The sequence below is a fragment of the Haemorhous mexicanus genome, chromosome 1 (assembly GCF_027477595.1).
Source record: "Haemorhous mexicanus isolate bHaeMex1 chromosome 1, bHaeMex1.pri, whole genome shotgun sequence".
NCBI classification, from domain to species: domain Eukaryota; kingdom Metazoa; phylum Chordata; class Aves; order Passeriformes; family Fringillidae; genus Haemorhous; species Haemorhous mexicanus.
Window position 1 is genome coordinate 116,062,523 of NC_082341.1, and position 544,664 is coordinate 116,607,186.

The 544,664-nt window shown below is 40.3% G+C and overlaps 8 protein-coding genes, 3 long non-coding RNA genes and 5 other non-coding genes across 33 annotated transcripts; 7 read left to right on the forward strand and 9 right to left on the reverse strand.

The window, feature by feature from the left end:
- Nucleotides 1–28,205: 28,205 nt before the first annotated feature.
- On the reverse strand, nt 28,206–31,214 carry LOC132326115 (basic proline-rich protein-like). The gene is made up of 3 exons (XM_059843915.1): nt 31,155–31,214; nt 28,542–29,030; nt 28,206–28,439 (listed from the first exon to the last, which is right to left on the reverse strand). The coding sequence occupies exons 1-3, from the start codon at nt 31,212–31,214 to the stop codon at nt 28,206–28,208; spliced, it is 783 nt and encodes a 260-aa protein (XP_059699898.1).
- Nucleotides 28,737–127,801, forward strand: MAPRE2 (microtubule associated protein RP/EB family member 2). Of its 8 annotated transcripts, none has more exons than XM_059860244.1 (8): nt 28,737–28,806; nt 55,314–55,375; nt 89,598–89,725; nt 101,933–102,078; nt 103,997–104,210; nt 115,253–115,392; nt 119,749–119,907; nt 124,630–124,832. In XM_059860244.1, the coding sequence occupies exons 3-8, from the start codon at nt 89,605–89,607 to the stop codon at nt 124,807–124,809; spliced, it is 960 nt and encodes a 319-aa protein (XP_059716227.1). In that variant the 5' UTR covers nt 28,737–28,806; nt 55,314–55,375; nt 89,598–89,604; the 3' UTR covers nt 124,810–124,832. The 8 variants fall into 8 exon arrangements, with proteins under 8 accessions (XP_059716227.1, XP_059716202.1, XP_059716186.1 ...); XM_059860219.1 differs by lacking the exon at nt 28,737–28,806 and adding an exon at nt 31,169–31,293; XM_059860203.1 differs by lacking the exon at nt 28,737–28,806 and adding an exon at nt 39,372–39,511.
- A 1,186-nt stretch (nt 127,802–128,987) lies between these two features.
- On the reverse strand, nt 128,988–184,016 carry LOC132334260 (ethanolaminephosphotransferase 1-like). The gene is made up of 10 exons (XM_059860189.1): nt 183,898–184,016; nt 171,208–171,276; nt 166,395–166,503; nt 164,243–164,317; nt 157,268–157,536; nt 148,522–148,630; nt 138,428–138,476; nt 136,219–136,399; nt 132,469–132,651; nt 128,988–131,315 (listed from the first exon to the last, which is right to left on the reverse strand). Exons 1-10 carry the CDS (start codon nt 183,952–183,954, stop codon nt 131,250–131,252), a joined length of 1,167 nt encoding a protein of 388 aa, XP_059716172.1. The 5' UTR covers nt 183,955–184,016; the 3' UTR covers nt 128,988–131,249.
- Nucleotides 184,017–190,094: 6,078 nt separating this feature from the next.
- SPIDR (scaffold protein involved in DNA repair) lies at nt 190,095–386,121 on the forward strand. 9 transcript variants are annotated; one of them, XM_059860305.1, is made up of 21 exons: nt 190,102–190,230; nt 192,917–193,000; nt 196,639–196,794; nt 197,702–197,780; nt 199,292–199,477; nt 202,761–202,918; nt 242,151–242,407; nt 251,583–251,683; nt 264,793–265,012; nt 317,185–317,395; nt 319,158–319,408; nt 358,417–358,575; nt 367,759–367,846; nt 370,211–370,354; nt 370,449–370,508; nt 373,716–373,914; nt 374,943–375,095; nt 380,526–380,619; nt 382,576–382,690; nt 383,208–383,261; nt 385,630–386,121. In XM_059860305.1, exons 1-21 carry the CDS (start codon nt 190,216–190,218, stop codon nt 385,762–385,764), a joined length of 2,919 nt encoding a protein of 972 aa, XP_059716288.1. In that variant the 5' UTR covers nt 190,102–190,215; the 3' UTR covers nt 385,765–386,121. The 9 variants fall into 9 exon arrangements, 8 of the variants coding, with proteins under 8 accessions (XP_059716306.1, XP_059716288.1, XP_059716297.1 ...); XM_059860314.1 differs by lacking the exon at nt 190,102–190,230 and adding an exon at nt 193,095–193,161; XM_059860323.1 differs by lacking the exon at nt 192,917–193,000 and having other exon boundaries at nt 190,095–190,230.
- Nucleotides 319,406–335,539, reverse strand: LOC132334377 (uncharacterized). The gene is made up of 4 exons (XR_009488381.1): nt 335,494–335,539; nt 334,885–334,989; nt 325,091–325,206; nt 319,406–323,230 (listed from the first exon to the last, which is right to left on the reverse strand). It is a non-coding gene; the product is annotated as an uncharacterized LOC132334377 (long non-coding RNA).
- Nucleotides 343,707–347,534, forward strand: LOC132334381 (uncharacterized). The gene is made up of 2 exons (XR_009488402.1): nt 343,707–343,975; nt 345,747–347,534. It is a non-coding gene; the product is annotated as an uncharacterized LOC132334381 (long non-coding RNA).
- LOC132334374 (uncharacterized) lies at nt 347,251–350,976 on the reverse strand. The gene is made up of 2 exons (XR_009488379.1): nt 350,613–350,976; nt 347,251–348,711 (listed from the first exon to the last, which is right to left on the reverse strand). It is a non-coding gene; the product is annotated as an uncharacterized LOC132334374 (long non-coding RNA).
- Nucleotides 386,122–387,689: 1,568 nt separating the features above from the next.
- CEBPD (CCAAT enhancer binding protein delta) lies at nt 387,690–389,911 on the reverse strand. Its single transcript, XM_059860364.1, has one exon. It carries the CDS (start codon nt 389,894–389,896, stop codon nt 388,160–388,162), a length of 1,737 nt encoding a protein of 578 aa, XP_059716347.1. The 5' UTR covers nt 389,897–389,911; the 3' UTR covers nt 387,690–388,159.
- A 7,686-nt stretch (nt 389,912–397,597) lies between these two features.
- Nucleotides 397,598–480,642, reverse strand: PRKDC (protein kinase, DNA-activated, catalytic subunit). 2 transcript variants are annotated; one of them, XM_059860279.1, is made up of 86 exons: nt 480,475–480,642; nt 479,956–480,032; nt 479,774–479,866; nt 478,875–478,949; nt 477,190–477,298; nt 475,934–476,046; nt 475,155–475,254; nt 474,557–474,612; nt 474,436–474,466; nt 473,263–473,420; nt 472,902–473,048; nt 470,614–470,778; nt 469,613–469,781; nt 468,522–468,571; nt 467,189–467,326; nt 466,753–466,902; nt 466,179–466,294; nt 465,353–465,512; nt 464,187–464,273; nt 463,705–463,824; nt 463,180–463,339; nt 462,677–462,783; nt 460,707–460,797; nt 459,296–459,459; nt 458,519–458,671; nt 457,229–457,336; nt 456,223–456,449; nt 455,740–455,834; nt 454,717–454,816; nt 453,662–453,795; nt 452,908–453,162; nt 451,694–451,920; nt 450,816–451,024; nt 450,568–450,700; nt 449,377–449,535; nt 449,009–449,212; nt 447,431–447,616; nt 446,402–446,506; nt 445,253–445,420; nt 444,822–444,949; nt 443,879–444,086; nt 442,594–442,772; nt 441,375–441,543; nt 440,798–440,863; nt 440,280–440,352; nt 439,910–440,058; nt 438,600–438,737; nt 438,280–438,399; nt 437,264–437,407; nt 436,887–437,038; nt 436,175–436,306; nt 435,558–435,669; nt 434,044–434,168; nt 433,806–433,955; nt 433,232–433,405; nt 432,292–432,390; nt 431,400–431,610; nt 430,630–430,819; nt 430,058–430,273; nt 428,651–428,763; nt 427,488–427,619; nt 426,140–426,319; nt 422,744–422,952; nt 422,163–422,301; nt 421,548–421,736; nt 420,809–421,033; nt 420,099–420,207; nt 419,294–419,405; nt 417,560–417,749; nt 416,278–416,452; nt 416,001–416,188; nt 413,314–413,494; nt 412,637–412,797; nt 411,058–411,269; nt 409,952–410,039; nt 409,109–409,252; nt 406,170–406,374; nt 405,558–405,625; nt 405,067–405,287; nt 404,663–404,755; nt 402,687–402,776; nt 400,629–400,700; nt 400,345–400,546; nt 399,721–399,909; nt 399,005–399,144; nt 397,598–397,977 (listed from the first exon to the last, which is right to left on the reverse strand). In XM_059860279.1, exons 1-86 carry the CDS (start codon nt 480,614–480,616, stop codon nt 397,773–397,775), a joined length of 12,408 nt encoding a protein of 4,135 aa, XP_059716262.1. In that variant the 5' UTR covers nt 480,617–480,642; the 3' UTR covers nt 397,598–397,772. The 2 variants fall into 2 exon arrangements, with proteins under 2 accessions (XP_059716262.1, XP_059716255.1); XM_059860272.1 differs by having other exon boundaries at nt 416,001–416,191.
- A 960-nt stretch (nt 480,643–481,602) lies between these two features.
- On the forward strand, nt 481,603–492,164 carry MCM4 (minichromosome maintenance complex component 4). Its single transcript, XM_059860393.1, has 17 exons — nt 481,603–481,739; nt 481,870–481,970; nt 482,111–482,269; nt 483,014–483,177; nt 483,263–483,361; nt 483,502–483,597; nt 483,686–483,781; nt 484,177–484,315; nt 484,739–484,959; nt 485,475–485,595; nt 486,972–487,231; nt 488,162–488,527; nt 488,704–488,831; nt 490,071–490,278; nt 490,782–491,010; nt 491,133–491,266; nt 491,604–492,164. Exons 2-17 carry the CDS (start codon nt 481,901–481,903, stop codon nt 491,694–491,696), a joined length of 2,583 nt encoding a protein of 860 aa, XP_059716376.1. The 5' UTR covers nt 481,603–481,739; nt 481,870–481,900; the 3' UTR covers nt 491,697–492,164.
- A 2,466-nt stretch (nt 492,165–494,630) lies between these two features.
- TRNAA-AGC (transfer RNA alanine (anticodon AGC)) lies at nt 494,631–494,703 on the reverse strand. Its single transcript has one exon. It is a non-coding gene; the product is annotated as a tRNA-Ala (tRNA).
- Nucleotides 494,704–495,076: 373 nt separating this feature from the next.
- On the reverse strand, nt 495,077–495,149 carry TRNAA-AGC (transfer RNA alanine (anticodon AGC)). Its single transcript has one exon. It is a non-coding gene; the product is annotated as a tRNA-Ala (tRNA).
- Nucleotides 495,150–497,287: 2,138 nt separating this feature from the next.
- On the forward strand, nt 497,288–497,360 carry TRNAA-AGC (transfer RNA alanine (anticodon AGC)). Its single transcript has one exon. It is a non-coding gene; the product is annotated as a tRNA-Ala (tRNA).
- A 645-nt stretch (nt 497,361–498,005) lies between these two features.
- Nucleotides 498,006–498,078, reverse strand: TRNAA-AGC (transfer RNA alanine (anticodon AGC)). The gene has a single exon. It is a non-coding gene; the product is annotated as a tRNA-Ala (tRNA).
- Nucleotides 498,079–502,435: 4,357 nt separating this feature from the next.
- Nucleotides 502,436–539,275, forward strand: UBE2V2 (ubiquitin conjugating enzyme E2 V2). Of its 2 annotated transcripts, XM_059860417.1 has the most exons (5): nt 502,436–502,477; nt 508,448–508,544; nt 527,867–528,012; nt 531,378–531,503; nt 537,156–539,275. In XM_059860417.1, the coding sequence occupies exons 2-5, from the start codon at nt 508,541–508,543 to the stop codon at nt 537,300–537,302; spliced, it is 423 nt and encodes a 140-aa protein (XP_059716400.1). In that variant the 5' UTR covers nt 502,436–502,477; nt 508,448–508,540; the 3' UTR covers nt 537,303–539,275. The 2 variants fall into 2 exon arrangements, with proteins under 2 accessions (XP_059716400.1, XP_059716391.1); XM_059860408.1 differs by lacking the exons at nt 502,436–502,477; nt 508,448–508,544 and adding an exon at nt 511,168–511,309.
- On the forward strand, nt 506,855–506,927 carry TRNAA-AGC (transfer RNA alanine (anticodon AGC)). The gene has a single exon. It is a non-coding gene; the product is annotated as a tRNA-Ala (tRNA).
- Nucleotides 539,276–544,664: the final 5,389 nt, after the last annotated feature.

The following is a 544,664-nucleotide window of genomic DNA, read 5'->3' on the forward strand; positions in this document are numbered from 1 at the left end:
CAGTCACACGTTCTTCTGTTGCAGATGAACACAAAGTCTGGTTTTCCAATTACACTTTAAGATGTCCTTCCTAGTAATTGTAGGTAATTGCATCTGGTTGCTAACCTGAAAGAGCATGGAGTTGCAAAGCAAGAGCTTGCACTTAAAGCAGCAAGTTTGTGTTCTGTGGCAGTGCTTGGGGCTACCTCATCAGGACGTGGCAACATCTGGAGTGGCCAGCCGTGCAGCTGGGTGTGGTGGCAGCCCTTCCCATCTGCACTGCAGCTGCTGTCCCAGAGTGTGTCACTGACATCCAAAATATCCCCAGCTGTGCACTCAGAATTGTTAGCTGCCCCATGAGTTACACCAGGGAGGGGTCTGTTAGATGGAAAGCAGCAAACCAAAAATACTCTCTCTGTACTTAGCAGATACCCCGGTGTGTTGGGAAGCAGATAAAGCCCGGTCTGCTGCCTCCTTCAGCACTGACTGCTGTGGTAACCTATAAATCACCAGGGTTTATTTGCCCTGATTCTCCTGTCTATATGTTGACATTCTTCAATAAAGATGAGCATTTTACACTGTAAATTGTTTGCCAGATCTGCTGAACTTCGCCTCCACAATCCCAGTCCAAATTCATATCCACAAGACTGTAATGTAGGATGACATATAAACTCATGAGGATAGCTCTGTTTTATCCATGCATAATCCCAAATTGCTGTGTTGCTTCCTAACCCACAATCGAGTTTATGGCCCCTGGGGAACAAAGGAGCCACTGAAAACTAATTTATAGGCAAGGGCTGTTTTTCTCTTTGCCTCTTGGTTACTCTAACTGCTTTTTGCAAGGAAAATAGACTTATATAGGAGGAAATAAATTCGTTTCATTTGCAAAAGGAAATAAAATAGCAAATAAAAAGTAAAAATAATAAAATAGAATAAGATAAAAATAAAATAAAAATAAAAAATAAAATAAAATAAAATAAAATAAAATAAAATAAAATAAAATAAAATAGTCTTTAGATCTGAGTAGTTGACTCCTTATCTGCATCGGCACTGAACTAGGGGGCTGAAAGCATCTGGAATTTTCTGAAAGCACCTGAGATTTTCATTCAGTAGCACACAATTCTATGGCTGCTCTTCCAAAATTTGCTTAGGCCTATTGCTTAGCTGTACATTCCACTGCAAGCAGCCCTTAGGTCTGGGTGAAACCTTAAAGAGACTGTTGCAGGAATACGAAGCTGAGTTTATGAGAAAAATTAAATATGTTGGGTAGGAAGAGCAATCTCTATTGTTCCATGAAGAAAAAATGTATTGAAGAATTTCATATGCCTCAGGATCATCCTGTCTAATACCCAGGATAATCCACAGATTAAGGATTCCCATTTGGTTTCTCCTAAATTATGCCACCAGTTGAGTTGCCTGTGGGTTAGGACAGCTATTCCAAGCTGCCAGCACTGCACCATCAAGCCTTTGGCTGCGAAAGGCAGAACAGCAGAATTAGGGTACACTTCTCCCAACCCTCCCATTGCCCAGGAAACAGGTCCCAAACTGGAGCTTTCCTGAGGGCCCAAAACTCTGGAGCTTTCTAAAAAAGCTGCTTTAGGCTAGCAACCTCCTAGGACCAGGCTGAGGGATGAGGGGAACTGTGCAACCACATCATACAAAGGTGGTTAATGCATAACCTAAGTTGGTTAATGCAGCTTGGAGATAATAAAGACCAAAGGTGTGAAAGAGTCATTGCTGTTGTGTGTCTTGGTAGGCAATGAAGGAGGCCATGGTGCATTTTGTCATTGGTATGTGATGCTGCAGAATGTAGTTTGCTATTTAATGCAAGATAATTCACTACTAGCAAATTAATTACCTGATGGCTTGCACTTTTTACACACCACTCAGCAGCGGCCAGATGGCAGATGTGTCAGGCCAGCTGCTTGCTGTGCTAATTGTCAGCCCTAAAGGCTGCCCAGTCACCACTTCTCTCTCCCCTGCTTGCTGCAGCCCAGCCTTGGTGCTGGAGCCCAGCATTGCCTGCAGCCAGCAAGCTCATTCGGAGAAGAGGCACCTTCCCAGCTCGTGTTTTGGCTGATTTTCTTGTTACTGCTCGGATCAGTTTTGGTCCCTTTTGGTACATTCCTGTCAGAAAACCCTTGCAAGCCTCCCCTAACCCCAGGCAGGGGCTCGGAACATCCACCCCTGCTCCTCCTGCCTCCACCTCATGCACCTCAGTGTGATTTCAGGACAGGCTGTTCCTCACCTGCACCAGTGCTTCTCCTTATGTCTTTTTTGGTGCTATGCAGCACCTCCTCATGGAGCAGGGGCTGCTGCTCACCTGGGAAGGAAGTTTCTCACTGCTGCCCTCCTGTCCCACTTCCCATGGGAGCTGCTATGGGGCCCAGACCAAGTTTTTTTCCCGGTTGGGATCCCTTGTTCAGATCAAAAAGTTCCTTTTGGGCACCCAAAATCCTTTCCTGGTTTCACCAAACAACCAAATGTGTTTATGCCCCTGTGATCCACAGAGTAACCTCCCCTCCTGCCCCCCTCAGTGGTGCCTAGTCCAATCACACTCCTTTTTTTCTTTCTTTTTTTTTTTTTTTTAATTTTGCTTTATTATTTATTCAGGCTTCTGGCAGTAGCCTTAAATCCCCCATTTTGCTCCTACACTGCTGCTATGAGTAGGAATCAGGTGCTTAACAGGTGTCTGCACTTCTTTAACATCTGCCTTCATATGAAAGAGCAAGAGATTACATGCTCTGTAAAAAGCACTTTCATCATCATATTCATTATGTAGGTGCAATTAAACTTAGAAATCCCCCCCGAGAGACCTCAGCTCTGACAAACGACCCTATTGTCCTCTCCACAAAGCAGAAAAGTTGTCTTTTAGTCCTTTCACATGGCACTGCATGCTGTCTGGAGTGTTTTCCATTTGCTGCCTATAATAACTGCACCCTGGCTCTCAGCTCATTTGCCCAGAGACCCTCACAGCCCCCAGCCCCCAGCAGATGGGGGGGCTCAAATAATGCTGTTTGTTTCAGCTGAAAGGCTGATCCTGAAGTTAGTGCAGATGGTAATTAGTACTTGAGGGAGTGCTGTTTCCAGAGAATCCTCTCATCACTCGCTCTGAGTCACGGGCTTAGTGGAGGACACCTCACCAGAAACACGTTTTCTGCTACTTTTGAATCTAAGCTCCCACAAATTATTTGAGTTCGTGTGTAAATGCAAGAAGGAGGAATGCAGAACACTTTTCTAAGGTCACAATTGTGAAAAATCTATGCAGACCTGGTCACCAATTAAAAACTGGGTTTATAGAGGTTGTTCAAAGTCTGCACAGCTCTCGTATTGATTGTTTGTCTGGCAAAGTGATAATCAACAGAAAAATTAACTGGGTTTGACTGCAAGTTGGGATTGCCAAGGCTGATGGTGCCCGGGAGCAGAAAAATTAAACTGTTTTGTGTTTAGCTGGGGATGCCTCACTTAACCCAATGGGAGCAAACCCGGAGGACTAAAACCAAATGAAAACCAGATCACTGGTCGAGTAGCTGTTCAGTGGCCAGCTACTGCTTTCCTTGGGAAGCAATTCATCATTCCCCTTCCATTTTGCACTGCTGGGAGTGAAACATCTCATCTGCTCAGCCAACACTGCTGAGTGGCAGGTGGTTTTCCTGCCACAAGGACACAGCGGGCTCGGTCCTGCCATGGCTGGGCCATTAGGTACAGCTGAGGTACAGCAGGCAGAAATCTGTCCTAATAGCTCTCTTGAGCTGGTAGCAGGACTGCATCTGGTCAGCCCTTTACTAAAATGTGATGAATGATGGTGGAGTGTTTTCCCTGGCAGCTGAAACCTTTTCCAAGATGGAAATAATGTTCATGTTCAGCCACCCAACAGATGAGAGAAAAAAACTGGTGGCCTTGTCGAGAAAGCGTGAGCCAGCCTAATTCTGGGGTGAGGTTTCCCACCAAGCTCTGTGCTAATTCAGAAAGCAAGATCCTTCCCCTTCTATTTGCTATAGACTGTCTAATACTTGTTGTCTTACCTCTGAATATAGAACTTGGCCAACACATTCAAAAAAGCTGGGAAAGGCAAGGCTTGAGTTGTGTCGAGTATCTGCATCATGGCCTGTTGCCTAGGTAGCTACATCTAGCATCCAGGGACTTGTTTCTAGGAATTATGAGCTAGGGAGATAAACAAGCTCTTTTAAGGATGCAGTAGAGAAGAGGACTCAAATTTAGTTTGCTGTATTTACTTTGCTGTGCTCATTTAGACATTCATGGTCTGATGATGACCTAGAAACAGAATGCCCTGTGGAAGTGTTTGCCTTGCTCCCCCAGGCAGCTCTGTGTGCCCAGCCCTGTGCAGTGCCTGGCAGGGACACACACATGCACACACACCCCAAGGAGGTTGCTCTTGCTAAGTGGAGAAAAGAGCAACATTCCAGATTGCTAAGGGTGAGTCAGATGTTGTGAGAAGTTATGCAGTTTGCATGGATGGGGCTGCTCTCCCTTTCACTGTACAAAAGGATGAGCAGCCCCCAGCAGGGAAAGGTGAGAGCTGCACTGCCTGTATCCTTGTGCCAGCACTGCTGGCCATTCCCTGCCAGACACACTACCCATCCATATCCCAAGAGCTGCCTCTTCTTGCCTCAGAGCTCGGGCACCAGTTCTGCTTTTGTGAGATCCCACTGGTGTGAAGGTTCTGATTTTGCTGCACATTGACCACCAAACCTTCTGGCCTTGGTTTTGTGCCTTCAGAGCGCGCAGATGCTGCGGTGCAAGTCAGGGTCCTGCCTTGCCAAACACAGGCAGGTGTCTCTCCTCCTCCAGAGGTGAGATGCTCCAGGAGAAATGCATGAAGGAAGTATAAAACATTGAGGTGATGGGGATGCTCACCTGCTAACACAAAGTATCAGCAGACATAATTGGCTGGCCTCAGGCCAATTTACCTCTAAGATGCCAACAGACAGTGGCTCTTCGGAGTGTCGGCAAGGTGTTCTTGCCCATCAAGCCTCATCTGATTGAAGCAGCGCTAGTGCAGCTCCCCTGATCCAGACAGGACTTTCCTCAAAGGGCACAGTAGTAATGAAAATGTTTATTCTTCATGGCCCATGAATGCATTTCATCACCATTTAGCATTACCACAGATGTAACTGCAGGAAAACCTATTTTCAATATACTGTATGAACTATTCAAGCTTGCTCCAGAATTTTTGGGCTGACTTCTGGCAGGTTCAGCCCAACCCAGCAGTTCCCCTCATTTAATTTCCCACAGAGACATGTGGACACGTCTTTAGCTGCATAAACCTAATTATGCTCCCACAGCCCCAAAACTGACAACTAAATTACTGTTACAGAATACTTACAGAACAAAGCTTAACCAGAAGCGTCACAGCGTGATTTGTTGGACCAGCAGTCTGAAAGGAAAGATTGTTATGCAAATCTAATTTGGAAATCATTAACAAGAGCGATGCCATAGAACAGAATCCTTTTATTTTTTAAAGGGATTCCATCTTATTATAACCACATTCAGTTTCTGGATACATTAGCATAAGTAAATTGCAGGAATATGAAGTATTTTTGTATGGTAGATGGGCTTTTGAAGCTGAAGTCTCACTCATATATTGCAGTCCTAAAAGCAGCCTTAAATATTCCTTAAAATCCAGCCTCTATGGTAAGTGTGATTTCTTTTCCTTGCAAAGCTGCAAAATTGCTGTTCAGGAAGCACTTGTTTTCAGCAGAAAGTTGGAAGTGTTCATAAATTAACTCACACTGAAAATTAAAGGGACCCACCCAGGCTGATCCCAGTCCGTATTTTGCTCCATCCAGTGCTTTTCCTCCTGTATTTTCTGCCTGACATAATCCATGAAGATCTGCTGCTACACAGGGGTAACGCAACATAATCCTGGAAGAAATAATCTCTACATGGTTGAGACTTCATTTGTATGTCTGTCTTTCATGGTTACAAGAACCAATATAGACTCCAACTAGAGAAAGATGAGAGTCTTGGAAACCAAGGCAAGGACCCATAGGAAGATAAAGTCTTCTTTGCATGTTTTATCTATCAACAGGGGTAAAGGTTTCTAACTGAGTTAAAGTAACACTCTTTGCACTCTTCTGACATTATTTATACTTGTTTACATGTGACATTGTGAGGCTTGGAAAAATAAATTAATACGAGCCCAGTCCTCATGGAAGAATATTGGTCCAATCCATTACCCAGTCATGTAAAACACAAAGATCTTCTTTTTGGGAGCATGAAATCAAGGCCAATATGCTGGTGTGTTGGGTTCTAGAATGTGGAGAATTTTTCATCTTTTCCTTACATTTCTAAAGAATACAGGAAGTGGCATCCAACAGATATGAAACAGGAAAAGGAGTAGCTCATTCTTTCAAACTACAAACCTGTAGACATGAAAATCAGAGACAGCAAGTGCAAAACCCATTCAAATAATTATAGAGAATGCAGGAAGACAGGAACATGTATGGGGTTTTTTTTGCAGTAATTATCAGCACTTCTGTCTTCTAGAAAAAGTCCACCACATTTCCACTAACAGCTGTATCCTGCATTTTCTTGTAGAAAAACAGAAATGAAGAAGCAAAGTTGTAAAACTAGAAGAATTTCTTTAAAAATAGAGTGAAGTAAAATCAAAAGTCTGGGGTTTATTTACTGCAGATAAGGAGTTTCCCATAGAGAATCATTGTAGGAATGAAAGAGTTGTGCCACATTTTTCATGACAAAAAAAAAAAAAAAAAAAAGCACAGATTTTTGGCATGACACCACGCTCCAAATTTTTAAAATTTTCAACAGCCCTTTTCACTGTGAGTAGAGACAATAATCCTGGTGCAATGAGAGCCAAGCCACTGGCATGCAGCATGATTTTCAGCCAGCCTTTCCTTCCACGCTGCAGCTCCAGCTACTGTACAGCTTGGTGAGAAATCTTGGTCCCGTGATTTGTTCTGCATCCCTCCAGGTCTCCAGTAGAAACAGGGGAACTAATGGGCAGTGGGGAAAGAATAAAATCACTTTGGAATTATTCTAAATTCTTCCCTGAGTATTTTATATGCAAATAGTTAAGAAATCAGGGATATCTAACACCATGTCCTTAAGCATAAAGTCAGACCTAAAACCCCACTGTTGATTTATATTTTCAATTTATGATCAAAAAATCATAATTTTTGCAGCCATAGCTGCATTTCCTTTCCTCCTTCATTCTCTTAACCTAAAAAGTTGGTTTTTCTCTTTTCCAAGGCCTATCCCTGCTCCATGATGTCCTCCTCCAGGCCCTGGTCAATCCACATGACCGGCATTTTTTCCCAGGGGACACAGTTAGGTCAGAGCCACCTCCTCATGCCCCAGGGACAGTAACCCTGGTCTTTCCAGCCACCAGGAGGCCTGATGTGCTGGTCTCCATGTGCTGCCTTTGGCTTGAGGACAAATATCTGCCTGGAGAGCACCACCATGGACTCTCCAGGAGGATGCTCTCCACCCTGGCTCTAGGAAACCTGGGTCACAACTTTCCTACCCTATAGCAGAGTCTGCTGCCTTCTCCAACACACAGTTCAACTTAGGGTTGAAGTTCAGTGAGACTCACAAGTCATGGACTATGACCTCCAAAAGAGAGAAGAGGAATTGCTTTTCCCAATTCCGTTTTGCTCTTACTGTGGTTCAGCAAAGGCCTTCTCTTCCATGGCTTTGAATATTTTCTTCCTCAAGAGTGTCTTTGTTTTCTGTATGAGACATTTGCCTCTTGAGAAACCTCAAAAATTCAGGTGTCTGGAATTTTGGAGAAATTACAGCTTCAGAGAAGCCTCAAGACTAAACAATGGCAGCCTGTAAATTCCTGGGTCAGAGTCTATAAACTTGTCCAAGTTCTCTACATTTGTTTTTTTCTCAAATACCTGCTTCAATGCAGTGATAAATTAACATTTTACGGTGCCTTTGGGCACGTTTGTACCCCACAAACCTGTGGCCTACCTGTTATTACCTGTGTCAGCCAAGGTTCCCAGCTAATCAGCACCTGCAGAAGCAGAGGACAGATCCATCTTCACCACTGTTCTGAGGTCACAGGAGAAAAACTGGGAGAGACAGTTTTTGCTTTTTCAAGTAAGTTGAGCTTCTAAAATGCAGCAGAAGGAATGATTCCAAAGATCCACAGAACCTCTTTAAACCTTTGCTGTGAATGGTCACCATTAACATCTATTTGAATGCCGCACCTACTAACTCCATTTGTTCAATTTTGCACACACATTTTAGTATGGAAAAATAATGGAGGGTGGTTATTGTTGTTATTAGTGCTGGATTATTATTATTAATAGTAGTAGTAGTAGTAGTAGTAGTAGTAGTAGTAGTAGTAGTAGTAGTAGTAGTAGTAGTAGTATTGCTGCTGTTGTTATTCCTATTATTTTTATTAATAACAATAATCATGTTGTTGCTATTATATTTTATTTCATGGATTTGAAATTTATCCAGATGAAAACCAGTTGTAAGAGAAAATTTCTTTTTTGGAGAGGTTCTGGCAACACACACACACACTCACATAGAGTGAAGGAGGTAGCATTAACTTATTCAAAACGGAGAGTTTTACAATTACTCCATATACTAAATATTTTAATAAACTGCATTTGAATGCATGCAATCAGTCCAAAACTTCCCAGATGTTGGACTAGGGCAGGGTGCATGTGCACACATGGCTGGGGAGACAACAGGGGGACACTTGTGTGCCTTCTGCACTTCAGATTTGTTTCAGCTTTAAAGAGAAACCTCTAATTAACAAAATCGAGTTGCTGTCAAATATGTTCTTTTCTGTTGGTTTCTATTTTTAATTCCCACAGGACAGAAATTAAGCCGAAACACAAATTGCAAAATATGAGAATCAGAATGCATTAATTCCACCAGCTCTGCCTGCTGCCCTGAAGAGCTGCTGTGAGAAGGCAGAGCAGGTGTCTCCTCTCTCTGCACTTCCACCCACCCTCCCCTGGCTTTCAGTTGCTTGGAAGGCAGGGTGTGGGAGCTGTGCCTGTGCTGTGCACCACGACCCACAGCAATGTTGTTGGGAAGGTTTTCCAGTTCCTGTGGGACTGTCCAAGCCAAGCAAATGCCTGACTGTTGTTCTGTGGATACATTTCTGCTGGAGAGGGCGATTTTGGGAGTCTGGGCAGTGCTGGGGGCTGTTGACAGGCGTGAGTAACACACTGACAGCTTTATTCCCATCTGTTAATAGCTGTTCTAGCCCTGGTGAAGCTGCTGCAGGACACTTGCTAAACCTGCTTATTTTGTTTGCGGATCCACCAAGGCTTTCAGAGTTAGTTTATCCACTGGTTTGGAATAACATACCAGTTGGTGAGTAAGCCACTAGAACTGTAAGTTATGCATAAGTGAATGGTTTCACCTCTGCCAGAGCTCTTCTGCAGAGGAGGTAATGTGCTGCTGTCATGCTTTGCAGAGCTCAGCCCGAGATCACAGAGATCAGCTCCCTGGCCAGCTATGCCATCCTCTTACTTACTCAGCAAAATTGCTTTTATATGTCTGCCCTGGTCACATTTCTCCTTGCTTAGCTCATAAAGAAACCCAAATAAATCTCTCTTGAATCCAAATTCACAGGTTCTAGGACCTGGTTCAGTCAGCAGTGTCTGTGCCCTTCTCTGCTGGGAACATGCCTGAGTTATCCACCTGCTTCCTGGCTCTGCCTGTACACTCAGAAACCAGAATAACCCCGAAAGCTAAACCCTCAACAGTGTAATCCCACTGCACTTCTCATTTAATCCTTTACCACAGACATTCCTTACCCTTTGCCCCGTGCAATGCCTTTGCATGATGATTGTTAGAAGAAATTGCTGTAAGACACACTGAATTAAGGACTGGTTATGGTGACCCCCATACCTCTAGAAGGCAATAAAAAGACTTATTAATAACAAACTTGATTGACGGGATGAGAAGGCATTGTTAAGGAAATTTCTCATTCATTAGTTGATTAAGAGTTCTAGGAACCACAGATCATACTGGGCTTGCTGGGGCTTAGCCAAAGAATGAGATGAAGAAGGTGACATCTCTACCACAAAAAATTGATTTCAGCAATACTTAGATCATACTTAGACCAGCTGTGGAAATTTTCTAGTAATAGATGCAAAAGCATGGGGTATTCAGGATACCAAAATTAATAAGTGTTATCACCATACCATGAAACCAGATTTGTGTCCCACTTCACATCGCCCTTCCCTGGTGTTGTCATGATAATCTTTCATAAAACAAAGCTAATCTAAGTCCATCCTTTCACTTTATCACACAGACTATGGGATTTTTCATTTATCCATGGTGCTCAGTGCCTCTGCCTTTGGGTATCAATACCAGGCATGCACCAAACCTACTGTGAAATCTCTCCCTTTACCCCCTCAGACCTGGAGAGCTCAGGGAATAAGATGACCAGAAAATCCTTCAAGCCTTCATCAAACTGAATTTAGCCAGACAGCCTCAAGCCCTGATGTCTCTGTCCTCTCTATGGCCTCTCAAGACAGATTCCCAGTGTACTTTTAGCTTGGGTGGTGTGGTTGCACTGCACCTACTAATCATTTGTAGATCTTCTTTCCCTAAAATAAAGGGCAACAGGTGAAGCTGTTGAAGAACAAGGCAGCCATTTGATTCTGAGTATTTCAAGGGTTAGTTATTTTCTCAGCCAGGCTACAATTTTAGCTATTTGGAGCAGCAATTTCTGTGTTTGTTGCAGAATTACATCAGGAATGGTTTAGCCACTTGTATGCTTTGAACAGTGATTTTTATCGTGTGAGAGCACCATAAAAACTCCATGTTGCTGCTGCATCAGCTGCTGTTACAACTATTTTAAGGCTTCATTCCCCTGAGGTCTCATGAGGGAGCCTGGTCACCACCTGCACCCCATGATTACAAGTCCCAGGAGATGCCCTCAGCACAAATCTCTTGCTCTGTGTTCTCCAGCTTTTTTCTCTTGATGCAGCTCTATTTATTTCACCCTTTGCACTCAGTCATCTCTCTGCTGGGGTGACTTGGAAGCAGAAAGGTCAGTTTTGTACAACCAAAAGTAATTAATTAGATCAGTCTCTGGAGGCCTTTTTTGAAGGGAAAAATACCTCCTGGTACTAATCTGCTTCAGTAATACAAATTTTGTATTTCTGGTTCCTCTTCTCAGATGCTGTTTGTACTCTTTTGACACCTCTAAATAGGGAATGTACAGTGTAGCAAACAGTCCAGGTTAGGCTGTAAGCTCCTGCTACATCATTAACCTTGGAATGAGATCTAAACTTTCACCCTTTCCTATCTACTCTAAATAATGCACTAATTTTTGTATAAAAGTCCATCAATGCCAGGTAAAATTCCACATCATAAAGCCATTCAGGCTAATGCATCATAAAACTACTGCCATATTCACAGGTCTTTTTAGATCCTCCTTCTCAGTGCATCTTTTTAAAGTAGCAGCAGTGAGGTCATGAAAGCAGCAAGGTACAGTTCCTGTAGAATACTGCCAGAGCTTCAATATCTACTGGTTTCTGGTTGTGCCTTTACATTCCAGACAATCCCCTTCTTCTGCCTTCTGTCTTTAGCTTAGCAAATGTACTTGGCTTTGAACAGCCAATTTGCAAACTAAACATTGTATGGAATAGGGCAAGAGCCCACTGATTCTTTCTGTAGCTGATGACTTGCACCTGTTTTTAAAAACATGAGTTCATAAATGTAAAGGCTAACATAGGTTTTGGCTATAATGAATGATTTCACTTAAAAGGAACACTTGGATTCTGGGAAAATGTTCACATTTTAACTGCTTGGTGCTGCTCTGATCTATCACAGCTCCATGTCTACTGAGCGTATTAAATGGTAAACACGTATAATCTGTGGTTCATCGAGATCAAGATCCTACAGCAGGTGGGACACGCAATAATACTGCAGGGCTTTGGTGCCCACCAATTCCCAACACGCCAACAAGATTCAAGTTCAGTTTTACATCTATAAGAAAATTGTCGTGCAGCTCCTCTGACACAAACACCCTGGTCTCTGGCTGGCACACAAAGTCTGTCTCCTTCATCAGAGAGAGCAGAAGAGGTCGATATCAGTACCTCAAACAACTGCCAATTTATAGTAGGCGAGATCCATCAGATGAAATGATTAAGAGATCAGCTTTCCAAACCGTGGCCCCAGTGGCCCACAAAGATGCAGAGTGCAAGCCCTGGTATGACTGCATCTGTCAGGATGTATTAGCTCTGAGAAATCATTACCCACCCTAGGGAGGAAAATTAGCAAAGAAAACCCCCCACATTAGTCTGAACTGTGTGTAAATGGGGCTGCCAAACAAAGCAGAGCTTTTCCTTATTGCTGGGCAGGCATTAACTTTCTACATCAATTCCCGGTGAAAAAAATAAGCAGATCTGGGAGAATAAAGTTCAGGAATAATGGGATTTTATTAAGATGTAGCCTTGTGGCCTCCCTAGCCTGCCTGCCTTTTGTGAGAAGTGGGTTTGGCAAGACTGGGAAGTTTCTTCCTCCTTTGATTTTTGACGTCATGTTCCCCGAGTGCTGACAGCTTTACACTCAAGTGATGCAAGAAACACTAATAATTCATAAACTAAGAATTGGGTTCCCTCTTCTGAGTGTTATTTGTTCTCCTTGTTGTTAGCATTGCAAGCTTAGCTACCTACTAAAAGCACTTCTCATGCCAGAGGCTGCCTCTGGGGAGGCTAGGCTGTCTTTACATGAATAGATATATAGATATCTATTATAGAGAGAGACAGGTATAGATTAGTCTTCATGAATTTTGTTACATCTGAGCTAATCCTTGGTATTTGTTGTTGCATGGTGTGCTCTACACAGGTGCATGTGATAATCAGCACAAAGTTTTCTGGGGACAGGGATGTGAGAGGAGGGTGGCTTCACTCTGTGAGTCTAGCTTTGGCAATATTCTGAGCTTGTAGGAGGTGCAATGTTTTTCTTAAAAAGGACGGAATTTTTGGTACATGAAGCTGTCAGACAAATGTATATCTTGTTCTGAAATACCTTGCTAATGTTATTTTCTTTTTCTGTATTTTAAAATTAAAAAAAAAAAAAAAGTGGGCTGGCTTTGGAAGGCCTTTTTTTTTTTTTTTTTCCCCAAGGGCTACATTAGAATATAAACAGTAAGGAAAAATTTGTCTGGGTCACATGGTGCAAAGGAGAACTCCTTCTGCTTGTTGACAGACAGACACAGGGGATGGAAATAAGCAAGGAGAGGAAAGTCTTTGAAGCCAAAGCTTTACTTTTCCACCCCAATCTTGTATCAGAAGAAAGGTGTACCTGAGAAAGAAAAGCATTCAAGAAAAACACAGAGAAAACATCCTGGAGAGAGCCTTAGCACTGCTGAATGAGTTTTGCTAGTGAGTTGCATAGGATGAGGCTTTTCCAGCTTGCCCCAAGATGCACTGCTGGTTCTGCTGCTGGTCACTGGGTACCCAGGGACCCAGCTGGTCAGGAGGGATGGCCCAGGACACAGGGACTGCACAGGGACTGACACCTCTGCCTTGTCAAATGTCTGCAAGCACATCAAGGCTCAAAGAGCTATCACAAATACTAGCATAGCTCATTGTCTTGGCTTAATCTCCCTTCCACTGCTAACTTACCCAAGATCCTCTAAGATACTTACATTTTTCAATAGTTTCCAGAATCTGAGACATATTAATGGACTTTACAGTCCTGGCAATACTGACCCACAGACACATCCCCTGAGGACTGAGAAGATGTATCAAGCAAATATTAAAACCATTTGGACAGGCAAGGGTTATTCCTGTTTGCTCCAGGTTTCCTGGGTGGCTCTGGGTGTGTCACCAAATCTCCACGTGCATCAACTCCCCATGGCATCTTGCTTCACATTATCTTTTAACAGCCTAATTCAAGTATAATTAATGCAATGTAGTATCTAAAGGGCCTCTGACATCTTTCTTTTGCTCCTTCCCTCTTTTAATTTTGTTCCTTGTCCTTTTCTCAACTGTCCTACACTTTATGCCATAATGCTTAAATGAGGTTTTAAGAACAAACTCAAAGCCTACATGATTTTTGCACGTCATTACTGTGACCTCTGTTTGCACATTTATAGAAGTGATTCTGCACTCTGCAGCATAAACACATGTCTAGCAGGGGTATTTAAAGAAGATTCTCACCAAAAGATCAAAAATGGTGGCTAATATAAAAGATCCCCACATGCACTCATGCAAGGTACACAGGTTGAACAAAGACTGAATGAAATTTGGGGTTAAGTCCCAGTTTTTAATTCACAATTTAAATGAGAATTTGGGAGATTTTGATGAGAAGGCCAGACTGTGTCCAGCTGCCCTCCACATCCCATTGGCAGCAAAGGAGAGAAGTTCACAGCACCCTAAATACAGTCACATGCTAAGCTATAACCTAGAGCATCTTTTCCTTCAGAAACTAGGAATGGTTCTGCTGCTTTTATTTATAGCTCATGCAAAATTCCCAGACAACAATAGTTCTGCAAGTGCAAGAGGGTCAGTGGAAGTGCTCAGAATAAAAGCAAATCAGAAATAAGCCTGGCATTGCTTCCTGTGGCCTTGGAGAGCTCCTCTAGTCATTCTTCTGAGAATGAGTAATGCTGGGCATGGGATCTCCCAGCACAGCAGAGGCTGAGTTGGCTGTGAAAGCTCAGAGCTGTAGGTTGATCTGAAGCTCCCAGCAAACTGAACAAACGCAGCAGCCGTGGAGGATACCGTGAGAACACAAAGTGAAATTTCGAAGCAATAGAGAAAAGTTCAGACCAAGGTGACTCGACTGCTGAGCATTTACCCTGGCCCAGCATGCCAGTGTGTAAATAAATAATACAGTGCATTGATACACTGCCATGCTTTCAGCCACTGCTGTTTCAGCAAAAAGCAGTTACATCCTGACAGATACCCACGTGTTTGCAAAGGCCAGGTGCCATGAGGTGACAGCAGCCCCAGGGTCTCTCTGGACCTGAAGGCAGGGGAGAATCTGCCCCTGGCTTCCAGAAATGTTAGCTCAAGACCTGTGGGCATGTGGAACAGAAAACAACAAGCATCTGTCACCTCAAAGGCAGGGAGCTGGCAGAAGTGTCAAGCAGATTTCGTTAGCTGTGTACAGTCAGGTGTTGCATCAGCACAAATTGCTGTGGTTTAAAAAGATTTGGTTTAAAAACCATGCCTTTGGGTGCTCTTGCAGCATCCTGGGACTTAAAATATGTACTATTTTACGCCTGTTTTTCAGTGGATTTCTTCCACTGCAGTATTTTTAGCTCTTTACTCTCTCCCACCAAATTGTGTATCAAGAGGACCTGACATCTCTCTGCCCAAACAAGTAAATCAGGGGGTGTCTGGCCTTGTAACCCCAGAGTGGCTGCAAGGTAACACTTGGGACCATCCCAGGGCCGTAGGCTCAGCCATGGACAAGCCAGCCTGCTGTGTCACATTGACAGGCTCTCCTGTTCCTTGGAGGGAGGGGGAAAAACACAACTCAAAAATGAGGAGAATAAGGCTACTTTTTAGCCCTTTGGTTTCTAGATGATTTTTGTTGTACAGGAACACAAAAACAAAGGGAAATATCAGCCCATGGGTGAGCACTACGGACCAAATCCACCCTGACACCAAGAGAGAGCAGCTTCCTTCGGGAGCTGTACCCACCTACTCATTGTCTGGAGGCTTCCCATCCTGCACTATCTGTGCACAGGTTTGGCAGTGTGCTGTTTTTCTTCTCTTTTGGCATCACTTTTGGGATTGGGAAACAAGAAATCTTCTCATTTTTGGCACAAAAAAAACCCTAAAATGAGCAATATATTCCTGCAAGTAGCAAGAAGGGGTGGAGGTGGACACACTTTGCTTTCCCCATTTCCATGTGCTCTCTGGCCAGTGCCACGGAGGCTCAGCAGCTCCAGTGCCAAGGCTGGTGGGGCCATGGGTACAGGCAGTGCCAGGGAGAAGCAGCCACAGCAGTGCAGGAGTGTGACTGTGCTGCCAGGCCAGTGGCAGGGACACTGCTGGCTGCTTCTGATTCACAGCTTCTGCCAGGGCACGGTGTGGCTCAGGGACAGCACAGAAATGGGCTGTGCAGGCAAGGCTGGCTTTCTGCAGCAGCAGCAGGAGTGGGCCTGTGGGGACAAGGCTTCCTACAGCTTGTCACGCTGCTTTCAATTAGAAGACTGTCAGGGAAATAGTCATAGATACCAAATCACAGCAGAAAACCTGCAAGCATACGTGGGTGCTGAAATAGGGCATAGCATGGAAAATGAAAATCCCTGGAGATGGCTTAGCAGTCTCAAAGGGAGCAAAGATTTTCCTTATAAAATATTGCATAGGAATGCCTTGTGCTACTCGTAATGAAAAATTTATGGTAAACATTTGACCCCTTTTCTCTCCATGATTTCTCAACAACTAGGCTCAATTCTTTATGATTTCCCTTCTTCAAGTATGCCATAAATGTTTAATACGAACACATTTCAGCCTAGGCATGCTCTTGAACGCTGCATGGCTTTAGTCTGGTGTGTTTGCTTACCGTGATGTGATCCATGTTCCCTCATTGCTCATCTAAACAACAGAAGTTATTTTTCTTCCACATTAGACCAGTGAGCCTGCACAGATGGGGAAATCATTTGTTATTACTTTGCAGAGAGCATACAAGTGACCACGTAAGAGATCCACGTTTCAGATAAAAAGGAATTCATTTACTTCCCCAACATGTTTTTATGCTGTTACAGACCCAAGAAAACCAAAGCACTCCCAGCATTCAATTAATTCTCACAGAATTCTAGTGTTCCACTAGCCATATGTTACAAGTAAAAAACAGAAGAAAGAACTGGAGACACATTTTGCTACGAGGTCTTCTTCAGCAGTGACGCTACTCTTCATTTTTCCAAAATGTCATCTTCTGATAATTATTGAAAGAACACAACCATAGAGCAGGAAATTTTATTTTTCTGTTTCTCTAGTCAATCTCTGTAGTGAGATTTTGAGGTAGATGAAGCAATGAACTCTTCACTTTTTTAATGGATCCACTGCTTACCCCACCTGATTTTCTGGAGATTTATGTCAGTCAGTGAGTCTGTCCATCTCTCTGTCTGTTTGTGCTGGCTGGTACACACTCTTTACAGAAGTAATTTCTTTGCTCATATTTTGCTAATTGAGTGTGTTCTATTGATCAATTTTCATTGCATTGCACTTCTGCCTCACTGGTTATGAGGAGTGAGCCATGAACTGTAGACCATATCTCATCCTGGCCAGGGAGAGAATCAAAGAGATGCTAAAGTCTGGATCCTATACAGTGTGAAGATATTAAGCAATAATCTTTTTCTTTTTTTTTTTTATCTCTCTCCATTTTCTGACCCCTTTGAATATGACTTTTTAATCAGAGCTTCAAATGAAAGAGGAGGGGGAAAATAAAACTATATACAGTACCATATTGTGCCTCAAATTAACAACATTGTGATCCAAGTAATTCTCCCTTGGATTCAAAACTACAGTAGAACAAACCACATTCTTAATATTGTAATCAGAATTTTTTTTAATCAGAGTCCTTTGAAGTTAACTTGATAATATAAAACCAGAAATGTGACATGTAGCAGAGGTAGATCCTGAACATTTTGTAGCAAACTGCCAAGACTCTTCAGTTGATTATTGTTATTTTTGAAGGAAAATATGAGTGGAGAAAGCGCTTCTGTTTTTTAATGTTACCAGAGACTTATCTGAAAATCAGAAATTGCACCAAAACAATAATGCAATCCATTGTGTACTTCACAATGATCAGAAAACAGCTGTGGGTGTGTTTTTTGTCAGTGCTCAGTTTTGGACTCCTTTGGCATACAGAAGTTCTGATCTAAGCATAATAGCCCTGTTATTCATGAACCCCAAGTCTCTGAAAAATCACTGTATTGATGTGATATCCTTAAAATTGAAGGTCTTACTCACATCTGGGAACTGAACATAGAGGATTCAAAGTTTAAAAGTCCTGAGTACTAAAATATCCCACCTTTTTTCTCTTGCTAAAAATTAATGGAAGATCACAAGAACAGATACACTGGATCAGATTCAAGGTCTAGCTCGTTCAGGATCCTGTCTCTGGCAGCAACAAATATTACCTACTTTGGCTAGAACATAAAAATAGGCAGTAATATAGAAACATTCTCTTAATATAGTAACCAGCCTTTTTTGACTGCAGCTGCAGAGATGGCATCTTGGTGCTGCACTGCCCCTGTGGATTTTTCTTTCATTAATGTATTAAATCACTTTTAACCCTTTTAGGCCTTTTAGATCCATAACAGCCCGTGGCATTGAGATCCACAGCCTAGATACCTGTTGAGCAAAGAATACATTTGTCCTTGCATCTCTTCCCAGTCTGCCACCTAAATCTCTGTGTTTTATCCCTGATTCCTTTATTCTGAGAAAAAGTAAACAATTACTCCCAAATTATTTTTTCAAGTCTTCTCAGGACTTAATAGAAGTCCTTATCACATTCCCTCACTTGCTTTTTCTCCTGGCTGTAGAGAGTCCATTTGTCACTCTTTGAACAGAATTGGTGCCACATTTTTGGTCTGGCTGGTTTCTTCTTTGCGTAGCTTTTCTTCTGTCATTATGTATTTATAACAGAGAGTGGGAGAGAGAAACTAGATCCAGATGCACTGTGAATTTATATATGTTATGGCATAATGATAAGTAGCATAAGAATGTTGTGCACAATGCACAATAAAATCAAAGAATGCTTCGAGCTGGAAGGGACCTTAAAGGCCATCTAGTTCCAACCACCCCTGCCATAGGCAGGGACACTTTCCTCTAGTCTAGGCATTATACCTGTTTCAGAAAATTCAAGTCTTATGGAAATGATGGAACTATTATACACCCCAGTGTGACATGTCAGTTTAGGCCATGGTGTGGCCCAGATAGGGTTTCAGGCTCAATTTTTGCCTTCAGCTCCTCAAACATGGGTAACATTTTCAAGCTTCTACTTGAATTATTTTTGGTTCTATCTTGGTGTAAATGATTTCAATTCAAATGTAAGAACTAGGAAAAATACAGATTTTTGTTTTGTTTTGTTTTGTTTTGAACAACTTTTCAGCATATCTGTACTGCTGAAGTTCTTCCATGCCAAAAACTGAAATTTACCGTGGAATAGCTCCAGTTACTGAAAAGATCTTTGAGTTTTTTGGTAGAACTGATTGTGTGACTGATTTAAGTCAGCCTAGAGACCCATCACTGCACAGAAGTGTTTGTTCTGTACAGGGAGTGGCAAAGTCAGGCACCACAGAGAGGAGCTCATTGAAGCTACACTGAAGAAAGTCATGCAGAAATACTCGATTGGGTGAAATGCCCTCAGATGTTATCCAGAGCTTCTTTGCAACTCATCACTGAGGACAGACACTCCATGAGCTGTGTTTCATGTACCTAGGAGTAGCAATCCGTCCTCAGGTTGCTGTGCCAGAGGTGCTCCCCAGGGACAGCAAGCTGCAAAGCCCTGAAATTGCACACAGTGTTTCCTTCTTGTTCCTCATCACCTCATGTCTGCTCAGGTGCCAACTTCCCTGCAGCTGGTTTTCAGTTCTCCTGAGTTTTTGTGGATGGGTGGAGAAGAGGGAGACCCAGAGCTGGGCATTGCAGAGCGTGATGTGATGCAGGCTCAGATTGCTCCCCTTTGTCCCTGTTGGATCACAGGGGCAGCAAGCCAGGGCGCTGGCAGTGACAGTCCTTGGGACATGGGGCCACCTGAGGACCCCACCCCACCATGGAAGATGAGCCCACTTTTGTTTTCAGGGTCTTGCTGCTGCGCCAGCGACGCCTCCTTATCCCGAGGTGCGTGGAGCAGCAGGGATGGACACGTACCTGCCCCCCACTCCTCCCTTGGGCTGCTGTCTCTCTGAGACACTGGCAGTAGGGCAGAGGGAGCAGACTGTGTGTGTGCAGAGGACAGACAGCCTGCTCCAGCCCCAGCCAGCAGCGCAGGCCGTGGCAAAGCTGATCTCCTTCCAAAAGTGACTCTGCAACTGGCAAAGGTGAGAGAAGCTTACTTGTGTGGCCAGCTAATTTCTAAAACATAATAATGTTGGATAGGAAAGAGAACTTGTGAGGGTTTTAGTTGCAATTCTTTTTTATATTTACTTCCCCAAAGCACGTGGAGTAGTGAAAAGCAATAACTATTGGTATTGTGTATCTTTCCATGGAATCTCATTAGTATCAGGGCATCTGTAATGCAATGAATTGTCAGTACTATTTGTTTACTAAACCATTAAAAGCAGCCACTTTTTGGCCACAATTTGTAACAAAAATATCTGTGTAGTTCTCTTCTCTCTTCCTCCCACTGCTGCTACTCCTGGCTTTGCTCCCAGACAACTATCCTCTTCAATACAGAAAATGTCCTTTATTACAAATCAAAATTAAAACATCCCAATAATTTTAAAATGTTTGCTATGATCATTTTTTATTTATTTATTCCCGCCTTGTTTGAGTCTACAATGTATATTCTGTGTCTATTACAGTGATGCTTGCTTTCAGATTTCAAGCTTAACAAATAATACCATGGAGAGTTATATTTCTTTGTCTTCAAATAAATCATTAAAACCAGAAGGATGGTTTTAAGTGGCAATACTGATCTGACTTTCCTTATCATCATCATCATCATCATCATTATCATCATCATCATCATCATCATTATCATCATCATCATCATCATCATCATCATCATCATCATCATCATCATCATGAAAAATTGGAGGCTGTTTGAGAATAAAGGCCAATTTGTTATTCATGCAAAATGCTAATAAAATTCTGGAGTTATTTAGGTGTCTCTTTTGATTCTAGAACTTCAGACAACATGTTATTTTTGAAAGTAAGCTTAAGCAAGACTTTGGGAATTAAGTTCCAGGAACTGAGATCTCATTGAAACTCTGCAGATGTGGAGCATGGTGAACTCCTTGGCTCACCTGAAAAGCTCTGCTCACCTTTTGCTGTTGATGGAAATTGGGTACTCCAAACCCAGTCAGTAAAAGATGTGTTGACACGGAGATTTTGCTTCACATAAGGAGTGTTTTTTAAAGGGACTGACCTGGCATTCCTCACAGGGCTGTTTTCCCCACAGTGCAGCAGAAGCCACAAAATGGATTTGTTTTGTAAAATAAGTAAACCAGATGATACCACACATTTACAAGTATAAATGCATTTAACAAACTTCAGGTGCTAAAGCCTTCAATCCACAGCACCAGCCCAGATCTTGTCCAGGATTTCCCCTCCCTAGCACATGTGTGGCCCTTGGATTCACTGGCACTTCCCTCTGTAAAGCCACTGCCTGCTCCTGTAAGCAGGGAAAAGCCATGCCAAGGATAACACCCTTTGCTACACAGCTGCCAAAATATTCAGCTCATTGCAAAATACAGTCCCTGACAATTTAAATATGTTGTTGCTGGAGTGCTGTGCTACCCACAGCACCTACTGACAGAGATATGCATGTGGTGCAGCAGAGAAAGGAGGCAATGGTGTAGGGCAAGGACACAGGATGTATTTTCTTATCATGACCGAGAGGAGAAGCTGCTCTTTGAACATCAGCAGAGCACTGCGAGTCCAGAACTGCAGGAGTCTGCCCTTTGTAGCTCTCCAGACCTGTGCATTTCTGCATTTATGACAGCATTTCAAAAGAACTCCATTAAATCCCATATAAACTGAGCTGCTTTCACCATCTCCTATCAATCCATCTTTCTTCAGAGATCTCTATTACCTGTGTAAGTATGGTCACTGACAGCATCAAAATCACTTTAGCTACACTGATATGTGTGTTGTCAGCAGTTAAACACAAGTTTCCATTCTACAGAAACAGCATACCTGGATTTTCAATGAAACTCTGAAGCTGTAATTCTGATCGGCAGTCATGGTTCAAACCTCCAGTTCACTTCTTTCTTGTGCTACTAGGATGGCACAAATATTTATATTTTTATGTAAGTGACAACCAGGGAGCTTTTTAAGTTCAACAGTGATGATATTTGCTCATATTCTCCCTTATTTCCTTTTAGGAGGTTTCTCTCATATGACATTTAACTTTAAATTTTACTGTCTTTGAGGGAGAAAAAGTGACTTGTGGAGGTAGGCATTGCTTATGCAAATTGCTCAGTCCCATGGGAAAAGGTTTAGTCACTCATCATTAGTTTCCCTATTAGCCACTGTAATATATTTACAGTTACTACTTTGGATATACCGTTTCAAAAGTAATATTTAGCAAAACCTCATCTTTTATACAGCAAAATAATTTGTGAACCACTCCTAGAAAATCTACTGCCTGACAGGGAAAACATGTGTTCATTTTCGTTCTCTTACTGTTAGTCACTACTCTGTGACAGCCAAATGTGTGCACACAGATAGTGCACAGAATTAATTTCATGGAGAACAAAGAAACACATGGTGGCAGCGTGGACAGTGTCAGGGGCTTTCAATGCTCTGCTGACTGGGATATTCAGTCCCCAGAACTCTTCCACCGTTGCTGGTTTTATTCCTGCAGATTCAATAAGACCTGATCCAGCTTTGTACACACAGTTCATTTACTTCTTGCATGGCTTGTTTCTATGGTAATACTAAAACAGGAGATATCTGATTACTCATGCTTCCCTATTTAGGGAAAAAACTCAGTGTCAGATGCCATAAACTGAATTGGTTTAACCCATGCCACTAAGGAAGTGCATGGTTTTGCATCTGGTTATGGCAGAGCATCTTGCTGCTGTGATTGCCCAAAGTGACCTCAGCTTTGCAGAAAGAAAAAAAAGTGGTTTTTTTCCGATGAGACGGTTCCTCATTCTACCCCTCATATCATTGCTTCCACTCCTGACAGTCACGGAAAGAACAGCATGGCTCCCTCCAGCATCTGTTACAGTGAGCTGTGCTCAGTGTTTTCAAAGAGGAATTACCCTCCAAGTTCCAAAGGAAAACCTCTGTAAAGGGAAAGTGTGGTTCAACACTGAGTTTCAACTCAGCTGCCTAATTATTCCCTCAGGGAGCAGAATTTCTTCCAGTTGTAATCACGGTAATTCTGGCCCTTCAAAACTGAAGATTTCCTGAATTCTGCACAGTTTGGGGCCACCTGTAGAGGGTGAGGAGACCTTGTATAATGGCACATTGCCATTAGCAACCATTTCCACAGACCCAGAGAGTCCTAAAAAGATTTGTCAGACTTTTGCTGCTTTCCCTGAGGCTGTTCAGGAGCAGCACTTCCCACGGTGCCCTAGGGGTGCAGGCACCAGCTCCACACTTGGTTAGGTACTATCTGCCTCCTCTGCTGAGTGCCACAGGCAGTGTCTGCTCATCCATCTGCTTCTGCCCCACAGATACCACTATGATCCCCTCTCTGGGTAGGTGAAGTTTCCAAGGAAAGAAGATCTTCAGCCTCACTGCTTTGCACATTCTCAAGATATTTCCCCCTGATTCTCATCTGGTAGGTCCCAGCAGCTGGGGACTGTCCCCATGCACAGTGGGGCTCCTTTTTACTCTATAACCACCTTCTGAGCAACAGCCTCCTGCCGGTCCACCACAACTGCTGGCTAATTTTTCTCTGCTGTTGATGACAAGTATTAGATTAATCTTGTGGGGCTTTCTTCTTTCCCAACTTATGTAATGACAATCCAATCCAGAAATCCTCCTGGCATCAGGGAAGCAGTCCCTAGCCTTGCAAAAATCTTTCACACTTGACAGACCCAGAGAGATTTACCATCACAACTTCAGCAACTTGATTAGCCAGGCTCTCACTGATAGAAAATTTCTTCCGTCTAAAGAAAGACAATCTCAATGAAGGTCGAAGGTGAATCAGAAGAGACTGGCTAAGAAGGATCTGTGCACTCCTTTGGAAATTAGGGGTCTGGCATACATTCAAGAAAGCATCCTAGTCAGAAAAACGGATGTGGGAGTGATATGTGGTGCATACTAAGCAGCTTCCCTCAAAAGGACCTTAATAGATACCATTGCATAAATGCTTGCAAAGAACTTGAGCGTAGTATCTATTTATTTTTTTCCCCAATGTTGTCAATTTCCTTTAAATGAATACATTTATCACCACTATCTGACTATTTCAGAGTTTGAAAACCTCCTCCCTGGAGAAAACCATTTTAAAAGGCTGCACTTGGGTCTGACCTCATAAAGGGGTCCTAACCCCTTAAATTAAATGCACTCTTAAAACTCATTCATTCATTCTAGTGAGAGGGGATATCAGGGCCATAGAGAGGTTAGACAAGAGGGATTGCTCTCCAGGGATGCTGGTAGAGTGGGCAAATATGTAGATACAGCTAAGAACCTCATTTTTAATTCTGGAACTGGGCTGAGACAATTGCCACTTAATGCTGCCTTTCCCTGATGCAAGCAAGATGAGTGAGGACAGGACTGTGCCAAAAAGTCTTGCTTTGGCCCTAGTGGAAATAATGGATTTGGATGGCAACAGAAGCAAACGATGATATCCTGTAGGAGCTGGGAATTGCTCTATTTGAGCCTGCCTTTGAGAACAGAACACAGAAGGTGATGACCTTCAGTGAGACTTTTCAGACTTAACCCCCAACAATTTCTATAAAATATTAAGAGTGACAGCTGATATGTCACTCCTGTTCCACACACACCATGTAAAATAGGCTGTGTGTATCCAACCAAACTATTTAATAGCCCACTAATGCATTTGGGGATTGTTTTCTGAAGGCTTTGGCAGAGAAAAGACCTTCTGTAAAAATACCATGAAATGTATCTATCAGATTACCTTGTCAAAACCATACAAGTCTCATTCCTTCCCCCTCCCTCTCTGTGCTCTGCTCTGCTCACTGTGGCTACTGGAAAAGAGGCAGCAGAAGCACTGTGTACAACTGAGACCCCATGGCCTTCAATGGGACACACAGATGTGTGTGCTGGGCTGCACACTTGCAGCAGGATGGTGCACACCAGGGGATGCTGACAATTCATCTCCTTCTTCAGTTTCAGATTAACCTTCATGGGTGCTGGGCAGAGTCACCCCCTGTGGGCTGCTTAGTACTTCCTGCCATCCTGGGGCACCTGGGTTAGAAGGCCAAAAGTAAATAAACATCCCAATAAAGAGAGTAAGGAAATGAACAAAGTAAGAGATGATGGTTTCCTGAGGATTTCCTCTGATGTTTCTGGATACCAAACTGTAAGGTTTGGCCAAATGCAACATTTTGTGGGAAATGTGGTTTGGGAGGACAGTTGGTCAGGGGGAAGAGGAAGGAAAAAAAGTCTGAAAACATTTTATTTTTTTTAGAGTGGAAATTTTGCATGAGGAGAAAAACCCAATTCCTTCAACAGGTTCTACAAAACAACAATATAAGCTAACTGTGACTTTTAGGAAGTGCTATTACTTATCCTGAGACAAATTTGTTTTCAATATATTCTGCAAACAAAAGCTGCTGCTATGTATAAGATATGTTAATTTCAACTCAATCCTTTTTTTTTAATGGGAAATATCTAACATATTTTGGGATACTGTAAGTTTAAAAAAGTCACTATCCAGGAATAATGAAATAGTAAATGAAGAAACAGAGAAGCACCTGCAAATGACAATGCTAAGTTTTATATTCAGATAGATGTATTTACGTGGATGTTTAAGTGTATGTCATTGCTAGAAGACTCAAGCACACACCTGGCTTGTACTGTGGGTTTGTGTAATGGCTCAGATCCAAATGCTGGCAGGTGAGCGTCTAAATCTGTTCTGCTTTAGACAGACTGATGTCCCTTTTATTCCCCCTTTAACAGCACTCACTGATGAAGATGATGCAGAGAATTAATTACAGCTGTGAAGAATGAAAGTGAAAGGGCCATATTCTCTCCTCAGCCACGACCCTGCACTGGGCTGACATCAAGGAGGTTGCAGGGTCAAAGGAATTCAGGAGAAAGCTTTGGTAATAAATTCTACTGAGATGATGTCCTGTAACCTAACTGCAACTCTTCATTCAGAGACTGGAGATCACGTGCAAAGAACTCTTAAAAAACTGAAAGTCATTGTTACTTCCTGGAAGCAGAGTGCAGTTGGAGAAGGATGCACTTCCCTGAGGCTCTGACCAGGTCACAGTTGTATCTGTAGGTGCTTCTCTTGCTGTGTTTGAAAGAAAGCTGGGACCCAAGTGTGTTGCTTTGACCTTTCCTTTGTCAACTTGGAATAACCTCTGTTTTTTCACTTGCTGAAAAGCAGGTTTTGTTAAGGGATAGCCACAAACATCCAGTTTTAGAGATGAGAAAAATGTTCATTTTAAAAACTGTTTTTAGGTAGGAAAAGACAGTTTGTCAGCCCAGCCCACACCAGCTGCTACTTCCAGCACCCTTGGTGGAACACGGCACAAAACCAAACTGGCCACAAACGCATTGTTAACCTGTCCAGGATGCCTGTGATGCTTGGGAATGTGCGTGATCCTGACATCTCTCTGCCAAGGGAAACAAAATTGACTGCAGAGGGACTACAGCAGCAAGTGTCTGTTTTTGTAGCAATGGTTCTTGTGCTCGTGCTGATGTTGGTATAAAACAGAAACAGGGGAAGTGTCTGAGGGAAGGAAACACATGTCAGGATGTCTCACAGACAGCAGCCTCCATGTTCTGTGACTGATAAATCCACAGATCTGACACCGACCTTATAATGAGCCTCTCTATTTTTGAAACTTCTTGTTTCTGGGCTGTTTCAGTACCTGAAGGCTGTGAGAGATGATATCCATCAGAGCAGGCTGTTTAGGCTTAGGAAATCACAGGTGTTCAGGGTGAGCCATGCTGCCCACACAGTCTGGCGATGATGGGCATGGAAGCACCTGGCCACTGCTGAGACCAAATACACCCCTCACCTCTGATGCTGGGAGCCTCAAACAGGAGAGAGGGACCAGCAAGCACTGACCTGCAGCTAAATCTCCATGCCACAGGTCCCCTGAGTCAGCAGATCTCCTCGTGGGCATTTAGACTGGCTGTGCTCATAGGTGAGGTGGTTTTTGGCTTGACTCTGTCTCTCGGCTCTGCAGTCTCCCTTCTGCACAATGATGATTACAACTCCTGAAATACTTAGGCACATTTTGCTGATGGCAAAATCATCCACCAGGGCCTCAAACACTGCTGTGTGGAGTCCCAGAGAAGACCATACAAAAATAGCTTATCTTTTAATCTTCAAACTCAGTTAAATGCAGTCTGCAGATGCACTAAAATCCTCTAATTGTTCTGCAGGCACAGAAATAGGTTTTTTGTCACTATGACACAAAGCAACAGGATTAGGAGAAAATTCAGGTGTTTTTAGACAAAATAAAAAAACCCCAGAAAATTCCTTTGCTTTTGAATGGTAGGTTTTTGAGGAACTAACCACTCTGCATTACCTGAGAACACATATTTGGGATTCCCCTCTGCTTCCCAAGGGACATCTATAACTTCACGAGTGTACTTGGCCTCCAGGCCCAGCTTCATAGTTTTAGCATCATCTCATCTCACCTGTCACTGCTCTTCTGCTTTTCTTCTGAAAGATTTAGCTGCCATGAGCCCTACTCTGCACCCTGCAGAGCAGAGGGTCCAAGCCCACTCAGTGGTGGTGTACACCTCTGTGCCCCAAGTTCAGCCCCAAAGTGCTCCTAAAGAAGGGGGTGGTCTCCTTTTCCAGCAGTGGGAAGGATTGGAGGCTCCATGGGTATCTCTCATGGCATTTCCAGGCTGCTCTTTCTGTCAGTTAATTGGGACAGCAGAGCTGCTGTGGCAGTTCTGTAAGGAGTCTATGCATCTCTAGGGACATAGGGGTCCCTTAAACTCTGCAGCAGGAGAAGTCCCATAAACACTGGAGAAGAAGGTGAATCCCTGCTCCTTCACACAGAGCTGTTCAGAAGGGAATGGCACAGTTTCCTCTGACATGCATAATTATAAAACAGCTTGGGTTGGGAGGGACTTTCCCCCCATTTTAAATTTCTTCTTAATGTAAATTATGTGCCCTGACATAACTCCTGGGGGAAATACCAGGTGTCATCGAAAGGGCAGGAAGATTCTGCACTATTTCTCTTTGTTTCCAAGTCTTAATTGATAGCTACCCCTATAAAAATAGGAAAAACCATCCTACACAGAGATCACCTCCCCTCAGCATTTATGGCTGCACAACACAGAGCTTAACAGCGCAAACCACTAGACTCCGTGTGGGCAGGGCATGACTAACAGTCCATCTGCGGAGCAAAGAACTAAAGATAGGCCTGACAGCTTCCCTGGCTAGCTCCGTTTCCGAGAGCAGGTGGGACGGTTTTGCCGCAGGGAGTGATTTAGGAGAGGCTGTGGAAATCAGCATCTCCTTCTGCAGAGCGGGCTCTTGCGCTCTGCCCCTCCGGCGGGTCCGGCCGGCCTCAGAGCCGAGCCGTGGGGATGCAGCCGGCCAAGAGGCGAGATGCTAGAGATGCTTCCCAGCCCCGGCGCCGTCCGACGGGCGCTCCGGGACCGGTGGCTGAGAGGAAACCGCGGGGGCTGCACGGTGCCGGGCTGCGCTCCCCTGGGAACTGCCGCCACCCGCAGCTTAACCTTGCACGAGAAAAGAAAAGAAAAGAAAACAGAAAATTAAAAAAAAAAAGGAAAAAAAAGAAAAAAGTTATAATCTAGAAATATTTAGTAAATAAAACCAACAGCAAAGTAACAATAATAATAACCATAATAGTAACTGCATCCAGGCGCGGGTTGGTGCAGCCGCTCCGCGGGGCGGGATGCTGCCGGCGGCACTGGCAGAGAAGGGCACCCACTGTCCCGGGGCTCGGCTGCCGTGCCCGGAGCAGCTCCCGTGGCACCTCCCGCGGGGCGGAGCGGAGAGGGGCGGGCGGACAAAGCCGGGCTGTCAGCGGGGCGGGCGGGAGAAAGGAAAAGAGGTGGCTGCTGCCGGCGGGGAGCGGAGCAGGTGAGGCGGGAGCCGGGGCTGTGCCACGCTGGCAGCGGGAGCGGCGGGCGCGCCCCCGGGAGGGGCCCCGCGTCCCGGGGCTCTGGCGGGGCGGGGGCGGCTCCGGGAGCCCCGGGCGGGGAACGGGACGGGACGGGAGCGAGCCCTTCGCCGTGGGCAGCTCTGGGCAGAGGGCGGTGATGGCCGGCGCTCTGATTCACCCACTGCCTGTGGGGCCGAAAGTACTTTGGGACAGCAGAGAAGAGCTTACTGCTCTCCGCTCTTAAAAAAAAATAAAAAAAGGAAGCGAAATCTCGGCGCTGTGGCGGTGCTAAAACAGCCTCCTGACTCGAACCGAGTCCGCTATCCTGTGGCAGTGAAGCCGGAAAAATCCCGGGAATATTATGCTGAGTTGCATCACTTAGAGACTAATTAGTTATTTAGAGGGCTGAAGGACCGAGGAGAGTGTTTGTGTGTTTGTTTTGCTGCTGTGAATAGTTGGGAAGCAGGAGAGTTGTTGGCTGGCTCTGTGGTGCGCTGCGTTCATGAATTTAAAATCCTTCGATATAAAACCAGTTTTCACGTCCCTGCTGAGCTGCAAGCATCCAAAACAGCTTCTGGTAACGGAGCTTTCCTTCAGTGTGCTGCATGGTAGGAAAGCTTTGCTATGGATAAATCCCATTCCAGGGAAAGCACTTAAAAGCCTGATGATTCAGCATGCTGCATCCACTGACCAAGGGTGACAGCTCCTGAGAGGAAGGATGCAGCACTATGGGCGGATACAAACATTACCTGAAGCTACAAGCTTCCCATGCAGTAGTGGCCCAACTGAGTGAGGCTGTGCAAAAAAACAAGCTCCCCTAACCAATTACTACCAGTTTCTCATTTTAAACAGCTTTTTTTGATAATTCAAATGAACTACCCTCTGGTGCTTTCTGTGGCTAGTGAGTTATAGTCCTTTTTGTACTTGCTTCCCAAAGGGATAGTTGCTTTTTATCTGTGGCCCCAAAGTGTGCAGCAAATGAATTGAAACTAATAACTCATAGCTCATAACTTAATGTAGCAAGAAATCTAAAGCTGTAAATAAGGTGAAAACTTTTTAGAATAAATACTGTGACAATTTTGCTCTGTTTTAAGAGAAGATAAACACTGAGACTGAGATGACATTTGAGAAGTGGAATAGCAGAATATTGTAAGTATTGTAAAATAGCAGAAAATTGTAAGTATTTCAAACAAAGCCTTGTGCAGCTCAAAGGCTATTTTGGTAAGTTGTGCTTGCTCTACAAAAGACAATCTCTTTTAAAAGTCAAATGAACCATGTAAAGATTTCTGCAGGAACACTGTTGCAGGGTAAATCTAGTCAGGCTTCTGACTGCTTCAGTGAAGAGCTAAGTATTTAGAAGTATCATCTCAAGGGCATGTTGAGGTATTTATTATTCACCAGCTGTATGAGCAGCTGTACACACTGTCATGTCAGGATGCCCAAGTCACGAGCTGAATGCACTGCAAATCCTCAGCACACACACTCACTCTGTGTCTTTTCTCTGAGGTACAGGGACCCCTGCTCTAATCCTTGTTTATGTCTTTACTCACACAACTGGATGTGCAGGGTGGGGCTTTGCCCAATGAGTGAGAAAATACAAAGAGCACAAACTGTCTTTGTCTCACATGGGGTTTGTCAGCAACCACTGCTGAGATTGAATGGCTTCTTGTTGGTGAAGCCCTTGCAGTGAAAACCATCCCCAAAGTCGAGGACAGGAGGGTTATGACCCCTTAACTCACCTACTGCCTTATCCTGTGGGTGAAGGTTTGAGTTATAGGAAACTCTTCATCCAAAACCACTCAAGACTTATTGTACTGCTGCAATAGTGAAGTTTCATACTGTCCCTAGTCGGGAAAGTTGACTGAGATGCTATAAAATCTATTTAGATTCAACCAAGGGCTTCAGAAATGATTAGCAATTGATAAATTTGACTTTTCCTGAAAGTAAGTGTGGTTTCTTTCAGTCTGCCTCAAACTTAGCCTACAAAATCCAGGAGGTACCTCAGTTTCCTAAGGAAGAAAGGTCAGCTTATTAGGAAAGGAAAAGGTCAGGGGCAGCAGCAGGTGGGGCAGGCAATGCCTTGCAGGCTTGGTGTGTATGAGACACCTATGCCTTTTGGAGATATTGCAAAGACAGGAAAATATGGATATTTTCCTATGACCTCACTTTGTGAGATGTGCCATAGGAGGGAGGATGGTGTAACTCGGCCAATTGTCCTGTCAGGCTGTATCAGAACAGTTGGTGGTCAGATTTGGTCATTTGTTGGTATTTTCTGCTAATTTAAAACTTTTGGCATTTGGCCACTTGCCAGGTACTGTTTGGGTACCTGGAGCTCCTGGTGTTGGTCCAGCAGAGGACTATGAAGATGATTAAGGGGCTGGAGCATCTCTCTGAGGAAAGGCTGAGGGAGTTGGGCCTGGTCAGCCTTGGGAAGAGATGACTGAGAGGGGACCTCATCAATGTCTGTAAGTATCTGGTGGAAGAGTGTCAAGAGGATGGAGCCAGGCTCCTCTTGGAATGCCAAGCAATAGGACAAGAGGCAATGGGCACAAAGTGGTGCACAGGAAGTTTCACTTGAACATGAGAAAGGACTTCTTTACTGTGCAGTGACTGTGCACTGGGACAGATTGCCCAGACAGGTTGTGGTGTCTCCCTCACTGAGAGACTGACTCAAGAATTGGATGCAATACTGTGCCATGTGCTTTAGGATGACCCTGCTCAAGCAGGGAGGTTGGACCAGATGGCCACTGGGGTGGTTTTCCAGCCTTGCCCCTCCAGAATCCTGTGATTCTGTGATTCTTGAAGGTTAAGTCCTCCTATAACATGGTCCTTCCTCTGAGAAGAAAAATGGTCTCTTGTGTCATCACCATTGCTTCTAAGGCAGGAGAAGCTTCCTGTCCACAGGGGCAGCAGGCATCACACACTTGGGAGGACATAAAATCTGTCTGAAGTGCACTGGAAATAACCCATGCATTGATGATGCTGACTGGGAGTCTTGGGCTGGGACAGTTGTTTCAGCCTTATGATTTTGTTTGCAAAGGCCTCTATTAGTTCTACTGATGTTCTAAATGTAAGGCCCCTCTCTAATGATGGAACTCTCAAACCAGATTTCTTTCAGTTCTTACAAGTCCAAGTATTCTCAACTATTTGTCATCTGGCTATCTGGTATTTTTCTGTATTATTTTTTAAACATTCTTCCAAATGCCAGTGGAGCATTAGGAGGACTTAAAAAACAAATTATATCCCCTCCACCACACCACACCACACCCACCCTCCCAAATGGATAACCACAATAATTTATTGTGGTGGTTTAACTCCAGCAGGCAATTAAGTACCATGCAGCAGCTCGCTCCCCGCCCCCGCAGTGGATTGGAAAGAAACAGTGAGCCTTATGGTTAAGAACAATTTAAGGTTTGAAACAAATATAGTAATAATAACATACCACTAATATTAAATCTGCAGTCCTCCCTGTGGTCCCTCCTGAATTCTTGTGTGGCTCCTCACTTGCAAGTAAGAGACATGGAAAAATCCTTGGCTTAGGGTGAGCACTACTTAGGAATAGCCAACACACCCGGGTGTTATCAACATTATTATACTAAATCCAAGAATCAGAGCACAGTACCAGCTACTAAGAAGAAAAAGAACTCTGTCCTACCCAAACAGGGACATTTATTAATTTTGGGGGCTTTCAAAATTACTAAAACTTTGTCTGAAACATATAGTCGAATTTACCTTACAATAGCTTGTATCGTGATCGTTTTTCCCTTAAGCCTTGCAACATTGAAACCTTAATACAGTCAAGGTTTTTTTTTGGTTTTTTTTTTTAATAGCTTAATTCCAAAAGAGGGAGAAACATTAGACTAATGCAATTAGGTGAGTGGAATGCATTTTTCCCTCAGGCAGCTCTGGAGAGTGATACTATATCATATTAAAAACTGCAAGTGGTTGTGTCAGACCAAGTTGGGCTGGGCAGATGTTGGCATGAAGCATGGGAGGGAAGCTGCAGCTGATGCAGAGAGTCCCAGTGGGAGCATGTTGACAGCATTGCTCTGAGTCACTGGGGGCCCAAAAAACAACTCTGTCATGATGGCACACGCGGTGATGTTGGGTGAAGTTTAAGTGAGATCCTGAGCCTTTCAGCACCTTTATGGATATTAATTATTTCACTGCAGGTACAGGTACCTGTACATTATATACACGTGTGTGTATATAAAAGTCAGTGTTTTGGCCCAGCTCCTCTGAGCAAAGGCACAACTGCTGATGTGAAATCCTTGCAGTTTCGGTGGGGCTTGATTTGTCACCGATGGAAAGGTGAGGGGATGTGGGCGATTCCCTGTACAGCTTTTGCCATGTGGATGGTGCAGATCCTCTCTGCTGACAGCCTCCACTACGTGTGTCTCCAGGAGCAGTGAACCTGAAGGCTGACCTCTGGCAGAGCAATGGGTGCCCTCAGGGCAGCAAGAGAAACCGGTGGTTAGTCTGCCTGCAGGAAAGGTGGGGAAAGAGCCTCAGGCAAGGTGTTGTTTTCAAGGGGTTTGAAAAGACATTTCACTGATGATAAGGAAGAAGCAGCGACTTGTTTTCTGCCTTTGGGAAAGTCAGATGACAGGAAAGGGTACTGGCAGCAGGGTTCAGGAGCGGGGAGAGGAGAATGCAAAACCTGAACTGCTGGGAAAGGATCCCAAAAAGAAGAATATTCTAGGAAAGGTGTCAGGGAAAGCATTTATCGTATTATTTAATTGGATGTCAGAACAGTTTCACGTTGCGTTTGTCCCTGATGAGCTGGAGCCCAACCCCAGCGCGCAGTCGCGGGGCAGACGGGATTAAGGCACAGACCTGTTCTGGGAGCAGTGCCCAGTGTCAGCAGCCAGCCTCAGGGCTGCCCTGTGCTATTTTTATTATGAACAAAAAATGTTTTAAAAGGATCCAAGAAAAGCAGTCCTGCTAACAGAGCCCCTCTAGTAAGAGAATGGCTTCAGAAGGGGCAAGTGTGCTCAAATATGATCAGCAACTGCTGCCCTAAAGAGGGGACAGTTCTTCACAGTGGTCCAGAAAGATGCCCAATGTAGTGAAGGGAAGGAGGACATGTAGTAGAGAAGATAAAAACACGACAAAATGTGGGGGAAGAGCCTCAGTGATCTTGGTTGAACACCTTCCCAGTCCCAGAACCTCTCGTCTCTTGCGCTGAAGAGTTTTACAGTCAACCAACTTCATTCCCCCAAGCCTTTAAAAGCCCCAGATGTCAAACTTGTCCTATTTAAAGTTCAGGAATGGTTCTCTTAGCAGAAGCTTAATCTTTAACCTGATCTCTTCTGAGAATGGCTCGCCATGTAATTTTCCCCTTCTGGGTAGAAGCCAGTAGCATTTCTTCAGCAGAGCAATTTCAGATATTGAGTACACCATTTATTCGAGTTTACTCTTTTCCTCAAATGATAAAATTAGTAGGGTCCTAACACTGGATAATCTACCATAAACATAAATGCAAAACTTTCAGGTTGGTTTAATTACCAATGCCAAAGCACATAAATATATCAAGTTGTCAGAAAATACAAGCCTGCACAAATTTGACAGGTGAGAAGGATGTAGCAATACAGGTCTATCAGCTGCAAGCTTCAGACACCTAAGTTGTTTTAATCTAGTAAATCTTGATAGAATCATTAAAGTCCAAAGGGGAAATATGTCTCTCATCTCTCTGCATCATTAGTTTGTACAACATGCTATGTGAGATGGCTGAATATCTTCTCAGGCTGCTCCTTGTGGAGGAGGTTTATTAAAATGGGCTTTGATCTGGTGACTATTTTATGCCTCAATTAATCCTGGGTTGAATACAGAGTAGTAACAATCCTTCAGAGTTTGAATGACACTGCAAGTAAAGTGTGTTATGTTTTATCAAAGGAAAACAATGTGTTTTGTTTGGCATTACCATATTCAGACTAAGTAGGAACATGCATTCTGGAAACTTCTTTGCAATATGGCACTTGAAACTGACCTTGGATCTCATGACTCATCTTTGCTGGGAATGTGGCATCCCTTACAGTTCTAAATCCAAGAATATTTGCTAGCCAGACACAAAAACACAGACTAGGAAGCAAAATGGAAGTGATAGATGAATACCTCTCTGGATTTCCATCAGAGTCTGGCATTCTTCACCTCTGATAGAAGATCAGACGACACTGTCTTGCAGGAGCATCTGCAAATGCAAATATTGTTCGGCAGTGTTTAGGTATTGTGGATTTAATGGCCAAACAAACACATTTCCAAGCACCTGCAAGTATTGTCTGCTGTGCTTTGTAAAGTTGGAAATGGCTCCTTGGCAGATGGCATGAGCACATAGTTAGTATTAATAGACCCACACACAAGGAGAACAGGGGACTTCTGTTTGTAATTAAGCTAATCACAGAGGCAGCAAAGAGCTCCTGCCTTATCACTTATCACTGCTTAAATTCCAACTACCAGACTGCACCGACAGGACAAAAAGTTTCCTTGGCATTTGGTGCTCCCCAGTATTGTGTGCTTTGGTGTTCCTCTGGAGTTGTAAGTAGTCAGGGTAGGATATCCCACTCATTCAGCTCTGTTCTACTTCAACAGGTCAGTCTGCAGGTCTGCTGTAGTGCTAAACGTTTGCCAAACAATTGGGTACTTAAATCCACCAACACAAATAAAGTGTGCAACATAAACAGACTAACTCTTAAAGCTGTTTATTTAGTTCTTTTCTGCAAGCTTTTGCATCTTTTTATTGCAGCTCAAGTTCTCAGACGTTATTAATTGCAGTAACTTTTCATAGTCAGTGCTGTGCCTTTCCACTCCATTAACCCTTTAATTCCCTCATGAATTTTGGTGTCAATCCTAATAATGGGAAATATTATCAAAAGAAAGCAGGAAATTTAGAGGTAAAAGAGACTAGGTATTGCCAATTGTTTGTGAACATCTTTATTTCTCCTTAGCAAGGCCCAGAAATTTTCTAGGAATATACATTTTTTGTAGAAGAAGGGTTTTGAGGTGCAGCTGAAACCAGTCTGGGAAATCTCACAGGAAAACTGCATTTGGTGACGTTTTGAACAGCAGCTTTAGGTAGGCTGTCTCTTGGAACACCTTTGAAGTGCAGATTAAATAATTCCAGATGATGACAAAAAACTTTGTTAAGAAAACAAAAGATCTGGGCTTCGAGCCACTTCAGGGTAGTTGGTTTTGTGCCTGGAAAGAACCCTGCATCCACACACTGCTGCTCTCAGGCTGCTCCTGTGGAGTGCCCCTTTCTTTCTCATCTTACAATACGATTATGAGATTTTTCACATTCTTTATCTGTGATGTGTCTCTTCCCCTGAGCTGCATCCTGACTTCACCATAAAATTGGCAGTAATTCTATTCTGTCAGTTTGCTTTTTAACTTCCTCTGGCCTTTGCCTGAAAGGATCCCTCTTTTTTTTTTTTTTTTTTTTTTTTTTTTTTTTTTTTTTTTTTTTTGTAGTAACATAGAGGAGACCATAGAATGGTTTGGGGTGGAAAGCACCAGTAAAGGTTACCTATTTCCAAGCCCCCATCCCTGGGTGGTCTTGGACCAACAGCAAACACACTGACTGACTGTGCCACAGAGACTCCCCACTCTGGCTGCTGTGCACCTGAACCCCACCTTTTGCCAGGCAGAGCCTTGGCTGCTGTTTGGCAACTCTCATTCCCCAGCCTGGCCCTGAGTTCTGTCAGAAAGGGGGACCACAGGTTAGCCTCAGCCCAGCTGTGCAGCAGAGCCAGAAAGTGCTGTGCTTGACCAAGGGGAATGAGAAGCAGCCTCTGCATTCAGAGGCTGAACATGCTGCTTTATTAAACCAAGAGCTTTTGATCCAGGGGGACCATGAAGAGGGAGGGGACTATGAAACAAATCAGGACTAAAACTCAGTTGTAAGTTTTCCCCTGAATGTGGAATGTCAGCAGGCAGATTGATTCTGTACTTTAAAACATTGCTTCCTTGCTAGGTACAGGCAGATTTAGAGGAGGTCTTGCAACTGTTCTTGCTCAGGAAAGCAAATGTGTTTTTAAGGCTGGCCTTTGCATGCCTGGAAGCAGCTGACAACAGCAAGTGACATTATCAGTACAGGTACTGCTGAAGTGCCTCCCCAGTAAAGACCAAGCCACCAGCCCCCTGCTTGCAGGCATGTACTCTCCTCTCCTGCTTTTGGCTGCTAAAATCTGGCCAACTAAGTTTTAGCAATTTCCTGTGATTATAATGGCAAAAGGTGTGATTACACTTACAGCTGCAATATGCTGTGTTTGCCATTAGGACAGTAATAAAGTTGTTCTGGCAGGCAGTGCAGGTGTGCCATTGTCTTTGTAAGAGGCGTTGGTCATACTCAGAAAATAAGACTTTAGACTTTCTTTTTTCCATGCATGGTGATTATTAGGAATGAATCCCAGGCACTGCTTTATCTATGGATTTTATTTATCTATTTTGTTTTGCTAGCTGCTACAGAAGAGACTATACTCCATTTCACTGTTTCATGTTTCAGTACTGGGATGTAGGTATTACCAGCAGAAACAGCAAGTCCTTTGGAAATTAAAGCATTATCTCTGGTCTCTTCCCAGTGCTGTATTTCTAAACAGAGCATGGTTCCAATGTGGAGTTGCATCTGTACAGTGTGAGCAGCACTGAGCATGACATGCTGGTACTTCTATCACATCTCCTGTGATATTCCTCCTTCTTTCACCCACACCTGTGGATTTCCTCATTTTGTCTGGGAACATAATTCAAAAGAAGTGATAACTCAGCCAAGAATGTCAGAATTGACTGTTTAGTCAGTCATTCCATTGCTGAAGTGGAACGAGAGGAAGCTGGCCCAGAGTGAGTATCTCGCAAGTAGGAAGGAAAATGAGCTTGTCTCAATTTCTCACAACTCTGCATTTGAATTGAACTGCTTTCTTTTCTCTTGCATGCTGTGTTTAATTTGTGAACTCACTCAAAACTTATCATTTCCTCAGAATCATCAGACTTTCTGTAAGGAGTGAAGCTGTTTTATTAGCCTTGGAGAATGCTGCAGAATTTTTTTATTCTCATACAGTAAAACAGAAGATTACAGACTTCCAGCCACAGTAAGAGACATAGATATCTCTGTACTTTAAATATGGATTTTAAAGTCAAAGATGTTTTATCCTGCCTGCAATAGTACGAAAGCAGTGAAAAGTGAATGCTGCAGTTTATTATGTGACATTTCTTGTTGCAATAAAGGTGGCTTTCTTTCTTCATGTGACATCTGAGAGTGTCTCATATTGAAGCAAAAGTTCCACATGGATATATATTTTTTAAAGACCAGTTAACATTTTCAGACAGAAATGGCCTGGCACTGTGAAAAGGGGTGAACCTTCTTGTAACTCTTTAAAGCTGAGATTTGGCCCAAGTCACTAATTCTCAAGAAAATACCTCTGCTCTTTGTATCAAGATGGAACAATCACTTCAGCTTAAATACAGGAAACGTTGGGTATAATAGTCATTACTTGCACAGATCTTGTTAACAAGAACATAATTTCCTAATCACTCCCTTGAAAGCAAATCCAGATGATAGAAACATAGTTGAACTCCTGCCAAACACCTCAAGAACTCTAATTTCACACCCAGCCTCCTTCAGGAGTGCCAGGATAACCTCAACTATTTAGTGAAAAATAAACCCCAAATTTAAGCCCTATAGACCCCTAATTTAAGCCCTATGCTTATAGTTCCTCATACTTGTACCCATGAAAACAGAAAACTATCAGTTGGAATACTACAAAAAATTAAGAAACAGGAGTGCAGCCACCTAGATGTGTTTGCATTACACACCAAGCCAATATAAAACTCTGCAGGCAATATTGCCTTAGTGGCAACATCCTAATCCATCACCCTATCCTCTTGAATCAGGCCTTGAGAGGAAAGAAAGTTGAGGGATCTTAAAATATAGAGTACTTGGAGGACAAAGGAGCAGATTCTGATTTTTATTGGTGGTCCCTCCATAGTGAAGGTGTGTGTGATTTAATGAGTCATGCAAAAGGCTTTGATGTTGCATCATCTTCACTCTGTAAGTGATGAAAACAAGAACCTTCACTGGTGGTGGAAGCTTGTCTTGAGGTGATGCAACTGGAAATTGCTGCAAGCTCAGAGATATGCTGCTGTTCAATATAATGCATCTCTAATACCAATAAACACTCAAAGCTGATAGACTTCCCTCAGGTGGTTACAATACTGCTTTTAAAAAGCAAATTGAGCAAGCTCACCCACCACATGTTTGTAGACCATGTTGCAGGAACAGCAAATATGGAAGGCAAATCTCATTTCATCTACATTTTCCCCATAGCTTGTGAAGCTGTCAAATTGTTACCTACTTAAGGAAAAAACAGCCCCAGAACAGCAATTGATAAAATTATTATATTGCTTCAGAGAAGCTTTTTCCTTTTCTTTTCTTTCTTTTTTTTTTTTTTTTTTTTTGTAGGGTTTCTAAATAGGATGAGAGGTGGAGCTAGTCATTTAGCCACACCCATGGTGAGGTTTATAAAGGGAGGTTATCAAAGGGAAGTTCTCTTCTACCAGTCTATGACAACAGGCAGTTTTATTTAATTGGTTTTTATCTTAAAAAATACTACTAATCCTACCATGTCAAGGCTTCTTAAAGTTTCCTGTACTGGGGATACTCCTCTGAATGAACCTTTGAGGCAGCAAGGGAAGGTAAGTCATGGGGTCTGCTTTACTACCTTAATTCCTTTTCTACACCTAATATTTCTCTGCCAGAGAATGGAGTATTACTGTAATTTCAAAGGTCTGTGTTTTCTCTGCCATTTGTGATTGAAGTTTTGTTCTCTGTAGCTTTGTAATCCTCAATCATTAAGTCAAATGGAGAAAAAGCAGCCTTAAAAAGGCATCCCCAAAACTGGAGAGGTTGTTCTTTGTCATAAGGTAGTTATGCTTTCAAGACTGATGACTTTGAGGGCTAATTTGCACCACCTGGCCACAACACTGAGGTTAATGTGGCTGTTGTAATTGTGCTGCTGTTTGTCAGTCATACCAATATTAACTTCTCAAGCAGACAAATAAAAGTTATGCTATGCTTTATTGCACAATTGCTGCAGCTTAGTCATGACTTTTTGATACACCCAAAAATCCTGCTATAATTTTTGGTTTCTACTGTATCACAGTTTCCTTATATATACATGCACAGGATTGCTTATGAGTTACTCTGTTGAGCAGAGGCCTTGTGAGTGACAGTGGATGTCCCTCCATGAGATCAGGTGCTATAAAAGTTTGTTTGCTCTTGAACACAGGTGTTCACGTTGGTACAATAATTCTGGGGGCAGGTCTGTATCTCTTTACAAGATGTCTGGGTGAAATCTTTCATAGTCTTCTACTGAAGTCAAATGCAGTATAGTAAAGAGTGATCACAACAATGCAGGGTGTGTAGCATGGATGTGGCAAGGACACTGGTCAGCATAAAAAATACCCCTCTCATTGCACTGTTTAACTGACTCTGGGCTTATTGCTCCTGTGATGGCAAAGCAAAACTGTGAGGAATTGTAGAGAGAAGGATAAACCTTAAAAATACTTTTTAGGAGCTCCTTTCAGGCTTCTGGGAAACTGGAAGGAAGTGTGGATAGACTTCTTGGAAAACTTAACATGTAACCACAGTAATATGTGACCATATTAACCACGTGTCTTAACTTTCTTCTCCAATTACTTTATCTGTATGTAACTAGATCAGAGAAGAGTAGTAAGTTTCCTTTTAAAAGATTTCAATATAGATGGAGTAGAAGTCATTAATCTTTTTTCTTGCTAATTGCACGTGAAGCATGTGAATATTTGAGGGTCACTAGTCTACCAGTGTCCTGAGCATATTCTGGAATAGCTAGCATGGGCTACAGAAATAATCAAAGTAATGTTTTGCACAAAACTGGTGCTCTTGATGGGTTCTCCTCTTCAAGGTATAAGCAAAACTGTGAATTAATGTATTGGCAAAAGCTGACTGATGGCCTCTTGGGCAAGATGTCATGATGCAAGCTGGAGAGACAGTCACAGCATTTTGACTTTGTGTAATTAGTAGACATGAGAAAATAAATGCATCTTACATTTGAATACACACATTTTCCACCTTGATAATGCTGTGGCATTTCTTTGGAGCCAATGGTAAACTTGTAGGATGCTTAACTTGAGCAGTGTGGTCATTTCTGCTGCCCACCATATGTTTTCACTGATATGTAGCAAATTGTGGCTGTGCTGGATTGTGGTGAGAAGAGTCTTGTTTGACAGCATAGCATCTCCTGCAAGGGCAGGCCCTTGGCTTTATCCACTGCCACTCTTCCGGAGGTTGACATGCTGCAGTTACGTTGTTGCCAGCTATTTTTAAGTGTGTTGCATTTATTTTAAGTAAAATGTTGATTAAACTGTTAAAAAATTCTTGCTGATATCTCTGGCTGTACTAGTAGTAGATTGGGGAGATGAAGGAGGAGAAAAATACTCTCAGTACTGGCAGAGAGTCTTAGGTGTCTCTACTCTTGGATCCTTTTGGATGGGTTTTCTGGATCAGGGAGAAAGTTGAAGCTGTTTCAAATGTGTAATGGAGAGTTATTTACTGTTTGACATCAGTGCATAGCTTAACATCTTTGTCAATTTGGTCATCCCTCAGCCAGGAATTAAAGTGACTTGGAAAGTAATAATTGTGGAATTCTTAGCATAATTCTGACACCTGCTATTCAACACAAATGACTGAAGTGACACTGACTGTCCCGGGGCTGATTATTTATTTCATCTGATAAATTTAGATAAATCTTCAAAAGGCTACTTTTGAGTAGCCAAACTACAAGCCTTTGGGTGCCACCTTCCTTTTCTGGTTTGATTTTTGGAGCCACTTATGTACTAAATGTAGGAAGACCTCTTGGTGGTGAGCTGAGTAATGAAGAGGCAGATGGCCAATGGCAATCTCTTGTAACTTCTTTGAGACAGTGTATGAAGACTGACAGTGGTCTTACCTTGACATGGTATTCCATTAGTCCCTTCACATTTCAAAACTTCTGCTATCAGAAAATTTCAGCAGAAAATTCAGCATATATAGGTGACTATAAAGTCCATTTTACCTCTACTGCTGAGAAGACCCAAGCTGACCCTGCTCAGCTGGATGCCTTACTGCTTTATGGATTCCTCTGTTCAACTGTTACTTATTTAAATTGTGGGATCCCTAAATCAGAATGCTCTACAGATCTTAAAATAGCTGCATTTTCCCTAATATTATTTGATGGTTTTAAGTAATGTATTTTTTCTCGGGGCTCTGCTGTCAGAGGACAGACACAGCTGGCTTTTGTTGCCCTAGTTTAGTTGCAGTCAAACCAACTTTCTAAGTTTAAACAGTAAATCTTGTTGACTTGCAATTTTTCAGTTTTTGTCCACCTGACAGTCGTGCATACAGGCAACAATTTCCAACACAAGGAAGAAGACTGAAATTCAACTCCTTTGTGTAAGCTGGAAGAGGAGTTGCAAAGGATGTGCAATTAAAACTCTCCTTAGATAACTGAGATCTAAATAACAAACTGAGAAAGAACTATAACTGTCAGTCAGATGTCACTTGGCCTGAAACAAACTTTTTGAGGTGTGTTTGTAAATGCTTGAAGGCCACACCAGGTAAAGGATGTGCTTAGTATCCTGTGAATGGCTTTAGGATGATGTATTGTCTCTGCTGCAGCAAATAATGTTTCACTGGGATGCAGGGGCTACAGGCAACATGTGATCATGGGAGAAAACCAGATAGAGAAATCCTATGATGGGCTTGTCAGATGACAGGGAACTTATTCTGTAGCTGTGAGACAGACCAACAAGAAACGTTTGTCTGACGGGTGGCAGTGATGTCTCTGGGCTCCCTTTGAAAGGAACCCAGAGCTACTGGTACAGTTCTGTCCATTAAAACAATGTGGCACAGAGGGATTGATGTGGCTTTGTTGCAGCATTCACTGGGTGCTACTGCAAGAAATTTAAAGTGCTGCCTTCTGATCTGTGACGGTGAAGGTCTTATTTCAGGTTTTATGGGTTTCAGTGATACATAATCATAAATCAAATGTGTCTGTTCTGCAGTAGCCTAACTGTATCCATTTAAATCCACTAAATGGATTGGTGGTACAGGATATATGGTCTCAGAATTTCCTGTGTATATGTGTTTTTTTCTTGATGAAACTGTTTAAAATTTGAAGTTGCAAGTAAAGATTTCTTCATAATTATGCCTGAGGAAAACTGAAAGACATTTCTACTTTACTCACAGCCCTAAGCATATGGGCTGGTCCTGGAAGATGCTGGAGAGCCCACTCAGGAGTAACTAGTGGGAGCTGGGTGCTGCAGCAGAGCCTGAGCTTCATGGGGGAGCCACAAGCTCTTTTATATGAGCTTAAGTGAGGTGTTAGGGGCTACCAGCCCACAAAACTGATTTTAATAAAACATAAAAATAAATGTGAGAAGAAAAAGCACTTACCAACAGGAGAGAAATCTGGTAGGTGAGATTAAAGCTCCTTAATATTATATGCCTTCCATGCCCTATGTATCCTGTGCAGGAAGGTCCTTCCTTCCTATCATTTCTAGCTGCCTAATTTTGTGACTTCTGAAGTTGAAGAAATTTTGTGCTGCCTCCAGTTTAATTCCACTTCTTGTTGAGTTTGCCTTTTGGTTCCAGCCCCTGGCACAAGCCCAGGACTTTGCTCAGGCATCTGCCATTGTCCACTTGTGCATCACATTGAACACGGAAGGGTTCACTGCCAGCTCACCCATGGAGTGCACTCACAGCAGTTAAATAAATAGCTCTGTGTGTGTATAAACATAAAACCTCTTTGAGTTGGATTCTCTTGCCATGCTACAGGATGCCTTTCAGTTCGTATCAAGCACAGACAGGGCCATTTCTCTGGGATGGGGACTGACAAAACAGTGACCTTATTCCAGTTACAAAAACCAACAAAATACTATAAAAGAAGCAGTAACTTGTGTTCCTGGACTTATTGAGTTCTTAGTGTCAGAGAACTGTTACATTGGCTTGAACATCCTGTTTTCCTGCGTGGAATAGTAGGGAAAGAGCACAGCACTTCAAACAAGAAAGCTTGTAAGCATCTCTGCTGAAAAATGAAAGCAGGAGTGTTCCTGGGATGAAAAATACTGCAGTGTTTTAAAAACACTGGGATAGCATCATATCACCTGGTTAAAGCTGGGACAAGTTCAGTTGTATTTTTCTTTACATATCTTGTATGTGAAAATATATTGATAATTTTCATATTCTGGAAATTAAACTTCAGCATCAGTTTGTCATCAAACAGGAGTAGGAAAGCTGAACCCTGACATCTGGTCTTGGATTCAGCAGTTTCTCACAACCAACACATCATGCCGAGGGAAAACAGAACAATGCTGAAGTAAAATGATGTGCTCCTGCTCTCGACAGGCAAAAGGCATTCAGTTTGATAAGGTGCCAAACAGTGTCATTTGAGAGTGTTGTAAAGCCTTCCAGCTGTCCTGTGTATGCTAACTAACTATCTGGGTGACTTGGAATTTATCCCTGTGAGTATTTCACCAGAAGTGACCTTGCCTGATCCCGTGGCTTCAAGATCAAGTGCAGCTCGTGGCATTCTCCTAGTAATATTTTTGGCCATGGCTGCATTGCTCTGAGCACCCTGCCCACTGCTGAAGCATGGACTGTGTTTTCACAGCCAGGCTCCCCTCTCAGCTTGCTGCAGGAGATGCTGCCCTGCTCTGTTGACTCATGTGGAAGGTGTGGCATGTTTCTACCAGAAATGGGAGGGTGTAAGAGAGTTGCAGCAGAGTGCAGCAGACTCTGAGATAGGCCCTGCAGGGAAATCAATCTTATGGGAAAACGTAGGTTGAAGCTCACATTTTTGCTACGTGAGTTAATAAGCACTCTGACTACCAAAAAGGGAGAAAGATTGGACTTTTACCACCAGCATGCATAAAACTGCTCACTGGCTTGGAAGAGACAGACCTGCTTTCAGCTGATGCTGGATGCTTCAGCTGCAAACACTATGCAGCTGCTCATTTTTTCCACAAGTTACTACCTTGATTCACCTTGGGCATGTTCAGTTCAGTAATATCTTGTTATGGGGACTTTCAATAGCTGACTAACCTTGATGAAAACAGAAAGGCTTTGTTAAATGAGTTCATGGCTGGGAAATAAGGACTGTGTTTTCACAAGTTTTATTTAGAGCCCCAAAACGCATGTTCACCTTTTGTACATATATTTTATATCTAGCACTCTTTCCTAAAGCAGTCATGCCTGGAAATATCTGATAGTTGCCATCTCAGGAGCCTTTGATGCAAAGAGTGTGAGTTTATGCAAGGCAGGAGGTGTGCCAATTGTTCTTTCAGGCTCAGCTGAAGGACACTCTGGTCATTGCAAAGAAAAATAGCTACTGGGAGGCTGCTACCACAGCAAGTGCCACAGTTTGAAGAGAGCTTATCTACAGCATTAACACAGGCTGGGTTCTCAAGGGCAGATTGCATGTGCCTCCAAAGAAACAGTAAGACTTGTTATTCTGCACAGAATCTACTGTACTGACAGGTTTATGAGAGAAGGATACAAACAAAACCAAACCCTTCCAAACTCCAAAACTGCCAGTTTTGCTAATCTAAGCTAAAAGGCTTTGTCTTCTAAATGTGAAAAATTGGCTTTTGTATAATCTATGAGGGAAATAGTGTGCATGTAAATGACAAATCAATCCAAAGTAGCTGATTCTTCAGTTAAGTGATGACTTTTCTTGATTGGTTTGGCCAGCAAATGAAAACATAAGTGTCTGGGAAAGGCAGTGAGAGAAGTATCTACACTTAAATTGTGTATACTATTTAAATTAGTTTAGTACTCTTCCAAATCAGTGATTACACGCAGTGTGCTGAAGGAAAAGCTTTGCAGAGCAGAATGTTGTGGAAGTTTAAATTAAACCTGATATTGTAAAATAACTTGAAAACTTCCTAACTGGCTTTTTTCCCAATAGGTAAATGAAGCACATGTTCATGTTTGTGGGCTGCTCCACTGTGTTCTGTGGATCTTGTCTGCAGAACAACATAAACAAGCAATAATTCATGAGGGCTTTGTACTGCAGCTCCTTGGGGGAAAAAACTGCAGCTCAATAATGCAGCCCAAAAGTTTCTGATATGGTAGAATTCAAATGCAGGCTATCCTTTCAGAACAAAAGAACACTAACTTGAGTGGTTGAGGCTTAGCAACCCATCTTTGGAACCCCTTCCCATATCACTTTGCTTTATTGTGTCATATCATGGACTACTTAAATAAGGTAACAAGCTGTCACTCTTATCTCACAGACTGGAATATTTTTCCTTCAACTTGAAATTCACAAACTGTGATCAGGTGGCAATGCCATTGTAACTGAAGGAGTAAAAGGTATTTATGCACTTTTCACATACAGTCCTGCCCTGAAGAACCCTCCGCGGCTTTTTTTGAGTTTCCCGTAGTGGGGAAACTTCCAGCTCTACAGGCACTCTAGATCCCAAAAAAGTTCAGTTGGTTCTGTCAAATATACAGGTTTCCAGTTTTAGCTGCAATTATTTGTGTGGGGTCATTACCACAGTGCAAGTGTCCTCAAGGCTTCAGTGCCTTTTAGTTTTCCCATTTTGCAAGCAGGAGGCCCCCACTTTGACAGACCTTTTGCAAGTGCAGGTTTCTGATCCTTACTGAGAATATAGGTAGCTGTTATATTTGTCAGTGAAGTTCTCTTAGTGATAAGAGGTGCTCACCTGTAGGGTAGGGTAAGCAAATCAGTGCTTGCTTCTTTGAAAGATGAATAAATACCAAGCTGTATTTCTCTGCCTACTCCCCCAAGAGATCCAATCCTATCAAATGCCCAGATTTTGTTACCTGTGCCAAGCACAATAATCACCTCCTGATTTCTGTCAAAATACACGTGGAAGAGTGTGAAGTGTTGGTGGGCTGTTCCTCCACCTTGAAGGTGAGGAGGTCTGAAGGATTGACTCAAAACATGAGATACCAAAGGGGATCTGCCCCTTAGTAGGTTGGAGAAGGCTTAAAACATGCTTCTCCAGTGTTTCATGATCACTGGGCTGTGACAATGTCACCAGGACCCCCTGCCCATGTTTCTTCACTGATTAAATTGTGTAAAAGATTAACAGGGTCCTTTCAGCAGAGATGGGAACACAGGGATCCTTGTCACACTGTGGGTCTATGGAAAAGTGGCTCTTGCATTCCACTGAGGAAAACTGGATGGTTGGGGTTGATTAGATGAAAAGGAGAGACTTCTTTGGCTTTTGGTTTATGGGAGCACCTGGGATGATCTCTGCAGGACAAATGAGGTGATGCTACACACCCTTCAATGTCCCATCAGCTGTCACATGAGCACCTTATCTAATCAGAGGTTCACAGGACATTTCTACAAATTATAGCCTTAAAGCCTTCATAGGTTTGTACGTGCATAATTGACTGCAGGTAATCCATTCTGCTCACACAAGGCAGGAGCCCAAGAACTCTTACCTGCTTCCCCAGTGCTGTAAAGAGAAAAACTTTTGGGTTTACATTTATGTATTAAATATTATTTATTATAAATATATTTCTATGGTATGCATTTATTAATGTATAATTATACAATACATATATTCTATATAGCAAACATTTATATATTAATATAAATGTATACTATGTAGTATACATTTCCATCTAACAACTGAAATAAAAATCAAGTTACAAGACTTGAGCTGCTTTAATGATTGCCACCAATACTGGAATCTATCTTTACATCTTTGAGCTGGTCCCCTTTTTATGTTCAGCAATTTAAGGTAGAGAAAGATGCCAGAACTGTTAAAAGGGCTAAGGTGGCAGTTCATACATCACTCTTTCTTGAGCTCTCTTTCCTGGGTAAGGCAAGCAGGCAACAAGCAGCCTGCAGTGATACTTCTACATGGAATCACTGGATGATACTTGTTGAAAGAGATAATCTTGTCCACTCCTGTTCAAAGCTATCCCAAACAGATCAAGTTGCTCAGGAACATGTTGAGTTCTGAATATCTCGAACATTCAGATTTTCCAGCCTTACTGGACCCAATGTTCAGCCACTCTCATGATGAAAACACTTTTCCTAGCATGTAATCTGGATTTTCCCTGTTGAAACTTGCCTGTTGCCTCTTGTTGTGTCTGTGTGCCTTTGAGAAGATCCTGGCTTCATCTTCCCTACACCCTCCCCTTTAGTAGCTGAGGGCTGCAGTCATGCATCCCCCACACACCTTAAACCTTCTTGTGTTCAGGCTGGACCTACCCAACTCTCTCAGCCTCTCCTGTATCATACACTCAATCTCCTTGACTATCTTGGTATGGTAGGCTGGGCTCCAGAGTGTCTATCACTGGTTTGTGGCTCCCCAGTACACAGGTACTGCACTTTTGCAATCCTTGAGTACAGCAATTACTGTCCTGGATCTGCAAGCCCAGCCCAGTGTCGAGTTGCCCTCCTTTTATGCAAGGACATTCTGCTGAGCATTTTTCAATGTGTTGTCAATTTTTCAATTTGACCCCTCAGGTCTTTTTCTTTTTTTCTCTGAAGTTTGTCTCCAGCTGGCTGGGACCCAGCAAGGTCATTCCTTCCCTGGGGCAAGAATTTGCATACTTGATTTCCAGACCTGTTGTCCTCAACTCTTTTCTGGTCTGATATGTGCACAGGTCTTACACTGTTTTGGAGAACTTTTTTACTCTTTCAAGGAAGTTACTGAATTCTGTAACTTAGCAAAGACACCCAGTTGGTAAGTTTAGACAATTTGTAGGCAAAGTGCTCATAGTAAAGCACTAGGTTAAAACTGAGTGTTGGTTGGAGCATTTATCCTCCTCTGTCTAGCCACTTAAAGGATTTTTGCTGAATGTTCTCTGATGTGCTAAATTTTCTTCACTCACTGTAAAGAGACATCTGAAAAACTAACCCAACAATAGTGGGGGATTCAGCCCCTTTAATCTCAAGCACTTGAATTGATCTACCTGCATTTTTCTCAGACATAAGTTACTTTTTGAGTTAAAGCATCTGTCTTTTAAACCAACTTGCTCTTCTAAATGTTTTCCTGGTGCTGAAGTTGGTACATTTTATATCCCTGAAGCAATTTTGAGAGTCCCCCAGACGCTGCATAACACTCCTATGGAAGTTCTCTTTGGGAACTTCCTACTGTGCTTGTTCAGCAGGCTCATTTTCAAAGATTGTCAGCTTGGATAATTCAGCCTACTATTATGCCATCAGGACTCCTCATGTTAACCTCAGGATTTGCTGTTTTAAAAGAACTTCAGAAAATGGCTCAGGTCAGAACACAAAGACAGGCACTTTTTTGTGTTATTTTTGGTGCTTTTTTTTTTACGTTTGAATGTGTATTTTAATGCTTTCCCCTTGAACCTTTTTTTTTTAATTCTAAGCTGATGATTAGTCTATAAGATCCAGCTACAAAATGAAGCCCAAAATTGGGTACAGGAAATGATAAATCTGGAGGCTGGTGGTGAGTTGACCTGGACCAGAGCAGCTGCTGCTTGCTGTCTTCCATGTGTCTCTTACTCCCTCCATGTTGAACAGGGGAAGGCTGATGTGTGTTCTCCTTAGCTCCATGTATCCCCTAGTCTTTGGACCATATCTGAGAGGTCTGTGTCTGCTTTCAAAGCTGGATCTTCCCTCCCACTCTGTGGAGCTATTCCCTATGCCTGTTTCTGATCAGCAATACCAGCCAGTGAGACAGATCCTGTGCTCCCAGTGGTAACATCCCAGTGTTGATGGGGCCTTGCTGGGTACTGTAAAACATGGGAACTGTCCCAGATTTACTTTTCTAAATCTGAAAAAGAAAAAAAAAAACAAAAACATGACTTTGAAATTAGATCCCTTTTTGCTTCTGCTTCAGAGTTCTAGCAAAACTGCAGGGCAGCCCAGAGACATAAATAAGGAGCAAACAGTTAGGGCTGGAATGCCTTAGGGCAATATTATTGCCAAATTCTTCATAATGGGAAACCTTAGTCAGTGCTGGCTTTTCTCTCCTCACTATAAAACATGCATCATCACAGCCTAATTTTGTTTATAAGGAAATATTAAAAAGAAATTGTTAAATTATTGTAGTGCATGAAACTAAGCAGAAACCTGATCAACTCTAGTTACTTTTAAACCAAGTGCTTTCTGTAAGATGATACAAAGCCTACCAGATAAAAAGAAACAAACTGAAAGTATAATGCATGAGTGCATGCAGAAGTGCATCAATAGCAAACTGCAGTCCAATGTGCAAACTGCAGACATGCACCAAACAAAATTGGTGATTGTGTTGGATGTAGAAGTCAGGACACTGGCACTGCCAAGTGGGACAGACTTTTAGTTCTGTGATAGAAATTGAAATGCAGACATCAATGACTGAATTGAATTTTAAAGAAAAGGATGCCTCAGATAATTGAGGGAAGATTGTTTTCTCCAAATGGAGCAAAGAGAAATTTTTTTGGAGATAACTGAGATGTGGCAGCCTGCTGCTAAAAACAAAGAATGATAAATACACAGTCTCATGTGGTCATCCTATTAGGTCTGCCACCTACTGCTGGATATACTGGTTTGGCACTGCTTGTCATGCAAAAGAAAAGGCTTTGCCAAATCTGTCACACTAGCTAAGTAAAATCACACAAACTGAGCTCTGTTACACCCTTTCCAAGTTGGAAGATAATTACTGTGTCTCAGAGTTACAAGGCAGGAAGGCAGTGAAGGTATTTATTAATAGGAGGAGGACAGGTAGGCTGCTGCAAAAATGTAAGTGTTGCTGCAGCTTTGAACCCATCAGTGTCTGCAAGTCACTTGGATCATGGAAATTCCCCTTTGCAAGAAGTTGAGGAGGGACAGGAGAGGACAGCAGAAATGACAGAAGTTGGTTTACTGCTCTACAGGAAGAAAAATCTAAAGGCTTGCCAAACAGAGTAGAAGTCTTCCTGAGAAAGGATGCATGCTCTTTCCTACAAAGTTGCTAAGTAGGACATGCTTGGATTTACTTTATATGTAAATGACCAAAAAAAGTTTGTTTGCTTTGTAAATGAGAGGGAGGAAACAGAGTCTTATAAGAAATCTCCAGGACCTTTTTTGTGCCAGTAGATGACTTGAAATCAGAGCACTGGAGAGAAGCAGAACCGCTGGGACAAATCCGTGTTTGGAATGGGAAGAGCAAAAGAGGTGGGAAGCGCTCGGTGCCCGCATCTCACATCTTCTGGGACTGCCTTCCTTGTGAAGCACTCTGGGTCAGACTGGGTTTCTTGTGGTTCTGAAGCTGGAGATAGTGTTAAACTCAGCTCTGTTTCTTGATTTCTTTGCTTTGGGTCTTTGCCTTTGTGCCTTCCCCGTAGTGCCACAGAGTGAGGCCGGAGGAATTACTCAGGAACAGTGAGGCAGCATAGGGCTGGGCTGTTAGTTACCAGCAAGTTGAGAAATCTGCCAAATTGTGAAGTAGATGGGGGTTTTGTTTTGGTTTTTGTGATTCATGCACAGCTCATAAAAACAGTCGTTCTTTCCTTTGACACTGGAAGCTGTAAAATTAATGTTTCTGTTCATCTTTTCAACAGGAAAGCATATGTAAATAGTGATATACATGGTTTTCTGATTTACACTCTGAGTTTGTCCATTTCTGTAATTTGTCAAGCTATTCTCCACTCAGTAAATGCCTGGATAGCAGCCACATGGGGTTGCTTGAATTCTTTCAGTTGCTAAAAATAAGTTGGTTTTGAAGTTTTTTTCTGTAACTGCTGAGGATATTTGAGGCAATAATCAGTGACTGTCAGCCCATATTACAAATTGCTTCATGCAACATCGCATTTCCAGTCTTTGGCAGGGAGAAGAAAACAGATCTGTGCAGTATGGAAGAAAGCATCCAGTACACAGAGACAGTAGCAGCAGACAGGGCTCAGTGCCCACAGGGGAAACACAGCTTCTGGAGACAAAGTTCTGAACTAGAAGGCATTTGATTTAAATCACTTTAATTACATTCTGTCCTAATTTTTCCTCCTTGGTTCTCCAAACTAACAACTATGGGTACTACTTTTCATATTACCATTCCAGGATGTGCCTCTGGATGCTGTTGTTCCTTGTTTGCTACAGATTCTCTGATGTACTTTCTTCTTCTATTGCCTTGCTTTACTTTCTACTTGCATTCTCATATCCCTCTTTCTCAACTCTTATTTTGTTCGGGGTGTTTGTTTTTTTTTTGTTTGAGTTTTTTTGATCAGTATTCATTCAAATTAAATTCAGTGCTTTACAGCATTTCAGGGGATATTGTTGTAGAAGCCCTGTCTGCATCAGTTTGTGTCAGTAGGGTCAGCACAGTTGGTGCAGGAATAGCTAGTGTGCACAGGGAGAAAAAATGTATGCTGAGACCAGGTAAGCCCTGGAGAGCAGCAGTCCTGCTGAATCCACAGGACACCCCAAGATCCCATAAACTCTGAGCTGTAAAGTCTGCCAAACCTGCCTGAGGCCTCCACTAGCACTCAGTAGTATCAAACAGGATATGAAACCCAGCAGCATCTGAAAAAGTGGCCAATGTGGGCTACAGAGCTGCATACACAGCTGGTGAAGCAAGGGAAGGGACTCCTAAGGAACTCTCTGGAAGCCAGTGCCCCACTAGTCCAACCCCCCTCTCCTGGGTTTCACTTCCCAACTGTAGCTGTAGCAGGATAAAACACGGGATGGGGAGAACTGAATGCACTAGGTGAACAGTCATTGGCTACTAATAAAAGCTACTCAGTTCTATTAATAACAGCTAAACTCAAAAGCATTTTATGATAAACATTGGTCTGGTTCCCCCCAGTGTAATTCACTCAGGGAAATGGATAGTCTAATATAGGGAACTTGCAGCTATGGGTAACTTTACACATTCCTGCAAATATTTGCATTACAACAACACAGAGCAAATCATAAATTTCTGCCCTGAAAAAAAGGCATAATCGTATTTATCTCTTTTGCTACATAGGATTTTCTGAAACTACTCTTTAAATTGCTTTTAATTTTTTCTTCTGTATCTTAAGGTCTTTTCTATTTCCCTGATCCTCTACATCTTCATCCTTTTGTATTTTACCCCTTTTGCCTAAGTTTTCCAATGTGGGAGAAAGAATTTCTTTAGGTATATTGATAGATGACTTTTTAGGAGATGGGAACCTACTTTAAAATCAATTCAGCCTGTGTGTGTTGTGGAGTTTTGAGGAATGGAATTGTGCTTGCTGGCTTTTGTAGAGTGGTGATGTGATGCCAGTGTCTGCAGCTGAGAGCTGTGCATGGCCTGCCATGAAGTAAAAGGACGTGGCATCCTTTTCTCCTTGCCTTTATTGCACATCTTTATCCCTCTACCCTTTCAAAGGAGACTCCAGCTCTCCATCCTTACATTCCTCACACCCACTGACTAGGACCTCTACTGCATTCCTTTGTCCACCTAAACTAAATTCCACCCTAATGATCCGGTGTTTCCTACCACTCCCTTGCCTGGGTGCTGCTGCGGCATCTCGAGCCAGCAGGACGGGTTGAGGTGTTGGCATGGCTCACAGAGCAGGTGGAGACCTGGCAGTGCTGCTGCACACAGCAGCAAGTGCCAATTATCTCATGTGGCCACGGCGATTGCGCTGCTCCCTGCAGCTCAGGTAAGTACCTGCTTGCAGGCAGAAAGGCAGGAGCTGTTGCTGAGATGTGCCTCTTTGGCTTGACCTGTGCAAGCATCAGCAGAATCAGCTTCCAAGTTTTAGGAACTTGGATTTTTTACTATTTTTTGATGATTTTTTTATTTGAGACAATATGAATGAATTCAGCTGGGTGGTGTTACTCAAATCCCTCTCAAACTGAGGTCTACATACTGAAGACAATTAAGTACCTCTGTCTTCAATATGCTGTAAATATCACACTCTTCAGAAAGTATAGCATGGAAAACATTCCATGAGTGTATTAAGTGTCATATTTCTAATGGGATCACTGTCTCTCCACTGCTGCTGCCTGTTAGAAGTTCTGGTCAACACCTCCTGGTGAGAGATGTCTTCTAACCATTATCTCAACTTGTAAGGATGGGACACTCTTGTTGGAGTAGTGCTGTCAGATCCCAGCTTAACTTCAGAGGGGTACTACTTGGCCAAAAGCCATTATACCATGATGGATTTGCTGTTCTTTTGCCAATAGGATGCCTGAGGTTTTTCAGCTGTGCTGGAATCACTTTCCACATTAAACAAATGGAGGAAAAACAGTACATTGAAAAGCAAATCTTAAGACGCTTGGAGAGATTCAAAGAAATGAAACAAAAACATGTTTAATAGCTAATTCCCATTCTGGTTTGGCTTTAAGGTAGCTTCAGCCTTCCAGTTTGCTAGCAGCCTCCTAAGTTCTCTGCCAGGTTGAGTCACAGCTTCTGGAGCTGGGATCCAATCCTTTAGACGAGCCATCTTTAAAGGTCTGATTACCTTTTCCAGACGATAGTGAAGTATAGTGAGAATTACTTAATGTTTTCCTCCTCTTAAAGCAGGGGTTTTGAGGAATATAAATTCACCTGTGGGAGCTTCTTACATCCCTTGGTCCCTGATTCAGTCTGAGTACCCCTGGGATCCTGTTTGGTGTGGTTTCATGCTGTTATGCAGAGATAGCTGTCTTTGGAATACTCCTCCCTGCTGGGCTGTCTCAACTAGTTGACTAGGAATGCAAAACAAGCAATAACCAGAGCCCTGGTCTGACTGTAAACCATTATTTACCTGCTAGGAGTGATATTTCCTGCTGACTGAGGAGTCAAATTAAGAAACTTGTCCACGTAACCATGGTATGTAATTTAGGGCACCAACTGAAACCCATATATGGTTGCTCCATCTCATGTTTCTGTGGTCTGTAATGTACCACGTGAGAGAACGGATGTGAGGACAAATTTAGCATTCATAGGCAATTCCCTCCAGGAACACAGAAGGGAATAGGCCTTAATGTGGCAGCTACAAGGGGGCAGCACCATGATTTCATTGTTAAGTGAGACACTTCAAAGGACTGCCAGCGTTTTTGTGCTGCATTGGCAAAAACACAGGCTTTCCTGGATTACAGTTACTGTGCTGCTCAATGGCAGATTTTTTTCCCCTCTGGAAAGCTGTTCAGGCAAGTGCAGCAAGGCTCCAGTTGCATGACACAACAGTCATAACTGATTGCCCGTGCTTGGAAGAAGCCTGGTTGGATGAAGAAAGACCAGTGTGCCTGGAAATCATGAATAAACTCTCAATGCAGCACTGCATGAGGGAGCTCATAGACCTGCTACTGTATCAGGGGACATCTGATTGTTGTGCAGATGTGTTGGACACTGAGCCATTGTGAACACAGCTGAATTAGGGCATTGTAATGAAGGATTTCTACTCATTTCAATTTTCAGCATACGACTATTGCATCACTGCTCAGCCAATGCAGACAAAGACCATCCAGTGAATCTTTGTGGGGTTTTTTTTGTTGGGTTTTTTTTTTTTTGCCTCCTATTTGGTAGCTGAACTAAAGATTTCGTGTTTTCTTTTCAGTGCCAAATTGCTGCAAGGAACAATTCAAGCCAGCAACCAGGGAAAGTGTTTGGATGCTCAAAGTAAGTATGTTTGTGCATTTATGGTTTTTTTACCTAAGAACTTGTGTTTGATGTCTGCAAGGCAGTAGCTAGATAAGTTTGGTATCAATAACAAGTGATATTGCTTTTCATCATCTTTGACTGTGTAATAGTCATGAAACAAAACTGATGGAAGCTACACAAGAAGTCACAGACTTCTTAAATAAATAATTAATAAGTTAATAATTCTAAAATAAATATAATAAGTAATTTGGGGCTTTTTTTACTGAAGTAGGAAGGAAGTGGCAGAAAGAAATTAAAAATAAAAAAAAACCCTAGAGGTGAACAATGCATTTGACTTCTTCCTTCTGCTTGGGAGATTTGAGAAATTGTATACTTCCCTCTTTGTTCTGTTAACTGTTAGCTCTTCTGCACTTTATTAGTGCTGCCATCATAATATTAAACAGAAAAAGAGCAAATTACATGAAGCACAAGAACAGAGTTAGCAATTAATGCCACAGAGAATTTGTAAGGCGCTGTCCCTTTTTTAATCCCCAACTATGGGAGTTTCATTTCAACCATCCAGCCTTAAGCTTGGCATCTGTGAAATGTGCTCAGGAAGTCACCTGAGGAAAGTGATATCAGACCAGTGATATCAGACAGGAGGCCCACAAGGTGGCAATGTTTAGAAAGCCTTCAGAAGGGATGTGCCCTGAACAGATCCGTGCTTCCTGCAGTTGCCATCACTTGCTGCCCTTGTACCATTTCTACTGCATTGGTGCTGTTAAACAGAAAATGCCAGTGTTGTCAAAATCGAGCATAGGATAGCTGGTACTAAACCTCTTGTTTGAACGGGTTCACCATTGGCAGTGCTCATCATTCAGGATACCATTCCCGCCTTTTCCCTTGGAAGGAATGTGCTGCAGCATTAGTGGTTTGCAATAGCTTGGGGCTTCTTTATGCATAGCTAGTAATAAACATATGCATGGCACTGAAATGATGCTCAGGCTGTGTAATGAAGAACTTCCATTTTCAAAACACACTGCTGCATTTTTGCTAATGCTTGCAAAGCTGTTACAGTGGGTAAACAAATGCTAACTTTGGATGTAGGAGGCAGCTCAATTTGCAGTGATACTTTGAGCTTCACAGCTAGGAGTGAAAAGACTTGCTTTGCTGTGAAACTGGGGGGTTGCTACAGGTTATGTAATGCCCTGAAAAAAAAAAAAAAAAAAAAGGAAAGAAAACTTAAATATATTTGCAGAAATATTTCTCTAGATACCTGATAGGTGTGAGAAACTATTCAGGATAAGTTCTATGGTATATACAAGAATTGCCACCAGCAGTTGTTCACCAGTGCAGGCAGAGGTGAGTAGGAAAAGGACAGTTAAATGAGGAGCCACATAGTCCAGATTCATCAGATTGCAAGCTAACTTCAACAGCAATTAGCAGACATGTGGGGCTCAAGTGTACTTGGAGATTCTCAGGACAATCAGCCTATAATTTAGTCAAAAGAGACTCTTATGCCTCAAGGATGAAACAATAAATCTAGACTACAGGAGGCATCTCAGAGCAAGAGCTAGCAAAACATAAGGCTCTCCCCCATGGATGCAACCCTTCCTGGGAAGGTGTTGCAGATGGAAGGGCAGCAGGACAATGCCCTGTGCTGAGCCACAGAGGCTTTCATCTGTTGCTGTCTGCTCTGGCACAGAGCAGAGGCTGCTCCCTAAAGTCAAGCTTTGTCACTGCGGTTATGCTGGCATTGTCACAAGCACTTGGAAACAACAGGAAATCTAAGGAAAACTGTGAGCATGGAGATAGTGCACAACCACCAAGTGGACATTTATAAAAGCAGACTGCATCCTACCTGTCTGACAGAAACTTATCTGACGTGTGCAGATTTCCTGCAATGTGTAACCCTTTCTGCGAAGCAACAGACAGTGTTCCAGTGGATTCCCAATGGATTGCTGCTCACTGTATAGCCTTTCCTTTTCAAACCCTTTAGTCCTTATGGCCTATTATATATCCAAATGAAGATCTAGTTATCAGCCTTCTAAGGCCAGAGATTCATTACATTGCTGCAGAATTAGCTGAGATATTCCAAATCCATGTAACATGCTGTTATATACTAGTCTTTGCTCAGGAAACCTTCTGGTCAGGTTTCAGTGGCTTTGAGCCTGACAAATGTGTGTGGTTTTTTGTGGAATTAAGTTATGTGGACAACAATATGAGGGATGGATACTGCAACATTGAAGAAATTTTACAGTTCTTGTATGAGATGCTCTCACGTGTGACACGCAGATAAGGGGCCTTTTGGCAGTAGCAATTCCTTGACTGATGCACTATCACCAAAGAAGTTACAATACATCCTAACATTGGAAAGCAAGTTTGGTTTCTACTGGACCATTAGCTCAGGAATTACTTGTTAGATTTCAGTTATTGTGAGATAGGGGAAGAGAAAGAAAACAGATTGGAAGTGTGTGCATATGCATATATCTACATGTGTATATAAAGTATGCTTGTATGATGAAATACTAATTCATTAAGTGTTCAGGGGAGATCTGAACAAAGGCCTGTATGAGCTTTTTTCTTCCCTGCAGACATAAATATTCTCTGGATGCTCATGATAAAGGTGCATGTACTTACCCAAACCAGGCAGACTAAATAATTGCTTCCTCTCACTCCTTTCTCCTTACCTCCCAGCACCAGAACTGGTGCAGAATAAACACTGTTTCTAGATGAGGGCACTTTGTTTCCCACTCGGTTCCTTGCTTGTTTCCCCCAGCTGGTTTTGACAATATCCACTAACGAAGGTCTAAATTTCCTGCAGTCAAAAGACTGAAGTGTGACATAGGTGAACTTCTGGGCTGAGCAGAGTGCTTTTAAAGCATTTTCATTCTGTGTAAACACCATAAAATCCCCCAAAATGCAGTGGAGGACATCTCTTGATGAGTTGGTCCTGCATAGAACACAGATGCTTTATAGATCCAACATGAGAAAGCCAGGGCCCTAAAGCCTGAACCTGAGGGAGCAAAGTTAACCAAATGGAATGTTTGTTTATGGCTGTGCACTCACCAGCCCAATTCCCTTCTTAACTTAGGAATTGGGTAGCTTGGATAGCCTTTTATGGTGCTGTCTGAAGATATTCTGAACTTTGGGGTGATATTTATTTTTCCAGTACTCAATACCAAAAATTATCCCACAGGAGCTCAGCAAAGCAGCTGATGATTCACCAGGAATGTAACTTTGCTTTTCAAAAAAGATAACGTGTGGTTTTGTTCAGAGTTAATGAGATCCTTTCCAACACAGAAGCTGTCAACAGCACTGACATACATTTACAGTTAAAAAAACACATAGCCTTGTGGTTGGGGCTTTTATTAAATAGAAACCTCATTTTCTACTGTAATGAGGAAAAGACACTGTTTTCTTGCCACTAGTACCTTTTGTACTCAAAGTGTTAGAAGCCTTTTATTAGTATTGTTATTATTATTTTATATACAATGTGGCTGTTCAGAGGTTACAAAATGGTGCCACTTTATGCCAGGATTGCTGAAGCCATGATAATATAAAATAATCTATATATTAAAAAAGATACCCTTGTTTCCAGTCATCTTTTATTGCCTTCTGCATCTTGCCTGTCAATGGTCCTTCATTTAGAAGCTGGAGAATGTTCATTAAAGATGATTCAAGTAATGATTTGAGTTTTGCTCCAGCAGAAAAAGAAACCATAAAGTGTAGGACCTTGAAAAATATTAATCCTTGTCAGATACATCAAGTATTTATAGTGCATGTAGATGCTATAAAAATAACTGTGTAATTTTTCAAAGCAGTTTCTAGATTTTATAAATATAATGTTTCATGTGCCCCTGTGCTGTGGTCGGCACTGGGGAGCTTTCCTGGTCTTTCTTCCCATGCTGCTGCTGAAGCCTGCATCTGGACAGCAGGCATTGGGATACTGAGCTGTGGTGCTCAGGGCCTCCAGCAGCAGAGGAAAATCCAGAGGTGGACAGGCTCCAAGTATCAGCATTTTTTAATATTTCTCTGCAATCACTGGAGCTGGAAACTTTGGTTTTCATTAGCTGACTGCTTGGATTCTTATACACTTCAGTTGCTCCATGATCTGCAGCTTGCAGAAAATCACCCTATGTGTACTGAGTCAGAGTAAAGTGGGAGTCACTGGCAGTGCACAGCACACTAATGAGGTCAGGTGGAAGCAGCACATAAGTTGTTCTTACAGTAAAATTGTTCCTTATAATAATGGCTTCTTCAGCCTTCTCAGAGACATGTTTAGTGCTAGGTCAAGTATGAGAAGGCCACTGGTGTGGAGAGTGCTGCTGTGTTACAGTACAAGGTGGCAAAATTAGAGGTTTTCAGGTCTTGGGACCTAGTAATTTGTTGCACTCGAACCCAAATGTTGTAATCATCTGTAGCATCTTGCATGTCTGCTCCTACCCGAGCCTGGAGCAGGAACAGGCATTTGGTGGGAAGTGCAAAGAGGCACAGGGGCAAAGTCAATGGCACCTGGCTTGAGCCTTAAAAGCCTCAGCTGGAGATCTGCCACCAAAGTGTGCACACCATGTTAAAAATCCTCTCTGAGTCATTAGGCAGGCCAGGTACATGTCCTGGGTACCATTTGCTGTGGGAGCACCAGTTTTAAGTCTCTCAGTACCCATTCCTCATAGAAGGAATCTGGCACTGCCCCTGTCTTCAGGTTTATGCAGTGGCTTCCATTAGAACTTCATCCTCTTACAGAAGGTCTGGATTTGGCACATCACTAATGACCTGAGTGGGATGTGTGGGATAAATGCCCCCTGAACAGCACTACAGGAAACTACCCTTACATCATGTTGTAGGTTTTAAAACAAATAACTAATTCTTGTCTTGTGTCTGTATAAAAGAACAGTATTGACTGTGCTCAAGTATTTTCAGGCTTGATCTGATTTCATAGCTAGGATCGTTTTTGTGTAATGTAAGAGGCTTCACATAATCACTCTTTTAAATCTACAGCTTATGTTTGACAAGTGGGTCATTGGTTAATGGAAGCAAGTAAATCCAGCTGTTTATCTTCTCAGCAAGACCATGCACTTTCTGTATGCTCTTGTCTGCTCAGAATGGAGACGTGTACATTTCTAATGACCCTCCCTCTATTTCAGAGTAGGGTGTGAACTTTATCTTATATTTCTTCCCTACATTCAAATACAATAAAGTCACAGTATTACTTCTGCTGGTATCCCACCTGATCCGCAAATTTGTGGCAGCAGTTGTGGTGCTATTCATTTAATTACTATGTGTAATTTTTTAAAAAGTTGTTAATTTGACTTCATGAGGAAAATTTACTGTTGGATGTTGCTTAAAAGTTTTCTTGCTCCTTTATTTCTCCTACCAAAGCCCCCAGAATTTCTGTGTATTGCTCTCAAGAGATGCATCTTCCACTAAAGCAGACCAGCAGTAGCTTCCTCCCAGATAGCTTTAACTCTTGACATATTTTTGGGTAACTTGAAATTTCAGGGTTTCAGAAATTGCTATGTAAGCCTTCTGTAGGGTCCTAGCATCTAAATAAAGCACTTGCAGCACTAGGTTAATAAAGTGCTCAAAGTATTAATGGAAACTTGGTCTAATAAGTCAAGCTGCAAAAGTCCTCTTAGGGAATGTCTGTCAGCAACATAATTTTCGTGACACAGTTTTCACATATTCTAATTTTTTTTCAATTCAGACTACTAATATAAGTGTAACATGATTAAAGCTGTCTATGAAAATTATTTTTCCTCTTCATGTGAAAGCTATTTTATTAATAAAGACTTAGCATAAACACTAGGATGATAATGAGCATTAACTTGCCAGGAGAAAGAGTCTGTTTTCCATCAATAAGTGAGAAAACTAAAATTTCAGATTAGTTAGGGTATTGTGCTAAGTAGCAATTAAATTATACTCAACACATTCTTGCTCCCAAATGCTCTAGTACTTGCAAATAGAAACTATTACTTTAGAAGTGTGTTACGGGTCTAAATTCTTAAGAACAAGTTTAAAAGCATGTGGGTAAGAAATTCTCAGAAAGTAAAGAGCAGAATTCCTCAGATGCTTGCATTTGGCTGGGAAGGAGCCTGAAATAGCTGAAAGCGAGTCTATTTGTCTATGGGAAGACAAACTTCTGTTTAAAAATGCTGTGTGTAATACATGTATTTGCTCTAGCCCAAAGAGGAGGCACTCCCTGATTTCTCTGTGAGCTAGAGATCACAAACAAATCCTTGGCAACCTAGTTTTTCTGAGGCGCTGAGGTGCCTCAGGGATTTCGGCTCTTTGGTGTGTTAATGGCAGCGATGTGTCACACGAGGTGTGTGAATCCCGGCTGTGATGCAGCCTTTAAACACAGGTGTCACTTTTTGGGGTGGCTGCGTGTGAAGGTTCGTGCTGCTCAGCAGGCAGTACTGCAGCCCATTGCTCTGGGCCGGGATGAAATGAGGAGTAATTAGCTAATGACAGTGTGTTAGCTGGACAATAAGTGGGCTGGAGACTTGTCCGAGGGAAGGAAACCAATTTGACCCAGGGTTCTCTGCAGGTGGCTGAGGAAGGGAAGTGGAAGTCGCCCAAGCCTATAAAGGATTATGCCTGACAAAGGAAGAGTGGGAAAGAATGGGAGAAAAAACAATAGAGAAACCTCAGGTGTGGAAGAAATCCTGAGATTAAAAGGAGGAGGCACTCATTTAGTTGTAGCAGTGGAGAAGAAGGATTGGATTTGCTTAGCTGCAGAGCTGGAAGTACTGAAAAGATTAGAAAGCCACCCTAAGAAGAAAGGAAGAAAGGATGGAGATGCAGCACAGTTGTGCTGAGGATGATGCTTGTGCAGGCTCGTGGTAGTAAGTGTTTTGTGAAAGCTGGTCATAACAGCAGGGCCTGTTTCTGTGCTTGTAAAATGAGGAAAGCTGACAGAAATCAGTTTTTGTAAAATGCAATGAATGTCTCAGATAAAAAGGAGAAAAGGGGAAGGTTGCACACAAACAGAAAAGCACACCACTTTCTGTGTAACTTCTTGGCATTTGCTAATTTCATGGGCAACGAGATGCCTTGGCTCTGAAAGAAAGTGATTTGTAGTGCACTGTAGGGTCCTGAGGAAACTGTCGAGTATTTTGCACTCACTAAGTTTTTGGGCTGGGGCTTTCAATCACGGAAACACTCACACACTACTGAATGACTTGGCAGTGTGATTTTGATCCTGGTCAGGCATGAATACGCAATGGATTTTTTTAAATGCTAGCTAGAGCATGTAATACTGTTTATGTTGGCTTTTTGCTGGGTGTGGGAGGACAGACACTTAATTAACAGTTTCCTGGGACAAAGTAACCCCTTCAAATCCCAGTTTGTAAAAATCCAGTCTTTGTCAGCTGGTGAAACATTCTCGATCCAGTAAAATTTAATAGACCATCTGCTAGAATAATTACTTTCTTGTGCCAGCCTTCTCCCTTCCTCTTTAGCAGTGGTGAACACCTTGGGCAGGTCAGACAGGTCTAAATCAATTGACTGAAATGCCTTCAAAGTGTATCACTAACATTTTCAGTGTAGAGCACTGAGAAGGTGTATCAGAGATGGAGATTATCCACTCCCACTCGATTTTATCACCTTTTTACCTTTTTCCAGACACCCCTCCTGAGCCCCAAGAAAGCTAAAGATTCCTCAACAGCTGAAAACACATAAATAAATGCTAGACTTAGTCTCTCACATTTCCAAGCCCTTCCAGGCTTTTACCATTTATAACTTGTTTTACTGGTTTTGTTTAAGATACCAATGTCTGAAGCTCTGACTTTTCCCAGCGGTAACAGTCATAAACGGTACTGTGTGGAAACCTGAAAACCCCAAATCCTTCTCTTCTTGAACACTAATCTCACTTTCATTTAATTAAAATTTTGTCATCCTCTGAAAAAAGTAGGAATCCAGATTACCTGAACATTTTTGAGGTTTTTATTTTGGCTTTTCATAGTCTTTACATCTGAATTCTGACAAAACAAGCCTAGAAAACTAGCTAACACCTCGGTGCTAATGGAAGTGGCAATGGTACATCTAGAACAGCACCAGCCAAAGAAATGCATGTGAATGAGCCATGAGTCAGTCTCCAGCCTCAATTCCTTTCAACCAGTATTAAAGATGCAGGAATCCTTACTCAAAGCATTTATTGATTACAGCATCCATTTCCAGGTTTTTAGGTGAGAGCAGCTCCACAAGGTGTGTCTGAAACTCTGCTTTAGCCCAGTGGATATCACTGAAAACGAAGGTAACAGACACTAAAGAGCTCCAAATTTTGGGTTAGTCTGGAGCTAGTGGAAGTAAAAATTCCTTCTCTTTGGAACCATTCCTCACTGAAGTATTTCCTGCTCTCATGGGAGTTTTTTGTTATGTAGAAGGTATAAAAATGTTCTGGCTATTCGGTGTGAACTTCTTCTATGTTTTAAGTAAGGCATCCTTTGATGTATACTGAAGAATGCTTCTTTCTAAATAGGAATTTGGGGAGTTTATTTGTTAAAGCAGCTGGATTCAGCTAATTGGATTTAATAAATGCCCACTAGACCAATTGATTAATTTTAATCTAAGAATTAAAATTAAAAGTACAAAATAATCTTAAAATATCATATTCAAGGGTTTTTGAAGTCCTGTTCCTGTGAACATAGCTCCTTGTTTTGTAGGCAGTTCTTGAATCTTGAATTAATCCTCTGATTTCTATTTGATTTCTACAGTAAGTAGAAAAGGTAACTTTTATAACTGGTCTTTCTAAAGGAAAAAACCTTTAGAAAGAAAGAAAAGAAAGAAAAGAAAAGAAAATACCTCTTGTAGAGTCTGTGGCTCTACAAGATATCTCTCTTTAGCAATCAATTCATGCACTAATGGTCAGATTGGATTTGCAGCTCATAAGGCTAAATTTTCAAGTATGCTTAGCGGACAAAGACTCCAAGATTTATTTTATTCTTCCTCACAGGCACAGAACTCTTTTTAAAATGTTAAATGTAGGCTCTGAAATATAAATATGTCTGTATATTTAAAAATAGACTTGAATTACCTCATAGGGATGTGGTCCATGCACATTGTGTAATTGGGACAGCCCTCTCTTTTTTTTCCCCTCTTTATCTGTGTCCCTCCAGGGAAGCAAATAATCAAGACTTTGCTTAAAGTAGCAACACTAGAATCCCCAAGGGTGGGAAGCTCATTCTTTGTCTACAGGATGTCTGGAGTGATAAGTAGCTGTTTAATACAACTTATGCAGTGTTTCTTTGTCCTGACAAAATTATCATTTGCTGTTTGTCATAGTGAGTTTAAATGCCCAGAAAAAGAAGGTATGGAATGAGCTGGTGGGATGGTGGTGGGACAATTTATTCAGGGCTGCATAAACAAAGAGAGTCTATAAAGTTACAGTTTTCAGTTTTTACCTGAAGTGATTTTATGACACTCTGTTTTCTTTTGGGTTGATCAGTGCTGCTGACAGTATGTCAGCAAAATAGGAAGCGCCAGTTCTGCCTAACCCAGGTCAGCTTGAAACTTAGCATGCACCTCATCATGTCTGATATATGTTTGCTGGGTTAGGAACACTGCTGTTGCTGACCCCTTTATGGGTGTTTCTGTGTGATATGTTATTGTCACTGGTTAGAACTGTGCTCTAGTTTAGGCTGGCACAAGCCAGTGCTCTCTAATAGACAGTCAGCTGCAGATACCTCACTTGTACTTCTCACAGATAACATGCAAATCTGGATCTCCTGAATCTTCTGCTCCTAATCTGCTAAATGCAACTTTAGAAATTAGGCTGATTCTGATGCTGCCTAATTAAGTAGGCTCATGGTTATACCCATCTTACTGACCCTCCTCATGCTGGGAATAAAGTGTGTCAATGTACCTTAATGAATTAGGACTTCCTTGAGCAACCAAGGTGTGTCCAAGACTTAACAGAGTAACTTCTTTTAGCTGCTTCCAAACTTTCTTCCTGAGTTGCTTTATTCACTTATTTTCAAATTTAAACACTGTTGGCCAACTCCTTCAGGAGAAAGAGACTGTTTCTGCATGGATTTCTTATAAACACACTTGAGTGCTAGGACTGATTTTAATCTACAGTGGGTAAATCTGTGGCTTTACAGAATTCTGTTAATCTTTGTTGTGATAAAGGAAGACTATGAGGATAGTTAAATTAGAAAAGCAGATTACATTGCTCAGGACTGCTGCTTTCCAAAAGTTATTGCTACTTTCCAACTGTTTTCTGAAATCTAGTCTCAAGTTTTCTTTCCCCAGTGAAAAAAAAATGCACTTGTGACAGGAATGTTCATGAAACTGCTCAGAGAAGGGATGTACATGGCCCAAAATACTTATACTGGCATCATATTTGCTGCAGTTTGTAGCTGGGCTCTATTCTGAGAAGACTGCAAGCAATATCACACTGACTCCTTTACGAGCTTGAATGTGAACAGAGGTGTCAGAGATGAGGGATGCTTCCTGGCCACTCTAGGGTTAAATGTGTTTTTCTTAGTCTCACTCCCTATTCCTTCCACTGCCCCAAAGTTATCCAAGCAGTGGGGAATTTCTGCAACCATTATTTGTATTTATAGTTTGGCTATGTCGTGAAATACTCCCTTAAACCGTGTGTGTGGGGTTTTCTTATCCCCTCAAAAATGTATCAGCAGAAGTCGCTAGCCTGGCCATCACCTCTGCTGTCAGAGGCTGTGCATTGATCGCTTATCAGCATTAAAATATTCAAAATTTATTTCCACATTAGCCACCTAATATAAAATTCTGGCTCGAGTATGTCTGAGGTCTTTCTAATGCTGCATTTTGGGCTCTTAGAGGATTTTACTCTCAGGCATTATAAATTAGACTTTATGGCCTTCCTACTGCAGTAAGTGAGGCTTAGAGCAAGCAGAGAGAGAGAGGAACTGAAAACAAAAGCTCTGAAGAGGAAGGAGGAACCAGATTTTGGAGAATGATGTTTAGGCCTATTCCAGTACTTAGTAGTGTTACTGGATATTTAGTATCCAGTACTTAACTAGCATTCTCTCTACCTGGTTCACCACAGCAGATATCAAAGTCCTGGAATGCGTACGATGTAGTAGAGTGGTGCTTTTTGCATCTGCAGTACACCTGGGACTTGCTGTGTGGCTAGAATGGCACAGGAGCAGGTGGTCTTGAGAGGATGTGACATCTCCATCCTTGGAGATTTTCAAGATTTGGATTGATTACGATCATGTCACCAAATGTGACCTGATCTCATATTGGTGATGACCGTGCTCCAAGTGGGAGATTGGACTGGATGACCTCCACAGGTTCCTTTCAGCCATTGCCTCTGTGGTCTCAGTGCTGAAGATCTATTACATCAGGTTTTGTAATTCCACCCTTTGGCATTAATTGCTTTCCTGGCTCTTTGCTTTGCTTAGTCAGCACAACGCTTGTGAGTACCAGATTTCGGTACTTTCAGCATTCCACAGGTGGGGCTTTTTATTAACACCAAGGCTGACCTTCTATTCTTCGGATCAATTTTCTATTTTTGTGCCCAGTGCATGCAAAAATCTATAAAGGCAGCACAGATGTACAGGCACCTAATAACAGCAACAGGTTTCCTCTTTCTTTGAGACCTTTTAAGCTTAGAACAATGGAAGTGAGAAGCAGATTCTGGTGGCTTCCAGCACATCAAGACAGGAGTTGTGCTTGTGGGCCACACAGTGCCCAGAAGCAGAGATGTAGGTAGAAGGAGTGCCATGCATATTGCACCCATATTGCACCCATGCAATCCATATTGCACCCATATTGCACCCAGAGCTCCTGAGGCTGTGCTTGATGGACTGAAGCCCACTGAAACATGTGCCTTCTGAAAACCACTACCAGGCTTCTTTTGCTGATGTCTGGCTCAGCCTCCATAGAGGTAAGGTACTGTGCTGAGGCAGAGTGTGTTCTTCTGACCTTGGGTCCTAATGCAGAGGCAAGAAGAGGTCTGCAGCAAGGCTGCCATGCTCTCCTCACCTGCACTTCTGTAGCTTTGTTGGTACATGTTTTAAACAGCTTTAGAGACTTCAATAAAGAAGCTTCTGTTCTTTGACACTGGTGAAGAAATAAAAATGTTTTTACAAGTTAGGGTTGCAGAGTGTTTTATTGCTTGCTCCCTAGCAGAGCAGGTAAGGTTATGTCTGGCAGATAAAGACCTGCAATAGATTATTTTTATATTCTGTCACCACATAGCATTTCTGGCTTGTCCATGTTCTTGAGTGTTACTAAGACACTTACTGGCCTTTTTAACAGAATGTTTTTTGCTACTTGTTTTGAAAAAGGCTCAAACGTAGCTTCCTCCAATTACCAGATGAATGAAACATGTTTCAATGAAGTATGCCAATTGCAAATGTCCATAGATTGGTTACTGAAAGATAAATATGAGTGTATTTGAAAACCTGGCAGAAAGTATAAGTAAGATTCCCTGTCTTGATGTGCAGAAGACAGTGGCAAATTGGCAGACTAACTTGAGCCTTGTTTGAGATTGCTCTAAAATGTGTTAAACTATACATCTGATTTAAATCCAGGGAGATTCTCAGCAGTCCAAGCGTTGTGCAATTGGTGTTATTGATTTTATTCACCTTACAAGCTCTCTGTGAATGGTCTATGTTATGAATATAATCATGTAAACTAAGATTTCAGTAGTGTCATTTCAGACTGAAAGATTAGTTAAAATTTCATTGTCACTTTATTGGTGCAGAAAAAAAATCTGAGGCAGAAACCTGATCAAACTCATACTTCATGAGTTAAAATATCAGCATGTGTCTCTGAGAACATATTAGAAGTACTCACATGGCTTCTGTTTGACGTACCATCTTAAGATTCTTTTTATAAGAGACTTGCATTTGGGGGCATGTATTTTTTAAGATGTTAATAGATCAGCCCAAATATTTTGCATTTAACAGTCATGAGGTCACATAGATCTGTTTAGAGACCATGCCTATAGCCACCCTGGTTGGTTTCTGCCTAGAGAAAACAATCTGTATTTTTCTACTGTGGTAGAAGTGTGGGTGTCGATGTGCCGTTGGGACACGAGGGTAGGTTTTGACCACAGTGAAGTTCAGGTCTGCTCCTGAGGATGACCAGCACTGATCTGTGGTAATGTCAAACTTTGAAGCACATTGCTATTTAGGCAAGGGGTGATATGCAGAAATCATAGAGCTTTGCAGAGGGAAATGGTCTGGGAAGGATGCAAAACCTCTTCTAGAAGAAGGGAGGAAGAGATGAGGTTTGTGTGATTGGTGATCCTAGCAGTGCCAGAAGTTCAGTACCACTGCCTTGGCAAAGTGTCTTCCCTTCTTGTTTCTGATCCAAGGAAGATTTTGAAGGATGTGCCATCAAATGTTTTTTTCTGTGTAAGCCTGGGGGCAGGAGAACGCTGGAAACGTGCAATGCATCTTGGCAGATGCGGTCTCCACTGAAGTTGTAAGCAGAGATACAGAGCTTGGTATCCAGAGCTTTGTACATCCTGGTGCTTGGGGTGGAAATGCAGGCGGAGTAGCAGACACAGGAACCGGGGAAAAAAAAGAGCATAAAATAACTAAGACCTTCGTGTGCTGTTTTATGATTAGGAGTCTATGATTTTTTTACCTCTTGTAGTCTCACGTCACTTAATATTTATGCCCTTTTTAAAAATAAAGCGTTCACCATGTGAAACACGAACGCCACGCTATGATTCTTGCGAGCTGCAGCCCGTGCGGGCGGGCTTTGTGCGGTGGGGATGGCCATCGCCCCCGGCACACCCGCGCCGAGGGGAGATGCTGGGCGGCGTTCCCTGCTGCGGCTCAACGCTGTTACCGAGCAGCCCGGAGTGGGGGCTCCCTCAAAAGCAGCCCGATAGCTCCTTGGTGTGGGCAGGAGGCGGACGATGCTGAGGTACCGGGGCACGGAGGGTGACGATGAGGCATCGGGCGTCGAGGTCGCCCGGACCGGGAGCGCCCACGGCTGTCACGGGCGGCGGTGGGCAGGGGCACGGCGCGGTCCCCACGGGCCAGGCGGCGTTTCTCTGCCGCCCACGGGTGAAGGGGCAGGCGCGGGGGCGGCGGGCCCGCCGTGCGTGGCCAGGCCGGCCGGGGGGGTGCCCGGGCGCTTTGTGTGTGCCGGGGCCGCCGAACAGCTCGGGCCGCCCCACACTCCCGGGGCGTGCGGCTCTTTGTGTGGGGGTGCGGGGCGGGGCGGGCCCCTCTCTCTGCTTCCCCTCCCTTGCCTGCCGTGCCTGCCGTGCCTGCCCTGCCTGCCCGCTGCCGTCCCCGGGCGCAGCGCGGCGCCGGCCGGTTGCCATGGCGAGGGGCGGTCACGTGTGGCGGCGGCGGCGGCGGGGCTGACGCGCGGCGGGGCGGGGCGGGCTGGCGGCAGAGTCGCGGCTGCCGCCACCTTCCGCACACCAGCAGCAGCAGCAGCGGCAGCAGCGCGGGGCTCTGCGGAGCGGCGGGAGCGCCAATGCCCGGACCGACCCAAGCCCTGTCCCCAAATGGCGAGAACAACAACGACATCATCCAGGATAACGGGACCATCATCCCCTTCAGGAAGCACACGGTGCGGGGGGAGCGCTCCTACAGGTACGGCGGGGGGGCTGCGGCGGTGCGGGGGGCGGTTGCATAAGGCGGGCGGGCTGCAGCCCCCTCCTCTCCCCCCGGCCCCGCATTGTCCGGCTGCGGAGCGCTCGGGGGAGAGGCGGGATGCGTGCGGGGGCTCGCCGCGCCCGGGCGGAAGAAAGGCGGTTAAAAATGATAATTAAAAAAAAAAAAAAGAGGAAAAAGAAAAAGAAAGAGGAGGGGGGAAATAAAAGGGAAGGCAAGAACGCCCCCCGCGCAGGCAGCCAGCTCCCCTTGGAAAAGAGCCGCAGCACCTCGCTGCAGATCTCGGAGGAAGGCGGCGCCGTGCCCCGGGGAGGCGGCGGCCGCGGATGGCGGGGCGCGGGCAGCCCCTGCCCGGCCGGGAGAGCCGCACCGGGCACCGGGCAGCGCCCGCCCTCCGCACGCCGGTGCGGGGGTGACAGCCGTCCCCCGCTCCTCGGGGCGGGGGTGACAGCTCTCCCGGTGCCTGCGCGGGGGAGGGCGGCTCCATCCCCGCCCCCCGCTCCCCGCCAGCCCCATTTTTTGTTTATTTATCGTCTCTCATTTGGGGGGGACACCCGTCTTTTGTCGCAGTTGTAGGCATTTTTGATGAATCGTTTGGCATGCGTTGCTGGCAGCGCTTCTGCATTAACATCTCTGACAATATGTTCCGGCAGATAAGCTCATTAAAATTGTTTGCATTGTTTGATAAGGGTCGCGGCGCAGCCCGGAACGCAACTGGTTTGATGTGCTCCTTGCTGCCGACTCGAAGGGCGATAATACGGCCGGTGGCTCCTTATGTCAATATACAGTTATTTTAAATGCTGCCTGGATGACAGCAAGCAGTGCCTCTGCAGAGAACACGCCCCTTAAAGCTGATTTTCAAGCGGCAGGAAATGATGCTGCTCTCAAATATCTGACTAAAGTGGCGAGTTGTAAGCTCGAATACATGAAAACAAACGTGGATGACTTGGCTTGTTTGTCTGGAGAAAATCGCAGTATTTTTTTCTTCTGTTGAGGAATAACGGAGCTGCTACCGGCATTTGGCCATTAATAACCTTAACAGTGAATCTCATTGTTGATCATGCACTGACGGGTGAGCGTGAAATGCGTCGGAGATCCCAATGTGTGGTTACTTTGAATTGCACAACATTTAGTCTCTGTCTCTCTCTGAAACTGCTAATACTTTGTGCTGTGGAACCCCAGTGCACACATTTAGCACAAAGTAGCAAAATTGCTTTTGCAAGGACCTGTTTCTATTTGCAGAAAGCCTGGAGCTCTCACTTCCTATATCTAAATTTCAGCTGAGTAGTACAAGATGCTGTTTTAGGGGAAAGGTGTATTTCTATCGTGCCCCTTAACAGAAATATGTAATAGATTTGAAATATCATGTATCTCCCTTTAGTTACTGTGATGTGCCATAGGTACCACCGATTGCTAACTTGTTTCCTTCAGAAGAGTTCTTTGGAAAAATTCTGTTACATGGGGTTCTCCATTCTTCTTTTTCAGCAGGTTTGTATGTTTTCCTGCTGTCATCATCAAGTCAGTTTTCTTGTTCTTTAGCCTGTCAAATCATACACTGAACTATGTCTAGAAAAGACATTTTGTGAGGCTGCTGTGTTCAGCGTGTGATGACAGGAATAACTATATCACTTGCCCAGTTTTCCAGAAATTGTGAAGATGCTCTGCATCTGAATAGCCTTTCATCCAGAAAAGTAGTCCATAGTCTTTTAGGGATTTGTATCCATTTGTTTCCCTCTCTAGAGCAATATAAAGGAATACAGAACTACTGATGCTAGCATTGCATATTGTCTTTGGGCAGTAAATAAGCAATCCAGTTCAATATATTTCAGAAATAAACTTTTAATGCACAAATAAAAATTTCCACTGAGGAATTCTATTTAGGTTGATTTCTTTCCTTTTGGAAACTTACCATGTTCGGCAGAGTCATAACTCCCATATCTGTTGATTTCTTCCTTTCTCTGGGAGAAAGGGAGAATGATACTTAACTTGCTTCCATCTGTAGCTAAAGTCCTTTAGGAAGTAAATGTCATACATAACAGAAGGGAAATGTTAGAGAAAATACATGAAAACAGTGCTGAAGCTTCTTGATACTGGAAAAAATGGCTTTTAACTTCCATGACAGCCTTTAGTAGCTAGGCAAGTTTAGTCCTTGTTCAGTGGGAGTGGCAGCAGGAGATCTCTGGGTGCAAGAGATGAATTCCATCACCTTAGTGCCTGCTGCCACACTGGACTGTCAGTGCCATTCCAGACTTCTGGAGCAGCTTGTAGGGCCTCACCACATGACACATCAAGTTGCTATGCCTCTGATTGTTGGGCTGGCTTCTTCCATCTAGGAATATGGAATAAATATGTCATTAAATACAGCCTGGAGCTTGACAGCAGATAAGCAATTGTACAAAGCTAAAAGCCTTCTGCATCCTGCATCTACCATGTGGATAGAGGTTCAGTGTTTGCCTGTCCATCCTTCTCTCCTGTAGTAACAGAAATGCTTTCCCATTTTACAACTTTTAACATGTTCTGTTCCATAGATATTTTAAAAGAGAAGTCTTTACTGATCAGAAAATTTGTGTTCATTAGGTTAGATATTCTCAGACCTAAAAAAACCCTTTGCTATTTCTAATACCAGGCTTTACCAAAGATTTCATATCTAACTCCTGAAGCAGATTTAAAAACAGCTGGAGGTTGCACCATTTTACAGACTAGGAAGCTGACATGGAAGCTGTAAGTTATCCATGGAGTTGAGGATGCAGCAGGGAATTGAGCTTATACCACGAGCCCCAGCCATGTGCTCTGTATGCAAAGCCACAAATAGTTTTCCCAAGTCTTCCAAAGGACATATTATATTTTGCAGACTGGGACATACAGGCCCAGGTGTTAAGTTTCTCATCCAGCTTTACTTAGCTGGTAAATGGAAACCAGGCACTTTGGCATAAAATTTAGACACAGGGTGATGTTACCTTTCAGAGTTAATAACTGTAATCAATCTGTATTGCTCCAGTGAAATGCTGTTTCTTGTGCTTCAGATCAGGAGCCTGTTTAAAATTTGGTACTGAGGTGTCTTTTTGCTGGCCTGAAGTAGACTTGGGATAATTTCTGAGAATGGCATCACATTTAATGATAGTTTTACTTCTGGTTCAAAGACGGCTGAAAAAATTCAATGAGAAACCAAATCAACAGTTCTGTGGATAGTTTGTTTTTTTTTTTTAAATAAGACCTGTTTGCAGTGCTTTTTTTTTTTTTTTTTTTTGTTTGCCAGACTCCAGGGATCTTGTGTGGTTTATGTGGTTGATCAGCTTATCATATTTTTAAAGGCTAAAGAATTGAGACTGAATACTTCTAGATTCAAATGGCATACATAGCCTAAACCACCCTGGCCCTAAAGAGACAAAGTGTTGTACCTTCCTTTGCAGGATACTGTGCTTAACTTCTGCTTTGTCTCTGTGTGTTGCTAGAAAAAAAATGGTTTTCTGGTCCTTCATTCCCTGGCTATATTTAGTTTTATACCCAGAACTTACATGAAGCAGAGGGGAAGGGGCTGACTTCCTGATTATTTCTCTTGAAATCACTAGGGTAAAAGGAAAGAGTATTTCTGTTTTAGTTTTTATCTATGAGTCTCCACTTTTCTAATGTTATCTGTTTTAAATATTTGTTTTTCCTAAGTGTTGTCTTCATTCTAGGAATCATTGTGTAAGCAGACAAATGATGGTGCTGTGCATAATAATGAAAGCTAGACAGCAGTGGTAATTTCCTCACCCACTGCTGGAATAAGTTGTGGGGTGTTACAGAGCATATCTGGCTGGCTTTTACAGCAGTATGAGCTGATAACTTCCACACTGAAAGTCAAGATTTACGTTACAGCAAAATCTGTTTTGGTCTTTGCCTTCTGAACTCGCAGTGAATTGCCGGATGCCGGCTGGCCCTGGGCAGCAGAGAGCATCCTTCCCTCGGTAGGAGCTGCCCCGGCTCTGGTGACTCTGCCTTCCACACGTGTGGCTTTACTCAGGGTTCAAAGGGGGACCTATGGCTTTGCCTTACTCTGGGCAGAAGGAATTTCTTGCTCCAAAATTAGTCTCCACTGATTGTGGTAAGCAGGTAGTTACACTGAAGGAAAAAAGACCATTTGTGTTGATAAAATTAATATATAAAGGCCCAAGCTTGGGAACTGGGAAGATGATACAGAGTAAAAGCAGTGAGCTGTCTTCTCACTTTATAGTATTGATAGGTGTGACTTCTGAAACTGTAAACACCAGTCAAAGCAAATGCTATTAAATATATTAGTGAATCTTTATTTTCAGAGGTGTTTGCTCTTGACCTAGAGTTTTATTGCAGATTATGACAATTTCACCCTAGATTTCATTGAAAGCAGAAAAAGGTCAATAACAAATGTTTAAAAAACCCATCAACAAACTAACATAAATTACGCCCCATAAATTTGGCCTGTGCTTTTCTAAAAGCTGTAGTTGTGATAACCCCCTTGTCTGCCAAGCATCTGGATTGCAGTGAGGTAGTTACCATCAGGGAGAAAACCATCCTGATGACTTAGAGCCAGCAGTTTACTAGCCAGCATTAAAGAGGAGCCAAGGCAGAAATCTTTCCTTGGTTTGTGTCAGCTTAGGTACCCACTATTTTCTCTTCTTTCACTTTCATAAAGCTGTCTTCCCATTGCTGCCACTGCTGTTCTTCTTTAATCTTGTTTTCTGCTTAGGGAGTGCTCTGCTTAGAGAGAGCTGTTTTAGTGAGAATCTTCTTCTGGGCAGATCCAGCTCTCAAAAAGCACAGGGTGAAACTGTCTGAAGATAGCTGGGAATCACATATAAGTGCATGTAAAAGTCTCTGAGGCTTAAGAGGATGAGTCTGCTCAATACTGCATCAGTAGTTTGAGATTTAGATTATTGGGATATCTCTGCATTATTGGGGTATCTCTGTTTACCTGGATTTAGATCTTCCTAGATAATACCCTCATAGTGTTTTGGGGGCTGGAGGTATTTGTTTAAATCAGGGGCTAAGAGAGAGGGAGCTTTTTGGGGACTGGAGAGAGAGGGGAGAAAACACTTCACAGACAGCCCAGTTTGTGTAAGGACATTGAGGGAATTTTCAGAGAGCACGAAATCCTCAGCTTACACCCAGGCGCTCTCACCATAAAGGTCTGAGAACGCCTAATTTGCACCCAGCCTCCGTGGGTTTCAGAAACATCCTGTAGGTGGGAGGCTGCATTACGGTTTTTGTTGTGTGATGTGGGGTTTTTTTTTAACTACCTTGTTGAGCTGCATAGCAACAGCAATGTTTTTTTGGCATATGAACAGAAAAAGGAGCAAATTTGGGACACGCGAGAACTGAACCTGATGCTGGCGCTTTCAGAAACAGACATTTTGGCTTCTGTCTCATGTCTTCAATCTAGTCTTCCTAGAAAACAGGCACTGAAAAACATGCTGCATTGTGAAAGAAAGGTGATTTGGAGGTGGGGCTGTGGAGCAAGAGACCTTGATTAAAGCTATTTCTTTGGCTCATTTGAGGGAGATGCAGTTACCCCATCAGGACCACAGGAATGTTCTTCCAGGGGGCGTACCTGGACTAACCTTTTGTGATATAAAACTTGTTTTGGGAGCCAGTAAGAAAAGAAAATGTGTGGTAGGTCTACATTTCAAGCCTTGGCATTTGAATGTGTGACTATTTAAAAATATCTTCAGAGGTTTTGGGGTTTAGTGGGGAGGTTAGTTTAATTTGACAGTCTCTTCTCCTTCCTCATGCCCAAAGCTAATTGTAGCAAAGGCTTGGTAAGGAAGCAGATAAATAGTGTGCCAGCTTTTCATGCACTTTGGAAGTGCAACTTTCAGCCTTTGTTTGATAATTGAAAACGAGTGGTCTTGCCACATCTGTTCTCAATCACGCCAGCCACCGAGTGGGATGGCATGAAGGCCATCGTGGCGTGGTGGCAGCAGCAGCGGTGGTGGCACGGCTCCGCTGCTCCGGGACAGCGTTTGGCTGCTCGCATCCTCCTCGCTCCCTGAATCCTGGCCTCCAGCTAGCAGCACTGGTCGCTCGCTTCCAGGATCAGTGCTGGGGAATGTAAATGGAAAACATCCGTGTTTTTTCTGTGGATGGTGTTAGCTGCGCGCTGCGGAGCTGTTTGGATCTTGCTCAGATCTCTGCTGCCTGACTCACCGATAAAGCATCTTCTTCGTATTGTTTCATTGCAATTAGGTGGGAGGGGAAAGGGAATATCAGCTGTAAACATTTACTAAACATGCATTTAACTCTTGGGGTTTAAAAATAGTGTTGTTGTCTCTTTTTTTTAGCACAGTTCAACTGTTTTGTGCTGTGAAATATTTAATTCAAGATTAAAATCTTGCCTGTGATATTTTGAGAAAAGTTTGTCTAGTTTTCTAGTGGTATGCTAAGTTATCAAATATTTTGTAGAGAAGGCTCTGTATACTGGAAGCATACCCATTAAATGTCTCAGTTTAGCCGCTCTGAAATAATTTCTTTTTTCCCATAGAGCCCCATGATTAGCAAAGGGTGCCTTTGTGTTAAATCTGGTTTTTTGCTATGCTATCCAAACAGGAAGTGTAAACATTCATTAGTGAATCGAGACTTAAGGATGTAGCTTCCGTAGGAAATCCTACAACTGTGCCAAATCATTCTGCCTGGAGAGGAATGTGCCATGCAGGTTGGACTGTTGATCTTCTGGCCTTGTATGACCACCTTGCGTTGTATTGTTTCAGAGGCCTAATTTTCAATATTATGTTGCTTGGCAATTTGGAGCCCTGAGTCAGTGGAACCCTTAGTTGAGATCTGTGCACTTCAGTTTTCTTTTAGAAGCAACTCAAGTGAATTTCCCCCCCCCACCCCCTACAGCAGGGTTCCTTAGTACCATACAGATTTCCTACCCAAGCAGCTGTAATTATTCAGAGATGCACATGAATGCAAATTCTTTCCTGTCACTCTGGAATGCAGTGTTGATGCTCAGAAGGGCTTGCTGGCAGTATGTATTAAACAATTTGGGGGGAGTGAAAATTCATTTTAGGCAAATCTTACACAGTTGTTATGCTTTGCTTCTAAAGGTTAATCTCTGTGGAGCTGGTCCAGTAATATCATGAATAGGAAGCACTGAAATATTTGAAGTAGAATACTCATTTGTTTTACTTACGGATTCAGTGTTACACAAATCATAGCTTGTTAAAATAACTATAGAATCTATGAGTAATTGTTTGTATGGAAGTGGAACACATAGCCCAGTGATATGAAAGTCCCACGGGAGCTTGTGTGTACAGAAAGACCATGGTGTGTAGGAGTGCTGAGAACAGGGAAGCAGTGGTAATTGGTTGGATAGAAGGGATACATTTTCCCAAAAGGACAGCATTCAGTTGTAATTAGTCATTCTGTTGGAAACCTTGTTATGGAGAATGGTGTTTGTTATATTTTATTGAGTTGAGTTGTTTGGGGTCCATATCGCTGCTTGCCCATAATAATGTTTCAAAGTTATACATGATGTAGATTCTAAGTCGGGGTCTAAATACATGGTTTTCAGTCAACACATTCATGTTGTGCTGGTTGTCAGATTCAAGGAGGCATAATAAATATAACCTTTTTATTTTTTTAATTCCCTTAATATTTCTGCAATGAAGACAGGCTGAGACACCTGGGGTTGCTCATCCTGGAGAAGAGAAGGTTCTGGGGAGACTTTAGAACAATCTTCTAGTACCTATAGGGGGCTTGCAAGAGAGCTGGAGAGGCAATTTTTACAAGGGTGTGTAGTCGTAAGACAAGGGGCAATTGCTTCAAACTGAGAGTATGTTTAGATTAGGTATTAAGAATAAATTCTTTACTGGGGGGTGATGAGACACTGAAACATGTTGCTCAGAGAAGCTGTGGCTGCCCTGTTTCTGGAAAAGTACAGGACCAGGTTGTATGGGGCTTTGAGCAGCCTGGTCTAATGGAAGGTGTTGCTGCTTGTGGCAGAGAGGCTGGAACCATATGATCATTAAGGTCCCTCCCAACCCAAACCATTTTGTTATTCTGCACATTTCTGCCTGCAGAGGTTTGGCTCTCTAGTGCACGTTTTTAGTCTGTGGTTCCCAAGTGCCAAATGAGTTCCACGGGGGTGCTGTAGAACCGCCTTGTCTCTCAAGCAGCTCTATTTTTAATATGGTGAGGTGTTTTTTCCCTCTACCACATTATGCACACCCCCCAGTTGTTCCTGAAGGGTTACACAGTGTGGACCTGGAGGTGCTGGTGAACAAGATGAACATGAGTCAGCAGTGTGCTCTTGCAGGGAAGAAGGCCAAGCCCCTGCTGGGCTGCATTGGCAGGCATGTAGCCAGCAGCTCCAGGGAAGTGATTCTTCTCCTCTGGTGCTTCTGAGACCACATCTCACATACCGTGGATTTGGCCTCCCCACTTTGAGAGACAATGACATGCTGAAGTGAGTGTGGCAGAGGGACACAAGGATGGTCAGGGGGCTGGAGCTTGTCACCTGTGTTTGGTCAGTCTGAATAGGAGCCAGCTCAGGAGGGGGGAAGATCTCACTGCAGTCTTATCTGTCTAGTGGGAGACTGTGTGTAAAGAAGATGAAGCCAGGTTCTTTGAAGAAGGAGAAAAGATGAGAGGCAGTGGCCCTCAGCAGCTGCAGCAGTACAAAGTACTTTGGATATTGGCAGAAGTGTTCACGCAGCCAGGATGGTCAAACCCCAGAAGTTACCCAGAGGGGCTGTGGAATATCTGTCCTTGGAGAGACTTGAAACTGAGACAAATGGCAGCCTTCTCTTGCTGTTCCTGCAGTGACTGGGAGGCTGGAGCAGATCCCTCCGGAGTGCCCTGCCTACCCGAGTCAGTTTATGATCTCATTCTGTAGCTCTGATAAACATAAACAGCTCGTGACTTAAAAAACAAAATAACAAAATCACGTGCTTTAAAAATGAAAGGAATATCATCTGGAAGCAACTTTTGTACTTCCAGGAAAGCAAAATCAGTCCTGTCATCAAAGTTTTCAAATGGAAAAGAAAAATATGTGTATGCAGCCTCAGTATGACTTCATCAATATCAAACGTTTTCTAGTTTAATTCTTTTGAAAGCAATACAGCTGCTGCAGCACTGCATCAATTCATAGTTATATAATTTCATATTGTGTTCTCTGAATCACTGAGAGCAACTTCTGCAGTTTAGTACCCAGGGATGATCGAAAGTTTGCAGAGACACAACAGAGCAAAGGCATAGTTTTGCTGTATCATAAAATTAATTGTGTACATTGCAATCAAAGATTATGTCTGGAAGTTAACAGCTGGTAAATTGTTTGCTCTGCTTTTAAGGGATTGTAGCTTTTTCTGATGCAGAAAATATTAGCATTATTGATAAGCCTAATCTGCAGAAAATGTTTTAACTGTGAGCACAGTTCTTAAACTGTGTCAGATGTCTGCTTAGTTTGATGTGCTTTTACAGGGGGTGGTGCAGAACTGTCTTGTCATGTGGCCTGCAGCAACATTGAGAGGGTCAAAGGAACTAACTATCCACATTGCAACCCAGAGTACCTTCATAACTGCACTTACATCTAGTAGAAGACAATTCAAGCAATAAACTTTTTCTTCCTTGTTTATTGTGAGAGTTGAACTTGGTAATGTCACTGTTTGCCAGCTGGAAGCAATACACTTTAGGAATTAACCTCAAGATATTCCATGAAAGGGGGCCAAATCCTATTAAACAGTACATCTATGCTTCTCTCAGCTGAAGGTGCAGGGCTTTACTGGGGCTTGTAGATAAAAAGTGTTGTAAGTAATTCAGTTTTTACAATCACAGTTACATCAAAGCAGTAAGCACCTTCTAAAGAACATTGTTTAGAAAACAAAGCTTTGGGGATTTCCCTCTTTAGATAGGCAGAAGATGTTAAAAGTTAAAATCTGTCCAAAAGTTGCAGTTTCACAGATCTTCAAAGACCAACATGGTTGAAAAAAGAAGTTTTGGCGAAGCTTCATTTGATGCTGGTAGACACCAATTATGTTGGTACTGCAGCAGTGGTAAAATCAGTCTGTGGTTACTGGCACACAGCAAGAGTAATATGTTACATAAATCACAGATGGCTGAGCTAGAATGTTCCTACAGGGCAATTTACTTCATGCAGGATTAGTGAATTCTAGTTTTAGTTGCTCCAAAATTAATTTAGCAGTTAAGCAATTGCACTTAGAAGTTCAGCCCGGTTCTAGATAGTACTTGGTAGGATTAATTCTTAAGATATGTCATTTACCAGTAGTATGTTGGGCACCAGAATAATTTAAGGGTGCTTCTTTGTCTGTTATAGTGTTAACTCATGAGAACAAGGGAAGAGGTCAAGCTACTTTGGTATCCAAAACCAAATTTAAGTGTTGTGGCTGGTAGTCTTAACACTTGCAGTCTGTATAATATTAGAAATGGTTTGTAGGGAGCAGGGAGTTTGTAATAAGCCAGTGACAGGGCTATTTATTTGGGCCTATATCCACAGCATTGGAGATGTCAGAACTCCAAGATTTATTATTATAATCATTATTGTTTTTAGTCTAGCTTTCACCAGTGGTTGAGGGAGAAGAGGGAGAGAGGTTGGTGTCAGAGCCTAGCAAACAGCTCTGCAGCATGTTGGTGCAGTGGTCTGCAGAGGCAGTGCTGGCAGGGGACTTTCAGCTGGTTCATGTCACAGGTGTTGTCTGGAGCTTGGTCCTGCATTCCCAGCAGAAAGCCTGGTGCTTCTCCTTTCCCTCCAAATGGCAGCAGAGCTTTGATAACAGTGGGAAGCCTGGGCAACCATACTAAAGCTTCATATTTTCATTACAAAAATACTCAGGCGTGTTTTAGAGAGTGATGCACCAGTGAAAGCAGCTAGCATGGCTGCCTGTTGCTTCATCTGTTGTCACATGCTTGTTTACAGCTTGAGGGCTTAAAATAAATGTTGTCTTCTACCCCTGATGAGTGTCGTCACCTTCCTGCCAGGATGACTTGCTCAGGGATGGAGTGGAGCTGGCTGCCTGGCCGGTACCTCAGCAGCTCTGTCGTGCACACCGCGCTCCAGAACCTTTGCCCATGGGTCCTGGGATGGCTGCATGAGTGGTTGCTGTGCTGTTTCTTGTCCTTCACTTGGTATCACTCCAGGAACTTTCAAAGTGAAGGTGGCCTTAGAAGGCCACTTAAAAAGGGCCTCATTTTCTGCAAGAAATGACTCAATGATCCTTGGTGGGCACTTTCCAACTCCTGATATTCTGTGATTCTAACATATATGTATATTAAGGTTAGAATAAATGTTGCAATGCATAAATCAGTGCATATCTGTACTGGTTTCTAGTGTAAGAGAGAGAATTGATGCATGATCAAATCCTTGTGCTCTGTATCATAGTGCATCCTTTGTGAGTGGGAAAGCTGTACTGCAGTCCCTCCTTAGCTGGTGCCAGAGGTTTCCCATGGGAGTGCTCTAGTCCTTAGCTTCCCCTGCCTTGGACAGCCAGGGGTTTTTAAGTGTACTGCAGTCTGTTGTTAGAAAACAGCAGCTATGTGTTAGGAGAAAGGCAATGCATTTCCCCTTGTTGAATCCTCCTGTTTTCCCTTTTTCCCAGACTTGTCCTCTTCTGAAACCCATGGATGTTCAGTGCCTGTCTCCTGCTGACTCACAGCCTATCTTGCCTGGCTCTGCAGGCTTGTGAGGCGCTGGAGGCTGCTCAGGCCCCCCGTCAGGAGGGCTGTATAGTATTACAAAATCTCATTTGCCATTAGGTTATGCTTGGAGTAAATCAGCGTGTTACTTTAGCCTTTCACCTCGGAATGTATACATGCCAGAGAGGAGGAGGGGGGCAGTGAAACCCCGGATAGGTCAACACTAAATTCATTTGGTGACTTCATCTGTCTCTAGTTGGATCCCATCCCTGCTGAAGCTCCCAAGCCTGCCCGCAGCGTTTTCTGGACTTAAAAGGCGGAAATGGCCGGAGCCGGGAGCAGCCGGGCTGCCAGAGCTGCTGCTGTCCTGCTGGGCTCTCCTCTGACACACTGCCTCCATGCCCTGCAGCCCCAGTGCCCAGCAATGCTGGCTGCTCCTGATCAGGCTTTCTGCTTGTTCTTGGCCCTTCCTGCTCACGGACAGGCATTCCTTGGTGGCTGCTGGGGTGGCTGGCTGTGTCCGCCGTGTTTCGCCTGGGAGTTCACAGGCTGCACTCACGTGGGGCCAGTGGATGTGGGGACAGGCTCTCCTCCACTGCTGTCTTCATTTTCCCCCAAGTCTGCATTTGCTAAAGAAATCTCCTCTCTGAAAGTGAAACTACTCATCCTTCAACTCGTGGAAGCGAAATAATAAATTGTTCCCCTGTTATTTTCAGTGCTTAGGCTAGGAACTGAGGTTTGCTTGCATGGGCTGCCTCTCAAGGCATCCTTTCTTCAGTGGTCAGCACTGATGTTACCTTGCTTTATGGCACGTTTTCAATCTCTTGGAAGTCCTTTAGTAATGTTTGAATGTTTGCTTGGTAATCTGTTATTATCCATAAGGGAAAAAAATGAAAAAAGGAGAATTGAAGTTCCTGCTAGTGTCTGGGTAAACAGAAACTTTTTTTAACAGAAGATTAAAAATTGGTTTGCTTATCAGCTTTCTAGAGGTTTTCTAGTTAAAAAATGGTCATAGACATCTTCAGTTTTCTAAAATGCAGGTGTTTCTAATTTCTAATTGACTTGAGTTTATTGCATAAGTCTGAGAATTATTTTCCTTTGAATCAACCTTTTTTTTCCCCCCCCCTTCACAATCCCCTTGTCCTTATTGTGAAAGGTAGACTGGTTGCCAGCGTCTATTGTGAAAATTTGACAGGTTGACTATCTTACTTCAGGGCATCAGAGCAGCGATTCAAGCTTAAGATCTTAGAGTTGAAAGCCTTGGCAGGGGGAGGGTAATGCCTGTAAGTAAAGGCTGTGAAGTTTTTTAGCATTGCAGCCTTGTCACAGTTAGGTTCCTCTCATTCAGCCTACTTCAAAGGATTTTTGTTGTCCATCATTAATAAAATGCCTTCTTAATTTGTAGTCATATTCTTTTTATACTGAAATTTTTGTGTCCTTACACCATGTTAAATAGTACCTGTCTGTTCAGCAGAAAACATTGCTATTGCTTTGTTCAACTGCTCTAAGGTGTGGTTTGAGGGTGCTGCACACTGCTGTGGTTCATTTCTAACCAGAGTGAATATACCTGGGTGGAAATGGTGGTGGCCAGAGGCTCTGAATTGCTTCCATTTTGTGTGAGCTATTGATGTCTGCCTTTCTTGAACCTTTCTCCTTTGTAGAGAATGGGGTTTTTTTAATTAATATTTGTTTCCTCTTCGAAATTGATAAGGAACCTTTCAGAGCATGCAAATACTGTCAGGCATAATGAAGATATTAGGTAGCTAGGTGTTACTGTTGCATTGTACTTGTGATGGCAAAGGTGAACCCTGAAAAAAAAAGGAATTTTGTTACTCTAGAGACATGACATTGCTGTTTCATTGCCACAGTTTCAGTGGCAGCAGGAGTGAGAATGTAGATGGAGAAATAAAGTCTTATGATATGGCAATACAACTGGCAGATTCAAGTGAATGCAAACATGACTGGCAGATGTGAGTCAGTGAATGTGGTTTGTCCTTCTCAGGTGGACCTTTGGGTGCCCTGAAATCTTCAAAGCACTAAATAATTGTCCTGGAATTTGAAACTGTTCTTTTCATTTTTGTGAACTACCCCAGTTTAATAACTGGTTAGTGAATAAAGTTCTAACTATTTCTAATTGCTATGCAATATTCAGTGTAATGTATTGCTAGCTATTAGGCCATATCAGAGGGTTTGGCTCTAGTTGTGCATATTATTGGAATACTTCTGGTTGTGGTTTTCACATTTGAGGAAACTGAATATCTGAAAAACAATCAATATTTTTCTGCCTCTCAGATAATAATTTTTTTTTGTGGGGGCGGGGGGAGAAGGTGTAAGTTTTCTAAAGCCATATGTAGCACAAACCAGAATTACCAGGAGCCTTTATAGAAGGTACTCAGATTTGGGTCTAAAGCAGTCCTTTAGACCCATCAGAAACATTTATGTAGGTCAGAACATTCCTGCATTGGCAGGAAGCCTCTAATTTAAAAGAAAAAAGTTGCCTAATCCTATCAGAGGGCGTCTCTATTACTTTAATTTCCCTTGCATTTAAACAGGGAAGTGCAATAAGAACAATAGAAAATATGCTGTTGTCTGTGTTCAGTGATAATCCAGCAATAGTCAAGCCTTAAAATGTACATGGATTGCCTCAGTTTCGTCTAGACTTTGTAGAGTACTTCACAAATCATTTTAGGTTAAGTCAGATCTGTGTGGTAAATGAAAAATGGCATTCAGAAGTGAGTGAGATGTACTGAAAATAAAAATATTTTTAGCATTTCAGGGCTATTTAGTAACATGGGAACAGTGCAAAAGAGATTTGACATTCGCCATTTAAAAACATGAATTCTCACAGTACTATAATCACAGGATTCTTTTATTCTTTTTTTTTTTTTTTTCCCATGGCAGTACCTCATTGTGATTAATCTTGTCTCTGATTCAGTTTCTGGCTAGATAGAGCCTTTGTGTTGCTTGCTGCAAATATCACTGCAGTTGCAGCACTCTGATGCCAAGGTATTTGCTGCAGCAGTACAGCAAAAGTCGAAAGGGAGAGTAAGAGCAGTGTTGTCAGCACTGCACGGGAGCTTTTTGTGTTGATATTCTGTGTGCAGGACTCCTTTCTGTACAGAGAACCTCGAGCACAACTGGTCTCTAATGATTGTGGCTGCAGCTGTGTGCAGGGAGTGGTCAAGAAACAGGCAAGGTCCAGCTGCAAATCAGTTGTCATTTCAGGATGGTATAAAAGGATGAATTTTCCTTGCACAGGGATTTATCCACTGAATCTGGCATGTTTCTTCCTTCAGAGATTTCTTTGTTTTTGCAGTAGCTTTAATCTAGAGAACCTTTTGAGCAGCAGCTGCAGCAGTCTCATTCAGCTTCATCTTTGACTTTCTGCTGTTATTTCCTGCTTTAGTAATTTTTGGTGTGAGATCTTTTGTGTTATTGGCAGTATCTTATCAGGTGCCAGCTTCCAGAAGGTTCCTCTGTGCTGTCACACAGACTTTCCACTGCATTTAAAAACTTAGTGTCTGTTTGCCTCTTTGCACTACTATTTAATACAAATATGTCTATTTGTTCTAAATGAGAGGCAGTGGGCAGAAACTGGAACACATGAGGTTCCACCTGAGTAGAGTAAGGGTGAGTGAGCACTGAAACAGGTTCCCCAGAGAAGTTGTAGAGTTTCCTCCTTTGGAGATAATCAAAAGCCATCTGGACACAATGCTGAGCAATGGCCCTGCTTGGCCAGGGAGGCTGGACTGCAGTGGTCCCCTCCAACCTTTCCTATTCTGCAAAAATGTGAGGGCCTTGCAGGTTCAGAGGAGATGGCAAGTGTGGTGAGGTTTTACACTACAAATAGATTCACTGCTGTAATCCTTCTGGTCTTGTCATTATTACTGGTTTGTTGTGATACAGCTTCTGCTGTCAACAACTGTTAGTTTATCCCTGGAAAAATAAAGTAAATGTGCTTCTTGCAAAACTGTCCTTAAGAACAGCTGGGTAATACCTTGTAACAGCTGCAAGAGCAGTGGAAAATACCCAATATCTCAATGTTCAAAGCTGCATATAATGCCTTAAAAAATTAGTAGACTTTTGGGTGTAATGTTTACCGTCAGGCATGCTGAGCCAGTATATTTCTAACTGGGGAAACTGCTTAAGCATGTACATGATTTTCAGCACCTGTCTAATCCTCTGAACTCATGTCTGTAGTGTGTAGTTGTGCATGTGTAAAGTGCTTTTCTGAAATGGCCTGGACTAATATGTGAAGACTCTCCACGGGCTTGAAGTAAAACAAGGGAGTGTCCTTTGTGCTTAGGCAGCACTGTAACAGCCAGAGGTTTTTAATGTCCCCCTGTGCCTCCTGAAGTGGGAGGTATGATGTGCTTTCTTCAGTCTGCTTTCAGTTGCTGTAGAATCACAAGGCACCTCTAGGGAATTCTGAAGTATCTACCAGGTAGATACTGGTTTTCAGGCTTGTATTAGCCTCGTTGCAACCTTATGATTCAGAGCCTTCAGTGTAAACAAGTGAAAGCCTAACAAGTCGAAAATGTAAATAATGTTATTGGAAAGAAGTAGTGTATTACAACATAAAATCAAGTTGTTAGCTACTTGGCTGTTCAGAGTACGGCCTGTGTGTCTCCACCTGTCCAGCTGTTCTCTTGCATCAGCTTACACATGTTTATTAATGTGTTTTGAAGATGGATCACATTTTTCAGAGTACTTCAGCACTTTGGGAACTTGGCCCTCCAGAAAACTCCAGCCCAGATGTAGATGTTGAGCACAGAGGTTCTTGACTGTTGCTGAGCATGGTAGATGCACTACTTACATCTGCTTGGATTTTTTTTTTTCTTCTTTTTTGTTTTGTTTAAGGTCTCTCTGTGTGGCAAACAGGATATGTGTGTATCTGAGCACCAAATTAGAACATGCTTACTGTAAAGGAAACCTTTCCCATCTGAGTTTATGTAGAACATAACCAGTAGGAGGGTGGGGAACAAGAGATGCAAAGAGAGGGTGAACTCTTTCAAGAGAAGCAGCTGTGGAATATTCACATATATGTCAACAAAACACTTAAGAATGAATGGCAATGGCATGTTATTGAGTTTTTTAACAGAAATTCTGATTCATTTTGCCTTTGCTTACAGCTGTAAGCATGCTTGTGTACAAATCTGAAGCTCTTGTCTCTAATAGCTTGAACTGGTCTCTAATAAATAGTCTGGACCTCTGTTTGACCCTTAGACCATAATAATTAATTCACAGATGTAGCATAAGTTGTATTGCAGGTATCCTTCAGGGTAGCATTGTAAAACTCAAGGTTATTCATTTACTCACAGTTTCCTGCAGTAGAATTCCCCACCCCATGCAATGCAGCATAGGAAGTTGTTTGCTCCCCTGTGGGTTGCAGAAGGATGGGTATTTCTCTTTGCAGTTCTTTGTGGAAAAAGGTGATGAAGGAAGTTCTGCTTCCTTTCTCTGTGTGCATGTATCTTCTTGATCTTTTTAACAAAGTGAACTTTCCCTTTTTACTGGTGGTAGATGATGTTTTTTCTGAGCTCTGCCTGGCCTCAGAGGCCAATTAAAATATTCTTGAAGTAGTGGCAATTACAGATCAGAGTAGCTTTATTTCAAATGTTCTCATCTAAATATCTTTAGTTGCTGTAGAATTCAGTGGACTCCTCTGTATTGAAGTTCAGTTTATTATTAGGCTCGCTATTAATTCTAAGTGAATATTAAATTCATTATTAAGCTGTTATTTCAACTGATCTTACACACAATATTTAACATGTTAGTTTAATGGTGACAGTGGTGCTATCTTTCTGTTAGTCTTTTTATCTATATAAAAAGGCTAAAAATAATAAAATAAAACCCATGTGTTTCAAACTTCAGATGCCATTAGTATCAAAGGGATTGTTTCCCTGCTCAGTGCCTTCCACCCTGATGTTGAAGCTAAGCTTTTATGGTTAGCCATTATGGTGTAGTTTTAAGAGTAAAAGGGCACTCCCTGTTTCTAAAACTTTGTTCCTAGCACTCGAATCAGTCCAAGCACTTAGTGCATGCCAAGAAAGCGACCTTTGCTAACTCTTCAGTGAATACAGGGCTGTGTTCACACAGCTGGCTGTGCTGCATGTGAGCCCGCAGGAAGAGCGGAGCAGTCTGAGCACAGGCTGATTCCTTCCGTGCTCCAGAGCTGCCTGTACACAGTGGATAGGGAGCAGCCTGGTTCTGAATGAATTTCTGACAGTGCTTGCCTGACTATTGGAGCATGAATTTTTCAACCCTATTTTCTCTCTCTCTCTTTTTTCTTCAATTTCTTGTAAAGCAAATTTGAGGATTTTATGTCTTGCATCTTAATGTCAGTAGATGGGAACAACTTGAACAACCTTCTGTTTGTGAGATTTGTTTCCTAGAAAGTGACCTGGATTATGAACTTCCTAATCTTGTATTTAAAATTATTCTCTGTGTTATGTACTAATACACTTACATGTTACCAAGTCAAGTTTTGTGCTGGTAGGTTTTTCCCATTTTACCTAGGTTGCTCCACCTAGTTAGCACACATAACTAGGGGTGGAGTTAATCTGCAGTCTTGTCCCTGCAGAATTGTCTGTCAGGCTTCAAAGGGCTACATCACTGCAAATTCTCAATGGAAATAGTCCATGCAGACCTGGGGTCCTACAGAGGAGATCCTGCTCTCCTGCTGTCTTGCATTGACTGAGAAAGTTGAAGTCCAAAGCTGAGATGGCCGGACTGGCACCAGAGCTAGGCAGATCAGTGTTAGCTACAGATTGCCACGAGAGATGAAGGTGTGCAGCCCCCAACAAACCAAGAATAATCTTTCAACCTTTGGCTCTTTGGTCATTTCTGAGACATTTCAGGCTTGGATTGCTTCTAGTGGACTTTCTGGAGTCCGTTACCCACAGGAACATTACTTACTCTCTCCATGAACTCGATTCTGCTCTTTGAAACTGCTGATGAGATAAACTTGAGTGTGCTCATGTTTTCTCTTTGCAACATCTTGCGACAGAAAGATGTGACTAGGTTAGGATAACAGGGAGCAAAGTTCAGTAGTATGTGTTTCTGGTCTGTGTACCTGGGAAGATGATAAAAGCTACTATGAATTGCCAGCTTCCAGGGAGGGACCTTTGCTAACTAGAAGAATCTATCTAAGGTGATGTAACTGTGAAAACTTCAAGCACAGAGTGCCATTTACCAAGGTCTCAGTGAAATGTTATCTGAATACTGAAACTGTCTGTTCAAGAAGGACTGCTGGCATGGCCAGTCAGTGAAAGTCTGACTTGATATAAGAGACTCACATTGATTTGTTTAATCTAGACTACCTGGGCTTTGGGACAGACACTGAGTGCTGTCTCTAAAGCATTAGGAAATCCAGTCTGGGGAAGAAAAAGCAATTAGGGCTGGAGGATAATGTTGGCAGAAGAACAAATGGGTTTAAGCTGAGAGGAAATGTTCCTAATGTTTGAGAAGAATTGGGCTCCACAGCAGCTTTCCAGCCACACAGTTGGGAGTGCAAATCTCAGTTGCTTTCAGGATAGATGTTGGTACATTGATAAGAGAGATTATTTGATATTCACTCTGTGACTGTTAGGAACTGAATTAATGATCCAAAAGGGCCCTGCCCCAGTAAGAAATCAAGACTTCAGTAAATAGAACAGCTACTGCATCACTTAGAAGTTTTCTAAAATTTAGTGTTAGCCTGATCATCCTGCAGTGGCAAAAAATTGGCTGATATCAGATCACTGTATTGGTGCAGCAAATTGTGACAAAATCTTGGGTCTCTGATCCTGTCTGTGCAGCTTTACGTCTGATTTTGGGGTTTTTTCTACCTTATTGGCATGAAGCAGAGTGCCATATGTATGTTCTTTAAGTTCACAGTGACAGCCAGAGAAATGTGTTCATAGGATCCAAGAGGACATTGAGGAGGTTACATATCATCAAAGAATACAAATTACCCCTCCTTTCTCAATAAACAAAGAGACGGTTTTGAGTTTTCTTTTGAACAGGAAGCATATATTCATTGTATTTAGAAAACAATTACCAAAATGTCAAAAATATTTTTGTCTCTCTTTTTTTTCTAGTTGGGGAATGGCGGTCAACGTGTACTCTACCTCTATAACCCAGGAGACTATGAGCAGACATGACATCATTGCATGGGTTAATGATATATTAGCTTTAAACTACACAAAAGTTGAACAACTCTGTTCAGGTAAGAAAGCACAGTGTGCTCTATAAATGTTTATTTTAAAACCACTTTAAAAGTCTGATTTGTTGAAAATAGATAACTTTTAACTTTGACAGAAACCAGTTGCTCTGAAAAGAGAGACTAATGTATGTGCACAGGAAGCATTTTTACGTTTGTGTTAATCATGGGAAGATAAGGTGCCTTGGGAAAGCATAACAAAGGCAGAGGTGAATGGGACAAATGTAGCAGGAGATACATAGAAGTAATAAAAAGATTAGCTAAGCAAGCAGAGAATACAGTGATATGTTTTAGTGTTTTAAAGCCACAGGGGTGGTATCTTTTCAAATGGAGAGTGGACATAACTGGAAAAGAGACAAATAGAGAACCAACACCCCAGATGAACAAAATTCTCCGGCTCCTTTTCCTTCCTGAAGTTTCTCAAATCCCTGCTGATGCTTGCAGGAAAAAAAACACAAGAAAAAGACTGAAGAAAAACCATGGATTTGAGGAAATGAGGCTTTAGCTGCTGTGAGGGCTTTAGAACTTTGTCAAAGTCTGCCTCTTTCTCTTTAAATCTGAGTTACTGTTGTAAGTATATTTGGTAATGAGCCCTGAAAAAAGGGTAATAGTTTGAATATTTCAGACGTTTTGGTTAATCAGAGTTGCAGCTAGAAGATGGGTGTTAAACAACAGGGTCTGTAACTAGATGATGGCTAGAAAAGACACAGAAAAAGGCTGATGTTTCACTAGGAATATACATGCCCCTGGGGAATGATTTGTTTCTGATTTCCAACTGTGATTTGTAAATTTGAGAATGCTTGGTGGAGGAGGAGTTTGTTTGTGGTGGAGGAGATCTAACTTAGATTGCTACTTCCAGACAACTGACATGCTGGGATTATCTTATGAAGGTGTTATCTTATGAAGACAGTGCTCAAAGCACATGGAAGAGGAACAACAAGACCAGATGTCAGCTATTTCTTGGTCCAGACAAAATAAATAATGGGGTCTTATGTTCATATATTTGGTTTTGCCTATCATTCTGGGTAAATTTCCTGCCTCAGAGATGTACCCTGAAAGATACAAATAATCTTTTCAGGCTGATTGTCTCATAGGCTAGCCTTCAAAATTTAAGAAAACAATTTTCAGCTGCAGAAGTAGAGTACCATACTTGCAGCCTTGCACAACAACCATAAAAATGAGGTTGAAAAAGTGCAGGATAAAGTCAATGTAAGCAACTGATATAATCTGAACAATTAAAGACACACACCATGGGAAATACTTTTTTTAAACTGTTATTAAACTTGAAATTGAAGTGTTATCTCTAGCTGTTGTTATATTTACATGTCAGGAAGTTAGCCTAAGTATTTTTTTTCGGTATATATAAAGACAGAATTCACACAGGGAGTAGCTGTAGATAGATACAGATAGATACATGCATGCACACACTGAAGGAGATAGAAATATAGAAGGAAATGGACGTTTGCATCCCAAAATACCCAAAGTTTGCTATTGTTTGAAACAGGAAGCATAGTAGACAAGTTATTGACTTGTTCCTATGTAGCTATTTAAATGCTCAAGGAAGCTTTTGAAGTGAGTTTTCAATCAAGTTAAATGTGTGTGGGCTTACACAAAAAAACCCACCCAACAAAAAACCAACTAAGACATAAAAAACTTCACCAAAACCATTTCTGAAAACAGGGGAGAAGTGATCTAAGAATATATTGACTAAGCAGAATAAAATGAGTTAAAGTTATGTAAGAAGATCAGATTGAGAGACTTCAGCTGGGTGGGGCAAGAAGGGGAAAAATATGGGACCTGTCACAAATCCACTGTCCCATTTCATTACACAGCTTCTTATACAACTTCTTCTGTGACCTACAGAGAGGATTTTGGGACACACCTCAAGGGAAGAACTGAAAAAGGGTCATCTCATTGCAGCTCTTACTACATTCTGTATAAAATCAAATCTTTTCTTTCTTTAGAATTTCCTGGATTGTATTGATTGTTATTGCTACCTGATGCTTCTACATTCTTGTCTTTACGGGTGAAAGCTGTTAATTTGATTTTCCCCATTTGGTTTGGTAGTCAAACTTGATGCTTACACATTCCTATTTTTACATTCATGTGCTTTACAAGCCAGAAGGGGCTTTAGTAGCTCCTTATCTAAAGAAGCATTCTAGCACAGTACTTCCTGTGTTCAGTAGGACTTTACTCTCTGAACTGATGACTCTAAACACTGATAGATTTTTGCAGACACTAGAGCACAGTAATCTTAGTCGTAATAGGTCCTTCCCATTTGAGACTGCATAGTCCATTTCTCATGTGCAGAGCGTCTGTGTGTAGGGATTGAAGACAGATGGACAAGCAGGTTTGGGAATCTTCCTGCATTTAGTATAGTTTACTGTGTAAACTCAAAGCAATTTATTAAATGTGCATCTATTTTATTTAGCCTATTCCTAGTGTAGGTTTCAAGAGGGATACTAAGGGAACAGTAGTACAAATGATGAGTCAACTAGCCAAATGAGCCAACTAGCAGGCAAAGCACCAGCTAGCAAGCATGGTATGGGCTGCAGTTTGAGAATGGCCAGTCTAACTCATTCATTCTGGCATTCCTTGGCTGACGTCCCTTGAACCATTGGCAGCTTTCAAGCAGATTAATGCTCGTTTCCATAAAATATGAGCATTTATCCAGGACTTCAAAGGGAGGGAATATGTGGGAAACACTTTACAGCTATGAAGCATTTCACAGCATTAGCAGGGATCTGCAGAGCTCCCATAACTGAATTTTTATAATCTACTGTAAAATTGTATGGACATTTTCTTCTTTTTTAGAAAAAAGCATTAACATTAGTCATGCTGTTTTATGACTATTCAGTTCTTGTTCATTTTTGTTAATAAGGAGCAATCAAAATGCCAGAAAAAGCTAAATGTGGGGCCAAAAAACGTGGGAGAGAGAAAGCAGGGGTGATGTTATATCTGAATTAAAAGCTCAAAGGAGTTACTTTTAGGAGGAAGGAGCAACCTAGATATGACATATGATGGTGTTCAGCACCTGGCTGTGAGACCTCACGGGTGCCCACATTTTGCAGCCAACCTAGCAATAATTTTTGACATTCAGAGCTTAAGCAAGAAGGAATAATGTGACATTCTGCCTTTACTAAAGGCTTTTTTCAGAATATATCTGAAGCTTAATGTGACAGTAGTTACAGTGACAGGAAAAGCAATCCGACCTCCTTTTCCTCATTGCTGTGGAGAAGTAGCTTTGATAATACACATACTGTATCAATACCAGCCTGTTTCGCAATTTCCACTTAGAGGAACAGAGCTGCTAGGATGAGGAGCAGCACTGGAAGAGTTTGGCTTACTCATAAAGTATCTGTATTCTTTGGGAGTCTTAGATGTGGTTTTTGTCTCTGCTAAGTAGGCCGAGCAAAGTGCAGCGTCCCCTGAGCTTTCTGAATGCCTGCTGTGGTGGTGAAGTGCCAAGAAAGCCAGGTTATGGATGGGTGCAGCCCTGGAGAGTCTTAATTCAGCCTGCAGCTCCTCTGGTAATTTAGTTTTGACAACTGAACAGGGAAAATCTCTCCAAGCATCTCAATACAATTCTTTTTGCTTTAGATATGTGTAATATTGTCAGGTTTTGGACTCTGGGTTTGATTTCCTGCAAAACTGTTTTACCTGAAAGTGAAATTTATAAACCATGGTTTTAATAGAAGGCATAGTGCATTCCCTTTAGATTGGCTTTAGAGAGAGCATTTAATTTGATACATCAATGAAATATAATAGAGAACAATTGAGAGGATGTAATGTTCTAGGATCCCATGGGCAAAACCCATAAGTTTGGGGAACAGGAGTTTCATATGAAGTATGACATCAGTTGTTTCTTAGGAGTCATGCTGTTTTTTAAGGAATACACAGTGGTTTCTTAGAAAGAATTCTGACTAAGCAGCTTATAGCTGAATTTTCTTTAGTAAGGCTGTTTTTCATCTCTAAGGAGTACCAAGTGTATGTGTTGCAGGGCTTTTCACGACTGTTAGAGTGTTACATGAGAGTATATTCAAAATAAGAGTCAGGCAGGGGATTATAGAAGACTTGCATGTGAATTAAAAAAAACCAACACAATGTCTACAAGCTATATAATATGAAGGAAATGGTAAATGGATAGAAAGGAAAATGTGGACTGGAGCAAGGTATAATTTTTGAATTAACTATACTTCTGTGATTCTATGAGATTAAGGAGATACAGACTCTCCCCACTTCGTATATTTGAAAATTCTCTGTAGAATTATAAACTTGCAAATTGTCAGGCCCCCAGTGCATACAGGCCTTCTGTCTTTGAGGATTTGTATGCAAGGATCAAGGATTGAATGCGGGGTTGTTTTTTCCTTGCTTTTAATAAATGGCTGTATTATAAAGAAAGCATGTGGTTTGGCATTTTCAAATTTTAGACTGTGATGCTTTCTCTTCAGATGCCCTGGGTGTTGCCAGAGGGAATTTCTCATGTGGTGACTTCTGTCCCATATCTCAGTGGATGTTGCTGCTGTGGAAATGTGCAGTCCCTTTGTGTGTGTGTGTGTGTGTGTGTTTTGGTGGCACTCTGCCACCCTGGTGTCGGAGGAGAGCAGGCAGAGTGACAACAGGGCAGATGTCATCCTTTGTTTGACTTTGTGTCACCTTTCTGGCTCAGCATTTGGAGGAAAACTTCCCCACAGCCTCTGTGGGCTGTTGTCCCTTGTGACTGGTGCTGTGCAGGGGAGGAGGATCTTTGCTGGCTTGTGGAGGGTGTCCATGGTGCTCTGCTTCCAGGGAGGGAGTGCTGTGCCCCAGCCCCGTGGCAGGGCTGTGCCTGTCTGCAGGGCAGCCAGCAGCTCCAGCCCCTCGGCCTCAGGAGCCTGGGCAGCAGCAGGGAGAAGCAGTGCTCCGAGGGAGCCGGCTCCTCTCCTCTCCACCACGCCAGAGGAGGGCTCAGGGGCTGGAGAAGAAGGGTGTGGGCCACACAGAGAAATGGTGAGCAGGGCTATTTTTTTTGAAAGTCGATTGTGTGAGTATGCGCACAAACGTGGTTTGTTCTGGGGGTGAGCTGTGCAGGATTTGTGTTTCCACGTCTCAGAAGGTGTATTTTGCTCACTGCCTCTATTAACCTGTAACTTCCTACATGCTTATTACTAAAATCTGCCCTATACAGCCCTGTTGTAGCATTTGGTGCCAGCATTCCTCTCCAGCCCAGTGTGCCTGATAAGCCAAAGCATGTTTCCACGTTGGCGGCTTTGGTTTTTTCCCAGTTGGCAGCCTTGCAGAGTTTGGGTCTCTAGCACAACTTGGGAACATGATTAAAACATGGCTTGATCCCATTTGCACTCTGTAACCGAGGCATGTTTCAGGGAACTGGCATGTTGTCCTGAGGTCATGCAACACAGACCATACTCAGTGTCAATGACTTTCTGATCCCTTCCATATGATGTTTAGGATTAGAGGGATACAATGAATGTTAATGATTGTATTTAAATCATTTCCAAAACTTTCTGAGGAAGCTTGGGAAGCAGCATCATGAGATTCCCAGCCAATAATTTTCTTTTTTAAATGTCACTCATAAAGAATTCAGGAGGAATAGAACTTGAACAAGGTTTTTATTTTTTAAAAGTAATTATTTAATTACTCATAGCACTCACTTGCAGTCAGTTGCTTGATTTCCCTCTGGTTTAAAGAGCTTGTTAGATTTTGTGTGGTACTTTCTTTAGACATGATGAGTTAGGCAGCTATTTTAAGTTAAATGGGAACTGTGTTTTCTGAAATTGTTCTGATCTTCCTCTTTAAAAATTAATGGATTCCGAAATAAATTATTGCCAAAAATTTGAGTATTAAAAACTCTGCCGTGTATGATTTATGAGCAGCTTAATGATTTACACATTTAAGAAAAAGAGAATACAAATTAACACAGGGGAAATCTCCCTCCAATATTATTTGAAATGATCAGTGGATATTCTGCATTACATCACACACATGCCCTACCTGTGTGGAACAGGACTTTTGGAAGCAGATGTTGTTTAGGTACACATGATCTCAGGGGCTGCTGGTAAGGCTGGTAGGAGGTACATGGTTCTTTTAGGTTGTTTCCTGTGGTGGCAGCACTGCTTTTTCGAGCTCCCATCTGTGTGCAGGCACTCACCCTGCCCTCTTTGAGGCAGCTGTGCTTATGCAACTGTGAGCAGGAAGGCAGGGCTGCACTCTAGTCTGCATCACTTTTAGGGCTTTTTAAGTGCCCCCCCCCAGGACTGTTGCTGGGAAGGGTGAAGCTGGGTCAGAGTGGCTTCCCTGATGCACGGCCCCCTAAAAGCTTGCTTCTCTACAACTAAGTAGGTGGTAAATTGATGTGGTCTTGAACATTCACTGGGAAATGGGCTGAAACTTCTTAAATTGTGGTGAAGGTGGGCTGTTGGGGGGTGGTGGAGGGTGTGTTAACTGCAGAAATAAAATGGTGTTGACCTACATATTAGGTCATGTAGGTGCTGCTGGAAATGCAAAGAGGAATTTGAAGACAATGGTCTCTCCAGTGGAGCGCTCAAGATAAAGCATTCTGTTTCTTAAACACGTGGCTGTACGTAACACAACATTGTGCTCACAGACATGGAGTCATAGAATGATTCATGTTGGAAAAAACTGTAAAGATCATGGAATCCAACTGCCAAGTCCACCACTAAACCATGTCACTAAGCCACATCTACATGACTTTTAAATATCTCCAAGGGATGAGTCCACCACTTCCCAGGGCAGCCTGACCAATGCTTGACACCCCTCTCTGCGAATAAATTTTTTCTAATACCCAATAAACCTCCCCTGCCACAGCTTGAAGCTGTTTCCTTTTGTTCTGTTGCTTGTTGCTTGAGAGAAGAGACTGACCCCACCTGGCTGCAGCCTCCTTTCAGGCAATTGTAGACAGCGAGAAGGTTCCCCCACATCTCATTTTCTCCAGGCTAAATAACCCCAGCTCCACCAGCTGCTCCTTGTAAGAGTTGTGCTCCAGACCCTTCACCAGCTTCATTGCCCAGTTTTTAAAACAACCTTTGAATTGCATAACAGAACACCCATTTTTGAAATCCAAATGAAAATGTATGCTCTGATACCTCAGTTGAAAACCTACTGCTGTGTGCTTACCTAAACATCGCTGCTGAGGAAGCAGTTCTAGAAAGCCTAAGGAAAAAGACCAGCCCTAAGTGTGCTGCTGTACTGTAAACAATGATTGCTGGCATTTGTGGGTTTTTCTCTCCCTTTCTTACCAAACTATTAAGTCACACGTGCTCCTTGCAAGTCACTGCTTTTTTTTGATTGTTGCTGTTGTCCCAGCAACAGAAATATGGCGTGTGTGCAGCTTTCCATCAGTGCAAGCAACCACTGTGAACTGAAGTACTGATGACTAATTCATACACAAATCATCCTGTATTTTCCAAATGCCTGATCAGGTGGCTGCAGCTTTGGAGTGAATGAATAATTTGAAGGAGTTTGTATCTAACACGACTGGATATGTGTTTTTGTATTATCTAAATATTTCATTAAAGGAAACAAACTAATTTTGTTACAGGAAAAGGTGCAGTCAACCTTTTTCTCAAATGTAATTTTTCAAAAACTGAGTATATGAAAATCAAACTGAGGCCTGATTAATAGGTTTAAACTTGATTTCTATGCAGTTTTAGAACAAAACTAATGCTAAACATTTATACCAAATTTCTAGTGTAGAACTTAGCTCTGTTTGCTGAGGTTTGGGTATCAGAATTAAAAGAAATCAGCCCTACCCCTGCCCCAGCAAGGCCCTGTCGTTTCATGGGCCCTTTGTTTTCCACGTTGGCTGGTGTGGTTTTATATGGTTTTCTGGAATCTTGCTCCCACACACTGCAGGGATTCAGGCAGGAGCAGTGAGGGACAGTCTTTTGACATTAGATTTGAAGGATTGACCTGATTTGTGTAGGGCACACATATTGGCTTATATTTATACCTGCTTATATTCATAGTGTTTCTACTAAATATTTTATTAGTATAAAAAGTTCTAACTATAGTATATTAAAAGCAGTCAGTTTGAAAAGAAAGTTTTCCTTTTAATTTATAAATACATAAACATCAATGCTAAAGTGTCTAATCTTGATTTCAGATCTCTGGTCTGAAATCCAGGAAGTTTACTGAGTGGTAAAAACTGGTTGCAAACAGGATTCTCTTGTCTTCATTGTTACCTCCTTTAATTTCCTTTTGATTTAAATAGTGAGGAGCAGAAGTATTTTTGATAATAAAGAAAATACTTCTTTGCATTTGTGGATTCATTAGCCTCCAGATGGTGAAGGAGAGGAGAAAAACTGAAAATCTCTAATGATGCAGAGTGCATATGCTTCAGAGCAAGCTAAGTCAGAATGGACAGTCTGGGGAAAGAAACACAGAAGCAGGGAAGAAGACATACAGGACAAAAACTAAAATTAGTTCAGCATTGCTTACTGTAAGGGACTAGTGAAAAATTGTCTCCAATTCTGAAAATGCTGTAAGATACTCAGTTTTTATAAATTTGGTAGTAATTTTCTGCTTTACCACTGCATGTGGCGAAATTCTCGAATATTAATAGCTTTAAATAACCACCTTTTCAATTGTGAGTTTGTTCTCTTGTGTCTGAATTCTGTCCTGGCATCTCTTTCCCTCCACTGGCAGCTGCTTGCCCAGCCTGGTGGATGCAATGCCCTCCCTCCTCTTGCTGCCTGCTCTGCCCCAAGCCTGGGATGCCCAGGAAGCACCTGCAAAGCCCTGATGCTGCTGGGTTCTTTCTGCTCACTAATGGGCTAAAAATAGCAACTGCTGGGGGTGATTTCAGCACAGCCACGTTTGCAGGCTCATTTCGAGTCTGGCCCGTGAATATCTTCTGTAACTAATGGCTGCATCAATATTCTAGATCAAAACACAAAAGGATTTTCAGCCAGTGATTCTAAATTGCTTGTTAGCTAATAAAGGATTAGAGGTTTTTAACATTGATCTCTCTTCTGCAGTGCCACCAGCTGTACTTTTCATCTTTCATTTGAGTAGTTGTCAAATTATTTCTTTTTGTATGTCTGTATGTGCATGTGTATGCATATAGAAGTTTTTTAGTCAGAGAGATAGATTTATTGTGAGAGCTATTCTGGCAGTGTGTTTTCAACTTCCCTCTACACATTTGAGAAGATTTAGGTTTGGGGGGTTTTTTGGCTTTTTTTTTGGGGGGTGTGGGGGGATTGTTGGGGTTTTGGTTTTTTCCCCAGAAAACAATGGGAAGTTTTTTAATACTGAATAAAACACAGTAGCATAAAAATTCTTTTGTTTGTGTAAATTATGCAAGAGGTATGTCATAAGCCATAAAGTCATTATCTCTGCTGTTGTTTTTTTTGTATTCCATTGAAAAGGTTCTTTTCTTATGCACCTGCATTGAAACATCAGTTGTGTAGTATGTTGGATAGGCCTAAAGTGCTGTCCCATATGCAGAGGACCACACAGATATGCTATGGCTGAAAGGGAAAGGCATTGCAGTCTCACATCATTTAAGCGGGGCTCCCCTTTCTGCTGCCTCCAGGAAATCTCAGCCATGGACAGTGTAGGCAGTAATGTCCCCATTCTGTTGCACTGGTGTTTCCCATTTATATGTAATCTGACAGCTACAAGCTTTAGGGGGTAAAATTTTAAATTATGAATAAACATCTATATAATATTAAATACATACATAACCTCGATGTCAAAAATCAGGTAGTTCCAGCTGACTGTAATAATTTTTTACTTTCCCCTATTGGTGTGGTAGGCAGGTCTCTGGCTTTTTGGAGTCAGGAGGAATTTCCTTCTTTGTGGTTCAGTGTTTAGTTCAATCCCTGTTTGTTTGTTGCCTCTGTACTTGAGGAAGGAGTATTTTAATGAACAGTATTTGCCAGTGCAATGAAATCCTCCTGCTGGGGAGGCAGGCCAGCAGCCGCTCCCGTGTTGTGGCAGAGAACAGCTCCGTGCTGCCATGTGGATGCAGTCCAGTGTTTTCTGCCCTCCAGTGCTGTGCAGACCCAGGACCACCTCCTGGCTGGCAAAGGTACAGAAACAACTGCCAGGAGAGAAAACACAAGGAAATACCCTAACTAGAGAGAGACTATCTAAAGGCACGCAAAGGAATTTGCATTACCAGCAGAAGGAGAAAAATCTCATGTGAACACTTTGGGTTTCTAGTTTTTAAAAGGATCTAGATGAAAGGTTGTGCAGTGCATTTTTAGGGCCTCCAGGCAATTACTTAGATATCAGAGTAAAGCTTATAATTGGGGTATGGGGAGGATGAAAGGACAGAGTTAGGAACAAATTCAATTTATAACATTAAATGATTGCATAATAATCCTTTTGCATTAAATTAAACAATAATAAGTGTACTCAAGCTATGCATTATCTGTATATCTATGCTTTTAACTGTAATATATTTCTTCCATTGCCATGTATTTACAAGTTCTCTTGCTAAGGATGAATTTGGAATAAATAATTGTGTTTATAAAGTTTTCTGTAAGAAGATGCAAATTTGTCATCTGATGGTTGTAACTTGCCAGAAGGTGATTTTCCCTTTAGGGAATATTTTACTTTGATTCCTAATCATATCAAGACCATTGCAAACAGCTAAGAACAAGGTGTCCTTGGAAAATGAGGTTTTAAAAAGCCATTTTCCCCATAAAGTTAGGCAATGTGAACAGATCATTTTTTTAAATGACAGTGGTTTCCAGCAGTAAAGCTGGATCTTGGTAAGTCTTAGCAAAATTTGTGTTGGTATTTCAGAGAACATTTCTGGATTCTTCTCTTAAACTCTTCTGTTTGGGGAGTGATGATCTCGGTAACCCTTTGTGTGATGGCTGACTGGATACAGAGAATGAGAACCATCTCATGCATGAAATTGGTCATTTCAAAACATATACATACCCGTGGAGAAAAATGACCTTAAGTTCAAGTTATTGTTAACTCTCCTGTAAAACTGGGCAAGCCAGGTGTCTGCTTTGTTACTTTGGTTTCTCTGTGAACACTCAGAAATATTTGTGATAAAAAATCGCTGTTTATAGTGGGCTGAACTGTAAGGTGAGATCTGGACACTTCTTTGTCAAAACTGATGTGTACTAAAAGCACAAGAGTCTTTTTTGTGGAAGTGAAATCGAACTTGTTAGGGGAAATCAGGCAATCACTTCCCTGCCCTGATGCTCGAGCACAGGGGCTGCACCCTCTACAGTCCTGTGTGGACATCACTGAATCTTAGCCAAGTATAAAGTATTTTGTAGAAAATCTGAAGAAGAAGAAAGAAAATTACTTTTCCTCTGATTTACTTAAACATTTTCATCTTGATTTCTAAACACTTGAGTGTGTCAGCACTAAAGGTTTTGCAAATGACAGTGGCATGATGCTGTAGGAGGAAGCTCCCTGCATACAAGAAATGCTGGGTCTGTTAGCCATCCTCAGGATGCTGGTTAGAAATTTTTCCACATACTTCCTTCTTTATTCTGGATTAGTTATACACACACACCCTACTGTCTGTAAGTTCAGAGAGCTCTCAAAGTTGAACTTAGGAACCTGGCTGAGAGAGAACTAAAGCTGTTAGCCCAGCCTTGAAAGCTATGGGTGGAACTATGCTAAAGTCTGCTTATTTAAATGCTTTTGTCAGGAAATTAAAATCAGTAAGGATGTTCATTGCAGAGGAGTAGGACCTGACTAGTGTGTTTTAACAAGCTGGAGCCTTGCAAGTATTTTTTTTTTTTTAATCATGGTTTGGTATAATCTTAAATAATTGCATTGGACTTGCTTGGCATCTGGGTACAAGAGCCAGAAGAAAGATGATCCTGGCTTGTTTGAATTCAGGGGACTGTGGGGATTGAGGAAGCTTATTAAGAGATTTTCATTTTCACTGTTATCTTCTCATTGTATGGACAGCCCTGCTGTGTCTGGGGACTCCAAGAACATCCATTTCACTTTGCACTGGTCGAGGTGATTCCTCGGATGCTGCCCGGCAGCGCATTGTGGATCCAGACTCAGTGGGAAAGAACCACTTGAGCATGTCACTGCTCAATGTACATTAGATAAGCAGGTCTTGGGTGCACAGTGTAAGGCTGAATTACAGCAGGGACTTATTCAGCACTGTTGCTTTCTGCTCATGCTTTCTGCTAATGACATTAAACACCATTTGGTCTTAGCTGGGTGCATCTGGATTAACGTCAACGCATTCTCTTGTTATAGGAGCAGCTTACTGCCAGTTCATGGACATGTTGTTCCCAGGGTGCATTAGCTTGAAGAAAGTAAAGTTTCAAGCAAAGCTGGAGCATGAGTACATTCACAACTTCAAACTTCTGCAGGCGTCATTTAAAAGAATGAATGTGGATAAGGTAGGAATAATTCTGTATTTGTATTTGATCGCTACATGTTTCAAAAGTTACATAAATTTTGTAAATTAATAAATAGGGGAAACAAACTTCAAAATATTTGAAAATGTGCTTTTTCAACTTTTGGATGGAGAACTAGAATTGCAAGTAAATGTTCTTGACCGTTCATCGTCTGAAAAGGGTATTTGGGCGTGAAGGGAGAAGTTTGGCATTTGGCTCCATTTAGGTACAAATTGAAAATTGAGTCCACATGTGTGCTGAAGAGTTGTGCCATCTAACTCATTATATCTTAATACCAGAGACCCTTTGATAAAACTCCATGTGTTGGAAATTCCTTGTCATCAGTGAATCTTCATTTTTTGATCACTAAAATTATTGGTGACCTAAATTTCCAACAAAACCTATTTGAAAGTATGCTATTCTTATAAGTATTCCGGGCTTTTTTTGTCCAAAGCATGGTTTGAGGAATTTAAATTATTCAAAAGCTGGAATAATTTACCCAGTAATTGAATAGATGGGTAGCACATGTGATTCTTGAGAATGGAAACCTCTGAGAAAATGCTTGTTCAGGCTTAAGATGTTTGGTTTATGCTTGAATGTGAGAGTTTGACAGACTCACCAATATAAATTACTGTGTTGATAAAAACAAATAATGGAAGTTATGTTATCATGCTTATAGTTTTACACTGATGCACTATCTGTTTACCCTTTTAAGGTTCTGCCCTGGCTTTTAGTGTTGCCTTATTCTGCAATTTAAACAGTCATAACAGAGGGTGCCTTAAGACTTCTATGAATAACTGGAAAAGCCTCATTGTTTCATTAAATGTTATGGATACTTCTATTTACAGTGTGATTTGCTAGTAAAACATTGGGAAGACTAATGTAGTCAATTTTCCTGTAGAGAGCAAATTTCTCATGCCTTTTTAATGTAGAGTTGAGGTACAAATGGAACAACCTGAAAAGACATGCAAAATGCAATGTCAATTCTTGCAGGAGCATCACAGGTTTATAAAATGTTGGCTTAATCCTGAAGAAGAAAATGAAAACCCTTTTCCAGCTGAAAATTCATAATATTCAAGAGGCATTAAGGTCCACCTAACTTGGCTGTTTAATCAGCTGCTTGAATTAAGCAAAGCAGGACAGCTCTTCTGCAGTTGTAGTCCCTGTCTGCCCACAGTGTCTGGAAGCTTTGAGTACTCTAATATTGGCTGAAGGGACCTTTTGGAGGTTTCATGTCTCTGAAAAATTTCTAAGATATTGATGTTGTGACACCCTCATAGCCTTTCCTTTCTTTTAGTAGAACTTTATAAGGCATTTAAGTCAACTTCTGCATGTCCAAAACCTGTTCTATCTATAGTTATATGTGGAACAGAAAGAAATTACAAGGTTAAAACCTCAGGCTTGGTTCATATGACGACCATATGCTACCAAAATGTAGGTTGGTTTGAACTTTAGCATGTCTTGGAAAAGCTGCTGGGCTTTGTAGTTCAAACAGTAGGACAGAGAGCAAGAAACATCTGTCTGGAGTTTTTGAAGAATTGTTTGTTTGCAGTACGTCAAACTGTACCATGTCCATTAAAACCAGAAATCCCTAGTTGGCTAAATATAGTGTTACTCCCAGAACAGTGTCATTCATCAAGGGATGTACCCATGGGATGTAAGGGAGTACCTCTGTGGAACCATAGCTGTAAAGGCTTACGTACACCCACTGTATCGCTGCTCCAAAGGCTGGGTCTCCTTGGGTTTTGTTTTCTTTTTTTAAGAGCACTTGCAAATTGCCCCTTTCTTTCAGGAGCAAAACAATGGCAGAGGTTTATTTGTTGATGCAGTTAGTAGTTTTTTTTTAAATAAGTGTGTATATGTAATTTTTATATTTTAAAAAGGCAGTGATGTAATATTGGATATTAATATCTACCTTTAGGTAATTCCTGTGGAAAAACTGGTCAAAGGGCGCTTCCAAGACAACTTAGATTTCATTCAATGGTTTAAGAAGTTCTTTGATGCTAACTATGATGGGAAGGAGTATGATCCTGTGGAAGCTCGACAAGGCCAAGATGCTCTTCCTCCACCAGATCCCGGTGAACAGATCTTTAACCTTCCCAAAAAGTCTCACCATGCAAACTCTCCAACTGCAGGTATTTTGCTTCTTAATGGATTCCATTTCTATCTCTGAAGAGAATGATAAACTGTGGTCCACTCTACTTAAATACTAGTTTAAAATTATTTCCTTGGGTGGTTGTGCCATTCTTTTTACCTTATCATAGGCTTAGCATCTTGAGACAGCAGAAAATTAATATATTGTGTGCTCTAGTTTGGCCGAGCCCTACTGAGCATAGGGTCTCCTCCACTGAACCCCCTCCATGTAAATGACAGGGACATTTCTGGTGGTGGAGACAAAGGCTTTTAACAATCCTGTTGATGAATGTGGTATGTGCAAGTGTATTCAAGAACATTAAATGGAGCGTGTTCCTCTTCCACACCTCCACCTTTAGAGGAAAATGCTTGCACAGGCTGATTTATTTTTTAATTTTTATGGTGAGTAAAATGGTTACAAATCTGAAGGGCTGACCAGAAGAACAAAAATTAAGTTATTTTTGGTTTTATGTGTTAATATTGTTTGGGTATGCTAGTCCTTCTAACTGAAAAACATATAGCTTTTGCTCTTTCACAAAGATACCTCAGTCTTCTAATTTTTTATTTTGTGCTTGTGTTGGGTTTTGCTAGGATAGAGATTACTCTTCAGAGGAGATTGGTGCTAAATTTTGAATTTAAAACCAAAACAGTGTTGATAAGTCAAGGATGTTTTAATTATTGCTAATCAGTACTTACACAGAGTCCAGGCTTTTTCAGTTTCTCACATTGCCTTGCCAACAAGCAGGCTGGGGTGCCCAGGAAATTTGGAGGGGACACAGCCAGGACAGCTGACCCCAAGGGACTGCCCAGATAATCCATACCACATGGCATCATGCTTAGCTAGAAAAGCTGGAGGAATATGGAGAAGGGTGGGGAGGGATGTTGAGAGTTACAGCATTTGTCTTGCCAAATCACTATTACGGGTGATGGAGTCTGGCTTTCCTGGAGATAGGTTAATTCCTGCCTGCCCATGGCAAGTGGTGAATGAATTGTTTGCATGGCTTTTGTTTTACCTAATAAACTGTCTTTATCTCAACCCATGAATTTTCTCACATTTCCCCTTCTGAATTTCTCCCCATCTCACTGCAGGGGACAGTGAGCGATCAGCTGTGGGGGCTCAGCTGCCTGCTGGGGTTAAACCACAGCAGTGTTTCTGGAACCGGCCACAGGAGTACACCTGATCTTTGGTGTTTATGTAATGTGGCTATGACTAGTCACTGAGTAGATGCTGGTTTTGTTAACTGAGAATTGAGTGAACAGGAGAGCCGCTAACATTTAAGGAAGAGAAATAGTCACTAAAAAAGTATTACTGGACATAGGTTTATGCATATGGAAATACACATGCACACGCACCTAATTCCTTTATTGGTTTGTCCTGGGTTTATGCTAACCCATTCCTCAAATAAGGATTGATATTTAGTTGATTTTAAACCTGTGACCTGTCCTCACGTGGGCTCGGATATGCAGCAGAACTCACAAAAGCAGGGCAGGTGTGAAGCATGAAGCACCCTCACTTTTAGGCCGCTTTGTGCTCTGGAATCCTACCCAGATTTCAGTGTTCTGCTCTGATCACTTCTGACGTCAGAGTGGGGCATACTTGGCCAGCTGCCTTCAGCTCATTAGTGCTTCCAGGAAATAGGGCACCTAATAGCAGGCCAGTACTACTCTGGGCTTCTAAAGCTTGTTTACATCTTTATTTTGCACCATCTTACGCCTGAACTTCTGGATTTCAGGGTCTGGCACGTTCCAATTTCCCATGCGATGTCTCGCACTCCTTTTGGAAACAGAAAACCCAAGTGCTAATGTCAAGATGTTGTCCAATTCAGAGATTGGAAAAGACACTTTTATTAAACACAGACTCTACTGTGCTTGTTAATTCTTCTTACAGATGGTCTGTTCTTCCCAAAGTCACAAATACGTCATCCAAATTATAGCTGTGCAGGTGACAATCCTACAGAAACTGAACAGCTACTGGAGTGGAACCAGCCAGCTGCTGTGGAGGATAATGCAGTAGCGTCATGTTGTGTTGTTGGTGGTATGAAGAGCATGTCCTGTGCCTTCCCAGCCTTTGTATGGAATTGTACAACTGAGATAGTGTGATGAGTCTTGATAAGATCTTGTGGCTGTGAAAGTTAACTTTTTCATGGAAAATGTCCTTCATTATTAACTTAAATATTGTCCAGAAGTATGACAGGCAGAACACTAGTTTAATTTCTGAGCTGAGGATGGTGGGGTATGGATATTACGTGATGCCGGGTGAATTAAGAGTTCCAGCTTTTCTTGCTGCTTGCATTTCAGAACAGAAATAATTTGGTTAGGTGTCACTCATTCCATGGGCTTACTGAATTCTGGGTGAGCACTGATGTACGGTGCCTTTGTGCCTCGCCTTACCCCATTGCAGAACCTGCATGTTGGAAGGAATGGGAGCCTTTACTGATGCTCTGGGAGGAGTTCTGGATGCATCAAACTTGTGTGTGACTCATCTCTTGCTGTTTGGGAGTAAATTGGGATGATGCAGGAGCAAGTTCTGGGCAGCTGGGAAATTACCACGAAAGATGTGCTTTGGTACCTCTGTCTTCCACACTTAGCTGGAAGAGAAGGAGTATTCATTACAGCTGCTATAGGAACCATGATATAAACCCCAGGATATTGTTGGCCTTCTGAGCTGCAAGTGCACATTGCTGACTCATGCTAAGCTTCTCATCAACCAACACCCCCAAGTTCTTCTCAGGGCTGCTCTCAATCCATTCTCCATCCAGCCTGTATTTATGCTTGGGATTGCCCTGACCCAGGTGCAGAACCTTGCACTTGGCCATGTTGAACTTCATGAGGTTTGCACAGACCCACCTCTCAGGCCTGTCAAGGTCCCTCTGGATGGCATCCCTTCCCTCCAGCACCACACCACACAGCTTGGTGCCATTATTAATTTGTGTGATTTGCTCTACCTTAGCAATGAAGCTTTGAAGTTTTAGTACTGCCTTGTCAGTTCATTACAAAACAGAAGGAAGCACTCGTGAGAAAAAATAAAGAACCCAGAAGATCTTTCAGCATAATCCAAAAGTTTTTAAACAGAGTGCAGTGGACATACCTAAATTTACACACCTATTGTTTGGTGTCAGGAGCAAACAGATATATGGGTACTCATTCATATTTGGGGGTTTGGCAGGCTTTAAAATATGCCTATTCTAAATTGATTAGATCTATGTATTTCTAAAGGAATAATTTACTTTAGCTGCTGGCAGTTTGATATGCATTTCAGGTGATTCCTTTTGCTCTGTGGAGTAACTCTTCCAGTGCCCTTTGACAGAGTTTTGGGCTTGAGTGATTTAGGAGATGATTGTTGACTATTCATAACTGATTTATAAAACTGTTCTAACAATGTGTTTTCAGAGGTAGACTAAGATGTAGGTCCTTGAGTTAAAAAGTGGTCAGATCCTTAAAGGCTGCTCCAGAAACTTATCCAGAAAGGTACTGGCATGAGTTGAAATTATTTTTGATATTTTAATCAGACTCTAAATCTTGATGGGATGCCCGGTATCAGGTAGCTGCTTCCTGTACCTGTAAATGGGTATTAACCTGTATCTCTATAAATGCAGAGTGTGGTCTTTATTTAATTTGAAAAATAAACACTTTTAAAAGAACCCAAAAGTCGAGAAGTGTAAAAATGCACTGGTTTTTGTGTTAATTGGTGGGCAAACCAGCAGCCATAGCCCTTCCTGTTCTGAAGGTGATCCTGCTGGGGAGTCAGTGCAGGTCAAGGATAATGCAGCTTGGAAATGGAAGCATAAATAGGTCCCTACAACTAATCTGCTGTGCCGCCCTTGTGCTGCCTTGTCCCTTCCTTCAGGGACAGAGACAATTTGTGGCTGAGCTGGCGGTGGTGCCGTGGATGGATGGCTTTGGTAACGTGCTGCAGTGTGCTGCTAGAAACAGTAGGAGCAGCAAGGTTTCACCAGGTGAATGCAGCTCCCAGGTGGGGAAATGAGGGTCTTTTCCTCCTTCAAGGAGCAGCACAGAGCACGGCTGTAGGTTCTTGGCAGCAGCACCACAGCTGCTTTTACAGCTGATGCCATCTGCCAGCCCTGAGCCGACTTTCGATCTCCTACAGCCTCCGCTCTGCTCTAATGCAGTGGTAAACAGCCTACAGATGTAGAGTCAAAACTGTGGTGCAGGATTAAAATATTAGGGCACTGTTGTTTGTGCCAGTTCTAATGCTCCCTGCGGGAAATAGCGGAAAAGGCTTCATCTGATCAAAATTGAAAATAGTGATCAGCTTGTCAGGATTTTAGCTTAGTGTCTTATGTAAGTATTCCTGTATGTCAGAGCAAATCTCCATGGAGCACTCTCTAGTGTATGGGTGGGGGGGTGTCAAAAATACACAGGTATAGGACAGCTTAATAAAATTAATTATTTACATGCAAGCTAAAAATGTGAGAGGTTCTTAGATCTGAAGGCTGTTAGATTTTTTTAGTTTGAAATATTCAGTGAGAGCAGGATGACTAAAGCAGAGCTGGAAAATACTGGAGGATCACATGAGGGCTAAAAATACTCATGCTATGACGGGGAAAATAACCAGGGCAGAATGAACTGTTTGTGCATGAATGCATTATATATAATGTGCCATCGAAAAGCCAATTGCACAAGAGGAATACTGATTTTCTGTAGGGAAGCAGTATATCCTGCTGTGACAGATGTGCTATAAATTAATTTTGAGGGATAAAAATACTCAGTGAGTCCGGTCTTTATTTTAGCAGCTAGTGATACAATTAGAACTCTCATGAGACTGGAGAACTCCTAATGCTTTTTTTTTAGCTTTCCACCAAGACTCGCTACCTTTTTCCCCAGTGGCAGGCAGTAGGTGCTGGCAATGGCAATCTCTGCTCGCTGTGGTGCAGTGCTCCAGGACAACGTGGCAGAGCTAGAGATGGAAAGAGCTGCAGGGTCACAAACTGAGAGTGTTTTCATCCCTAGTTCATACAAGGCCAAGGAATTGTACTAACCTAGGGGAACAGCATGTGCAGTGACAGCGCCAGCCTGGGAGGTAAAGTGGCTCAGCTGTAATACTGACACATCTCCCCTGCCAGCATGAGGAGAATTTAATTTTTAAATCCACAGAGCTTGAGAATTTAGACCAGGAGACAACGTGCTTGCAGTGCATGAGCCAGGGCCTTTTTTCAAGAGATATGATTGTGTTTGGAAAAGCAGTGGTGAAAATGGCTATTTAATTTTCAGTGTACCATGGGTGTGGTCTGAGTGTCTGTGTTGCACAAATGTTGCACATTCTTTCCTTTTCCAACACTCATTTCTTTGCAGATTTTTTTCAGATTTTCCTTTTGAGACTGTTTTCTTCTTAGAGCTAATCAGACAGCGAGATTTTAGAAAACGCAGGTTTTTAAGAGCACTTGAAATTTTAAATTGTGTTGTTCTGTTGGAAGGAGAATGGAATGGAAGAAGAATCTTCAATGCACAGAACCTGTGGAATATGGTTCTATCCATTGAAGATAAATGTTTGCATACTTAAAGATATTTCTAGAGCACATAGAGGTTTCAGTTGAGAAGAAATGGAATTCAGTTGTTGATTATTTTAAATAATAAATAAATATTGGTTATTTTAAATCTAAAGTCTTCATTTTTTGATGGGGGAAAGGCTTTGGTTAGTTCCCTTCCATCAAATCTTGTATTAAAGACAAACTGAGGCAGTCAGGCCACCAGTAAGACTTTTTTATTTGACAGGTGGCCTCCATTGGATTTTCTTACTTGGAGAGCTCTCTTGAAATCGTGAAAGTTTCAAGTACTCATACACGCTTCTCTTTGCCAGCTGTGTGGCAGAGAGGATGAATGCAGAGCTCACCGGGCTGTACTGGACCAGCAGCAGTGAAAGTCTGAGGAGCTGAGAGGACAGAAGGGTCCTACCAGCCAGGGGAAGGCAATGCCACAAAATAATTAGGACAGCCGCACTGCAGCATGTTTGGATTCAGAGTCAAGTCAGATTTTTGTCTGAGGTCATTTAATTCCCATTAACTATCATTTGTCATTGGTTATTTCATTAAGTGTCCCTAAATTGAGCATTTTCTTGTGTCCTGGTGTGGCTACAATAATAAGGGTGTGTGAATATTAATTAATCTGCTGTTCTCGCTCTCTTGGTTTAAGCGGATGGAGAATTTTTCTTCAGCTTGTGAAGAAATTACTGGGGCCTCTTGTTGGGTTTGGTTTTTCTCCTGTGGTATGAGTCAGGAATATTCATTTTATGAAGTCCTTTAATTTGACTAAAATAGACTGTGAGTGATTCCCAAATTCCACTGAAGGAGTGGTTGTGTGGGCTCAGCCAAGTCTTGTGCTTGCTCAGGGCTTCCACTGCTCTCCACACTCTCCTTATGCACGTCCACACTGTATTCATGCACGTGTTTCCTTGAAATTTTGCATAAATATTTAACAGCATACTAATTACTCATATAGCTTCAAGGAAGATTTCTCTCTAAACGTTAAGTAGGTCTCTTGTTACAAGACTGTGCCTGTGATGTAAAGAGAACTGGAATTTGCAGCACAGCTTTTTTGTACCCAAAGCTGCACGGTGCCAGCATCCACTGTTTTATGTTGCAGAAGTTTGCATCTGTTTGTAGAACTTAGGTATTTAGCAAAAAAAGAATAGTGAAGCTGAAACTGCGTGGGATACATTTAATTATGGGGTTTTTTTACAAAAAACCTAGTAATTGTTTCTGGAGTACCACAGATGGAAACCTCAAATGCATTTCAAAGCTGGCTCATCTTAATTCAGTAAAAGAACAGAATAATTTGTCTTTCAATTGTGAATTGACTTTTCTCATCCCTGCTAGTGTTATGTGGGCAGGTTCAAAAAGTTATCTAGGTGCTAATTGGAACAGCTGCAATACTGTTTACAAAAAAATTCTAATTGGAACCCTGCACTAACCTAAAATCAGAGCATGCTGTCACAGAAGTTCTCACAGAACAGTGGAGGTGGGAAGACACCTCTGAGATCATCCTGTCAAACAGATCTGCTGAAAGCAGGGTCACCTTGAGCTGGTTGCCCAAGACCATATCAGTCACATTTTGAGTATCTCCAAGGTTGGAAACTCCTCAGCCTCCCTGGAGAGTTTGTTCCAGTATTTGATAACCCTCAGAGTGAAGAAGTTTTTTTCTTATGTTTAAATGGAATTTCTTGGGTCTCATTTTGTGCCCATTGCCTCCCATCCTGTGGGGACCACTGAAAGGAGCCTGTTTCCTTCCTTCTTTGCACCTTCCCTTGAGGTGTAGGTAGGATCCCCCCTGAAGCCTCTCTTCTCCAGGTTGAACAGACATAGCTTTCTGACTTGGCTGGTGAGTGAGGTGCTCCATTCCCTTAGTCTTTGTGGCCCATTGTTGGACTCTCTCCAGCTCATCCATGTCTGTCCTGTCCTGGGGAACCCTGAACTGAACTGAGCATTCCTCATGTGCCTCTCCAGTGCTGACTGGAGGGGGAGAATCACCTCCCTCTGCCTGCTGATGGTGCTCTTCCCAGTGCAGCCCAGGAGGCTGCTGGCCTTCCTTGCTGGAGGGTGCTCTGCTGGCTCATGCTCAGCTCAGTGTCCACCAGGACCCCCAAATCCTTTTCTGCCACAGTGCTTTCCAGTCTTTTGGCTGCCATCATGTTTTGGGACATGGGGATGTTTCTTTCCAAGGAAGGGCCCTGCATTACTATTTGAGCATCAGCAGTAAGCCTGAAGAGGAATTAATAACAGTTATGTTGCAGATTACAATGCAAATTTCTCACTGATCAGGGAAAAAAAGATGATTATTGGATACTTTTTACCTAAAATACCTGTATAAAATTTTGTGCTTTCTCAGAATGTGTAAATCTATCCTATATAAGTATTTTCATGGAAGAAATTATGTTGGAAAGAATTGAAACTGCTTGGGTCATGTAGTCCCTCTGAGCAGTGCATTAGGAGTTATTCCATTATTGCACTAATTGACTGCAAATCCATTGCTCAACACCAAGTCATTAAGTCTATCAAGATCCTTTGTCTCTATTTAGTTATCTGGCTGTTTGAAGTGCTTTGCATTACCCTACCAACCAGCATCCTTTAATTATTTTATGAAATTAGGCTTCTGCTAGAATGGAAGCTTACTTCTGGGCTGATTATAAAACTGATACCTTAGAATAAATGTGCAGTATAGCCTTTTTTTGGTTCCAAGAAATTTTAAATTAGAAATCCCTAAACATTCTCTTTTGAAATTAAGCTTTATCCAGCTGTTGCTGATACCTCCTAGTAACTGGTTTTTATCTGTGTTACTTAAATTGAAATATTGTGGTCATTTAAGAGCTGATCCTGAGCAGTGGAGCAAAAGTTGATTTCTTTTTATTTGTCTGGACTTTATAAAAAAAAGGAATATGCTTTATAGAGCTTAGTGGCACTTTGCTGTAGAAATCCAAAGGGCTTTGTTGTTTTCAAAGGAGGGCAGAATACAATGCCACATGTCAGTGCTGCAGGCACTGGGGATGAGGCTTGCTCAGCATGCTCTGGGAGGGAACCTCAGCTGCAAATTAGAGAGAATACCTGGGAATCAAATGTTTGTGCCTGCTCTTTCCTTAGCTCTCTCTGGGCCAACTTTAAAGCATTTACTTTTCAGTTGATACCCTGAACCTGCATCTTGTGGTTGTAGATTACAATAAGAAGTAAATGTTGATGCATTGGTCATTAAATAACTTGAGACCCAACTAGAATGCTAGAGTTAAAGTGATTTTATTTCATGTGTGTGTTCTTACTGCATATTTTGACACTAGTTTACTTCTATTCATCTGCTAATCCAAATGAAAATTATTTTCCTGGCTTTGAGAACATTTTAGCAATCCTGCTCTAAACCAGCTGATTTTTACTTAGTAATGATATGGGCTGAACCTTGAAAGCATTGAAGGCAGAATGGTAAAGTTTAGGCAATTTCATAAAGAAAAATAGCAGTAAAAGATCTTGGCGTTAATAATGTTTTTCAACAAATTCTTTATTCTTTGCTGATCTAAGTATGATGTGAAAAAAGTCTCATTTCAGACATATACACAACACTGAATTTTCCCAACTTTAGCAAGCCTGTGTACTATATCTGAAATCTGCTGGAGAAGAGTTTGTGTATGCAACAGACATGGAAGCTATTGGAGTCACCAGTTTCTAAAAGAAACAAAACCAAAATAAAAAACACCCAACAAAAGGGGAAAAAAACCACAACAAAACCACAAAAAACCGCCACCAATATTGCTTTTTTTTTTTCCCCTTATCTGTCTTATATTAAAGAGCATAGAAAAGGAGGATGGCTGTCTTGCACAGCAATGTTTACACATGCTAACCGAATTATCAAGCTGTTTGTTTGTGTTCTGTTGGCTTTAGGTGACCCAGTTAATACAGAGTTATCCATAGGGGTGGGAGGAGACTCTTTCTACAGAGGGAGGCCTGTGACTAAATCAGGAAAGCTTAAGCTTGGTTAAATAACCCCATTGCTGCTCTCCTTCCCCATCACTTTCCAGCTCCTCCAATGAACCACTGCCACACTTCTAGGTCAGTGAGACTCTGAGCTCCACAGGCTGGGCGTATGGACAGCCCCACAGGCTGTCTCTTCCTCTCCCTGCCTCCTTGCAGTTTCTTCCTAGTAATGGCTTTTTTAAAATACATTGGTTTCACAAAGAATTGCTTTATTAAAACATTGTCTGACACTGGGAATGCGCTGTGGAAATGACAACTTAGAACAATTTGTGGTGTGCCATAAATCAAGTAATCCTATGGGAGGAGCAGCTGGCAAGGTGTGGGGTAGAAGGTGGCTGCTGAGAAAGCCTGGGCAAAATCCCTCTGGAACTGGTGAGCGGCAAGCTGGGAGCTGGGTGCCTGCTGGATCACGGCTGTCTCCTGTGTGACTCAGGCTTCAGAACTGACAGCATTTGATGGTGGAGGATGGCATGGAGCCTTTCAGCACGTTTGGACAACTGTGTTTTGCTTGTTGTAGGAATCAGTGATGAACATGGGTGCTGCTGAGCAGGACCTGTGATTCACATGCCTGCCTGCTTAATAAATCAAAGAGGCCAGAGAGAGGCTGGGTTTCTGTTTTGTCTTCGTAACCAAACCAGTATCAGATGTCCCTCCAGTGCATCTCAAATTTATTCCTTGTTGAAGGGAATAAAGGAAAGGCCAAGGCAGAGTGCAGTGCTTGTGGGAGCTGAGGCAGGGGGAGAGCTGTGAGCCAGGCACTCGTGTTTGGGCTGACTGTGTGGAACAGCCAGCATCAAGAGATGAAAGGTGGAGAGGCAGAGCAAGGCGTGAGGAGCTGCCTGGGAGGTTCCTGTGAAGGCACTGCAAACCCTTTCACACAACTATTGCTCTGCTTGGGCATTTATGTGCCAAGCCATTGTGGAAAAAGAGTCATGCACTCATTACTGAGTATGCACTCATTACTTGCCGTTTTTGCTGGTAAAGATGCTGCTCCATATTCTGGCAGCTTTGCAGGACAAGTAATTAAAAAGAAATAGGAAAAGCTAAGGATATCAAAACACATCTTCTGGTCACAGTAGCCAACTGTGAGTTCACCAATGGGTTTAATTCTGCTCTGAGTTTCAATGCTCTTGTCTCGGGGTGGTTTACATTTGAAAATGAAAAAAGCACAGAGGCAGTTTAGCTGACTTTATTTCAGCTGTCTTTCTCCAGGGAAATTGAGGATAGCCGTGTATGTTAAGTAATGGGCTGTGGGAATGCTCTCTTAATGGCATCTTTTTTTTGAGCTGAAAGCTGCTCAGATTTAAGGGAATTTTTTATTCCTGGTGTGATGTTGTTTATTTTGGTTTTAGAGTTGCCTCACTCTCAGTAGCAGACTCAGATTGGTAGGAAATGTGGTTTTTCCTTTCCCAAGGCATAACAGCAGTGGAATTTCCTCTACTGTCACCTTGAAGTAAGAGAGAGGATGGATGGCTGTAAAATCAATTCTTGTGTTTCAGCACCAGGTTAATAGGAATGCATTTATTACAGAGATCAATCTTGTTTAATATGTACTTATTTACTGTGTTTTTCAGGTGCTGCTAAATCCAGTCCAGCTTCTAAACCAGGATCAACACCTTCTCGCCCATCTTCAGCAAAAAAAGCTACACCAAGCAGCTCAGCATCCAAATCAGATAAAGATTTGGAAACTCAAGTCATACAGCTCAGTGAACAGGTAAATTTGCTTTAGGCACAAAAGTAGATGCATTCATTGTCACAGGCAGGCATGAAATCTAATATTGTCTTCTGATGAATGATGCTCTTCAGAATTACGAAGGGACAAAAAGTGGAAATAGTTCAGCTGGAAAGAAATAAAAAAAGAAGAGATTTATTGTAAAAAATATTGTCTGGCAGAGATGACTGATTTTTGCCAGTATTTTTAAATTATGATCTTAGGAGTGACAGGTAAGTCTTACTGAAGCATGGGAATTTTATTAGATTTGAAATATATCTTTTATTTCACCTGGATAGGAAAAATCCAAATAGTGTCTTTGCTCTTGTGTATTACTAATTTGAAATAAATCCTTTAATGTGCCACTGTGGGGAAAACAAGCTTGTTTGTCATACCAAGGTGTTAAGAGATTTGCAGTTAAAGTGAGACTAGAGCATTGTGCTCTGCTTTCTGGAAGGAAGGTGTTAAAGAAGCTAACATGCCATTTTCATTTAAAAACGCAATCTACTTTCTGAGAATACTTAGTTATATTATAAATAATGTTTTGTTATATAATTGAAAAAGTTCAGAATTTCTGTAATCTTAGGAATGTAAAGGCTTCATTTTTGTTTATGCTCTGGAGCTTTACACCATTCTCTCATTTCTGAACTGCAAGAGTGTCTGCACTGGACAAAAGTAAATACCTGCATCTGGCTTAAAACTGTGCTGTCAGAATAGTGTAAATGCCGCTACTATATATGAGGCCTGATCCTTGTCTTTGTCTTTGGTGAGAGAAAATGGAAAGGAAAAAACTTGTATTTTAGAGTTCCTGGCAGCTGCATTCGGGAAGCAGTCGTTATTCTGGATCAAGTATAATTTTCCACAGTTAAAGACATTTCAGTTTCAGACTTTCATTGACCTGAACAACAATGATTTCAGTTTGCTGGGGCACTGTTTGCATGTTTTTGATGAGTTGTACACTGAAAGGTGGTGGATGGATAACCACATCCCAGACATGGCATTCTGTGGGTTCAGGGTACCATTCTGAGCAGCAGAGAGCACAATGGGATCCTCCTGCTTTCCAAATGGGCTCTAGCTTGTTGCTGTAACCGAAAAGTTTTTGAATGTTTCACAGGGAATGGATGTATATATTTTTCATGGAATCCTTTTTTTTTAAATCAGTGTCGAGCAGAGTTCAAATGTCAGCTTAATGCAACTTAAACCACAAGGTTTGTACTCAGAAGTCAGAATGTGTTTGCTTCAGGAGGAAGAGTTGGTTGATCTTTACTGAAATAGACAGTCACTGTCACATCCACTGCTAACATATTCCTAGCACGTTCCATGTGTGAAAAACCTTAAGCTTTATATGCAAATATAAAGGAAGGAAAACTGATGATTTCCCCCATCACCAAAGGGAAGAAGAAATTTTGAGGATATGAAAAACTGATTCCTTAATAGCTAGTTTTTAAGAGATATCATCTAGCTAGAATGGTCTGGAAGGCTTTATTTCTTAATGCTGACAGCATTTGGTATCTCATTTCCCACTAATGGATACTTGTAAACCATGGCAATATTACACGAGCCAAAAAAGCTATGCTGCAAGCAGCTCTGAGCCAGGTTTTCCTGACCCCCAGTGTGAACATGCTGCAAGAGCCAAATTGCCTGGTTTTTACTACTCTGCAGCAGTTGTGGAGATGAGGGCAGCAGCCACCATTACTGTGCTTCTGTGTAGATTTTAAGTAAGAAGTGCTGAATTGTGTCTTGGATGTCAGGGTCCAATGTGGCTCTAATAGTTTTTTCATTCCTTTCATGGATAGCAGTTGAGGGAGATGGAAACGTCTGAACTTCCATGCAATTGGTAGAAAAGTTTAATTAGTGGGGATGTCTCTGCACTATGCTTCACCATAGTGTAGTTTAATGAGATATTTGTAATAATTGTAAGCATCCCTAATATTTGCCAGTTAATGGCTCCCTACAATCTTAAAGTTTCTGTTAAAATGTTCTTCAAACTGTGCCAGTAAATTAAACTCCAAAATTAAATTCCAGGGAGTGTCACTCTGCAGTCGTGCTTGATTACCCATGGCATTGAAATGGCTCTCTCCCAAAGTGTCTGAGTGCAGCTGAGGTGACAACACAAACCAGGGGCTATTGCATACAGACAGGGATTTTTACAGATGGAGAATGGTCCCAGGAACTCTTAGCTGTGTGCTGATATACATGTAGTTTCTGAAAACAGCACCATTGTGGCTTTTTGCCTACAGTTGGGCCTAATCTGCTGCCTGGCTCTGCAGCCCTGTGAGTTTTCGTGCTACCAGTAAATGCCATCAGAGGAAAGTCCAGTGAGTAGGAACTGCTGCCTTGGTGCCCATTAACTGGGTTGCAGAGGGGTGCTTTCAGGCCAGAAATAGGGCATGGGAGCTGACGTGAGCTGTTCCTCAAGTGTCAGCCTTTTGGCATGCTTATGGAAGGAAAAAGTAGGATGCAGATGTGCAGAGTGTCTGAAGAAATATGGATTTGTGTGGCACAGACAGGTAGCTGGAACTGAAAGGAAGCATATCTAGTTTAGTTATAGCAATGTTTACTGTATGCACTAGTTAATTAAGTCTGTGCATATGTACATAGTTTAATGATTTTGTTTCTTTAAACAGCATGAGTGTGAGAGAATGAAAACAGGAGAATGTCTTCATAGTAAATAGGTCAGAAGGGGAGAGAGTCTCAGCTATTAGCTGCCAGTTTTTCAGCTGAAGTTCATTGTTTTCCCAAGCTCTAGCAAGCACAGAGCAAGAGATCTGGAAGCAGTTACATTCTTATTCTGGCTGGATTCAGGCATTGCTCTCAGGCAATATGCTGTGGCAGTTCCAGAAGGCACGTGCTAAGTATGAGGTCTTCATCTATAGACCAGAATATTGTAAACTCGTTTCATTTTGCTATTCCTACTTTTGTAAAAAAATAGTTAATTTTAAGGTGACTGGTCATTATATCCATAATGGATACAAACTGTCAAGAAAGACTTGAGTGTCACACTTAGACAGCTGGTCAGAAATGAATTAGTGCATAAATGAGGTGCCCTGAGATCCTGCTCTGGTAACAGGTCAGTTTTGCTGCTTGATGCCTTTGAGAGTGCAATCAAAGGTCAGAAAAAGGCATCCCCAGCTCAGCAGTCATTGAAAAACAAACTGAAAGGATTTTGTAGACTACCAAAGCATTGTTTGAACTCTGCTGGTATTGTTACAAGTGAAGGAAATAAATTAACTTGCAGTAGAACTGGCGAGACAGAAGTTTCTATTAAATCATATCAGTTCACTGAAATGTAGTCTGGTATATTTTAATTTATTCAGCATGTTTTATTTAGAAAATCATTTGTATAATTGCGGGCTTTAAAATGTGAATGTTAATTTGGCTGTAATTGGATGTGATTGTGGTCAGTGTGCTTGCTGTAGACAGCTTTATCTGTGATTATTTCTGTTGGTTTTTATGCTGCTGTCCTCTGAATTTCCAAGCCACTTAGATGTTATCCTGATTACATATACCCCATTAGACAGAAGTTTATATGTTATGCTCCCACAAAACCTTTCTTTTAAAAATATATATGTATAAAAATATATAGCAGCATCTGTCATGATTTATACAAAGCCTAATCATTAACAGCTACGTTGCCCATGAATTATTTGCAGCAGTCCTAGTGGTGAAATTGAGGCTGACAGCGTAGTTTGAAGACTCTTGTGAGCAAGGTTGCAAGGAGAAAGGTACTTGGCATTTGAGAGAACTTGTTGGTAAAAACAGCACATCAGTCAGAGCAGGTAGCCCGTGGTGCACCCAGTCATGGCAGCAGAGAGCTGAAACACAGGTTTGTAAAATGTGGTAAGTGAGGAGGCAGAACAGTAGAGGTGGAAAACCAGCACAGCAATAGCACATTTGTAACTTGAGGACCTTTTAATTTCCTAACTAGACTATTTCCATCCTCTGCTAGTTCAATGTATTTTTAGGCAAGGAGATATTGTAGGTTTCCCAACAACTACACATTTGTCTAGGCAAAATAATGCAAGTACTGAGCTGAAAGTTTTATTAGTTACCACTGCATGACATTTCTGGCAATCCTGTTAGGAGACATGGCTTAGGTAGCCCTGATTTCTGCACTGCTGCCTTGAGCTTCAGTTCAAAAGAGTGCTGAGAAAATTGACCTTTAAGGATCAAGGTTAAGATGTATCCAGGGGGAGTAGTGGGGTAAGGTTCAACTTAGCACTGCAGAGAGAAAACTTCATTTTGAGCTATAAAATCAAATATGTATTTAAGATCGTTTCACATACAAAATTTTAGACTGTGTTCTTTTGTCTGTAGTGCACCTCAAAACTGATGCATCATGTCTTGGTTTATATGCAGGTACATTCATTAAAACTTGCACTTGAAGGTGTGGAGAAGGAAAGGGATTTCTACTTTGGCAAATTAAGGGAGATTGAGCTTCTCTGCCAAGAACATGGGGGAGAGAATAATGACCTTGTCAATCGGCTAATGGAAGTCCTTTATGCTTCAGATGAACACGTAAGTTGAAGCTTAATGGTTTTTATCTCAACAAAAAAAAGCTCAATTGCGTAAAAATTTATTGGTGTAGTATTGGGTCATATTCTGTATTTAGAACTGCAGCTAGGATTCCTGTGACTACTCCCCAAAAAGAAGGTTTGCATTTGAAATTGCAAACAGCAGACTTTTTAGCTTGGGGGGAGGACTCGGTAGCTTTGTTGCTTTTCAGTGTAGGTTTTGTATTCTGGGTTTGCTGAGCTTTATCTAAAAGGGGAGGGTCTTTCACAATTTTAAATTGATTTCATATGGTTCTAGCCTTAGTTTTGTTTTTTTCATGTTCCCCCTATGTGCATGAAGTCTTTTACTCATGTTCTTTAATGTGTTGAAAATCACAAAAATTCTGGCAGGGATGCTGTTCACTGTCTACAGCTGTGAACCTTCTCTGGCCCATGTGGCAGGGTTGGAATATGTGTGGTGCAGGTTACCAAATACATAATTATATCTACAAAGATAATGCTCTTTAGCATTTTTTATCTTGTTGCTATAGGAAAAATTCTTCCTTTTGCAAAACAAATAATCCCCTATTAGCAAAATTTCAGAAGTGTATTGTCTGCAAGATTAAGCAAGAATCTCATTGCATCTTAGGTTTAATGTTGTAGACACTGAACAAAGCAAGAAGCTGCAAAGGGTGCTGGTTAAATTCCTCAGAGACATTCAGGGATAATGATTCAGTGGAGATTTAGCTGAACTATTCCCATTCAAGTTAACCAAATCCCTGTATGGATTGTACTGACAATTGACCCTTTGGGCACTAGTGGAGGAAGGCTTTGGCTCCGGAATGTAGAAGCAGCGACTTAATCCCTTGGCAGCACTGTGGTACCCTAGGCTGTTCTTACACCTGCTCCCAGAAAGCTGTTGCAGCAGCAGTCAGCTGACTCAGTTTTATATCAAAACTAGTGCTGAAGGAATTACTAATTCAGTATACTTTTTCTAAAAGAGGCTAACATAGGGCCTAAATGTTTGAAAGTTAGGCGCAAGAGAACCACCAGTTTGAAGCTAACAGGTGCCACTGCTCAGATGAGAAGTGACAAAGGAAAGAGGATTTGTTCAGCAGTGCAGAGTGCTAGAGAGGAAGAGGAGGAGCAAACTATTATTTTCATGGGAATAAACAATAAGACAAATTTGCCCCAGGCATGTGATAACAAGGTAAAAGTGTTACATATATATAGTGGTCAGAGAAAATGTGTTCTGGATTCAAGAGCAGTGATTTATTTATAAAGCAAAGCCAGAAAAATCCCTCTTCTCCCCATACCCCTACCACATCTATCTGTCTGTTGGCTTAAATAGCAGAGTGGTTCCACACCAAGGAATGCATTTTTGCTTTTCCTTCTGCAGTTTTCCTTATTGGCAGAACACATTACAAAATGTTCTACTTCAGTCTATTTCCCAGTGTTTTATCTGCTTCCTCCCTCCAAGACTCTCTCTGTTGAAATCATCATCCATGCCTGCATGTGAACTACATACAAATGTGCTTTCATCCAAAATGTGGTTGCTGTTGGAGACTGGGTGTGTCACTGCAGCAGGAGAGCACTGCTCCTCCAGAGAGGAATGCAGAGGCTATTCCTCACACCATTTTCTTTTCCTTTTGGTGGGAGACTTGATCTCCTCAGCTTAACAGATGGACTATGACTTGCTGAGGAAAGACCCAAATGCATTAGCACTAAGCCAAAGACTGTAGCTTAGTGCTGATTCAGATCCTGCCTGTTTTTTGGTTTTGGACTTCACTCTCTTATTGCCCTGCTTTGCCCTTCAGATCTGGGGTTTTTTTCTTCTCTCTGCCTCTGTAATAAATTTCTCCTAAGTTAAATTCTTTATCTTGCAGTATTTTGCAGGTTAATCCCTTGGTAACAGCAGTTAGGCTTTCTTAGTCAGGACTTAGTGAGGCTGATAGGTGAATTGTGTGCAGAATGATTCAAAATGCGAGTATAGAGTTCAGTCTCTCAAAGAATCATTCCCCAGGTGTTTGATTATTGTAGTATTGCATTGAAGAGATTTTGATCAGGTTCATGTCTTGGGGTGGGGAGTGGGGTAATTATTTATCTCAAAATTTCAGTTTATAGTGTAGTTTCAGTCATGTCAGCTCCTAAGCTTCTGTTCTGCTTAATTCAGTAAGAGAATTTTTTTAGACTAAACATTATCTTTTTCTTTCTTTCTTTCTTTCTTTCTTTCTGGGAGTTTGAGCAGTGCAAATATCAATCCAGTTGGTTCCTTCTCTTTAGCTTCTCTTTAGAGCCTTTTTTCTCTTTTCCCTGTGAGGGTTCTAAACCTCATCATTATGTCTCTGCTTAAGTAAGAGGGATGTCATATCTTCTACATGTCATTTAACATTTGCCTGGTCAGTCTGTAGACCTTTGTAATTTTCAGTTAATGAATTGGTCATTTGAAATCCTACTCCTTCATCAAAAACATCAAATTTGCCAGAGAGCAGCGAGGGGTGGAGAGATGTGGCCCCTGCTTTTCAGGCTCTCAGTGTGTAAAGCACTTGGTTGTCTAGAAAAGCTTTTGCTTTCCTGCACAGGCTCTTGTGGTTCAGTTCATGTAGAAGTTGGGAGAATCGCTCATCAGAAGTTGGGTATCTCACTTGCTCTGCTCAGTTTCCAAGAGCAATTGCTCAAAATGCAGCTGGTTTGATAACTTTCTGCTCTAGCAGCTTCTATATCTGCTCCTACTTTTGGAAAAGGCCCCCACCCTCCCCAACACCAGGTTTTCATAGTCTAACTCTTCAGTCTACAGGCACACCTGGATAGTTTGAAGCAGATAGATCTAAGGGTCAAAAGAGACCATCTCTCAACATGGAAGACAGAGATGACCATGGTCATGTGGCTCAAGCCAGAAATAAATGCTCTAAATAGATCTTCCACTACTTTCCTTATTAGGGGATGCTGTTCAATGAGATTCCACAGTCCCAATGTAACTAGACTCTTATGGTTCCCATTTCATGTATTTACACAAGCTGTACATACTCAAAAACATGTCCCAGGTCTCAGAACAACTTGTAAGGTAGTTACATTATAGGATTCACTATTTCCATCCAAGATAAACCTGGCAAAATAGGGGCCACCACTCCTCTTCAGAGCCGTGGGGTAGATCCCACTCCCTGTGCTTAGAGGCTTTTCCTATTGTACGGATGCGAGAAAAGCACCTACATGGTCCATAAAGTCTGCACAAGTGGGCTTTCTAACAGTGCATCTCATCATCCATAGGGCCTGTGGAGCACGTGCAGTCCAGAGCAGGTCATCTCAGCACAGAAGGAGGGTCAGGACAGATGGGGTTAAGACAGCATCACTCACTGCAGCTGAAGAAGCTTCAGTTTTCTCACCCCGCAGGGCAGGGTCACGTTCTCCCAGCTGTCAGCTCCTCCCTGTGAACCTCCTGTTCTCTGCACATCCTGCACCCTTGCAGCCCATCACAGGAGCTGCAGTTTTTAGATACTGCTCACAAAACTGTTTTGACGTGATCTACCTACTGTATGTAATAAGGGCATCGTTTCCCCCAAGGGGCCAAAACATGCTTAACTTCAGCTGCCCTGACTGATGTGTGACTTCTACCTGAAAATGGCACCTGAGTGATAGAAAGCTTGCTTTTAATTGAAATTGGGCTGTTTCAAATATTAGGAACCTTATTCTGCTTTTGTGCTTTAGATAAATATTTTACTGGCAGAAGGGAATTAGTTTGTTTCATAAGCTGCTCTGACTATTGTGGGGAAACTAAAATGATGGCCTTCGTTTTCTTTTGATTTTTACCTCAAATTTGAAAACTTAGCAGTAGCAATTTTTTAAAGTTTGTTGTTCAAGCCGCTTGCTTCTAACAAAAGTTAGGGAGCCAGGCGAGTTCTGCAGAGGTAGCCCACTGGGGATGCTGGATTTTGAATGGCAGCTCAGTGTGTTGGAAAAGTGTTTTCCTTTGAAACTGCCTAGGGCAGAGCAGTACTAATGCAGGGCAGAGCATACACAAGAAGGATCTCTTCAGTGAACCATGCTGCGTAAAGATGGAAAGCACTTGAGAGGAAAGCTGTAAATGCAGCTGTGCTTAATGGCAGTCCAGAAGGGATGCTCGAAAAGTCAGCCAGACTTTTTGAGCTCAGATAACATTGAGGTCAACTCAGGATACTAGGCCTGTTGCCTGTAATTTGAAAGTTGTTCAGAACTGGTGTCACCTGCAGTGAGGATACAGCCTTTCCTTGTGTCAGGGGTTCATCTTCCAGTGGGAATGTATATTCAGAGAGACAGCTTTGGATAATACTGAGCATAAAAACAATGGGAAGTGATTACTCAGTAATTAGTGCTTTTTACAGTAGCTCTATAAGCTAGTGAATATGGGGCTCTTCGCCCCAGCCTCCCCCAGAAAATATGTTTGCAAGTCTATGGGAAGTGGTATGGGAAAAGTAAAAATTTTGGGAAAATAATATGCTTGACCTCAAAAAGGAGACTGTGTTGAATTTTTCAAGCAGGTGATAGTAAAAGTGTCTTGTCCATTTAGTGATTTAAACCTTGAGAAAAGATTGTGTGAAAACTGCAGCAGACAGTTTCAGAAAACCTTGGACAAGCTGAAAGTGGGAGGACATCAGGATGCTATGGTACAGGATCTAACTGTTGGCATACCACTGTCTAACTGTTCAAAGTGTTCGTTCACTCACCGGAACAGATAACAGATAGCAATGTTGAAAGCTGACTTTTTTTCTAGGGAATTACCAGTACTGCATATGCCTCAATTAGAAGTAAAGAAAGTACATTTCAATATAATTTTATGAGATGCTGCTTTCCTCAGGTAACAGCTCATTTTGTACTTCCTTGCATGAAAATTAAGTTTTATGCTACAGTGAGCACCACGGGGCAAGATTACATGAGGAATGCTTTCTGCTGAAGAGTGTTTTGGGATCTTTTTCTCCCTACAGGAGAGCCACACAGATGAGCATGAAGGTGAAGAGCAAGTCCATGAACAGCCCCAGCAGCAGGATGAGTACTGACTCACGCAGCATCTCTGACAATTTTCGTTTTGTGTGCGAACTTTCTTCTGGAGAATGGAACATGTGCGGCCTCAAACTTGAAATCAGTTCACTCCCAGTCTGCCATTAACATTTATGTACCATAGTGAGTGCCAGCCAACCACTGCATTCTGTACCAATACTTTGCCAAGATGCTTTTGCAGGCGTCTTCTTTCAGTGTATCTTCCCAAGAGGTTGTAGGGCCACATCACCTACTGTACATCACTGCAACGTCACCACTTGGCTGCTTGAGATTTGTTCTGCTCTTTAAAAATAGATATATTTATTTTTTTTTCTCTTTTGTCTTAAGTATGATACACTTGTAACTTGTTCTAACATATTTATATTGGCATTTTGTGTGGCAAGGAGTTCTGTACCACTAGCTGTGTCTCTCACTTTGTGGTGCTTTTGCATTTTTCTAGTACATTTGCCTTGGGGCATCGATTTGGCCAAACAGTTGAAATAAAGGGATACAGTGGATGTCATACTCAAGCCATAATGATGAGGTTGTGTTGTGGAGGAAAACGCTTGTGTTGCTCACATTTATTCCTTTCCTGCCTTCACAAATGGAAGGCAGAGCATCTGTTTCACTGGGAGATTAAAACCCCTGCATTAGGAAGCTTGTTAGAAAGCTGCATGGTATGTTTTTTGGCTGATTTCTGGAGGAACAGACATCCACTTAAGCTTTTTGAAAACCCTCCCAGTTTCCTAACTAGTCAATAGACATTTCCCAGCTTTTCTTCCTTTCTGAGGAAGCCAGTCCCAGCCTCCAGCCGCAGCTCTACCTCTGCAGAGCTCAGTGCTGAGGGAGGAGAGAAATCTTGACACAAATGTAGCTGCAGGACACAGTCTGTACCATCATCCTTGGCTTCCCACTTCTCAGAAAAGGAGAAAGTAGGCCAGCCATTTCTTTCCACTTTCCTTCCCCCTTCCACTGCCCCAGCCATACAAGTCTAGAAGACAGAAATTGGGTCACTAGTGCAAAGTATGGGGGAAGGAGCAACATCACTGGCCTCAAACCATACCCCAGACTCCCCTGTAAGTGGATGGTGGACACTTCACAAGTTTAAGGCTGCTTCTAAAGCATGGAGAAGCAGTGAGGAGTCCTCCTGGAGACAGGGCACACATTAGAAGGAGACCATCTGACTGAGGGCACAGAGCTGGTTCTGCTCTTGGCTGGCCTTCCTCCTTTAAGACCAGTGTAGTGCAGAACCATGTGTGCACTGGAGATGTCTGCAGCGGGAGCGTTCCCTTCCAGTGTGGTCCCATGTTCTAAATGATGGTATTTTATAAGGAGAGGTATACTGAAGTATAAAAAGCATTCCTTGTTCTTCTCCTACCACTGCACATTGTAGTCTCTCTGGTTATTTAATGTCTGGTATTCTTGGTCTCTCACTTCATTTTCTGAGTTCTGGTTTGCTGTGCTGATTTAGCAGGTATGTGGAAGTCCCATCCCAATTGGCATTCACTGAAAAACTCCACAGCCTATTGGACAGCTAAATCATTTTAGGTGTTCATAGGCTTCTAAAGCATTAGGTCCCCAGCTATACTTCCATAGAAAGGCTTCCAATGCATCAGCCCCCAGGCACACACACATGCACATGCAGTTTTCCATTCCTAATCAATCTTCTGCAGCTAAGTGGCTCTTAGTTAAATATGAGAACCCTGCTGTTGTGTTGCACCACCAACAATATATAAAATGCTGTTGAGCACCAGAACAGGTATTTACAGTTCCTTGATCCTCCCCCTGCACAGCAGAAGAGTTTCTGGACCCTGCAGGCTGAAGTTTTTCCAGCCCTGTGCCCAGTATTGACCTCGCATCCTACCCAGTGATGAAATCAAAGTACTGCAACCTGCAGGCCAGCGCTTTCCTCTCCCTTCTCAATTGGTTACAAATAAGGTCTTGTTTATAAAATCGTGGTTTTTCCAAAAGAATTATTTCCAAGATTCACCACAAATGGGGGAATTGTCATTTTTGTTGTATTTGTGTTTATTAGAACATATGTACTTATTACAATTGTCATTGTAATAAACAGTAGTTCTTCATAATACTGTTGAAGAGCAGTTACTAATTTTTTTCCAGACTCCAGAATGTCCTTTAACCTTTTTGGGATTTCTGAATGGGGCAAGGAGTTTGGGATCAGGCTATAAACTTAATTTCATCAGCACGTCTCTGCTTACTGGAGTTCATCCTTCTGCCAATACTTGGGCAGGTGCATGGAGAGCACTTCAAGGGAAAACATTTTTCTGAAGATGCAAATGGTTGGGGTTGCTGAGCTCCCCAGACAGTTCATAGCCAGGCTGTTGTGCCTCTCTTCTTTTCTCTCTTTTGAAGCACACATGAAAAAAAAATTTAAAAAGCTGAACTTCATTTCCTGAAAATTCTTTGCATCCTGTTTCTGATCTGAGGACCATAGCCCTATCACTGCTTGTGTCAAGGGGGGAGTGACTGATGTAGGGAGCCAGAGCAGTGAAATTCTTTGGGGGCACCAGAAATGTGGCTGTGCTGAGGGGAGAGCAGTGTTCTGAAAGGGGAAAGAGTTGTCCTTCCCCCCCACCCCCTGTGAGTAACCCATTCTTCTGTTATGGTTTTAATATGCATTTGTAATTACCTTTACTAAATAGCACACCATAAAGCTTTGGTTATATATTAAATGTAAACTGAAAGGAATGTAAACATATGTATTGTTAATTATAAATAGATAAGTAATGGCATAATAGATACAAAAAAGTCTTATTCAGATGTATCAGTCATTTTACATTATCCACAAACTGTCGCATGATAGAGTAGATTTTTGTCTGAATATGTGAATAACTTGACTTGCGTTTATCTTTTTACATATTTAATAAAAAAATATATGTTAAAATCTGTCTAGCTTTAGAGACTATTCGGAACATTCTAAAATAATAATTTTCTGGATTAAATACATATTTCTGATTCATCAGGGGCTGCATATGGGAGCTGGAAGAAAAAGGCAGCTGCTTTAAAAACCCAGAAGTTCACTCACACTGTGTGTGTGGATAGCATCTGTTCCCCCAAGAGCTCAGCAACTGTATTCCCTTTTATAAATCAAAACAGAAAATGCATGTATGTATGTATGTGCATGTAAACAGCACATTTTTCTTTATGCATAATGCTTTCAGATTTTGGAGTGCTAACTCCCTTGGGTATCAGTCCAAAGCAAAACTGGCAGCAGCCAGGAGGCAAAGAGAGCCCTACAGAAAGGTACCCAAGCTCCCCATGGGCTTCCTCACAGTGGCCAGGTATTCAGGGATGAATCTTCAATGCAGTACCTAAAAGCCACCTAGATTTTGGATTAAAGTATGAGGTTTTGCTGGGAGAAAAGGGGGAAAATTCATTGTAGTTCTCACAGCTCTGGTCTTTTGTAGCTGCAGTAGTTGCTGCTCAAGCGCAGGAGTTCTGAGCCTTGCAAGGATCAGGACCCTTTTCCTCTGCGTTGAAGTGACCCTGTTGTGAGCCACCAGCCTGCACCCTGCTACTCCAGATATCCCTGGGCCTCTGACAAAGGTGGGGAGGATGAAGCAGGGACAAGAGGAGCCCATTTCCCACCCAGGCGTTCAAGCCAGGAGAGCAGCTCTTGTTTAGTTGCTTTTCATAATACCAAGGCATGTTCTTGGGTTAGTGCAAATGCTCTAAAGCATAAAAATATTTATATATTTTCCAATTCAGATAGTTGAAAACTTTCTGCCATAATGTGATCAAAAAAATGTATTGTTAGACTGTTAGATCATCTACATACCTGACTTTGCAAAATAAATCTGTGACCGTACAGCCCAATGAGCAAAAGCATTTTTCTCCTTATTCATTGAACTAGTTGTCATCTACGACAGCTAATAATTCAATATACACACTGTGCAATACATGATCTCTTTTTATATTTGTCTTTATACAGATTGTAGTGAAAAATTGTTTTAAAGAGGAAAAAGAAAGTTATTTGCCATGTTTTCATATAGAAGGTGAAAAAGCTGGCCAGAGTTTAATGCCCTTTAAAAGTGATACTCAATTTCTCTTTAGAAAGGTACAAGTGCATGCAGGTTGTGGTAGTTCAAGTTTTATAATTTCATTTAATGAATATTTCAAAGTACTCCATTCCAGGACATCGAATTGCACTGCTTCTGTGACCCTTATTTCCAGCTGTTTCCTAAATAAGTGCAAGACAGATGGAAAAAGGGAGCCTGTCCACAGAGTTTCTCCCGTATGGCCACATTCAATTTGGAGTTATTTTTGTTTATTGTATCCCAATTTTTTTCTCACCAGAGTTTCCTCAATGCTTGTGATGGAAAGGTGAAATACAAACTGCTTTTAAAAAGCAGGTGAGACTTTTGTGGCAGTGTATCAGGTATTGGATGTAGTATTTAACTTCATCAAATGTTGAGACTGCTGGGTGCATGCAGCAACATCAAACTTGTCACTCCCCTCCAAATACAGTCAGAACTACCTTTTTTGGCAAACCCCATCAAATAGAGACTTCAGACTTACTCCAGGGGAGTCCTTGGGCAGTTGGGAGCACCTCTGTGGACACCCCATGTTCTCTGGTAAGGGCATGGCTGCCACCCTGGCGGGGAGGAAGCCTGGGAGATGCCTCCTGTGCTGGACCACAGTAGTGCCAAAGGGCATCCTCCCTTCCCTGTCCTGCTCTTGGCAAAACCTCTGACTCAGCATTACAGCATGACCTGTCCCCTCTGCCTGACTCACACCTGGAGCTGCTTCAACTGTCACTCACCTGGTGTTTGGGGGGTGGGACGTTCCATGTGCTTGTTTGGTAGGTGGAACATGGATTCTTTCAAACCTGAAGGAACTTTCTAATATTTCTTCTTTGTGAACAGGGGAAGCTGATGTGCAGGCTTGTCTCTTGGTGCCTGTGGTAAGGGCTGCCAGGGAAAATCAGCCCTGCTGGTGTTGTGGTAGAGCAACTGCTGTAACAGGCAGTACCAGCTTAAGCTGAAGCTGCTCATACAATTTGCCAGTGGCTCAGCTGAAAATATTAATAGGAGCTATTGATGTAAGGGTAAGTTAAGTGGGGTGCAAAAATGATCAGGCTAGTGATAAACCCACAGAAATGGTCTAAGAACTGAAAAAGAGAAAATTCAGCTCAGCAGCTCAAAAACTGCACTTCCACCTGGCTTCTGGCAAGTGTAAATAGTTAATAAACGTGCCAGGCTGTCAATCACATCCCTCTGTGCTTACCTTGGGGAAGTGGACAGATTGTTTAATTAGTGCTTCAAGGCCACAAAAGCCCTCTGGCTAGGGCAGAATATGAAAAGCCATGAAACTCAAATTCTTACTCCCTCTCCAAGGTACACAGAAAACCCATGTGTATTATAGATGAAGGGAGCAGTTGACATCTGCATGCAAACATGTAATGTTTAAAAAAAAAAAATTCTTGTTTCTTTTTCCTATGGCATTTTTCAAAACCACAAGAATTTGCTTCAGGCTCACAGGCAAATAATGACTTGTTTAGCATTTTACACTGGTAGATGATGTTGGACTGAAACTTGTTTTGAAGAGAAATATGCAAATCTTCAAAGGTTTGCTGGCCAGATTATTTTCAGCTGTTTACCTTTGTAGGCTATATTGTTTGTTGCTACTGAAATATAAACAATGTGCTTGTTACTGCCTAGAAAATAAATAGAAGGGCCAGCTGCTGTTGTATTAAGCCTACATTTCTGACAGGTCAGCTGAGACTCAATGCTGAGAATGGGGAAAAAACTGTACATTTCAAAAACACTTTACTGTACCTATAGCTTTCTGAGATCATTCTCTTGTCTTCACACATTCAAATGAGGTGAGGAAAAGACTAAATGTGCATAAGCCTTTCAGGAGGTTGTGTGGAAGAAATGAGTTGTGAGAAAATAAATACGGCAAATGAAGCAGGCACAGATGTGTGAGTGGGAAGGATGTACAGGGAGGGTTTGCATTGATGGGGTCCCCCCAGTGACTAGGCTGGGCAAAACCAGTGCTGATTATAAACCACCAAGGATCCTGTGTAACCCAGCATGCATTTATCCAGGACTGTGGACACAGCGGTAAAGCAGAGGAAGACAAAAGAGAGGCAAGTAACTTGGCTTGGTAAAAAGAATAAATATCACGAGAACAACTTGGTAAAGTTCTCTGCTGGACAGGCATCTTCCTCGTAGATGAGGCATGTGGCTGCATAGCTCATTGTTGCAGTGGTTCAGATATCTGTACTATTCTATTCTTTGGTTATTTTAATCAGATTCATTCCAACTATTTTTCACATCAGAAGAGCTGCAAATCTCCATGTCAAGTTTTACAGTCTGATCGTAGTGCAGGTGTTCACTCTTGGACGCGTTTCTTCAGGGAAAAGATGTAAATGTTCAAGTGCTCGCTCAGCTGCCTACCCTAAAGAGAAATCACAGAGATTAGCAACCTGTTTTTTATCTGCTTCACAATTCACTGCCTCTCCTTGTCCAGTAAGAGGGGGAGGACCCAACCACAGTCCTCACATACTTGGGGATCTTTGAGTACACAGGGACCAGTAAGTATTCAAACATGAGAGCTGTTTTCCTTACATTCCTCTTGCAACACACTGCTGGAAAGTTAAATGGCTACAGACTGGATTCACAGGTGACATAAGCTGTGGTGGAGCTGGGCCTCTCAGTCAATTGTGAATTTTGACCAGGTATTTCCATTGTGACCCCCACCAACAGGCCCATGTCGATGCTCAGGTAGACTCTACTATGCCACCAATGTCTGCTGACAAAAGGCTGCTTTCAAAGAAAAATCCTTACATCCCATTGCTGTGGCTTAAGTAAAAGAACACTGACCAGCTCCCTCTGAAACGAGACCTTTGCCATGCAAGGTGTTTTATCTAAAAGCTAAAGCCATTAAAACAGTTGCTAAAGAATCATTTGACAATTTAGAAAAGCGGGCATCAGCAAAGCAAAACTTAATTGAAGCAGTAGTTCAGATGACAATGACAAGACTGAGATGTAGGAGACACAAAAATGTGCTGGTAAGATTGAATGAACTGGAAAACTATTCATGTCACCAGCTTGAGAGATGTTAGCAGAGGGCCAAGAAAAAAATCGGGACAGCTATTTTGCCTGCAGATTCAAAGCAAAGTTGACCTTATTTTATTATTTCTATTTATGTCACTTTGCATTTTACCTTCCTATTTTTTCAGTCAAGTGACCTTAGGAAGAAGAAAGGCAAAAAAAAGAGAGGCGGATGCATTCATGCCTCATGGGTTGTCTGCTACGTAAAACCAGTCTATAAATATTCTAATGCTGATGGTCTTAAAGCCGAAACCAGTTGGTTACATTGGAATTATCAAGTTGGTTACTTGAATTATCAAGTTGGTTACTTGAATTATCAAGTCACTGAAGTTATTGCACATGCAAAAAGGCATTGCCTGCAATAAACCAATTTCTTTTTTTTAACTTTAGACTAAATAAAACAACACACAGGACTAAAAAAAATATCCCAACTCATACACATTCAGACTCCCAGGCAATGCCCCAACCAGAAACTGTTTCCAGACCCCTCTGCTCACCACGCAGACGCCGTAGTGCACGTGGGCAGCCGTGACCAGGATGGTGAACACGGCGAGAACGGCTTCTTCCATGCAGCCCAGCAGCCCCGAGATGGCCGCGTACACCACCAGCGCCAGCGGGAACAGGAACCAGTGGAACAGCTCCGGCCGCGTGCTGCTCATCTGGCAGATGATCACCTTGCACTGCCAGAGCAAAGGGGGCCAGGTGAGAATTGCTGGGCCAGCCCCAAGGGTCTAAGGAAAAGTATTTCCATTTTCTCCGCGGGTTGCTTTGAGTAAGGGGGAAACAAGGCTGCAGTTCAACATGGGGCTGGTTTCTGGTGAGAAGGCTGCTGTAGGCACACACCTTTGTGCCTCACTGGGTCCTAGAGGACATTATTACAGCTAAAAATACACCTGTGGAAGCCCAGAGCACCAGGAATATTTCTCTGTCTGCTCTGAGGTGCCCTGACCTACAGGGGAGCACTGACTTTGACCCTCATTCATGGAGAAAGTTTCCTAGACTTCAAGATAGACTGGAATCCACAAAGGTGTGAAATAGATTCTAGAGTAGTGTAGGTGTATCACTTAGTGAGAAATTTAGGTTTTGGGATTTTTAGTATGTTGTGGATAGAAGCAAGATGGAGGGCACAGGATGTCATCCTGGGTTTCTTCTTCCTACTTCCTTCTTCTTCATGGGTTTGGGTGGCACTGTAATCGGGCAGAAAAGTTCACATTGGGGGCTCTTTGGGATCAGTTATTGGGTTAAAAGGGAAAATAATCTAGGTGTCAGTTCTTAATTGGATAGTTTAGTCTTAAAGACCTTGTAACAAGAGACTGTGAGCCATTTTGTGCCTTCTAATGAAAAGCTACTGAACTCACAGTAGTGACTGTTCTTACTGATAAGAAATAATAAACACCTGAGTCCGAACATGAACCACCATCTCAAGTACCTTCAATCCAGACCCAGGGAAACCAACAAGTGGTACCCCAACATACACCCTTTCCTGGAGACAGTATTTTGATACACTTGATAAGTGGAAGCACATCTTCACAAAAGGGGAATTCGTTTGCCACCTTATGTTTTCACGGGGACTCATAAAATTGTGATCCCAGATCAAATGTGCCACCACCTAATTAATCACTGGGAGAGTGTGCTGGTATTTTAATCATGCAGCCTGACAGAAATATCATCTGGTTCATTGTATAGAAGGGAGGGAAGACAATATACGACATTTTCACATCCTGTTTCCCTTTTCTAACACTCCTTTATGTACTAAAACACCAATTTCTTGGCTCAGTCATGGCAGTAGGCTCCCTGGAGATGCAGCTGGGGGCCCAGAGAAAGGGATCCCACTCAGAATGGTGGAAAAAGTGAATATATGTGAATGGTTTAACTGAAGACAATTAGCTTAATTCTACTGAATTCTGGAAACTTAATGAGACTAATTCACTTGAAATTCAGTATTTTAAAAGCAATTAAGCACCCCAAAGTGTTGTGTCTGGCTTAGGCTCCTTAAGAAATGTGTCTCATATATATCATGCCTTACAAAAAAGTAAAGGAATTTAGGCACATCTGAAATATTTTATTGATTTAAGTTTCACTCAAGATTGAAATGTGGTTAAAAATAGATTTTATGTATCCTGAAAACAGCAGAAGAATGAAAATCTCATTCCCTCTGCAGTGCCTGAAATCTTATGGCAGCAGCAGTAGGAGTCTGACCATAGGAAAGAAATACTGGCTTTACTGCCTGTGCTGTGGAAGCTGAAGAATGCAAAAATAAACCATGAAAAAATAATTAACTTTGAATAGTGGAAGAAGTAAGCCTTTGTACCTAATGTTAATAATTTCACTTATATTCTCAGTATTGATTGTGAATTTTTTTTAATGACACTGGTTTTATGAGTCCTTTGGGAATCATTCCAGAGGGTAACATAAATTGCTAAAGCAATCTATAAGCTATAATTTTTCTGCCTACATAACTGAACCTGACCATAGGTTGGATTTCACATTGTTTTAAAACATTGTTATACTTACATATTTGGGTGACCAAATACATGGTCAAAGGCATGAGAAGTTCCAGATACTGGAACTGGGATGGCAGGTAGAGAGCCATGGTCTGCAGTTTGTGGTCTGCAGAACAAGTAATGGGAACCCAATGTGTCAGGCTATCATGGAGAAGAAAAGTATTGCCATGACAAGCCTTCCTCTGATGATGGAGGAAGCATGCCTAAGGAACCAGAAGAGGTGAAAGGAAATGCAGGCTCGATTTTCAACTCTAGAATGTTACAAATTCCAGCTAACACCCATACATTTTTAATGCCTGCTTTTAAAATGTTAAAAGTTTTCAGCTAACATGCATGCATTTTTAATTCGCACGAGCCTCCAACACTGCAATGTGTGTTTTGGGAAAAGAAAAAACAAAGCCTGAAGAATATGTATTGCACTCAGTCTCTGATAAACTGCAGCCTGTAAAGAAATCTCTGGTTTGCCTTACTATTTTTCTTCTGCAAGCATCCTGCCACAATCACTCTTGGTTGGTTAAGATGTATGTGCAGAATCTGCCATCTGCCAAACTCTGAAAGCATTTTCCCTACTGGCATGAAGGAATTGTATTTCTCAATTTGGAATCCCCACTATTCTCTTAAGAAAAAGGGGTAGATTAGGTAATGAATAATGCATACAATAAAACACATCTGAAAATCAACTCATTTTTGTGAGATTAAGTCCTTAAGATGGAACTGTTTGATTTGTGACGCTCAGAAATGTACATTTATAGGATACATCTAACAAACATCACAATTACAACTTTTTTTTCCATTCCTGAATTCATATTTCTAAAGGGGCTATACTTTCTCTTTTAAAACCTCACGTTTTTGAAGATGTGTCTCCTAGTGCAAGACACTTCTAGCCTTCCACTTTTTAAACTGGATGTAGTATTGCTCAATGGAAGATTTTAGATGGTGTTGGAGTCAGTCTACTTTCCTAAGATGACTCTAGTCACTATCCTCTAGGGTATTTTTGCTTAAATGCAAGAACACCTTTCTGCTTGGCTGCTCTCCTGGCTTCCCCCAGAGAAGAAAGCTCTGGGTGACTTGCAGAGCTCAGCACCACTGCCTGGCTGCCCATGCTAGAACTGCACAGAGGTTTGTGTTGTCCTGTGGGAATGAAAGGGGGGAAACTCGTCACCATGATGTGGTACAGGAGAAAATCTAAGAGCAGAGAGCCATCACGAGGCCCCTACAGCTCTTCACATCTTTCCCTAAAACATGCTGTCACTGGTACAGCCTTTTTCTAAATGGTGAAGGGAAAATGTAGGATCAGCTGAACTGGAGGATACAGGAATGCATGGACCACAGTAGTGGACACAAGAGCAGGGGGAAGCCACAAGCCCTCCACTCTTGCTAATAAATCTGTGCCGGTGTTGGCCTTTCTTTTACTTTGACAAATACCCAGTTCTGCCTGTATGTTGGGGAGTATCTGTTATATTTCTGGAAGTAAGGCATCCTTAGGGTTTTCATAAACTCTCAGAAAACAAATCAGAACCCTCACAAAAGAGTTCCACTGTGGCAGAGGAGGTATTTCAGCACTGTAAGTGTCCCCAGTCCAGAGACATGTTGTGCTGTATTTTTATGAGACAGAGTGTAACACAGAGGTAGAAAAGCTGTGTGACTCTGCTGATTTTAGCTACATTTTCTGCTCCCTTCTGCTTAATCACAGAAAAATAGGAAGCTATCTTTAAATAATACCACCACCTCGAATATACTTACAATAACATTTGAGAAAGCAACCCCAACCATCCATAAAAACAGTCTGGGTTGCTTTGCTAATATGTTGCTTGGAGATAAAACCACCCAGACTGTAAGAAGAATGAACAGCAACAGAGGTGACACAAGAGGTAGCAGTCCTTCATACAGAGAATCATTCTTCAGTGTTTTCTTTAAATGTGCTCTGGAAATAAATACAATAATTTTGTAGAGAAAGTAATTTTATCCATTCTATTTCTACTCAGTAACTTCAAACTCTAGACCAAACTCAGCCCAAGAATTCATCTTGCAACCAGTGCAAATGTGCTAGATACCAGACATTTGACAAGAAATTGTAGTATACCCAAGTAACATTTATTTCTGGAGTTAAAATATACTGATTTATTCCCATAGCTCCTGATCAGCTTTGCTTGCTCACCATTGTCTGGCAATGGACCAGTAAACCCACACAAAGTGAGCTGCAGTACTCTCAGGCATGCAGACAGGCTGTGAATTCAAAATACACAGCTTTAGAGGGTGAAGGTTCTAACATGAGACATAAACTTGTTTCAGTCAATAACACCCCACGTTTTCAGCAGCAGCAGAGTTAAGCACATGGCTGGCAGGTATTGCAGTTGTTTAGGTCTGGAGGCCATGCTGCTTGAGGATCCTGTACATTAGGATTTAGGTACTTTAGTCCAAATACAGCCTAAAGGGGAGGCTTTTTGTCTCATTAAAGCAAAGAAAAACTAATGATACATTGTGTTTTCTTGGGTATTTTAAGCTGGTTTTTAAAGGTAGTAAATTATTGCATTTTCTGTCAGCTAGGGAAATGGTAACTCTAAGTTCACAACCACTAAACCATTCCTTCATACAGCTAGTTCAGAAGAGCAATTCTGGGTTTGAAATGTACTGGGAAATGTCCTGTTTAAAATCTTTGAACACATGTATTTATAGAAACAGCTAGACAAAAATCCAAGAAATATCTTTCTCATGCCAAAAAGGAATCACCTACTCCTAAAATAACAACTGAGAAGAGGCATCAGGATGAAGAAAGAGAGGACATGATTGGAAAACTCAAATGCTTCATCACCAAAGAGCAAACCTGACTGGTAGTTTAAATTTTTTGAGTTCTTCTCTTCAGAGGAATGACAAACCCAGCGGAAGGCTTGAGAGGAACCATGTCAAGTGATGACTTAAAGAGGAAAATACTAAACAAAAGTCCTGACAGGAAAGGAAGGAAACGAAACCCTCAATGCTCATGGGGGTAAAGGCTGCTACTGCCAGGGGCTGACATGCACAAGGTGCTTCCCTCCCTCTCTCAGTCAGCCCCAAACTAGATTTCCTTGCACAGCTGGTTCCCAGCTCCTGCCCCACAGCCCAGCCTCTCTGCAGGTCCTCAGCCTTTCCTGCCCCACATCTCCCAACTCCCCACACTTCCTGCCCCTAACCTGGGGCTGTGCATGCTTCTGGTCACTGCACTGAGTGCCACCACACAAAAAGGGCTGTGTAGGGGAGATGCAACATTGTCTTATAGACTCTCTAAAATTTAAATGTTATTATTAGTTTCCACTAATTCCTGAAGACAGGCAGTGACAGTCCCTCCTCCAGGACACTTAGGACCTGAGAGACCTGAAGTGACAGATGAGTGAAATGAGCTAGCAAATACTAGGGGAAGGCAGGCAGCATTAGTAAAAATAGGCCATTGGAATATAAAACTGAGTATAAAATTCTTGGGTGCAGCAAGCCAGTTCTTAGATGTAATCACAGCTTGCCACCTGCCTAGCTTGCATCTGATAGTAATTATCTGCAGACTTCATACAGAGGAGAGTTTTACAGAAGGACCAGGAAGACAATTAAGTACTTCAGAGTGCAGGATGGTCAGGTACAGAATTCCACCTAGCACAGGCAGAAGTTACAAATCACATTTGACAGCAAATAAAATGCAGTGTTTTTTACCACAGAGCCTTTATCAGTTTAATGTGCAGGACCACTGTGAGCTGCCTGGAGAACAGCAAGTGAAAGGAAAAGGAGAGAGTTGTAAACATGAAAAAGAAACCAGTCAGATTCTGAAAACTCAGCAGAAAAACCTTTTACTGCATTATCAGGACAGCATCTGGATGAAAGAAGCTAGTCTACTTCAAGCATTACTTTTATTTGTAAATAAGCAAACCATTAAATATACAGAATTAAATAGGAGGTGATAGAACTTATTTAATGTTAATTAACTTACCTGTGAATGTTGTATAGTGTTTGTGGAAAGGATAGAAACAAACTGAAGACTGGAAGAGAAAAACATAAATATGTAAGTCGACACTGATGACCTCAGAGTTTTTTCATATGATAACAGACCTTGTGTACTATTCTAAAAATGATTTGGTATTCCTGTACTCTTTACAGGATATGAACTGAGTTTGGGGGCTTTAGGCAATAATAAAACTGTTCTCTTTTTTCCCAGAAGCTGGCTGCTGGAAAGAGTTGCTGATACAGAATTTCCTGTGTAACGAGTGACAGGACCAGATTTTTTTTTTATTTTTTTAATTCTGATATAGCTAATAGATAGGATCAATTATTTTTTATACAGGTTTGCCTGCTGGACCCAGAACAGTACTACTTTTTATGAGCTGCTCTTTGTCTAGAAAAATCTGAGTCTAACACCAAAAGCCTTTCAGTGGAATATAGAAAGACAATAAGCTTCAAGCTGGGCTGTTCACATTAGCGGGGAAATAAGTTTGTAGTTCAAAATATTAGGGGTCAACTAATGATCTGTTTTGATAATACAATAGCTGAAATTAATGAATCTTTATGTCATGTCCATCATTTGAACAAGTGAGAGTTTTTTGCTTCTTTTTTAACACAGCTGTGGTGTTTCTGGAGCTCAGCTTTATCCCACAAAGCACAAGGGTTTCACCTTTGCTAACTCTGTGTCTCCCTGCTCTGCTGCTGGTATTATCAACCCAGCTGCCAGCAGCCCCTGAGCTGTCTGAATATCCAGCTGTACCCTCTAACACCCCCATCCAAAATACACTGGTCCACCCAAGAATTAAAGAAGACTTTCAGCAACAAGTTGAAGCGCGAGATTCAAACAGAAAAATCCACTATATGAGTCAGTCCTAACTAGGTGAAAATATATATGACTTTTTAAATCTATGTCATTCCCTGCAGAGCTCTTTGGTTTGTACTTTTTCCCCACTTTCTGTGTATTGAAGGCTTTTCCCAGGCCAATTTGCTGCTTGGAGATTGCTCTGGGTAGCACATTTCTGCATGGCTTTTTTATTATAGGGCATGAGACTTGGGTGTGGTGCACTAAATTAATACACAACTCCTATTTTATTATGGGCAAGAAAAGCGCTCTGATGTGTTAAACTTTCTGGTTTTGACCTAAACCATCTCATTTAAGAAGCACTGTGCTGCCTGTAAAGAAAAGTAGAAAACTTTAATCTCATTATTAGCAATCTGGAGAGAAAAATAATTAGAGGAAAGATATGATTTCAAATGACTTTGTACTGGGGCTAATGTGACATAGCAGTGTCCTGAGAAATGTCAGTATTTACCCTTCAGTCCTCATCAAGGACATACCCAAGTGTTTAGTAAGCCCTGGCCACAGTGGCAACTCAAGGAAAGGAAAACAATGTGAAAGAAAAGTGGAGATCAGGATTGTTGGAGAAAAAAAGTAAAAAGGGATGCAATAGATAATCTGTCTCTCCAGTCTTTCTGGTTATCTACTAAAGAGAGGGAAACAAAGAATTGGAAAAAAAAAGAATAGCCATTCTATAAATAATTTCAGGTATTGCATTCTTTTTAATGTTTACCTTTTAGGTTTGCTTCTTAAAACAATTAAGAGCTCTGCTTCTTTACCATGGCAGAAACTCCCTATCAAACAGCTGAAGGATGTGCAATTGAAGTAATATCCCAAGTATTTTGTCAATATATTTCTAGAATTCACAGGCTTAGTGCCTTCAGAGTGATCTGTGTTTAATGTGCACTCCAGTTAGCTGTGTTTTCTATTAGGCAGGGAGCGCTAGTTCAATAAAATCTTGAGTTCCGTACAGCAGTTCCAACATCTGTATCACATTAGAGCAGACATGAGACAAAACATTGACTCTTGAGGTTAAATCTAAATTTCCTGCTGCAATCCTGAAGTTTGATTTGTTAGGAGAAAAGCAACCGAGAGAACAGAAATAGAGACTAGACCTAGAAATAGAATTCAAAGAGCAATGGTTGCCAACAATTTGTTATTTTTATGAAGTGCCATTTTAGTTAGAAATAACACATTGACCACAAACAGTCCCCCAGCTAGCAAAAAGCCACTTTGCAAACGGGGCAGTTCCACCAGTTAGTCCCCCGTATTTTTACACAGCTTTGCTTTTAGCACAGCGAGAGAGCTGAGGATGCAGCAGGGAAAGCAAAGGGTGTTCCCCGTTTCTTATGGGATTTTCAGAATTCCATCATTTCCTACAACATGTTGCTTTCCCATCTTTTTTTAGCTAAAGAGGCCTGGCTTGGGGGCTGCTTTTGGTACTCATTAAGTCTGCTGTTTAATTGGCATTAAGAATTCCTTTGTGCCCAGGAGCTAAACTGCTGCATCCGCATTGCTGCCATTCCCTGCTGCTCTGAGGAACAAAAGGTGCAGCCTGGAAAGCAAACCCACTGCTGGCTCTCTGGTGCTCAGCCACCCAGGCACTGCCCAAGTGATGATCATGGGGCTTTTTTTTTGTTGTTTTTAATGTCCTAAAAGTACATATTTTATTTTAAAATAAGTTTTAAAATTCAATTTCAGCGCATTCGATGTTTTAACACATATGGGAAAATAGAACCCCTCAGGTGTTCTTAGAGGTAGTATACTGCTCTTCCAGGATTTTTTAGGTTCTTCTTTAGTATTTTCCCATTCTTCAGCTGATTTAAAATCTGACACCCAACTGTAAGAACACAGGCCTATATTAAAGGCAGAAATACCAAAGCACAGATGGGTGGCCCAGATACACAGGGAATTCTTGTGTCACGCCAGGCTGAAAGCATCAAGCCCAAATCCTCGGATTTAGGTACAATCCTATCGTCAGTCCTCTGTGTTGCACAATGTAAACTCCCTTTTCAGAGAAATAAACATTTTTAAAGCTCTTTATTAGGAATTATTTTGTCCATACTAAAAAATGCTAGGCATAAGCATAAACAAACAAACAAATCCCAATGCATTCAGAAATTCAGGATTAAAGACATATCAGAAATGAAGAAATGAAGGCATTATCTAGTTTTCCAAATATGTATATGTATAGAAGCACCCAGATACATACATAGACATGCATATAAATATGTGTGCATATTATATATATATATACTTATAATCTTAAGGACAACTTTAGATTTCATTTAGTGCTTTCAAATCCAATTCCAAACCAATAAGGTGTTGTGATATAACTGAATAAATTAATAATAATTTTAAAAAGCTAGCACACAATGGATACCATGATAGCTTGTCACCCATGTTATTTGGACTGACAGTAATATATTTTAATTGTGTGAGGGCATTTTAAATGCTCATGTAACTAAATTTAAAGACTACTGAAGATCTACAGACAGACAGGTTGTTTCCATGACATGCTGCAGTTACTGTGGCATGTAACAGTAAATCAGCACCTGATTTAATTCAGGCATTTCTACAAAATACAGACTTGGTCATTGTAGAGAAAGAGGGGTATGGCCAGGAACAAACTGCTGACACTACTGTCAGCTCCAGAAAGTGCTATTTCAGTACCCAACAGCCCCATGCTGGCACTCAGACAAAGCAAACAGCCTGATGCAGGATAGCCACATTTCTGAAAACACAAAACCTCACAGACTGTAAACACTGCTAAATAAAGAAGTGACTCCAAGACACCTAAACCACCAAACAAGTTATGGTGCTTCAAAGGAAGGACAACTTTCGCTTTTATCTTCTCTACACCTTTGCTATCATAAATCCCCTTTGTTAGTAAATTCCTGACAAATGAATCATCCTTAAAATGTCCTAAGAAGAGCACTGAAATTTTATTTGTTAAGAACTGGCTCTTCTGATAGTAAAAATTCAAAAATTCAAAAATGAGACAGTGCGACAAAGGGTTGTAATTTTAGGTGAACACTGCACTGGAAATTGTGTGAATTTGTTCAGGAAAGCACCATCCCTGCCGTGCTCCCCCCAAAAAAAGTACTCCCCAGAGCACTTATCCCATTTGGGAGGCAGGGAAGAGGGCTGTGCAGACCTTCCAGGCATATCACAGCAGTTGACCAACTCTCTGACAGCAGGTGGCTGTACTTGCATTTCAGCTTACAAATTAAATAGTATCACTCCTCATTTTCCAAGTGCCCACACCTCTGCATGGCTTCCTTCAGTACACTGCTTGGCCTTTCCATCTCTAGATTAGTAATTTGTCATAATCAATGTTTGCTGTAAAGCAATGGGATGCTATAATTTACTTTTCTTAGCCACCAGAAATATTAGATTCAAAATATCCAGGCCTCAATATTAGCTTGGAAAAATATTTAAGTACTTTTTCCATGATGTTTTTCCCAAATTCCTTGCACATTTAGAGCAGCTAGATGCATGAAAATATCTTAACACACTGAATGTTTAGCACACTGATCAGTGCCTGGAAGCAAGCTTCATCAAAAGGTGAACATTTTAAAAGCACTTGTTTCTGGAACAGAAGCTTTCTATGGAACAGTGTGACCTTCTCTGGCATGTCTTGAACAGAAGCTCTTTCAACTGATTGTGCAAACACGTAATTGTGTTTTGAGCTGTCCACTAAAAAACCAGTGTATTTTATTAGTATGTAAAGTGGCAAACTTAAAACCACTTAGTAGCTGGGGGGGAAACCTTAGAAAACAAATATATAATTTGCAGACTTAATTGAGCCTGTAAAGTCTGAATACATTAGGGTCAAAAATATACCTAAAATCCACAGTATGAAATGATTTTACAGGGATTAAGGGAACATAAGTCCTGTCTTCATGCACAAAGTTGATGTAGGTTTTAGATGTTTTAGCATCTAAGATATTTTTTGAGTATAAAGATTGTAGAGGGATGCATTTATCATGCTTGTGGAAAAAAAAGATGTGTTTATCATCTGTGTTGATTTTATATCTTATTTTCAATATCTAAGGAAGTACACATAGCATTTATCTCAAACTGAGCTGTAAGATAACAATTAGCATTCAGGGGGATTTATACCAATTGAAGAATTAGTTTATGGATGTAGCTGCTTCTTTGATGCAGTTCTGCTCAAACATCATTCTGTTTCTGGGCACAGCAAGAATTGAGCACCAGAGAAACAATGCCTTTATTTGAAAAGCCTAGACTGGCTTCCAGAAGGACTGCCAGGCAAGCTCCCTTGTCTGACCTTTTCCTGGGGGTCCCAGAGTCCCTGAAATGACTCCTCACACCTTAACACCACCAAACTCATCCCCACCTGTAATCAGCCTCCTGTGACACTGCTCTGCCTCTGGCCTTGAGCACTCTGCTCTTCTAGGTTATTGTTCTGACTGGTTCAGATGAGTTACACTGAACATGAACTCAGTGACTTCTTAAAAATATATCTCAAGTGACAGGTGAGTATTTCACACCCTTTACTTTAACAGAGCCTTGTACAATCTGTCACAACAATGCCTTAATAAATGTTGATTTGGTGACAGACATGTAGAAGCCAACTCATGTTAAGCACACTTCTCAAACAGGACTGGTCAAAGCCTGTTGGAGCAATAACCTTTTGAAAACATTGCACTTAACGTTTAATCATTCAGCAAGTCATCACTAGGGCAGAGCCATCAGCCACTTTGCAATGGGAACTACAGGAAATCACTACAGAATGACATCATTCCATAGGGGGCAAAACAATTCAGAATTTGACCATGGCCTCCTAAACAGTTTCTGACCCTGAAAAAGGGGCAGGCTACTGTATGAACACCCATGGCAAGGACTTGTGTGTCCTCCTTTGATACACAGGATGTAGCACAGTGTAAGTACAATGCAGTGTTTTGGAGGAGTAACTGTGCTGTGCTTTCCCACTAAGATGGAATTCAAATAATTGGCATGTTTTACATGTTACAGCTTGGCCTCATCGTTAGATTTTGCTGCTATCATCTGTTCATTTATGTTTTCACTCCTCATTTTATATACTTAAGTAGCTCAGGGAAGAGTGACCCACAAGGAAAACACTCTGTAGAAGTCAGCATAGAAACCAAACCCACGAACATCATAGGAAAACATTCTGAATGCTTTGGCCACATCTCTAAGACAAAGTTCAAGTTTCAGATCTCTGACAGATATTAATATTCAATTCACATTTCATGTTCAAACTTTGAGAACTTGTTTCATCTTTGCCACAGGCTTCAGTAGCCAGATCTGGGCACTGTTGACCACACATAATAGACTCAAACATGACACCATGTCTGGATTACAGAATAGTCTGCCCCATGTGCCACACACTGATGAAGTATAACATATACACTCCATGCTTAAGTGATCCTCTTCCATGAAGTCTATTCTTGTGGTTGCAATTAATACTGAGAAGGAGCAGGAAACTCTGTGCATCCAGGCATCATTTTTCCAACTTGCCTTCCTGAGGAAATGAAGCTGATGTGCTAACTCTGCTTGTTTGTGTACATCCCACCACAACTTCTAAGCTTTCAGTCAATTCTGAACAAAAGAATATACCAAAAGAAATTTCCAGTAAGATGCATGTCTCCATCTTCCTTTCTCCAGGAAAGGATTGCAGCCTGAACTCAAATTTTATTAGACATTATAAAATCTTCATACAGAGCAAGTATGAAGGTCCCAAACATGGGAAATGCTTCATTCAGAGCACGCACCTACAGGTCATTTAATAGCAACGTGAGACAGAAACCATCATCAATTAATAATGCTGCTCCCTGAGCTACAGATGCCTACCTGTCAGTGAAAATCTTCTCACAAAGTCTACAGCATCATTTGTGGTACTAGAATTTTTGTGCTGAACCGACTGCTTCAAAATGCTTATTGTAAATATTTCATATTGCTCTCAACCTGATAGCACAGTGACAGGGAATGTTAGGCATTTGGGATGCCCTGGAGGGGTGAAAATAAATGATAGCTGTCACCCCAGTGCTGCCCTTTGAAGGGACCCTAGTTAGCCAGATAATGCTGTGGGACAATTGTGGTTAAACCCCAAGAGAGCTTTTGGAGTGTCATCCACAGGAGCCCCGATGAGAGCAGAGTAATTAGTTCCAGATGAGCACACAGGCACATAACTTTAAAAGGGTCTGTCTGCTCCCCTGCTGGGAGAGAAAAGGCATTTCTGCCTAGCAGCCAGGTCAGCTGCTCTGGAAACAGGAGAAGGACCTTCCTCCTTGATCCAGGGTCAGCTAGGTGTGTGTTTTGGAGCTGAAGGATGGAATTGCATTCACTGCCAGTGAAAATTACAGGATCATGTTTGCTGGGTAGCTGACAAATTCCCATAAAATACTATGCTGAAGTTTCTCTATTTCACAGGGTAGTCCTCTGAGGTCACTGCTCAGCAGCTCAAGACTTGGCTTTCCTACAGGTGCTCACAGTGTGCCAAAGAGTTCCCAGGAACACACATAAAGCTCTTGTTCCTAAAACATCTAATCTAAACACCAGTATTGCTGCACTTTTATGTATATCTTTGTGTGTTCTGGCACCTGATAAAAGCTCCATTACTTTCAATGAGTGAGTGTCACCTGGTGATACCACAGTTTCCTCTGAAGAGGTGCTTTCACAGAGTTCATCCTTAGGTTATACATGGATTTTTTTTCTTTTTTCCCAGAAAACTCCAGGAAAGACATCTGAAAAACACTCTTGTGCATCTTGTTTGGATTTCTTCCTACCATAGAAGGTAGGAGCTAAAGCCCAGCTGCTCTTGGAGAAGTGACGGCTCAGCAGCTGAACTCATGTTGTGTACAGAACAGTAAAAGCCCCCAACAAATGCCAAGTATTGATGGAGAAGCTACAGGTTCGCTGTTAGAAGGACCACTGGTGACTACTAAATGCCATCAGATGGTTAAGCACAGCCATTTATGGTTTAATGGCTCCTCTCAGGATCCTGGGAAACTAGCTTGTAAAAAGCATCCAGAGGCCCACTTTGTTTTTAACTAGCCACAAAGGCATTTAACTGAGCAAGCCAGAGTGGGCTCTCTGATACAAATGGTTCCGGCTGAGCAAGACACACTTGCTGCAGTCTCTCTAAGGGAGAGAATAATTGAATCTTCCCGGCTGCTTGGCCCTTGGTGTAGGTTAGACAGGTACTTTTCTGTAGTCACAACGGGAGTCCTGCAATTTACCACAAGCTTCTAAAAATTTTACATATCCCTAGTCACTGCACACAGGCTTCCCAATGATAACCACTTTACTGCTGAGCCGAGATTCAGGTATGAAATGGCAGTGCTTTCTGGACCAGCATGACCCTTAGTGGAAGGATACTACTTTTTCTATATTTAAATTTAGTGTCTGATTCTAAGATACATACTAAGAACTATGATGATTCTGTAGTATAGAGTCAACCAAGACTATTATTTTGCATACTTTAAACCCATATTTAACTTCAACTAAGTTGCAAAAGATGCCATTGTGCATAGTGTGCTAGAGACAAGGGTTTTGGAGAAACCTTTTGGCTCCTACTTGAGCCAACTCTGCTTAGGACAATGACAGAAGAAATACTAGTCTGTGCTCACAAATCCACTCATTCAAGCATACTACAGAAGACAGAAGCAGTACTTCTTTCTAGTGCTAATCAAACATGGCTTTGCAGCTGGTTCTGGCGGAGTATGAAAAAGGATGCTCACACCTGCAGATAACACTGAGATGCTTCCCTTCCTCAAACATTCCTACTATGTTGAACAGTTTGAATTAAACCTTCATCCATGGCTTCCCAAGTGCAAGGGAAGCCATCAGAGTACTCCCTGAATGGGCTGTCATGTGTCTTAGTGACAGGAACCAAGCACTGATGTGTGCAGCACAGAACAAGTGTGTTCAGTGGGCTGGTCTCTGCTAGCACCTAACACTGCCCTGACCTGCTCATTCTGGGTGAGCCAGCATCCATCTGCCCTGGGCTTGCAGTGCTGCTTCAAGAGCACAAATCACTCCCTGTCTACAGCTACACCTCTGTCAAAGGTGAATAATTCACTGACTATTGAAAAGGCAACCACTGTCTTTTCCCCCTTCCTTTCTTTCTTTTTCCTCAGAGTGCCTAAATCAGGTCTGACTAGAAAAAGACTGTATTGTCTCAGTCACACACTGTTGGGTTTTTTTGGGTAAAGCACAAAACCACGTCCTTGCAGACACTGCTCATTAGAAAGCACAGCCTGAACACAGGGTCCTTTCTAACCTAGGAATTCTGGGAAACAGTGCTGGGGCAAGAGGTGGTACCTGCTGACAACCTTGCTCTAGGGAGAGGGTGGTGAGAGCACAGAGCAGTGCAAAATGCTCAAATGGTTGACATGAGGGAAGCACCTATAACCAAGTCCTCCCCTTGGCTCAAGGGCAGAAGATGCTTCTTGGGATGCAAGCCTAGAGTGTTTGTGTCAAACAGTATTTTGGTGCCCTCTTCTCACCACTTGTATGCTCATACAAAAATCTCCAAAATGCATATGCTTATTTCTTCACCTTCCAAGCACCACATCAAAGACATTTTGCATGCACAGATTTTCAGCTAAGACTTCCATATTTTTAACTCATTAAAATGTAACTGCTCTTGTTCTCAGTCTTGATATAGCAGTCAAAAAACATTCATTGCTCATTTCAAACTACACTGACAGTATCAAATAATGGCCAAATAGACTATTGCTGTGTATGAAAAATAAATCTCTTCTATTTGCAAAGGATCTCTAAAGAATACCTTAGAAACCACCTGGCTTTTACTCATATTTACAGTTGTGCATCTAAGGTTATTTAAATAATGTCTTCATTTCCTCTGTACATAATGTTTTGGAACATAATGTGCTCCAGGCCAAAACATTAAACTTAGAATATGCATAAATGTTAGTGACATTTTACCTGGGTGACATGAGGAGTTCCAGAGACTTTGGGAGCCCAGCAAGCCAGCACACTGCCCTGAACTGCACATGCAGATAAGGAGTATTTTCTATATTATTTGTGTGCAGCACACACTAACCCAAAAATATCTACTTTTTAAAAGTTTTCCAGTATTAACCCTTTTAATTATCTCTATTCATCTATTTTTTGACTAGCCAACACTTACAAAAGTAAAACAAAAAAAAAAAAAAAAAAAAGGGAAGTATAAAAAATATAAAATCAAAATTATTAAAAAAGCAGCACACTTTTGTATAGATTTGGACACTTACCTATAAGCAGGATAACTAATACATCTGTAATATAATAACCAAACAGCAAAGGCTTCTGCCAGACCTCCACACCAACAGTACCAGTGAGCAGATATGCTGCTATTAACACCTACAGAAAAAAAAAAAGATAACTGATTTTCAATCCTTTACATCTAAAAGTGGAGAATTTCACTTATCATCTTAATACAAATGCAAAAGTAAAAAAAAAAAAAATCTGTTAGTTACCTCCTGTCTCTACTTCACCTTCTGCTGCCATGGCAAAACAATTACTTCTAAGCAGTGAAGCAACTTGCAGGGTCACCAAGAGAATTATTTAAAATGTATGAAATATGGTAAGCAAGCAACTTCCCTGGTAATGCGTGCATCTGTTTGTACATGGTATTGCTGACTTACCTTTTCAAAATACCTAAATCCACTTTTATTGCCACGTCTCCCCACTACACATGCGCTTCCCTGCTTTTGGATACAGACTTCAGAATTAGCAATTTGGTTATTTTTGCAGCTCTGCCCTTGAATTGATCATATCTGAGTGGCAGTGATCATATCTGATCATATCTGAATAACTGAGAAGGGGAGAGAAAAACCCTAAGCCCACCTGAAGCAATAATAAAAAATAATAAAAATATTCAACTGAATGTGAAGAAATAAGAAGAATGGGAAGGAGATGAAGTCTTCCCTGATTTTTAGTTTGACAGATAACATCATTAGAGGACACAGAAAGAATCACGTAGATGTCATAAGGAGTGAAAGGACACATACACAGGGCTCAGGAGCACCCAGCTAGAGGGACTGCTGCCCTTCTCTTTCTCTAGCCTGCTTTGTTCTCAGCCGTTTGGCTTTGCCATAGGACCCATAAGGGGCTGTATGTTTCATGCTACACTAGCTCTAAATTAAAATGACAATGCTAATTACAATGCCATTTAGAAAACTGCATATTCATCTATTTATTCCCAGGTAACATTCAGTAACCTTTACATTTTCCACTCAATGCAGCTTCTTATTCTGGGATGAAAAAATGGTTTTCAGCTTTAGTTGTGTTACAGATTATGCTATTTCTTAATTAGGTTTTTAATACAGTTTTTTTTTTCTATGTTATGTGTTTTTTCCATTTGAACTTAAGCAAGCACATTTCTGGTCTTCTATTAAATTTTAACTCAAAGATACACTGAAAATCTCTTTGTTAATTAACAGGCTTTTCAAGATCACAGATTAAGAGCAGAATGCTGATGTTGCTTAAACTTCTATTATACATAGATAATACTACATTTGGTTTCACTTACTTCTCTGTATCTGAAACCAAGATTCTTGCCCTGTCAGTGTGTAGGTCTTTAAGAGGTTTTGCTTGGATTTTACATTGTGGAACTGGATATCTGAATTGCCTCTGCAAGAACAAGCAGCACAACAGATCTGCAGCAAGGAGGAGCAGGCACTAGTGAGTGCCATTATGTCTTGGGCCACTGAAGACAGTGAGTCAAATTTTGGTTTAAGTTAAGGACACATATAATGGGTTTTGCAATCCACTGCATCAGAGCTAACATTTGGCTTCCTGAAGAAATTGTATTCTATTACCCATAATACATGATGGATGGAATCCTGACCCCATCAAAGTTGATGGCAAAACTCCAACTGGCTTTGATAGAGCCTGAATTTACTCTCACACGTTGAATCCTGAACAGACTTTTTTGGCAAGTGATAAAAGAGGAACTTTAGCATTAACCATTTTTACAGTCAGTACTTTTGGCAGGGCAGTCATGAGCATCACTGTCAGATGTCAGTGCTTGTCTAGGAACAGGGGTGTGGATGCAATGGGTTCTCATAGGGAATGCCCTGCCCTGGGATTTGGTCATGCAAGACTCCCAGATTGAGATTGCCTCTTAACAGATGTAGCATATGAAAAAAAAACACTCCTTGGCTTCAAATTTTTGGTATATTGTTTTTTAAGGACTCTTCACTTTGACTACACTGAAGCAGTCTTCAGCTTTAGAAAGCAGTCCTCCTTCAGAAAGCCTGAAGGATAAGGAAATGGCTGTGTCCCTTGATCTAAGCTCTACTAACAAAAAATTGTAGATTGTCAAAATTACTAGCAAAGCCTAAGTCTGTTAATCATCTGTATAAACTGTTTTAAAGGCACTGCTGGTGGAAAAAAAAAGAAAAAAGTAAAGCAATGTTCCTCAGTTCAACTGAATAATTTTACTTAAGAAAAGATGGCCAAGTTTTTTACTTATCTCTCTGCCATAAACCAGCTTTAGTACTTTTCAGATATAAATGTAATCTCTAGCAAGTAAAAATAATTGCAGCCTTTTGTAAAATGAGAAGTCCAAATTAAATAACTGTATTTGGGTTGTGTGGCCAGTTTTGGTAGCAGGGGGGCTACAAGGGTGGCTTCTGTGAGAAGCTGCTAGAAGCTTTTCCCATGTCCAGCACAGCCAATGGCAGACAGCTCCAGGATGGACCCACTGCTGGTCAAGGCTGCACCAACCAGAAATGGTGACAATGCCTCTGGGACAACATATTTTAAAGGCCAAAAAAAACCAAAAAAAAAAAAAAAAAAAAAAAACCAAAACCACAAAACAAAACAAACAAAAAAAAAACCTTACTGTGCAGTTGTAATTGCTGCCAGGGAAGAAAGGAGTGAGTATATGGGAGAGGAGCAGCCCTGCACACAACAAGGTCAGTGGAGAAGAAGGAACAGGAGGTGCTCCAGGCACCGTGAGCTGCAGACCATGGTGATGCAGCTGTGCCCCTGCAGCCCATGGACATCCAGGGGGATGCAGAGATCCACCTGTAAGCCCCCACATCAGAGCTGGTGGGTGCCTGAGAGGAAGCTGTGAACCTACAGCAGGCCCATGCTGGGGCAGGTTTCCTGGCAGGACTTGTGATCCTGTGGGGGACCCACAGGACTGAAGAAGGTTGTGCCTAAATGACTGCACCCCATGGAAAGGTACCCATGGTGCAGGAGTTCATGAAGAACTGTAGCCCGTGGGATGGACTCACACTGGAGAAGTTCACAGAGAACTGTCTCCCATGGGAAGAACCCACTCTGGAGCAGGGAGAGGACTCCTCTCCCTGAGGAGCAACAGAAACAACCTGTAATGAACTGACCATAACCCCCATTCCCTGTCTCCCTGAGCCAGTGAGGAAGTGGAGCTAGAACCCAGGAAGAAGGGAGAGGTAGGGGAAAGGTGATTTTAAGATTTGTCTTACTTTTCATTATCCTGCTTTTATTTTGATTCATAAGAAATTAAATTAATATCCCTGAGCTGAGTCTGTTTTGCCCATAATAGTTATTTGTGAGTGATGTCTCCCTGTCCTTCTATCAACTCATGAGCCTTTCATTATATTTTTTCTCCCTGTGCAGTTGCAGAGGGCAGTGATAGAGCAGCTTTGGTGGGTGCCTGGCATCCACCCACCACAATAACACAAGAACTATATAACAAGCTAATGTAGATGGGTACAATCTTGGATTCCAACTCTCAGCAGCATCTCACCAGGAATATTTTTGGCTTTCCAAGACCTTCTCTATGAGGATGAGGAATACTTATGATGGAAAAGATATGGAAATACAAGATATTAATTTGTAGGCTCTCTAATATAGCTGACAGCAGGACAGCTGGATTCTGAGCAGGGGCTCCCTATCTTGACACAATTTTGTAAATAACAACAACACAGTGACATTTGTTCCTGTGTAAAATCAGAATAATCCTTTGATGTAGCATTGGGAAAATTCTAATGCAGTATAACCCCTCAAAGTCTTCTACCTTCTAGCCTCTTACCTGTTCTCTAAAATTTTTGATATTTTTAAACCACCATCACTTTCACGTCTTTTTGCTATTTCAGTTATAAGTTTTGTGACCACAGTAATTTAGACTGTGTGTGTACATACATTTATTTTCTTACCATTGATTTACCATTTCTGTTTTACACACAGGCACACTTAGTATACTGTGTGATATTCTACATGATGAAATAAAAAATCAAATATTTTGTCATTTTCTTAAAGAATGTGGATATGCTTTAAAATTCTTTATGATTCCACAAAAACCTGACATAAATTTTATTGTAATATTCAATTTCACTAGCATATTAGCTGCAGTATTAATTGCTCATGTCTTGAAATATTTTCCATAAACACAAGGCTCAAAATAAACATCTAGAAAGCAAAGTAATTTAAAATAAAAGGTTACTTAATTCTTCTGATAATGCATGTGACACTTGGCTAAAAGAGTAAGAATTATTTCCTACAAGCTATTTCAATAGGAGTTAGCTTTAATATGATGTGCAATTTTTCCACTTTATTTTTTTCTCTCTTTTTTTTTTTCTCTCAAAAAATAGTTGAAGGTTGCAAATCTTAGACTTTGAAAAATTTTACCTAAAAAGATGACTTTGCATTTACAAATAACTCAGGGCATGTGGAAGATTAATTAATCAAGAAAAGTTTGTGGGGAATCATAACCAAGTGGTTAAGAATGAAGCAGTCTGCTGCAGAAAAAGCCTGTGCACAGCAGGTTCTTCTGTTCAGATTTCACATGGATACACCATGGGGCTTCCCTCAGATAACTGAGTATTGAGATCAGTTTCCAGCCATGTCTGGAGGCCGCTTGAAGCAAAGACCATGGTCTGGTCAGCACTGCCTCCTCACTGCTATCACTTCTCTTACTTCAACAATTCCATTGTGCTCCAACTTTGGAATTAAGTAATAATACTTTTCTTCACAAGAAAGGCTATGCTTTCTACAGACACTTCAAATTAAAAAATCTCTGAAAGTTAATATCCTTTCAACTGAAATTAAATTGTAAATCCTGATAATATGACCAAAGAACAACATATTTGCATCTTTATTTTGCTTTTTAATAGAAAAGAGGTTTTGCCCCTCAGAGGAGGTAGAAATTTTTTCAAGATGTGATTTGCACTTGCATTGTTTGGGATTTCTTTGCCAGCTCCTGAAACATTTGCTGCCACAGTACATTTCTAGAAAAGGTCATATGGAACATATTTCAGCATGAGGTTTGTAAATAATCTTGTCAAAAGAAAACCTGGTCTATGGTACCCATGAAAGAAACCTTCCCCAGCTTTGACTGAAAGGAAGGAGAAAAGGAAGTCCTACAGTTTCAATTGCTAGGGGCATCATGTACTTGCATTTATTCAGAGTTCCAAGGCAGGCAGAGGCTTCTCCCAGAGGCTCTAGGTGGTACTGCCCAAAGCCATCAGGCAGAAGCAGCTGGGAAAGCATGTTAGACTGAAACCCTGGGGCTCATGGTCCAAGCACCCATCCCTTCAGGCACAACTCTCTCTATGTGTGGGATTTCTGGACATCCTCCCTTGCAGGGCAAAGGCTGGGCCAGAGACAGCTGCCTGTTGCCTTTGGGATTTTGCTGCTTGTGCTTCTTCTGAGCTTGCCCCTCTCGGCTGGGGAGAGGAAAGAGAGTGGGATTGTCTGGGTCACTGCAGCTCTCACACAGCTCTTCACTTTTAAAGTTTTAATTAAGAATATAAAGGGTATCTCCTGTTACACTTAAGGCAGCACCAACGGAGCAGAGGTATCATTACATCATATTAAGGAAAACTTTGTTCCCCTGCTATGAACTCAACTGCAATGGCTTATGAAAAGCAACAGCAGGATAAGGCAAGTATTCCATTAGGGTAATATTAAATTCTTCAGAAAGAAAACAGATCTTTTTTTAAAACAAAACAAGATGATGTCTGTGAAAATGAACACATGGCAAGAAGCCAGAAATTTTAATTTCTCAGGAAAGCTTTGTCTTTTTTTTTTTTTTTCAAGAGACTTAATTTGCAGATATTAGCTTTATTTGGTTTGTCTTGTAACAAAAATAAAACTCTTCATTTTCACAAGATGTATTCAAGGGAATTTCTCACAGATATAGCAGAGATCTTTGCCTTTTCTTCAGACTTTTGGGGTTTCCAATAGGTGTGCTTACTCAAAAGTGTATGAAATTTGTCTAGATGCTATGAAACAGAGGCTGCACTCCCTGCACCTTTTTCTGCTACTCAGGAATCAGCACAGGACAGATCCTTGTGCAGGAGGGAGGAGAGACAGGAATAGCTTTCCCTGCTGCATTTGCTGCCACCTTGATTCTGGATCCACAAACATAATGGTCCTCTGACCAAGCATCTCTCAGACACATTACAGCCATTTTTCAAGTTTACAAACCACAGCTTCCTGCAAATGATTGTCTGCTGTAATCAAAGCTAATTGGAGTGCCAATTACAGCCCAGCTAGTGTAATTGGGTTACCAGTTCTGATGAGTCATCAAGTCACAGAAAAACGTGATGTGCATAATTCCCACAGATTTCCCTGTCTATAACAAGGTATTTTTCATGAGGAACAGCAGCTCTTTCTCTAGCACAGCTGAGGCAGAGCCTGTGAGAGGGCTGTGTTTGTGTACAGCAGAGCTGACTCAGCAGCAGTGTCCTGGGAGCCACACTCCAGTTAAGTGCTCATTAAGGTCATCAGTCCTCTACTTGCACGCTGACAGTAACTACTGCTTTTCTTGAGTTCTGCGGTGATAACAAAGCCCAAAGTTCCTGGCTGTTTAAAAGCAGAAGCAGGGGACTAGGTGACCCGAGTGTCTGACATGCCAGTGCAACAGCATTAAGTTGTGGAATTACTGAAGACTGAACAGGGAGGCACATTCCTGCAGCAATACAATTCCTGCAGGAATGCCATGGAGGAAATACTGAACTAAACACCATGAATCAGTCTGGAAGCAGCTAGTGAATGCTTTCACACTCTCTGCTTCTAAATGTGACCATGGGAATACCTGGCAGAGAAGCAATGGGAAAAAAACCAGCAAGGGAAACATAACCTTTCTTACTCATCATCAGCCATTTGCTATTGTCCCCAGTATCCTCTAAGTTACTGGAGATGAAGAGCTATCTTTAATAGAGCACATATCATATAAATTTGATGAATGAGTTTACAAAACAAGAACAAATATTTATGGGAATTAAGATCTTTTACTAGACTAGTCAGTAGAACAGGGAAAAAAATATATTTTGTACTTTCTGGTGTATATGTGGTGTATTTTGGACTAATGGAAAAATATCACCTTGAGCTACAAAGCCTGCCTTCTCTTTGTTCATAGGCAATCACAACAGCTGATTTTTTACAGATGATAAAATTGACATACAGAGATTTCAATAGTACAATCTTCTACCACTGCTGATGACTGTGTGAAAGAGCATCAAAAATTCCTCACATTTACAAGCTTATCACTTTGACTGTAACCAAGTCATCACAGAAGGCACCAAAAAGCAAGTGAGCAGGACAGCAGTTCAGCATCAGAGGGGAACAGGAAATAGCACTTGTTAGCACCTTGCATCCCAGTTAATCAAAGCAGTTTACAAACTTTACTGATATTCAGCCTCACCACAAATCTGTCAGGCAGGGAACTATTAAAAACAGGGCCACAGGCACAGGTCACTAACAGGCACTGACAGAGTTAAAAGTACTGCTCTGCTAGTTGATACCCATTCCTAGATTTTACCACTAATACAGTTTGGATGCTGCAGTGATCCAGCAGAGCTTTCTAAACACTCACATGTACAGCGATCATCTGAGCAACCAGTGAAACAGGCTTGAACACAGCTATTCCTCTCCTGCTGGAAGAACTTCATGGAGAAGCCTTACACAGACACAGCTGAAACTTACAGACCAGCTGGCTGCCTAATGTCTTAGTCCTGAGCCAACTTCTTCTCCCAAAACCTATTTTCTAGGGGACAGCACAGATGCACCACAGCTGGACCACCATCTCTGAGTTGTTCTCAAACCACTGGATTGTGATTATGTTTACAGCATTACATCTGCAGCCATTAATTTGAATATTGTATTCCCATTAGAACACATATTTGAGTATTTGTCGAACTTATTTTCAATAATTTGGCTGTACCTTTCATCTTGTGCCTGTAACAGGAAGCTCAGAAGACTGACTGCTCTTCAGGCTGCAAGACCTTGGCTATGTGAGACACAGATAAGCCAGCCCACAGAACTGCTGGGCCTTTGGAAGTGCACTAAACTTGTTAGTACTGCTACTCATCTGTGCACTGAGGACACCACTCACTCTGGTGCCCTGGGCATGTTTTCTGAAGATGTCCACAGGGCTGAAAACCAGACAAGAACTCTGCTGGTGCTGACTGTGGGCTGATAAGTAATTCACCTTGCTGAATGTCTATGACTTTTTGACATCCATGATGACTGACTTGTTTTTCAAAGGTAGAGTTCATTGACAACAGTTACTGCTCTCTGCATAGGTACAATGCTGTTTCCATTTGTTATAAAATGGAGTAGAATTGAGAAGGTCTGGTAGTGTTAACTGTGTAATTACTGTTAATAGATACTACTTGGACTAATTCACATCATGCCTCACAATCTAGTATTGGGGGGAAAATAGCTTGTGGCTTCAGATAGCATAGCAATTTTTGTTAATACACAAATCAAATGCAGTTAAATGACATTCTCATGGGCACTGTCTGGCTGCTAGGCTTGCTGCAAGCCTTTTTCTCCTGCACAGCAATGAATCACTGATGCTGACAATTTGCTCAGGAGCAGCCCTTTATTGCAAATGCAGAAAATATTTCTGAATTACTTCTAGGGTTTTGCAGTTTCACATATTTCAATATCTCAGCCAAACATATTCTCCTTGAACTCTATTTTTCTATTGCTTTAATATTATGAAAACAATTACATAGTTAAAAAACCAAAACCAAAACAGGGATGATAAATACTTACCACTTGGCTTATATCATATCCCCAAGGAAGAAAAAGAACTCCTGTGTTATATTTCTCCCAGTGTGAACACATGAAGTTAAACAAGACAATGCTTAAATATATATACATTGTATATACAGAAACTCCAGTCTTCCCATTGTCACGGGAACAGACAGAAAAAAAAGAAAGCACAAAAATGGAGGTAGCCCAGCTGTCCAGCCCATGGTCAAATAGTTCTCCCAGGGGAGTACTGGACTGGGTCCTTCGAGCATGTTTCCCATCGATGGAATCTAGAAGGATTGAGAAAGGAAAAGAAACAAAGAAAATTAGAATTAGAGCACAACAAAAGAAGTAGCTTTCTTCATATCCAATTCCCTACTTCCATATATAACATACAGGAAAATTACACTGATGACAGCAAACTGAAGCACAACAGCCCCCTCAATACCAACAGGTTAGAACTGCTCATAAAATAATTGCTCCAGATATCAAGTAATTTTTCTGTCCTTACCTCAGCTTTGAAAGTAAATCCCACTTTCCTCATGAGTTTTAGAAAGACACTCATAATTACTTGCCCCCAATGATCTTGAAACATTTTTACATCAGTCCCTGCAATTAGTTTCAAGTGCTGAGAAGTGTCCATAGAGCTTCTTGCCCATCCATTGGCATTGTGGACCCTCTGAGCCTTTAGACCTCTTGTGGGGTGGATTCACTAAGGCATTTAAGTTCCTTGATGCTCAATACCTCAATGACTAACAGTTACATGGCAGCTTAAAGGAGCAAATCTCACAAAATTTATTTGTATTTGTGCTTACACATATTTTAAAGTGTTTTTCAGTTTTCATACAAGAGTGTGTTCAGATGGCCAAATAGGGCAATGGCTTCCTGGCCTCCACCAGAAATAGTGTGGCCAGCAAGACCAGGGCACTGACTGTACTTGGCACTGGATGGGTCACACCTTTATAATCCTGTCTTCAGTTCTGGGCCCCTCACCACAAGAAGGACATTGAGGTGCTGGGGTGTGTCCCGAGAATGGCAACAGAGCTGGTGAAGGGTCTGGAGCACAAGACTTATGAGGAATGTCTGAGAGAGCTGGGGTGGTTTAACCTGGAGAAAAGGAGGCTCAGGAGTGACCTTATCACTCTCTACAACCACTTGAAAGGAGGTTTGAGTGAGATGGGGGTAAGTCTCTTCTCCCAGGTACAAGAAGAAATGGTCCCAGGTCTCACCAGGGGAGGTTACATTGGACATTAGGAAAAATTTTACACAAAGAGGGCTGTCAAGCATTGGAACAGGCTGCTCAGGTAAGTGGCGGCGTCACCATCACTGGAGGTATTTAAAGGTGTGCAGATGAGGCACTTGGGGACATGGTTTAGCGGTAGACTTGGCATTGTTGGATTAATGGTTGGACTTGATGACCTTAAAGGTCTTTTCCAACATGTCTAATTATATGATTCTAAGAATGCATTATAGCTAAGGTGCATTATGTGTTGATCGCTTTTAGTACTAGAGTGCTTAAAAAATGATCCAGCACTGTAGAGGACCTTACTCTGGGCATGTGGTTGGACAGTATGGTTTGAGTTGATCTGATAGTTCACTGCTGTCAAACAGGGTGACCTGCAGCTTGTTCAGCTGGTGGAAAGACAGAAAACATTATGTTTTCTTCTGGGTCACTGAACTGGTACTGTGAATGGTACAAAATGCAAGGGAGATGGCACAAGGGAAGAATGGTGAACACAGGGAGGAGAAAGATGGTCTAGCAGCTGTAACATTTCTTAGTTGTAATGTCAAACCATACCCTCAGTCTCTTTTCTGAGACTGTGCAGGTGAAAAATAGAACTATTTTCCTCTTAAAGTTAAGTGTAAACATGCAGGATGAACCTGTTAGGAAGAAGTACATAGAACAAACCCTACAGATTACTTGGTTTTGTCTTGAATCTCAAAATAAAATGGAGGCGCTTTTCTTTTTGATATTACTTGGAAGGTGCTATAGCTAACAATTATTAGCTATTGATTGCATCAATAACCCAAAACTGATGAGGAACACAACTCAGCAGAGTGAGACCAAAGACAGCACAGCTGCTGTAGATCATATGCTACTTACTTCTCTGGATTATTTGGCAGTACTGTGAGTTTTGTTTAATGTAAATATACTTCAGGGACCTAAACCAGGAAAAGATGGGATTTCATTTTGTACAGATTTTTAGACTATATCTCTATTGTAATATCCAAACAGCTGTGATATATCCTCTGCTCAAACACAAATCTCTTGAGACAGTTCTCAGAACTCTAAAACTTAAATATCTCATAGAGGATTTCAAATACAGCTTGCCTCCTTCTAGAGACTCATTCTCTCTATATCAACATTTCCATTGAATTTTAAGCATCTTACTGAAATGTGCAGAAAGAAAATTGCATGAGCTTGAGGTTACTTGAAAGGTGTTGTAATAATATTAGGAATTCTTCGATCCATTGAACAATATCTCTGAAACCAAACTACCAAATAAGGATACAAGCAATCCTAAAGAGTTTGTGGTGTTTTATACTGAAAGAACACCTATCCCAAATCAGACAGGATTCAGTTACAGAGGTGTTACTATTTAAAAATGAGAACGTTAAAACATTTGTCTGTCTATAAATTTTACATTGTCACACAAGTATATAGATATTAAAATATGTACCTCACAGTGAAAAGTGGTTTTCATTTTGGAAGAACTTGGTTTTTGTAAAAAGAAGCTTATAATATTGTCCTAAAACACAGTACTTCTAATTATACTGGTCACGGAAAAAAATGCAGGAACCATATGACACATACATCAAACTGGATTTTCAGAAATCCTTAACCACATTTTCCATGTAGTTGCATTAGCTTTTTAAAAGACTGAAAATATTTTCTGGCTTAGGCTTCAGTTTGAAATCATTCATGCCAACAATGGTGCGTGTTCATTGGTTAACATTCACTGTCTCACACTTCCATTGCTTTAGAACTCTTATATTATGATTTTGTCTCACAAAGATTCATAAATACTCCATTTTTAAAAGTTTATATGACTTTTAAAGAGTGGAATTCAAAGTAACAGCAAAAAGCACTCCATTTCATGGGAAGGAAATGATACCAAACCACCTTAAAAAAGCAGGAATGGAGAGCAGCATGTTAGGGAATTTGGAGAGAGTACTGTGTCATTAAAATAAGCTGAGAAAGATTACAGTTGCATATTTAGTTAGTTATTATGGTTCTTTGCAGTCTTCCAGAGGGAAAACTTTGGCCATGCAAAATTAAATCTCCGACTAAATATTTCATGAAGTGGCTTGGACAGTAGACATAAAAAATCTACATATATATTAGTTCATTATAGCTTTGACTGTCAACATCATATTCCTTGCCTTCCAAGTATTAGGAACTACAAGCTTCACTGGAAAAAAACACCTACATTAAAAATCTCGGAAGCTGAACTTCCCATGAGCCTTCTGGGGTGCCATACAGTAACAGTTCCAATATGTAATTCCAATTTATGAAGCAATAGTCACTCCATTAAATCTCATACAATGACATAAAAAAATGGTTTTCACAAAAGAAACCACTGCTTCTGAGTACAGAGAGCTGCTAGAGAAATCTAAGAAGTAGTCACTTTCAAGGGATTGTTGTCCCATTGCTTTTTATGGTACAAATACAAAGAAATTCTAGACAAAAAGATTTTGGCACAATCTCACCAACTGAATAGAAATGCCAAGGTATGTAGAATGCAGAGGGAGAGATCTGCTCAAGGCGATACCCCAGGTCAGTCAAGATGGCTCTATGTGCATTGGTCTGATTCCAAAAGCAGTCAGCCCCTCTGCAGAACACTGCAGCCTACATGTGTGGCACATCTGTATATAGCCTGAGCATCTCAAATAGGGCTACACTGCAACGGCCTTACCAGAAACAGCTCCAAGGACAGGGTACATTTAGAATCAATTAAGGTCAAAAAAGACCTCCAAGACCATTGAGTTCAATCTCTGACTGAGCACCACCATGTCAAGTAAATCATAATGCTAAGTGCCATGTCCAGTAGAATCTTGAACACTTTCCAGGGATGGCACTTCCACCTTCCTGAGCATTAAGCCCAGACCATTCCAAGGCTTAACCACTCCTTCAGAGAAAAATCTCTTCCTGGTGTCACACATGAACCTCCCTTGGCACAGCTTGAGGTTATTTCCTCTTGTCCTGTAGATTGTTGTCTGGGAGAAGAGACCAATCCCCGTCTTGCTACAGCCTCCTTTCAGGTGGTTGTAGAGAGCAATAAGGTCATCCCTGAGCCTCTTCCTCTCCAGACTTAACATCCCCAGCCCCTTCTGCTGCTCCTCATAAGATTTGTGCTCCAGACCCTTCTCCACATCTGTTGCCCTTCTCTGTACATGTTCCAGCACCTCAATGTCCTTCTTGTAGCGAGGAGCACAGAACTGAACGCAGGGTTCAAAGTGAGGCCTCTCCAATGCTGAGCTCAGAGGGACGATCACTCCCCTGATCCTGCTACCCACACTCTTTCCAATACAGGCCAGGATGCCATTGGTGGTTTTGGTCAACTGGGCACACAATGGCTCATATTTAGCCACTGTCAACCACCACCCCCAGGTCCTTTTCCATTGGGTCACTTTCCAGCCACTCTTCCCCCAGCCTGAGGCACTGCCTGGGGTTGTTGTGATCCAGGTGCAGGACCCGACACCTGGCCTTGTTGAACCTCACACCACTGGCCTCAGCCCATCGATCCAGCCTGTCCAGATCCCCATGCAGACCCTTCCTGCCCTCCAGCAGATCAACATTCCCACACAACTTGCTGTCATCTGCAAACTCACTGAGGGAGCACTCAATCCCCTAGTCCAAATTATAATAAAGATAATTAAACAGGTTTGATCTCCTGGCTGTCCTGCATGTGCTGCAAAATGACACTAAAGATGATCTGCTCCATAACCTTCCCAGGCACTGAGGTCAGGCTGACAGCCCTGTAGTTCCCCGGATCCTCCTTCCAACCCTTCTTGCAGGTGGGCATCACACTGACCAGGTCTCCAGTTCTCTGGTTGACCAGGACTGGTGACAAATGCTGGAGAGTGGCCTGGCTCTTCCACCAGCTCACTCAGCACCCTGGTGTGGATCCCATCCGGCCCCCAGCCGGGCACTGCCTGCTCCCTCCTGGATTCCAGCCAGGCACTGCCTGCTCCCTCCTGCATTCCAGCCAGACACTGCCTGCTCCCTCCTGGATTCCAGAAGGGCTCTGTTCTGCTACCTCCTGCATTCCAGCCGGGCACTGCCTGCTCCCTGTCCCTGCCTACCAGCTCTGCAGGCCGCCTGCCTTGAGGATATTGGGTTTTTCTGCTGAAGACTGAGGCAAAGAAGGCGTCGAGTACTTCAGCCTTTTCCTCATCTTTGGTTACACTGTTCCCCTTTACACCCAATAAAGGATGGAGATTTTCACTGGCCCTCTTTTTGTTGATAATGTATTTATAAAAACACTTTGTATTTACAATCTTTCACAGTAGTGACAACACGGGAGTTCTAGCTGAGCTTTCACCAATCCAGTCTTCTCTCTACAAGACCTGATGACATCCCTGTACTCTTCTTGATTGTCTGCCCCTATTTCCCAAGTTTATAAACTCTTATTTTTCTCTCTAGGTCCAGTGAAAGCTCCCTGTTCAGCCAGGCCAGTCTTCTTCCCTGATGGTTCATCCTTCAGCACCTAGGGACAGCCTGCTCCTGTGCCTATAAGATTTCCTTCTTTAAATGTGTCCAGCCTTCCTGGGCCCTTATTACACAGAACAGTGCAGTCCTTTAAATATACTACCTTTAGTCTCCCCAAGAAATCACTCTGTTGCACCATGGTGTGGAAAGTCCAGTTTGAAACAAGAGAGCTTTGGAAGAGAAAGCAAAAAAGTCACACTAACGTATGGATCTCACTTCCAGGTCAGCATCATTTCAGGTCTGTCTTCACACCACTGCACAGCAAGGTGCAGTCTACCTAAAAATACACTCATGGCACAGAATGAAGTAGTAAAAATGGAATATGAAACTGAGATGTAGGTGTTATGGGAGAAAAACAGAATGAGGAAAGAAAAAAAATACTTATTTCCATAAGAAGCTCAGGCCTGTCATCACATCTGCCATCACCACCTCTCCTGACACACTCCTTAAGCACTGAAGTGCCTAACAAGTTCCTTTTTTCTGCTTTGTCCTTTATTTTTCCTATTTCTTTGAAAGCACCCTCTGCTAATTCTGATGTCTGAGCTTCTCAGAATGTCATCATCAAGGGACAAAGATTTTTATGACACCAAACAGCAGTGACTATCCTATGAAGAAGGCCGAGAGAGTTGGGGCTGTTCAGCCTGGAGAAGAGAAAGCTCCAGGGAGTTCTTAGAGCAGCCTTCCAGTACCTAAAGGGGCTACAGGAGAGGTACTTTTTTCAAGGGCATGTAGGGATAGGACAAAGGGGAATGGGTTCACTGAAAGAAGGTAGGTTTAGATTAGGTATTAGCAAGAACATCTTTACTGTGAGGATGGTGAGGCACTGGATTGGGTTGCCTGGAGAAGCTGGGAATGTTCCATCCCTGGAAACGTTTAAGACCAGATTGGATGGGGCTCTGGGCAACTTTATCTAGTGGAAGGTGTCCCTGCCCATGGCAAGGGGATTGGAACCAGACTGCTGCTATATAAAGATTTCCACTGATCCTCTAAAATAATTTGAACATTCAAGAGGGATAAGAGTTACTGTAATAGAGCCTCTAATATATTACTTAACATGCTGGTTTGGGTTTAAGTCTGATAAACTTTTTTGTGTGTGTGTGTTGTGATTTGGGGTTTTTTAGTTTAGGTTTTGTTTTTGGTTTTTTTTAATGTAAGAGAACTGTTTTGGAAAGAGATCAGTAATTTATCCACAATGCCTCTTTATCTCAGAATCATCACTAGTGAATTTGAAGATAAAATTACATGAAAATGTCAGACATGCAAATTATTTCACTGTACATTACCTAAAGCATAAGCACAAAAGGTGGTAAAAGCACTGAACAGCCACACCCAGGTGGGAACAAGTCCAGGACTGGTACCTGAAAAAAAATGGGGGAGTGAGTCGGTGTAACAGGGGTTAACATCAAAGAAATCCACCAAGATATGAACGTAGATACAAACTAGCTGCCACTGATTAACACACTGCATCAAACAGATGGAAATATTTGAGTCTGACCTTCAGGCACTGGTGAGCTCTATCAAAGAAGCACTGAGCAGGCTTAATGTGTTTCCACCGTAAAGGACAAAAGGTAATGGAGAGGTTTTTTGGTCCTGAAATGATTCTAGTATTGCAGAAAACAATGATAGCAACTAGGCAAAAATATTCACAGGTCATGGGAAGAATATCCACTGAAAAATTAGTTAATGTTCATGTAATATATAGGAAAAAAGAAGTTTTCAAGAATTATTATCAGTACCAGTCTGGGGTTTGTGTAGCACTCTCACCACACAGATCTGAACAGGAAGTTTTTGTCCTTAGGCTAGCAGAAATACCAGCAGCCCCCCCCCCCTTTTTTTTTTTCCCATGAGAAAAAGGAACAGATAGTTGAATTGGACAGACCCCAGAGTTCTGTTCTTGCTCTGCTGACAGCATTAATCCAAGGTTATTGTTGCTCCTTTAAAGAAATCGATCCTTCTTCCAAAGAGATTTCTATTTAACTTTAACATCACCCAATACTACATCAACACTAAACAACTGTAAATGCAAAGTCCTCTCAGGTTTCTGCCATTTGGCACCAAACACAGGGAATTCCTGCATACAGAGGTGTCCTTGCCTGAACGATGCCAGGAGATGCCAGCACCTAAAGCAGTGCCCTGACTACCTTTCTCTCAGTGCCTCATCTTGCCATTCTGAAAGCAAAGGTGACAATTCCTGACTCCTAGCTGCAAATCTGCAAACCGTACCATGAAAACCAACTGTACAGGAAATTAAACTTTTTATTTCTGATCCTAGGTATAGGATTGATATATGATACTCCAAAGGCCCTTTAGGTTGCATGAAAGTTTTCCATCAACCGAGAAATGATGGGGACCATTCTCATGTGGTCTCAGGAAGAGCTTGCAAACTTCACAGGTCTCAACTCTAACCGACTTCATCACCATTTTAAATGTCTTCAAGTTCCGTGTATATCTACTGAGAATGTGCCAAGATAACATCATCCCATTAAAAAGATCTGTTCTGGATGTTCTTTTATTACAGGGCTGAGTAAATATCATCTGCATTGATAAAAAAGCACCAGGTGTTCAAGAAGGAGGTCAGACAAGTATATAACAAGCTGGTCCTGAAAATGTAACTTTTGAAGCAAAACTGATAACAAGTATCCTGCCTCTAGAATTGCTGTGCTAAATGTTCAACAACTCACGCCAAAGGGTAGCTCCTGAAGCTAACAACAGGCATAACAAAATAAAGGCAGCTAAATGCAGTTGTTTCAGGAAATAAAAGTTATCTTCACTGAATTGTCTAGTTCAAAGAAAATCAAAGCCTTTAATTGATATATATTTAACATATTAATCACCTGGAAGATTCTTACTGGGCTCCAACAGCTGGTCTGAGAAGCCCAAACCAAAGATGCCTCACACTCAGGAGCAATCAGATCCAAAAAATTTCTGACTTGGTCTTCAATGAGGAGCAAACATGGACTTGGACTATGAAAGTCGTAATTTGAAGAGACATTTATTTAGAAACTATATTTTTGTCTAGAAGCCATCTTGAATAGGGGGTGTGAATATGGGGAGGAATGAAAGGGAAGTTAACTCCTTCAGGCATCGGTTTAGGTATTAGGAAATGTGAAATCGATGAAAATGTTATGAAGACTACTCAAGTGGAATTTGGCTGCATATTTAAACCCTGGAATAAACTTTAAATATAATGAGATCTTACCAGAGACTTCAAGCAGCATATGCTGAAACCCATTTTAGGGATACAATTAAATTAGATTTTTCAATAAATTTATCTAAATTTATAATGCTATGTGTGAGGTAGATTCTCCTATCTGCACCTACAGAAGCCTTATTAAGGGAATAAGTGGAAGATTTAAATGTCTGATACCTCTCTGTGGCATTCAGAAGTATAAGCATTTCAGTAATTCTGAAAAATTACAACCTGAACATATTTACCTGAGGCAGTGTAGTCCCAGTCATAAAAAGATATTAGAAAATAATTAAATAAAATCATGACAAATCCAGAGAATGTTAACAGGTTGGGAGCAATCCACAAAGGCACTATCTGTTAAAAAATGAAAGGAAAAAAAATCAGATAAATTGTATTTCAAATTGTACATCTTATTTTAATAAAATATTTTATATCAGGAAGGAAGCTTTTATGTGACATCGGCAGTATTCAGATTTTTGTATATTTCCCCATTTTCAAATCAAAATACAGTTTTAATTTCTGAAATTTATTTTCAAATGCAATCCTCTTGCCTGATTTTTGTGGCTGCAGTAAGAATGATACTTTTAAAATGTTGTACTCCCTTTAAAATGTAGCACATTATCCTCATTTACCCAGCTGCCAAGGAAAGCCTTCTGTTCTGATCAGCTGCATCAGAACTGAAAGAAGACTGCAGCACCCCAGTGTGGTAATTCAGCATCCACGTGGCAGGTTTCTTAAGCATTCTATTCCCACACTAAAACAAGGAAAGCTCTTCTTCCAATGTGAATAATTTCTTACTCCAAACATCAACTAAATCAGACCCTGAGTGCATTGCACTTTTAGATTCAGAAGATGTCCTTGTTACAAGCATCTCCCTCCTATCTAGATAGTAATTTTCTGACAGGGTCTCCCTCTTTATTCATCAATTATTAACACTCCATTAATTAATTTGACTTTGGAGGGTGCTGAAAAGGACTTTCTGCCTTCACCTAAACCTCTTTGCCCCAGTAACCATTCTCAGGCATTCATTCCCTGTGGCTTTAAGGTGCTCCTTACACTGCAAAAGGAATGAATCCCTTTTGAAAATACTCTTCCCAAGTAACACAGTTTCTCCAGAATATTTTTTGAAATAGCCTACACAGCTTTCTACATGATTTTTAGACAGAACATATTTGCAGAAATACTAAGTATCAACCATTACCATCACTCAATATATATCACTTATTAATATATATAAACCACAAAAATACTGGAGGCTTATTTGGAGTGCCTAAAGACTCAAAATGTATATAAAGTAATTCAACACTTTAAAATAGCACAAGAAAATAATAAAGAAAATAAAATCAAATAATTCCTGATACTAACAGGAATAGTATATTACAATAGTATACTATAACCATACTAACAATAGTTTTGAAATCAAATGTTTTGTTAATATCTCAGGACTAGCTAGCTGAACAGACAGATGAATACATATTAATTAATTCTATCCAACTACTACATTTACTTAAATTTACTTTTAAAATCTGAATGCTTTGACTGATTTAACATCCTGACTCGATAATATTTTTCCACTATAGAAAAATTTGTAATATTCAGGAGAAATTGTGAAAACCAGTGGTGTACAGACTAAGTGTACACTTCCAAAAACCAGGTTAGAGTTCCTGAACACTTTTCCATTACATTTCTTAGACGTTTTCTGTAATAACACTAGGAAAACTATTGTATCTGATATTTGTTTCCTTATCAGCAGGACTTTATCACTGATTTTAAAACACTGCATGTCAGCTCTCATTATATTTAAAATACACCATGGAATGCATAGAGCAACGATTTTTAAAATGTAACATATCTATCATTCTGAGTGTTCAAAAAAATCTAAACCTCTAAGAAAAGGGACAGCAAATGTTCCCTGAAATTCCTTTTGGAGAGCAACTAAGGAGGAACCCTCGACTGCATGGTCTCCCTTTCTTACACCGACTGCATGCTCAGCATGGAGCAACAGCTGCACATCTCCCAGCTTTGCTACCTGAGGATGAAGAAGATGGATCTTCTGCTGGGATTTATCTGGCATCTCTGACCTTCCAGGAAAGAAGAAGCATAGACACTGAAAAAAAATTCTAGATTTGTCTCTTTTAATCTAAATCATAGATCAAAAGAGTGCTCTAAGACACTATGGATGAAATGTTTACATGGATATACATGGATAAACTGACTGCTTTTTCCTGGATGATTCATAAGGATTATTGACAATCAAATCAGGTGGGGCACCACAAATGTCTGCTTTCTAATTAGGCTCATCATTCTAAACAGTCACAATGTCATTTTTAAGTTATTACAGGAAATAATTCATGCTTCCATGGTGTGAACATGAAGAAGTCATTTTAACCCACTTTCTTGCTAACTGTGTATTTTAAGAAGGAAACTTTCAAAGGTTTTTCAACTTGTTATAGTTGCAATCCCTTTGGCTAACAGACACACCATGAAAAACAGTTGCAGGAGTTGTGTCTTTAGGGAAACAGACTCTCCTGCAGTTAAACCCTTAAGCATGTTCTTTTGATCCTTCCTGAACCTAATCTGTCTAGGTATTTGGAAAGTATTCCAGTTGCAAAATCCCTTTTGTTATATTTAATGCTCCTTATCTTTTTAGTTGGCATTACACTACCATCACCCTATTTCATAATTAGAAAATCACAGGGTGTTTAAGATTAACTTCTTACACACCTTGGAAAAACAGAGCCTGAATTTATTAGTATGCTATAGAAGGATGAGCTGCAATCTTTATTGTCTAATTAACAGACAGCAGAGGTCTAATACACCAATGTGCTACATGATTAATACAACTGGAGGTGCCATGGGGCAAATCACATCTGCTCTCTGGCAAAACCCTGGTGTGCTTGAACCTTTTAAAAAACCCTTAATTCCATGAAGTATTAACTGATTTCTGTTTCTCTGGGTCTAGCCATTCATTCTAAAAGCCTTAGTACAAACAGCAAATGCTTTAATACAGCAACTATTTGGATAATAAATGGTAAAGTACACATTTATATAAAGCTCTGTTCAAACTTCACTAGGTCACTTGAGACCACTAAAATGCTACCCTTGGCCAATTCTGCTGAAAAAATCAAAGTTCATAAAGGCAACAGAGGGGAGTTTAATTGATTTCAGTGATGCTGGCATACACCTGTGTATTCCAGTGGGATTTCTTCCTTTCCCCCTCATTGTCCTGCATCCCCACCAGAGATAAATGAGCTGGGTTATCACAATATGTTTTCAGCTCACAAATTCACATATTTTTAATGTCAAGCTATTCTTAATTTCTTATTACACAGGAAGTACATTTTACAATCAATGGTAATGACTTATAACATAGGAAACACATCTTCCAGTGGATTCTGGTTGTGGAATACAGAGGAACTTGTGTTGCCACTAGGATTAAACAGGCATATGAAAGGCAAGACCCAAATCTCGAGCCATTGTTGTCATGAGTTGTTTTTTCTTTTTGCTTGGCTCAGTGAATTTAAGCTTGCTTTTTTTTTCAACTCCTCTAGAATAGAGTAAAAATAGTCCACGTGGAATTTTTAATGTCACCAGTTTAGAAACTAAAAAATAATTAATTCATATCCGAGAAGGGATGCATCAGGATGTCTAAACTGAGTGAAGGAACTTCTCCCAGTCATCAAGATGTACACTTGTACTGCCCAATTTTGAATGAACATAGTAGATGCAAAACATTCTTTAAGAATTCTTTGAAAATTATCCCAATTTCCCTATTGCAATGCACTTTCAGGAACAAAACCATGATAGCAACTTGCATTCCTACTGATATTTTACAAACAATTATATTGTGGCTAAGTTATATGGGAACATTCAATAATGTTGTTCTTCTTCTGGTAAAATGCTGCAACTATTAGGAAAAATTATCTGCAAAGGAAGTTTTGCATTCACAACACTCCCCCTTCAGTCTGATTGCAGAGAACCCATCTCCTAAACTAAAGGGCAAGAGCACAGTAAAGCCTCTACTCATCTCCCATGCCAGAGTGCTGGAGGGGCTTTTCTGCCTCATTGTTTTCCTCAGTATTATGATGGGAATAAAAACAAAGTCTCGGAATTGAATTACTGAAGTCGGTGTCACATCTTTGAATTTATTTTTTTCTCATCCCATGTTCAAGTTGTATTTTAATTCTTCAGCTGCGTCATATGAACACTTTCCATGAAATTACTTTGAGGTTACAAATTAGGGATTATGATTTTCCTGCCATATCAAGAATAATCAACACCTGAATTACAGAATCCAAAGATGGCAGATCCAGCAACACTGACCACATACATCCTTTTTTTTTGTTTGTACAAAGGTTCATTTTCAAGTCTGCTCCAATCTAAATATTTCCTGTAATGAGGCAGATGCAGAAGTCAGTGCTTCCTTGGAGATCAATAAAGTTCATATTTATTTGAGATACAGCTTATTTTCTTTTCTTTTTTTTTTTTTTAGTGCCAACAACAGCATAACTAATTGTGAGTGGTTTATTTTTAAAAATTGCAGATTGCAATGCATTCAAGAGATGGCATCTTCCAATCTTTATGGTGATCATGGTAACCACTCTCATTTCCAGCTTCTGTGAGGAATGCCTGGCTGTCTCAAACAAGTCCCCTCGGGAGAAAATCAGACAGTGCTTGCATAAAATCATATGCACAGCACAGAGAGAGAGCCATGCTGTTGTTAGGCAGCATATGCTGCCCAAAATAATCTGTACTAAGTAAAACCATCCATGTCTGCAAAGCTGTTTAATGAAAGATGGAATAATGAAAGATGCAGTAAAGAAATGGATGCCTTTTCTACAGCAATCAGAAAAAAAGAAACAAGTCCTTTCTTTGTAAAAAAAAATCTCAAAACAACACACCTTAAACACAGCTAAATATCCTGCAACATTTTTCTTTTATCAGATGTCTTCATTCCAGCTTTATTGATTAATATGTATTTTTAAATTAAAGTACACGCTATATTTAAAACAAGTTCTTACATTAACATGCTGTGTTTTGATTAAATAAAATTCTTACCTTAATAATTTTATTCCAGATGGGCTGCATAATATACACAGATAAAGGATTTGTATCCACAGCACTGTACTGTGAGGAAAAAGCAAGCATGTTAAACAAAGCAGTGAACAATGGCTATTTTTCCAGGACTATATGTCCTTCAGCATCTAAGAGCACCCAGTGAGACTGGTGTAAATTTATTTTATTCTGATTTGTACAGGTTTTATTTAATTTAAAAGCACTGGCCTGGTTTACAATTACCATGTTAGCAACTCTATGTACTAACACAAAGGTTTAGGCTTGTGAAATGGCAAACAGCTCTGCAGTGACATTGTACTTTTAAATTCTTATTAGTTTTACAACCCTATAAGATTCTGCATTTCTACAGTATTTTGGATTTAGCACCTTTATTTCCACTACCAGTAATGCACAGTCTGAGCACCAGTTCATTGCTAGTATGTAGGATAGATAGTGAACATGGAACGTGTTTCTAGGTGGAATATTATCTTGCAGAGATACACAGCTTTTGTCATAGTAACACAGTTGCATTTGCACTATGCTAATTAAAGTAAGGCAGTATTACTATAAAAATGAGCTCTAAAATAGCACAGTTCATTACCACAACAACATTTCTCTATTGGACAGACTTGAAAACACATGTGTTTTATAAATTCCAGTAAGTACATAGCTATATCTTTTGTAAACAAAATACTTCAGAAATCCAAGGCCACCCTGGATTGCTGTTGTCTCCTTTTTCCTCAGAGGACAGTACCAAGTTTTATCCTGCCTTGAGACTGCAGAACACAGAATAATCTTAGGAAGAACAATCTTAACTGATAATACCACCGAAAACCATGTACTTGAGCCCTGGCAGGTAGACATTGGAAGAAGTTATCCATCATTGGGGTGGTACACGTAATTATTTCAGAAATTTTTTGACTTTGAAAGTGCATATATGGCTTAACATTGCTAGGATGATGCATATGACTCACAAAGATTCAGATATATCTGCATAAAGCACTGTCCAAACATCACGTGCAGAAAATAGGGGTGAGATGGGATGTGTTAGACCACAGTTTGACAAAGATGTTCACTTGCAGAAGAGCTGATGACAAAGAGTCTCACATAACTTCAGCTAACAGTTAATTGTCTCTCCATACATAGAGTTAATATATGGACCTCTGTTAGCCAACTACTCTTTGGATGAGATTGCATTCTGGAAGTACCTGTTCCAAGTCATTAATTATCAAAGCAACTTAGGCACTTGTCTTAAACTTAGGTACCTACATATGAAATGCTTAGGAATGTTTCCATACATTTCCTTTTTCTATCTGAATACAAAGCATATGTTTTAATTACCTTCTGGACAAAACAAAGCATTCACACAGTAATTTTTTTTGTTCAATTTTAAATCACAGATCATAAACCTAGCATCTAATAAAATTTTTATATCAGAGCTATTCACTATAAATACATACTGACAAATATCAAAAAAATCACCTAGCAGTAACTGGTCAGACCAGACTGCCTAAATTTCCAAAGGGAATAAAATTTTCAGTTTTGTGAAGTGTGCATCACTGATTTTAATTTTTCTAAAAATACTCAAAGTGTTCACTCTGATGTATCATTTTTATTGGCTGCTGCTACCCATATTACTTAATACACAATACAATTTTGTCATCAAGAGATTTTCCAACGGAATATATATTAGAATTCTTAAATACATTACCTCAGAAAAAAATTAATTTGCAGGTAAAACTTTACTTTTCATGCCCAAATGCGGTATTTATCTTTCAAACACTGATTATTACAACTGTTTGAACTTTTGATAGTCCAGCTTGCGTGTGAATTACCAAAACCTGTGGGCTTTGCTTAACATTTATGCCAAAGTTAACAATAATACCAAGCCATACAATACCTATGCCAATAGACCAGCCAGGTACTACTTAATTCACATGAGAACTATGGAAATCCTCTGAAAATGAAGAAAATTCAAGGTATCCATAAGCACTTTTGAGATTTCAGGCAATCAGGAGTCTGCTCAAAGTTTCACTGCGGCTTCCCATTTCCTTACCTCAACTGGTATTCAAAGACTATGTGAAATATGGGACAATTTGCTGACCAGCAAATTCAATTAATTCAGCCATACCTGTATAAGAATGTGCAAAGGTCAAAATAAGGGAGTTTTACTCTTGCTTCTACTTTGGCATTCTCTTTCTCCCCTCACCCCAAGTCAAAGTCACGAAATAAATCAGAAAATGCTAGTTAAACAACAACAGTAAAATGAGGCTTTCTATCCAAAATATTCACTGGCTGTTCAGAGCTACTGCTTGCTCTTAAAAGGAAAAAAAAAAGGAAAATCAGTCTCATTTCTTTGAAATTGTTTTCTTATCAAGAAAATATAAGAGACTATATAGCTATTATATAATTTTTGTATTTTCTTTACTGGAAAATGTAAGAGATTAGGTAGCTTTCCAACATATTTCTACATAACAGACACAAACAAGAGACACAGTCAGCTTTTTGTTTGACTCACAGTTTCCAAAGTCAAGCATCAAAAATCAAAACAGACCTTATTGGAAAAAGGGGGAAAAAAAAAAAAAAAAAAAGGAAAATTACAGCCAGCTCTTTTGTCACCTAAAGACATTTCAAGACACACCACACTTCATCCTGTTAATTCCTATGTCTGTGGCTGAACTGTTGGTCCTCTGGGTGGGGAAGGAACATTCAGCAGATGTGCAGAAGAATGGAAATTTGCGCTTCCCTCCACAATAATTTGTTTTAGCCAGACCAAAGGAAACACCCATGGAAAAACAGTTTTCAGTCACGGCAAAAAATAAAACTTGACAAATAAAGTCTGCTATACGGTTTAATGCTCTGCTTTGTTCTGCTCCCAAGAAGCTACTAACCTCAAGGCCATGAAATCCTCAGGAGTTTAATGTTCATGGCTGCTCAGAAAAGCAAAGGACTGAGTAACATGCTCACATTATGACCAATGAACATGAATGCAAGAGTCCATTGAACCTGATGGAAAAAAAGCACTGCCATTTACTATTGTGCAATTCTGTCATTTTCAGGGCACTTAATCTAAAAGACAAAAGTGGAGACGATAAGCCTGTTGGAGGTTTTTAAGTGCAAGGCTTATACAAGTACTAAGCACTTCCCTGCAAACAGTTTCTGCCCTGGAAAGGGGATTGATTGTCCTTAAACAAAGAAGAAGGGCTTGGAATAATCAGAAAGCTTCTCTCAATTATTTTTAAAGGAAGTTGTAACAGTTGGAAGGGAACAGCAGTAGTAAGGGAATAGGAAAAATGGCATTGACTTCCTCTTACTCCCAAACTTAAAAATGCTTCTTCTGGTTTTATTTAATAGCTGATATCTCCTTGAAAGTCATCTGCTTTCTCTCTCAGTGTTAATGGCTTCTAGAAGAGCTAGAAATGAGAATACAGACACCAGACACGTGCACACATACATGGTGACTCGGGCAGCACACATGAAATCTGCTTTTACTTTGTGTTCCTGCATCTTAATTTCCATTCAGGGGATCTAGCACAGCATGAAGTTTCTGCTGGTCACCTGTGTTAAAGGGGAAAGAAAACAAGATAAAGGCAGGCGGGGGAAGGGATAAACAATTAAGAAAAGTTAGAGGAAAACAGAAGAAAGAAAAATGAGCAAAAGCAAAGGTTTGGCTACACAGTTGAAAGACAACTGTTCTGCAGTGACAGAACAGAGCCAAACACTGAGGGGCAAAAGCACTCACAGTGATCAAGGTCTGCTCTGCTAAGTACAAGACAAAAGGTACCTTCTGGCTCACATCCACACAGCTTAGAAATATTTCCCATTATTGCAAACTGGTCACATCAGCACCACACAGCATCTGCTGGAGGGGTGTTGGGCCTCATCATCTGGCCCCACACACCCAACACATCATTAGCATTCAACATGTTTAAGTTCAAAGTATCTGAAACAATCTGGAGACTACACTGTAACCCAGCAATATGGCACTTTCAGAGCATGAAAGTGAGCCCTGTCTGCTGTGCGTGTTCAAAAACCCAAATGCCCATGCTGGAAGAGTGCTGAAGGATGGTGAAAACAAAAAATGATGTGCATGTCCTCCAGAACTGACCATTTCCAAACCAAAAGCCTAGCTATTGCCTTGGAGAGACTTTAGAGAAACAAAGAAACAAAACCCAAACAGGGAGTGAGCTAACCATTAATGAGAGCAGACACTGGATCTTCATTGGACTCCCCAGCCCTTTCCAGCTTTGCACTGTGGAGGCATCACAGGAATAAAATTTTGGAATGCCTATGATTAAGAGAAAAATATAAAGCATGCCTACATACACTTCAGAGTCAGGAGAGAAAGCAAGCTGCAAGAAATATAGTTGCATAACTACATTCTATTCCTCTTTCAACTTCAGCTGCTCTTTATACTAACAGACTATTTCTTTCCTGTACTTAAATCATCTTGTCCCAGGTAGCAGCATATTGTGCTACTCAGTCATTTACATTCACAACACCTGTGTTTTGTAAATGACAGACAAAGGGATGGGAGGCATGACAATGGACTCTCTTTTGCACAAGGTAAGGAGTTTTTGTGGTTTTGAAAACTGGAAGATCACCCTCCCAGTCCAGGGTATGGAGCAGTCGATATTGAAGAGAGCTCAGTGGGAAATCACCCTTCTAGGCAATGTCTGATGCAACATGAACTTGGCTTCTGTGAAACCTTACACTTCAGGAACCACACAAAAATTAAAGAAAATACTGAAATACTGGCACATCTGTTAACAATTTTCCATCAATCTTTCTGATTCCTAGAATATGTTAAACATGTGGAGTTCAATTGTATTTAATTTATGTTTTTACAGGTTTGTAGCTATTATGGGACACAGTCTTGGATCTTAATGAAAGCTTCACAAAGGGAAGAAAGAGAAACATGCTACAAATAACGGAGTTCCACAACACTGTGGATGCCAAATATGTTCAGTGCTTTAAGTGCTGATGTATTGCAAAACACAGTCCTGTTACTTCTAATAATAGAATTGCTTTACATTATATCATCAGTTAGTTAATTATTCATAAATAATGGCTTGGGGTTTCCATCTCCTATACAATAATTCGGTGTATTCTGCATTTTCCCCTATCCACATACATATATGGGGGTTTTTTTGTTTGTTTTGGTTTGGTTTTTTATTAGATCACCAATACCTAAGTCCAGGAGTTATAAGGCTGTACTAGGGCTGGATACAGCTGCACTGTGAAGGAAGAGGCTGCCCGAGTTGGGCTCCTGAGCTCCTCTCTCCCCTCTCACTTTGCCCCCTTCAGTTCCATCAGCCTGTGCACAGCTAGGAAATATAGTTAGATTTTCCTTCCACCTGATATTATTCCTAGTAAATACTAGAACATCATGGTTTGTGCAATTCAACAATTCTGACTGGTATTACTAAGTCATCAGCAAGTTATTACTCAAACTGCTGTCCTGAGGATGTTTTGTTGCAAAGGTGTATTTATCATTCACCTCCTCATTTTCAGGAATCCTGACACACATTGAGTCTGTGCCACATCCTTTCCCTTAATGAAGTATGTATGGACCCATGTCCTTGAGGTCATGGGCACGTAGAGCTGTGGGCATGTGAAGAGCAGTGTCATGGCCTTAAGGTCACAGAACCATGGGTTTGGATCACAAGATCATTCAGGTCAGCAGGGACCTCAGCAGGTTTCCTCCTTCTCAACATAGGCTCAAAACCAAGTGCTTTATCCAGACCATGGAGAGGTGGACAGTCAGTGGGACTGGAAGGCAGCAAACTACTATTATTTTCAACTAATAGTAGTTATATTAAGGATGATGCCTAATTTCTCTTGAGGAGAAGGCTTACATGGGACGTGTTCAAGCACTTAATAACAAAGCCAAAATAATTAATAAGAACATAGAAACATGATTAAATATTGAGCAACGGGTAATAGAAGACAGCTGCATGTGTGCTGCTGTAAAGGGACAAAGGTAGAGGCTGGTCCAGAATGGTGAAAATATAAATCCTGCTAAAACAAAACCTGCACACTCTCAGGGTCCTTAACTTGCTATTCAAGGAAGCTCTAACATAGCAAGAAAGTTGATTTATGTGGAGTTTTTTTGGTGCAGACTGGACTTCCACAGTTGGTAAAAAGAAACAACAGCAGGATTTTGTGCTACACTTATTTCTGTGCATGTACAAATATGTATGTGCCAGCAGCCCTTTAAAGATCTAACAGTAGACCAAGTACCCATCCAGCTGGAGCTCTGCCAGAGGGTGTACCTAAATACCTGGGGAAACCACTCCAAGCCCAAAAGGGAAGACAGATTAAAAGCATGTTGTAGTTTCCATAAGAGCTGCTGAACAGTTGTTCTGTAGCCCATACACTGAACCCTTGTGTAATCTAACATCTTGATGCACAAGAGAGAGGATACTTCACAGAAAGATTCCTCCCTCTATAAAACAATCCTTAGAATAAGGGTTCCCTTAGATTTATAACAAACATTACACATTCAAATCACAGCTACATCTTTGCAATTAGTCTTCTATTAAAACAGAGATGAATAAACACAAATACATATGTATACATGCATATTCTACACATAAAAATCCAAAAAGCATCTCAGAATGTTAACATCTCTTGTTAAAGCAATAAAATGAAACTATGCAGTTGGTATTTGCACTTTTATGAGATTCAACAAGGCATACAACTCTTTATATTGAGCATATTTGTCCCAAAAGTGATCTAATGAACCTTTGTAAATTAATGGGTGTAATATTGCACTCAAAACCATGTACAATTTCCCACCATTGGGAAAAAAGTCCTGCAGCAAGTTATATCAAATGCAGCATCTCTGTGACGTGATTTCATTAAGTTGTTCATTCATTAGCATATGATACACAGAAGGAAGATAATGATTACAGAACTCATGAAATCCTACATTGTCAGCTAATGTAATTGTCAGGTAATGCATGCATAAAGATTGTCTTTCAGAATGACATATTCAGATGGCCCATGGCTCTTTGAGACATGAGACACATGAATGCAGTGACAGATAATGTAAGAGTAATGAGTTATTTGGTTTATTTCACATACTATTCAACAACATTTAATTACAACCCCAGTCTTCCACCAAAGTAACATGAAGAAGACTGCAAGATTTTATTTGTAGAACAGTGGGCTGTTGACTCATAGTTTTATTGAAGCCTGACAACATTAGTTTTCACTGCCTCAAATATTCAAGGACACAGCTTAATAAACTGTAGTGGTTCGAAAAATCTAACTACAGCAGACACAACTGATAACTGCTTTCAGATGAGTTTTGGAATTAAATATTAGTGAAAAAAAATAAAAATACTATGTGCAAAAACACTCTATAATAAACATGTAAAGAAAGTACTCAATATACATAAAATTTTCCATGTGCAATGAGCATTACTGCAATGACCATTATTAACTGTCTTCTAAGTAGTTCCAGGTAAGCAAGCATGCAAATGAAAGTCTGAAAGGTCTCTTCTCCTAAATTTTCAAAATCATGTAAACTCCTTGTGTTACCAGAGTAGAAAGCAAAACTAATGTTCAATTAAGGTGAGCAGAACCCATGATTTTTCTAAATCTCATAGTTACACTTGTAGCCTTGGAAAAGCATAGACTTCACAGAAATCCAATCTTGTATCAGGGTGAATCCTGAACTTCCAGACTTTAATTCACTAGATTGTACTCAACACACTTTGCTCTTCTGGTATAAGTCAGGGTAAAAGAAAGAGTCAGACCTTGAAACGTGATCACTATGCATCTGATCTTGTTTCTCTAACCCTCCAAAATGAGGGCTGGGATGTAATTTGAGAGATCTTCTAGTCCAGAGTGTTCACCTAATGCAAGATCACGTTCAGTATACCTTAAGGATGCAGATCAAGTTTCCATGAGGTAATGGCCCCGTTGCTTGCAGAAAGCAAACATGTCAGCGCACCAAAAGAAAATACATTACCCAAAACTTTCACAAAAAGGTGTCAGCAACTGTTTGTTTATTAATACTCAACACTAGATTGTTGATCTTGCCTCAGAGAAATCAAACCATTTCTTAAGACTGATAAAATGATTGCCCAATCCCCTTTAGTACCTGCTCCAGCAGGCCTTATTAACACTGACATAGCAGATGCCTTAAATTTCTCTTTGTGCAGCTAAAACTCACATCTTGTCTTTCTTCAAAAGGGCACTCTTTACTAGGCTCTTACTCCCACTTTACTCAGACTGTCTCACCCAGTTCATCTTTTCTAAGCGTCTTGGTATTCATAATGTCATTCTGAGGACTGCAAACTGTGGGCCAAAGCAGGCAGGACACATTATTCCACTTGATACCTGATCAGTACATCAGCTACAAGACTAAACATAACCCTTTGACATATTTATGACACTTCCAGCTTAAGAACTTTTTTCCCTTTATTGTAACAGCCACAATGCTGTCAACACTCTGATCCCTTGGTATCTTTCCTGCACTCTGTTGTCTCTTATTTTATGCTTTAAATGTTGATTTTCTTTCCCCTAAGCAAAACCTTACTGAGTTTACTGAGTTTTTTCATATTGATTTCTGGCTATTATATCCCTTTTCCAAGTATATTTTAAATAATAAACCTATTCTTCAAAATTCTTAAATATAGTGAAAATTTTACAATATTCTCCCTTCTGTTACTTAATGAAAGTATTGAACAGCAATGGAGCTGGGACAGAGAGACAGCTGTGTAGGTAGAATCCCACTTGATAGAACCTACTACTTTGACAGAAAACTTTAAATGTTTCCATTCTCTTTGAAGAAATATTTTAAACTCTTTAAAATGTTTTGATTTTACAATGATTTCATCTTAATTACCTTTACCTACTTTACTTGTGAGAGCATGGGACAGTAGCAGACCCCTCACTGAAATGAAACTACTCATACCTCATTTACTCTCCCCTCTTCACCACACCCCTTATCCACACAGAGCTAACTGATAAAAAATTACTTAGAGGATAGAAACAGTGTGGACAAAACAAGATGAAAATATGGAACTTTAGATGTCAATTTTTATTGTTGTATCTGATATTTTAATCATCTTTTCCAGGCCTATTTTTTGAGTCAAGTCTCCACAGCTTGTTCTTAGATCTCTTTTATTCTCAAACAGGATAAAACATCAAAGTTTTCTGTCCTCAAAAACCTTTGGGCCCAGGTACTGTAAAGAAAGGTGACTCAAGGCAAATATGCAAGGGAAATCCCAAGAATGAAGTGATGAGAAGAGACAATGGCAACAAGAGCTCACCACTGACATTACTGCATTCTGGTGAGAAGGATAAAAAAAAGAACCAAATTCTGCTTTTATCTGTACTCATCACCTGGTTGTTGCAGAACAGCTTGTTTCCAACAGAAACCCAAGCAGGCAGAAAAAAATGGTAGAAGTGTAATTCCATGGCTGCTCTTCTAGAACTACAAAATGCTGATAAAACATAAAAATAGGAACGACATGATCCAAACCCCACAATTCCAGTTGGTTGTAGCTTTTTGGCTGTGTTGCTCCATGTCCTGGAGAATAGGACACAAACTAAGGATAAGAATCTTCTATGATACAGTTGCAGCAAATCATCTGAGCATGCAACTGTCCTGAAATCAGCACCTGCCCCAGAGGCAAGAAGATGGCAGAAATATCACAGCAGTAATACTCAGGGTTGTGTCTGAACTCTCTCATGGTCACATCTCCACCAGTTCTCGGTGTGCTTTTAAGCAGAAAATGGAAAACTGAATCTCTAAAACCCCATTAACAGGCAGAATGAATAGATTTGTAAAGTGAAATAGCTAGTCCTGAGGAGCCAGTGCCTGTACTGTAAGGTTTCAGAAGGTATCACATAAACTGGTTCCATTAGAATACTATGGACTGAATGTACTGGGGGTAGTTGATTGTTTGTTGTCTGATTTAGGTTCATCCTAAGGGAATGCATTTTTGTGCTCTGAGGTCACTCTGTGATGTAAACCAAAGCTTGGTAATTGGGATAACTTGCTTCAAAAGCCTAATATCCATGGACCTAACATGCTAAAGGGTGCTGAAATCTTTGCATTCATTAGAGGTCTGCCATTCCCCTAGCAAAGAACTGTGCTGGTTTTGTTGCCAAGGCCCTCCTCCAACTGCAAACAGGAGACAGACAGTGCCTGAAGCATACAAATAGAGCATTCATGGCAGCGAAATGAATTCAGCTGTGTGAAAATTTTGAAAATTGAACAGCACTTTTTTTTCAGGCCATATTTACCTTTACAAAAGGAGTTGATTACACAAATTATTTTTTTAAGCTGCGTTACGCTCAGCAGATAAATTGTGCAAAGTATGGACTACGTTAAGCCACTGATAGTACTGTGAGTACAATGCTGCAGTGTGATGTACAACAGAGAGATGGATACCACTAAATCTATAGTTTTCTAGGCACACTTCAAATCCAGAAGCAATACAGTGCTTTAGCCAATATTGAACGCATGCTCACAGATCCTTTTAGAGATTACATAGTTTTTCACAGGACCAACACACATATCCCTCCACACTACCCCACAGCTGGCTTCACCAGGAAACACAGGGCAGGAATAGCCAGGAGGCTGAAAGAAGAGGTAACTGTGCTGGGCACAGTGATCAGAGTTTAGCACCTGCTGAATAGGCAGCAAAGGAAGCAGCATTCTCCTTCAAGGGGCTGGGAAGCTGAAGGATGAGGACGCAGAAAGGCCCTAGGCAGAAGGGGAAAATATGGCAGCCAGAGGGCAACAGGAGGTTGAAGAGCAAGTGTCAGGCCTGGGAGGTGGTGAGAACAAAGCTGTGGTTGTGGCAGCCCCAGGTACGGGAGAGTGAAGGACAAGACATTGTGGTAATGATTAGTGTCTCCGCACCCCTTTTGTACTTTTGGAGTACTTTAAACCACTGTATTTAGGAAGAGGGAGAGCTGCCATCACCTGCCAGGTCCTCCTGCAACCTGGAGCACCCGGCAAATGCTGCAGATACCTGACCAGCTCAGCAGCACCAACCTCATGTAGCTGTACTTCTCTGTGTGAAACACATGCCATTTGGATTAATTAATTTCCAAGATATCCCAGTCCCAAGTCACCTCAGGTAAAAGAAAACCATTTGATTTCATCTTTCTAAAGCCTGCACTTACTATTTTTTTTTTTTTTCAGAACACGGTAGAACAGATACTTCTTAAGTATCTGTGTTGGCTGATTCTTGTACTTAAGCAAATTACCCTACATAGTTTCTTTGCAATGCTCTTGAGAAACCAATATATTCAAATTAAATTATTTGATACGTGATTCTGTCTTTTGGTAATAATTTGCCCTGTAAATCATAAGTATGGAACAATGATTACAGGTTTTTTAAAGAATGTTGTTTTGATTATTCCTCACCTGCACTTGTTTGAAGCTATTTTCATTCAAGTGATGATAAAGCATTCCCATATTTGTAATATGAACTCAATTCAGGAAAGTTACTTAAATAACAATATCCATTTATCCTAAAAATTGCTTTTTATTTTTCCTCCTCCCAATCTCAGGCAAGACCGCAGCTTCACTGTTCAAGCACAGACCTGTGCAACTCACACCCTGTAGCCAGAAGCAGCTTGCAGAATGTTTTATCCCACTCACATCAGAGACTCACAAACAGGTTGGTACATTTTAATTAGCTCGTGTGCATGACAAGTTCCTAGGAAGCAACCTGGAGAACACTCTCGAAGCCACACTTCCTCCACCTTCATTCCTGCTGAGGTGAACAGGCAGAGCTGCTGGCACAGGGACGGAAGGGCTTGATAGGAACCAGAGAAGCTGAACGCCCTGGTTGGAGCCCAGCCTAGGAAGGCACACGGTAAGAGCAAGCAGGCAAGAATCTTGGGGAGCATAGTGTAGGGGCTGCTTTGGCAAACCGAACACAAAATAAAAGGCTAGGTGTAGTGCTGGTAGAAGCTGGTATGCCCCTCCTTCTTTTCACGAGGAATGAGGTGAAGGTGTGTGAACAGGGTGGCACGGCCCATTTCAGACACCTGCACCTCAATTGGCGCAAACCTGGATGATCCCTGTACTTCATCTCCCGCAACTCCTCAGCCCTTGACATAACACTGGTAAACTCAAATTTCTAATGATTCACCCATATACTGGGATTCTGCATGCCGGTTATTTGCAAACATGAGGTTTAGATCAAATTATTTAAAGTAAGTTTTTCTTTCCCCCTTCTGCCGGCTTTCTTATTTATTTCTCAACGCCAAAGCATTCCTGTGTCCGAAGGCTTTGCAGACAGCCAGACAAGCAGCATCAATACGTGCTTTCTTACAGAAACACCGGATGCCTCCAAAACCACGCTGCTCGAAAACGGGCACAGTTTTTAAGACGTTGATAATCACTCAAAACCCAGTTCGCTCTGCCTCCACCGAGACCTGCCGCCCCGCGAACACCCACCTGCCCAGGGCACGCACTCCACCAGCGCCGGGCCGGCTGCGGGCGGGCACAGGTGGACGTGCGGGACATCCCCCTGCGGGCACAGGTGGAGCCCTGCCGACCCTCCGGCGGCGGAGGGATGGCCCGGCCGGCCGGGGCCGCCTTCACAGCGGGGCTGGGACCCAGCCGCCCAAAGCGGAGCGCTCCGGAGCCGAGATGCAACCCGGGGTTGCCCGTCCGCCGCCCGCCCTCCCGGCCCCGGGGCTGCCCTGTACCTTGTAGTGTCGGAAGCCGTGCAGCTGCCGGCCGCTCACATAGCGCCACCGCCACATCGCCGCCCTGCGCCGCGCCGGCACCGAGGCACGGAGGGATGGGAGCGATGGGAGGACGGATGAGGGAGGCGGCGGGGCCGGGGGCGGGCGGAGGGCGGCTCCCCGACCGCGCCCCGCGGGCTGGACCTGCCCCCGGCTCCGGGCATCCGCGCCGGCGGTGCCCGCGGGGCTGGCTCCCGGGCGGCTCCCGGGCGGCTCCCGTGGGAGCGGGCGGTTCCCCGCGGCCCCAGGACGCTCCGGTGTCCGCCTGCCAACAGGGTGTATTTCACACCCGTAATGACCTCACGGTACCAAGGCACGTCGCGGAATCACCTCCAAACTGTTTTTCTCGCCACGGATCTGTTAAAGATGCCGTATTTACAGCGTACGGAGGACGCGCCCGTGAAGTCGCTATACAAAACAATGCTGAGTAACAAATGCAAAACATGTCAAGCAACACTACACAAACAATGTTAAGTGCCGCGTTTCAGAAACAAGTGACACTGAGGATTAAGGTTTATCTTTGCATTCCAACAATAATCTGAGTATTGTATCCTTTTATTGCACCTGCACTGGATCCTGCCACACCACATCAGCCAGCAGTGCACTCTGCGCCTCCTGATTTCTAGGGAAGTGAGGCACTGGGATAGGCAAAAGACTGGAAAACATCAGGAGTAATGTTTCAAATGCAAACGTATTTCAGCATATGTCATGACACCTTGTGTTACCTTTGCTGCATGCTACTGGGAGAGAGAGTTGAAATTATACACGTCAGGGTCTGCGATTTTATGGACCAAATGGAATCTATCCAGAAAGCAAATCAATTAAAATCCATTACTTGCACCCCACGAGGCATCTCATATATTGTGAGAGTCAGTGTTATTTTACAAGCTGGGAAGGTATGATAGGAATTATGCACAAGTTATGATCGTTAAGTGCAAACTGTATGCAATGGTTCTTGTTCTGTATTATTAATTACACATTAATCAATTGAGATGTGCTTACACCTGCATTCTGCTTCCAGCTGCACCAGCAGCTGAACTTTTGCTCTTGAAAACAACCCAGAACTTTAATACTTAGCTTCAGGTTACTGAGTTAAAAGCTTGATACCAGTTAAGAAAACTAAAGTTTATGAACTTTAGTTCATGAGCCAACTCTAATTTTAATTAGTGTTCATAGCCTGAATTTTGATTTGGGATCCCCTCCATTGTTATTTTCACATTTTTAAATTGTGTTATGCTATTGAATTAATTTACAAGGGTACATAAGGAAAGATTTACGACTTGCACTCACTGCAGTTTTTTTAGTGCAAGTAAGTTACTAAAACAGGCCAAAGCATTTTAGAATTATCACTTGCACTTCTTAACTCTAACCTTAGAGGCCTCAAACATGAAAGCAGAAATTTGTCTGAACAACTATTAGGAGTATGATGGACAGTAGTAGAAAAGGTGTTTGCTTTTCTGAAAGGTAGAAGGTAGGCAAAAAAAAAGAATTTTTTCTCTTTGCAGCCTTCTAGATTTATGTCAAAAATATATAGATACAGAAGATACATAGATATAGCAGACAGAGAACACAAGTTTTATTTCCTATTCTCTCAAAACTATTTTGGTGATAAATGAAACACAAAAATCCCCTCAGACCCTCACAAGTACTCCACTAAACAGGGAATGTCAAAGACTGCCTACATGTGAAAATGCAATTGCTTGAACTTGTACTTCAGCATGTTCTGTGTCTGCTAATGAGCATATCAAAAGAGGCAGCCTAAGTTATACTAAAGAGCAGGAACCAGACTGGTGAATAAGTATGGAATATCACAGAGCAAGCTGAGACACAAGTAGCATGGGGTTTGAGAATACTGTGGAAATTGTACTGATCTGTGTCCCTATAGGACATGAAATAGCACGAGGCGGACATGCAGCTCTCTCAAGGGTAAGGAGAGAATTTTTAATTTCTGGCTCCAACATTTATAGATTTCCAAAAGTGACAGTGGATTGAAGGGTGACAGTGCCACCTCTCCAATGACACTGGACAAACCAACAGTCCATCAAATTTCTCCTTCTCCATAAAAGAATGCAAAACAATAAGTTTTTTACATAAAGTGTGTGAGAAAGTTCATTACAAGAATGTAAACATCAGAAGGCTTAGAAAAACTTAAAAAATCAGGGCGACAGATCTGCTAGCTGTTGATTTAAGGAATTTCCTTGATTTAGGCATCATGATTCATATGAATAGTTGGTCTTTAAGACCACACACACAGACTAGCCAAGGCCAGCAATCCAAGCACAAGCCATGTGCTTTACTGCTACACTATGCTGTCTCCATGCATACCAGAATGGTAGGCAAATAGATGAGGGCTCAGGATGGCCCAGAATAAATAATAAATACATTATACACACACACATATATATAAAGTAAATAATAAATAAATAACCTAATAAATCCTTGGGTTTCATTCTTCTCTCTCTAAGTTAGAAAAATAAATTAATAATGACGGAGCTTCTTGGATAGGGAAGACTGCCTACTATGGCAACTTTGATTTTTAATAATATATTGTGTCTTGATTATTCCCCACCCTAAAGCTGTGTGCTATGCAATAGCTTTTATCTAGAAGGCATCTCGTAGCACATTCCTGTAGAGACCAAACCCAAAATGACCAGCTGCCAAAGCAGTAGAAGAAGGAACTAATGTATTACCTTACCCACTCTTTAACTACTATTCTCCCTTGGGCAAGGCATTTTTCAGGAGCAGTGTTTGTAAAATCTTCAACACAAGGGTACACCACAGTCATGATTAGGCTAAAGCAGTATTAATTCTAGACCTAAAAGAGGAAATTAAATATCTGGGGTTACTAAAATTTGTAAAGTTCAGTGTTATCAGCTCCTCAGTAATTTTAAAATCTTGTTGAATTAAATTAAGAGGAAAAACTTTCATGGCAGTAAACTGGTCTATGATTGAAGTTTAAAATATGTCACTTTTCTCAAGCTCTGAATACGGGCCTGCATTTTTTCTCACCAGCTAGAGCCATAAAAGAGTACTTTTATGACAGATCTTCAGTTTCAGATTGGAAAATATTATTTTATTTGCACTAACCCCATTAAACTACAGAGGCGTCTCATAAAAAGTAGGCAAATATGTTTCCCAAATGTTCCTGTCTGCCAGAAAGTTATGCACTCATACTCCTTTTATAGCACTGACACAGAGAAACAGCAGGAGATGACAAAAATGTCAGCCACTGCAAGATGCCAAGGGAGCATTTGGAGCTAGGATGCTGGGATGAGCTGGCTTAGGCTCAGAGAGCAGCCAGGACACTCCAGAGGCTGGAGCCCCTCACATCTTTCAGACCCAGGGGCAAGGGCTGCTAAAGACATGGTTCCTGGGTGTGCTGATTCATTTAAAACATTTTTTTGCTTTTGATTCTTAAACAATCAGCTATTAATTTTTAATTTGTGTGAATGTTAGAAACTGACTCTTTGATCCACTGCAATCTGGCATCCCCTGAGGGGTTTTGTGGGCTTTTTTTCCCCCACTTCTTCCACAGTTTACAGCTTGCCTCAGCATTGTGATGCACTGTACTGTGAAAAAGTACAATTTAATTTAAAGTGGAACTGACATTGTAGCTTGAAGATTAAAAAGATTGAAGTGTTTAATGTAATTTCCTAGAAAAAAACCTAGAAAGCCTGGAATGACCAAACTGTAACACAGCCTGCAGAAGAAAATGTTATTTTGGATCTATACTGTGATCTGCCTAGCCTAGGCCTTTGGATCCCCTCTTGCCTGACAAACCCATGAAAACCTATCTGACCCTGAAAGACAGACTCTAAAGTATTTCATGAGTTTTTCCTCACCTACTTCATCCCAGTTCATTGTGTGGGATACTCGTGACTTCTAAAACTTTCCTGAAGAAATGACTCAAACCAAAAACCTTTTACTGTGTTTGAATTTGACATTGTCTGTACCAGACTTTGTACACTGAAAAGCTTTTAAAGCTCTAACTTAATGCTCTGTAAGAGGAAATGAATCCATAAACCCATATTAGAATGAAGGACGGGCACATTCAATCAATATAAACAAGTGTTCCAAACTTCAGTAATTTAAGCTTCCTTACCTTTAACTCATCTCTGTAAAATACTTTTTGTTTCTTTGAAAGATTTCTTTCTACATGTGGATTAAGGAATATTGGTGCAATCAACAGCACCACCAACAAATAAATTCCCTTTTTTCTGGATTTCACTACAGAAATAAATTTTTATTGCAAACAGAAATTGTATTGTTTTAATAGAATTTTCATGCAACAAAAATACAAAAAGTACACAATTTCTTAATGTTCCCTGAGCAGCAGTAGATTTGATCTCAAGTGCAAATACAGTTAATCAGTATATCAGATGAAACAGTGGACTCAAACCATTATTTAAGCCTGTGAAAACACAGATATGCTTGTATATGTAGTTGAAAAACCAGTTCTTCAAAAAATAACCAATTGTGTTAATTATTACTTCCAAAATATGAGGCACAGAAATTTTTAACAGACTTGAAGAATAATGTAGTGGTATTATGAAATTTCAGCTTTTGTCAATAACATTGGCTTTTATTATTCTTTCTTGACATTATTTCTAATAATGAAATGGAGACTTTTTTTTAAAAAAAGCTGCAGCTCTGTTTTTTTACATGCTTTCTCTACTTCCATTTCATTTCAGTACTTGTTTGTGAAGAACATGAAAACAAACAAAAGGAATCTATAGATTGGGTCACCTTCTTGGGATTCTTTAAAAGTAAGTTCCTCCCAGGTGTGAGAACCTTGGAATTCTTGGAATTAGTTTATGTACAGAAAAAATACACTCACTAAAGGAGGCCAGACTTCTGTGCTCCATTTCTCTGTGGTTCAGCTCTAACAAGATTATTTAGCTAAGCAGTGCAATAACATGTATTTTCCAAAAAAACCCTACCTTGAGGATATGTAATAGAATTAATTTGTCAGTCTGGTAATTTCAGAAGAAATACTGCCAATTTTTGGAAGGATGAGAATCCAGTGCTTTAAATTCTGTTTTGAACATTAAAAAATCAAAGGCAGTATGGGGTTTGGATGATGATGTTTCTGGCTCTTCTGTTTGCAAAATCCACATTAATTAGTGGCAGTTTTATAAAGGGAATGCCAGACAGGTATTTGCCATAGGGTGCTTTGGGAAAAACACAAACTGAACTATAGACGGATATATGTAATTAGGGCTCAACAATAAAAATGCAGTCATGCAGTACCTTCTATCAAAATGTAAGTACTTTGCAAATTCCAATCAAGCTAGGAGATACAACAACCTTATTCTACAAAGATTAAAACAGCAGCATTGACAGCCAAGGTGACCTTGTCAAGAACATACAATAAGCAATATAAAAATAACCTATCTGTAAAATATAAAATATAACCATCCTTTACAACCAATATAAAAATAACCATCCTTTTCTGCCAGTGTTTCCACTTGCACCAGTAAAACATTTGCAAAGGTGATCAGCTTTTTTTCCTTCTGTTAGCTGCAATTTATCATTTTATGAAAAAGAAAGTTCATGAAAAGCAGTTTCAATTCCAAGTCAACATCTTGACACTGACATTATCCTTTTTGCCAGTAAATTTATCGGCTTACTTTTTGCTTAGGAAGTTAAAAAAAAAAAATCTTATTTTAATGGTGTAACAGCAAACGTATTTTTCATCAAGTTCCTTGTGTTTAGACATTACTTGATTAGGTATCTAGCCAGTGTTTCCACCCCTCTGCTTTCTTTCCTTGTGGCGTTAAACACTCTTTTGAGATTTACTTCTGAGTGAACCTGGGTATCACGAATGATGCATGAGTGACCTTGGCTATCACGAAGGATGCAGAGGCGAAACCCAGGCTGAAAAACTTCTCAGGGAAGGGCAGAGCTCCGACGGCCCATCGCCGCACCCCCAGCTCCACCGGGGGCCTCGGGGCAGCTCGGCAGGGAGGACAGGAGGGCCACGGGGCCAGCACTGGCGCTTCCCACCGGGAAATGCCCCGCAGCTCCCGCAGCTCCCGCAGCTCCCGCAGCTCCCGCAGCTCCCGGGGCCACGGCCCCACCCCCAGCGCGCGCTCGCGCCGCGCCCCTCCTTCCTGTTAACCCCGCCCTGCTTACGTCACCCGCGCCCCTCCCAATCAGGAGCCGCGGCTCCGGCGGCGCCAAAGCTGCAAAGGGCGGGCGCGGGCCGGGGGTTCCCTCGGCCCCGCCCCCGGTGCTCCCCCGCCACGTGACCCGGGACGCGGCGCCGCGCCGGGGGCGATGCCCGGCGGGAAGGTACCGGCGGCGGCGGGACGGGAGGAGAAGGGGCTCGGTCGGGCTGCTCAATGCTCCCTGGCCGCCCCGAAGGGCCGAGCCGTGGCGCTCCCCGCGCTCCTCGCGGCGGCCTTGCCGTGCGCCCCGGCTGCCGGCCAGCCGTGCCTCCCGGCCCCGCTGCGAGGGGCGCGGGGGCGGCTGGTGGTGGTGGTGATGGTGGTGGCGGCTTTAGAGCAGCAGCTGCCGCGCTGTGCCCTCGCTGCCCTTTCATATCCGGCTCCAAGGCGGTGCTTGTGTTGGGGACCCGCCACGCTGGAACGCGGGGCGGGAGCCCGGGCCCTTCCCCGCGTTCCTGGTGTGCGCGGTTGCGCAATACTGACAGTGAGATCCATCGTGGCACAGCTGCACCGGGGGGAGCGCGGAGCTCGGCCTTCTAACTTGGCCGTCGGGGAAAAGTGAAGGGAGAGTAAAGCTTGAGAGGAAAAGTGAATTGTGGGAATTGGCCGGGATTGGTACTGTGTTGAGCAGCTTCCTTGTCTGGGAGCGGAGGGAGGAGAAGCGCCCCGTGCTGTTTTTCTATCCCTTTCCTTTGGTAATTTGCTTGGTGCATTGGGTGTTCCCCGCAGAGGGGCAATTAGGATGTGCTGGCTCTGATTAGCCATGCTTAGGCTAATAGTGATGTACTGCTGAAAGCGGGACTACAAGTGTTGTTTGAGATATAGAGCTGACAAATTACAGATCTGGTTCCTAGAGAATTTTTTTCTATACTGGTGTGCATGTTCAACCGCTTTTAAAATATAAGCACGTTTAAAAGAAATTTTAATGGAAAAAAATGTCAACAGCTTAAAAAAAATCGACTAAAAAAAGCTTTAAAATAACCTACTATACTTCACATAAATTAACCTGTAAATTGACACTACACATGTTTTCTTCTGAAAGGCTTTGCATTCTTGCCTAATGAGAAAATGCGCACTTAAATGAAACAGGATTTAACCAACTCTTGTTGCAATGTGGTAACAGTCTGTGATAATAGTAACTCCTTTTGCTGACAGAGATAGTGTTCTTTGATGAATGAAAACTTATACTGATCAAGGGAAAATAGAGCACTTGCTGACTATCAATTAAATTGATTAAAAACCCATGTCAATCTGAGATGTGACAAAAATGTGTGATACTGTTATTGTATCCTAAACATTCTGGGTAATTTAATTTTGTGTAAGCTTTTCTAAAATGCTCCTGTTTTAACTGCTTTCATAGATTGCAGATTTCTCCCTAACTACTTGGCACTAGTTGTTAATACAAAGTATACTTCAATAATATTCTTATTCTATGAGGGTTGGTATTTTCCAGTGTAAGCATATAGTAATTTATATTCTTGCTTTAAAAAGGACGTGTAGGTTAAAAAATCCTGACATTCAAATGGTAATCTTATATATGTCAGTGTAAGTCATTGAGGATAGTCTTTTATCTAGTGTAGTAAAAATCAGGAACACCAAGAAAGGTTTTGAAAGAGTATTTTAAAAATTTTGGTCTCACACATCAATAGCAATGGAAAATTCTTTTAATATTTTAATTTGGTTTTAGTGTTTCTTTGCCGTGAGACTAGAAGGAGGTATGGTATGGCAGGTTATCATTGCTGTCATTGCTGTGATCGTACAGTATACATTTTTTTAATGAATGATTACAACTTGATGAGGACCTTTCTAGGGACCACACGTGTTCTTGTGAGTCATTTTTGGAAAATATGCATACTGATTTTCACAGGAGTATAAAAATAATATTTACTGGAAAAAAATGCAAATCATGACTTTACGTCTGTATTTGAATGCTCACTTGAGAGTTTTAAATGTAAGGATGTTTTCATATTAAATTAGAACTTTATTTTTTATCTAGGCACTAAATATACTTTTAAGAACTCAGTATCCTGAATATGGTGCTTTGCTGAAAGTGAGGTGCTTGTTGTCAAATTTGGCTTTGTACTCTCTTGAAATTGGACTTGTGATGGCCAACACAAGCTGAAGTGTTTTAGTTGGAGTATTTTCATGTGAAACCAATGAGAACAAAGGTGAAATATGAGGATGGCTTTTGGTCAGTATTGGATATTTGCATACTTTTGTGTGATTGGTCCCATCAGGTTTTTTTTTTTAATATGAAAACTCTCTGGCAACTAAAGCTGTGATTTTCAATACTTTTTCATTCTACTCTGTTCAGGAAGAATGTAACAGTTGTATTTGAATAATTCTGGCTGATATTTAAGTGACATGACTAATTTTGGGATTTGAAAGCCAGTAGCAGGAGGAGTTCATGTAGTGAAATGTTTTATCACTAGTTTTCTCCTTCAGCTTATGTTGCTTTTTGTGTTGGAGAAGGTGATGTGTCAAAGAAATGCCACTTGCATATGAGGGAGATAATATATTGGGTCATGTGTTCCTGGGGGCTCTTCCTGTGGTTTCTGAAGTAGCCCCAAAGAAGTGGGATTGTCTGAAGGATAGAGGGTGGGTAGTGAGGAGCCTTTAAGCATATGGTCCCAGTGACTTGATATAGGGTGTTTCTGGGTAACAAGTCTTGGGCATAAGTAACCTCATAGATTGGTTTAATGGAGATGTTCTAGATAGGAACATCTATTTAAAAGGCAGATCCAGCACTCCAGCCCCATACTTGCAGTAGTTTGTTGTGTAATCACTATGCATTTTCATGTTTTTTTCAGAATGTGCCTCCCTTTTCCTCACACCTGCACCCATGTAGGCTGACTTACCCCATTACTCCTTTAGTTATTTCCAGTGAGATAAAGGTAAGGTTGCTTGCCATACCCTTTATGAGGAGGGCTTGGTCCTAATTCCACTAATGCCAACAGGAGTAACTCAATTTTATTTTCACTCATTTAGAAGGAACTGCTCCAGAGACAAAATGCAATGCTCTTGGGAACAGAGGTCAAGGCAATTTCTATATGAGGTAGCCATCCTAGCCTTCCCCTTTTTCACTCAAAATTTCAGAAGTCATATGTTGGCTTCTGACACCTTAAGCAATTTACAAGATTCTTTGTATGACTTTGTATTGTAATAAATCTTGATTTTGTGATGTACGTGCAGGTCTACATGCTATAGCTCTTTTGAGCCTGATTCAGTGATTTTTATTTTTTTTTTTTTAATTCCAGTTCCTTGTTTCTAGACACTTCATACATTCCCTTAATAAATTACACAAGTTATTTTTTGTGTGCCCCGTTTTTATTTCAGATTAAAAGAAAAAGTTTATTAACCTTGTGACTCAAGATTAAAAGAACTCACAGTTGTTGCTACATTTCTTTGGGAGCAGCACAGCCTTCAGATTAGTTTAATTACAAATATTTATTCCTGAGAATTAAGTTTCTTAAAACGTTCATTTCTCTGCTGCCGTGAAGCAGGCTGGAGGAGAAGCAAAGAGCCTTTAAAACTTGCCATTTCTGCATGCCAGCAGATGTATTGCTGTGACAGAAATCCTTGGACACCACCCTATGTGCCAATGTGGCTTTGCAGGGGAAGGGTGACAGTGCTGTCCCCAACATTGGCACTGTTCCCACCGTGTCTGAAGGCAAAGAGCCAAACAGAGGCCCTGCAGGCTGCTCTCAGCTCCCTCACCTGCTCCCAGGCCCTCTCAGTAACTGTGGATTGAAGCTCTAGGTCCAGTTTCTTGAATTCACATCAGATATTTATATGGAGAGATTAAATTGGCATGGAGTGTGGGATGGGGTAATTTGCTCTAGGGTTTTTTTGGTTTTTTTTTTTGTTTTGTTTTGTTTTTTTCCAGTTTTTTAAGATGATCTAGAATGTGGGAAATGGTGGCAAGGTATTTCTATTAAAAATATGGAACTCAAAGCTACTGCTGTCAGTATCAGCAACCATAAGTGCTTCTTCCCCAAGAAGTTTTCTGTCAGTTTGGTTCACCATTGCTGTGTCTGCACACAGAGTCTGGTGAGTGGCAGTACTTGGAAAGAAGGGGAAGAGGGGACTCCAGTTGTTTCTGGTTTGTCAAGAAACCACATGCCCTGAGACAGCTCTGTAGTGCTGCTGCCTTGAAAGCCTGAGCAGCCCTGCCTTTAGTCAGGCTAAGGAAGGGTTAAATAAAACTCTTCTGCTGTTAAGTCATCAGTTATGAAAAGTCTTCTTGCCTGTCACAGCCATGACTGTCTAGTACACTGAATTTCAGTTGTTTAAAAGTCACTTCCAGTGCAACTTCAGATTGCACTCTAAATAGAAGTGTAGCCATCTAAGCATAAACCTAGCTATTTGTTCTACTCAGTTTGCTTTTTTAACCTTGTAAGCACATCATTTCTATGTGTACCCTAGGGAGAGGGAGTTAACATGTAGCCTTTATCCTGCTGATTTTTATAGGGTGTCCCCTTCCCAAGTCTTGGCAATTCTGCTGCAGTGGCTGTGTATCAGCTGCTACTTTCTGCTGTTCATCCCCTCATGCTCTTTCTTTCCTGTGTTGGTATTGGACAGCACTGAGAAATTGAGGTTTGCTGTCTCATGATTTTAAGAATAGCATGAATGAGAAGCTTTACAGAGAGTAATTCCCTAGTTCTATGTTTATTAAGCTTGCTAACAATAGAAGTATATTACAAAGCCTGTTTCATGCAACTCTTTGTGCATGCAATTGTGTGCACTTATTTTCACTTCTTTGCAACCATTTCTGCTTTTAACTGGCCATCAGAAGTAAACCTGTAAACCTGCTTGCGAGCTATGGTGCTGCTGTTGGCACAGATGTGTTCCTCAAAACTGGAGCATCCCATTCAAGAAATAAGCTTTAGATGAACTTTAGATGTAAGTCTTTGTCTGCAAAATATGTCTCGCAAAATCTTCTAGAAGCTACAAAACCAGGCTTATAAGCAAGACTCCCAGCATTGACTAAGGTTAAAAACCATCAGAAACACTTGCCAAGAAGACACCCCAATGCAGAGGTTCCTGTCTAAGCACTCTGGAAATTGAGGCCAGCATCTTCACTGGGAGGGAAGCAGCATTTAAATTCTCTCCGTGTCATAATGTTAACCTTTCTTGTTAAACTGCTGTAGTCTCCTTACCTGACATCATGTCCTTACCAAAGCATTGTTGTTTCCGGATTTAATACCAGTCAGATTCAAGATTGTACCTTTCATATATCTGTGGGAGTAGTTATGGGGACAGTTTGACTTTGGTGATAATGAGTAGGTGCTTTGAAGTGTAAATAGCCCTGGCAGTTTTAGAAGAGGCTCTTAGCAGGGTCAGTTATCTTACTGTGCACAGCAGGACTGTGTGACTGGAGGGGTGAAGTAAGATGCTGCTCACTGTACCCTTTTGGACCTGCTTGTTTCCTTCTCAAGAGCACTGAAAAAACCCTATGGAAAACAAATATGCATTGCCATTTACAAAATGCACAAAAAGTGCCAAATGCTTGTGCTCTCAGGTATGTGGTATGATTCTTGGGTCTGTGCAGGGCCAGGAGCTGGACTTCTGTCATGCTTGTGGGTCCCTTTCAACTCAGAATATGTTTGACATATATGTTACAGTCCTGATTGACCAGCCTGGCAGAAAATGTGTGTGCTGATGAACTTAACTTTGGAGTAAGAATTATTTATACATAGGAACTGGAGTTGCTTGAGAGAAGGCATATCAGAAGAAGACAGATGTAGTTAGATGATACAGTCAGTGCTTTCTAAGATAAATTTCAGTAGCACAGTAGGATAAGATGTTTATCCTGCTCAAGTTCAATTTCTATGTGTAAACTGGTGTTGAATCTGAGAGATAGCTTTGGATGTGATAACTGGCAGTTCTCTCATCTTCAGCTATTTTCAGATGTTACAATCTCTTGCATAAAATTAGCACTGGATGCCAATCCTGTTTCGTGACTTACCTAATGTTCCAAATGACTTCTGGCATCCCTTGTAAGGGGAAGGCAACGTTTTTGGTGGGGAAATTGTTGTGGAAATAAGTGTAATTCTTACAGCTGAAAGAGCCTGGGGTGGTTTTATTTTTTTGATTAGCTATTTTTAATGGTGAACTGTATAGGTATCCTAGTGTGACCTCCTGCATAAACAAAATTAAAGCACAATAAATATGACTTTGAAAGCATTATTTAGTTGAAGTGTATTTTGGTGAGCTGTTCCTGTGCAACATAATATTTTCAGCTTCACTGAGCAGCTATCAGGTATTATGAGATGTAACTTAGACCAACAGAAAGTGTATTTATTAAAAATTTAATTTAACCCTGACCTTGGTGGTGGTTTCATTATTTAGAGCTGCACAGAAGATGCTTGCAAATGTTTGGGATTTTTTTTTTCCCCTGAGCTCATTAAAAATTGGAATTTGTTTGTAAACATTCAGAAAATACTAGGGGCAATCTAGAGTAAGTAAATTTAACTTGAAATTTATTATGTCTACACTGTGTTTTTAATGGGTTTGTTTTTCCTTTCTCTAGCGGAAGAGACTTTGGAACGCAGAACACACATCATTCCCAGATGAGACACCTCTAGGTCTGAAAAAAACAAATGTCAGAACATCAGTGTCTGCTACTTCGATTTCCAATGCATGGCTTAGGTGTGGGGATGGTTTTGAGAGCACTTCAGTGCTGGAGGTAAAATGCTGCCTTAGTGGTGTAACAAAGAGATGCAAACTGACAGTGAATTTCCATGCTCGAGTGAATAATAAGATGTTGCCTTTTCTTTTGTTGTTGTTTCCAAACTAACAGCATGTTGTTGCAACTGTCAAAATAGACAGAAAATGGAAAGCACAGTTACATAAGGACATTGTCTTAACTTGTTAGCGTAACTCGTGGAGCATATTTTAATATGTTCTGTTCTAGATAGCACTCATCACTTACAAAATTTCAGTAATACACTGAAGGATGCAAAAGTAATTTGACATTTGGGATGGACTGCTGCATTTCCTAAAAAATATGGAACAGAAATGCCGTAGTTTGCATCTGAAGAGTTTTTGCTAGACCTAAATGGTGTGTTTGTAATAGTGAATTGAGTGTAGAAAATCCTGCTTGACCAGCCAGATCTGAATGAAAAGTATTTTCTGCTGACCCAAGCTGCTTTTCTGTTTCTTCTTCTGGTACTGAGCAGTCACAGTGTTGCATATCTTATGGGATATAGTAAAATCAGAGACAGGGCAACCAAGTAATTCTTTCTGTAACTTTTCAAGAGGACACATGCTTTATCAAGCATGTTGTTACTGCCCACTTTTGACATTTTAGTGCTGAAAGTACTGGCTCCTGTTCTTCTCAAGGTCACATGTGATTTCTGTCATAGTCACAGAAAGTTTGTAATTTCCAAATCTATGAAAATTTAGATTTTATGTTACTATTCTCATGCTTTAATACTCCATTATATTACAGTCTTGTAAAAGATTTTAAATTTAATTTGAAATTGTTCTGCTAAGCTGTGGTAGGTGAGTAACAACAGCTTTAAATATATTGATACATGTTAAAATTATTTTTAATGTCCTAGTGATTAAATCTCTGTCTCTTTTTAATATAGTCCCAGAGGCCTTCTAATAAGAAATCCAGGATTAAGAAGCGTCTTGGACCACTGTTAACATCTGCTGAAAGTGCATCAAGTATGTTTTGATTATTTCATGTTAACATTGTCAGACATTGTTACTTTATTTTGTTCTGTATTGGGGTTAGGAGTTGTCTCAAAGTACTGGTTGCTTTCTTCTTCTTCTGTTACTGTAATTAGAAGCTAATTTTGATAAGACACACACAGTCTCTCACTGTTGTGGTGGGGCTCATCCATTCACCCATAAGGCCAGAAATTTATTCTGCAAAGCTGCAGGCACTCAGCTATTGCTTTTGGAAACGTGAAAGAAGCGTCACTAATGCTATATATGGTGTGTATTATAAAAGGGATGGGATATTTAAATGCTTCACATTTTATTAGGAGGGAATGAAAAATAGCCCTTAGCTGTATAGATTGAAAGTGAGATTTTTCTGTTGTCTTCTAGACAGAAAAGCAGGCATGAGAGCATGCATATTTTGTAAATATGAGCAATAGGTAGAAAAACAGAGTTTTATCAACCTCCTGCTTTTACAATCTTCTGTATGCCCCAAAGATGCTTAATATTGGCATTAAAAAATAAAGAACTCTAGTCAGAATAAAGAGGAGGAGGAGGACTTACTGACTCTTTCTAGTTCTTTCGGTTTTTTTATTTTTTGAGCCCAGAGGAAGGGAAAGAAAGAGGGGGTGGTATTTTTCAGTCTCTATTTTTGCTTTTTCCAGCAGCTGTGCTGCTTCTGTTGGATGTAAGTAGGTGACCTACTGGGCACTTTTTTTTACCTTTTGGGGTTCTAGCTTTTCTAGATTTCTAAGAAGAACCTCTCTATTTCAGGAGGAGATGTGGTGGTGTTTTACTCTTCTGGGCCCTTCTGCCTAATTCCAAACCCCCAGTAATTACCAAAATTCCCATTTACTTATAACATTTTAATTGTGGTAGGAAGTGGAAAATTCTGCCTTCGTAGTTCTGTGTGCTCCATGCTAGGCATGAATCCTTTTCTCCTTGCTTTTATGATTAAAAATAATGCAGAAAGGTATTTTGAATAAAATGTCTTACTTCAAAAACATGCCAGTTTTTCTTGCAACACCTGAGAAGTTTTGGTTTTTTTCCTGAAAAAATTGAAAGAGAAAACTGAAAAGTAATCTCTACTGATGGAATACTTTTATCCCTTTGTTACTTGTTGGATGAAGTCAGAGAGCTCCCAAACCCAGAATTCTAAGGACAGTCTTTCTTTAAACCACTCAGCGTTTTACAAGGGTACATGTGGAGGAGTGTTAGGACTGTGTGTAGGGGGACTAAATGTCAGACAGTCATGATTGTCCTCACACTGCTGAAGGACACAGTTGTAGCCTCATTGTAAAAAATGAAGTGTTAACATTTATTGTGGAGAACTAAACTGAAAATAATGTATGTATGAATAAAAATACATGTGAGTTAATGCTTCAGTATTTATCTCTGATGCCTAGTAACAGAATTTATAATTTTGCCCTTTAAAAATAGTACAGTTTAATTTTTAATGCTTTTAAATGTAACAAAACTGTGTTTCTGTAACAGTTGGCAATGCTTTTTCATAGAAGCTGCTGCTGCTGAAAGCTCTAAGGAAGCTGAGGACATAACATGGACCTCTAGTGGCAGTGATTTTTCAGATGATGGAAATAAAACATTGATTCCAAGGTTGCACAGCAAAAAAAGTGACACTTCCAAAACAGAGGAATCACCTAGCAGATGTGATTTATTGTTAGAGGATGGAACTAGTGAAGGTAAGTTCAAATGCAAGATTTAATAAGAAACCTTCAGTCAATTTCAGTAATGAAAATATTCTTGAAGTCATTCTGACAATATTACATGATCCATTCCTATTTTGGTTAGATCAGTTGGAGGGGTTTGGTTTTGTTTTTTGGGTTTTTTTTTTTTCATAAATCTCATCTGAATATAGAGTAAGCTTTTAGTATAAATTATGTACAAGAACTTTAACCCTTGGAGTAAAGGAACACAGTTTTCTGCATCTACTGACTCGATATGGCAGGCTTTGCAGCTGCAGATAGCATCATCTTCTGTGCCATGTATTTTTATTTCAGAACACAGTTCTTCCTTGCTTGCCCTGTTACCTTCACTGTGTGAACAACCATGAGTTTAGTTCTTAGAACTTCCTTTCTAATTCATGGACCAGGAAATGACAGAGAGGAGAGAAAATGATTAAAAAGTGCAGCTGAAAACAGAAAAATTGTATGCTCTATAATAGAGGTGTTAATTGGGATAATGTATAAGTTGCATTAGAACTTGTTAGTCTTTACAAGGTAAAATAAGTTAGGTTAACTTTGTAGTACTTCAGCTAGATCTCAAATATTACAGTTAGACTGGATCCTGGGTGTCTGGCAAAGCATTCAAAAGCTGCTGTGAGCTGAGCAAATAGGTTGATTGATGATGTCCTGGTTCAGGGCAAATTTGGGAGAGAACCCCCAAAGGGCTCCTCTAGGAAATCGGATTCAATCACCCCTCCCCCCAACCGGTCCGGGAGAAAATACCTCCTTGGAGAAAAGTGGAAAAAAACTGTTTATTAAACAAGAAAACCTAAACAATACTATACAATAAAACCCCTTGCCGCTCCAAAAGAGATGACAAACCCAGAAAGTCCCCTCCCCAGATTCCAGTTCAGCTCACTCAGTCCCTTATCAGTCCCTCCAGCACTGGAAATTCCGTGGCCCAGGCCCGGCCCGGCCCACCGATGAGAGCTGCTGGTGCTCTTATGGTTGTTCAGTCCAGAGCAGGTGTGAACAGGTCCAAAGAAAGAGAAAAAAGTTCCCACAGTCCAGGGAACTTCTTTGCCTCAGCTAGCTAAACTAACTAAAAGCAAAAAAAAAGAGAGCCCTGTCCCACCGTCTGTTCATCTGCAGACAACGCAGTCCAGGAGCAGGAATGTGTAGGAGTGAGTTCAGTGTCTGAAAACAAACTGTGCGCCTCCTCTCCCCGCCTCAATCCTTGGAACAAGTCTTAAAGGTGCAAAACTTACTATTCAGCATAAACGGAACAAGATGATTGGGGATAAAAGCATCATATAGTCAACCTAGGACAGATGACTTTTTGTTTTGTGTGTGACACTGGTGAAATATGCTCCTTAGGTTTAAAATAAAGATGCAAAATCTTCCTCCTTTCATCTATATAACACTGTCATTGGCATATCTGATGGCTATTTTTTGTAATTCCTAGTAATTTTCTTCTTTTTGAAAGGGAAAGACTGTTCGTTTTCTAAACTGCAATCTGTTGCTGAATAGGAATTTTTCTAACCTACCATTAATATCATTCACTTGTCCTCTGCAAGTCTATCCTGCAGGGTTTAATATTTCTTTTTTTTTTTTAAGAGACAATACACAGGCATACTTCTGTGCTTATGAGATAGCAAGATTTGGTTTCTCTGTGTAATTGAAGAAACCCTCATGTGTTACGTATCTGCTTGAAGGTTACTGAGAAAATCCAATAATTGTCATGTTTTCCTTCTAAACCCAAAAATATCCTGAAAGCAGTGGGCAGTAAAAGAGCTGTAATTTCCATGTTTTTTGAAGTAACCAAGATATACACTAATTTTAGTATTGTACCCAGTGTGCCTCTATATGTGTGTGTATATATAGGTACAGTTGTAGGAGTGGTGACAGTAGGGAAAAAGTATTTTTTAAAGAGATGTTCCCTTTCATGTGAAGTTCACTTTGAGTGTCAGTACTTCAGTGTGAATGTCAGTACTTCAGTGTGACAAGATAAATTGGATTGCCTTGTGTTTCATCAGGAATTTATTCTGTTGTCACACAGCTTCAAACAAAAATTCTTTGCTCTACTTGGTTGCTGATGTCTGTGTTTAAAATTTCTGATGAGGCTTCCTCATAGTCAGAAACAGAACTGCATTTGTGTGTGTAAAAGGAGGCAGCACTATAGCTGTGTGTTGGTCTGGGTGACTTCAGAGTCTGAAAGATCAATGTAGGAACTAGTATTTAGATTACAGTAGCATTGCCAAGTACAGAAGCTACTGCCACAGTTCCATGGATATGTACAGATGCCTGGAGCATGGTGCTGGTGCCGGTGCCTTCTTTCTCTGCTGCCTCTCCCCTGTACATGACTATTCCAGTGTTAGAAATACAACATTTACAAAAGCGAGAAAGCAGCCTCCCAAAAAGCTTTCATCCCTTCTCCTTTGAACATGCTCATTTATGCAAAACACATTGAAATGATCTCACAGTACCTTGTGGCATTTGGACCTAAAGGATTGTGAGGGTGCTACTGCAGCTCAGATTTCCATACCCTTCAGTAGATCCTTGGAGTTACAAATGGACTTTTGGAGTTGCATTAAATACCACATGGTCCTGAGGACGGTGGAAAAAAGTCCTGCATTTCTATCTGCATCTCTTTGTTTTTTGCCATTTCATTGTGGGTTTGTCTGGGCTTTTTTATTTATTGAATTTTTACATCCATTTTCCTTATTCCTGTTTCTGTTAATCTGTCCTCAACAATTCTCTCTTTGATGTGCTTAGAGATTTGATTTGAAGACCTGTACATTTAGGCATGGTATTCCAGCAGGTGACCATTTCAACTAGCTTTTTCATTCCTCTGTGAGGGTTACCACCAATAGCAGATGTTAGTTAACACTGTTTAAGGCATTTGCTTAGAATAGTTAATTCTGAACAAGTACATGTAGAAAATCCAATGCAGCTGGGCAAAAAAAAAAAACAACCCTAACTAAACCATGGAAAAATTAATAATAACTAAACTAAAGAGAACACCCTACTTACCTGTGCAGTTAAATGTACCGCCTCTTTGCACAGGACTTTGAAATCTTTTTTTTTTTTTTGTATGTATGTGATTTTTATTCTTCTTCACAGAACATTTTTGGCTAGTTGGATTTAGCCTTTATGAGACACAAAATACTTAAAGATCAGTTGAACATAGGTAAAAAATAATGTTGCAGTTCTTCCCCCAAGTTCAGGATAGCTGTAGTATTACTCTGTGCTTATGATAGATGGTGATTAAGAAAAACTTTTTACCAATCTTCTATTTTAGATGAATTTGAGCTTATTGACTGGGAGAAGGATACTGATTCCACCGACCAGTGCAATGGGTCAGAAAAAGAGGACAGCTCAGTAGAGATATCAGACTCAGACTCTTGCACAAATACTAATTCTCTTCCTGACAAAGTGGAGAATGATGAGCTTTCTAAGGTAAGAAACTGTTCCAAGTCTAAGAAAAAAAGCTGCTGCTATAATTATGGAATGTATTCATATTTGCTTGCACTTGAATTGGGGTAGTGTGTGGATTTTGCTTACTTTATCTTTTCAGAAGGAATTCTGTGCACAAGAATTTCAGGGCATTTTCTTTGACTGCCAAACCTCAGAACCAAGCAGTGCCCCTCACACAGAGCTTGGTAGTGTGGTCACTGAATCACAGGATGGCTGAGGTGGGAAGGCACCTCTGAAGAGTGCCTAGTCAAACCCCTCTGCTCACATCTGGGCAGCTGAAGCTTGCTGTTCAGGGTTGTGTCAGGTTGTGAGTATTTCCAAGAGCAGAGACTCCACAACTTCTGTGGGCAGCATGTGGCCAGAGCTTGATCACCCTTGCAGAGAAGCAACTTGTTCTTATATTGAAATTGAATTTCTTGTATGTCAATGTGTGTGCAAAAAGTCATCAGGTTGGAAGGTTTCTCAGCAGAGATGATCATCTGGACTCTGTACAGTCCCTAGCTGCTTGTGACAAGTTGGTGCCCAAATATCCTGTAGTGTGGTGGGTGAGAGTCCATTTCCTATTTCTCTTTAGTAGCTTGAGACTGTGACTCTTTAAAAACCCCGGTGTTGGGAATAGAGCATGATGGGGTAAAGGACTACGTGCAGGACTCCCTTTTCAGTGATGATGATTGCAGAGCTCCAGTAAGGGAAAATAGAAAGAACTGAATATTACCGGCTAAGATATGGTAGCTTTTTTTTTTTTAACTGCAGAAAATGTAAGTTTATTTCTAAAGAAGCATTTTTATCAACTATAGATCTTTATTTAGTATCTTGCAGTGAACTGACCTGTGTGAAAAGACTTGAGATGTGATGGTACCCTAGGCCAAAGTAACATTTGAGTTGTGCTGCTCAGGGTCACTGTCCCTGGAAGTGTTCAAGCAAAGACTGGACGTGGTGGTGGTGTTTGTTCAGAGAGTGGGTTCGATGATCTTGGAGGTCTTTTCCAACCTAAGTGACCCAGTCACTGTGATTTACCCTCTCTCCGGTGCTGGGGGCTGGTGCCGCACCAGGGAGCCCCGCGCCGGCAGCGCTCCCCGGAATGTGGCGGGGAAGCCCCAGCCGGGGCGGGCAGAGCGGAGGGGCCGGGCTGTGACCCCCAGAGGGGCAGCCGGGGGAAGGGGCAGCGCTGGCCTGGCAGCCGGGGAACATCGGCCCCAGGAGGTGCGGGTGTGGGAGCGGAGGGAGCGGATCCGCCGGAGAGCGGTGCTGCAGCAGCCCGGCAGAGGGCACCGCAGGCCCGGGAACCTCGGCCGGCGGGGCCGCGGGCCAGGCTGTCAGCGAAGCCTTATTGAAACTCGTTTATGTATCGATTCTGTATTAAAATGAGTGTGACAGGGAGTCCCCCTCACACAGGAGGGAGAGCAGCCTCCGGTTTGCCAGGACTCAGCCCCATGGCAAGGTGCTGCTGCCTTCCTGGGGCCTCAGGGTGGGACAGTGGCTCTGTCTGTGGCCCCTCACCACAAGAAGGACATTGAGGGGCTGGAGCGAGTCCAGGGAAGGGCAGCGGAGCTGGGGAAGGGTCTGGAGCACAGGTGTGATGAGGAGTGGCTGAGAGAGCAGGGGGTGTTCATCACTCTCTACAACCACCTGAAAGGAGGCTGTAGCCCGATGGGGTCGGAGTCTTCTCCCAGGCAACAAGTGAGGGAACAAAAGGAATTAGCCTCAAGCTGTGCCAAGGGAGACTCAGGTTGACACCAGGAAGAATTTATTCACAGAAAGAGTGATCAGACATTTGAAGGAGCTGCCCAGGAAGGTGGTGGAGTCACCATCCCTGAAGGAGTTTAAGGAAAAACTGGGTGTGGCACTTAGTGCCGTGTTCTGGTTGAACGTGGTGTTTGGTTGTAGGTTGGACTTGGTGATCTTGGAGTCTTTTCCAGCCTAATTGATTCTGTGATTCTGTGGAGCAGCGGATCTGGCTGTGACCTGGCACTCGTCAGGCTCTTGTGGGTGTCAGTCCCACTCTGGCATCTGTAGCTCAGAGTTCAGCAAGGGTTAGTCAAGTGTTTTCAAGTTTTGAAGAATTTATGTTATGTAGCCTAAATCCCAGGTTGCAGCACCAGAAGAGGCTGCGTGGTCTGCATAAAGCTGTGAAAACAGAATAGAGATTTATGCCAGTGGTAAAAGTTGTTCTGTTTTTATTACACCAGCATGACTTATCCCAGTGTACATGGAAAGTTGGATAAACATTATGAGACACGTTCATGTTAACGATGCTCATGAGAGGATTTCTTTGGGATGCAACCATACTGTAATAAAAAGTTTTTAAGTCTAACCAGAATAGTTATGCTAGTACAAAAGCTGTGGGTACATTGGGAAACTGAGATTGTTCCTACAGATTTCCTCTTCCACCATCCCAGCTGGAGTGGCACACTGTGGGAATTTTGCTGGGTGGTCACCCTCAGCAGAAAACTTCCTTTTGGGAATTCAGTGTATGCAGGAGGGTAAATCCCCAGTGATTGCTCTGCCTGCTGCAGTCTTTGTTTTGCTTTTCTTGGGATATGCTGTTTTCCAAGGAAGAAACTGCAGGCAAGATGAGAGGTTTCCAAGACAGAAAAGAAAAGCACCGGTCACTATAGGAGGTCATTTGCTGTATGAGTATTCTTTAAAAAGGCCTGTTAATTTTGTGGCCTAGTTCATGGTGAGGGAAAGGAAAAAAAAGCCAAATGTTGATATATCATCATTTTTGTGGTATTTACTAAATATCTAGAATCTAATGGAGTGTGTGGATAATCAAAAGACCATGAAATTTCTTTTACGCCACTTCAAAATATGCCAAATACCAAGAGGTTCTGGAGGTTTAGGATTACTGCCAAAATATCTTTATGGTAGTATTTACTCTTGGTAGGAGTGTATTATGTTTCTGCTGGGAAATTTCTTACCCTACTCTCTTATATACTAATACATCTAATTTAAAAATTACTTCTATTCAGTGATATTAACTGCACAGAAAAGCTTCACACATTGTTTTGGTTGGAAGATAAGACTCTTGCTTATCTCTAGGCTGTAAAGCTGCAGTCACGACTCAGTTTATGTTCCAAGTCCCTGTGCTGTGTCTTTCCTATCAGCTATCCACTTCTGATGTGTAAAGCTGCTTGATAGAGGATAATTAGGAAGGCAAGTTGAAGCTGGCCTTGTGGTAACAGCTAATTTTTGTCTTCAGAATTTTTGAAGGAAGCATGTGCAAGATATGACAAGACCATGCTTTGCTTTCCTTTAGCTATTTTTAGGGGATGAGGGAGTTATTTTTTGTTAGCTTTCATTTGACCTATAAGTGGTTGAATTTTTCTTCAGATGATGCAGGACAAAGCACTGACAAGGTGACCCCAGATGGTTCTATTCCTTCATTTCTAGTTACCAGTGGTGGGATACCTAGGGAAAGTTTTTTCTTGGAGAACATGGTACTAAAATAAAGATTAAGCATTAATGTTAGTTTTTCAGCATACATGTTTTCCAAAAGAGTGCCATGTAATCACTTCAAAATTGAAAAACTCCCTATTTTTATGCATTGGTAATGACTACTTTTTCCCAAACTTGTCTAGAGACTTTTTGCATTGTGAGCTAAGTTCCATATTTTGTAAGAACTGCTTATCTATGAATTATTTTAAACTTATAAATATTTAAATGCTAGAAATTAAATGAAAATGGGCGCTCCTATGGGTAAATTCCTCTCTCCTTCCACGCTACCTCTGAATCTGGGAACTTTCTCTGGCTCTGTGCACTGAGTGGCATCATCTTCCCTACTTGAACCCTTCCTCAAAACACTTAATCCCTTAAAGTAGGCCAGCATTTGTATGGAGTGTATAATTTTGTTATCTTACAAGAGTATGGCCTTTTCTTTGTGCCCTCTCTGGAAAATCCGCTTTATCAGTTTCTGATTTGTACCCAGATTTGCTTGATTTTCATGGGGAGCAAGTAAGGTTTATCCCTGAATGGTGTGAGGAATTAGTCTTATGTACTTGCTATGTAGCATAAATAAAGCTTAACTGGTTACGACAGATCCTCTTTATTTGCACAGCACACTGATAAGTGCAGTAGACACTTTTCTGCTGATCTTAACTTCTGGTTTGGGTGAAAATATATCTAAAAATCACATGGTTAAGAGCTTGTTTCCTTTCAATCTTAGAACCACAGAATGGCTTGGCTTGGAAGGGAGATTAAAGATCACCCAGTTTCAAACCCCTGACATAGGCATCACCTTTCACTAGACCAGGTTGCTCAAAGCTCCATCCAACCTGGCCTTGAGCACTTCCAGACGTGGTACACCCATAACTTCTCTAGGCAACTTTTTCCAGTGTCTCACCACCTTCACAGTAAAGATTTTCTCCCCAATATCTAAAGGTGCTCTGATTCAATTTAAAGGCATTCCCCCTTGCCCTGTTGCTACAAGACCTTGTAAGAAGTCCCTCTCCAGCTCTCTCATAAGCACTTGGTAGGGACTGGAATACATAGAGTAGAGAGTGGTAATATCCCCAGACTGTTATGCTGAATGAAGACAGACAGCTGAAAAAGGGATTTGCCATGTGTTATGTGTTTCAAAACTCTTTAATAAATCCCTGCCACATTCTCAGCTCTCTATTGTGCTGCAGTCTGTTTGCTCTGACAGTGGATGAGCTGATGTGATGCTGAATAATGAGCAAAAACTATTTTAATGTTGTGCAAAAGGTTTATTTTGGGGTTTTCCCTGAGTGAAGAACACATTATTTTAGAAGTCCTTCCTGCATGGATATATGCAGGTCTGTGTCTCTTACCTGAGACCTTCTGATCTTTCAAATTAAGGTTCATTCAGTTGTTTAGTTTGTAGATTTATTACTGTCTTAACCTGGTTCTTAAAAAAAAGCCCTCAAAACAAATTCTGTCCTTCTGTGGCATTGCATTGGAGGGAATTCAACATACTTAGTGAAATTCTGAAGAGGTCACTTAAAGGATGAGCAGGCCAAGATTTGCTGTTATTTCTGGACTTGCTTTTGTGTCCTGGCTTTTTTGGTCTATTATAATGGTAATTATAACTAACATTGGCTTGGTAATTAGAATTGAGTCTGGAACTATGGTTGTGTAACAGAATTTAAAACAGGTTATCTCAAGGTAGGGAATCATTAATATGACAAATGGAATTTGTGTCATCCTGTCAGACTGATGACTTGACATGGATAAAGGGTGATGATATGACTGTGTTATTGCAAGCACTTACTTTTGTCAGTTCATTACTAAAGGAAGTGTATATACAAAATACCCACAAACTTCCATTTTTTTTTTTTCTAAATGTACTTTATGGAAAAATTCAGGTTGGAAACAATTTCCAGATTTCTCTAATTCAGTCTGCACAAGACAGTCTCAGATACAAGGTCAGACAAGGTTGCTTAGTGCTTTATCTAGTTGGATCCTGGAAAATTTGAATGATGAATACAACATAACCTATCTGAGCAGCATCCTTCTCCCTTCCCTGTGTCTCTCCTCCTTGTCTTTCCAGAAACAGGAACCTTATATTTCTGGGTAGAACTGGGCTCTTCAGTTGGGCCTTTTAGGCAAGACCTACAGGTCAGCAGATTGCAAGTCAGTAGTGGTACAGAAACAGACACCTTTTGCATTCATGCCTGCAAAGTGAAAGGATTTATACTTGAATGACTGGAGAAAACTGAATCTGTGCACCAGCTGCTTTCTGCTGCATCCTGGCTGCAGGGATGTCTCTGCATCTTCTGGTACTTGAAGCTTTTTTCCTTAGTCACAGACAATATTTCCCCTCTCAACTTTCTGTTTCCATGATTTGGTCAGATTATCAGAATAGGAAACGGGATGTTTCTGGGTGCACTATAGCTATTTGTGTTATAACTAGGTTTGGTTTTTTTTCAGTCTGTAGTTAAACAATGATCCCATTAAGTTTAAAACAGGACTAATGACACTAGTTCAGCTAATACTTAAGTGGCTCAGATATTCCTTGCTTTGATGGTTTAAACCATTTGGGACTATTTTTCTTTGTAATTCTGGGACACAGGGGTTCAAATGTCAGTGTGGCTGAATTGGTTCCTTATCTTCCTCAAGGACACAGTTACATGAGTGTCTTGATACACATTATATTTGGTTTTGGTAGTGTCAAAATGCCTGAAGTCCGTGATGCCCATTTTGAAGGAAGTATCTTTGATCACAGTTTTCATACATACAGGTAGGTGATTCCACAATGTCACTGGGGTAGCTGTGCTTCTTTCTGGCTTGTTTGTGAAATTCCTGGATGACTTATTAACTAAGCTTTGCAGAGATTTCTGTGTACCACATCCTGGATTCATGAAATCTGATAGATCACAGCACCTATGACAGTGACATAAATAGACTTTAGACCTTGCTGCCTTGAGCTGTCATTCCCAGAGTGTATTTTTATGTTGTTTGAAGCACCAAGCTGTTTGTGAATGCTAATCCAACCCCTCTGTTTGTTTAATTTAAGGCTTCAGTTGAGCCCCATATTCTTTCTTACACAGCTCTGGAGAGCAACAACTTTAAACACAACTGACAGCATTGCTGTCTTGGCATCCATGTATTGAATGCCCCTCTCTTTGTGGTCTTCCCACATCCTCCCCAAGTCTGCCTGGTGTTTTAAACAAGATTCAAGAGGCCTGTCCTGCAGCTGCATGCCACACAAGGCATCTGCATTTCCTCAGGTCCAGCACCTCTCTGGGGCATGGCTCTTGACAGCACCACCGAGGATCTTTAGGAGTAACAGGGAGAAGCAAAGCAGTATGCTTGGCCTGTCAGGGCCCTGACCTCCATCTAAAGAGCTGAAGCAAAGAAAGAGGGTCTTGTCTGTCTCCTGTTGGTAGATTGCCTGGTTCTGCAGCAGAAGAGGCTACAGGGATGAGCAGAGCATGCACTGCTGGGAGTGCAGTACTCTCCTAGAGGATAAAGCCAGAGGAATTAACAACATTAATAGAAAGTTAAAGGCTTTTGTTTGCTGGTTTACTCACCTCTGATGAAGCTTTCTGTTGTTTGCTATTATGGATAATTTGCTAATAGTTTTGTGTTCTGCAAAGGGTCATGAGCACAGTGAGAAAGCTGCTGAGTTTTGACTTGTCTGACTTTGTCTTCCAAACTATCTCAGGATAGTTTCTCAAGATAAATTTGAGGGAAGAGATTTGATTTTATTGGAAATTTATTTTGAAGAATTGGTGGAAGAGAACTTTCATGGGACACATAGGTCCAGTCTTAATAATTTCTCTTTCTTATAAATGTGCTTTCTAAATACTGTAGTTCTGGAAGGAGACCTGAACACAGCAGATTGGCTAATGGCTGGAATTCTCTAAAAGTCTTTGGTTATGTCTTCCTTGTGGGTTGTCACGGTGCCTTAAAAATAATTTTATGGTCTTTTAGTGGCTGGTTCTGTCACCCATTTTGTTAGTTCATGGCATCAGGAGAGGGACCTAATTTATTGGGGAAAGTAAAGTTTTCTTTTACTAGGATGTTTGTTGCAACCAGTTGTGGATAAAAAGCATTTCAAGGTTCCTAGTGCAGTTGCAACTTCCATCTTTTCACAAGTGAGTTTTACTGGTGTTGAGGTTTGTGACAGCAGTATAAGAAAGGCATGCATATGCATAGGTTACTCATTCTTCTTCTTTCATTGTCTGCCTCAAAAAAAAAAAAAAAAAGCATGTGCATTTACTGCTTATAAAATGGCTTTTAAGTGAAAATAAGACACCTAAATGCCCAAGGTCATCCAATTCCTAGTAGAACAAGTAAAGCATGAAGTGTACCAAAATCATCCAACTATCCTTGTATTTAGGCTTCCCCTTCTAATGAGTTCCTTTTCAATTTTCACCAAAAGAGAAAAGTTCCTTTTGTAGTAAGGGTTAATGTGTGGCAGCTCTTTGTAGAATCTACTGCATTGTGAAGATCTAGTAGTAAATTTAGAATATCTTAGAAAACACAGGAAGGCCAAAATTTAGAAAGAATTCTAAACTAACCTCAGGGTTATTAAAAACCCCTGAGGTTTTTCTCAGTGTGTTTCTCTTTAATGGATGATGTTCCTGTGTATCTCTCTTTAATGAATGAAGCTCCCTCTATATCTATATATGGAAGAAGACAGTTATGTGAGGTTTTGTTTTGTGGTTGATTTGGGTTTTTTTTAAGTCATGGCAGTGTATCTTTAGCTTGTAAAGAATGCAGTTTGATGGTAGAGTATTGGGAACACGACTTTTGTTCCTGGCTCCCATTGCAGTGTGGAAGTGTGTTGGATAGATAAGAGAGGGGCAGAACAAATGGAATAAAACTGAGACTATGTATAATAGACCTTGAGAAATTTGGAGGTATGAAATGTTGGGCGAGGGCAAGGGGTTGACTTTCTTGGGAACAATAAGAAGGGATGGGAATGGCATGAAAATGTAATGCCTCTGATTTCCAGTTTGTCAGGGTCTGTGTCATGTTCTGTGATAAGCAGTTTCTATACAAACATCTGAATCATCTGTAGATGACAGTTCAGATTTACAGATCTTTTGTTATCAGGACACTCATGTTCAAGACTAACAACTCTGGTGACTGATTAACCCCTTCTGTGGAGATGGTCTCTAACTCCATACCTGTAATATGTTAAAGTCTGTTAGAGAGCATTTTGCCTGCTCTGTAGGAATCTGTTAGCACATTCTTGTGTATAGGCCAGCTGCTCTATCCCTTTTTATCCTCCTTAGGATAACATTATTTGCATTCAGACGAGGGGAACAACCTTGACTACCTGCTAGTTTTATCTTTGTCCTCAATCTCTCTGGAAATAGGCTATGAAATTGTTACTTCATATGATATCTTTCCCACTACTCACAACTTCAGCCAAGCTTTGTTATTCCAGCTTCCTGGACACATGGAGAAGTGTTGCACATGGCTGTTGATTCACTGCTCAGTCCCAGCACAGTGGCATTCTTTTGACTCAGTCCCAGTCGTTCTCCTCCCACTCTGTCTCCTCTTCTCAGCACAGTCACTATTTCATTCTCTTGTCCCCATTCACCTTCACCTGGCCATTGTTTGGTGTCAGTTCCCTGGTTCTGTCTTGCCTAATGCAACATTTTAGTCCTGTGCCACCAGGTACTCTCATCTGGTTGCAACTCTTTAGAAACACTGATTGCGGCAAACTTGTTGCTGTTTTGCAGACACCTTGACACCCTCCTGTGGATGGGAAAGGGAACATTAAAGCTAAGTGAGAAAACCAGACTAGAGCTGTCTGCTTGTGAAGGCAGACAAAATGGGCAGAGCAGCTTTGTCCTGACCTAAATAGTCAGGTATAAGAAGGGTTGAGGTTTGTTCTGGGTTTTAAGTACTTTGAAAGGCTTCTAAAAACACCACAACTTTAAGAATCCCTTAAGTTTGCATGCAAACTGTACTTGTGGATAGTAGCTTTGGTCTTTCCATTCATAAGAAAAAAGGTGCAGTGGAACTTGAAAAGCTTCAGAGCAAGCTGGTAGGAGCAAAATGTTCTAGAGAATGGAAATCTTCAACCTCATAAAGAGATTGTTGTGGAGAGGGCATGAAAGAAACCCATGCCTCATAAACAGATAAGAAGTCATTCTGATAACTGAATGACTGGGCACTGTCTCGTGCTAGGACACATCAAGTGAAACTAGCAGGTTGATTCAGCATTAAAATGGAGTTCATTCACCCAGTTGATATGAGCTGCTGAACTTGTCACAGAATGACACAGATGCTGAAAGTTTACATGGGTTCAAGACTAACTGGACAACTCAAGAAAGACAAGACAAATCTGTTAAGAATTAAATACAAAGATGTTGCCTCTAGTTGTAGCCACAAACTGGAATCAGGAAGACTCTTCTGTAGCAACCCTGCTGCATGCTTGTCCTGTTTTAAACTCTTCCCTAAACATCTGACATTAATCATAGTTGGAGACAAAAGTAGGGGGGTAGAATGGTCCTTGGTACACTCCCCTACAGCTATTCCCATGTTTGTATGCTGTGGGCTTTTCAGCGTGTATGATTTTTGTCCTTTTTACCATCACCACCCTCCGTGCCTCCTTTGCAGAGCAATTGAGAAGTCACATACCAAAAGACAATGTTGCAAATGAGTCTCCACTTGGTCAGTGCAGTGGATACCCTTTGTAGCTGTATTCTCTACCACCTGCTGCTCTGTGTGGCTTCTGCAGGGTGTTCTTTCACGTAGCCTAGTTTATGCTTACCTTATGTTTTTAATAAAGCTTTCTGCACAGACATAGGGAAGGAGAGGAGCTTTTGAGACAGCATGGATTTTGTAGAGGGTGATGGCTCTAGCCAGACTTGTCTAGAGAAGAGTTTAGCTTCCCTGGAGTGAAACTTTAGTCACAGACTAAAGTTTCTTTGGTTTGCTTGATTAGGTGAGGGAAAAGTGTGAAGGTAAGTTTGTGCTTTTTTGTTTATGTTTTTTTTTTTTTATTATTTAAATCTTTAATTTTTATGGCTAATTGGAGAAGCACTGTGTTGGGGTTTTTTTAAACATTTGTTGAAGTACATTGAAGCATCATGAAAGTTAAAGAAAAAATTGGTCTTGCCAAGTTGTGAATCTGTCTGTTCCAGTAATAATGTGATTTGTTTAGGGTATGAAACTCTTCAGTATCTTTTAGAATGGGAAAACAATATACCTACTTGTATAAAAAGAATAAATTAATAAATACCCCAGTCTAATAGTGTATTATCTTAATGGCAGAATGTGAGAAAAGACCTTTTATTTGTCATAGTTGCAGATAAAGCATCATGTCGCCTTTTGGCAAGTTCTTTGCAGATTTGCACAGAGAAAAGAATTCATATTATGGACAGTAATGCAACAGTTTTACATAGCTGCTTGTAAAACCAGATTATATAGCTGTATACCAGGACACATTACAGAAGCTTTGACTTACTTGTTCCTCCTTTATGGAACTCAACAGATTAATCCTTATAGTGTGAGATATTTGTGGTGTCCTGGAAGGATATGAGTTTTTGTATGGTGTTTGCTTACTGGTTTAAAAAGGAAGGGACAAAGCATCTCTTTGGACTAAGAAACTGTCATCAGCCTCAGTCTATAGTAACTGGAGGAGGAGAAGAAGAGAAAGAGATATATTTTCTCCCTAATAGTGTAGGGGTGGAATGGTGGATTAAAAAATCTCATGCTAAGCAGACTTTTTGAAGAGTGCAAATTTAGGATGAGGAAATAAAATAGGACATAATTGCTGTTCTCATGGCTAAAAAGCAATGAGCCAGACAATAGATAAGACTGTCAGTTTGAGCATCAACAAAACCAATGTTTTTATATGAAACAAGTCTGAAACAAATGCCAGGAGGTGATTATTCCCCTCTACTTGGTAGCCTTTATATGCTCTTGAGTCTAGTTTTCCTATGCGAACAGTAGAGCTAGGTTAGAGCCTTACATTATTTTTGGCTTGTGGCTTACATTATTTACAATTTAAAGATTATGTGATGCTTTTCTCACCTGAAAAAACTTTCCATTAATCACAGCAGTTGTGGAGGAAAAAAGTAGTTAAGAGGGCATCAGAACAGGGCAGAGAAATATGTTTTTCTTTTTGTGTGGCTTTACAAGTTTAGATAAATGATACCCGCACATATTGATGGCTTCTCAAATCTAATTAACTCAGAAGAAAAATCTGTGGCAAAATCTCTGGTTTGGTTTCTTCAGTGTTAAAAAAAAAAAAAAGAAGAAAGAAAATCTGAATGTATCAGTCACTCTTGTTGATAATGAAGATGCTGAATTGATTCATCACTTTAACAACTCTAAGTGAAAAATATTTCACATATCTCCTTAGTGGATCATCCTTGTGGATGCTGAGTATAAATTTTTAAGTTATAATAGTTCATTTTGTTGGGAGGTAAGTAGAAGAAATTATAATTTGAGAAATAAGGGAAATATAATGGAAAGGAAAACTAGGACATGATTTTATATAGGATTGGAAGGGAACATAACTTTTATGCCACACTTCTGTGGTACAACTTACTTTTGGAAGGCAAGAAGGAGAGTTAGATTTGAGGGGGAGGAGTTGCACTATTATAAAATACCCAGCATAATTTTTTGTTGTGTGTAAACTTTGCAGCTACTTTGAGCATTTCTGTACTTTTAATGCAGAAGTTGCTTGTGACTTCAGAAATTTGGTTGTGAAGAAACAAAACTTTTTACATCCTCTGCATGTGAGATGCAGGGTTTTCAAATACTAGTCAGTTGTTAATTGCCATCAATTAATTTGTAAGGATTTTGGAAAGTGGTGGTGGAAGTTTGCTCTCTGCCTTGCATGCTGCAGATGCTCTGAACAGTCAGAAGTAATAATGTAGACAATAGCCATTCGCCTTTGACACAGTCATGATCCTTGTCGTCATCACAGAGCTGAAAAAGTAAGACTGCTGGTGATATAATGTGTGGTGGTTTATTTTCCCATTTTGAGCAGGGAGGGGTGATTTAAGAGACCACTGAATGCTAATTTCTGTTGCTTTGTTACCATGCATTTTAAGTGGAAGAACAGCAAATGGATTTAATTTTTATAAGACTTGCAGCCAGTAATTGTAAAATCTCCATCTGCTTATTAGCAGCACTAGCTCTGTTTTTGAAAAGAAGAAAGATGCTTGTGTTTTCCAGATCTGGAATGAACTGGAATGAATGAAATGTTCTGAAGGAGATCCCCAAGTGTTGGTAGTATTGTAAGGTTGAGCTGCAAAAAAAATATCTTTCAATGTATTTTTTTTTGATCAGCACTGTGACTCTTTAAAAATGTACTTCATTGCTTAGCGTCGTTATCTGCCACAAATTCATTGAACAGAGGTTGCCGCTTCATTTGGTACATTTTAGTACAGTTCTCAGCATAGCACTCATATCTTTTCTGAGACTTCTTTAGATGTTGCAGCAATAATAAACCATGATGAGTTAATCAGAAATCTATGACTGGTGACCTACCTGTGGTCCCTTCCAGTGACTTTCTTTGCTGACATTAAAAACATTAATTAGAATGTAAGATATTCTACAATATTACCAGAACTCTGCAGAGTTTGGTTTAAAAGTGATTGGATTTTTTTTCTGGAGAAAATTCTAATCGCATAGTAATTCAGATTATGCTCCCTTGGGAAGTTCTAGAGTTGCAGATCACCTCACTCCTCAGGAGTGCATCAGGGAAGAAGCACACTTGCTTTGTGCTTCTTTGCTTTTTGCACCTCACATGGGCCACTGTCCCAGATAGGATGCTGAGTTCAACAATTCTCTGGCCTGACTTGTTCTTGCTGTTCTCACTTGGTTATTCCTTCATCTCCACAATTTTTTAATTGCTGCTTTATTGTGTGTTTAAGTCCTCAGCTTCCAGAGCCTTGTTAACATGTTATCTTATGTGGCATTATGCCAGTGTTGATGGGATTAAAGCAAAAGGAAGCCCTGGTTTGCTGCTTGCATCTAAAATGAGCAGCAAATCTGATTTGTTGTTTCTGTTTAGTGAAACTGAAGCTTTGTACCTGGTGCCTTAGTCTCTCTGGCAGGCATTAGTCCCAGTCTCTGCAGTTTCTAGCAAGAATAGTGTTTTAATTTCTGCTACGTGAAACTAGACTAATTGCACGCGTAGAAATCTAAACAAACAATGCTGGGAAAAGTTACAAAGGAATTCTTTTGTTTGGTTTTATGAGCTTAACTATGTAGAGTTGGAAAGAGAAAAAGCTGTTCTGTGGAAAATCAATACTTGCTAAAACTCTGAAAGACCACACAGAGGACAAACTAAGGCAAACTAGTCCATAATGAAGCAGAACATAAGATTAAAGTGAAGAAGGTGATAATTATGGACATAAAGACTTAGCAGTACATGAGGATGAAATTAAGACTGAAGACACCAATTTGACATTTTACTTAAGTAGGACATGAGTAGAAATCTGTTTTAACATTGTGAAACTGTAGAATCCAGAAGCCTGATGGGTTGTATCACTTTGTTTCTGTGGTTAAAATGTGGTCACTACTACAGGTGTTTATGTTTGTTTTTAGAAAAATACCTCAACCTGCACTAGCTTTTGAAAAAGAAAACACACACATACACACATTAACCCTAAGCTGTAATTGGTAAAAATAAAAACAAGCATCTAGAAATATGTTGCCATATGTAGCTGGCAAGGAGCATCACCTCCTTTCCTGCAAACAGTAATAACTTCTATTTAATAAATTGAAAGGTCTTGAGTTTTGTATACATAGTCAGGTGCAATTTGTTTGCCTTAGTCTGTATTTATTGTAACCACAGATGACATAAATCCTGTTGTGTTGCCCTTTAGGTAGCTTGATATTTTTTCCTTTCACTCATTTTCTGTGCATTTCATCTGGTAATAAGTCATTTCCAGACTAAAGTGCTGTGAGGACTGACAGATTGGGTGTCATAAAAAAGCAATAGAAATAAAATGCTTCTTTATTTAAATGTTACAGAAGCTGAAATGCAACACCAGACTAATTGTGGCATTGTCCTGGGTTTACTCACCTATGGATTTGATTGCATCTGTCATGTGCTACCACACTTCCTGCTGCTCTGAAGTCATGTTTTTGTGTTGCTTCTGCTCTTAACAACTCACTCTTGTTATGCATATGTCCTAGATTCTTTTCTCTGACCCTCCAAATGGGTTCTTTAACTATGTTTAAAAAGGGGTGAGGAGAAAGTAGGCAAGCGTGTTAGATTGTCAGGTTCTGCAACATTACAGACAATAAGTGCTCTTCGCTTTATTAGCAAATGACCCAACTCTCAAATTAGTAACTTGGCATGCTAACGGAACTACCTGATATTTCTGTGCTTTTTCAGTGTCTGAGTCTTGCTTACACTTGTTCTTAAGGAGTATGACCCATCTGATAGTCGTCACTTTGAAGTGACAGAGTTGTATTTAAGAAAATAAAAGTATCCCTCTTGCCTGCATTTTTTTCCTACCTGGCAGGTATGTAACTAGCTGTAGTTGTGTGCTGTTGTGGTTGCTTTCATATGTACATTGTTGAACATGGTTAGAGATGGCTCAGGATTCAGCTGTGCTGTGAAAATGGGATTTTACAAACTTTACTTGTGGATAAGTGGGGTTTTCTTTTGTATGTTAAATAAAAACATAACATGCTTCAATTGAAAGTTTTAATTCAAATGGTATATACCAAAGTCAGGGAATGTGTTACTCTGATTTTGGTCCTGGTGCAGCTCATTGCATACAATCCCTTGATATTCCCTAAACTGCAAATGGAAATATGACAGAACTTCGTGTTCCAGAGAGATGAGGTGGTTTAGGGGAGAGAGAGGGGCAGTGGATGGCCTTGCTGGCTTTTGTGGTCATCTGCAAAACGTGTGGACTTGTTGCTTTATCTTTTAATTGTTAGAGATCCAAGCTAGTTTTTTTTTCATATCCCATTCACAGATTTGAAGGGTGTAAGAACAAACTATTTTAGTGAATACACACTTTAATAATACAATAAAAAATAAATCTCACCCTTTTTGAGCGAACAGTCCTGTTCATTTGCTTAGAGGCTGTAAACCACACTGGGTGTTAGGAAGACGAGTAGCCTTCATGATTGCGGTAAGTGTGTCACATCCTGCCCTCAACTTTGCCCTCCTTGGAGGCTCTGGCAGTCTCTCTGTGGTTTGCCCACTAGCCAGCTGGGAGTGGCTCGAGAAAACTTCTCTAACCTGTAGATCTGGTTCTCGAGCAAACTTTCAGACTTAACAGTATCTTGATGCTCCTTGCCAAACCCAATTAGGAGAGAGGCGAGGGTACTGGGGCAGGCTTTCAAAGTTTCACGGAAGACTCATCCGTAATTTTGTGACAAATTTAATTGTGTGTATTCAAAGCGTGTAGTATGAGGATTGCTGAAGGGCTTTTTCCTCCTTGACAACCCAGTCAACTCCTTTGTAAACATGAGACTACCAAAGAGCTTCCCTCTTCTGTGAAAATCTTCCCCCCCCATCTCTGCTGCGGGAGTGTTTGGAGGGGAATGGGCAAGCAGCTGCTTTGACACTAGAAATGTACAGTGTGCCAGCACAACTTTATTAAATAAATATGAACTTCTCCTTCCATAAGGATTCTTAAAGATAGCTATCAAGTCAAGGCATGTCACTGTAAATGTGTCGTTTGAATTCCCTGTCCTTTTTGTCATCAGCAATCTTTGTATTTCTTACTTGAATGCTGTTTCTTCCTGTAACTTGCCAAACTCTGAATTCACTTTCTCTGCTACTTGTGCCTTCTTGGATCTGATGTCTGACCATAAAAAGACTGCATTAGAAACTGAGTCCACTGTTTTTTCTTTTGCTCTGTGAAAATTTTCACTTATACATGGTTGTGTCAAAAGATTGAGTAACTTAAAAGCACCCTATAAAAAATATACATTCTTCTTCTTTCATTCCCTGCTTTGTCCTGATTAGCATTTGCGGTTTCTTCACATGTGAATGTGCTCTTGATATATTCCACAGTAAGGCAAAAGAAAATGGTGTAAGAATTTTTTTTTAATCTCTCTAGACTTTTTTTTATTTTAGGATGCAGTTACTCAGAAAATGGCATTTTGAACATCAGGAAATTATATGCACAAAACATAAACACTTGAGGTCTTTATGAGTTTTTTTCACCCTTGGGGAATTAAAGCAGAATTCTTTTCCCTACTGTTACGGTATTGAAGCTAATACTGTTTTAATTTGAAAGGCATAAGCAGAGTTCTGGGTGGAAGAGAAGGTGTTTTGATACTAAACAGGGTCTCCAGAAAGGGCCTAATTCCTTCCTATGCAAGTTTTCCCATCTCTTTGGTTAGCAGATGGTTTATTTCTGTATTTGTAAGTGTGTAATAGTCAAAGTGAAAAATAATTAGTGCAACTTTCACATACAACACGGGCTCAGGATGTTGGAAGGACTGGCCAGAAATGTGGATTGTCCACTAGATGCATGCCTTTTAGAGAATCTGTGACTAGACAGGAATGTTTTCGTCTTTCAGTCGATAGATGAAGGGTTGTGGAACACAGGATAAGATATTAACTGATGCAGCTTTCCAGGTCTTCACTGAAATGGGGGAAGCAGCAGGGGCTGTCCAGGTAGGAAGAAATTTTGTCTTGCCATCTCCTTGTATGTTCCTCTAATGGTATGGACTGGGTCCTGGGCTGAGGATGTGTGTGCAGAAGGTAATGAGGGTGAAACTGGATTCATGTTCCTGTTGTCATGAGTGATGGCCTGGCTGTAAAGCATTACTGGAGGCTTGTACCATCAGGATGCTGCTGTGTTTGCTGGTGGCAGGTACAGGCCCTGAAGAGGTGGCTGTGGGAGAGTCTCCTCAGCAGTTGTTCGTGAGCTGGTTTTGATCCTGCACCGACAGGCATCAAATGTCTTGATCAGTCACTGAAGAGGAGACTAGGGCATCAGTGAGATAAGAGGTGACCAGCAAGAAGAAGGAAAGGGACTTGAGGCCTGGCTTTGGAGAGAAAGAGGGGTAGTCTGGGAGGGAGGAAATGCAGAAAAGGGAAGTAATAGCAATATGGTGTGTGGAGGAAGCACATAGAGTTCATGGTTCCTTAAGATTATTTTGCCTGTCCTCCTTCTACTTGTGTGCTTGTCATCTCATGACAAGGTGTTAGCACAATCCATTGGTGAGTGGCATAATTGTGTCACCAATCATCCCCTATAGGCTTGGGGTGCCTGCTGTGCTGCCTCTGGTGAGGGCTGGGTGAGGGGGTGAGTCAGGGGCAGCCCTGGCAGCGCAGCCGCTGTCTGCCCTCGCTGCCTGGCTGAGTGCTGCACTGGAATTTTCCAGGTAGGGCACAGATAGAGGTGAGAGGGAGAGCGCGTGGGACGGGATTTGGACAGGGAAGGGCTCGTCCTGGGGAGAACTACCCGTATGCCGAGCCTCTGGTACATAAGGGACCACCAGTAATAAATAAACCAATAAATCAGAGGGAAAATGCAGCAGATACAATTAAAAACATCTAATGCTGCCTTTGCATTTTATTACCTTTTCATTACCATTTTCCTTTATTAATTTGAAACATGCACTGACTTTTTTTTTTTTTTTTCTCTCCCTCTCCAGCATGGATTTCAACACATACTTGTTCTGGTGCCAAGAACACTGTGTTCTGTTAAGTCACGGGGTGACGTCGGGCGCTGGCCACCCGCCAACCTGGGTCAAGTTCATTCAAATAAGTTTCAGCGGCGGCCCTCGCTGCCCCAGCCCCGACAGTCCTGCCTTTGCATGGTAGATGGCTCTCTTGTGTTAGTTTTCCAGATAGCTTGGGATTTCATGGCTTTAAATTTGACAGGTTTTTGGATTTTCCGTAAAGCTTGCAGAAGGATTAACAAAAAAAAAAAAAGCTTGACCTCGCATGAATCTGTGAGGAGAGAAAAGGAGATGGCCATGGGTTTACTGAGCAGAACAAGGTCTGCAAGCTGGGGCATGTGTTACTCTGCCCACTGATTTTTATGAATTTCTTTTCTTTTTTTTTTTTTTAACTCCTGTCCTTGGATGGCTTTTAATCATGATGTAAAGACTTTGTGTCTTTAAAGCAGGAGCTGCTCCTGAGTTTCAAGTGACAATCCTGTTCATGACAGAAATAGATGAAATGGTGCAAAGCGTGTAAAAGCGGCAAGGGTTGTGCTAGATTAATCACTTCCTTTCCCACAGGATTTCATATTTTACTCTCAGCTCTGGAACTTTGGACTGCTCTTAAAAGTGCATTAAGCAAAGAAATCTCTTGGTTGGGATGAGCTTCCCATGTACAGGATTATCCCATGTCATGGTGTTAAAAAATCAGACCAGTTTTCTCAGACTCTTTATTCCAGCTTCCCTTTCAGGGGACTGTGTTGTTGCTACTTTGCATAGCAGCATACTTTTCCTTCCTGTAACCCTACCAGAAATCACACTAGATCCCCTCCCCTTCACTTCCAGTAACTGCTCTGTGAGCAATAATTTTGGAACTACTGGCAAAATAAGAGTCTTTGACAAGCTTCTAACATCCTTACAACAGGACAGCATTTGTAACACCAGAACATCACTAACTGGTCTCTAAGACAGCTGTTGATATTTTAGTATTTAATGAGAAACCCATTCTTCCTGTTTGCTTCTGGGATATATACTTTTAATTAAGAATGAGGTCTCTGGGAAAACTTGGTTTCCAGAGAGAGCTGATTGGTTTTAAAGAGAATAGAGAAGTGAATTTGTAGGTCGTGATTTTAGATCTGTTTTCACCATCTCTTACTAGGACAGATTAGCCATTTTATTTTTATTCTTTTTAGCTGTGCACCAAGTTTCTAGGTCTTGGCTCACTTGATATTTGGCTTTTAAGGGAGAGAAACATAGTAGTGTCAGGTTCCCATGATTCAACACCCACTCCTGAAACACCCACTCCTGAGTTACCTGTTGGTGCTTGCTGGCTTATCTTCTCTGTGTGGGAGAGTGGAGGATGATCAGATTTGTGTTCATCACTAGGTGTCACTCACTTGCAATTACTTAAAGTACGTTTCAGGGCAAAATTAAAAAGAACAAGAAACTCTCCTGCTTCCTACCTCACCCAGTTTGGGTGTGGGGGTCAGAAGAAAATGGTGTGAAATCTGGAAAAGAATATTTTCTCATCCTCCTTTCCCATAAAACTATTGTATGTGGTGTTTTGTAATTGTACTGCTTTAAGTGTGTCTTAGTCTGTTGGCTTTTTTTCTTGTATAGTTCTGTTGATGCAAGATAATGTTTTCTTGTATATTTTCAATTTTATTTTCTGCTCCTCTATGAAGTGTGTAAAAACTTGAAGAATAGCAGATAGCATGTACAAGATACGGAAATCTAGCTCAAGGGAGGTGCAGTGATGTAACTACAGGATCATTTGAGACAATGCTTGGAAGAAAAATGAGATGACAGGACTCAAAATTGTTCCTGGAACTTGACCGCTGAGCTGTGTTGGGCAAAGGATGCTGATTAAAAACTGTGCACATATAAAGATGATTTATCTTTGTGTTATTTAACAAATTATGTGGAATGTGATGCCTCAGCTGGGTCCTGGTCAGCCTTCTCTTTCATCAAATGATTAGTGTGGGGGATGTATGTTCAGTTGTTGAAATATAGAATATTTCAAAATTCTAACACCAGTGCTGAATAAATAAAAGTGAGGGAGAGGAGGAAGGTTAAACAGTGAAACTCAATAGATTTGTTCAGCGCACACCAAATGCTCTAAGTATTTTAGTCCAGAGGAAGATTTTTCAGAGAATGTTCAAGTGTCCATGTGGATAGCTGGAAACTTTATTGGCAAGGATGACAAATTTCTTTTCCTGTATCTCTCACCCTTCCCCTGTATTTTTCCCTTGAAATGGGACATGCATTTATTTTATCCAGCCTGGTTCTGTCATTTGGTTTGGCAGCTGGGACTTCTGTGGATTAGAATGTTTTGTAGACTGTGCCTTCCCTCCTTTGCGTCCAAGTGAACTAGGCCTGGGTTGTGTCTGTTTCCTTGGGAGATTGAATCTCATGGAGGGTCTCAAGGCAGTAGTTGCTGGGCAAGGTTCTCTGAATGGTGTTAAATGTGGAATTGGAGTGTCAGTAAAAATATGGTGAAAAACCAAAGCTTATCTATTGTGCATTTCTTTTTCATCCTCTCTCCTGTGTAACCAGAGGCGTTCGTTCAAAAGGTATAACTCTATACAGAAATCACCTTCCCTGGCCCTGTCTTATACTAGAATAGTAGAGGCTATTTGAGATCACCTACTTCTCTGAGAAAGGTCACCTAAGCCAAGGGAAGCCCCTTCTAGACAAAGGTCATCGTTCCTGCAAACCTGCAATGATGATTTGCTGAAAGTAACAATAAAAGAGCAAATCTACTGTGTGGATATCCATAGAAGCTACATGCTAACTGTATAAACACATAAATCTCTTAAGTTCTGTGTCAGACCCTGTGTTTACGAGGTCTTTGCTCATATTTAGGCCCTAAAACCAGCATGAATTTCTTATGACAGCTGAGAAGAAAACACGCAGCCTCCACTGATACCTGCACAGATATGACAGAACTCTTAATCATAAGATTTAGTTTCCCTTTGCGAAGATTATAGGTTGAGATTCATCTCCTTGTTCTATCTTGGATTACTAAGTGTTTGTGGCTGTGTGTCACTGTATTTATCTAGTCCACATGCTGTATTTGAATTTAACTGAGAGTGTGTTTGAATGAATAAAGTAGCATAATTTCCTTCCCTTCCCCTGAAGGAGAGGTGGGTTTCTTTTAAAGTATGGCAGCTATTATGACTAACTATATAATTACACCTTTAATCAGACTAAACTATTTTAGATACACAGTAGCCCTATTTGGCCCCTCAGTGTTGAACTGAAAACCCTCTAAAGATGCATAGTATGGCTCACAGTCATCATCGTCACCTTTAATCACTCAGCATATTAAAGCCACTGTGCAGGAGTGTACATGGCTATGTGATTTACTTTTGGGGGTGGTGGTGAGGACAGGGAAGAGAAGTTACAGAAAATTCCTTTTTCTCATTCTGAATCCGTGAATTCATACACTATTGTATGTCTCTTCTTACTGCCTCTGATCGTTTTGCCAGCATTCAGTGGATTTCTTTTACTGTTGTATTGTGCTTGAAGGTGAATGTAGCTCTGATGATGCGGGGAGAAGTTTTTAGTCTCTCTGGGCTTCTGAAGCTACTGATGGGTGTGGAAAGCAAGTGGTTCAATGCACAGTTCAGAGGCATGGCCTCCAGAAAGCCTCTGTCTGAACAACAAGAGAGGTGTCATCCTCACAGCTGTTCAAAGATGCAGCAGGGCTGCTGAGTGTTCCCCTGTGTGCAAGCTAAATGCAGGTCTCTAATTTCTGGCATAAGAAAATGTACTGCCACCACTAACATATCTGTTTTTTCGTTCACATATTCCATCTCTGGTGTTAATTCTGTGAATTTAATAAAGCCCAATAAGTGCTATTTCTTGCAGACCTTCATTATGCTATCATCCATTTTTAAAAGAAATTTTTGTTCTAGTTGCAATACAGTTGCTTCCAATATTTACTTCAGTTGTGTTTCATGTTTTGCCCAATATGGTTTTGTTTGGTTGGTTTTTGGGTTTTTTTATGTAAAGAGGAAGAATAGAGGAGAAAAGGGAGGGGCAGATGCCACATGATGAAGGGATACCACCAGAAAGGCAATTCTGTCAAATGCAGCCAGATGCATGGATTGTACAAGGTGGCACACGTTTTATTTTTGTTGTCATTTCTGAAACTAACATAAGCTAGTTTCAGGCTAAAATGTTACATTTTGTTGGGAGAAGGCTTGAAAATTGCTGGGAATGGTATTTAAGAAGGTTAAAAAGAGCTTAGGGTTGTGCTGTGATCTCACAGGGAAAGGCCCAGAGTTCAAAAGTGAGCAGGCCTGTGGCTCCAAGACACACACACGCACCTTGCAGAGTTCTCAGTCTTAATTATGCAGGGTCTATTTTACTTCACCATGAGTGAAAAATTCTGAGCATCATGTTTGCAAAAGGGATCATGACAAGGCTGGAGTTCTTTGCTTCTTACTGCATGTTTTCTCACAGCTTACTGGGTATACACAAATATTGCATTGGGATGTTGGTACAACACTAAGATAAGGGCAACAAATTAAAGTAAACATAAGAAATGGGAGAGCCTTTGTAAAAATGTGCAGACAACTCATTCAGCACAACTGTTGATGGCTTGGCCTTGAGCTCAGTTGTTGGAGTTGCTGCTGCCTGGCTGCCAAGATAATGTGTGTGATGTAATTGTGCCAAGCCCATACTATCACAGTATTACAGCAAAACTGTCTGTGAACTGGGCACATTCCCAGTTACATTCAGGTACAGTAACAAGGTAAATGGAAAGGTTCTTCCAATACTGTATATATGTAAAGTAACAGCTTGAAGTGGGTGTTTTGTGGCAAAAAGGGCAATGGGTCTTTTGCTGGGCAGGTAGAGAACATAATCTTTGCTCAGTGCCAGTGTTCTCTTTTACTAAATGACCCTACAAGGATGCCCCTCTCCCTAGCTGCAGAGGAGCATTACAAGCTGCAGAGGAAAGATGTAAGATTGGCTAAAAAGTACAGATTAAAAACCCATCCAGCTCACTGCCCTGTCTGTGCTTGTGGCCATATGCCCACAATGTGGACACGGGGTATAAGCATAGGTTAAGCTGAATGGATTAACTGGCCAAATAAGAATACCAGTTGCTTTGTTGCTGTCTGAATATGAAATAATCCCTGATCTTCAGTGGAAACTAGATATTTGGATGCTAGAAAGTTCTGAGTGTTTTTTGTTCTTTTGGTTTTTTTTGCTTGGAGACATATTCTTAAGATACTTATATAGTCCTAAACTGAGCTTGTTTATGTAGTTGCATGCAATTTCTTTATGCAACCTTCACAAGCCCTTCCTGCTTTCCGAAGTTTTTGGAACAGTTAGTTAATTCGAACTCTCCATCTTCCTCTTTGACTGAAATTTGCAATTTCCTTTCGAGAAACAACTTCCTATTGAGTACTAACTTATCTGACCACTTTGATGTATTTGAAGTATTTTTTTGAAGTCCCGAAGGCATTGCAAAATCCAGTGTTGTCTTCACAGCTTTAATTTCTGCACTGTCTGAATTGAGGAAGTACAGAAGTGGACTGGAGCTCATCTAACGAACAAATGAAAATGCAATTAAATTTTGCTTGATTATGCAGTGTCATTGTAAAATTCCAAGCTGTGGTAATTAAAACCTGGTTAGGCAGCTCAAGAGGACTGAATTGTCACGTTTTTGCTGTGATCAGCATTGGCTTTGGGAGATTTGGGAGTTGTATGGATTTCCAAAAAACACTGCAGCCTATTTGGAGGCAGATGCAGAAATGGGCTGATTTCTGTGGTGCAGCCCATCATCATGCCAGAGCTACACGAATCTAAGTCCTGGCCTGCAAAATGGCCATTAAACTTCGATTTAGATGCCTGTGTTCTATATACAATAAACAGATGAGCTTAAGTGCTGAATACCAGGATTCCCAGCTACTGTCTTTCTGACCAAGGAACACTTAAGCTCCCTGGTGTTCCTGCACTTTATCTAATGCCTGTTTGATGTGGAGCAGGGACTGAAGCTCTTTGAGATCCTTTGAATCTTGTGGGTTTTTTTTTCTGCAGTGACACAGCCTTCACAGGAGGGGAAATAATTACCTCCTCATTGGTTTGGTGGGTTGAGAATTTTACTGAGAGGAAGGGATTTGAATTCTCTTGATATAGAGATTTTTTTTGTTAGAGTTGGGCTTCTCCGTTGCTTAGGCTGAAATGCCTGGAGTGTTATGGAAGAGCTGTGTTTACTCTTGTGGGTGTGCTTTTCAATGGAAGCAATGCATGTTCAGCATGCTGTGAGTGGAAATCCCTGCAGAGCATAAACTCACACCTACTGAATCAAGCCCCTAAACAGGCTTAGGTACAGAAGTACCAGCTTTGTACTCGTGAGTTTATATGTGACATAAACCACAAGTCCGTAGAGTTGCAATGCATCTGGTTATGTCCAAAAGGACTGATCTCTTGGACTTTGATGTCTAAATGCCATCAAAACTCCTCTTGGAGCCTGAGTCTTAGCTTTTATAGTTGAAGATAATCTTATGTATTTGCATGCGTAGAACATTTGAAATGTTTTCTTTTAATTGTCATCTCCCTGAAGTTATCCAAGTGATTACCAGTCTGCTGTTTTGAAGAGGTGACAAGTTAAGGGAGGACTTTCAAAGGTCCTTTAAATTTGAACATGTGCTTACACTGATTTTAAATATAAATGCTTTGCATTTCTGCTTCCCCTCACCCCTAAATGCCAGCAGTGCTCAGTGTTTTTACATGGGAGTCGGTGTCTAGCACCTGTGCAAAATATATTTCAGAACAGAGTTGCCAGATACAGTTGAGAATCACTTCTGAAAATTTTGTCTTAAAGAACATATCCCCAAACCACAGGAGGTGCTAAACTGAGTCTTTAACGTCAGGCTTTCTGACTCAGTCCTGCACTTACACCACACCACTAGATGATGACATTTTATTGTGAAGGTTCACCAGTTCAGGCAACACTTCATAAACATCATCTGCTTTTTAAAGTAGATCCTTGGCTTTCTATTACAGCTATTGTTTCCTCTTCTGTATCTGAAGCAGGGAATTCCCCAGATTTCTCCCAAGAGCTGCTTTTTTTTTTTTTTTTTTTTTTTCTTTTTTTTCGTAATTCTGGGCTGTATTTTCTCCCTGGAAATCTTCTGGTTTAATTTTATTTCATCAGTCACAAGTGAAGTCTTATGGTGGTGGTTGCCGTCTACAGACAATTATTTAAATTATTTCCTCTGCTTCCACCAATGTGGTTTTAGATGTTGTCTATCAAACTACTTTAGACATCCTCTGTGCTTCTTTGTGCCAGGGGTGTATCCATAGGGAAGCCACATTTGTGAACCTGGTCTTCAGAGTCTTTGCCATGATATGTGGTAGTAGTATAAGAGCTAGAAAACCCATGAGCATAAATCCAGTGGTGTTGCTATCATAGCAAACCTGATTTATATGTTTTCTGAATCCCCTCCCTCCACTTTTTGAATTGTTGTCAAATGAAATAGAGGAGCTTTTTTGATCTCTGCCTATTTTTCCTGGACTGCTATACTTGCTAGGGCATGAATAAGGTATTGCTTTAATGCTGTCCAAATTCTAGTTTATCAGTATAGTATTGCTTGAAACCACAGAACTAATTATGAAACTGACTTTAAGTTTTGAGATTTTGAATATAAGAAAGCATTGCTGCTTTTGCCTCCTTTATTTGTGTAATATGTTTCTGTAATCCTTCAGATGTAAAGTTACCTGTCATGAAAGTCCTGCAAATATTTTTTATATATTTGAAACCAATTTCTAGAGGATGTATCCATGTTTAGTGGGTTAAGGGATGTGGAGTTCAGTTTTGGGGAAAGGAGGAATGGGTATGTAGGTGCATGCATCTGCTTTTGACATATGGTCATGTTTCATTTTCTGTTTAGTAAAATTTATCTGGAATTATTGCAGCCTTACATAGAAGAAGTTATTGAAGATAACTGAAGTTTCTATTCTGCAAAAGATGGAGTGAATTAAGGAACCTCTTTATAGCCAGACAACTTATTAGGCAGAATAAGCAAGCAAGTTAACATTAGGTGCATAGAGGTACACAAAGAGAATCCTAAAACTGTGGAGAAAAGTATGTGACATTTCCTAAATGGAAAATGACAGGCTTATTTTAATATAAACAAACAAATGTAATTGCTTGTGTGTAGGATGTAGTACATATACATGGGGTTTTTTCACTGTGGTGTTAGAGAGTGTGGGTGACTTGTTAAATTCAATTTTCAATTTCTTAATAGCTTTCTCCTTAAGAAGTGGTTGTCTTGTTAGGTAGTCTTAAGTGTAATTGTACAGTTTTGCTATTTTACATAGGGTAGGCTTTCTGTTCCTTCCATAACTGCATTCCAGGAGCAATACTGCTTCTACTTGGCTGTAGCAATGCAGTTTTGAAGGACTTCTGTTGATAGGAAAATAAAAACAAAAAAATAAAATCTCTTATTTTATGCTACTCTTGAAAATTTACACAAATGGTCAACTTTCGATCTGGAAACTCCATTCTTCCTCCCTTCTAAGTGATTAGTCTATAACAGATTCAGTTGGCTTTTGCCAGTTTGGAGGGAAAATGCATTGAACATGTCTTCAGCTTCCAAGTGTAAATTTGGCTGTAGCAATCATGTCAAAAGGATTTTTATCCTGAAGTCTTGGTATATGTTAAAGTTACATTAATGGTCTGAATTGTAGTAGCTCCAGTGTAAAACTGAGAGTCAGTATTTTGAATATCAAGGGTTTAATTGATGCACTTGTGATTGTATTTTCACATTATTTTGAATGAATGTGAAACTGAGAAGTAATCTTTTCTGCAAGAATATTCAAGTGCTTGTCTGAATCCTGAAAATATATTCCCCTTTATGCCTAGACTAAATCATCTTGCACCATTATATGACACAGCTGTGTTTGTTCTTATTCTGACTTTTCTTAACTAAATTTTTTGCTTTATTTTAATAACATAATTTGTGTGTAGTTTGCTTTAATGAAGTGATAACTGTTGAACACAATGTGATACCTACCTTTCCTCTGATATGTAAAAACTTGTTTTTACTTTGGCTCTCCACATTTGAGGAGAGTTATAATACATTGATAATTTGTGTAGTTCCTGTCCTAGCACTGAAAGGAAAATACTGTGTGAGTTGTAGTCTAAATCATTAAAACATCAATATAGATAAGCCGATTAGGCTTTTGGCAAGTAGCAAGATTTTGCTCCACTGCAGTTCTGCTGTACCCTGAAGAATTCCCCTAGACACATGTGAAATTTTTGAGATTTTGAAAGACAGATTCTTTTATTATTATTATTATTATTGTTTTTAATCAAGCCACGTCTGCTGCAATGTCTCACCCATTTTTCTCACCTAAGTGAAATTACTGTTGTTGTGAGCTGGGCAATGCAGATCATCCAGGCAGCAATTTAGTTCACCCTATGCAGGAGTGTCTCTGTGGTGATTGGGAGTGGGAGATACAAAGTGATGCAGTGTTTTAGTTACTATAGACCCTGATGACCACTTGTTGCTGCTGAAGTAATGTGAGTGCATGCTGCATTGTTCTCTAGACTAAGAAAAGAACTTCTGATTAAGATACTTGCCACTAAGACAAGCACAACATTGATACAGTGGGTGCCAAAATTTGCACTTCTGCATTTAGGCCGTAAAGCTGCCTGTCACACAATTAATTCCTAAAAATGGTGCAGCTGGATGCCCAGAACTGCCTGAGCACTTCTTCAAAGCTGCTGTCACTGTCCCTCTCCTTTCTAAATTTGGGGTTTTTCGCTTCCCCCGTCCCAAACTTTCAGTGCAGAGCACAGCTCCCAGAGCATGCTGGTGTTTGAGAGTTAACTGCTGTTTAATGAAAAGTGTTCTAAAGTGTTCTTTTTTTTTTTTTTACTTTAAGTACAAATTTTGGGCTTGGGTTTGTGGTATTTTTAGTTGCTTTATCAAACATTGCAGATTTTTGATCAGAATGCTAGTAGGCCACTTCCAGGTTCAAGAGAAAAAGATTTACAAGACTTTTTAAAAATCTTGCTAGCTGCAGAGTTTGATCTGAAGGACAAATATCACATAAGCATTTTTACTTTGGGAAAAGGAAAATGAGGAGACTATGTTTAATTTAATAGTATCTTAAAGGACAAATTTCTAAATGCTTTTCTGTGATGTTGAATTAACCTCTATGATTTTAGCATTATCTTGTCAGCTTTGAGCTTCCCTTATATTATAAAAAAAGGGGACACACATCCCACTCATGGATTTTGTATTTTCCATGTGTAAATACTCATTGACATGTGCTGACAGAATAGAAAAGAAAATGACAGTTTTCCATTATTTTTCCCCTCCCTTTCTGAAGCACTGCTTTAAGAATGGAAGTGAAATTGAACCATCATAATCTCTCAGTCTGGTTTGAGATAGTGGAGGCATGAATCCAAAAGTGACTGCCATGGATATCAGTCAACAATTGCTTTTTCAAGTATGTTAAAGTGCATGACATGCTCTGAGAGTCTTTCTTTCTCTTTGCCTATAATTGAGAAGAATTACCTTAGTTCTTCTTAATAATACTAATTTATGGAAGCTTTATAATCCTATAAGAAATGCTTAATACAAATTATAGTTGTTTGTATTTCAGGGCTCCTTTCTTTACAAGTTCTCCATGTCAGCAGCTAGCCTGTTCTTAGAGAATTATAGTCCATTGCATTTAGTTGTGTAAGGATTGTATTTGATTACTGGGACATTTCAGGTGTATCTTCCTAGTAAGTTTATGTGTGTGCTTATTTTCTGCAAAAGTTTTAAATACCTGTGATTATCTCCATGGGCCCTACAATGTTGTATTATAGCCATGTTATGGCAGTCATGTCACTGAATGTAACGTAACACACCTATATTACAGCACACACATTTTTATTCTAATCTAGATCTCAAAGGAGTTTTAAAGTCTGTACTTTGAAATCTTTTTAAGTACTGTGAACAATGAGAACAGCTAAGTGTGTCAAACTTAAGACAGCATTGTAGCCGTTAGCAATTTTGACTCTCTCAATAAAGTGTGTATTTGCAGCAACATTACAATTTTCAATCACAATGCCTTACCCAATTGATGGTTACTTTATTTTCCTTCTGTTCCCCCAAAGTTTAGGCACATTATCTGAAAGAAAGTCTGTAAACTTTGGGTTGGGCTTTGTTTTCTTTGTTCTTTATCCAAATAGAACTAATTTTAGCTGTGTACATTTAATGTATTTTTCAAAGTAATTTCATTGTTTGGTGTCCTTTGGCTTACTTGGGAAAGCAGTTAAATGAGTTTTCTGTTTCTTTAGCCTGCATATAGGTGCTCTCATCAATGTTAGAAATCTGTTTAGGTGAAGGTGGCGCTTTTGTGTGCCTGCACACACTGTCATCACTGACACAGTATTTCAGACGTGGTAAAACATTTCCTGCCCCGAAATGTTTGCTGTTTAAAATAGTTTGAACAGTGCAAAACCGCAAAATGATCTAGAAAAGGTAGGCTGTGGAAGGACTTCTGGAGAGGAGGGAAAGGGTTGAAAGAAGCTGGAAATGAAGAGGAGGGAAGAAATGAAGGGACTATTTTAGGCTTTGGGGGCAGTTCCGCAGGAGTTGTGAAGCAATAAATGGGGCAAAGGGAAGCACAGTCAAGTGAGAAGAATGTGGAGTGAGTGGGAGTAGAAGAAAATGAATGTAATGTGCTGCACTGCCTGGCAGCCTGGTGTCTCCTTAAGCTGCTGGTGCTGCAGCCATAAATGCTGGCACTGCTGCAGCTGGAAGTGCAGAATCTCAATTTCAAGATGTTTCTGTGTGTTCCTGTGGATATTGTCAACAAAAATTTTTCCACCAAGTGCTGAGCAATATTGCAGAAATTACGCCTTTATTGCATTTGTGTTATACAACACTGTGCCAGTTGTGTTTCCATTCTCTCTCATTTTCTTTTTGCTTTCCTTTTATGATAAGTGCTTTTCTGAGGGTTTTCACAGGAAGCTGCAGATCAAACAAAGAGATCAATCGGTGTGATTAATTTTTGCTTTCCTGAATACCTGTGTGCAATCCCTCATTTAGCTGATTATTCTGGAATTGCTTCCTTTAATCTCAAAAATAACATGCTTGCAGTTATCATCTACTTTTGGAAAGAATACATAATAAGAAAGATTTGAAAGTCTTTGACTGTTCTCTGATCTATCTATACAGTGACATTACTGTGAGAAGCATTTTCTGTTTTAGAAACAGCTTTTTTTAAAGCCTGCAAGATAGTTATAAAATTCATAATTGTATTGGGTAAAATGAGAGAAGCAATTTTATAAGGAAATATTTAATTTGCTTAGGCCAAACGATCTGTTTGGAGAAAGAAACACCAAACTTTTGAGACCTACGGATGGCCTTAGTGCTAAATGCTTGTCTGCCTTCCCAGAGTTATATCTGTTTGTGTAGTAAAAGTTATTACCTCCCATTGCAAGTATTTGTTCTCCCTGAAGGCTTAGGTTAAAACAAAACAGTTGCTTGAAGATGGAAATGTATTTCCTCCTTTAACAGTACCTATTGAATCCTGCAGGTGTTTAGTCTAGGTGCTTTAGGATTTAGTTCATAAATAATAATTTGGCTTTTAATCATGCCTTTCAGTTGAGCCCTCTTGTTACAGCCAAGCTTTAACCGGGATGATTACCATAACATCACCTAAACCAGAGACAATAAAACTGAAGTTTCATGGCACGGATCCACTCACTTTAATAAATGAAACTGAGTGAATAACTATAAACAAAGAATGTGAAAGTAGGTTATCAAACCGTGTGATAACATCTGTTCCTTGGAAACATGAAAGTAACTATTTCTGTGTCAAGAACGAAACCCCGTTTAAGTGGTATTATAAGCTGACTACAATTTTCCTGTGTGCCCAGACTTCAGTGTATAATGTTGAGGCTTCTGTGCGAAATGATGTAATTATCTGCATGCCCTATCAGAGTCAGGTATTTATATTTGAAAGCCTGTGTCTCTGTCATCTGGAGGATCCTTATCAAGATGAGAGCTCAACTGCGTGGGATAATATGCAGTTGCATGAGAGGAGACCTGGTTCTGTCCCTGAATAGTTTGCAAGATGCAACACGTGAAGTGGCGTCTCCCCCTTCCCCTCTTTTTTTTTGAAGAAGGGAATGGAGAGCAAGGGTTATGGTAATTCACTTGAATGTAACATTGGCTAGCAGTGTGCACAGATTGTCCAAACTGTCTCTAACAGCCAGTCATTTTCCCTGAGAGAAAAAGGAAGATGTCCTTGTATGATAAAAAAAACATTAGACAAAGTAGGAAAAGTGCTTGTAGGTTGTCCATGTTAACATTTTTCAGCATTATTTGGTCTGTTAGAAGCTGGGTATTAATCAGCTGGTAGCTGATTACAGACTAATGGTGAGATCAGTGGTACTGAGAAAATATTAGGAAGCAATAGATTGAATTCTTAATGATAAAGAAGTCAACTAATCTACTAAAATGATGCTTTTAAGAGATGCAATTGCAGTGCAAATGCTACAGATGCCAAGATCACAGCAGGGTCTATACTTTACAGAGTACAAGTCAGTGACCCTTAACTAATGTTGAGTGATTTTGTTTTGTGCTCATTTTTCACTTTACTAGCTCACTATCCCCTATTATTCTTTCCTGTCCTTGTGCACAGCAGACAACAGTTTTGTTCAGCCTTACCTTAGGGATTACTATTTAATTCTACATCTACAGAGCACCCTCAGAAAGAAATAGTGCTTCTTGCTTTGCGGGCCGATTTTGTGTAAAAAGGCACTTGGGCTGAGACGAGAGCCTCACCTGTTTCGGTCGGCTGATCCATGCCTCAGAACAACCTGTTCTGGGAGAGGCAGGCTGGAACAGCTTGTGGATGGATCTCCAGAGGTATAGCCTGCTTAACCTGTTTGCCTTGTGAAAGCTGAGGTTTCTGCTCAGGATTAGAAGTTACGGCTTCGATTTCATCTTTCTTACCACTTGTGCATTCTTTACTTGGCTTTAAAAAAAAAAAAAGTCAGTAAATACCATCTTTGCATTAAGTCTATAAAAAATCTGGTTTGTTGTAATTTTAATTACTCTTCTCCCAAAGTTCTTCTTTTGAAGATCAGATTTTCATGTTGATTTTTGTGTTTCTGTGCAAAATCTTATTTTGATGTTATTTTTTCAGTTCTCGTTTCCTACATTAGCGATGATTAGTGCTACATGCAGGATACTGCCTGCCAGTGGTGTATGTGTACAGGATTGTGTGTGAGAGAGCTCAAACCAAACAAAAACACACACCTCTCCCCTGACAAAAAAGAATGCACAGCCAAACATACTGCATGCAAGCATAATCGTCACCTCATTTTCCACTTCAAGGCAGTATGATCTAAACAAGATATGGGAACTGATAAATGATGATACAAGTTATTTATTTTGTTAATTATTATTTCATGTGTGATATAAACCACCATTTTGTGGGCTTATATACTGTGCTTCAACTTCCTCACCCTGTGAAGTGGAAGAGGGAGTTTTCCTGTCCCTCTACAACTTTTCTTGGTTTCAAAAATGATGCAGGAAGCCCAGCATCAGATAATTGGCTCTTGGATCTGACAGCAGCCATACCATTCCATTAATTTCTGCAGAGTTCCATGAAAGCCCTTTCAACTCCTTCCGTGTATGAAAGCATCTCTGAAACTGTCCCATTTGCTTTTCTTTTGATAACAGCTACTGGTATTTTTCCTTTGGATTGAATCCTACTTTTGGGGTTACCTTTTAAGACAGTGGCTAATGCAGCTGTATTTTGACAGGGCTTGTAGAATAAATGGTGTCAGACATGGGTAAGACTTCCCCAGGAGCTCTTCAAAGGGAAGCCCAGCAGTGGTGTGTAAGGGTTGGTAGCTGACCTGCTTCCTCAAGAGATAGTCATGAATCAATTTCCTTTACGATAGGAAGCTCTGGGCTGCTGGATGCAGTGACTCCTTTTTGATTAGTCATAGAAGAGAAGTCCTAACCACTTGTTTAAAGGTCTCAAAACACCATTAAAGAGGAGATGAGGGTGCAGTCTGTGACCAAATTCTGCTTTGAATAATTACAGTGTTGCTGCCTACACTTCTCCTCCATATTCAAGTAGATACCACATTCTTCTTTGCTACTCGGCATAAATGATTTTGTGTGCTAATAACTACTGCATTCCAGCCCTGGGGTGGTGGCAGCTGGGAGACAGCAGAAATGATTCCCATGTCTGTGTGAAGGGAGATGTCGCTGAAGTTTAGTGGTGGCCAAGCAGGGAGAGAGAAGCTCGGTGGTGCTCGCTCTTGGAGAATCCCAGAGAAGTGCTCGAGGTGGCTGTCCCGGTGCTTGAGGAGCACATGGCTCTGTTTCGTGTAATGGCAGCCACAAAGTGCTAATGTGTGTGGAGCAGGACATGTCATTTCCTAGTGCACTGAACCAACACCACTGATAAATATTTAGGACAGATCAGATGGTCTGAGTGCGTGTGCTGGGGAGGAATGCAGTACTTGGCTAAACAACCAGGCATTATCTGAGATCCATTTTAAATATGTGCTGTCTCTGTAATAACACTGGGTGGTTGTTCCAGATACAAAATTTCAGTTAATCTGCTGTGTCAGTTTGGGCTTGCAAGTCCAAAAATACCTTATTAGTGATTTATGTCTTTCATTGTTCTTTTTTTCATACGATTATCTCTGCCCACGCACTGCTACCTAATCTTGTATTTTTGCGTGCTGTTCCTGTGGTTATTCCATGAGAAGAAGGCTTGGTGTCACCCACAGAGTTGCACATGCCTAACTCTGCACTTCAACATAAAGTTTCTTGTATGAAGGAATATTTAAATTTTATCCCTCTAGAGTGGAAGTAGCTAGTTTACCAAGATTAGTATACCAAATTATTTCTCTAGCTACTAGGAAAGTATATTTGGCATAGACTTCAGTGCCTCAGTTAAAGCTTCAGAAAACAGAGAGCTTCGAAGAGAACTGCAAGCTTTAAATCCTTTGTATCTTTAATTATCCATATAGAGCTGAATAATATCCTCTACTATCTGTGTGCACAATGCTTGAATTAATTTTGTGTTGATTAATTAAGGGAAAACTTCTTTTCTTTTACCTTTACCCTACTCCCTGTAATCCTGCAAGCCAGCTTCTGGTGGAGTTAGCTTCGAGCATTCATTAGCATAGCCTGGGCCTTTGACATACTGCACTGATGATTTATGCTTGTGAATATTCATTGTGCTAAATCCAGTGGCTTTTCTGCTCACTCTTGTTTTTTACAGAGTACCACGCAAGATACAAAGTCTCCTTAGAACCCATAACCAGCTGCCTGGGGTAGAAATTGGCTGCATTTGAATCCTTTTGCATGCATGACAGCAAAGTACCTGCAGTGCAAATGCATGGCAGACTGGATAAAAGAAAAAGCAGTAGGATAGTTACCTGAGTTCACCGTGTTTGTTAATACTGGTCATACTGTTAGTACTGGTCAGCTTCCACCATCCTGAGAACTGTCATGGGAGGGCAGGTAGGGGGATTGCAGATCAAGTCTGAAAATCATGAGGGAATCACAAAAGGGAAGAAGATAGTCCATGAAAGAACAGGCAAGGGGTAAGAGAAAAAGCTTCCAGAACCAGAGGCAAAGATACGTGAATGGACAAGCAGGAAGGAGATGCCACAAGATTAATTTTACTCTGTGTGTACAGTGATCAGAGCCTGAAACTCTGAAATACTTTTTCTGTTTCTGACATAACTTGGCTCCGTGACCTTGAGAAAGCCTGGTTCCCTAAGGGTGCTCTGAGAAACCCTCTTAATTCTGCCATTTGAGCTAGGCTGTGGTAGGGTAATAGGAGGTAAGAAACTTATATTATTTAGGGAAGGAAGTGACAGACTAAGTGACCTTCATCTGCAAGAAGTTATATCAATATCTATATAGAATTTGATACCCATTTGTTGTCTCTAAGACATACTGCAGCATGCTCAAGTATCTTAGTTTCAGCTGATAAACTTGTTCATAGTATCTGTGAACTCTTATTGAGAATCTTAATGCAAAGTATCTTCATATCTACTGGGAAATATTTACAATATTAACTGAGTGTGTGCAGCTGAACAAATGAAAGTGTTTAATAGTGACGAAGGTGGGGTGTGGACACTGATGTTTTTCTGCAGAAATCACTGAGTGATGAATCTTGGGAGAAGAGACAAGGGAGATAAAAACCCACACAACTGCTCATCACCTTGCCTCTGATTAGCAATCACTGTCTGAAAGCCTTTTTTAAAAAATACAGATTTATTATTTATTTTAATAGGATTGATCTGTTAACTTTCTTTTTGTACAAAAAGCTTTGTAAGGTTCTGACTTCTATGTTAAAGCTGGAAATTTCAAATGGAAATGTAACACTTCTCGTGTTAACTTACTGCTATTTTATTGATAAGAAATATCAAGTGCTTATTTAACACATCAAATACTTGCTTCCAAGTATTTCCATTACTTGCTTCCATCACTATTGAAGTGAAAAGGTGATTTTTTTCAGGCCTTTTAGAAGCAAACACTGTGCACATTGCCAAGGTACTGCCAGAGAACTCACAGGGTGTTCAAGGTGAAGCAAGGGGTAGCTGGAGCAAATCTCTTGAGGATGAGGGAGGGAGTAGTTAGTCACAGAAGTAATAGCATGGTATCTTCTGTGCTGCGTGTGTGCAAAATCTATGTGCTTGTGGAATGCCATCTTCATTCCACTGAAGCCAAGAGTTTTGTGTTTGAACAATTTGGGCTAGGATTTTAGAGTTTCTGTGGTTTGTTTTTTGGTATTGTTTTGTTCTTAGCGAATGCAGATTGATACAGGCAAATATACGTGCTTTAGCAATATTAGCTGCTTAGTTGGGAAGGTATTTGCTGTTTCTCATTTTGGTTTATTTTTACATGTGTACCATCCTCTTTGTTAACTAGTACCTGTGAGTGCTGTCAAAAATATATCATTCATTAATCAATCTTGAGAGCTCTTTCTTTTTTGATGCATTTTGATTTTAAAATGCTTAACCTTAAAATATTAGGTCCTGGATGCTCCAATACAGTACTCAATGACTTCTTTGCTTTCCTGTAATCGAATCTTGACAGAAAGACATGCAACAATCTGTATGTTTATACTTGTCATTTTCTCTTAAAAGAAAGAGCCATAAAAGGGGAGCATTTATAGCTTTTCAGATGACACAGTCACAGAGAAAATAGATTTATTTTGAAATCAAACAAAATGAACTATGTTTATTGTTTTAGTGATGAAGATTGAGGTCAAGCACTGATTTTTTTTTTTTTTCAGTCAGCCCCTGGATATGGACAAGTGGCTTACATGGTATAGAGAGGGTGTTGTGGAGAGGCCATCATTGGAAATATAGGTATATCTTAGAGAACAGTCTACTACTAAGTATTTGGAGGTATTGGGGTATATGGGAGACAGTCATGAAAATCCCCTGTATCGGGATGATTACATTGGGATCAGGGGTCAGAGGAAGAAATTAGGTGGGGAAACTGAGCCTGTGTGTGGTGGGAAGCATTGTACTCTCAGCCACTGCAACCAAAATTACTGTATTTCAAAATAATAAGCCTTGTGAAAAAACAGTTAAATTTGGCAATTCTTTGTGCTTAGCAGTGGTGCTCTTCTGAAACTCAAATGATATTGTTGGGGATATTATTTAAAAAAATCAACAAAATAGCAACAAAACGCTTAAAAATTCTTTGTGATTTTTAAGATATTGATTAAAAATGAAGAATTTCTTCACTATTTATCAGTGATTGTTTTAAAGTAAATCAAATAAATATTTTTTTTTTGCCAGCTTTTCCCACCCTATTTTTGGTAGGCCTGCCACCTTGTTTACTGGATACTTGAAAAATAATGTTTGGTGTGTGTTTTGAAAATATTTTTCTCTTTAGACTAGAATTCTGATCATGGCTACAGTTAAAAAAATGTACAGAATTGGAAGGCTAAGTTTTTGTTCTTTGTTTTTCTTCTGCATTTTTAGAGTTTCCTCTTTTAAGAAAAATTTCCAACTGACCAATTAAAAAACCATCAACAACAAAAAACCACTAACAAGTAAACAAAACAAAAACTCCAAAGTACAGTTTCCTTGGGGAAGTTCAGTCTAAACAAGTATACAGCAATAAATATTGGCAGAAATTATTTATTAGACAATCTTTAGTTAGGAAAGCTTCTTAACGCTCAAACAGTCAGTGGGATTAAAACATGCTTAATTTAAAGCACTTCCCAAGGGCTTTTCTCATTTGCATTTCACTTGCTCCAAGAACTTCAGGTTCAAATCCTTTTTTTAGGTGCAGTGGATATCACAGCTATTTGAGAAAAATTAAAGCATTCCTAAAGCAACTGAGTGCATTGGAATGGTGTTTTAAGAATGAAGTGCTTGCTTACTGCTTTCAGAGTCTTTGAAATCTTTTATTTCTGGCTCATTTCCAATATGGAAGGAGTTTGTTTTCAGAGAAATATTGTTGCCAAGGGACAGATGTTGACTGTGTTGTGTTTAAAGCAGACTGATATTAATTACATTCTTTTAGCTATTCTACTTCTCTGGATAACTTTAAAAGGTCCTTCCAATTTCCAGAGTACTTAGGTAAGCTCTCAGAACATGAACACAGTGTCTCGGCATTTACGTGAAAAATGTATCAGAGAACTGGCAAGAGCTGGACTTATTTTTGTGCACAGTTGAGAAATGCTGTTTTCAGATGATTACACTAATTAATAACATGGAACAGCGAATTTAGTGAATGCTGCAATTTCCCTCCCTTTCCCCTTTTGCCTTTCAAGTATTTATCTGAGCCAGTTGTCAGACAACCTGTGTGGAGCACTACTTACTGCATTTTACCAGAGGAATGGGGTAATTTTTTTCTGTGATTGAGGCAGCATGCTCTGGAGCAATGTCAGCCTATGGGGTTTCCCAGTTTCCCACTGATAATGCAAAGTTAATGTTTTGTGTTTGGGGTTTTGGTTCTTTCAAGATCAGTCTGAGTAACTTAACTCGTCTTGTCTACAGTTTTATGCCAGTTTACTTGAGCTGGCCTAGTGCTTCTGGTCCCAGTGACAGGACTGTCACTGCCCCACCAGAACCTGAAGACAGTGTTGGTTTGGTTGTTTTGGGTTTTTTTCAACTAGCTCCTGAAGACTGAGCCCAGCTCATGTTTCTTAGTCCTCTGCCTATTTCAGTGGTTTAGATCATTTTGTTCTGTACTTGGTAAAATGTCACTTTCCAAGTATTTTTGCTCAATACTCAGTACTTTAAGAAACACTGGGTCAACAGAACATAATGCATGTAGCAGCTGTGCACAGCTCACCTTAGGGAGCCAACCCAGTAGCCTTAACCTGCTTCTGCAGGAGCCCTAGAGGGGAGTAAAATAAGCTCAGCCAAAGCAGGTGAATTTTCCCCCCCAGCCCTCTTCTCACCCTTCCATGTCTCTACAGAGTTGTTTTTTCTGCCCTCTCAACCCTCAGTGGGATGAGCTCATTGTGTCTTATGATCTTCTGGTAGAAGAGCTCCAGTGAGGTTCCGTGGGGCTGAACTCCAGCCCTGCTGGCTCCCAGCCCTGACTGCTGACCAGTGATCCATCTTCCTTGGAGCTACCTAGAGACAGCCCAACAACTTATGCTCAACTTTTGAAACCTTCCTGGGAAGCTGTAGGCCTGCTGGATATGGATGAAGGCCTGCTTTAGAGTGTTCAAAATCATGTTTTAACAAAAGGTTACGAACTTGTTGCCAGCTACAAGCTGTCAGTAGAGGCGTGTGTTTCTTCCTTCCATTCAGACTATGGAAGCTGACTTTCCTGTTTGCTTGAATCCCAATATAAAAGCTCTCTTTCTTTCAGCTGTCAGTCATGATCCCTGTCACTCGTTAGCCTCTCTCTGCTTCCCTCAAAACTTGCCTTAGATAAAAACATTAGCCTAATTCTCTAGACCTAGTTATTAAAAAAACCTAAATGTTTCTCATCTCAGTTGTCCCTCAAGAGATGATCCTTTTATTCAGGAGCTGATGTTGACTGACAAAAGATTAACATGCATTTACAGTGGAGTTGTCCAGGTAATAAATTGGCATTCCATTTGTGGGTCACTGGGTAACATAAACCTGCCTACATAAAGCTATACCCCCTCACTAGCATTCTGTTCAAACAGCTTTTTCTCTTTATTCGTTTAGGCAATTTCGACAGAAATATCTGAGTACTCCTCCGATAACGACAGCCTGGGAGAAGGAGAGGCCACCCTGGCCACCACCACTCCAGGATCCAGTAAGGGATTACAGCCAGGGTCAGGAGGGGACACGGGGGATGTCACAGCACGACCGGCCAGCGAGTGGCTGAGGTCAGCACAGGCCCTTCTCCGCACCCCAGGGAAGCAGGCGGGAAGGGCCCCCAGAGCCCCCGCCGAGTCTGCCAAGAAGAGGAAGCTACTGAGGTAAATGAACTGTCCTCCTCAAGGAATTCTTTATGGCTGTTTATTCTTAAATTATAAGTAAAACAATACCTGCCAAAGTGTTGGAGTGTGTTTCAAGGGTAAACATTTTAGAGATGCAAATACGAATAATTTTTAAAAAGTCATTTATCTGTAAATAAGCAAACAAGGCAAGAAAGAAGAAATTTAAAATCTCTGGTGAAAGCTCTCAGTCTTGAACTCCTGTTCAAATTGATTGGTTTTTGCACTTCTAATAGTGCCTTACCAGATGTGTGAGTGGACATACTTCTAATAATTTCATTGCTTTGTGCCTCTGAAGAAAGTCTGCAAAAATGCTGTACCTCAGGTTGTAGGATTTTTTTTTCAGTCCTCTTCAGATTTATCAGGGCAAAATTATCCAAAATAATGTAGGAAAGGAGTGGATGAGCAATAGTTCTGAAGAGTGTAGGACAGAGAGCTATGAAGGCAATGGGAAGGTGTATTCCTAAGGTGAAATTTAAATGTCTGTGACCAAGTTAAATGCATTAGAAAAATATGTAACTGATGAAAGAAAGTAGCCTGAAATGGAGCAGTTGAAGCCTGATGTTTTAGCTAATTATAGTGCAGAAATGGTCACTTCCTATATTGAATTAATGAAAGTTCTGTTAACTTAAGTGGTATATGCCTCAAGCTGTGGAGACCACAATTACAAATGGTGCTGCTCTACATCCCTGTTGTTAGCAGTGTGCTTCTCTTACAGCTGAATCTAGGTACAGTAATCAGTCAATTACTTAAAAATTAGTTAATAGGCATACCTTATTTTTCTCTGAAATGTTCTTGGCTATTTCAAAATGCTGTCTGAGGAAACAGGTTTGGAAGTCCTAATTACTGAGGCTGTCTATACTTAAAAGTGCTTTGCTTGTGCAATCAAGCTTTATTTCTTGTCACTTTAGAAAACATGCATGCTCAGCTGTGCTAGGTCATACCACAGCTGTAAGCCCCAAAAATGCCTTATAGTGGCCAAAAGCAAGTATGTGTGAATGTAATAAAAACAGGACAAGTGTACAGTGGTATTTTGCCCAGGTGCACTTCCAGCTTTAAGCAATTCCTGAGCTGTTTGCTACCATTAGTGGGTTTGTCTTTTTCTAAATTCCAGCTTCATTTAATGACCTTTACTATCAACAGTCTAAATGCAAAAAATGTTTTATGGGAAAGATACTCTGACACAAGTGTATAAGAGAATAGATTTCTTTAAAAACAAACAAAACAACAAGACCAAACCATCCACAATTATGTAGAATGTAATCTGTCTGGAGTGGCCAGAGGAACAGAGCTTACAGGGCTTTTTACCTTCCATCCTGTGGTTCCACTTTGGATTCCTTTGGGAACAGGGAAGCAGGCAGGAAATTCCTTAGCTATGAGTGTTGTTTATCTAGTTATTTTTCTCATCCAGGTAATTGTCATCTTTTCACTCTTCCTGTTCAGGGCATTAATTCCATGTGTCTCTCCCATCCTTCCTTTTACTGCTGACAGAGAACATTTTCATTGGTGTGGTAGCAGTGGATGTAAGTTTGCATCCTCAATAGGAAAGCACAGATTTTCTGTGCTGTGGATTGAAGGCCGGTTTGGGGAAAGGTTTGTCAGCTTCTTGATTGATCGAGTGACAATCCCTTCTTTGTGGTTAAATAGCTAAAAGCTACAAAGCAGTCATGGCCTTGTCATTTCTCCTTCCTTCCTACCTCTGCTGCAGCTCAAGGCCACAGCAGAGAGAGCAGTGGGCGGGGGAATCATCCTGAAGCTGGATCTGGCCTGTGAGCTCCCATGCAGATGGACCATTTGGAACTGCTCAGTAGGTGGAAGAGAGCCATGAGTCCCTGCTTAGCTGGGCTCTCTTTCTCCAGGCCAGTGCTTAGGGAAGCGTGGGCTGAGCAGAGATGGTGCAGGTGTAGAGCTGCCATCTTCCTGTGGGAATCCCTGTGCAGTAGGTTCAACTCCAAATCCAGACTGTGTTGTGTATGCTTTTTTCCTGGAGGAGTCCTTATGTAGGTAGAGTAGGTCTCCTCCCATTTTGCTTCCCCTTTGAAGAAAATAGGAAATATTTATATTTTTATATCTCTTAGATTTACACATGTCAAACAGCAATCTTCAAATAGAGAGATATATTTTCAAGAAATTTTAGCTTATATTTTCTGTAGGAATCTTAGTCATGTTACAATCTTCATTTATGTTTGCATTGCCTGATTGGAGCTATGCCTCTGTTACATCAATGGGTACATTTTTCTGTGTAGCTTAAAAGAAATCCCCCTAAACCCCCAAATCCCAAGCAAAACCAAACCAAACCAAATAAAGAAAAGAGCCTTAACAGTCTCTGGAAAAATTCAGATACGTTCCTTTCTACTGTCCTCTCTTCCTGGAAACCTCCTGGTGCTGAAATGGAAATGGGTAATTGCCTGGATGGGAGGAAAGAGTATTGTTTGTTTGACCCTATTACAGATGCAGTTGTACACTAAAAAATATTGAGATGCAACCAAAAAATACACTAAAAAATATTGAGATGCAACCAAAGCAACAGAAATCTTCAGATGTAAGCTAATTATGGATGATTAAAATAAATTTTTGTGATCCTAGCATTGGCAATTTGACTGTTAATTCAACACCTTTGAGTGTAAATAAAATGAGAAGCCCATCTATGTCCCCAGATCAACATGCACAATATATAGTGCTGCTGCTGATGACCAGATTTGAAGGGGCATGTTGCAATTCTCCTCTGTTAGGGGTTAAGTGGGGTTTAGGAAAACAATTGGTGTCTGAAGACAAGAATGATGTGGTGAAAGCAATTTCTCTCCCACCATATCTACTGCCAAATTCTCATGTTTTCTTGTATCCCTGTAATGTTAGTTTTTGTTTTCAAAAGTGTCCTAAGTAAAGATTATTCTTCTTTCTACCATGGTCCCTAGGGGAGAGCAGGTAGTCTGGATGGTGGGATTTGTCCTTCTGGGGTGTTGGTGCTTCTGAAGAGCTGTGCTGCAGGAGATGCCAGTTTGTCACACTGGAAGCAAAGCAGATCATCTCTCACTCACAGCCATCAATGCCACTGCTTGGGCCATCCTCCCCTTAAATGCTGATATTATATGGCTGTGTAGTTGCCTTCCTCTATTTAAACAAGATTGTTGATGGATGCAGTGGGAATACCTAATTTTGCCAGGTGCACTGCCAGATCCATGGCCTTGGACTGCAACTTGTGAGCTCCTAAGTGAGTTGAGGATAAGGTGCTACTAGTGGTACCTGGTACTGAGATCAACAGCCATGGTGATCAGGTCAAGAGCGCTTGGGTTTACATGCTCCTGCCCTTTTTCCATCCCAAAGCTTCAGTTTCTCAGCTTGAGTCAGCACTTCATGGGAAAATTATGCAAATGATTTGTAAACCTGAGGGGAGAGCATATATATTGTGAAGAAGAGTCTTCAAGGAGCTCTTGTTACATTTGAAGTCCATGTTAATGCTATGGGGTTAAATGTCTAAACTGTATTACTTCCAATTCTTCAAGAAAGAAATGTAGAATATTGCAAGTTTGAACATTTATTACATGGATTAAACAAATAACTGGCTTAATTCAGTATTCGTAGTGAATAAAACTCAAAATGCATATGCTCAGCTTCTCTTGTCTGCAAGTAAACCTTTCTTAAATGTTTTCTGAGTTGTTTACTTTTTCCATTAAGATTTTATTTTCATCAGAAAAATAAGTCTGAGGTTATTGTAGGAAATAAATAAGTTATAAAATGTTAACTCTGTGTCTAAATCTGTCATGTTGCAAGAGCTTATGATTGTGAAGAATAAGCTTTTAGCTTTTTGTTTGGTTTTTTAAATACTTGAGTGGCTGTTTATAGTTCAAGAGAAACAGGATTTCCCAAGATTTTATTTGAAATTATCTTATATCTGCTTGTATGCAGACCACATACAAATCTGATCAGCTAAAATTAACTTCCGTTATCAAAAGAGGAGAAAATTACAGAATGTCCTGGTACTATGTGCAGTAAAATGAAACCCAGTTGTCACATGAGGCCAACTGAGGTCCTGAAAATAAAGGAAATTGCCAAGGGAAGAGGGAGCTGGCACAAATGAAGCAGATTTTTATTCTAAAATTGGGACTGTTCCTTCTTACATGCATCCACAAGTGGCATGAGGGTGTAACAACAACAGACTAGCCCTTTGGATGGTCATGTTCTTGTGCTAATTTTAATCATTTCTAGAACTATTTAACTTTTCTTTGCTAGTGAATTTCTTGTTGGATTAGGAAAATAGAAATGAAGAATATCATGGCTGCAGTACAGATGTACCACTTGTCATTACTGACAGTGTACACAGTAAAATTATTTTGCCATTAGAGAAAGTTAAATTGTATTTTCTCTTTTTGAAAGTGTGGATGGTTTTACTGGGCCAAATGTTTGGTGCTAATGGGAAAAAAAAGTGCTGTGTTTGTCATTGGTCACAGCCAGAACAGCTTCATGAGGGAGAAGTCCTGCTTGAAAACCCTTCTATGGCAGGGTAGCCCACCTAGTTGATCTAGGAAAGCCAGTAGATGTGATGTGATCTTTTTGGACTTCAAAAGCAAAACTTTTGGTGCTGTCTCTCACAGTACCCTCCAGACCAAATGTCCAGCACCCAGCTGGATAACCATGCTCAGTGATGGGTGAGCAGCTGGCTCACAGGTCAGGCACAAAGGGTTACAGTGAATGGGGTGACATCAGGCTGGGATCTGGTCACCAGTGGGGTTCTGCAGGGCTCCATCCTCAGCCCAGCTCTCTTCAACATCTTCATTAACCACTGGGGTGCAGGATTCAAAGGGACACCAAGTAAGTTTGCCGAAGATACTAAATTGGGAGAAGCTGTTGACTCCCTCCAGAGCAGAGAGGCCCTGCAGAGAGACCTCGACAAATGGGAGGACTGGGCAATCACCAACTGCACAAAGTTTAACAAGGGCAAGTGCTGGATTCTGCACCTGGGATGGGGCAATCCTGGCTCTGTGTACAGACTGGGGAATGACTTGCTGGAAGGCAGGGCTGCAGAAAGGGACCTGGGGGTCCTGGTCACTGGCAATCTGAACATGAGCCAGTGGGGCCTTTTTTATTGATTCTGCAAGTGCCCTATGGAATGGAAAGAGGTCTAAAGGGACAGCTGAGTGTTAGTTACTTCACCAGTTAATGTGAAGATTTCTCTCCTACGTTAACACCAGTTAATGTAGGAGAGAAGATTTCTCCTTGCTTTGAAATGAGAGAAAATGGAAATTGCCCAATCTTGAGATGGGGATATATATTTGCTTTGAATTATATGGAGTCCTGTGTATACTGTGTACAAGGAAGGAGACAATTCAGTAGAGAGTGTTGACTTCAAATTAAGTCTGTAAAGGGGGTTGTTTTTGCTAAGTGCCCTGCTGAATGGAAACCTTAATAAACACAAGGAGATCTCCAGCACTTCAGAAAGTTTGAAAATTACTTTTCAAAACACAACAGACTCACCAATGCTCTTTTGTTGTTGCTTTGTCTGAACCTCATTGGAGTTGTGAGATAGGAACCAGCCTGGAAGTCACAGATCAGGCTCAGTATTACTTTTTGGTCATAGCTGTCACAAAACTCTTCAGTCTTGCTGTTAAAGTTTGTGGGAAGGGCAACTACCAGAACCTGAGCTGTTGTACAGGATGCTGAGCTTTCTTATGGTCATCAAAGCTGTTTTTCGTGTGGATATGTTGGACACAGACAGAAAAGGCGATGTGTTGTTTTAAATACAGTGTTTCAACAAGCTCAGATTTAGTATGGAAATAGGACATGAATGCTACTTTTAAATCAGTCTGCCTTCAGGGAATTAAAGGAACAAAATAGTTGTTCTGGAAGTTTTGTGATTAAAAATAAAAAGGTTGTGGGCAGTGGAGATTGTATCTGAGCAGCTTGACTTCACTGAACAGCCTTTGCATTAACAATTTGCCAAATGTGTTCAATTTGCTCATATTAAAACATTTAGGGGGCAAGTTTGAAGTGCTGGTCAGGAAAGTATACATCCTAAACTAGTTTTTATTATTTCAATAAAATAGTTTGTGAGTTCCCTTGATTACAGAATTGATACATTAGTAATCAAAATATATTTGTCAATTTTATACACATACCCCCAGATGTTTGCTTACATCTTACTGCACAGCCAGGAGTGACTCTGACTCTGTATTGTTCACAGTATGACCCAGTACATGCACAAGTGTTTTACAGTGTGGGCACCTGTACTGTTTTGGAAGGAATGAGTGGTTTTCAAATGGTGTTGTCAGCAAATCTGTTACCTTGTGTACCTGAAATCACCTTTTCCTTTGTTTTATATGTTTGAACTAAAAAGGGGGTTGATCCTTATGGGTTGTGGTGGTGTTTAACCTCCTTTGTTTCTACCTTTTTAAAAGAAACAAACCATAAAGTACCAACTGTTGCTCTGGCCATACAAAGTCTTTCTGTGTGTGGCATGTCCTTGAACTGTGTTTTCTAATTTCACGAGCTATGAAACAGTATAAAAACAACATTTCTAGTGACCAGCTGAGAACCACTCATAAATGCATTCTTAGTTATATTTTGTTTTCTGCAACCAAGCAGAGGCAAATTGCTTTATGATGTTTTCTGTTTAAACTATTTTTAACCACATTTGGAATGTGAATGGAAGGATGGTGGTTAATAAATATCGGTGCACTTAGCACAGAGGGCTAGTAAAGAAAGTCAGAGGTTTACTTTTCATGGACCTTTGTGATAACTGGTGTCCTAATGCAGCCATGGTCAGCAAATTAGTAATGAAATTGTGAGCATCAGTGGAACCCTCCTGGTAGTCATATCAGGCCTGAAACAGGAATGATGTCTTGCTGTTGAGTGCAGTAGCCATGGAATCTTGCTTTCTTTCCTTCATGCTACAAGGCATTCCTGCCATAGGTGTAACAGCAGTGGGCTTGCAGAAGAGTAGGAACTGATTGACTGGACACAACCATAGCCCTGTTCAGGATAAAAAGGTGAAATTAGGCTGTAAGCCAATAATAGCTGCTCTCTTCTGCAGGTACTTTAAGACTTTCTTGCACTTTGAACAAATAAAATACATTTCTCTGACTGGCATCTGTGGAGGGAATGAAGTAGGAGAACACTCCTGTTGAACAGTTTTCTTTCAGCAAAACAAGTGTTTGAGCTACTAACTGTGTAGTGTATTGCTCCAGTCCAACCACAGAGTGCAGATGCAGACTCATGCATGCAAGACTTTTAAACAAGCAATCTGCAATGCATTTTACTGTGGCATTTTTAAGCCTAGCTGAGCTGACATCTACCAATTCCAACATGGCTCATGTAGGCCACCCAGCCAAGCTGAGTTATAACTGCATCTGTGAATAGTTCCCTGGTAAGAAGAGAGACTGGGTGGACAGTTAGTTGTAGTCTGTAGAACTGTTTGCCTACAGGCATCGTGGTGTGGTAATGCTTCGGTGCTCAAGGTTGGGGGGAAATATGGACAAACACAGTGTTAGCAGCAGAGTAGGTTATCCTGTATGAAGTCTTGTGCTTGACTGTGCTGCTCTTGGAACCAAAGCTTCCATTGCACTTCTGTATTAGTATGTCAGTCTTAAAGTCCTTGCTGAAACCAGGATTAAACAAGGTTGCTCAGCTTACTTGGAACTTCGCTGGAGCCCAATATTTTCCAAATATTTTTGTTTGTTTTCCTTCTTAATATAGCATGGTTCATAGCTTGTTAAGTGTAGGTTCATAGCTTTTTAAAGTCTGGGTTCTCAATTTTGAGGCTTTGGGGATTTTCTTCCTCTGAGTTTCTTTCCTCTCTGCCTGACACCAGCCATAGAGATGTAGCAATGTAAACGGCAAAACTTCTATAGGCCATTTTGGCTTAAATAAGGCTCTTGCAATTTAGAGTTCATTCTGTGATCTACTACTTAGATGTTTAGCCATTGCATCTGAAAATCCTCGTGATGATTATAATTTTGCAAAGGATATAGTTGTTCATTAAAAATTCAGCTGACACTGCTAACTATGTTTTATATAATGTGTTGGCTTGTCTGTAAATGAAATTTCTTAATAACTGGTAACTGAAGAGAGATGTTTTTCTTTTTTACAACTCACCTGAAGTCCTGCTTAGCCTTTTTAGCTCCTTCTCAGTTTCCACAGGTGTGTGTCTTCCCAGTTTCACATTTATGATGTGAGCTTTACCAAGCTATTTGTCTTTTTTAACTAAGCCAAAAAATGTTCATAATGTGCACGAACAGTCATAAGGTGGTTGTATGCTATCTCTGTTGATTCCTAAACCAGTTTAACTCAAGGATATATTTCACCTTGGTAGAAATCTTTATTAATATTTTTGGTAGTACTTGTGGAGAAACTTTATGCTGCAACAAAAGAATGAAGTAGGTCTTTATGCAAATAACTTCTTTGAAGCCAAAGAAAAATGCTCAAACACTCCCACAGTAGTCCAGAGCTCTTTGTAGTAGCCCAAAGACAGCTTCCAACACATACATCTTCTTGTTCTTAAAAGTGAGAAATTATGTCTTCTGGCTTTGAATCCAAGGGTAGGAATTGCTTTAGTGTTACCTTAAGTGTATTTGTGCTAGATGCCACTCCTCTGCTCCTCACCTTGGGAATGCTAAATTAATTTCATCTTGGAGAGTGTTCAGACCACTGAAACTGCACACTTGACCCAGCTTGTGAAATGAATCATAGGGTCAAGTATGGGTAAAAGAATATTTTTGTGATCACTCCTTGCCAACAGACAAACAAATCTGTGAGGGAAAAAAAAACCCAACCTGTTATAACTAGTGGTTACACTGGTTTGTTTTGAATTTGCAACTGTCTCTGGTTTCTAATAGGATCTGTTTATAAGTGCAAGGGAAAGTTAGAAACCTTTTTTTACACTCCTCATACTGGAGACAGGACTGAAAACATGAAGATTTTGAACCCCAGATACTGAAAACGTTTTGTTGTGTGTATTGACCCTAGCTGTATGTTTTGTTGGGAGTAACTCCGTTGGAAAACTCAGAATTGGGAGAACTAATCTACAAAACATAGTTTTACTGTATGATTCTGTTTCTAAGGGTCAAAGTATACATACATACATATACATCTGTCCTGTGGCTTGTCATTTGGCTAGCCAAATACTGATTCCTGGCAAAACTGAGCATTCCTTTATTCTCTGCAGAGGCGGGCTAGCTGAGAGGTTATGTCGGCTCCAGAACAGAGAAAGATCTGCCATTAGCTTTTGGAGGCATCAGTGTCTTTCAGATGATAAAATCCCCTCAGGTAAGACACAACACAATGCCACTGTGAAGGTATTATACCTACATGTATGTATCTATGGCCTATGTAGGGGGAAAAGTGAAGTTTCTATTATTTGCTGGTCTTTTCTGACTTGGGTTTAATGCTATAGTGATGGTCTTCTGAGCTAATCATTGCATTCTGACAAATTTGAAGGTTTCTAACAACTCAGTCATCATTTCAATATGTAAGGTAAAGGATATATTTTAAATAGCCTCCATCTAAGTTCTTCACAGCTCCTTGATTTCCAACATCACATGGAATGATACTGTATTCAGCAGGTTGTAGGACAATTCAAGTTTTAATTTATGGGTGTTCAGATTTTTTTGGTGGCTTTTTTTCTTTCTTTATAATCAACCTTTCCTCTTGTTCTTTTTGCTTTGTGATCACTTCTTGACAACAAACAAACAAATGGATAAAAATTCATGGGTAAGTGCTGAAATTGTGAGTGGCACTAAGTGTGAACAAATAGTGCACAACTATGAAATGAGTGTGAAGCATAACTACAGTGTGGACATCACTTGAAAAGGAACAGTGGGAGTCATGCAAATTAGTTACTGGTGACTGATAGCACCACCTTTCAGTAGTGTTTATTGCACCTTTCAGTAGTGTTTATTGAGAAGTAATGGGTTCATAGAGTTTAAGTATAAAGAAGTAGTTAAGTTTTTTAATCATCTTCTGCGTGTGTGACCATAGTCTACAAAATGTCAAGTATTTATTCTGTATTAAGCCAACTGCTTGTTTTTGAGCATATATTAACTTGCATTTATTTTTCAGAAAGTCCTCTGGTCCTAATTTGAAAACACATGGATAAGTGAATCTAAGTGAATCTATCATTTACTTTGAGAGTTTGTCCCCAGTTCTACTCCCAAATTTTTAAAGGTGGTTTTTCTTCCAAATCTGAATTTGTCTGGCTTCAGTTCCCCTTTTTGTTTCTTCTTTCTCCCTTAAAGAGCTCTTTAGTATGTGACATTTTCCCTTTCTGGCACTTGCATAGCAAAACCTCTGCTGCCTCACAATTTTCATAAACTAAACAGACTGAGCTTTTTAAGGGTCTCCAAAGCATTTTTATCAGCGTTCATGGCTTTTTACTGTACCTCTTGAACTTTTCAGAAGGGTCTTAAGAACAAGGATAGCAATTCTATGTGTTCTTCATACAATACATAGCAATTCTATGTGTTTAGTCTCATTAAAATCATTGGCCAGGTCCAGTTTGCTTCTCAGCCTCCAGGATATTCGATGCCTGTGAGAAGTGTTTGAGTCTGGTTTGGCTTTGGTCACAGCATGGTGCTGGAACTTCACCTGGAATTGATTGTCCAGTATGATTTTGTAACCTCTACAGCTATTTTTTTCTGAGATGCTGTTTCCCACTCTCCTGCTACTTTTTCTGTTTCTTCTGCCTAAACACAGGGAAGTATTTGTGTTGTATAATGGCTGATTTTACGTAAGCAGTGCAGCTAACCATGCAGTTCAGATCACTGTATAGCCAAAGCCTGTCCTCTTTTAGTCACAGATTTGCTTGAGTTTGTGGTATTCACACAGTTCCCTTATGTCACTGATGAAACAATAGCATGAGTGTTTACTTGTAAGTCCTGCTATAACTGCTGTTACTCAGTTGTAATTCTCCCCTGGTAAAAAGCTCTAACTGTAATTCACCAAGTTAGCTCTCAGGATTTTAAATTATTTTTTTGCATTCCACTCAAAGGGTGCATTACTCATAGTGAAAATGGTTGATTTTTCATAAGAAGGTTGTATGATTTAAAGTTACACCCAAACTCTTGGCCAGAGCTTGGTCTGAGTTTCTCACTGGAGTTTTAGAGGGCTTACCTCTATCCCTTGGCCATTTGCATGCTCTGTGTTCAAAATGCCACCCATGCAGAATAGCACGTTGTATTTCTGGCCTTAATTCCTTACTTATTTTTCCAGCCACTTTGCCTAAATCTGATGTCAGGCTAGTTGGTCTCCAGTTGTTGTAAGCCACTTTGTTTGCCTTTCCTGAATAGTAGCACATTATCATCATCCTTTCAGTCTTCTGGAATTTCACCAGTATCTGAATACACTCTAGAAAGTGACATCAGGGAACCAGAGGTGTCTTTAGCCAGCTCTTTCTAGAAATGCTATGCTGAAAATTGTACAGGCATGCTTACTTAAAACCATGAGAGGTTACTTCATCATTCTTATGTGGTGTGAGGACATCCTCTCACTTCTTCTCAAATATGGAACAGAAATAGATATTGAAGAGGCTTGCCTTTTTTAATAAAATGAAAATTTTTAATGCACTTTGTAGTAACAGACTTCCAACATTGCTAATATTCTTTTTGTCCTAGTTTCACATGTGTCATTACAAAACCTTGTGTTTGGCTGCGCACCATTTTGTTAGACCAACTTCTCAGCTGAAATATTCCATGCTAAACATCTGCCCCTGGCTGAATTCCTTTCTTTGATTCTTCTTCTTTCTTTCAGAAAATGAGTCAGAATTCGTTAGCATTTTATGAGAAAAAAGACTATGGGAAAATACCTTGCTCTGTTCTTAAGTACATTTAAAAAATTCTGATGAGTGTCTTTAAGATTATTTAGTTTTGGCAGAAGATGAACTGTTTCTGGGATATGCCTTTTCCATCATAACAAAAAATGTACAAGAAGTCTTTAGGACAAACTGCTGTTTAATTTGCCCTGCAAGCATTTGCTACAATTTCTGAAAAATGCTGAACATGCCATAAATTTAGGAATACACTTCAACTCCACAACTTCAATTTCACTTCAATTTCACTTCCAATTCCAATCCTTATTCCAAAGTATAATCATTATAAAATAATCATTAAAATAGCTGTGATAATATTTTGGGGATACTTTTTCATCTAGAGCAAAATTTATTTTTGATAGCTGTATTCTTAGAATGGCCATAATATTTTGTAACACCAAAATGAAATTGGTGTTTGGTTTGGAGAACATCAGTTGGAATGGCTGAAATTTTAGTAATGTAACTAGATAACCTTCTCTTTGCTTCTAGTCAGGAATGTGAAGTGTCAGCACAGCAAATGCATGCCACTTTCAGCTTTCATCTCTTTAGGTTCAAGTTAAGGGTGGCTCACTACTCTAAGAATCTTCTTGAATTTTGTTTCCCCTCTGTTTTGCCCAGTAACATTTCTAAGCCATGCTGTTTCCAGGACTGTTTCTGACTTCGGCACAGAGTTAGAGGAAAGAACTTTTCAAATAACAAACTCATTTGAGTCACTAAAGAATCCTGAAGATTAATGTGGAGGATTGAAGCAACTTAGTTGCTGGGAGAGCTGTCACGTCATTTTGGATATCCCATAGACATGCAGACCAGAAGTTCATTGCTAAAGCAGCGGGGAGCAATTTCAAATGAGATTGGTTTAAAGTCCTCCTTACGTATGAGATTTAAGGAAAAATGTTTCCAGAAGTTCCAGCTGTCACCCCTATTAGACATTTCAAAGTGCAGAATTTTATGCCTTCATTTTGCTGTTACTTACTTTTAGGTTGTATCCATGTCCATATTACTCAAAACCCCCTAGTTTTCGGCTTTGTCTTTTTAAAAAAGTCCTGTCTGTTACCTCCCTGACCCCTTTCTGTAAGTAACCATTGTGGTTTGGCTGCCTCTTGGTCACTGGGATGAATCACTGCCCAGAAGAGAGCACCTCCTTTCAGAGAGCACGCACTTTCTGGTGTTTATGCAGCGCACAGGGTCTCACTTTGGCTGACTCATTCTGCAGGGTAGAAGAAACCTTTGTGCTTTCTCAGATTTTGACGGTTTTGGGCCCCAGTCACATTCTGCAGCTGGTCCCTGTGTTGGGATAGGCACTCACTAAGGATATGGGTTTCTGCAAGGTGAACCCCACTTCTGTAAATCAAGGTAGAGGCAGAGACCTGAAGGGAGGGAAGACCAGAGTTTGCCCGTGCTACACAGCATTGGTTGGATGCTTTCTGTGGTTCAGCTCTAACAGAGGTGAATGTCAGGCTCTGCCACAAGTCCAAGATTTTCTGTTCTTCTCAAGATGTAAAAGAGGGGCTGAGGTGCAGGCCATGTAACAGCAAGTCTCTGAGCAGCCAAGCTGATGGTTTGAGGGTACTCTGTGCAAGGGCTTGTAGACCATTTGCAGGCTTTTTTCTGTATGCAGTGCTGCAACTTCCCCATGAAGTTTCCTGTTTGGGCAAAGAGGAGATCTGGACAGCTGAAAGAGAGAGAGAAAAAAAAAACCAAACCCACAACAAAAACCCAAACCTTTTTCCTGTCAACATCTGCTGGAAGAAAAAATAGTGGTTTTCTGAGTTACAGTCAGACAACCTTCCTGTCTATAGGAGGGGACACTAATAATATTTAAAGCAAACTCATGTAGATTCCTACTGTAACTTCTGAAATTCTGCTTCCCATACATCCTGCCTTCCATTGGTTTTGTTTGTCTTGCAGCTGTCGTCAAAGCAGTTCTTTACCTTAAATGCAGAAACACTTTATTCTCTAGCATTTGTAATCTGGTGCAAGATTTGGTATTTTTTGATCCAAGGTTAAGATTCATGATTGTGTTACAACCGAATTTGAGTATTAAACTGGCAATAAAACAAAACCATTGATCTTTCCTTCCAAACTGCTCCTTCCTCTCAGGGAAAAGTGACCTTCAAGGGGCAACAAATTTTCAGTTTACTGAGGCAAATGGAATGCATGCATGAGGGGAGGAGGGTGAAGCCCTGGAGATGAGGACAGGGTTTCATGTCACGCGTTCTCGGGAAGGGTTACAGAAGAGGATGAAAACAATCTCTCCCTCTCTTCCAGTTTCATTGACTAGTTAAGATGATGGGAAGAAATTATTTTAGCAGCTTGAATGCCAAGAAATTTGTACTTGATGAAGAAAACATGGGTAGCCCTTAACAGGGTTTCCTTTACTATGTAAATTTTTTCTAAAAAGACAGAAATCTGAGATTTGCTAGATGTTGCTTATTTCTTAGTTCTTGATGGTTTGTTTTATTACTTAAGAGTTAATACTATAAATTAGAGACAAGGCAAGTGGCCAATTTTTTTTCCCTGGCCAACTTTCTGAACTTGTTACAGCATTGGAAAGGAAAAAATCAAAAGTAAACTTGTCTTCTTCAATCAAGAATTCTTTGTATTGTTTTTGTTTTCCTATGAGAAACAATAATGACATGCATAGTCTCTTTAAGTAGCTTACATATGTTCTTATAAAGAATTTGTAGTGTTTAAAGCACAGCCAAATTCAGCAGACTTTTAAAAATTTATATAAATGTGGCAAGAAGCCATCATGCCTATGAGAGACTTGGTGTGTTTCTGAAAAAAATCTTCTTGAATGGCTTCAGAGGTTACCAGCCCAGGAAGAATAACAGCATGTATAGATCAGAACAGCAAGCAGATGGTTTTGTGCAGGCTGTGAAAACTTTGAAACCCAGACCTGGTTTTCGGCATTGACTTTGAATTACAAGGGTCTGCTTGGTGTCTGCCTGCTTGCTGAGTTTGTTGTGCCTGCACCTGCAAGTTATACATGAGGGAGGAGAAAGAACAATAATGGGATGCCAAACAAAAGAATGTTTTTGTTTTGATTTGTGCCTGTAATTTGGCATTTTATACTTTCTACGCTTAAGAATGAAAGTAAAACTTTGTGGCTTGAACCAGAAAGTGGTTGGCCATTCTTCCACTGCAGATAGTATGTGATGTCCCAGGAGAGTGTCTACTAACTGCAGTTTTGGAACCACATTTGACAATTAGAAGTTAAATTATGTTGGGATGAAATAATGCCTTTGAAAAACAACTGAGTGAGACAAATTTGGAAGAGTGTTTCTAGTTGGTTTTATTAAACGTGGCATGAAGTGGAATTTTCTTTGTTTCCTTTATAATTCCATAATGTGTATTTGACCTATTCATCTGAACCAAAGGCAAAGAGTGACTTTCATTCTTTGTGCAGTGAGTACTATTCCCAACCTTAATTGCCCACAATTCTTTGTACTTTCAGTAGGAAAGTTTATTTTAAAAAAGATTTTACCTAAGATTAGTAGAAATTTGACTGGTGTGCAACACCTGTATTTTCATTACTGCATATTTCTAAAGAATTTCCCATTTAAGAGAATGTATAACAACTTCTCAACCATGTATTTAGAAATCTCAGGTACAATAAAAATGTCATTCTAAACTGCAGTTCATGTATACTATTTGTTTGATAGTTCTTTGAGCAAAAGTAACAGTAATTTGTTTTTCTCAAAAGTATCTGTCCTTTCCCCATATCATTCAGATATCACTAAGATAAAGAATTGTGACTGTTTAGCTGATAAGAACAAGTTGCCTTCACTAATTTTGCACAAAACATGTATTTGTTAGCAGTTTTTCACATACTAATGTGGCTTCAAGCAAGCTCATCTTCCTCCCTTGTGTCTTCTTATGAGTTTGTAATGGCTTTATTCAGAAAACTCTACTTGCTGCATAAGGGTAATGTTTTAATTTATTTAAAAGGAGGGTGGTGAACTAGTCTTCTTTTTGCCTCTTGTCGTGCTTGCTCGGTCTTTTTTATCCAAGTCACTTGAGAGGTAAGTCTTGTGGCTGAGGAGTTTTATTTTGTCAGTCTTGCTTTTCATGATAGTACACATGTATACTTGTAGGTATGCATATGGTCCTTTATTACTCTGGACTTTTTATTATCACAATAGTAATAATTTCCACTCCATTCTTCTTCATGCTTAGATATAAGTTGGGTTTTTTTTCTGGAATGCTCAGTGCAGCAGAACCATCCACTGCTTGGCATTTTCCTACATTTCAGTTTTCTTTTGTGTTTCTAAGTGGTCTGTGTTGTTGTAGTTCACTGTTTTCTGCATTGGTACTGTGGCCTTTACGAACTTGTTTCTGCCTTCTGTCATGTTGCATTCAGTTAGATTCAGATGGGCACATCACATCCTTCAGCCCTGGGGGTGAGATGCATTCTTACAACATGGCAAGACTTTTAAATTTTCAGGAAGAAGGGAAAATTGAAAAATTCAGGAGTACCTGCTGTCATAGACTAAACTTGGCTTTGTTTTGCTCTCGTTGATGTGATGGTGTTACTGTTGTCTCTGCTGGTCTGATCTGCAGGGGCATCCACTGCCTATCCCAGCTGACACATTCAAACCATGCAGAATTCAGTTTGCAGTCTGAAACACTTTGTCTCACTCTGTAGGTCTTATAGAGATTGCTCTGCTGCTGGAGTTCTATTGACCATCTCTAAAGAGAGTTTCTTCCCTTTGAGAACTTTCCATTTAAGGCTACAGGTGCTCTTTTGGAACACTTGAGCAGTAGCATTTTAGCAAAATTCAGTGGAGTAGGGTGAAACTGCATGTGGTCTTACTGATATTGACATTTGATGCATTTCCATACATCAAGCACCATGGATTCTCTCCTTGCAGTGTGTTCAGCTTCCTGTCACTGTCACTAGAGAAACATAAAATATGTGGCTCCCAAGAGATCATAATTTCTATATTTTCCTCCTCATTTGTCTTCCTTATTGGTAGTTACAGAGTTATTAAAACAAACTTTAGAGCTGTATTTCAGGCACTGAAGCCAGAATGTCTGAACATTTGTTTTTTTTTAATTGTGCTCCTCAATGTTTTTTTCCTTCTCTTGTCTCCAAACTGCTTTTTGGTTGTTGAGAGTCAAAGCAGGCTGGCTTTCTTCTTAGCCTTGCTCCTAGGCTGCCCTTGGCATGGCCAGTGCATCATCTGTGACCATGTGCATTCAGTGTTGATGTGGCTTAAATATATGTGTCTGCTGTGAAGCCACTGTGTTAGGTCTGAAGATTAAGGGCATTCTGTCTGCCAGAGACTGTAGAGTCATCTGAAGTCTTCAAAGGGCTCAAGACCTCAGGGTCTGTGAGCTCCAAAGGAATGGGGAGCTTTATTTTTTGTCCTTCCCTTCAGTCCCCTTTTTTTTTTCCTTCTTTTTGTTTCTTTTTAACCCTTCTGGACTTCAAAGTAAATGCAGAAATCTGCAAAGTACTGCGTCAAAATATATTTTGATGTCGTGGTGTATGACATGGTATATGGCTGAAGGGCTGCATCACCCTGTGTGCTAAAGTAATAAACAAAAATGAAAATAAGTACCCAAGGAAACTGATTCACTGTGAAACATTCACTGTGAAATTTGTTTGTTCATCTCCCAGGCACTGGAATTATCTTTGAGCTACTTCATGTCTGGGTTGCAAACTGGAGTGAGAAACCAACATCCCAGAGGACACCTGGAATTAAATAATTAACTGTGTATGTCAGAGCAGATCTCTTAGGTGGTTAAATCAAAGTGCCTCTAGCTTAGGATCCTGTTTCTGCCAGTGACAAGAGCTATCCAAATGCCTTGAAAAATGGCTAACACTTGATGACATTTCCCCAAAATATTCTCCCAAATCCCTCCCACAGATCTCTGACTCAGGGACTTTGTAAACCAGAATTACTGTCTGTGTTCTTAGTAGTTCTAAATAAGTTTTTCTCCTACCAAAAAGTTACTGGTTGTTTTTCTGAACCCATGCATGCAACATAGACCTGTTGTGATCACACTATTATGGATCATCAGGCTTTTTTGGAAATTATGCCCAAGATCATTGCCAGGTTTCCTCCATTACTACTTTTGCTGAAAAGACCTTTCCCTGTGATTTCAAAGGTTCTGCTAATAGTAGCAGCGAGTGGTTGATGTTCCATTTGCCCAGGTTTGGATCAGGATTTCTTCATCTTTGTCAGAGCTTCTTGTTTCTCGTCTGGGAGGTGGGGGAGGTTCTTACCAATCACAGCAAGGCTTCACCAAAGATGCTTCCCTGCTTAAATGGCTCATTCCTCCCACCAGTCAGTCTCTCTCATGGATTTCACTCCTTCTGGACCACCTGCAAAGTGTGAAGGAACTTATTTGTTTGGTCATGGTCCATCTAGCAGTGGTTTCTGTCTGTTGCTTTCCAGAGGGTGGCATTTATCACAATGGTGCTCTGCAAAGGGTGATGTAACTAATCTAGCTCCTAATTGGTACCTGATTTTTCTTGTACACTGTCCTTTCTGTGACCAATATGTTGATTCAGTAGCAGCCAGGATGTTATTGCATGTCTTTGTGAAGATTTCTCTTCTTATGGAAAATTCTATGAGAAGTGAGGGAGCATTGCAAGCTTTGGTGGCTGATCCCCTCCTTTCAGTTGGTGTTCTTTAGAGGGCACATGTTGTGCATCTCAAATACCTCTGCAAAATTCATACTCTGCCAGATTTATCAGTGCCCTTCTGGCTTTCTTTGTGGCACCTTAAGCCTTGTGTATCAGTGATTGAATTACGCTTCATGCCCTGGGATGAATAAACTCTCTGGTTTTACTCATGGGGCCAGATATTTCAAATGATCCTTGATTCTGTGTCAGCGGATGTTTTTTTTGACTTTCCAGCTGGCTCTGTGAAGGCTATGGAGAGATGCTGGAAGGGGCAGCTGTCCATGTTAGGCTGTGTTCCAGGACCAGTAAGCTGCAGCAGCACTCTGTCACCGGAGCTCAGAGCACCCAGGGCTTTCCTGAGAAATGCACCTGTGTCTCACACTGGTCAGGCTGATCTGGGTTTCCATCTTTATCTCCCCCGAGCATTTCACTTTGCAGAGGCCTCTGGAACCAGATTGAATATTTGGAGAAGGTCCTTCACTGAAAGTGTGGTCAGTCATTGGAATGGGCTGCCCACAGCACCAAGCCTGTCATTTCACAGAACATTTTTTGTATGATTTAGTGTTAGGTGATCCTGTGAGAAGCAGGGAGTTGGACTTGAGGGTCCTTATGGGACCCTTTCAACTTGAGATCTTCTATGATTCTGTAAGAACTTTGTTAAGCAGTCCTGAAATTGCTGATTGCTGCTTCATGGAAGATTTCTAAATGCATCCAGGCAGCTGTATGCTCACTCTCAGCGAGTGTGAAAGTGTGTACTTGTCTTTCAGTGGGAGAATAAAGGTTACCTTGAAGTAAGTAAACTGAAGTGGCTTTGCAGTTAGCTGAATTAGCTCATTAAGTCTTTTAGACGCTAACCCTGAAGAAATCCATGAGTATTCTGGGCAGCAGAATGGGAAATGAAGAAATTTGCAGAGTAGGAATGGGCATAATTGCAGCACAGTTATTGATTGCACCTTTTAAAATGCATACAATTGTAAGGTATTCTTCCTTATTTAAGATTACTAGGTATTGCCATGAAACGTGCACATCTCTGCTTCTGAATTTCTTGAGCTTTAATTCTGCTTTGTAAATGAAAGTAAATGAATGATAACTTCAGCAAGCAAGTGGGAATTTAAGTTATCCGAGGGTGAAGGAGAATAATGCAAAACCCTAAAGTGAGCTTTTCACATGGATGAACAAACAAGTAAACTCTGGAAAGCGTAGAATTTGCAGTGATCCAGCCTGTCTCCTCACCCACAAATTTGCCCTTCAGTGTGCAGCCACATATGTTTGATTTATTTTTGATTGACATAACAATACAAGAGCCAAATGTATTTAAACCAAAGCTACATTCTGAAATTTGGTGTTTCATCATGTGCCAGCAATTCAGAGTGCTTTTCCATGTTGTTCAAGAGAACACTATCATCAGCAGTAATAACAATTTCAGAGTAATTAAACTAAACTATCTCTGTGCATCTAAATAAACAAATAGATTGTGGTTCTGCAGAATGTGCATGTGTGCCAAGTGTGAGACTTGGCTACTGGTCGAAATTGAGATGCTTTTAGTGTAGAAGCATTCCGCTTCATTTAGAATCAGCTCCCAGTGTTTCCATCAACTTTAGGCTTGCAAGAGACTCTGGTGTCATGGTAGGATATTTTTTACTCCAATGTCTTTTAGAAATTTTCATACAGATACAATTCTTGATTTGCCTAGTATTTTTAACTGTTTTACAGTCAGAAGTATTTAAAAGAAAAATATTATTAGGCTGTCATTCATTGTCTTCAACCTGCTGTATAAAATGAGTAATGTATAAGCTGCTGGCCAGTAAGAATTGTCATAAAATTCTGCAAGTAAGAAATGCTTGGTTCAGAAGTGATGAGCAGTCTCTCTCACAAGTTGTCTTAATGCTTTTTTTTAATAAGCTGTTGGTGCGTTTGAAAATTGATACTGATTTTTTTTTTGTGTGTGTGTGTGTGACTTGGTTTTTAAAGTGGATGTAAATGCAAATTGTGCTTTATGTCTAGAGGGAAGAGGTAAATGCTTAGTTACTTTAAAGGATGAGAATTTTTGTGGTTAGCAGAATTTGCTTATGCGTGCCAAATGACTTGGGGTTGACAGAGGACCACAACTGCAGCTAGTCAGGCAAAAGAGAATTCAAGTGTGAGTATTCTAAGCCCTTCCCTTCAGGCATAGAAAACTAGTCAGTTCTCACCCTTGTCAGAATTTTCACATAAGCAAATATTATCTCAGTGTAGTGAGTCTCTGCAGTGGCACTGTGATGTTCCAGCTTCCTCTGAGAAGGTGACAGCGGTGAGGAGCAGCAGCAGGCACAACCATCTCTCTTCATCAGCCAGTTTCAAAGGACTTGGCAGAAAGGGTTCATTCTCCTACTTCTCAGATCTGGAAAAGGAGGTCAAGCTGTAATGGCTTGAACAAAGTGGCTTATGTACATTTTGTGTCAGACTGTCTGGTGGAACCCTTTACAGAGCTGGAAAATACCAGTTCAGGGGAAGCAGAATGCTTTGCAGAAGCATGTTGCATGTGATGAAAAATGGGTTCGCATGAAAGTGGTTTTGAGAACAATTTAGTTTTAGATTTCCAACTTGCTTTATTTCAGTTTCAGTATGAAATTTAATAAAAACAGGGACAGAATTTTTTATTTTACTTTTGTATAATTCGACTTTATTGAATAAATTTGAAAGGTTTTAGGGCCCAGTTTCTTTGGTTTGGGTTTCTTGAGGGTTGGGTTAATTTTTTTTTTGAAGTTTCTCATAAGCTCAAACTAAAATATTTTGATTTATTTTCCAGAGGAAAAACATTCACAGTTGTGAAATGAGCCTTAAAATAAACAAACAAATAACTAGTACAGCTCTGCTGTTAAGTTCCAGTATCACGTTCACTGTTCCTCCCCTGTTTCTTCTTTGCTGTGGGAAGACAATAATTTATATCAGCTGTTTTTCTTGGGATGTTGTGTTTTTCCCAATGCAACTTGTAAATCAAAAAGGGTAGAACTGGGGCTCTGCTGCCCTTGTCCTCTGGGACCCTTTTCTGCCCCACTAAATGCTTGCAGCATTCGGCAGGGTAACAGCATTTCTCCTCTCAGTGACCAGAGTGCAGATCTGAGTAAGGCTAGGTGAGAATGAGAATAAATCTTACGTAATCTTACAGCTCAGACCAAGGTCTGTCTGAGGAGCTGCTGCCCTGTGCAGAGTGCAAAGGGACCCAGGGGTAATTTCATTTCAGTGCAAAGTTGTTTCTTGTTCAGCAGAGACGAAAGTGCTAAGAATCGATCTGTGTAGATGCTTGTATCTGTTCATGTAGCTTTAAAACAACAGAGCCTTCTGACTACCCTGACTACCCTGACTCCCTACTGATAAAATGGATGATCAGTTTTGCAATAATTATTTTTAGGCAGTGCGTCTTACGCCTTCTTTCTCCACATTTGTCCCTCAGCGTGAATCATCAGCTTTTAGATGCTTTGTATTCTTCTAATTTGGTTCCTGACAGCTGCTGCTTTGAGAAAGGTCAAGGAGGGCCAATACAACTTCACTTTTAACACAGTGTTTGATTATTCTGTTTTTAAATAAATAATTTTTTTTGCAGTATGTAATAAAAAAGACTGAACAAAGTTGATGAGTTGCAAGATTTAAAAGTTCAGGTGTGGTAGGAGAGGGTTTCTTGTAGGGAGTTTGTGAATTCATTGATATTTGGAAGAAGTGCAGGTGAGATTTTTTTTTCCTTAGAATTAATAGTATCTGTAGAGAAAACAAAAATTACTGCAAAAGCTTAACGTAGGTCTTTTGATAAGGCTGTGTATTCTACTCATACGTGGATTTATCACGGTCAGACAGATGTGCAGAGCACAGAGGGATACACATCTTTAGAGTGCCAGAACTTCTTTCTTTCACCTCATCCAGACTTTGCATTTTTATTTTTCATTTTTGCTTTCTTTCCAGATAAATCCGGTGTTTTAATTGTGAGGATCTTAGAAATATTTGAGGAGTGCACGATACAAGTTGCCATCTGCCAGCAGCTGGAACAGTCTCCTGCTACACTTTCACCCGAGGATGCTGTCATCAATGCAGAGGAACCAATACTCAAAGTGCTCTTCACAAGAGAGACAGCAGCTCACCTGAAGAGCAGACCACAGGATGTCATCCACATCTATCCCCCATGGTGAGTAAGGAGAAGGGGCCACACTTGCTGTAGCACTGCACAACAGAGGGGAGTCGGTAGTGTGCTGGCTGCGCTGCTGTAGGAAAAACCTTGGGGGTAACGGGAGAACAGGGCATTCTTGTGGTCATCTGTCTCTGGCAGCTTGAGAGACTTTGACAGATACCTTCAAGACAGCTCAGATAACAACTAAATGTATATCATGATGCCTCTAGTGTTGCTCAGGGCTTCAGTTGTGTTTTCACTTAATATTTTCATGTTTAGAGCAGTAGGAAGGCCTGAGCAATGTCTTATCAATGATAAGGCCAATAAAGTGCATACTTTCTGGTAGCAAAGTACTTCAGGAATGCTCATCTGTTGTTGGGAGCATGGGTATAATATTTCAGTGGAAAAGTCTCTATTAACTGTATAGCATTCAGTCTTCAGTTCCCTGAGTTCCTCTTCAGCACAACCCTTTCTGGAATTCTTCAAAATGTTTGGTCTACGCTTGTGGTTATTTTCTGAGTTAGACTATTTACCTGAATTTTAAGGGGTAGCAAAAATTAATGAGATTTCTAGTAAAGCTGCTGGTTGGTAGTGGCTGTAGGCTGGAAGGACTACTCTTCATAAAAATTTAGGGGAACTCTGAAGTGGGAACATTACTTCTCTCTTCACTGCCCTCCACCCCAAATTATAAAAGAGGAAGTACTTTTCTTATGTATTTCAGTTTTCATTACCTGAGTTTTAGCCTCCAGCTGTCTCTCGTATCCTTTTGCAAAATACTTTTTCCTGTTTTGCAAAGGTCTGTATTTGGTTTTTGTCTTCATTGATAGCTGCAAATCTTTTCTGAGTTCCCCAATTTATAATCTTTTGCTTCTGAAATGTTTTTAACTCTTTTTGGATGCAATTCAAAATCTAAGGGAAGATATTTTATTGAGGGTTTTTTATGGCTACAGATACAACTATTGATAGTTTAGATGTAAATAGATCGGTAGCAAAGGGAAAATGAAGTTCAATATTAATTAAGTCCTAGTCTGATATGATTCTGATTCACTGCCTTCTTTTGTTCTCATTTATCTTTTCCTTCACAAGCTTTTTTTCATGCTTTACATTTGGTTTTGTTTTCCTGTTTTCTTCTTGTTTCTCTCTCCTACAAACTTAGTTCCGTTTTTCTCTTCAGGTTTCCTCTGTCATTTTTAAACCATGAGGTTTTGCATTTATGCAGCTGTATCCTTCTGTGTAGACCTTAGCCTACATGAATATTTTTTAACCAGAAAAATTGTTTTAAGTAGGGTGTGATTCAACTTTTCTCTTTGTTTCCTTTTTTCTTCTCCTGACCTGTTACTGTAGAATGCTTAGCACATGTAAGTCTCGGACTGCTGCAGCTTGTTTCATGTCTGCTCTGGGAAGATGTAAATCTGCAATGATCTGATCCTTTCCAGACTACAGACATCTGCAACTGTGATAGTCTACTCTTCTCATTTGTTTAGATTTTAAGACATTCTGGACAAAAAGCTCATTCCTGTATGCATTAAACTGAGACTTCTTTAGGAAGCTTCATAGCTAGCTGTCTTCCTAGAAACTCTGCCTTTTATTTGCTTTTTTATATATATATATATTTAGTAGGATGTGCTTTTCATGTAGGAAAAAGGTTATTTCATGAAACCATAGTGTTTGGACAAGAGGATACATCTGCATTGTCACTGTTGCTTTCCTTACCTATACGTCTCTCAAGGCACTTCATAAATACATCGGTTAATTGCAGCAAAGCTGCATTAAACCTCATCTCTAGTCCTATTTTCTATCTTTTTGAAATTATCTTAATGTCAGTTGTCCCTTTGTTTACTCAACCAACTTCAAAAAAAGTTGGGCTGGATACTGTTAAAATACTGGAGGCAGGGAGGGGAGAGAATGAGGGATGTTTTTGTTTTAGATTATAATTTGGCACTTTTAGTTTACATTAATTGGAAATTGGACTTGTATACTTAGTGGAAGTTTCCTCTATCACAGTTCCAAGCTTCTATTCTCTTAAACTCTTACTTTAGAACTCTGAATGCTGAAATCTTGTTACTCTGCATTGAATTTGTACTTCTGTTAAAAACAAATGCTGTTTCTGTTAAAACGCTTGTCTGTCAATTCAAATGTGTGACTAGTAAAAAAACAAATTAACTAAATCTAATCCTGTCATGGTGAAATAAGCATTATTTATGTGTCTTATTAACATCTTATGTATCTTCTTAATATCAGTCAGAAGCAAAAGGGACCAAAAAAAAAGTAGATGCAAGGGGAGGCAATCCTTGAACTACCTGTGTGGTTTTGGGATACATAATACACTGCACATTGTTGTCGTGTATTTTGAGACAGTTGTATGGCAGGACAGAGTGGGACGAGATGGGGTGTTTTGTAAGTGGCCTGCTTCTGGTGCTGTTGTGTCCTGAGAGCAAAATTTCCCATTACCTTTAAAATAAAACTCCAGCATTACATTCCGACTTTGCTTTTTGCTCTCTGACCAGGCGACCAAATAAGATGTAGACACACAGGCTGCTGGCTCCTGGAGGTGATTATTCATGTCAAAAATTGAGCACATCATTTTGGAGCCTTTGTAAAATTAGACTTTGCTCTTGGAACTGTACTTTGTAACTGTACTGTGTGTGCTGTGAACTCAGTGCATAACTGGGTATGTGAAACATCTCCAGCAGTAGACTTGCATTAAGTACTTCAGGAAGCAGTGTTTAGAGAAGTGCTGATATGCTTGTTGGTATTTGTTCGCAGGCAGAATCCCATGAAACTTCAGCACTGCAGTATAAGCAATTTAATTTCAAAAGTAAAATATTGACAGGGGGCTGGTTGTAAGAATCTTACCACTAGACATTGCTCATGAGAACGGTCCCACTGGATTTCAGAGGGGCTTTCTGTCAGGGCAAGAATTACCAGGACTGAACCCTGATTTCTTTGTAACTAGATATTAATTTCTTTGGGTCCAATGTCTTAGGGTACATATTTGCAATCTTGAAAGCAGAGGATTTGATGTGAGAAGCGTCAGTTGCTTTAGGGAAAGCAACCCCAATAAACTGATAAAAGCTTTCAAACCAGTGTGTGTGGTGCAGGACAGAGCTCAGCTGCCTGACCACTGAGACATCTGACAGGAGACTGCTCTGATCTTGTGGCTATGTGGAAGTATTATTGCAGTGTTGTATCTAAATAAGGCCTATTAGCTTGGACACATCACATGAAAATGATTGTGTGTTTTGGGCTGGAGCTGGTTTCTGTCTGGCCAGCCGGGAACAAAACAGGCAAAAGAACTCAGCCCTGCCTGCCCCTGCCTGTGTAGGCTTGCCTTTGGTTTTCTTTGCAGTACCTGAGCAACTTCTTGGATTGAGATTTTAAATGAACACCTCATAATTTTTCACAAACTAAATCTGAATCATTAAGTGTTTTTAACACCTGGAAAAGAAAAAAGTTTATTCCTGAGTTTAATTAAATTGATTTCTAAGTCTTTATTCACTTTGCAGAAATACATATCCAACAAAAAGTAAAGATTGCCTGCAAAGACACAAGAGAGTGGAAACAAAGGCTTCCACTCTTCCACTGGTGGTGATTTTATGGCTTCAACGTACCTGGGGTTTTTTTCTGTTTGTTTCATTTTAAAAATTATAGAAATAATTTACCATACCTGACAGAAAGTAATGAGAGTTGGTATTTTTAGAGATTCCAGGATTCATTTGACTGCTGACAATGCAAGGCTTGGGGAGAGACTGTTTGCCTTAGATACTCCTGTCTTCTGCTCATAGATATGCCTACTAGTTAATATTCAAGATAAACTGACCTGAAGAAAATGATGCTGATAGAATTATTTCCCTTGCCAGTAAGTTTAACAACTTTGAAATGTTTTTCATGTATTTCTGAAGTAAAACTACTCAAAGTATGTGATATTAATAGAGTTCTTGGCAATAGCAGTATAAACCACAGATCACGTTTGATTTGGACAGGCTCAGAGGTTGAGCCATACCTATTGAATGTGAATATCTGGTATGAAGCCTCTAGTTCAGGAGGTTCATGTGGTGCTAGTTACTGGGGGCAGGGGCAGTATGAAGGGGACATAACCACTCTGTTCTGTTCTTACACTGCCTGAAAACACTGCAGAAAACAAGATCCTTGGCTGGATAGCCGTTATTCCCCATGCAGCTTCTCTGAGACAGTTTATTTTAGGAACTTGGTATGGCAAGTACATAAAACACTTAAATCTGTGACATCAACAAGCAACTTCAAAGTTGTTCTTTAGTTTCTCTTAACCTGTGAAACCACGGGGAGTCATAATTACTCAACTTTGAGTGTTCCAGTGCCTGGAGAAAGTGTTTAATGTGGACTTCACATTTCTGTTTGCATAACGCTAAATTCAGTCTCTCCTCAGTGAAGAAGTTTTAAAAGACTTTGAATTATTTACTGCCAAGAAGAACGACTCATACAAAACATTGCTACAGATCAGCTGATGTACAGGGATGAAATCTTGTATCTTAAGTCCTTTAATGTAGGCCAGTGGTGGAAGTTGCTGTAGAAATGTGCAGGCAAACTCTGAAGAAATTTATGTACAAGAAGCAATCTAGCTTTGTGGATCCAGGTAGTATTCTACTTTAGTATTATCCTGGGCATGCTGCAGGCTGTGTTGTTGACTCAACAGCAGCATTTATGATAAATTAGTATGTTACTGTGATTTTTGCATTGCCTTGCCTAACACTGTCTTAGGTCATCTGGGTGAGAAACAACAGAGCAACACAGGGAGCTAACATGAAATAGGCATTTAGCATGGCTCATGTTAAAGAACATTTGGCTTCCATTTGATGAATTTTTTTTTTTTAAATCACTGTTGCTCTCCTCAAGCAAGGGAAGCATTTAAGAACATTTACAGAGTACCTATCACCAGAAAGTTTGTGTGAAAGCGGGATCTAGGCTTCACATGTTAATGAAGTGCAGAAATGATCTCCTCCTGCTGCTCTGCAAAGAAAGCATCTCTATCCTTCTAAATTTTCTCAAATTAAGGAAAGACAAGTATAGAACATCTTTCACATACATTCAGTTTCTCTGGTTATTCCACAGAGAGGCAGCTTCTTTGAATGCTTGATAGATCAGTTTTGCTCAACTGGTCAATGTTCACCATCTTCCTCTCATGAAATCTGGGCACTTAAATATAAACATATAAATATTCAAACGGATGGAAAAGGGGGAGGGGGCAGATCACCAGTCAGATCCCCCTCATTGGAAAGATGTTGGCTCTGCCTTAACATCTTCAAAGAAAGAATGCAACAATAGCAGAGTGGGAGAACCTGATAAGAGGGATGAGGCTCACTCAGAAGATAAAATTCTACAAAACTGCAGAGCTGTAAAGCCAGTGTGGGCACTATTTCTAAAGTACATATGGGAATGGCCTTGGAGCCAAAGATCAGATCATATCAACTGCTTGGAATTGCTTCTTGGAGATCATGCAGTTGTGAAAATTGAAGTTCCTTTCAGAAGCAGCTGAAGCAGCAGCAGGTCTTTTTGCAAGAATTTACTTTTTGTTTTGCTCTGATATACTCTTCCTAGTGCAATCACTTCAGAAGAGGTGTTTTGTCTTTTGAGAACAGAAATGCACATACTTTCTATGAACTGAAAGTGGTCCTTAGCAAGCTTTTAATATAATTTCTTCAGTGTTTCTTTTGCTTTGTCTTTTCTTGACAGAATAGTCCTAGAAAAGGATTTTTCTCCTTTTTTCTTAAAAAAAAAAAAAATTCTTTTGTCCATCCTCTCATGGAAAGGGAGAAAATTTTGCCTTTATAGCTGCTCAAGTATATGCTATTTGATATCTCTAGAATTGAAGAGATGAAGCAATTAATATTATATGAGTTTGTTTACTTCGCATGTAGAAAATCAAAACAGCACAATTTCTTAGTAATCTAATCAATGAATAGTGGTGTTCCTTCATAGGTGGATGACATAATTGGAAAAATGCAGAATTGCACAGCTCTGATTCCAAGAGGAGAAAAATTCATTGATGTAATTTCTGTGATCTGCCACAACCACCTGAAGCAACAGATATCTGGTATTTCGGATGTGGGCTATGTCTAATAAACACAGTAACACGATCACATTTTTACAGTGAGACAGACATGCTTATTTTTACAAGTGTGGCATAGATAGACACATTATACAAACGCCATATAGAAAATATAAGTACCCTGAAAAACAAAGATGAAAAACCTGCTCTCTCTAAAAGGGGTTTCCGTGGAGAAAAGAATGGAAACACAGGAAGACGGGAGCCTCAAGACAGTAGATATAGAGTTGTGTAGAAGATTGAAACTGGATTTTTAAACACGACTGCCTGTCTCTGGATTAATAGCTGATGGTATCTTGACACGCTGAAAAGGGGGAATTTCCACTGTATTGTACCAATGAGTGCGGGGGTTTGTTGATCCGTTTGTTTGCTTTCGGCCAAATCAGAGGGGTCAGAAGCGAGCGGTGTGTTTGCAAAGCAGCAGCTTGGTTTTCAGATCAAGGTTGAAATGCGTTGTTGCTGCCACAGAAGCCTCCATCAGGGTAGAATACCTCTGGTCTCCCTGACCAGACGTGTGTCTGAACTGGGCACATCCAGTCAGGTGTTGTTCTCCTGCCTCACACCCCCGCAGCCTGCTCCGAGCTCACCCGAAAGGAGCACTGCATGTTGCTTTCTGGAGGGAGTCTCCACCAGGATGACTTTTTCCAATATGGGCTTACAAATAAAGCAGTTGTTGAAAAGAGGAAGGGGATGTGAACTGCCTGGTTTATGCATGGGGTGTGTTTTTCTACATTTTTCCTAAATAATAGATACTGTCGAACTTAGATCCTACTGGAATAACTGCGGTGTCCAGTTAATGGGAAAAATCTGAATCACCTCACTGTGTTGCTTCCATGTTGAGGAATTAGCATGCATTTGTGTCCACAGCTTTTAGCAACAGAATAAGAAAATTGTTTTTAAACTTCCATTACGTACAGTCAGTGATGTTGTTTATGTCCGAAAAATTACTGGAAAAAAATATTCAGTGAGAATGCAAATGTCTTCTCCTAATATTCACGAAATAATCTTATCCTGAAAAATCTAATAAAGTTTTGTTTTGTTTTTTTTTTTAATGAAAAGTCTGTACTTGAAACTTTCCAGCTTTTATAAGTGAGGAAATTCCAAGCATTTTGTAGTGACAGATACTGTTAGTGGGTAGTTGTCCACTGACGTCAAAACCAGAGGATGGTGAACAGCTTTGTTCGAGTCAACGAAAAATGTACGGTCTTGGATAAACTCTGTGTTAGCAACGGAGCTATCATTGATATACGAGCAGCTTCACATGAGTTCCCATGTGTATTCAATCCAATGCTAAATTCCAGATCTTGTTTAATGAGCAACTGATGGAGCCAAGACCTGGCACTGCAGTCTGCTTTATCCAGTCATGAAGGAAAAACAAGCTAAATAAGTTCAGATGAACAAGTTCAGAATTACTGCAGGGTTATTAAAAAGTTGTGATTTGTATTCCTCTGCTAATGTTTATGACTAACAGATTTGGGACGTGTAAAACAATACTTAATTTGTAAAAAGACTGTGTGCCAAAATTCCTTCAGTAGTTTAACCACTGAAGAGCAAGTTTTGACTTTGTGAATGGGTTTCTTTGAATGTTTAAGATTATCAGTAATCAGCTAGTCTCTTTTTTTTAAATTTACATTTTGAAAAATTATGGTTTCTGCTTGTTGGATTGCTGTTCAGCACTTTCACTTCATGAAATAAAATGTATTTCCATACCTCTCTGTAGAGAGGTAGTTTTCAAGACAAGTGCCATTGTCTTTATTTATCAGGTGTGATTTGCTACTGTAATGGTAGATATGTATTTGGAGTATGATTTTTCCGTGCAGTTCTGTGTGCAGTTAGGCTGGGGCTTGAATAAGCTGGATATTTTCTGGATATACACTGGATTTTCATGCTAAGGATGCTTTTGTCCTTGGGCAATTTTGCGTGGGCAAAGAGATGGATAAAGCGTGAGTTTGCCAAATTATCCTGTGTGGTCATTCCCTACAATATCAAGGTATGCTTTGTCAGATTCCTCCTCCTGAATGTCATATTTAAGTGTAGGGAAGCAACAGTTAATTACTGTAGTCCTAGCAGAAATAGTAATTAAAGCCCCAAGTATTTCAAAAGGGGAATGTGGCTTTCAGATATTTGAAAGATTTGGAATGTTGCTACCCAAAATACAGTATTTAAAACATCTCAGCTATCCTGGGGGGCAGGAGCATGGGAGGGCAAGGGGGAGAACAAATTGTACTGTTACTTCTACCAGGCAGATTACTTCTCTTTCAGTAAAAGCTCTTGGAAAAAATACCTGTAGTTTTATGTATTTTTGGCAGAAGAATGTACTTTGGTGTATGAAAAAATTTATCTATGAAACATTCAGTGTAGCCTTTTGTGTGTTTGATGAAGTTTCTCTTCCTACCAGTCTTCCAAGTCAACATTCACTGTGCAGATTGCAATGTATTACTTCTTCCTGACTGGTAGGCTTCTTTGACAGCGTCCTGAGATGTCCTGAAAACGTAGTCCTGTAGTTACTGCCCCAGTTCAGCCTTCTGGAATACCAAGTTTCTCCAATCAGAAGTTTCAGAACAATGTTTGGAGAATTAGAAGTCCTGTACAACCACTAATTTTACCTTTGGGGATTTGTGTTTGGAAAGCCAAATCACTGATGTGGCGCCAAAAAAAAAAATATAATCATTACTTGGCAGTATGTGGGAAGGGGGGTGGTTGTGTGTATGGGGGTTTTTCGTTTGTTTAGGTGGTTTTTTTCTTTCTTTAACCTCTCTGGACTTCTGAAACATTACCTGTTTTCTCTCTTCTTGGTAAAAGAGTTAAAGAAAGAGTTAAAAATAAAGAAGCCTAGTGAACATTGTTTTTTGTTTCGATGGTTATCTTCCCTTTTTCAAAGTCTTGGGTTTTTGTTTTTTGGTTTTGTTTTTTTTTTTTTTGGAAGCAGCACATGTTTGCTGTTGAGCAGATCACGATAGTGGACTTTTGCATGGTCTTCCTGGCAGTCATTGTCCATAGTCAGTCCAAGGTCCATGGCTGTCACGAAAAACAGGACTGCATGTCCACTGCATGACTCTGCTGTTAGTGCAAACCCAAGCATGTCTGTTAGTGCAAACCCAAGTCTGTCAGCATCTCCAGCTAATCTCTTGTAATGTGAACTGAGGCTATGAAGAAATATCCTGAGGTACTCTGAGGTATTGTTGGGACAGACATTGAGGATCATAACTACTCCCAAAAAAAACCTGGCAGAATATGCTGCATGCGCACACTGAAAGCACTGAACTTGAGAACACTTAAGATTCAGTATAAAACCATAAATTACATTGATTTTATTTGTGTTTTTATCTGTCTTCCCAGCATGGCACAGCATGTCTGTCTTTTGTGTTTCCCAAAACCAAATTTCTCCTCCAAGCAGAGGTTCATTTTTGAGAAACGTGGGCAATGCAACTATGTGAGATTTGTACATTGCATTTGTGCCTTTCTGCTTGTCTTCTGGTTCACTGGGCTTGTCATAAATATTAATTTTATAGGGCTGGTAGTTTTTTATGCATTGTGAATGTACAGATTGAGGAAGAGATAAATTTTATTGATATGAGCTGTCACTGGATTTCACAGGGTTTATATGCTTAAAGGAGCTCAGATTTAGAGTATATATGTATAATAATCATTCTTCAAATTATTTTTGAAGACATTTGAGTGAAAATACATTTTATACAATATAGAATTTTTCTTTATTATATTCCCAAAAGTTTCTTACCTTGAATCTCTCACACAAAACAAAATAAGTTGCCCAGTATTTTCTTTGTCTTTTTGCAGCCTCCTGTGGTTTACAGTTTTAGAAGTTCTGCATGAGGTGGTTGTCTAATTTTGCTGGGAGACATTTGACCCTAGGAGTTTGCTTTTGAATCTTGCTGTATAGCAGGAACCTATTTTCTAGCTATACTCAAAAGCAAACCCATTTTAAAAACAAACTTCAACATGATCAGCTTCTAGAATAGTTGGCCTAAGTCTTGAGAAGTGCCTTTGGTTGTAGGTCACTGCAGATACGACTGCAATTTCTTGATTTTTGAGGACTGATGGTTACCAAGGAAGAAATGGAATCCTATTAGGTTTAATGGTTACCCTGAAACTGCCCTAACACAGCTAGAGGAGAAAACAAGGGGGAGAAGTTATTTCCACAACCCAAATATAAATTCCACCATTTTTGGAGGTGGGGGGGGGACAACTTTTATGTCTATTTATATTTAGATTAGACTGCATTTGAAAGTATTCTTTTCCTGTGTGTTCCAGTTAATTGGTTGGGATTCTTTACCTTTGATCATGAATCTTGTTCTTTGGCAAAGCCTTACATATTGAAGACTGCCTTCCTAGAAGACCTCTGAGATTTGGAAATACATATAATCTTGCATGTAAAGCTCTTCTCTACTTATTAAACTCTGAACACCCATTTTCTAAATTAATATAGGTATTGCTTGGGTTGACATGTTGATTTTTTTGAGGCTTTTCTTGGAAAGTACTTTCTTATCACACATTAACAGCTCCATTGGTGTATTTTGGCCATGTTCAAGTAAGCCATTTTCCATTCAGAATGTGCACTAAATGTATTGGTTAATATATTTGATTTGTTATTAGCTGCATTTTAACTGCTGTATTAATGCTACTGTTTTATTAACTCTACATGAACTGTGGATGATTTGGAGGAAAATACTTCCCTGCAAGCTAGCAAGACAAAATACAGCCTTTTAACGTATGACCTCATTGGCTGCTCAAGCTTATATAAAATGCATATATTGACCTTTTAAGTATGTAGAAGCCAGGGTAGCTAGTACATGTGTTTTGTTGCCCCTTTCACTGACACTGGGCACGACGGCAGTCCAGTGCCGGAGGGCTGGAGCCTGGAATGAGATGCCCTCAGGTCCGGGCATGGAGACAGCGACATTTGCCTCCCTTTAACTTCTGCTTTGACTTTCCCCAGCTTCCTCAGCTGTTTTGGAAGTGACACGAGCAGTCACGCTGGCGCTGCATTCATAGCATATACTGTACTTGTGGTGCAGAACGCGCTCCCTTTGTCGCGTTTCCCATCCGTGTGCGCTCGGCTGGACCACGCCAGTTCTGGGGGCTGTGCTGCGCTCTCCATCGATTCAGTCGCAGGCTTCGAAAATAAACTATTCTGAGTTATCAGGGTGGTTACAAAGGGCAGTGGTGGGAAAGCACCTTCCTGAACAGCATCGCCGCGGCGCTTCCCGGGGCGGTGGGACGCTGCCCGAGCCCCTCATGCCGCAGGACCGTGCCCTTCCCGGCGGCTGCGGAAGGTGGCAATGTTGTCAGCAGGAGCCCAGGAAAAGCTGATCTCACCGAGACAGCGGCAGCGCGTATTTGTCCACAGCTTTCTCTGGCGTCAAAGCTCCACTTCCGTGAAATAGGAGCCTGCAGCAGGGATGTTTGCTCGGGTTTGTGCGCCATCGCCTCTGCACAACTTGTAATAACTCGGTGCGCTCTCCGTGCTGGATGTGGGGATGCGCTGGAGGCAGGCGTCGCGCTGCTCGCACAGCTTTGTTGCCCTCAAGGCTTCTCCGTGCTGGCCGCCTCTGAACTTGCAGAACGACATCCATCCTCCACCCGGGAGAGCGAAACTGAGCTCTTTAAGTGAAGTTTCATTTCTGCAAAACACTTGTAAATGTTTCTGAAACGCGGTGTCGTTTTCTGCCCACTCCCCCGGGATGTTTACAAACTTTGCTTTGAAATGAGCTTACCGGGGGAGAAACAGAGAACTTCTCTGCATATCTCAGTCACCTCCTGGCTGTGACAGGCTTTTAACCTGTTGAAAGTCTAACAGACCTGTTCCAGGCTTTGGTGGGGATTCTCTCTTCTCTTCTCTTTTCTTCTCTTCTCTTCTCTTCTCTTCTCTTCTCTTCTCTTCTCTTCTCTTCTCTTCTCTTCTCTTCTCTTCTCTTCTCTTCTCTTCTCTTCTCTCCCTTCTCCCTTCTCCCTTCTCCCTTCTCCCTTCTCCCTTCTCCCTTCTCCCTTCTCCCTTCTCCCTTCTCCCTTCTCCCTTCTCCCTTCTCCCTTCTCCCTTCTCCCTTCTCCCTTCTCCCTTCTCCCTTCTCCCTTCTCCCTTCTCCCTTCTCCCTTCTCCCTTCTTCTCTTCTCTTCTCTTCTCTTCTCTTCTCTTCTCTTCTCTTCTCTTCTCTTCTCTTCTCTTCTCTTCTCTTCTCTTCTCTTCTCTTCTCTTCTCTCTGTGAATCTCTTTGACTTCTTCATATTATTCCCTCAAAGACTTTTGTGTCTTGTGATTTTTAACATTTTTCCTGTCTAATGCTGATTCTTGACACTTGAGGGAAAGTATGAGAAAGTTCTTGGTTTATGTTTTCCCATTCCTTTCCTCTTGACTGTCTTGATGCTGCACTGGTAAATAGAGCATTGATTTTAAATTATCATGGAACCTTCAACATATTTAATTACTGAGTTCACCTCTCATTCTGTGTTCCTTACCTTCCTTTCTGACAAGATGTAATAGATTTAAACCATTTAGGAGGTCAAATGGGGGGGGGGGAAATTAAATATTCTTTACGGTAAGCAGGGAGCAGATAGGATGATATTATGTTGTATTTCCCCACCTTTCTACTTAGCTTTATTTGCAACACACATGACAATTTTTCTTGGACTTAGAGTCTAGTTACTTGTTTTTCATAAGACATGAAAGCAGAGCTAAGGTAACTAATGTTGTACAACTTCCGAGATGGTGAAGTTTTGTGTGTGTGTGTGTGTGTGTGTATATGTGTATCTCCTTCCTGACTCATGTATTGGACATGATACTCCTGCATTAAATAGACTCTGAAGTTTCTAGAATTTCTTTGGTCTCTGTTAAGCAAAGATAGTTTGCTGGGTACCAAAATCTGTTGCTATATGGATACTTTGCCTACCACCACTCCTCATTGTATTGTACAAATGGCCCAGCAGTTGTCCAGGAGAACCATGGGTAATGACTCCTCAGTTGTGATGTAAAGGAAGACTTTCAGAAACTAGTTGGGATTTTGAGCAGAAACTGTCCAGCAGAAATTGCTATATTCTGTCTCTCCAAATCAAATGACAAGCCAGCAAAAGCTTTTGGTTATGCTGTGCTATGTGGGAGAATTTTGCGTTTCAAAATTGAAACTGGAAAAAATAATCTCCAACTCCATACAGGAGAATTTAAGATGTGGTGGGTTGTTAGCGCTATAATTTTTGTAATTATTTCTTTTTGTAGTAATAGTCTTATTACTTTAAGAAGAAAGTGAAATATTTCACCTTGGGACTTTCCTTAAACACTGCTGAGTAATGCAGCTCACACTGTTGCAATAATAATTTGGCTGAGGAAAAGGCTTCGTGATCGTAAAATTTTCATGTTAAAAGAAGTAGATGCTACATACAATATAAAGCATGGAAATAAACACATTTAGAATTTTGTTTTATCTTTTCAAACCAACGGAAAAGAAAATACTTCCCTGTGATTTCAGAGTGTTATTAACAACGCTGTTAGGAGCTATTAGGAGCCTAAAATCATAAACAGCTTAGTAACAAAATTATATTAATAAACATAACATCAAAATTACTCTACAAAGTTATGTACATATGGTTCCATTTTATACAACAAAAGAAGTTTTCTGAAGTGCATTTGTCTAAAGCAAAGGTTTTAATGGGACAGTGTAGTGATTTGAACTCATCTCTACTTATCATTTTTTTGAATGTAAATATGAATGCCAAGACAATTAACTGAGTAATTTACCCAGGCAGACAGAGCTGAAGTTCTGTAGGTAGGCCCTGCTTTAAGGGCAGGTTGGGTGCTGTCTCCTGCTCAAGTGCATATCGACCTTCAAAGTGTCTCAGCGCTAGGGATAGTTCACCCTCAGGAAGTTTAGTTTAGATAGGCATCTGAATTTTTTTTGGGTACCGAAATCTGGAATGCAGCAGCAAAATCTGATGAGCACGGGCTCCCATATCTGAGTCAGCAACAGGGCTGGATCCACTCCTGGTGTTCAGCACTTCCACTGCCAGGCCCAGCCAGAAGCAGAAAACAGAGATGCGTGAGAAGAAAAACCAGGGAGAAGAGCAGGGAGTGTACCTCAAAAAAGTATGAGCAGGCTTCAAAACAGAGTTTGTGTAGGTTATGTGTGAAGGTGAGGAGCTGTGAAGAAACTCACGCCTTCTCCCAGTGTGGCCTTCCAAAACCTCAGGGCGAGTTTGGTTCTCAGGAGGCTTTTGGCTTAGCCCTCTGTAGGCAGGGCTGTGCATCTTTAGCACCTGGAGTCTGGGCTTTTTCACTTGCCAGATGTAGAAGTGAACCTGTGAAATTAAAGGTTTTTTCCCCCTGCTTCTGATGCTTTGCAGTTAGCAGTATTGCAGGTGTCACACTCATATCAATTGAAATTTTAGACTTGGAGTAAAAACTGTAACTCGAATGGATAGTTCTTGCTTGCGATCTAAGCAAGAAAGATATGGAAAAGTAACCAGGAAAAGAGAGCTGATGTATTTTTCTTAGTGATATCTGGGTATCACTCAATTTTCTCATCTTTTTTCCTCTCTGCCCATTGTTTTCTAAACCTTGTTACTCATTAATTAAGCCCTTTACTGTAATTTAAAGAGAGTAAACTCAAGTCAACTGCTGTAGTTGTGCCGCAGCAAATATCTGTCACTTTATGTAGGTTTTTTGCTGAAAACAAATCTTTAAAGTATTTGTAGTCTTCTGAGGCTGAATTTCCAATCTAGTGTCCATTTCATCTGCTGAGATCAGAGCACTTGCCAGATTTTGACAGGAGAAAGTTGGCCATGACTGAATGGCAGTGCATGCCTGGAACATGGCTTGTCAATCACAGGTTCCTGAAGCAGCCTCCTGAAAACACACCTGAAGCTTAATTCTGTGTACCATGCATAGAAGGAAGTTCTTGCTGTGACTTCATTCATGCTTTTGGCATCCCAATGTTATTTCTGGTGATAAAAGAATAATAGAATGAATAAGCAGCTGCAACACAAGAGAAGAGAGTGAATTTAATCTTTAGGGAAGGTGAGAACACACCCCAGTTCTCATCACTTCTGTGTGCCGTGCCTGTTCTAATCTCCATCCAAACTTCAATAACAGGGATTAAATTGTCAATCATTTTTAAAAGTTCATCTTTCAGAAATTTTAAAGTCTACTTTTCAGAAGTGACCTGGTATTGATTTGCATGTATTTACATTTTGGTAAGATGAAATGTTAAAAAAAAATTGGAAGAAAAAAAAGGAAAATTTAAAATCCCTAATATTTACCTCAAAAAACCACTGTGTACATCTAGCTTTACATATAACATAAAAACCCCAAATAAAATAAAATAGAAATAAAAAATAGAAAATGGAGAAAAATGTCAAGCACTATAAAGTGTATAGTATTCTTCACTGCTGGTTACAGGCCACCTTAGCTTGGCCTAATTTCAGAAGGTACTAAGGACATATTTCATTTTCATTGCTATTAAGCTCAAGAAATTGACTGGTTCTACTGAGCCACTACTTTTTTTTAGGTAATATAATATTTTTGTTACATTTCTTCTTACTTCTGTTTCTTAGTGATAGAAATATCCTGTACTTTTTTCTCATTTTGTTGCAAGATACAAAAAAAGGGTGTTATTTCTAATAGTCATGAATACTGATGGCTTGCTGTTGACATCAGTGAACTTCTGTTAAAATTTTTAGGTGTATATATTCAAATATAGATCAACTGGTTTTTTCAGCTGGCTGATGATTTTTCAGGGACCTATTAAGTTTTATGAAATAAAATTAATGAGTGTCATTGTCAACTTCCTGAACAAAACCAGTTTGTCACTGGAATACTCATGACCTCTGGAGAAGAGCACGAAAAAGGTGGTTTTGGGTTTTCTAGCTGGTCAGATGTGGCCAGCTGGTATAGCAAAGGCAAGAACACTTGGAGGGTGTTCTTACCAGGAAAGCAGTGTGTTTACTTAGCCTGTGGTTCTTCAGAGAGCAGGTTTCCCTAAAAAAGTAGTAGGTGGCCTGAGGTTGGTCAGAGGGCAGACACTTGCTTGACCTTTCGGTAACAAGTCCTTACGCTAGAAGAAAACCCAAACATATTTTTATTTCTTAAATTGCCACAAAGGGAGGGAGAAGCTGAGGAACTGGGACTGAGAGATGGCCTGCAGGTTTTGGACTCATCTTCATGTGTAGAACTGCAGCTGCACAGACAGTATAACCCTAACAGCTGATTGATTATGATTAATATTGAAAGTAATGCAACTGTTTTGCTTAGTGTTTCCAAGTCTTTATTTTTTTCATTGTGGTCAGTCAACATTGAGAAATTTGTATTTACAATGTAAATATTTGGGGGAAAGTGATATATGTGAACACTTTACTACCACCAGTCATACACCTTAGCTATTTAGGCTGAGTTTTGGCTTCCTTTGTATTTCCTGAAAAATTATGATTAAACTAACATCTACACATTAGGGTTTTGTTGGTTTTGGAGCGGTGAAATGATGTATTTTACACTTCTTGTTAACAATTAGAGACATTAAATGGAAAGGTGTCTATTGAAGAGCTTTCTTTGCATCCTCTGGAAAAGAAGGTATTTCCATATGTTCCCCCACCCCATATTTCCTAGCCTACCATCCTGCTCCTTTGGCATGGTGCAATTAGGATACTCTCAGTTTTTACTCTCATGGGTCTGGCAGCAATTACAGGGTTTATATTTTAACACTGTCTTTGATACAATGATTGACTAAAACATGTGGAAATTCTTTTTTTCCAGGCAAAACATTTTATAAAAATTTTTAAAATTTATGTCCCAGAAACATCAGACTAAGTGGACTAAACGCTATTGAAAGGAGTAATACTTAACTGAAGGGCTGCAGGTCAACCTAGAATCTCTTTTGTGTAGTTTTAGCTACCAGCTAGTTCAAGAGTATAATAAAATAATGCCATTTAATAATGTATTCTCACAACTGAAATTAGAGAGGCGAAGGATTGAAATCCCACTCTGTGATGTGTTAGAGGCTGGATACTGAATGAAGAAAAAAAGGAAACTGAGAAGATCCGGGTTGGACACAGGCTGCCTGCCTTGGTATCATGTCATGTCTCTCGTGAATGTCTTAGGAGTGAAAAAACAACCCACCCTGCAGCAGCGTGTCCCTGTTTTCCTTGGCACCCTTCTGCCGCCTGCCTTCGAGTGAAGAAATCAGAAGTAAAGGGAAAGAATCGCCAAAGTCAGCGCCTAAGCTGATTTAAGCCTACCGGGGGCCTGAAGTTTATCCGAAGCACAGCCTCCTGTTTTAGGGGAAGGGGTATGGGGAGACACGGGTATGGAGCGGCTCTGGTGCAGCGTGAGCCCCATCCCAGGCTCATTCTGGCTCCGGGTTTGTGGGGACGGCAGGAAAACCCCGGGAACGGGGCACGGGCTGGCGGCGGGACCAGCCCTGCACTTTCCGGGCCCGGCCGCGGCGGGAGGAGCAGGAGGAGGAATGCTGCCGCCCTGACGTCAGGAGCTGCTCCTGGGAATGTTTTGCATTCCTCTTCCTGGCAGTGGTCAGGTGGCTTCCAGCAAGAAGGAAGGAACAGCCGCTTCCAAAAAGAGAGAGGAAAAAAAAAAAAAAAAAAAAGGGGGAGGGGGGCACTGAGAGCGCGCAGAGGAAAAGAACACTTTATAATAAAAGTATTGTGGGGGAGGCACTTTTATTAAAAGCCAGATTGGGAATTGGAACCAGATGTTCTGCATTCGAAAGCTGCACGAATGTTAAACGCGTTTATTAATGACTGTGATGGCTGAGGTATTTGGCTGTCTGCCTCGCTTTAATCTCATTGCTCCGTATTAAAAAACAGTTGAGAAAAACATTTTTTTTTTGTACCCGGCTTTAGGCAGCTTCCTTTATACAAATATTCATTAAAAAAAAAAGGCAGGATTTTTATGGGAGTATAGCAATATATATGAAAGCGAGAAACAAGCAGGGAAATGTCAACATTTTTCTTAGTTTTAACATATATGTTGTGCTGAAAATTATTTTCTAGAAATTTGATTTCCTTCTTGATTTGTGGTTGTTGGATAACATGCATGATGTAAGCTGGAGAGGTCAGAACATGCAATTATTGCTGTTCACAAAGTACTTCCTATTCCCTTAACTCTCCCTCTTTAAAGTCCCTGTCAAAGCCTGTGTTTAAAGCAAAACGAGAGTAGATACTCAGTCCGAGGTGAGTAAAGTAGGAATTGCTTTCACCACAGTCAGTGCTTGTGAAATAGCTGCTTTATCTCCTTAGATGGACCCAAGTGTGTGTTATATCTCCATTTCAAGAGCAGTGTCTCCACCTTGGCAGTGCTGCACGTTTGGGAGTACCGAGCACCAAGAGCTTCCATGGGCACTTCTGGTTTGTGTCTCAGTACGGATGAGAACTGACAGCAGCACAGCCTCTACAGGCACAGGCAGACTTGGGGTATCCCCCAGACAGGCACATATCCTCCTCCCATCCTCGGGCTCTGTTGTGTGCAGATCATAAGGTTTTTTGTGTGAAGTAAGGACTGTTGGAGGGAGAGACGGAGCTGTGCCGTGTGCATGGCAATGCCCTGAACCTGTGCCTTCTTTATCCACTTGAAAGGGGAAAGAATCTTCTTCTCTGCAAGCACCAGGCACCTGCTCTTTACCTGGTGGGTCATGGCTGTTTTGTATGAATTCAGTTCCTTGGACAGGGCACAGATCCTGTCTAGGGCTGGTGGAGCGGAGCTGCCTCTGGAGTCAGGCTGGGAGAGGCCATACCAATAAAACTGCACCAGAGAGACTTGCCCTTGTCCAGCATGACGGGTTTTTTTCCTTAATTCATCCTATATTTTCCTGTTCATTGACACTGCACGGAGTTGTATTTGGATGGAGTTACCAAGCTTATTCACAGGCAGTGTGTTTGGTGGTGTTGCAGGAAGCTGGTGGGATGGGGAACATTTGGTAGTTTTGGGGAAGTTTCCTTGAGCTTTTTTGCCTGGGTCAGGTGAGGCCCAGGAGCACCCATCCATTTCCTGGTACCGACTGAAGTGAGCAGCAGCTTCCTGCTACAGGGTGGATGCTCTGCTGAGGAATTTCCAGAAATGCTGAGAAGTGCTGACTCATAGCTTACGGCTTGTCTGGGCTGAGGGGAGGTTTTCAAATCCTTGGCTGAAGCCAGCAAAAAATGTTGCTGTAATGTACTGTTTTATTTTTAGCAAGGGGGGAGGCTGTGTTGCTTAGGATGAAATGCTTGTGAGTGGTTTCAAAATGACAGACACTTTTAATTTTTTTTTCTTTTCTATTTTTAGAACTTGGAAAACAGGTTGTTTTGCTAAAATAGAGACACTTCTCTGTTTCCCTAGTAAATGGGTTGCTGTAAAGGAGCCTTAAGGATTTCATGCAGGAAGACTTTTACCACCACTGCAGTTCAAAATGTCCTTCAGGGTAGGAAATGCTGAAGTATTTGAGACTGAAACTCAGTTGGCATTTACTTGCATATATTTTTCACTTCTGCCGAGGTGGGACTGCAGCTCCAATTGTTGGAGCTGAAATGTAGCCAGATATTTGCTGCTATTACAAGATCATTGTAAAATCTTGGTGCTTGTGTTTCGTCCTCCCTTGTTTTTAGCAATCACTTCACAAGTCATGTGCTGTGCCTTTTTGTTTTTTTCTTTCCCAACAGAAAATGCCCTATATAGTGTTTTCTGCTGACTTCTGCCAGGAACAAGATTGAGGGAGGAGCCCTTTCAGACTGTACCACCACTCAAAACACAATTTTGGTTATTAGATTGTGAGGGCAAAATTATTTTCTTCTCCCTCCTCCATTCCCAGCCCCTCCCCCAGTCAGTACATTATTTTTTTTTAACATATTCTTGGAGGTATGTATTGTTTTTCTGTTGAACGAGCAGTAGTACTTTGGGATGATCTCCAGCACAGGCACTGTCCCAGAGAGTATCATAAATGAAATACAAGTTTGTGTAAACTCTTTTGCTTCTAATTTCTAAAATTTGCTGTCAGTTCTTCTTCATTCACAGCTCTGTGCCTCTGTCTATAGAGCTGTTTGCAGCCCTTTTTTTTACACCTTGATAGAGAACTGTGATTCTACAAATGAGCTGCAGACTGCTTCTAACCACAGTGCTAATAATTTTTGAACCTCTAGCATAAAACAGAACATTTTGCAAATACGAAGGAAAAGAAAAAACAACCAAACCCACACCTCTTACAGCAAACCTGCAGTGACTGGCTTGAGAATCACTGGTGCATAGCTTCCCTGAAGTTGTTGGTGAGCAGTGTTTAACTGCTCTCCTTAGTTTTTGTCCTGGGACTGAGTGATATTACCCATCCAGCAGGGCCCTCATCTGATAACAACAGAAAGGAAAAGGATAATTCTATGCAGGAAGTACAGGAACATAGGACAAGGCTGTTTCCATGATGTGCTCATTTATTAGCTCATCACTCTGCAAAAGTCCCAGTCTTAGTAATTTTAAAGTAAATACAGTGTGTGCACGTGAGCTGCTGGTGATTTTTGTGGACAGAAAGAATTGTAGGCTGCACATCTATCACAAAATTTTGCAATCAAATCCACTAACAACTCTAACCTTGCCAGCTACATACCTCTAAGAGAAAGCTTCTTTCCTTACCCAAATCTGCCAGTTCCTTCCAAGATTTTATAGCAGCTGCATAATCTCTTTTGAGAGAGTTGTGTCCTGGCACCCGCCACTATACTGGGAAAATAATATAGGTCATACATTATTTCTAGCCACCTGTCAGTAAATTCAGGACAAGAGCCATGAACTAGCAGCCTTGCATGTGCCCCTTTTTAGATTGATGTGTCATCCGACCTGGGTGGACATGCCTCAACTGGATTGCCTGACTTCAGATAACCCGTTCTACAATCCTCAGCTGCTTGACCCTATTCTAGTTTGGATGAGGCACAGAACGTACCTTTTTGTGAAGATTCTGTCCCCAAACTTATAAAAAAAATCAATTATGCATGAATGTTGTCCAGCTTTCCAGGGAACATCTTGGTACGACATGTATCAGTGTAGTGAGAACATCTCATTTTACAGTCAGCTTTTTGAAATTGAATCTGCCCTAGTCCTTTCTAGTAATATTATGCTGCACACTCTGGTTCCTGTCTCTAATAGACATGTCCTGAAAAGAGCTTTCTGCTTGTGGCAGTGTAAGCTTGTGCTTTCTCATGTATCTTTGTCTCCTAGTGCTCCCTGTTCTTGCATAGCTTTCTGATCTCTTCACTATTTGCTGCTAATTGCACTACAGTCTTGGTAGCTGTGTGAAATCTGAAAAACTCATGTCTGTGTTTCAGTTGCCATACTACTTTTTGCTACTGTGTCATTGTCTTAAATAACTTTTAGTTTTGATCTTGCAGAATTTCTCTTGCACCCTTCTGGTAACTTTTCTTAGGGTCACCATAACAACATAATTACTTTTCTAGATTATAGTGAGTACCCAAAAAGAGCAAAAAGACAGATGAATGGTAAATCTTGAGCAGTCAGTTGCTTTATCATTATCATCACTTACGTGGTTGCATTAGCATTAATTGACTTTTGCACTGTTTGTCCATTAGTCTCTGTTGGTGTTCAGAACAATTCAGTTCAAGAAATGCACGGTGTAGTACTTTACTGTTTGCTGGGCAGGGTGGGTCATACATTGATTTCTAAATAAAGATGAGATTCCAGTGGTAAAAAATAAGACTCTCTAAAAATTAGTAGTCAGAATTTGAGAATCCTAAGCAGTGCAGTTAAGTCAATCCACTTGTTTTGGTAAAGGTTAGAGGAGCCCTTTGTAAGAAATTTTAGAGAATATGCACAGTAGACATGTATGCATATGTCTGAATATGTAAATTATAAGCTTTGAGAATGTAGACTGATACTTATAAACAGTTTGAAGCAGTGGGTAGAAATAAGTCACATTTTGTTTGAACCAGTAAATAATCCAGGGAGACAGAGGATAGAAAGAAGGAAGAGATGGTTAAGGAAAAATAGCTTGCCATTACTTTATGAGGGTCTGCAGGTCTCTCAGCCTCATCTCAACTGCTACTAAGCCTCTTCAGTCAACTTTTCCAGTTCTCCTGGTTATTACATCTTGGTTTTGAGTTTTAATCTTTTTCCAGTATTTCCTTTGATTACCATAATGATTCCATGGTGTAATCCAAATTAGAGGCTCTGTCCCAAGCTATCAGTTAAAACTTAAACTAAATCAAGGCTTGCCTCTTGCAGAGAAGCAATGATCTGCCAAATGTGATACATCCCCAGTAATCAATGTGTCAAAAAATGAGGATATGTGCAGCTGCCAAGAAGACCTGTGCCAACATTGCAGGTTGTAGGCCAAGGGCTTCATTATTAACTAATTTACATATATTCACATCAAGAGTATTGTGGGGTGTGGAGCCTCAGTGCATCCCAAAATCTGGTCATTCCTGTGCCTGCCACTGCTGTGTACTGCAAACAGCATAGTTTGGTGATTTCCTTCTTGCGCCATTGATTCCCCAGCCCGGGGAATCAAATTTTCAAAACATCTGTGCTGCTTTACAGCTGGGAAAATTTGCCCATCTTTCTGCTCTCATGGCTTTCCACAGTAATATGCCTGTCTGAAATGAAGCTATCAAAGGATGCAGGTAGGATTGTGCATATAGTAGACAAACTTTCCAAGGAACAACAACATGGATTTTGACACAGACATGTCTGTGCTGGCAAATGATGTGGTAGGAGCAGCTTTGTGGAGTAGAAGCTGGTGTGGGAGATTTGGTCCTGCTGTAGGCATTGTGGGCCTTTATTCCAGACAGGCTGTAAGCTGGTCACGTGGCCTGAATACCTTTTAGCAGTTGGAGCACATCTTCAGGTTTAGTTTCATATGAAAAGAATCCATGGTGTGAGCTCAGAAGGCTGCTCCACAATCCAAACCAAAGCTCAGGGAAGATGGAGAGATTTGCCACAGAAACACAGCGCTAATCTGAACCGCAGGACTGGTGTGGACACACCCATGAATGACCAGACATCAGACCAATCCATCTTTCTCAGTTTGGCTTGCTCTGAGAATTCCTATTGTCATACACATTCGCAGATGCACAGTTGTAAACAGAAAAACCCAGACAATAAGCTGCTTTTTAAACACTAAGGAGAAGAACGAAAAAAAAAAGGTGGATGTTCAGCTTCTAAATACCTGGGTGTTGCTCCGACTGTGTAGCCATTGTTGCATCTGTCAAAGTTCTAGACCTTGGCTAACTGCATCCTTTCTCTTGTAGAGTCCTTAAAACTATGCAGAAATACTGACATTGTTCCCTTGTTGCTGGTATGTATTAATTTGAAAAGAGGTATGTTTTCGTTCCCCTGGCTACGCTGGAAAGATCTGACAGCTTTTGCCATACCATATTACCTGATAGTACAGCAAACAGATACTTGGAATGATAAGTAGGAAAACCAGTCTTAAGCACTGTAACTTTATCTAGAGGAACAAGTTCAGAGTTCACCATGACATGGACACCTAGAAAACACTTGTATGTGTGAGCTATGGAATGTGAGATGGTGGTCCTCTACCCCATTGCCCTAAACCAATAATTCATGGTTCTTTCAGGCTTTATTTTAGTGAAGTGTTAGAATAGTTATCCCCTGGATAGAAGGAAGTGCCCTTCCTTCTATCCAGGGGATAATGTCACAGCAATTGCAGACTCTTGATTTCCCAGGATATAGCTCGAGGTTTGTTTCCAGGAGAAAGGAACAGGTTCATGTGGACTTTTTCTTTGTTCCCTTACATGGCCAGGTTAGAGCCAAGAAATATAAAGCGGAGCACAGCAACAGGTCAGTGAGACCCCAGCAGGTGCCTTTGAGCACACTGTTTACAGCTTGCTCTTTTGAATAGAAGCTGCAAATGGCCAACCTGCAAGTAGTCAAATTTTAACAAATATTTATTGTATGCAAGTGAAAAATTGATTCAATATGTATTTCAATATATAATTGCCTGGAAACGTGGTTGCAGTAAGATTCAGTATTAAAAACTCAATTGGAGTAGCATACAGAACAAGAGGTTGCTTTACAAATTTTTCCCTTTCTTGTTTTACTCCTTCCATAGAGAATATGCATTGCATTGAGGACAGAGAGGCAGAAAGTCTTGGCAACTTCTAGTGTGCCAGAGACTTTGTTCTGCTCAGTGAGGAGAGGTGCCGTTCCCAAGAAAGATGTCAAATGCAGTTATTAATGTTCTTCCTTCATATGATGGATACCATCTGTATTTAGAAACATCTGAGCTTGTGCTTCAATAGAAGTCACGTAGCATTTTTGCTGGTACAGTGTAGAACTTGAGCGTTTTTATTCATGATACTTGAGGCTTTGCTCCCAGACATAGTTTACAAATGCGTGACATTCCTTTTACGTTTCTAAGTGAAAAGTGAGCCAGGGTGAGCAGGAAGGACATTCTGTAGCTCGGTGAATCTTAGCAGTTTTTCATTGTGTCATATTTGTTTTTATAGAGGCAACTTCAAACTAGGGCAATATGAGTAGTGAAAGGGGTTTTGCCTCATATAAAAACAAACAAGATCAGAATCATTTTGTCTGTAAGTTATTCATAGAGTCCATTAGTGTCAGGATATACAACTTTCCTCTTTTGACAGCCTTTCCTCAGACTTGTCAAAATATAGTATCTTCAAAACAAACAATGTTTTTAGTTTTTACTTCCTTCTTTGCTTCCCCTGTTTCCCGAACAGTGAAACACTAGTAACCTCAGTTGAAATAATCTGTGTTTGTATCCGTGCCTCTTACGGCTGGGATGTGGCTCCAAGAATTCTGTGATGTAGCAAGTTACTTCCCATCTTTGTCATGTAATATATCTTCTTGGATTATTATTCCCCTTTGTTTCAGAATATAAACATCAGCAAATATTATCTTGATTTATCCTCTCCCTTCCTTCCATCTCCTCTTTCTCCTCTCCCTCATTGTTTTGAGAAGCAGTGAGAAAATGCAAGTTTATTCTTTGCCAGCCAAGAACTACTAGTTTCTACAGGGAAGAATGTCCCTTTGGTCTTAAACATGATTATTTTATTTTATTTTCCAAACTGGTAAGAAAGAGTTAATGGCCTTGAACAAAGATTTTAGGTGATAGCCCCACATTTCTCAACAATGTACTGTTGCAAATGCACAATTCCATGTTCTAGCAAATATATTGAAAAAATCTTAAGATATCATGAATCTGATTTTGGGGTCAAGAAAGAAGATGCCAGCCAGCCTGGATACCTAACTGTGACAGCATGGAGCCAGAATGTTTTCTTTAGGCAAACCTATATTTATGACAGTACATGAAACCTCAACTCTGCCAAAACTCTCCTGGTTTCACAGTTTGTCCAGGGACAGAGGAGGATCGTACGCTCTGACCTCATATTCTGCCACTGTGTCATAGTAGTCCATGTCCCAGAGCTGGCTGTATGCCACTCACGTGGTCAAAATCTCATCCCTTTCTCTTCCAACTCTTGACACATGCTCAGATGTCTTGTAGTATAAGGCAGAATCATAATCAAAGGCTACGAAATGAAGAAAACCAGACTTTGTTTTCAAAATATTCTTTACATTCCTGATTTCATTTGGCTTATGCCGCTTATGCCACAGGCTTCCCATAAAATCTTCAGCAAGATATCTGTTATGAGTCTTGATCTGGCATATAAAAAAAATTAGAATAACAGTGATTCTCAGTTTTACTGGAATATTAGTAAATAAAATTAATGCTAATTAAACACTGGCCTGGGCTTGAGGGAAGGCCAGAAAAGGGGGGACTGGGGAGAGGCAAAGTTTGCTTTTTTTAAGGCCTTTGAATGAGCTATGTCAGAAGCTGCTGTAGTTCCCAAGAGCAGCATTGAGCATTGAGAGAGACTTAGAGATGATTCTGGCTGCTCCTTCTTGAGATCTGAATCTTGTGCTTCTTCTCTCTAGAGGCATGTGCAGTCTTGTCCTAAGGATGTATTTGTTCATATGGAATGTGAGAACTTAGAACACATCTAAATTTATTTTCTGCCAACTAGCCAAAGAAATTTGTTTTGGATTTGTGAGGAAAGAGGAAAACTTCAGATTGTACTGAGTAATTTGTCTGTGTTGTAAGCAGGTAAAGAGAGACTAATTAAGGAAAGGGTAGGTGGAACATAAAGAAAATTGGAATTAAGCATGTACAGTCTGTGTCAGTGGGATCTGTTTTCAGGCAGAACATGAATACACTGTGGACTTAGAGACATTTTAGTATATATACTTATGTTTTACTGACTAATGCTATGTTCATTTTCTTCCTTTTATATTTTCTGAGTATGTATTTCTGAGTATGTACATGTAATCTTCAGCACAAAAAGCCCAATATTAAAGACCAATAAGCATGACGTGTAATATTCAGAATGTTACAGAATTAAATCATCATAACAAACCAAAGCAAATTCCTCTTAAGCAATTTTGGGAGCTTCCCTAACAGGAAAACTTTTCTTGTGGGGGAATAGCTTCAGTAGCCAGGCGTGAAAAGTGGATGAGGGGATAGCCCACCTTTGGTTTTGAGCTAGGTTTCCTGTTAAAGTGGCGGTGGAAAGCGTTTTCCCGGAGGAGGATGTGTGCACTTCTGCTGCGTTTGCCTGAAACTGCTGAATCCAGGCATTGTGCCTGTATTCTGGCTTCTTTCCCATTGTGAAAGTACAGCGCAGTCTCCTGCCTGCTCCTCCCTCTGAGCTCGATATCCTCATTAAAGATCAGGGGAAAAAAAGGGGAAAACCCGAGGAGATCAATGAGTTCATTTGCATACCATGCCAGGGCTGGCACATGGTTCAACACGTGATACAGCAGTGACTTTTTTTTTTTTTTTCTGTGAGCTTGCTACAGCCACTGAGAGACATTGCAAACTGTAGAGATAGAAGGCTGCAATTTTGTGTTCAGAAGCAAGAGTGAAAGTCCTTCATAACTCAGTTGCATAATGTAAATAGAATGTTTTGCATTTAGTCAAACAGAGAGCTGTGACAGTATTCAATGTTAATTGATGTTCATTGTTTTGTTTCTGTTTCTTGTTATTAATGCCTCAAGTATTTGATACATATTGTCATTCCTGTCTTAATGACCTGTGTTCCTAGCAGTCTACAGGCTAGCTGATGACTTAGTGAGGTGGAAAAGCCAATGAAAGCACTTAATGTGATCTACATTGATGCTCATCTTATGCTGTGACATCTGCTTGGACACTTTTTTTTTTTTTCAATTGAAACTGGATTCTTTTATGGTGCTGTTCAGCTCCATTCCTGAGCAAAAGCCCTGGCTGCTGCCTGGAGGGTGGGGTGTGTGTCCTTGCCATTTTGCCTGTCCCATCTCCAGCACACATCACACCCTTTTGGGAGCAGTTTCCGTTCACCAGCTCCGCATTATTAATTCCCTGGGTTAGCAAATTCAGCCACAGCTCACAGACAAGCAGGGAGCAGATCTGGGCCCCCCCTCCCCTTTTTAGGGTTAACCAGCATGTAGATTTATTTAGCTGAATCACACAGCCTTCTGATTTTGTCTGAGAAAATTTTTGTAGGTGCAGAAAGGGTTTCAAGATAGCATTTGTATCTTGTTTCCTGAATTTACCTGCATCCATTGGACTGAAAATTGCCTGTAACGTGTTACAGCTTAGTGACATGCAGGTGGGGTGTTACCCTCTTAACATCAGCCAAGCCCAGAAAGAAGACCTCCTTGTTGTAAAACATGCTTAGCAGCACAGCAGACTCACACCTATGAAGACTGTAGCTTGTATCACACCCTGACTGAGAATAAATAGCCTACTTACACAGATGTAACTATGTCTGTAGAGTGAGATACGATGTTGGTTGCTGAACTGGTAAAGATGAAGTGCAAGTTCATGTGGACAGATAAAATGTTGAAAAGCATGCATAGCCATAGACTTGTATACAGGTATATTGGCCCTCATTATAGCAGTCCCACTATGGAAGGTCCATAATGGGTTTGAGGGACTTCTGGAGAAAAAGTTTAGTTTTGTTTGGGCTAAGGGAAGATGAGCAGGATGACACACAATGGGAAGAAGTTCCCACTTACAAGTTTGTTGCAACAAGGTGTGTCTAACTCTTCTGTCCCCACAATTTTCTATGTCGCAAGAATACCTTCATGGGACATATATCACTAAAATGACCGTTTCTAGGTAAGAAATCTCCATCATTTCCCAAACAAAAATTAAATTCCAGGTCTTGTGTGGCAGCGCATAACTGTTGTACTGTCTAGTCTACTCTGTTCTCAGGTTGTTTTGTGTGGAATTGGTGATTATTCCCATGCATATTTACATGGTTAATTTTCAGTATTTGCTCTTTTCTAACATAGAGCATATATGAGACGGGAAAGAGTGAACAGTAAATTGAGTCTCTTCTCTGTTTTCTAACATCTCTTTTCTCTAACATGTCTGTTCTCTAATGTGTTTTTAGTTACTGTGAACACTAATCAATTTTATGTGTGCTTTAAGAAACTGCATCTCCTGAGGCTTTTCAAGGAGCCCTGAGACTTCTCTTTACTTGGACTCAGCTGAAAATACGAGACGTGTTTATTATGATCTCAGTTGTTCCTTAAAGGTCAGAGCACCAGTTTAATTTATGACTCAGCACTCTAGTTACTAGAGTCTAGGTAAAGTGGAGACTGTAAATAATTTTCACCACTGTTTCTGAATTTAGAAATGCGTTCCTTTTCCACGCAAAAAAAACCCCTGCTTTTCTTGTGAAGTGTTACAATCAATGAAGAAGTTATACATTTCTCTACTTTGTTACAGCTAAGTAAAGAAGGAAGAACTTCAGTCTTGCTTGGGATTTCTTTGTGGCCGTATACTTTTAAATAAGTGCTTTAGGAGGTTGTATTACAAAAGACAGATTTTGTTTCTGGTTGTTGGAAAGCTGAAATTTTATCTTGTGTTTGGGAAACCGTATCTGAGTTAAAGTAGAAATAAAAGCACATTGCGAAGATCAAGATTTAAAGGGAAAGGTTTAATCACAAAACAGTAAAATGCAGTTTTAAAACAGAGCCTGCATAGGCTGATCACAGAATCTTGGAATTTTTGCTTGTTTAATGGTTACCATTAAAGCCAAACAACATCACATTTCTGGGAATCTTGCGTGATCAAGGATTATAACATTGAGACCGTGTTTATATTCATTTTTCATGGAAATTTTTAAAGCGAATACTTATCAGTTAGATGATTAAAGTTCCTGTTGCCTGCTACCATCCAGGCACATGCCTGGCAATTTTTGCTCTTGCTGGATTTTTCACTGTGAAAGGCACTCCTTCCTTAGTATCTTTGCTTTAAACAAAGAAGTTCAAAGCTGGTGGCTGGATGACAGTGAAGTGGAGAAATAGCTTTAAACCATTGTAGTTGACCCAATTCCAAGTAAAGATAAACCTTTCTGATTTACAAGGTGTTGTGTTTTAGCTTGGTCTGCTCTCTCAGGAGTTATGTCTGAATAAAATAAAATGTAAAGTGCATGCTCAGCTCAGTTTCAAATCGAAAAGCTCAGAAGCGGCACTTGTCAAAACTCATTTTGGCCCAGGCAAATAAGCTTTCTGCTGAAGGGGAAAAAAGGAAACTGAAAGCCTGACCAGCTGTAGCAATCCTAATAGGAGCTAATATGTGCCAACCTCAGCAGTGTCAAGGCTGCTTGCTTAGAAAGAGGTGGGGGTTTGCCCAGTGCTGGTGCTTCTGGCTGATGGTTTTGGGAAACCAGGCTCTTTGTTTCTGGGACAGAAACCCCTCTTGTGGCACAGCACTTTCCTACTCTCCTTTGAAAACTTGAACTCTGTGATAGAGTCCTGCTATGCTGCTTGTGAGGTCTATAACGCCATGGTTTGATCCTTTACCTTGAAGGCAACTGGAAAAAAGTCTGTCCTTGTATATTTTCTCCAAGGCTTAAAACATAATTTCATTTAGTAAGTCCTTCTGCTAGGAAGCTGATGGAAGGGTTTGTGCTATAAAATGTCAGTAGTCCAAACTGAAACATTTGCCATATGAAGCTACTTGAATGATTAAAGATTTCACTATACTTTTTTTTTGTTTCCCTCACACTACTGAGGGAGGAAATTTTTTTGGAGTTTTTTCAGCACTTATTGAACACTTGGCTTCAAAGGGACACCAAATGCTACTAGATGAGTAAATTAAATTCCACTGGTAGCTATAAACTCTCAGACCCTTAACAAATTTTTAAAATAAGGCATTTTTTAGTCCAAATAATTTGTAGTTGTCTCACTGCCTGATACTGGAGCTTGAAACATTGTGTTATTAGGACTTCCTGTGTTATACCTTTGCATGACAACTTAGGATACCCATTATTTCCCTGTTTCCACTGGAATTGAGTGGTAGGTTTTCTCTTGCCTTCAGTTGATCACAGGTTTGAGGAGCAGTCTGAAGCTTCCTTTGTTTTCCTTGCAATTTCTCCTTTGTGCTGGCTCATCCCTTTGTGCTTTCTTTATTGCCAATTTGTTTGATTAGATTAAAGAAGGATTAAGGAATCCAGAGCCCTTGACAAAAGGCAACCCATCATTTATAAATGTGTAAACATAATGTAATTACTTCTTAATTCCTTGTGTTAAACAAAAAAGGGGATTCTCCAGCAGATAAACCCTGAGAGACTTTTTGAAAATCAAATGAAGGCAATTTGCTGACTCAAAGATGTGTATGCCAAAGATGAGGAGTTATCACGCATAAAGCTCAGGTTTTAGTTGATATGGAGATCTTCAGGTACTTTGATCTCCTTGTGATCCAAATACATCTTGTCAGTCCACACTGATTTCTAACCATTTCTGAATTCTTATAGTGAATGGAGGTTTTGTCTCTGCTTGGGCAGTTTTGGATTTGCCATTAATTTGCAGTTTGGTGCTCTTTAGGTTAGCAGTGGTAAGGGTTACAGTAAAAAGAGGATTCATCTTTTATTCAAAAACTTAATGTTGAAAGGCCCTAGCACTCATTTTTCTTTTATCTCTACCATTAGCATAGCTGTACTTGTGGCAATTCTGGGTGAAGGATCCTCATAAAAACATATTGAAAAAAGAAAGAAAAGGTAACTCCTGCCTGTAGGCTGAGTTGGCCTCTTTGCATTTAGGGTTTTTTGGTTTCCCAAATTAAAAAAATTCTGAAACAAAAGAGTAAGTATGATTCAGTTGGACATTGAGAGGACATACTGTGTGCAGTCTGTCCTGTAGGCACTCTTAGAGACTGTCTCAATGAAGAGCAGAAAAACCCACTTGTGCAAGTGCTGTCAGTTTCAATTTTATAATCTTCTACTATTTGAAACTTAGCATGTTGGTCTCTAGATTTCTTGTAAGATGCTTTTGCTGCCTCTCATGTGAAAAAGAAGGTGAGAAGCCATTCCCTGGACAGGACCATCCTCTTACACTTCCCTAAAGCATTAGCAGCAGAATGTTTCACCTTCTATATTCTTTCATGTTTTGACATGTGTTATTTTTTCTTCTTTCTTTGGCTTTGTTGCCTATACTGCATGTTATGATCAGGACTGTTTGTTTGTATTATACCTCACAGGTCTGTAACTGGATAGTTCTGAGCTGACTACCTGCAAGAAGCTGTCTGTGCAAACAGCACACAGCAGGGCTTTACTTGCATATCTCTGCCAGGCTGGTGTCAAAACAGTGCTATCAGAAATTATGACAATTCAGTGACAAAGATTTCTGTTGGGTTTTTTTTTTTTGTAGTTGTTTTGTTTTTTTTAAACAAAGACCCTGAACATGGACTGCTAAGAAGCCATTGACCTTTTGCCACGATCACTCATGTTTTTCCCGCAGAGTAAATAGCTACAGCTTCTCTGTTGGCCACAAGGCAGCTGAAAGGAGTTGCAGATTCTGCTCACTGCTTTGGGTGTAATAATGAGCTTCCTTGTAATGAGCACTACTTTAAAGATCAGAGAGTGTAAATTCTTGCTCTTAAAGACCTGAAATTAACTCTGGATCTAATTGTGAATGACATACGCTGACATGAGATTATGCAGAGCAGTTGGAGGAAAGCATTTAGATTGCAATGTTACTGCTTGTGCTGTCTTACTTTGCCTCTTGCTGGCTTGGGATTGCGACTGCTTGTGCTTCAGTTTTGACAGGAGCTGTGTTCCATTAGAAAAGCAATGAGAGCAGCTTTTGCATACACAGGCAGTTCTTGGCTGTCTATTACAACTGCAAATGAACAAGTTGCAATTAGCACAAGCCTTGAAGAGCGTGTTTCCTTTGGAACTTGCCTTTTGCATGTGTCCTTTAGTGCAGTGGTTATGAGGTAGAGGATGATAGATTAGAGGATTTGCCTGGAACCAAGCACTCTGACACCTCAGGCCAAGATCTGTGATACATCCTTGTCTCAGCTATTCTGGCCTCCTCCACTTGACCCTGCTCCTGCTCCCTGGCACAACTTGTTTCAGCCAGCCTAACAGTGACTGGGCTCTGCTGGGACCTGGATCTAACCAAGAGGAGTGCTCCAGCTATAGGCTGGTGGGTTTTTTGGGTTTGTTTTTCTTTTTTTGAAGGGACAGGTTTTTGTTTCTGTTTTTCCAAGCTGGATGAGTCCTTGACCTGGTCTGTAGCACAACCCATAGACTTGTCAGCCTAAATGAGGGTTGGGGGCAAACCATGGCTTGAGAGTATTGTGAACCTAGAGGTTCCTTTTCTGCGTTCCTTTAGAAAAATTACCATCCTCTTTACCTTCTATTTTCATGAGGTAGAAGAAAAACCCTTTAATTAAAGCGGGAGTTGCAAGATGCCTGTAATTAGTACTGCTGCGTGAACTTTTTATGTTTTGTGCATTATTCTAAAATGTTCAAGGAAAAGGTACTGTTGAAGAACTAGACATTATTTTCAGGCAGCTTACCACCTGCATCTTGAGATGCTGATGCGGTAACAATTTTGGTTTTATGAAATGCCTTGTTCAGTAGAGGAGACATCCTGCACTCTTAGACACAGCCCTACTTTTGCTGGGTTTCCAGCTGTGCCACTAAGTCCATCTTGTACTAAAGCTAAGTGTCCTGAAAAAGGTTTAGTTGGTTCAGCAAATCCATCTGTATAGCAGAGAGGATCAGAGAATTCACTGATGTACTCCTTTCTGTTTTGAACCTGCACTAGGCATGATTGCCCTTTTAAAATCTATAGGACTAGCTTAAACCAATTTCCTATTTCCACATTTTCTCTGGCAAATCAGCAACAGTGAAGCAGTAAGTAACAGGTGAGCAAAAAGAAATGTGTATTAGCATGAGGTACAAGTTTTCAGAGTTAAATTAACCATGATGTTTTCAAAATATTGTTGTAAATTGAATGGTTGCAATACAAGATTATTGCACTTTGGAAACTCAGTTCCAGAGTGGTACTGCAGCATATTTAATTCCAGTGAGTTAAGTGAGAGTGCTGGAACTGATAAGTGTTCTCAGTACTAAATGGGAAAGTCTTTCTTTCAGTTTAGCTTTACCTGGATTTCCTTATGCACTTTCTTTGTCTCTTAGAGGCCAATACACCCACATGTGCCTACAGTCAGCAAAGCAGTGACCGAAGGCTGGGGAAGGAGGGATTGCTATCGCCAAGACACACTGACACTGACAGGCTCATGGAGCTGTATAAATCTGAAACTCACAAAATGTGAAGGATTCTGCTGCACACTTGACAGCTGATATCTCTAGTGTGTGTTTCAGTACACTTCTGTTGAAAACAGGCGTTTTAGATTTGTGTGGTTGGTTTCAACAGAGGGAAAAGAGTTGGCAGAGTGTCTGGGCAATTAAGACTCTTGCTGTGTGAATAATACATAGCAGAGGTAATAGTTTGATCAAGGTGGAGCTCAAGTTCTCCTTAAGCTGTATACTGGGCTCTTAAATACTGAAATATGGCTTACTTTATACTCATGGTAACTTTCCCTTTGATGTATCAGGCTGAATAATTAGACTTAACCCTGTCTTTCAGACTCTGCCTCCTTGTTATGTTGAGCAGGCTCAAGAGAGAACACTGCCAAGAGCACAGGCAGGCCATGGGAAAAGCACTGTGTTCTGATTTGTGCCTGCAAATCTTTCTCAAGAATTACTGCTGTGAAATCTGCAGTTGCAAAGGTTTCTAAACAAATATTGTCAATTGCTTTTCTTCTTTGTTGTGTTGTAATGACATGAGCCTAAATAATTTCCCCTCAGCTCAAGAATCAGCCACCCTTGTATTGAACAGTCATGGAAAATCTGGAGACATCCCCTAGGTGAAACAGGCAATTGATATTTTATTCTGAGTTCCAGCCATAGAAATATAGTAGGATCGAAAATTTAGAGAAATTGCAGAATCAGTCATAATGCAAATTCTGAACTTTTGATTTTTGTCTGATTAAAATGTAATGAAGCCTCTAGTTCACAGTATTCAACAGCATTCCTGAAAGCAGCCAAGGGAAGACCATGTAGCTAAATGAGGACAGAAATAGAATATACCAAGCACTCTTCTATTTGCCATCAACTGGCACAAGGCTTACCTGTGTTAAAAACTTAAAGTTCTACTTGGCTTTGGAGCAGCTGTATTTTGTATAGCTGTACACTAGGGAGCTGTGACTCTAAACTTAGATTTTAGTGCATTATATTAATTTTGTTCAGTGAAGCAGTAATTTCATGGCTGATTTACATTTTGTTTATAAAGTAAAAATAAATTATTGTGATTATATTTCTTACCAAATAGCACCAAATAGCTCAAATCTAAATCTTGCCAGCATAACTGATTAACCTTGTAATAGCATCTTGGAGATATTAATGTACGCACTACCTTATCTTGTGCTTTATCTGACCTTTATCTGTTGATTTTAATATCCTTTGTGGTTGCTAGTGACGTGTTTTTGCTGTAGACAGGGAGAGCTTTTGGCTCCTGTTTATTTCTCTGCTTTATCCTCATTCACTCTGTTCTCTTCTCTCAAAAAAAATATAACTGCATTAAGCAGAAAAAAAGCAAGATAATAAACTGTAGCCCAGGAGCACAATAGGAGCCAGTCTGCTTGAAGTGTTCAGAGAGCATTCTGCAAACAGCAAGTTACAAGTCTAATGTGGATTGACAGTGGAAAAAAAAGGAATTGATTGTGCTGAACAAATAGAGGAGAATTTTTACCCCTTTGCAGCATAATTTATTCATAATTTGCAGCATAATTTATTTCAGTGACTTACATGAAGTGTTTATATAGGGCAAAGTTTGGCCATTCCATGTGCTTGCAGCATTGTATTATCTTGCAGAGCTTGGGTGCTGGTGATCCATACCACTAAGCCAGTAGAGAACTAATCAGAAAATAAATATTTAAAAAGATGGGGAGGGGAGAAGAGTATGACTTTTTCACATACTGCTGATTGAATTGGTTCAGCAAGATCAAACAAATCCCAGAGCTGCAGAGGGGCAAAGGCAGAGAGGAAGCTGCAGCGGGTCTGTCCAAAGTGTGAATTGCCACTGGCACTGCTGGCTCTGCTGGTGCTGCTGCCTCCTCACTCCTGATGTCTTGCTGGACACCATTGCCCCATGCCAGCAGAGAGTGGAGATGAATGTGTGAAAGTCCTTCATGCACATTAGTGTGAAATCTGAGAGCTGAGTGGGAGCTGATGACTGAAGTCAGTTTGTGATAACCTGCCTGTCTTTGCACTGAAAGGATTAGAGCTCTGCCATAGGGATGGTAAGGTCCTGGCAGTACTTGGTGCTGAGCAGCTGAGAGGGGCAGCCATCCTGCTCAGCCACATCAGCTGGGTCTGGAGGAGAAAGAACTGCACACCATGTGCTCCTGGGTGTGTTACACTTCTTGGCTGAGTGGCCATGGCTGTACCCTCACTACCTCTGCTGTGCTCTTTGCTTCTTTGCAGTCACTTGTGCTTTTTCTGCATGGGGCTGTGCTGGATGCCAGTGTTATTCCCATTTCTACAACTGTTCCTCAGTTTATCTCCTAGAGTTTGGACACATTTAGGAGAACATGGGGTGCACTTCTTTGGTGCAGTACTGTGCTAGTTTTCAAGTGGGTTTTTTCCTTGATACGTGACATCTGATTTGGTGGGACATGGAAAAAACTGTGTGGTTTCTCTGTGAGTGATTTAGTTCAATTTTCATGCAATTCTACAACAGGGTTTTATGTTTGAAAAGTGAAAAAAAACCCAGAAATAAGAATGAAGTTTTCTTCCCTTAGCTGTATCTCTCTATCCACAAAAGTAGATGATGAAAAGACCTCTCTCTTCCTAGCATCAAGAAGGCAGAGATGGGGAAGATCTCCCTCTTGGGCAAGAAGTACATTTAATTACAGGAGGCAGGGAGCAGTCTGTAGTAAGATTTCGTTATGATTTTTCATAAGCCATGAAGCCTCCCATGATGTGATGATGGAGCTTGCAATGCTGAGAGCAGCTGATGCTGTGAGAAGCACAGCAGAGCTCATCTCTCCTGTTTTGACAAGGGGATTGCTGGGTTACAGATTGCTTCTGTGCTGTGCTGGCCCTGCCTGAGCAGCCTGGCAGGCAACATTCAGCTCAAGGCACCTGTGGTACAGCTGTGCAAGTATGGGCCTGCCATCCTTTTGTAGCAATCAAGGAGAAGGAAGTTGGCATTTCTGAAGTGTGTCTCTTAAGGACATCAAATGAACCTCATTCTGAAGTTTGTTTTTGCTAGACTTTGTAAAGAAGTTTAGGGGACCAGTTGATAAAGTTAGCTAGGTAAATCCCAGTCTTGAGTGTCTGATAAGTATTTAGGCTTTGAACATCTCCACCTATTTACTGATGTCTTTGTAATACTAGTGTAGTAGATTACATTTCCCTGCAGACTTTACCATGCTGCCCATCCCCTTGACATAGTATATCTTCAGCATTTAATTTTATGAAAGTAAATGCTGAAGATTTCACTATAGCTGAAATAAGCAGCAGACTTTCATAGTCTGCCCCTAGTACATGTGCTGTATTTTATTTTAGATACACAAATCAATTACTATTTTTATAAGTAAATGTTTTCTCTGTTGGTGCAAATGATTTGGGTGAGTAAGGTTTCTGAGATTTGGAAAGCTGCTTTGCTTAAATTACCTCCTTCTGTTTAGAGGTGTGCTCGGATTTAAGGTATTGTACTCATAGTGCAAGAAAAGGCTAATTGTAATCCAAAAAACTCGACAGGACAACTATCATCTTGTCCTGCTGACATGTGGTAGATGTGCTGCAGATCCCTTTATCTTATGAATGTGAGGTTAGCAAATTTTCCTTAGTACCCAGCCTGAAGAGTTGGCAAACTGTAGAACAAACTTATTAATGTAAGCATTTTTTGTTTGGATGCAATGCTTATAATTTGTTCTCTGGAAGAATCACATTCATGTTGCATCCTGCTCTTAGCAGAGCTCATGGCAGTTGCAATTTGTCAAAATTTGCCTTCTTTATGAACTTTGGTTTTGCTGACAAATTAAATTCTAAATTAAAACAAAGAATTGAGTTTACACTCTTTTGCTGCCAGGATCCTTCCCCAAAGATGGTTAGCCTCAGCATAAAGTCAAGAAATAATCATATCCTCTTTCTTTCATAAGAGGTGTTTTAATGAGCCACCTGAAGGCAAGGAGTAAGCAAAATTACTTCCTTTTTTCCATCAGGATTATCACTTAGGGCAAGTGTTTTCAAACAAACATTAAAAGTCTCCTGCTATGTTTACAGTTTGGGAGGAGGGCATTCACAGGTATTGGGTTTTCCATGTGTAATTTTTATATCCAGTTTCTGTGAAAAGTGTAGAGATATTTCCATGGCATAAAACAAACACATATGTGTATGCCAGTAGATATAATTGCTTTAATCAAATACTGTGTGCCCCATAGCAACCTTAATCTGGCAGTGAGGAGCACTGGAAGTAAAGCTAACTGATTTGCTTTTTGAGATAAGTAGGTGAAGTTATGGGACATAACTAGGAAATTTATTTATTTCATTTGCTTAACTTGTTGTAAGTTATACTTGTCCAAGTGGTAATAATTATTTTGAAAAACTATTTGAAGAATGTGCCAGCCTGTGGAGTATTTTCCATACTGAGCATGAGATTACCATGGCTACACATACCTGTGGTCCTTATCCCACTGGTCTTTATCTGACCTGCATTTTCCATGTATAGGTTTCCAGAGCATGTATCAGCATAGAACTGAATTATGTTTTTTCACTGGGGAACCAAACAATGCTCATAAGTCTCAGTGTCAAAACTCTTTTTGTGATCCAAGAGGGACTGTTCTTTCTGAAAGTGCCATCCCTTTCCTGGCTCTGGCCGGAAGAGGGTGAAAATTTCAGTGCTCAGGGGCATCTTGAGTGGGACCATGAGCTCTCAGCCACAGAGTCTGGTTTTGTGGCTGTGTCTCTTCAGCTGGCACTTAATCATAACACTGTTAATCTTAATTCTGCCTTTGAGATCCAGCACCACATGGTGATACTTGGTTGCTGATGGAATACTGAGAGACAGCAAAACAGCTGGCGAGAATATTTCTGGGAAGAAAGAAGAAATAGAGAGAACAAAACAGAAAATGAAAGCAGTATTGAATAGCGGGTCTGTGTTTAAATGGATTTTTAATTTTTTTTTTATCTTCCCACCTGCAGTGTTTTCTGTAAGGCAGAGTTTCTTATGGCAGCAAAAATATATTATAACCCTTTCAGAAAGTGTAACTTTCTTGTTAAAGTCCAAGACTATGTGCAGTGGAAGCATGGTAGAGGCTCACTCCCAGAGAAGATAATAGAAGAAGTGAGTACAGAGGCAAAGTGTTTGCTTAAAATTTTGTCAGCTATTCATTCTGCTGCTTGAATTACTAACTTTCAATATTCTTTTGCTATGTTTTCTGGTCTAGCATAGTCCTTTTCCCTGTCCATGCCTACTCAAAGTTATAGCTACTAGTGCTTTCCATGTGGACCTTGTTAACATTACAATTTTATTAAAATGCACCAGCAATTTGTATGCAGCTGTATTATCTAAACAGAAGTAAGCCAACGAAATTGCATAAGTACATCTTTTGTAATGGATATGTGATTTTACCACATTTTAAAAATTGTTTGATGGCTGTTAGACAGGGTTTTTGGTGATTTAAGAACCTGATAAAGGTAGTTTGGAAAAACTGTACAAATGACTGCTAAGCTGCCGCAGTTGTGTTTATTGTGTGTCCTTAAGCCAGATACCCTCTGACAGTGCAGAAGAGAAACTCCCTGGATGACTTCAGGAGGCTTTCTGATCTAATGTGTGCCCTCCTGATTAGACATAGCCAGAAATTCTGGGTGCCCTGGAAGGGCTACTTGCCTTCTGAAGTGAGAAGAGGATCATGTGGGCTGCAGAGTGGATGATAGATATTTTGGTGCTTTCTTTTGGGTAACCACTCCTGGGCTTAGTAGGGCCTTGCATTTCTTCAAAATTTCTCTTTTTTTTTTATTTTAACCTTTAGAGTTGACTTAAATAAAAATGACAGTCTCAGAAAAAGTTGAGAATAAAAAAGGTGAAATCTGCTTGCATCTCATGTTCTGTGACAGGCTTATAAAATTAGGGAGTTGTATACTCATGCATCAACCTTACATTCATTACTGTTGTTACACGATCAGTTATGGTCATGGTCTGTGGCAGCAGGAGGTATTATACAGACCACTGTCACAACAGGGTGAGTCTGAGACACAGAAAAATGCACATGATGCTTTTGACAATCATATTTTCTGTTACCTTATGTCCTTACTGGTGTGGAGGCAAACAGTGGTGGATGTGATGAATAGATCAGCCCTATCAGGTGAATGGTGAAATCTGCTCATCAGGGTACCCCATCTCCAGGAGTGCATGTTGGGGGGAGAGCAGAAGGGCTGAACAAACACAGACTGATTCTACCCTGGATTAATCTGGCAGCCTTCAGCAAACTTTAATTCAAGGACTTCCAAGGGCAGAGGTTACATTTCTGCACTTGGCAACATTTCTTTTAAAATGCACTTAAGCAAGTTTTTATAGGAAAGGCAGTAATTTAGATTTTCTTTAAAATGAGTGCTCTGGTAGTGGAAACAGGATTTGAAATAAGATTCTGTAATGCTGCTTGGCTCTGCATAGCTCATTGCCCAAACAGTATCTGAATGATGAAGCTGTGTTTAAATAAGATTCTTTAAGGGATTTTCAGCCCACATGGACATGTAACCACAATGTAGAAAACAGATATGAATGTTTTGGTAGATGCTGAAGGAGGGTGGTGGTGTAGGAATTTGGAGGTCAACAATGATAAAGAAGACATGGAAAGACAAGTGATCTGAGGATAAGGTTCTCTGAAGAAAAAAATATTCTTTCCCTGGCTTTAGGGCACTGGAGTTTTTGCTCGGTACGTCAGTTACACAGATGTGGGGCTGTGCAAGCCAAGTCCCCTGTGTGTGCCATTCACCTCCTCAGTAGTCACCAGAGGGACTGCTAACAGTGTTAGCAGGAGATCTGACCCTCTCCTCTGGGACAGCAGCTCTGTTCTCTGGCAGGCATCCCGGGGGTGCTGGAAGGCAACGCGCTCTGCACAATCTCTCTGCCTCCTGACCAGAGACAGTCAGGGTCACAGACGTGAATATTATCTTTGTGACGCTTCAAGCGAGCAAACAGATAATATATTTTTTTTTAAGAGGAATGTAGCATGCAGTCAGTTGAATGTAAAAATGTCATATCAGATCTCTCAAGGGCTTGTTCCCTTGAGGGGATATTGCGCCAGCTCACCCACCCCGGCAGTGCACAGGCAAGGCAGGGAAGGGAGCGCACACGCATGTGCCTGCACTTCTGTGTGTATGTGCACACACTTATGAGAGTCATGAACTGGCCTCTTTTCCCTGCATGAGTCCCTGTGTCTTCCTTCTGATGGTAACTCAGCCAGGGAACTCCTCTTTTTTCCTGTACCATAGTCTGGGAATCATGCCCTGGACATTTTTTCAGCTGAGCACATTTACATACAGGAAATCAGCCCAGAGACTCCTCTTTAAACAGTATTTGTACTAGACAGTTTTGCAGTGGTTTCAGGTATGCTTCTTTTTTTTAACCAACTGATAGAGAGGAGAGTAAGGAACACAAGTAACTTTGTTTTTAAAACGTATGTATGAATACATGTCAAAATACAACATCCTAAATATATATGCTTATAGAACTTAAAGCAAGACTGATCTAGTATCGTTGTATTTATAGATGGTTTTTTCTATGTCCTCCTTAGTGATGCAGTTGAGCAAGTTCATTTTTATTTAGGTCCATCTTGAATTGCAGATGAATGAGTGTATGAAGCAGAGCCCCAACATCAGGAGGAGCAGTGAGGGAAGGGCCTCGCAGGGCAGCTGTGCACCAGGCTGCACTCCTTTAGAAAGGAGATGTAAGAGAAGCTGGCCCTTGGCCTGGATGAACAAGAAGAGGACACTCTTTTATATAAAAAATGAAATAAATGCATAAGCAATCAGGGAGAGTCATGCCACCACAGTGGAAAAAAATAAAGAATTTCAGCTTATATGTGAGGATCATTATCTGGCATAAACTTGTTTCTTTTGGAGTGTAGAAGATGGTTTCTTACCACTAGTGCTTCAGCTGTAGTGGGAGAAAAGATGGATCATTTTGCTGGCACTTGATCATTTTGTCTTTTTTTACTTCTCTCCTGGTTTTGCCTCCTATGACTTGATTCAAAACCAGAGGCCATTCAGATCCCGTGTGTGTCGTGTAAAACCTGGGATCTTGTACAGTGATACTGTGTTTGCTGTTATTTTAGTGGAAGTACATAGAGAGTGGAAAGTATTGAAAAGAGAAGCGAAATGCATGATGATTCCTTTATAACAAGTCAGTCAGCATTCCTTCTTTAGGTTAATATTTCTCAGGTTTTCAAATCTGGCTGCAAAATCCCTGCTTCCAAAACTCGATATGCAGCTTCCAAGCCTGAGCATAGGGATGCCATCCTTTGTTAAACACTATGGGATATATTTAAGCCCTCGATTAACTCACAGTTGTTTGCTTAGGAGTGTGTGTGTAGTGGAGTTGTTTCACCCTTTATTGCATAAACATTTCTCTGGACTGGCAAATTGCACTATTGTTCTTGGAATGTCATCCTCACTTTAAACGTCAGGGGTTTTGCCAGGGCCAAGATGTCTGTGATGGCACACCTTCTACCTTATGTCTCTCACACCAGTTTTCTCCAAAATCTGTATGTTTTCACAGGTGTTTTCCCACAACTTCAAAGACTTTGTTTCTGCTTTTTTGGCAGGGGAGGGCGGGGTGCAATAGTGAGTGATACCCATGCTCCAAAATGCTCCTCTCCTTTGGAAGTGGGTTGCTTCTGCAGAGAGCTTTAAATGAAGTGGTCTGTCAGAAAATTGTCCCTTGTGTGATGATAAGTCACATTGCTGCAAGCACTCTTGCCAGTTTTCACAGATTATTGATGGTCCTTTTTTTTTGGCAGGTGTGTTTGTATCAGTATTGTAGGGGTTTTATTGTGATAGTGCTTCAAGCAACGACTTGAGTTGCAATTCTCTTTTCTTAGATCCCTTTAAAAAATTTCAGATTTCTTTCCTGTTCTGAAAAAGTTATTCTTAGGTTTTATTTTTGTAATTATATGTCTGGTATTTTCCCACTTCTTCCAGCTTGGCTTATAATTAGTTTTGATTGATTAGGTTTAAGAAGTTGTGTTCATATGACTGTGCAACATACAGAATTGTGATAGGTAAACTTGGCTTTTTGGGTTGGTGGATGTTGAAGTATTTTCAATATGATAAATAGAGGCAGAGCTGTGTGGGTTTTGGGGTTTTTTTATTTAATAATAAGGGCTTTCATCTTTCCACTATACATCTAACTTTTTTTCTCTCTGAAGCATAAAAGACTGTTTCTTTCTAAAAATAAATATTCTTTGAAATGGAAAAGTAAACATAGAACATGCTGGAGCTGTGTAGACTCTGAAGTCTAATGAGATCACAAAAAAACAATCCAGGAGTTCATCCATCTCATTGCATTATTGATTCTGCTCTGCTGAGTCACCAGCCCTCTTACATGAATCTGAAAAGGAAATTTGGGCATATAAGAATAGTGGGATGCAGTATGAAAACTCTCCCAAATCTGGTGTGATCTGGTTGCTAAGTGTCATTGCAACTTCATAATTGCAATTGTGAAATAAAACAAGCCAAGTTATCCGCGATCTGTAGACCATATAAGATTTCAATATTAGAATTAGAATTTTTTGCTAGTTCTGTACAATTATGTCTGTCTTTAAACTAATGCAGGAGTACTAAGAGTGCTCTGGATTCAGAAAAGATTAAAAAGAATGTTGAATTTAAATGTTATTTCTCAGAATGTTTTTCCTTGTTTTGACTGAGAGAGCTATGCCACAGAATCCACCTATGGTGATTTACTGGAGAAGATCCGTGGTATTGCATAGAAACAAAATGAAGCTCTGAAAGTTACACTTGTGAGAGATAACTTCAAAGTACACACACTGCTGAGGGCTGTTTTCTAACCTAAAAAGAAGAAAGGTATTTTGTTTATCACATGCGATCGGTGTTTCTGTGGCAGGCCAAGACGCTGAACTTCTTCCCTTGCACAGAAGGTTTCACTTAGGCAATGTCTACACCAGGATGTTTCGGTAAAGAAGTTTCCACTCTGGTCACTAGCGTTGCTCTCTTCTCACTGATGACTGTTGTGAGTGGATTACTGCAGAAAGGACTTTGCCTAAAAGAGGTTTCTGTGCTACCTGGCTTATCCATAGCACCTTTACCGTTGTTGCACATTTATCAGTTAGTGACAGCAAATATAGTGAAACAAAGGATTTTTCTCAGCTCAGTAAAGCTGGAGTGGATCACAGTGGGGGTAAATTTGATCTGTAACATGCCTAAAGACCTGTGGAGCTCTGCAAGACAGCTTTCTCTACCAGTGGTTCAGTACTTCCCCTTACCTGATTCTGTCCACTGGGACTGTCAGACTGCTTGAAGCAGAGTTTGACCAGCTGAGAAGGAGTTTTCTCCTTTGCTGTTGTGCTCTGTGGCTCACAGCAAGCTCTCACTACCTTCTGTGATTTTCAGTTGTGTTACCAGAGAACCCAGAACTCCTGCTGCTTTCAGCTATTCTTCCTGTGTTGATAGCACTGGATTTGTCTGTATAAAAAGTGACCTCACCAGAAGAGAGCAGAATTTGGTCTTGCTTCATGACCTGGCAAAGAAACAATAGGAAATGCTCAGAAATGAGTACCAGAACAAGACAGAAGTATAAGAACAAGTCTAATGGAAGATTTTTGGTTATTTAGTAGTTGTGCTGGGTTTTTTTAAATACTAGCTTTGGTAATAAAATATTGAAGTAAAGTCAAGCATACGTGTTAGTGATCTGTCTTTCTGAAGTTTGCTCAGGGATAGTTATTTGTTCTTGCTACTGTCCATGCAAGTGAGCATGGACGCAAGAATGGGCTTGTAAAGGGTCTTTGCCAATACCAAATGCCAAATGTCTATGGAAGAAAAGGATAGTGTTCTTAATAATCTCTGCAAAACGTTGAACAATGCATTTTAAAATGGCATTTGTCTGTTAAAGTTTCTCCAGTAATCCTCCAAACCTGAACCAACCAACCAAGGACCCTGACAATCCATACCTTGGTCAGAAATTCTCGAGTTCAAGTTCTTCACTCTAACACATGGCCCTCAGCTGCTTGGGTGGGTACTGCAGAGTTCTTCTGGTGTGAGAAGCATCTTCTTGTGATACCTCAGGAGTGGTGACATTGTGTGTAATGGTGAGAGAGTGGCAACACTCCTCACCTTTCATCCACTGGCAGGGGAGTTGTTGATGTAACCTTCTGTCTCAAATCTCCATGGTACCAATGAAGAAAATAGAGAATTGGACACCTTCTGTACAACAGAACACTATGAAAGTTTCTTTTCTGTTCAACTGGGTTCTGTCATCCTCACAATCCTATGGAGAGGGGAATGTCTTCATACTCTGAGTGCTCTAGAGCTAGGGCTGGAGGAGGGACTCCAGCTCTCCTTCTAGGAAATTGTAGGTAAATGTGAAGTGCACATATCAAGTGATGGACTCTAGATGGTTGGTATCCAGGAAGGTGTTTTTAGTGTTTCAACAGCTTCATTAATATGTCAGCTTAGTTTTCATTAAATGATCAGAAAAATACATGGCAAAATAAGTCTTGACTAGAAATGGAGTCAAAACCGTCTTGATGTCACTGTAGAAAACTGTGGTGCATTTCTACATTAGGATTTCAGTCTTCCAAATCAAAGATATGTAGCAAAAGTAGAAAAATACCAGAGAAGAGCAACAAGAAGAGATGTATGGAGCAGCTGCTCTGTGAGAAATGACTAGGGTGACTGGGGCTCTTCACCTTGAGAAAGCAGTGGCTAGAAGAGGATGTGATAAAGGTCTGTATTAGGAAGTGGCATCAGGAAGGATGATTGTTCACTGCCTCTTAAAAACAAGAAGTGAGGGGCAGCAATGTAACCACTAGGTGACAGATCAAAAAAAAATCAAAGGAAGTGGTTTCTCAGATGCATGTAATTAGACTGTAGAGCGTGGTGGATGCTGCAGGATGTTATGGATGCCGTCAAAGTACAAGTGGTCAAAAAACAGGCACGAGTTCCTGGAAGAAAAATCTACTAAAGGCTCTTAGATACAGAGATATTACTTCTGCCTTAGGAAGTCCCTAAGCTGAAAGTTTTTGGAAGTTATCAGAGAGTATTCTGGAGAACTTTCACTAGATGCTTGCTTTTATTTTCGTAGTCTTCAAATATTTGCTGTTTGCTGCTCTAAGCTAGAGTGTGGGGTAGGTGGGCCTCTGATTTCACACCAGGATGGTAATTTTTGTTCTCTCTAACACTCACCACAAATTTTTACATGATGTCATTTTGCAATTTGCTTGCTTCCTTTTTTTCCCGCCTTTTAGAATCCCTCCGGCGTGTCCCTGGACTTTGTGGTGGCTCCCTCAGCCACCTAAAACTCTACGTGCAATTTAGCACTGGGAACAGAGGGAAGAAGTCATCTGAATAATGAGCTCATGGCTAGTCAGACACAAGTTGATATATGGGGTAAACACACAGATTGGAATTCTTTCATAACATCTTGATTATGAAAAGATAACCATGATATTTATATCTCCCTAGTTACTTGTAACACCCTCATACCATGGGGGGAAATGTTTTTGTTCTGTTTTTAAAGCAACATTCCCATTTAGTGCTTCATTGTGTGCAGGGTTTTTAATACCAATTGTTTTGTGTCTGACTTAGGTGTTAAAAAAGTCTCAGTCTCAGCATCCCAGTTGGAGTAGATTTTTAGTGAATTCTCTCAGGAGTATTATCCCAGTAAGCTCTAGTGATCGTTTCCATGCCAGTTTGTACGTAATCGCAGCCTGTGAGTGGAATTTTATGTTTTGGTGGTGCCAAAGGTTAAGCCTTATCATGACAAATTTGGGTCCAGAATGCTAGCAATTTCAGGTGCTTTCTTCATAGCCAAAATGAGTGGCTGGAGAGCTCTGAGAAACTTCCCTGCTTTCCAGTTTTGGTAAAGCCTGGTATTGCAGTAATTTCCTGGAGGTGGAGGAGATTTGCTTTGATATCCATCTGTGCTTTCCTACTTCAGAAGACCTGTACATCCCCTTCAGTTAGCACACAGTGCAGCTCCCTGCAGAGGTGAGAGCACTGGGTGTGTGGTATAATAGTGCTTAATGTTAACCACAAGCTTTTTATAGCAGAGCTCTTCTTAAATGTGAACATTTCCATACGACTTTTTCATGCTACAGGGTGTCAGATTTCAAAAGGCAGCACTATGGCAAGCCAGTGGTTAGTTTATATGATTACTCTGAAATTAGTAAAATGATATAGTGATAAAAATGTTGGCTTTGTGCACTGTAATTTCTTCCTGGAGTGATTTCTTAGGTTTACAAGTAGTTTTGTTGAAAAGCACAATAGTATTTTGCAGAAGGAACTTACACTGCAATAGAAAATATTTATTTTCATTACTTGTGTTGGTTTACTGATTTTCTTAGTTTGCTTTGTACTTGAGGTTCAGTGACAAATTGTAACAGATTGGGCTATAACAAATTATATATTTAACAGCTATATGTTCTTTTCTTTGTGTCTTGTATTCATGGAATGAGTCCTCAGACAAAATATTTTTCTAGTAGAGGGGCAAAACAAGTATCTAGCTATTCTCTTCACAAATAAAATGCATCATACTTTAAAAGTAGAAATTTTAGCTTTTTATTGTTACATCTTCTGCAGACCTGCTATTCTGAAGTGTCGAAGCCACATTTCTTTGGAGACCTGACACAGCTGAGAATTGTATATTTGCCAGATGTGACTCTGGACATTGATCTGGATGCTTAGTGCTACTTTTCCATAGGGAAAAGGGTACAATCAGCCTTTTGGGAACTTGTACTACAATAATCCATTGCTTTGAATAAGATAATTTCAAAGAAAGAGATACCAGCTGATTTTTGTTTTCTGTCTTTGACTTTGGGGCATGGGAAGAAGTTTTGTACTGTGAAAGTGTGAGCTCAGACTTGCAGTGTCCATGAATGGTTACAGCAGCAGTAAATGACGCTGATGGAGGCTGACACACAAGTGGTGAGATTACTCACTCATGGATGAAAATTCTGTGTTTGGGCAATCTCTTGGCATGGTAGAAAGCAGGTCTGTCACAAATGGCTTGTTGATTTGGGACATATACTGAGAAGATAGTTACTGTCCTTGGGTGATGGCTGGGCTGAAATTTGTCCGAAATTAAAGGTTTTGGGGTTTTGGGAGGATTTGTTTCTTAATTACTATCCTTAGCTCAATGCTCAGGCATTTCTTGGACATTTCACAGAAAAGCATTGCAAGTGGCATGCAACCCTAAGCAAGAGGCAGCATGAGCAACTTCCTCTATATTGGATAAAACAAGTGAATCCTAGGAAGTCAGGGATGGGCCCTGCATGTTGTTCCTATGGGGAATGATTCCTCATTCTTCCGGACAGCAGTGTAAGGCTCTGGCATGCTCTTGTTCTACATGTGCTACTGCTGTGCTACTTGATGGAAGTCAAACCTGCTTTATGCAGAAATCATTGTTCTGAGACTTGAGAATAGCCTTTTTCATAATTACAGTGCAAGTTGTAAGAGTGTTCATCTAATGCAGTGTACCCTTCAAAAAAGACACTCTAGGCATTGTACACTTTGTAAAGGAAAAGAAAAAAACCAGCAAAAAACAAAAGCCCAGTAAAATACCCAGGGAGAGTGAACAAAAAAATATGTTCTCTAATTTAAAGTGATCCGGAGTCTTCTCGAGTTCATGAACCAGCGCCGCCGTTTGATGTCAGCAGAACTGAGCGGAAGCGTGTGGTTTGTGAACTCGCTGCTGCTGTGGAGTCACAACTCCTCGCTTTCTGTGGATGGGCTGTGCAGGGCAGACCACAGTGCAAACCTGCTGATTGTTTGGCCCCAGGATGAAGACCCTGCCTCAAATGGAAACGTCAGCTCCTTTACCCAGTGCCATGCTGTACGTTCCGCTGCACTTTGTGTCAAGGATGGAGATGGACCACAATAAACGTAGAAGTGGGCAAGAACATCTGCTGCCTACTTGGTCAGATAACCTCCATCGTAGGAGGGAGGAAGAGAAAAAGCAAGCTACGTTCTTGGACAGAGAAGCAAGCTGCTGCTGGAAAAGAAAAAAAAAAAAAAAAGACAGTATTGCCTCATGTTCCTTTAGCATGTGACCAGTTACGGCAATTGCTGATTGTCTACATACCAGGAAAAAAAATGCCCTGTAGTATTAAAAGTTCCCAGTCTCTACTTCAGGTCATCACAAAGGTCTAAAGGCAGTTATTAAAGAAGACAATCCAACTTTTAAATAATCCTTTGCTGAACAAGAAAAAATCAGAGAGGACAAGGGATTGTTTCAGAGGGGTTTATGATCTGTACTGAGCTTTAATTTTCTTCCATTCTGTTTGGATTAGCTGAATGAGATGATGTCTCTTATTTTTTGAAAACTAGCTTTTTAAACTATTATGAAGCAGATAGAAAATAAGCAATATAAGAGAGGCCACAGAAGGCTTGCAATGCCCCTTTAACACTTTATAAGAGGATGCTGCAGTATATTCTGTATTTTAGAGTAAGGCTGCTTCTGGGTATAGAGAATCTGCAGCTGGAACAGATGCCTAAAGTTGAGGTGATCAATTATGGTGTCTCAGGTACAGAGGCAACACATGAGGGGATTGCCTGGGGAAGTGATTTTTCTTTTCTCAACTCTTCCAGCATGATAGGCTTTCTTTGCCCTGGTCTGTACCTTTCAAACTGACAAAAAGAATTTAAGGTATACATGTGTCTCTAACATGATTGCCTTTGTAGTAAAGACAACAGTATGAACAATATGCAGCGGCAATGCAGAGATTTCAAAGTTCCCATTCCACAGAGTGTGCTTTTGCTGAGCAGTATTAGAAGGAATTTCTGGGAAAAGAGTTTTCGTTCAATTAATTGATACTATTTTAATAATTCTCATATTGAAGAATAAAAATACATAAAACTTGGTAATAATGTAAATAAACAATACAATTATTCTATATATTGTATGCAAAATAAAAATAATTTCATGTTTTCCGTATATACATGTATGTATAAAATATTTCTATTTAGCTGTCTATCTGTACGCAAAATAGTGAGCTTATTAGAAACTTCCTTCTTATTTCTTTCATTTCCATTGGGATTAATTTCTATTTATTCCTGATTCTTATTATCGTGAGGTATCTGTTCATTGAGAAATAGGGAAGATTTAAGTACATGTATGTGAATATTCCTCTGATATAACTGAAGAATTACTGCTAAGTCTGTGCACATCTATACAGGTCTAAAACAAATGATTTCTTCAGGAGAGATTTTTTAGTGAACAAATTGCATTTAAGAAATGAGAGGCTTCTCCTGAAAGCATAAATATATATATTGTATACTATCTATATCTATATATAGATATAGATATCCCCATTTTTGCTTTGTGGAAATACCAAGTAGCCAGTAGTGCATGCATGACCCACGTAAAGATATGATGAAATAATGAGTCCTTCACTGGGAAAGCTCTTGGGGATTATAAAGGTACTCGAGACATGGAATGCATAAGCATAGCAAAACCAAGGTACACGTCATTTTGGGTATCAGTAAAACCTACCTGCCTTTAAAAAAAGACAAAAATCCTGATCACATGTCTGCTCAGGAAAATAAAAATAAAACCATAAACCTCAAAGTTTCTGCAAATGATTTGCTGCTAACGTCAGTGGTTTTTTTTAGAGAATGAGATGTTTTAGATCAAGCAAACATTCTTCTGACATTGGTGACGTAATGGTCTCGTGTTCAGAAAGATTTCCTGTTTACTTTGGATCTGAACACAGACATCTCAAGAAAGAAGGTGCTAAAATTTTCATTACACCTCTGCCTATAAAGACAGCCCAAACTGTTCTGAGATCTGTAGTAAATTTATATACATTTCTTTCTCTAGAAAAAAGTGGGTAAGTAACAGTTGAAAAATCTCATAAAATCAGAGTCTCAGTTTGCTGACCAAGCTAATTCCTCAGTTTTAATCCTGTAATGCAGAAAATTATCAGGCAATGTCAGTTTGGCAGCCTTGTGAGCTCTTTTCATGCTCTAAACTGGGAGCTTTGTTAGCAAATGCATCTGAAGTCAAGGGACTAGGTTTCCCTTAGAGGTGAGTGGTTTCTCCCCTAAATCTGGGGAGCTCACAGATGGCAATAAGGCTTCTTTGTGGTGAAGTTCATGCCTTAGTTTTATGCTGTAACTTTTCATTAATTTTCTGTTTCAAATAATTTCTGTGAGTGTTCACAGTAGAAGCAACACATCTTGTTCATAATTTATATTTAAATGTATCCTTTTTTCCCAGAGGCAGAGATCATCTGACTGTTGTTTTATTTTCCTAATTATAAAATAACAGAGATTATACTTAAAGCTTGCTGCATCTCTTCCTATGCCTTTGAAAATATGAATACATCAATCTCCCTTTAGCTATCCACTCTCTAAAGAGTGAAGGAGTCTGTTGTAAAACAGACCATGGTGAAGATCTGGTATGCACTGAGATCCGAAGTAAGTATATATGAGTGTTTCATTGTTTCATTTGCTTTTTAACTCTGTATGGTTATATTTTGAGAAACAATGTCACAGATGTGGACACTTGCTTCATCTCCATAATATAACTGCTGAGCAGTCTAGAGACTGAAGTGAATTCAGGTCAGCACAGCTTTGCTGCTGAGGCAGGAGGCATTGTTTGATGCCTTGGTGATAAAAATCTAATAGAAGAAAAATAGACTGTGGTAAAGTCACCAAGTGGATTTTGGTCTGTTTGGATGGTCTGTAGGAAATGAGATTACTGGTTGGTTTTTCATTAGATGTGTGTCCTGTGAGTATAAAAAGTGTACTTCTAAATGTGCGATTGTGATACCGGCATAAGAAAAACCCAACATCAGCACATGCTTTGGCATGAAATTATTGTGTGTTTAGAGGTTCTGCAAACGTTCTCTTAATCTGGTGGGTAAGAAATTGCTGCTTGTGGAGCTGTTAAGGAATTTACATTGGCACTCGAAGCCAAAACTGGACCTAGGAGAGCACATTTATGACAGTGACAAACACACAGGCAAGATAATATGCGTGTATTGTAAGAAAAACATAGGATTTTGCTGTTACAAAATTAGAGGAGGAAGGAGCATCTTGCTGCCAGCTGCATGAGACTGGATTTGGATTGGTGGGAAGCACTCACCAGAGGGGAATATCCTGCAAGGGTCAGTCTGAGTGGAGTGGGTCAGTGGTCTGAATTAACAACGAGCAGGTTTAATAGTCTCATTCATGGCTTTTGCCTCACTAACTGTATGCAGAGAGTCCTGGTGCTCCGGGTTCTGTGCTGACAGCACAGAGACACCACGTAGCACTTGTGTGAAGCCAGATGGGGCTCATGGGGCTTGGCAGCTCAGCTGCTTCCAGGTGTAACTTGTCCCTGGATGCAGTGGGTCTCCAATTGCCCAGGGCTATGCCTGAGCTAAGACGCTGATCCAAGCCGACTCTATCTGTGGCGTGGGTAATTTGCAAATTGGATAACACACCTCTGCAGTGTTTTAGTGGTAACTGTAGAAAAAAGGGGAGAGAAATGCAATTCAATACACATTTTAAAACAGTGCTTATCAGTAATTTAACTTGTAATGGATTTGATGCCACTTAAATTGTTTTCTTCCAGGCAAAAACTGCTTCTCCAAAATGCAGATGTTCCTGTTATCATGAACACCTACTTTAGTCAGAAGGTGCTACGCAGCAAACATTCAGAAGCCAGAGAGAAGACACATGGTCTTACAAAGATGCTTATCAGGAAGAATATTATATCTTTGGCACAGACTTTCAGACTTGATGACGTCGATGATAAGTTACACCAGGAATCTTCAGATAATCAGGTATGGTCCATTTGGTTCACAGTTAAGCACTTAGTAAGAAGTTAGTGAGCAGATGTTCGGAAATCATAAGAAAAACAAAAATTCTAAATTACTGACCTGTTTGGTTTCCCCTTTCATTTAGTCAAGACTGAATAATATACAGTGTTTACTTTAATAATATTTTCTTAGTGGAGGCTTTTGGTCCATCCAAAGGCTGAAGTGCTGTGAGGTTATTTTGCTGAAATCTCACTACTGTGCTAAATAGTAATTATAACTCGGTCTTTCATGGATTTTTCTCTTATTCTTTATAACTGAATAGCTAAAAAATAGCTGTTTTCTTCTAACTCACTCAAGATACTATTTAAAATAAATATTCCTTTTCCCTGTTCCTATGTTTTAACTCATTTGCTTATTGATCCTGTCCTTTCTTTAAAGCATCAATTGATACCATCACCCCCCATTCCCACCCCTTCAGTTTGTTTCCCTATTTTGACTTTATTTGTATTAAAATGACTACTGACTCTGCATTTCTGTAGCTGTGGTTGTACAAGCCGAGGTATTTTAAGAGATTTGTTTTCTTCACAGTGTGTGCCAGCACTTTCTGAAAGTAAGGCTCTTGTAAAAGCTTTATATTGGCTACCTAAATGATTCTTAATATTTGACAAGTTTGGCCCTTCAAGTTTGAAGAACCATGAGTGTCAACATTTTGTGTTTGCTTTATATATAATTCCCATTATAGGCCTGGGAATTAAAAAGTTACATAAATCAAATCCTAATTGAATTTCTTGCTTCAACTCTAACTTGTAAAAAGCTTCTACGGTGGTATTTGAAAACCAGAACAATTTACTTGTTCCCCTCATGGCTCCTAACAAACAAACCACTTCATTTAAAACTTGGTAGACAAGTTTTATTGCAACCACTTTGTAGACAAAGAGCAGTGTCGTACCACAATTTTCTTGTAAATACTGCAAATCCTCCTTCTTTATTGGTGTATAATACTTATGGCACAGTCGGTGATTCTCTGAAAACCTTTCTTTGCACACAGCTTTTTATAAAAACAGGTTTCATTGTGAAAACAGAAGTTTGGCTCATGCTGCAAAGGGTCTATATATATAGACCATGTTAGTCTATGCTTGCATACAGTCTTTATCAAGAGAGATTTATTTTAGAATTAAGATAAATTACCTTTCTCATTTAGATTAAGGCAAACTGTAGTATTCATGAAATTTATTTTGCAAGTTTGGAAGGTTTTATTAATAAAATATGTCTTGAAAGTAGTGAAAAAAGAAAATTTTGGCTTTAAAAGTTTTGTATTTTTCATTAATAATCTAATCCTTTAACACTGAAATATTTTCCATTGAAATGTGTAAGTCTGAGGACTAGCTTATTCCAATTTTATTAAAAGTCTGGAAGCATTCAAGATGAATTTTACCTGTTTTTTAAGAGAAGAATGGAACAGAACACCAAAACAAAACTCCATTCAAGAAAGAAAGAATCATAAGGGCTAATATCAGTTCTGTTTTCCTGCTGGTGTTGAGTTAGCTCAGTCCAGAGCACCAGTTAAATACAGGAGCACACCATGTGTGCAATTCTTTTGTGTGTTTATTGAAAATACACAATAAATAACTGGCCACTAGTCTGTAAGTTACTTTAGGAGCCGTAAGTATTTCAAAACTGACTTTGCACTTGCAACTTGATTTTTCATGATGGCATTTTCCTCTCTAGCTCTACATAATTTCATGGTTCTCTGGAATGTTTCTCTTAATGGGTTTTCCTTCACCAGGTTCCTTGTGCCCCACAAACCCATAACGGCGGTGATTCAAAACGGCATCCCTTAGCACTGAGTGCTGTTAATGATTCTCTGCTTGAAATGGTGGAAAGCCAGGGAGCAGTGGGATGGAGAGAAGTGCAGGTACAGGTCATTATCCAAAGGGTGTACTATTTGCCTTCAAGAGAAGGCTACAGAAGCCACACTCAAGGAAACAAGCTTCTTTGTGCAGCACCTGTCACGAATTCAGATCCACCAAATGCTAGGTGAGTAATGAGATGCATGAGAACTTTTTTGTTGAGGCTGTGATATATGAGAAACCAAAGAGGAGTGAGTTCAGAAATGTCATTCTTGGTTGTCAGCTCTTGGGGAGTAAGCACACTCAGCAAGGAAGGCATGGGGCTGTTGTTGGGCGTGGTGTAGTTCTTTAATAGGCATAGTGTGACAGAGAAGTAGTCCTGCCCAGAGAAGGGAAGGGTCTGTCTATAGTTTATGTCATCAACACATGACAGGAAGATTGAAAATTAATTAATGAGAAGTTAATTGAGAACATCATATACTGTTCCTTGAGTTTCACAGAATTGTTGTTACATCCCATTTGCCTATTTCAGTCTCTGGTATGCTCTGCTAGTGAGTTATGCTTGTGGTCTTTTGAAACACAGAAAAAATACATAGACACAGAAATGAAAGGCTTTTCTGTAATGAGGATTTTGCACAGATGCTATTAGAGAAACATAGGTGTATACTTCCATTGTGAACTGAAAAAAAGATCCTTTTGACTTCTGGAAATCTGGAGGCCACAGCAGTTAAGATTCCTCTGCAGTAAAAAGTGTTGTGGTGTCAAAACATAACCAGCAGTGCAGAAACATTACACGCAAACCTCATGGAACACACAGCTTTCAACCAGTTGTTTTAGCCTCTTATGTTTTAGTCTTTGCATCCTAACACTGTCCTGTTTACAGTGTAGGGAATCAAGAATTGGACCTTGTTTTCTTAAATACAAAAGATATGGCAAACAGTTTTCTTTTTTGACCAATACTGAACCATTGAATTCTTTCCTTCTTTTGTGATTCTCAAGGTTTGAGACCAAAGACTGATTTCAGTCTTTCTCAGCAGCCCTGGGTCTGAGATAGCTTTGTCTGTTAATGCATTTTCTTCCTTTGGTTTTGCACTAACTTTTGGTTCATGCTGGTTTAAAATATTGAAAGGCAAGATGTATCAGGTTTTTGGTTTTTTTTTTCCACTCAGGAAGATCATTGTAGTGAGTTATAGTGGAAGAGCTTGTATTAAGGTTCTAAGTTCAGCCTTTCAGGGTATAAGCAAACATTTCTTCCTGAAGAGTTTGGGACTTGAATGGAGATGTGCAATTAGTTTAACAGGTCCTGTTGAGAGCTCTTCAGATGTAATTTTCAATAGGCTCTGAAAGGTTTCTTCAAAGTTTTGAATAATTTGAGTTCCTCTAAGCCACCCTGCAGATGGATAGTGGTGTCCTCAATGGTCCTTCCCCTTGAGCTTTTGAAATACTAGAATCCTCTCAATTCTTGCTACCTTGTAAGCCTCTGGGTAATATACAGCACTCACTAATCAATAAAATTCCTCCAGAAGGAACTTAGGAAGACTATTCTTTCCTAAAATACTACCTCGGTCATCACCCACAGGAAAGTAATTATCAACAGCCTTGTCCCTGACATTTTTAGGAGCTCTTTTACATATAATAGTTACATTGAATATTATTTTTTAAAAAGTAATTGATACATCTTGTTGTCTGGACTCATTGCTTTGTATTTAATTCATTCTTAACAAAACATATATATATTTTTAAAACGTAAGATGAGAAGTACTTTACCAGCCCACATTAATATATGGCTTTGAGGACAGTACTCCTCAATGTAGATTTTCTTCCAGGGGGCTACATTTGATCAAATGTCAGGGCACCTGACAGACTGTTATTCAACCTGATTTTTTCTTTTCCAGCTCTTAACCAAAAGTACACTCAATTTGCAGTCTCACAATTTGAGGTAGTTAACCTGCCTGAGCCCACACCCTTCATAGGAATGGGGTGAAAGAAAACAGAAATCTCAGATTGCACTTGTTATGTCAAACATGAAATAGAAATAAAATTAAAAATGAGAGCTTGTTGCTTCTGCATATATGCTGTAGCTGGGTATTCTCATGTGCAGTTGTTAATCTGGTCTCTTGAAAGTTCCTCAAATTTCACAGAGCTCTCAGCTCAGAAAACAGCTTGTTTGTTGTTGTTCACAGCTATCAGACTGTGTTTTGGATCCTGAATCAAAAAAGCCAACCCACTTTCTCGTTTGCAAAGAGGAGAGGGAACACTTCTTTTACAGACTGAGGAATGAAAAACACCTCTTGCTGCTTTATCAGCTGCTATTTCCATGCCTGATAAACATCCACACAAGACTTCTCCTCTACCAAAAATGTCTGTGTCTGTCACCTGATAGTGAGCAAAAGGGTCCAACACCCTCTGGCAGTCCTTTAAACCAGCAATTGGCTTATTCTTTTGTAATAAAAAACCCTTACTGTCTTCCTTTTTAAATTTCTTTCTATGAAGTAAAACTGCCAGGAAAACAAGGTTTGTATTTTATGAGGCAAGATGAGTTAGATTATTCATTGTTTCATAGACAAAAATTTCTAAATAGATATCAAGATAGATTAATACCTAATGGATTCATATTTTAAACAGGCTGTTCTACTGCAAATCTTCTTTTGTAGCACTCCACAATAACCTAGATGCTTTTGTCACAGGGAAGCATAAAAACCACAACAAGCTGAAAAGAAGCATGAAATTAAACGTGGAGTAGGGGAAGTGATGCATTTGGTTCAAGGCATCCAGTTTCTAGTAAGAGAGTAGCAAATTGTGGGAGAAACCTCTATTTTGATCGTAAGGAAATGGATTAATTTAATTGATTAAAACTAACGCTTGTGAAACATAGAAACCAGAGGGCTGCCTATGTGCATCTAGCATTTACTGTTCATAAATACATGTGTGGAATATGGCCTTTTACTGATAGACAAAGGGATGTGCTTGAAGGGTTGAAGTTGGCTCAGCTGAAGTATTCAAAGCATTTTCCAAGGATGCTGAGAAATCTTTGCAGAGATTGAGGAGTTCTCCGGCTTCTGTTGTGCATAAATTGGATCCACATTCCCTGTGTTATTGTTGAAATATTTGCCTTTTCCCCCGTAACTAACTGCTCTCGCAAATGGACTTTTCATGCTGAAGGAGTTTCTTGGGGGGAAAAAAAAACCAGAAGAAAATATGACTCGCTGTGACTGTCTGCCCATTTCCAGCATTCCTGGCATACTTTCTGCTGCCTTTTCCCCTCTGATGGCAGAGAGATACTTTTGTTAATGACACAACACATGTTTGTCTAAACCCAATTGTTTTGATTCTTTTCTGAAAATGTCCTGGCTTACAAGTATGAGGATCCCAGAGAGACTTCTGTCAACCTGAGGAGCTCACTGGCTCAGAGGTGTCTGACTCACTGAGTCGGCCTTGTACTTTGTGTTCCTGGGATAAAGCAGTGTATAATTTGGATTTTGCTCCTGCCAGTATCTGTTTGTTTTGAGCAGGCCACGTGAGTTTAGTAAAAAATAGAGCTGGTCAGTTTTGTGCCTTAAAGGACAGGGCTGGGTGTGTGGTTGTCAGTGTAACTAAAATAGATGCACTTTTAGGACTATTAGGCAGTTAAACTGGTCAGAGCACTCGGAGGATTTGTGTGAGGAGGCTGGACAGAAAAGGGTGTTGTCATGAAGGAATAACTAACCACTGCTGGTAGAAAACAATGTTAGCTATAGTTGTGAATCCACACTTTAAAATCTATGGGTGACTAGACAAATTTTCCATTCACTTCTCTTGGCATGTTTTGACCTATTTCCTACCTGAACAAAGCCTGCTATAGCTTTCTATTCCAAGAACAAAAGAAAGACCATACATTTACTTTAAAAATTAGTGTGATCTGCATCTCTGCACTAGTCATCCGTAGTTCTTTCAGTTTTGCTCTTTGTTTTGTTTTCCATTTGCCAGATCACAGAGCAGTGGAAAAGTCTGCCACCATGCAAGCAGGACCCTGGGGGAGCAAAATATTTAGAAGAGATGAGGATTTGTTTGAGTGGCTGGAAGAAATAGAAGTGAGGAAAATCACATTTCTCTTTCTGAGCAGGCCCAAAGAAACATGAGAGTTGGTTGCTGTAATTCATTGTGGTCTAGCAAGTTGTTGCAAGTTTCTGAGTAGTCTGTTCATATGTAATTCTTTGTAAAACAGTTTTATTGGCAAGTGATAATCCTGTAGAACTAATGAATTTCTTAGTTGGATTTCCTTTCACCCCCCCCCCTTTTTCTTCATCCAGTGATCTTTGCTCTTTATCTTAACACAAATCTAGTAAATGAGTTAACCTGTCTAGCAACATGCACGACTAAAATGGAGTGTCAGATGCTGCAACTAGCATTCCAAGGAGATGGATTAATACATTGAAAAGTTGTCCCTCTGGTATGGAAAACATACCTTAAGTTTTATAAAACATATTGAAATCAACAACAACAACAACATAAAAAACTCTGGAGGTATTCTTTTTTTGAAAAGAGCCCAGATTGGAAAGGACTGTCGTGAAAGATCCATGTTCACAGATGCTAACATCTGTCAGAATGTTTTTTGTGGCTGACTTAAATCTGTTTACAGCATTCCATTTGTTTTTTGTGTTTTTTTCAACAAAACATTTTAAATGGAATGGTCATAAATGCAAGTTTTAAAAAATTACATTATGTTTCTGGGATGTGATTTTTCAAGTGGAAAATAAACAGGAAATAAGTAACTGAAATGCAGTAGAGAGTACTCCATAAACTAAAAGGTTTCTCTATTTTTTTCCTTTTTCAAGTCCTTCTCCGAAGTGAAGATACTGCTCTCAATATTCTTGCAAAGTAGTCTAATTGCTACTTGACAAACTTATAATAGTTCTCCTAATAGCTGTGGTTCCAGCTCTAGTGACTGGTTTCTGCTTTGAAGTCTCTCTCTGTTTTATTCACAGTAAAGACTCCCTGACACTTGGATTATTCCCTTTTGCCTCCACCCTGCCCTATTTGTAATTCTCAAACTGGAGCCACCAAAACAGAGTAAGGACAAAAGACTGTTGGAAAAACAGCCTTAGTATCACTCTGTCCAACTAATACTTTAAATTGTCTTATGTAGTTAATACTGTAGATTCCTCAGGCTGTTGTCTGGATAGCCCTGAAAGTCTGTTTTCCCTGCTGATGCTGCAGACAGCTAGATGGAACTTGGGCTACTTCCAGTGCCACCGTAGTACAACAATTTGTTAATTTGACATTGCTGTTTATTTTTCAGTGCTAAATATTTACATAACCTTATTCTGTCCAAGGGCAAGGTGAAAGCACTGTTATCTGATATACTCTGTACAAATGAAAAAAAAAGGACTCCTCAATGTACACCAGCGTTTTTTGTCCCCGTGCTGGGAATAGGCAATTAAACAATTTGCGGTTGTTCTAAAATTCGTCAGGGCAGTGGTAAAAAATGCTGGTACAGAAAAGAGACTCAAGAAGACGATAGCCAGCACAGACCACAAGTGTGACAGGGATTCCGTCTCCCTGGGAAGCAAATGGATAGGAATAGAAACCAACTATTAGAGGGCCAATAATGTGTGTGCAGGCTCCCGTATGCATCTAGCAAAAAGGAGACATTGGTTCCTTTATTTCCTCCATAGTCAAGTGCTTAGACTGATCAGTAAAGCACCCATGTGCTCACAGAAGGCAATCAGACATTCTTCAGGGTTTTTTTTTGGTCAAGAAGGAGGAGTAGCTCTACTAACTGATGTATGCCCCATGATGGAGAAATGGTAGAAATACCTGAGTAGCACAGAGAGACAGATAAATGCTATAGAAGCATCATTATGTAGAGCTGTGTATTCCCCACACTTACCTTGTAACCATGTGATTTCACCTCCCACCTCTGATGATCACATGCAGGGCTTTAGGAAGCTGGGGAAGATTTATTGCACCTGAAGACCTCATTTCCCACTGCTCTTTGCTTCATGGCTGTATGCACAGAATTAGTTGTGTTTGAGGGACTGTGTAAATGGTGAGAATGGGAAGAGTAATGTGGTCCCTGTACATTATCCTACAGTAGAGACCAGTCTAGGGAGAAAAAAGCAAACAATTTGAAAACTTAATTTGCTGGCCCTAGAGCCACAATCAAAGTATGTGCTGCTGTACATTGAGTGGTTTCAACACCCAATGTACAGCAGCACAACAGGAATAGTAATTTTCCAGCACCTGTTATTTGTCAAGAATTATTGTAGAATGGCCTACATAAAAGGTATGGAATCTCACCCTCGGCTTTGACCTTCCCCCTGAATTTTTGTATCTCTGAAAGGTACGTGGTTGATAGAACTGAGAGCAAAAATCTTCCATGTGTGTTTTGCACCTCTACATTTCACTGACTATACCACTTCCTGGAGGAAGTGTTAAAGTTGTGCTGAAGCTCTCAGAAACTTTTGTAAAAGTCAGATTGTGTCTCTGGAATTTGTTTTTCTTCTACCATCGTACCCAAAGGCAAGAGCCTTGAGCAGTGATAAATGTTATAAATGCCTGGCTGGAGGTGAGCTAGCAGTTGGGAAAGAAATTTAACCACCTGAATATTGCACAGAATTTCTTTGCCATTTGGCAAGTAAGCAGTCTTTTTATGCACAGTCTTAAGTATCTGCAGAGGTAGTGCATGTGCAGAAAAACAGCAGCGCAGATTTTATGTAATAGCAATTTTCCAAAATGGAAGGTTCTTAGAAATAAGCTTCTGTTGTGTGTAACAGATCACTATTCCTTGGAGAAGTATTACAAAGATACTCTTTTGGGGAAAAGGAGGTCTTGAGTCTCAAAGTGTCAGGAATACACAGTTCTGTCCAGATTATGGGTATACTCTAATAATTAAGACAGACTTTGAAAGGGAAAATATTGCTGAAACATAGGCCTGGACATCTATATTTTAAGCTCTTCTACACTTTCTTTTATACAATGCAAAAGATGAAGGTACAGCCAAACAATGCAAATAAAACAATGCTCCTCAGAGAAGACACTTAGTTCTTTCAGTAAGCATTGTGGTTTAAAATAGGTATGTAAGGTAAGTTATAAATGCAAGAAGGTTATCTAATGTTCACATGCCAGTCCTGACTAGTGGCTGCTAGTTTTGTTCCATTTCTCACAGCCAAAGGCAGTCAGCAGCATCACACTGGGTAGGGATCTGCTGTGCTGAAATCCTCAATCTCATTTCAGTTAATGTTTCAAGTCCCTCTTTGACTGAAGGGCACTTCACAGGGCTTGGAGAAGAACATGCTCCTCAAATGGGAAAAGTGATCAGCAAAGGCCTGGGATGACCTTACTGTATATTATAGTTCACAGCGTAAGGGTTTCAGTGGGTTGGCAGTTAAAAGAGATTGAGTTATTTTTTAATTTTAGTCCTACATTAAAAAAAATTGATCATTTAACTGATATATACTGCCTGATATTTGTTCAAACTGGTTTGTAACACGCTGGATATAGATAGTTGATTGGAGGTGTGTGTTTGCTTGAGTGCAGTGTGTACAGCATGCTTTACATGTGCCTGAGGCTAGGAGTGAATGCAAAGTGTACTTCAGAGATGTTTCACACTTTTGACAGGCTGAGAGGGCTGGGGCTGTTCAGCCTGGAGAAGAGAAAGCTCCAGGGAAGAACTTAGAGCAGCCTTCCAGGACATCAAGAGGCCTTGCAGGAAGGCTGCACAGGGACTTTTTACAAGGACATGCAGTGATGGGACAAGGGAGAATGACCTTAAACTGAAGAAATGTGAGTTAGATTAGATATTAGGAAAAAATTCTTTACTGTAAGGGTGCTGAGACACTGAAACAGTGTCTTGCCCAGAAAGATTGTGGATGACTCCTCCCTGGCAGTGTTCAGAAGCAGGTTGGATGGAGATGTGAGTAACCTGGTCTGCTGGAAGCTCTGGATTTCCTCTCTGAGCCAGCAGCTTTCCCCACTATTGAATTCAAATATGATCTAATCATGACAACTACAGATGTTCCTGTCTTTTTCCTGTAACAATGAGATTATGCATTTTCCACTGCCTCTGAACAAATGCCAAAATTTGTAAATTCTGTTTGACATGAGGAAAAATCTGCAAGGAAATTAATTGATTGGAACAAGTTAAATCACATCTTCAATATGGAGCTATAAATTAACTGGCTGTATTAACATAATGTAAGTGGGAAGTGGAAGACAATGTTAGCAAAGACACTCGGTGTCTAATCTTTCCAAAAGTGTTTTTAATTTCTTTATTTCTATTTAATTTAATGGTAAGTGGATATTTCCTTTCCAAGGGAGCTGAAAACTGCCAAAGCTTTCTTGCTGCATCTTGGGCTGTTTAGTCATACTTGAAAATATCTGGGTTAGGAGCTCATCTATACCTTGGTGCTTCTGTGTATCTGAATCACCTTTTTTATTTGGACTGCCAGGGTTTGTGGGAGAATCATAGCAATAACATCCTGAGAAAACAGGTATTTGAAGTGGCTGCATGAACAGGAAAATCAGTGTCTCTCAGGCTGTTTATGTTTCAGCAGTGCAAGTGGGAAGGGACTCTAGGAAGGTTGTGGATTTTTAAGAAATCAGTTGGAAATCAGCTTATATGTACAAGGACAAGGGGGAGAATTCAAAGCAAAAAGAGGTGTCACATCTGGTTTAGAGGTTGGAGCTTCAGCAAGTCAATGAATTGCAATCAGATAACTTCTTTTTAAGTGCTTGCAAGGGTTGCACCTCATAGGATAACCTCTGTATGCTAGATTTAGGAAACTCCTGCATAGACAAATGGGTTGCATCCTGTGATTTATTTGATCCCTGCTGAATTTGGCAGTGATCTGCCTGGTTGCAGTTGATGTTTGGGCAGTGCAAATCAGAAGAAATTAGAAAGTCATGTATTGAACAAAACCATGAGAAAGAATAATAATGATATTTGGAAATAAGATTCCTTTTTCTAAAAAAAAGATAAATGTACTTTTGGGTATTCCTAAACTTTTTTTGATGAAGAACCCCGAATTTCCTGATCAACCCTGTGTATAAAAGGATTTCCATTATAAAAATGAAAAATAAAAGCTAGGTATGATTATTACTTTTTGATTCAGGCTTGTGGTTAGCCTAGCATATTGGATAGCAAGCCAGCATGCCTGGCCTCCCTGCAAACACCTGAAGGGTTTGTCTCTGTCTGAGGTCACCTGCTGGAATCCATAGAAGCAGATGGTGGCAAAGTAACTGCTTTCATGATAAAACCATTTTAACAGAGCAGATAAACAGTCCAGTAGTCAAACCATAATGAAGATTTTGTGTATGCACAGTGTGGATTGATACAAATTGCTGACTGTTGTAGCACTTCAGTATCCTGATGTTTTGGTCTCAATTTGCAATCCTTAGTTCAGCAGTCAAATAATAATGAAGATTTTGTGCATGCGCTGTGTGGCTTGATAAAAATTGCTGATTGTTGTAGCACTGATGTTTTGGTCTCATTTTGCAATCCTTAGTTCCATGGAGTAGAAATACATGCTTTTTTTTCTCCTTTCCCCTATATGTCCTGGATAAACCTGTCTCTTTCCTTTTTCCCCCCCTGCAATTTAATTTTGTATTTGGCACAATAAAAACATAAGTACTGCAGTAAGTTTTGAGAGTGCACAGAAGTCCCGGGTATAAAGTGCTGTTAAATTCCGTGCCTGCGTGTTTTATTACAGCTGAATCTGTGGCAGCACAGCAAAGTGAAATTTCAGCAAAGCACGGGGATCTATTGCAAAGTCGAGCTGCGTTCAGTGCGGACTGACGCTTTTCTGTCCGTGGGTCAGTCCCTGGCTGAACAGACATTTCCTGCCTTTATCCAAGCGTTCCCTGGAAGGCCGGGGCCGGGGTTGCGAGAGGGCACACGTGGTGTGTGTGTGTGTGTGTGTGTCTGTCTGTCCCCGCGCATCCCTGCACACGCTGTTCAGTAAACAAGCGGGGGAACCAGAGCGGGCTGGTTCGGAGCAGCCCGTTCATTCACACGGAGCTCTTGGAAAGCGCTGCCTTTGCGCAGCCCTGACGTACGGGCTGAGGGAAGTGGAGAAGGCAGTATTTATGTTTTCATTAATGCTTTTTATAGCTGCGAGCCAGCTGCAGCTAGTTAGCATTAGCCTAGGACATCTATTAGCGTGCAGACCTCTTACGCAGGATAAAGGGCTTCTGATGGAAACTGAGTTGTTACTCATGGTCCTCCCGGCTGCGTGTTTACATGAAGGCTGTTTGTGCTGACATAGGATATATATATTAGAACAGCATGCACCTTTCTAAGGAGCAAGTTTTCCAGGATTCAAGAGGATTTTGTGTAAGGACTTCTAGTGTAGTAAACGCTGAGACTTGCACCTTTGAATGGCATATTGCTTGTTGAAGAACTGTTCTATTTAAATAATGCTCTGCAGCTATGCAGATGCTAAAATTATTTTCTGTTTGGCTTTTAGGATATATTGTGAATAAGCAGCATTCCTGCAAGTCTTGAACACACCAGTTTGGACTGTCAAAGTTATTGCTGTGAATGATGTAAGTGGCTGGCAGTAGCACTGGGTGAATTGTACCTAAGGGTTTGGTCTACAGAAATTGATGGCTCAGCTATCCTTCTGTCCTGAGGTTTCTCCCAGTTTTTGCTTTTATAATTTTTTCCCTCTCTTCTTTTGGCAGCCAGTTAGTCAGGAGGGTATTTAAAAATAAATAACAAAAGCGACTGTGAAAAAGAGAATGAGGAAGGCACGAGTTTTGTTTTTTAAGCTCCGGTAGGACAAGCACCACGGTCTCTGGTATTTGCATCAATAAGACAATTTCCTTTCCTGGTCAGTCAGGATTCCCCTTACAATTCTGACACTTCCATTCACCCAGGCAACCACAGAGATACTTAAAGAAAAGTAGGAAATTTTTTCTATACTCTGCTTTGCATTTCTGTAGAAGGTGTGGAATGAACTCGGCGCTTTCTCACAGATAATTTAGTCCTGCTAATAGTTAAAGCTTTGGAATGGAAAGTTTCAGTACTCTCTTCTCTCTCAAGTAGTTTTCTTCTTCTGAAAGTAGATTGTACTGAAGACCATCATCTCTATTCCTCTTCTTCCCGGGTCTTTTGCCGCTACTTGCAGTGTGTTCTACAGAGAGAAAAGATTCCTTCCGTGTGTTGTAAAACGATCTGAGCATGAATTTCCACTCCTCTTATCTTTGTCACAGTCCCACCAGTTGTCAGTGATGAACTCCTTTTAGTTGAGGGGAATTCAAACAGTTCACTGTAAAAAGCTTTGTTTGCCTCTTTAAGCCTAACCTCATGAAAGTGTTGATTACGTCAGCCATCATCATGTCAGAATTATACCTTTACGGTTCACAAAAAGAAGCTTTATAGTGCTATTCTTTTACATCTGCACGACAGAACCTGTGTGTGAAACTGCTGAGTAGCCCCACATGCCAGTGTAAACTCACATGGTTGAGCTATTGTCTTACCCAGACAAAAAGTCGGGTTATCTCCCAAAATTGAATCACTTCTAATCTTCTGTTCAGATAAATTTCCTCCACCCATCCATTTAGGTACACCACCCTTAATGATCCACTTGAGAAGAATGTGACAGGCTCTTGAAAGCCCTGTGAAAGGCAGCTCATGAATGATGTGTGTTCAGTGCCTACAGCCTTAGCCTCAAAATGCAGGTGGGAAAACTTATGTCGGCAGTATCTAGACTTCCCTACAAATCGTGTCTGCAATTTGGTTCTCTTTTGCCTTTACAAATGTGGTCAGGGCACAGTTCGTTCTAATTTCATAGTGAGCTGATCTTTTGAGGACCAGAAAGATAGTTTCTTACTCGGCAAATTCAAACTTTGATGTGCTCACATTCTTCCTTGTAATGCAAACCAGGAAAATTGTGCTGGAATGTTTTGCGCCATTCTTAAATCTGCTGGAAACTTGTTCAGTGTGACCTGACAGAAAACATTTTTTATTATTTTTACAATTCTGCTAAATGCTTCCTAAGCATTAGGGTTTTGTGCAGAAGGAAATGACCTATGCAGTGTCATCACATGCTGGCCCTTGGGCTTGGTTTGGACTTACTGTTCAGCCATTCAGGGTCCTTGCTCATTTGTTCCTCATGCTCTTGTGACTGAAGCGAAAACCTCTGCGCAAGAACTTAGTTGGAGGAATGTGGGTAATTGGGAAAAGCAGCTTCATCCAACCAAGTTTTCCCACAAACATGGCTGGGACAACCAGCACTGTGCTGCCAGCTTTGGGTGATGTGATCACAGATCATTGTGCCAGATACTGTATAGACCCTGTAGCCTAAAAAGCAATGTCTTTCTCCTCCAAATATTTGGCAAAAGTGTTTCTAGTGCTTTCTCAAAGTTCATGCTTCTGTGTCTTCTCACTAAACACAGCCAAATTTAACATAGCTAGATCCTGACTGCCCAGTCCTTTCCCCGAGTCAGTTGCCAGTTGTCTTTAATTTTTGGTTTTATTGTATGGCTAGTTTTTCCAACATGCAAAGAACATGTGTTTGAGGGCAAGGAGGCATTTTTAACCATGGCAAGACACGTGTTTACAGCATGGATTTTCCCATTCCTCAAATGCTGTCATAGTCTAGGATAGTACATAATTAGATCCTCTAACAAAGTGAAATCATTTTTACTAAATCTGGCAGATTTTTCACTTATTTTTTGGATGGATTTTTCTGATTGCTTGAGGACCATCTTTTTCTTGTCTGTTCTGTCCATAGGATCCTAATGAGGCACATGATATGTGGGAGGCATGGATAAGAGAGAGATAAAGCTGTAATTTCTGTCATCAGGCAGTACTGGGTTGACAACTACTAATTTTATCTAATCTATTCACCATATACCTTATTCCTTATGCTGAGTAATTGCCAGAAACTCCCTTCTTTGGCCCCTTTGCAAAACATTTAATGCATATTTTCTCTCTCTGTATGTGTCTGTATTGTGTTAGTGTATTTAATATCTGAGAAATAATTGTTTTGTCTGCTTGGAAAAAAGAAATTATTGTCATGGGGTTCAGTTGTACAAATGGAATGGATGCTGAAGAAGAGGGAGCTTTAAGGAGGTATTGGAATTGGAGACCTTGTTGGTGTGTTTTGGAAATTCATGCATACACAGTACAAATCAGTAAAGATAGGGCAACAGAAAAAATTAACTGTTGATTTCTGTAGATTATCTACATGGCCTCTTGTTCTTCACACACACACACACACATTTGTTCCATCCATCTGCTGAAATTTGCTAAAAGCATGTGAGCAGTCTAAGCAAGCTGCTGCATATCTCACGTGCCCAGTGTGATGGGGCATGAACCTGGTTAAGGTTTCTAGACATTCTGTTGTGGTTGGTACATGTGCCTATGGAAAAAGAAAAGATTATTCATGTGGTGCTATTTACCAGTGACAATTTTTCATTTCTGTTTTTATTTGGAAGTGCTGAGTTAAGATTTCAGATTAGTCTGAATTGATGGTCTCTGCTAAGATCAAAGTTACAGTGTCTATTGTCACTTCATGGTTTAACATGGAAAACTGTCAAATAGAAATGTTTTCTGTACCAGTGACAGACAATATCTGAACTACTCCCTTACTCTTTTGCCCCCTACCCCTCAGTTATCAGTGACCTCTAACTACCAGTTTCCTTCACCAGTTAAGTCCCATTTTCTCAGTCATCGACATTTAAAATCTAAAAGCTCAGATGTTTTTTCTCAGCAGTACTTCTAGTGTGAGCCTTTTCTTGCAATTAGTCAGGCTCACAGGTTTTCTTCATCCTGTTGTGAAGAAAATGTTGGCTGACCAGTCTTTTCCAAGTGAGGAAGGAGGAGGGAAGGCAAGATTGGAGGAGCATTTCCATACTGGGCATTTTAGGTTAAGCATGAATGTACAGAAAGGTGTTGAAATCTTGGGAGAAGCTGTAGGCAGTAAGTGAGAGTGATGGTCTTGTTGGGCAGCTTCCCATGGGAGTTGGCAGGATGGTGATTGGTCAAAGATGTGTAGGGTTAATTCTTTTAATGAGCAAGTGCTCAACTACGCTTCCAGTCACTGGCTCTCCTGGCTTGTGTCTGCTAAGCTATCCAGTAGGGAAGTGGAAAAATTAAAAAGAAATTCAAGGCAAGTTTTCTTTATTATGAAATTAGGACAATTTTCATTTTCAACATAATTAGTTCTGAAAACTCAGAATCTTCAACCCATGTCTGCCACTCCCTTCCTCCACTGCCCCAGCAATGCAGAAAAATGCAGATAATCACAGTTTCTGTCTTTGCTGAGGCTTACCTGTATGCAGAATTCTGGAGGAGATGAATGCCAAATACGTGGGGTGCACATTTAAACTCTGCTAATTTCCCACAGTAAAACTATTTTGTTATGCTCATCTGAAGGAATTTGAGTTTAGCTTGGGATTAGTAACAGAAACTTGTTCAGTGATATCTTGTCCGGTATTTTTCCCACCAAAAGATTCTTGAGTTACCTTTCATCTTCTGCTCCTGGCCTAGGGACTAAGAGTTCTCTATTCATCTTAGCAGCAGCTCTCAGTGGGTGTCACACACTTCCTGACAAACCCCTCTGCTTCTGAGAGCCGGAAGAGAGGGAAGACCACCACAGTGTGCATGTGGAGAGGGCAGGAATGCCAGTGCTGTAGGGGAGTGGAACAGAGGGGATGTTTGGGTGGGGGCCAGGGTGACCATGGGGAAATGGGACCCCATGGGAGACTGCTGTGCTGGCAGGGCTGAGCATATGTGCAGGCCCAGAGCGGGAGCCCAGAAAACATGTGGCTCCTGCTGTTGCTGAACCCCATGCTGCCAAGTCTCCATGGAGGCCTCTAGTGTGGGTTCAGTAGCTTCTGGCAGCCAGGGGCTCTCTGCATTGCTCATTTGTCCTTTGGCTAGAGCTTGCAAAGCACAGCTCCATCAACAGCTTATCACATGCTCTGCTCCTCTCCCTGAAGCTCTCCAGTAGCACATGCCCTTTCTCCTTTCCCCTACTTTGTGCTCTGCTTAGTGTGTGACCTGCTATTTCAGAGCACCCTCCAGTTTGCTTGGATTCTTATGGCGTGTAAATGCGCTCCCTTCCCAAAGAACTGAAAATCTCTTCTTCTTAAGACCTGACAATTAAGGTGATTACAAAATAGCTTGAGGGAGAATTAATTCATGTTACGTCACTGAGACCATGCAATGTCTCAGCAAAGACTAGTCCAGCTCCCAGGGAAGTGTGTTTGAAAGCATGTGTAGTGTTTGTGAGCTGGAAACAAGCCCTGCCTGTAGGTAGCCTGATATTTTTCCACTATGAAAAATTCTTGTGACCTTTTATTTGCAAAGCTGTTTCAACTCCATTGTTTGCTGTGGACGTTTGATGTTCAGAGGGGAATGCCCTCGAGGTGGGAAAATGCCTTGTTTTCTTTGGCAGCGGCTACAGCTGACTCTACCATGGAAACAGTTGGGGTTGGAAAGGGAGGAGCGGGAGAGAGATAAAGGATAGACTTTCCTCCTCCAGCCTGAGAGGTTCATGCCACCCCAAGCAGGAAATATTTCAAGATGCAGGACACAGGGCTGAAGTAAAGCTGTTCCCAAGCCATTCTCCCAAGCAGGGCATAAACCACACTGTTCCATAAACCACTGTTCCACGGTGAGGGCATCACATGATACTTTCCATGTGCATGAAGCAACGGGTGGGTGGCACTTACCTGTAGCCTGACCCGGGGCTGACAGAATTCCTCTTTCTTATCCAGCAGTGGGACTCAAATGTCCCCTGATTCAAACAGGACTGGTCTGCTCCAGCTGTGGGCCTGCTAATACAAATAGACATTCTCTAACCATATGTTGAGAGGCACAGGTGCAAAACACTCAAAAAAAGATATAATACCGGATTTCTGTGGAATATGTATGTGTGCTGAAAACTGAATGTGTCATCTGTTGATTTCAGAGTACTTAACCTTATCACCTTCAGATTCTAAACAGGAAGGTTTGGTAAGTCTTATCTATATCTGCTTGTGAATTATAAAAGAAAAACCCCAACCAATCCACAAGAACACAACTTAAGATGTGTGTGGGCTTATATATATGTTTATATTAATGAATGTTACATATAAATTCTGTGTTTACTCTTTCTAGGCCCATGTTTTTCTCCCAGAGCAGCACAGCCTGTTGAACTTTTGGTTTTTTGGATCAGGCAGTTCTTTCCATTTTCTGCTCTTTTATCAGCCATGAACTTCTATTTTCACAGCACAGACTCAACATCTCCATACTAGTTTGCAGCCAGTATATATATATATTAAAAGACTTTGAAATCTTACCTTTCTCTGTCTCTTTTCCCTGCTCAGTGTTATACAATAGAAAGAGATGAGTATTGCTAAATAGTTACTATTTGTTTGCAGAATTTATGTGGCATGTAAAACAAATAATTACACATCCAAGTAGTACTGGTACTCACAGCTTTTTCTCCTGCATACGCACATAAGGGATTTACACACTTGTAAGGTCATATTTTGCTTACATAAATGATCTTATCTTGCACCCTGTGCCGTGTGGCATTGCAAACATTGCAGGGAACACGAAAAATGTCAGTAGTATATACAAATCATTTTGGCATGTGGCATACAGTATAGACCAGTTGCAGAGCATGTGGAATAGGGCAGTACAGTCATTAGAATTTTATTCAGGAATTTGTATTTCTTTTGATTGTTTCACATTTAAAGTAGTTTGTTCATTCAGTGTGAATAAAAGGTTTCTCCAAACAATTAAAGTGAGTTGGGCTATGGAGGTGCTTCTCTGAAAGGAGCTGAGAAATAAAAAGAACCCCAAAAAGTAGCATTGGAGGAGGGAAGAGAGTCAAGGAATGTTGGGCAATGTGGGACCATGTTTTAAGAGGTTCTGCTAAAACTGCAACACTGCAGGAGTCACTGACACTCACCCCAAGGTGAGACCAGAGGGACCAGCATCTCCTATTCACCCTGTGGAGAAAACATGGAGAGAACACTGATTCTTGGATCTCATACAGGAAAATAAATCCCAGAATGTCTTAATCTGGGGGGACTGGGAAAGGGAGGATAGGAAGGAGATGTGGGAAAAGAAGAGGAGGAGATGAACATTCATCTTAGTTATTGTGGTTATAAAGGTGTGCCTAGCATACATTGATGGGGATTGGATTAGGTGGTAATTGAGTAACAATTAATTAATCAGATAATCATTAATTCTGACCAGATAATGAGGGAGGGTAGGAGAAACCATGTGTTTAAACAAAGGTGGTTTTAGTTGGGTGCAACTATCTGTTACTTAAGGGGGCTGGAGGGATGGAGCAACTGAACCTTGCCATCTTTGTCAAGAAATCTTTCAAACACCAATTTAGCCATTTTTTCGTAGTGGATTGATCCAAGATTTGGTCCTGATTCCTTTTTACCCCATCCTCTACTCTCTCAGAGATTGTATGCACCTTCATTGCTGAAGCCTGTGGGTTGCTGGGCTTTTCCCACTGGAGAGAGAAACACATCTCTCCATGTTACTCTCTTAAGTTGATACAAACCACTGGCAAAGAGTAAGTCATTCTTAATAAATAACTGAACCCTCTCTTGAATAAAAGAACATTTTAAGCTTATCTAGGTATGTTACAAGTGAAGGGGAGAAGTGAACCCCAAGTGATGATACTTTTCTCTCATTAAAAAAAAAAAAACAGGAAACAAACTCTTTAACATGTAGGGGGGTTTAAGTCTTGATTGTATTATCAGGGTCTTTTTACTTTTTTCATATTTTTGCTTCTTGTAACTCTGCTGAAGAATCTTGCTGTAATGGATAGAATGACAAAATACAGGAATTGAGATAATTGCTTTAAGGGAATACTGAAAAAAATCCTGATAATTCAGTTTCTCCTGCTTTAAGGACTTGCAGGCAGCTTCTTACTTTTATTTAGCATAATATAATAATATTAAGCATTTCTGAAGATATTTAAAATTGTCTGGTGAATGTTTTAAACAGATTGAGAAAAATTTGCCGATAGCTTATTGGCATAGTCTTAGGTTGCCTTTATAAAAGAGAGGTTATGTAAGAAACTGAGGGAAGATACTGCCATTTAAATACCTGAAGTAATGATTCATTTAATGCTTTAAATAAATACGGGATTTTTAACTAGCCTATGTTTATTTAGGTCCAGATTATTATTTATGAGTTGCTTGACATTTCAAAAACGAGAGAACAAAAGACTCCTTATACATAATTTTTAAAGGTGTGGCAATCAGGTAGGATTATCTCTTTTACCACGTCATAATATCTTGATTCTTTGTTAGGGCATTTTACCCTTTTGTTGTTTCCTAGAATAAATATAATAAGCCACATACAAATAATCTTTTAATTTTTAAAATATTACTTAATTTGACTATATTTTAGATATATTAGCAGTTAACATATCTATTTTGTTCTCTCCTCAAAGGCAAAGCACTGTGACATCTTTATGCATAACTGTGGTGACACACAGTGCTGTGAAACTAATTCTGCTAAATATCTGTTGTCTGTTCCTTTGGAAGATTAAATCTTTGGTGTATTGTTCCTTTGGACATCTGAGAAGCAAGATTTGCTTTATTGTTACTGACTTCTCCTTTTCTGGAGAATGTGTGACACCATTAAGGTAATACCACAAGGAGAACTCTTTTAGGTGTTTGCATGACATTTCAGGAAAACATACGCCCGAGGTTTTGTTATACTGATGGTGCCCCAGATTATTTTTGAGCTGCATTGGGGAGTTTATGGGAAATTGCTTCAAATACTGGAAGTACTAATAAAACCTTGGCCTTACCACAACCGTGATAAAATTTTGAAAATCCACCTCATCTTTGCATGCTGACTGGAAGCAGCTACCAGCTTGCTCTCAAAGATTTGCCCATTTAGTGCAAACTCTTTGGTCTTTGGTCTTGACAGTTAGTGAGGGATCAGGAGAGGAACACCTTTCCTAAGAAGCCAGGAGCCCCACATCATTTTATAGATACAAGGAAGAGGAGGGAATCTTCTGTATTTTCAGTAGCTAAGAGTCACATAAAGTTTATAGTGCAGCAGGGGTGGTGTGCATGCCATTGAATTTTCTCTAGAGAAAGTTTGGTCAGAGGAGGAAGAGAGCTTTGATATCCCTGGTCCATGTACAGTCAGGCCAGCATGTTCCTGCTTGTTGAGTTAGGATAAGGTTCAGCTCTCTGTACACACTGATCAAAACACATCTGATCTAGGTGTTCCTAGGTGTTCCTGTGGATTTCAAGGACTTGGATAAATGAGTTGTAGTGCCAAGGGCTAAAGCCAGCAGAAATTGCAGTGTCCACTCAAGCCTCAGACCCCTCTACAGGATGTCTTCTTTCAGTGGGGTGAATAAACTGTGTTTAATATTTGTTTAAAATTCTGAAATCTTCGGCAAGCAGTACATGTTTCATATTTAGAAAGAAAATATTCAGACATCTTCATCATTCCAAGAGTTCTTTGGAGTAAGAACATTTAAAATATTGTCTCATAAACTGAATTGCAGCAAACAGCTCTCAAAGGCTACTGGAGTTCAGTGAGAGGTTTGGGAAGTGACCAATAGTTAGGTATTACATCAGGTGGTGTAATAAGTACCCTTATCTTGTAAGTATTTTCACTTCTTCTGTAATGCTAAACTTAGGTGCAAGTGTATGTTAGTGACTATGACCTCCATATGATGGGCTGGACTATTTGGATATCCATTTCACATATGGATAGTACTATTCCAATCTGAAAATAAATGTAGTAGGAGGTTGTGAATGGTACATGGCAGAGGGAAGATTGGTAACTCAATAGTAAAAGTCTCAAGTACCTACATAATTTGCTGTGCTGAATTTTGATGGTTAAAGACTACCTTTAGCATTTTGTGCAGGAGTTGTTTTTATTTTTATTTTGCCCGCTACCTTTGTGAAAGGAAATATTTAATAATTTTTTCCCATAAATGTTTACCCGTAGTTCTCCCAAATTAAGAATGTCTCACTCTACAGGAATGTGAACTAAAAACCAAATAAAGCTTGTAGGCTTCACAACACAGTCACTCGTGCCAATGCTCTGGCCTGTGCTTAATGATGACCCAGAGTCTGACAGTTTATATCCATTTAGTTCTTTAAAAACAGCAAACATGATTTCTTTTCCTTTTTTCCCCCCTCCCTTTATATCAGCAAGAAAATTTGCTGAGTTTGTCACTATCTCTTAAATAGGTACTATTTTAGTCATTATGGAAAAAAAAAATTAATTCCTGCAAGTAAGAACTGATAAAGCAAAGGAAACAAATTAGACTGTTCGTAACAGTCTAATTTACCAGCTGATCTGCCTCAGTCCAAGGAAAGGAAATACTAAAGTGAATATGTTCATTTGAACATAATAATTTCTCACTCCAGTGTATTTCAAGAGTTGTAGATGTCACTGAAGGATCCTGAAGCAATTATTTAAATAAAAGTGATTTATGGGTAAAATAGAAAATCACTACAGTGGACCATTAAATGGCATCCACATTTGAATCTTTAGGTAAGTTGAATAAATTCAGTAAACTATTCAGAAGGTACATGAGAAGAAATATGAGTCAGAAGTGTATTTGGCAGTTGGACACAGATTGAGATTTGAGTTTGAAAGCCTGAACTTCACTTTTGAAGTCTGTTTTACATATTCGGTGTTAGTGAACTGATTCTGCTGGGGAAATTAGATTATGTGTTTGTGTGTTTTTGTAGCATACAGTCGTAAATGCACACTGGCAAACTGAAAAGACTAAATGGACTTTAAAATATGCAAAAAAGTAAACTTTTTATAGGGTTTTAAACATGTTTTCCATTAGACTGCCTTTCAGTGATTTTGAAGTGTTTCTGCTGGTCCTGCTAGGTTAAGCTTACGTTTTTAAATTTGCCTGCCTCTTCTGCAGTTACAAAATTAAAATGCAATATTGTTTCTAATGTTACATTGTGTGCTATCGTTTGTGTAAATATTTTGTGTAAAAATTATTTTTACAAGTGCTTTTCTTGCAAAAATAATAATCTCCCCAATCTGTGGGGATTCAGACCAATATTTCCATCAAAACCAAGCCAAAAGACAAATGCTTCAGGCAGGAGGATTGTGATGGACCTTCAACCGGTGGCAGAAAGCCCATTTGTTTTTATGCTTCATCTTGGGCGTGACAAAACTGTGATCTCTCATTGGGAAATCCATGCAAAATTATTGTCTCTCTCTCTCTAATCTGCTTTGAAATTAATCTGACTCCATGTCTCTCTCCCCAGATTTCCTCACCCCAGTGAGCTATCTTTTTGCCACTACATGCCAGGGTGCCCATTCAAATGAGCTGGGACAGCTGTTTGTGATGCTAAGTCAGCAAACTGATGCCAGAAAAACCCAGAATCATAAAACAGTTTGGATTGAAGGCACCCTTAAAGGCCATCTGGTCCAACCACCCTGCCTTGACCAAGGACATATTCAACTAGATATGGTGTTTCAGAACCCCATCCAACCTGACCTGGAATTTTTCCAGGGATGTGGCATCTATCACTTGTATGGCAAACCTGTTGCAGTGTTTCACCACCGTCTTTGTAAAAAAAAAAATTAAATTCTTCCATATATCTGGTCTGAATCTACCCTCTTAATTTAAAACCATTACCCCTTTTCCTACCACAACAAAACCAATTGAAAAATTTGTGCCCATCTTTCTTAAAAGCCCCCTTTAAATATTAAAAGGCAATAAGGTCTTCCCAGAGTCTTCTCTTCCCCAGGCTGTTCAATCCCAGTTGTCTCAGCAGCCTGTGTTCATAGGAGAGGTGCTCCAGCCCTCTGGCCATTTTTGTAGCCCTCCAGTGGAGCTGCTCCAGCTGGTCTCATGTCTTTCCTGTGCTGGAAACTCCAGAGCTGGATGTAATACTGCAGGTAAATAACTTCATTTTTGCATCTGAAATTAGTTTGTTAAGGCAAATTAATTCCCTGATCTGATTTATTGTGCTTTCTCAACTTGGTTTTGCCATCACAGTTATGAGGGAGGAGAGGGGACAGCTTAAAACGGTGGAATCGGTGGTGTAGGGCAGAAAAACCTTCATGTCCTTTCTCTACTTTCTGACATGAAACTGGTGTTTAGTTTGTGGATGCTAAATCTGTGGAATTTTGAGTTTGTGGATGCTAACCTCATTGTTGATACCACCTGGAAAATAGTAATTTCCAGTCTGAAAGTTCAGTATTTAAGCATATATCTTTTTTTCCCTCCATGGATGTGTATATGCATCTACATTTGCATAAGGAAAAATGTTTAGTTTAAAATTTTGCTGTCCTTGTACATCATGAAAAACACAGAATTTTATGATTTTACAGAAAAATCCTTCAGTGGACATAATTTCAAGTTGCAGAAGACAAAAATGATTTTGAAATCTACAGAGCACTCAAATGCATGCCACGAGAAGTTGGATATTTTTGTAGTTGAATCTGGTCATTAAAAAGTTTAGTTTGTGGGGAAGTGTAGGTGGAGATTTTAATATTTCTTTCATTACTCAACTAGAAATTTGAAAACAATGTGAAAAGTTTCCTGTGTCCTGAGATTGCCTATGTTAAATTTCAGCCTTTTAATACAAAAATCTTACACAAAGCAAGTAGAACATGGAAGTTCATTTTGTCTGTTTGTAAGCAGACCAAGTATTCTGACCCTGAGCATTTCAAAGTCTGATTTCTGTTTTCTTTGAGCAGTTTTACTTAGATTATTACAGCCTTAAGTCATCAGAGATAGTAGATGTTGTTCTTTCTTTTCACATGGCATTCTTCTGTGTCTTACTCCATACTGCAAACTGACCTCATCAGAGATCACTGTAATTTGATTGGATTGAACAGAGGTGTTGGGAAGGACTTGGAAAGACAAAGGAAGAGCATTCCTTGGCTTCTCCTTTTGTCAGGGTTGTATTTCAGGAAAACTTCTAAGTAAAACCTGTTGTGGTGTAAAGCTTGTGTGAAGGTTTCTTACCCTACATGAAAATGCTGCTGCAGTGTGAAAAATAATACTCTTGCTTTTCAAGAGCATCACTTTGTGTGCAGCTGTGATAAGATTCTGAGCTATTTTTGTGTGCTGTGTAAATTCCTGGTATTTTATTTCTGCCCAGTCAAGGCTTCAGGTAACTTATTTTGAAAATACTGATGATTTAATTGTTTTTCAATTTAACGCTACTCAAATCAACCTGGAGATAAGAAAACTAGGAAGCATTTAATATCCAAAGGATGCATTGCTCCCTTATTCCATTTCACCCACTGTGTTCTGAAATGGTGTGACGCCCTCTGCAACTGCAAATACCCAAAGTTAGAATCTCTTCTTAACTCCTAAGCAGTGGCCACAGTTAGGCAATCTTTTCTGGCAGCTTTAATAAATGGAGTCAGTAGAAGAAGAGGATCATTGTGCTAATCTTTATAAAATAGCAGTTATAACAGTAGTTTCTATTTCTGTGTTTCTAAATCTGAATAAATAACACCTGGTAGATGCTGTTGAAGTAGACAAATTGTCCCTGTTGTTCTTCGGGTAGGCAAAAATACAGGAGGTGAGGATGGAGCTTTTCCCAAGAGTGTGTCCTTCCAGGCCATCACCAGCACCCTCTATCTAGTTGTTGCAGTAGTAGTTTGGAAATGATGAGTTGTTCCTATGACCTCATTTTGGAATAATTTCAGTGTTTCCCTCTGGCACCTGGTGGCTGCTTGCTTTCCTACTGAGGTTTATAAGTGCTGACACTAGAGAAGTTACCTGGAGCTCCCAAGACAAATCTCCATCCATGCCTTGGGATTTCTGTTCCTCTGTTGTTGACTTGTGCATGAGGAACAGAAAGAACTTCTGTTCACTTTCTTTTCCTCCCCTGCTCACTATAATCTTTTGTAAACTGGTCTTTTTTAGGTAGAAAACAGTATTGCCCACTAAGGAGCTGTAAGTGACTTGTACAAAACATTCTTGCCACTTCATCAGTTGAATGTTATTCACATAGCTGTATTTACAATGTTGATTGGTCCCAGCTCCTACCACTTAATAATAACAATTTAATAATAATTCAAAATTATAGTATAAAATATACAAAGAATACACTGTTTATGTAAGGGTTTTAATACATTAACACACCAGCTATAAGATTAAAGCTAGTGTTCATGTGTGGAATGAAAAAATGAGGAATACTGGGAATCTTTCACTGATACCTCATATTGAAATTTGGGTTCAGTAGGTATACAAAGGTCAGTATATGCAGTAGTGAAAAGTATATGTAGTATAGTAGATTGGAGAGAAGGGGGAAATGAATGGGGAAAGACAGAGTTATGAATTCAGATTAAACCACTGTAGGATGAAACTGAATGTGCTTTTGGTGTTTTATTCCAAATCAGATGATACCACAGTTTTTTGTTCTATGGGAACATAAATTTTTGCGTGTGCTGTGGATAAATAACTTCTTGGTCAAGAAAGGAATGTTTGTGGTGAATTATACTTCCCTACAATTGAAAACTATTCAAAACCTAGCTCTGTGTGTGAAACATTTTATATTTTGTTGGGACTGCCATTAAAATAACCTATTAACCAGCTTAAAAAGACCAGTGAATTATGGTTCACACCTGTTACAGTTCTGAAATTAAAAATAATGATAATGATACATCCCAATTGGGCTAGGTGCAAGTTGTAGTTGTCTTTCCTTTTCTTCCCCTTTTCACTGGAAATGCACATTAACCACTTTTGGAAACCATAGGTGCAGTTACACTGTAAAATCCAGATCAGATCCTGCAGCTGCTGTTGGGAGTTAGCACTGCCTCAAGCCTAGCAGAATCCAGGTAAGAAAAGGGAATGGAGGAGGTTAGAATAAGCCCCTTTTCTAAGTGAGGTTCATGATCCTCACTGGGCTTCTCCACTGACTTCCTTCAAATACCCAGTGGTGTCCAGGCAGGCTGCTGGTCCCATAGCCAGCCCAGTACCTTTGTTTCAGGTGCATAGAAAGGCAGAATGCAGTTTTCATGTTACCTTTTTCAGGATCCTACCAGGCTGGGGTTCAGCTATAGCCATGTTCAATCTCCAGAATGGCACCAGCAGTCTCAATCTCTTGGTTTTTCCATAAAGGATGCAGGATTTTTTGTGTTTTCTTTCTAAGGTTAAAGATGACCTTTTTTTCTCACTAGCTTTCTACTTTTCCTAAGCTGGAACAGACTTTTTTTTAACAATCAGGAAGAGATATAAACTCAGAAATTTGCTTTTATATTGTGTAAGTTCCAAAATTTAAAATTAACATGCAAGAGATGTTTGCACCTTTTTTACAGCTTTCCCTAGAGCTTTTCTTCTGCTTAAGAGAAAAGTTAGGTGTTGACAGGGTTTAACCCCAGATGGCAACTAAGCCCCACACAGCCACACACTCCATCCCTCAACAGTGGGATAGCACAGAAAATCAGAAGAGTAAAGGTGAGAAATCTCGTGGTTTGAGATGAAAACACTTTAACAGGTAAAGCAAAAGCTGCTGGTGGAAGCAAAAGAAAACTGGGGATACATTCACCCCTTCCCATTGGCAGGCAGTTGTTCGGCCATCACCAGGAAAACTGGGCTTCATTGTGGGTGATGGTGACTTGGGAAGACAAATGCCATCATTATGACTGTTGTTCCCTCTTTCCCCTTGTTAGCAGGATGCTGTATAATATGGGATATTCCTTTGGTCAGTTGGGGTCATCTATCCCCTCCCAGCTCCTTATGCACCCCTGGCTTCCTCAGTGGTGGGCTGGGGTGAGGAGCAGAAAAAGCCTTGACTGTGCAAGCTCTGCTCATCAATAACTAAAACATCCCCATGTTATCAACACTGTTTCCAGAACAAATCCAAACCACAGACCCGTACCAGCCGCTCTGACTAAAATTAACTTTACCAGAGCCAAACCCAGCAAATACACTCAAATGTGTTTCTACAGCTATTGTTAGAGAAGAAGGGAACTAAATCTTTATGTTGCATTTCTGTCTCTCACTGTTCAGCATTGCTTCTATTCACAGGCATACTGGATAATTACTCTTTGGTGTGCTGAATAAATACGTTTTGTCAAAACAAAGCCTTGAAAGTTAATGAATAGTTACTACATTAGAGGTTTGAAAAATATTTCTAGGAAAAATGGTTGGGAATTTTTCAAAGAAATAATTTTCTGTCAGATCAACTTGTAAAATAATGGAAACTTCTTATGAAAAACTTGTACAAGCAAATGAAAAGTTGTGAAATTGCTGAAATAGTATGTTTTGAAACAATGCCATTTTCCTACTCTGAAACCACTTGTTTAGAAATTCCACTTTGGTTAGGTTTTTTTAAAATTGGTAAAGCAAAATGCTTAAATTGATCCAAGTGGGATTCACTTACAATGTTTTCATTTGTCGTGTTCTTGTCTTGTTGATATTTTCACACTTCTTGCAGCAGTGGAGTTTAGGGAACATGTTTTGAAAGTGGGTGATCAGAAAGCACATTTTAAAAAAGTGTAGGCATTTTGTCTCTTTTTTTTTGAGAATATTGTTTGAAGGCTTTGTCAATTTTGTTTTAGCATATTTTGATATTTAAATTTAGGGTCTTTTTATGCTTTGCCTTAGGAATACATGAGTTATGTAGTGCCACAGTGATCCAAAATCACAGGTTTCTCACATTACCTGGCAGTGGAGGGAGAGAACACCATGGACAGCGTGTCCCATGACAACAGGCAATGCATGAAAATACGGCCTATAGTTATTTAAATTTTGTCATTTTCATATGCTGGTGGCTCTCTGCGTCCTATAATCACATGTCCAGCAGGAAGAAAGCCCCTTAAAGCAACCTCCAGACCTCCTTCTGATAGTTCCTGAATGCTTTGCTCTGGGGATGAGGGTGGAGCCAGGCTGGAGGAGCAGCCTCGAAGCCTGATTTGACACCCTTCTGCACAAAGAGGTCCTACTCAAGTGAAGAGCCTGGAAGGGATAAATGCAACTGCTAAGTTGCTGACAGTACTGAGAAAATACAAATAGCAACCCTTATTGCCTGTGGTTTAGAAGGGTAAGCAGCAGAGACTGATGATTAAACGGCGACACCAAAGCTTTGATCTGCTTTTGTGACACTGATGCTCCAGTGAAGATCAGGGCGTGTACCCTGATCTCAGGTGCTCTGCCGGCACAGAAGTCCCTCTCCTAATGTCTCAGTGCAGTACCCTGAAGACTTAATTAGAGACGGAACGTGTGGCAGGAAAAAGAGGAGAAGACAGCAAATGTGACAATACAGAACAGTATCAACAGGAAACCGCATGTTTTAAAGACCAAAGTTATCTTGTTATCTTGGCTGTGATGTTGTATCTCCTGCTGGGTTGCAATGGGTGACAGCTCAGGAAAATCCAAATGTTTAGTGGTGTCTGTCCCTTCGAGTCTGTGCTGAATCACATCAGAGGCTGTAACACCACCAGCATGGTGGTAGGTGAACAATGTGTTATTGTTAATAGTCTTTTGGATAAGACACAAACCCAGAATCTTAACCACAGAATATTAAATCACCTCTTTTGGCATGAATAGATAGGCTTACTGAGAGCCCTAATCCAGTTCTAATTTACGTTATTATCTTTTGTGTCTCTAAACACTTCCTGTAGTTTTGATTAGATTTGGTCCTGTTCTCTTCTTTTCCTTGGAATATAAATGATGAGAACAAACTATGCTGTACTGATGTTTGAATAGGTTCTTATTTTCAGGACTGGTTTTTTGCACTGGGAAGTGAAAAAAAAGGAATCAAATATACCATGCACGCAGTTTCTCAGTATTTGATCAGGGTTATTATATCAAATCCAGTGTAATTACTGATTATGCCATTACAATTAAGTAGTATTTCACATGCATGAGATATAAAATACAGACTATCATCTGTACAGGGTGATTGAGATTAAGATGCTCTGGCAGAGACTTTGTTTTAAGACACTTCTCACTAGCCCACATAATATTTGAAATCTTGCACATCTGAAGATAACCAAAGCGCTGAAAGAAGTGAGAGGTTCTCTGTGCCTGTTTTAAAATTACCCAATTAAATGCCACCAAAAAACAATCAAACAAACAAACTTCCGACAGACAAACAAAAAGGAGGGAATGTGGCAAATTTAAGATTTTTTATTAATGTATTGTGTGCTATATTCCAAGTTCTGATCCTGCTAAAAATGATTCCTTGAAATTACAACAAAATTTGCGTGTGGTGCTTATAAAATTGCTTCAGTGTTTGATCCTTGACTGATGTTCAGTTTAGATGGTTTAAAAGAGAAGCATGGAATTTGCATGAATGACTGAATGAAATCAAGATGAAGGAATGTAACTGATGCTGCCCAGATATTTTCTCTGCCCTGCTATACAGCGTGAAATAAATCTCATTGAAATCAATGGAAAGGTATTAATTTGAGTGAGTTTTAGATACTGGCCCAAACCTACTGCTTATGTAAAAGTAATTTATAGAGCTTTGCTTGACCTGTGACTGAAAATGGGATTTCTCGTTTTGCAAAGTTCTAATAAAAGCTTAGAATGGCAAATAAACTTTATTTTTCATTTTCAAATTGGAATAACTGCTGCCATCTGTACCTCTCTTTCAGCAGGGCTTGTTGTGTCCATAATTTCTTATGTAAGAAATCCCAGTGTATCTGGGGAAAGTGCTTCTTCAATAATACTTGTACATCATCCATGGGATAATACTAGTGTTACCACAGACTGGCACTTCCCCCCAGATCCCTAACTTAAAGAGATATGGGGAACAGCAAGGTGTAAGAAAGAAAGTGAAAAAGAGGTGATACCAGAGAACACTTCCTCCTCATCTTTGTCTCCCTCACCTTCCACATTTTCTTCCTGCTGTTGTGTCATCTCATAAGGATCTGCAGTTGATTCACCTCTCATCCACATTCCATTCGGATGATCCATTCCCTCCTGAAGGAAGTGTGATGGTGGTCAACCAGCACAGGGTCAGACACGAGGGTCTTTTTTGGACATGGATTACAACTGCACCCTAAATTATTTAGGTTTATTGCTTTCTTCTCCTAGGCCCAAGAGTTTCCCAAAAAACAGAGACAGTAGGATGGCCACATTCTTCTCTGGATTCTCAAGAGAGGTTTTACCAAAGTCTGTTGCCTCTCCCCTGCAGTCCTGCAGCCAGTACCCACCCTGCTCAGGGCTTCAGCAAGTTGAATCCTTCATAGACAGGGCTGTGGACTGCCCATCAATTTGGGGACAACTTTGGCAGGCCAAAGCCACGATCATGAGGGGACAACCATGCTTTTCTTGTGCTGGTGCAGCACTGGGAGGGTGGGGGTTAAATGACAGGGTGCACCTGGAGCAGGGTGAAGTGTTCAGCTGCAGTCCTGTCCTACCAATACTGGCTCTTCCAGTCTTCCCTTAGCCATGGTGGGCTAAGTGGTGAATTGAGGCAATAGTCCTGAGGCTGCTTCTCTGGGGTTCTGGCCCCAGCCACTGATAGCTGGTTCCCCAGCTTGCCTCCCTTCTGCAATGGGAAATAGCTCTGCTTTTTCCTGCTCTGTCACATTAGAGCTCACCAGAGTAAATTCAGCAACTGCTGCAAAAGATTTAAAAAAAAACACAAACTAAATTAAGAACTGAAGGGAAAAAAAAAAAAACAAACAGGAAAAATATAAAAATTTTGCATGTAAAATATTTCTTTTAAGAATCTGAAAATCAGACTTTAACTCACGTGAATTTACATTTTTGCACTTCATGACATCATTTGCACAGAAAACACAGGATCTCAAGAGCTTGCAAAATTAGTATAAATAAAATGGAAGTATTTTTTTTCTCCTCTTACAGTTTTTCAAATAATGCATTTTTTTTTATTATAAATAGCTAAATCAACAAACTTTACTGACCAGGGATGTTAAGCACACTTTCATTGTTGACTTTCAGAACTATTTGAACTCTTGAGTGCTAAAAATTAAAATTCCCTCTGGGAAATCTTGTAGCCAGTTCAGTGGACTGGGTTGAAGTCCCCAATAAGAAGTAGTTAATAGGTAGACTGTGGTGACTCCAGCAAAACAAGATAATCAATTCCAGCTGCTTTTCTGATTAATCACCCTTCTTATTGGAAGTCAGAGACACCATGAATTTGCACAGTAAGCATATCTTTTGAGAAGGAGGATGACAGTTTGTTACCTTAGTTGCAGCCTTTTAGTCTAATTCCTCTTTTTTACCTCTCAGAGAAAACCTGGGACCAGCCACCCCCCTGCTCAGTAGCTGATCTCTGCTCCCCAGGCACCCTGTGCTCCAGTGGCAAGGACAACAAATAGCCTGATTTTTCTTTTTTTTTTTAATTTTTTTTTTTTTTTTTTTTTTTTTTTTTTTTTGGTTTACCAGTGTTGCTTGTTCTTTTCAGAAACTGAATAGTTAAAAGGGATGAATAGAACATTCTGTTTGGGACTTCAGTTTTCCAAAATAAAATATGTAAGTGAGGGAAAGGTTTCATTCAGTTTTGGCATCGCTTTGTTAAGCCAGTTTAAGCCAAGAAAGATTGTTATTCCACAGTGTTTGCTGATAGTAGAAAGTTTACATATCAAACTGCTTTTTTTTTTTCTAGGGGAAAGAAAAAATCTGCATGAATTTAAGGGACTGCTCTCTTATTTGCTTTGCAGAAGAGATTGTTCTGTTAACAACTCATCAAGAAAGAAAAAAAAAAAAAAGATAAACAGGATTAACTGTTTACTTTAAGTGAGCTGAAGTCGGGTTGTTTTTCCGAAGAAGAACACAATGTACTGTTGTATCTGGTTTCCAGAGTGGTGTTTATCATAATTCCTCCTGCAGTGGTTGGTAGAGTGCTGGGAAGGCTCTCCGCCCACTCACAGCTCGCTCCCTTTCCCTCTCCCATTGAGGCCTCCGGCCAGGACTGCGAGATGGAGAGGGCTGTCCTGTGTGATCTTTACTGCCTGACACGAGCTGACATTGACCGAGAATAAAATAACAGGGGCCGTTTCCTAGAACTCTCAGTGGACTGCTGAGAACTGCTACCATAACTGCTGTAAACACACGGCGCACACACAAACACGCTCCCTCTCCCTCATTTAGAAACACACCTAGGACAGGCAGCCACTAACACGAGCTGCAGGAAAACAGCACGAGTGGAAAACACGGCCGGCAGGCCCTGCAAGAAGGCAGAACATTGCCTTCCTGCTGGGGAGGGAGCCCTGGCAAGCCTGCACTTCTGCTTTTCTTCTTGGCTCTTTGCTCTGTCCTTGATTTTTGATGAATGTTATACTTTTCTGCTAGTTCAGTGGGATGATGTGGCACTGACACAGCAGAGTGTCTTATTCAATACAGCCACAGCTGTGTAAGAAATCCTGCGGGATTGCTAAATTTCTTTTACCTTTCACGTGCCATAGGAAATGCACAGGCAGTGCTATACTACCAAGAATGCAATTTAGGATCAGCTGTGCCTGCTGAAATGGGCAGGGGGGTTTTTTTAATACTCACTGCATGTTGATTTTTTGTTTTTAAAATAAAATCTTCCAGGATCCCATTCATGATTCTCTGTGGTTCGGAAGTAAATCTGGTGAATCGACAAACAATACAGTCTTTAAAGATAAGGGACCCCAGCACTGCTGCTACTGTGATCTTGCTTCATTCCAGATGCTGTAAAGCCCTCACTGTGGGCTCTGCAGGGCAAGTTGAGAGTTCTCTGAGTCTTGTAGTGTGAAAGAAATGAGTTGATACTGCAGGGAAGCCTTTCCTCTCTAGATACACACATAAATATACACAGCCTCCTCCCCTAACTCAAATGGCATCTAGCACACATAACAGGCTTTGTGGACCAGCCCTCCCAGATACAATCGTGTTATTCAGCTATTGCTCTCAGATCACTCTTTGAAGACAGGACTTTTATTCTGATTTTTACGTATAAGGAACTGAGGCGTGGAGGAAACACAGCGCAGCAAAGATGATGTGAAACGCTGCCAGAACCAGCAACTGAACGCTGATTTTCTTGGAAAGGAGGGTACTGAGCACCTTGCAAGAAAAGATCTTTTTGGCAGCACCCCACCAACTGTTGGAATTCTTGGATGCCAAAACAATAATTACAAAGTCTTGAGATTAAAAAAATAAACAAAGAACCCCTCCTCAGATTCATAGATAAGTACTTGAAATGACTGGGTGGTAATTACTTGTTATATTTGGAACATAATCTTTCTATTGGACATCATCCATAAGAAAGACTTGCAGTTTTCAACTGAGCCTGTGAGTTTCTTAAATATACATTTTTACTCTTGATTAGTAAATTGTGACATGCAGGAAAATAATATTTTTTCTGAATTGTATACTGAAATAACCAAGGGGTTGTGATGGGATTCCATGCTGAAGTAATGGTACGCTGAAGAACCTGAGGAGGGTGTGCATCAGTATTTTTCTTACCATCTACAATTAACAGCACAGTGAGTGAAACATGCTGGGGTGATCTGATGTGCTTGTTTTTTTGTCACCACTCAGAATTGGTTTTATTTGCATAACAAGCCGTATGGAATGGATCTTAGCAGAAGAACCATAAATTATGTCCCTTGGGGGGTTGAGATGCTGGGGGATCTGGAGGGAGGAAGACCTTACTGCTCCATTGTGGCCTAGCCTTTATACAAACTTTTAGGCAATACCTAGGAAGTTGTTTTTCCTTAACTCTCTGTGTCTTCCAAACCAGCTATCACTATAAAAATTGACTTACATTGCATCATTACTTTGGATCTAAACTATGAATGTAGAACAACTTCAGTATTCATTTTTGAATCTGACATAAACAAAACTATCCATGATACTGAAAATATTTTTCAAATGCGACTCTGTAACTGTTTGAAATTACAGCTTAGGCTCTATATCGTGTTTGAGTGAATGTCAGGAATGTCTTTTTATGGTTTTGAATGTTTTGTTTACTTGAGAGAAATTCCATGTACGAATAAAACGCACACATCAGCAGTTCCATTCAAAAGTGCACTTAGAGCCAGTGTCAGATGGAGAGTTTAAAAAGTTCACATGGTGTCACGTGAAAACTTCATATAAGAAATGGTTTTTGCAGGAAAAAATCGTCACATGTGAAGCTTGTGGTTGTCATGGCAAGAACAAAAAGCTGGCTTTTGTGCTACCCCAATTCCTGACAGGTTGCATGTAGCTCCCACCAGGCAGGTGGTGTTCCATGTTCTGAGTGGGAACATTTGCAGTGCAGTGCAGCCCTGTTCTCTACCAGCACACTGTGCATTGGAAAGGTAGCTCTGCTGACACCCTTGGCTCATGCAGGTCTCTTCCTACGCACAAGAGCTGTTTCCCACAGAAGTGCTGCTTCTTCAGGCCACAGGCAGAAAATAGTAGGTGGAAGGATTAACATGAATGAAGAAATGGAAAAAGGAATCAGCAGGCAGGGGATCAGGAAAGAGCTTGTGGAAGTGGTATTTGATTTTCCAGTTTGTGTTGAACTATGTGATGATTCAAGGAAGAGAATAAAAATAAGCAACAGCTATCTTATAACTTACACTCTCACTCCATTTTTTAACATATATATAAAAATTGTCATGAAAGCAAGGAAATTCGAAAATGGGGGGGACTTGGTATAGTTACTGTAGCAAGTATCAAGTATTTGCAAGTGTGTTACAGAAATCCTCTGTCAAAAAGTGTCTGCAAAAATAAAAGTTTCCTTTCCTGATACCAGAGAGGCTTCTGCAACATATTTTCAATTTGAGATGCTCAGATAAGACTAGGTCATTTCCCTGGTGATACTCCAATCACATGTGCAGTTTCTACCAATACTTCTGCCCGGTCCAGCACTCCAGAACTGCCTTTTTCTTTCTTTCTTTCCTTCTGGGCCCTTCCACAGTTGCCAAATAAAAACATACATGATCACAAACTATACTTTTCAGTAGTTTTAAACCTCCAGTTTTCAAAGCAAATTATCACTGTTTTGTTCATGTCAGTGCTTCAAACCAGAGTATCAGGCTGGGTCCTAAAAATGTCTGTACTTGGATCAGGATTATTCTTCCAGCTTAACATTCCCCTTTCAAACTGGAAATGATGGGGCTTGTGTTTTCCTCTGTACCTTTGTACCTCTGCAGCCTATGTAGAGAAGAAGGTAGTTGCCATCATCATTCATTTGTATTTGTAGCATTCAGTCTGTAGTTGTGTTCTGTAGAGCTTCACTCACTTTTTATTGACAGCAAATGGTATGGATTTTAAGCAGAAAACTCTAAATCTTGTGTCTCCCTGTAGAAGGCTACAGTGGGTACATTCTTTTCAAAAGGGAGCATGAAGGAACTTAAAATATGCTTTTAACAGAGAAATACTATTGTTAAATAGGATTATAGTATGTAATATATAAATAACATTGTTAAGTTAAATTAAATAAAGTAATATAATATAGATATATAATAGTGTTAAATAGAGAAATGTTAGTGCTGAAAGGGGGAAGATGGACAGTTGTCCCTGTGCTCTGAGTTTGATTTTTCAATTACTACATGGGTATGGTGAATGCAAGGAGTTCGTAAGGTAGGGATAAATTAAACCCAGCTAGGGTGGTGTCCTGCAGGTTACAATTTGAATGTGAGCCATATTAGCAGGAGTTAATCAGCTCCACCTTGAGACTTGACCAGACAAGTTGCTGGATTGGAGTTGTGTAGGTAGTGTTGTGCCTCTGGTGATGCAGGGAGAGGGGTTTTGTTTGTGTGTGTTTATGTACGTGTGCTTTATGCCTCTGCTAGGACCGCACCTCACAGAGATAAGAAGTCCTTCTGACAAACAAAACAGCAGCAGCTGTCTCATGGATGGTGAAGATAAAGAATGAGCAAATATCAGAGCTAATACAAGTCAATTAGTTTTCAGGCATTTTCCCATTCCCCCCTTTCACTCCCAAGAAAGAGCATCTAAGGAGGTCTGTGCAAAGTGCTGCAAAGGTGGTGGTGTTGCCACGTTGCCTGGCTGTCCTGCTCCTCGTGCTGTACTGCTCAGCTTAGCTGTCATGGAGCAGAGCTGCCCTGGGCCACACAATTGTCCTCCTATACCCAAGGCTAAAACAATTACTTGTTGGTTAAGATCTGCTCATGACAAATTTCTGCTGTTTGTTTTCCCGAGACTGAGTAAAGGCAGTGTCTGTGTACTCAGTCTGCTCTGGCTTCCCTGCGCTCCCATCTCCTCTCCAGGCACATCTTCCTCTTCTTATTCTTTTCCCCTAGCTGCTGAAGAGGCTGGAGGTGACCAAAAATGGAGAAGGTTTTCATCGCCCTTACCTCTCCAGAAAGTCAGATGCTTGGTAAAAGGCAGCAGTATGGAAAGAGATTATTTTTCATGCATAAAAACATATTAGTAAAAGAAGGGCTTACCCTTTACCCATGAAGAGTGACTAACTGGGAGAAGGGCATGGCATTAATCCTGTAATCCTCTCCAGATTTCTACTGGGAGACATTTTGTCCTAAAGATCAGCACAGTCATAGAAATAATGCAGAGCAATCAGTCTCATCTTCTTCCAGCCCCCATCCTTGCTTCTGGCTATTAGCAAATTAACAAAATCTTCCCAAGCTTTTGCATGAGACTTACTGTGTCATTACATAAAAAAAAAAAACAACAAAACCTAAACTCTGCCTCACTTCTTATCATTCCCTATCTTCTCCCCCTTTACTATTACCAATGTGTCATGCTTCACCTTTTCCTTAGTCTGCATCTCATACATTTGCTCCTCTACTGGCTTTACTGCTACCCCTCTCTCCAGGAGTGAGTTCTCTGCTATTTTGCATTACATATTTCAGTTTCCAAACCCATATTTTAAGTTGAGGGTCTTACACAGGGCCGCATCCTGTTGTCCCAAAAATAAATTTATTTGCCTGTTAAAATAAGACAGGCAACATCTCCAATTTAATCAGTGGTGCACAAGCACCACTGATTAAATTGGAGATGTTGCCTGTCTTATTCTAACATTTTAGTACTATACATGCTGACAAGGCATTGGTAAAGGTATGTTTAACCTTATTAACTGATACAAATCAAAATTTTATGAAAAAGAGGTATTTCCTATAGATGCACACAAAACATAAATGCTGAATTCCTGCGGGGCAGATACTCATTTTGGCTTTGCAGCTTGTGTCATAATTTTGATGTGGGTTTTCATCGTGGTAGTGAGGTTCAAAGCAGGGGAAAAAAGTAATGGGACAAGCTGTTGGCTTTAATCACAGTTAGACTGCCTGCTAAAAATTAATTTGTGAGAACATTTGCTGTAATATGAGAGCAACTCTGCAACATGGGAAAATAACCCAAATGCACTGTTCTTGGAATAAAGTGAAATCAAGGGAAAAAAGAGTACTGGTAAGGAATTTAAGGTCCTGAATCAGTAGGCTCTGAATGCAGCTGAACTACTGTCAGTGATGCTGACAGCATGTACAAAATCCATAAGAACAGAACCAGTTCCAAAGAACAGGAGGCTAGTTCTCCAAGTGCATTGCTAAATCTGTTGTGGGATACAGCTGATTTCATGATAGTCATTCAGTGGGAAAATCAGCTGTCCCTCAAACACCTATAGCATTTCAAGGTTTTGCCATCGTCCATTGATACTGTTTTAAAGGCATGGGGAAGCAGGGAGAATGTGTTTGTGAACTTCTAATCATGGTGTTGATCTGGGATATTTCTCTCTCAGTCTGCAGTTGGGCATCTGAAGGGTTATTAATGAAATTCTGACTTCCAAGTGAGTGAATACACGCATTTAATTTCAAATGCATGTTGCAGAGAAACCGTGACTACCTTCTGGACTTCTGTTAAGAGCAAGTGTAGTAAATGGAATGTCTGTCCGTGCTTGTGTACAAACCTGACAGAGCAAAGGCACTTCCAATCTGCTGTTCTGTGTTCCTTCATGATGCCAGTGATCATGAATGTATTCCCAGTGTGAATGGGAACATTACTGATAGAAGCCTCCAATGGCACAGTTCTTCTCTGCATTGAGCATGGTCATAAGATGACCATTCTCCTGTCATGTGACCTGAGATTCCTGTATGGGCTGCATACCTTGGACAGCTGGAGTGGGAGCCTCAAGGAAAACACATCCTTTCCTAGAAGCAGTACTCCATGCAAGTAGGAGTTTACTTTTAAAGAGTTGATTTTCAAGAAACTCAGATGATGCTGCTGATGATGATTTGGCTACAGTATTTTTTGGTCAGATGAGTTTCCTGTCCTGGCCATTTACGTGCCACCACAAAGGAATGGAAATCTGTGGCCAGGGATGCAGGGAGTTGAGATTCCCTTGTCTGACAGAAACCATCTCTTTGCTTGACTTAAAAGGACTTGGAAAATGCTCTTTTACTGACTGATGTCTTCAGCACCAACCAAGCTAGTTTTATTTGGGCAATTAACATGTCCCAGAGGACTTAATATGACCCTGGTGCCAGCTAGTCTGAGACTTACTTGTGTTCAGTTATGTCTCACTAAAGATATGAGAAATTCCAATGATCAGTTAAGAGACTGCTGAACTGATCTGATCTGAGACACTAACTCAGTTGGCCCTTCTTGCTCTGAGATACAGAGGCCTAATTTTTCACAATTAACAGTCAACATTTTGTTAACATAGGCAAAACTGTTTGGTTTGTTTTTCCGGTTCCCCTCAATCTGATTTTCAGAAATGTTCAGAGAATATGAACTCTGGTTTTCCAAACATAACAATATCACGGGGAGTTTCAGTCAAATCAGTTAAAACTCAGGGGAGTTCTTAGCTGTATTCAAGTCCTAACATGGAAAGCAGCAGGCAAACATAGTTCTTCTCATTTGTTTTGTGCTTTTTTATGATGATGACTGGGTTTGTATGGGACCTTTGTAGCTGGAGGTATGGGGAAAATACGGGAATCTGTGTTTGTCCCCAGTCCTGTCCCTCCCTGCTCCTTACAACCATTTGAAAAAATGAGGACTCTTAGCTGGTGCTTGCATAATTGCTGATGTCAGAAAGCCTTTGGGGCTGTATCTTGTATCAAATGCAGCCTTCTTGAGTGTCTAAGCCAAAGTTAGGCACTTCATAATGAGCAAGGAAAGTGCAATCAGTGCTCTTCCATGTGCCTGCTTTTCCATGTGAAAAAAATACATGGATTTCTTCAGTGTAGGAGCTCATTTCGTTTGAAATGTATTTTATAAAGATACAATGACTGTTGTTGAATGCTTTCAGGGTGTATGTACGTTACAGGATGTGTTCCAAAAGCAGTTGGAGTTGGCTTGCTGGGAACAATGGTGCTGCTCTGGGGAGGGTAGTTTTGGAGTGTACCTTCAAAATGAACTGAATTCTGCTGCCTGGTGCACCCCTGAGTTTTATTTGGAAACAAAGATGTGTGTGCTACCCTCAAAAGTAATTTTTGTTTCCCTTTGAAAAGTTTCCATGCTTAACTGTCTCTTTCTGAGGCAATTAAAACCAATCTTGTAGACTGGGGCCTCCTTCCTCCAGCCCTGCATGATTCATGCTATCGTGGCTGCTCATCTCAGGTGCAGAATCTTGTGAAATGTACTTTTGACTATCTAAATATATGACATCCACTGATTTTGCCTTATCTGTTATGACAGAACTATCTTCTCAAAATGCCATCAAGTTGGTTAAGCAATACTTCCCAGCCCTACAGCCCCTACTTCCAGAGATTTTAATCAAATTGTTTGTTTAGCAGGTTCTTTAATTACCTTCTTAAAATAGTTCCTCTGGGCTTCATACCCAACTCTGAATACACCAATCTCCAGTTTTATGTTGTTTTCTTTAGTTTTGTTCTTTAAAGAAAAATTGATGTTTCACTCTTTTTTGCATCCCGAGGACTCTTTTTTAAAAAAGAGTGTGGGAAAATGTAATGCTTGCTTTGCCAGTCTCAGTGATTATTACTTGTGAAATATGTTGCTTTGCTTACTTCTAAGCAGCATTTTTGTATTTAAACACACACATATTTATGTTTCTGGTTTTTTTCTGTCTTTATTGTAGAATTCACCTCAAGTAAGACAAGATCTCAACTTTCTTCATTTTTAAGTACACAAACCACATGGTGCATAGCAGTTAATTAATCTAATCCCCAGTGCAAGCCTTGTACTCTCTGTTTCAGTCATGCTTCTCTGCTTCATGGCCCTGTTATGTCCTGAAAATGTACATGAGAATACCTTTAAGGATGTTGGGTTTCTTTATTGATACATTGATAGGAATTCTGCAGATGCTGCAGAGGATAAGCCCTGTCCTGAAGCCTGTAATACCGTTTTCAGAACTTTGCTCACTGGTTTGTTATGAGCAGATGCCAGTGAGTAATGGAGGAATGTTTTGCAGGTTATGCCTCCTTGTCCAGGATGCCTATGGCATGTTCAGTGAAGTGCAGCTGCAGTCCCTGAGTTCCGCAGATGACATCGAGCAGTACTGTAGGAGATGGGAAGGAAAATCTTGCTGTTTAGCTGGAATGAAGATTTTGCAGAGAACTACAAGAGGAAGGTGAGAACAATTAATGGAAGAACATGATGCTGGCTGTGGCAGGCAAAGATGGTCTGACTTTTTATTTATTTCTGTGACCAGCATTCTTTGGAGCAACTGAACCTGGCTTTGTTCAATCGAATGTCCTCATTGCCACTTTTAGGGCATCCAGATGTGCTTGAGCCACCCGTTCTCCAAAACGAGCATAAATAAGCTAATGCACAAATACACACTTAGCAGAGTAAGGAATTTCTGTGTGCAATATTCCATAAAATATGAGTGTTTTCTTCCTCTTCAGTAGATTCAGAGACTTATAAACATTAGTTCATCTCCCTTTCATTGCAGAACTTTTTACTGCACCAAGTTTTTCTACAGTGCTGCCCAGTATGGCTTGAACTTTCAAGCACAGACTTTCCTTTAGTATATTAGAGATTAATTCTGTTAAATCTATATGGTTTTAGAACTACAGTTTAAGTTTCTTTAAAAAAAAAATCTTGCAAATCTTAAAGCCATTCTTATTTTGGAATAAGAATGTCAATAGCTTTATAGAAAAATTCCCCCAGGTAAGTAACAAATTGACTTATGGTACGTCTCAGATTTTGCTTATTCTGTGATTCCTCTTACGCTCTTCAAATAAAATATCTTTAGTCAAGAGAAAAAATTAAATAGATCAATTATCTTACAGAGTATCTTTCTAAGGAGAGTGATACAATGTTCTCATGGGGACCTATATAAATATAATTAGATTGGTTCAGTTCTCAACATAATTTATTCCTACAAGCATCCGATCTAGATAAGCCTTTGCTATTAGAATGGCTATGGTATTTCTGCTGACACTTTTTTTCCTGTTGAAAAATGCTGTTTCATCAAAACCAGAATGTTTCATGGAAACATTATCTATTTTGGAGACAGCTTTGTTGGGAAGATTTTTTTCAGGTCCAGAGGGAGTGAATATTCTTTCTCTTATTCTCATTTCATGAAAACTTTGAGAAAGTCTCATTTTTGTTTCATATTGGAACAAAAACAAATTTCAAAGCTTTGAAATGTTTAGCAAAATGGAATTGTTGTTTTCCAGCCAGCCCTATTCAGTATGCTTTTCTTTTTATGTACTTGCAGTGTTAATTTTCAGAGCCTTTGGATTTCAAGCCTACTTGCGTTTTTATGGATCTTTAATAACAAACACGTCTTCTTATTTAATTATTTTGTTGGCTTTTTTTTTCAAGTTACATTTTTTCCAAACAAATTAAATAATGGCTTTGGAATTCTGGATACAAATGAAGTTTTACAACTGGCTGCTGGTGCTTCCAGTACTCTGCCTAACTAATAAGAGACAGACTTTTTCTAATGTAAATTCTGTTTCAAAGCAGCAGTAACTTACTTCTGGCTATTCTGAGGATGTTCAGAAGACACACTGCTGAAAATGCTGGTGGCTCAGCTGGAGCTGTGCTGGTGGTAACCCTGCTAGGGAACATTAAAAGAAAATGGGTATGGTGTAGCTTCAGGGACAGTGCAGCGGTTAAAACGTGATTTCATTGTACAAGATGGGTGGGTGGGAGAATTGTTCAGGGATTTATTTTTTTCTTAATTGTTTAAGCCTAAGTTCTGCTTTGTAACTTTTTATTACTTTTAAGTGTTTGGGACACATTCTAGGTGTGATGGAAACCACAGTAAAGCCATAGCTGAAATGAATACGAGGCAGTACTTACTCTCAGAGAGCATAATTAAGCTGTAGAACTCATTGCCACTGGATAAATGGATTTCCAGAGCCACTGGTGTATCCAAGCACATGATGTGTTATGCCTGTGAGTGCCCAACCTTGGCTTGCAGCGCATGAGTGAGTAAGAACTATGTGGTCTGCCCTGCAAGAAAGACTGCTGCCTTTTTTTTTTTTTTTTTTTTTTTTTGAGAATGCCAATTACTTTTTGGAAGGAGATGGCTTTGAAACTGTTTGTTTCCTGGAGTCTGACAGTGGCTTTTTTTTATTTTTTTAAGTAGATAAAAGGGAAGAAAATGTAGGAAATCCAAGGGAAAAGTAATGACTTTTTTTTGTGTGTGCCTTTGAAGCACATGATCTGGAGAAAGCCAGGAAAAGCTAATAAGATCCCATATGTTCATGTTGTCCCACAGTCATATGGATTGTAATCAGAGACAGAGTGTTTCCTTGGTCCCTCTGTGAGACAGAGGGCATTTGCTAATAGATACAAGAGCTTCTCAAGAGTTTTGCATCAATAGACCACTGTTGCTGTTCAAAAAATTTTCCAGGCGTCATCCATCCTCAAATATTTAATTTGAAGTACTATTTGACATCATTCCAGTAAATGCAATTTTAAAACCTCTGTTGTAAGCTGAAGTTTCATTTCAAGGGCTAAATACCTATAAGCCTGCGATAAGGGGTTTTTTACACCCAGGGGAAGCCCAGCTGAACAAATTACTTGATCTTTGGAATGGACCTGTACTGTTAAGGAGTGCTAAAGAAGCTAAACACATTTCTTCTTTGATAAGAAAACACTTGTGTTCCAAGAGAAAAGTGGGATAAGAACTTACACAACCATGTCCTGTCTTGACAGAGATCAGCTCTGTGAAAAATTGGAATGATGATGTAACCTTACATTGAGAGAAACACTTAATGTTGAATATTGGTTTTCAATATGCTTTGACAAGTAGAAGGGTCTTGTAGAGGTCCTTTGAAGGTCTTTTACTGACTTGGGTGCTTTTCAGAGCCAGACCCTTACCCCACATAAAGCATACTCCCCTAAACCATTCCTGCAAGAAATCCTTCCCTTCACAGTGCAGTAAAGGAAGTGGTGTTTCCCTTTGCAGCCAGTTTCTGGCAATCCTGTAAGACACAGGGACATGGCTGAGTCATGGCAGAGTTGCTTGTTCAGTGCCTGGTTTCCAGCAGCTCTTCTACTCTGTTTGTGAGGCTGCTGGGTAAAGTAGGAAGCAGTAGTGTGGCAACTGACTGAACTCGTGTGGTTCAGTATCTGTTTCCTGACAGCTTTTCTCTTCACCCTCTCATCCATACTTGTCACCTAGCCTTTCCTACAACTATTCCTTGGACTACATGCTTAGAATCAGCAAAAAAAGAAGAAAAAGAGTACAGTGGTTTAGAGGGAGAAGACTGAAAAATATTCATTGAAAGGCTGCTGGTGGTGTTGTTTCCTTAGAGGCTCTTGTTCTCACCCTCCCACTGCCTCATGTGTCAGTCTTAAATTCAGTCCCTTGAGGAAGAGGAAGTGAGATTTTGGGGGTGTGCTGCTAGAGGCAGGAATGCTGGTTAAGAATCCATATGCAGCACATGCAATCCCCCTGGCTTTTAATAGGTCCCAGGCATGTTTCAGGTATGTCAGGTATAACCAGGAACTAAATGAATGCAACTCGATGCAGGGGCTGAGCACTCACTAAAATGCTTCAGGAGTAAATAACCTATAAATTGTCATAGTTCCTGCTTCCTACTGGAAATTAATTTCAATGATCTGAGGTAATCTTTGGGGTTAGAGACCTGTCTTTATCAACAAAAAAACAACAACAACAACAACAACAACAAAAAAACAACACAGATTTTTTTTTTTTTTAGCCCTACCTGGAGTTCCACACAGAATAATAATTTGGATTTTGACAATTTGAGTCTTTTCACCTGATTTTCCTACCACTGAGTTGTTTTACTGCTGAGTATAGCAGAGGTACCTGCTTCTTCTCTTTATGCTTTCTTATGTGTTAGAAATATGAAGAGCTTCTCTGCAGCAGAACAGAAAGATAACAGCAATTTAAAAATGGAGGGGGGAGGAAGAGCACAGGGTGTCAGTACAAATTTTGTCCCTAAATTGAAGAATGGTTAATTATCTTCAAAAGAGGAGGCAACTGCTGCATGTAGAATGCTAAAATCTACACTGGTGTTGGATAAGCTAAAACACTTTGAAGGATACATCAACTCATAAGCTTTGACTTTTGAGCCAACATTTAATTCAAGGCAGGCTGTATTATCTGTTGCATTTTCCTCTGCAGTAAACAGGCTCTGAATATTGAGCTCATCAACCAGTGTTATGTTTTTCTGAGAAATTTCTGCATTTTCAAATAAAGCTGGCTTCTGTTGTTTGTCATTTTAAACTTTCAAATGTTAGGCACTGAAATGTGAAATCTCCCTGTATGTCTGTAGTGGTCACTACTGTGCTTGAGGGTTTTCATTCTTTTCTATTTTTTTCCCCTTTTTATTTGAATCACATCCTTCTCTGACCTCAATTTCTCTCATTTTCTCCCCTTTACTCTTCACTTTATACTTTCTCTTTATTTTGTTTTGCCCTCAAAAGAGAGGACCACTGCTAACTGCTGCAGAAGTGTTTCAACTTACATTTCATTGACAGGAAATGTAATAGTAAGAACTCTCCCCAGAGCAAGGAGGTCATAACTTCCTTCCTTTGGTTTTCCCTCCTCCAAAAAGACTGCCATCTACAAGATCCACCCACGTCTCTGGGTTCTGAGGTCCTGAAACATTTCAGTAATTTCTGTGGTTAAAAGTTGAGTTTCATTTAAAGCATAATTTCAGTAATCACATTGAAGTTTGGACTATATGCATTATTTTATATTCATTTCTATGGCTACTTTTGTATCAGAAATGAAGTTTTTTATTTCCTGAATTTTCTGTTCTTTAATAAACATGGACTGCTGCTTGTATCTTAGTGCTTGTGTCATTAATCTATTCAGTAATCAGCACTGGAGAATAATATAGGCATATCTGTATTGAATCAAAAGTGCTTTTATGCTATAATTTCAGTGATTTCATGTAGTAAGTGTAATTTCTAATATACTATAGGAAATTGAATTACTAAAGTATGTAAATCATTCAACTACATGATTCCATATATCTAAACAAAATCTGGGGGGAAAAAGAGGTCAGCAGCCTTTCCTCCCTGTTTGTACTTTGACAAAGATGCTGGTTTAGTAGGCTCAGACTTTTACTTTGTGATTTTGTTGCTTTTATTACTCAAGACTGAGAAAATGTGGTGTTGCATAGTTTGTGCACTGTGAGTCTTAGTAGGTCAGTTAAAGGGAGGGAGGGAGCCTACAGTGTCAGCTTTATATTTGGATTGCTTGTCCCTTGACAGTAGAAGTTTTTGCAGACTAGGTGATTATTAAGGAATTTCTTAGTTTTGCACAGAGGGCTAGAAATTGCTTTATTTTTGAGTTCTTAATAATTTAGACTGACACTGCCAAAGAAAACTGGTTAGGTTTAGACAAAAAGTTTAAGAAGTAGGAGAGGAGGAAGCAGAGAAGTTCCAAGTCCCGAGTTCTCAGAGCAGAGCTGTGGAAGATGTTGGAAGAGATCCTAGCATCTTTCTGTTCCTTGCTATAAACCTTACATAGTGCTCCTTTTTTCCCTGTTTATGTGCCTTCTTTTCTCTGATATTGCTGATATCTTCTCCCTCTAGTCTTTTTCCCTTGAGCCTGTTATGATTATTAAAGTTGAAAAATCCCCCAAACTATAAGCTGTATGTTAAAAGTTGGATCAGGCATGGCAGACACAAAGTTCTTGGACCAGAACTGTAGCTGAAACTTCATGCTTTTGAGAGAAATAAACAGTCTTCTTATTAGGTTATGAAATAAGTTGTCAGGTCAGAATCAATGAAATGCAGTTTTGAAAAATCAGAGTTGTTTGGATTTTGAAACACAGCTTGTAGTATGAAATAAATGGAATTTCCACAGGATCAGAGATGTTCTGATAGTGTAAATACTGGTGTATCAGTCATGTATTTAGCCTGTTTAACAGTATTATATCTTTAAAATTCTCTGCCTGATGTCTGGGTACACAGGAGGCAGTTTGCATTTATGGATGCAGAGAAAAGATATACTGAAGTTTAGCAAAGAAAGGTTAAGAGAGATGTCTTTTGAGGACGTTGGGTAATAAAAATAATTAAGGACACAAAAAACCCCGATTTTGCTTATTATATCCACACACTTATATAAAATTGTATACACACACATATATAAAATCTGATGGTATATATAAACAAAGCTTGAAGATGTGGGTTTATAGAAGAGAGGCATTCCTACCTGTCACAAGTCCAAATTTCTGTGGAAATCTTTACTGTAACGCTCCACTGGAGTTATTGCTAGTCTTACTGTGTCGGTGTCAAACAGTGGAAATAGACATATTTGGGATGGGACAAAATTTTTTTTACCAAGCACAGAGTTGAGCCTGGCATAGAAAGTAGAGAGCTGAGTCTGTCATTTAGAACCTCATAGGTGATTTTGTCCTTTTCCTGCTATGGATTCAATCTTTATTTTCAGAGTTACAGAGTACTACGATAGAGCCCTAGTCTCTGAAGTAAAAGAAAAAAAAGGTTATTAAAAATACTTTATATTTCATTTTTCTTTTTGATCCTTGAGCCTGTTTCTTCTCACTTCTTATTCTGCTTTTCCTTTCTTAGAAGTCTGTCCTTTTGTGATACTTTTTTTTCCAAAGTAACTAGTAATTACACTCCCTGAGCAAAATTTAAACATTTTTACTTTGTCTTGTGTATCCAGAGAGGCTCCATCTGCACATGGGAGCTAACCATGCCCATTTGCTGTAGCACAGAGCCAGCTGTTCATCTCTTGTCCTGACTATAGCTGAAGAAGGCTACACAGATTGAATAAACTGCACCCATTGTTCAAATCAGATTGAACTGGAGTTTGAGTGTTACTTGGCCAGTGAAGGGAATTAATTTTATTCTTTCTGTGAGGATAATGATCTTCTGCAGAGGAGGACACAATGTCTTTGTCATTTCTCCACTGTCAGTGGCCCTACTTCATTCTCCCTTCTGCTAAGTTGAAGCCCATAAGTGGAGAGAGAGAGAGTTAACTTTCCTGTAGATCTATAAGTGGGTGGAGCAAGCAGGGAGCTCCCCACCAGGGACACTGACTGATGGAGTGAGAGTCCCAGGAGAGAACATCCCAGCTCACAGACAAGGATCACAGCAGGATGTGATTTGGAATTTGCTAATCCTTTGGTTTGTCCCTGCCCTTGGCCTGACTGGTATCAAAGAAATGATGGGGAGTCTTGCCCCACCCAGCACTGATCCTCTGCCTGCTTGCAAACAAATCCTGTCATTTACTATTTATTAAGTGCTCCTAGTTCAAGCAGTAGATGGCCTTCTCCAAAAGGGCACAAAGGATAGAAGAAAATGTGCCACGTGTTAGATATTCTGACACAGATAGCAAGTTAGGAGTGAGCTAAAGAAGAAAGGACAACTTCATGTCCTTTGTGAACACTTTAAAATGCAAATGAGGGATCAATCTGTGTGAAGATGTGAACATGCAACAAACAACATGGCTTAGTTGCTCTAAATTGATAAATGTGTAATCTCTGGGCACAGTTTGTGGTACGTTCCTGCCTGTGCTCTGACCTTGTGCTCTGGGTCATGTGAGGATGGCCATTTATGGAACTGCCTGAGCTGGACAGGAGGCTCTGCTCTTGTGTTGTAGCTCTCCTTTTTCATCTCCCAGTTAGCAAGACCAGTTGGTTCCTCTGGGCGTTGGCCTTCCTTGTGTCAGATATCATTCTGTACAATACAAACCAGAAAATCTTGTTGCAGTCAAGGATTCAAGAAGTGGTCAGTTTGCTGTAAAGCATCTTTAATACCTAGGGAATATTGCTTTGTGTGCTGTAATGACATCACTGTTAAAAACCAAAACCAAACAAAAACCCCAAACTAAAATTTAAAAACCTCCAAACAGCAGAACTACCCCAGCCTCTCTCCTTTCACAGACTTGGGGATGATGCTTTGTAAGTCAGGAAGTCCATTTCTGTAAAAAAGCAGCACTTTTGTGTCTCTAGTATTTTCATTCCTGTGGAGAACACAACAACAGGTAGCAATGTCTTTTCAGTCTGCCAGCTGGTTACCTGAATTGTGAGCCTCAAGTTGTATTCCCAAGATTTCCTCTGAGATTTACAGCCATAAAACTTCTTGCAAAGGCATCACTGTTAGCACTCAATCACAGGCAGTGAAAAAAACATGCTGAGCAGCTCACAGTAGACACCCAAAATCTAAGGATCCAGAGAAGGACTAAGGAAATGCAGAAATAAATAAGTTTAAGCAGAAGTGAGCTAAAAGCAGAACTTTAAAGGGAAAGTTTCCATGACCCCTTGAAGAGAAGCAGCATATTGCAACGTGCTTCAGCCCTGTAAACAGGGCATGTGGTTTCCTTCTAAACAGTTGGGTTTAGAAGCTAATATTACTTTTAACAAGTTTTGGACTTCATTTTTTAGAGTTGTTTCAGAAATAGTGGTTTTCGTAATTGGAGGGACAGACAACTTGGAGGCAGTGGGGGGTTAAAATCCAGATCTCTGTGCTTCAACTCACAGAACAGACAGCTGGGACAAGATAACTCAGAGCTTTAACTCAGAAATGTATTTCTCTTCAAGTTGACTCTCTGTTGCTATTTCCCCTCCCTCAGCTACTCCCGTCTGTCCAGCAAAGATCTTCCATCAGCTCACAAGGCAGCCACTGAACTGCTGCAAAGTACAGCTTGGTTTAGTAAAGAGTGGTCAACATCTTACCTTAATGTGATGGACTGTTAATTTTATGTTTGTTTTTAAATCAAAAGTGTGAAACTTGCAAAATTAATAAATACAAACCATAACTGAGTGAGCAGCTGTGTATGAAGGAGATCGTTCTCTGCACATGGTACTTAACAAAATCTTGCCTGTTGTTTCTCTGTATCTGATAATTGCTGGCTTTCCTGAAAGCAGTTACAGTCAGCTGTTGTCAACAACAACAAAAAACCCAGGAAAAAGCATACACACACAGCAACCCCCCCAAAAATACCCAGTAGAAATGAAGTTGTTAGAAGCAAAGCTTTTTAACAGTTAATTAGCCAAAAGCTACTTTTAAAAGAGGTTGTGTTGATACCTGTGTCCTTCCCAAGCTGCCATTTACCCCAGTTTCCCTGAATTCTGTCGTGTAGCAAGCTGTTTGTGGCAAAGGATTAACCATGACTTGCTTGTCACTGGATGTGATACATCCCTTGCCTCCCTCTCCAGCCAGCAGCAGAAGCCATGGAAATTTAACTAGACCAAATCAAGACCAGCTTCCAGAAAACAAATAGGATTTTAAATTGTTTTCATAATCATGCAATGGTTTGGATTACATTTCTTAATGAATCTTTTTAATATAATGTCTGGCACTGGGAAACATTTTAAACCTGATTTTATTGGTCTCTTTGAAGGGCATTAGGACTGTTTAGTCTGATAGACAGTCTGTGGCCTCCAGTAGTGCCTGTAAAAGTTCCTGGACAAAGCCAAGACTCTGAAATGGTAAGTTTTGTTATTATGGATATGATTTTTTTTCTCTCACAGCTAGTATTTTTGGTGGTGGTATAATCATGTTTACTTTGGGAATCAATTCTCTCTCCCTCTTTTTACCTACCAAGTTTTGTATTCCTGATTCTGACAACCTCCCAGGCTAACCTGAAGCCCTTTGGATTAGCAGCATCTTTCCAAAATGATGCAATTAGCCCCTTATTAATCCTCTAGAGCTAGAATGGTAAGATGTCCAGACAAATTCTTCCTCTCTCTCCTTGCAGGAGTAAAGAGGTACTAGATATCGTGGAGCCTGCTGAGAAATCTATATGCAGGGTTGTTAACTCATTCTTTAAAAGCACTTTTCAGCCTTAGGTTTGAAAGCACTTTTCTGAAGATTAACTTCTTCATTCTGTGAAGACAGAGTGACTGCTGGAATCAGGTCTCTTACTAGTTAGGAGGTCTCTGACTGATACTTGTTTCATGTGAGGTCAGAAAGATGAACATAGTAATTGAACAAGTAAATGAACAAAGTAATTTCTAAAGATAATTGAATATTTCTGTGATTTTAGGGGGTGGGAAAGTATAGAAATGGATTTAAAGTCTATTATATATTTGCAAAGCTGAAATCACATCTGTAATTTTGCTTCTATTAGCTTTTGTCTTTGAAAAGGTGTTCTGTCACATCAAATCATTTTGGTAGTGCCAGACCATTTGAGAAGCTTCTGGGTAGCCAAGAGCTTGGGCTTTCTTGATGTTCTTGTATGGGCTGTTCTTTGGGAAGAAGTTAGTGGTAGTAAAAATTGGTTTTAGACCAAAGGAGTCAATATGGGGGGAAAAAAAAAAGAGCTGGAAATAAACAAGTTTCAAAACCAGGGAATATTGAAGGTGGATATTACTAGTTATTTCTAAAGCCCAAGAATCTTTCCTCTGCAATGCAGCATGTTCTTTGTGTTGTCCAGGGGTTTATATTGAAGAACAAAAAGATCAGACCTCAGTCAAAAATAAAATTGAGACTGAAACTGAGTGAAATAGCTATGCTCTCTTTGACTCTTCCTTACATCGAAATATTTTGGAAGTCTCAGAGGAATGGATGGGTTTGTGCATTAAAATTATGTGGGCAACAGAATGGGAATATCTATGGCTGAGGCAAAGCTCTTAAATGTCATTTAGTGTTGTTATGACTGTTGCTATTTCTTCATTTTTTCCGTTTTATTAGCAATTTAAAAATGGAGGAAACTTGCCATAATCATGTAATTTACACTTCTGCCATCAGTTTGAAGCAGAAATTAATTCCACACAAAACCACAGCTTGCATTCTGATGCTCCAGGTTTTTGGCTGGGTGGAGTTCTTTCAGTTGAGATACATTTTTCTTGATACAAGCAGTATAGTTTTATGCACAGTTCTGTGGAAGAAGTTTTATACATCAGTACATAAATAATATTGCCAGCATGATGATAATGTTGTTGGGAAGGGACCTGTGGAATGGATTTCTTTTGAGCTGTATGTCCATTCAAATACCTTCTTTAATGCTGTCAGAGGCAAACAGAGTTTGGGTATCAGCTTCCTTTGCTTTTGTTTTTCTTTAAGCAGATTCTTTTTAATGGGTGGGCAACTGTCTTTAATATATTCATATTTCTTCTATTAAATTAAATGTTTTATTAACAACAAACATTGCTGAAAGAGTATTTTACCATATTTGCAATAAAAATTATCTTCTAGCATTGTCTTTTCTTTTCTGAGAAGTCTTTCCAGCTTGGGACCTCTCTAAGTGGTGATTGATAAAGTTGTTACGTCATGGTACTTTTAAAAGGGAAAAGAAAAATCTGGCATACCACAAAGAGAGCAGTTCTTGCAGCTCTTGCATTCCTGTTCTTCATTATCTCCTTGTGCTGTCCTGGATTTAATTTGGCAGCTTTAAAAGTTCGGCAGCTGTTTACTATCACAAAAACCCACCCACATGCAAAAGTCCCCAAATCTCAGAAAAGCTAGGGATGTTAAAAAAAAAAAAAAGAGAGAGAAGTCTAATCTACACACTCCTACCACGTAGTAAAGATATGCAAAACAACAAAAAGCACCTTGAAATAGTCACAGTGTCTGCCAAGTGTGCCAAGTTATGAGTTGTTTTTGTGATGAGGGTCAATGTTAGATTATGGAAAGAATTATACGCACAAGCTGATTTTGCTTATAACTTGTGACTGTTGGTTTATTAACTCATCTTCTACATCAGAGCCCTTGTTATTAACCATATAATTTTGTTTCCCCATCCATCTTAAGATGTAAATTGTTTTGTTCATCTTGCCTATTATTGTAAAACTTGACTGGCTAAATAAAGTGCCTTTTTTATGGTCACATTTCTTTTTCTTATTTTTTAATAGATGACAACTACTCTTCCTCCTCCCAGCTTCTGTTACATTCTTACTGTTCAGTCTGGTGAAATACATGTGGAAGTGGATGAGGAAGAACAGATTTCTAATTTGTACCAGCCACCAGCTGTTCATGGTCTAAAGGAAATTCTTCGGGTAATCTGCTTTACAAATCAGATAACAAATACTTTTTACCACTGGATTTCTGGTATCACAGTTGTCTCATTCCCTATTTTTGTGCTCTTTTCAGACTGATGGTTGTAACAAGCGGTGTAGCTTCTGGGCCCAAGTGCTCTACCAAAGGCTGCAGGTAATCTTTTTATGTCGCAATGAATTCAACACATAAAATCAGCATCATGTGTATGTGAAGAAGATTCATTTTGTATAGGGGTAACCCCAATGCCAGGATTATCTTCAAGACTTGTATGGGCAGAATTATCCCCATGTCCAAAATGCTTGTGAAAGGTAAAATGAACTGCCTCACCAGTTTCAGTGCCACTCAGTCTGGAAAGGTTACCTGGATTATTCCTGAATAAATTTCTATCTAACCAGAGGTGATACTACACCCTGGAGAGAGGGCTCACAGGAAGTTAATTGACGCTCAATTTATAGCTGAATGCTATCCTTAGGAACGTAGCAAGAAGCTCCCAGTCAGTTGGGTGTTGGGGGATAGAGTGGAACAGATGATGGTTATATAAAAATACAGTTTTGCTCTTTCCATGCAAATGTGTGGGTGATTTTCATTGACTTCCATAGAAGCCCCTCAGGCAAATTTGGCTTTTATGATCCAGTAAGTAGTAAATGGGAGGAACTCTTAGGTAAATACATCTGCCATCCATACTGTGCCAGAAAGCTTACAATTATGTTTTATTTGTTTCTGAATGATGCTACGATGTTCTTTCAAAATGTTGCAAGCTCCCTTAGTAGTTAAAGGAATTTTTTTGTTGCTGATTTATTTATTTTTTCCTGGCGACTGGATGCTCAGTACAGCCAGCACTGAATTCTAGCAGAGAATAATTTGCAATTGTCCATCAGCTCCACAAGAAACAAAGTGTGAATCAAAGCATATGAACCAAAGACAAAGAAATTCCAGAACGGCCAGCAAAATAGCTGGAGATGCTTCCCACAAGTTTGAGACATAAATTTAATTTAGGTCTTGCCCTTTTGCTTCAAAAGCCAATGAATTATGATTTAATTTTTAGGCAGGGAGTACTTTTAACTACTGAGATGAGGGGTATCTCTTGTGTTTTCTCCGTGCTAATTGAGAATGTGACAGAGCATTTGCAAACATGGAATTAGGGCTCGCTGGATGGGATCTTTAGTGTGCCAGCAGAAAGATGGACGCATACGTGCGTAAATTCCCATTTCCAAGAAACCTCTTCTAGTGAAAAATGCAATAAAATTGCAGACTAGGGGCATCCTAGCCAAACATTTTTGCATTCAGGAATGTCTCCATCTGAAATTCTGATGCATGTTATCAGTATTCTTATGTAAAAGCACTTCATCACTGAATTAGAGAAAAGATGAAGCATGCAGGAACAGATGTGATTTTGAAGAATGAAATGTTGAAAAGCAGAAAAAAAGGTCTATACTTTTTTATCTTGCTCTTAGGAGGTTTATTAGTTCTTTTTTTAATGGCTATTAACTTACTGAACTGTAAGCACTAAATTTTTATAAGTTAACAACATGAGTGCTCATAATTTTTTAAAGTAATGATGGAAAAGGAATAGAAGATATTCTTCTTATGTTTAACTTTTGGGACAACTGCTCGAGGAATGTAGAGGTATTTACCTGCTGCTAGTCTATCACTTGCCTGATGCTCCCAGAAGATCAAGAACAGCAGCTTATTTCCTGCAGCTGCCCTTGCCAAGAGGGTGCAAAATCACCAAGTTATAATAAGTGAGGAAGGGACAATGATTTGGTTTGTTTTGCTTGTAGATTTATTATTAAATGATGTGCTATGTGAGCTAATTCAGATGTACCTTAAAAAATAGTATTTACTCTCTGTAGCTACAGTATTAAGTGCTTCAATTAATCCAACTTAATTTGTGTGAAGGAGGAATGGAAATACACTTTTTTTTTTCAGTCAGAATCCGAACTGTGGCTCAGAAGGAACATGAGGAAATATATTCCATCTGTGGTTAAGGAGCTGTCCTTCCTTATAACTCAATCCTGCTGCTATTTGTCTGTTGTGTCCTCCTCTCTGTTCAGAACAAATTGTCACACATAGCAAGATGATGATTTTATGCTAACTTGTGATTTTTGCTTTTATTATTATTTACTTTTTGGATGACTTTCCTGAAAGAGAGCTTTTAACGTGTTAGTAATTCTCAAGGGACAGATGTAAAAATTCTTCCTCTGAAGCTGTCCCAGTGGTATCTGTGCAGAGGAGGTGCCCAAATGCATGCAGTTACTAGGCAAAACAACAACATCAGTGCAAGAGGCAGCATATGCTGTATTAAGGCATAACTGTGATATCAGAACTGTGAATTTTTCCAGTCACTGTTTACAATTACCTCATTTACTCTAAGAGTGTGAGCATGGACAGAAAGCCAGGTTCAGTGTGGCTGATGGTTTCAAAGTTATAATTCAATCAAAGACAGAATACTGGGGGTTTTGTTGTGCTACCTTCTGCCACAGACATGCAGCTGTGAGAATAAAATGCTACGTGTCTTTCCAGGCATTGTAGTATTTAATTTTCAGTTAAATGTTTTAAGCATTAATTTTTGGTCACCAGGCTAATTAAAAAGAGTAACAAAAACATTTTAAATGTATTAAATTATTTAATCTTACGTGTTTTAAAATATTAGAATCCAAAAATTTGCAAGTTCCTTGATAAATATGGAAGCACTGATGAATATAAAATATGCTTTGATATGATATTTTATACCTGTCTGGGACAGAAAGCTGTCATTGCAGATTCATATATCTCTTATTTAGGAGTTATCTACTTCCTTAACTTCATGCATTTTTTGAATATTTAGGGATATTTGTTCAACTGAAAGAAAAACCTCCACTTTGCAACTTGGTTATGCTTGAGAATCTAATAGCAGTACCTAGAAAATGTGCCCAGAGAGGAATAATATTAGTGGTAGAAATGTTCTTTCCCCATTGTTTTAAAGACAAAAATTATGTAAGTCTTATTAAAACCATCCAATTATTTTTTTATGTATACCATATATATAGTATATTTTTTTAGGAAATATATTTTCAAATCCCATGTACAGTCCAAGAAAATTATCATCAAGCGTGATGATTGACTGAAGTAAAGCCAAGAGTCCAGAGAGTCAACCTCAGAAAGTTAATTTAAGGTAGAGATTTCAAGGTTTGTATCTGAAGTAAGGAATACCAAAAAATTCTAGTAAACCTTTGACTCATTATCCTGTACAAGCCCTAACTGTAATAATTTCTGTCAGTTTTATGAGTCATTTTAATATGAAGATGTTTAGTCTTTTCTTCTACAAAAAAAAAAAATTAAATTGCATTCCAAATTTGTACTTTTTTTTCCTAATCACAGACAAAACACAGTGTTCCCACAGATCAAAGAGAAATGTTGTTGTTTGTGACTGACTCCACGCTGCAAAATGTGGTTCATGGGATTCCAAAAGTTGTTGCTGTGTCAGTCACTGCGTCGTGTGCTCTCAGTGTGGAAATCATGGAAGCCCTCAGTGCTGGCTCACGACTTGTCTTCTTCAAGGATGCTCTCTGGGGAAATGGTAAGCTTTGCACGTGGTTTGGAAGCAGTTGGAGTCCCACAGAAACAGCACCCTTGTATCTGACACCTCAAGAGGGGTGAGATATGTGACCTCCAGAGGGGTCACTTTCATTATCAGATGAAGATGAGATTTTGCATGTTTGGGATGAGAAATTTGAAAGGGGTTGTAATTTAAACTTTATTGTAAAGTTTCTTTTTCTGTGTTTTTGGCTTGATTTTGAAAGTGAATGAGAAACTCAGTGGCGTTGTTTTATGTCCACCAGCATTACTCTCAGTATTCTCTGATGACTGTTGAATCTGATGACCAGTGTAAATCAAATTTGTGAGCTGACAGAAGGCTCAAATATATTAGGAAATATGCATGTCCCTAGATAGAGAAATTTTACAAGCTCTCCTAAACCATCTTAGCTGTGAGCCTTCACTGCGTACAGATCATGAAATTATGGTTGTTCCCTTTACTTTCGTTTTTAGTCACTCTTTTTTGAATTTCATGTTTGGTTCTCTATGGTGATGGCAGGGCTGGCTCACATCTTGCACCTTCAGTCACTTCCAGAGTGTAAGTGAACTGGAAGTACAAAGCTGTGCAAAAGGCTGTGTGTCCTGAAGCAAACATCTCTGCTCTGGAGAATAAAGCATCACATGCACCTACTCTTTGTAGTCTTTGAAGCAAAGTAGGACTGCCTGAAGGGGTGCCCAAGCTTATTACCAAGGAAAAGCCTGTAACCTGTTTGCAAGGAGTGAGATGCGATGCAGTCTGGGTGGCATCAGACTCTCTTCTGGCATGTTCGGATTTTTAAATTTCTTTTTCTTCAAATTCAGATTTCTTTTTCTCCCTGGGAGTCGCGAAGTGTAACAAGAGCGCGGTGCGTGCATCGCTGAAAGCAAAATATTTTGTCATTGAGAAAACCTGATGGAGTCTACTCATCTGTTTGGTAGCTGGCAGAGGTTGTTGTCTTTATTGGCCATGACAATTAACGTGGTCACCTTTTTCCTTGTTACTGTACTGAGTCGAAATGTCTTTTTTGGCAGGTAGGATTATTTGTGTTGAACGTACTGTTCTCCTGTTACAAAAGCCTCTTTTGTGCTCGGCTGCTGGTGCTGACCTCAGTGAGCTGACTGGCCCTGTCAGACTCGATGAGCTGGATTCTACAACACAGGCCAGCTCCATTTGTGCTCTCAGAGGTTTGTATGGCCTTGCTGAAATGAATGAGGTTAATTATTTGTGCTCACTTTAATCTTTTGTGTCTTCATATTGATTTCTTGCACAAACAGCGTGGAGGGATAAAAAAAGCATGGCATTGCTGTGGGTCATTAGAATATTTAAGATTTTATGCTTCACTGTGGGCTCTGTTTGCCTTTTGCTGGCCAAGATCTGCACCCACTCACTCACACCCCAGAATAAATGTTTAATGCACAATCTGTTTCAATTTATTCCTTCCTTCACTGTCTTCTTTCAGGAGCCTTCTGTTCACTCCAGCCTTGTTGGTGTTGGCAACAATGAGTTATACCAACGTTTTTTAGGCAGATGGGTAAGATGTGTTACCCAGGTCTTGAATGGTAGGGGTTAGTGACTGATTTCCCTGGAGCTTTGCTGCAGTAGGACAATTTATTATTTTACCATAGTAATTTAGCATCATGTGGCCAGTATTTGCTCACCAACCCCTTTGGAGCATAGCTTTGTCTAAGATATGGTTTGACCGTATCTTAGACAATGCAGAAACATTTCTTATTACAGATTTTCTAGTGTTCCCAAATCATGCAGAAACATTCTCTACTGTGTATTTTATAAAGCTTTGTCCAGACAGCTTCTTAAACCTCCCAGCTGTACAATGCCTGTGAGAAAAAGTCCTTAAAAGCCTAAGTCTTCAAGGCTATTTCTTTCCTTAATTTAACTTGTATTATAACAGTAGCCCTTGTAGAAAATACCTTCAAGTATTTTGAAGGTAATTCAAAATTAGCATTTGAAATTAACTTTAAAATTACAACAAATAATGGTTTTCAAATGAATTCTTCAGCTATAATATGATAGACTGAGAAGACACTTTGAAACCAAGCAAAGCCTTTGCTAAACATACCTGCTGCTATGGTAGAGCCACAACTCAGCAATGCCTCTGTGATTAATTACTAAACACCTTGCAGTGACAAATGTTGAACAGTGCATAATGAAAACCAAGCACAACTAGAGGCACTTCACTCAAAGCCATGGTTGTTATGTACATCTTGCATTGATTCAGCTACTTGAAGGATATTTCTGTCACTGGGTGTGAAATGCTTTTTGCCTTTTTTTTTTCACCTCTCCAGTAGTTATGTTAAGAATTGTCACTTCTCTGCTGTTAATTTTGTGATTATGAGAAGTGCCCGTCTTCTTTTTTCTTGTTGACAGTGTTCATAGTAGGATAAAGAAAACATCTCTCTGTCCTTTCTTTTTCCAGCAGAGCAAAGAAAGTACACCTTTGTGATCTGTTGTGTAAACAAATGCTTACTTTACACACATGGGAGATGTCATGCCTTGCCTGTCCTGTATTAAAGATGGAAGAATGACAAAAGGAGAAGTTAATCCTACAGCCTTGTCTTGTTTAATCTGGAATTTGTGCAGGATAGCTGTTATCAGTATGTTCCCACACCTGAATACCAACATAGAATGTAAAATATCTTCTTTACACTTATGCTGCAGCAATATGTAGATGAAAACTCTCACTTTTGTGTGTACTGAAATATTTTAATAGCATTCAAGAGATCCATTCTCTGTTTTGGGTTTCAATTAGTTGGTGCCTACATCTTTCTGCTAGCTAATGAAACTAATAGCATTGACCCTGCTTTGTTGGTGGGAGAACATACTTTTGGTGGAACAATACATGAAGGGAGATGTGTCATCTCTAAAAATCAGTCACTGTCTCTTATCTCCTAAATCAGAGAGTTGTTAGTCTGGCTTCCAATGAGAAGCAGTTATTGCCTCATTCATTCTTTTTCTTTGCACATCCTCTCGTTTCTTGTACTTCTGGTCACCTATGTGTGTTGCACACTGGCATCCTCCCACCTAGCCAAGAGGCTGAAAAGGCTTTCTCTACCCCTAACTGAAGGAGTGTGCGTTCCTGCTCCTTTGGAAGGAACATCTGAAGTTCTGCCAGTCCAAGCTCCTGCTTAAAGCTGGGCCCTGACCAACTTGGTACAGCTCTGGACTGGATGTTCTTCAGAGGTTCCTTCCCATCAAAACAGAAAATATTCCAGTCCAAGCAGATGCAATGAGTTTGTCAGAAATTCTTGTTTCGGGGAGGTCCAGGGATAATGGACTGTATTGCTCTTCAACAGATCAGTGAAAACCTGTGGTTGCTTTCTAATGAAAAGTTTATTCTTCATTGCAAGATGAATCTGTGGTTTTAACCTGTGATCTTAGGGTTAATAGGTTTATTTTCTTATCACTATGCATTACAAGGTAATTTATAGCCTTGTTTTACTGTATAGTAGCAGTCAGGATGACTTTAATGCTGGCAGTTCATACTGCACAGAAATGTTTTTCCTCTTAATCATGCTTTGAGTAAATTTTACTTAGTCTATACCACACATGATATGTGGGAATATTGATTAATGCTATTTGCCTAGTTTATGACTCACCAACAATGATTGAATTTTGACGTTGAATATTTTCATATTTAAGCCCTTACTCAAGCATGTGGGGTTTTTTTCAGTTTTCTGCTTAGTAGTGGGACTAAAATGGGGTCAGTCTGTTTACCTATGTTTCCTTTTTTGATTGAATTTTTGCATTTCCTGTCCCATTAATCAGGATGAGTGGGGGTAAGAAATCCAAAACAACACCTCCGTGTTTTAATTGTTTCAACCAAAGTGTTCCTTTGCATTCCACACGGCAGACCTGCTTTTCCAGGCATTGTCCCTTGGATGTCAACCTCATCCAAGAGATCGACAATGTCAATCTCTTCTTCATGGTGCCAGCCACAACCGCTGAAAATAGACTAGAGGTAAAGATCGAATTTTGTCCATGTGCATCTTCATTTAAAAGAAGGATCTTGGGAAAATATCCCAAAGGTCAAGCAAAATCTAGCATCTGGAAAAAGATGTGCAGTAGTTCAGCATCTTAAACTTGAGAAGTCACTTTGTAGGGTGCACAAGACTGTCACTAGATTATTCTACCTGTTGCTGCTTTGAGTTGGTCTAACTTCAGTGATGTCTGGTGGTTTTCTCAAGGGAACTCTATTTTATCATCAAAATAATCTTCTCCACTAGCCATAATCTCATCAGTGTGATCCTGATTGATTTTCTTCAGATGTACTTGCACTGGCATCTTGCAGTTGGAATATGGCACACAACTGGGAGAAAGTGAAAAGGTTTAGAGAGAAAGGGGATTTGTTTCGGTTTTAAAATGATTTTTTAATTAAGAAGGAAACATACTTAGCAAACTAATTGGTAGCTTTTTGGTGAACAAGAGTGATAAAATCATGGAATCATTTAGGTTGAAAGGGATCTTTAAGATCATCCAGTCAAACCATTAACCAAAATCAGAACCAGCGCTGCCAAGTCTACCACTAAACCATGTCCCCGAGTGCCACATCTGCATGTCTTTTAAATACCTCCAGAGCTGGGGACTCCACCACTTTTCTGGCAGCTATTCAAATGCTTGACCACCCTTTCAGTGAAGTCTTCCTAATATCTGATCTAAACCTCTCTTGGCATAATGCTAGGCCATTTCCTCTCATGCTGTCTCTTGTAACCTGGGAGAAGAGGTCGACCCCTGCCTGGTTACAAACTCCTTTTAGGCGGTTGTAGAGAATAAGAAGGTTCCCCCTGAGCCTCCTTTTCTCCAGGCTGAAGAACCCCACCTCTTCTTCATCAGCTCCATTGCCCTTCTCTGGGCCACTCCAGCACCTCAGTGCCTTTCTTGGAGTGAGGGGCCCAGAACTGGATTTGAGGTGCAGCCTCACCAGTGCTGAGTGCAGAGCGATGATCCCTTCTTTAGTCCTGCTGGCCACACTATTGCTGATCCAGGCCAGGATGCCACTGGCCTTCTTGGCCACCTGGGCACACACTGGCTCATGTCCACTTGGCTGTTGGCCACCACCCCCAGCTCCTTTTCCTCTGGGCCACTTTCCAGCCACTCTTCCCCCAGCCTGTGGCACTGCCTGGAGTTGTTGTGACCCAGGTGCAGGACCCGACACCTGGCCTTGCTGAACCTCACACCACTGGCCTCAGCCCATCGATCCAGCCTGTCCAGATCCCTCTGCAGAGCCTTCCTGCCCTCCACAGAACCTTCCTGCAGATCAACATTCCCACACAACTCACTGTCATCTGCAAACTCACTGAGGGTGGACTTGATCTAGATTATTGATTAAAATATTGAACAGGACTGGCCCCAATACTGAGCCTTAGGGAAAACCACTGGTGACCAGCCAGTCAAGGTGATCCAGTCAAGTTAAATCCACCAAGTGGATTTAACTCCATTCAGCATTCACATCATTCAAAGAGAAACATACCCATGGGAGCTCCCAATTTATCGTGAACACTGAAGAATCTAAATTATTCCTCTACCAGTCCACGTGGCTAAATAGACTATCTTATTCTGTCAGAGAAAAGCCTGATGTTTTGTTGTACACTTAGAAATTGGGTCATAAATATTATATTTGAGAAGCAACTTTCCAGATCTTCAGACTCGCTGTCCTTTGAATTCCCAAAGAAAATTACAGTTTTGTTGTTTAGGTGTAGCTCCCTCCTTGTCCCAGGAGAACCAGAAGAGCAAGGGATTAACACCCTGCCGTACAGTCCAGACACTGTAAATGCTCCATAATCTCCAAGGCTTTCTTCTATTGAATGTGATATAGAACTGTGAGATTCTTGCTCAGCAGAGGCTGGATTTTTAAGTCTGTAGTTCTGTTGTACTAGTGAGGTTTTATTTCAGTGCAATTTCATACTTACAGGTGAATATTTTTCTCTATAAATAATGTTCATAATTTCAGCGTATTGTTACCATAAAATATAATACACTCTTTATTGGCTTCTCATAAAATTCTGAATATATTTTTTCTTGCCAGAACTAGTGAGGCCCTTTTTATTAGTCCAAAGTATATTTGGCATTCGCTTCTTACGCACACACTTAAGACTGTGAGCCAGATCTAATCTCTGTTAAATCTGTATAAATGAAGAATAACTCCCTTGTTAGTGGAATTTAATCTGCATTGTTGTTTTCAGAAGGGATTGGGGCTTCTTATTGGTTTGTATTTTCTAAATATCAATATCAAGCTATTCGATCTGATTATTTTTATAGCTGTTTATTGCCAAGAAAACATCAGAGGATCAGAAAGAAAGCAAACAAGCAAAAGCAAATCAGAAAAGCAGTAAAATCCAAACCAAAAGAGCCAAACCTGTTTGGAAAGTTAATTGTCAATTATCTACTTTCTGATATTTTTAGAATGTAACACTCTGCTGTACTTTCATCCCTTGTTGGAGGGACAAAGGAGAAAGGGAGTGAGATTGTTTGAAGACCTGATTCTTGCTCTGACAAGTCTTAAGCTGTGGGTCAGAAAGGTTCAAACCTGCTGTGAAGCCAAGAGTGACTGTGTTTGCTGGCTTAACGTTAGCATTTTGTAAGGATTCCATGTTCTGCAGGTACTGTTGTTGGAGTTAATGAGAGCACTGCTTTCTCCTGGCCTATATGCAACAGATGTGGCAATGGAAAGTTGGAAGTGTATCCCCAGGACAGGTGAGAGTCAGCATGCTCCAGAGCACTCCAGGTGTTTTGTAGATGTAGCCATAACAGCAATAGGTGATGCAATGATTCCTGCAGGCACAGGCTGCACTTTGCTCCTTCCTAGAGCTAAGACGTAGTATTTTTATTGCTGATGAACTGATAAAACCTGCAAGGTTACATTAATATATGGAGAAAGATACAAGTAGATATGAAATAGTTGGATTTTGCAGTTTTACTTGTTTTTAAACCAATCTTGCTTATAAAGGTTTCATAGCCCACTGCATTGTAATATTGCTTTTCATAAATATGCCCATAAACCACAGGTCTGATTTTAAGTTCCTTTAGAAGTGGTTACATGCATTTGTGTGTCTTGCCTTGTTAGTCTGGGTATCCTCAATTCACCTCATTTTTATACTGGACTGTGATCTCTGCTACAATTTATCTAAGTATGAAAGACTTGCTTTTTAGACCTATTAAATTAGTCACCTTTCTAAAAAGGATGTTGAATAATTCTGGCAGTATGTTTGTCCTGAATGGGAGGACTGATCCTACAGGACCTGTTACCACCTGAAATGCTGAACCCGTGTCACACTGACATAATTTTGGAAAGCCTCCCCTGCAGCTGCCTAGCCAGCTTGTGCTTGCAGTGTGTGTGATTCCTGGTGGAATAAAAGCCCAAGGGATAAGAGCAGTCGAGGGAGGGAGGAAGGGAGGAAGGGAGGGAGGGAGGGAGGGAGGAAGGAAGTGGCGGAAGGAAGTGGCGGAAGGAAGTGGCGGAAGGAAGGAAGGAAGTGGCGGAAGGAAGGAAGTGGCGGAAGGAAGGAAGTGGCGGAAGGAAGGAAGTGGCGGAAGGAAGGAAGGAAGGAAGTGGCGGAAGGAAGGAAGGAAGGAAGTGGCGGAAGGAAGTGGCGGAAGGAAGGAAGGAAGGAAGGAAGGAAGGAAGGAAGGAAGGAAGGAAGGAAGGAAGGAAGGAAGGAAGGAAGGAAGGAAGGAAGGAAGGAAGGAAGGAAGGAAGGAAGGAAGGAAGGAAGGAAGGAAGGAAGGAAGGAAGGAAGTGGCGGAAGGAAGGAAGTGGCGGAAGGAAGGAAGTGGCGGAAGGAAGGAAGGAAGGAAGGAAGGAAGGAAGGAAGGAAGGAAGGAAGGAAGGAAGGAAGGAAGGAAGGAAGGAAGGAAGGAAGGAAGGAAGGAAGGAAGTTCTACTGAAAAAGCTTACAAAAATCATAAGAAGTTATGTTGTTCTTATTGAAATAGATAATATTTTCCTAAAGATGAGAAGATTCGTCCTTTATGCTTTCTTGTACAAAAAAAGGCTGAAAATCAAAACCAGGTGTCCTGTATTATACTGTCATGCAAAAAATAAGGATGTGTCTGTCATGCAAAAAATAAGGATGTGTCTATGTTCACAGAGCAGTGTAGTCCAATTAAAAAAGTACCTCACCTGTAGGTGGAGAAGGAAGGACACTTTTTGCTTCATTTGGAGAACAAATGAAGTATCAATATTTGTTTAAGAAGTGCTTCCAGCAAGTGCTTATAGCTGAGCTTAACTCTCTGCATGACTTAAGAGTACACTGAAAACGTTGAACATTTGCTGAATGAGGGCCTAAGTCAATAATTCACTTCAGCCAAATCTATACTACAGATTTTCTTTTGCCATAACTTTTAGGAGGTTATGAGATTAATATTTGCTTAAGTGGGGTGTCTATAAATAGCAACATCTCTCTATGCTGCCAGAAATTATAAAAGGAAGATCCTTTTGCCAGAAGAGTTTAGGTCCTCCAGGAGAGTTACTGGCAACAGAAGAGTTCTATTTTCTATTACCAACTGAATCTCTACCAGAGCTCTGCTACTAAAAGTCCACCAGCAAAGTATTTTAGAGAATACACTAATTGGGGTTTTATTTATTTTGATTTATGACTGATATCTCGTCCGTTCCTCTGTGTTTTTCCATCATAATTTTGTGTGTTTCAGAGAATTGCTATATTGCAACCAGTGCTCTGAAGCTGTCACAACACCAGTTTTGAAAATGCAGCTGGAAGTCTTCTTGAGTTGTCCATCCCGATCTCAGGGTACAGTGAAAGTGAAGGTATGGCATGAAATAAGTGCCAAGGTGTAGCAGGTGCACTGAGACTAGATGTGTAGACACATAGGTATTCTAAGTGTTCACACTTCTATTCTAACTGTTCACACTTCTGTGAACAGTTCTGTCAGAAGACAAATTAAAATATGTAAGACTACCCCATAATTTAATCTAATACTAAACTTATGTTTCATTGGGCTAAGAACCCAGTTCCCAGGTGTTGCTCAAATAATGCAGTCATTGAGTTCAGCCTGAGGTTTGCAAATGGTTCTATGGCCCAGATGAAGGGATTTGTTAGGCTGGGCCTTTGAAAACCTCAGTCTACACAGTCTAAAAGGAATGTGTATTTTTAGACTTCCATTCTGAACATCTTTCATGTCACCTCTCCTCTGCTTTCTTGGCCAGAGAAACAAAGCTGTTTGATATTAAAATGATAAATCTTTGTCCTATGTGACTGCAAACAGAACGTTTTTGCACACAAGATTTTTGTCATGAACAAAACCTGTGAATTTTCTCGTTCCAGCTGTTGCAAAAGACAATCTCTTCTCTCCTGATGTCCTCTGCCAGTGAGGATGGGGTAGGTATAATGAATGCTGACCAAAGAAAGTTAAACTACAGAACTTAATGCAGAGTACCAATGTCAGGTATGGCAGGTCAGCCATGACTTATGGTGGTAGGGTCTTGAAAATCTCCAGTGGTGGAGATTCTGACTTTCCAGGCAGTTCACTTCAGAACTGCACTAGGAGTGGAAAGAGATTCCACTAAAAGTGAAATGATTTTTTTTTCCCCATGTCCAGGGTGTGACTTGAGTGGGCTGTGCCCTTTGGCAATCCTGCCTTCCACCTGCTGATGCCCTGCCATCTCATCAGACTCACACCCTCCTTTTCAGAAGGGGGATGCAGCTGATGGGATGTGTAGCTTCACCTCAGCTGTGGATCTGCAGAGCAACTTGCAAACAGCACTCAGAGCTGCCACGGGCAGTGCTGGGCTTGACTCTGTTCTCTGGCTGAGGACCCAAAGACAGCAAAGATACCCTCCAAGCATCCCACCTTTCGGGTCTGGTCCTCTAAATCCTATAAACCACAACCACTTTGTAACTGCACCACACTGAAAGTACTGGCAGGCAGAAATAGGAGAAGAATTTGCAAAATGCATGCAAGATATTACTTGATAATTGTATGAATGAAGCACACATGAACCATGATGATCCATGGGCTAAAGTACAGTTTATGTAATCGTGAAGTAGTTATTCCTTTAATCTGAGATATCAGAAGAACCCTGACACTTGGCACAGTGACCCAGATTTATCGTGGGTGAGGGAGGCACCTGGGTAGGTGCCTGGCTGGCATTGGCTGCTGGATGCTCAGCAGCCTTCAGAAAGTCATTAAGTCCAATTAGGATTCCAAGATTTTCCCTCTCCCTTGCACATGAACGGGAGCAAAGGTCAGTTTGTTGTCTTGTTTAATCATCCCAGTTAAATATCTTCAGTTAGGTGATATGTACTGGGGTCAGTTTGCTTTCCCTGTCTTACAAGTTTTCCAGCATTTTCCTATTACATGCTCCATGCTTTTAGTGGGATTTGTGGGTAATATTTAAAGAGGAAAGTTATCCTGAAATAATAAATTACTTTTCTTATGCTGGTGGAGGGTGTATATTTCATTTAAGCAAAGAGATACAAGAAATTTCCAAAATGTGTTTGCTTCTTTAATAGCGTTAAGTCTTGCTGAGTTTTACAGGATGTGTCTGGTTTGGTTACAGACTGGCACAACATCGTTCTTTTTCGAGTTATTAGAATTCAAACAACCTCTTTTCCACGTTTCAGTGTGTATTCAGCCAGTATTTAAAAGTCTGGCAACTCAGATTTTTTTCTTCCCCAGCTGAAACAGAGGGATAAAGATTAGTCACAAGAAATACCACTTGAGGTGGCATTTTTTTGCCAGTGCTGCTAAAGTTTCTAAGGGTGTAGCTTTGTAATCAACTCTTTTGGCAGGGAGGTTGGTTTTAGCCATCACTGGCCCTGGCTACTTGTTCTTCACCTTGTGGCAGCCCTTCTGTTACACCAGTAGGGTTGTTTGTGCAGCTGCACAGCGAACTGGACTGCAGAACCGGTCTGGGGGAAAAATAATCCGGGGGAAAAAGAAAGAAAAAAGATTGTTTATACCTTGAACCAGGCAACACCATGGCTGTCACATACCTGTACAGAAGCACTGTGCAGATGAAGGCAGGGCACAGTCAGAGGCTTGTCGTAGGCAATGCCTGTTAAAGACAGAAATGGATGTGAACCTGCCACCCTCTCCAGTGAAATATCAGCTGTGAGTGTTACCAGGTCTTGTGTTATCGTGCTGTCTCCTCTTAGTGCAGGGATGCCAGCCTTGCATCCCTCTCCTCCACACAGAGCACAGCCTCTGCAAATTCGCTCAGGCACAACTCGGGGGTGAAATGCCAGTCAGATCATTAAACAGGAGGGACTGCGTTGGTGCTGCTGGTGGTAATGCATGAACAACAAAAAGTTAAAAGGGAGGAGAAGGAGGAGAGTAAGAAGGGTTACAAAATCGTTTTTTTTCCTTTAGTGGATAAGTTAGCACAGGTAATCAAAGTATAGTATGTGTATACACATTGCCAGCAGGCACGAAGGCCTGCAAGTGTCAGAAAGGAAGGTAAAGTGCTTCAGCAAAACTGAGTTCAAAGTCACAGTAACTTTTTTTCTTTTTGAAACAGCTCATTTTTGAAGCCTGGTAGGGCAGCAACTGAGACAGGAGTGTGATCTAATTACTGAAAATCTAATATATTCATTCTTTCCATTAGTTCTAATGCACTTTCAGAGTCCTTTAAAAAAATTGTCTGTTGGAAGAGGATCTTGCATGCTGCATCTTCCCAGCTGAATGCTGCCTAGAACAGAACGTCCAGCACTGTTTGTTTTACTCACCAGGCTTTTATTCCTGCAGACTTACGAGGTGCAGAGCGTGCTGGGAAAGGAGGTGGGGTTATTGAACTGCTACGTCCACTCCATAACCAGTCACCCCAACTGTGTTGTGCTGGAGGAAATTGTTCTTCTGGAAGCTGCAACAAGACAGAGTTGAACTCTAGTCAGCTATTATAGTATCTGTGGACTTTGTAATGTGATTATCTGTTAACTAGTGCCACAGATAATGTATAATGCAAGTGTGATAAGCATTGAGATAGTTTATTAAAACTGTGATTTATAAAGCACACTGTGCTAATACCTATATATTGTTCAACTTTCTGAACTCTTGTTTTTCTGATCAGTGCAGAATCTGAGAATACAGTTCTTTGTCATGTTTGCTGTTATGTAATGTAAAATATCTTTTTCTGTAAGTTTTGAATGCTTGTGATTTATTTTTAATAGTACTTTATTTATTATGTGTCAATGGAAAAAATTTTACTGATATTTTTGAAATAAATTCCTTGCTATGGCAGTTGGTTTAAGCTGAGTTTTATCAATGTATCCCAGACCTGCTGCAGAACGCTGTGGTATGTCAATTCTGAGTTAACACTTTGCAATAGTTGTTATAAAGACAGAGATTTGAACACATATGAAGTTAATGTTTTACAGCTAATTGGTCTCGGCATAGAAGTTGTGTGTTATCTGTAGCTTCCCACAAAGCAGGTGTTTCACTGGAGTTTCTTTTATGGGTAAGCAGCAAACTGCGTTGTAGGCCACGCAACAACCCCCACCCAAGGCTGTGGAGACTACAGATCAGATAAATGCCAGAATCTTCCTCTGTGTGCATTGCAAGAATTAATATAAGAATTAGAGACTGCATGTTTTTCCCCCCCCTTACTCTTTCACAGTGTTTAAAAGCCCCTTACAGGTCAGAGGAGGAGGAACGCGTGGTTTTTGCGCAGGTCCTATATGTGATTAATCGGCAGAGAAGGAGCAGCAAACTTGCCACAGTGGTCATTTCTGCGGCTCAGGCCAACAGTGAAAAGTCATATGGACATCACAATTACTTAAGGAATGACCCAGCTTTTGAATTCCCCTTTTTTCCTCACCTCCTCCAAGCATTTCAGTCTCTTACCTGCCTCTCTGTAAGGAAAAAGGAGATGACAGCCCATTCCTGTGTCTGTATGTGAGACTGGGGTTGCCCCTTCAAAACCATTTGAGACTTGAGTCTGAGAAAACTGGAGGTGCTTGTTGTGTCAGGCCATTTTCCTGCCAGTGCCCTAGAGATGCTGCAGGTGCTCTGACACTGCACTACTGAAATTTAGACAAGTTGCCCAATCTTCTGTGATCTGTTCACCCACTCGGTGATGAGCAGCAGCGTTTCCTTGCTGCCGCTCTGTCACTAGCAGGGACAGTGAAAGTCTTTGTGACCACTGTCTCTGTGATGAGCAGCAGTTGCCCACTCTCACTTTCACTAGCCAGGATCAGTGAAAGTGTCCAGCTCCTGCAGTGGGCTGAAGCCTGAGGGTGCATCAACACCTCTGAGACTCGCTACAGAGGTGAGCTCTGGTCCCTGCTATGGAACATGTTAGTGTAGGTGCAACTCTGCATTATCTTGAATGGAAACGCCTTGGAAGTTTTTTTAACGGGAATTTTAACTAGTAGTATTCTTTGAATAGTGTTCTTCTAGGCCTATGCACTTTTTTTTGTTTGTTTGGTTGGGGGTTTTTTTGATATAGAATACGGTAGCAGAGTCCTGCTCACAGAGCAGTCTCTCTTGATGTGCAGCTGCTCGGTCCCACCAGCGCCACGGCAACCCCTGACTCAGCACTCCGGCTCAGCGATGCGGCTCCGGGGGGAGTGGACTTCGCAGCCACCGCGGTCGAGGGGTCTCACGGTTGCTCCCACCCCTGCATCCTTCTCTGGATGCTTTGGGAAGTAATGCAGCTCCCCTCGCGCCGCGCTTGCCCTCACCTCCCCTCTCGGCCCCTGGGACCCCCTCGCCGTGTTCCCCGCCCGTGTTCAGCCCCATCCCGGGCAGCATAGCTTTCGCCGCCGCCAGCCCGTTTCTGTCACGACACAGAGCAAACGAGAGCAGGGTGGATTTAAAATGCTTTTCTTTATTCTTAGAAATGCTGTAAAAATTGATATAAAAGGTTGAGCATGCTCAGTCTTTTTTTTTTTTTTCCATCCTACTGTCTAAAATACATGGGATTTTGAATCACTTTAACAGATGTACCATAGCTGCATCGGTATGAGTAAAATGTAGAAAAGACGAAAACTACCATTACAAAAATAATTTAAGGGGAGAGAAGAAAAAAAAATAATATATTTAGCTTTTTTTCCCTTTTTCGCAAGTTTCGTGGTGAAAGACCCAGGCATCGCTCCACGTCGCTGCCGCATTCCGAGCGCGGCCGCGGGCCGGCAGGTCCCGCCGCGGCTCCGCGCCTCATGCCGCGCCCGGCCCGGCCCGGGGCGCCGCGGCACGGCCCGGCAGGGCTCGGCACGGCCCTCTGAGGTATTTATCCACCGTCTCCCGGAGTCCGTCTCTCCGTCCCGCTCCCCCCCGGTTACCGGCAGTCCGTGCCCGAGCCGGGCTGCAGGAAAGAAGCGCTGGGCAGCTGCTTGAAGAAATGCCGGAGGCTGGTCAAGTCCCGGGTGAGCTGCTCGATCTTCTTGTGCAGCTTCTCGTTCTCGGCCGAAAGCTCCAGCAGCTTCTGCTGCATCTCCTGGTTGCGCCGCTTCGCCTTGTCGCGGCTCTTGCGCACGGCGATGTTGTTGCGCTCCCGGCGCTGCCGGTACTCGGGGCTAAACCTGTCCACGCACTTCTTGCCGCCCCGCTCCTTGCCCCCGGCGGCGGCGGCCGGCGGCGGGACTCCCTGCGCCGGCCCGGGCACGGCGGCGGCGGCGGCGGCGGCGGGGCCCGGCGAGCGGGTGCTGCAGCTGGAGGGGGAGCTGCTGCCCGGCGGCTCGGGGGACGTGGGCGGCGTGGGCTGCCCGCTCAGGTTCATGATGGTCTGGGCGCAGGTGGCGATTTGCGAGGGCAGCAGCGAGGAGGAGAGGTCGCTGTCGCTCCAGTCCGGCTCCTGCTTCAGAGCGCCGCGGGAGGAGAAGGAGGAGGAGGAAGAGGAGGAGGAGGAGGAGGAGGCGGTGCGGGGCTCGGAGCCCAGCAGGGTGGTCATGGCAGCGCCGAGGTCCTTGGCGGGGTCGCGGCCGGCGCCGCCGCCCGGTGGCAAGTACTCGCCGTATTCCCCGCCCCGCTCGGGCTTGTGGTTGCTGTTGAAGAGGTCGGCGAAGAGCTCGTCGTTGCAGAGCTCCAGGTTGGGCACGGCAGACATGGAGTCAATGTAGGAGCTGAAGTCGATGGCGCTCTCGTCCTCGTACATGGCCGGAGCGGCGGCGCTCAGCTCCGCCAGGTTGGTGCCGGTGCCCCCCAGGCCGCCCCCCGCCTCCTCGCCGCTCATCCCGCAGCCGCCGCGGGACCCCGGCTTGCAGGCGGGACCCGGCCCGCCGCCGCTGCCCACCTTGGCGTCGTAGAAGTTGGCGGGCTCCAGGCACCAGCTCTTATAACATGCCGGGGAGTCCAGGCTGTAGAGAGCGGCGGCGCTCATCGGCGAGCGGGACGCGGCGCCGCACGGCCGCGGCGCGGGGGCTCCGGGGCGCGGGCACCAAACGCCGCTCCGCGACGGGCGCAGCTCCAGCCTCTGGCACGGGCAGGTGGGAGCGGGACTGCTGCTCCTGCCGCTGCCGCTGCTCACACTACTGCCGCTGCTACTGCTCGGTGGCACCGGCGCTGCCGCTGTAGCCCCGCCGTCGCCTCCCCGAGGGGGCCGATCCGGGCTCGGGTCACGCCGTGAGCAGCGGTAGGAGGCGGGGATGGGACAAGGCGTCTCAGGACCTGGGAGTGAAACGCCCGCTCGGTCCCTTCTTATACGGCGCGGGCCCCGCCTCCTGCCCCAATGACGGGGAACGATGTTCCCGGCACCCCCGGGGACCCGGGGGCGGGAGCGGGTGGGGTGCGTGGCCGCGGAGGCAGGGCTGCCGCCGCAGCGAGCTGCCACCTCCCGGCGGAGGGTGGCCGCAGTCCGAGGTGCCCCCACCACGGGCACGGGACGGTGCGGGCGCCTTTCGGGCGCCTGCCGCCCTCCCCGCACCGTCCCGTCCCCGGGGAGCGCTGCCGCGGCGCCGGTACCGGCACCCCATTCCCTCGGCTTAGCGTTGATTTTCCCTTCCCCGCGAGGGGCGGAGGAAAAGCTGGCTGAAAAAGCTGATTTTACCCCGCTGCCGCCACCAGCACCACGCTGCATCCCCCCACGCGCTTCCCCGGCGGCGCCGAGTATGGAGCGATACGGGGAGGATGCTGCCGGCCCCACGCGTGTCTCTGCGTATCACCCGAGCGCCCTCCGGAGGCTCAGCTCCCTTCGCTGGAGCACGGGCAGCTTCCCCCGAGAAGGATGTAAATCGCCCGCTCCGGGGAGAGGATGGCCACTTGGATTTCTTCTGGCAGGACCCTCTGGTGGGACAGGGGTCTCTGAGGCATCTTTAGCCTGCCTCATGCTGTCTGCATGAAGACACCTCTTAAAACCTTACAATAAGTTATTATGCATGTTGTTGTCCCCTGCCCCCCCATGCATCCCACAAACTACTACTATTAAATTGGCAAGTATCAGAAAACTGAAAGTACTTGCAGCTAAAAGATAAGTTTTCAAGTTACAAAATAGTTTATAAAACCCTGGTTCTCCCAGATGCTCCACTGACTGAATTACTAAAGAAACACACAACAAAACACCCTTACATTTACTTTTTTCTTTTTTATATATTTATTTATCTTCCAGAAGACCCTTCTATATTTAAGATAGGACTATCCCAGGCGCCGAGTTTCCAGCCCAGCACCCAGCTGACGCTGCTGGCATGGAGCTGTGCCCTGCGGAGCGCGGTGCCGCTCGCCCCGAGGTGGCTTTCTGGGGACCGTGGGTACGTGCCGGTCATGCCGGGCCCGCTGCCCCTCTCCGGGCAGGGCTCCATCTGCCGCCGCCGCAGCTGTTGCAGGACCGCAGCTGTTTATCACAGGGGTGTGTATTTTAACATAAGTAGCTGGGAACAAGACTGGTACATGCTCTCCCTTTGGATGTGAACTCCACGTGGGAAGGCTTGTGGGATCAGGGTAAGTGTGCCGTGCCTGGCAGGTGGGGTTTTACATCTGGCAGCTAAGGTTTCGCTTGGAGAGGCTTTGCTTTTAACTCTAGCGCTGCCAAATGTATTATGTTTAAATGAACTCGATTTCCTTTCTCATCAGAGGAGTGATCACACAACCTCCATCTACACCAGCATTAACCACTGAATTTGACAGTGACACAAGATATGGTTGCTTTTGTTTTCTCCACGTTGTCAAAGAAATTATATGCCCCAAACCATTTTACGTGTTATTTTTTGCCTTCTATGTAGCCCAGACCTTCCCTGGGGTCTGTTCATGATGCACAACTCTGTTCCACCTGTCCCTGGCCTGGCTATCCAGCAGGGAACGTGGTGCTCCAGGACCCTTTTACTCTGTATGAAATGTAGAGGAGTGCATTTGTGAGGCATGGGAAGGTAGTTAGAAATGAGATGCAGTCTGATATCTGCTGTCTCTCCCCTTGCTCTGCTGGAGGGGGTGAGATCTCACCCATTGTAGTCATAAAATTATGATAGGTCCTGGAAAGCACCCATTTAACTGTTTGCATGCAGAATTGTCTCACACTTACAGCTCACCACAGTCCTTACCCCAAAGGTCAGCCAGCACTGGCATGCCACTGTGCCAGCCTGAACATGCCTATTTAATGCCCATCATGTGTTACTCCAAAAAAGACACCTAATTCCCAGCCAGGTCACCCGACCCCCACTGGGCACCTTGCCTCCTGGCAATTACATTCTCAAAATCCCTCAACAGAAGGCCCAGAACTGCTATGTAAACCTCAGTATAAGCCATCTGTGTCACATCTAAGCCCCACCACAGAGGGTGCAGCATTGCCTGCAGGGTCTCCAGGACCTGGAGGTGTGTTCAGAACTCTTGGTTGAACCTGTCAATGCCTGTCCCACAAACCCAAGCAGCAGGAGCCACCCCCTGGAGGATGAGTTGGTTGTGTTTGCTGCCGAGCCTGGGATGTGTGATTTCAGGAGAATGTTTGAGGGGGTTCTCCCACGTGCCATGCAGGATGTGGGAGCCCTGGGTGCTGCACCACCTGCAGCGAAGCATCCAGGAGCATGTGAGCAAGTGATACCTGGCACTTAGCAAAGCTCTGCACTGAAGGCAGGCATTTGTCTGGCATCTCAGCAGCTGAAGCTGTTCCAATCTGCATATGTAATTTCATGAGCAGAGAAGTACAGACAAGCCCTTGATTTCCCTCATCTGTCCTGCTGAGTACCTGACCCACCGAGTCACGAGTCACAGCTTGTCTCTGGGATCCAGTCATTTTAAACAGCAGTAAGAAGCAGGTGATCTTCTGAATTTCAGAATAAATTCTTAAAAACTTTCTTGAGGTTCACGCTCCAATTCAAGGAAAGTATTCAAACCCAGCAAGAAAAGGCAAGAAACCTTTCTCTAAGAAGCAGAAAAAAACCCAAAACTTAAACTTACTCTGGACTGCTGGCTGTGAATCTGAGAAACACCAGGACCCTGACCCCTTCAGGGAGAGCAGTTGAATCACTCTTATGTTTTCCTCATAAATAGAGGACAGGCCACTCAGGGAAGGTATGGAAACAGGGTAATGCCTCAGCATGCTCACCTCCAGCAACCCAGCCAGGCATGCAGGACTGTTTGGGACAGTGGGACTAGGAGCGTGGCAAGGCTGTGCCTGGGAAACCTAAGGTGCCCTTCTCTGCTTTTGATGTTATAGACTTCAGACAGCACCAGCTGGACCTCAGGTCCTGGGGGATTCATGGGTGAAGACCAAGCTGACAGGGGGGAAAACATGGAGGACTGGTTTGCTGGGTTTCTGCTTCCTGCAGAAAGCAGCAGGAGCACGTGCATCCTTTCATTCATCAGCTGGAAGCCAGCAATGGCACATGGGGGCTGACAAGGGAATGGGACACGTAAATGAAGAGGTACAAGTTGTCTGGGGGGATTCAAAAAACCTGCCTGCACACTTCTAGAGAGGAGCAGTACCTGCTTGAGGTTGGTGCTGGCTCTTGTCAGCCAGCACGGTGACTGCTGGACAGCCACCTCTGCCAGGGCTTGTGTCTCTGCCTTGTCCTCAAGCAATGTCACAATATTTTGCTTTGTCACTTGTACTGCACTTGTACATCATTGCACTGATCCTGTCTGTGGCCTCCCTACTCTTAGCAGCTGAAGAACTGGATAGTAATTGAAAGAATTTTTCCTTTTAGCTCATTTAGTTGAAGCTCTAACCTCTGCAGGCATTTAAGCCCCAGCAGCTTCAGCCTGGGCTGGGTTTGTCCAGCTGCACCTGTGGCTGCTGAGCTGCTGAATAAGATCATCCACATACCCAGGCTCCCAAAAAGGCCAAGGGCTACTGCAGCAAGATGCCTCAGAACCCATGCTCCTTGTTTTCTCACACTCCTTGGTGGATACTCAGAACTTTTTCCTGACACAGGTTTTGCATGGATTTCCATTCATGTGATCAGATTGACAGCTCCATCTTCTGTGTGATCAAATGAAATCTTGTGTGCTATAATTTACTGTGAGTGTAATGGACAAGAAGAGTCAATGTTGCTCTCTTCTAGCCGTCAAAAAGATAAAGAAAAACCCCACCCTGTAAATAATGTAGAAACTGTAACCAAAACTTTTCCAGTCCCTTATGGCCACTCCTTCATAGTATCAGAATGGTTGCGGGGGGAAGGGACCTTAAAGATCATCTAGTTCCAGTGCTCCTACCATGGGCTGGGACAACTTCCATTAGATCAGGTTGCTCAGAACCTCAACTTGGCCTTGAGCACTTCCAGGGATGGAGAATCCATGCCTTTTCTGTTCTGTGTCTCATCACTTTCACAGTGAAAATCTTCCTCCTAATATCTAATATAAACCTAACCACTTTCAGTTTAAAACCACTGCTCCTTGTTCTGTCACGACAGACCTTGATAAAAAGTCCCTCTCAGTCTTTCCTGCAAGCTCCCTTTAGGCACTGGAAGGCTGCAGTAGGGTCTCCCCAGAACCTTCTTTTCCCCAGGCTGAACAACCTCTCAGCCTGCCTTCACTGGAGAGGTGCTTCAACTTTGATCATCTCTGTGGCCCAAAAAACTTCCCAGCCTTTTTGCAATAAGAGAATACCCCTCTAAACACCCTATTCTGGACACCTCTTTGTTTGACATAAGGTGTGGCTCTGTGGTAGTTTTGCTACAAGACCAGTGACACCATTTGGTGCTGTGGGTGTCTGCCAGGGTGTGAGCTTTCTGCATAGGTGCCATTTCTTACAGGCAGCAGAACTTTAAAATGGAATTTTTAAAACCCATGGAATTCCCAAATGAGCCACAGTATTAATGAAGTGACTCAGCAGACCCTCAACCTTGGGGGGAAAAAAAGCAGAGGTAATAAATCCTTATCCTTGATTTTGAAAAACAAGAGTTTTGGTGAGAAGTGTCTCTATATATAGACGTTTACTTTTGGAAGCAGCTGGCCAAACCCTAAGTGTGAGACCAGAAGAGCTGTAGGAAATTCCTTATTCCATGTCTTGGAATATGAGCCCAATTTATTGTTTTTGTGGAATGCTGTTACCCTCCTTCCTATGCCCAAATGTGTGCTGGTGCTGTATCACCTCTCAGCCACAGAGACCTCAAGATAACATTTAAACTGGGGGGCAGTGGTGGGGACTAAGGGGGAAAATCCTGAGCACAAGAACAGCATGCAGAAACCTCTCTATCAGCTGGGAAAGGGGACAGTAGGCGGCAGTTCCAGAGTTTTCCTCTGGATTCAGCAGTACTGTTATTCTTAGCTAGAAGGAAATGATAAGATTGGCAGGGATGGTAAGGATTAGCTTAAACATGACATCATTCAATACTCTAAGAAAAACCTAGTGAGAATATATGCTAATGTTTTATATAACTTTTTAGGTACAACTGATGGGTTTCCAGACATAGTGCCCATCCATCTGGTTATTTAATCTGAGAAGGAAATACTCTGCTGCGCTTGTGAATAGTTCCCAAGTTTTGTTTTGCATCATGATACCTGATGCACTCTCTCATTCTGATCTTCACATCATCTGAACTCTTTTCTGGGAGCCCAATAAACCTGCCCTGTAAAGCACTGAGCCCAGCAATGTGAGGTTTGCGTTGTGTCAGTAACTTCCTTGCTGCTTTACAGGCTGGCTCCAGCCTTTCCCCTTAGCTGCTGCATTTTATTGAGAGCAGCCAGGCCTGGTGAGAGCAGCTGCCATTCACTTGTGTTGGAGGTTATTTCCAGGACCATTCAGCTTCATGGTGAAAGCTCCCTAAAGAAAGTTAGGGAAACTCCACTTGCTCTGCACAGGATGTGTCTCTGTGTTGAAGACCCAGCAGCCTCGTGCTTTGTGCCTCAGCTGACACATGAGCTTGACAAACACATGACTAATAAGGGCTGACGTGGCTGAGGCTTCCCACTATGGTGCTTATTCTAGGGCCAAAATGGAGCTTTTAACTATTTAAATTGTCCTGAACATGTTCTAAGCCCGTGTCATTTCTGCCTGTCCCACAGGCTTTCACCCCAGCCTGAGGCTGTTTGCCATGGACCTCAGGGAGCAGAGAGCACTGGGTGGTGACCCCCAGGCCCCTCTCCCAGGAAGGGCCAGGCTGCACTCTAACGCCCCTTCCCAAAGGCCAAGGAGGGAGCCTGCTGTGCACAAACATCTGCTTTTGCTGAGGCTATCAGAAGTCCTAGGAGAAGAGCCTCGTTAAAGTATAAACCTAAACTTTGTCCTCTGCAGCGCAGGTCAAAGTACCCAATAACTATCTGAGGTATGTGCCAGAAGTGCCATTCAACACCTCGTACACCCGGCCACTTAATTTCCAAATGTCCCCTGCCTTTTCATGTTGCCTTTTTTATTGTGCTTTAAACTTTCTCATATTTGTAGAGTGACAGCATGAAAGCCAGGGTACCTCACCTGACCAAGTTTTAGTCATGAGATTGCAGTCTTAATTGTTAGCAGAGATCAAAAGAACAAAACACCATGACATCTTACTGAAGTGTATATAAGAACAGACTGTATCAAACTCTTTTATAAAAAACCCCCCACCTTACTGTCCACTAATTATCATCTCTACAAATGGGTAAATGTGGAAGCTTTTTGTGATTAAGTGCCTTAAATTAACTTTTTAAATGAGGTATACAGCTGAAAGTTTATTTTTACTTTTCAATGTTTCCTCTACAAAAATACATCCAAACAATATTTTTAATTAATAAAATGATAAAAATGTTTTGAATTTGATTTATAACACTGAAACAAAACATTGAGTATATGTATTAAGAAGAAAGATAAATAATAATTGTTGCTGGGAAGTATTTGAAACAGAAAAGCTCCCTCCCCATTCTTCAGGCCTCAGCAATCTTCTTCACTGAGAGTTTTTCATGGAGCTGTATGCAGAAGGCAGATTTCTCTACTCTCCAGCTGACAGATTCATTTGAGACTGGTGCCAGCAGCAGACATGGCCCCGAGTAAGACCAGAACTGCCCCAGGGCCACAGAGGAAGGAGGGGAATGGTGTAGGCAGGGAAAGGGCAAAGACTAATTTTTATTATACCCTTTATGATAATTATTAAAAGCCTCAATGAAATCTATATCCTACAGTAAATCTGGGTAATGAGCAACAGTAGTGTTTGAGAGAATTCTCTTTCTCCCTCACTCCCCATGCTGCAGCTTAAGCTCAGCTGGGAGCTAAGCCCCACAGAGCTTCTCCTCAACCCCCCCAGAGAGAACTGGAAAGTGAGAAAACTCAGGGGCTGGGATCAAGACAGGTAATAGGTTAAGCAAAAGCCGTGCACACGAGAGAAGCAAAACGGGGAATTCAGTCACCACTTCCCACAGGTAGGCTGGTGATCAGCCCTCCCTCCCCAGGAAAGCTGGAATGATGGTGACTTGGGAAGACAAATACCATCTCCTCCTCTTTCTCCTTCCCCCAGCTCTACAGGCTGAGCATGACACCCTCTGGTTTGTGATAGCCCTTGGGTCAGTTGGAGTCAGCTCTCCTGGCTGTGCTCCCCTGGACTCCTCAAGGTGTGAGAGGCAGAAGTAGCCTTGCCTCTGTGCAAGCCCTGCTCAGCTATAATGCAACATCCCTGTCTTATCAGCAGTTTCCAGCACAAATCTAAACCACAGCCCCACTCCAGCTACTCTGAAGAAAATTAACTCAATCCCAGCCAAAGCCAGCACACCTGAGAACTGGCTGCTGGAGACAGAGTCACATCTGGCACAACCTCCACAGTTTGGCATAAGCAAATTCCAAAGTGCAGCAGACATTCCTGTGCTGTGCTGCACTTATGGCAAGAAGCTTACCGTGCTCAGCTCTGTGGGCAGTGGCTGCTTCTGGCTTGGGCCAAACAATAATTTGGAAACAACACAGCATGAGCAGTGCAGACTTCCAAAGGACAAAGATAACAGGGTATAACCTCTAATTGCTAAAAACAGTCTCATCATTACTATCTTGTTATCCAGTAATGAAAAAGCTGTTCAGATACTCTAGGTGTTATCTAGAGCTAAGAGCCGTTTTCTGTTTAATTTCACCATGTGGCCCACTGATACTACTGATATGAAAATCTTCAAGTTTTAACTACAAATAATATGTGGCTGCAGAATGGTTTCAGTTGATTGTCATCAAGGTCTCTGCAAAAGAAAAGCACAGACTCACTACATCACTGTACTGACGCCCACAAGTTTGCAGGGTATGAATTTGTGCTTTCCACTGAAGGATCCCAGGGCTTTTCAAATAAATCTTTAAGCTCTATAGCCTCCCCAGTTCTTTCTACATTGATTTTAACACAAAGACAATAAAGCTGCTTTGTTACAGAACCACACACAAGAAAAATAATTAAAAAAAAAAACCACAAAATCACTGTTTGAATACAGCTTTAATACAAAAAGTTTATTTTCTCTATTAGTCAAGTTAACTGATGATAAAAATAGTTAAGAGTTTTTCTCCTTTTTGGCCTTAAAATTCTGATCTGGTTGCAGCTGTGCTTTAGGGTACAGGTCCCTTGGCAGACAGGGTTGTAGATGGCAGTTCCTCACATCCAGGGTTCCCATCCTTCCCAGACTCTGCCAAGAATATTGGGATCTGTTGCTTGATCGATGAGGCATCTCACTTGGGTCTCCTCTGAGAGTCCATCCTCTGGCTCTTTGGCTCTGATATCATGATTGGAGTTACCACGAGCCACAGCTGCAAAATCATTATAAGCAGGCGACCTCTCATGGCCCAGGCGCAGCTCATCGCTGAAATCGAGAACACAAAAATAAGCTCTTACTAAAAGAAAAAAGCAAAGAATCTGAGATGGGTTTTTAAATACAAAACAGCACTTGAAAAATAAAGCTTGAATTGAGATCAAGATGTGGAGACTGCTCAAGAGCTGCAGAAGGCTTGGCCAGTGAAGACTGGTGGTTTCAGGGGTCCTTTACTAGTGGGTATTCACCCTAACATGCCAATCTTGTCAAGGGTCTCCAGCTGAAAGAGGGATGCAGCAGTTCACATCCAAGCTGTTGATCTCTTTACCTGCTCTCCTGATTTGTGCCTGTAACAAGTATTTTGCTGCCTCTTCCAGTTCAGCCTTGACCACAAAAGGGACTCCTCCCAAGTCCTGCACTTTTCAATATTTGTATGGTTTTAAAACAGGCTTGCTTTCTTTGCTTTTCTGTCTTTCCCCTGATTAATCCAAAATGACTTTTTAAGAGAGGATGGAAGGGATTAATTGTACTTTTAACTGAACTTAAAAGACATTCTGGCTTGAGCCAGACTTGACTAGACTGACATAAATAACCTGAGAATGCCACCAGATTTGAATTTGATGTTTCTCATAAGCAGCTTTCCTCCATGCCTCCCCTACCGCTGGTACAGGTTCCATTTCAAGCAATGCTCCATCAGAAGCATATATTAATTTAAATATTATCCCTACCCTGAAAGCAGTGGAGACAAACATTAAGAACAGAGGGACTGAGGAGTATGAGATTAAGCAGCCTGAGAGGGAGGGGAGGCATGTGTTGCCAGGAGCAGTAAAACTGCTCAGAAGGCCTGAGCTGGAGCAAGAAAACTCACAGGGAGATATCTGGTGTTTTGGCTGGCAGGGTGATTCAGAGAGCTTGTACCTGGACCAAAATGATTCTGACAGAAGGTTTGCTGAAATTTTGCCCTGTCTGTCTCTTCTCTTTTCCTAGCCTCCATTCTATCCAAAGGGAGTAAAATCTGACTCAGGAGCCTTCCAAAGCTCTTAGTAAAGCAGTTTAAAGCAAAAGGACAGCATCTTACCAAGTGATTATTGCTGGATTAGCACCTGTAAGCTTTCTTCTGACATAGTTAACCTTTTGCAAAGGGTACCAGTTTACTTCAGATGTGTTTATTTCCTTAATCCATGTGCCTCCTTTTTTCAGCTGTCTTTGTTCAAAGTTCTAGGGAGAAAATATATTTGTCCTATTTATCATAAATCACACACTTGAAAAAAGCTTTCAAGCTGCAGATATAGCAAGTCAAGCCAGCATCTTAACTGCAGATGCAGTAGAGGACAAAGCAATGAGACAATGCCCAACTTGCCTATGACTTTAATTTACAACTGAAGTTGCTGAAGTGCAACTAGTTTCAGATTTTTTTCTCTGTTACTATTAGTTTGATATATATAGTGCTGTTTATTTAAGAGATTGAATGCAGAAAGTTGAAAATATTTATGCTGGTACCATAAGTGGCATAACATGATCAAAAGTTATCCACGTCTTTAGGATTATCATGAAAGATAAAGAACAGTACACTGATAACACAGACATATGCTACTATTTTTTGTGCATCTATACAGAATTCTGTCATTTTAAATACTTTTAAATTCAGTTTCTCTAAGAACTTAATAAAACAAAGAAAGATAAAAGGAGTACTGAGAGTGAGCTTCAAGGAATACTTCCTTTTTCATCAGTTATATTCTTATCACAGTTTAAGAATTTCCACATGAAGAAAAATGAAAGAGGACAAACCCCCACCTTCCAGTCCAAAGAAGGCTCTTTTACAAATACATCCATGGTACTGATGAGGAGGTCTGGATCTGAGCGATAAGCCCTCAGGGCATGCACCATCACGCTGTAAATGAGTCCCCACTCTTTCACTGGCATCATCAGATTAACAAACTGGCGAGTCAGGCGAAAGGGCATCAACTCTGGCACACTCAAAAACTAGCCAAGGGGAAGAACAGTCAAAAGAAAACAAGAAGTAAGAAGTCTTGGAACTGAAGGATTAGATGGGAATATTTTTTTATTTTTAAGCTTTGAAACCCTCTTTGTCACTTCACTGAAAATAACGTGCAAAAGTAGAACTGAACCAAGTTGTGACATCAAAGCTTTAGTCATGAGTATTCAGTGAAAGTGGCTGAATCCACTGTTGAACCACGTAAAACACCATCATATCGACTCTGTGGATTTCTGTAGCTCACTGCTTGTCTGAGAATATCTGGACTCAGATATTTATTAAACTGACTAGAAATTAATTGTAAGGATTATTTTGCACCAGAATAATGGCAACTGAAGAGCATCAAATTTAGTACTGAGAACACACACGTAATTGCACATAACAAATGCAAAAGCTGTAACAAATGAGTTGAAAACAAATACCTGTGTGGCTGCACCAAAAGCATAACCAAAGTCTATTCCCACCATGCCTCCTGTCTCCTTGTTAATCATGAAGTTGGACAGATGCCGGTCTCCAATCCCAAGTATCCAGTGGCTGATGCACATCAGTGCGTGCGAGCTGGCAAAGTGGGAGCGCAGGGCCAGGAAGGCCTCGGGAGAGGTGCTCATCTTCACAAAGGCTCGCCTTAACAAAACAGAATTCCCTCGTTGAATGCAGTCAAACACCAACATTCCTTTCACAGCGCCCAGTCATCAGCAGCACTTACCTCAGCAGGTCTTCTGGAACGCTGCTCTCCCTGCTTTTGAAGGATGTGACTGCTTCTGTACGGCTGGCATTCCTGCAAAGGAGTGGAGAAGTAAAGGTGGCTGCTGAGGTAACAGCCTGCTGGATGTTGGAAGTCAAGATGGGCAGAGTCCAACAGCATGAAGTTTAGTAAGTCCAAGAACCGAGTTCTACATTTTGGCCACAAAAAATCCCCTACAACGTTACAGGCTGGGGACAGTGTGGCTGGACAGTGTTCAAGCGGAAAGGGACCTGGGGGTGCTGGTTGAATATGAGCCAGCAATGTGCCTTGGTGGCCAAGAAGGCCAATGGCATACTGGCCTCCATTAGGAATTGTGTGGCCAGTAGGAGTAGGGAGATCATTCTTCCCCTGTACTTGGCACTGGTGAGGCCACACCTTGAGTGCTGTGTCCACTTCTGGGCCCCTCAGTTTGGGAAGGACATTGAGAGGCTTGAGTGCATCCAGAGGAGGGAAACAAGGACAGTGAGGGGCTGGGAACACAAACCCTGTGAGGAACGTTTGAAGGAACTGGGGCTGTTTAGCTCGGAGAAGAGGAGGCTTAGAGGTGACCTTACTAATCTCTACAAATTCCTGAAGGGAGGTTGTAGACAGATGGGGGTTGGTCTCTTCCACCAGGCAGCAACTGACAGAACCAGAGCACACTGTCTCAAGCTATGTCAGGGAAAATATAGGTTGGATATCAGGAAAGAATTTTTCACCGAAAGAATAATAAAGTATTGGAATGCTCTTCCCAGGGAGGTGGTAGAATCAACATCTCTGGATGTGTTTAAAAAAAGACTGGACATGGCACTGGGTGCTATAGTCTAGTTGAGGTGTTAGGGCATAGGTTGGACTCGATGATCTTAGAGGTCTCTTCCAACCTCATTATTCTGTGATTCTGTGATACGCTCATGACCACAGCAGCATGCGGTGCTTACTCCAGTAAGCAGTACAGCAAGGCACAAAAGGCTCATCCCCCCAGTTTTATCTGATTTTAAAAGTGCCCCATCCTCCCTCTTTCTCCCAGCAGTTATTTCCAAGAATGACATTTCTAAATACAAAAGAGTATGTGGTTTCATGTATTTTCCTCCAAATTAAGTTGATGGGTTAAGTTTTAATAAAGTAATACAATCATGTTCTTTCTGGCTGGACAGTCTCTTCCAAGCAGAGGAATTAAGGCCCCAGTTACATCTCTCAGCAGCAGGCTGAGCCTATCCTGACACTAGAGAGTAGTGCAGCAGAGGGGAAGCAACAGAACTAAAGAACTGGTGCCATGCAGATTTGGGGAAGGAGGCTTTGTCCTAGCCCATATCCAGTTCTGAATGCTTGTGAGAGCTGACATGTGCCGGGTGCTTTCCTTCCAGTCTACTTCCCTCTGAAAGGAGCAGAATTGAGAAATAGAGGACAGCCCTTTGGTGCAGCAGACTGGAGATGAGTGGGGGTGACTGGGAATTACTTCAAAAGCACATTCTGGATCCGAATACAAGTATTAATTCAGTTAAACAAGTCAAAGTTTTCCTTTAAAAAACAAGACACTTGGTTAAGCAGGTTATGAGCTTATAAGAAATGCTCTGGACACTTCACTTTACAGAGCTAGATCTAGGTAGGTGTGGAAATTCCTCTGAGAGGATGCTCAAGCTGGAACCTAAACCATCAAATATTCTTAAATTCTCAGTGAATCGTGGTGATTTTCTCTGTCCAACTCCAGCAGATGCTTGGGCTCTGAGGCAGCCTACCTAACTGCATAATCAGGAACAAGACGCCCAGAAAATAAAGTTGAAGAGCAGCATCTGCTTCTAGACACTTTCTAAAGGAAGTGAGCAAGCTTCTGGAAGCAGTCCTGTACTCTGGTAGGATTTTTGGCAAGAGGAATTTTGCAAAGCATCTCCAGGAAGACAAAGCAGTAAAATGAGCAAAAATCAGCTCTAGCCATCATATCATAATGCAGATCATACTTTTTTCCCCTGGAATTTCTACATCTCTGTGCGTGTGCACACTCTAGCTTCCATATTTCCCATGCAGTTCTCTTTTGAAACCTACCTGTACATAGCATGGTATCGAGAGATGCCCTGTGCTTTCCCACCCATCCTGGACAGCCACTCAGAATAGGTAGCACGAGGTCCTCTTGGGCTAGGGACAAAAAAAAGAAAAAAGCACCAATTATTTCCCTGTACGATCTCACCACCCTCTATTTTGTTATCCACAGGCTGTGTGCTGCTCTGACCCATGAGATTTTATGCAAAGGAAAAGTCATGAAGCTACAGCCTACATTAATTTTAGCCTTGCTATGGAAATGAATCTTATACAGAGTACAGGCTGATCCATTCATCTGTTTTGCCTCAGCTTTGAACACACTTCAGTCATATCTGACAGAAGATTAGACATCTCAAGCGTGTTAATTTGTCAATAGGTACTGTAAGTGCCTCCAGAAGAAAGATGAAAAATAATTTCTGCAGGGAGGGAAAGTTATTTTTGACACTCTTGTAGCCTTTGAGAAGCATTATGTAGTCTGCCACAGTACATGCTGCCCTTTGTCCTTCCAAAAGGGCAGGAAATGCAGGAAGGCAGTTTGGTATCTCCTCAGAATGCTCAAGAGAGGAGGAATGGGTGCTTGAACTTGGCGTATTAATCCCTAAGAAGCCAGTATTCATTAGTTGCACTGCTTATGAAATAAGTCGATATTTTTCTCCCATCTTAACTAAATACCTTAACTAAATCAGACCTTAAACTGCTATTTCTCAACTTAGCAGAGCAGCCACCTCCTCTCTTCCTTCCAAAGCATTTTTTGAGATAGAAAATGCCACTTCCATTTAAGAAGCATTTATCAGTTACAGACTGTAGCCCATCACTTTGGGATAAAAATTCAGAAAGTTGTTCCCCCCACCCCAACCAAAATTTTCCTTTGTGAGTGCTGTCACTTAACCACAGCTCATTATAAAATGTCTTAATTGTCTTGACTGAATAACATACGGGAAAATATTAAAGTCTATATACACAATAAAGCAAAGGGTATTTTTTAAAAATAAATTATGACCTGCTTTTAGAAATACACTGACCTTCTACACTGAGCATAAATTTCCTCCCCTCACAAGATGGTTCCATGTGAGTCTTCTTTCACTTTCCCACTCAGTGAATTGAGATCAACATAACATCACTGCTGTTCACAACACTGAATCAGACAGCAGTAATGCAGGAACTCTAGCAGTTCCTAAACTGCTCACAAATCAAATAACCATAGAAATAAACACTCTTTGGAGTCCAACCTCCACGCTGGAGTTTCCTCCAACCTGCCCCATAAATGTTAACCAGTAAAAATAAATGGTGACAACAGTCAGACAAACCCAAACAGAGATTATGTAACTGAGAACCATATTTGTAAATTAAACCACATTTCTAAATTCCAGGACAGAACTAGGCTGAAATGCCAGAATGAAGTCAGTTTTACAAATATTCAACCTGCAATTACAATCATGAGAATGCAATACAATTTATTCAAACCCAGCATTTGTATCCAGTCAGAGAAAGTGCTCTGTTACAGCTGAGTTCTGTGCATTTGCTGCCAAGTTCCATCCCCCATCACTGACTCACTGCTGAACCCAGCTTCTCAATAGCTCTGCCTCTACTCCCTTCCCCTGACCCTCATTGACCTAAGTCCATTTCCTGCCTGATCAAATCAAGAGATCAAAATCCTCTGCTTGTAAAATCAATCTGCTGATAAGGAAATGGTGATGATAATGACGTCACACAGGATTATAATTATAAGTCTCTTGTTTAAACAAGCTGGGTGGAGGATATTCCAGCTACAATGGCACTCATTAAACAAACAGTTGCCAATTACTAATTTGGGTCAGGAAGTACAAACTGCCTCCTTGCTTATAAATGCTTTTCTTTTATTCTTTAATTGCCCAAAAAAAAAAAAAAAAAAGTAAAAGAAAATCCTGCCACAAGACTGTCAGTTATCCAAAAACCCATTAGTAGTGGTATCTATTAGAGCAGACAGTTAAACCAAGCATCACCTGTAATAGCTGATATCTTCCTCTTCAGACATGCTACTTTTAAGGAATTCTTTTAAGGTACAAGTATTTTCCAGCCACTTGATGAGTCCCAGCCTGAAACAAAGTAAGTCAGAGATAACAAGTAGCTCAGAGCTGAACTTTAGAGGAACACCACAAATGGGAAGGAATACATTCTACTGCCTGTTAAAAGAAGGTTAAAAGCTACCTATTTAAATATACTCTGAAAAACCAGTTTCCATACAAAGCAATTTCAATGTTGTTTAAAATGAAAAGGAAAAAAAAATTAAGCCAAGGCATCAAGCACTCTCAATCTGAATCTGGCATGCAAAAGTCTCACTTTCCAACATCCCAAAATGAACAGATGCTAACAAAAGGATTTCTGTCCCTTCAAGATAAATGCCTACCTTGTTGTCATGGGGATGACCTGGTAAGTTTTTAACTGCATGTTTCTTTGGCTACATCTAGCATCTTGGGAAAGGATAATGTTCATTACATCAAACAGCTGCTCAATGCGTTGGTCTTGTCGCAGGTCTTCGCCACCTTTGACAAGAAAAGGATATTCCCGCTCATCGCTGCCTCGGATCGTTATACGTTTTGGCTTCCTCAAAGATTCCATCACACTTATCTTGGAAAAAGACAGGAAAAAGAAAAATATTTGTGACTGAAGACTTGGTCTTACAGAATCATCGCTGGAATGAAGCATATCTGTCATTCCTAGATGACATAATCAAGTTACTCAATTATAATAGAAAAACAAATGCCCACTTGCAGCCTTTCCTTTGTATGCTGCAAGATGTGTAAACAAGCAATGACCCTGCTACTACCAAATTCTTCAAATGCTACATGGACACAGATTTATACCACACAGGATCTTGACTCAATCTTAAAAACATACCCGTTCATCAAATCCAGAGATTTTTGCGTGGTACTCTGGCAGTGGTTTCCCTTTTCCATCGTACTGACCTGAAGTGGCAGTGGAAAAAAAAATATTAGTACATAGCCTGATGTTATTTTAAAGTGTGTTTAACACCAGAACACACATCCAAATGTTTTGTCAAACTGGTAGAGTGACAACTATGAATAAAATATTTTTAAATGCATAAAAAAGATCCAACATACACATAGCATGATTTTATCTGTGAATTATTGATATTCTCTCCTTGTTTAGCTGTTAGAATTGAGCTCTTGCTGGTTTCAGAAGACACAACCTTTTTTGTACTAGATTTAAACATGTATTAGATTTATATATCAGATTTCATGGAGTCAGGCCTTTAGAAAAATACTAAATTTTTAGGTAAGAGATACAAACTTAGATACAATTTTAAAAATCAGGACTACGGCTTAAGAATGGATTTAAGAGATAATGAATGAATAGAATTATTTCAAGTAAGGCCAGATCCAGGCTTAAGGCCAGAAAGAAGGGTCATATAGCCAATATAAGAAATAAAGCTCAAGAGCAACTTTCTTGTAAGGGATAATTAACCATTGACACTGAACAGGAACTTACCAGGAACCTCCAGTTCACTCCTCAAGAACTCAGCTTTGAATTCGCTCATCCATGGTGAACATTCTTTGAGGTTCCCAGGTTCTTTATGGGTTTTGATCATTTTTGAGTGGAGAGAATTTGCAATTGCATCGAAGTCACTAGTCTTCATATCCAACAGTTCTGAACCACCTCTGCCAAAATGATGATCCAGGTCCTTCCCAAAAGCCTAACAATCATTTATAGAAAGGAATCCTGTTTACACAGTGCTAGAAACTACCCAAGAGAACCAAAAGGGCACCTTCCTATCTATATACATGGCTTGTCTAGATATTAGGGAGAAATTCTTAATATAAAACAGAACAGGTTGCCCAGAGAAGTTGTGGATGCCTCGCTCCTGGAAGTGTTCAAGGCCAGGCTGAAAGGGGCCCTGAGCAACCTGGTCTAGTGGGAAGTGCCCCAGGCCATGGCAGAGGTGCTGGAACCAGATGATCTTTCAGGTCCCTTCCAACCCAAATCATTCTGTCACTCTATGAAATGTTTTACATGCTTTATTTACTATTGGATTTATTATTTGTGAATTTATTACAGCCTAGCAATAATTTTGGACATAGAATGCATAAACCCATATTTTAAACTATTCAAAATATCCTGATGTAGGAAAAGAGCAAAGTTTTGGACACTGATCTATTTAATGAACAAAGTAAGTATTATCTACAAATAGTTAACTGAATTGACTTCCTGTATTCATAATTCAAGGTTCTAAAAAAACCAAGTGTTCCTTCTTGGACTGGGTATTAATGGCTTGGAAAGATTTTTTTTTTTAATTGCCTGATCATTTTTCTACCAAGCTCTGAAGACACAGCTATTTCACTAAAATAAATGAAAATGCAAAAAACATTATCCTTTTGAGGAGACTGCTACAGTCAAAAATCATCTTTATCACTAAATCTATTTCCAGATTATGATCCTGAAGTGCTCCACGTAGTAGAGCAATTTTATGTGTCAGTCAAGGGAGACAACTTGTTTTTTCCCCAGCAAGGACACTAGAAACGATACAGTAATTTTCACAGCACACTTTGTTTCTTCATACTAATGCATCATGAAAGCAAAGACTTCAGAGCCTGTGCACCATCACCTTGACTCTCTTCTGGAGCTACTCTCTGCTCTCCCTCTTCCCTTTACCAGAGGGGAACAACCCTGATATCCCTCTCCAGCACCTCCCTTGCTCTTCTCCCTGTATCCTCTAACACTGCACATTTCAGCGTTTTAAAGAGCCATGGATTTTTTTTTTTTTTTTGGTGTGGGCACACATATAATCCAAACAGCCTTTGTGCTTATGCCTGCTACATCCCTTGCTGGGCATGTACCCTGTAGCTGCTCCCCTCTCCCTACCCCCACCCCTGTCACCGGCACATCCTGCACATTCTTATCCCCCACTCTTTAGTTTGAAGTCATTATCATCAAAGACCCATCTTATCTCACAGCAACACATTCAGAGGGCTAGTGTGCCCCTAAACTCCCAATTACCCTTTCTGCTTCATTATCACCTCACCTCCTCCCGACTCCACCTTATTCTCATCCTCCACCTTTCCCACTCATGGGGAAGGAATCTCCCTACAGACACCCAGGTTAGTTTATCTAATGCTAATGGGACATAGGATGGCCACAACGGGAGACAGCTGGATGCACCCCGCCCTGGCCACGGGGCTATGCACACACAGTACAGGCACACAGTCAGGACCTCCTTCTATAGGAGTATCACTCTCCTGCCCTCAGCAACTTGCAGCTCAGGGATTTCTGCACCAGGGAGTGTGCATTTATATGTAAAAGCTCTTAAAGCATTGCTCCCTCTCCTTGTTATTGCCTGCCTGCTGTCTGAACCCATAAAAGCTCCTAACACCCTGCAGCAGGAGTTCAGCACCTAAGTGTGCACTGAATGAGGAAACGCTTCTCACTGGTCTGAACCTGCCACTTCCATAGAGCATTTACTTCCTGTTCGGTGCTCCTGATAGAATCATAGAATTCCTAGGGTTGAAAAAGACCTGTAAGTTCACCAAGTCCAACCATGGGACTGATGTTAAGAGCTTTACTGTATCTGGCACCATTGCATCTTTTCCAACTGGAGGAATGCCAAAGTTACTTGTGCAGTGGTTACTCTGCACCTCTGATTATTCTTGCCACTTTGAACCTCATCCAATTTTACTGTATCTGTGCCGAGAATACTGCAGATGAGAACTATGATGTTTAAGAAGCCAGAGTCAGAGAAGGCTGCTATGCCATGTTTAGTTCTCTATTCTTAATAATGATGAATATTTGCCTTTCTTTCTTAACTACCCTTGAGTTTTCACAGCTGATGTTTTCAGGGAACCATCACAAATCAAGATTTTGTTCTTGAACTGCAGTAGTCATCTAAAATATGCAGAATTTCTATATGATACTAGGATAATTACATTTTCTTGCCACATGTGTCACTTCATTTTCTATGCTGATTTTCACCACTTTGGAATTCAGTCAGTTTTGTAAAGTCTTTTCTTTAATTCTTCATAGTCATAACTCTTCTGTATAAGTACCTTCGTATCGGCAGCAAATCTGAGTAGTATAATACAGCAAAACTCCCTAAGGTGCTCATAAATCCTTGGCAGCAGGGAACAAAAAACAAAGCCAGATTCCCACGGATGATTAGAGGCTCAGGTCCTAAGAACCTGGCAACATTCAGGACAGGAGAGGTAGAAGCTGTGTAAGACAGTACATTTATCCCTGCAGGGCAGTTAGAAGTGGAAAGTGAACTATGTTAAGTCCATGGCTTCTAGCAAAGAAATCCCAGTCCTGTACTCCCGACTAGATCAAGTCTCATCACGTCCTGCAGCACCTGTAAAAGCTGTGATCTGGTTCCCTCTTTTGATTTTCTACTGCCTTCTAGAAAAGCCATGATGCCAACACTGCCCAGCAACCACATATACCTGAATAAACCTTTTCCTCATCATTCCAAGGCCAGGACTCTCCAAATTTCCCAGATTCTTGTACATTCCTTCATACATTTCCTTAAGTTTCTTTTTGTTTCTCTGAGGTTTTGACAACTCATTTCTGACATCCTCAGCCCAATCCTGCAAAGAGAAGAAAACAGATGAGTACTGAGAAAAGATTTATTGACCCTTGCTTTTCAGTAGGCAACTCAGATTGCACTGGGGTTACTGTATTTACTAATAGTCAAATATTGTGTGTCTTTTGACAAAAAAAAAGAGCAACCAAGAGACTGTGGAAATATTTTCCTTTTGTTCTGTGTCTTGATAAAGTGTTTCTACTTTATTATGGTAATTATGTTTACTGCCATAGTGTTTAGTGCTAAGAAAGCCTCTGTGAGGCCAGGAGTGGCACAAAACATAGGACAAGAATCATTTGGACAAACAAGTGAGAACATAGACAGGGATGCCCAGAAGGGAAAGGGCATAAGAACACAAGTAGTTGAACACATGTAGTCCAAAATTATAAAGATGGCCACAAATGATAATTCTGTAAGGGTTTCAGAATGATTAAGGAAGACTGTGGGGCAGGGCACAGACCCTGAAGGGGAAAGCTGGAAAGGGCTGGAGCAGAACATCCAGCTGGCACAAGGGAGGGAGTCCATCACCAGTGAAAGCTGCTGACAGTACTCCAACACCATCATCATCACCATCAGTTGGTGCTGAGCTGAACCACTTCCTGGGGCTGTGGTGTCAACTGAACTGCATCAGGCTCCGCCCAGCACTTGCTCTTCTGAGCAGAGGGAGAGGAATGAAGGGGAAGTGGGGAAAAATACACTTTACCTTGAAAATCATTACAGGGTTAGAGAGCTGCTCCAGGGAGTGAACAAAATCTTGAACTACTCCTCCTCTATCCAACTTATTCTTGATCCTTTGAAAGAAGAGAAAAATGCATCACAATGCAATAGGAACTACCATCACCACCTTGCTTGCTTATAAGCAATGATCTAGACTGTCTGCTATATACAAGAATCTGGTTAAACAATTCAGGTGTAGGTAGGTAAGACTCCCTTAGAATTCCCTCTTGGGCTGCATGACTGTTTATATGTTGACTAAACGTGCCACACAGCTCCCAGTTTTTTAATTATATATCCCACTATGAAAATAGGAACTTGGTGGGTGAGTGGAAAGCATGCTTGAAACAGATATAGGCATTGACCAGACCATGTGCCCTGTCACGACAGTTACTGAAGGGTGATACTCCCTGTGAAACACATAACTTGGTATTTTTATTTTAAGCAAAAACTTATTCAGCAAATGTATCAAATTTGAGAAAAGGGCAAAAAGACACCCAAAATTTTAAGAGTGGTTCTACAGCATTTTGTGATAGAAACTGATTTTTGCCTGGAGATTAACTCAAGTGTTACTGCATGCCAAAAGGGACAAGGGAAAGCCTGTAAGAGAAGCTGCATGTTGCACACTGAATAAGCAGAGAACACCACAGCCAAGAGCTGTCATTCCCAAGAGAACCTGCATCCATTTCACTGTCCTCTCTGAAGTCTGGCATGAGTGTCTATTCTATTTAAACATAGCTGCTTCCTCTTGGCATTAGAAAGATGATAAATGTTCAATACCACAGAATTACAAAGAAAAAGGCGTTGCCTCTCTGTGGTCTTTTTGTTTTATCTTGGGAAAACTTTTAACTTGCAACAGCCTGGGCACTATATGTTCCCAACACTTCATAAGGTTTCATGCCACCAACCTGAGTGTGCCTGATGCTGACACAGCTGACGTATTGCATTTCTCTGTGCCTTTAAACAAAACTCAAGACTACCCTCTAATATTTCTCATGCTCGCTAAAGAAAAGGGTTTGCGTAGGAAAAACAAACTAATCTATCCACTCCTGAAAAAAAAAACATACAGAATAGCTACTCCAATTGCAAATTCACCTTTCTACAAACTCCTTGTTCTTGCAGCCAGCTGCAGTATCTTTAAAGCAGTAACTTTCACTGCTGATCATGAAAGGGTAGATGAGTGCCTGGGGGTAGGTATTTGCAATCTCTTCAACAGTATGTTGTACAGCTACTGCTTCATCCTTGTCAAGTAGTGCCATCATCTGGCTAATCCAACCAATGAACTGCCAACAGGGAACTGAAGAAAGCTGCAAAAACAAAGACACTGCTTTCATCTTTGGTCTTCCTCAAAAATATCAAATACAGCAAACAAACAAAACTGCTCCATGGTGCAGTCTGACAGAGAAATGTGAGAAGGAAACAGAGAATGTCAACTAGGTGTGCAAAACATCCCCCAATGAAGCACTGATTTAATTATTATTATTACTATCACTACTATTACCATCACTACTGCTGCTTAATGGGTTTTCCATCATAAAGATTTGCAGCTTGTTGATCAATATAAGGCTTTACACTCAAACTTGTGTCTTTTGTCTCTGGATGCAATACAATAAGTTTTGGTCATCACATACACACCACTCAAAAATTTGAAGGAATTCAATTCCAACACCATTGGGTTAAAGTCTTGATTTGAGTAAAAAATGCCAGGAAGGAGAACACTGAAACTCCTATCACAGTTTTGTCCTTTGTTCATCTTTAGGCATTTCTAATAGAATTTAAGATCAAATTGGCAGCATTTATCTCACAGAAAGACAGAGGATAGGATAAATAAATGCCTGGTGAGCTCCCTCTTCTGATTGAGATTTGTCAGCTTGTGTCAGGTTCTGTCTGAACTATTGGTGTTTCTCCATGGCCACACCTTGTGCACCTCAGCCATTTCTGCTATTTTCTCAGTTCCCTGGGATAATGAATCCGAGTTTCTGCCTCACTTGAGCTCCTTCTCTCAAAGGGCCTGGTGCTCTGGGAGAAGCAGCACAATGACATGGGCTTGGAAAGACAGGCAGGCCAAGGCAGGAACAGGCAGGAGTCACAGAGAAGGTCTCAGCTTATCTGTCCCACCACAGCAGGGAAGGCTCGTGCTATCCTGCCATGGAATGGCAATGGACAGACAGGTTGTGGAAGGAAGGAAAGAAGGAAGGAAGTGGGAAATACAAAGGAAGACAAAGCTGTAGTAATCTCTGAAGTGAAGAAGGACAGGAAAAGGTGGGTGACATGGAATGAGTCTGGAAAAGCTGCTGGCTTTCTGCATACAGGAAATTCAGTCTACAGGAATGAGATACATTCCTCACCCTAATGCTAACCACCTTTGTCAACCCACTTAGATTGTTCTGAAGGAAAAAAAAAGACAGAGCATACCACAGTTGTTCTCCAGCAACTCTCAAACAAACATTTGGAATCAGAATAATGATAAAAAGCTAAATTTCTAAGAAAAATTTCCATCCACATTAATTAGACTCAGTAAGTTACAGAAAAGACAAGGAACAATGATGGGATAAAATTTATCTGATTTCCCTGAAGCAAAACGTACCAGTCTAACCTCTCTATGTATCCCACCCCTACCTTTAAAATTTGATTTACAGCAACATTTGCTGCCAGAAAAATTGAAGCAACTAACCTCTTGTGTCACTAGACCCAATGTCTCTGCTGGATATCTTTCAATTATTTGGAGCAGTCTAGGAAATCTCAGCCTGGCTTCTCTGGAATTCAGTTTTAAAGCTTTTATCATTTTCTCCACCACAATAGCTGGGAACTGCTGCAGATCCACAGTGTTAATTTCTGCCAAGAGACATTAAACAAGAATTATCAGAAACACCATCACTTGTTCCATGTCTTTGATCATCTGAAACATTCATCTTTACAATTTGGTATTTTTTTATCGAGTGTATTTTGTATTTTTACTTTGTTCTCCTTCCCATCTGTTTGAACTGCACACATCTGCAACACATGTACTTGGGGACTGTAAGGATTAGCTTTATCAGGAAGCTGCATCACTGCTGGTATCTTGCCTGCTTTAAAGACAAGGCTGCTGTGGTCTGGGAAGGAACAAGGGAAGCATCTGCTGGATATGATATATTTATCACAAGTAAGAGCGAGACTACAAGTGATCCACTAGTACCAAAGCTAGCAGGAACAGAGGAGGTGAAAAAAGGCATACAAATAATGTTGAACTGGAGGTCAAACTGCTCCACTGAAATTCAAGCTGTGCTGCTCACAGAGATCTCTTGGGTACAGCAAAAGCTCACAGATCACAGACAAATACCCCTCACAAGCTTAGGAGAAATCCTGACTAACCAAGCAAGCCTTCCTCTTCCCTGCGCAGATACTGGTCACAGAAGCTGATCAAAGTCAGATATGCATCCACAACTCCCACCATGTCCACATGGTCCACGGAGGAGGACTGCACCTCCTCTTCAGACTTCCTCACAGCACAGCTGAAACACTGAAAAGCCTTCTTGTTCAGACCTGCCAGCACCTGAAATTCAACCATAAGAGGAAAAAACCACATATTAGTGCTAAAGTATCGTTGAACAATCCTTTCTGAAACTGGAGCTTTGCTGCAAGTCTTGAGTGGATAAAATTTTAACTGTTTTAAGATGTTCTGAGCAGCTGATATAAAGGAAAAAAATTGGGATGTTATTTCTAGCAGTGATTTCCAGAACTTTACTTTCCACAATTTTCAATGGGAATACATGAACTTAGATTAATCTTTGGATATGTTAAGTGCAATTTTTGTCACTGCAGAAAAGTTAACGTTACTGGAAATTTGGAATCAGTTAATAGAAAATATAATAAAACTTTCAGGGTTTTTTCCTATTAAGACATATCTACAACATCTGCACTACAGTTACACTTGGAATTTGTGTTAAAAAAGCATGCAAACTATTTTGAATCTGATGCCTTTTCCTCTATTATAAATATAGTAATATTCATAATACATTTCTAATGCAGTTCATGCAGTCGGTGACTTGACAGGATTCTTTACAGAATTGCAGAAGCATGCAAGTTGAAAGAGACCTTCAAGATCATCTGTCCAACTGCCAACTCAGCACCACCACAATTACCCCTACAGCATATCCAAAAAGTGCCACACCCAGATGCCTCTTGAACACTTCCAGAGATGGTGACTCCACCACTGCCCTGGACAACTTACTCCAATGCCTCACCACTCTTTCATTAAAAAATAAAATTAAAAATTCTAATATCCAATCTGAACCTAACTGGCACAACTTAAGGCCATTTTATCTCACCCTCTCACTTGGAACATGGCAGAAGAGACCAGCTCTCACCTCACTACAATCTCCTTTCAGGTGGTTGACGAGAACAATGAGGTCTTCCCTGAGCCTCCTCTTCTCCAGGCTAAAAAATCCCAGTTCTCTCAGCTGCTCCTCACAGGACTTGTGCTCCAGGCCCTTCCCCAGCTCTGCTGCCCTTCTCTGGACATGCTCCAGCCCCTCAATGTTTTTCTTGTAGTGAGGGGCCCAGAACTGAACATAGGATTCGAGGTGCAGCCTCACCAGTGCCAAGCACAGCAGGACAATCCCCTCCCTGGCCCTTCTGGCCACACTAAATGCTGTAACTGAAATTAAACAGTCAGGTAGGTATAAGGAGACTACCAGGGTCAGAGTGCTGCTTAATATTAAGCTAAAATAAGGCTAAACTTCTTAATATTTCAGAAATCCCTGGTATGGCAATCTTACTCATCTGACACAGAAGAACTTTTATCCTCATCCTTTAGATTACCTAAAGAGGAACGTTCTTAAGAATTAGCTAATAAATGAAGCTCAAGCTTTTGCTTATGTTTCTATACACCTGAAAATTTAAAACCTTTTTTTTGCAGGAATTTCTTATTGATCTGCTTTACATTTAACAATGATAAAACACAAATTAAGAACTTTTTTGTTGTTGTTTTATACTAATATGGTTCACATTCCCTGAAGTGATCCTGCAAGAAAGATGGGAGAGGGACTTTTCACAAGAGCATGTGGTGACACGTGGGACAAGGAGCAATTGCTTCAAACTGAAAGAGAGTAGGTTTAGATTGGATAGTAGGAGGAAGCTCTTTGCTGCGAGGGTGGTGAGCTGCTGGAACAGGTTGCCCAGAGAAGCTGTGAATACCCCATCCCTGGATGTGTTCAAGGCCAGGCTGGATGGAGCTCTGAGCAACCTGGTCTAGTGAAAGGTATCCCTGCCAACAGCAAGGGGGTTGGAACTAGATGAAACTAGATGATCTTAAAGTCCCTTTCAACCCAAACCATTCTATGAGTCCATATATAAGTGTCTTCATGGTAGCTTTAGAAATTAGTAGATATAAGCCAGCAGTGGTACTTCAAATTCTTAATCCATTTGACAGACAAGGAGTCAAGGCCACAGCATGTGGGGCAACTGACAGCAAATATAATTTTAGTTGCAGCACAGTCTAGTACTGTATTCTTCAAATGCACACCTACCCAAAATAGGAAAAGACAACCTGCATGTGCTCTGCCTTAAAAAAATTCCACTTTTTTCTTCCATTAAAATTACCTAGATAAAGTAAGTGTATCAGTATTATAAATATCTTTTTATCAAAGAGAACAGTCTGGGGGCATTCATGCAGGTTACAAATGCCCAGCTGAAATCAAGGCATTCTTTGAGGAGCCTAAGCCTTGTCTTGCCACTGTGCATGCAGATGCTGTGACTATGTCTTCCCCCTCCACTCAAAATGCAGGTACAGAGAAACACAAGAACATTCTCCTGTTTAGAAAGGTTAGAGTGATGCAGAACTCCAGGAGAGCAAAACCTGGAAGAAACAAGCAACCACAGCCTTTTTTTTCTGCTTTTTTTCCCCCTTTTTTTATCTGGTGTTGCTGGACAAATCACTGCTAATAGCAGACAGGTTTCACATGCTTTGTATCTATCCACAGCCATCACTACATACTGAAGTAGTAATTCGTAGTAATAATGACACCGAAATTACTAAAAGATCTTCCCCTCTCATTTACCTTTTTGGGGTTCTCAAGGCTTTCTCCTGATATTAGTGATATCTTCCCAGCCTTCTCCTTCTCAATTTGCTCAAGACACCTTGGATCCTGACTAAGAGCATTGGCCATGATGTGATACGTAGTACCCAGAAGAAGATTCTGGTTTCGGAAGGCCATTATGTTCTTGCTGAGATAGTCAGATTTGGTATCTTCTGTTGGAATTCAAAAACAAAAGTTGGTAACTGGACAACAAAGCAACTTTGTGAAATAAACAAGGCGAAGAAGCAAAGGCTGTTACCAAGCAGGGAGATGGTTTTCAGCACTGAGAGCACGCGTTCAGGACAGCTCAGGTTGCGGCTGCTGCTGTGAGTGAAGCGGCAATAGGCGTAATTCCACCTCACCAGCCAGTCCTCCCTCCACCTGGCTTCCTTGCGCAAGTCTTTCAGGAGCTTCTTGGCCACTGCAAAGCTGCTCTGTATGCAGATTAAGAGAATTTTCAGACCATATACCTGAAGGGGCATGAAAACCTGCCCACTACCAAATGAGGGATGAGAAGATTTAAGTTACACAAGTAAAGTTACAGTCAGGCAAAGAGATGCTCACTGCTTGCCAGGTCTCATATTCAAAACCACATTTGTGCTAATGGAGAAGTTTGAATAGCAAAGAGAAGAACAGAGGTTTAAACAACTGAGAAAATCATTCCAGCTGCAGGAAGCATTTAACTGCTGTATAGTAGAAACACATATGGGAAACACAACTTGATTTAAGATATCATTAAGAAAATCACTTATGTTTGTATTTTGATGAGAACTTTCACAGAAGTAACATGAAAGGAAACCTTACTTTTCACTTATTCCTTCAAGAGTGTATAGTCAACAAAGCAATAATGTTATATTTGCTTATTAGATTGCTTAAAATAAACTCTTGTTAATGACTGCAGATTTCTGCAGCATCTCAGAAGATGGGAGACCTTGACATAATTATTCATCTTGTCTCAAGCTTGAAACACTTAAGACCCATCATCAAAAAGGCTGTTTCAGACATTTCAACAGCCAGATTCAACCTAAAATTTCTAAGTCACTTAACTTTAGTTCTTTCTTAGTGTTAACTAACAGCTAAAGAAAACTCTGAAAAAAAAAAAAGAAATCCAGCATTGCTGAATTGCTCATTGAAGTAAATTATACTAATTCAATCGTAATTCGTTTTCTTGTGCAGAAGAAATTATTTGTAAATAAGAAGCATAATGCTTGTTTGCAAGCATCCCTTCCATTAAAGACAAACATTTCAGATATTTTATCTGCCCTTCAGAGTGTCCAAAACCATCTGTGGATCAAAGGGGACTTCAGGCACATTTCCAGTAATGACAAATTATCATCATCAACTTTGTAATTAACGTTTATCCTTTTGTTTCCTTCATTGTGGAACTGACTTTCTTGAGCTTTCAAAATGTCCTGGACTGCAGGGTCAAAAAGGGACAAAGTTTGCCCTGGCAAAAGGGTACCAAAGACCCCTAAAAGGCTTTTCCAGCTTTTTCTATGTATCTTCTCAGCAAATTGGAAGCTATCAGACAGTATATTCACCTGTTTCCTGGCACTTTCTATCATCTTCATTTTCATATTGAATTTGCAGCTTTTAATCATTGAGTGAATGTTTTCACCCTGTTGATCCACTTCCATTTGGTCACCAGCACTGTATTCTCCATCCACCTCCATACTGTCATTGGTCTGATCTGAGGGAAGTTTCTCCTGCAGTTTGTCAAGAAAGAAACACCTGCACAACAACAGGAGTATAGATCACTCTGGTATACATTCAAGGAAATTATTGCTCCAAAGTGTTGATCTGCCTAACAGCAAACAAAGCTAATAAAAAATGTCAAACTACAGCTATCAGCTTTAGCAGGGCTAAACACAGGCCTCAGAGACTGGACACTCCCAACAGGGCCAGGTTGACCCTGAGAGCATTCAGGATCTTATACTGGCAAGATTAGTGTTAGAAAATGTCCATTATAGAGCAGGAGTTCTTGTTAGTTAGCTACTTTGTGCAAACTACAGTCGCTAAGATCACCAAGCCATAACTTGCATTTCAGCTTCACAGACGTGCAAACAAACAGAAGTCTCAATTATTTAGTGTGAGTGCCAGGCTTTATTTTATGTCAACCTGCTAGTCAAATGTTTATCACATCAACACATGCCAACATTGAAATCCGTGTTGCAGAACAGACCAGCAACCGCACTCACCTTTTGAAAGGGAATTGCCATGCTGAATCCTGTTACTCCACAACTAGTCCTATCTAATTTAATAGCACATCTCATTATGTAGACTGTTACTCAAAGCAGAGGACAGCACTACACTCTGAAGTGGCACTTGGCATGTCCTTTGTTACTAATTTAAGGTGAGATCGAGGTTTTCAAAAAGCACATAAAGTGTTTAAAACCCTGACAGCCCTTCAAGTAATAAATGTTTTGAGACTTTTTTCAGAAGTAATACACGCCAGGTATTCTGCCTAATATTGAACTGCAATAAGCTGTTGTGTAGTCATGCTTTCCTGACACCAAGAGATAACAAAATAAATCACACAGCATGGTATGTATCAGCAGCTACTGAAGAAGTTATGACACAGGAAAGGAGGACTAATCTAGATTTTCACTGGAAGAATAAACTGGGACAAAGACAAACGCTACGGCAAGGACAGAAGACTTTCAAATTTCAAAAAGCATTCCAGTGTCTTCAGAGCTAATCCAAAGGAGTCTCCAGAGAGCCTTTGTTCTTTCTAGCAACATCTGCACAACAGAAGTCTCCAATTAAAGCAGTGGTCATTAACTTTCCCATAAACAGGTGAGGCACTGAGAGTGACAGGGCTTGGCTTGTTTTGTATGCTCCCTCATTTTGAAACTGCCCAAGTATTTTTATTCATAACTGATTGGCCTTTTGTGTGGTGTTTCATTGAGCTAAATGCAGCTAATCTACTCAATTACAAGTGAATATGTTTAAGGGCTGCTGAAATGGGCCAGCTTACACAGTGCATATAGTCACTGATGCAAGAAAATGACTAAACTAACAACTATGTTTCCCTATCAAAATAGAATTTATTCCCTGGCCATTTCTCAACCTCCTTTTGCTCCTCTCCACAAGTTAGTCACACAAACTCCCCAGTTATACTGAGAAAGCTACTACCACAGTTAAAAAAGGAAACAAAAAAAAGTAATACATTGGATCAAACCCCTCCCATAGAAAAACAAGCAGCATTAGAAAAAGCACTTCCTGGAACTCAACAGGCAGACAGAACCTAAGCTAACCCAAGAATGCAATTTTACCGATTTGTAATGATATCATCCCAGATGTTCATAGGATCCATTTTAGCATCTGGATATCTGCTTGTCCAAGTTCTGAGAAGTCTCTTAAGGGAAGCCTCTGAAGCTAAGTTACCTAGAAATCAGTTGAGAACATTTTAAATGCATCTGAAGCCAAACAGCATGAAAATGGGCTAAACACAATATAGCCTAACAATCAAACCAGAAAATTGCCATTAAGTAACCCACTGGCATTACTGGGCTTGCACTAAAAATGCTATTTAGTGATCATCATATCACTTTTGTTTATTGCCAAAGCACAGGGGATTCTGTAAGGACATCTGTGTCAACTGCCACTGGAGATCACCACCAGGTAGTTTCCTTTCCATATATGAACATGCTGGAACATAGTGGAACTGTTAACTAAATTTAGTATCTAATTTATGCACATAAATGTGTAATTCATGCCTATGTCAGTAGGAGCAACTTATATACCACATCCATGTTTTCACCTCTGCTAACGGGTATTTACTACCAAAAGTTACTCCAATAAAAAAGCTTAGCTTAAAACTTAAGCATCTCTTTTGAAAGTGTCAGATAAACTATTATCACCAGAGTTATGCTAACTAAACAATGCAATAGAACACAAAGTTATGTTCAATCCTATCTTATGAAACTGTAATAGGTCCTACTGTCAAGAAGACAGTATGAAGTAATTCCAGACTTATGCTTCTTCTAACAGCAGTCCAGAGATTCAAAGTTCAGGAAACCACAATTACTGAATACAAAAGGAAAACTGCTTGGGAAAAAAAACCAAAAAAAAATTTACTTCTCTTGGTCATAAAATTGATGAAATCCTGTATTTCTGTCAAAGCTTGTACAGACTGCAGTTTGGTCATTCGACTTTGATATAACAAGGAATCAATGCTGGAGTAGCTCTGAAAAGAAAGGGAGAGAATCAAAGACAGAATTTAAATCATGGTTCTTTTCAGTGCTCTACAAATTATTGGTCTGATGCTTTTGTATGTTATGCCTTAGAACCCAACCTCTTACAAGTAATTTAATAGCTGCTAATCAGAGAGTAAATCTGCTTTGGACAAGCACAGAGGCATATTCTAGCTGCAATTCCTATCCTAGGTTTGAGCAAAATCCTACAGTCTAATCAAAACTCAGTAATGGATAGAATTTGTAACTTCCCAATGCAACACTCTTTGCAAGCTGTCCTTTCTGGGGGCAGAAGGCCCCTGAAAAGATGAGCAAAATAAAATTTTTATTATCTGCACAAGCAATTACTCTGAAAAATGTCTAAAAGATAAATTCAGCAAAACAAAAGAAACTAAAACAGGAGAATGCACTCCACTTGGCTCACTCACCTCTCATCATTGCAAGCAGTGAATTTAAAAGAAGGTTTGTCACCTGACATGGAAGACTCTTAAGTGTTTCTCTTGAGAGTATTATCTAGCAGCAGTAATAGCAACAGCAGTGTCATTGTTCCAGTTTACACAAAAAAACCATACCAGAGATAGAAGACATTATTACCTGCATGAAGATCTGCATGCCATTGCTAATGTAATATTTGGCTCTGTCAAAATCATCTTGCAGGATGTACAGGAGACTGAGTTCTTGGCTGTAGTGCATTTCTATAATGGCTTTCTTCTGTTCTGTCTTCATTGCCTCATCAATAAATGTTAGCAAAGTCTGGTCATTCTCCCCACTGAGCAGTAACTTCAACTTACTGCGTATTATATAGGGTAGATACGTCTCCTACAAAGTGAGAACACAGTCTTTATTTCTAGGAATGGAATAACAGATGATCAAATTTTTTGTTATCAGTAGCAAATCAAATAAATATAAAAAACATTTTGAATTTTTTAAAGATATTTTCTCCTTTGACAAATTGCTATTTGGTAACAAATCAAAGCAGCCTTTTCCTATAGCTCAAGAAGTTGTTAGTAAATTTTACCAGTTTCAAAATCCATGCTTTGGTAACTCTTAAAATAGGAAAAAAAGTAAGCAACAAAAAAGACTTGCAAAAGGAAGCAGCAGACAATAAAGCTGGTCCTATGGGATCTGCCACAGACTTGAGGTAAAAATTAAACATCAAAATGAACAAGAAGAAGTAATTGTTTAAATGTTTAAAATATATCGGACTCTCAACTAATTTCCATAATAAAGTAACCCAAATAATGCAATTGATTTTCACCCATAATCTCAATACTGTAGGACATCCCTGCAGAGATAAAAATGGTGCAGTACCAATGAAATAAGTTCTAAAAACCTGAAAAAATGGATCATTCCATGTTTTGCTTAGGTCTGGAGGTTTTCCACTATCAATATTAACAGTAGCACAATACTCCAGAGACTTCCACATTGTCAGGTGGTCATAGCATTCCAGAGATGCAAGTTCCCAGAAGTCCTTCTCTGCTTCTGTTGGCTCTCCATCTTGCCAGTCTTCTTGGGAAAGTGCCTAGGGAATGAATTTGAAGGGAGAATGGTGCCAGATTCCAGCCAAGAACCTGTTTCAATTCTAAGTAATGAGCAACTTAACTGTAATTAATTCCCATAAAAATATCTATCCATTTACCAGAGTGACAGCAACATTAAATGCAGAAAATTCAAGCTTGGCAGTGTTTATACATAAATTAATTTCAGGTAGCTGTCTTCAGTAAACCTACATTTTTGAAGAGTGAACATTTTAAAAGAAGGTTTGAGATCTGTCTTCATTTTTACTCACTGCAACTCAAGCCACGAACACATGCAATTGGCTCTGTCAGGGATGCAGTGTGCCTATGTATTTTTACTTGTCTGCCTAGATAATTGCACTTTTTTCTAATTTGATTAGTTTTAAGTCATGAGAGACTTAGGAAACAAAAATATATTGTTGTCACTTTACCTTATCATAATATTGAGCTGCTTCAGCATAATCATTCCTTGCTTCTGCCAACAAAGCTTTCTGTGTAATTTCCTTAGTTCCAATCTTACCACTGAAAATGCCACGAAGAGCATCATAATCCCCAAGGGATCTGTATAGCCTAGTAAAGTTGAAAAGAGAAATCTTTTAAATAGCTCAGCAGAGGTATATCAATGCAAACAGAAGCTATCTAAAAAAAAAATAATTCAATTAGCAGTAACACTACCAGCTTGAAATAGTAAATTTTTAGGAAGCATTTCTTATGTAAGATCAGAAATACATACTTAACTACATAATCTTCATCTTGTAGAGTAATAGCTGAACTATGGAAACTCCTGCAGTTGAAAAGCTATGAACAAGATGTTTTTCAGCAGTCTGACAGCATTGTAAGAGTGCACAGTTTTAAAGCCTAATTGCTCTCACTGACAGTATTAACTTAGAAAAAATTAAAAGCTAATTCTAAAAGACAGAAAGACTAAAAAAGAAATCCCACAAGCCATAAAAGCAGAGCTCTTCACAGGGCAAACCTAAGTGGGAGTAAATTGTCTCAAACTAGAATTTACTTAGCAAGTTCAATCCATCGGATCACATCTGGGGGCAGCTCTGTCCTCCCACGCATCCTTTTGGACGGGGGCTCCTCTGCAGGGGACAGAGCCATCAGGGCACGCTCCAGGAGAAGGATGCCCATGGGCTGCTGCAAACTTGCAAGGCAGCTCGTGCTCACATTAGCTGAGTCCAGTTCCAGTAGCTCTCTGTGCTGGTAACTCATTTCCTGTAAAATAAAACAACAGGTGTCTGCTAGGTGTAAAAATATACAGATTTGGTATCCTTTTTCTTATAGTGCAAGCTTTAAAATGGAAATGAGCCATTAGGCCTCCAGAAGTTCCCAACACAGGGAAAACTGGAATTTTTTCCTTCTGTGCTGTTGCTCTTTGGACAGAGAACAGTACAGAGTAACCCCATATACTTTGGCTCCAAGACATGGGACAACTCTCTGGACAGAATCACAAGGAAAGTGGGGGAGAGGTAGATGGACACATTGACAGCCTGAACTTTTCCTTCTGTTTCTTGGCAGGATTTTGCCTGCTACACAGCAGCTGTGCTTCACTTAGCCTGTTCAGTGGTACATTTCTGCATAAGCCAAAGGCACGATTTACAGATTTACCAAGAAGTCTTCTCTGAGCTGGAGGCTTTCTATCCACACACTGAGCCCGTTTTAGCACATCACAGCTTCCTGTTAGACTCCTCAAGTACTGTACTCGTCTACCTCTACGTGATTTAAAGACATGACAATATTTTATTTCTCTTTATCATATTTAACATTAGTCCAACTATGGAATAATCTCTTCTTCAGGGATAAACATTCTTGTTTCGTTGAAGCTTTTTTTTTTTTAAATATTTAAATCACTATTTTAAATACAGGCAAATAAATCAAGAAGAAAAAAAATTCACAACATGGAAGAGGTGCAGTACAGCTTTCATTACAAGAAAGAGCACCACATTTTAGAATAAAAATTAAAATCAGATTCTTGCAACACAGCATTTTCAAGGATACTATGTGAAAAGAAACTACTGTTTGGAAATTGCAACAGGAGACTGAGAACAACCAAGTTATACTTCCTTGATAAATGACAACCACCACAAAAACTACAGAAAAGGAATCTGGCATAACCAAATTCATGACACAACTTGGAGAGTTGGGACTCAAAAAACCCACAGCCTCTTGTAGCTTCCTCAGTTACAGACCAGACAGATCCCAAAGAGGGGTTAGCATATATATTTCAATTACTATTAAGGCAATTTCAATTAGCTGCACACATGCCCCAGACACATTTCCTCGACTGCCAGCTTTTAGGGGTTACATCAGAAACACAGTGACAACTGCACAAAAATCTAAAACCTTAAGAACGACTTTGCTAAGGTTAGACCAAAAGCCCTTTCTCATACCACAGGAAAAAGGGTAAGAACTGTGCAAATGTAAGGGTATGTGCCAAGAATGAATATCCTCCCAAACTTACATTTTACAGACATCATCCCACATCAAAGGAGGTATTTTTCTATTTAGTGCATTTTGGTGACTATTTGATCACTTATCTTCTCAAAGCAGAGGAAATGTCCCCTGCTCCATATGCAATGAGCACTGTCTACTTGCACCATATGTTCAAAGATTAGGGAGAATGGCATCCAAGCTGGCCTGGCAGCTAAAACATTTCTAAGGCAATTATATGTTCTTCAGAAGCCAAGCATCTCTTTGGAGTCTATGTAAACTTTTGTCATGGAGTTAACTCTTTTACTATTTCAGCTGATCCTTAATCTGCCCTGAAAGTGAATCCCAGAGCTTCATAGTCAATTTTAACATTATATGTGTAGACAAAAGCAGCTCTTTTAACCCACCAAGTTACTCTCCTGATGGGACGTGAATCTGTAGAAGATTAAAAAGTCAAACAACCAGAAGGAAAGAGCAGTAAAGCAGGAAGCCTTTCTTCAGCCAGTATTTATTATGCTGTTGGTATACAGGAAAGAAAAGCTGTACTTCCAAATGGCCAAGCCACTAGGACCCACATTTCTGAGTCAAATGAAAGCCTCAACACTGCTGTGCTCTTGCTCACTCTCTCCCAGCTTGCTCTCTTGATCAATGTGAACTCAATTCCCTACTGGGAAAAAACTTGCTCTCAGTGCTTGCAGGCTGTTTGGACTTCATGATATTGTACTTTTGTTATTGATGAGGATGGCAAGGAGATGCTCTTATTGCTCTTACAAAGTCTGTCTTTTTGATGAAATTGAATTTACCTATTTCTTGAGTCTCCATTTTATGAGTATTCAGAAAAAAAAAAAGTAGCCTAATGCAACAGTGCTATTAGCAGGGTCTAGACAGAATAATTCAACACAAATAATATCATCAAGACAGAACCAACAAATGCAATGTCAAGAGGGAATATTAACAGATAGCTATTGTGAGATGCTGGCTCAAAAAATACCAAGACAGCCCAGAAAAATCCCCATAGAATTTGACCTTTTATGCAGCTGCACAGGAAAAAGTAAACAAGAAATTACATTTTTTCAGATGTGTAATTACAAGTACTAAGAAGCAAAGTTTCTCCCTGTTTACAAAGTTAGTTCAAACTAGATGGTTCTCTTGTATTTGGAAGGATACCTACAGTCACAGAGTATTTAAATTTCCATAACAAAAAAGAAACCATTAGCTGCCACTGAAAAAAAGATTCCTTTGAGAGCCAGGAATCACATCAATACTGTTGATAAGAATCATTAAATACAGCGACAGAGGGTATTTAACAGGTGCTGGAACAAGGTTTTTTAATCTCCCTGAAAACTGGGTTAAAAGACTGGGTTAAAATTCACAATCTATTCCAGGTCAGTATATTCTCACAACAGAAAGGCTCGTGTTTCCTCTCCACTGAAACAACTGTGGTGCACCCTTTCACCCTCTGGTGAGCCCTTCCTTCATTACTGAAAATCCCCAGACAACTACTTCAGGGGACTAATTTGAAAAAAATAAACAAGAGAGACTAACAACAAACGGTCTGACAGCTACTGATATCCTCAAGACAACAAAGAATTCCTCAGTAAGCACTTCCCAGAAACAGGAAGATAAGCACAACACCCACATAACCCTTTCAATTGTTCTCAATTCCCACTTCAATTGAAACAGCTTTCATTTGCAATCAAACCTCTTCTTGTTACTGATGCAATTAAAACATTAAAAGGTGACTCAAACTCTAGAGATCAGAAATGTAGAAACCTTGAAAAATCAGTTCAGAGGTATGAACTACCTTGTTCACCTTAAGTGTCACTTGAAATACCCATTTGGTTAACAATTCTCCTTTCATCTCTGTCTAAACTTCAGTGACAGTATTTGACCTTCACTACCACTGGGTTTATCACACATTCAGACAGAGACATTGTATCCAGTCACTTCCATGCCATATATCAGGATTTACCTGGATGCACGCAATAAAGGGTGGGAAGTATGACAGGCTCATACTGAGGAAATTATTGAAGTCCTTCAGCAGCTTCTGGACAATGGCGTTTTTCTCAGAAGGGTTTTTAGATTTTTTTACCTCATGGAAAATTCCACTAAACAAACTGCTGAAAAGTTGCTTGGCAAATGTTGGATCTTTCTGTGAATTACAATAAAAAACAGTAAGGTCACTGAATTTTGCTGTGACACAACAGGCTATTAAATAAAATTAAAAGCTATGACCCACCCTGTACCTAATCCCTAGACACTCTTTGGGAGTGGACTATTTAGACTGGCATGCATCTCACCTGTGCTGGAAAATACTGTACTACCCATTCAAACAACATTTTAATTCTTCTACTTAAAAAGACTCCAAGGCAATGCAGTTTTTCAGGCTGGAGTGTCAGTGGAGAGGGTGGAATTTGCAATTTTCACATACTCACAACTCCCATTACAAGAACCAGGCACAAAAAACCATGGTAGGGATACCTCAGTCCATGAAGTGAGTTTTAGGAAAAAAAGAAGACGTTAATGTGTGAGGAGACCTGGTCCTAAAAATGGAGGCAGCTAACAGAGAGATAGACTGTCTGTACAGACAGAGTTTCATCTGAGATTTAAAGGCATTTTTTTCAATCCAGAAACACATTTATGTGTGTAACATAATCCGATGCATCTTGGTCTATCATGGGTCTGGAATTTGGACTAACTCTTTATCTAACACTCCACTGAGTGTGCTACTTCCATCCCTTACAGAGAGATAAGGGACTATCAAAAGTAATGAAATACAAAGGTAATCAGGAAGATTGTGACTTCCCAAAGGCTGTAAAATGGGATTCAGTCTACTGTTCAGTTCAGTCTATAGTTTCTACCACTCTCATGTAGGAAAAGGAATATTAGATCAGCTTTACTGAGCAGTCTGGGTCCAGTCTTGGTCACACTAAGTTCACTTGTGCTTTTACAAGTCTATTACAGATATACAATAGAAGAGAAATGGCTGTTTTGTTACTGAACAGTGAGATGTCCTTTGCAATAATGTCTGCAGAGATTACCATCTGTTTCTCAAGCAGAGAAAGCTGCAGGAAATGGACAACAGCTGATGTATCCAGTCCTCAACTGCTCAGGTGAGGCAAGCAACAAAGCCTCTCCTCTGAACACTGCACCAGCACAGCAGCAGGAGAAACACTCCCTCAAAACAGAGTCTTTAAATGTGTATCACAGTGGTTGACTGCAAAACTACAAATCAATTTTCAAAGTGGTTGCCCAGCTACATGACACTTTCTGTACAGCACCAGAAAACTTCACAAGTGACCTCTGAAAAGCAGACAGACCTGGGCAAGGCCCTGCAGAGGGGCAATGAGACTGCAGTATTCAATCTGGATGTCAGGAAGGTCTCCCACTCGGTAACTTCTGTACAAAGTAACCTGGGCATCATACTTCATCTTCAGCTCAGATTTTATCTCCTGAAATGCATTAATCATGTAAAAGAATAGTTAGGAAATTGCCTCAAGCTGCGCCAGGAGAGGTTTAAAGTAGATACTATGAAAAATTTTTCACTGAAGGAGTGGTCAGGCCTTGGAACAAGCCTCCCATAGAAGTGGAGGAAACACCATCACTGGAAGTGTTTAAAAGACAGGGGATTTCATTGGTTGTATTTTGGACTGCCATACAGAATGCATGGACAGGCTCTCTCTTGTAGGGTGGGTGGAAATGGTAGCTTTAGCCTGCAAGTAAACATAAATGGGCTAAAATAGGTGCTTGTGTGGTTCTTCCAGACATAACTTCTGTTTACACAGTTGTCTGCATCTGCAGAGTATTACAGGAGTGTCTCAAACTGGTAGCTCTCAATCCTGTATTCCTGCTCTTGGGACTAAATGCTAGCATTTTTTGACGATAACGTGTGCTATTTTTAGTAAAAGGAACCTCTGAAAAACTGCTACAGAGCTTAAAAACACTTAAATTTATTGCAAGTACATAACACAACAAGAAAACCCACAAAGTAATACGTTTCTGGCCTTGAGAAACACTCAGCAAATGATTATTACTGACATTCCTTCAGGTTAAAAGTTCAAACCAGTTCTAGGTAGTCGATCAGCTGTACCACATTTTTGAGTTCACCTTCAGACACTGGATAATGTTCTCCAACAATTTCTGCAGTGTATTGTAGCTCTAAGGCTCCTAGTTTCCAGAATGACAACTGTAAAGGGCTTCCCAATAACTGTTAGGGACTCCCATCACATAAAATCATTTAATGCATTTTAAGTGGTAGACTGCAAGTGTTATCCTCCAGCTCTTTTCTCACCCATGCTAAGTAACATCATTTAGCTTTAGGGCCATAAATAGCATCATTTCCAAATTAAACCTTCTAAAGCTCTTAAAGTAGCAACCAGTACCTTACACCTACCATTTGTTCCCAAAGTTACTACAAGAGATGAAGTACAAGACTGCAAATGCATTAAGACTTGAAGTTTTAAACCCATTTGGATTGACTAACCTTTTCTCTTTTCTGTTCAGCCAGACTTTTTCTGGCATAAATCAGACTGAGTTTGTCTTGGTCCTTCAAGAAACGTCTCCGCAGTCTTAGAATTTCTGCTCGTTCGTCTATACCTAAGGAACATATGATCATGTCCACAGCTTTTCCTTTCAGATTTAAGGCAAAAGCATCATATAAAAACAAACATCATCTTTGTATTTACTAGCAAGTAAATACAAGGCCTTTCAACAAGCTAGCCAATGATAAAAAATTAAGTTGCTCTTAGGAGAAGAGATATTAAGCATTTATATAGAGACTTTAGGTGCATGGATGAGGTATAAAGATCAAACTATTGTACAGGGAAAGACCCTAAAACTCATGAACAAATATGCCCCATATGCCAGATTTATTTTAAGCTCTCAAAGGCATATATGGCATTTGCACTATATTCCAGAAAGTATATAACTCCCTGAATATAGGGGTGCTAAAGGATATTAAAATATTGTGTAGTAAGAATATTGTACTGTATTTTTTAAGGTACTATTACAGAACTGCCACTGGATCAACTCCTGCTCAGGACAGCCATGGGGAAAGGCCACTTAACTGACTGTCAGCTCAGTCCACTTCCTAGAAAAGAAGAGTGAGCAAACAAAAACATACCACTGTAACTGGTATTCTCCAGGGAAGAAGACCAGGGACAAACTAGAAGGCAGACTAACCTCTCTACAGAAAGGTAGTCTGCATTCTCTCTCTAGAATGCAGACTACCTTTCTGTAGTTCTGCATGAACTGCAGTCTATTAGTCATAACTGCCCTGAAACACCTCTCACGTACTGAAAAGGTTGATCTTTATAGCTCTGTGCATGAACTCCTAATGTCATCCTTTTGGTTAAAATTTTAATGGCAATGTAGACAAGGGTTAAAGAGGGAGAAGGATCCTAAGTCACTTCAGAGCAGTACTGATATTTTTAACTTATTTACTGGGGGGAAGAAGGAGCATTCTCAGAAAAACGACTTCTAATGACAGATTGTAAAATGTTGGAGATCATGTCAGCACAGCTGAAATGGTTTAGAAAATATGTTTAAAGAGATCTCTTTAAAGAGTTAAATTTAAAACAGAAGGGTCAGAACTGTCTAATATTCATGCTGTGATCCTCTTAAGGAGAGGTAGGAACGCAGAGATTACACTGACTGGTTTCTCATCCAGCCAGTTCTTTCAATGAGCAACATGTAATTTTACAATTCCTAGCACAGTCCTAGCTTTTTGTCACACGTTATTTATCATCATACACTCCCGGAAACAAAATCTCTCAAGGCGAACCTCAGCTGGGCTGTCTCAAAGACAATGGACTGCCAGCCAAATAACTGACAAGGATGGTTTATAAAAGTGTACTAATTGCATGGAAATTGCACAGTAAGGCTTACAGACCTTTAGTTTTGCTGTCCACTTCATCTCCAGGCAAACCCAACCTTTTTTTCCCGAAATCTGGCCCCACTGGTTTAAAGGCTGTTTGTTTAAATTTTTCACTCCTTTTGCTAACCAACAGCATGGATGAAGACAAGGATTCAGAAGATGAAGGAACTGCATATTCTGCCAATGTGTCAATGCTACTTCCAGTTAGCCAATTAAAAGAACTTCTACCACCTGTAAAAACAAATTTCCAAAAAGCTCTAACATACTCAGATATAAATAAAGTGAAAACATCTCTGGGGCAGGTATTTTTTCTCTCCCAAAAATATAATTTCCTAGTGTTTCAAGGCAGAACAGATTTCAAGCTGCTAGGTAAGACAGTGGTTTTTTTTACATTAGGCAGAACATAAAATATGTATGAGACTAATAAAAATGTGATTTTTTTCCTCATACCACACAAAAAAAAAGTCCTGGAAAACAAAATACTAAACATATTTACACTTTTACATTAAAAAATCATATGCAACAGAAACGACATCACTCCTACAGCAAAAAAAAGAACATTTCAGAAAACACTGGTCTGGACTTACTGCCATGCTGTGTAGGTGTAAATTCATATTGCCTTTGGGTAACCCTCACTTGCCCACGGACTGACCCAGAAGGAGAAAGGGATCTTTCCTGTGACAAATTCCTGTGGGTACTTGGAGAAGCCTGAGTCTCCACAAACATTGGCGTGAGCACAGTGCTTCGGTAACGCCAGCTGGAGTCAACTACAAACTCCTATGAGCAAAGAAAGATTTTAAGTAGAACAATAAAGATGGAGGCTTTCTGCATTTCTTCATTGAGTAGGATGGCAGAAATTACAGCCCAAAAATCAAAACACCCTCCCATAGGGTATAGGGGCAAAACTTGACTATATATAAAAGTAACCCAAACAAACCACAAACATGTAGAAGTTCTCCACAGCTCAGTAAAAAAAGCTCATTAATTTAGACTGGTCAGCTGAGGACTGATTTACAGCTCTTGCAGCAGTATTCCTGTTTCTTGACAGTATTTCTCCAGCTGATGGTGCTTCTCTCCGCTATCCTCTTTTTTAGCATTTCACTACTCTGCAAATCAGCTATTCCTGCTATATTATTTTAATCAAATATACATTTTTTAAAATAAAGTACAATTATTGCCCCCACAAAATCATTAAACTGATATCAGGCACAACTCATAACTGCTGCACCTGTTAACTTTGGAGCACAAAGCACTTTGAAAAATCTCCTTCATCATGCCATTCTTCTCTAAGTCATAACTACATTAAAGAGCAGAATTTGTCACATAGTTGTGAACAGGACAACACACAACAATTCACCTGAAATTTGCATTCAGACAGTGGATGCTCAAATATTTTTCTGGAATAATCCGGGCTCTTGCTAGTCATTTCAAGCAGAAAATTTGTGATTAGACTCAAGTAATGCGTTTCAATCTTGGTGGAATAGAAAGAACTTAACAATGACAGCATGCGGTCAAGAGTATTTGTGGGCAGCCTTGTCTCATGGCTCCAAAAATTTCTAACAATTAACCTGTAAAGGCAGAGAATAAAGTTATTTGTTATTTTCAAAGAGAACCACCCCCTGCCACCAACTTCTAAAAAAGCCAAGTTAAAAAGAAAAAAAAATCCCAACCCACCAGCAAAAAACACCAAAACAATAACCTGTTAAGACCTTAAACTAACACTTTCATGCCATTAACCTTCCATTGAATTACACTGAATTCCTCATTCATCTACCATGTTCTGTGCCTCATATAAAAGATTAACTCTGAAAAAATTATTTCTGTCAAGTTTTTTCCTTTTGAGAAGTGCTATGGATGGAGAAGCACTAAGATATCCTCTTTCATCTTTCATCAAAAGAATTTGTAAAAATCCAACATTTAATCTACTGTTGTGTGCTTGTGTATAGCAGGGTCCTCCTTGTTCAAAAACTCTAGAACATTAATGCAGAATTAAGTTTAACATAATGAAACAACCTCACCACAGCTTAGAAATTCATTCAAATGCTTCACTTAAACTTGGTGTAACACCATGGGACAAAATTTTATAAATTAACTTGTTGGAAGAAAAGGAAATGGTATTATCTCAGTGTTACTCTTTTACATTGAAATACTTAAAAAAATCTCTAAGGATCAACTCTTTTGCTATAAACAAAGTAAGAGAAATTGAGGTATTTTTATTTCAGACAGTTATCACAACACTTTTTACTCACTGCAATTCAGCATTTTCATCAATCAGTCCTTGAAGCAGCACTTCTTTTGCCACTTTGAGTATCTCCCGAGAATCATCATCTGCTTGACTTTCTGGATCACTGATGGTAGGAGAAAAATATCTCTTAATGACTTCTCTCAAATAATCCATAGCAAAATAAGAGGATGAGGATGGTGGGACAAAAAGGAGGAATATGCCCTCTGATAAAAATCTCAACTTGGCATAACAACATAACAGGAGTTCTTTCTTGCCAAAAATGCCATATATCTCCACTACTAATAAAATAAATTATCTAATAAGCTAATTAATATGTTAGGTATTTATTATGAAGTTTTACAAGGTTGACTCTGAAAAAGACAGGCAGAGAATGCTTTTCACAAGTGATGCTGAAGTAAAGATTGACTGTACTTTTTCTTTGCAAAAAATGTTCAAAGAGTTATATTGGGAGAAAACACATAAAACCCAAATAAGTCAGACAATTCAACAGCAACCCACTTGTCAAACTGAGTATGTGCCTGTTCCCTATTTTAGGGAGTCAAACAGAAAGACCATTTAAGATCTACCAGATCTAAGTGATCCAGATCATGCCCATGTGCCCTAATCTCATTTCTAGCTAAAAGCAAATTTCTTTAATGCATAATTTTCACTAGTTACAAATTCCAGCAACAAGAAAAAAAGCTGGAGCATCAAAGTTAAGACCTCTTATGCCATCCTGCTGTGGTGATGCAAAATCCTAGTTCTGGTCCAAGTATTTGTCCTTTACTGGAAGTGATAAAATTGTCACTAAAGGCCAGAGTCAGTTAGGCAAATCACAGACTCTATTCTTCTGACAATTGGAAAAAATCCCTCACTGAGGGACAAGAAGTTGGAAGACCATTATAAACACTTTCACTCTGCCTGTGACAAACCACTGAAAGACAACATCTGCAGTGAACACATACCTGTAATTATCATAAATCCACATCAGGATATCATACATGCGCTGTCGACATATTACAGAAGGGTGAGAAATGAACCCTGTCACTCCAGGCAGAAGCTCTTTAAGTTCTAGTGGTTTCAATTTAGACAGCATCTTGTGCACTATATCCAAACAAACTCTTTGTCTTTCATCATCCCTAAAAGAAGAGGGGGGAAAAAAAAGCCCAGTTACATTGCTTTTGTCATCACTACTACACAGAGAACCAGAAGATCAGTTTATGTTTAACAATATTTGGTTTTGCATAAAAGGTTTTAGGTAAATACTTTTGCACTCAGTCTAAGAGTAAGAATATAAATAAACTAATACAAACTACAGAAAATGACATCACACTGGTGTTTCACCCTAAGGCTATTTTAGAGGTGTTTGTTTGTTTATCACAATGAGCTAACCATATTACCTCCCACATTACATTAGCTCAAATTTGGAGAACAATGACCAAAAGAGAAGGTGAATTATAAATGCTTCTGAATGTAAAAATGTTGTGGGCAGCATTATCAAGAAACGTGAACTACCATCATAATCTCATGACTACTTACCTATGATTCATGATCTGGATAAAGTCTTTACTCTTTAACTGCAAGTGGAGATCAGGAACTTCTTCAGCCCGGCACATTATTACTTCCAGACAATAGGTTTTCATCACACCATGAAGTTTGGGTATCAGAAAGAATACTGCATTCATAAACCTTAACCAGAAGCCCACAAAGAAAAGCAAGTTATTCTCTATTATTCCTCTAGATTTACAGTCAACATACCACATAAGTCATGACATACCTGTCAGCAAGAGGTGGAAAATTCTTAACAACTTTATTCAAGCATTGAATAAACTTATCATGTTGCGTGTTCTGATGATGCTTTAATTGTTTTATAACACAATCATAAACTGGATCTTCAAGTATCTGAAAATGAGAAAGACAGTAAGACCAGGATACCCATGAAAATCATAACCACCTTAATGAAGCATGGTTTTAGGGCTATACTGTTTGATTCTCGTGCATTTCACTAGGCAAGAGCCAGGCAACTCATTTCAACCTTTATGGTGCTTCATAGGTCCTGTACAGCTCTGCCTGACTAAAACACATGACTACTACTTAAAAAGCATATTTGTGAGCTTCCTTTCATTGGTTTGGAACACCTTAATTGTGTAGTACAAATTGCTTAGAGTGCTTATATAAATAATAAACAGCTTCTCATTCAGTATAGAAGATTTCCAACTAATGAATGTAAAAAAAATCAGACATTTTGAGTAAAAAGGTGAAAAACAACCAGCAACCTGTAACTAACATCAAAGGAATAAGCCTTGTTCAGGATAAAATTTACACCATCTTTGCTCATTGATTCAAAATACTGCTTATAATGGAACTTGAAAGACTGAGAAAGACTTAATGAAGCTTTATGAAATATGCTCTACTAATTGTGAAAGAACAACCAGAATGCAATTAAGTGGGGAAAGAAGCAAGGATAATAAGGAAAGAAGGAAGAATAACCTAAAAAGTCAGGCTAATACTCCACTTAGCCAACAACTTGGTATTTTTGTCTCTAATAGCAGTTATGGAATTATATTTATGGGGAACACATGACCCTGGCTGCATTTTGTCCTCTTTTTCTCTTACACAACCCAACAAACGTTTGTCATTAGATTAAGGATCTTTGAGTGTACATTGCTGTCTACTGTATTTAGAACCTGTCCACGACAATTTTTGTGCATGAATTTACCTAATTTCCTTTTGAACCTGCTGATCTGCTTACCCCTAGCACCTCTTCTGGCACCAAACTCCAGAAGTTCCCGAACTATTGTGCAGAGAATTAATTCTAGCATAAGTCTCAAATTGACTTCTGTGATCACCAAGCACAATCCCTCATTTCTAGCACTCTAGGATTTGGTGAGTAACAGTTCTGCATTCACCTCATTCACTACCTATAAAGTAACTGGTCTCAGATGCACTTATTCCAAGGGTAGTTCCAAACATCCCAACCTGCTTTTCTTTTCCTGTTAAAAACCCCCAACTTTAAAACATACTGTGCTAGTGCTGCTGGCTGGCAAAAGCTGAACAAAGCCTCAGAAAGAGATCACTGTCAGCTTCAAATGAGCCAGGCAAAAACTCTGCACTTAGTCTGCCCTCAAATTCTTTTCCTGTTGAGTTAGTAGTTTGAATTTTTAATTATTCTGTTGGATAAAGACTGCTGAGTTTTAAATACATTAATTTGGATCTGAATTGAGTAGTCATATAAAAGATTAACATAAAATTAGGACAGGAAAGGTCAAACACAAAATACAGTTCACTTACATTTTCTCTCTCAGCTATGTATTGAAGAGCAAGTCCCAAAACTTCTGCTGCAGCTGCATAAACTTCTCTATACTTTAGTAAGCCCATGTTGCTGGTCAAAGCTTGAAAGTACCTAGCACAAAAGACAGACCTGCTGTAAGCCACTACTCAAGCATACAAATTTAAACTGAAGCAAAAAATTCATATGAGCTGCCCAGAGTCACAGTGACTTCTTTCAGAAGAGCTGAATACAGTACAACATGCATTTACCACTTGCAGTGTCTCACATCTCAGTTTTAGGAATTCCTGACTCTATGAACTTCCACAAAACTGCAACCTGGCACCCACTGTAAAAAAATGTACAACCTTCTAGATACTTTCCAAAATAAATGTGGTCTGCAACTAGTAGATAGGAAAGCATTATTTTGTATCTATCTACCTATTTATCTATCTATCTATCTATCTATCTATCCATCTCTCTCTCTCTCTATATATATATATATCTGGCAAACATTATTTGCCAGATGATAGCAAAGGATTCCGAAGAACAAGCTTCCACACCTCTGTTGACAAATAAAACTTGCTCTCTTTGGCTTAAGATTTTTCAAGACCATTCACAAAAAAACTGCATTTCTCACCTGACACGATCTATTTCACACTTTGGGTCAAAGGGTGGCAAATTGTTAGCAAGAACAATTCCCAGCAGCTGAATTCCCACTGTATTATCCTTTGTATCAGGGTCTCCACTAGAAAACTTTTGAAATATTAAACTGTTGGATAAAAACACAAAAGCAATATATACACGAAAAGCATGATATACATGAAAACCCCAAGACAGACACACCGTAAATCACTCACTGTCTTTGTATAGAGGGATGTATATGCACACATACAGCCCATCAAAAGGATATTGTCAGAAAGCAGTATATACTTGGCTTCAAAGAAAAAGTCTTTGTAAAGAAACCCACAACAAAACAACTGAAAAGAGATAGTAAGCCCACACAAATGCTTGACACGTTCACAAGCATGGCAGATAGCACCAGTCTTAAAAAGATTGCACCAATACTCAGTGATAACATTCAAAACTTCAAATAAAAATGTCTTGCAGAGATTACTCCTGCTTAAGTTGCTGCTGCTATAATCCTTTACATGTTTTCCCATCTCTCTCTCTCTTAGTTGTTTTTCAAATTATTTATAATCTTTAGAGAGTTTGGTTCTGCTGTTAACTGTAGGGACAAAAAGTTTACTATTGCCTCTGAATTTACCTAATTTACCTTCCCATGTCCTTTGATACCCTTCACTTATATTTTTGAAATACTGATGAAGGAAAGCAATTATCCAAATGTTTACCTGTAAGGTATGGAGAGACAGTTCTTCCAACACTCTATAACTGTCTTTATGATTTCCAGATTGTGCCTGAACACAGCTCTTTTTGGGTGAAATGCATTCTTCATCAAGAATTCAAGCAATCTGTTAGCCAAAATCTCATCCTTAATATTCCCCTACAAAAACCAGGACCAAAAATAAACATAGTGACTCTGAGAAGACATATACTGTTTTATGAAAGCAAGTAAGTAAACAATTCATGTTTGAATTAATATGCAAAAGAATCGTAAAATGTAAAAGTGGGCTGATGTATAAAATTATTTAAGAGCATAAAAACAAACTCAGTCATTCTTTACCAAACAGTCACAATAACAATAAAAATGAATTTCATAGTTCCTTACTTCGGGAGTGGCTACACTTGTCCAGGAAAGGATTGTAACTACTATTTCCACTACCATGTAATGAATCCCTTCCCCTCCATTATTTCCAGAAACAACAAGCTGCAGCAATGGACCGAGCCAGTGCTTCGCGTAAGGCCGGAATACCTACGGAGAATCAAAGTACAAATTACCCAACTATTTAGCAACCTGTTGTTCAATGAACATTAGTGGTAAGACTGCTAAACCAATCTCTTTAGGACTTTGCTCAAACCCTGAGGGAACAACCACAGACATTTTAAAATAGAAGTATACATAACTGCATTTCTCACTTTTGCTTAGAAACCTTTAACCACAGAAAGTGAATTATCTCACTAGAGCACAGACAGCATGGCTCTCCCTTAGAATATCTGTCTGTAAAGGATGTGAAAGACTATGTCATTCATCTACCCTTCCATTTCAGACAGCTTTACTAAGAAAGTAGCATTAAACGGATATAAAGGTTATTGAATTAATCCTGAAATTCAGCATTTTTGGATTTGGAATATTCCAGACAGAACCATTATACTTTAAAATCATTGTATCAAGTAGGTAGAGAATGTTTTACACAAGAATGAGAGTTAGAAAACGTTGCTTCTCAAGCAAACACGTTATGCTATCTTAGTATCCCTCTGCAACAAGAACACCATTTAGTTCAAAGTGTTTCTATAAGATTCATCTGTGCCCACTAATAAAACATTGTATTTGCTCCTGTGAAGATGGAAAATATAATCAACCCCAAATCTTTCCTAGTATCAATGAATACACTACTTGTGTTTCCAGAAGAGACACACTGTGGACACCCTCTACTTATAGAATATGGGAGAAAAAGTATTAACAATGCATTGAAAATACCTGCACTGGCTGGACTTTTGGGCCATAAATGCACTCCCTTTTATCACAGCAAACTACTCAATTTTAATGCCCCAAAGGTCTCAGTTGATGAAATATTTTACCCTGCAAGAGTTTCACATTTGATGTTATGAATAAAGATTACTCACATCCTCAGTATTAACAATAAGTTTTGCTATGAAGAGGCGAATATTTAATGGTACTGATGGGTTTCCTAATTTGCCATGAAGAAATTTCATCCAAAGAGGAAGATCTGCTGGAACTGTCCCCTGAAATTCAGAAGAGATGAACAAAAATCAAATCACTTCTTGCACCCAACAGGCTTACCAACACAAAAAGCCCCGAGCTCAAGCCACACAGGTTTCTCTATAATATAGCCAAGAAAATAAATAAATGTAGGGATTCAATCATGACTCTCTTTTCTTGGTAGCATTAATAGAAAAATGCCAACTTTTTAGTTAATACTGGCCTCCTCCACTTTGGGTGTGATCTGGTTCCTCTCCATATGTTTAATCAGAGAGGTCATAGAAGCCATACATTCATGTTGGTTGAATTCATCCATTTCCAGTTCCATCTCATCGTTTAAAACCTTGTATTCCGTGGGCTCCTGAAAAAAAAAAAAAGGTGTTACTATGGTTAATAACAACACTGTGTTTTCTTTTAAATCCCAATCACGCCATGAGTCATTCTGATCTTATCTGTGCTTAGATTTGACTACACACTCAGTGTGTGCAACTGGGATTACATCAAATGTGTTGTTCAAACAGACACCTCCCAAATGCATGCACCAGATCTGCACATTCTTTACTTTTTGTGCCAGCTGATGCCAACTTTATGTTACTCTGAATTTACTACCTAGGACAGGCGTGACAAATGCTGAAAGCAAGAGGAGTTAAGCTGAACCTCAAAGAAATTATCTCATTTCATAGCTCAAAGAATATATGAACACCTCTGTTTTTATGGATGCGTTGTTTCACACTGACCAGCATCTGCAGCAGGTCTCTTTTGCTACACAGAGAAAATCACAAAAGAAAATTGCTTAGGTAAAATTACAACACTACTAGGCAAACTAGAAGTGTATACTTCTTACTATCTTGCTTAACTTCCCTACAGCTAAAACACCCCCTTGCTCCAAAACATGGAAACAGTTATCTTCACCAATGTTGACAGTTATTTTAACAGATTGTCTTCAGTGTCTATGATACTTTTACAAACTTTCTACTTCATAGCAAATACCTACTCTATCAGCATTACTGCTGGTGAGACATATTTTGGTGGCAGAAGGAACACAACCACAAGTCTTTGCTGAAAGAACAGCATTTAATATCTCCCAACAACAGTTAAATACAAGGTGCCACAACAACAGAAAAAGAAGTGTTTGATTATTTATTCAACCCAATTGATACAGCCAGTTCTGTCACAGACCAAACAAAAGGAAACTGAGGAAACCAGATGCCTAACAGCAAAACATAACCATCAGAGGATGTGCCTGAGTGCAGTACAAACCATCTTCTTACAACTCAGGCTGGACTTCACTCACACTACTCAGCTTTAGAGATCCAACAGGGCATTTTCTTCAGCTGTAGACAGTGGAGAGAGGAAAAAAGAAAAGCGACAGAAAACAGCTCAAGACCCCTCCCTCATCTTCTGGAGGAACCCATTCTCAGTGAGGTAGAACAAATACAGAAGACTATAAATTTCTCTTTCTCAACCCCAATAAATGTATACAATTCCTCAAAAGCATAAAACTTTCTCACAGTACATAAGTCACTAAATTACCTTTCTCCTGAAACGAGCGCTGCTAGCTGTAACGTCTTGGGAGCTGTAAGAAAAACCTTGGACTCCAGTAGAAAAATCAAACTGACTCATTTCCTCACTCAAACTGCTATCCATCATGTATGATGAAGAAGCTAAATACTTGGGTTCATCTAGACAGAAAAGAAGAAGTCCATTAATCAAGGTAATTACAAGAAACAAGCCTTTACTGCCCACTAAAACTTGAGGGTAGATGGGAATTGACTGTCAGATGAAATACATTGAACATTTTTATTTGTTCCTGCTACTGTAGAAGCCAGTGAAGAACACATCAAGAAACACTATATGGCAGGTAAGAAAGCATTTTTTTCATCACCATAAATGACTTTCATACCCTGGCTGCTATTCCCTGCATCCCTGGCCTCCTTCCTAATAGCAATGTACCGCTTCTTCCTTTCCAGAGGCACCTAAACAGTAAGAAATAAAGTTCAAATTACTTAATTTTTTAAAAATAGTTAATTATTTTTTTAAAATTACCAATTATTTACACTTTTCATTTACAGAGATACCAAAAAATTATTAAAACCATTTGACATGAATGGAAATTCATGTTGTAAATGATTATTATAAATGCTACAGAGAAATAACTGAATTTTTTATTCCAACAGCCATTCACTATCAAAGTAAGTACCCTAAGAAGTAGGTTAAAAGTTATGCGCATTACAGGTCTGTTCTACATTTCAGGTCTGAATTTCTCTCAGAAAAACATTTTAAATAATTAGAGGAGTACTTAATTTTTTGTATTCTCTTTCTCCATGTGTGAGAATTAACCTGGTCTTCAGTAACTACTACACTGTTAAAGTCATCCCCTTTTCTTAGTTAGAAACACTAAAGGCCAGAAATTTCACTCACCTCAATTTCAACAGGAAATGTATACTCACGCTTCAGGTCTATCAAATTTTCAAAAATCAGCAAGTTCTGCAAACCAAAGCATGTTTTGAAATAGCAAAATTATAATGCTGCACACAATAACAATTGCTTTGAATGTATTTTATTTCTCCTTTAAAAAAATTCAACAGGTCATTGTACAACACAGAAAGTGTGGCATGTTTTCTCTTCTACATCAGTACTCTAAAAATTTTTTTGCTACTTAATTACTTAAGAATTCACAGCACAGAATGTGCTCTGTAAAAAGGTTTCTCTTATTCAAGTATATTCCAAGCACCAGAGAAGTTAAACAATAGGAGCTTTTTCTTCCTATTTTAGAAAACTGATTGGGAGTGGAAGGAAAGCAGCAACACTTCTTCACCCATTCCCAAACAGCTGGTAAAACTTTCATCAGCTACCACTCCTTCTATTGCCTCACTGGGTAGTTTGTTAGTATAATTGCACGTCATTCAGGTTTCATTCTTTGATTTATTGCCATCAGGTAAAATCACTTTGTGTCTCATGCTCTAGAAGCCTTCTAACAGCAACAAAAGCTTCTCACCTTTTCAGACTTTTCTGAAAAAAGAAAGCCTTGATAAAATTTACTTTCTGTGAAGACACAGCTGATGACAGCAATAGCACAGTTATAAGCTGCACAGTGATACTGTCTCCTCTTCTCCAGCAGCTGACTCTCTCCTGCCATGTTTTCTGTAAATGCATCATAGCATGACCTTAAACACAAAAAGGCAAGAAAACACCATCAGAAGTCTTTTATTAAGCATTTCAAGAAGGGTTCCTATCAGAGACCAACAGAATTTCAAGGAAGCAGTATCTGATTAAACCACCTCAGACTTGTTCAAGTATACTGCAGGTAAATGGAACCAAAAATGGAACCATTCACCAATGACAGAAAACCTCCCCAGGTATTTAGACAGGAGTCCTTAATGTCAGAAATGTGATGACAGGTTATGTTCAGATAAGTTGAATGTTTGTTTTGATGTATAAATAAACTTCTCTCATGGTCCTTTGCCAAAAAATTATGAATGGACATGCATGCTAAGGTATTTCATGGATTAGCTGAAGAAAATAGTTTAGATGTGATTTTTAAAGGTCTTTGCCACAAAGCCAATTATAGATCTGTAAATCACAGCCAAGAAATTCTCTGAAGTCCTCATAGGACATAGGATTGTAAAACAAAAATCAAAACGAAACAAACAGCAATTCAGGCATCTTATGTTTTTCTCTGAATAACAAAAAACCAATACTAATTAATACATATATTCAGTATTTCTCTTTCGTCCCCCTTTGTAATGATGATTAAGCCAATTACTCCTACTGGGTGTGCTGCTCTATTATGAAATGTAAATAAAAATCAATCCCATCTTGCTCATCAATCATATAAATACCAATTTTGCAATACAGAGCCATACTCCACACAGAAGTGTGAGTATACTGAAAGTGAATTTGTGAAAACACAAATTAAAGGCCAGGAATCATACTGAGAAGGTAAAATAAATCTACAAACTTAACAAATTTAAAAAAAAAAGTACAAAAGCAGGAGGCAAAGGTTATCATAACACAGAATTGTAGTTTACACTACAGACAATTCTACCAATGCAAACTCAATATCGTGTATTTTATTTAAAATCAAAAGCTATGTAAGAGATTATGTTTACCCTTGAACAAAACCATCTTTTGCTTCATATGGCCTACTTAAAAAAGCCTATCTGGTCAAAACCTAATAAGAAATATAAAGTAAATAAAATAAACAATGATCTTACTTTATTAGTGTCTTGGTAAGTTCATTCCCTTCTACAGTCATGGAGCCACGGTAAGCTTGGTTAATTTTAGAGTCCTTGGAGTAAACTTCCTCTTTGGAAAGACGCACATACATCACCTCTAGCAGCTTGTAATATCCCATTTTCTTGGTAACTTGTGTATCAAAAGTATGTTCATGGGACTATGAACAAATAAGCAGAATCTCAGAAGGAAATTTCCTGACTCTTGTCCTTTCTAAGTAGTTCCACAGTTACTTTATATTTCTTAGACAGCCTTCAGCTTACTTCTACCTTCTAAAACAGAGAAAAGAGCTAATGATAATAAAAGACTCACAGATTCTGAGCTCCTGTGTAGAGCAGTTATTAAAACTGTGTCGACCCATGCTTGTCTGGTGAGCTTTCTTAACTACAACTGGCCTAAATCATTATAAGGATACTGGAGGAAAATAAGCAGAGTACCAAGTGACAGCTCAGCCTCATGACACATGTAAGCAAAACACACACTGTCATCATCCATGGTGTCATTCATGAGCTTCTTTATACACCTCATTTTGGTGCCAACATTTACAGCAAAAGTAACATGGTGTGGGTGACTCTATATAGATCTTAGTTTTAGCATTTTGTTTCAATAACTATAACTAAATTTTGGTGATTTCAGCATCTTGCTCATCCTGCTGCCTGTGAACATCTGCACCAGCAAAACCATGGGACTGAAGAACTATAGCAAGAGCAGAGACTTTCACTGGCAACAAGATCATTGCATGCAACTATACTCTTAAATTGGAAAAAAGGCTGTAAATAGAGAAAGGAAGATCTGTGCTCCTAATCCCTTGCTGAAGAACTTCTGCAATGCTTACAGGTGTATTTCTTTAGAAGTAATGTACCTAATTTCAGAGCTTTCATTATGGAGGTTGAAAACCTCTCCCACCATGTAGTAACAGGCTACAATTTTATACAGCTTTTATATTTGAATCCTACAATGAGCTTTTGCTTTTGACAAACCCCTTCAGATATATACAGATAACATTCCAACTTCACTTTTTACACACAGTAGATATGCAAACATGCATTAACTCCAAAGGAACAGTGTGTTGGGGAATAAATAAAAGTTCATCAGTAGCAATCAAATTCTATAACTGGCACGCGCTTCTGTTCCAGGATACAGAAAACTGGAAATCAAACTGTTTTTATCACTGCTTCATTCAAAGTTCAGCAAAATGTACATACCAACATCAATATTTTCTTAGACTCACCTAACCCTAAATTAAAAAAAATAAGTAATTCATACCTTTGTAAATCTGGAGTTAAGTGTATCCATAGCCTCTACTATAATCTTGCCAAAGAATACTCTCAGTGCATCCAAGCTGCAGTGCCACAAGAGAGTGAGGAGGGACCGATCCACAAACGCTTGGCGAGCAGCATTTGAAAGAAGTTCCTCACTTCGGAACATTTTGTGAACAGTGTCCAACAGTAGCACTTGCTTGTCAGTGGGGCTCCTAAACAAGATGGAAATCGCAAGACGGAAACTCTTTCACCTGACTTCACTTATGTCTCACACCCTTAGGACATTTAGATTTTTTAATGACTGCATTCATGCCCTCTTGGGTTGTCCTACAAGACATGCAAGATCTTGGCTGAACTACCAAAAATTTCAAAAATGGGATATGGTCATAAGGTAAATGACTTTGTCCAGGAAATTACATGCTCCACTACAGTCACTGCTCAACAGCCTATCAAAAATTGGAATGTTGGTTTTGGAAGAGATACTGAATACCTCTTCTGTGGACAGAGCATGTTTGAGTCTACAATTTAGCACCCTGGAATTACTCAATTAAATAAGTGCATTGCTGTGTTTTCATAGAGGTTGAACAAATTAATTTACTCTCAATTTAAGTACTGTCAACTTAAGTGATCATGTGGTTATACAGGGATAGCAAATATACAACAAAGTACTATTTTCAAATGGATTATCTCAGAACAAGCTTATTTACAGAAGGCTTTCCAAATTTGCACAGGCACTGGAAGCGTAATCTGGAAATAGATGTTACTTGTTCACACTTTGGAAATACTTTGAAAATGTAAGGACAAAAGCAAAATCTGAATTAAAACTATTATATAAAACTTTATAGTGTAAATCATCACTATTATAAGGACAATAAAATACATGAAGCATATTTGCTTCAGCAGAAATTCAATGACAACAAGCACAAAATCCAGTGGACTAAACTCACCTTCTGGAAATTCTTTTGAAGCTGGCTTGAAATAAGTCCTCCATGAAATGCCTGTTGTCCCTACAGAGGATTTCTGTCATCAGTTGCAACAACATTGGACTCTGAGACAATTCTAATGCATCTAAAAACTGAAGAAGCAGCAACACATAAGAGGAAAAGCCACACTGGATCAAATTACTTCAATCTAATGATGTAATTACTTTTTAATACTCAGCAGAAGCAGATGCACAGAAGTATGGGCATCTTTAATGTGCTTATTTAATGTGCTTCTGTAGATTCAATTTCTGGATAGAGACATAACCCAGAAACACAAAAGCTGATCTCCTCATGTGAACTAAAAATCTCTCTCTTTAATTCTAGATCCTGTGAAACATTGTTTCCAGACACAGTTCATTCTGGCTTTTAATTATGTATTTGTTAAAAATACTGACCTTCTTAGTGCAGTCTACATAGTTATTGTGCTTCAAGGTTCCTTTGGGAAACTCATCAGACCTCATGGGAAAATTGAAAGCTACAAGTTGATCCAGAGCATTCTTAAGGTCATTAAGCTTTTCTCCTGTCAAATTAGTGAAGAACGGGAGAATTATCACTGCTTGGCCCTAGAAGAAAAAAAAAAAAAAACCACACATAAAAAAGATAGTTTCATACTAAAAAAGAAGTTATCATCTAACTCTGAAGCCAGCTGAATACGACCACAAAACAGCAGCAGTGGCTGTTCTAACTGATTCAATGGCTCAGTGTACTAATAAAAATATGTCATGTAGTTGCTTTTCTTTCCAGCTTCTGGATCAGAAAACAGCTTTTAACTCTCATGTCACTGCTGAGTGAGAGTTACAGCTAATTATGGCTGACATGGTTATGAATAATATCTCACTGTTCTTTTAAGTAAGCATTCATTCTCACACACGTCACTGATTTAATGCATCACCTCGTAGCTAAAGCAAAATCCCAAACTTTATTTATTTTGAACGCACAGGAAAGTACAAAACTCTGCCTAATTAAATGCAGGCTGGCTGAGAAGCAACTACACAAAACTTCCATGAATACCGAATTTTTTATTACTCTAGTCCTACCAGCATCTTTATAACTTCCACTTTCAGTTTGCAGTACTTTATCTCCCTCTCCTGACCAAGCTGCATACAGCAGCTATTCCGTTAGTACTCCATTAGTAGCACTACTAATGGACAGACATGGATGTCAAAATCATGACAAGTGTTCATCATTTGACCTGTAGAAAATGCCCACTCCTTGCTAAAAGTCTGATTAGCTGTCATTTCTCAAATGAACACCTGGGAGTTCAAGACAACTTGCAACTGATGCTTATTTTTTTCCCTAACAATTACATTCCTTTCTTCTGAGCAAGGGAAAAAAAAGAGCACCCTAAAACAAAGCATGGCGTCTGTGATAGTGCCTTCTGTCTGAAGAACAAAAAGGATGATTTGCAAGTTTTAGAATGTTGAGTAGAAGAATAAAAACCCATAAGTATGTGATAAAAATTAAGCCAAATAAGAGACAATTCCATGAAGAGCTAACATTGTAATCTGGGGAGGGTACGGAAGCTGTTGAAGTGAGCAATTTACCTTAAGATTTAAGCCTAAATTCTGATCAGTAAGTAGACTGGTATAGGTATTAAAAACAGCTGTAAATGCTTCATGATTGGTATTGAAAGAAACTGAAGAGTCTATCTGGAAAGACAGAAAAAATAAATAATTAATTTGAGGTTTTTTTTAAGTAGTTAAAGATATTTGTATTAAAGCATAATAAAAAGCGCTTGAGCTATAGAATTATTTATTTCCAAAAATACACTGAATTAACAGAAATCACATACAGAGTGATTTTGGTTTTTAAAGAACTATAAAAGCTCCTACACAGTACAAACAAAATCATGTTGGGTATTTTTCAATTTAAAAAAAAATTCATCTCCTTCCGAAAGCCGAATTTCCTACTGGCCATTTCAGTGCCAGCTAATACAGTTCACATTCTGTGTCCTAACATAAACCTTTAAAACAATTCAAGTTTAAAATAATTAATTATAAAAATAAAAATTATGCTCAACAGTTGATCTTTGAGTGTATTTGTGTACCACTACTTTTTATATAAGTTCCTACAAAAATCCCAAAAGGATAAGTAGAAAATTATGTTTTCAAAACAGGGAAAAAAAACCCCAGAACAAAATCTCAGTGTCACAGAAATTAAGTGTGTAAAGTAAAGATAATTCTGCAGTTTGTTAGTATGGTAGAACTCCTCCACTGTGACTTTCTGGATGCCAACATGACAAAGAATGTTACCAGAGGCTACTCAGAGCTCACTCTCTGTACTTGTACCAGTTCTCCAAAAGAAAACAGGCAGATAAAACATGAGAACAATTGAAAAAAAAAAAAAAAAAAGGTGGTAGGGGGAAGAACAATATCCAGTAATTTCCACCTGCCTCAATTTTTTTTGTACTTTGCTAATAAAACACACCACATTCTAACAATGCCCAACTTCTCCCTTTTTTCTTTTTTTCCCCCTAAACATATAACATTTGACCTGAAAAGCATTTCTTGAAAACACAATGCAATCCCCACAGAACCAGAAAGATTACCTGAAGTTTATAAAGCAGTACATACCTGCAGAACTTTTGCCAGCAGAGTCAGGAGTGCCATTTTGCTCTCAGCAGATGAACCTTTGGCCCACCAGCCGTCCAGTTTCTCCCAGTTCCTTAGTACAGCTGTCACCAGTTTTGCTCCCTGCTGCTTGCGCACAGCACGGTCCCTAAAGCTCTGATCTAACATGCCATTCAAAATGCTCCCCACCTGGAAGGAAGAGCAACAGGTAAGAATCTTGCACCCCAAATGAAAGGATGACAGAATCACATCAGTGGTATGGGCAGTCATAAAAAAGAAGCATCACAAATCAATGCTAGATCTAAATCTCAAAAGGATGCAGAGGAAAGGTCTCTGCAGGAAATTAAAAACCCACCCTTCTCAAAAAAAAAAAAAAAAAAAAAAAAAAAAAAAAAAAAGTACCATGCAGCAATTAGTTCTGATGCCTTTTATGTATATATGGAGAAATAAATGATAATCCAGACTAAAGATCAATACTTGCTCATTTTAGTTAGTGTGAAGTTGAAAAATAGCACAGATGCTAACTTATTCACATCTATTTTGAAAAGAAAAATAACCCTTGCATAGCATGTGTGAACTAAGTATGTTTGAAATGTCTTTTCTTCAAAAACTAATAGTCACTATTATCTATCAGAAACAATTAAAAGAATTAAAGTATTGCAGCATTCTCAGCACAGGAAACACTAGATAATCATCACCAGAAACAGCCTATTAAAACATGCACATTCCTCTACAGTCTAACTAAACAATTTTTGGTATCACCAAAAATGATGCTGCAAGTCTTGGATGCAGCACGTCTAAGTATAACATTTTGGATTACAAAGAGCCAATTATTTTTAAAGAATGATTCTACTCTGCTGAGCATCTTTGTAATCAAAAGGAAAAGCAGACTTCTAATCTTTTTGACCCTTCTGTTTGTCAGAAGCACCGAAGCACCTCTCACTTCTCAGTTTCCTTCATGGCACTGAGTTCTGTAAGTGCTGTAGACAAACAGGAAGAAGTCTGTTGAGTCAAACAAGGAGTGCTGACATTGAGTACATGATAAAGTGTCTCGTATTTATTTCAGCTCAGGAGGGTTGTGTGTCTGTATGTCTCTCTTTCTAATAATCTGATCTAACTCTACTCTAGTCCTGGACTAAATACCCCTTAATAGTTGGAGCTTGTGTTTCAGTTTAGTTTTATCCAAAACAAATCCAAGTCACATGTTCTGGGACCATTCTGCAATGAAAAGCAAAGCACAGTAAATGGGTCCCTCCTTTGAAAGGACATTTTTGATCTGAAGTACTATGCAAAGACATCCTAAAATACATAGATCTCAGGATAGGTAATAGGTAAGCACTTTCCACTCAGTTTGATCGGAGATCACAGAGTAATGGCAGGTTGCCAGAGATCGTGATGGTAGCAGCAGTAGGTCAAGACAAAAAAACCCCCTGAAACTTAAATGAAAAACTATCAATGCACTGCTGTCTGAAAGTCAACCCAATGCACTTTTTCCTCTACTCCACCTATAAAAACAATAATACAATTGTTACTTCTAATATTCCCTTTTGATTTTGTCCTTTTAAAGAGTAAGACCAATACCATTTGAGGATTGCTGAGAGATGATTTCATAAGATGGACTATGAACACATCCATGTTTTTCAGTAGCTGTTGATTGATGGTTTCTGAGAACAGGCTGTAGAAATACTGTCCATGAGAGAAATTCATCAGTTGGTTCTGTGATGCTCCTGATAGTGGCACAGATAACACTACTGTGTTCAACAGCAGACTTAATAGCTCCTCACACTGAAAATCAATTTATAGAGACAGGAGTTATTTCAAGGACACCATATTTCACTTAGAAATTTCCTAGAAAAGCACATCATTTTTTTTTTTCCAAGCTCCCATCCCAAACTTTTTAATTTTGTTTATTTTATTTTAAGGATTGTAACTGGAGAACCACATCCTACCTGCTCATCAATTGCAAAGGCCAGCTGCAGAAGACTGTCAGCTAATCGCTTCCTGCTGAGGTCTAAGCATGGAAGAGAGATCCTTTCACCCCCAGGTGCAATGCCTTTATAAACAACTGAAAGAAGCTTGGAGCCAACTGAGAAATGAGGCCCTTCATCCTATGGAAACCAACAAAGAAGTGACAATCAATAAAAGCTGAAAAAAGGCTTCCAATCCATCTATATAGTTAATTAAGACACTTGAACTCCAGATAATTTCCTTATAAAGCAATGCAAATATACCATGACAAGCCACCTTTCTAACTCAGGGATGAGATTTTAAATGAGACAACCCTATTGTGTACAAAGTTCAGAACAAACTAAAAGTAACTTGACAATGTTCCAAATATTCTGATCCTCCTCCACCTTTTCAGGCCTCCTTGACTACAGAAGTAAAATGAACAGCTAAGTCAGGATGGATGGCACAAAAATGGTAAACCATGCAGCTCCTTGATTATGAATATGTCACAACTACAGGTCTAGATTTTGTTGATACAGAGAATGGGTAGTACACAGAAATTAAAAATTTTGTTACATGGTAGCTTTGCTCAGCCTTGTTACAGCCTCATTCACAAATTCTCAGTCTTTGTGGCTGTTGCACAACCTGTTCCTTCAACTGCCCAAAGTAGAGATTTACTACAATCAGAAACTTAGTGGAAGGAATTTGAGTAATACAGTCTACATCCTTACACTTCAAGGTTCTGTTTTCCTGCAACTCAAACCCACTACATTGCTTCTGATCAATCAGGAAATATTCCTTTTCTAATTTCCCTCATCACTTTGAATGGTCTCTGTGTAAAAGTTGTTAAAAAATGCCTCCTTTACAGGATAGTTAATCCTGAATCTTTGAGCTTTCAGTTTTGCAAAGCACACTTAAAGAAAGTTAGAGAATCTACATTCTGATTTTCAGAGTCTGGAGCCAACCACAGAAAGACTAACATAAGTATAAAGGTTGTTCAAGCCTCAATATTGTGCTACTCAGATTTGTAGATTAACCATAAAATATTTATTTTTCATCCCATTCAACACTAGCTCTTCACCGTTGATTTCATTTTAAACAACGTCATCTCTGCTTTTATCCTGGTGTTTTACACAGGAAAAGCTCTTTACAATGTACAAATGTTTACTCTTATTTTCTGTATGAATAATTACCTGACCATGAAGAACAGAATGAAGCAGACCAGATTTCTGGAGCTGCTTACAGGCAGAAAGGACAGCACCAAACCTAACTTGATTCAAACGTGTCTCTGAATTAAACAGATCAACAGAACAAAGGTCCTCAAGGCTAGAGAGGAAAGAGAAGCAATAATGTTACATTAGAGCACCCACAGACAACATTATTTACTTTCCATGGTGAGGGTTTGTTCTGGACTCATGCTCACCAGAAAGTCCCTACTTACCTCTGCGGTGTGATTCTTTCTTTTAAGCACAATTTCAAGGATTCCTGATAGGGAGACTTCATCAGAGCTTTCATGAGTCTTACTGAGATATCTGGGAGCTTTTTCATGACTTGCACATCAGCTGTGTTAAAGCCTATGTGTGATGGATCACACACTGTCATCACCACAAGCTCTATAAAGCTTGCATTTAGCAGTTCCTTCTCAAGCAGCTAGAAAGAAAAAAAAAATAAACATAAAAATGTGAAAAATTCATTCAGATTTCTGAATTTAGTTCTTCATAACTTACCATTAATCCTATCTCAAATGAAACCGAACATGAAACAGTTCCTATTCTTGCTGATTTTCTCTATTGAAATGTCTGACTTTCTATCACTTATGCTAATGCACAGAAATTAGATATCTATAAACACAGACATAGGATATATGCTGTCCCACCAAACTGCAACTTAGATCTTTTAAACCACATAGGCTTGTTTCAGTCTTGACTATACACCTGTAAATCCTGATGTACATCTCTGTACACACTATCAGAGATTTGCTGACAAGACAATCACAGTTTCAGACCTAAACCTGGAGGTGTAAATTTCCTAAGAGACTCATAAGTATTATGCTTTATATAGTTAAATATGGCTTATATTGCATCGAATAAAGAGACCAATAGAGAGACAAATAGAGAAGCCTGAATATCTATACTGAATTCAAGAAAGGTAGCTTGTGTCAATTCTTTCTGTCTTTTAAGCAGCTACCACCCCCACACATTTAATGCCATCAGGAATTATAGAGGAAATATTCACAGCAAGTAATCTATATACAGAACATGTGTATGTAACTACATATAAAATTTGTATCTTTTATCCACTACAGATTTCAGAGCCTACCTTCCAGAAATCCTGCTGGCACATTTCCAGGACGACGGTGACAAACTCCAAGATCCGGACTATAATGGTGCACTTGCTGTAGTTGTACTTGTCCCTTTCCTGAGGACTGAACATGCTGCCTTTGGAACTGCTATCAAAGCACTGCTCTGCTGCATGGATATCATGCAAAGCAATAGTGTCCAGGAAGAACTGCACAGCTTTCAAGAACAAGGAACTTTCATTTACACCTAGAAAGAATTACACTAAATTGAAATGATTATTGTTTCATGCTTGGAAGAAAACAGTCAAACTGAGATGACAAACAGAATGAGGCACATCTCACACCAGTGTTTTCTGAAAGCTCTCTGCCTGTTCTAAATATTATCATTCTGGGCAACAGAATAGCAGAACAGCACTGTGTGATCACTCCAGAAACTAACCACTAACCACTTACAAAGAATGATGATGATTTAGGCTTATGTAATAAATGGATAAACATTTTAAATCCTTAGTTTTGAATGACTTAGCTCTATGCTAGCTGCTTCCAACACATTGTTTTAGATCAAGACAGACCTAACACTGACAGACAGACCACCTGAAACTTGTACAAGACTATGAATCTGTACTATCGCTGAACAAAAGCAGTTTGTTTAAGCTTGCAAGAATAATTGAAAGAGAAACCTTTTGGGAGACCCAGTGGCTACACAAGGTGTTATTATTTTACCTGACCAAAATTCAAATGCAACTTTTAAACCTGATGTAATTGATCATCAGGAAATGAAGAAAGGTAACATATATGGGACCTGAAGTAAAAAGGTGCCTTCTTTCATTGTTTTCTGATAGCTTCCTCCAGTTATTAATAAACAGCAGGTAAAAGACTTTAGAAGGATTTCAAGAAAAATATGATAAAAACCTATTGCTTTTCTGTGCAGTGGGAAATTAGCAGTGCAGAATAATTTTTGAAGATGAGATAGAGTAAAATGAGCTGCTGGCAAGTGGATGACTCAGAAACGCAAAGATGTATTTCTAGGGCTAAAAGGAAACATTTTAAGATACATAGTACTTCATAAAAAACTCCCATCCCATTACAACTGTCACTGGAAAACTTGGGAGAGTTTGCAAAATCATCTATTCTACATTTGAGAAAAGAGCTCTAATTCCAAGTAAAGAACTCACCTTGGGTGGGCTCTGTGTAACACACATGAATGAACCTAATGCAACAGTTAATCACTCACCCAGTACTTCATCAGGCTTGATCATCTGCAGCTCAAAGAATGTATTGTAGCAATCCAGTGCTGCTAAGAACATGTCCATCCACTGCATGACAGCCTGTAAACTGAAGGGTTCCTGCATGCCATGGAGAGTTGGCTGAGAAAGGATCCCAGATGGACTTTTGGCATCGGTGCCACCTCCTTCAAATTTGTTAATGAGAAAAGAAACAGTCCTGTTTTTTAGAGTATCAGCCAGCCAAGAAGATGGAGACTTGTTTCCTGACAGAAATAGAAAGAGAAATATAAATTTTCTAGGAAAAACACATTTCTAACTAGCAAGGAACTAGAGGCAAATGAACTAACAACTCTGTAATTTAAACTGGATCTTCTAGCAGAGAAGGTATTGATTTTGGTTTAGCCTTGGTCACATTCCTAAAATTCCCACATTTCTCTTCCTTCCATAAAGAAGAGGTCAATTTTTAAGACATTAATAGTTCCCCATCAATAAATTTTGCTTTTTTTAGCTGGATACACAACAGCAGTTTTGGGCCTGGAAGTAAGTCTGCAATAAAAGCCTCTTTTATGCCAAAAACATCCCTCAAACCCTGAGGTTCTCACAGTACTCAATTTGTAACATAAGCAACAACTCTGTTTCTATTTAACAACATTGAGTGAACAGATATTTACTTGTAATTACTGCTTTGCATAGAAAACACAGAGGGAAGGCATGCACAGAATATAGAAAGCAAAAATAAAAGTGAACTGTGACTTAAAATACCTGGTAACAAAGGAACAAATTCATAGAAGAGCTCCATGGCTTTATGCCGGCACTCTGTCTGAGGTCGTCCACATTGCACTAAGAGCCACATAACAACGTCTTCAAGACACACAGACTTAGTAGCTGGGAATCCCCTGCACAAAAATATTAGGGGTTAACAGTCCTCTTGGCATCTACCAAGAAGCAATAATAGTCTCTCAGTTGAAAAAAATCAAAATGTTCCAAAAGCACTATGAATCCCTTTTATCTATCAAGCCATCTGCACTACCTGAAAGAGCTCTTACACCATCATGTCCAGCACCACTTTCCCTTCTCCTCACTCTACCTCACACAGTCGTTGTGGAAAACAATTTTAAATGTAGAAGCAGGTATCTTCCCTTCTCTTTGTAAACTGACAGAAGAAAAACTGCGATTAAAGTTTAAATAAGCCTGAACACTTTTTCTCCATCCCATAATCATCTCGTCACATAACTTATCAAATGCCACACCAGTGACCCAAATCTAAACTCCACTTATAGGTTTCTTTAAGATCACATAATAATTTGGGTAAAAAGGCAAATAAGGAGGTCTCTAATCCAACCTCCTGATCAAATCAGGGTCAGCTAGGTGACTCAGAGCTTCATCCATCCTGATATTGAATCCATTTTTGCTTCTTTTACCTTTTTTGCTTCCCTTCTTTAACTGCTGATCACCCTGTTGCAGCTTCTCCTGCTTCTGGTGACATTTCACAACAGTAAGAAAGGCTTTGGAGAAGCTTCCTCCAAGTGCTTTGTAGTACCAGTGCTAATGTAACTATATACACTGCTGTGAGGGAAACATCCTTCTTCTGCCTCTTTTTGCTTAACTAAATCAAGTTCACCATGCTGGAATAAAGAATCATGCTCCTCTCATACTATGTCCAGTGTTTTCCTATCAGTGGTTCAACAGACAACATCAGGAGGTCTGTATCAGCAATTGTCATAGGATGAAATCCTCATTCAGAATCCCAAGCATTTAATGGAACTACTGGTCATGTTTATTAAAATGCAATATGGAAATAAATGCAAATAGCTGACCGTGGTACTCGCCGTTTTCCTTCCTTGTTCAGAGAAGGTGCTTTATGCTTGATTATGCGCTTCAGGTGATTAATAGCATCACAGCACTGCTGAGCAGTACCTGTTGGAGAGACAGAATTGACATCTCTAAAAAAATGCCAGTAACTAGGTTAAATGAATTGAGATAGCGCTGTAGACATGGTGCAAGAGACTTATACAGCTGATAATGTCTACCAGCTCCACTACTCTGTGCTTCTACAGTAAATTTTTCAAAGGTGCAAAATGAAATCACAAAACACCAGGCAGGCCAGCTTGGCCTGAAGCAATCCTGAGGCCTTTGGTATAAACTGTGCATTCTACTTTCTGTGATCATGCTTAGAGAAACTGTGAAATTTTCCCTGTGAGTAATTCTTCTGGGGACACTGTCCTGAACTCTTCCTCTGAAAGAAATTAAGTTTTGTTGCACCAACTTTTGGCTTTCTGTTTAAATTACTATTAATCAATGAAAGAACATGGAAAAAAAAGAGAGAGAAAAGTAGATTTACTGAAGAATCATTAGTACTGTGAAAGAGGTCACAGGCTCTTAACACAACTACCTATTGTTGTAAAGAATCACAAAAGAGTGTAAATATTCCATAGAATATATCAAAATGACAATTTTTGGAGCATTTATTTGTTATAGAAGAGCAGACTGATTCTCATCAAGCTACATTTTTTATACCATGAAACTGCAAAACTACAACTCAAATCTGAAGCATCACCAGCATTTTTAGTGTTATTACAAAACTGCAAATCATTGTAAAGATGAAAAGGTTCTTTCTCCTAGGCTCAAAATATTCCACCTTTATACACTGCAAGGAATTGATTCAAAGAGTTCCTAACTAGATATCAAATGACCTCTCAACTGATAATGAAAAATAATTCTTCTTTTGTTGCAGAAGTAAGCAAATGTACTTTTCTTACAGTTAAAATTTTTCTTTTTTAACCCAAGATTCCACAAGGTAATTTTTTTCTTCATTCCACTGTTAATTAACTGTAGCTCACCTAATGACTTCTCATCTGTATGGGCTAAAGCCAGGCTTTCCAGAAAAACAACCAGTGCTTCAAATACAAACTGCTCCACTAGAGAATTTTCTTCCCTTTAAAAAAACAGGAAAACATTTAATGAGAAACATGAGTAGAAGAAGCACTAAAAGTAATATCCTAATTAAAACCACCAAATTAAATACTGTAGAGGTAGACTGCAAAAGATGTTTGCACAAGAAAGTAAATCTAAACCAGTTTAAAAAATAGCAGTGAAATTTGCTGAGCATCCTGAAAAGGCATAGAAAACTTCTTATAAACTTGTGATGAAAATTTATTTTTATACATTTCACACAGACAGAAAGCCCAAACAACAAAATTATTATTAAAAATAATCTGAGTAACAGAATGTTCCAGCTATCACGTACATTAACAGAATGCGTGTCAGTGGATTCATTGAACCTTTAGGCCAATTAGTTACTGTTTCAAGCTCTGCTTGCTCACCTAAATTCTCTGTAGATACTGTTAAAAGCAAGTGCTGCACCCAGCCTCTTGAAAGCACTGGGGTGAAGAGCAAGACTGTACAACCGTTTAAAAAGAGACTTGGTGTTTGCTGGGCTTTCCTCCTGCTGTCTCGGTGTGGTCTGCTTGATAGACCATTTCAAGAATTCTCGTATGCACTGACCACAGAAATCTCTCAAAGTGCTGTCAACTGGATCCACTATGCCACTCTGAAATTACATAAGGTTATTTCATCTCTAGAAGGAGAAAACCCCCCTGCCATTGGCTCTGTGCCGTAGTATAGCAGCTTATCTACACAACACTATTTGCAAATTAAAAAACTGTACTCACAAGTTGCCAGAAATTAACAAAGTTCAAAATTGCTACTGTCCAAGGGAAGGGCAGAACTTTCAGCCCTCACAGTGCTGAATTACAGCTCAAGGATCTGGATTTCTATTCCTGTCCCAGCCATCAGTTTAAGTGTCTTCATTTTCTGATGGGTGGGCTTCCTCTGTGTAAGAAGTGGTGGGACAACACTGACTCTTATTAAAAAAAAGTACTCCAATCCTCTTGATCTACCTTGCCTCCAACCACTTCTGTTCAGTGCAAAAGCTAGTTTTAAATGCAAAACTTCTGCACCTGGCAAAGGCAAAGATACTTAGAGAAAAATCAAGCACACATCAAAGGCATTCAGGGGGATGAATGGTGAACGTGCTTGAATTGTTCCTAACTCATACTGATGATAAAGAGTGTTTCATTTATCTGAAGATGATATACTTGCATTTTGGGAATGCCAAAGAAAGAGAACTTTATCATCCAAATCTCAGTTAAGAAATATTAAATGTCTATTAGAAAATAAATTTATAAACCAACCATTTTCTTTCTTTCAAATAGTTAAAGGGTCATTCTATCTGTTCATCTGTTCCTGGCTGCTTCAGCAGTAAAATGATTCTAGTTAAAAATAAAGTCATATGGCACAGAGAAAAGAGAGGAAAGACTTATGACCTACCAGGATAGCTTCCAGGAATGCCACTGTATCTTGACTCTCAAATTTTTTGTTGTTGGTAAACCAGTGAATGAGTTGCATGACCAAAGGCTCATACAACTGTCTTGCTACCTGAAAACACCAAACATTAATACATATCCATGCTACTTTACTATTAATATGTAAGAATAAAAACCAGTACTTTGAAAAAGGGTCTATAAAATGAATAACCAATTTCATATTACATTCCCATATCAAAGATCAAAAAACCCTAGACAATTAAAATGGGTTACATGCTTTCTATTCAGCCAGTCTCCATGACCTCCAAGCTTACTTTCAGTAATATCCTTTGAGACAAAGAACATTGAATACCAGACTGATGTGCCAATACACAATCAGGGAAACAGGGATGTTTGTTTCTTAATTCATATTTAGATCTAAAAATCTATTTTGAACATTAATCTAACCTCCCAGATTTCAACAATTCTACCTGTAAATCAATCTGATTGATTACTGTCATACTATAGCATGAAGGGAAGAAACACTAAGCACACTTATTTATGCATATATACATGCCTCAACTGCAGTGCCTGTGGCTTGGACCAATCCAGACATCATTTACCTATGGTTTATGTTCAGCCACACACCAGTAAAAGAGGTATCACCTGAACAGGTAACACAGCTTCCTGTCTATTTTAACAGAACACAAAATCCCTTTGATCTCAAAGCAGATACAGATGCCAGGGTCCAAGCAGCAGTCTCAAAAGACACAAAAACCTGTAATTTCTGTGGAGATGAACCTATGCATCTGTTCTGTCTTGTGCAAAGGAGGAGAAATATCAAGTTCAAATGTTTGAATGAAATCTATCATCTGTAAGTATCGAAGAAGCAGCTACAAATTCTCTCCTAAATGTTTTTCCTATGAGTGTAGCTTTGCACACACTCAATATCAAAACAATCAACTTCACCTCCAATTAACTTCTTACTGAAAGACAACAGAAATCAAATATGGTGATAAAGAGGGTTACTGCCACAAACTCCCTGAGTGAACCATGAAACCTGAATCTCTCTTGTACACTTCTCTGAGCTACTCTGAACTACACTATATTATAGAAGTATTTGAAAAGGTTTCAACCCCACTTAAAAAATCCAGACAATCCATCCCTAGAACAGAATTTCAGCCTACAAAATACTCTTCATTAGGGGAAAAAAAAAAAACAACATGTTAGGGAAACGTCAAATAGAGCTATTAATTAATGCCCACATGTAAAGGTATTTGAACAAGCTAAAATTCATAGAGATGAATCTGCTTACCTGGTCTATGTCACAAGCAAGACGAAGCAGTACTGGAAATACTCGCTTATGTAAATGGTACATAGGTGGGGGACCCTGACGTCCTTCTGGCATCTGAGAGGCTTTCCCCAACATATATGTGACTATGCCATGTAGCAGCTCACATGCTGCAACCTGAAATTTAAAAATCCCTTTGGTTATGCATCCACAACTTTCACAGAGAACACAAAATTGTGGGCAGAAGAGAGTGAGTCACATGAAAGGGGGTACTTAAATCACACCTATGCTAAATCACCATTCCAGGAACAGATCATGACCATGGAAGTATTTTACACACAAACTGGTATTTTTCCTAATGTTTTAGTCTCTGTTATGTGCAGTAACATATACAGCTGGAAAAAGTTCATCATCAGAAAAGTCAAGGATACTTCCAGGCTGGACTCTTTGGGTATCAACATCCCAATCCAGCACAGCACCAAAATATTTGCTTAAGTACTGAGCCCACAAGTTCATAGGCTGGGCATGAGAAGGAGGCCAAGCAACACTAGTTTAAATAGATCCATTAGTTTAAAATATTCATTTTTATGTTAAATCAAGCATAATGCTGTCTGACAGAGCTTACACAACTTCTGCTCTTTAGCTTCTAAACACTTAGGATAGTGTAATCATGAAAGGGCACCAAAGAAGCACACTGCTACCTATTAATTAATTAAAACAGGTCTGTAGTAACAAGGAAGACATTATTTTATGCAATTTTATCAGCTAGCATAAAACAAGAGGTAGGAAAAAAATCAATACTTTTGTTTGTCTGTCACTTGCAGACAGAGCCAGCTCAGTCACATGAGGCAAAAATAAGTCCAAGTAGATGACAGGCTTCATATCTGCAAATGGTACAGCAAAGCTCAGGCGCTTCTCAGTGTCCCAGGACACACATTTCTTCATCATCTCTTCTGCAGAGGTAGCTGATGCATTTGAAAGATGAAAATAAGCTTAATACAATATACATAAAGCAAGTATTTACTTAGTTCAGTCAAAAAAATCTGTAACCTTCCAACTTCAGTTAGATTGCCATGCAATGTTAATGCTTTATAAACTACTGAAAAAAAAGTAGCCAACGTTTCAGGCGAGAGTTACAGCAGTCTCCAGTCTCAATACAGGTTAAGTTTGGAGACAAATAAATCCAGAAGACATTGAATCACACTTAAAATACTTCTGTAAGACTTCTTCCAATATAATGCATTTGTCTTCTAATGTTACAGAAAACTGAAGGTCAATCAGACAAGAAGATCCAACATACTGACTCCTGCAATTGCACAGAAAATGGCTACACTTATGGCTATCTCCTCCAAGGAAAACTGGCATACTTACTCCCTTCTCTCCCTGTATTCCCATATTTGAAAATCTGGTTAACAAAATCTGACCACACTTTGTATTTAATTTCCAGAGAATAAGGCTATTTTTCCACAGTATTTTTGAGTATGTAACAAGAAGTATTTGGCAGAAAGAAAATTGGTTGTAAAGGCAGAAAAAGCAAACATAAACAGGCAAAGAAAGAGAAAAAAATGCATAATACTACATTAATTTTTAGATTAACTAAATTTTGTGCTGAATTCATCCCTTGAATTTCATGGTCAGTTACTTACACTACAGTTTCCATTTTTATTAGACTGTATGGTATTTAATATGTAAATTATAAAGCTTGTTCATGGACTGGACAGAGAAAGGGAGAAAATGTTGTCTTTTTTTTAAGGAGCACCCAAATGGAACTCTAGTACTCATGCATACTAAAGGCATGATTGTATCTTAAACTCACAAGTGAAAAAGCTTGCTGATATTTACACAATTCATGACTGCAGCTCTTAAATACTGAGAACTGTAGTAGAGGTAGAAATCAGTACTAAGGTGCTACAAACTGGGGCAAAGTTTTAAAATGGCTTTGCAGCCAGAAGGTGAAGGGTGCAATAAATAAAACCATATACTCAGATCCATAGTTTTTTGCTTTCAACTGTAATTTCCTAAACACTTTCCCTACTCCATATTAAGTTGGTGAATACTTTTGCTCTACTAAACTCCAGAACCGAATAAAAGTAACTTTGTTTAAATGAAAGCAACAAAAAACAGGTATATGAAAGTGATGTTGAGGCCTTAATGCAATCTACTTTCAAGAGAGACAGCAGAGGCATATAAATATTTCTGACAGGATACTCACCTGTAATTAAGTTGTGGTTAATCTGCCCTCCCAAAGATCCAAGAAGGCGTGCCACTCTAGTCCTTACTGCTTGCAAGGAGGGACTATTATCCTAAACAACAGATTAATATTACTGAAAGAACAGTTACTTCTATAGAGAAGTAATTTGGTTTACAGAGTAAATGAAGGTCTTATGGCACTTATTAAATACAGATGAAGAAGGTAAAATGGAACGACGAGGAGAAGAATTGCATCAAACAAGAGAAGAGCTTTGGTTTAGTAAACAGAAGAGGCCAAGACTGGAAAGCATTTTCATTCCATTTTGTGAGCTCTCTATTACCATTTCTCAAGTAAAATTTTATTATCACAGATAACACATACCTACAGAATGACATAACAGTGCAGAAACAAATCTAAAGCAAAAATTGCTCTTTTCATTTGCTTTAATTCCAGAATTTAAAGTTTAGATCCTGTACCTATATAGAATAACAGGATCATTTAGATTAGAAAAGACTTCTGAAGTCATGAAGTCCAACCATTAACACAGCACTGCCAAACTCATCACTAAACCATGTCCTCAAGTGCCACACCCATACATTTTTGAACACTTCAAGGATGTGTTGTGGTGATTCTACCATGCACCTGTGTAGCCTGCTCCAATGCTTGACAACCTCTTTCATGAAGATATTTTTACAAATATCCAATCTAAACCTCCTTTGGCACAACCTGAGGCCACTTGCTCTTGTCCTGCCACTTGTTACCTGGGAGACCAACCCCCACGTGGCTACAAGCTCCTTTCAGATAGTTGTAAAGAGCAATAAGGTCTCCCCTGAGCCTCCTTTCTCCAGACTCAACACTGCCTCTCTCAGGAAACTGATTTTCAGAAGCAGCCTGTACGGGATACAAAATTAACTAATTTTGTTTCACAGAATCATAGAATGACCAAGATTGGAAGGGGCTGCTGCAGGTCATCTGGTCTAAACTCCCCTCTCAAGCAGGGTCATCCTAGAGCACAGGCCAGCATTGCATCCAGACAGTTCTGGAATATCTCCAGTGAGAGAGACTCCATAATTTCTCAGAGAAATCCGTCCCAGTGCTTGGTCAGTGCACAGTTAAGGAGTTCTTCCTCATATTAGATGGAACTTCTTGAGCATCAGTTTCTGCCTATTGCCTCTTGTCCTAGTGCTTGGCACCACTGAGAAGAGCCTGGCTCCATCCTCCTGACACCCTCCCTTCAGACACTGATAAATATTGATGAGGTCTCCTCTCAGTCTTCACTTCTCCAGGTTAAATAGGCTGTGATCCCTTAGCCTTTCCTCATATGAGATGCTTCAGTCCTCTAATCATCTTTGTAACTCTCTACTGGACTCACTCCAGGAGTATCATGTTTAAAGACATCCAGGTTGGAAAGAGTTCTGTATATAGGAGTAATGTCCTCTAAACTTGGAAAACTTTCCTTTAACTTGGAAAAAACCTCTAAAGAGAGGTTTATTCCAAGTTAGTTTGTGTAGTGGATTATACAAATAAAACTACACTTACATTTGAGAGGCCACTGGACAAAGTAATACATATTGGCCTCTAAAAACTGTAAGCCTATCCACAAGACAATTAAAAATCCCCCAAATGCTTAAACATTTACAAAACTGTATTGCCTACTGCAAAGCTGCTAAGCTGGGACCTGATTTTGGGTGTTGGGAGTCAAATTTTTGTTGCCATAATGCATCAGTCCAGCAGTGATACTGACTTACAGGATTTCTTCAGTCCCCCTTCCCCACTTAATTCCCATCCTCACCCTAGAATATGACATCTTTCCAGCTCTGCTGACGTAACAGCTTGTTGAGCCACACTGCAGAATGGAATTCATTAAACTCATCTAAGGTAGAACAAGCCCTCATTAAAAAAAGGAAAAAAAAAATGCATGCAAGAAAGGAAAAGAAGCAGTGGGAAGAAAGGATTAAAATTTAACTCTTAAAAAGAAAGAGGGTTCTTACCACTGACAATGTCTTTGCTCTTCTTACACGCTGTATCACAACTTTATTACGTCCTTTCTGGGCTGCTTGAGAAAGCTTCCTTACTTCCCAGTTATTCTGGGATTCAACTGATGAATAAAAAACCCAGTATATCAACACCAGCTTACTGTACCAGCATCTCATGCACCTATAGTTTCATTAAAAAAACCAAACCCACTCTTGTTTTGCACATTTTTATTTTTAAAATGTGACAATTATTCTTTCACTTAAAATCTTTATTAAGGAAAATAAGTCTCTTGGCAAAACTAAGCTAATTTAAGCAAAAAAAAAGGACATATCACACAGAAATAATAAATAAAATGGCAACAATTGTTCAGCAGAAGCAAGTAAATCCTAGTTTAAGAAAAAAGTGCATTTTGGGGTGTAAGGGAAGTTATGTTGTTCCAAATACAGAAAGTGCACAATAGAAATAAAAAAATTATTTTCCTCTTCCTTAGGACTAGCAATTTTTTGCATGTATGTACCTGTAGATGTAGAGCTTTTCAAATAACCATCAAGAAGAGGCAGGACATCCTTGTAATAGGGTTGCATTATATGTCTGGGGATGTGAGCTGACCAGTCTTCCAAAGCATCCAGGCCCAGATCAGCCATTGGGGTACAGCTAAGGCCCAGCTTAAATGCATTCTAAATGTCAAATACAAAACTATCAGCCTTTCACACTTATTCACTAGTGTTACTTAATGGTAAAAGAGACAAATTTAAAAGCATTTAGTGTGCATCTCCCTTTGTAGTAACTTTTCTCTGTTTAGCATCTCACTCAAGATCAGCACAGGAGATATTTTTAGATTGCAACACAGGCAATAAGAGTCTGCTTAGTGCAAAAGCAAATTCCAACAATTTACTTTTTATCCAAAGATTCAAGGAGTTTGCATTCTATCTTACTGAAGACAGTAGAGAGCTTAATAGTTACCTTAATACTGACTTTGCTACACAATGTTTGTATGTATCTTAGGGAAAAAAAGTGTTAGCTCTACATCACTTTGACTCACCTGCAGTGCAGGAATATATGCTTTGATATCAAGCATGATGATGTCATGTGGTAAAGAGAGCAAAAAAATCAGACAAGATGCCAACAATTCATCTTTATACTGCTTCATTTTTGCTGCAACCTAAAATGGAGATAAACAGATCAAGAACAAACATAAACATTTTGAAATTTTGACTTTATTGTATCGATACCCATGTAAAATAAACAAGCCCAAGCCAATACTGGAAACTCATTCACCTGCAGACATTTACCAGAAGCATTTATACTGTTATTTCTCAATTGTATATGAACTGGTGACCAATACACCTCTTCTGACATTAAATAAAAACTGACCAAAAAAGATCTTAAAACCTCATTATCTTGCACAGCTCAAAAACAAGAATATGTCTAGTGTGCATGGAAGATTTCTCAGAAGATAAAATTTTGATTGAATCACATATGTTTTTATTCAGCCTAAGAAAGTTGGGGAGCAACATTCCTTACCTCTTTTCCAAACTTTACAAACAGTGCAAAGCAAGAGCTCTTTTCTGGGTCTTCAGGACACCTTCTGAGGCTCCTGGGGCTGACATCCTACCAAACAGAAACCACAAGTCAATACTATTAAAAAACACATAGTACATATATGAGCCAGAAGTTCAACTCAGAATACACGCATCATACTGTCCAATACAAAACTGGTGTCAGTGAAAACTTGAAATGCATCTTTGATCTTTCAGAGGTTAGAAATTAGCATTAATAAGATTCACTGAGGGTCAGCTTTTTGGAATATATTAAATACTATGCAAATAAACAAGAGATATATGACTGCAAAGTAACTTTTCAATGGTTTAGTTTTCTCTGCTCATGCAACAAACCATAAAAACCCAAACTTCCTTAACAGTGGATGTCCAGGTGGCAAGAATGATGGCGTAACAAGAAAACAATTTAAAACAGTGTCCACAGTACAAGCATCTACACCAATGAGTTTCCAAATGTGCTTCACTTGGTGCCATCAGCAACAGTGCAGGGACACCTCTGGGCTCTGTGTTGGGCTACAAACCCACGTGTTTTAGTCCAAGAGCTTCCAAACCACAGTTAGTGCATCTACCACTGGGGCATCATATTCCCTGTGGAAATCAGTGAGTGGAGCAGGAATACACTCCAGAGGTTGAGTCATTAACCCATACATGACTCTGCTGTTCTGGTTAGATTGTTTCTATCCAAAATATCTTTTATACCACCTGCACTGCAAAGGTATCTCACATCTCTCTATTCACCCAGCTCAGGATTTTAGAAAGAGTGCTGGAACGGGCTGCCCAGGGAGGTCATGGACTCTCCCTCTCTCTGAAGACATTCCAAACCCAACCTCATGAGGTCTGTGCCACCTGCTCTAGGAGACATACTTTGGCAGAGGGGTTGGACTGGATGAATTCCAGAGGTCCCTTCCAACCCTAACAATTTAGAGATTCTGTGATTACACATGGATGGTGTCTCTTCAGAAACTGGGCTTCTAGTCTAATTTTTGACTATTAATGTCCTTCCAATTCCAGAGGCACAGGAAGCCATAAACATTTGAAATAACCCAGTCACAGTTTCAATGAACAGTTTCCACAGGGAATAAAATACTATACATAAAGAATGGCACCCATCCACTGGGTGAAATATCTCACCTCAAAGTATTTTATCCTCTTGGCAATTTTCATTGTAACTGAGAGCAGCTTGTAGAATCCACTAATAAGAGGTAGTCTTGTTGAATGTACAATAAGCTCATAACCAAAGGAATATACCCAAGAGTGAAAGTAATCCACATGTTTCTCTGGCAGTATCTCTCTAAAAAAAAAATCACAGAAAACAGAGAAGGAAAAAGAAAAAAAAAAGTAATCAAACAGAAAGCTTTATTTTTAAAACACTTTCATCTCAGTACAACAAAGAAATATTGCTGTAACAGGGCAGCAGACAGACAGAGATTAAATGCATGCTGCATTCTAAGACAAGCACAGGAAGATGTTAATTTTGTATTAGAGGGCAAAGCCATTTATTATTTATTATATCTCATTATTGAATTTATATAAACACACATCCTCATATATCACATTCCATTACTGGATATCCACAGGCAACTAATGCTGTACCTTTCACTTAATGCCCCTTACTGATCTGTGAAGATGGTATCTCTGGTCTCTGAAGCATTTAGGATACATGGTCAGGATAATACTAGAAGTTATAACATATAATGAATGACAACTACATCCAAATAATGAAAGTGAATGCCAATGGATGTCTCTTACATTCTTTTAAAAAACCTGAGCTGATTAGCTTTTATGCGTTTACCTATGCCCAGGTGTCTGAAAAACCCTTCCTGTCTCCCTCCTGATCATCTTGCTCATTTTTAAATATGATCAAACTGACTCAGAAACAAGCATCTTAAACACATTTCACCTCAAACTTCTTCCAACCACTTTGTAACTTTCAAATTACATAAAAACATACAAATACCTGCAGAATTCCACTAGATTTATAAAGGCAATAAAATCTATTGGCTTTGTCGCCTGAAGGTTTGAAGCAGGGTCAGAAGAAGGCCCAACCAAAGCACTGTCACCTGCATTCCCATCCTGAAAATAAATGTTGAAGAAAGAACACTGAATCTGTGACAACACAGAAAGCCTTTACACTTTTTTTTTTTTTGCCACATTAACAGTCTGTCTTTTTCTAGCTGTTATTAGGTACTCTGAGACATAAAGGACTAACAGTTGACACATCAGTAATTAAAAGGAAAAATAAGAGATTCCTGCTTCTAAGTAGAAAGCCAGAAAGAAAAATGAAAAACAGTAGATTCCAGAGTAGAAAGTCTGAAATAACAGATTCTGTGAGCTTCTATTGAGTCTGATGTTTCCATCTCCTAACACTGCAATGCAACATTCAGAGATATTAAGAAAAACATTTTATCTAGCATAAATGTTACTTCAAGACACTAAAGGGTGCTATCTAGGCACAATGAAAACAAAACAAGGGATATGATTTTGGTTCCCCTACAACAGTAGGAGTTAATGAATAGGTCCTCAGGTCTCACCTGTTCACTCATATCCAGTTTCTGAACAGTCAGGTCCAATTTCTCAATAATCTTCAAAACAGATTTTATAAGTTCATCATACAGGACACGACTTAGGGATTGCAGTTGTGCTTTTTCAGTAAGGAAGTTTGCATCTTCAAAAACACACTCCTTCACAGGACAAAAATGTTCATATTTCAAAACACAAATGAAAATTATTTAACTTACAAACTAACACTTAAATGATCCAGAGAATCCAGTTTTAGATGTTTCTCAGCTATGAAAGCATAAATTAATCCCTGTTTAATTAATTTATCAGCCATAAAATCCAACTAAAACCAGAAAACAATCCTTCTACAGCATGACACTTGGAAAAAGTCTGAAGTTACAAAAGCAGCTATAAGACAAGATTCAGGATCGTATTTCATTTTGTATTTCCATGTTAACTCTGCTTTACCTTCATTGTGTCACAGCTCAGTAGACTTCTAAAGAGGTACAGATAGTCCTTAAAAGTTGGTACTTTTGATCTTTGTGTCCCAACTTCTCCAGCTTCGAAGGCTTCTTCTGTTCCAGAAGTTTCTTTTACAGAAAAATCCTGAAGAGACACAATGTTTGTCAGACACGCCCTGGTGGTTTGACCCTGGGTGCATGGCAGATACCCACCAAATCATGCCACCACTCTCCTCCTCACCACTATTGGGAAGGAGAAAATAAGATGGAAAAAACTCATGGGTCAAGAAAAAAGCAGTTTAGTAGCAAAGGATGAAAAAAATTTATTCTCTACTTCCCATCAGCAGGCAATGTTCAGCTACTTCCGTGGAAGTAGGGCTTTGGTACATGGAGCAGAAGCTCCAGAAGACAAACACCCTAACCAGCGCTGCCCAGCTCCTCCTTGCTGCCAGCTTTTCCTGCTGACCAGGCACCATATGGCATGAAATTTCCCTTCGGTCAGTCTGGGTCAGCTGTCCTGGCTCTGTCCCCTCCCAAGATCTTGTCCCTCCAGTCTTCTGGTGAGGGAAAAATGCTGGAGAGTCACCTTAATGCCATGCCAGTGCTGCTCAGCAGTAGCCAAAATACTAGTGTGTTATCAACACATTTCCAGTTACAAATACAAGCACAGCTCCATGAGGGCTGCTATGGGAAAAATTAACTCCATCTCAGTCAAATCCCAGTACAACTGCTGATGAAACTACCTGATATATGCAATATACTACCTATATACGCAATATAATGTAACATTACTGCTGCAGGTACAAACATGAAATGTTTAGTGTTCTCCATCAATCTGAAAAGAGCACAAAACAACCACCTCATTCCAAAAAAAAAAACCCCAAAAACCCTCTAGGGTTGTTCTCCTAATGCTCAGTTATTTGAGAAATTCTATAGTTACTCTACTGCTCAGGATTAAAAAGCTTGAATGTCCTTGCTTAACGCAAGCATTCAGTAATGTTTAAAATGTCCAAAATTTAACTTGGAAGAAAGCTGGATGACTTTAATTACAACCCACTTTATTACAGACAAACTGACCAAACAGAAGGTTATTTCCTGTAATTTTCTTTATACAGCACAAGAGGCACATCTACACTGTGCTGAGCAGAGGTGGGGATGAGAGACTTAAGAACAAATGAGCCAACAACTAATAACACTAATGGAGTAATAACAAAATGGATAGTACTATTTTTGCTTCTTTGGGCATTCTCTTTTATACTGGGTTAGGTTGTCAAGAACTGGAATGGAATGCAGGCTCTAGGAATCTAAATGAAATAAATATGTTTAAACAGTTATTTTACCTTCGAAAATGTGATTGGCTTGGAGAAAATTCTGATTAATCCCTGATGCACTGAAACAAACAAAAACCAAAATTGCCTGAATAGATTAAAAAAGCATGGCATTCATATCACTCATTACATTAACAATGAAACAAATCAGTTTTCCATATTCTATCATGGTAAGGGAGAGGCAAAAGAACACAGATTTTTTTCCTTTAAGGATGAAATAGCTCAAATCAGAGCCTTGACTCTAAGATGGCCCACAGGTAACCAATCCTGTGTACTTGCTTCTCACTACTTTTTCTCAATACTGCTTTGACTTTTTCCTGATTATCAATGATGACCAAGGCATCACCCATAATGCCCTTATTGAAAAAGTCAACAACCCCCAATTATGTTCATGGACTTAACATCAACATAGTACTTAGGTATACTACCACTTCCCAACTCAAGAACATGGGAAAGAATGAAAATGTCCCAGAAATAGAGAAAAGCCATGAAAAATAGTTGAAAGAAAGAAATAATTTCTGAAAATCATTGAAAAGAAATGTCAGCTTGAGACTACTAGAATTGTCAGTTACCAATGCTGACACATTCAGTATTACATTCACAGAATTATACCTAACTTCATATTTGGAATTTTACTATTTAAAAGTTCCAGAGCATTAAAAAAATTGCATTTCTAATAGAGATAACACTCACCCTATTTTCTGTGCTATTTTTTAGGGGTAACTGAAAGGACATTGAACAGATTTTTGTCTGCTTTCCTATGAGATCCCTTTCTTCTCATAATTCTTCAGAGCAGGAATGCAAGTCTTATCACAAACATGTATTCTCCTGCCCTAAATCATACCCACTTTGTTATCCAAAATGATTGTTAAATGCATTCTTGAAGTTATTTAACAGTGGATACTGAAAAATATCACCATGAAAACACTCAACCTCCATTATTAGAGAAGAGGACAAGCTTCATTTTTGATCCCGAATGGCTATTCCACATTTCTCTCCCAGAATCAGTTATGCAATTTATGAGGAAAAAAAAAAAAAACAACCAAAGGAAAAAAACTTCATGATCCCAAAAAACTCCAATGAAGTTAGTACCACAGACTTACCCACAGTGCTAATAAAGCTCCACAAAACTGGACCTTTTCCTGAGAGAGACAGAAACACTTTTATTATAGATTTGCAACAGACTGGCTGCATTTTTTCAGTGTACTGTGGAAAACTGTTGATCTGCAGCACAACTAGATGTTCAAGAACTGGAGTGTATACCTCAGGAACCTAAAATAAAGAAAAACAAAATATCCATTATGCAAATTATGTGAAATTATTTCAGCATGTTACTTTGTTACAAGAGCTTGCATCATGATCTGCTGAGAACAAGAAGAGTTAGCAAGTGAATTCATCTTAGACATACAAGAACCCCAAACAAACAAACAAAAACAACAACAACAACAAAATCCTCCCCAAACAAAACTAAACAAACAGAGTAAGAAAGCTTCCTGGACCACATTATGGAAAGTAGCTCCTGAACAGATTAGTGCTTCAGTGAATCTAGTTTTAAGCCTACCAGAAAAGTATCAATTTAATTAAACAACAGTAACAGCATTATAATCTGTTGAGCCACAACCACCTGAATACAAAATGCATGCCTCAATCTTACTTCACAGCTCCAGGTAAGATCCAGAAAGCCCTCATTTTTAAACAGACAGTATAACATCACAGCAGAATCAAAGTACCAGCCTCAGAGAACATGCTAAGTATCAGTACCAAAAGGCAAAGCAGCAGCAGAGTGGTATAAACACAAAAAGGTTATGGCTATATCCAAATAAAGAACATAACATAAATAAAACATATTCATATTTGCCTATCATGGTTTTCATTTCAATGCACTGTAGCATTTTATTTAGCATATTCAGTGCATTTTCTTTACTCAAATAAAATCCATTAGAGCATTCTCCTGATATTCTTCCTATCCCCTAGGGGCTAGATGTCATTACATTTCAGTTAAATAAACACCTTTTACCATAGGTAGGTTCACAGCTTTTACCTCCTCACACATCTGCAACTGCATAAAAAAATTGGGTGGTACTTTAAATACTAATCCACTTACCTTATCTATATGGAATATCACACTGGCAATGGACTGGAGGAAACTTGGTAGCTGATACAGATGGTCATCTATTGTTTCTGCTTCTGTGAGGAACATTTGCTTACAACGCTGAAGGAGCTCCACATACATGTTGTCCACATCCTCAGGATGTATAGCTTTACAGGGCTTACAGAGAGAAAATAAAAACCTGGTTTGGCAATTTTGTTGAGTTGAGCAAATAAATGCATGCTGTAGCACTGCTACATCTTCACTGAACCATACACCAAACCCAGCTACATCTTCACTGAACCATAACCATAATTTGAAACTTTTCCAGCAACTCAACACACCTGAAAAAACTAACTTTAAGTACTCACTTACATATATGAGAAACGCAGTATCTGACTGGAGTATAATAATAGTTCGCTAATGCAGTGTATTTTACTGTTAAAGTACTTGAATTTTCAGTGACATGAATTCATATTCAGAGTGAAAAACATGGGAGTTTGGCTGTAAATATATTAAATATTGCATTATAGATGCTTAAAGTCAGTTATATTTTGAACTAGCTGCTTTGAAGTAAAAAGTGGCTTACCTTAATGTAGCTTAACTGATTATCACAGACAGGTTACTACTATTAAACACTTAACTGAGCAGTCCAAATTCTGAACTTTTACTGTTACAGGTCCTGTACAAACATAACCTATAAAGACTATTCCTAAACTAATGAACAAGTGGAAAGTACCCCAAAGAGTAACAAAGGGTTTGCAATAAAGCTTACAAACTTCTATAGAATGATTTGTAAATCACAGCATGAACTAGGTCAAAAACAAGTCTTTGTAGACAGGAGCCAGGTCAAAGGCAAGAACTGTGGTAGGGAACTGACCATGGCAAAGAATGGACTGATTTACATAACAGTGAAATATGGCTGTTAGCCTAAAGGTTGAAAGGCTAAAGTCTAAAGACAGCCTAAAGTCTGTCTAAAAACATGCTGACAAAATTAAGACTATGCATTTATTATTTGCAGAACTTCAATTAATATTTTAAAGTTATTTCAGCAATTAAAGAAATATTCTGCCTTGAAACTGAACCAAGCATGAACACAAGTTTAGTGCTACAGTCACAAGTCACAACTTGCAGCAGCACCAAGACACTTCTTCCTCACAACCCAACATCTGATGTTTGGCCAAAATTTAACTTAAAACACAGTAACAAGTATTAATATGTGTTAACATATTAGATATCTATAGGTACTGGAGCATTAGATTTGTTAAAATTCGCAGTATTATCCTATCTCTTTATTTACATTATGCAATTTTAAATTCTTGCATTCCATAATAAATGTTTTTAATAGGGTTCTTTCAACTCCGTTAACTGAAATACTTAATTTTTTCTCAAACCAATACCTTGAACTCAATTCCTTTCTACCTCATATCAGAGAAGAGGAAGACTAGGTTTGAACAAAGCACATCTAAAATTCTACAAACAAATGCACTCTACTCAAAAGGTAGCAAAAAGAGGATTTAGCTAATAACCAGCTATTCTATTGCCATTCCTAAACTTCTCTAAATAATCTTTGAGATAATTTAACCTAATTTTTGCTTTTAGAGACAAAAAAAGCCAGTCTAAAAAAGCTGGGGTACCACCATCAAGCACAGAGGCTGCAAATACATAAATACCACCCTTTCTTTATTGAACTTGATTGTTATATTCCCATTTTAATTGACTGCCGACAGAAACTGGAAGTTGCTCCTAATGGTGCTTCCTGACAAACATACTGGCCATCTGCATTGGTATGTAAGCGTGGTTTTGTTTGTTGTTTCTTGTTGTATTTTACTTTGTGGTAACACAAATCACCTCCTACTGTCCTACAGTCAGCAGTGCCTTTTAGCTGTTTGAGTGAGGTGTGTAAGAATCTCTGAACTACTTTCATGAAGCCTGGATTCCACCATTCAAATGCAGAGAGAGATAACAAGGTATTGGCTGTACCTAAGCAATTAAGCACGTCCTGAAGTTTTGTGACAGCTGCATATGAAGCTCCTGTTTTTCTACTTCAGAACTTGTGCACAAGAACTAACTACAACTACAACCCAATGATGCAAGAGCTCCCACTAGATTCAGTATACATTTGAAAATTTTCATCCAAAAGGTATTTTGCAGTGTAATTAATTAAGTCCAACACTTATTCCAGAAACAGGACCACTCCCTACTAAAAGAGCTGTGTAAAATTGTAAAATGCATGGTACATGAATGCCAGCTTTACATGCTTTCAGTAAGCCCCTTCACCAGAATAACCCTTCTGCACATACTGATGCGAAAAGGCCATATCCGCGAATGGCGATGGACAGCTCCTTGCTGCTCGAATCCATCCTCCTGATGGTTCCATAGAACTGCTCCATGAAGAACTGCAACTTGCTCTTGTGTAGCTCTGCATCCTTAGCCACCATTAAAGAAATCTGTAAAACAGATATAAACACTCCAGCATTTCACAAAAAAAAAAATGACAGTAAGTCTTAGAAGATACCCTGCTTGTAATACAAAACCCTAAATAATAAACTAAATAATTATTCCTTAAACAGATTCATTGAACTTCCAAGCACCAAATATTCCCACTATTTAATGAAATTTTATTTTGCTTTAGACTTGGAGATCCCAGTGAAGTTACCACACCTGCTTAAGGAATGAATCCAGTGCAGAATAACTGGCTTTCTTCAGCTCCGGATGCGTGTGGCCACACCATCTGCACATCACTTCATAGATGGAGACATAGTTGTCCAGGAGCAAGGCTCCAAACTGAGCAGAGTGCCAGATGAACAACTGCAACCCAGCTGCAATTTACAAACAATTTCATTAAAAACCAGACTTAAATTACATTTACACAACCAGCCCAGACTGTGAAAGCCCACATTAGGACTTTAGGTAGACAGACCCACCATGACTGGAGGATATAAAATGTATTTCTCTAGCCTCTACTGATACTCTACAGTATCACTACCTAAACATTAAGAACTTAAGCATAAAAACAACCTTCCAAAATCCTCTTTTTAAATGTACATCGTTATGGAACACATAGTTGTGTTCTGATGTAATTTACATTATTCTTGAAAAAGAAAGGGACTTCAGTGGTTATAAATAAAAATTGATTGCACAATTCAGAAGGATCTGGTTTCTGATGTCAGGACACATGCACAAGTCCCCTTCTCTGCCAAACTGTGATGCAGACAGATTATAGGTAATTTCACTATTCAGATTATAGGTAATTTCACTATTCCAAATATAAACATAAATGAAATTTTAAGATCCTTAATGAATTAACTGGGGAGAGGACAGACTACCTTTAAAGCCGGTTTTATCCCTCACAGTTACCATAAGCCTAATACTCAAATCTTGCATTTTTGCAATTTCTGCATAAATCACTCACATTTCACAAGCCAATTTCTGATCTTCTGATTTTTTTCCCCCCCATTCTTTTTCTCCTTCTTCCAGTGAAATTTCTCTCCTTATTTTTTTTAACTCAACCCACTGTCACACCTCTTTTCTCCTCATTAGCTACACTCCTCTTATTTCTACCATTTCTTTCTCACATCACAGTTCTGTACTACTCCAGAGGGGCAAACGGCATCAAGTATAATGCTGCTATTCATAAGCTGATTAGACCTTGTCTAGTTTAACCAAATACATGTTAAATTCTATATTCCAGTTTGAAGTATAGCAGCTTTCCCATTGGCCAGCTTAGAAGATTGAAGACTAGAGACATCTGAACACATCCAGTAAAGAATAAACAATTCCAGACAAAAAAGACAGTATCCACTTCAGCATGAATGGAAACAGTTTACATCTTACCTAGAGGTACTGCATATCGCTTCTGATCAACCTGTAATACCAGAAAAGGTTTGTCACTGTGATTTACTCTTCACCAGGGCTAATTTGTTTATGCAGAACAGTTAACTCCTAGCAGATTTACCTGTGGGTTGATTGCCTTCACTGCAAAATCAAAAATCTCCTTTGCGGTCTGAGGATCTGTGAAACAATCCAATAGTGAGTATTGCACTACTGACAGTAGGCAGAGTGAAGACTAAGATACTTTTATCAATGCTTGGTATGAAGCAGTGATATTGGAAAGCCTTATATATCTCATTTTAAGAGACAGACTTTTTTTTTCCTGAAATATTCTTAAATTTGAAAAAAAATTGTACATCTGTATTAGCTGGTTTTTCTGAATATCCATGTTTAAGTAGACTATTAAGAGAAACACATCTCCATACAACCTGCATTCCAGCTTCAATGTGGCTCTCATAGCTGTCCAACATGTGGTAAGAAAATAGCACTTCAAAGATTTACATATAGAAAAACACTGATGAAGCCACTTCACACAAAGACAGATTACAAGGACTGTGTGAGTGTGTATTTTGCATAAGCCATCTACTAACTGGGAAATTTTAATTCTGAGTTTACACACAGAAATGGTGCAACTTTTTGGCTGTGCAATAATTAAACTGTAGAAGTGTCTGTAAAACTGTATTAAAATGTGTCACTGCCTTTCTCATAGAAAAAGAACATACCTTCATCCACAGACTTGGTGAAGTTGTACATGAGTGCAACCAGTCCTCTCAGACATCCTGCTACAAGAGGTAGCTTGGGTCCCCTTGTAGCAGATGTCATCTGAAAATAATAAAATACCCTCAAGATAAGATAAATTTACACCAAGGCTTTCCAGCTCCTAGAAGTGTAGGTAAATAACTTACTACAACTTAATAGTTATATCAGAACCCAATTCTGTGAAACAACTCCACAGAGACATCTTTACTCCTAAGTGTCACATTATTTGAAGGGAAGAACAAGAGATCATTTGAAAAACATGGAAATGTTCCAAGACCAACAATACCAAAATTTAGATAAAATACACTAATGTTTTGAAAGTACTTAAAAATTCAGAAATATGAAAGTTCAGCAGAAATCTGATGTTCACCTCACGTGCAAGAACTCTGCAGCCAGTACAGAACAAATCAGAAACTACCAGTGCACGACAAGGTATCACTTCTTGGGGAATGATCATCATACGCCATCTTTTCACACAGTGAATTGGTTAATTTGCTGTTACTGATGGCCTTGAATTTTCACTTAGAAAGCTTCTCAGAGCCAGACAACACAACTTAAACAGTCTTTCAGGAAGAATTTATGATTGTCCAGCTAGATCTCGAGAAACTGTACTAGCTACAGTAACAGCCAGTGCAATACACTTAAAAGTAAAAAAAATAAATCACTAAAACTAAAGCAATACAAAAAGAAAACCAAAGAATTAAGCAAAAAACCAAAGAATTAAAAGAAATTCCAATCATACCTGTGTTTTAAGCTCTCTCAAATAAGCCCGGAATAGTTTTTCAGAGTTGTTAATCATATCACTAGGCTGGACTTCTCCCAAAACTCCCAAAAGCTCATAAATCTTTTCCAATACTAGAAAGTAATTTTTAATATTATTAAATCTTAATTACTGAAATCATCATTTTTGGCATTTCCAGTGCAATTCCTATTAACTTGCAACCATGAGAAGACCATCCCTAACAGTATACTTGCTGATAAAAGTGTGGAGCAAACATCTTTATATACACACACACATACACATATATATATGTAGCCATATCCTACAATGTGAGATGAATTCTCCTCTCACATCAGTAAGTTAAACATATTTACTATTTTTAAACAGGGCTCTGAAAACTTTAATTTTAAGGCCACATACACTGAGGAAGCACTTGTTAAGGCCAACAGCTAGCAGAAGTTTCTAGGCTTGAACTCAGACTGAAGGATTCTATGCAGGCACAAATTTTATGAGACCTGTAAAGCCAAGATTTCAGCAGTATCTAGCCATAATGATCAAACTGCAGCTCATACTAATGTACCATAAATAATACAATTAGGCAAAGGACAACTGATGAGCTTGTATTAGAGGTGACCAATGCAGGAACTATCACACTAAAACTGCAGCTTTGAAGACAACACTAGCCAGGCTTAGAATAAGATAAAGAGCTTTAGAATCATAGAATTGTTTAGGTTGGAACAGACCTTTAAGATCACCAACTTCAACTATTAACCCTACACTGCCAGGTCTCACCACTGAAACATGTCCTCAGGTGCCACATCTATACATCTTCTATACATGTTCAGCAATGGTGACTTCACCACTTCCCTAGAAGCCTGTTCCAATGATTGACAGTCCTTTCCATGAAGAAATTGTTCCTAATATCCAATCTAAACCTCCCCTGGGGCAACTTGAAGTCATTTCCTCTTGTCCCATTACTTGTTACCTGGGAGACCAATGCCCACCTGGCTACAGCCTTCTTTCAGGTGGCTGTAGAGAGCAGTAAGGGCTTCTCTGAGCTTCCTTTCCTCCAGGCTAAACATGCCTAGCTCCCTCAGCTGCTCCTCACAGGACTTGTGCTCCAAACCCTTCCCCAGCTCTACTGCCCTTTTCTAGACTCACCCCAATCCCTCAAAGTCCTTCTTGTAGTGAGGGGCCCAGAAGTGAACACAAGATTCAAGGTGCAGCCTCACCAGTGCTGAGTACAGGTGGACAATCAAAGAAAAACTAAGGCCTACCTGTGTCAGGAATTCTACTTCTTGCAGCAAGCTCCTCATAAAATTTATTAAATAAGTCTCTAACTTTCATTTCTTCCATCAGACAGGAACGTTGTAAAGTGTGAAGCAACTAACATGGGTTAAAAAAAAAAAAAAAAAAGGAAAACATTTGGATCAATATCCCAATACTACTCGGTCTAAATAAAAACACAGTTCATACACATAAGTTCAGCTTAAGTAAGCAAATATGCTATTCAATGAAAGAGATCTAAGGTGACTTGTCCAAAGAAGAGTAATGGCAATCTACTTTAACTACAAACTACCTTCCTATATATGCATAAATACAAAATTTACAACTTTTAATTTATAGCATACATATTACATATGTATACATCATGATGTATGTGAAACCTATACACAATATGATTTATACATATGTACATATAAACCCCACTAGAACACAGGCTTAGAAAGTCTGCAGTAGCTTTTATCATCCTGTATTTCTGTCCCTGCTAGTATAAAGGCAATCCAACTCACAGTCAAAGACCTGACTCAGAAAAACTCAGAAGGGAGTTTTGTTTCTCAAACAAACTTAAGCAGGCACAAAAGCATTTACAAAAGAAAGGTCTAAATGCATTCAAATGAACTACTGTCTCACACACCAACTTAATTTCTGGGAAAAAAGCCCTCTTCCTCCACACTTTCCAAATATTTTATCTTATATTGCAATAGCATATATAATACATAGTATTTTAAAGCAAAAATGCAACTGAACAGCAGTATTTCTCCTTGAATAACTATAATCAATGGAGAGATCTGCAACTGCCCCCAAAACAATTGTGTCTTGCTCTAACAAATGAAGGAATGACATGCCCACATCTAAGCAACCTGCTAAGCAACCTGCTAGAGAACACTGCAGACAACTTGTTGTTAAAACATTTTTCTTTTTTTTAACATCTAAATATTAGCTATCACTCTTTTCTTGCTATGTCAGACTACAACTTCCTTGAAAGAGGAAGAGGAGGGGCAGGCACTGATCTCTTCTCTTTGTTGACCAGGACCCAAGGGAATAGCCTGAAGCCATGACAGGGGAAGTTAAGGTTGGATATCAGAAAACAGTTCTCCACCCAAAGAGCAGCTGGGCACTGGAACAGAATCCCCAGGGAAGTGGTCACAGCACCACACCTGACAACAGCTCTGGAAATGTTTGGACAATGCTCTCAGGCACATGGTGTGACTTTTGGGGATGGTGCTGTGCAGGACCAGAGTTGGACTCCATGATCCTTGTGGATCCCTTCCAATTCAGCTTATTCTGCAACTCCATGATACAGATTTTCTGCATGATAGAGTATAACTATAGTAATACAACAGATTTTCTGCTTCTCATCTAGAAACAACAGAGATTTATAAAACATATTTTGTGGGGGGATAGAATGTGAGAGAATAGAGATAGTGCAGAAGGTAGTCTCACCCCTGAGGAGCTGCAGCTGTACTAATCACCAAAGATTAGGAACAGGCCTGCCCTTAATAGGCCACAGAGCTGTGTCCAACAAGAAGAGTGCTACGAAAGAGTGGGTTAGCTGGTTGAGGAGGGAGCTAGAATTTGTTGGCTGTGCTGTGAAGGAGTTAGTGCTGTGAGGAGCTGCCCATGAGAAACCACCAAGAAGGTATGGGAGCTTTGCAATAAGATGACAACAACATTTTACCTTAATCAGAAGTTCCAGTGCTGAGATTTTACATTTTGCTGCTCTCTCTTTTGTATAGACACTAAGACAAGTTTGCTACAAACAAAATAAGGATAACAATACTTGTAAGTGAAGACAGGAATTCAAAGACAGCATATTCATTTACCTCTTTAAAGTATCAGTTCTTACAAGCTTAAGTTTTCTTAAAAAGGCTAAAATAATATCTAGTCCTGGAAATGGCTTCACTGACAATACTGCAGCACTGTCTGACATAATAACAAACCCCAACTCAAGCAAAGAAATTGCAGTTTCTTCAGCAAAATTTGCAGAGAGCAGATTTTCTGCGTCAGTACTATCAGTCCTTATAATAAGTAGCTACTAATTTATGATCAGAAACTTCAGTGGTGCGGTCAAGCATTTCTATGCAAAGCAGCACAAATGTTCAGCCATCCAGATTCCAGTAACCTCAGGTATTGTAGTTACCACCAATTTGTGTATACACTACAAAAGTAACAACTTCTCAGATGATTTTTTTTAATGGTAATTTAAATTAGCCCTATAGAACCATTTAAAATTTTACAGTTAAATGGCAACTTTAGTTTGTATAAATAAGAAGTTACAACTACTATTTCCAATGAAAATAACTAATTTTCAGAACCAATACCTACTATATTCTATAATGAAAAGTTAATAAAAATAAGTCTACAGCTGGACAAACAATTCCACACTGCTCTGTGGTATGAATAACAGTTTATGTAAAAAAAATGTAAATTATTTCAGCTCTAACAAGAACACTGGAGATGGGCAAGGCTGACTGGGAGGGGTGAAGTACAGTTATGAATGTTATGACATGACATCCACTAGACTAGTTTAAACTATCTAACAAAAACACTTCTAGGAAGTAATTTGCATTTACCTACCTTAATATTACAGGCATAAGGATGAATTTTGTCGCCAACTTTTTCCATAAAGACACAAAGAAACTTCAAGGCTTCTTCCCTGCAATCTCGAAACTGAAAAGTTAAAAAAAAATATTTTCAAATGTATAACATGTTGCTCATGTAGCACTACTGAAACATTACTTTAAAGTTTGCCAACTTACCTCCTCGATGGTGAGGGATCTGTGGATAAAGACGAGTAAGCCATACTCCTGGGAAAACACCAGGGACAAGTGCAGCGCTGCAGGGAGACAAGGAACCATCAGCTGGTTGGTTGGCTTCATGCTCACCCAGCCCAACCCCTGGTGCAAAACGTGACGCCTTGGGCACGGCTGACGCTCGTCCCCAGAAAAACGACAACAAAGTGTGGGTGCTACTGACCTCCCCCATGGCCTCGGGGCCCGGGTCTGAGCCTGTGCCCTCACACTGGAGCCTGGCCCTGTTCAGGGCCGAGGAAAGCCAGCCTAGGGGCAGCTCAGCACAGAGGGGTCCGCTCCCAAGTGCTTTCACCCCAGGGAATGGTTATCTGCGGCAAGAGACCCCTTCCCTCCCTGGGAATCCCCAGTGACACAGAGCGGCAGCGCAGCACGGAGGCAGACGCCCCGCAGAAGCCCCAGCCCAGGGCGCCACCGACCCCTCCCCGGGCCCCGCTCGGTTCCCCCCGCCGGGCCCGGGCCTCGCACCCTGCTCGCCGCTGGCCAGGCTGGCCAGGCAGGTCTCGGCCAGGCTGCGGAGCAGGCTGTATCCGTGCAGGGCGCTGCCGCCCTCACCGCCGGGCTGCAGGCAGCGGTGCAGCTGCAGCAGGCACTGCTGCACCCCAGCCATGCCGCCCAGGCCCCCGCAGCAGGGCGAGGAAGCGGCGGGCAGGGCCCGCCTCCCGCCGCATCCAACGCCGGCCGGGGGGACGCGGGCTGCTGAGCTCGGGCAGGGGAAGCGCTCCGCCCGACCGATTCCAGCCGAATAAGGGCCGGCGGCAGGGAAGAGCCTTTCGGGCGCTTTTGTGTCTCTCGTGTAAGGATGGGCTCAGGACACGCATTCACAGCATGACAGAGTGGATCACGTTGGAAGGGACCGCAGTGGGCCATCTGCTCCAAACTCCCTGCTCTAGCAGGCACACGGAACAGGGCCGCATCCAGACAGTGCTCTAGTACCCCTCCAGTAAGAGATTCCACACCCTCTCTGGAAAAACTGTTCCAGTGCTCGGTCACTGACAGTAAAGAAGTTCTTCCTCACATTTAGGTGAAACTTCCTGTGCATCAGTTTCTGCCCATTGCCTCTTGTCCTATTGCTTGGCACCACCGATAAGAGCCTGGCCCCATCCTCTTGGCACCTTTGCTATAGACACTGATAGACATTGACGAAGTCCCCTCAGTCGTCTCTTCTCGAGACTGTACAGGCCCAGCTCCCTCAGCCTTTCATCAGCAGAGAGATGCTCCAGTTCCTTAATCACTTTTATTGCCCTTCGCTGGACCCGCTCCAGGAGCTCCAGGTCTCTGTTGTACCTAGGAGCCCAGACCTGGACAGTAATGCTGGATACAGTAGTGTTTCCCCCCCTCCTATGCGAATGGGCTGCTCCAACCTCCCCACGCCTGCCCACAGCCCTAGTTTTGCCGCGAAATTCGGTATGGTGCGGGCGGCTCCACGCTAGGTTGCGGGGGGGGAGGCGATGTGCTATTACTGGGGGCAGCCTCTGTCTGTATCACAAGTAGTAACCTGCATTATAATTCTCTCTCTAGTGTAGCAGGTCGAGCGGGGCGCGACCCTCACTTCAGGGGTCCAAAGGTTTTATCTCCTTCCTCCTTTCCCTCTCGGTTCCGCATCCCCCTTACTGTCTTCGTTGGGCGCTCCCGTTACGATCGCGCCTCGCCATTGGCCAGAAAGCCCGGGAGAGCGCGCGCACGCCGCTGGCTTTGGCGCGGAGTGCGGCGGTGTTTGGGAGGCTGTACAGGTGGGTGGGGGCAGCGGGCGGGGGTCGCAACTGCCGAGGGCAGGAAAGGGATGGGGACCCGCCGGTCGGGGCTCCGCCGGTGGCGGAGCGCCCGCCGCCATCATTCTTCTCTCCGACCCCCTGCCCCCAGGTAGGACCGCAGCTGGAGCCGCAGCAGCGCCATGTCGTCGCCAGCCTCCACTCCCAGCCGCCGACGGGGCAAGCGCGGCCGGGGCAGCAACCCCCCGACTCGTAAGTGCTGCGTTGGGAAGGGGCCGGCGGGTTGGGCGCCACCCCCCCCGCCCCGGGAGTGCTCTCCCATCCCCCGCCTCGGTCCGCCTGGTGCGGCGGCCTGGCTGTTGTAACTTCGGGTCCGCTTGTGTCTCTTGCAGCACAAGATGCTCGCTCTCCTCCTTCCCAGAAGCGTCGGACAGACGACTCCACCTCCACCGGGGACCTGCAGCCCTTGCCCACGTCTCCGCCCGCCGACGCCCAGAGCCCCGGCGCCGCCGATGCGCTGTTCTCCAGCCCGCCGCAGTTCCGCCACTCCGGTACGCTGGGTTGGGGCGGCTCCGTGGCTGTGCAGGCCCCGGGGATGCAGCCCGGGGACCTCCTGCTCTGCCGTGGGGCGAGCCAGCGCTGGGCCAGATCCGGCTGAAAAACGCTCGAGGGAAAAATGAGCGTTGTCTTACGTTTCTCATTTGAATTTAGTGTAGTGAACTCTGCAGGAGGGCAGTCAGTGTCTGGGGTGCAGATCTCTATCGTAGCTTCCAGTAAGCATGGAAATACGTATCAGCGAATATACATTAGTTTGTAAAATTTACTTATAGAAAGAGTGAAAAAACTGCTAACACAGAAGGAACTAGTTGTTTGCCATAGCAAGCCTTTCTTGCGTTTATATATAAGATTGTTTTCAATTCCAGTAACTATTACTTGTGTCACTTGCTCTATCACCCCCAAAATACTAGAAAAAGTGTTCCATCTACAGTTCTGTATGTTTTTATGCTTGAAGTCCAGTGTAGATTTAAAATGCAATGTAGTTTTGAAATGTAAAGTTTTCTAGGGAAGCTATCTTTGAACTTGGGATCTTTGAGAAGAGCTGTTAATACAAAGAAAAGTTCTAGGGAGACTGGCAACATCTTTATTGTGCGTTCTGACACAACACTGGGCTTGACTGATACTACTCAGTTTACGACAGAGTTGAAGGACCAATGAGACAAATATAGAGGCTGAATTTTAGTCTGCTGTAGATGAAAAGTATCTCAATAATCATTACAAGCCACTTCCTTTTATAGCCATTCCTCTTGACTTTGACATCAGTTCACCTCTGACTTACGGCACACCCAGCTCCAGGGTAGAGGGTACCCCACGAAGTGGTGCCCGAGGAACTCCAGTCAGGCAGAGGCCAGATCTCGGGTCTGCCCGGAAAGCTAGACAAGTGGATTTACACTCAGATGGGGTAGGTGGATGTCTCACCTCTTGTACCTGACAACTTCTTTTAGAACATATAAATATTTGTATATGCTTAATTTGTTTCCATGCAGCTGGCTGAGGATTTAGTAGCAACTGAGCAATCTCTTGGACAAAAGCTTGTTATTTGGGGAACAGATGTTAATGTGGCCTCATGCAAAGAAAAATTCCAGGTGGGTTTTATTTCTTCCTCTTTTTTTTTAAATGAAAAGCTAGTTTGATTTAAACAAATATTAGTTGCATCTGATACAAAGGAGGTGTTTGTGCTGCTAAATTCTGCTAATTTTTCCTGTCTATTACCTCTAACATTCAGAGATTTCTCCAGCGCTTTATTGATCCACTGGATAAAGAGGATGAAGACATTGGCCTGGATCTTAATGAGCCACGCTATATGCAACGACTTCAAGAGGTACTTCTAATGCAGTAATTTGTAATTCAGATTTTCTTTTTTCAGTCCTGCATGCCATTGAGCTAAAGATTTCCCAACTCCCTTGCAGATTAATATGGTTGGGGAACCATTCCTGAACGTAAATTGTGACCACCTAAGATCATTTGATGAAAATCTCTACAGGCAACTGATCTGCTATCCTCAGGTGAAGTAATGCACTTGTTTTCTGACTTTGAGGTGGCTCTTCCATATTTCTGGGGTTTAAAATGCTTGTTTAAGTGGAGGGCATACTCTGTGTGTTTGGTACTTTATTTTACTGAGTATAAGATGTCTTGTTTCATAGTAAACGATCACAGAAACAGTGAGTACCTTGTGCATGCAGAGTTAGCTGGTGAACTGAATGTCCAGAGTTTTGTACTTCCACCCCTTGCAATACTCAAGTGAATGAATAAATAAATCTGATCCAAACAGCAGGTTTGTGTTATGTAGGAAAATGTTCAGATGGCGTAACTTAGTCATTACTGGCTGATCAGCACATAAAATGCTTTATGCGTAATTACTTCATTCTATGATTTAACTTGTATGCTGTTTCTAATACAGGAAGTTATCCCAACATTTGACATGGCTGCCAATGAGATCTTTTTTGATCGTTACCCTGATTCAATACTGGAGCATCAAATTCAAGTAAGGCCATATAATGCACTGAAGACCAGGAATATGAGAAATCTAAACCCTGAAGGTAAATTTTTTGCTTACCATGTTAGAAAAGAATCTTAAGCTTTCCATAAACTTAGTGAATGCTAACATAATACTATGTAAAACTGTACTTGTGGTCCATCCAGACCAATATCTTCCATTCATCTCTGTTTCAGAAGAGCATGCTTTAAAGCCCAAATGGAGGATAATCTTATCCATAAAGGAAATATCTCCTGTCATCCACTACTTGTGTTCTTAGTTCTGGAAGTGCAAAGGATTCTTTCTTTTGTATACATACTCCTGTAAATTAGAATATTTGTATTATGCATTTATGATTCTTTTTGCTTGAACAAAATAGTAGTAACCTGTCTACCTTCTGCCTGAAAACTATTGCAATGTGAAATTTTGAAGAGTATTTAAATTTTATAAGTATGAGATTATGACATGAGTCCCTATATTTTTGTAGATATTGATCAACTCATCACCATCAGTGGCATGGTCATCAGAAGCTCCCAGTTAATTCCTGAGATGCAGGAAGCATTCTTTAGATGCCAGGTTTGCGCTTTCACCACCAGAGTGGAAATTGACCGTGGCAGAATTGCTGAACCATCAGTGTGCAAGAACTGTAACACAACGCACAGTATGGCGCTGATTCACAACAGATCCATGTTCTCTGACAAACAGATGGTATGCTGGCTTAGGTAGTGGCTAAAATTAAAGAATTGCTAGTTTTTGCTCCCCTACCCTCCTAAAATTATCAACAGCATTAGTTATGTATCTTGAGATTGAATGCTTTGAGAAGAAAAAGTGTTTTGGAACATGGAAATGGGTGAAACAACTTAGTGAAACAGTAAGTCTACTTTGGAGAAGAAATGCATTAGGAGGATGAAATGAAGGATGTACATCTCTTAATGCTTCTGTATGGAAGCCCCTTTATATACAGTATGTCCCCTTCTGTCTAGACTAGGGGAGCCTTGTTTGTGGCAGCATTTTATCCATGCCAGTAGCAATACCAGAATTCTCATTTTCATAATGAGATTTCTTGTAATCAGTTTTACTGTTTTGGTGGGGCTGTTTTGTTCTTAAGCAATGTTCCTGATTGAAAATGATGCTGAAGACTCTGTTAATACCAAATTCTGTTGTATACTTTGTGGAAAAGCTCTGGTTTTTTGCAACTGTAACTTAAATGGTGTTTTTGCTAGATCAAACTGCAGGAGTCTCCTGAAGATATGCCAGCTGGACAGACCCCACATACAGTGGCACTCTATGCTCACAATGACCTTGTTGATAAAGTTCAGCCAGGTGACAGAGTTAATGTCACAGGTAAAATTTGGTTTGAGTATTTCCATTTTTCTTTTTTATTGATCTTAACTGTGGGTAAAGGGACCTGATGGGATGCACTTCCAGGTGCTGAGGGAGTTGGACACTTTCTTTGCAAGGCCATTCAGTTACCTTCAAAAAGTCACAATGACTGGCTAAAATACTAGGAAAAAGAAAGCCAGTGGCACTCCCTACAGTGAGGAGAAGACCTGGGGAACTGCATGCCAGTCAGCTTCATCTTGAGCCCTGGGAAAGGTGATAGAACCAATAATCCTGGAAGCCTTTTCTTATTGGGACAGTGTTCTACACCCTCAGCCAACTTGCAGACAAAAACAAAACTGGAAGGAAACTGTGTGCCATCATTCTCCTGGGCTGTATTAGGAGTGTTGTCAGCAGGTTGAGGGAGTACTGGGTCCAGTTGTGGGGTCTCCCAGGGCAAGGGAAACATGAACATACAGGAGTGAACTTAGCAAAGGGCTTTGACGATAACAGAAGCCTTGAACATACACAGCAAGGGTGAGAAAGCTGTGACTGCTTAGCTTGGAGAATAGAAGGCTTCGGGGAATCTTACCAGCATGTTTAGAAATGCCTGATTTGGTTTGGGTGAAGGGGTGTTAGTGTCAGGAAGACAAAGCCAGATTCTTCTTAATGATGCCCAGTGGCACACAGAGGGCACAAGCTGAAATACAGGCAACTCCAGTTAAGAACAAGAACTTTTTTACTGTTGGTGGTCGAGCCTCATCATCACAGGTTGACTGGCAAGGCTGTGTGGAGTCTTTGTCCTTAGGGATACTGTCCTGATGGGAGAACTCCAGTCTGACCCAGTGATTGGGCTAGACATCCCCAGGCTGTCTGACCGTAATTTCTTTATTCGGAAGCTGTAGCTGAAGAAGAGACAGTATCTTAAATAGTGTCTGCAGTAAGCAGAGTGATAATGTAGAGTAAGTCTTGAGACTTACTCTACATTACTCTGCAGCAACATGTTATAAACCACTTTGCTTTAAAAAACAACTGCTGTAAAAAAACCCAAGCTGTTTGAAATGCATTAGAAAGCTGTTACTAAACTTGGCACTTAAAAAGAGGGGGAAAGGCTGACTGGAGTGGGAATTTCAAAGGCATCAAGCCTTAGTTTTATTTCAAAAATGCTCTCATTGTTGAGAACACTTTAGGTACAAAAGTAAAACATATATGTCTATCTGCAGAAATGGGTCTAGGTGACTTAAATATGGCTTCTACATGACTTACAGTGAGAAATTAGATGACAAAGTACTTAGGCTGTTTAGAAAAGCTCTACTCTTCCTGGGAACTTGTAAAATTTTTAGGGTTTGGAATTAGTGCGGTTCTCCATATCTAATGCTGTGACTGAAATTTGTATTTAGGTATCTACAGGGCAGTTCCCATTCGAGTTAATCCCCGTGTCAGCAGCGTGAAATCCGTGTACAGGACCCACATTGACGTCATACACTATCGCAAGACAGACTCCAAACGCCTGCACGGTGTTGATGAGGAAACTGAGCAAAAGAGGTTTACAGAGGAACGTGTGGAATTGCTCAAAGAGCTTTCTAAAAAAGCAGACATATATGAGAGGCTTGCTTTAGCTCTGGCTCCAAGTATCTATGAGCATGAAGATATCAAAAAGGTGAAAAGTTCTTTATTTCTCTTGCAAGACAGGTATTTTTATGTGTACATATTTGTAGTTTGTTGTTAATGTATCTTGAAACTTAAAAATTCAAAAAGCTGTTATCTTGAGCAGTCTTAAAATGTCATGGTCTGTCAGGGTGGAGTTGGCTGTAAGTGTATCATAATTCTTTTCAAGCTATTAGGGAATGTTAATTAGAGGGAAGCTAACTGAAAAGGTAGGAAGGCAGCAGAACTGGGAAAACTTAATTGCAGGATGTATCTTGGACATTTCTTGGAAATTCAGATTACTGATTATCAAAGGAAAGTAAGTACCTGTAACATAGTAACTGAGAAGAGGCATCCACAAGGGAAGAGTGGCTTCAAAATGACATATGGTTGACTCTGAATTATGGCGTATGAAAACATTTACTTGGATGTATCCAGGAAGGGACTGTTCCAATAAAGTATCAGCTGAGGTACTAGAACACTGTGAAAACTGCAATCAGTAGCAGGTCTCAAGGTATTGTTAGACATCAAACACTCCTCTTCCATGTATATTCCTTTGAGGTTTTTTTAATAGAGTTATACATTATTATTGTTCACAAGTACCTGAAAGTATAATTCAAAACCATACAATGATGTACTTATGAAATGGGAACATAGTAACAATGGTTCCTTTTGTTGTTATCTTCTCAAAATGCTAATAAAGGCACATCAAGTCTAGAGGGTGGAGTTGAGGAAAACTAAGGACCCTTCATCAAAGGGGATTCTTCAGGTTCCAACCAAAATCTGGTTACGACAACATAAAAAATTTCTGTCTTTAATGCTTGAAACCATGCAGATGCATTGAGTCGTGTTAATTTTAGCAGTGTTTGTTTTTCATATGTTTCAGCTGAACAGTTGTATTTGCTCTGTTATATCTATTCAATTGATAATTTCATTTCTATAGGGTATTCTGCTTCAGCTTTTTGGTGGATCAAGAAAGGATTTTACTCACACAGGAAGAGGGAATTTTCGTGCAGAGATCAACATTCTTCTCTGTGGTGATCCTGGTACTAGCAAATCCCAGCTGCTCCAGTATGTGTATAACCTGGTTCCTCGAGGCCAGTATACTTCTGGCAAAGGCTCAAGTGCAGTTGGTCTTACTGCATATGTGATGAAGGATCCAGAAACACGGCAGCTGGTTCTTCAGACAGGAGCTCTAGTACTTAGTGACAATGGCATTTGCTGCATTGATGAGTTTGATAAAATGAATGAAAGCACAAGGTCAGTTCTACATGAAGTAATGGAACAACAGACACTCTCCATTGCAAAGGTAAATGAAACTGAAGTTATTCCTAGGGGATTTTGCTCTTGCTTTACTCAGAGGCTTTCACAATACAGCTTTTGACTACAGAATCCACCTAGTAACATTGGTGATCTCGTGAAATTGGAGAGAGGTTTTGGTGGCACAACTGCAGCTCGTTTCAGAAATGTTTTTCCTTTTGACAGGCTGGAATTATTTGCCAATTGAATGCTCGTACATCTATCCTAGCAGCAGCTAATCCTATAGAATCACAGTGGAACCCGAAAAAGACTACTATTGAAAACATTCAGCTCCCTCATACACTGCTGTCAAGGTACTGAACTGCACTGCATGTGTCATTTTTAGGGGATGTTAAAACTTCCTCTTCTGAAAATTATTACATAGAATAGAATACAATGACTGTGTTGTTCACAACCTAATGGGAAACTTTTATAGTACATACTTTATATGCTGTCCTTGCAATATCTATGTGAGCATAGGAGTGCCTTTTAGTATTTACATGTTGACCTTGAAGAGCAGGTGTGATAAGATCTGTAGGATCTCTTATTTAATTCTATGTTGTTTCATAATCATCTCCTAGAAATGAGCTGTTCTGTAACTTACGGTATTGATTTACTTAAAAATTCAGGATGTTTTCCTTAGCTCCATAACAATTTTAAAGTGAAGCACTGATGATCAGGGAACTTGGTGGCAGAGGTGGTAGAATCCTAAGATCTGTGCCTGCTTCATGCTGCTTTGTAAAATTCACCTTGGGAGGTGGTAGCAGTGCTGGTCAGTCATTTGGGCAAAAGCTGTTAGAGCCACATTTAGTGCTTGCTGACAGAAAATTAAACAACATACTGGAGTTGCATCTTGTTAAGAATTTCCACAGTAACTGGAAATCTGAAGTACACTCATGCTATACTGGATATCCTGAGAACACTTATGGCTTAGATTTCAATTAATAGCTGCTAGATTTGAGCGGCATCTCAATTCCACAATTTATTGGATTTACGCCTACAAAAATAATTGGCTGGCTAAAAATGCATTATCCATGTCTGCTTATAGTTGAGACTAGTTGAATATATTGTAAAATTATAAACCATTTTCTTCAGGATTAAACTGCAAGTGCTGTACGAATTATTTGTAATTTATTTAGTTGCTTTTTTTTGGCTCTTCTATATCAGGGGAGCATCTGTAGCAGCAAGTTCCATGCATTTGTTATGTGTGTGGGATTTTTTGTCTGTGGCAGTTGCATCTTTCTTTTGGGGGGGGGGGGTGGATTTTTTAAGGAAACAAAATATGTCAGCCTTGAACATGGACTCTAAATTTTGCAGAATGTACCTTGCTTTCACAATTTCAAGTCCATAGGGTGTAAGCAAATTCACTGTGTTGTTCTGTACCTTGAGAATTCTAGAAAAGTTTATTTTCTGGTGTGAGAAAGCAATTTCTACTGAAAGTAGGAATTAAGTCTGGTAACTCTTACCTGTACTTAGTATGTCAAATCCTTCTAACCCAAATACTTAAATGACAAGAAAGTATGCACTCTAATACTGGATCATATCCCACTCAGATTTGACTTGATCTTTTTGATGTTGGATCCCCGTGATGAAGCTTATGACAGACGCCTTGCTCGCCATTTGGTTTCACTGTACTACCAAAGTGAAGAAAAGATGGAGGAGGAATACATTGATATGGCAGTACTGAGGGATTACATCGCATATGCTCGTAGTTATGTAAATCCCAGATTAGGTGAAGAAGCAGGCCAAGCCCTTATTGAGGTAAAGGAATTGCCGCTTAGAATGTTCAGAGTCTTTCCTGACTTGTCAGAAGTGGTCAGATTCCCTTGTGCATACTCTCTATCTACATAACAACCTTCTGTAAAATCCTTGAAAAGAAAAAGTCTTTGATGGAAAGAGGGATCAGATGAATCATTCTGCATTCTAATGTTTAGCTTTCAGATTTTGTGGTTTGGTTCCATCACATAAAACACATAAAAGTCTACCAAAGCAAAATGTGTGATCATAGACACAAGTACTGCCATATAAGACTAATCCAGAATTGTAAAGTGATTCAAAATTTGATTAATTACCACGGTTTAATTGCTGAAAAATGGAAAAAAAAATTATTCATCACTGCAGATGAACCGTGGAGTGTGAGCAGAAATACAGTATTTGGAATGGCTTGCTAAAATTGCTCACATTCTGAAATAAGAGATGGGGGAGGCAGGGGACTGAAAAGGAATTAACAGGCAGTGAACTATGTAACCCTGTCTCCCTTTCAGGCGTACGTGGACATGAGGAAGATCGGCAGCGGCAGGGGAATGGTTTCCGCCTACCCCCGGCAGCTGGAGTCTCTGATCCGGCTGGCCGAGGCGCACGCCAAGGTGCGCTTCTCCGAGAAGGTGGAAACAGTTGATGTGGAGGAAGCAAAACGCCTCCACCGGGAAGCGCTGAAACAATCCGCTACTGATCCAAAGACCGGCATTGTGGACATATCCATTCTCACAACAGGTTTCTGCTTCCGTGGCGTTAAAGCAGGGCCACTGTTGGGATTTTGTGGTTTTTAAAATGTAACTTAAACTGTCCTCCTCAGCTGATTGCTAAAAGGTGTTTGTTTTCTTTGCTTTTATAAGGAATGAGCGCAACAGCTCGTAAGCGGAAAGAGGAATTGGCTCAAGCCTTACGGAAGCTCATCCAGTCAAAGGGTAAAGCACCATCTTTGAAGTACCAGCAGCTTTTGGATGATCTCCGAGCACAGTCTGATCTAGTAAGTTTCCTGCTTTGTTTTTACATTTCCATTAATGTTTGAAAGCATTTTGAACATTCTGGTCTTCAAATCACATTATGGAAGGAAATGGAAACACAAACGATTTGTTAGTATGACTACAAAACCAGTTCTTTTGCAGACTAATGAGTTGAATTTGCTGTACCTTAGTTTATTCTGGCTTCTGGAACTACCAAACTCAGCTTCAGGGTTCTGGGCCAGGCTTCAATTTGCACATAGAATGAAAACATCAAATAAAAATATTAGAAAATTGATAGAATTTTTTATTAAGTTTGAAGTATTTTCCCCATCTTTATTTGATTTGCTCCTTTCCTTTAAGGCTGTCACGAAGGAAATGTTTGAAGAAGCACTTCGTGCCTTGGCTGATGAGGACTTCCTGACTGTGACTGGAAAGACAGTGAGGCTGCTGTGAGCTACCCTGTGCTTGAGAGCCTGCTGTCACGACTTGTACTTCGCCTTACTCAAGATAGTGTCAGTCTGCAAGATCTTTGAGATTTGGGACTATCATCTGCTATGACAGGCATAGCCTTTCCCTGCCAACCAACTGCCATGGCTCCTCTTTGCCTTACTGTATTACCACTGCAAGATTTTCACAGCTTGGGCTATCACTTGCTATGACAAGGGTAGTCATGATTAAGTGGCATCACTGTCATTATAAGATTTTATGGAAATCCTCATGTCAATAATACTATTTACATTTTAGCTAAATGTAATAACTAATATGGCAAGGGCTTTGTGTTTTTGTGATGTTTTTTAGAGCATGGTAACAATAGTGCCTGTATTTCCATTTGAATTGTAATAACTCAAATGACTTTTTAGTAGCTGCAGTTTTTACTGTTAGTATTGCAGTAAGCTGAAATAAAATTATTTTACTTAAAAAGGACTCTTGTGTTCATTTCAATTACAAATCAGCATATCCTGTGCTGATTTTCCATCTAGAATTCTGCAATTTTTTTGGAAGTTCTTTCTAAGAGCATGAAAGGCACTCTGCTTTTTGGATTTTTTTTTTGTTTGTTTGACCTGAGTGTACTATGGAAGTATCCTCAATGTAAAAAAGATAGATTCTACTTGAAATGACATTTCTTTACTTCAATTTTAGGTCTGACTAATTAAGATTACCCATCTTTGGTGTAATGACATATAATCAGTCCTGAAAGAAGAAGGTCTTGTAGCTTGTTTACAATAATATTTCCAAGGGCATGGTATGGGTGATTTTTTAATAGAAAAATACAAGGCTATGTCAACCTTCCTCAGCTGTACAAAGCAGCAGAATTGCTTTAAATCTTTTTTATTTAAGTGCAATGAGCGGGTTAGAATTCTTGCATAACTGTTTCAGCCAAACTTGAAATTGGATGTTACTGAGAAGTATTCCAAACTGTACTCTGCCTTTACTTCATGAAGAGGAAAAAAAATAATCCATCTGTTTACTTACTTGAAATGATCTTGGATTATACTGTGTTCATCCTAAAAGAATGATAAGTCCTTCTCTAATCATTAGACATTCCTGAGACAGATGTCTACATTGTCCACACTGCTTACAGTTGATGAGATAAAAAATTACAAAGATCAAAGATCATGATCAGAAATAGTTTTTTATAAAACAGGTTTACCACAGCATGTTGTGGGGGGAAGAACCCAGTGGCAATACATTGTGAACTGAGAAAAACTTTGCTGAAAATAAGTGCTTACACAGCAGCCGTAAGGTTGCCCTAGACTTTTCAGAGCAATGGGATTTAGTGACCATTCTAGCCATCTTCTATCTACTGATCATACTGAAAGTAGTCACATTTGGGGTCTACAAATTTTCAATCAGAAGATTAAGTTTTTTTACTCCAGAGACACACCAAGAAATGGAGTAATAATTTTTGCTGATTTCACACGTTTTCTTCCTCATCCATGAACAGACTGAAGATGTGAGGAAATAAGGGCTTTTTGCATGCTGTTAGGTGCTCAGTTAACATTCAAGACAACAAATTTAGCATAACTGGTGACTGAGATCTAAAAAGCTGCACTTGCTGTGCAGCTCCTGGAAGGGTCAGGGGAAAGTGCACCACAATGAAACACACAATGTTTGGAGAAGGACCGGAAGAAATTAATAAGACACTGGGGAAAGTCAGTGAATCAGATGGTCAACGTTATCTCAGAAGCTCTAACACAAGTGTGCTTTCAGGTATGTTAGAGGCATCAGCCTCTTAAAGGCATCTCTGCAAAATGGAAGTAGGAGAGAAGTCTGAGGAGCTCAATTATAGCCTGCAGACAGGCCATAGCTAAAATACATGGATGCTGTAGTGTGCTTTCCAGGACACAGACTTGGGAGGAAAGCGGTGACACCTTTTAGCTGTAAACTTGACTGATCCAGCTCATACTACAGCTTCATAAATATCATTATTGAAAGAAGATCCATACATATCGGGAGGGATCACAACAGACAGCTGGGGTAGAACAAGAATTCTGAAACTATTTCCACTGTGTGATCAAGATACTTTAATTCAGGTCTTTAACCATCGTTCATCCATTGTGTGCTGCTTTTGATGCTGTACAGTTAATCTTGTTCACAGTGGCTGTTGTGGGGCTGTACTTTAAATCTGTGCTGAACACAGGGTTGATAATACAGAGATGTGTTTGTTATTGCTGATCAGGGCTTGCAGAGAGCCAAGGCCTTTTCTGCTTCTCATATTTCCATGCTGGCATAGGAGGTAGAGAGGAGACAGCCAGGACAGGTGACACCAACTGACCAAAGGGATATTCCAGACCATACAACAACATGCCCAGAATATAACAAGGGGGAAGGAGGAGGAAGGGGGGGACATTTGAAGTGATGCCATTTGTCTTCCCAAGTAACCATTACATGTGATGGGTCCCTGCTCTCCTGGGGATGGCTGGACACCTGCCTGTCCATGGGAAGCAGTGAGTTAATTCCTAGGTCTGCTTTGCTTGTGTGCATGGCTTTTGCTTTCCCTGCTAAACTGCCTTTATTTCATCCATTGAGCTCTCCAGCTTTTACACTTCTAATTGTGGGGGAGTGAGTGAGCAATGGTGTAGAGCTTGTTGACTGGCTGGGGTTAAACCACGACATGTTGTTTCTCATTAGGCATGGAAAAATGTCATACTGCAGAATCCTCTTCCTGCTCAATTTAACTTACACTGTGCAGAAAGTCAACTGTTAAAACAGAGGACTGACCTCTACAGTTATATAAGCCTAATTTAGGTAATAAGGGCAGAGGAAGAAAAGGAGGAAGTAAAAAAAAAAATCAGTTTTACTCCAATGAAAACAAAACTAACATTTTACAGAAATAGTTACACGTTTTGTTGTGTAGTGTGGACGAATTCCTGTCCGACAAAAGACTGGAGAATGCGGGCATCGATCCCGCTACCTCTCGCATGCTAAGCGAGCGCTCTACCATTTGAGCTAATTCCCCCCCACACGGTCATCGCTGGGATCACAGGACTATCATCCTCTGCAAGCGTCTAAAACCACAGTTCGACAAGTAGAATGAAGTTCTCTCTCTTGCTCTGGCGTCTCTGCTCACAAAAGAGAACACATCCAACTTCCATTCCAAAATCATACATTTGTAGTATTTCACTTAGCATTTCCAAATCAAGCAGCAAGAAACAAGGAAAAATGGAACAGACGTCTTCCAGCTGTGTGCATGTAAAAATAAAAAGCAAATAGTTTGTTACCTGCCGTTCACGACAGGAAGTGCGTTGCGGCATTTTGCTTTCTTGCTGTACGAGTCAGGCTTTATTTAAGCAGTGAGGTGCTTTTACGCCCACCAGGGGCAAAACCGATAGTGGAGAATGCGGGCATCGATCCCGCTACCTCTCGCATGCTAAGCGAGCGCTCTACCATTTGAGCTAATTCCCCGTGCGTGCACTTCCTACATCCTGTAGATTTAGACTTCAAGAGGCACAAACACAAACTGCACCTACGACCTTCACTCTGAACATGTAACTACCGCCTGACCTGGAGTCGCCCCTGGTTTTGCCCGAGATGACAAAAAAGCTGACGTGGTAAGGCGGAGTAATGTGTTAAGGCACTTAGCGCTAACGTGCCCTGCAGCCTTTCAGTGCCACCTGCCACACGCTGGATTTGTCCTTCTCCTACGCCCAGGGAGACCACATCACAGAAAACACAGTGGAGCAGCTTGAGGATAACACAAAATCCGCATTTGCCCTGATGTCCCCTCAGGAGACCATCTAGAAAACAAAACTCAAGCCTGATTAAATTAACTTACATCAGTTTCCATTAATATTGACAAGAAGATGCATTGAAGCAATCTGTGTTAAATGAAAGTATGTGAGCACACACCTTCAAAACTGAAACACCCTAATTTTTTTTTTTTTTTTTTTTTTAAGGAACCTAAGAAGGTTGGGCTATTTTTCAGACATAGGTGAGGAAGTTTTCCCAACCAGGTTAAGAATTAGGACACTTTACGTGCCATCCTACATGAAAACCTAGCAAGACTCACAACAAATTCATGATCACAAAACAATATTGTGAGTTACACAAAATACATGTTTTAATAATTGAAAATAGTTCAGAGATCTTTCCTCACTTGGGCTTATGAGTTAAATGAACTTTTTCTGTTTCTAAAAAAACATTCTAAAACATTCTGTTTCTAAAAATGTTCTAAAATGTTTTCTTGTGAACCAGATGGGTGAAGCTTTAGCCCTTTTCAGTGGCAGCAGAGTGAGACATGGTGGTGAAAAACAGGGAGAGGTAATCAGCCTTTTTCATAATGACTCTGACTGCACAGGGTCGATAAAACTGTTCATAGAGCTGAACCTCGCGAAACATGATCTGGGAGAGATCCTGGCCACAGGCTGCAGGGGGCTGACAGTGAGCCTAACATACACATATGCCTATGAGAAGAACTGAAACTGCTTTTGCATATTTCCCCCATCAAGTCTGCTTCACGTGAGGTAGATAAAATCATCTCCAATATAATGCAAGAAGTGTTAAGAATAAATTTTAATTTTTTTATCACACAGAGACTGAAGTTAGGCAGGAGAATATTTGAATTTTAAGAGAATGTCTACTGCAACGCTGTAGTTGTAGTTCCACATCACGACCTGTAATCGGATTGTAACAGATTTGGAGTACTACCTTACCTAGGATAAATTATAACTTGCTGATGCTCAATTTTGAAATTTTTATTTTGTTTTGACTGGCTGCTGCTCTGAAGGGTTAAATCCTTCAGAGAAAACCACCAGTACATGTATTGTTGAACTACTGCACACACTTTAGTTTACTAGCAGGACTTAGTCCTCGCATTTAAACAGAGCCTATCAGTGTATCCACTCTCTCTGTAAACGACATTTTCTTTCTTGAAATCTAGAAAGCATTCTTTGATTCAATACCCTGTGAATAGAGGTTTAGCCATCTGCTTCCTACTGCAAAGTCAGTTAGTATGACTACAGGTGAATTTTTATTTTTAAGAAAGTTGCTTAGCAACCCCATATATTTAAGATGTAACTATTTGGGCAGAATTATCAAAGTCAATAAATAAAGGTGGACATACAAATAATTTCTAGAATAACATAACATACGAATACATGAATTAATTTTTCCTCTCCAAAAACTAAACATAAACTTTTAAACCACTGTGTTTATAATTTATGTATGTTTAATGAGAAAATAAAGTTGGAAAATGAACTAAAGACTTGAAAGGAGGAGAAGAAAAATCTCACTGTGGTTGAGTGACTTCTAAGAGTAATCTTCCTAAATTTACAAGCCTTTTTGTATTTGTAAGAGATGTAAAAAAAATAGTTCTCTCTCCTTGAATAAACCCTAGAGGATGCACTGCTCAAGAAAACGAGCTGTTTCATCCACGGAACACAGCAGAAAACGCTCCTCATACGCCAAGTGTGTAGCCCGGCTTTTCAGCCATGGGGTTTCCCATCTAAAATTCGGAGCTGGCAGTGTGATTGGGCAGGGCAGCCGAGCACAGCAGAGCGCGGTGGCTGAGGCCGAATGCCGCCGCCCCACCCCGCCTGCGGCAGGGGGAATTAGCTCAAATGGTAGAGCGCTCGCTTAGCATGCGAGAGGTAGCGGGATCGATGCCCGCATTCTCCACTCTTTTGATGGGCTGTGGCTTCATCAGGGAAGAGAGATTTTCTTCCATGAACTGCCCCGGGTTTGTGGTAGAAAACCCACAGCAGGAAATAGAGACCACCTCACGCGGCAAATAAAAGGGGAGAAGGAAAGGTAATTGTATAGATTACACCTGCGCACTCTGAGGGGCAATGTCTTCACAAACCCATCTAAACTAACGCTGTTACTCTGTGATACAGGAAAAAAGAAATAGCCGCTTCCGTCCCTTACCACTGCACCGAATGTGAGCATGTATGATTACTTTTTAATGATACGAAAAGTTACTGGAATTGTCTCTGCGAAGATTTAAAAGTTTGAAGTTGTCTATATAAACCATCAGCTCATCACAGAATTAGTGTGTCTCCAGCTACCTTGCAGCCGCTGTGGGATGGGCAGAGCACGCTTGTTCCTAACGTGAGTTTCAAGTGATATTCGGTCTCCCACAATATCATTTAATGCCCTTCTCTCATTTGCATTTAAAAAAAAATAAAGCTCAGCTCTGATCAACGTTAAAAACTTAACTAGTTCATACTACGCAAACGCGTCTCCAAACGGATTCATTTTAATCCTTACGAAACTGCTCCAGGAAAACGCATCTGAATTCAAAACAGCGGCGCAGCAAAAGAGTGGAGAATGCGGGCATCGATCCCGCTACCTCTCGCATGCTAAGCGAGCGCTCTACCATTTGAGCTAATTCCCCCCGCGGGCTCCCGGGCCCCGTCGCCGGCAATTGGTGCCTGTGGTCCCCCGCTGCCGGAGTCACTGCACAACGCGCTGAAACAAGACCCGCCGTCTCCAGGGCAAACAAAACTTCCTCCCCCACATCCCGGTAGCTGGGCAGTCCGAGCCCTTCGAATTCCCTCTCCAAGTCACGGGCAGGCAGTAACAGCGCTCAGCCCCCGCAGCGAAATGCAGAAACAATTAAGGTCTTCCTGCAAGCGCACTGCTTTTGACAGCCGTAGTGGGAATTTTGCCTAATATGATATCTGGACTCCTTGAAGCAACGGCAGGCGCTTTGTTCAGCGGAGCTGCATCTGGATAACATCCGGCCGTGTGTTTCCAGGCAATTGCAGACTTATGTTCACACCAAACAATCATTACTGCTTAAGAGAAATCTGGATATATTTAAATACTGTATTTTTGCTAAAACAGATTTTTCCTATCTGTAATCCCCAGGTGGAAGATAATCAGCTAAATTACTTTATCCTTCTCTATATTTTACAATATAAAATATATATGACTGAATAGGTAGAGTTCTTCCAGTTCTTCCTCTTGCAGCAATAGAGGCTGGGTTCATTTTATAAAAAGGGAGTTAAAAAAAAAAGCAACCATGGAACAAGGGTTCTTGGAAACAATGAAGAAAGCAACAAATGGAACACCAGGAAACAAAGTAATAGTTCACATAATTTACTTACATATCTCAGGCATTTTTAAGTTGTGATGCTATCACCAGATAGTCAAGCACACACACACAGATACATAAAAAAATCAAAATACACAACAAAAATGTAAAAAAATACGAATTTTTACTATAATGAAACAGCAGTGAAAATTCTGTTTAGTGGTTTCACAAACAGCAAGAGAGAGTTGTGAATTGTTATTACACTTAAAATATTAAAAAATCTGCTTTTCTGGAAAAAAAGGAGTATCTGAAATGAAATTTATTCAATAACTACATAAACAGCTCCTGATTTCCCCAGGATGCTTGAAGACACATGAATCACACTGAGATATAAAGATCTTTCAAATCTCTCCTTGTCAATGACTTAGTGATTTCAGAAAACAAAATAAAAAAATTTCAGTCTTTCATCTAGCCCTAAAGCTGTATACCAGAAGTCCCATGGCCATTCTTCCATTAACAAAATTCCAGTGTCTTGCCACCTACACCCTCCACTCTAATTGAAACAGCTGGCTTTGCCAAAACAAAAGTTTTTCCCTCTCCTATTTAATCAATGTGTAAAGCAGCATCTGAAATTATTTTGCAGGAGGTCATTAAGTTTTTACTGCTGGAATTACACTGCAGATACCACTGACATTTAAGCAACTGACTGAAAGCCCTACAGGTCAATGTGCCCGGCAAAGTAAGGAAGCTTGCTGCTCCTTCTATTCTGGGATGAAACTTTCAATTTGTGACTAGGCACTGACAGTCTTTAGGCTTTAGCAGGTAGGGTAAAATTTACTTAAAGTCAAGCAAAACTCAGAATGAACTATAAATTTAGCAGTGACAAAATGAGTAAGGACAGCTCTAGTATATTCAGTTCATTCTGTTAAATAGCCTAACCTTCAAGTTGACAGATATAGCATTAAAATGAAACAAGTATGTCTCCAGTTCTGTATCCAGTATTTATCCCACATTTAAAGCATGGAAGGAAAAGCTCTATTTAAAGCATTGAAGGAAACGTGTTTTGGACCTCAGATATAATTTTACTGAAAAGCAGTATCAAAATATAGAATTGGACAGCAAAATGCACACCATCCTCTGAAGGAAAAAACCCATGAACAAAAACTTCAAACTCCAACAGACAGCACCTCACCAAATGTACTGTAAATCACATAAAAAGCAACACAGCAGACATGCCATGAGTCAGAAGAAATGTCCCAGAATCTCTATTTCTGTTTTTAACGGCCACAATGAGAATAAAACTTGGTTTGTTGGTGAAGATGTTATTGCTTGTTCATAAAATTTTGCCTCCATTTTACCATTTCTCATTGATTCATACCCAAAGCACAGGACAGAAACATGCTAAAGAAATCCCAAAACATAAGAACCAACCAAAAAGAAAAAAAACCAAACTCAAAACATAATAACCACTAGAAAGATTTGCTACTTTTAATAGTATTTGCTCCTGCAGTTACCACGTTTGAGGAAAATCAGTACAGTCCATCTGGGAGGTTAGGCTTCAGTACAAAATTCTCTAATACTAGTCAAAGAATCAGCTTAGCCAGGCATCCTAAGTAGCTTCAGTTACCACTAGCAGCCACAGCAGAAACTTGCAAAAGCCAAAATAATTAATATTAAATATACTGCTTTTGTAAGAAGTATGACACCAAAATGTTTTTTGTATATATGTATCAGATTAGCATTTAGGTTAACACTGTGCTCTTTGTGCACTAATAAAAAGAGGGTGATCTCAGAGCACAGCTCTGAGCAAGATCATCTTATGCTACTCACAGTCATCCCTGGGGACCAATACAAAAATCACCCTCATTATTTCAACCTGTAAAATCTCTAACTTTATCAGGGAGTTGAAATACCAAGAAAACATACAAGTTACCATTCTCTCTCTCTCTAAAAGGATCCATGGATTTTAGGTTTCCACCTAGGTTATCATATGGAGTCCAGATTAGCAAAGATTTCATTCTATTTTCAGATGGGGAAACAGGAAGTCATACATTAACATGATTATGTATTTTTTTCCCTAGGAAAATGTCTAGACTCACATTACAACTTACTCCCTATTTTTCTGGAAGACCTTATATCCCTACTAATCTAATGAGTGTTTAAAATAAAGTTTCAACATCACGCTACGTGTACAAAGTCCTCTTAACAGTAAATATCAATAAACAAGATTATTACAAAAGTAGTGAGATTGCCTATGCCTGAATCCCACCAGATCTGCAACCTCTGTCTTCTAAATCATCACCGTAAGAACCTAAATTTTCTCTACATTCCCTATAATTCCACATAGCAGAGAATATGGGCTAGCTATGCCTAGGCCACCTGGCTAATCAGCTATCTCTAAACAGCACATACAAGGTGTGTTCATTTAGTGTCTCTTCCAAGCCATGGATTTCCACAGAATAGTAAACAATTTCTTTATGTTTTCAATTTTTATCCACCTTTCACTTTTTGTGCCAAAGTTAACAGGGGTGAGAATGAAGATTTTTCATAGCTTAGAAGACTTAAGATTCAGATCCCTATATCCTGTGGCTTTTACTAAGGAACAGAACTACATGCTCACTAAATGAGATTTTTTCCAAGAATAACTGAATAGTTTTAAGAACAATAACCTCATCCAAATAAATAAATCAACTATTTATGAAAAGCCCTAAGGAACTGGTTATAGGGAATGAATGGAAAAATGTATTTGGCTGCAATGTTCAAAGACTAGAGGGTCAAGATACACAGAACTCATTGAAGTTCAGTGTATGTTTAACATCTGATTACTTAGGTCCATGTGAAAAGCTGACAGCTTTCCTTTCTCAAATTTATACCCCACCATGACATACAATAATTTTAAACTAAAACAGAGAAACCAGATTTATCATTAGAGGAACTGCATTCACTCATGAAGCCACCTGCTTACAGTGTATTCGAAACACCACAGCCATGCTGAATTAAGACAACAAAAAAGTTTAGGATAGCACCCACTTCAACAAACTCTTCAATCCAAGTTACCCTCTGATTTGAGTCTTCCACTTCTCTCCTGGGCTCAATGTTACAAATTAAGCAAACTCTGGACAAGCAGTATAAGCAGTACAGAAAACAACAGCTATTAAAATTTACTAATGCGGTGTAGGATTAGTGTGGTTGTAGGTGTTGTAGGAGGGCTGGAGCCCGAGTCATGGCAGAGCAGCGCAGGAATAGGAACCCCAGGAGAAGACACAAAACCACCCACTCTACTGAGGAGCTGCACTGCCCACTGCACCTCCTCGTTCAAACAAGCACCCCCATGACTCCAAAACTAGATTTTGTGAGACCCCCTAAAACAACCACCACGACCAGAAAGCCTCTGTGTGAAAGGCTGTGCACAAACCTCCTCCGCCTGCTTTCTCTTTCCACGGTCTCAGCCTGGACTCGCTCCAGGTGCCAGCAAAGTAGACACAGGTCCCCTGCCCACATGATCCCACCTTCCCAGCCTCTCGGGACTGGAGCTCAGCTCCACCCTCCCCAGGCACTCAGCGTGCCCTGCCCTGTGCTAGAACCTTCCACCCACCCCAATGGCAACTCTCTCCTCCAGGGCAGCTGCTGCCCTGCTTTTATTCCTTTATAGATGGAGCCGTGAGCAGGCGGTGCTGGGAGGTTTGTCATCGTGCGAACAGGGAAATGCCATAGCTGTGTCTCCTCCTGACGCCTGATGCAGCTGTTGGGATGGCAGGTAAGTGTTCTAAAGAAAAGCCACCAGCCTGCCTTGTTGGCAGCTCTTCTGTCCCCCTGAAGCTGCCTTCTGTATCATCAGGGGTTAAAGGTAATGCTGGAAAAAGCAGATTTTTAACCTAGTTTTCCCAATGCAGTGGCTGTAAGTAGCAGGAATATCAGCTGAGTGTGTATGCCTTTAAATTGACCTATTTTTTTTTTTAATAACATAAATTCATTTTAAGGTTTATGTTCATGCATTTTCCTAGGCATTGCTTTGAGGGTGGAGATTGAAAAACAATTTAAAAAAATGTACATTCGTATACATTTAAGGAGGACAGAATTTCTATTTTTCAGCCACATTCCTGATAGTTTCTAACAGTTGAGAACACAAGTTCTGAATTATTTGGATATGCAATATATCTTTCTCTGTCACTTTCTGGTTTTTTTTTCTTTTAAAGAAGATTATAGAACATAAGTGTTACTTGCAACTGTAAAAGCCATTCCTGTCTTGCAAACAGTCTCAGCTTCTGCACCTTTGACACCAAGCATCAGGTTAACTGTTAGCAAGGAAAGGCAGTTTTAGCAATAAATGGTAAAACCCACCTTTAATTTATCCAGCCAGCAGGCTTGGTGAAACTCTGTAGGCTAAGGTTCTCTAGCTTTCACCCTTCTTCCTCAGTTCCTTGGAGTCTCTGAAGTTTTGGCAATAACCCATCTCCTGTGCATTTATAACCTTGCTATTTTTGTGTAGTGCTAGATATTTTTCCTGAGAAAGGTAAAATAAGGAAAAAACAACAAAAATTCATTAATTTCTTTCAGCAAGGGCTCAGCTATTTTTATGTAGCTCTTAAATTCTTCTTTTTCTAAATGTTAGTAAAATTACAGCTACTTCAACACTTCTCAAATAAATAAAAGGCTATGAAAAAAAATGTTAATGGTGTTCGACAACTTGAAACAAGATCAGTGCAGAATCTTGAGCTGTTTACCAGTCCTTTAAGATCATAGCAGCATTTGAATCGTTAGCAGCCATCTCTAAAAAACTTCCTGTGAAGAAAGCTTTATTTTTTCTGAAGATAAAGACAAAAATAAGGTGATTTTTTTTTTTTTTTTTTTTTTTTTTTTAAATCTAAAGACTTGACCAGGAAGTTACTCAGGAATTCCTGGTCTAAATATGTTCCTTGTCATAACTGCTAAATAATGGAATAATGAGTGTTGGTTAGCTAACTCACTCTAAATTCCTAGAGATGATCAAGTAAGCAGGTGCTTTTAGGCCCAGATGGGTATCCAAGGTGGTTCGTGCTTCATAAATAAGATCACATGAAAAAAATGTGGCTTATTTCAGCTGAATTTTGTATCACAGTTTCCCACCTAGTGTTTTCAGTAGAAAACCTGCTGAAGTGTCTGTGCATGTTCTAGCAGCTGCCACAGAAAATTGAATTATTTGCATGGCAAAGATCTCTCCTTACTTCACAAGTGTTATATCATTTTCACACTGCTTTTAATTTTTTACCATTCTCCACATACTGAAAAACTGTACACAATCAATCACCCTCTCCTGCCCTTCAAAAATCTTGGGTTTAGCTCTGACAGGACTAGCTTTAGTATTTAAAAAAAACAAACAAAAACCAACCAACAACAACAAAAAAATCAGCTATAGCTTAAACATACAGCTGGCCATAAATCCAGAGCAACTTTATACCTGATTATTACTCTTACTTGTACCACTAGTGCTCTTAGACTGACAGCTATATTTTCTTCTGAATACATTATTCTTTCTTCCCCTTCTTATTTTCTTGTGGTTGGCACTGTCAAAACATTGCAGCAAATCAATGCTGAAGCTTGTCAAGCACAAAGTGGATATTGCCACATAGAGTAAAGTCAGTGGCTTAGTTTCAGTTATTCCTAGTCTGTCTTGCCTCCTGCCAAAGAATCCAGCTCCAGGAACAACTGGATGTGCATGTACAGTATCTCCAAGCCACTCATCACATGTCAGGGCTAAGGCACATAAAATGATTCAGCACCACCAGAAGCCAGTAAATGAGGTAAAAACAAGCCAGGCTGGTTAGAAACCAGTCAGGTGGTGATCCTGCCTCAAGCTCTGATTTAATTTCTTCTTGGCATGGCTTAAACTTGATGGATGAGTAACTTCTCCCATCTGTGGAGCGAGCAATGCAGCCTGGCTTAGCAAGGAGCCATTGTCTGGTTTAGTGCGGACCTAGTGCAGGAACAATCTCCTCTGTAAATAAAGATGTTCAAGCAACAGTCAGAAAGTCACTGCATGGCAAATTATGGACTACATAATTTGTCTGTATGTGCAAGAGCAGAGAGGGCTTATGGAGAAGAGCAGAAGTGAACACCACCATGACAAATCAGATGGAGTTTGTAAATTCTTCTCACCCTACAGAGAACCAGAGCCAAACCCAGCTTTCTTGCTTGGTATATCACTTTATGCTTCAAAGAGACACCTGAGAGGCCTCTGTGGTTAAAATAAGTAGAGGAAGGATGTAAAGTGGAGCTCAGCCACTTTGGCTTGGTTCCATTCAAAAACCTGGGTTGATCAAGTTACATGTACATATGTGAAAGTTGTTACAGGTGTGTTCACATTATTTTTGTATCAGAAATGGCGTGGCCAGCAGGACCAGGGCAGCGATTGTCACCCTGTACTCAGCACCGGTGAGGCCTCACCTTGAGTGCCATGTTCAGTTCTGGACCCCCTGCACCAAGAAGGATATTGAGGGGTGTCCAGAGGAAGACAGCAGAGCTGGTGGAGGGTCTGGAGCACATGTCCTATTGAGGAGTGGCTGAGGGAGCTGCAGGTGTTTATCGGAGAGAAAAGGAGGCTCGGGGAGACCTTATCACTCTCCACAACCATCTGAAAGGAGGTTGTAGCCAGATGAGGGTCTGCCTCTTCTCACATGAATCCAGGGAGAGGACAAGAGGATGTAGTTGTAAGATACGCCAGGGGCGTTTTAGTTTGGACATCATAAAGAATTCCTTCACAGAAGGGGTGATTAGACATTGGAATGGGCTGCCCAGGGGGGTGGTAGAGTCACTGTCCCTGGGGATATTTAAGGAAAGACTGGATGTGGCACTTAATGCCACAGGTCTAGTTAACGTGGTGGTGGTCTTCAGGCAGAAGTTAAACTCGATGATCTCTGAGGTCTTTCCCAACCTAATCGATCCTGGAATTCTGTGAGGCAGAAGCGAGGAGGCTGGGGGAAGGAGGGGATGGCAGAGCACGGAGCAGGTGGCAGGGGATTTTGGAACGCCAAGGGAAAAGGCTTTGTGGAAGGAGAGAGGGCTGTGCCGAGGAAGCAGCGAAGCAAACGCGAGGAGCCGAGGCCCAGGGGCCGTGACGGCAGCTCCGGGGACGGGCGCGGAGCGGCCCCTGCGGCCGGGGCACCGCGGCTCCGGGGCGGCCGCGCCATCGCTGCTGCCTGGCGGGGCGGGCCCGGGCCCCGGCGGGTCTGGCTGCTCTTTGGGGGGAGCTGAGCTCCGGCGGGCTGTGGGTGCAGTTTTGGGGTGTGGGGGGGTAAAGGACCAGGGACTGTGGGTGCAGGTTTGGGAGGGGGTAAAGGACCAGGCGCCAGGGGTGGGGAGGAGGGCAGCGTACATCGTCGTGTTCACTGCCTACGATGCAAGCTTTATACTACGTGTCAAGCCACGGGAGCACCGGAGCGTTCATTTTTAAAAAGTCAGTGTTTTAAGGCTGTTAAAAGTAATGTATTAATTATAGGGAAGTGAGTTTGGTGAGGTAATAAATAAGAAAAATACAGCTCTGCTTTCTTTTCACTTGACGCTCTCACCTCAGAGAAGCCAGGCACCTGCCAAAAAGATGTATGTGTGCATATGCACATATTTATATGACAGGATGTGTGTGTGCATATATATGCATATATATATATGCTCACACAAATATATGTAAGTTTTTACTATAAAACTCTGTTTCATTCGAGGATGCAACATTTTTTTCCTTTATTAAACGTTTCCTGAACCAGTCTTTACATGTGCATGCCCTGAAAATTGGAAAGAACGTGGGTTTTCCTTGTTGAATTTGGAACAGTTGTTCAATAAAAGTAGGGCCTTTTTTTTTTTCTTTTTCCCTAGAAACACACATTTGGTTTCTTTTAAGTAACTTGATCTTTTGGAGAGCTTCTTGTATGAAACCAGCTAAATAACAAAGACTCGTGCTATGAAAGGATGAATAAAATTATTCTAGTAGTGTGCATGCTGAAAGACGTGTCCCATGATTGCAGCTGTGGGCTGCAGTCAGTTGTTCAGGAGAAAGAATGACTCAGCAAGAAACAACAAATTTATAATGAAACGTAGTTTTGTCGTGTTTTCTTGTAAGGTTAAAATGTGTATCTCCTAGTCTCAAGGCTTTTTTTGTGTAGGTGGGGAATTAGCTCAAATGGTAGAGCGCTCGCTTAGCATGCGAGAGGTAGCGGGATCGATGCCCGCATTCTCCAGTGTTTTCAGTCTTGATGTCGTCATCAGCCACCCGGCAGCGTACAAAAGTATTTTCCTATTTGCGCTCAATTTTTCTTGTATAATGGTGTACAGAAACCTGAAAGTACTGTAAATTGAAAAAAAAAAAAACGCATATTGATTTTAATATTTCATTTTTTCATTTCAAAATCAGATGTTTGCTCTTTGGCATAGAGGAAGTAAAAAAACATAATCTTTGCATGAAATAATCAAATTTACTGACATCTTAATGCAATAAAAATGACATGTAAAATTTCCTGGGAAAAGGAAATGAGGAATTTTGTGATTGGTACTTAGGCATTTGTTTAATGATTTAATTCATTAGTTAACTTTACATTTGATATTATAGTTTAGTGTGTAGTGAACAAAATTTTGTATTCATGCTTTGAGTAAGACTCATTGTTTCTGCTCTGTTTTGGTTGTGTAGGCTGTTTATTAGAAAGAGTGGGCTAGAACATTCTATAGTTCTTTTGCAGCTGCTAGCAAGATTGTGCCTTTCGCTTGTGAACTTTCACATCTCTGAAGTTCCATGGAAATTTTCTCTCTCAATCTATGCTTGCACATTTTAAGGCTTCATGAGGATTTTTTTTTTTTTCTTTAGTGGTTGGTTTGTTTGTTTCTTTTAATTCTAATTTTATTTTCTTACTGGCTCATTCAGATATTTAGCTGCTTGTACTTCCAGTTTGAGATAGGATGAGGAAACCAGCATAATGTGTTTCTTACACGTACATTGAATTTGTGCAGTTAGGAACTTGGGAGTGCACATATTAAACAGAAATGGGAAACAAAAGTTATTAATTACGCTCCTTAAGGGAGGAGGAGAAACTCTGCTGCAAAGATTTACAAGTAGCACCTGTCTGTGAAGAAAATAAGGGAGATCTTCCTGTGACCACGAGAAGAAAGGAATTAACTTCTAGATGGAATGGGATAGAAATTGCTTTTGCTTATTTCTCTTGTACTCTCCAATACTGGAGAGAAAAGAGGAACTGTGACTGTAAGGCTGCTTGATGCCTCTTAAAATGAAGTCTGATGGAGAGAAAAGTATTGTGGTCTTGTCACGAGTCCCTTTTGGACTCAGGTAATAATTTAAATGTCTCTTTGCTTGGAATTAGACTCTTCAGTAGGCTTCTCTGTGATTATTATTGTTTCTGTGTTTTCTGTGTTTCTGTTTCTGCATAATACCTGACACTTTCTGTGCTTTTAAGGGAAATGAGTTATATTGCTCTGCTTGGCTGATCAAATGCAAGTTGTGCATTGATGGAATGAGGGAATTTGGTGGGGCTCTGTTCAGGTGCAGTCTGCAACCACTTGAAAAGCTGAAAGCTCTCAGGACTAATGACTTTTATTACATTTGTGCCCAGCTTCCTACATTGGGGCACTTCTGTCTATTAGAGCTTGTAAACACTGGAAAAGCTTACTTCTGATTCTTTTGGTGTAAATATGAATAGAAGTAAGAGGTTTTTGCTCATCCCATGTGGTGTTTTATGCCCTTATTTTTTAGGTAAACTATACTGTGAAGAATTTACAGGTTTGAGAGACACAAGGGTCCTGGCTCTCAAAAGAACTACTACCTGTGGAAGTATACTACTTGTTAATGGGTAAGTAGTTCCCAGAGCCCCATGTCAAAAAACTGACCACTCTGGGTCTGCCTGTGCTTTTTGTGTCAGAAATTGCACAGAGATCTCCTATGTAAAGAACCATGAGGGAATTCAATTTTATTTGATTTTTATTGTTCTTATTGCTCTTACCACTCATACTTTACACTACAGTCCTCTGTAATGTCATGCTTAAATCAGTGACACAAGGTATTTATTCATTCTGAAGAATAATTTGTTTGTACTAAACTTGATGGAAGATACTGCTATTGTCTTTATTTGTTGTAGTCTGCAAATAGGAAATAATAATTCCTTAGTTGTCTTTTATCAATACCTTGTTCCAAATACTACTTAGAAAATCTTTCAGGCTTAGATGGAGCTTGGTGACCATAATATGGCAACTCTGGAGACAGTGTTGTACAGTGTGCACTCAAAAATATCAACTCTATGAAACTCTTCTTTTAAATAAAATTATTTCACAACATGATTGTAGAACATTTGTTGCTGCTAAATGTGGGCCTTGACATCTAGTGGATGGGTCTGGACACAGATGGACTGTGGAGTCTGCTGTTTGCTTTTAGAGACTCATGGAATACAAGTGGGCTTTGGTTTGGTGAGCCTGTGGCTCTATTTCTGTCCTGTCTCAAAACTTGCACGTGTACTGTCCATTGTAAGCACAGAATCACTTAAAAAAGAAGGATTCATCTTAAAAAAAAAAAAAATAAATGCACAGGCAGTGCGTGGCCATTGTGCTTCTTTCTGACCTTGAAGCTGAAGAGGTTTTATCTTAATGCAAGTAGGAGCACAGCCTGGTTACATAATGGATGGACAACAGTGGACAAGGCTTGTGTTGAGGTCTCCAAAAGCCCTCCTGCATCTGCTCTTGATTCAAAAAAATAGGAGAAGGACAACTCTTTTTTTTTTTTTCTGTTTAAGGCCACAATATCTTCTAGTGATGTTATAATAGGGGAGAACTTCTCAAATTATGCTTTTTTTTCAGTATTGTTACAGCTTCTATGAAAATACTGAAATAGGCTATGCAAGAGAATCCCTACAACCAGCTTGTTTTGACAACAGAAAGCTCCACAAATCATTGAAATGCAGCTTAAGGAACTGTTTCACTGTACTGGAAAAGCTTACTTCTAATTCTTTTGGTATAAATACTGAATATTGTAAATATTCTGTTGTGACAAAAATCTGGCCAAAACTAGTCACTTGATAAAAGAAAATAGAAATCAATGGAAGGAATAAAATCTATAGTAGATTTATCATTTTAATGTATGCAGAGAGAGCAAAACCAATATTGGGCTAAAATGGACAAAGGATAAATGCAGGAAGACAGAACATTTTATGTGTGAGGGTTGGGATGGTGCTGTGCAGGGCCAGGAGTTGGACTCTGTGGTCCTTGTCAGTCCCTTCCAACTCAACATGCTCTGTGATTTGAGTCCTCGATGAGGAAGACATTTCAGGTTAGCTGGAAGAAAAACATCTTGCATTGTTGCTCTTTCTGATCTCTACCAGAAGTCTGTGAATGAGTTTTACTCGCTCTTTATAAGCTGTAAAGGAAAAAACTGAGTGTTATTTATAAAATAGGATGTCAAGAACAGCATGTGGGTGGTGTCACTGGTTAGCGAGGTGTATGTGACAGGCTTTTTTGTTAGTGACTGCTGCTAGCAGCAGTCCTGTGCTCAGGCTGTAGGTCCTCCTGGGAATCCCTCCTTGCAGTGACCCTGGCCCACATTTTGGGATGTGTCCATTTCAGGTGTGTTCTCCTGCAGGTTGCTTTGGTGTGTATTCTCCTCATGTCTACAGGAATGCCAGCACGGCCCTTTTGGATTGTTCTGAGCCTGCTGCCCTTCTCCAGCACTCTGTAAGGGGAGCTGCCTTCTCCCCTCTCCAATGGGTCCCCAGCACGGTGCAGGTTGTGGTTCCCAGGTAGGATGTGCAAGGTGCTACTGCTGAGCTTGGCATCGGCTCCCGTGCAAGGGCCTGGAACTTGAGTTTTGTAACTGACTTCTGCAGGTGAAGAAACATTTGGCATTGTGGCTAGACATTTGTTGAATTAATTTTCCACAGTTCTCATGCTACTGAATGTCAAGTATTTCAGCCTTTGAAACTGTCACATCATTCTGAGAGCTACTTCTAATTAGCACCTCTCTGATATATTTCTTCTGGCATTTCTGTGGCTTTTAAATTTTTCTTTGTATTCTTTCCTTTTCTGCCTTTGGCACTTTTAAAATATATATAAATATAAATTTATATACATATATATATATTTTTTTTTTTCCCTCAAAGACACTTCTGAATCTAAGTGTCTTGTTTGAAGCCGAGCTGAAAAACAAAAAAAATTAAGTGAAGCTTCACCGCTGTGTGCCGACTGCCCTATTACTGGAGGTTGGGGTGCGGGCTGAGCGGGGGTGGCAGGGTAGGGACGCAGCCAGGGGAATTTACTTCCCAGGTGTACTAGCTCCCACGGGATCAGGCGTAGCGGGTGCCTGAAGAGAGACGCGTACGGACAGAGGCTGGCGAGAAGGATACAGAGAGAGGCGAGCACGCCTGGGAAGCTCGCTGCCGGCTCCGGGAACGGGGGCGCGCCTTGGATACCGGCACCGTCCCCTGGCCCCGCCCCGCGCGCTCCCGCGCTCCTGGGATGTGCCTCGTCCTTCCTGGCGGGAAGTGACGGAGCCGCTCCGAGGGGAAGTGACGCGCGTGGCGTGCGGGCCCGGAGCGGTGTGGGGGGGGCTCGGACAAGATGGCCGGATCCACAGGTCTGTGAGGGGGGGCTCGCTGGGCCCGGGAGAGCGGCGCGCTGGGCTCCTGCTGGGGAGGAGCCCCCGCAAGGGCCCGGGGCGGGTCTCCTTTCGCCGGGATGGAGAGGGGCGAGCTCTCTCCGATGGGAGAGACCCGAGTGGGGAGGAATTGTCTTCTGACAGGGGGGAAAGGGAAGCTGCAGGGGTGCCGGGACAGGTTATCATAGAATCCCAGGTTCAGTTAGGTTGGAAGAGACCCCTGAGGTCATCGAGTCCAACCTATGACCGAACACCACCTTGTCGATTAGACCACAGCACTGAGTGCCTCGTCCAGTCTTCCTGAGGCACCTCCAGGGACGGTGACTCCACCGCCTCCCTGGGCAGCCCCTTCCAATGTCTAATGAGAAGAAATTCCTCCTAATTCACTTACGCCCCGGACCCCATCCCTTCCCTCCCTGGGGCAGCGACATCCTTGTGAGAGCCCGGCCTGAGGTGCGTGATGGGAGATAGGGCTCCGAGTGCCGGGGGAGGGGAGAATGGACCTGCCAAGGGGCAGCGATGAATGCATAGATGCTGGTGTACGTGGGGGAGGGAGGAGATGTTGTTAGCCTGGTGAAAATGCTGCAGGAAAGAAAGATTTGTGCTGAAGATTTGTCCCAGTGTACTGCTGGAGGAACAGAGAAGACGTGGTATCTTAAATAAAAGGATTGTCTGTGTCCCCTTTTTATTTGGGAGAGATGGGCTTAGGCCTGTGTTGTGTTTTGAGACAAAGGTACTTCACTTTGGTGGTGCCTGTAGCATAGTGGGAAGGAGGAGTGGAGCTCTCTTCCCTATGATATCCATTAGAACCAAAGGGTGTCTCTTGTAGGCCAATTTAAGGCCAAAGAGCTGCCAGTCATTCCAGGAAGCCCCTCTCAGTAACCAGCACACCATGTGTGGAGCACTGGTGTGGCAGAACCTTGTGGAAAGTGGTGGCAAACAAAGGGATAAGAATATTGCTTCAAATGCTAAATGTAGAAGCACAATTTGACTGTCTCAGTTTCATTTAATGAGAAGCTTGAAAAACAAAAAGACCTTTCCCTCAGTGCTAAAACCTGAAGTGTTCAGAGGCTTGGTTACTCTTCTCTCATCCCTGGGACTTTATTAATGGGATTAAGATGGATCTCAGGATAGGGGAATGACTTGATTTCAGGAGCAAGTAAATGTTGGCCACTAATTTATTTCTGCTGCCAATCCACTTTGTCATTGGGGAATTGGGACTATAACAAAACATAAAAAACATCTCTATATTTAAACTGGTTTTGGTACCTTGCTGTTGATCCTGTGAGAAGTGCTTGGGCAGGTTTTTTTTTTTTTTTTTTTTTTTTTTTTTTTTTTTTTTTTTTTTTTTTTTTTTAGGAAGGAGAGTCATCTCCGGTTGGTAATATGTCTGGGGATGTGGGATTTTCAGAGTGGAATTTGATAAAGTAGCTTTTGAAGTAGCATTTGCAACTATGTGGAAGAGCAGTCCAAAAAGATAGTATTGCCTATGATAAACTGAGCTAGCACGGTTGTATTTAGAGAAACCCAAATATTTGCTCATCTGGGAATTAATGCATTTTATTGTGTTAGGATTCTTTTTTACTTTTTTCCCTGTTGTCAAAATTTAAAAGGGCTTTATTATGGAGCAGCACTGAAAGACTTCAGCTTGTGTCTAGGCTGTCACTGGAGATTTCCTGTAATACACTAGGAAGCAAAGTTGTTTTAGGTCATGAATCGAGTACTGGCATTTGGCATTCAACCTGGCTGCTGTAGAATATCAGTTCCAAAAAATCTTTGTAGTGAGAAAGGCTATTTTCTTTGTACTTCAGCCCTATAAGAATTAATGTTTTTTGACTGAACTTTGATGGTCTCACTGCCGTAAGTGTTCTTTGCAGTCTCACAAGAGTTGTTTTAAAATCCCTTATATGCAGTTACTCAGTGGCAGTTGTTCTTGACTCAGAAATTCAGCCGCACCTAAAGTTCATAAAAAGCAGGAGATGTTGGAAACTCCTAATACGTGTGACTGCTCCAAACAATGTAAAGGGCCAGTACTGCATGTACATCTTGTTGAAGAAATTAAATTAAACTAATTTGTTGTAGTAAAATGCAGCAAGCAGGCTGAATCATCAACAAAACTGCTGGAAAAATTAGTCAGAGCTTCTAAAACAACATCTTGTGGTGGAGAAAATACTGAGACTTTTTATTGGTACACACATGGGGTGGTGGGGGGTTTGTTTTATACTTTCCACATAGTATGTAAAAATTCAGACTTCACTCAGAACTGCTCTTGCCAGGATGCTATGTTATAATCATTTGTGGAGGAGGGGAAGGAATGATTTGCTATAGACTTAACTTTGTTATAGACTTAAGATTTAAATTTACCTAGCTTTGTTACATTAGTTTGCTCTTGCTATAAAGTTCCACTTCATCATTATTTATTTCAGAAAAAAAGAATAATTTGACTACACAAAGTCAAGGAATAAAATTATAACCCCAAGGAAATCAACAGCAAAACTTTTACTAAGGTCAACTGTCTTACTTTTATCCCAGAAATTCCTTTCCTGGGCTTGCTAATTCTGTGAGCAATCGTGTAACATTATGTACATTTAACAGCAGAGAATTTAGTTTGAAAATAGCTGTTCTTTTGTGTGTGCCAAATTTTATATATCAGTGCTACATTGCTGTTTAATAAGTATCTTACCTGCTTTATAAAATCACCTGTAATGAGTAAATTTTGCGTGTAGATACTGCATGTGCTAGAAATGGATATTTGTAAGCTGCAATATTTGATCTGATATTGCAACTCCTTCTGCTTGAAGCTTGATCTAGGTTATTTGTGTAGGTACTGCTGGAGGTCTGGGGTTAAACAAGTCAGTTTTCTAGAGAAGAGAGCAGCTATATGTAATAAATAATCATCCAGTTTCATATTGCTCAGCTGGAGAGTCATTCTGTTAATCTGTTTGAAAATACATAGTAGAAGATGTAAATAAACCCAGTTTCAAGTTAAAAGAAATATTTCACTAAGGCGTACCATTTAAACATCTCTTGTCTATCTCGAGAAAAAGAAGGATATAAAAAACATCATTACAAGGAGTTAATTGGTTAATTGAGGAGTTAATTTCTGCATTTTGATAATTTGGGTTTCACTTAATATTATATTGCCTATGATATGTAATATAATATAATATACCTTATATATAGGGATATATATATATATATATATATATAATGTGAATGTTCCCTAAAGGCACTGATGGTGTCACTAAGTGGTTAGAATTTATGTGGGAAAATATGAGAATTAAGGCAGCAGTGTCAAATATGGTGCTGTAACTATGGGCTGCTAATGCTTTTGCCTCTTTCCTCTTCAACTGAGAGCTTCAGTAGCTTGGGGGAGGGTGCTTAGGGCTGAGTTAATGAAAATTCCCCTTGGTTTGCTGAAACTGGGTACTCAGGGAAGAAAAATTGACTGAGTTACAGTAAAAATGATATGATATTCCTGATTATTTCTAGTATGGACTCTTGAGCAACCTTTTTTTAAAGTGTGTTTGAAGGTACATGGCTAGATCCCTGTGAAATATTTTTTCTGTAAAATCCATAGTTTTAATTTTGAGTCATTCTACTATATAAGGATGAAATTACTTCATTGTGTAACTTAATTTGCAAAAAATGTCCTTCCCTTTGATTTTATAGATGATTGATTCTGTGAGTAGAAATGGCACAATGCACGTCAGTGATTTATTTTCATAACTTTATTTTTTACTTATATTTGCAAACACTTGGTGGTTATGGAAGCAGTTCTAAGTGTGCATGACTTCAGTAAGGAAGCTGAGATAAAAATGAAAGGCTGGAAGTGGTCTTGAGTGCGTTCTAGACTCCCTGAGCTGTAAAGCAAGGACTGAGTGTGCAATTCCTAATGGCTGGGGCTTTTGGTGGTGATTTTGGTTTATTTTGCTTTGAAAGTTGGGGTTTTTTTCTTCCTCTTTTGAAATCCACAATTGCAAGGTATTCTATAATGTGAGATATTTTACAATACTTTCTCTTAAATGCCTTGAAACTCTTCTTCATTCCAAATTAAGCTGATGTTGTCTGTTCTTTGCTTACTAGGGTAAAGATTTATACCCTGAGTGTAGAACACCTAGATATTAAAAGCCATTCAGAGGAGTAATATGGGGGTATATTTATAGCTGGGATGTAGGAGCAACGATTTAAAGACCACTTTTTCCATGTAGGAGATGTGATTTTAATTTAAACTTCATGTCTAGAAAACTGCACAGGTAGGCTTCTCTTTTTGTCTGACCTGTTGGATGTTCGTTTCCTTCCTCTTTCTCTTCCTTGACAAGGAAGTAGTTGTGTTTTTTATGCACTGTGTTTTACCTTGAAGGATGTATTACACCCTCCCAATTTTCTCTTTTATGCCTCCACCACATTGCTCATTTATTCAGAACTGGTCCGAGAAGTCCATTTAAGAGCTTTTTAGAATTTTAGAGTCCTCAAAGTTTGTTCTGTGGATTTACAGTGTTAGGTCTGTAAGCACAGACTTCTTGAAGCTGCAAGTAATCAAACAAAACAAAAGAAGTAAAATACTGTGTTCCATGAGGCAGCAAGTATTCTGTGTGGAACATTTTTTCCATCCTGTCCTATGCATAAGGAATTGCAATTGTGATTGTTCTGCCTGCTTAAAAACATCTTGACAAACCACAAATAATTTCAGCTGGGTTGAGAAAAGTTTAGATTAGAAATTGCTTTAAAACTGTATATAGACCATCAGTTCTTTCTAACTTTGGGGCATATACAGGCAAGACACTCTCTTTCTTCTCAGAGCTTTGCCTGTATAATTTTCCTGCCTTTGTTCCTGGTATTTTATAACTCTGTTTTTAAATGCAAACCTGCTTATGTCTTTCTGCCACAATAGCTGTGTAAGCGTTGTCACAGCAAAGCAACTTACCTCTGCAATAAAAAAGTGGGCTACTTTGTAATCTTCTATTTGTTTAAGATCTTGTTGGAAATTCCGGGATGTTATCAGACATAGCATTGAAGCCCATTATCTAAACTATTCTGTACAATCCTGGAAAATTTTAGCCTGGATAAAGGTGCAGCACAGAGTTTCGAGAGGATATGCCTTTCAGCAGTTGGAAGCAGATGGTCCATACTATTAACCTAAGCATGCATGAGAAGGCTTCTCATGTAAGAATTAGATTTCCAAGTCTTATGAGTAGTTGGTGGAATTGAATTACATATGTATTTGTTAGTATTTGTGTTTTGCCTTATGGAAGATTTTCCAGAGGCAGTGTTGAATACATGTTGTGAAACTGTTCAGCCTCTTTTTGTTGACAGACCTTTCCTCTCTCTATCCTTACTCTTTTTATCTACTATTATCTCTTCTATTTGTTATCTTTTAGTATTATCTGATATTTTAGTATATCTGTTAACTCTTTTTATCTTCCTCTAGCTCATATTTCGTCTTGACTGAAACTTAATGTAGAGTACTAATCAGCTTCAGCTACTCCTGTTAGGTTTTATTGCCTTGTCTCAGTTATCCTGTGGGAATCTCAGCACAGACCATGGAAAGACAAGCAAGTACTGTGGGGGAAGTGTTCAAAGTGGTCTTGATTTAAGTGTTTGGAAGGGTTTTACTATATGCTGTCCTGCCCAAAGAATATTTTTCTTTGTATTTGTCATTTGGAATACACTAATGACATATAATTCAAACAATATTTTGAATTGAATCAGTGCAGACTTATGACTTGTGAAGCTGTCAGACTGATTCTGAATAACATGAGCTTCTGGTTTACAGCCTTTTCAAAAATGTGTGATGATTTAAGTCTGTGACTCTAAAGCATTTCCTAGTTAGCATTTTGGAAGGAATGGAATCTTCAACACTTAGAACTTCAGACCTTGATTTCAGAAGGATGACATGCTTCAACTAGATTTTAAAAATTGTCAGAAAAATTATAGATTTGGTATGCTCTTTTTAAAAATTCTTGCATAAAATATGTTTAATAGCATAAAGAAAAAAATCACCTCCCTCCATTCTATTTGTGACTGTTCATAAACTGGATAGTTAAGTGTGTTTGCAATTTGCTTGAGTAAATCAAAACATTTTGCCCAATACATGTAAAAGGAGTGTCCTCTATTCAGTATATTTGCAGTAAAATGTCCAGTTTTATTCATATAACTTAGAACTTTTCCAGAGAAGGAATTGCAGGTTTTCTTTCTCGTCACTGAAGGGGAATGTGTGATCATGTAAATATTAAATAATTTAAACTTTTGAATACCACAGCAAATAGAAAATAGCTGGCTGAAGTATGACTCTCTTAAATAATGTAGGAAAATAATTTAATGGCAGTTCTTTTTACTAAATATGTGGTAATTGGTGCATATGCTGATTATATCCATGAGTGTATGCTTATGTGTATAACTGAAAGAATAATTTTATTTGTTTTACATAGATAAAGGATCTTCATGTTTTGCACTATGGATAGGTGCTGAGTCATGTTGGAAAGGACCTTCATGCACATGTCAGAACAACTGTTTGCTAATCAATGACTTGTAACCCGTTTAAGACAGCTTTACAGCTTTGCTAGACTAAATCCTTGATGCTCCTCGTGTTATCTGGGTCACACATTGTATTCTTAACGTTTAAAGCAGAGGCTGGGAAAGCTGTTTCATGACAAAATATTGGACTCTGCTGAGTTCCTGTAGTCTCCTGCTTCTCCTGTTCCTTTATCTGGGGGGGAAAAAAAAGTTTCTGTGTCATTGTAGTTTAAAAGGTAACTTAATGTGTTTAAAATAATTTTTTTCTCTCTGCTAACACAAAGTCAAGTTTAAAATGAAAGATTCAAAAATGAGCCATTTTAACTTCCATTAATTTTTTCCTGCTGTTATTTAGCTTTGTGCTTTTAATAATGGGGTAATTACTAAACAGGGTTACTAAACAAGTTTGGGTGTTAGTGTTTAACTTCTCAGGGTAAAAATTTGAAAGATTACTTTGCCTGGTAAAATCTCGATTCCTTAGACTATTAAATCACAGTTAATATTGCTGATGTTTTTTTTGAAGTGACAGATATCTTTTCTAACTCCTGTTTGCTGGCTTCCTGCCTTACATTGTTTTGTGCAAAATTGAAACAGTAATTCTCAATTTGCTAAGCATCACAATGTGTTGCTTTTCTCATTTCATATACTAAAACATATGGGAAGGTAGTTGAATTATTTAATATCTCATATGTTTCATTCAGTGGTTGCCTATAAAGAGTTAAGTTTTAAACCTGCAGTCAGCTTTGTGCATTTCCACCCTTCATGGATGGCAATTGAGGAGTTATTTAGTGACTTAACTGTTTAGTACCTGTATGTTTTTTCTTACAGTGTGGGGCATCACTGGTCATGCAGTGTCTTAGTTAACGGTGGTCTTGTTTATAAAAAAAAAGCATTTGGATATAATATAGACTGATAAAGAAATGCCACTAATATTGGTGCAAATTTGTAAAACTACTTTTAAGCAATTTACACCAATTTTCTTTTGGGACTGCAGTCCAGTTTAGTGGGATTTATGCTACAGTTTTTTGTTGTTGTGGTAACTTTTTAAAAAAGTTTGTTTGGATGAGGTATTTTAATTACTTTAAAAATTGTGGAACTTTCTGAAGGTTAGAGGTTTTTTCCTTTTTCCCCTCCTCTTTGTTTTTGCCGAGAGCTTGCTCATGCCTTCTCTCTTATGTAGTCTTAACAACATTTGTATCTGTAGTGAAGCAAGCTTCTTCATTAGTGTAATTTTTATGAGCACCATTAGTCATTCCATGCCAGCAGCAGTACTCAAGATGATCGTGTTTGCATGAAAGTGTCAAGGTAGAGTGATGTTGTTGCATCCTTGCTAACAAAGCTGAGTTCAGCTGGAGTTGCTCTCAGGTCTGGACTGTATTCTGTGTGTGCACATATCCAATCTTGACTACTCTGTGCTTCTTCTCCATGATGTCCATATGATGACTCTTGCTCTTATTTACTGTTGTGCCTTGTGCAGCTTTAGGACGTGTAGGATATTGTTGTTCCATAACAAATCAGTGGAGTGGAGAGGGCATTTGGAAATTGGGCTGCAGGAGTTGTGGAATGGAGGTTTCCAGTGAGGCATGAGCCTTGGTAAGGTGAGATGGTGGAGAGTGGGAAAAACCTGATGGAATTTTTGAGAGATTGGCTCCTCCAGGGCTGCTGGTCAGAGGTTGGAGCAGCTCTGATGAATCAGGTAGTTAATGGCACCTGCACCTGCATCTGCTGCTCCTCTGGAAAAGGTGCATAAGGGGAAAGGGGTGGCAGTGGGGAGCAGGGAAAGAGGGGAGAGAGGAGTGGCCATGAGCATGATTAGAAGTGAATAAAAACTTAACAGATATGATGTATTTTCCTGGGGGGATACTGACCATCATAGAAAGAGTTGTGTCCATAGGGCTGCCTTCAGTAACTAATCCAATGGATTGTGGAACAGAATTGGTAGAAATCAAAGGTACTAGAAGGAATTAACTCACTTCCTTCTGGTTACTCAGGAGGTAAGATAAAAGAAGGGAAGGCTTATGTGATGCCTTGGTAAGGTACTTATTTGCTCATTTCTCACACTTTAAAACATAATTAATAAAACCTTAAATTGTAGAAACTTTTCCCAAAGAAGTTCTGTATTTGGAATGTGCACTCTGCTGGAGAACTCAAGTTTGAGGTCTCGTCATTCTTCGTGTGAAACCATCAACAGCTGAAGCATATTGAATAAATTGTTGTTGCTTTTGCAGTTTTGGTGTGCTGAGATCTCTTACTCCAGCATCAAGATTTGTGGTTTAAACCATTTTAACATGCTTGTAAATCAGATATGCGTTTGCCAATACGGTTATTAATGGCTAGCTGTTTAGAAATTAGTTTCTTCCCACCTCATTGAAAGCTAGCACTGAAAGTGGCATTCTCTGTAGAATTTATAATTTTCAATTATTATCACTTGTAGGTAGTGTCTTAATGTTATGAGTATGCATATGAAATGGAAAGCCAGGTGAAAAAAAACTTTCTTCTATAAACCTATGTTATCTTTATTGTTTTGTTTGTTTGTTTTTTTAACTAGCATTAGTGCCCTGCCTTAAAGAAATAACCTCTATACCTGTCCAGCCCTTTTCCCCTCCAGCAAAATCTGAATGCTGAGTTGCAGTAAATGACCGAGACTTCTGCTGTATTAACAGTTTCTCATTAGCTGCCTTCTTAATATAAGCCATATTTAGAATGTTTATGGCTGTGGCTGGACTGAAATAAAAAGGAAATTTTTATGAAAGTTATTTTCATGAAGCCTAGCTTAAGTTAGGACTGTGCCTGTTAAGATTCTAGCAAATGTAGAATTTCACTTAGGTGAAATAAATAGAAATTTTCACCAATATAATTCTGAAAACAAATATGGCTTTACTTAGCTTTAACAAAAATTTGGTTTTAAGATAAAGGGTTATAGCTTTCACACTGCTCTTTACTGCCTCGTGCTGGGAAACGTTTCTCAGCAACTGACATTTATTTATATGAAAAAAACAAAACCCAAAACTTGATGAAATGCATAGTTTAGTGTCAGTGTGGTTCCTAGAATTGCACCTCTTCTTTGAAGTCTTCCAACTTGTGTGCTTTCAGCATACTTAAACATACTTAATGTCAAATATTATAAAAGGGAGAGAGGTTTGCCAGTTACAGGGCTCCTACATAGTGTTTTATTTAAATAAATCCATATTTATATATATATATATATTTAGGTTTAGTCCTGCAAAGAAGTGCAATAACCCATTTAGTTCTTACCACTTCATACCTGTTCAGTACTGTAGCAAAACTGGCTCTGAGTTACAGTGAGCATTGAACACAGTGAATAAATGGCCATTTGCTCTATTTGCTGTGTAGTGTTCATTGATGTACATCTGCTTACTTGAGTCTTACCTTCTACTCGTCTCTTATTAATTCTTCCAGTTATTTGTCTTGTTTCTTCCTTTTGGGATAAATAATTTCTTTCTATGTGGAAATGAACTTTCATCTGATTTTCTTCTTGAACTTCTATTCCTAGAAAATTTCCACAGGTAAGCACAGTTAGATCTGCAAATTCATTAAGACTAACCTACACTGGTGTTGCTTACAGCTCTGTGAGGTTCGGACTTGATTAGTACCTTATTCCTCATCCTGATCAATGTGCATGGGCCACCTATTGCCGCTAAATACCTTGGTATCACCATTTAAGTTAGCATAGTATAGGACTTACCCAATTCAAACTCAAAACTGTTAATGCAGAATATTCTGTTGCTCGATTTTCATTGCTCCGGGACATACTTGCTGGAGGAAAGTAGAGAAAAATAGCGTTAATGCAACTTTATGAATATGACTGACATAAAGAATTATGAATTTGAATTTTACTGAAATATATTGAAACTGTCCTGGAAAGCAGTTGGAAACATCAGTTTACCTTGAATAAGAATCATGTCTTGGTTATTGGAAGCAGTGTGTAGTAACATACTTTATTTTAAAACAAGAGCAACAAGAATAACAAAGTCCATTATTGAATTGCTGCATTCCACTACTAATGCCAGCAGTGGAGTTCTGTTGTAGACAAAACTGTCCAGCTTGGTTGTTGTACAAACCAGGCAAGTTACTAGAAATATTTCAGGGTTTTGGAGCTTGGTTACTGTGATCAACCTCAGATAACTGCAATGTCATTAGGGTACACCTGGCAATACTTCCTGACAGTAGGTTTGTGATAGTAAGGCTTTTCTTGTGTGTATTTTCAGAATCTTTACTAGGCTAAAAAGTATGTGATGTGAGCAGAGTAACTGGCAAACAAGAGTACACATCAAGTTTGCAAAAAAAAAAAAGCTTTTTTCATAGGAATATCTTCTGCAGCCAGAATAGAGTATGTTCATATTTCATATGCCCTGACCCTCTTTCCTTTCTCTCCTTAATTTTTGTTTGGTTGTTTTGTTTTTAATGTATTGGCATTTCAGGGCCTATTTAAGGCTTTGGTTGTTTTATGTTCTTTTTGTGGGTGTGTGGACTGTTGTTGTTAGTACAGCATTTCAGTTTTTTACTTCATTTTGTCCAGAGAAGGATAAATTGCTCAGAGACTGAAAGGCACAAGTTGTTTTCTCTGTGTTTCTCTTTGTATTTTTTTTTTCTTCCTCTCCCTGCCCCAGGAGAAATTGTTTTATGGCTTGAAATTTGCAACTGACGTCCTTCCCCCCTTTCCCTGTCCTTAGGAAATGCTTACTTTGCTGTGAGCCTGAAGCTGATAAATGGGATTTGAGAGGTTTTTCTCTTTGTTACCAAGCTGAACATACTTTTCAGTTTTTGTTTTGTTGGAAGTCAGTGGTTAAGAGCTAACTCAAAAATTCAAAATTTTTTATGCTACAGACTTCCTGACATAGCTATCTCAATCGGGAAGAATAGCATCCCTGACAGTATCTGACTGTGTTAATGTAGTATTTTTTGATATAACTAGTTCTTGTGTGCATATTAGGATTTGTTTGTAGAGCTGCCTTTTGGAGTGTTGGTAGTATGGGGTGTGCTGGTTTAACTGTGGTGAAATGGTCCTGGTACTGATGTAACTTTCAGGAGTGATTGAAGTCAAGAACTGAGGGAGATTTGAAGAGAAACCGGATGTTGGTATGGAATGTTGGTTATGGACAATTACTCTAAAAACCATAGTTTTGGGTCTAACAGAAAACTTCACACTTTAGGCTCTGAGCCAATCTACTAAAATTTTTGTTATGGTTTGCTTTTGTAACCTGCAGGGACAAGAACAGAGTGTAGGTTATCCCACTCTTGCCTGTTACACAGCAAAGAATCATTTGATGGATGAGAAGCTTGGACTTCCAACTCTATTTGCGGGAGTGTGTCCTTGTGAATTGTTTAAAAATGTGATTTAATGTATCCAGTGAGGTCTGTCAGATGTGACTTAAGTGCGCATAAGTGCAATTGTGTGTTCTGTCTTGATCCTGCTAATTAAATGACTGTATCACTGAGTGATGTGACATTAGTAACTGTGGAACTCTGTCTAGCAAGAACAGGTCCATCCAGGCAATTCTCATTTGTTACTAGAGTGAAAGTTGTTGGTACTACTAATGTGAGTAGGTACTCAAGTGAAAGGTACTACTAATGGTACTCGAGTAGGTACTCGAGTGAAAGATATTACTAATGGACACTGAAGATTCTTTTTTATTTTCTTTCCTGATTTTTTTTTTCCCCAGGTTGTGCAGATTCTCCATCAAAGCATAGCTCTAACTTTTTTCCTGACTCGTCCTTTGTGGTGGTGTTTTTTATTTCTATTAGCTTGGTGATTTAGAATGTAACATCTGACGTAGCTCCCTGTATATGAAAGTAGACCCTCATGCTTAAATTATGGGTTTTGTTTACTGAGTTTTCTTTCATTCTCTTCTAATTCCAGGGTATTAAATTCACCAATAATTTCACGGATTTCTGTAGTGCAGTTTCATGATTCAATTATTAAATTAAAAACTATTGGTATATGCAAGCATGAGTGTCATTTTGTTTGTTTAAATGAAATACATTTAGTTCAGCTGTTTGTGAGAGTTTGGTAGAAGTTGTTTGGCAGTTCCTGTGACAGTTTTTGGGTAGGGGTGTCAGGAGGCTATTTGTCAGTAGACTCCACAGTGAGGTGATCTTTGCAGATAAAGTAAAGAGAAGTTTTGCTTTTTGTTTTCTTAAACTGGATGAAACCATCTATGTTTTCACATGCAGAGCCTTAGTCCATCATTGCAAAGAGCTGTGCTGGATGCCCTGTTGTATTGAGCTGTAAATCACAGCCTGCTGAGGGGAATTTACCATGCCTGTAGTTCTGCCAGTGTTAACATTGACAGCTTTAATCCCCTTCACTTGGAAGTGTGAGGTTTTAGCTGAGGAGTGCCTGTTACAGAGAGTAAAATCATCCTGTCTGTGCATGTCTGAAGCTGCTTAGTGGTCCCATGTGCAAGTGGCACTGGGGAGAGCACCTGAGGTCTGGTAGTCAGCTGAAGAATGGTGCTGGTTTCTGTAATTTCATACTGCTAATGAGCTGCACATGAGAAGAGAAAGATGTTTCATTGTCCAAATTCTATAAATGAAATAATGATTCTTCCTCAAATCCAGTCAGGAATATCTCAAAGTTTTTAGCAAATATTTGATGAATTGCATTGTCTGGATTAGAGATAAAACTGCCTTCTGAAATACCTGAAATAGTGAGAAGAGGAATTTTTTAACTTTCTGTTTATACTGGGAGCAAACTTAATTTTTGGAAAATCCAGATCATTCTTGACTGGATTTCTAGATAGAAGTTCTTGTTGTTTTTTACTGGGAAGAGAGCACAATCTTGTGCGTGTGTTCCAGTCTTCAAGCTAGGTAAATTTGTTTTGTGTAAAGGTTACAGCATGATGAAAGCAAGCATGTAAAGTGCAGTAGTGTGCACAAGGACAGGGGTGGATACTCAAGACAGTTTTTAATTTGAGTTAATTTTGCTGGAAGTTTCTAAGTCGATAATTAAAAATAATAGTACAGGGTTGTTTTTTATTAGGTTGTTTGTTTTTGTTTGTTTTTTTAAAATCCACTGTTAATTTTTAAGATGTTTTGTGTCACTTGTCAGAAATCTAGCAATAATTGTTTTCTATGAAAACATTCAGTAATTACTTCAAGAAAGTTTGAAGTATCAATGATAAAAAATTAGTCATATATGCCAGGGACATAGAGTAGAAGCAGTTTAGTGGGTTTTGGGGGGGAGAATTTTGTTGTTATTGACAGGGTTTTGTGTGCATGTGTGTTGGGTTTTTAGTTGGGGTTATTGTGTATTTTTTTTTTAAACACAGGGTGTTTTTACTCTTATTTTTAACTTAGAACAGTGTTTTGCTACTTAGTTCTAGCAGTGATAAGAATATTAGTATGGGGAGCCTGGCCCTTGCTCCTTGCTCTCAGATGTTTTTGTCTCTTTTCAGAGCAGATCTAAATTATTTTCTGGAGATGTTCTGGAGGTTTCCCAAGTCATTCACTGCTCCCCTTGGGCAGTTATGGGAATCAGTGAACACAGATAATATGATGGGGAAAAAATGTGATGAACGCAGGTCAGTTCATCATAAGGGGTTGTTGTTTTCTAGTAAGTGTCATCTCCTACCGTTTAATGTGTTGGGTACAATTTTATGATACAGCTGAGTCAGTGCAGTGGTTTTTTGTCACAAAATGCTCCTTTATCCTCACACCCATGGTTTTGCAAAGGAAAGCACTGAGAGGCACTGCAGTCAGCTCTGGCATTTGTTGTTCTTTTTTCCTGAGTCAATTCACTTGATTAACTGGTTGGATTTGATTTTTGCCTCAAGGAAACACAGCTTTTTTGCTAAATTAGTGTGACAATTTGGCTAATAGAGGAGCCTGGTTAGTGCAAGAGCAACGGAATTCTGGGAGAAGACATGGAATGTCAGGACAGTAAACAGTTGGGTCATCTAGGCTGTGCTGAAAGGTGGTAGCACATAATGAGAAATAAGCTTAAATCCTGTTTGGTACCATCTTTTATGTTATTTTTAAAGAGCTAAAGTGTGACTCAGAAGTTCCGCAGTCAGAGCAGGGGTTCTGAGAAAAGGTGAATTTAAGCTGCTGGCGAAACCTAAAGTAATGTGTGAATGCTCAAGTACATGGGCTTTGTAGATGGAGGTTGTTGGTTTTTTTTTTTTTTTTTTTTTTTTTGAGACTGCACATACCAATCAGAATCTATTCAGTCATGTGATGCGAAGTAGAAACTTTATCAGTCTGGTTTGGCAGACTCAACTCAGAACATGTATGAATGTGGAGTAAAAACTTTGTGTAGAAGTGTGATTGTCAGTTCTCATCTCTAGTCAGAATTAGATACGTAAATGTACAGACTTAATGTTTATCACAAATCAGAGTGGGACCACAGGATGAGAAAATGCGTTTCAATGACGGTTTTTAAAAGGCTCTATGTCAAAAAATTGAGATGTGGTCTGTTTCTTGATGTACTCTGCTGGTGCTTTCAGTACATGTGCTGGCTGGCCTGGCTTGTTAAGTTGTGAGAAGACTGGCCAAAATATATCATTTTCTGATCAGTTAGCAAGCTGAAGTAGCTCAGTAAGGGCTCAGATGAGTGGCAACACGAAGGCAGGACGGAAGGTGAGGCCGTACATGAATGACTTAATTTCCTTCCACTGTCCTAATACTATACCCCTAATGCTTTTTCCTGGGAATTTGGAGAACTTGGAGACAATAGTTTGTGCAATTTTTAGAAGCCTCTCCCTAGTCTGTGTTCCTAAAACAAAAGTTTCAAACACTGTTGAAGAGAAGTTATGATTCTGCAAGATAAGCTATTTGAAGAGTTGCTAAAATGTATGTGTGTCTATACTGGTCCATATAGCTGCATCAATTATCTGACTAAATAATAATATAGTACCTTAAAACTCTTGATTTCTTGTATAGAGACTGCTTGGAGTACAGACTAGGGTAATGTAAAACCTGAAATCACAGTGATATGCAAACCTGAATAACTGATATGCAAAACAGTTTTCTTGTGCGTACCCAGTCTTAATTTTTAGTTTTATGGAGCACCTGGATTCTTACAGTACTGGAAAGGATCTCTAGTGAAAATAATGGATAATACTATAGTTGTAAGAAGCTATAAGAAAAAAGAAGTAATTATAAGCAGCTGTAGCTAAGTGGAAGTTTTATGGTATTATAATATTGTTACTACATCATTGTGCATATTTTATTTGAAAATAAAAGTATTCGATGATTGCATGCACAAGTGTTAATTACCTTTCTTCCCTCAGTGCTGGAGTACCGTCGTAGCTGATGCTGTAAAGCAATTGAGCATCCTGTTGTTTAATATCTATCAATAGCTGCCTTTTTTCATTAATAATAATAAAAATCCTGTAATTATAGTTTGGTTAGTGACTATTAGCTGGTGCTCTCTAAAGGCAGTTAGTCTTTGTATTCTGTTGTGAATATGTCTTTATCTCTCTTTAACAATTTAATCAATGCTTATTTTTTTTTCTCCTCTGGCAAGTGGCAGTATTAATCACTAGATTAAAAAAGACTTGATTTTCAATTTGCTTTCAGATATTAGTCTTTTGTTGGCTTTTTTTTTTAAAGGAGTGAAATCAAGTGAAAATATTTCAGTCTTCAGTTGACATTTATTAGGATAATCTCTGTTAAATGTTACTTTCTTTAATTATGTTTTGGAGTAAATTTGCCGTATTGATTTAATGTGGATTCTGGTTGATTAGAACTTGACAGACAGTCAATTGATTTTGAAATGTACTGTGCTTGGGAAAGAGAATCTGAACTAAGCCATCTTAGGCTATAGAGAGCTCTCCTGTTTTCTGTTTTATGGATTGTATTGGTATTACTGGTCAGTAATTAACTTCCAGTGAAGCAGTTAGTTGCTTCAAGGCAATTAGAGTGCTAAATAAATTTGTGCAGGCAATATTTGCTTGACTTGGAAAATACATTGAGTGTGTAATATATAAAAGCACCAAAGTTGTTACCTTTTCCTTACTATGAGCAGTATTAATTACATTTTTCCATTTTCTCTAGTTAAAGTACCTCGTAATTTTCGCTTGTTGGAAGAACTTGAAGAAGGGCAGAAGGGAGTAGGTGATGGTACAGTAAGCTGGGGCCTTGAAGATGATGAAGATATGACACTCACCAGATGGACAGGAATGATTATTGGGCCACCAAGGGTAAGTGTGATATAAAACATTTTTGTTTTATCACTTTATATCACTTACTTAAGTGAAATAAAACATCTTTGTTAGGTTTTAGACAATACAAAATGCAAAAAAAGATAGTATTCTACAGTGTAAAGGAATAGTTAAAATTCAATGTATGAAATTGTAGAAATAATGTATAATTTCTGATTTTCTGACATGTAAGTGTTTCAGGCTAGCCTCCCCTGTTTCTGCAGCTGTCTGTAAAAGCCAGTTGTGATCTGAGACATGTTTTACTCAGGTATGAGTATATTAATTCTGTATTTCCACTGTTACTGAACATAAGTGTACACTGATAATACAATAAACAGGTAACTGTCTTTCCCCATTTTGTCACGTGTGCCTGATAATTTCAATTTTGTAGTAAACGGGGCAATGTATTTTCAACTTCCACAAGTTTTATTGAACAGTCTTTCAGTATAACAGTATTAGAATTTCATTTGAATCGTACCTAAAGACTAGCAGCTTCTAATTACCTCTAATCCTTCTGACCTTTGAAGTTCTGTAGAAGGTCATTTAGACTGATAGAACTTGAAAGAGAAGTAATCACCTCTTATGTGTATCAGCCATATCAGATATGAGTGGACTTTACTTACTGCACACTTTCTCCTTAATTATAATATGATGCAAAAGATCAGTGTGTAACTGAGACCTTTAAATGAGTATATCTGAATAGCCCTCAGTTAGCACGTGTCTTTCACTGCTAGAGTGAGGCCTGTCCCTTGGTGCTGCAGGGCTTATGGAATGAGCTGTCCAAGACAGATCAGAGCTCTGTCTCAGTGAAAATAATGTCTTCCAAAGCAGCAGAGTTCCAGAGATAGATTCAGTGTAATTCAAATTTCTTTTAGAAATCCTTTGCCACTTGCAGTAGGCTGCTTTGAACACCTGAATGACCATGCTGAGCTCCTAAGATTTGGATGCAGCTTGGAGAGGGCAGACTTAATATATAATCACAATGACTGCGTGCTTTGGATATTAGCTTCTGTGGAATCAGTGTGGGAGTCCATTTTGAAGAAAGTTTGTAGTCTAATAAGTTGGGATAAAAACTTGAAAATTTTGGCCTAGCTCTCATTGGGTCTCCCTGGCTCTCCAAAAACCCTCCAAAACTGCTTGTGACTGCTTTCTTGTTCAGCTTAAGGTAGACTACTACACATCTTTGAAAAGAGATTATGATGTGTATAATACTGTACTTATAATACTATTAGAGAAGGTCCCATGTATTTTAAAAAAATAATGAATGTACTCAGCCCAGCTTGGGATACACTTTTAGTCCTGTTCAATTTGTAGTTCTGTGAGTTTATTTTCTTTATGATAAAGAGTGCATGCAAATAATATATCTTGTGCCATTTTAGGGACATGCAGCCTTGCAGATAGAGTGACTTGCAATATGTAGTGACAGTGACTGTAGAAAAGTGGAAGCCACCAGCTCCCAAACCAGTTACAGCACCTTGAGAAGAACTGCACATCTAGTTTCAGGGCCTGTAGAAGATTAGTGTTTTTTGGAATTGGCTGAGTTAAGTAGACGGTACAGTTAGGCAAAACATGGAGAAAATTGCTAATATTGTCCATTAAGTTCTTCTCATATGTGGCTTCTCTGCAGTTGTGCAAAAAAAATTGCTTATCAGTTTTTTTATTGCTTCATTTGAAAGGTGACCCAACAGCAAGAGAGGAGGGTAAGATTTGTTTTGGATTAATGGAAACATTTTTCTGACTTACAGAAAATGGAATTTTAGATTTTTTGGGAAGCTGGCCAGGGATTTTTACTGCCTGGCTCGCAGTAAAACAATGACTTGATAAATTGAGCAAAATTGAGAGGCCACCTGGATAAAGGAATAAGAATGAGTGCTGTTCTTGGGATTTTCCAGAGTTGTGAGCAGAATTATATACATTTTGGCCTATTTTCACTGTAACTGACAGCATCGCTCTCTGGGGAAGAAAATTGTTCTGGCTGAATGAATAATGAGAATTTTAGTTACTGTGTTTTTTTGCTGTGGTAGCAGCTATGCTACCTGTAGCAAGATAAGATGACTTCTATCTGGCCTTTAGCTTTTAATCATAAAATCAGAATGTTAAGGGTTGGAAGGGACCCTAAAGATCCTTAAGCTCATCCTTAAGATGTCCCAACATCCTATGCCATGGGCAGGGACACCTCCCACTAGACCAGGTTGCTCAGGAGCTCATCTAATCTGGCCTTGAACAAGGCTGCCAGGGTTGAAACATCCACAGCCTCCCTGGGCAGCCTTGTCCAGTGCCTAATTACACTTACAGTAATGGAAAAGAATAATAGAAAACCTTCTGTTTTTCACTGTTTCTTTGTGACCCACTTGCTGTTCAGTCTCTGTGCATGCTCAAAAATTATGGTACATGGTTAGGGTGCTTCAGTAGTCCTGTTTTCACTCTGCATTTTAATTAACCACAGACTAGACTGTTGTTTGATACTTGGCTATGTGGTTGATGTTCTGCTTGGAGAGTGACAGCTGACTGATGCAGAACAGGTTAAAGATACTACTTCTGGAAAGCTGAGAAGCATGTTGCTGCTTTTTTGTTCACATTGGCTCTTTCTGTTGTGCCAGTGCAAAAGCAGGTGTAGAAATGGAGTTCATCTCCATTCTGGAGCACAGAGGCACGTGCATCAGTGACCAGCAAAGCACTGATCCTTGGCATGGCCTAGTTGACAAGATAAAAAAAAAATAGAACCATATCTAATTCTAATGTGGCTTTCTCAAAGTATACTTGCACTTAGAATTATCTGTTCCATGGTCACTTTGGAATGACATCTGCAAACTAGCAGTCACTTTAGAGTGATTCTCAGCTACAGAAATTTCAGATATTTTCTGTAGTGCTAACAACTTCCAGAATATGTTTCTTTTGCAGGTTATATTTTTATTTTGGTTTTGGTTATATCTTAACTGTTAAATTATGGGCATTTCTGTCTTTCTCCATTTCCACTTTTTTTACAGTATTAGGTATTTCATTATGGGGGAAGGTGGTAATTTTCCTAAAGCTAATTGATTTCTCTTAGTCCTGTGCCACTGTTGTTTTGAAGGATGCAGGTGGATAGAAGGGATGAGCAAATGGGCAATTAAAAACAGAATTGTATTAAAACTTGTGTGTGGTGTAGTCAAAAAGCAGTGTAATTTATGCATAATCATGAAGTAATCAATGTAGCCGAAACAGTGGAAATCAGTCAGTAATCCAAGACTTTCAGCTGGTACACAATATTAACAAGTTTATATTTATTTCATAATTGTTATTCCTCTTGTCTTTGCTCTGTTTTAAAAAAATTCTTAATATTTACCTTTCAGTAAAATGCATTAGTCTGTCTTTTTGCTTTCTAGACAAACTATGAAAACAGAATATACAGTCTGAAAGTAGAGTGTGGACCTAAATACCCAGAAGCACCTCCTACAGTTAGATTTGTAACTAAAATTAATATGAATGGAATAAATAATTCCAATGGAATGGTAAGTTGAAATGGTAAGATTAACCATGTTGTTAATTTGCAGTAAAAATATTTCTGTGAAAATCAGGTGAGGAATATGTATGTTGCACAGAGCTTTCTATTTAATGTTTATAATATAAATACAGATTTAAATTGAAATTGGGTGGCCTACTTCTTCAAATCGTTGTAGCTTTTTGTGGCTTTCCAATGAGACGAACATTATTTATAATATTGAGACAGTTGTTTCTTTTAAATGAAGATGAAGGTTTTAGTTTTGAACAGGAAAACAATAAGTGTTTAAGCTCTGTATAGGTATTTCCCTCATAATACTCTTACAAAAGGGGATTAGTTTTGTATTGTAGCAGGAATATTACAGATTCTCTCTTATGTTTCCACTAATTAAAAACGGAGGTTATTCCTGATGAGACTCACTCTGGGAGTGTTAACTCACCTGTAATGAACTGGTGTATTTATACTCTTGTTTGCTTTATATTGGATTTATTCAAATCCAAGGTGATTCTGAACTTCGGTCTTAAGACCTTTTGATAAGGTTGGTAATCACTTGCATTTTAAAGGTCAATTTGCAGTATATTGCTTTCACTGATCCTGCAGTTAGGGTGGAATGAGTTCACAGAGGAGCTGTGGCAGCAGCTCAGGCAAGTTTGTTGCTCTGTTACTCACCAGGTACTTAAATACTGTGAGCAATCAGGGCGCCCCTCTGCTCAGACAGGAGGTGTGAGCTGCCTTGCATTTGCAGTGGTGTGTGCATATATCAGCAGGAAACACAGTCACATTTGTGGTTGCATTTGTCTTTAGTGAATGCAGAGTAATTGGGTCAAGGTAATACCTAAAGGTCCATTAGCATCTTTGGATTTTAAATAATTTGGGAGATGTAAAAGAAAGATGGAGTTGCATTTCTGTAATTAACAGTACTGAACTGTGAAGTTCAAGTGTCTCAATGACTGTAGCAGGGGAAGAGGTTCTCAGGGAATCTTTTCAGCTGTTGCAGGATGTAGAGTGGTGTTCTCGTTGGTCATTCAAAGCTAGTTCACTGATGCTTCAGAAGTAATCTAAAATCACTCTGAAAATACTTTTATGTAGCTAACAATCTTACTCTACCTGAAGATCCTGTTAAAATTGCTATCTGCAAATTAGCTCATGCCCTTAATCACAACTGTGGCTTGTTGTCTAAGGGCGTGTGTTAATTGAGAAGTTGTGAGAAGCAAAAGCTATGTTTGGAAGATGATTTTCATACCTCTTCCTAGTACCATAGGAACATGTATTGTTGTGATTCAGTGAAGAAGTATGCTGTCATGGCTTAATCTCTGCATACCTCAAGGTACAGGTGTTGGTTTGCAGAAGCAGGACCTTAGACTGGCACAGCCTGAAGGCTCTTGTTTACTGAAGGCAGTAAGTTTGAGCTTCTGTTTGGAAAAGTCTACATTTGCTCAGCTTGCTGAGGAACAAGGTGACTGCTGTGACAGGAAGTCTGCCTGGTCATTTTAAAAGCACTGTTCAAACTGAGTCATTGCTACAGGAAAAATTGATTTTAGTAAGTTAATAATCTTGCATCAAACCATCATTAATTTTTCATTCCAAAAGATAAACTTGTATATCTTATGAAGGATTTGCTGTGCCAATGCATAACTTCTTTTTTTTTTCAAATGGGTTTAAATGGGAATAAATAGTATTTTTAATGAAATTAATTTTCAGAAGTAATGAATTTAAAACACATTTATTATATAATTTCTAATGTGCCCATTGCCCCAGTGTCTCGCATTTTATCTTATTTTGTCTTTGTGGTCATTAGAGGAACCATGAAACAAACATCCAGGGGCATGTTCAGCATCCTGGAGCAGTTAATATTGCTGCTTCCTGATAGTTCCTTCATGTTTCTTTAAGCTATTCTCCCACTTTCTGGTCATCTTTCATTTAATAGATCATAAGTGGTTTGAATTCTTTGAATTAATGGCAGGGTTTCATCTGCAGACTTCCTCTTCTATCTGTGCTTCTGCAGGCACCCTGGGTTTTGACATGTGGCCAGCTTTTGGTCACATTGCTTATAGATGTCAGGAAGACGTTGTGACTTGCTGAAAAGAGACCTGAGACAAACAGCAGCTGAAGTTGTGTTATTTTAGTAGATTATACTCAAGACATTTGTAATGTTGTTAAGGTAGGCTTGTGTGCCAGTTAACATCTGTGGAAAAGTAGGGCCCACACTGGGAGTTTCAGAGGGTGATAATTTCTGTTGAGTTAAAGTGTAAGTGGTACAGGGGAATGATGGATAAATATAGTTACTAGGGATCTAAGGAAACTATTCTCTTACTGCCCTGTGAGCAATGGTTCTCAACTTTCTTGACTTAAAAATCCCTTTACACTTTGCATGAAAAGGGCATGTGTGTAATGAATTTATCAATACTGGCAGGTACAACTTTATTGACTTTTTGTTTGGTTATTCTGTGAGAGAGGAGTTTGTAAAAGTAACTTTTCAGCCAGCAAGCATATCTTCAGGAATCACTGTTTGATAATATTAGTGCAGGAGAGGAGAGCACTAGTTCAGGAATATTTTATCTCAAAAGACACTAAGGTGCTCTGAGGCACCCTGTTAAATTGTCTTTCTTTTCTTATCTGCAAGTTAAGAAAACAATTTGTGCTTTTTTTTCTTTTTAATTTACCTATGGATCTGCTGTATTTGTGTACAAAATTAGGTTACTAAGGTCAGAAAAACAAGTCCAAGTACTTGTGTAGAGCTGCACAAAATGCTTTTACGTGCTAATGGCATCACTGTTGTAAAACTGTAGGTTATTATTCCTAATGCTACAGGGTCTTTTCTCTAGGAGACTTATGTATTTCATATTGATAAAACACAGGTTGCATTCTAATGTGCTGTTTGTTTTCCCATTTTCTTTTGAGATTGTCTGATTTTTGCATCTGTGCTAGTGCTCCTCAGCAGTCTGTCTTGCAGGATTTGCAATCACTTCTGTTCATTAAGATAACCATTTACAGCTGGAAATACTTGTTACTTTTAAATCACCTGGGACGCTCAGCTGTAAATCTGTAAGCTGCCCAGTTACTGCTTTGACTATGCTTGCTGTAGACATTTGATACTTGTTGAAGTTACTTGGAACATTGTAAACACTGAATACTTTGCATAATTGTGTAAAATAATTTGTTTTATTTTCAACTGTTAAAAAAAAAGGCATTTTATATATTGCTGCTCTTGCTGTTATTCAAGGTTCCCACAGTGGTGTACCCCCTCAATAAAATAGTCTTCAGATTGCAGTTTGCAGCTTTATTAGCTTTTATGTGACCTTGAAATGTCTCCCTCTGTGTTCCAGGGTGTGCATTTGAATATTACCTAATGCTTTTGTGTGATTTGAACATAGTTTGTATCACTCTCTTAAATGTCTTTACATGTCTTATCATTGTTCTTCATAAAGTGAGTTTATTATGCACTAACTTGGAAATCAATTCTGCAAGACAGAAAACAGAACCTGAGCCAAAATCTTTACTGCTGCAAGATGTTATGAAAGAAGTTGGTGACTTGCAAAAAAGAGACTTGATATAAACAAGCAACAAAAATGACTGTTGCAGAAAATATGACTTTAGTCGGAAAACATTCATAGCAGTGTTAAAGCAAAGTTTTCAGTCTGTGAGTTTTTTTGTTGCAAATTCCCAGGAAAAAAGAAAAGCAGGAGGAGCTTACTCTTAAGTGATCAGCTCTCATGTTCCAGTCTTTGTAGAACTGCTTTATTTGGACAGCAGTGGTGACTGGCTGCTGTGTGCTGTAATTGAGGAAGATGTCCAGACCTGAGGGAACCGACAAAAGCAGAATTGAGGAGAATCAAGGGGAAGGAGGATCGTGTGAAAGAAAAATTTCCAGACTGAAGATAGATGTTAATTTCTGTAATCCCAGGGCAACTTCCTTTCCAGCCATTTTGCCTCCTATCTACCACGTTAACCCAAATCCCCCTTAAAAAAAGTAGTAATAGTACAGTAATTACAGTGATGATTTCACCAGTGCTAACTTTCACAACCTTTTTCTGTATTGGCTCATACACTCATGTGTTTTAAACTGGCATGATGTTGCTCCATAATTTAGCTTTTATTTTGATGGTGTTTTTTATCAAATGTTTGCAATAATTATTAAGTCATCTGACTGCCATTCATACTGTAGCTTGGTGATACAAGTTGGCAACTCTGGTGACTTTAAGGGGTTCCCAACTCTGAGCAGAGCATTATGTGAAAAGAATGCTTTTAAGTGCAGAGCTGTAAATAAGGTCAAGGATCTTACTTAGGGATTTCTTTCCAAGGTGGTGCTTTAAACTGGGTGGGTTCTGTCAGTTCAGATCAGAAAATATTTCCCTGTACATGTTTTACCTGAGGTGATAGGCAGTAGCACTGTTAAAGGAACAAGAGAGGGAACAGAAGTTTCTTGGGATAGTATTGCTGCCCAAGCCAGCACATTGTTAAACCTTGGCCTCTGTTTCCTCCTACAAAAAGGTTTAGTCTCATCTGGTGTTCTGAAAATAGCCTCACTTCAAATAATCTAGAAATAAAACATCTGTGTTAACATTCTTATTTCTGATTCCAGGTTTTTTTTTTCTTTCAGCTTGCCCTAATTAAGATGGGATAAGAAACTTCTTGATGTTTTATGCTACCTAAATCATAAAACAGTGGTTTGCAGCACTTTTGTAGCCATGTGGGCTGCAACTCTACCAAAGGAATCCAGTAGCATGCAATAGCCCTATTCCTGCCCCAGGGCCTGCTTTGCAGTTGCACAGCTGTAGGCCCCTCTATGCTCTTAATTTCCTCCATGCAGGGGTTGGGACTTAACCTGCTGCCAGAACAATTCCCAGGATGACTTTCAATTGACTGACTTTGCTATGGAAACCTCCCCGTTATAATAAAATTGTGTAAATTGTCCCACAGGTTTTATAAACGCATAGGAGAAGTCCCATGTCCTTTCCTTTCAGTTCATATTCCAGTTGGTAAGTGATGTACAGTAATCTTCACAGCTCCGTAAGATGACTTACTATGAGAAGGATGCAAAGAACTAAGAAATGTCCAAGCATTACAAATCAGTTATTTCAGTATTTCAAGACATTTCTTAATACATGTAGTGCCTCTAGATGTATCAGAAGCACCGTGTAATATCTGTGTGAAAGAAATCACCAACAATACATGTAGAAAAGAAATAATAAGGGAAGTGTTCCTTTAGAAAGGTATTTTATGGACTCTGGTGTGGCAGGTTCTTTTAAAGAACTGAGGAACAACCAGGTGCATATATTAGCATAGTGAAGGTGATTACTTGTTTCTTTTTTTTTCAAATTTGTGTAATTTGAAAAAAACTATAAATTTTGCGAGGTAGCAGCTCCAGTTTTGCATTGAACAGTTTGCTGATGTCCTCCTCCCATCCTCCTTTCCTTCACACTAATATAAGTAGCAGCACAGATGGAAGGGTCCACCTGCATGGATTTTATTGCAGAATCTGTATCTGTGTGTAAGTATATGATTGTTTGCCTTAAAATATTTTAGGAACACAGGGACTTTATGTCACAGAGAAGGTGTCAGGGAATGCTTAGACCATTTCTTAGAGCAACTGTCGATAACAGTTATTTATGTAGATATTTTGTGTTCAGTCGTGAATTAGATTTTTCTCTTCTTTTTCCAGGTGGATGCACGGAGCATACCAGTGTTAGCAAAATGGCAAAATTCATATAGCATTAAAGTTGTACTTCAAGAGCTAAGACGTCTAATGATGTCCAAAGAAAATATGAAGCTTCCACAACCTCCAGAGGGACAAACTTACAATAATTAATTTTAGCTGATTCTCAAACTTCTGTCTTAAAACAACAACCTTCTACTCATGTAATGTCTTGATTAAATCTCACAATGCAAACACCCACACATTAAAGAATTTCAGCTGGTATACATGACCTGGACATTTGTAAGAATATATATAATATATGTATGCCCAATATGTTTTCAGGCACTATGGGAGAAAAAGGCAGCACAATTATTTTTTTTCTCTTACTGAGGCACTGTCATTTAAGCATAAGCCTGAAATAGCCTATAATTGGAATTCAGGTTTTACAAGATGAAAGCATGACAGAAAGTGTCAGATTGCTGTGGAATAATATATGTTACTGAAAATAATTTCTGGAGAAGGCAAAATATAAATGGCATGCTTTATCCATCTTGCTTAGTAAAAGAGCTGCAGTTAAATTTGTTTTAAGGTAGCAGGTACAGTGAATACCGTTGCTCATCTTGTTTAATTTTGCAAGGGTGTGGGTGCCGACTACTAGTAGTGTCAAAAAGTATGTTCAGGATTGTTTTGATACCTGTATTTATAAAATGGGGGGATTAATTTCTGTTAAGCAGCTCCTGTGTTACATGTATTGGACATGGCAAATATTTGTTTACAGTCTTTGTTCTAATAAACCATGCATTTAAGTTTTAGTGAAACAAAGGAAATGTATGGATATGTGATTGAGATTAAAGTTAGTCTTAAAATGTAAATAAAATGTGGAAAGTGTCTGAGGCTGTGCCATTTCTATAATAGTCATGTAATATATGTACAGTAACTGGCAGAAGTAGTGGAAAGCCGAACATAATATTGCTGCTGGTGTTACGTGCACCTTTTGCTCTTACCACTCTTGTATGCTTAGTTTACTTGAGAGGTCAAGATATTCCATATGTTGCAGAAAAGTAAGTTCTGTCATCAATAGTATCACTTCCTTAGATAAACTTGCACTCTGTGTGTGTGTATATAAATATATTAAAAAAGAACCCCAAACTCCAAACTAAGCCCAAAATAAAAACAAACAAAACCTCCTTTTCTTCCCATCTGCCCTTTAGTTCTCCTCCAGATTCTTTCCAGAAATGAGCTTAACTTTCACTTTGCTTACTTGACCTCTAAGCAGTTTTCAGATCATATTGCTGAAGTCTGTCCTACTTCTCAGTCCTTTGTCTTGCTTTCTTGCATTTTTTTCCTCTTTTATGTTACTTGCCTTTTTTTCTTGTCTGTTCCGCTTTTGCCTTTTCTGAAACACACAAAAAAGAAACTTCAGGAAGCTTTACTAAAAATCACACCTGTGCTACAGATCATCATATTTTCCATCTGCTTAAGATGAATCATTTGCTGTGATGCCACTGTGTTCGTAGCTAGAAGCTTTCTGCCTTTCCTGCAGTCCTTAGTCTGTTTTTTCAGTGTATTCTGTCTGGTGGGAACATTGGTTTTATTTCTGTTACTGATTTCTCATAAGCAAGTAGGTAATGCTGTTCTTTTGGATATTACGTCTTTTTTCCCTACCCCTCACCTTGGAGAATGCAAACCTTTGTTCATTTTGGTGAGAATATGTAACATTGGGAGTGAGTCAGCTGTTTGCATTCAAAGTTTTATTTAGTGGTTCTTTTGAAAAGTGAATATGATCAAAAGCCATCAACAGCTAGGTAACTTTCTTTAATAAGCCTTTTCCTGTTTCTGATGTAAACAATGAAAAGCAATAAACTAAGTATTCTTTTTTTTTTTTAATGGAAAGGTTTGATTGATATTTATCAATTTATGCTTTTTAGACAAATTAGGCACTTCCAGAATTGGTGGATTTATAGCTGCCAGCTACCTCGTGTCTGTATTTATATAACATATCATTTGTGATGGTTTGGCTGAAGTGCATTGCAACATTTTTTTTTCTCCTTGTTTTAATTGGAATGACTTTGATGCCATTAAATCTTCTTTCTTACACTAACACTGCTAATCTATATTTAATCAATTAAAATAATGGAACTGTACAGTTCTGAGATGTGAATTCTTGGGGAAGATTACAACATAAGCTATTGAGAGAATGCTTGTAGACTATTATTTGGTTGGTAACATAATTTAAGAGACTGACTTATTCACAGACCATCAATAAGAGCCTGTTGTTTGCATGGTTGTGTGTGGTACAAGGTGATCGTGTAATAGTCTGTCCGTTTGTGTTGGTGAGAATCTGCATATCCAACTCCAAACAGATTTTGCAGAAGGAAGAAACGGTTCTGGAGGGAGTTGAGCTGATCTCTGACACTGGAATATGTAATACATGGATGATTACAAAAAATATTCCTGTATTGATCTTAGGTGTGTTGATTTTCTATTTTGCTCGCACTGGGACAAGTCTGAAGTGTAATTAATTATGAAATTTTAAAATGTCTTCAACTACTGCATAAAGTTCAGAGCCTCCTCAAAACTCTTCTGCTACCTGAAAATGATTTTGAAGCATTGTGCTTACTCTCCTCCAGAAAAATTATGTGTCGCAAGTGTTGATGTCTGATCAGTGTTTACTTCAAATTTGCTTTCTCATATTCTGAAGTTCTCATTAGGTAGCTTAATTAGGTGAGAGAATTTTAATTTTCCTCTCATGAGCATTTAACTTGTGTTACATTCTTTTTGGCAAGATTTGAATTTGCCATTGTTACCAAATGTGTATTTTTTTATTTTCTTTTCAAACCCATATTTGAACTATTATCAAATAAATCTTGCAAAGCGGAGCACCACATGAAGCCAATTGAGTGAGGGACAAAGTGGAAAAGCTCTAAATACATCATTCTTTTCGTATTGGTGGTCAGTGGCTGGGATTTATTTGTGCTCTGAGGCATTGCCAAAGTTCTTGTGTTTTGGTTGTTTGAGACACAGATACATTTTCTATGAAGCAGAGAAAAAAAGCCAAAGATGGTATGATTCATACTTTGTAAAACCTTAAGATACAATGAGCAAGCCTATGGAAATAGCCACATTATAAATGATGTGCCTTACTCATAGATAATAAAGTAAAGAAAACATTGCAAGGTGTGAAGCTACCAATGGCCTTGATTGCTCTCCTCTTCCTGAACTCAAGCTGAGAATACTTTTCACCAAGCAAGCAAGAGTCAGCAGCACATCCCTCAACTGTCATCAAATAAATGCAAAATGCACATTCCTCCTAAATGTTTGTTACTGTATAGGGGATACCTAAAGAAAAATTCTAGTGCATATTATGCCAATTGATCATCTATAATGGTAACAACTGTGTAATTTAGACAAGTGTTTGCATTTTACATGGTTACTTATTATGGTGAGTTTGTAGCTATTTAGTAGCTTTCGGGACAATAGCTCAAGGCCTAAAAATGTAGCACTTCTCTTATGCTCTCTTTTGATGCAGAAGGCACAAAAGTAGTATCTTAGTAGGCCACCAGATAATTGTCCTGTGGTAGAAGCTGGATATCTGACTACTACTTGCTTTAATTCTGGCCTCTAGTTTATGAAAACTCAGCCAGATTGCCCTGGGGTGGCTGATTTCAGCTGCTAGAGGAGGAGCAAACTGGTACTAAGCAAGTCTCAATATGCGTTACTGTACCAAAGAAAGGTGACTTAAAACTCCTGTTGGTCTTTTATGTGAGTAAAATTCCTCAAAGATGTGAAGCAGTGAGACAAAATATGCTTCTCGTCAATGTTTCTAAATAATGTGTTCAGAACTCTTTTTGTGAAGCTTGAAAGATTTATGAGGTGGGGAGGTGTTGGAGGAACATGACTGTCTGTAGTCTTTATTTAATAATAATGATAATAAATTAAAAAAAAAAAGCTTTGAAACTCGTTAATCCATCTGTTTTAACTGTCTGTGTTGAAACAATTGTGGGAGACTGTTTTTTCTGTTTCTTGTTCTGCTGATTGCCATATTCCCCGAATCAATGTGCTGTACATTTTCTGTTGAAGACCCGACTGATCATGGGCTAAAGTATGAAGGGTGTAATGCTGGAAGTATAAAATAACATACTTGATGCTTTAAAAAACACCCCACAAAATAACTTCTACATTACCGTATTGTTACTATAATAGTAGTCATAGTGGTTTATAGTTTTTTGTTGTTTTGGGTTTTTTTTACTAAATGGATGTATACTTTCAGCTCAATTTGTAAAGAGCTGTAAGTTTATGTACAGTCAATTCTGTTTTTAAAATACACATAAGCCAACTGTCAAGTAGCATTTCCATATTCAAGCAGTTCTATAAAGTTTTTTATTTAGTCTTTGCCATTTAAAAATAGTGATAAATACTTTAAAAATTATTTATATAAGCGACAAAGTGTATAAATGGATAACTTAATGGAAGATGTTGAGATAATGCACATTTAACCAGTGTTTTGGATCTCTTGTTAAAATTTGTGTTTTCTGTACTAATTTATGACTTTCCACCACTTCTTAACAGCAGCATCCCAACCTTATGCTTTTAATATAAGCAGTATTGATTAAATGTAAACATGGTTTTATAATTTATAAACTTTATGTAGTTTGGGTTAGAAAACCCCAAACTGTATATTTGTTAAATCAGAAGTACTGAAGGAATGACTGTGCAATCATACTATGAAAGTTTTCCTAAGCTGGTTTGTGCTTGTTCCTACTTTGCTCCCTGCTGATTGTTACAGATGTGTAGGTATGCTGATTTAACACATTGGCTATTTCAATTTTAATATTACTATTATTAGATCCTATTATTATTATTTTAAGCATGCGGACCTGCAAGGGGAGGGGGGAGGGGTTTGATTTCCCTCTGCAATTTCTACTAAAAATTACCAAGAAAAGAAGAAACCTTGTAAAGGTAAATACATCTCTTACTGACTTGACTTGAAAATAGCACATGAAAAATTTCCTGTATTTTTCCAATTTTCACATAAAGAGCTGTTTTACTTAGGATGAGAGCACCTCAAACAGTAGAGCTGTGAAGTTGTCATGAAGATATGGAAGAAGGTGTTTCTAGCAGGTCTTCCAGCATCATGGAAATTGGGTTAGTATGGGAGTGAGGGTTTGGCTTCACAGAATGACTTTGGCAAATGATGTAGCATTTGGAACTCCTTAAAGTCAGCCTCCCAGGACTTAACCCAATTCTCTTAATCTCTTTTACTTTTTTAAGATAGGGTATTCCTGTATACAGTTGTTGGAAGTTGTTGGATACAGTTGGTGAAGTACAGCAGGTTGAGAGACTTTGTTTCTCTTAAGTTTAGGCAAAACCTGCCACAATGAGGAGCTGTGTAAACCAAAAGTGTGGAAGTGTGTGGTGGTGGCAGCTGGCTCTTTAGTTTCCACATTTATCTAAGTGGTTGGTGATCAGCAGTTTTGGGTTTAAATGTGTGTGTGTAGTTAAGAGAGTCAATACTATTCTGAGAAAACCCTGTACTAAAAGCTCTGCGTTTGTAATGGGATTGAGAAATTGCCAACAGCCCTGCCCTTTTCTGGCTGACAGATTCCTCCAGTGTTTGTGGTTTGCATGACTGCATTTGGGGAGGGCATTATTTCCCATCTCTGGGAGGTATGTTGCACTTTGAACTCTGGGACTGTCTGCTTCTGAGAAATCTAAAATAACTCCTTGCCACAACATCACAATTTGAGGATTTGTGGAGATGGTCATAGTCATCTTGGTTGTGTTTTCTGAAGTGATTTCCTGTCATACATGCATTCTTTTTCTGTCTTAAAGATCTGCAGATTAAATTTACTGTATCATATGATACTACTAACTTGTTGCACTATGTGAGATTTATTACAGTGTTATCAGAAAATGTTTCAACATCTCTGTCCTTTAAGTCAGCACCGTGTGTAGGAGTCGTTGCATGTATAGGAAAATTCTCATGCCAAGGTAGTACTACACTTTCATTCCTTTAATGCTGTAACTTTGAAATAACTCTGAAATAATATGAAATGAAAGTTAAAAGCCATGACATTTCTAGTTAACAATATCTTTATATCTGTCCAATGACTGTGATAATTATTTGCTTCCTTGAGCTGTCATTCAGATTGAGCATTAAACACTCATTTTTTGAAGTCTTTGAGTGTCACCTCAATTAGTAGTGTAATGGTTTTTGATCTTTGGAGTGGGATGCTGTGAACAGAGTACTGTTTTGGAAGCTCTTCGTTCTACCACCTTGCTTTCAATCTGTTGAAAAATATATTCTGAACTGCTCATGTTTCATAGAGTAGAAACTATTTCTTCTGGCATTAGAAAACCTCTTGACTTTTACCTTCAGATTTGTTTGGAATTGATGTGTTACTCATGCAGTGTTAACAATGTTAACTCGCAGTCTCTAATCCTTTATTGCACTTTTGTGATCCTATAATACCTGTATGATTCTAGTATTAAAACTGAAGCCAACAAGAATGGTGCACTGCTTTCCTTGACAGATGGACAGATCACATGTGCTGCACTAAACAAGCCTGTGGTTGAAGACAGAAGGGCAGTGGAGAGGGAAGAAATTCTTGCCCTTTAAGTAAATACAACTCCTGACACCATTCAAAAAGTACGTGGTTTTCTGTCTACTTAAAACTGAGATGCCAACTAAGTATTTGCCTGGTTTTTTATACGTTTGCCACTACAGAGTTAAAATTACATCACAGAGCTATTTAGATAGAGGGGTGACCAGTAACTTGTGCTCAGGCAGGAGAGGTTTAGTGCAACCATAGCAAGAATTAGAGTTCTCTGACAGGTGCTTTTGTGTGTAACAGCTAGAATCTGATTAATGTTTGTACTTTTTAAAGACAAGTGGCAAAATGTCTTAGTATTAAATTCATGCTGTATCTCTACTGCCATTTGGTGGGTAATTATTTGCTCTGGCTTCTAATCTAGCAACTCTTTCTATTTTCATAGTATTAGTTTGGGTTATTCCATCCTGATCTTTTAAAGGATAAAGAACACGTGATGCATGCATGCACATCCTCTTTCACTTACAAAGCATTTAGGCAAATAAAATTGTGTTGTTCCTTCTTCTCTGTTGTTTGGGAGAGGAGTTAGGTGAGCTAGCCTAAAACCTTTTTGGAATGGCCAGCTGCTGATAGTAGTAGCTACATTTCTGCTGTGCTGCACACCTTGCCTGTCACCCAGATCACCAAGTAGCAGAGGTACAATCCTTTGCTGGTCTTTCCTGTTTCAAGGGAGCTGCTTTCCAAGTCCTAACTGGAGGCAGCTTGGCCTGGCCTGGTTATGTTTACCAAGGAAGACAGAGCTGTGCCAGTGTCTGCCCACCCTCCTTATGTGGCCATCACCCTTTTCCAAAGAATCCCATGGCCTGTATAGAAGCTGCTTGGGAGCGGAACAAGGAGCTCTTTGGCTCCCAAATGGGGTCTTCCCACACTGGCCTTTCAAAATTCTTTCCTAACTGAGAAAAATTCAATTTATAACTTGCCT

Coding starts and splice junctions, on each gene's coding strand:
- LOC132326115 (XM_059843915.1), bottom strand. CDS start 31,214: ATGCTCCAGCCCCTTAATCATCTTCATAGTCCTCTGCTGGACCAACAC. Junction 29,031..31,154: donor ACCAACACCAGGAGCTCCAG/GTACCCAAACAG, acceptor GCTGTCCCAAAG/TACTTTCGGCCCCACAGGCA. Junction 28,440..28,541: donor ATTATTATTGTTACTTTGCT/GTTGGTTTTATT, acceptor TTCTCGTGCAAG/GTTAAGCTGCGGGTGGCGGC.
- MAPRE2 (XM_059860203.1), top strand. CDS start 39,440: ATGTCAAGGCTTCTTAAAGTTTCCTGTACTGGGGATACTCCTCTGAAT. Junction 39,512..55,313: donor CTTTGAGGCAGCAAGGGAAG/GTAAGTCATGGG, acceptor TTTTCTTTTCAG/TGCCAAATTGCTGCAAGGAA. Junction 119,908..124,629: donor TTTATGCTTCAGATGAACAC/GTAAGTTGAAGC, acceptor CTTTTTTTCTAG/GGAATTACCAGTACTGCATA.
- LOC132334260 (XM_059860189.1), bottom strand. CDS start 183,954: ATGTGGCGGTGGCGCTATGTGAGCGGCCGGCAGCTGCACGGCTTCCGA. Junction 136,400..138,427: donor ACACTATACAACATTCACAG/GTAAGTTAATTA, acceptor ATTTATTTCCAG/AGCACATTTAAAGAAAACAC. Junction 132,652..136,218: donor TTGCTTTCTCAAATGTTATT/GTAAGTATATTC, acceptor TTGCTCTGGCAG/TGCAAGGTGATCATCTGCCA.
- SPIDR (XM_059860289.1), top strand. CDS start 194,049: ATGGAACTCAAAGCTACTGCTGTCAGTATCAGCAACCATAAGTGCTTC. Junction 358,576..367,758: donor CAGAGAACTACAAGAGGAAG/GTGAGAACAATT, acceptor GTCTCTTTGAAG/GGCATTAGGACTGTTTAGTC. Junction 383,262..385,629: donor CCTCTGCCAGTGAGGATGGG/GTAGGTATAATG, acceptor TTATTCCTGCAG/ACTTACGAGGTGCAGAGCGT.
- CEBPD (XM_059860364.1), bottom strand. CDS start 389,896: ATGCAGCGTGGTGCTGGTGGCGGCAGCGGGGTAAAATCAGCTTTTTCA.
- PRKDC (XM_059860272.1), bottom strand. CDS start 480,616: ATGGCTGGGGTGCAGCAGTGCCTGCTGCAGCTGCACCGCTGCCTGCAG. Junction 480,033..480,474: donor CCTGGCCAGCGGCGAGCAGG/GTGCGAGGCCCG, acceptor GTCTCCCTGCAG/CGCTGCACTTGTCCCTGGTG. Junction 434,169..435,557: donor ACATAGCTGAGAGAGAAAAT/GTAAGTGAACTG, acceptor TCTCATTTTCAG/ATACTTGAAGATCCAGTTTA.
- MCM4 (XM_059860393.1), top strand. CDS start 481,901: ATGTCGTCGCCAGCCTCCACTCCCAGCCGCCGACGGGGCAAGCGCGGC. Junction 485,596..486,971: donor TGACAGAGTTAATGTCACAG/GTAAAATTTGGT, acceptor ATTTGTATTTAG/GTATCTACAGGGCAGTTCCC. Junction 490,279..490,781: donor CAGGCCAAGCCCTTATTGAG/GTAAAGGAATTG, acceptor TCTCCCTTTCAG/GCGTACGTGGACATGAGGAA.
- UBE2V2 (XM_059860408.1), top strand. Junction 528,013..531,377: donor TGATTATTGGGCCACCAAGG/GTAAGTGTGATA, acceptor TTTGCTTTCTAG/ACAAACTATGAAAACAGAAT. Junction 531,504..537,155: donor TAAATAATTCCAATGGAATG/GTAAGTTGAAAT, acceptor TTCTTTTTCCAG/GTGGATGCACGGAGCATACC.